Below are 552269 nucleotides of genomic sequence, written 5' to 3'. Positions count from 1 at the left end.
TGAAGGCTGTGATTGCAAAGTTAGTTATTGATTTTTACAATCTCAGTGTGACTGACTTTGTATTCTTAACGCTTTCTCTAGCATGTTTTTGCCAGTACTTCTGTTTGGGACAAAAGAGATTATTTCAGGACAGGATTATAGTGAGTCCTCCTTTCTTATAGTTTTAGAAGCCTTTCCCCCCCTGTTCTTCACGGTATCAAAAGAGTTCTTGCTGTAACGTGCAAATGTCACATGTTTGTAAAATGGATCGGATTTTCTTGTTCAACTGGAGCCAATCACTTGCCTTAATGATTGCAATCCTGGGATTAATATTAAACCAGAATAGTTAGGCATTTCCCCCACTAAACATGTACAGTAAAATACTTGGAGCATGCTTTCTTTTCAGGATTATGTGTTTCCTATTCTATCTATTGGACTCCAACTCCCATCATTCCTCACCATAAACCTTGCTGACCAGTACTGATACAGCGGCAGTGGATCATTCGGAGAAGACAAGTTCATGAGCAATATAGAAACAAATTTATTGCAAAGTATTCATAGAACACACCCCTGCTTGCACATAATTTCTTTATCATGAAAGGAAGAGTAAACTATTTTTTAGTTAAATACAACTGAATTCTATCAGTTTATTTCAGTAGGGCCTGGATCCAGGTATGTATGCATAGGACAACAGCCGTAATTTAACTATATTGCACTACATAAATCCAGTATTATTCCCATATAGTGGGAATCTACATTAAAATAAGTGAACCTCTTAAGAGGAATATATATAGGGTATAAAGTGAGATGGTAAGCAAAATGGTGACTAACACATCCCGTTAATTTAAATGGGTTGGGACTAATGTTAGGTTTAAACTACAGTTTTTTCAGACCAGTTTATGTGCATTAAACGTGCAGTATCTAGGTTTCAAAACATTTTCTATTTGGAAAGCGAAATGGAGATGGAACAAGACTAGCAACAGCAGCATTTAATTAATGATGTGATACTAAGCAATCTTCTATATACAGTATATAATAAGAATATATGTATAATAAGTATATGTATATAACTACAGTATGTTCTTTTATATACAGTGGGGTCTTGACTTAAGAACGGCTTGAGTTAAGAACATTTAAGAACCACTCTCATAGGAAAATATTGACTTGACTTAGATACCTAGATTTGAGTTAAGAACTGAAAAAAAACCACGTGGGAGGCAGGGAAAGTGCAAAATTTGAACTTTCAGTTAACTGTTGGCCAGTGAAAAGGGTGCCTGTCTGCTTCCTCACTCCTCCCAGCGTTTAGAGAGTGGATTGGGAGACAGTCTTCAGACTGCCTGGTACTGTACTGCCTGGACTTTATTTTCCCTGCCTTCTCTGAACCTTTCATGACCTAAGGAAAAAAGAAACAAAATATCCCCCTCTAGTGGTCGAAGGTGGAATAGCAGCTTCCCATTAGTTTCTAACGGAAAAGAGCAGATACGGATCAAATGGTTCTCAATGCATTCCTATGGGAAATGCAGATTTGACTTGAGAACTTTTTGACTTGAGAACCACTTTCCAATACGGATTAAGCTCTCAAGTCAAGACCCCACTGTAGAGAGATACATCGTATACATCGTATATGTATAGTATACATATTTCATGTTTCTACAAGAGACAAACCAAAAGCAAAAAATACATTGTAATACTTCAAAGACTAACTGCTGTAATTTAAGATAAACTTTTGTGGAACATGTCCACTTCCTCAGACGTATGAGTAGAATATACAGGCTGCATGGTGAACCATTCACTAAGAGACACTGGTTGCATTTCACACATCATAATGATTTATGATTTGGTATTCTTTTCTTTTGAAGCTAGGTTCTGTAAACAGCAACAGATAAACAGGGGTCATAAATAATTACAAAGTGTGCAATGCAACCAAACACCAGTTTTTGCACAGTTAAAACTAGTGTGCCAGCTACATCCATTTCCTCAAAGATCTGATCTGTCCACTGACACATTTATTTATTTATTTATTTATTTATTTGTTTATTTGTTTGTTTGTTTATTTATTTATTTATTAAATTTATACCCCGCCCCTCTAGGCCATGTCTACTTGGGGCGGCTTACAACATAAAATAGATCTATATAAAATATATATATAGTCATAAAATACAATTTCTATATTAATTAAAACAATTAATTAAGAAAAGATACTAGATTGGGATAAGATAAGAAAAAAGAAATGAAAAGAGTTAGCTGACTGGAGGGAAGGCCTGCCTAAATAGCCATGTTTTTAACAGTCTTTTAAAAACACATGCCCTAGTTACTTCTCAGATGGATTACTGTAACACACTTTATGTGGGGCTCCCAATGAGAAGTGTCGGGAAACATCAGCAGGTCCAGAATGTAGCAGTCAAGACTGCTGACTGGGGCTGGTCACAGGGATCACATAGCCGCCTTATTACAGGAGCTCCACTGACTGCCAGTTTCCAGGCACAATTCAAAATGCTGGTTTTAACCTATAGAACCCTAAATGACCTGGATATAAGCTATCTCAAACACCGTATCTCCCATTAAGAGCTGGCTCAACTGTTAAGATCATCAGGATCATTTCTCTAGTCCTGCCACCTTCACAGGTGCATCTGATGGGAACACACGAGAGGGCCTTCTCTGTCGCTGCCCCCAGACTTTAGAACTCCTTCCCACAGGAGGTCAGACTGACCCCATCTTTGCTGTCCTTCCACAAACAGGCAAAGACCTTTCTCTTCAGGCAAGCCTTCCCTCAGTTACTAGCTACTTGTATGTGACTTTTTAGACTGATGGTTATGCATTACTGTTTTAACTGGATTTTTAGTCCTACTAGTGTTTTTCATTTCTCAAAGTGACATTTTTTAACATTGCATACTTATTATTCTTAGCTTTAATTATTGCCTTTAATTATTGCAGGTGATGCCGTCCTGTCCCTTCAGCGCTGCCTGGAGGCCGTACTGCAATGGATGCAGGAAAATGGGCTGAGGCTGAATCTGGACAAGACGGAAGTTCTGAGGGTGGGTGCCCCCGTGCCTGGCGGCTTGGGCGACTCACATTTGAGGGGGTGTGTGACCCTGGCCGTGAAGAGTGGGGTCCGCAGCCTGGGGATACATCTGGACCCGACGCTCACCATGGAAACACAGGTGGCGTCGGTAGTCCGCACCTCCTTTTTCCACCTATGGTGGATTGCCAGGCTGCGGTCCTATCTCGACACGGGGGCGCTCACTACCTTGGTACATGCGCTCGTAATCTCAAGATTAGACCACTGTAACACGCTCTACGTGGGGCTGCCTTTGAGGCTGATGCGGAAACTCCAGGTGGTGCAGAATGTGGCGGCCAGACTCCTTAGCAGAGCGAGAAAGTACAACATATTTCTCCTATTCTGGCCGCGCTGCACTGGCTGCCCATTCGGTTCCGCATTGAATTCAAAGTATTAACGCTTACTTATAAAGCCCTAAGCGGTTTAGGACCTCGATATTTGACAGAATGCCTACTCCCACCGCTGAGGAGCCTGACACCGAGAGAGGCCCTGAAGGAAAGAACTAGAAACCGGGCCTTCTCGGCGGTGGCTCCTCACCTCTGGAACAATCTCCCTCCAATGATTCGTGTGGCCCCTTCGCTGGGTATCTTTAAAAACCAACTGAAAACATGGATGTTTGTATAGGCCTTCCCTCCAGTTAACCCTTGATTACCTCTTTTTTTTGCCATCTTGAACAATCTATTAATTTATTAGCGGATGTTATATTTTTTGTGTATATTTGTATGTTTTATTTATGTATCTGGAAGCCGCCTAGAGTGGTCACAAGACCAGATGGGCAGGGTATAAATAAAATAAATAAAAATAAAATTAAAAAAAAAATTTTTTTTAATTATATTAACCACCATTTTATACTCATTGTTTTCAACTCTAAATATCTTTAATTGGTGTAAGCAACCTTGGGTCCTTTTCAGGGAGAAAGGGGTGGGCGACTGGTTGGTTAAATAAATAAATAAATAAATGTTTTGCCATGTAGTCTATGTATTCAGCTCATATATCTGATGCTCCACGAAAGCTTACATTAAAATATAGCAGTTAAGTCTTTAAAAGTACCTATAGTTTTTTTGTTTTTGCTTTTGTTTTGTATTTCTTGTTTAAATCCTTACACAGACTAACATGGCTAATATTTTCTCTCACTCACTCACTCACTCATACGAATGTTCTTAGAACTTGAAAACAGAGCTGTTTACCGCTAATGTGGACAGTCCCTACACCATATACCTGCCATATGGGGCAGCCAAGTATATTCTCAGTCAAACCTATTCAGTTGCAACCATTGTCTGAACAGCATTAAAAAAACCTAAAAGGTTTCACTGAAAAGGTTTTGCTTTTAAATTAGTTTGTGTACCAATTATTGTTGTCTCTAGGTGGTAAGTTTATTTTTTGCTTTACTGACTTAACCTTGTTATGGTGTAGTTTAAAGTGTTCTATATGTTATCAATTTTTAACTGGGAATGAAAGCTGGACTTTTCTGAAATGTCCTCCAGGGTATGGGTGAAGGTGGGTCAGCAGCACAAATCAGTAAAGCAAGGTCACTTTGCTTTATTGACTCAAGTTTACCTTGCTGGACAACTTATACTGGGAACTAGATGGACAGTGCATCCCTGTTGGTTCTCTTGGACCTCACAGTGGCTTTCGATACAATAGACCTTGGTATCGTTCTGGCCCAAATCTCTGGAATGGGACTAGGGAGCAGTGTTTTATAGTGGCTCCAGGCCTTCCTGGAGGAAAGAAGGTGCTGCTGTGGGATTTCTGTTCAAATCTCTGGCTGCTAGCCTGTGGGGTCCCTTAAGGTTCTGTTTTGTCTCCTGTGTTATTTAACATCTATATGAAACCAAGAGGTTGTCTGGAGTTTTGGGGTTCCATGTCACCAGTATGCTGATTACACCCAACTCTATTTCTTCTTGCCATCTAAATCCAAGGATGCTGTTTTGATTCTAGATCAGTGTATGGTGTCAGTAACGAACCGGATAAGAGAGAATAAAGTGAAACTTAATCAAGACAAGACGGAGGTGCTCCTGGTCTGTCAAAAGGCAGATAAAGGAATAGGGATGCAACCTGTGCTGGATGCGCCTATGCTCCATCTGAAAACACAGGCATGCAGCTTGGGAGTGCTCCTGGATTCGTCTCTGAGCCTGGGTGCCCAGGTTTCAGCAGTGGCCAGAAGCAGCAGGCATCCTTCAGTCTTGAGGGACTATGGTAACATGCTCTGAATAGAGGTCTTGGAACAGTGTTGAGAGTGACAATCTCTGTCCAGCTCCCTGATTTTGCTGCTTTCGGGACTGCCTCTTTGCTTCGGCCTGCTGAACAAATGTCTCTTCAAATTGGGAGAGGCCATGCTCCAGGCTGAATGCTCAGATGTCAAGGTTTCCCATCTGTTGAGGTCCATTCCTAAGGCCTTCAGATCCCATTTGCAGATACCCTTGTATCGCAACTGCGGTCTCCCTCTGGGATGCTTTCCCTGCACTAATTCTCCATACAGAAGGTGTGACGTACAACCCGTGTTCCTGTGTTTCCCTCAGCCCAAGGGTCCACCACTGGCGAAGTTCCTCCTTTCTCTCTCGCTGCCACCAGTGTGTTTCTTTTATCCACACTGTAAAGAACTGTACTCTGAGACTTGCTGCCAACCACAGAACTTGTTTTATTAAAGGGTATGAAAGGGTTACTCAGAATCACAGATGGTCTTTATTCATTTTCATTAGATCACACTCATTGAAATATTTTATGTTCCACACTAGATCCCTTGTTTACTTATTTTCAATTTAATCAGTATATATTTATTAGTAACAATTCTATCTCTATGCAAACCTCACTCCTTCTAACTCTCCAGCTAACTGATAAACCTCTGCCTCCGCCCCTCCTGTTCTCTCATTGGCTTATGCACAAGAGGTTCCGCTGTGATTGACAGAAGTGACTTGGGCATGTCACAGGATGTATTTTGGAATCTGACCGTAAGCCATTCTCACGACATGCCCAAACCAACATAGACATCGCTATTTCAGTAATGTATACATGCTAACAATTCCAGCTTATTCCAGGACTACACTATTTGGAACGTTGTCCTGCCAGATGATACCAAAAATGCGTCGGAGACAATGGATATGGAACATGTTCAACTTCCTCTCCTGCCGTGCACAAGGGGTCCAGGGCTCACTGCGGGACAGGAGTGTACTCAGGACAAAGGCTCTATAGACCTGGATCTTGGTATATGTTGTCAGCTTTTTGTTAAGCCATACTCTCTCTTAAGCAGAGGTGCATTTGCTAAATTAAAACTAGCTGCACCTGTTCCTTGAAAGATCTGATCTGGCCATGGTAACATATGTCTTAATTACATCCTGGCCAGATTACTGTAACATGGGGCTGCCTGTGGAAAGTGTCAAGAAACTTCAGTGGGTGCAAAATATGGCAGCCAGATTGCTAACTAGGACTGGTTGCAGGGACCACATAACCTCCACTACAGCAGCTCCACTGGCTGTCAATCCATTCCCAGGCAGAATTAAAATGCTAGCAAAAACCAAAGATTTCCCACCCCAGCCAGGCCTCCTGGAGTTGGAGTTAATATTTCACTTTTGGCTGCCCTCCTCAAGAATGTTGTTTATCTAATACATCTGTCACTGTAGTTGTGGTTTGAAACTGAGGGGTAGCCAAAGAAAATATTAATAATGTGAGTAGCTTAACCTAATTAAATGAAAAACAGACAGAATTTGCTGGAATAATGAGATACCATAGATACATACATTTAAAGTTACTACCTCCAGAATTCTGCACCTTGACTTTTAAGATTTATGCTCAAATCAACATGGCGGGAACTACATACATGACTTATTGCAGGTTATCAAAAAACAGGTGCACATCCATTGTTTTACGCGTCCTGCTTTAATGCAGTTGGGTACATAAAAAGGAGGACATGAATGAGCTGCTGGCCTGCAGCTACTGACAGTGCCAGAATCAAGGCAACAGCACATCCACTTGACATGTAGTGAAAACTGAGCCACTGGAGTACCCCCACCTCCTGCAAAAACTTCACCAACTGCCATGGAATCAGCAAGGAGAGTTACCAGTAATTTATCCCCAGAGTTTGTGAAGAGTGGTACTTCATAACTGAAATTAGTTGGACAAGGAAGCATCTCTTAATTAAAAGATACTGGCTGTGCCTGAGTATTGTCTTATCTACAATCTTGAAGGCTGAAAAAACGTTGAGAAGAATATCTCTTCTTAATGTCTCATGGTACCAAAATTAATCGCACCTGGTCTATCTGATTAATAATTTTTGCAATTACTTTTTGGCTACTAGAATGTTCAGGAGAGAACAGAATCTGAATTGTGCTCCACTAAGGGGTGATGGGATATAAAGAGGTAGAAGAGTGGTTCAAGGTTCAAGTGTAAGTTTATGCTTAGCTTCATCTTTCACAATGTAACCTGTAATGCCCATCACTCTGATGAACTCTGTGTGTGCACTGGAAATATGCTTAGTGAGTAAAGCTCTGCATAGTTAGCTTTGTGGTTTTTCTGGGGCCTGACCTAACTGCCTAATTATGGAACTGCTTTACATCATTTTGATTCTTTTAGAAGCTCTAAACCTACTTTTTAATATGTATGTCTTTTTGCAATATGTTCAATAAAAATGATAAAATGTTACAACCATGTTATAAGGAAAGTCCCTTGCACTTGGAAGCTTTTAGTACTTTGTGGGTTTAGAGTATTTCCTACGCTGCAAGGTTGGGTTTGCAGTCATAAGCAACAACCTTAATTTTTTTCTCTCCCTGGAACACCAAAGGAGCACGTTGGCTCAAGGGAGTTGGGAGAAGGGTCTCACAAGAAGCTTCGAGCCAATCACTAGCACACTGAACCCTTTGGGGCGAGTACCCACACAAGGATAAGGTTGTGTGGTTCAGTCGATCCTCTCTGTGGTGGCCAATATCTTGACACCAGCCAACCAAGCTCAACATGGCTGAGAAGCCTCCTAGCACTCGCCAGGCAACACCGCTGTTCTTGCCCAAGGGGTAGCTCCTGTGGCTCAGTTTCTGCTGCATGTCAAGGCCTGGGGGTCCAGTGCTGTCAGCTGCTAGGAAGCCTCCCAACAATGGCTGATTGGCGACAGAAACTCTGACGTAGTTTCTAAACATGTACACTGGTGCCAGTTTAAAACCACACCAGAGTTTGTGTTGTGCAGTCACCACAGTCACTGCAACTTCATTTCACATTGTCCCATGCATATAATTATGGGTTGTGGAGCTTATTGATTGAATTGAGGCTGGGTTACAAACGCCTGGCATAACATACCTCACAAAGGAAATGAGGTGATCTTCATCTCCGCTATATGCAGAAAGAGCAGGATTCAATTGTGATACAGTACTTTATTATACAAAGAAGAGTTGAAAAAAGAGACTTATTTTTCAATTTGCATTTGTGACCTTGTGTGTATTCAAAATTATCCCATGTCTAAATACTCTTCTCTGATACCAGTACATATACGTTTCTGGTTTTTGGTTTGTTTCTCAAGACAGAAGATGAAAACTACTGAAGAGGCTAGAAGTATACAGATACTTTTAAAAAACTTATAGTCCCCAAACACAAATTTGTATACCTGTAGAAGAGGCTTTTCACTTTGGCTAACTAAAATACACCTATACAAGATATTTTGGTACTCAATGCTAGGTTGATACCTCTTCTAAAAAGTTATGCATTTTCCAAGAAGGTTAGCTTCAAGGTTATATAAAAAATAATGACCTTTACACGGCACACCCCATAAGTAAGGGTTGTAATTCCCCCAGTCATGCAGTAAATACCAGAATATGTCTGAATTCACTGGAGAATTGGGAATACTCTTGGCTTAGCAAAGATCAAAAGTGCTCTAGAATAATCTAGAAGTAGTGGATCTGAATCTCAATTGGTACACATACTGTACAGTATTGCCAACAATATGTTAAGTCCCATCACTTCCAGGTTTTGTTCCATAATGGAAGCCTTCCATATGGTTGGCAACACAGAAAAGTTAATTAAAATAGTTTTTACTGTTTGACTCCAGTGTTTGGGGCTGGCAGCCAGCAATTAAATTTAGAAGATAAAGAAAACAGATTGTACTTTCTGGTAACCTCTGGGCAACAGTCTTCAGTTGTTTGAAGAAAAGAATTCTGATAAGAGCGCATCGGTGGACATACAGAAGCCAAAGGCAATCTTGCAGTTTGAAATGAGAAATAAGAACTATTAATTTTTGGAGGTGGATGAACAGAAACAAGAATTTTTAGTTGTTTGTTTTCTCCCAATAATTGCCCAATTTCTTCTTTCAAAGTCAGAGCAACATTAGTTGTTTGAGTGTTAGAGTCTGTTCCCCCCCCCATGAATTTCATGCTCTTGATATTGATTTGCAAGAAACAGTCATTGTTTTTACTTCAGATTCTGTTCTACCATCACCATCCGCATCCCCTGATGTGCTTCCATATTTACATACTTTCTGCTCTTTTACAGAGTTGTTCTGACCAGCGAGATTCCGGTTATGAACACAACTGACATTGTATACTTTAGGGGATGTGGTATAACTGGAAAGAATTAAGTCACGTCCACCAGTTTTGTTTCTTTCCTCCTGCACCCACTTGCTTTTCAAATGCTCCATATCTTTTCTGATGAGAAGACCTTCCTCGTTCAGCTGGAACTTCTGCACTGCATTCTCTCTTCGAGCCTTGTGAATATCTGCCAGTTGCCTCAGTTCTTGTGGTAGTTTCATGCAAGAGATCTGATTAAGAATACACAGAGCTCTAATGCTTATCTATCATCAATTTTGCTGTTTAGTCGTTAAGTCGTGTCCGACTCTTCGTGACCCCATGGACCAGCAGCGCATGGCAGGCCCTCCTGTCTTCCTATCATCAATACCATTTATTTTAAGTGTATTTATTATTTCTATAGAGGGAATTAAACATGAAGGACACTGTGCTCTTGAGGATGTCTACTGCTGTTGAATAACATCCTTTGGAAAAGTATTTCAGTAAATATAGAATGCACCAAGTTATCCAGCCAGCACATGGAAGAAAAGGTAAACAAAAGTACTGCATGGAATAATTGCAAAGTTTACACAGCCTGGCTGGATAGCTCAGAGAGTTTGGAGTCTGTGGAGCCAAGAAGTTGAGATACCACAAGACTTTTTTGTTGTTTTCACACTAATTGTTGTTTTTAAAGTTATCCTTACTGCACATTTTCTGAATGCCCACAAACATTAGAGAACTTCTAGAGATCTAGTGATCATACACATCTGCTAAAACTCACAGGACCACACCCTAATCTGTGCAGTCCAATATTCCCCTTATCTTATGGCTTAAAATGTCCCTTAGAGGAAAAACATTTAAGTCACTTCTGGTTTTGAAAAAAATGTCCCCAGACTAAAACAGCCTTCTTAAATACTTTACAAATTTGTCTTGGAGGGTATATAAATGGCTATGCCCATGTGGCCTCAGGGTTATATTTTGCTTAGCCTTGCATTGCACAATATATTCAATGAGAATCCAGCAAGAATCCATTTTGGCTATAAAGCAGAAAACTGTTCTGTGCCATTTTCCATTATTGTGTACAGGGAGATTGAGTTGACACGTTTCTCCTCATATAAAGAACGTTCCTATTATTTCTAATTATTGGAAAAATAGGAATATCCCCATTGAGGGGTGGCGAATAGAATCAGACTAGGCACAATCCCAGTCTTATCTCAGAACACTGAAAAGAGCCTCATGGTGCAGTGGTTCAACTGCTGTACTGCAGCCAAAACAGTGCTCATGACCTGCTGTTCAATCTCCAGTAGCTGGCTCAAGGCTGACTCAGCCTTCTTCCGAAGTTGGTAAAATGAGTATCCAACTTGCTGGGGGGGGGGGGGGGGATATGTAGCCTGCATAATTAACTTGTAAACTATCCAGAGAGTGCTTTAAACACTATGAGGCGCTATATAATCAGCACACTTTGATGAATTTCCCACTGTTCCACCCATGTTTCCCATTAGGAAAGTGAGCACCATGGACAAGGTAACAACCCTGCATTGCTGGGACTTCCAGAGATGGGATTATGTCACAGGCCAAAGAGCCCATTTACCTCGTGTAAAACATACATCATCCAAATGCGTGAAAACTCTTATGGAGAACCATCTGTGGTATACCCTTACTTTGAACCTAGCACTTTTTAGTAGAAAGTACAGTAGAGACTTTAAATCTCTCAGTGTGTTTCTACCTTTTGTATTTAAGACAGATACGGTTTTAGATGATGACGATAATGATGATGACAATGACGATGACGATGACGACTATTATTATTATTATTATTATTATTATTATTATTATTATTATTATTATTATTATTATTATTATTATTATTATTATTATTATTATTATTATCTATTGAGATTGTACTTACCTCTATGCTTCCAAGAGGGTCACCAGATCCCTCCCGGAATGCATTTAAATAGCCATCCACCAAAGCTGTTAAATCAGACATAATTTCATCAAGCAGCAGCAAGCGGAGAGGAAGGAGGTAAGCCGTTTCAAGAGCTAACACATTCAGCAATGCCGGTGGAAGAGGCCTTACAAACCATATCTCAGGATTTTTCTGCACATCCCAATTTAAAATGACAAAATACAGTGTTACTTAAATAAGAATGGAATATTAGTTCTCTTTAAAAATTAGAATTTAAAATGTAACTGTAGATACAGCTTCATGCCTGAGAAACTGAGGTTACAATTAGACAGGGCTGCTGTCCCAGGTTTATTCAGGTCAACCTAAAGTTTCCTATGGCAGTTAAATTGCTGCTGTTGTTCAAATGGGATGGGTAATTATCCCAGACAATTTTGGGGGCATGATTGCATGCTGCACCTCAAATCATTACAATTCTGACAGGGATCACAGATTGACCAACCAACTCTCTGCCTTTTATACAGGGATCAACATCCCTCTCTGGTACCTTTTGCTTCTCATTCAAACAAGTTTTTAATTGTTATACTTTTCCAGCTCAGTGCTATTGTCAGATAAGCACTGCAGTTTCACAAAGAGTTATATCAATTCACCAGTATGTCACTTATCAAAATTGGTTTTTTATAAGATGCTCCACAATCAGCATTACCCTAGGACACACCTTGCACTGCCCCTTTGGACCCATATAGGTGATCACACAAAACCAAAAACCGGGGGGGGGGGGAGAGCGCACAATGTGAGCAGAATTGCTATAAGAAAACAATGGCACCTGCAGCTAAACAAAAAGCAATGCATGCCCATTAAAAAAAAACCCTGGGCTTTTTTGTATTTACCTGTACATTGTATAGCCAATGGAAATATGGACAGATTATTTGCCAGTTCTTTGAGTTGTCATCCCCAAATTCACATATGTGTGTTGTTTCTACACCTCTGCAGGAACTCCTCGGAACATTCTAGAGCTTAACATACAGAGCTGTTAGAAGAGCACCCTGCCATGCACGCCCACATGTCCTGCCTCCATCTCTCAATTCCCCAGTCTGCCACTACATAAAAGGCAACTTAGCGGCATGGTAGACTGACAGGAAGATGGGTGTGTTATGTGAACTCATGGATGACCACTCTAAGAACCACAGTTACAGTTAAGTAACCTGTCGTCCTCCTTCATGGTCTCTGTGAATCGTATACCTGGTGGGATGTCGTGCCAACACAAAAGAGATTACTGTTTTGCCAAATGTAGCATTAAGCTTAGCCATGAAGTTCAGTCTATAATGCTTAATGAACATTGAGGGCTGGGACTATGTTGCAGCCTGACAGACGTTGCTGAGCTGGACACCTTTGACAAAAGCTGTTGAAGCAGTGACAGCCCTGGTTGAATAATCCTCTAAGAGATGTGGGACAGCTTTTTTTATAAGTTGCTAGCATAAAACGATCATGTTAACAAACCACTTAGAAAGTTGTTGAGGAGTTCTCATTTGTGATTTCTGGTAATTGATAAACACTCTATTAGTTTTCTTCTATATGTGCTTAGTCCTTGAATTATAAAATGCAAGGGCCTGTGTGATGTCCAATGTATGTATTCTCACCAAATCCAAAATTGGGGATGGAAAAAACATTAGCAGCATAATCAGTTGAATAAGTTGGAAAGGGAAGATCACCTTCAGCAGGAAAAGGAGGTCAGAGAAAGCAACAACCTTTTTCTGTAGAAAACAAGAAAGGAGGATCATGCCTCAGGGCACATGACTCATTTGACTCAATGTACAAGTGTGAAGACCAGGAGAATTAGTTTTATATGTAAGTAGTCTCTGATCCATCATTGCCATTGGCTCAAAGGAAGATTTTGTTAGTTAGATCTTGTTATGGTGGAGTTTGATCTTTGATATTAGGGAAGACATTCCACAGACCTCTGAGGAACTTCTTTACATTTGGTCTTCTGAAATATTGAGAGACAGTGGAAATTGTTTAGACACTATTGCTGACAAACAGACTTTTATAGACAAATAGACAGTTTCCTCTGCTTAAGGTGTTGTAGAAAGTGGATTATTATATGTAGAGATGGTAGGGAATCTGATACAGGTATTGACATAGCCACCATAGCTATGAGCATTACATTTGCTTTATCTTGTCAGAGTTTTACAACTATTTTGTGCAGTATGGGAATTGGAGCAAAGATGTAGGGAAGGTCTTTCATCCATCCTATCATAAATGCAACCCACAATTACTCATGACCTCAGGCTGTTTGACAGCAGTATCTGTGGCATTTCCTGTTGCTGCTTGTAGCGAAAATGGCTATGTTTGGTTGACCACAACAATCACAAATCATATTAAAAAATCTTGGGCTAGTTCCCATTCATGATCTTGGGTCATCTGCCTACCTAGATTGTCTGCTAATTGGTTGTCCTCCCCTGCCACATGTGTAGCTGTCAGGAAGATGTGGCATTCCAGGCACCAGTCCCAGAGATGAACTATGATGTACAGAGAGGCATAGTGTGTATTCGGTCCTGCCATCAAGGTCATCCTGAACTGTTTTCAAAAGCCGGATAGTGCTTATCCGTGACTCCTGAGGGGTCTGTCTCATTATTGATTTTATCAGTGTCTTAAGAAGCTTTGGACATTTGTTTTGATTTTTTGCTATTAACCTGGTTAACAGTCAGTAGTCTGCTTCCTTTCTTTGGAGTGGATACTAATGAAGTATTTGAAGAGGAGGCTACTATCCCTTTACAGGAGCGATGGGCACTTCAAAAACGATGGTAGGTCCTCAGAACCAAGGAGAGTTAGTTGTGTCCCCTCATCCTTTGACAAAGGTTTATCAGCTTGTGTAGTTGTGGTGGGATGAGAGTGTGATGGTTCCATGAGCAGTATTTAGAGCACTGTTTCCCAAACCTTTTTTGAGTTATGACCTCCTTTTATAATAGCCAAGTAAACTGTGACCCCCCCTTGCAATGTTTACATAAAAATGTTTTTTTAATGAGGTAAAGTCACCCCTTCTCAGAAAGTAGAGGCTTCTTTCTCCCCCAATTAATCTGTTTTTCATATATACACATGCACACTAATTTTAATATCTTGCTTCGAAAGGTCAGGGAAGAAATTACAGTATTTAAGAAGGGCTACAACACATGATGTCCGGGACATGGTGGTGCTGTGGGCTAAACCACAGAAGCCTGTGCTGCAGGGTCAGAAGACCAAGCAGTCGTAAGATCGAATCCACGTGACGGAGTGAGCTCCCGTCGCTTGTCCCAGCTCCCGCCAACCTAGTGGTTTGAAAGCATGCAACTGCGAGTAGATTAATAGGGACCACCTCGGTGGGAAGGCAACAGCGTTCCGTGTCTAAGTCGCACTGGCCATGTGACCACGGAAGATTGTCTTCGGACAAAATGCTGGCTCTATGGCTTGGAAACGGGGATGAGCACCGCCCCCTAGAGTCGAACACGACTGGACAAAAATTGTCAAGGGGAACCTTTACCTTTTTACCTTACAACACATATAACACAACCTGTTATATGCAACAACAACACCCCCAAAACTACTTTGCAACCCAGGTTGGGAAACACTGGTTTAGAGACTATGTTTGGAACCAGTGCTTCCTGAGGTAACAAATTAACTTCCTGAAAGGATTTCTCCCGAAGATGGTATCTTAAGCAAAATTTTCTGTTTCTGATAGCAATCTTTGGAAGTTTTCTGCAATTTTAGAAAGGCTGTATTTTGTGACCCTCACTGAAGCAGTACAAGCACTTTAAGTGGAGGACCTGAAGCAATGAATGAAGGAATACTTTTTAGGAGATTCATGGACAAGAAGAAAACAATGACAATGGGGGGAAATGGCTCACATAAGTCTCTCTACAGGTAAACTGAAAGCTCTAGCCACTGTTCCCATATGCTTCTTCAGCAGCTAAAGGGAAATGAGAGATGGAGGCAGAATGTGCTGGCATGCACAGAGAGAGACAGAGAGTGAGTGAGTGAGTGAGTGAGTGAGTGAGTGAGTGAGTGAGTGAGTGAGTGAGTGTGTGTGTGTGTGTGTGTGTGTGTACGCATGCGTGCGCACGTGCTATTCTAACAGCTTTTTTTGTTAAGTTTTAGAATGTTCCATGGAGTTTTCATATGGGCACAGAAACAACCCATATGTGTGATTCAGAAAGGCCATGAAGAAGAAATCAAATTTAACCATGCCAGCTCCAGGTAATTTGTTCACTTGTCTCTCTGTCACAAACTCTTATCTTCCTTATCCAGCTGCTAACTTTGACTTGCTGACTGCAATTTTTATTGCATTTTTAATTGGTCTGTTTATTTTCTGTAAACGTTTTACTCTCAGACCTTTGTCCTCCTCCCACTACACTTATTTTCTTCTGTTTCTTTTCTTTCTCATGAATAAAAGTTTTTTTAAATTTGTTTTTTTTTTAATTTCTTGACTTCTAACACATCAAGAGTTTTCAGAGCTGTTTCTCCTGTGGCGCTCAGTTGCCCTATGCAATCCATCAGAGTAACATGAATTATTATATCCACCAAAGTCACAGTCACAAGGATACAAGTTGGCTTTGGTTCCTCCTTAAAACAAACAAGCCAAAGCAGTAGAAGAATTTTGCTGAAGTTATGGAAAGGGAGGGTAGCAACACTTATTACTATTACAATTTAGTGCTAATCTCAGAATAAAAGGCAGTAAAAAGATTTTGCATGACACTGAGACACTTTGAGACCTTATTGGCATTAAAATTAATATAAATACACAAAGTGAACACTTAAAATCTAAAGGGTGCCACAAAAAGGTCATATCCCGAGCTGACATGCTTACCTCAATCTCACTCTGCCTCTGTTCCATGAAAGAGACATTTTTGTATGGCATCTTCAAATATCGCATTAAGCACTCTTGTAAAGTGCTGATGCAGTGTGGAAGAAAGCCACCAGTTTCCTTTGAGAACTGCAATACATCCGCTACCTATGGAAGAATTGTTATTGCATGAATTGATGTGTCATTACCATAATGTGCTGGCTAAAACCAAAATTAACTACAGAACATACAGTTCTATTGCTACAGTAATCACTGCTACACAAAATTTAGTGGTACTTGAATAATTTGGAATTACGTGTATGAAGTTATTAATCCGATAATTGTATTTTTGTAAGTTTAAGAATATTCTTCAGCAAGTAAATGTAAAGAAGCAAAATGAGGAGGAGGTACAAAAACAGTAAAACTACTTATAGTCATATTTCATGAAGTACCGAACAGACACAACAAACACCCAGTGTATGTATATTCTTGCACCAGTTTCTAAAACTTTGACTAACAAACATTTAAGAGGCTTAAAAAACTGAAATACCTTTAAGAAGGTATGAATTTATGACAGATACTATGATATTGTGGATTATTACATGTATGTAGAATTATGGACAAGTATCCTTGAAGGTAAGGTGTTCCCTTCTGAAACAGCTCTATTTCTCATTTATTAAAACTTAGTATATACAAGCCACCCTATAACTTACCTGTGTATCAAAAACGTTGGACAGCAGAATTCCATACTGGTGAGAAAGACAATCAGAAAGCCACCGACAGTCATGGATAACCTAAAAAACGTGAGAAACAAGTAGTATAGGTCTTAGCTAATATGGTTTGTATACAAATGAATCCTGGGTTTTGTAGACTTTATACTGCTCCCCTCTTTTGGTGGGGCATATGTTCCCTATGTTACACAAATACATACTTTCAAAACATTCCGGTCTTCCAGTATCATTTGGAGTCCATTCTTGAATGCACGAGCTCCCAAAAGAAAAATGTCAAATAAGAAAATTTGGCTTCTTGTTGCAACCTATGGCAAGGATGCAGAACAGAAACAAAATCTGAGCAGCTTTGCAATAATATTATCACTATAAATTTTATATTGGTGCTTGCTATTTGATTCTAAGTATATTACATGTGTTGCTAATACAGTGGTGCCCCACTTGACTATGATAATCTGTTCCAGGAAAATCACTGTTAAGCGAAATCCCCATTGGAATGCATTGAAAACCGGTTAATGTGTTCCAATGGGGAAATACCTCATTGTCCAGTGAAGATTGCCCGTAGAGAACCGCTGATCAGCTATTTAAAATCGCTGTCTTCCGAAGCTTCTGTCCAGAAAACAGCCATTTTGCAAAGGGAGGGAAGTCATTTTGTGAAGGGAAGCCATTTTGCGGAGCCCGAAAAAACATCATTTTGCAAACAAACGGTTCGCGAAGCAGGCTTTTAATCGAGGTAAAGCAAAAAAAACCATAGGAACCATCATTCTGCGATCGCTAAAAAATCATCGTCAAGCGATTTCGTCGTCAAGCGGGGCATCACTGTATTGAGACTTGATGATAATAAGCTGTGAAGTTCATTCCAATTTATGGAAAGCCTTTCCATGGCTTCCTAGGTAGGGAGTACCCAGCAATGGTTTACAGTTCCCTTCTTCTAGGGTTACTTTGAGATTGTGTTGCTTGCCCAAGATTGGACGAGGTGATCTGCTAGCTGTTCAGTTGACTTTTTAGTGGTTTAATAAAGGTATCAGTGGCTCTTGCATTTGTATTGTTTTTGGGGACCACACAGTCTTTTTCTAATTTTTCCTCCTAAGTTTTTATGTTACAGCTATTTACACCTAATTTCAAACAACAGTTCTACAACACTGCTTCAATTCAATGGTTAGCCCCTGTTGAAGTAGACTTACTGAATGAATAGAATTTATTCAAGTGCTGAGTTACCAAGTTTCCATTGATTCAATGGATTGGTCTATTCTAATTTGGACTAACAACTGGATTTATGCCTAAGAAATTAAGTTGGTTATCATATAATTACATAAAAGGAACCAATGTGTAAACATCAGCTCTACCCAGGAGACGAGAGCAGAGAGAAAAGCTTCTGATTTCTAACTCGTATGTACTACATAGTGATATGTGCATTTTGGTTCTGTGCCAGATGTGAACTATATATTTAAAAGCTAGAAGTGAATGTGCCAAGTACAGCTTTCCATAGCCCTAGTGTGGCTTCTCAGGACCCCTGTACCCCACATTGTTCCTCCATTTTCTTTTATAAATGTAATAAAATTGCCCCCCACGCCAGGAAGAAGGGGAGCTTTTTCCACCCCCTTTTACTAGTTTGTGGGGCAATTTCATTACATTTTCACTCCTCAGCTGGAGGGAGGAGTCTGGGGCCTACAATAGGCCTGAGGTCATTTTCTGGTTTAAAAAATTAAAATAGACTGGGAGATATGTGTTTGGCCTCAGATCTCTGGAAGTTGCCTGTTCCTGATCTTGCACAATAATTAGAAGTTAAAAGCCACAATTTTTCCATATTATATTTTTACTGCAATTCTAAGTCATCCTAATTAACTTTTTGGTAGTTTAAACCAATATATTCTGATCTGGGTAGATTCTGACTCATCTTATCTTACCACTCACAAATTGCTTGGTCTTTTACACTAAAAGCAATTGCTACTACACCTCCATGCTGCTCGGCAAAGACAGAGAGTAGGAGCCAGCAAGTCATACTGCGGCAGACGTATTAAATACAGTATGGTGAGAGCCAAATTATATAGGAAATCTATTTTAGGACAGATTAATCTATGTATTCTCTACCTCAAAAACCTTGGAAAGGGTTAAGTCAGAATTGACTTGAGAGCACACAATACTTAGAAAACAGCAGAGGTGCTTGCTGCTATTTTGCTCATATAAAAAAGTTACAAGTCTGAAGCTGTGAGTTTCCTGTATTTGTGGAAATGCTCTGTGCAAGGAGTTACTGTGTTTCCATTCTCACATGTGGATTTAACTAATGTAACTGTGACTAGGCCTATAGTGTGAGCAGACATTTGCTCATGCAATTGAATATTCCCACCTTAGTACCCCACAGAAAATTTTAGAGAAACACAAAATGATAGAGGCAGGGATAGAACCTGCACCACTGATTAATGTTGTTCCTTTGACAGATGGCCTTTCACTGTTCAGAATCCTGTACTCAGTTAATCCTGTAGCGGCTGTTTTATCGTAGATGTATAATGAGCTACCTTAAAGGTAAAGGTAAAGGTTCCCCTTGACAATTTTTGGGCTACCTTATGGTAGATTTACTTTCTGTGATAAAACTAACATTAAGTAGTGTGTTTTATGTGGTGTCAAGTTGGAACCAATTTATAGCAACAGTAATAGGGCTTTAAAGCTAAATGAGATATTTAAGGAGTGTTTCTGTAAATTCCAACCCCACACCCCATGAGTTTCCAGAGCTGTGGGGATTTGAATCCAGGTCTCCTGAGTCCTAGCCAGCTGCTCTATCTACTGCATCACACTAGTTATCTGTTAATGACAAGGAGACAATAAGTTAAATCAACTTTCTTTTTCCTAGAAATGGCAGTGTAAAAACTAAACAAAGACTATATGACATCCCCAGAAACATTACACTTAACAGTAACATTGGAGTATTAATACAAAAAAGAAAGGCCAACTTATGCTAAAAAGCAAGGACACAGCACATCTCCCCTTAGATTTTCTATCGGTATGGAAAATCACTGATTTAAAACTCTCAGGAATCAAAGGTTTTGTCAAACAAATTCCAAATGGCTAAGTAAGCATTTCCAACATGTATCCTCTTACTTGCAGCCAAGAAAGTTTTCCATGACGACATAGACCGACTCCTTCTGCTGCTATACCGCATACAGTTTGCTTTTTGATATGCATCATCTATTGAGAAAAGAAAAAAAAATGAAACAAAGCTACTAGGTATCAAAGGGCATGGAAAACAAGAAATAAATCTGTCAAGCATAACATTTAAACACAGCATGGATAAAATGCAGAGCTTAGAAAACTTAATTTATGACTCCCATAATCCCCAATCCAGCAAGCTATGGCCATGCCGGCTGGGCATTCTGGAAACTATAATTCAAAAAATAACTTTTCAGATGCAGCAGAATTCAGGATTTCAATCCCTTGGTCATAATTAGTATTTATTTTTATGATACCATAACACATGAGCTTTTAGGAATAAAGCACTCTACAACATAATGATCCTCTTCCAATTTCCCAGACATAGAATTTACTAGGATTATACCAGACATTCAAGAAAATGCACTTACTCTCTGATTAACTCATTTTCCTTCCCACAGTGAAGATTCATACCTAAATGTTTTGTACCTCAGCAATCAGACCTCAAAATTAAGCCTTTGTTTGCTGTTCTTTTCCAAGTGCAGAACAAAACATGCTAAATGCTCAAGGCAGGAAGATAAATCACATCTTAGTCCTTTACCATTTCTAAAAACGAACTAAGCAAATTATCTAGTTTCATCACTAGGGTATTCTCCTTGGTCATTTGATACAATTTATACTATGTTACACCAAGTACTGCGGTTATGGTGTCATTTCTTAATTTATAAACACATTATGTTTTTAAATACAATAAATAAATGATTAAATTTGATTATTTAAATAAATTTGGATTCTAATTTTTATCACCTTCTCATGCATATCTCACTTGATACGGTTTTAACATCTAAGAAAGGACAATGTTTGACAAAATTAAATATTACAAGGTGTGTTTCTTCTGATGTACATAGCGCTTCACAGATGCAGTACTGTACTGCCTTTTCTAATGTGGTTTCTGAGGGAATATCTGAATGCTGCAACCAGGCTACTGATCAATGGTGTACTTGTGTCATCCAGCAGGGGGTCAAAGCACCAGCACTCTTCCTGTAACCAGGACCCTCCCAGGTCCTATTAGCTGTATTAGATCATTCCCTCTATCCCCTTTCCCTAAGCAGTTGCCAACTCGCTTCTCTTCACACTGTGCCTCCTTCAAAACCACCCTTCCTTCATGTCATAGATATATAGAAATCTGCCCTCACTTCAGACCACTTTCCCCTTTGGGTGGGGGAGGGATCTTGTTCAACTATACATTCTGTCTAAGGCGGAAGGAGCCAACTTGCTCTCGTACTTACCTGCCTGATTAAGATGTTGCTTGGCTTTCTGCATTCCACTCTTTGTCAGTGCATACACAATGTGTCAATTAAAACCCAGAAGTCATTCTGAAATCCATTCATTGGACTGCTTCAAAAATTTTGCTTCTCTCCTTCTTTACCCAATTCTGTGTTTGTGTTTTTGTTTTTTATTTATACAAACTTAAAAACATTAAGACTTTAACAAATAAATTAACAAAAACATTACAAACTAAACATCTATCCTTCCCCTATGGATCAGAGATTTCACCATCGTCTGGTCATCGGAGTATCTTCAAAGGACTCCGGTGAGCACTGGTTCACTATAAACTGGTTTCCCCCCTAAGTTCCTGTCTTTTTCTGGGCCCAATTATTATATCAACTTCCAGCTTTGATTTACAAAGTCTCTTGGTTGATCCCATAGTGTCTCTGAAAGCATATCTAGTTCTACAGTATCCAATAGCTTCTTTAATAACTTATCCAATATTGGTGTTACTACATTTTTCCATTTTGGGGCCCAGAGTAACCTAGCTGCTGTGAATCTATATAGTAGACTATATTGTATTTTCTTATCAATAATTTCTGGCATTATATTCAATAATAACATTTCAGGTTTAAAACTTAATTTTTGTTGAAGAATCTCTTTTGCCATTTCCCAAACCTGTATCTGATTTTTTTAAAAACTTCTTTGCATGACCACCACATATAACAAGTCCCTGAATTTTTTTACATTTCCAACAAACATTACTGATCCCTTCTGACATTTTTGCCAATCTTACAGGAGTAAATTGCCATCTATGAAACATTTTAAGGATGTTTTCTCTAAGATTCACTGGCTTAATCATTTTATGACTGTCTTTCCACATTTTTGTTCATTCATCATTCATATTGTACCCAAAGTTTTGTGCCCATTTTACCATGTCTCCTTCACACTCTCAACCTCTAAATTGTATTCTAATAAATATGTATACATTTTTAATTATTTTCTCATTGGTGTAAATCCATAATTCATCCACCTGGACTTTCCTCTCAAAGAAGCTCATCATTTTATCCTTTTTGTATCTCGATTCTAATTTCATCATTGACCACCAATCTGTAGCAAGGCCCAGTTTCTCTAGATCTTCTTTATCTTTCATATTCTGGTCTTTAGTTAATAAGTCTTTGTACATGAGTAACGCTCCCTCCTGATTCAATACTTTCAGTGTAAATGCTTCTATTGGTGCTACCCATATTGGAATTTTCTTGCAGGTTTGTATTTTTGCCATATTAACCAAAGCACCTTCCTCAGAATATGTTCTGCAAAATGTGATTGTTCTTTGCATTTCCCATGTGTGTGTGTGTGTGTTTTTCAGTGTCCTATTGCTAAACCCAGAAAAATGAGCAGGGGACATGGTAGAAGCATGGAGTCTGTACAGTGGGAAATCCAAAGCAGCTACCACTGCCTCAAAAGCAAGGAGGGATGGTTTCTGGATGGCAAATTCTCTATCCCACCCCACATGGATTCTTGCCCCCCATTGGTGCAGTTAACTTGTAATCTGGAGTGTGTGAATTTGCATGTATGCACACATAGGAAAGAATGTGTGCATGTAAGAGATCTGCATTTCTGAATTTGCAACTACAGTACTGCTAGGCCTAGTTATATGCAGTAAGCAACTTCCAAGTTACAACAGCTTCACTGGCTATTAGTCCATTTCAAGGCATAATTCAAACATGTTTATTAGTCCATTTCGAGGCATAATTCAAACATGTTTATGAGTTTATGAGCCAGGCTGAAGAGCATGTGACTGGACCACAGCCATCCAGTGAATAACATTACTGAATGGGGATTTGAAACAAGATGGCCCACATTCTTGTCCGAAACTATATCCACTACACTCACCGGCTATTTTATCTAATTAACAACCCTTGTATATCATCCAAATGATCACCTGAATTTGGTATTACTGTTCCTGATGTATGGTACACAATCTAGGTGAATTCCAACCTTCTGGAGATATTTGACCTTGCTGATTTTTCCTTCCTATTTTCTTTTTATCAATTCCTTCAGTTTTTAAGAGGTTTTTCTCAATTTAAGTGCCCTATGTTAGACATCCTTGGAAATTTCCCACTAACTTTGCACTGTAGTCACCATTTTCAAGTGGCTCAATGACAGTTAATATTGGGTAAGGTCTCGCCAATGAAAATTAAGTCCAGAGTCACATTCTCTCTGATCAGTTTAACAGCCAATGATTCTAAGGCACAATCATTTGGGATAGCTAGACATTTAAATCTCTTTGTCTTGCCCAAAATTTAACTACCCAGCCTATCTGAAGCTAACTGAATTCACATACTGCAATCCCATTTTCTCTTTTAGATGTCTCTGATTTCATTTTCCATCTCAGGAGCACTGAGAGCATTTTGTAAAGGGATGTCCCATTAAGTTACTTTTGAGGCATGTATTTTTACCTATTAGTAATTCTGTAGATGAGGCTACACATTTTAATGTTCCTCGTCCACTGTGTATAGAACTCATCATTTCCAGAATGTGCTTCTCTACTCCTACCACTTCATCTACTACTTAAGGTAAAGGTAAAGGTTCCCCTTGACATTTAGTCCAGTCATATCCAACTCTAGAGTGTGGTGCTCATCCCCATCTCCAAGCCATAGAGCCAGCATTTGTCCATAGACAGTTTCCGTGGTGAAGTGGCCAGCGCGACTAGACATGGAATGCTGTTTACCTCCCCACCATGGTGGTATCTATTTATCTACTCACATTTACATGCTTTTGAACTGCTAAGTTGGCAGGTGCTGGGACAAGTGACAGGAGCTCACTCCGTCGCATGGATTCAATCTTACGACTGCTTGGTCATATAATACTTAGCTTTTCCTATTTAAAATAGGCCTTTGGGGGAGTTACATTTAAATGACAAATCAGGCCAAAAATCAAAAAGAAAAATTTAAAAAAGACAAAATGTTGTGGTACCTTAAATACGAACTGCTATATTTTAATGTAGGGTTCAATATTTTAAAGTAAGCTTCTGTGGACAAGTCCATTTCATCAGATTATAAGACATAAATGACAACTATCCCTGAGTCTTTGGGGTGATTTGTTACTTGAGGGCAAACCCTAGAAGGGATTAGGGGCAGAGGAAGCAGACCACCAAGGTTGGGGCAACGGGAAATGACTCCTGGACACTCATAGGTCACCCATCCCTGATATATACAAATCCTATTATTTTCTCTATCGTATCAGGTATGCACTAGGCTCACTAGAGCTGTACCCTCCTTTAAAATCAAGCACTCTAGTTTTTTAAAATCTTGGTTTAAATAGAGAATCTTCTCCTTACAAGTACTGCTTTCCCCACCCATGCCAACTCTGATGGAATTGCAGATTATGCAATGTTGGTTTGATTGCAGTGCTGCACAAACCCTAGTCGCTTTTCCAATGGAAGTTCTGGGACATGAGTGACCAGATATGGAAGGATGATCATAAATTTAAAAGACACACTGTAGCGTTCACCCTGCTCATTAATATTCATGTTGATATTTGCATGCACCAATGAGAGTTGGTGGGGGTGGAGTTAAGAAGGGAGAAGAAAAAGGAGGGAGATTAGAAGAGGAGGAGGCGGTTTAGGTTTGGGAGTTTGGAGTTGAGAGTTTGGGAAGGTGGTAGAGAATAAAAAAGAATGTTGTTTTAGTTGAGAACTAATGACACCGGCTGTGGTGCTGGAGGAGACTCTTGAGAGTCCCCTGGACTACAAGGAGAACAAACCTATCCATTTTGAAGGAAATCAACCCTGAGTGCTCACTGGAAGGACAGATCCTGAAGCTGAGGCTCCAATACTTTGGCCATCTCATGAGAAGAGAAGACTCCCTGGAAAAGACCCTGATGTTGGGAAAGTGTGAAGGCAAGAGGAGAAGGGGACAACAGAGGATGAGATGGTTGGACAGTGTCATCGAAACTACCCACATTTTGACACAACTCCGGGAGGCAGTGGAAGACAGGAGGGCCTGGTGTGCTCTGGTCCATGGGATCACGAAGTCGGACACGACTTAACGACTAAACAACAATGACACTGGATGAACTTTTATTTCTTGTAACTATAAATAATTTATACAGTGGTGTTCCGCATAGCGAGGTTAATCCGTTCCGGATTAACCATCGCTATGGGGAAACATCGCTATACGGAACAAAAAAGCCCATTGGGCTTTCCAAATGGGCCCAAAACTCAATGTTATGCGATGTTCCTCCATAGCGCAGGCATTTTCATGCCCTCGGTAAGCGAGGGCAGGGCGCGAAAACGCTGCTCGTGGCCATTTTGGGTCTTCCGGCGGCCATTTTGGAACCACCGATCAGCTGATTTAAAAAAACGCTATGCGAAGATCGCAAAGCGAGTTTTTGCCTATCTAGGCATCGGTATGCGATTGCATTAGCAATCCCAAAAAACGGATCGCTATGCGAATTCATCGTTAAACGGTGCACTCGTTATGCGAGGCACCACTGTACTTGGTGTTACATAACAGCACTGATGTTACCTGTCTGTCATGGGTTTGGAGGGAAAGTTCCATCCTATGGGGAGTGGAAGGCGGGACATCAGGAGGAGGGGCTGTACTGTATAAATATGTGATGCCTGTGTGGTGAAGGGAGATGCTGAGACAGACTGTGAGACACTGGGTTGGGACGAAGCAGCAGCTGGGGAAGAAGAAGCTGTTGTGGGAGTCTGGGTGTCTGACAGGGTACTACTGTGTGTCAGAGTACCAACCTGATAAGTTCAGGTGTCTGTGGGTTAGCCAGAACTGATGGGTTCAGGGTCTGTGCTTTAAGTTAAAGGTTCTAGGTGAACCAAACTGTATGCTTGTGTGTGTGAGAATAAGCCACGTTACTTTATTTTATTCACCTGATTGTTTTATTTACCCTGTTTGTATTTAAAATAAACCTTATTCTTTTATTGTTTAAAAATCCATCCCTGGTCTGTGTGACTTATTATAGGGAATGGTTGGTGGCAGCTTAGTGTAACTGTGTGACATATCCCAGTAGGTCTGGGTTTGTCACATTGATTGGTGTCCAGCGTGTGGGATACGACTGGTCCAGTTGTCTAGCGGTCCAGCAAAGCCTTGGCAGGTGTGCCCAGAGCAAGGGGGGTCTAGTCAGGGACAGTCTGAGGCGCGTAGGTAATCTTCTAGGTGTACCTCACGGGGAGGTGCGCTAGTAGAAGAACGTGCCAACTGGGGAGACTTAGATTAAGGTGCTCTGAGGCAGCCTAGTTTTGGCGGGAAAACGCTGAGGCAAAACTGCGTAGCAACAGCGAGCTAGCTTGCCAGCTGAGAGGCCCAGCAGAGGGGGGTAGGCTCTGACTCGATACTGTTGCAACTTTAGTGCTGAAGAACAGCAGCAATCTCTAGGGAGAGCTGGTTCTGAGGCAAGAAGGAAAAAAAGTGGTCGTTTTATTTTGAGGCTTGACTTTTAAAGCAGCCTGTTCTGAGGGGGGGGTTATGCCCTTGACTCGAAGCCAAGTAGCAGAAATGGGTGAAGTGAAAGACCCCCAGGTGGACCAAGGTTCTGAGGATGAATTTGGCTCAGTGCAGGGTGACAGCACAGGAGAACAAAACCCAGAACTTAGGAAAATGATCATAGCCCAACAGCATGAACTGAGGATGAGGCAATTTGAAATAGAGAGAATGGAAAGTGAGGCCAGAGAAAGAGCTGAAATCAGTCAGGTAGAGGCAGATGCCAGGAAAAGGGAAATGGCCATGAGGATAGAAGAGATGGAACTGAAACACAGAATTAGAATGGCACAATTAGAATTAACATTCCTCAATAAGAGAAACAACAATTTATCAGTTGAAGAAATTGCGGAAAGAGAAAAGTATGAGGCTCAGGCCAGACAAAGTGAGCAAGATCTTGAAAAATATAATCAGCAAAAAGACATTAAATTAAAAGAAATCAGAGATAAGACTGAAGAAAAAGTAAAAGAGATAAAAGCTAGGGCTGAGGAAGAAATTTTACAGATCAGGGCTGAGTTTGAGGCTAAGCAAAAGGAGCTGGAAAAGAAACCAAAAGAAGGCACACAGGTTAAGGCACAACCTCAAAACCTGAATTATTCTGAACAAAACATGAGGGAAACATGGGACCCTAAGTACTCCAAAGGGTTAGTTCAGAGCCTGCCAAAAATGGGCGGCCATTTTGTTGATAAACCTTCTGGGCAGAGCCAGTCCAGGAACCAGATTTTGGAGGGAAAACCAAACCCAGAGGAGAAAGACTCCAAGTATAGCAGAAAATGTTATTTCTGTGAGGGAAAGGGCCATCTAATCTCAGGGTGTGAGAAATGGAAGCAGATAAAAGGAAATGTGCCTCATGATTCTAGTGGAACCAAGCCAAAAGCTGTGTTCTGTGTCCAGAAAGAGCAAAGCTCATTGTCACAGAGGGAGCCTGTTGCCATGGCTACTCAGTCTGGGACAGCTGCCTCTGCTGATCAGGCTGGGGAAAATGGTCCCCTTATGGAGGTAAAGCGCTGCTTGCTGATAAAAACAGATTCTCAGTTGTTTGAGACAGCAGGGGTGGACGTAGGAATACTTGACCGTCAGTATAGGGGGCTGCGGGACACTTGTTCCCAGGTAACCCTGTGCCATCCAGATATCATCCCTAGGGAGTTTATAATCCCAAATGAGAGCATGAAGGTGGCAGGGATTGAGGGGCAGATAATCTCTCTGCCAGTAGCAGAGGTACCTGTCAACTTTCAAGGCTGGAGGGGAGATTGGCGGATAGCGATTTCATCGACTCTGCCAGCAGCCGTGCTCGTGGGAAATGACCTGGCTGAACATGTGAAACGGGTGCTAGTGATTACACGCTCACAAGCCACCACGGGGACAGTTCAGGGGGGTAATGATGAGCCAGAGACGGAAGCAGAGAGGAGTTCAGAAGCTGTGGTGGAAACCTTAACCACAGACAGCAGATTTGGACAGGAGCAAAAGGCAGACGCCACTCTCCAAAAGTGTTTTGAACAGGTGACTGACGCTCAGCTAACACCTGAGACCCCAGTGAGATTTCTGGAGAAAAAGGGGATTTTATATAGAGAAACCCTGAGGAATATCTCAAAAGGGGGAGATGGGATCAGAAGTCAGCTGGTGGTACCTGAAAAGTATCGCCCCATGATCTTACAAAGGGGGCACTCTGACATGTTTGCTGCACACTTAGGAGTGAACAAAACACAGCAGAGAATCACACAGAATTTCTACTGGCCTGACATAGGGAAGCAGATCAGGGAGTTCTGTAAACAATGTGATGTGTGTCAAAGGCAGGGGAATAACCGCGACAGGACTAAAGCAAAGTTGTGCCCTTTGCCTGTGATTGACACTCCGTTCAAATGCATAGGGGTGGATATTGTGGGACCTTTGCCCAAGGCCACAAAGAGGGGGAACAGGTTCATTCTAACAATTGTGGACCATGCCACAAGGTATCCTGAAGCCATACCCTTGACTAACATTGAAACTAACACAGTGGCCGATGCTTTGGTGGGGTATATGTCCAGGATGGGATTTGCCTCAGAGATAATCACAGATTTGGGCGCATCGTTCACATCAAAGCTCATGAAACGCTTATGGCAGATCTGTGGAATTAAGCACAAGGAAACCACTGCTTATCATCCTGAAAGCAATGGGTTAACTGAGAAGTTCAATGGGACTCTAATGCGCATGATTAGGGCTTACTTGGCAGAGAATCCAAACAATTGGGACCAGAAGCTGCAATCCCTTTTGTTTGCTTATCGATCAGTGCCACAAGCCAGTACCGGGTTTAGTCCATTTGAACTTCTATTTGGGAGACGGGTGAAAGGGCCCCTTGATTTGATCAAACAAAATTGGGAGCAGATCACCCAGGATGACCCACAAGACGTTGTGACATACATAGACACCTTGATGAATGACCTAAGGAGAAATCTAGAGCTGGCAGCAGAAAACCTGCAAGCTCAGAAGGTCAAACAGAAAACATGGTATGACCGCAAAGCTAGAGAGAGGCACTTTGACCCAGGGGAGGAAGTGCTTTGGCTTAGGCCCTGCAGAGAGAATAAGCTGCAGCTCAAACGGGCAGGACCATATAGGGTCATTTCCAAGATGTCAGATCTGAACTACCTAATAGAGCAGGAGGAGAACCAAGCAAGGAGGGTGGTTCATGTGAATGCCCTAAAACCCTACTACAGAGGGGAACAGAGGGTTCTATTTGCTATAAAAGCAGCGGAGAGTGAGGAAGCTGAATTACCCTTCTGGGAGGGTAGAGGGGAAGTAAAATACAACCCAGAGGAGGTAAAGATCAGTCCTGCACTCACCCAAGACCAGCAGCAAGAACTAAAAATGCTGCTTAGCAAATATCAACAGGTGTTTTCCAACAAGCCGGGGATAGTGAAGGGAGTGATGCATCGGATCCACACAGGGGATGCACCCCCGCAGGCAGTATCCCCATACCGAGTAACGGGACCCTATAGGGACAAGGTGCGGAAGGAGCTGGACGAAATGCTGAGGGAGAACATAATCGTCCCCTCTTCTAGTCCTTGGTCCTCTCCGATAGTCCTTGTGGACAAGCCTGATGGGAGCATTAGGTTTTGTGTTGATTACAGGAAATTAAACCGTGTAACCACTCCTGATGCCTACCCAATGCCCAGGCTAGACAACCTGATTGAAACCATAGGGGGTTGTCGGTTCATCTCATCATTGGACCTGGTAAAGGGATATTGGCAATTAAGAATTGATCCCAGGGATCAAGAAAAGACTGCCTTTTGCAGCCCTTTTGGTCTCTATGAGTTTCGAGTCCTGAGCTTTGGTCTCAGAAATACACCAGCCACATTCCAAAGGCTGATGGACCGGACCTTGGCAGGGCTCAGTGACTTTACAGTGGCCTACATTGACGACATAGGGATCTTCAGTAATACCTGGGAAGATCACCTGATACACCTGGAGTTAGTGCTGCAGAGGTTAAGTGCAGCAGGGCTAACGGTAAAGGCCAGCAAGTGTCAGCTGGGTAGCCCAGAAATAAAATACTTGGGTCACATGGTAGGGGGAGGAATGATAAAACCCCTAGAGGCCAAAATAGAAGCTGTTCGTGATTGGCCTAGACCCAACACCAAGAAAAAGGTCAAATCATTTCTTGGGTTGGTGGGCTACTACAGAAAGTTCATCCCGAGGTTTAGCGAGATTGCGGCTCCGCTGACCGATCTGACGAGGAAGAAGGCTGATGACCGCATCCCGTGGACCAGCGACTGTGAGGCGGCGTTCCAGAGGTTGAAGGAGGCGTTAATCAACTATCCTGTGTTGCGGGCTCCAGACTTCGACCGGGAGTTTATCATCTACACCGATGCGTCTAACAGCGGGGTAGGAGCAGTTCTGTGCCAAGAGGATGAGAATGGTGACCAGCATCCAGTGTCCTACCTGAGTAGGAAACTTCAAAAAGGTGAGAGACATTTGGCAACCGTGGAGAAGGAGTGTTTGGCCATAGTCTACGCGATCCAGAAGGCCAAGCCTTACATCTGGGGAAGACATTTTATTCTGTGTACTGACCATTCACCATTGCAATGGTTAAAGACAATGAAAACCCACAATAGCAAACTTATGAGGTGGGCTTTGAACTTACAGGACTATGACTTTGAAGTGAAGGTGGTCAGAGGGTCAGTGAACTGTGTTGCTGACGCCTTATCAAGAAGACCTGAAGACTGAAGACGGCGAAAGAACATGGACTATATGTATATAATGAAAACAAAAAGTTAAAATGTACCTGGTTTTAAATTGGTTTGTATTAATAAAGGTAAATTGATGTAATGTATATGGTAAATGTTTAAATGCCTATTTGAAATGTTTAACTTAGAATGTAAGTAAGTATAATATGGTAGGTATAATTGGTGTTGTGTGTTTTATACAGGTTGTTTTTTTGGGAAAAAGCACCTTAGCTTTCCCCCTACAAAACAACTTATAAAGAGGGGAGGTGTTACATAACAGCACTGATGTTACCTGTCTGTCATGGGTTTGGAGGGAAAGTTCCATCCTATGGGGAGTGGAAGGCGGGACATCAGGAGGAGGGGCTGTACTGTATAAATATGTGATGCCTGTGTGGTGAAGGGAGATGCTGAGACAGACTGTGAGACACTGGGTTGGGACGAAGCAGCAGCTGGGGAAGAAGAAGCTGTTGTGGGAGTCTGGGTGTCTGACAGGGTACTACTGTGTGTCAGAGTACCAACCTGATAAGTTCAGGTGTCTGTGGGTTAGCCAGAACTGATGGGTTCAGGGTCTGTGCTTTAAGTTAAAGGTTCTAGGTGAACCAAACTGTATGCTTGTGTGTGTGAGAATAAGCCACGTTACTTTATTTTATTCACCTGATTGTTTTATTTACCCTGTTTGTATTTAAAATAAACCTTATTCTTTTATTGTTTAAAAATCCATCCCTGGTCTGTGTGACTTATTATAGGGAATGGTTGGTGGCAGCTTAGTGTAACTGTGTGACATATCCCAGTAGGTCTGGGTTTGTCACACTTGGTTTTTAAATGACATGTTGACTGGACCTCTGTCTTTAATATTGAATAATGTTGATGTAATCAACTGGTGGCAGCTGAAGACATGTAGCTTGTGCCTTTGTTTGGTGAAACAACCAAGGGGCAGGTGGGAACGTGACAGACATATTAGCTTTTCTTTTGGGAAAAGGAAAATTAGTAGAATGCATCTGTAGAAACAATGGTATTATACTCACCGCATAGCCGAATTTCTTCTGAAACTGATCAATAACAACAAATTCTATATCTTCTGCTTTCTCTTCACCTGCAATTAAAAACACACACACTAAAAACCTGTTTACTTCTGAGCCTGATATAACCTAAAGCAGCCATTCTAACTTGGCTCCCTTTAGATGTGCTGCATTGTATCACCCATGATCCTCCCCCAATACAGACACTGGCTGGGGATGGCATGGTATTCCAAAATATATACAGGATGCCAGGTTGAAGAAAGCTGCCCTTAAAGCTCTAAAGTGTGTTCTCAAAAATAAACTCATAATATTTGCAAATAATAAAAGGTGTGGAATAGGTGAAAAGGAGCTGCTCCTTCAGTACATTTTATTAAGTCACCTCTTAAAAGAAAATAACAAGCACATTTGCAACAGGCAGATATAGCCAAAGACATACATATACTTTAAAGGTCTTCTTTCTGTGTAAAAGTACATACAGTCATGTGAAGAACAAAGTACACCCACTTTTAATTCTAAGGTTTTATGTATCAGGACACAATAAAAATCATCTGGTCCTTAGCAAGTCTGAAAATTAGGTAAATACAACTTCAGATAAGAAGGAAAAATGGGAGTTGTCTAAAGAAACCAGAATGGCTGGCTAAAAAACTTTCAACTGAACTAAGTGTTAAAAAATGTACAAGAAATGGAAAAATTGGGAAAACACCAAAGAGAAATACAAGCAAATAGCCAATATGTGTAGGGGGAAGGTAAGAAAAGCAAAAGTGCAGAATGAACTCTGGCTTGCCAGACAAATTAAAAAAAAATTAAAAGGGCTTTTTTAGTTATGCCCACAGCAAAACAAACAAACAAACAAACAAACAAACAAAACAAGGAAATGATAGGGTCACTGCCTGCAGAAGTGGAAGGACAGGGAAAAGGCTGAACTGCTCAACACCTTCTTTGCCTCAGTTTTCTCCAAAAAGGATAACAGTGCTCAACCGGAGGGGTGAAGAGCAGGTGATGTAGTGGGGGAAATATAGCACAGAATAGGTAGAGTAGTAGTGCAGGAATACCTGGCTACTCTAAATGAATTCAAGTCTCCAGGGCCAGATGACTTACATCCAAGGATATTAAATAACTGGCAGAAGTAATTTCAGAACCATTGGCAATAATATTTGAGAATTCTTGGAGAACAGAAATCCCCACAGACTGGAGGAGGGCAAATGTTGTCTCTATTTTCAAAAGGGTAGGGACGAAGACCCAAATAATTATCGCCCAGTCAGCCTGACATCAATTCCCGGAATAATTCTAGAGCAAATAATTAAACAGTTTGTGTTTACTTAGAAAGCAATGTTGTCATCGCTAAAAGTCAACACGGGTTTCTCAAAAACAAGTCACGCCAGACTAAACTGATCTCTTTTTTGATAGTTACACAGGCTGAATAGATGAAGGAAACGCTGTGGATGTAGCATATCTTGATTTCAGTAAGGCCGTTGACAAAGTTCTCTGTAGCGAACAGCCCTGCCCTCACCTGTCTGTCACAGTAGAACAGTGAAGGAGGAGCCAATGCGTGGACGGAGGGAGCTGGATATAAAGGCTGGTGTGTAGAGCCTGAGAGATTCTGTGAGTGAGAGACAGTGTGAAACTTAAAAGTGAACTAAGAGTTAGTTAGAGATCTGTAAGAACGATAAATGGAATAGAGAGTTAAAAGAGGTTTAAAGTTAAAGCAGTTTTGATTCAAATACTAGTGATTATCAGGCTGTGATTTACTTATTGAATATTAATCATATATTAACTTCCCTGATCTAATAAATGACTTAAGTTTTAAAAGCACAGATGTCTCCATAATTAAATGGTATTAAGGCAGTAATACCTGGTAGCAGGGAAGAAGAAAGGGGAAAAAGAAGACCCAAATAATTATTGCCCAGTCAGCCTGACATCAATTCCCGGAATAATTCTAGAGCAAATCATTAAACAGACAGTTTGTTATTACTTAGAAAGCAATGCTTTCATTGCTAAAGGTCAACACTGGTTTCTCAAAAACAAGTCATGCCAGACTAATCTGATCTCTTTTTTGTTAAGAGTTTCAGGCTTATTGGTTAAAGGAACACGGTGGATGTAGCATATCTTGATTTCAGTAAGGCCGTTGACAAAGCTCCCCATGATATTCTTGCTAGGAAGCTAGTAAAATTTGGGCTAGACACTGCTACTCAATTGGTTGACTGACTGAATCCAAAGGGTGCTCACCAATAGCTTCTCTTCATCCTGGGGAGAGGTATCTAGTGGGGTGCCTCAGGATTCTATTCTGGGCCCTGTGCTATTCAACATCCTTATCAATGACTTGGATGAAGGAAGAGAGAGTCTGCTGATTAAATTTGCAGATGATACCAAATTGGGAGGGATTGCTAATTCCCCAAAGAGCAGGATGAAAATTCAAAACGACCTTGACAGATTAGAGTCCTGGGCCAAAACTAACAAAATGAATTTCAACAAGGAGTAAGGTCCTACACCTAGACAGAAAAAATAAACTGCATAGATAAAGGATGGAAGGCTCCTGGCTAGACAACAGTACATGTGAAAGGGATCTAGGAGTCTTTGTAGACCACAAACTGAACATGAGTCAGCAGTGTGATACGGCTGCCAAGAAAACCAATGCAATTCTTGGTTGCATCAATAGGAGTATAGAGTCTATATTAAGGGAAGTGATAGTACCACTATATTCTGCTTTGGTCAGAACTCACCTGGAGTATTGTGTCCAGTTCTGGGCACCTCAATTCAAAAAGGATGTTGACAACCTGGAACGTGTCCAGAGGAGGGCGACCAAAATGGTCAAAGGTCTGGAAGCCATGTCCTATGAGGAGCAGTTTATAGAGCTGGGAATGTTTAGCCTTACAAAAAGGTTAAGAGGGGACATGATAGTCATGTTTAAATATTTGAGGGGATGTCATGTCGAGGAAGGGACAGGTTGTTTTCCACAGTTCCAGACACTAGGACAAGGAGCAATGGTTTCAAACTACAGGAAAAGAGATTACACCTGAATCTCAGGAAGAACTTCCTGACAGTCAGAGCTGATTGGCAGTGGAATATGCTGCCTTGGAGTGTGGTGGAGTCTCCTTCTTTGGAGGTTTTTAAGCAGAGTCTGGATGGCCATCTGTTGAGAGTGCTTTGATGGAGTTCCCACATGGCAGTAGGTTGGACCCGATGGCCCCTATGGTCTCTTCCAACTTTGTGATTCTAAACAACACATGACGTATTGCAATGTGTCATGATTTATTTAACAAAAATAAAGCCGAAATGGAGAAGCAATGTGTGAAAAACTAAATACACCTTACTGCTTCCCTAGGATTTAAGAGGCTAACTAGCAGTTTGGTGGTGCTAACTAAATGCCCTTGATCATCAGCAAGTGCGATGAAATCACACTTTAAAAAGTGTGATTTCATCACACCACTCTATAAAAGTGGAAGTTTTAGCAGTTTGCTGGTCTGGAACATTGAGGTGTATGTTAACACAACACCAAGAAAGAAACACATCAGCATGGATTGTAGAGAAGTGATTGTTGCTGTCCATCAATCTGGGAAGGATTCTGATGCCATTTCCAAACAATTTAAAGTCCATCTTTCTATAGTGAGGAAGATAATAATTCACAAGTGGAAAAACATTCTTTTTTTATTAATATTTTATTTTTAAACTACTAGGAATAGGGTAGGGAATACAAAAGGTAAAAGGAAGTGGAAGGGATGGGAAAAAGATTTTGAGAATAGGAGAACACAGAATATACAGTCATCCAATCTATTCATGTTAAGTATACAAGCATTCAATCTATTCATTTTTCAATTAAAAAATCAACTTTCTACTTTTTTTAACTATTTGATTACCCTCTGGCTATTAACTTCCATTGATGTTTTAGTTTAAATCTAAGTTACTCCAACACTATCAGGAAACCGAGACCATTTGTAAAATACATCCCCTCTTTCAAATTCCTTCTGTCTTGGGCATACATTCAGCACGCCTGAAAAAGTATCAATTTCTGTCACTTCCCATATTTTCTCAGTACGCTTCTATTGTTTCCGTGGCTCTGTTTTCTTCCAGTTTTTGGAAGAGAAGAATGAATTCAGGACAGTAATCCGATTTTTAACATCACATTTTCTGACCATTGTAACTAAATAGCTCACTGGGTAACTCTTTATCCCATCTATGTTACCTGGCATCGCACTCAATAAAAGCAGTTCTGGAGTTAGTACAGTTTCATTTAACTGCTGTTTAACATCTGATGACTTCTCTTTCATCAAATCTTCCATCTGGCTAAGATGCTCATTTACCTGCTGAAATCCTGTTATTATTATCCTTTGCATGGTAACCTGCCATTCTTTATCTGACAAAGTCCCTAACATTTGATATTTTAATTTTCCGGAGGCCATTTCCATCTTTCCAATGAGTATGGTCTGTATAAATAATACTCTTTAATTTCCACTATTTCATCAACAAACCAAACCCATCATCATAAACATCCCCTAGGTACATCCTTGCCCAGATATTATAGTATATAGATCAACTCTTAGACCAACAATTAAAATTACAACCGTGCCAGTATTATTAGAATCCCACACAGTCCGGCCAAAAAAAAAGTCCAGACTAAACAGCAAACACAGGAAGTCAGTCTCTCCAGTAGATTTCCTTATACTCCGTCAAACTCCAGTCTTGGTTTTCCTAGCTCCTCAGTCTATTCGGTTGCGTCGTCTCACTGATGATTCACAATCTGTTTTCTTGCTTCCCAAAGTTTATTCACCCTAGAAAGACCCAGCAAGGACCTATTATCAAAGTCCCATTCATCAAACTCCAGTCATGGTTTTGCTAGCTGCTCAATCTAGCCGATTGTGTCATCTCGCTGGTGCTTCATAGTCTGTTTTCTTGCTTCCAAAAGCTAATTCATCCTTCTCCGAAAACCCAGAAAAATTCTGTTATCAGAGTCCCACACAGTCTAGGGAAAAAGATCTAGACTAGACAGAATTCAGAAAATTTCAGTCTCTTAAAGCCTATCCAGTGGTATTTCCCTCAGGGATTTTTTTCAGAAACACAAGATTTTTCCGTCTGTCTCTCTCTTCAGCCTTGAACCAGCCTGCTGTTTAAGAATTAGTTTTATTTTGAAGAAGCAGGCTGGAAAGCAAAACTGGCTGCTCCTTATCTTCTTTCGGTCAAATATATTCACTCTAATTTATTTTTCATCTTAATGAGGTTGTTCATAAATCAAAGGCTTCGACTTAATTTGTTACTGTATATTTTCGACCGTATTTCTTGTCCTCCTCTCCTCGGGGGTGGAGTTGCTCAAGCTATTCTGCCAAGATGGCTCCCGCATCCGATCTGTGCTACGGTGAATTTTCAGGTTCCGCCCAATCTTCTCCCTTCTGTTGCTCACCGACTGCTTCAGAGAGACCTCTCCTGATCTCCCCTTTGATCCCCCATTTCTAGAGGGACCCCAGACCGGGCAGTTTCAGCTTTTCCCGGGAGCTGTTCCCCGGGGCTGCTTGCTGCACCACGATGAAGCTCTGCCTCCCAATCACAAGTGGAAAAACATTCAAGACAGTTACCGATCTTTCCAAGAGTAGACATCCAAGCAAATTCACCCCAAGATCAGACTGTGCAATGCTCAGAGAAATTGCAAAAAACACAAGAGTTACATCTCAGAGTCTACAAGTCTCAGTTAACATGTTAAATGTTAAAGTTCATGACAGTACAATTAGAAAAAGACTGAAGAAGAATATGCAGCATGGCTTAGGTTTGCCAAGTTGCATTTGGACAAACCACAAGACATATGGAATAATGTCCTTTGGACAGACAAGACCAAAGTGAAGATGTCTGGCCATAATGCATAGTGCCATGTTTGGTGAAAGCCAAACACAGCATATCAGCGCAAACACTTCATATCAACTGTCAAGCATAGTGATGAAGGGATGATGATTTGGACTTGTTCTGCTGTCACAGAACCTGGGCACCTTGCAATCATTGAGTCAACCATGAGCTCCTCTGTACACCAAAGTATTCTAGGGTCAACTGTGAGGCTATTTGTCCAATACCTAAAGCTTGGCTGGAATTGGGTTATGCAAGAGGGCAATGATCCCAGGCACACCAGCAAATCTACAACAAAATGGCTGAAAAAGAAAAGAATCAAGGTGTTACAATGGCCCAGTCTAAGTCAACTCAACCTGATTGAAATGCTATGGTGGGACCTTCAGAGAGCTGTGCATAAAAAATGCTCCCAAACCTCAATGAACTGAAGCAACATTGTAAAGAAGAAGGGACCAAAATTCCTCCACAACGATATGAGAGACTAATAAAAGTGATACAGAAAACAATTACTTCAAGTTATTGCTATTAAGGTGGCTCTACAAGCTACTGAATCATAAAGTGTACTTAATTTTTTACACATGGCTTCTCCATTTTGGCTTTGTTTTTGTTAAGTAAATCATGACACTGTGTAACATGTCCTGTGTTGTTGTTCATTTGAGGTTGTATTTACTTAATTTTCAGATCTGCTAAAGACCAGACAATTTTTATTATGTCCTGATATGTAAAACCATGGAATTCAAATAGGGTGTATTTTCTTTCTCACATGACTGTATCACACCCCCTTTGCTGCTCACTGTAGTGATGCTAAGTGTACTATTATTTTCACTGATAATTGTTTTCATATTTTTTCTCAAGCCACAGGAGGTATGTAAAAATATTGTTCATCTCTGTTCTCATCCTCCCTCTTAGCCTGACAATTTATATTATGGGTTTGGACTAGCTAAAAGGGCTTCCATTAAGACAAGGTAGGGCACCTGATTTTTGCAAAATCCACTCCCTCCCCCCACATCATATTCAATACCCTTCTAAAGAGTTCCACAATCCTCAATCAGGAGGATCATAGTAGACAAAAACCAGATGCCCTACTTTCCTTAGGTGAAATGTGTTTTCTTATAGCACAAAGTGACTACAGACCTCAATGCTATATGTACTGCTGCTAGTATTACCAGAACCCACAATGATACAGATTTTTATGGGAGATTCCTTCAGCACATTGCACTAGCTTTACAAAGACACTATCATAATTTGGCATTCCAGGAAATCTAATATGTACATCAGCATTGCATGGATATTACAATGGGGGTACAAAGTGTATACATACACACAGATATACATACATTATAAATGGACATCCTGCCATGGACAATCACAGTGCTTCAAGTATTTTTAGAAAAGTTAAACAAGGCAACATAATATGCCCTAAAAATGGCACAAGAAAGATGGGATCCAAAAACATGAATTGCAGGTTAAGTATCACCCTAACTTTTTTCTAATTACCTGCAAAATTATACGTGACATAACCCAACAAAGGCTGCTGTTTTTCTTGGGAAACTGTTCCAGGATGTTGAGCTCCTTGCTTTATCAGTTCTTCTTTATCCTCTGCTGAAAATTTGGCAGCTGGAACTTCCCTGCACATATTATTATTAGAACCACAATCAATAACTGTTTATGCTCATAAACACCTGTCATTCCTGGCAAAAAATAACTCTTCATATGTACCTGTATGTGCTTAGAGTTGGCTTTTCTTCTGCACCACGTTGTAATAGGTCTTCAAGCAATTCCACTAAAACATAATTCAACAGCTCCTGTTATAGAAACAGGCTTCAATCACAAGACTTACAATTAATCCCCCAAAAGCTGAAGATAGGCCAAAACCTCATCAACAAAACTTTACAAGCAAAAAAGAAACATACCAACAAGCAAGGGAAGAAATCAGCGTCAGAAGGGGATAGAAAATGGGTATTTACACAGTCACAACAGTTTATATAGTGTGCCTCCCCAAAAAGCATATTAAGTGAGGCAGAAGTAACACTAGCTTATTCTGCAGTCTCTCCTAAAACCATTTTTATCCTATTAACAAAGGAAGATACGATTGCATCACTATTATATTTTCAATAGCAAACATACTATTTAAGATTTTAGAAAGAGGACAGGTACACAAAATGGGAAGTGATTAAAGATTTGAGACGCAAAGTGGTGAGAGTGAAAGCAGTGTTCAAGAAAATGAGAAAGGACTAGATAATTTGCAGCCGTCTGGACACTTCTGTAAAATCTTAAATAATTGCCCCCCCCCTTTTCAGAATTGGATCTAATTTTACTGGGAGATTTAAATTTGAAAATGAGACAAAGATATTCAACGTTTTCCCCAGTAATAACTTCAACCTTGCACACAGTTATGTGGAAACAACTGTTACTGAACTCTGCCCTGTATTTGTCTAAATTAAATTACTCATAAAACAAATGAGTATTTGATGGTCTTTTTCGCAATGACATGAACAAGCATAAACTGTGAGCAGTGGATTTATCCCTGGAATCTAGTGAGCCTACTGACGACAAACAACAAACCTTCCACTCTTGTTAATTGCTACATTCTTTTTCAGAATTGGGGGGGGGGGCTCCTCTTATCACCTGCCTCCCCCATCACAATTAAGCAGAGGCAAAAAAAAAAAAAACCCAACAACCTCTAGTTGGTTGTTGTGGGTTTTTTTGGGCTGTTTGGCCATGTTCTGGAAGTTTTGCTTCCTAACATTTCGCCAGTCTCTGTGGCCAGCATCTTCAAAAGACAGGAACTAGAACTCTGTCTGTATTCTGGTATAGTCTTAATTTTAATAGAGTCCAGCATCTTACATCGTCGTCGTTTAGTCGTGTCCGACTCTTCGTGACCCCATGAACCAGAGCATGCCAGGCCCTCCTATCCTCCACTGCCTCCCGTAGTTGTGTCAAATTCATGTTGGTTGCTTCGCAGACACTGTCCAGCCATCTCATCCTCTGTCGTCCCCTTCTCCTCTTGTCCTCACACTTTCCTAACATCAAGGTCTTTTCCAAGGAGTCTTCTCTTCTCATGAGATGGCCAAAGTACTGGAGCCTCAGCTTCAGGATCTGTCCTTCCAGTGAGCACTCAGGGTTGATTTCCTTTAGAATTGATAGGTTTGTTCTCCTTGCAGTCCAGGGGACTCTCAAGAGCTTCCTCCAGCACCACAATTCAAAGACATCAATTCTTCGGTGGTCAGCTTTCTTTATGGTCCAGCTCTCACTTCCATACATCACTACAGGAAAAACCATAGCTTTGCCTATTCGGACTTTTGTTGGCAAGGTGATGTCTGCTCTTTAAGATGCTGTCAAGGTTTGTCATTGCTTTCCTTCCTCGTTGGACAGCCACTTTGCTTTCTTGCATTTCCTTTCTTTGGGATGGTTTTTGTTGCTGCCTCCTGTACAATGTTACGAGCCTCTATCCAAAGTTCTTCAGGCACTCTGTCCACCAAATCCACTTCCTTAAACCTGTTCTTTACTTCCACTGTGAATTCATAAGGGGTTTGGTTTAGATTATACCTGAGTAGCCCAGTGGTTTTTCCTACTCTCTTCAGTTTAAGCTTGAACTTTGCTATGAAAAGCTGATGATCAGAGGTCTTGTTTTTGCTGACTGTATAGAGCTTCTCCATCTTTGGCTGCAGAGAATATAATCAATCTGATTTTGGTATTGCCCATCTGATTATTTCCATGTATAGAGTCGCCTCTTGTGTTGTTGGAAAAAGTGTTTGTGATGACCAGCTTGTTCTCTTGACAAAACTCTAATAGCCTTTGCCCTGCTTCGTTCTGAACTCCAAGGCCAAACTTCCCTGTTGTTCCTTTTATCTCTTGGCTCCCTACTTTAGCATTCCAGTCCCCTAGAATGAGAAGAACATCTTTCTTTGGTGTCAGTTCTAGAAGGTGTTGTAAATCTTCATAAAATTGTTCAATTTCAGTCTCCTCAGTAATGCTGGTTGGTGCATAAACTTGGATTATTGTGATGTTGATGATAATCATCTGAGTTGAATTCGCCCATTCCTGTCCATTTTAGTTCACCAACGCCCAGGATGTCGATGTTTATTCTTGCCATCTCCTGTTTGACCACATCCAGCTTCCCAAGGTTCATAGATCTTACATTCCAGGTTCCTATGCAGTATTTTTCTTTGCAGCATTGGACTTTCCTTTCACTTCCAGGCACGTCCACAGCTGAGCGTCCTTGCGGCTTTGGCCCAACCACTTCATTAGCTCTGGAGCTACTCGTACTTGTCCTCCGCTCTTCCTCAGTAGCATGTTGGACGCCTTTCGACGTGAGGGGCCCATCTTCCAGCGTCATATCTTTTAGCCTTTTGTTTCTGATCATGGGGCATTCTTGGCAAAGATACTGGAGTGGCATTGCCAATTCCTACTCCAGGTGGATTGCATTTAGTCGGAACTCTCCACTATGTCCTGTCCGTCTTGGGTGGCCCTGCACAGCATAGCACATAGCTTCTCTGAATTACTCAAGCCCTTTCGCCACGACAAGGCAGCAATCCATGAAGGGGAGAAAATAATTAGCCACAGAATATTTTAAGCTTTTCAAAGTTGTGTTGCATATATATTTAATGTCTTTGAGAAGCAGTTTTGGTGCCTATAGTCTTCTACAACGCTCAGCCTTCTAAAACCTATTACAGAAGATATTTCAAATTATAAATGGGAGACCAGGAAGTAGACAGTTCTGAGTAAGAAATCTTAACAGGAAGAGGACAAGACGTATTACATGGCATTAAATCTAACAACGAATGTTTCTGAAGAACAAAAAAATGAAGATTTTCTTACCATTAATAATTTCATGGCCAAAAAACATCTTTATTCCTGGGACATGTCTGCCATTTTCCAAGTTTCTAACTTAAGTAAAGAAAAACAGCAAGAGAAATGGCATAAATGAAACTAAAAATTTAGACTCTAAAACATGAAATATCATCCTGCCTAGCACCCTATGGTAAAGCAACATGGAAGTTGTTTTGCATACATGGGGTGTTTCTCAATAGTTTTATGTTGTACAATTTACTGGTTTTTATTGTGTTTTTGTGCAACCTGATTACTTACATGGATGTAAGAGTACAGTGAACATATATAGGTTGATATCCTGTTATTTAACATAGTAAGTCAAAACTGAATCAATGTGGATTTGGTGATGCAACACCTCTGTATGTTCCATTGATTTAACGAGCCAACTCTAGTTATAACTTACAATGCTAAGCAACAGGATTTCTGCAAATGAATATTACTGTTAGTTTCACTGCATGCATCTAGGTTTTTTCTTCTCTCCTCTTCTGAAACTGTAAAAATTCACCGTTCTCACAAAATGTTAATGGCACGTGATTTAACCATGATTTTCGTTTTGTTCCTTCTGTAGATTTATCTCTTGTCTGTTTGTTTGATATGCTTCTGAAGGAATCTCATACTGATTTTACTGTTTCAAAGAAAAGTCTGTGTTCTTAAGCACCAAAATCATGTAACACGTATCCTTTCAACTTGAAATAGGTCCAAAACAACAGCAACTAAAAGATTGCAGAGCTATAACTAGTATGCAAAATACAAAGGCGAAGCCTATTTACTGGGCAAGATAATTCTACCCTACCAAAATCCCTAGATTACATTGGAATTTTTCAGCAAATGTCAGCTACTGAGTAACCTAGAGAATACATATGAAAGTAGTCCTCCATCTTGCTATGTGAGATATAGCTTTATTAACTGCTTATGTATCAAAACAGTTGAAATTTACTTTTGTACATTTTGAGCAACCATTATATCCTTTATTTATGTCAACAGATCTCAAAGCATCTGCACTCCAGTGTGGACAGCAGGGCAACTTAAGGATGCCCAGGTTCAGGATAGTTGCCAGGGAACTGTTAATAATTAAGTCCCATCATCATGAAATACATTCAATATTAGGTAAGTAGCTCTTGAAATCTAATCAGTCTCAAGGCCTTGAGCTATCATAAAAATCTAGGTCCAGCTATTAGAAACACTTTTTGATGGCATAAAGGAGACTGGAAATTTATTACTAACAGCTTTCTACAAGGAACAACTACACAGAAGGAAAAAAAGAATTAACTGAATTAATAGAACATTGCTAATGTAAAAAACTACATTATTGCTAATGGGGGCAAATAGAATACTACCAAGACATTATTACTGTATTCAATTTTCAAGAGCTGGAATACATAACACTGTTTCTACGAAGATCTCCTGCTATAAACTATAAAAGACCAAGGGAGCTGCTTTTTCCAGTGCTGTCTTTTTTTTCCAAAGTAAACTCTCTAACCTTGGTGCTTATAGATATCAGCAACTGGGAAGCAGGGGCAGGGCACCTTGTTCATCCAACATCTTTCCTGTTCATGAACACATGCTAGCAAAAAAATAAATTTAAAAAAATGGCAGCATGTGGAACTGCAGGCAGAAGAAAGGAATGCTGCTCTGCCACTCTGCCTGCCAGGATGACACACCTCAAGCACTGAACAATTCATTTCCTTTTAATTCCAGAACTCCCTGGAACTTGGGAGTATTCATGAACTAAGATGGCAACCCTATGCTTGTTTATTTGACAGTATGCTGAACTGAATTTTCATATTAGTCTCTCTTCATATTTATTTTTAAAAAAACCCAAGTCTTGTGACATATATGAGCACATATATTAGATCTAAAAAGTGCCAAATTGGTTTTTTAACTATTCAATAAAACTTACTTCCAAACAAATCTACAGTGGATTAAGTTGCATATTACACATTCATACAGGAACTGCTGAAATATTACAAGCATTCTTGCTCCATTATCTGAGCTTTTCCATATATTAACATAACAGTTTAAAAATAGTAAGTGGATGGACCAGTGAAGGACTTGTTGCTATGTGCCGTCATACCAGAACCAATTTATAGTGACCCTAAATAGGGCTTTCAATGTAGGTGAGATAAGGATCAGTTTTACCAGTTCAAAACCCTTAGTGAGCTTCCATGGCTGAGCAAGGATTTGAACCCAGGTCTCCTGTATACTAGTCCATCACTCTGGCCACTACACCACACTATGCAGGACAAGAATTCCACAAACTGTGAAATACTGATGTTTACATTGCTCTACATTTGCTTTAACTTTCAAGTTGTGAGGATAATAATTCTGCACATATTTAATTGTGACTATCATTCCTACATCCCGATATTATATTATAATTAAAATTTATTGTTGGAAAAGAGATGGCCCACTGGTGTCCTCTGGGTCAAATCCAAATCTTAAGAAAGTTCTCAGGAGGCAAGGATAATGCCAACAGCTTGACATATAAAGAAAATAATGTCTTATCTTCTAAGAGCTCAAAATATTCCACAGCATTTCAATTTTTAAGATTTTGAGTGTAACAAACAATGTGGTAACTGGAACCACTTGACAACCTCTGCACTGAAATTCACTTCCAAACCAAATGCTACTGCTTAGAAAACAGATCCATCCATTACATGGAAGAGTTAACAATCTCCTACAAGATTTACGGTAAATAACATTTCTCAATAGGAGTTTATTTAATTCAAAAGAAGAGCAGGACCTCTTTTTAGAAAGATAGTTTGGGTAGAATCCACGTGCTGAAGTACTCCTTGGAAAGTGCCGCATTTCAATGTAACTTTCACAGTTTTTCCCAGAATATCATGAAGGAAGTGGTAATCACTGCTAGGATCCATTATGTGTTCTATGCTCCAAAGGATCAGATGCTCAACCTAAGCAAAAACTAAACCGAGAAGTATTCTGTTAAATAATTTCTAGAACATTCAAAATCCATAAACACTGTACAAAAATCATACAATTAAAACACTGAAAACTACCACACACACACACACACACACACAAAATAAAACCAAACAGCTTGTATGCTCTACATATACATTTCTACCCTTTATCCATCCTTTTTAAACCTGAGGTGGGGAACTCCGAGTCTATAGACTGGATTCAATTTAATTGAGCCCATGGTCAGATTTCAGGAAACACATTTTCCCCATAATGCCCTGGTGTAACAACCCTAACCCTATCTGACAGAGCTCCAGTGCTGCTATTACTTGCTCAGGGGACATGTGAATGGCAAAACTGGCCTAGCAGCACTGCAGACACACGTGGCAAACAGGATCTTCTTTAGCCAACATTTTTCTGTCCCCCCTTTCTTGCTGTAGCCAGCTTCTTGAAACACAAAAGGGGCTGTATAAACCAGAAGGCCAACGGCAGCAGATTTCACTGCTATTGCTCATGGGAGGCAAAACATGGTTGCCCCTCACTTCTGTGGGATATACAAGTTTGCAGGAAAACAAAAGGTCCTGGTCATTGATAGCCACCCCATTTCCTATGGCTGTGAAAAAGTGCAAACTAGAATCCTCTTCTTTAAACACTAGTGATGCCTACTTCATACCTAAAGATGCCAAGTCTACAACATGTGGTGCCTTTGCATCTTCTTCCTTCCTTCTGCCAACAGTGTATTCAGTTTTAGGAAGAGGACATACACTGCTGAAAACCCTGTACTGAATTCCCATCTAGAAAAAATAACCTTTTTGCAAAATGTTGAAACAGCAGCAAAGATTTCCCTTTTCACTTTAAAATTAATAGTTTCTCTATGTGAAACTTTGCTATATGTTGTATTAATGCATACAGTGCATTAAAACATACTGTACTGCAATTAGAGACTATGCATTTATTATTATTTATTTATTTATTTATTATTTATTTGATTTGTACCCCACCCATCTGGACCAATGGACCACTGTAGAAGTTCCATTAATATTAATGACAGTCTTCTAAGACAAGTCTTGCTGATATGATGAAACATGGCAATGCAATGCTCACCAACTGTTTTCAGTGCTAAAATTGAAGCTTGATCCATATGATGTAAAAACTGGTAAAAGGTTTTAGAGTCAGTAAGAAGTATCAAAATGTTTCTTCCCAACACTTTTCCCCTGATGTATGTAAATAAACCTTTATAAGAGAAATGAATTCCCCATTGCTTTAAAGCTTCCAGGAAGATGACTGAAGCTGAATACTATAATGTTTCAGAGCAGAACATGAACATTCCAACCCTCCATACAAGTTGAAGATATTAATCAAATATCTGGAAGGTAGTGGTGGGGGAAACATTTAAGACATTTTACCAAATAAAACTGAAGACTATTTCCAAAGTGGGAAGAGAGATGTATTTAGCCTGTATATGCATGGGAAACCAACTTTCAGGATTCTCTATTTAACAGAGTAAATCTTTCATACAATGTTATTACATCAAATTCCTCTATTGGGAGGGACATCCCTAACACTATCAGTGAAGATTTATACATAGATAATAACGTCTTGCCTAGTTTCTGTAATCTCACACATCAATACAGAACAATCTAAACAGACTAGCATTACCAGTAACCCGAACCTTCAGGCATGCCTGCAAGAAAATTGTCAGTCGAAGGAATGTTTTTTATTTCAAAGGTTTGCCATTCCATTATAAAAGCACTTGTGTAAGTAGTAACACAGTAGGGCCTTTAAAAGACACTAAGAAGCTTGTGGCACAATTTTCTTTTGAGACACTCTCTACTATCTCCTATTCACACTAACCTGTGCCAGTGGATACAATCCTTTGCACTTGTGAATGCAAGCATATATGAAGCGCTGCTTAATCCATTGTACTCTCCCCCTAAAGACTTGACAGGGTTTCAGAATAAGAAGCCATTGAACTACAATCAATCTTTCCCCAGTGTTTTCCATTTTGTACTGGAAGGGAGGGTTCTAGAACATCTCTACAGACAAAGCTGCTACTCTGATACCACCAAGTGAAGTACACCATAAAGGGAGACCCTGGGACTAGCACACCTAAAATGAACCAAGAAAATTGTGGGTTTGTTTATGCAGCATTTACAGTACCTGAAATCTTCATTTACAGTATTTGAATTAGACCAATTTCCTTTACCAGGCCAGCCATAGACTGGGAAAGGGGCCTCAATCTGTGAGGTGACGTACCACCTGCTTAGACCTTTAGTGTGCCTCAGATATATAAAAAGTATTTGATAGACCTGAAACACTTTTAAATTGTTTCTTAAAATGCATCTTGAACTCTTTTAATATAGGGCAGATCATAAGTATTCCACATGAATAAATACATAGCTCAGTTGGAGCTTGATTCAATTCATGAAGTTTTGAGATGTGCAAGACCAAGACAAGTAAAATGATATTCAACTCAAATCTTTCATTTTTGCAATGAATTTGAGACAAAACTAGTGACAAGTTTTCTAGAGGACTGCAGACATTTCTCACTCCCATTAGTCTTCTTTTGCCTATTGCCCCATAGCAAGTCTTCTTAAGGGTTAGCAGTTAAGATACGAAGAAATTTTGTGCATACCATAATAGTAGTTAGGATGCAACTAATGTATTTTTACTCAAATCAACAAAACTGGCAGTTCAAGGAAGCTGGGGACAGAGCTTTACAAACCCAGATTTAAAAAAAAACAGGTCTGGTGTAGTAGCATTTGACTCCTTTCACGCAATCCAAAAAATGCAATAAGCCTAAGCAAATTTACTAAGAAATTAACCCTATTAAGTTCACTGGGAACCTGTGTTTAAGACTATAAAGACCAAAAGCCCGGTGGGGGGGGGCAGCAGTTTACACGAGCACACCGTCATTTATGCTAAAAGAAACAGGAGCGTGAAGGTAAGCTTCCTCAAACGGCTTATAAATTTGCAAGCAATATGCCATACTTTGAAAAACCTTGGTTTAAAAAGCTTACCCCCTTAAGTCACAAAACTGAAAGGGAAACAAAAGTCTAACTATCCATGTCCCAAGACGAAAACAGCCGTTACTTATTAACTTTTCTCTGAAATCTCCATTTGTTTCCCTAAAAGGAAACACTGTCGATTAACAGAGAACAAACGCCAAAGTTAATGAATGGGCCTTCCTCACGCCAAGAAAAAAAACACCTTTCCCCTCAGAGGGCTCCGAGGCCTTTCTAAAGAGGAGCAGCAGCAGCAGCAGCAGCAGCCAAGGCCTCGGAGCTCACACCGTGTTTTGTCCCCATATAACCGGCAGGCACCGCTCAGGTCCCCGAGAACCACCGTGCCTTGCGCCGCGCCAGCACCAGAAACCAACGAGAACGACCCTTTCGGTGATTTGGAAACGGTGGCAGAATTCGTTAAAAGGGTCAACGCCTACTTCGTTAAACACGAGAACGGCTCAGAGGTAGCCCCGCCAACGTCAAAACCAGGTACAGCGAGACTCCTCCCATGCACGCACCCGAAAAGAGGCCTGGAGAGCGCCCAAAGCGCGCCTCCGCGCATGCGCGGGTGGTTCTGCCGGGGAGGTAGGCGGGAAGGGGGAGGGGGGAAGGCTGAGGCCATAAGAGAGCGAGCGTCGCCCGTTCGGCCAGCTGTGGTCGCTGGAGCGGAGGCGACGCAGGCCCCGCTGATTGGCTGCGCGGTCTCCTCTCCGGCGGCTCTAGGCCAAGCGAAGGCTGCGCGGAGCGTCCTCGGAGGCTCTTTCCTTGGGAAGCGGCGGCGATGGGCTCGCGGGCGTCCACGCTGCTGAGGGACGAGGAGATTGAAGAGATTAAGAAAGAGACTGGCTGTGAGTACCGCCAGAGACACGGGCAAGGGGTGGCCGGAGCGGGCTGGCAGGCCGGGCGGCCGGCCTTAAGCGTCAGGTCGCCGGAGTGGGCGAGCATTTTCCCCCTCCTCTGTGGAAGTCTTTGACGGGCTTGTCGCCCCCCATTCCTCTCCGCCACGTCCCAGGCAAAAAGGTGGCGACGGCGGGGCGTCTCGCCAGGAGTTGAGTCTGGAAGTCTCCGGGTCGGCTTGTCGGACGACGTTAGTCGCCTCAGACGCTTCTGGGGCGTCTTGGTCGCATAACCCGGAGTGGCCGAAACCTGTCTAGCCAGAGCGGTTATAAGGAGGAGGACCAGGGGGCGCGGAGGAAGCGTCCGTAAGGGTTGGCGGTTTTGTCCCAGTCAGAAAAGGTGTACCTGCCCAAGGTCCCCTTTCTCCGCAGTCGTTAAAGGTATCGGAGCCCCATATCCTGTTGCGTTTGGCCACCCTCGCCAGCCACGTGACGAGAGAGGTCATGGTTTCGCAAAGGCGTGTCTCGCCTCCACATCCAGAGGCATCTTTTCTGCTTTAGGTGTTTTAAGTTCTTAATTGTCCTGTTAAAGTCATATGGGTGACAGCAATCTAGTTAATGATCAGATTGTTTTGATAGGAGGCTATGCAATATTTTTCTAACTGAGGAGATGGGGAAGGGCTCTTTTGTTCTGGGCATCCAATTTTTTTTTTTAAAAAGCCGTTATTGAATAGCATGGAGAGGTAAATTCTTGATGGTGGATAGCAACAGACAACTGTTTCTTCGATTGTCATAATTTGAAGATCTTGTGAAATAATGGTAAAAATATGAATAAGAGACCTTAATTTGGCAGACATTAGGTAACTATTTTAAGGTAAAGTAGTAGAATTTTAATACTGTTTACATTATTCTAAGTTTGTCTGGAAGTACTGTATAGTTAAATCTTTCTAGCACCTATTGTGGTACATGGAGAGGAAGAAAGATTTGCCACGTATTTCTTAGCTACTGAACTAGTGCTGCATTTGCCCCACTTGTTATGTGAGCATTTGCTTCTGACATGTGGGGATGCTGTGAATGAATTATCTCCAAAATGTCTTATCGTTAACAGTTCTGCTCAGTGCTTGCAAACTCGACTGTGGTTTCCTTTATTGAGTTAGTCCAACTTGTGTGTGATCTTCCTTTTGTTGCCTTCAGCGTTTCTAGCATTGTGGAGCTTAGAATAAACACTATTTCAAATGAAGTCTTCCTTTTTTTATGAAAGTTCCAGAACAGTATAAAAATGTTACTTACTGTATCCTGCAAAAGTCTGATCTAGCCAAAACTCCTCAAATTTCACCTTTTCACAAAAACTTCAGGATTTCCACTTAGATTGAACATCACATTGAAAATTGTATGCATTTCTAATCAGATGTATATTCCCAGAATCTAATGCATGCTCTGAGAAATGTATGTAAATAAATTACATGTTCTTTTGTTGTCTGCTCTCTCTTTTTTTTACCCTTCCTGCTGTTTCCTGTATACAATTTTAAATTCTATGTTCCTTGGGGCAGGGACCTGTCCTGTTGGTAGTTTATAAAACACTAAGTACACTGAGCACGGATCATTTATGAATATTATAGTGCCTCACTGACATGCATTTGTACAGCCAGTGGTCAAACTACCAAAGCAATAGTCAGTTTATAGCGTCTCCATACATAGTTGTTTAGGATAGTCATAGCATTGTTGTATTTAGTTCACTTTTAATGTAAACTGTGTTGCCATCTTTGTCTTTTTATGAAGAAACAGCCCAATCAAATTATTGCAATCCTTTTTACACAGTGGAGAACTGAGGTAGCAATAGTCCATGCTTTATGATGGATCCATGGCTGAGCTAGGGCTCATATATAGATGACCTGAAATCCCAAAGTGCCTTACAGTTGAGACAAAACATGTTGTTGATTTATTAGAGATTTAATTAGAGATGCCCAGTGGTTTTAATTTTGGCCCAGTCTCATTTCACAGAAGCCTGGTTAGAGCTCTGTTTTAAGAACATAATAGAAGCCATGGTTAAAAGCACAAATTGCACAGAATGTCCTGTTCTGTAAATAAGCAACCTTCAATTCCTAGTCTCTCTAGAATGTTGGCTTTTTGCATGATTAGTTTCACTTTTTTCCAGCTCCTTAACTGCAGTGAAAGAAGCTAAAAATACACTTAATGGTCTCCTGGAATTACTCTGTGTGTGTAAGCAACTACTGTAGTTACCATGGGGATAGTATGTCAATGCAGATAGGTGATTGACTTAAACAGGCTAGAAAACACTGTGTACATGGTCTTTCAAAAAGATATTGTCAGAGGCCTTCACCAGAAGCTCTTAGAGTAAGCCCAGTTGTCGGGGGATAAAAGGCTCTTCTTTTGCTTTGGTAGCTGGTTCAAAATAGGAAGAATACAGGATGGATAAATGAATAGTTCTTGGATAAAGAGATGCAGATCCTGGGGTCCGCTCAGGATTTGAATTGGAGCTACAATAGTGCTTTTTCCATTTATGATCTGGAGTGAGCAGTGAGGTGATAAAGCTAGAGAATCGTACTATATTAGGGCATGCACAACAAAACAATTGTAAATACTCCAGAAGCATCTCTCCAGACCTAGGGAATGTCATACCTGCTGTTTGTGAGTTCAAACATTTGGGGGCCTCGGGAGTCTACTTTGCCAGGAGATTTGTGTTTTGACCAGGATTGGAAGTAGTCTGCAAATAAGGGTCAGACCAGTTTTAATGGGAATAGTCATAGCTTGGTGATAAAGAGTACAGTACTGTATATGTTTTATATGCAGAAGTTTGGAGATTCACTCTCAGCATATCTTAAGGGGGCCAATAAAGGATCCTGCCTGTGATCCTGGAAGATTTGCTGCAGGTTAAATACTGAATTAAATGGATCCAAGGAATGAGGAAGCTGCTTCTGTTTCTGTAGAATGCTGTGTGCATTTCTGATTGTTGCACCTTTGAAAAGAGTATTGTAGTTGGGAGAAAGTGCTATAAAGAACAATTGAAGCAGAAGGGCTAGAAACCTTACAGCATTTTGTGTATATAGTTTAGGAATAGAAAGTAAAGGAGTAAATGATAAAATTATCATAATTATAAAATTATGTGATGGGAAAAAAAGTGATCAGATACTTTCCCCTGTCAAAATACTAGGATCCCACAGCCATTTAATGGGAGACTTGGGGTATATAACAAGAGGTACTGATTCAGGATTCAGTGTGTAGTTGAACTGGGACTTTTGTTTTTACATCCTTCTGCTAAGGCCAGTGACACAACTTGGTTTTAACAGAACACTGGACAAATTGATGACGGATGAGGTAATGGATACTAGCAGCAGCAATATTAACTGAATATCAGATTGTCACTTTAAAATGTATTACTTCAAAAGAAACAGTGATAAAATAATTCATTTACTGACAGCAAGGGAAAAGCATTTCCCGAAGAGTATGCATGCATGCACGTACTGCCCATCTAGCTACCCGGGCCACTCTGTTCTGTTCCAAAAGCATTCTAATGTCTTGTATTGCACATTTCAAACTCACTTTATTATTCATTAAATAATACTATCTTAATAATCTGAAATGGCAGTGATAGTAGAAAAACTGGTCTGCACCTTTCAGTCAGTAGAGCAGAATGCATTGCCACAGAAGACAATCATAGCAGCATGCATCTTACAATGATGTTTCATTTTAAAGTATAGTGCATGTCTGTTATTCTTCATCCTGGAATTCAAAACAGTCATATTCAGTTTTTCTTCTTCACAAGAGCAGTCATGTGAGGGGCTAATCAACTTCCTAATGCTAACAACAAACTGTACATGATTTGCTACTAGGCACTTTTTTGTACCTATGAAGGTATAACAGCAGGGGCCATATCAAATTGTATTGCCCTAATCCTATGTCACATTTTACAGTAAAATCAAAACTTCAGGAACTGGCTGAATATAAGATGAGAACAATACTAGTGCACTTGTGAGACAAAGCCTGTGCTAAGGAAAATATTTCTCTGAAAGCTGCTGAGGAGTTTTGTCTTACCCTGTTTCCCTGAAAATAAGACCTAACCTGAAAATAAGCCCTAGTATGGTTTTTCAGAATGCTCGTAATACAAGCCCTACCCCAAAAATAAGCCCTAATTAAGTGAAACCCCTCCCTCCACCATTATGCAGCAACCAGAAGAAGACATGACTGTATTTGAATAAATGTAGATTATTATACATGAAAAAAATAAAACATCCCCTGAAAATATGCCTACTGCTTTTTTGGAGCAAAAATTAATATAAGATCCTGTCTTATTTTTGGGGAAACATGGTATCAAGGCTATTCAAGTGTTGCAAATCGGTACGTTTAAGTGAATTCAGGTGTTTCTCCCTCTTTCAAAATCCCTGTTTCATTTTCTTCTGAATGTGAACAAGGGAAGAGTAAACATGAAGCTGAAACTTAATGATCATTATTCTGTTTTATTTAAATTCATCCTTAAACACTGCTTGCTCTCAAGTGTTATTTAAACAATGGATAAGGTGGCTCTTATAACAAGAGCTGTCAATCAAGTACATGCTAATTACACAGTGATATCTATAATAGTATTTTTCTAAGGCCTGTTACATGCAAGGAGCCCATTTGGTGTCATTTGGCTTTCAATCTGTGGTCTCTCACACCCTTGAAAAGTTAATATATGACTGTAGGTAATTCAGAATAAGGGTCAGATCAATGTTAAGAAAGCTTACTTCCTTCTTTTCCTAGCAATGCAGGTCTGACAGTGCTCTGTGCTTGAAATATCAGATTTGCAAACAAAACCACGATACCTTCCGGTTGTTTAGTAACAGAAACAAAAGCAAATTATCAAACACAGACAGAGGCAAGCTAGGTTTAAACAGTTTTTTCCTTGCATAGGTCTGTTCCCTTTAGATACAAAATCAGGGCTTGAAAAAATTTCGAAATTTCACTAGTCAGCATGACCAGACTATAGCCTTGCAATTTATGTTAACAAATTTAAACTAGGCACTTGTTCACTTTTATTTCTATGTAACAATGCGTACAAACCCAAAATAAATTGTATTATGTACACGGTATTCGCCTATGTCTTCTTAGAAAATGTACTGCTGTCAGAGGTGTTGCACTTGTGTCCTTGAACGTGCCCGGTAGTTTTAGCAGTGAAGTACTATTTATCAATGGCTTTAGTAGGGTTAAACTGTAGTAGTGGAAGTCCATTTAGATTCATCATAAGGCCATCTAAACTTTCAGTTTCTAAACATGATCTGAATTTATTTTTGATGATATTTATCTGGCTGAAACCCCTTTCACAGCTAACTGTAGAAATTGATAGAACAGAGGCAATTTTATGGAGCTTCATAAGAACAGGAAACCTACCCCCCCCCATGGTGGTTCATTGCCTTTCCCAGTAAATCCACTAATAACAGATATTTTGAATTCATACCATTCATCCAGCGCTTTCTGAATTACGGTATGTCGTCTTTGCCCTTGTGTTGCAAAATGTCTTCGTAATGAGTGAGAGACAAGTACGGTTACTTCTTTTTTACCAAAACTTTCCAAGGACGTTTCTGAAAGTATCAAATATTGACATAGATATTAATACTGTATGCCATCTGTAGCAGTTGATTTATTACCTGTGTGTCTGTGGGGTCATGAAGCTTGTATTTTGAATGCCTTTCTTTTGTCTCCAGCAAAAATAAAACTGAAATCAAAAGCACCCAGCCTCTTAAGGAGCCACAGTTCCCTCCCACCCCAGGATGTGTCCTCCTTCAGTTGAAATTGGGAGCAGGGAATCTCATATTCTCCAGCATGGGAATACTCTACATTTTCCTGCAGGCTATATTTCTACGTGCGGTTTGAACTCTTTTCTTGCGAGAAGAGGGCAGTTTTACTTTTGCAATGGGAGGGGAGGACTACAGGATTAGAGAGAGAGAGACAGGCGGAGCGGAAGGATGGAAAATCTGTGAGGAGTTATAGCATGTATATTTTAAAATGTGTGTTTGACTCTTGTTTTGCAGAATTGTACTCCAGACTTTGGAATATAAATTATATATTCCTCTCTGAAGAGTAGCTGTTACCAGTGTCCAGATTAATTTTATCAACTGATAGTCCTTTTATAGGATTTGGGCATTCAGTCTGAAACATTTGCCCTTAGTAATACTTTTTATTTTTATTAGCCATTACCAATAAAGATAAACCTCATCTGATAATGTATGTTCCTTGACTGTATTTTTTCCCTAGGAAAGAGCTTTTTGGTCGAAAACCTCTCCTTTCTTTGTAAGAATAGATTCCATGGGAAATATACCTTTGAAATAAAAAAAAAATTCAGAGAGCACTCAATGGTCAGTGAGATCGTACCATGCACAATTGTAAAACTTTCTCCTTGCCCTCCCCTCAATTAAATTTTCTTATAAAGAGAAATGATATTTGAAAGTCTTCTTTGTGGTGTTCATGTATGCACGCAAAAAGGGGGTTGCGCCTACACAGTTGCTGGTTTGGGAAGTTCCAGAGCCTCAGAAATGAAAGTGGCTCTCTGCCTATACCATGCAAGCACAGCCCTGCTTACCTCAGTCCATTTTTTCCACCGCTGTGATAGCATGCAAAGGACTGCTTTGCTTACCTACCTGCATTTTTTGTAGGTAAGTCTTGTGCCTTTCCTTCTTACCTTTCCCCCCTTATCTATCTTCTTGCAAACAGCTGAAAAGATGGGGAAAAGAGTTAGTTTTCAGCAACCCTTCCTTTCTGTCCCTTCTCTCTTGCATGGCTTCTAGTTGTCCCCTTTTTCAATGATTTATGGCCTCAGCCTTGATGAAGAAATGTGCCACATGACAAAAAAAATCCCCCAGTCTGATAAGCATAATAGCTGCCTTTTTTGTTTGGGAGAAGCTCGTTTAGTCAGTTTGTAAATCTGTAAGAGCTTTACTGCCCCCTTCTTAAGAACTGCCGGTCTCAACTCCATTCCTTCCTTTGGGAACAATCTCTCCAGGCCACCAGTCCCACTCCTATGGCACATTGGAGCTCCCAAGTCACCATTTCTGAGCAGATGGACCAATGGCTTTGTCGGGGACAACCCTGGACTTGGAACTGGAAGCTCCTTTGACTTTGATACCACCGTAGAAATCAACAAACAAATTGGACCAGGAAAGCAACAGCAGCCTCTGATATTGAGGCAGCTAAGTGGATGAAAAAATGGTAACCTGATGATTCCAAATGCACTGCGGCTACCTCAGATGCCCATCTGAGAGCGAGTCTCTGCCCATATCACCGACACCCAACATAAGTCTCCGTTTTAGAGGGTGAGCCTTCACCCACTTTTGCAGAGTGTTTCAACTTCACTGAGAGTGACATCTTCTCTAATCTCTCTCCGGGAGAGTTCTTGCTTCCTCCCATGTCAGAGGATGGACCCCAGTTGAAATCTTAAGTCTCTCTACCTGACCCAGTGACCTCAGGCAAGACACCATAACAGAGATGGGAAGAGATCGAGATTGCACTTGGTTTAATAATGCCTGGCACACCAGTATTGCCCACACTATTCAAGGTCTCCCTTGCTGGACTTTCGATACTGTGAGGATATGCACTACAGTATATTCCTTCTATCTGTACCGCTTTGGGTATGGTGATTTGGTTTCCCTTGCGCAGAAGGCACCACCAATCTTTGGACCATAGCAGATCTTGATCCCATACACACATTCACCTTCAATCTCAGGAATGCCACGCTACCAGCTCTCGAGACTAGTCCTCAAGACGTTTCATTACCATGACCCCTTCGCTCATTACAGGTCCCTAAACCGGTCTTGATCCTGAGCTTCACTGAGGCAAAAATATAAGCCTCAGCGGTCTACTGCACTGTGCCTCCAGCAGGGGCAGCACCACTGGATTGGGTCTCCCCAACCATCCACCCATGCCTTGGTTCTTTGTGCTTTTGCCTCTGGACTTTATACTTACCTTGCAGCCTCATAATCCTCATCTGCTGGCAACACCTGAAACTTCTGTAAGAGAAAGACATCCTGATGGTACCTTGTCTGACTCCAAGTAGGAGGAGGAGAGGGACTCTGTTGCTGCCCTAGAATCCTCACCTGGTTCTGATGTACAGGATCCTGCTCCTCTTTGTCCTTCAGAGGACTCTCATCCTGTAATGATCTGAAAGAATGGCAAAGTCATTACACCTTCCAGTCTTCAAACTGCTACCACCCACCAAAGACTCAGTTTTTACCAGAGACCACAGGAAAACAAATATCCCCACAGAAATGCCCATGCTTGAAACTCTGACTGACCTCATTAGCCAATCATGGCAGAAGTCTTCCTCAATCCCACCAACATCTCATAGCCTCTGGCAACAACAGATTTTCGACTACTAACTCTCAAGGTGGTAGTCCTATGCCCTTATGTCTGGTCATCAGGCTGCTGAACTTAACTGCCTTACGCGGTGGTCCTCCATACGTGATTTCTTCCTAGGATAAAGTGATCCTCCATACAGACATTACTTTTCCACATGTCACAATCTTTTATTCTACCTACCTTTTATCCTTCACTGCAGATGACTTGGAAAGGTCATTCCACTCCTTGGATGTCAGGAGGGCCTTGGCTTTCTATCTAGACAGGACAAAAAACTTTATACATGCTACCAGGATTTTTGTCTGCTACCAAGGCCAAAAACTTGAACATCCTGTCTCCTCTCAACAGTTCTCTAAATGGATCTCTCAAGCCATTGTTCTGACCTATGAACCAGCAAACAAATCCCTTTGCAGGCAAATACATCTGAGTCAACATAGATGAGTGAACAGGATAAGTTCACTCTTCATTCAGCCTCCTTGATGTTTGACTGTGGGAGAAAATGAAGCATTTTTTTCTGTTAATGGCTTGAAAATAAAGCAGAGGTAACTGGTATACCCACTGGTGGCAAAAGTACAAATGGGAGACCAAGTCTCAAGATGTATAAAAATGTTGGCAATGCGGATTTTATTCTTATCAGGCTCGACATGTTTTGGTAGTGGCCTTCTTCAGGAGCTAAGCATAAAATAAAAATATGTATTAATTAGGAACAGGTGGCTTAGGGCAATTACAGCTCTTTTTTCTTATTTATACAGTTAAAAATATAAAATATTAATAAATATGCACATAAGAAGACCCATAAACTCCTAGTACAGCTTAATAACAGCATATAAGATACACACCAAGCTTTTAGAACTTTCTCTTCTCATTTGGTCTGTATCAGCTCCAACGTTAATCCAAAGTGCAATACAGAAGGGATGGTATCTACCGGTACTTATTCTCAGCTGGCAAGAAATCTATTTCTTGATTTATTCCAAAAGTAGCTAGAGTGTTCAGCCTCAATATCCAGTCATTTCCCCTCCTCAGTAATGACCTCTCATACTTAATAGGAACCATATCCACAACCTAGAATATTACATCTCTTATTGTGTGGTTGTATTCTATGAAATGGATGACAAGAGGACTACCCAGTCTTCTATTTCTTAAATTATTCTGATGTTCTGTCCTTGTCTTAAGAGGTCTAGAGGTCCTCCCTCTATATGTTGTAAGAACAACTTATGGCATAGATCACTTGCTTAGTATTATAGTTGGTAAATTTCTTCAGGATGTATACCTTGCCATTCTATGGATCTTTAAATGTACTGCATGTATTTCTGCAATAGGTACAATGTCCACAGGAATTGTGTCCTGTGGGAGGGGGAAGAACGAGGTAAAATTCTCAGGATTTGTGATGGCACTCTATCTTTAAATTCACTCTTTACTAAAATATCTCCTAGGTTTCTTGTTCTTTTAAATGATACCTGTACTCCCTCCTGAAACCCTTCTGTATTTTCTAATGTTTGCCAATGCCTCTTTGTGCATTTCTGTACTTTGTTAGTGATATGATCATATGTTAGAACACAGTTAACATGATTTGTAGGTTCTTTTGTTGTTTAGAAGACCACTGCATCTGGCATTACTGGCCTCAGCAAAACAATTATCTATGACCTCATGTGGTAACCTCTGTCCCTTAATTGATTTCTCAGTATTAAAGATTCCTGCTCAAAGTCCTTCCTCTTGGTGCAGTTCTTTTTCATCCTTAAAAATTGACCATGTGGGAGAATTTGACATAGAGATCGAGGTCGGGTGCTATCAAACCTCTACACCTTTTTGAAATAATAAGAAAAAAATCTGCATTGGTAACATCTTGAGACTCAGTCTCCCATTTGTACTTTTGCCAATGGCTTGAAAATGCAACATCTTGTTAAAAGAGAAATTAATCTTTTTTGCTTGTTTATCACCCCTCCCTGTTCCTGAGTTGGCTGTGATGGAAGGCCATCCCCTTTCTCCACAGAAAGCTCACAAACACAGCATGCTGGAAAGTGAGCAATGAGTAGAGCTGGAAGGCATTTTTAACTAACCACCTAATTTCTAAACTGTATTTTTCCCCAAGTTCAGGAACTTTTCTGGGTATAAAACATAGGAGTTTCCAGGTGGAGCTAGGAAATAATTATGTTTGAAATCCTGGAGAGTTGCTGCATGTCAGAGTTGGTAATACTGGGCTAGATGGACCAATGGTTTGTCTTGATATAAAACAATTTATTGTGCTCCTGTGTAATTGTAATAGTTTGGGAAGATACTTCATGTCTGTCTTTAAAAACTATTTTGGTTTTGATCATCTCTGCATTGGGGAAATGAGTATTAAAATAGCAAATTGGGTTCAGTGGAAGCATGTGTATAGTTATGTGCACTGGGGTGAAACATTGTAATTCAGAGTACGCACCAATGGGATCTTAGCTGGCGATGACTGACAGTATACTGGGGATCTTTAGAAAATAAATTGAAAATAGTAATGAGTGCTTCCTCCATTTTCTAAAAACAAAAAAGCCTGAAGCAGGACCTACACAGTTCTCAATTATGCAGCAACAGCAGCTGCAGCAACAGCAACAACAACACTGACAGAACCGACAGAAAGAGAATATACCAAAATACTGTGGAAAATCTTAAAATTAAAATTAAATGGGGAAAATGCAATCAGAGCCATAAACACATGGGCTGTTCCATTAATTAAATACTCAGCTGGAATAATAGATTGGACTCAAAATGAACTAGATTTGGATCTAAAAACATGGAAACTGATGAACATGAATCACACACTACATCCAAAAAGCTACGCGGACAGATTATATTTACCACGAAAAATTTGAGGCCGTGGATTACAGTGGTGCCTCACTTAACGATTTTAATTGGTTCCAAAAAATTCATCGCTATTGGAAAACATTGCTAAGCGAAACGCGTTTTCCCATAGAGATGCATTGAAAACCGGATAATCCGTTCCAATGGGAACGGATTGCCATCCTTAAGCCAAAATCGCCATAGGAAACATCACTAAGTGAAACGCGGTTCCCCCATTGGAATGCATTGAGACCTTTTCAATACATTTCAATGGGGGAGAAAAAAAATCACCAAAAATTCAAAAAGAGTCAGAACGAAGCCAAATTTGGTTAACAAAGGGTTTATTAAGTGAACTAACGATTTCAACCACTCTAAACCCTTTTTAAACAATTTAACACCTTTTAAAAATAGCGAAAACGGAGCTGTCAAAAACATCGCTAAGCGAAACGGGACCTAAACTGTCATCGTTAAGCGAAGCAAGGTCCCGAACATTGCTATGTGAAATTCCCCCATTGGAAACATCGCTAAACAGAGCGTAAGTTCACTCCAAAAACCTCATCGCTAAGCAAATACATCCTTAAATGAGGCAATCGCTAAGCGAGGCACCACTGTACTGCAAATACAGGAAGTCGTAGAGGAAGAAGAAAGATGCCTAAATGATTATATCAGTAGAAGCAGAGAAAAATTACTGAAAGCAGTGAAAATGGAGAATATTTTGAAAACAATAGAAACAAAGGCTCAATATAAGAAACAGCAATATGAAAAGAAATTAAGCAGCTGGAAAAAATAATGCACTACATGGACAGCACCTGAGAAATATTGATGGAAAGTATGATCATAATTCAACATGGGCATGGCTAAAACTGGGGACCCTTAAGAAAGAAACCGAAGGCTTGATTTTTGTTGCACAAGAACAAGTACTCTAAATCAACATGATGAAAGCTAAGATCCAAGGAGTTAGTGCTAACATTAAATGTTGACTCTGCCAAGAAAAGATGAAACTGTCACACCTTATCTGTGAATGTCCAAAGATTGCACAAACAGATTACAGAGTTAGACATGATAGAGTGGCAAAGTTAGTGCAATGGTCATTAGTGCAAAAATATAACTTGCCTACCTCCAAAAACCCATGGGAACAAAGAAATGTCTGGATCATTGACATTGCAATTCCATGGGATGTCAGAGTTAAAATAAAGAATTGAAAAAACTAACAAAGTACAGAGAACTAGAGTAGGTTAGCTGAGCAGACTCGGAGTAATTGAATTTGAATAGTACTGGGCACTCCGCTGATTGGCTTCTTTTCCTGTCAGTCATCATGGTGAAAGCAAATAATGACAGATAAACTTTAATTTTTGGCCTATTTCCATAAGATACCTTTATAAGGTATTGAGTAATGGAGTTTAGAACAGACTAATGGAATGACCGTGGAAATAGGTTTAAAATGTTTTATATGTACCACTGGAATTTGCAAGAGATCTTAACTGGAGCTTGTTACTTTCATTACTCTTATCTGAAGCACAAATTCTGAGAATAATGGGTATAGTCCCATCCAGGTATTAGCTTCTATTAAAGTTTCACCTCACCTGTGTGTACATTGTGATCTTACTTTGCTTTGCTGCATTATTTTCTCCACAGTGTTTTCCTCAAACCATATCTAAACCTCATAGGAAATGTTGCAATCTTTTCTTTATGGGAGAGGTGAGCCTGGGAAGTAATGTCTTTAGCCTACAGATTCAAATAATAGCTGGCTGCAGTGTTGTACAAGCTGTCCGTAAGGAAGCAGTACAGCTTGTCAATGCTTGAGTTAGGGAAACAGCCATCTGTAGCTCTTCCCCACGTATGGTTGTACGTACATTGAGCTAAGTAGCAAACAAGAAGAGACATACTGAGTTTTCCTTGAAAGTAAGGGAGAGGTAAATACCTACTTGGATTGTAAGAGTAAGCAATGTGCTTATATAACTGTGGAAACCAGGAAGTCTGTAAATGTTTGGTTATTAGCTGAGTATACATTATTTTAAAACTAAAGAGTATTGTAAAATTACATTTATCATTTATTAGTTCAATCTTATGTGATGCATAATAGAATATTTGTCTAGAGAAGAATGTTTCTTAAGCTATTTCCACTGAGATTTAAAATATATAAGGGCATTGCAATCTCAGAGTTCTGATCCAGGTTGCAATGAGATGCGTTCTACATTTATATTCTGTGATACAGATTAATTGCTTTCAATGTTATTGCTTTATCTAAATCTGAAGCTTTTCTTTTTCCTCTTCAGTTTCTCACAGTCAGATTACACGGCTATACAGTCGGTTTACCAGCCTGGACAAAGGGGAAAATGGCACTCTTAGGTAAGTATTCTCAATACAGCTTTTGTGTTGATTTCCATTCTCCTAAACTGTCTCTACCCAAATTTGTTATAACCCTTGTCTTACTTCAGGACATAACCCAGGCCCTTCTTGAGAGTCCTTTGCTCAGATCTTCAGAAACAATTTTTGTGTACATGGGGCTAGAAAGGGAGAAGGAGCTAAGGAATTCCTTTTGTGCAAGTACTATAGATTTGAATTTAAAACAGATTCAGACTTTGTTACCAAGAAATGTCCTAAATAAATAGTTAATGTGGATGATTAACTAATGTGCACAGTTAACTACACAGTGAACTACAATGTTCAACTTCATTCAGTAGTATTTATTTAAAGCACCTTTATCCTTTCAGAAAACATTCACAAAAAGTTTTCAAGGTTGTGTCTTTTTTTAACTGCTTGAGTGATGTGGTGGAAACTGAAAGCATAGGAACATTGGTATGCTGGAGTATTTTCCCATCCTCCATTTGCCTTCTTCAGCACTCCCTTGAACACTACTTCACCCCAGTACATCCGTATCTCTGTCCTCAAACCAGCACTCCAAATCAGCTTCTAGATAAAAACACTTCAGAGCTTTGCTACATATATGGCATGTAAAAACAATTATTCCTGTGTCACATGAAACAGATGTTCTGTGGCATAACACTCTGTGGACTATAGCCTTCAGTATTTCATGTCTTAAAGGCTGTTCCATGGCTTTCATTCCTTATATTAGCTACAAAATACAGTATTGTTATTGCTTGGAATTTTTCATATATGTTGTTAGTTTTGTTATTTACATTCTGGATTAAAAAAGCCTGAACAAAAGAGTTAATAAATTATTGTTAAGTATGGAACTGCAGAATCACTGGCATGAGGGCAAACGTTTGGATTAGTAAGAAACAAAAGTACACATTCTTTGCTTGGCTATTGACAAACTACTGTTTCTCAACCTCCACTGTTCAAGAGTAACGGGGAGGTTAAAAAAGAGATTACATTCCATGCATTCCTGTATTCTTTGGCTCACAAAGAAGATTTGAAATTTAGTTGGGGAGTAGATGCCTTGCTGTGTCTAATCAGTGTTTAGGTGGGGTAGGATATCAGTGTCAAATCACTTAGTGATTTTTATAAAACTGGTTTACAACTATTTACAAATTTTTCCATTAACATACTAAATTTACGCTTTAATACTATGGAATTTGTGGCTGTTGTTGTTAGAGTTAACTATTTTCTCACTCAACTTGAGAGATGATTATGCTCTTGTGAGGAACTGGAAGTTATCATTACCCAAGGTGTGAGTAATGAAAGAACAAAAAGTGTGGAAAACCTGATTTTTCATTAAAAAACCCCCCTTGATTTGTGTTTTTTAATGTTACTGAACTAAACTGACATCCTTTAAAGCAGCGGTTCCCAACCTTTTTGGAACTGCAGACCAGGTGGGGGGGGTGGGCTCCGTGCGCGGGGGGCACCCCCGCGCTTGTGGGTAGGACACGGACCCCTGTGCATGCGGGGGCGGAGATCCGTCTCCGTGGCCCAGTCCTGGGAAGCCCACAGACCGGCACCCAGAGGTTGGGGATCCCTGCTTTAAAGCATATCATTAAATCATTGGACTGTTCCAAAGAGGAAGATGAGTATTTTTTTTCAGTCTGCATTTTTAAGCAAGCCAGCCTAGTTCACTGATCACAGATTACTAGGCAGATCAGAAGACATTCTTTGGATTGCAAAAATTGAAGAAACTGGTAACCCCAACTCAGAAAAAGATACAAAAATAACCTTTTTATGTATAGTAGACCTGGATTCAAACCCCTGCTTATTCTAGGAAACTCACAACGAGGTGGCACGCCTTAAATATCTTACTTACCTTGAAAGCTCTTATTAGAGTTGGTATTGTGGGTTTTGACTTGATGGCACATAACATTTCAAAAATGCATCTTTTTGAGCAGCCTTTCTCAATCTTTTTTCAGCCATGTCCCTTTTAGGAGCTCTTCTCAGGTTTCAGGGCCCTCTACCCTGTCAAACAAGAATGCAATACAAATAGATGTTTCAGAAGCTTCACTCATTTTTGTTAAAGAGGTATTTGCTTGTAAGAAAATGCAACAAAACACAATGTAAACAATGAGAACTAAGTCTGAGTGGTTGGCATAAAACCTAGTAACCTAAGCAAATGTTCTGCTTTTCTGTTTCTTTATTGAGCAACATGGATAACACACAGATGTGAGTAGTGTTGCCATTTCTCATGTCTTAGAAGTTTCCGATTAAATCTTTAACATTGTGTGTTCTAGCAGAACAGACTATTACAACAGATTCTCCTTTCCGTTCTAGCTATTCCCACCACAAGTCAGTACTGAATAGTTGGCATGAGGTTGGGCAGGCTGGGAGAGTAAGGAGGAAGGGAGGGAATGGAAAACCTCATAATGTGGATAGAAATAAGCTGGCTAGATAGCTCATCTTAAAGGTATGTGGTTGAAGAGCCAGAGACTAGGAGCTCAATTCCCTACTGTGCATTCCAGAAGAGCCAGCCTGTGTGGCCTTTGGCAAGTTGCGCAGTCCCAGGGCACCCTCAGAAGGCAACAGTGGTAAATCACCATTCAATATCCTGTACCTGGGAAAACTCAGAAAAGAATCACTATAATTTGAAATTGACTTGTTAGCATGCAGATATTATTAACTAGCCTGCAAAGACAGGTTTTCCTTATCATTTGAGTTGTTGAGTGCAAGATGTATTGCTCTCTGTCACTCAGAAGAAGTGAATTTAAAATATGCATGTATGCTTCAGAAAGACATTATCTTGTGCGTAGAGCCTGCTGGATAATATTGCTATAGCATGTGAACAAGAGAGAAGATAATATTTTCCTGTGAATTCCAGCTTAAGCCAGGTGAGGTAGGTTCGGCTAAATGAGAGTTGATTACATATAGAAGTACAGATTGATTTTTTGGTGATCATTTACTTTTATGACTTGGGTGCAGATTTTCCAGTTACCATTCTTGGTGGGTAATGTCCCCTTTACGAGCAAAATTGCATGTTTAAATGCTGGTAAGAATGGCAGAAAAAGATTTACAAGGCATAGTTACATGTAGTTAATGTTTAACTTTAAGCTTGGCCACAAAACAGAATTAGAAGCTGATAGCCTGCATTCTAAGTTTCAGAAACTGAATGCTTACCAAGAGGGACAGGGTGTTAGTGGAATTCTTGAATTTTGAGGTTTTGGTGTCTATGTCATGTGGAATGTTTTACTTTTCATAGACCATCCTCATTGGTTGGAAATAGAGATGGGGGTATTCGTATTTGAATATGAATACCCCTGCACAGGTGGATATAACCCGTCCACTCACTCATCCGCTGCTATTGCGGGCTCCGCACTCCTTCCAATCACTCCAGAGCTTGCGGTCAACTAGCCACTCCTGGCAGAAGGAAGGAAGACAAGCCTCCCTGCCAGGCTGGCGACTGGTTAGTCAACTGTGACCTCCGGAGCAATTGGAGGGAGTGCGGAGCCAGCAGTAGCAGTGGACAGGTGAGTGAATGGTCCAGCCCCAGGGGGCCAGACCCTAGTTATGTCCACCTGTGTGGAGGTATTTGTATTTGAATATGAATACCCCCATCTCTAGTTGGAAGCATAGGTCTAAGAAGAGTCAGGCTACTTAGGGTGTAATCATGCTTTCATTCTTAATTCTTTTCACTGTTAACTTTCCAGAAATTAATGTTGTTCCCCTGGTGGAGAAATGCCAGATTAAAGTTATTTCTATATTCAAAGACTTAAATACAATACAGTACAATGATCTAAACAGGAAGTAATGTGGTATAATTCATTTCTGTTTGCTGACTCCTAACAGAACAAAGCAGAGGAATAAAACTGAGACAGACCCCAGAAAGCAAGACACCAGAGCAAGCAAATAAAGAGAGCAAGCAGGAGATTGGCAGGGGAAGCCCCTAACAATTTTTTTGGTTTCTGGGTATAGTTATTAGAGGACTTTCCTAGCACCTTTCAAGGCAGACATGACAAAGGGCATTCAAGGACAAACAGAAGAAAGTTAAAAGGTAGCAGGGATTATGAGGAGACGAGACACTTCAATGATGGCGACCTTCAAAGTATGTGCAATGTTTTTCTTCGTGCCTCAGAACATGGTGTATATATGTAACAAGTGCAAACTGGTAGCACTGTTAGAAGAACAAGTGAAAGAACTAGTACATAGATTGAATTCTTAAGCAGCAGCAGCAGCAAAGGAAGGCACTGGAGGTGGAAGAACAGCAGGACAAAGCAGAGGAGGAGAATGCTGAGGATAGAATAAACATAGTAGAGGAAACACCGTAGAGAAGAGTCATACTTAGGAGCAAAAGAAGGAGAAGACACTCTCCATTAGTACAACGGCAAAACTGCTTTCAGATTCTTGCAGAGGAGTCTGGCAGACAGCATGCAGAGGAAGACATACAGGAGACCCCACAGGAGAACATGAAAGAGAGTGAAACTCAGCGAAGCAGAATTACTGAACCCACAACCCATAAAAAGAATCGTAGTTGTAGTAGGAGATTCCCTGCTGCATGGGATTGAAACTGAAATATGCTGGGAAGATCCATTGACTTGCTAGGTGTGCTGTCTCCCTTAAAAATGGTTTAGGAATATGACAGAAGGATTGCCATTCCTCATAAAACCCATGAGTGCATATCCCTTTCTTCTCATCCATGTGGGAATAAATGATACAGCCAAGACGAACTATGAAGAAATCACATCAGACTTTGAAGCTCTGGAAAGGAAACTCAAAGACTTTGGGGCCCAGATAGTTTTCCTATCCATCCTTCCAGCAATTGGAAGAGGAATAGAAAGGGAAAGGAAAATACTTTGTGAACAACTCGCTATGAAGATGGTACTGATATGAAGGATTTGGATTTTAGGACTACAGGCTATGCTTCCTGGAAGATGGACTTCTGAAAAGTGATAGGTTGTACCCTGCAGGGACTTAGAAGAATGTGTTTGGCCACAGCATGAAGAACCTCATCAAGAAAGCTTTATACTGAATTGGACGTTTACCTTTCATCTATCTTTACTCAGAGCTTATGCACAATGAGAGAAATGGAGCAGGCAGCCAATAATTGTCTTGTTTAAAATGTACAAAGGAAAGCAGGCCACAAATCACAAGATCCTCAGTGCTATATATGAATTCCAGAAGTACAAATAGGAACTGGGGGGAAAAATCCCACACAGAAATAATAGAAAGGGAGGTGGAGTTGAACTGTACATCAAAAATATATTTTCCCGGACAGAAATAAGCTTGGTTGTCCCATCAAAAGCATCTGGATTAATACCCCATTTCCCCGAAAATAAGACCTAACATAAAAATAAGCGCTAGTATGATTTTTCAGAATGCTTGTAATATAAGCCCTACCCCAAAAATAAGCCCCAGTTAAATGAAACCCTGCCCTCCACCATCGTGCAGCATTGTGCAGCAACCAGAAGAAGATGACATGACTATATTTGAATAAATGTAGATTGTTGTACATGAAAAAAAAATAAAACATCCCCTGAAAATAAGCCCTAGTGCATTTTTGGAGCAAAAGTGAATAGAAGATATTGTCTTGTTTTCAGGAAAACAGGGTATTATTTGGGTGAAAAACAAATGGTGGTTAGCCCCTACTGCTGACCGCCCAATCAAAAAGATCACCATCCAGACAAATTTGAAGTACAAATGGAAGGGACAGGACTGCAGCTTAAAACTGATAAATATGAATACCTTCTTACTTTGAACTGGTTCAGATTTCCCAGGCCCAATGAACTGCATCCAAAGGTATTGAAGGAATTGGCTGAAGAACTGTCAGAACCACTGTCTATTGTTTTCTTCAAATCAGCGAGGATGTTGAAGTTCCAGATGGTTGGAGGAGGGCTAATGTCCCTATCTTCAAAAAGGGCAAAAAAAAGAGGAACCTGGGAACTACAGACCAGTCCGTCTCACATCAATCCCAGGGAAAATTCTAGAGCAGATTATAACATCTTGAAAACAATGCAGTAATAACTAGAAGCTAACACAGACTTGTGAAAAGCAAACGTGCTAGATTAATCTTATCTCGTTTTTTGATCGGGTAACCTACCTAGTAGATGGTGGGAATGCTGTATACATAATATATCTTCAGCAAAGCTTTTACAAATTCCCCCACAATGTTCTAATTAGAAAGCTAACTAGGTGTGGGCTAGATAGAGTAACTGTCAGGTGGATGCACAGTTGGTTTCAGAATCGTACTCAAAGAGTGCTTATCAATGGCTAGTTCTTCAACTGGGAGGAAGTACCAAGAGCCTCAGTCCTGGACCTGATGCTCTTCAACATTTTTATTAATGACTTGGATGAGGAGGTGCAGAGAATGCTTATGAGATTCATGGATAACACAAAATTGGGTGGAATAGCTAATGCCTTGAAACAAGATTCAAAAAGATCTTGCTAGGATTGAGCACTGGGCTGAAAATAACAGAATGAAATTTATCAGGGATAAGTGCAAAGTCCTATACCTAGAGAAAAAAACAAATGCACAGTTACTGAGTGAAGTATCCCCCAACTTGTAATATGAGAAGGATCTTGTAACTGTTGTCGATCACAAGCTAAATATGAATCAACAATGGTTGCGAAAAAATCAAAAGCTATTTTAGGCTGCATTAATGGAAATATAGTTTCCAAATACTGTGACATACTAGTTCCCTTCTATTTGGCACTGATTAGGCCTCATCTTGGTACTGTGCCCTGTTCTGGACACTGTACTTTAAGAAGGATGGCAACAAACAGGAATAAGTTTAGAGGAGTGCAACAAGGATGATCAGAGGACTGGAAACCAAGCCCTGTGAGGAAAGACTGAAAGATCTGGACATGTTTATCATAGAGAAAAGAGGATTGAGGGGAACTACGGTATAATATATTTTTCAAATATGTGAAAGGTAATCATAGAGAGAAGGGACAGGATCTATTCTCCACCATCCCAGAGTGCAGGACATGTAACAATGGGCTCAAATTACAGGAAATCACATATCAGTTGAATATCAGGAAAAACTGCCTAAGTGTCAGAACAGTACAACAATTGAACCATTTACCTCTGGAGATGGTGAGTGTTCCAGTGCTGGAGGCATTCAAAAAAAAGAAGTTAGACAGCCACCTATCATATATACTTTGATTCGAATTCTTGCATTGATTAGGGGATTTAACTCAATCGCCTTATAGGCTCCTCCAAATTCCATTTTTCTACGATTCTACAATTGTGATACACTGTGAGATTTCTCTGCCTACCTCAGTCAAATTCTGTTCAGGCTCCTTCTTCAGGTCAAGCTATGAGGATACATTCTTGGGATTCAAACTTTCAACATTTATTTCTGATAAATCTAAAAAACTTTGAACATCAACAAGAACAGAAGTTTCCTCCTCACAACAGTGTCAGGAAGGGCTCCATAATAGGGTTTTGGCCTATAAATAAGTTTTTTATGACAAAGTCCAAAGGTCTCAGTCCCAGTTCAGGATAAAAGTCTTATCAGTGGTGGGCTTGTGAAACTGATAGCAGGGACATTCTCATTCCTCAGAGCAAGGTTGTCCTGGGTTCATCAGTTCCCATGCAGTAGGGAGAGTTCCTGGCTCAGGCTCCTGCATTTCTGTATCTCCCCATGTTTCAACCATCAATTCCTCTCCCATCTCTCTCTCTTTCTGTCTCAGCCCTCTCTTCTTTATTCCTCCTACCCCACTCAAGGGCTTCCTTTTCTCTCTGGTACGATGGCCTTACCGGGACCACATCTCATCTCCTCCTTTCTTCCTCCTCCCTTGGCATCGTGAGTCTCTCCCACTTATGGTTCCATGGATTTTCAAGTTAAGTCCATTCCCAACCTGGTGGAAGGTTCTTTGGCTTTACTCTAGTGTCCACTTCTCCACATCTACTACTGCTTTCTTTGACCTGACCTCCTTATATACATCTTCCCTCTTCTCCTCTTGTACTCCTGCCTTGTCTAACATTGCTGCCACCTGATACTTTTCCCACATTTTCTGTTCTCTCTTTGGTTCTTCTCTTTCCGCAGTAGAGGCCATCACCCTTCTCCCCATTTTAGGTTTTCCCAGATTGGGGTCCATACCTTTCTCTAGAAGAAGAGCTGACACTTGGGCAGGGATGCTATCAGGCCTGCCCCCAATCACAAACACAGCTAACCACATATTACTGTAGATGGTATATTAGCTGAAGTCTGTTTTTCACTGATATTACTTGAGACTTGTATGACAAGACTGCACCCACAAAAAATTCCAGATTCCAAACCTAATTTTTCATGCAAATTGCAACTTCACCTTCAACAGGCTGAAAACTGTACACCTTTCCCCTTGGTGGATAAACCATTGACCAGTAACACTTCTGTTTGAATTGAGTTTATCCATGTGTCTTTTTCTACATATTTTGCTTTAGAAGAAGATGATAGGTGTATTAATTTTTCCTGTTCTTTCCATAAGCTACTTGCAGTGGTGGTGGTGGTGTTTGAAACTGAAGCATGCCACTTTTGCAGGGTACACGGTGGTGGGCAGTGCTGTGGCCAGTTTTAGAAGAGTCAAAGGATGCCCATGAAGACTCCTTATTTAAGTGACTTGAACAAGTAACGGTTGCTGTGAATGTGATGATAGGGATAACAAGAAAGCTGACCTTGCTAAGAAGGCAATAAAGGCAGTTTTAAAAACCTATTACACTAAAAAGATGCAATTTGAATTCCTTCTGTTCCAATTTTGTTTATACTTGTAGCATATTTGTAACCTTTATATGATAAGTACTGTACATGTGAATTACGAACTGCACACTTTAATACCAAAATGGTATATTCAGTGTATGTTGATAGAAAAGGAAATCAAACAGAACTCAGTTTGTGTTTATTATTTATTAGCTTAATATACTTCTGTTTTCCAAATATGGAGTGCAAGGCAGCTCACATTAAGACTGAATTTTAAAAATATAATGAAAATGAAAAGCAAATTATATATTAAAATACAAATAAATAACACAATTTAAAGACCAACACTAAAGAAAACATAAAACTTGTGAGGCTAAAAGTCCATCCCTTTAAGAAACTAGTAAATTGCAAAAACATGTCTGAATACAAAAAGGTTGCTGGCTGAAAGATAACACAAACGAGGCAATGTAAGTTTTCCTGTTCATACTGTTTGTATAGCTGTCCAAGCAATGGTCTCAATGTACTAGACAGAAGTGTCACAAATATGGAGAAAGAAATAGTTTCTTATATTCCTATTTAGAAGCATTTGTCCTGTATGTCATTGTGGGCAAGTTTAACTAAGGATACTGCTATCTGCATGCCAAGTGAGTAGAAGGGAATTCAATGCAGCTTTTCTAGAGTTCCCCTTAAAGAGAAAACAGGTGTCTAAATCCAACTCTGAATACTTTCCAAAAGAGCTGTTAAATATATACACATGACTACACTAGCTGGATAGTTTGGTGGGTTGGAAATCCTGATTGCAGAGATAGATGTCAGGGGCTCAATTTCATACACTGTCTCCGTAGAACAGTGGTTCTTAACCTGGGCGATAATGCCCCCCAGGGGGCGATTTCATTTTTCAGGGGGGCGGTAGAACGAAAAGGGGCGGCGTGGGGGCGCTGGAGCAGAAGGGGGGCGGTAGGGGGCGCTGGAGCAAGCCAAACCTGTGAAGATGGCTGCAGACTTTTTACAATGTGCATGAATATATATTTTCCTCCTATCTTAATTTAGTTTCAGAGTTTTCATCTTGAAATTTCTAGTTCCTGCATTTTATGCCCTTTTTATATTTCTTTTTGAGTCTTAAAATTCGCTTGCAACTAAATCATTAAATGTTACTTTTGGGGGGCATTTCATTTTCCTGGAATTGAATTTTGTTTTCAGGGGTCATTGGATTTAAGTGTCTTAAATAAATAAACAAACAAACAAATAAATAAATAAATAAGACATAATAAGAAATAAGAGGGGGGCGATGATAACTTCCTCAATGGCTCAAGGGGGCGTTTCTTTCAAAAAGGTTAAGAACCACTGAAGATCCAGACTGTGTAGTCTTGGGAAAGATATACAGTCATTGAGTGCCACCAGAAGAAGAATAGTAAACAAATTCTGATACTTTATATCCAGGAAACCCAGCAGAGGTTGCCATACATTGAGATTAACTTGATGGTACATCATTATTGAATTTTTAATTGCGGTGGTGGAGGAGACACTTGAGAGTCCCCTGGACTGCAAGGAGAACAAACCTATCAATTCTAAAGGAAATCAACCCTGAGTGCTCACTGGAAGGACAGATCCTGAAGCTGAGACTCCAATACTTTGGCCATCTCATGAAGAGAAGACAACCTGAAAAAGACCCTGATGTTGGGAAAGAGTGAGGGCAAGAGGAGAAGGGGACGACAGAGGATTAGATGGATGGACAGTGTCATTGAAGCAACCAACATGAATTTGACCAAAATCCGGGAGGCAGTGGAAGATAGGAGGGCCTGGCATGCTCTGGTCCACAGGATCACGAAGAGTTGGACATGACTTAATGACTAAACAACAACAACAACATTATTATTATATGTCTGACTTTCAACAGTCAATATTAAGGTGGTATATGTGAAAGACTGATGGTGGAGTTTAACTGTCACTTTTCCTTGTTCCTACCTGATAGGTGTATGAGACAGAAATCAAATTAGATTTTGATATAGACAATGGAGCACCAGTTTCTAGTTTCTACGGGTAGTTTATGCAGTTTTACATAGTAGCTCCTTTTGGATAGTACAACTGATTTCTGACTAAATGTACTTTTTGATTAATGTGGTAGATTCAAACCTACCATCTCCTTCCCTGCTTGTAATACAATGTGTGGATGAATGAAAGTTTCCATGTCTGAGTGATTCTGCTTGAGTATCCATGCCTAGTGACTTTGTTCTTGGACATTGTGGGGGTAGCAATTATATTTCTCTAAATTATTCCTAAAATCACTAATTCATGCACAGTCATGCAAATAGAGAAGCAAATTTTACATCAGTTTGGAACAGATCATTTAAACAACAGTTTGGTTAGCTTATAATGTTGATTGTTGTCCCCATGCCATCATTGGTTTGCTAACTTCAAAATCAAACATTTTCTTAACGGCAACAATCTCTTGGCCAGGGGACAGACTCAACCAGCTCTTGGCAGGTCCAAGAATGTATCCCAATGCAAATACAATGGTGCCTCGCTTAACGATGTTAATTCGTTCCAGCGAAATCGCTGTAGAGCGAAAACGTCGTAAAATTCACAACACTCCATTGCTTAACAGCTCTTACTATCAAAATGTTTAGTGGAATCCCCATTCTTGTAACTGGAGTCTGTTGGTTTGATTCCAACCTTCTGGAGCCACAGAAAACAAGCTGGTTCCATACTACATGCTACAGCCTTTTAGAAATTTGAAGACAGCTATCATATCATCTCTCTGATATTTCTTGTGCAGGCTAAGCAACCCAGCTCCATCAACTGTTCTTTGTAGAACTTTGTTTCCAAAACTTTTACCATTTTGATTGGTTTCCTCTGGATATCTGGTATCTTGTAGTTTTGTAAACTATGGTGTCTGGAACTGGACACAACTGGGATAGGTTTCTAGGACAGCGGAAAGGTTTTTAATTCAATAATGCTTTCTCTAAATCACTGCATGGCCACAACAAGATAAACATGTGGTTTTTCCAACTTACTCTCAATATTTTCACAGTAGATAATTGCTAATGGGAAATGCTATGAACTTGACACAACTTCCTCTTTAGATTACTTTTTCTAAAGAATCATTCGTAGTAGAGCTGTTCTTGGGCTACAGTTCAGAGAACCCTAGGAGTTATAGTGCAAAAACCAAATCTGCACAGCTGTAATTCATAACTTTTATAGCCTTGTAACACACATACAATCTGGGTGCTCAAAGATTTCATTTCTTTTAAAAATCTGATAAAGATTTCTTTCAAATTGTAGCCGTGAAGATTTCCAACGCATTCCAGAACTTGCTATCAATCCATTAGGGGACCGGATTATCAATGCTTTTTTTCCAGAAGGGTAAGTTACATAATGTATATTTTATCAAGTACATTTTGTTGCTTGAATTGAGTTCTTGTAGGATAAACCTAATATAAGGATTCTTAAAAGCCAGTCTTATCAAACTAATCTCCTGAGAATTCAGATACAATGTAAATGATTAGTAAGTAGCAAAAATTCTTTTGTATTTCACCATATTTTTTTTATTAAAAACAGTAGTGATTTCTCAAGATTGCTGTCACTTTTGTCTTAAGTGACCTGCCCAAATCATTAGATGTTTAATACCCTTTACTAACTGAAATCTCAGTTTAGAAGCTTCAAGTACTAGCTATTTGAAGTATCTTTGAATTTAGACATTTCTTAGACTTGGGCTGACATCCTTTATCGCTGCTTTCCATTTATCAAATGATGTGAAAAAAAGTCTACATCACCCCATTCTATTTCAAAAAAACTCAAGGCTTGAACCCATGTGGTATTCCCAATTAGAACAGATCCATTGGCTGCAATCCTGCAACCAGAGGTCTGCATGTGCAATGGTGACGATGTCAGCAGCAGCAAATTGACACTGATTACAGGCAATGTTGGGATGCATATAACTTGCATACAAGGCAACAAAATCACGTGCATCCTAAAATCATCAAAAAGAAGTCCTTAATTATCACCATTGTACATGCAGAGATGCGCAACAGGATTTCAGCCATTGTATCAATGGAATTTGTGTAAATGTTGAGTCATTACAGCTGTTGGATTTAGGCCCAAATTCCAACTCTAGAGCTGAAATCCTGACTATTTCCCATTGGAGGCTACAGCTTATTTCATGTGATATACTCTCACACTTTTGAGATGGTAGTTGAAGTGTTCATTGAACAGCAACACAACTTTATTCTGAGATAATTGAGAACGCAAATCAGAGTGGTGATCAGGAAATAATTACAAAGAAATTGAATGCTTTGCTGTTGTATGCACTCCAGTAAATATATATTAAAAATAGTTATTTGAAGCATATTGTGAACAGATTCATAGCTATGATTAACTGTTTACCCATGTGTAGAGAAGATCAGGTGAATTTCCGTGGATTCATGAGGACTTTAGCCCACTTTCGACCTATTGAAGATAATGAGAAAAGCAAAGATCAGAACGGACCAGAGCCACTTAATAGCCGGAGCAACAAGTTGCACTGTAAGACAAATTTTATTTGTATATTTATTCAGGATAATTATGCCACCTGATATCCTTTCCTGCAAAGTAATCCTGATCATTAGAACCCCTTTCTTTAAATATAGTTTCAACCTGGCTAGTTTGTTTTGGCATTGGGAAGATGAACGAAAATGGCCAATGCTTGCTGGAGTTTTGCTGTTACTATGGGCTTTGTGTCAGCAAAACGTTCTTTAATACAGAGCTTCGACACAGAGTCTCTTGAAGACATCCAAGATCCAAGCATTGGCATCAGCTTGATTTGATCCTCACTAGATGCTCTAGCCTTCCTAGTATTACGATCACACGCAGTTATCAGGGTACTGATTGCGATACTGATCACTCCCTGCTGTGTAGCAGAGTAAAACTGAATAAGGAGATTGTATCACACGAAAAAGGAAGGAAGACCACGAAGGAAGACCACGTATTGACATCAACAATACTTGCAATCAAAGAAAAGTGGAGGCATTTGCTGAAGTGCTTGAGGAAATTCTTCCAGGCCCAGCTGGTGCAAATGAACCTGAGCAATGAGAATATTCCATGTGGTGGTCCTTATCCCCTGCAGCTGCCTCCCTTTCCTGGGTGGACTAAATGGTCCCAGCACCTACCTGAGGTCTGACTGTGTCCATGTCCAGTACACCTTCCAGGAGCTGCTGGGTGAGATCAGAGGGTCCACTCAGGGCAGTGGCAACCTCTCACATACTACTATGTATATTTTTAGAATCACTATTTTCTTTATAATGTTTTCCAGTTTGCTTGCACTTAGAGAGATATTAAAGAAGTTTTAAAATCTGCTTATATAAGCATGTTAAACATTGGTGTGTATCAGACGTAAGACATTCTACTTATTATATTTATATCCTAATGTTTTGCAAAAATAGTACTTAAGGTTGGTAACAATAATAGAATTCAAATATAAATCAATACAATTGATATATAAAAACATATCAAATTGTGTAAGAGCCAGTGTGGCATAGTGGGTAGTGTGTAGGAGTATGGCTCAGGTGATCTGAGTTAAAATTCCGACTCAACCATAGAAGCTTATTGGGGGATGGCAATGGTAAGCCACTCCTTGGAGCATCTCACATGCCTCAAAAACATTACTAGGGTTCCCATAAATCATGTTACATGATCATACAAAACAACCAACTAAAATGACAGTTAATGTAGATCAGTGTAAATTGGATTGATGGGATATAATCACTTCAAGAAATCTCACGCTTTTACTAATTGTTGAGCTACTTTATAACTGAGACTAGTCAATTGCCAAGAGAGATCAGGAGAAAGATCAGTTCAATGGGGCTGATGTGCTCTTATGATGTAGTGATAGGAAGAGATGACTAATTTTGAGTGTTATTCTTCCTTGTAGTTGCTTTTCGGCTTTATGATCTCGACAAAGATGACAAGATTTCCCGAGATGAGCTGCTTCAGGTAGGCTGAACTTCCACAGCTCAAATGACTGTTGTATATTCTTCATGTGAATTACTCCTCGGTGCATCATTCTAGGTTGGGTAGGAGGTGGAGTAGTCTGCATCCCCTTAGACGCCTTGGGGAGAGACAGCACTCCCACTAGGACTTCTTGACCCAGGTGTCTGACTCCACACTGTTTTATTTTAACCTTTTAAGTTAAACTTATATTGTGCCCAGTAAGGAACTGGGCTGATGCAAATGTAAAATGTTTCCTAAGCAGTTAGTGTATCCAAGGCATCAGAACAGGGTGCTTTCTGAGTATTCATAATGCATAGAGATGGGCACGAACTGCAGTATTCAGTGGTTCATCCCAGTTCAGCACCATGCCCACATAGGTGTTACGTGGGTACCATGCACTCCCCTCTCCCATCTCTTGTTTGCTCACCCATTCCCTGGGCAATGCATGCTTCCCTCCCTGTCACAGAGTAACTGCCCATTCGCAGATTGCCGTGTGCACTTCTCTCCTCTACCTCCTTTGGCAGCTGCCCATTCAGATGAGAAAGCAGGTCAGAGAAGCCTGGAGCACTGCCTTTGAGTGGGCTGCCACTGGAGGAGGCGGAGAAGGAAAGCACATTGTGATCCATGAGTGGGCAGTTGTTCTGGGGAGGCAGGGAGGGAAATGTGCATTGCCTGTGGAATGGGTGAGCAGGGGAGGGGAGGGTATGGCACCCAAATAACACCTATGCAGGCACAGCACTGAACTGGGCCAAACCACCGAATTAAATTATTTGTCCTTGGAATGTGTGTTACTATTGATGGGATTAACTGAACTTGAAAAGGCAACAAATATTTAACTTCAGAAATATAATTGAGTTGCCTTGTGTCCTTCTGAGCTTTACAGAGTATGGTTGTTGTGGGTTTCTCGGGCTCTTTGGCCCAAAAAACCCACAACAACCATTAGATCCCGGCCGTGAAAGCTTTCGCGAATACTTTACAGAGTATTTTTGTTGCTTGGTTTAAAACAAACAAGCAGATTCTAATCTTTAACTTTGGTTTTCTGCACGTTACAGGTCTTGCGAATGATGGTTGGTGTAAACATCTCTGATGAACAGCTAGGCAGCATTGCTGATAGAACGATTCAGGAAGCTGATCAAGATGGTGATAGTGCAATATCCTTTGCAGAGTTTGTTAAGGTTAGGAAGCAGCTTTCATTATAGCATGAATCTGCTAGGTTTTCCTGCTTAAATTTGCAAGCCAATAAGTTTACAATATGCATCATTTCATTACTTGTTTTGTGCTTTGGCTGTATCTAATATATGGGCAGTATTATGTATTTGATGGCTCTGCATTAGTGAGCAACCAGTCATTTTTACCTCAATTATTTTAAATAGATGTGTATGTTTTTTTAAATTTTTCTTAGTTTAACATTTGGCTATGTTTAAGAGAAAGGAATTTGACAATCGGGTTACTGTGCCAATACTGGTAACAGTCCGAGGATACCAGCAGTGCTGCCTCAGTCTTCCATTGCACCTAAATGAGAGAGTTGCAAGGCACTTTATAGAATTAAAGTTCTATGATATACCAGCTGTTGTTACTAAGTACTGCTTTCATTCCTCATATAAATGCTGTACTGACAATTACTTAGTCAAAATACACCCAAGAATTATAATTCTGGAGCACAAGAGGATCCTGTCCACATGTGAGAGTGTCACTGCCTATAGCAAGTGTAAGAAAAGTCTGTAAAGCTGGAATCGTGTAACTAATTGCTAATAATTTTGATTTTCCACAGGTTTTGGAGAAGGTGGATGTAGAACAAAAAATGAGCATTCGATTTCTTCACTGATAAATCCAGTCCCATTCCTTGTTATCCTAATATTCAAGAAACACAATTTTACTCTTCTTTCTCCTGAGCATTGCTACTGGTGCATGTGAGGTACATCTCCAAACCTTCCCCAGTTTGTTCCATCACTGTGAACATTCCTTCTGCATCAGAACAAAGAAACATGGCTGCAGTGCAGCTTGGAATGGAGTACTGAAACTGCCTCCTCTTCATGGTTCTGTGCTTTCCTTTCTGATTATAATTTTTCCCTACATACTGTGGTGTTCTGTTGTCTTACAAATTCTCAATTAGGAAAGTAGGCAAATTGCAATTAAAAGTGACTTAAAATTTGTTTAGGATAATGTACAATAGTCTGATCTGTGATTATTTATATGTCATTCTCCTGTTGCTTGTGCCTGCTGCTGTGGCATTTTCCACGAGTTTAGAAGTCAATTTACGCATTTGCCATCCCACACCAGTTATGTGACTTGGCACGTTGCAGCAAATGCCTGTAACTGATTGCTTAATGTGGCAGTTCATTGCTGAAATTTACAATGATGAATATATGAAGGAAGAATATTTTTAGTTAGATTTTGACCACACTCCATTTGGTTTAACTTGCCAGCATAATGGAAATTATCTTTTTCTCCTTTTCTTGATTTCATTTAACTAGATTGCCAGTCAGTCTCCACTAAATGGTTTAAAGTAGTAATGCAAGACCAATGGTTTTGTTTTCAGGATTAAAACTTGCAGGATTACAGTTTTCCAAATCTGTCAAATGTAATGAATTTGTTCAAAGGAACGAGACATCTGCCAAGAGTGTAAATTGTAATATGGTTTATTACTGATATTTCTTTACTATTAGAAGTTCAGTATCCTTTCTGTGATCCCCTTCCACTACTGTTTCTTTTGTAATCTGTACTCTTCACTTTCCAATTTGTGTTTTTTTATTTTCTGTTTTTCGATAAATGTTTGTAACATAACTTTGTTGCACAGCTATAGTGAATATCTTTTCACACTAATTCTGCCATGCTTTGATTTTTTTAGACTTCAACATATTTGGGAAATCCCAGACTGGGAGAATGAGGAAGTACCTACTGTCCTCAAGCTATATGAAAATACTCATGATTTTTAAGATAATGTCTAGCACCTGTACAAACGTTGACCTAAAGTGATAAATTAGATCTATTTCTCTCCAAGTATGTATATGCAGAAATTAAATATCACATCTGCAGAAGTAAATATTGTTAGAACCTTAGCGCGATACAGACATGAAGTAGCAAAAGGTATGAATGGGATAAATTCTCCAGAATGGGTTGCCTTTGCTTTAAGTAAACAAATATGTTATACTAATTGTCAGATCACTTTCACAATAATTTTTGGTTGTGAAACTTAAGTTTGCAAAGTTAGGTAGAATTATTTCTACTAGGACACAGAGTTCAAATGCTTTTACCCCTTGCGGCTTTCCTGTAAGAATTTCTATGAGTATTGAGTTCATTTTTATTCAGTTTATTTAACTCTTGCACAATTCAACTGTCTTTCAAACTTGCACAAAATTTTACACTAAACTGCACAATGAGACCTCTTTCTTTTTTTATTCAATCATTAAGTTTCAGATGTGTCAGGAACAAGATTAAAGCATGATTTTTCTCAAACAAAAACACAGACTTTGGGTCATAATGGGACATAGGAATTTTATAAAGAGAAGAGAAGTGAGAAAGTACTACCAAGATGTTAAGCTTTCAGATAAGCTTCCTTCCTTTGGCTCAGTAGCTGTAATCTACATTTGTGCCTTGGTAGACCTCTTGTATTCATCAATCCATGAATAAAATTCTGAAACTTGGTCTCTGTCTTCTGTGCATGTGAATAACATGGGCCTCTCATTTAACACAACAGCAGAGTTTTAATGTGACTACTGAGAAAACTGTTCAAAGATTAGAAAGTTAAAATGGTGTGACTATTCAAGCTTTAAATGAGCTGTCTCCAAAAATGTCCAAGTTACAATAATCTGTTTAAGCAGAAACAAGTGTCTTGTGGCACCTGAGAGACTAACACAGTTTTAATTGAGAAACAAGGCTTGGTAATGTATATTATAGGACGTGTGCTGCCTAGGAGTGTGGTCCTGTTAATCCTAGCATCAGTGGGTCATTTCATTGCTCTCAGTGTCCTGATGAAAATAAAGGACACATTACCTATCCTTCATTTAGGATAAAATAGGCAAACATAGGTGTTTAAACTTTGAATAAATGGAGGGATAGAGTTGAGAGAAGAAGAAGCCAACAGAAAGTATCGCAAATAGCAAGAGCTACTATCTACAGAGACTTCCTTCACTATAAATATGTAATGAGATAGCTGGGGTGATAAATCTTCATAAAGAGAGCTAGCTTCCTTGTCCCGAAGAGTTCCGGCAATTGTGCACAGTCTATTTTTTTATTTAATGTTGCAGCACCCTAACAGTGGAGCACAATACCCTATAATTGTAGCACCCGCTTTGGTTTTTTTAACCTGCTGGTGCCTCACTCTGCCTAATAGTAGGACTTGCCCTGTTAGCTATGCTCAGTCTATAGTGCTCTGGCAAATGAATCAGAGTTCGGCTAAGCATCAGGAAAATACAAGGTCAGGGCTGCCACTGAAATTTTATTTTTCAATTCCCTGACCAATGTGTGTCAATTTACCTGACCACCATTCAATTATTACCCCAAAGTTAAAAAATGAATACGTCATGTTGCATCAATGCAAGTCTTAATGAAATGTTCCACTCTACAACTACACAAGTTTCAACTGCAAAAATATTTGTTGAAGTAAGAGATTTAATATTAGCTTTATCTTTATAATGTGCTTATCTTTATATTTAAGTTAAATGCAGTACTAGTAGGTAGGGATGAAAGCATGTTTAAATTCTGTATCTTGTTAAATGTTTAAACTAGCCTTGCTTTGCAAATGCTACAGGCAGACCTTGGAAATCATGCAGGGACAGAGCTCAACAAACACATTAGGCTGGTTGCTGGGGGTGGAGCTGGGAAAGGGCATAATTACGGTAAGTTTTACTTCTATTCTGCTACTTTATTCCAGTTGCCACAAGAACAGATCATGCTCTTGCAGGAGCAGGTCAAAAATCTGCTGCTTGAATATATTTTAATCACAATTTCCCTGACTTCAGACCAATTTCCTTGACCAATTTCCATTTTCCTAACTTTCCAAAAAGTAGCAACCCTGAAAGTGATAAATTGTGAATTCACACCCAGGAAATTGGGTTTCCCAGTGTGAATTCATTTTAGCAGATCAAAGAGGAATCAGGAGAGGAAGGAGGAAATTGCCAATCTGCACTTGTTATCATTTTATTAAGGTGGCCGCACTACAACTGTCCAGATTTGCAGGACATACAGCTACCTTAAGCTGCAAGCAAAGGCTAGCTGTAAATTTCCTTCTCTCTGATTTCCTTCTTGTGATCACTCATTCCTTCCTTCTACATTAGTTGCTCTAGTGCAATAGGGCTGGGACCAAACTTCCAAAAACAAGCAAACCAAAAAACCCCAACCAATTTGGAGAGAAGGGGTGCTCAGTTGAGGGGAGGTGACATCTTTGCTTCTCCTCTCCTCACTTCAAACAAGCAAGCTGGAGGAGCCAGATTCTTCTTGCCAGTTGCATCAGCTGAAATATTTGCATTTCCTGAACCGATACCAATGCATTAATTTGAAAAGAAGTCTCAATAGTGGAAGAAAAAAGTACCAATTGGGAGGAAATCTCCAGGCTGATTCATATTGATTTTTATACAGTGGTTCCTCGACTTACGAACTCAATTGGTTCAGGAAGATGGTTGTAACTCGAAATGGTCATAAGTCGAAGCACCATTTCCCATAGGAATGCACTGAAATGCAATTAATCCGTTGTGGCTGAAGAAAAAAAATCACCAAAAAACGAAAATCACTGCAAGACCGTTCAGAAAAGGTCCCTTCAGTTCCAGACTTGGGAGGCGGAGCTTGATCGCAGTGAAGCTAACAGCGAACCGCCCGGCCCATCGTCCCTCTAGAAAGGGGGGAATGGAGGGGAGGCCAGGAGAGGTCACCCCCAAACAGATGGTGAGCCCAGAAGGTAGAAGATTTGGCAGCAACCGGGTCTTTCTTCCCTCTGAAAATTCACCCAAGCATGGACCGGAGACAGGAGGCCATCTTATGGCAGAAAACTGTGGGAAAATTCCACCCCCAATGCCCGAAGAAGAACAAAAATACGACTGAAAATACACAATAACAAAGTAAGTCTTTGATTTATGAATAACCTCATTAAGATGTTAAAGAAACTAAAGTGAAAATACCTGACTGAAAGGAGAGAGGAATTGGCGAGCCGGCATGCCAGCCTGTGTTTTTTTTTTCAAAGCGGACTTTTAAACAACAAGTTTACAACTAGCAGACTGGCTCAAGGTCAATGAGATAAGACAGTGAGACGGAAAAAGTTTTGTGTTTCTGGAAAAAAATCCCAGTGGAAATGTTAATGCTGTGCAGTTTGGACTCTTCTTACTGGTTTGAGTGGGTCTTTGAAAATAAAAGCTTGTCTTTGGAGCAGGAGGCATAAGCTTGTGGGAAGAAAAAACAGGTGACGAATTATCAGTATGGTGACATAGATTGAAGAACTGGAGAAGCCCTCTAGGAGCAACCGACAGTGAATCATCAGCTCGTGAGCGAGAGGAATTTAACAGAATAGACTGAGGACTTAAGAAAAAAAAATCAAGGCTGGAGCTACGGAAGGACTATAATGATATTTTTTTGGAGAGACTGGTTCCCTGTGTCTGCTGTGTTCGGACTATTTGAATTTGCTGTGGATTTTGATAATATTGCTATAATACCTGGATAAGCATACTATTTGGACAGTAGCTGGACAAGGAGGGGAGGACATTTCTGGGGGGGGGGGTTGGTTTGTTGATAAAATACTGGAATAAAAAATAATAATAATATTTACACAAACTATATATACTGGAGAGATGGAAATGACCTCCGAAAGGTTGGGAATTTGCCAGATAATGAATGGCTGGTTACTATGCAAATGACAATAATAACAGGATTCCAGCAGGTAAATGAGTGCATTAACCAGGTGGAAGATCTTATCAAAGGGAAATCAGCAGAGGTAAAACAACAGTTGAATGAAACGGCCCTAACGCCAATACAATTTACACAGAGAGCTATGCCAGGTACTATAGATGAGAATAAGAGTTACTCTGTGAGCTACTCAGCTATAATAGCCAGAAAAGGTGATGTTAAAAATCAGACTATTGTCCTGCACTCAAGTTTATTTTCCCAAAACAGGAAGAAAATAGAGTTACAGAAACAAGAGAAGGGCACTGAGAAAATATGGGAAGTGCTAGAAATTGAGATTTTTCCAGGCAGGCTGAATGCACATATAAGAGAGAAGGAAATTGAAAGAGGGGATGTATTTTATAATTGGTCTCGATTTCTTGACAGAGTTGGAATAAATTAGATTTAAATTTAAACATGAATGTAAGTTATTTAGAGGATAACCAAAGAGAGAGAGAGAGAGAGTGTGTATATATATATATAAAGCTATTTTTTTGGCATTGAAAAATGGATAGACCTGATGCATGTATACTTAATATGAATTGATTGGATGATTGTATACTCTGTGTTCTCCTATCTTCAAAGCCCTTTTCCCATCCCTTACACTTCCTTTTACCTTTTGTATTCCGTACCCTATTCCCAGTAGTTTAAAAAATAAAAAATTATTTTTTAAAAAAACGGTCCCTTCAGTTCCAAGCCTCCCTACAAACACACATACTCAGCTCTGCAGAGAACCATTAAAATTGCCCAGAATATCATCGGGCTCCAGCTACCAACCCTGGATGACATCTTCACATCCCGCTGTCTGAGGAAGTCACACAGCATCCTGAGAGACTCTTCCCATCCTGCTTATAACTTTTGAACTGTTGCCATCTGTCAGAAGATATAGAACAATTAAGACTCAGACCACACGTTTTCTGAATAGTTTTTATCCCAGAGCTATAATTGCACTTAATAATGAGCTTAAAGACCACCAGTAGTGAATAGTTAGTTGGACTGTGTTACTTGGCCTGCGGTGTAGATGTTTGTATTTTTAGTGGGTGGGGAGTGTTGGGGGATTTTTTAGTGGGTGGGGAGTGTTTGGGGAATTTTATGTGTGTGCATGTGTCTGGTCTCTGGGTGTCTGTGAATTTCATTGTATGGGTATACTGTGTATATACTTACAATGACGAGTAGACTATGTCTAGATGGGCGGCATATAAATGCAATAAATAAATAAATAAATAAATAAATAAATAAATAAATAAATAAATAAATAAATAAGAAGCAGAAGCCAGGCAATCCCAAGCCTCCGCTGATGCACACTCTCTAATTGCCAGTGTCAATCGGAGCTAACAAAAGAGCTACAAAGAAGCAGCCTCGTTGCCACCTACAGTTAGCAATTTGAATTTCCCGCCTTTTTTCTCTGCCTTTTTCTGTTTGTAAGTGGAAGCTCCGGTCACAAGTAGAAGCAAAATTTTGTGGTCGGAGCTGGTCGTAACTAAATAGTCGTAAGTAGGGATGTTCGTAAGTCAAGGCACCAGTGTATTGTGTAGTCAACAGAAAAAGATCCTGGAGCATTTCCTACATTATTTGTGTGATTCCTCCTTCAGTCTCCTTGTCCCACTAACATTCTAAGAGGTAAAAACCACGGACCGGTTGGGAGGGTGGGGTCCGGCCTTGGGGGGGGGCTTGGGGTGGTTGGTTGCTTTTGGGTGATCCCCCCCCCCATTTTCAATGTGTCTTGCATGTTTCCATTGCTTTTTGCTTTGTTCCCTTTGCATTTCTGATCTGCTCCCTTTGATTTCTGTGCATTTCCCATCTGTCCCGCTTGTTTTCTGTGCTTTTGCAATGGGTCCTGCATGCTTCCCTTGCTTTTCCCTTTGCTTTCTCTGCATTTCTGACCTTGTCCCTTCGTTCTCCGTGCATTTCCAATCTGCTCCACTTGTTCTCTGTGCTTTTGTAATCGGTCTTGCATACTTCCCTTGCTTCCCCCCCCCCCTTTTGGCCGGAAGAGATTAATTGCGTTTCCAATGAGTCTTTCAGTTGTTTTTTTGGGCTGTGTGTGATTTTTTTCCTTTGGCTGGAACAGATTAATTGGATTTCAATGCATTCCTATGGGAAATGGTGCTTCGACGTACGACCATTTCAAGTTACGACCATTATTCCAGAACAGATTATGGTCGTAAGTGGAGGTACCACTGTATTCTTAAGGCCTTCAGATCCCACTTGCAGATATCCTTGTATCACAGCTGTGGTCTCCCTCTGGGGCACTTTCCCTGCACTAATTCTTCATACAGGAGATCCTTTGGAATCCGACCATCTGCCATTCTCACGACACCCAAGTCAACATAGATGTTGCTGTTTCAGTAATGTATACATACTAAAAATTCCAGCTCGTTCTAGGACTACTCTATTTGGAACTTTGTCCTCCCAGGTGATACCAAAAATGCATTGGAGACAATGCATATGGAATATGTTCAGCTTTCTCTCTTGCCGTGCACAAAGGGTCCAGGACTCACTGCAATACAGGAGTGTGTTCAGGACACAGTCTCTATAGACCTGGATCTTGGTATATGCCGTCAGCTTCTTATTAAGTCATACTCTATTTGTAAGTCTTGGGAAAATGGTAGCTGCTTTACCAATGTGTTTATCCAGCTCAACATCTAGGGAGAGAGTGTCAGAGACAGTTGAGCCAAGATACACAAAGTCATGAACAACCTCCAATTCTTGTGTGGAGAGAGTAATAGAGGGTGAGTCCACACCCTGGCCCATGACTTGTGTTTTCTTCAGGCTGATTGTTAATCCAAAGTCTTGTCAGGCCTCACTAAAGCGACTCATGAGTTGTTGGAGGTCTTCAGCAGAGTGGACAACAACATCATCGGAGAAGAGGAAGTCCCGCATGCATTTCAGCTGCACTTTGATCTTCGCTTTCAATCTAGAGGGATTAAAGAGCTTCCCATCTGATCTAGTCCAGAGATAGGGACTTTCTGTTGCAGTTTCAAAGGCATGCTTCAGCATAACAGCGAAAAAGATCCCAAACAGGGTCAGTGGGAGGACACAGCCCTGTTTCACTCCACTTCAAATGTCAAAGGGATCCCATGTTGAGCCATCAAAAACTACAGTGCCCTTCATTTCCTCATGAAAGGACCTGATGATGTTAAGGAGTTGAGGTGGACATCCAATCTTGGGAAGGATTTTAAAAAGTCTGGCCCTGCTAACCAAATCAAAGGCCTTTGTAAGATCTATGAAGGTCACAAAGAGTGGCTGTCATTGTTCCCTACATTTCTCTTGCAATTGTCAGAGGTAGAATACCATGTCAGTGGTGGATCTATTAGCTCAAAATCCACACTGATTCTGGATAGACTCTGCAAGCACCTGGAATCTCTTCAGTACAACACGGGCAAGCAGCTTCCCTACAATGCTGAGAAGAGAAATGCCACGGTAGTTATTGCAGTTGCCTCTGTCTCTTTTGTTCTTATACAATGTGACAATGTTTGCATCCTTCATGTCCTGTGGTACTCCACCTTCCCTCCAGCAAAGACAAAAGATTTCATACAGCTTGGTGGTAACGATCTCTTTACAGCACTTCGGCAGGGATGTTATCCTTCCCAGGTGCCTTGCCGGAGGACCAAACTTTGTGAGGTGAGCCCAGGCAGCTTGCAGAACTGAGGCGGCTGAAGCAGGAGGAGGAGGAGGAGGAAACACCGCCGGGCCCTGAGGTGGCCACTGGCTGGGCTGGTGCTCAGGGTGCCAAGAGAAAAAGAGAGCCAGAGAGTCGCTTCTCTGGAAGAGGTGGCGGCGGCAGCTGCTGTTGGCGACTGGGAGGCGCTCTTCAAGGACGGGCTGGGAGCGAGCTCTGCTCTCAGGCATCACGCAGCGGCGGCTCGGGCATTTGGGGAAAACGGCCGGCAGCATGCCTCGCTTGCCAGCTCTCCCCAAGACAGCGCCTCTTGCACCCTCCATCCGGAACTGCAGCCTGCCAGCCAGCAGACAGGCAGGATGGCTGGCAGGCTGCAGTTCCGGATGGAGGGTGCAAGAGGTGCTGTCTTGGGAGGTAGCTGGTGAGGCTTTTTTTTGACACTTGATAGCAGAGGGCGCGTGGCGCTTGGGGGGGCAGGCAAGGCGGGGGCCACAAAGTATTGTCAGGCGGGCCGCAAATGTCCACGGGCCACGTGTTTGAGGCCCCTGGCTTAGAGCTTCTGCCAGCCCACATTTAAAGCCCAAACCCTGCCCCTTCAGACCATGCGGACAGGCTAGAAGAAAATATCTCGCCAAATAAAGTGTCCTCCAAAAGACAGCTCACCTTCTGACTCAGCTCCTCTTCAGGAACAGGGCTCAGACTTAGAGCTTCTGCCAGCCCACATTTAAGGCCAATGGTTTCCTTACAGCCTTCCTTAAAGGAATACAGTTTACTTAAAGAGTAAATTTTGTAGCAGCACTTAGAAGCAGCTATTATACCCCGTTCCCCATTATTGGGAGCAAGAAGTAATGTAACTTGTTTAAAATATTAATTTGGGTGTTACTATTACACCAGAAGTAACCTTTGCAACTAGTTATGTTCACTGTCGTTTAGTCGTGTCCGACTCTTCGTGACCCCACGGACGAGAGCATACCAGGCCCTCCTATCTTCCACTGCCTCCCGTAGTTGTGTCAAATTCATGTTGGTTGCTTCGATGACACTGTCCAACCATCTCGTCCTCTGTCGTCACCTTCTCCTCTTGCCATCACACTTTCCTAACATCAAGGTCTTTTCCAAGGAGTCTTCTCATGAGATGGCCGAAGTACTGGAGCCTCAGCTTCAGGATCTGTCCTTCCAGTGAGCATTCAGGGTTGATTTCCTTTAGAATTGATAGGTTTTTCTCCTTGCAATCCAGGGGACTCTCAAGAGCCTCCTCCAGCACCACAATTCAAAGGCATCAATTCTTTGGCGGTCAGCTTTATGGTCCAGCTCTCACTTCCATATATCACTACAGGAAAAACCATAGCTTTGACAATTCGGACTTTTGTTGTCAAGGTGGTGTCTGCTTTTTAAGATGCTGTCAAGGTTTGTCATTGCTTTCCTCCCAAGAAGCAGGCGTCTTTTAATTTCGTGGCTGCTGTCTCCATCTGCAGTGATCATGGAGCCCAAGATAGTAAAATCTGTCACTGCCTCCATATCGTCCACTTCTATTTCCCAGGAGGTGATGGGACCAGTGGCCATGATCTTAATTTTTTTTTGATGTTGAGTTTCAGACCATTTTTTGCGCTCTCCTCTTTCACCGTCATTACAAGGTTCTTTAATTCCTCCTCACTTTCTGCCATCAGAGTGGTATCATCTGCATATCGGAGGTTGTTGATATTTATTCCGGCAATCTTAATTCCGGCTTGGGATTCCTCCAGTCCAGCCTTCCGCATGATGTATTCTGCATATAGGTTAAATAAGCCGGGGGACAATATACAGCCTTGTCGTACTCCTTTCCCAATTTTGAACCACTCAGTTGTTCCATATCCAGTTCTAACTGTTGCTTCCTGTCCCGCATATAGGTTTCTCAGGAGATAGATAAGGTGATCAGGCACTCCCATTTGTTTAAGGACTTGCCATTGTTTGCTGTGATCCAGACAGTCAAAGGCTTTTGCATAGTCAATGAAGCAGAAGTAGATATTTTTCTGGAACTCTCTGGCTTTCTCCATAATCCAGCGCATGTTAGCAATTTGGTCCCTAGTTCCTCTTTCCCTCAGAAATCCACCTTGTACTTCTGGGAATTCTCGATCCACATACTGCTTAAGCCTACCTTGTATGATTTTGAGCATAATCTTGCTAGCATGTGAAATGAGTGCAATTGTACGGTAGTTGGAGCATTCTTTGGCACTGCCTTTCTTTGGGATTGGGATGTAGACTGATCTTTTCCAGTCCTCTGGCCACTGTTGAGTTTTCCAAACTTGCTGGCATATTGAATGTAGCACCTTAACAGCATAATCTTTTAAGATTTTAAATAGTTCAATGGGAATGCCATCACCTCCACTGGCCTTGTTGTTAGCCAGGCTTTCTGAGGCCCACTTAACTTCAATCTCCAGGATGTCTGGCTCTAGGTCAGCAGCCACACTATCTGGGTTGTCCGGGATATCCAAATCTTTCTGGTATAGTTCCTCTGTGTATTCTTGCCACCTCTTCTTGATGTCTTCTGCTTCTGTTAGGTCCCTCTCATTTTTGTCCTTTATCATGTCCATCTTTGCACAAAAGGTTCCTCTAATATCTCCAATTTTCCTAAACAGATATCTGCTTCTTCCTTTTCTATTTAAGAAGGCCCTCTTGTCTCTCCTTGCTATTCTTTGGAAGTCTGCATTCAATTTTCTGTAACTTTCCCTATCTCCCTTGCATTTTGTTTCCCTTCTCCTCTCTGCTATTTCTAAGGCCTCATTAGACAGCTACTTTGCTTTCTTGTATTGCCTTTTCTTTGGGATGGTTTTTGTTGCTGCCTCCTGTACAATGTTACGAGCCTCTATCCAAAGTTCTTCAGGCACTCTGTCCACCAAATCCAGTTCCTTATATCTGTTCTTTACTTCCACTGTGTATTCATTAGTGATTTGGTTTAGATTATACCTGAGGAGCCCAGTGGTTTTTCCTACTCTCTTCAGTCTAAGCTTGAATTTTGCTATGACAAGCTGATGATCAGAGCCACAATCAGCTCCAGGTCTCGTTTTGCTAAATGTATAGAGCTTCTTCATCTTTGGCTGCAGAGAATATAAGAACTAGTTATGTTACTCTCAATAATTAGTTGTGCAAGTTACTTTTGCAGTGTAATGAGGGCACTCTTACTTGAAGACACTTACTTCAGAACTCTCTAGGCAGTTGAGTTCCTTCAGTGCAAAATAAAATTTCCAGGTTTTTAAAGGATTTTAAAATTATTTGTTTAGGTTTTATGCCATTCTCTGGTGGATCCTACATGGGAAAGAACCTATACGTTGGCTTTGGCATCTAATTCTTTTAAAAAAAGTTGGCCATTGAAGGAAACCGAGGTCGTCCCTTTTATTTTTCTGGCCTGTTGGCAACTTTATTTTAATGAACTAGTAAGGCGCAACACCATTTGGAGGACGAGCGAGGAGGAATAAGGCCAACCTGGCTGCTAGAAGTAATGAGTAACCCAACAAATTTAAAAATGTAAAGATCCAGGCTCTGTTCTCTTGTGTGTTTGGGACTGAGCTTCGGAGACCCATTTCTCCATGAGCCGAAACCAGAAAGACCCAGTTTTCAAACGCCTCCTTAGTCAAGAAACTGAAGGAATGACTTGGATCACTCCTTCCTTTAACGTAACCTTGCTAGCCGGTTGTGTCGATAAAGAGGGCTGCGGGGGGGGGGGAGGACGAAGGAAAGATAAGCTATAGTTTCTACGGTGCCCATTCGGTCCACCACACGCACCGGCTCGCTTGCTACAGCATCCCCAATCTTCCTCCTGGTTAACGTCGCCGAGCTCTTCTTGGAGAAAGGGGCAGATACTTTATCAAGATTAACCAATCGCCTTTCCAAATAAGGAACCTAGCCAATCCTGGAGCGAATTGTCCAATAGGAGTCAGAAGAAAAAAGTGAACGAAAGGAACTCCAGCGAATAGGAAAGACTCGAGGTTTGCAGCCCTGCCGTTCCGCGTAGGGCCCTTATTGGGTGGTTGGGGGAAGGAGGGGAAGATGGCGGCGTGAGAGGAAGAAGTGGAGCGGTAGCCGCGGGCTGCGGCCCGGGGGCCTTAGCTGAGGTAAAAGACCGTAAGGTCAAGAGCTACTAAGGAAAAATGCGGGAGTACGACGGTCTGTGGACAGAAAACGGAGGCTGATCAGGCCCGGTTATGGAGCGGTTCTCTCTGTGTGTCTTGGGTTCCTGCTTTCCTGTTGAGTCAAGTTGGGGTGCTGGAAGCGTCAAGGTTTCAAATCCTGGCTTTGGACTTGTGAAGTACAGCCTTGCATTCCCCCCCCCTTTTTTTTTTAATGGTGCTCGGAGGACCTTCTTTTACCTCAGCGTTCGGGCTCGCAAACTTTCAGGAGGCTTGGCCTAGAGCGGCGTCGTTTGTTGGCCTTGGGAGGCTCGTGGAACACCTTGAGACCGGCGCCAGGACGATGCCTTTCGGGGTGTGTGTGTGTGTTTGTTTGTTTGTGTCTCCGCCAGGAAGGGAGGAGCTCATGCGGGAGGGTCTCCACCAGGCGGCGGGGCGGCTACGGGGCGTCCCTGCAGCCTCTCCAGTCCCGGAATTAGAAAGGCCGGCGCGGGGAGCTGGAAGGTCCGGGGCGGGATTGCTGTTCGGGTCGCTGGGTTGTCGAGGGCTCGGGAAGCCGCGGTGCTCCTCTTTGACCGCCGGAGGAACCGTTGACGACACCATTGCAGCTGCTTTGGCGCTGCCGGAGGGAACGGATTGGCGGTATTCCGATGAATGAAGCCGCCGTCAGTGGAGCCGAGATTTGGGGGAACGGCTTGCAAGGCTTTCCCCGGTTCCCTGGCTGGCCTCCGTGCTTCTGCTGCCATCCGTGTGCGACAAAGCTCATCTCTTCTGTTGCACAGGCGTGCTCGGGTTCTCGCGGGTCTGATCTGTTGCCGTTCTTGCTTACAGCGAAATATCCTAGCTTTCCCTCGCCTTTTAAAAATTTTCCAAGGTTGGCTTACGTAAAGGCTCGCAGACTTTACGAACCAACTAGGGATTTGTTTTACTCCAGACATTGTGGATGGCGGCTACGGGATTTTCCATCTCCCACTTTACCACAAGTATCTGTCCAGCTTTCGCTGCTGCGCAGGGAAAAGTTACATGGCACTTCCTTTCTTCGACTTAACCTGCTGGCCTTTCTGGCATTTTCTTTTTGATGTTTAGCATTTGGCGATTCTGGAAATTAAATTTGAGATGTTTAGGGGATTAGGAGGCCTCCTGTTACCCTGTCAGTACACTCTTTTTTTCATAATTTTATGTTCTACCCCCCCCCCCTTTACATTTTCACATTTATTTACCCTTTTTTCAAGCTTTTTCCTTTAATTTTAGACCAAAAGAAGGGATAGGTAAAAGAATATACAGTATATGGAAAATATGATCATAGGTGAGGTATATACATTAATGTAAGTTGACTGTATGTCAAAAATGTTTTTATGTGTAGCTGAAATAGTAAGATCTTCTAACCCTTGAATGATAGATGATGTATCTCCAGCCTTGGAATGTCAAGTGTTCTGGTGATGGTAAGAGCTGATAATTTCCAACTGCATGGACCACTTGTTTTGGAAACATGATTTAAAAGTATACACATATCTACAAATATAAATTTTCTAATATGGAATTAGTTTTCTGTAATATATGCAACAAAAAAAGGAGCTGCCATGGATGTATGCCCATTGTATGCCTCAGAGAAGCACTATTTGTGTTGCATTACCAGCATTTAGTTGAATAGCAATTTCTTTCTAAATAAAGAAATGTGGGGGGAAATGTTGAAATGCCAAGTGTAAGGAAACTGATATTTAATATATGCTACTTAGGAACTTCAGCAGATGGCTGAAAAAAAGCATTTTGAATACAGTATATGAATTCATATGCGGTATATGGATCACTGAATATTTAGAGCAGTTGCATCTGTTGAAATAGATGTTGCTGAAATAAAATTTAAAATTACATATGTATTTGCGAAGGCTTTCATGGCCGGGATCTAATGGTTGTTGTGGGTTTTTCGGGCTCTTTGGCTGTGTTCTGAAGCTGGTTCTTCCTAACGTTTCGCTGGTCTCTGTGGCTGGCATCTTCAGAGGACAGCACTCCTCTGAAGATGCCGGCCACAGAAACTGGTGAAACGTTAGGAAGAACAACCTTCAGAACACAGCCAAAGAGCCAGAAAAACCCACAACAACCATTAAATTACATGCAGTACTTTGATTTTGTTTATTTAGCTGCTGAAGTGGTTCTGAATAGGAAAGAAACAGATGTGGAGGAAGATAAAATACTTGTTCAAAGTTTCTGTGGTCTGCAATTTTTGGCTGGCCTTATTGGTTTCTGTACTTTTGGACACTAGTCTCTGTTTCCATTGAGCAATCTCTTGACCTTTCCTGAGGGAAGAAGTGCACTGGTTTGGCAGCACTGTTTGGAAATACAGTTAGTGCCATCAAATAGTAGAAGCTCCCACAAAATGCCCTTCTCAAAGCATTGGCTATCAGCAAGTGCAGCTGCTTTGCTGTTTGCTCAAGGCTCCCTGAATATCTTTAAGACATGATGTTTTAAAATGCCTTCCTTTCTAGAAGGAAGGGGCCAGTTCAATGGCACTATGAGAACATGTTCTGAAATACATCCAAGCAGTGGCACCCAGCTCTTTATTCCTTACCTGTCCCAAAGGTCCAGCAGGAATAATGGCTTATTTGAATTATTGTTGTTTCCAGTATAGCTCTTTCTCATGTGTGTTTACTGCTTCCTAACTGTAGCCTGTCCTCAACACGTTTCAAGGTTAAAAGCTGTTTTTGAGGCAGCTTGTATATTCCTTCCCTGTGTGTTGCTGTTCTGGTTTGTCCAGTGGGGCATCAGAATTGCTGCCTAAATTCATTTAGCACTCTGGACTTAAGTTATGTTCTGTCAAGTCAGAACCTGCTTAGAGCAACCGTGATAGTACTTTCAAGGTAAGTGACATATTTGAGAAGTAGTTTTACCAGTTTCACACCCCTATTGAGTTTCTGCACTTGAGCAGAGATTCAAACCCAAGCCTTCTGTGCCCTAGTCCAGTGGTGGTGAACCTTTTTGGGCTTGCATGCCCAAACTGGGGAAAAAAAACAGCAGGCAGCGTGCTGCGGCGGAACCAGAGTGGCAGCAGAAGGGGGAATCCCGGCACAGAGGTGCCTCGAGACCCCACTCTGGATCTGCTACCAGCACAAGCTGCTCTGGATCTGCCTGCTGAACCACCTGAAAAGCCTGTCTAGTTTACTATTCTGTTCACACAATAACCACCTGGTTGCTCATAGGATACCACCAGAAGGAAATGAGTGCAGCTACACAATGTGTCTCATGTTGTAGACATCTGTACATGGAAGCATATTTTCTCTGATACTGGGCATGATAACAGAGGCATCTTGATTGGTAGTCATCAACCATCCTAACTACTATGAATTAATTTACTCCTAATTTAAAATTGCCTAGTGTGGCTGCCATTGCCACAGTCTGGTAGAGAATGCCTTGTTAGAAGTGTGTTGTTAGTTGTGTGTCATTAAGTTAGAACCAACTTAAAGTGATCTTAATAGGACTTTCAAGGTAAAAGTGAGTTCTTTAAGGAGTGGTTTTATCAGTTCTGCTCCCTCAGTGAATTATCATGGTCATGTGGGGATTTGAACCCTCTGGAAAGTTACAAGAGAGGCATGAACTTGCTTCCTGAAGTAAAACTGCCCCAATACCAAATGAGGTATCTGTTTGAAAATCTGGAGCCATTAAGACAGGTGCTTCAGCTAACTTAAATTTCAGGGTATCAAAGACTTTTTGACACTCTGGGGAATAAACAACTTTAATAGGCATTCTCTTTCTGGTTAATTCAGTATGTGGAGTAGCAATATTGCTGAAATTTGGTATGAAGTCTTGATAATAAGACACAAGACCCCCAAAAAGATTGAACTTTTTCTTATTTTCAGGAATAGGCCATTCTTAAACACTTTTAATTTTAACATGCAGGGGCTGTTTTTCCACTTCCCACTAGATAGCCCGAGTAGGTAACTTTTCCCTTTACCTACTGACATTTTTGAAGCTTTAATAGTCAAACGATTGGTACCATTGAATAAGTTCTAGAAGTCTCTCTTGTTGAGTTTCAGTAACCTCTGAATTAAAATACACTTCTTCTCAGTCACCAATATTCTGAAATTCTGACAACACATCAACAATCCCATCTTCCTCTCATTGACTGCATTGTATTTCAGTACTACAGTAGATCTTTCAATGTAGTGCTTAAGGCTGTTAGCATGATAAACTTGAGTCTTCCTTTCTCTGCTAGATATTTGGACCACAAATTAACATTCCCCATTCACTGAATTACTGTTCCTGGTCCTTGCCGGTTAATCTGAAGTTTACCAATTTTCAGGGGGTTCAAAACCAATACAAGGTCCCCAACATCGAACTCTTTGTGCCTGACTTTAGCATCATGATAGAACTTTTGTTGCTTTTGAGCAGATTCAATGTTTTCTTTAGCAGTACTTTGAATCTATATAAGTCTCTTTTGAAGTTCATAGACATACTGTGCCACTGGCAAAGAAGAATTTTGAATTATACCAATTTTCATGTAATACATCATTTCCCAAAAAAGCATGGGGCTTCACAAGAGTCATGAACCAGAATAAGTCTCTCTCCTTTCCAATCTTCAAAATGCAGTCTCATTCTAGCCAGAGGAGCATATTGAGTTTTCCCTATTTTTGACCGTCTTATGATTGAATGGGAAACTTAACCCCATTTATTATCTGACTCTCATCAATCAAATATTTGGAAATCAAAGAAAGGCCCATCCCTGTATCCTCGTGCACTGTCAAATGAATCTTCTGATTCCCTTTTATAAGAGTCACAGACTTAATGGTTGTTATGGGCTGCCCACGTGGCCTACTGTGGAGATATAATGACTTCTGGATTTAAAACTTTAAAATTCCATGGCTATTTCCACAGCTTGGCTGCTGCTGCTCCAAAAAGCAGTCCACTCTTCCTTTGGCTGGTTATAAATTTGAGAAACAGATAAGAGTGGTGCCTCACTTGACAGGGATAATCCGTTCCAGCAAAATCGCTGTAGAACGAAATCCTCGTCAAGCGAAATGAAAAAGCCCATTGAAATGCATTGAAAACCGGTTCAATGCGTTCCAATGAGCAAAAATACCTCCAGTGAAGATCCTCCATAGGGCGGCCATTTTCCGGTGCCTGTCTTGGGAAAAAGCCTTCTTAAACATAGTGGGGAGCCATTTTAAAACCCGACAATCAGCTGTTTTCTGATAGTCGTAAAGCGAAAAATCGGTTCCCGAAGCAAGGAACCAATCATGATTAAGCAAATTGTCCCTATCTAAACATTGTTTTGCGGTCGCAAAAGCGATCACAGAAAACACATAGTTAAGCGATTTCCTCGTGTAAGGAGGTAATCCTCAAGCGGGGCACCACTATACAGTGGCTATCACTCCCTGGCCCCTCCTGGCTCTGACTGCCGCTTCTCTGTTAACTCCTTGTATACCTGTTGTCTGTGCATCTGATGCTGGGTAGTAGAATTCCTCTCCTAACAAACTGCCCTCTGTAAGGAAATCCTGTTCCAGCAGGGCATCCTCCTCTCCGCTGACCTGTCCTGTCGTGGCTTTTGGGACTTGACTTATAACTTTGATCTTTGCCCGAAGTTGGGAAGCAGCTGGTTTAACAGGCTTATTTTTTTCTCCAGTTAAACGTGGGCAAAATCTCTTCGTATGCACTTTTCCCCCACACAAAAACAGACAAAAGGGGTACTAGCAGCCACAGGTTTAGTAGTTCCTGGCACAGCAGAAAGAGGCTTCTGGGGAGATTTATGACATTTCAGCTTCTTGGGGCTTCCCTCTGTCTATTCTCTGAAGCTCCCCCCGGCTTAACTATGCCAGTGCGTTTAACTCCTCCATGTCCTTGCCTCTCTCTCTCTGTGCTTGTAAACCCAAAGCTGATCAGCGGCTAGGGCCAAGTCTTGACACCTTGTACCTATTCTCGAAGGCTTTGTTGTGGGTTTTCCAGGTTGTTTGGCCGTGTTCTTAAGGTTTTTCTTCCTAATGTTTCACCAGTCTCTGGGAGGACAGGAGTCAGAATTCTGTACTCTGGTGCATACATTTCTAAACTACTTGGACATGTGTGCTAACACTGAACAATTCATTGATTAGGAAGTGATAGATTTTTGCATTCACAGTGTTCTATAGGGTAAACATAAAGTTAAAGAAAGAGATAATTGTTAATGTGACTTAAATGGCTGAATTATAGGTGCTTGCTCCATTATTTGGAAAACACTAATATCTAGTCTTCATATAGACATGAGAAGGAGAAATACCTTTTAAAAGATAGTTTAAACTTTTTTGTTTTCCTGCTCCAGGTCCATGCGTGCACCAAGTAGTTGGGCAGTCAAACTGGGCAGCTGGATTACTGAGGATTGAAAAGCATGAATTCTTGGTTATGAAATTTGTGTAGCCACATAACAAAAGGTAAGCCTTTTTTGCTTATAGACTTGTTTGGCCTTCTCGTTATATGAAAGCAGTTTATTTACTGACATCCTAGAAATGGAGTTTATTCTATGCTTTATTCTAGTAAGAGGATGTTGAGGAAATGATAGGTCTATCATATGGAGAAGAAAATGGAATTACCTAGAGATGGGTGGTGGGAGTGTTCATCTCTTGCATTGCCTTAGTTTTCCCCATAAAGGAAACTGATTGACCAGTCTGCAGTAGCTCAGGTTAGGAAAGGATGTTGTTGCAGCCCATAATAGGTGAACAGTAGGCTTGTCTGAATGAATTGGTATCTTCAGGAATAAACAGTTAATTTCATAGAGTACTGCACAAATATGCAGATGTTATCTAAAAACATATCTGAACATTTCTGGAGAACTGATGAAATTGTACAAATTTAGAGATGTGGCAAGTGTTTTTCCTGTCTTTAGAAAGCAAGGGAAAGAGTTTCAAGAGATCAGTTTGATGTCAGTACCTGGACAGGTTCTAAAATAAATTCTAAACAATCTGTGAGCATTTAGGAAACAATATTAATACGAAAGGCCGACATAGGTTTTTCACAAGAACAAATTGTGTCAGACTAAACTTGATTTTTTAAAATATTTATTAATATACAGATGATAGGAATGTTGAACCTTTTTGCAGTGTCTTGATTTTACCAAGGCTTCTGAGAAGCGGATACTGGTTTGAAAGTGCTCCTTCATGGAGCTGGTTGACATGTTGAAAGAGTAATCATTAACAATTCTTCATCCTTCCAGAAAAAAGTGACAACTAGAATGCCTTATGATTTTCTCCTTGGCCCAGTATTGTTCAACATCGTAATGAGTTAGTTGAATAAAGCAGTAGAGGATTTGCTTGTAAAATTTGTATGTAACACAAAACTGGAAGTGATACCTCATACTGTAGAATAGCAGTGGGCAAGCTTTGTATTCAAATAATCTAAGTTTTTATTAGAAAATTGAGATCCACTAACTGGCTAGAAAAAAAACAAAGTTATGTTGGCCCAAAACAAATTCCAAGATTCATGTAGAGATGATACCTCTGTTGAGCCAAGTCAAAGGTTACAAAATTGTGCATAAAATGCTACAAGCTTTTGAGAATACAATGTCTTAATCAGGCAGGATGTTAAAAACTAAACAGAATGGGGGAGAGGGAAATGTTGGATAATAAGTCCTTGTTGACCATGTGTTCCTTTTATGAAATAATGCAGAAGAAATGGGGCCAACAAATAAATAACAAATAACAAATATCTCATCAAATGATAAGTAACGTTAGATTTATCCTATGTTAACCCACTGGGAGCTAGAAAGTTAAAGACACTTTTTGAATTGACAGAATATGGATCACTGTTTATATTGATAGTACAGTATCTGGATGTTTTGATTCACTGAGATAAACAAGTAGATATTCACATGCTCACCTGGCAGACACAATTGCTAATAAAACGGAACTGGCCTGTACTGCAGAAAACATTGATAAGCTAGTTTGAAAACAAGACTACTACTTTTGCCACTGAAGTGAAGGTATAATATTTTTCTATGGTCTTTACTCTAGAAGAGAAATATGCTTTTTCTATGGGTTCTGCCAGGATGGAAACCCTGTTGAATTACTATGTGCTTTGCTGGTCTTCTGGAGCCAGTAACTATTTCCCTTGATTTTGCGAAACTGGTAAAACTAGCTATTTCCCTGAAGTAACCTCTGACTGGAATGCAGTACGTTGTCATTTAAACCTCAATTTTATGATCACATTTCCAGGGTTACATTTCTAATACCCATCTTAATAATTTTAGCTTTTAATTTATACAAAATAGCAATATTTGACAAAATTACAGTACTCAAGAGCCTATTACTAGATCCAAATCTGCCTTTTTCTACATTTCTTCCTTACAGAACGTATGTGATGATCTTGAGATGATGGAAAACTGGACAAAAACTTAAACATTGAAATTCAACAGATGTGAGTGAGTAAGATTTGGGGTTTCAGAAGATCCAAGCTAAATGAGAGTCAACAATATAATGATTCAATATTACGTGATAGCTAAGATAGCTAATGGAATTGTCAGTTGCATCAAAAAGGATAGCTTCTATCTATCTATCTATCTATCTATCTATCTATCTATCTATCTATCTATCTATCTATCTATCTATCTATCTATCTATCTATCTATCTATCTATCTATCTATCTATCTATCTATCTATCTATCTATCTATCTATTTATTTATTTATTTGACTTTATACCGCCCCATAGCGCTACAAGCACTCTCCAGGCGGTTTACACATTAATTATACAGGCTACACATTCTAGTTTATTTAATTTTACAGTCTGTTCTGTGTTGTAAAATATATATCACCCAGAACTGTATTACTGTAGTTCTAGTCACTGGTGTTTAAAAATTATATTGACTGGACCTTGGAACATTATTTTCCTGAAGTAATTACTGTTACTTTTTGAGGGCATGGCAACCCATTTCATTGTGTTACTCATTCAGTTCTCCTCCCCCAATAGCCTGTTCTGTTCTTGTTGTTCACGGAGTGGGGGGAGGGTATAGCCTCTTGTCAAAAGGTTTTATAACTCCTTTGCTTACCATTATGAAACAAAGTGTTCATATAGAGAGTTAACATTCTACATTGCAGGACCCTAGTTCTTCTTGCTTGTTGCCATTCATTCATGAGGAGAGCAAAGTGATGTAACACAGTTTGTTTCAGCCAGTATATTAGCAACAGCACTTTATGGTGCACCAATGAACTGCCACCTTGCATTACTGTCCTAGTGGAAAATAGTAAACCAGAATGCTATGTTTAGAAAGGTTTAAAAAGAAATTATGATCAAAATCATCCAACGCTCTAGTATAAAAAAGAGAAGTAAAGTAGGCATAAAAGACTCTTACTAAGAAGGCAACATTCTCCGCCTAGTCCTAAATAATAAAGCCCTCTAAAAAGAGTTCATTGTTACCCTGTAAAAAGAGCAGCTGCATGACTGTTGTAATCCTTTGCAAAAGTAATTGAGCTATAATCTCATTTGTTTTAAAGAAGTAGTTACATACAGGCAACAGTGTTATTTATATGTATTCAGTTGCTTCTAAGCTCTAATATTAACAAAGTGGAATACAGTCGTGCCCCGCTTAATGATTACCCCGTATAACAACGAATCCGCTTCACAAAAATGTTTTTCAATCGCAATTGCGATCACAAAATGATGTTTTAATGGGCTTTTTTTGTTCCCGATGATCGGTTCCCTGCTTCGGGAACCGATTCTTCACATTATGAGGGTCAAAACAGCTGATCGTCAGGTTTTCAAAATGGCCACCGGCTGCTCAAAATGGCTCCCCGCTGTTTTTAGGAGGCACTTTTCACAAGACAGGCACCCGAAAATGGCCACCGTATGGAGGATTTTCGATGGACGATTAGGTATTTTGCCCATTGGAACGCATTAACCAGTTTTTAATGCGTTTCAATGGTTTTTTTTTTTATTTCGTTTGACGACGTTTTCACTCTACAGCGATTTCGCTGGAACGAATTAATGCCGTCAAGCGAGGCACCACTGTATGTATATGCAGAGGGGCTTGGATGCCATATTTTGTGAGGAGAGAATGAGCATGTTTAGGCTAGAGAAAATGTAAATCTCTTTATGATAACTTTCAGATATTTGAAATGCTATGTAGATGATTGAGCTAATTTGTTTTTCTGTGGCAGAAAAAGGTATCTAAATAAGTGAAATCAAATTACTGTACAAGAAAAATGATTTAGGCTAACTTTAGGGACAGCTTAACAATGGTAGGAACTCCTTGACAGTACAGTTTGCCTGCCTTCATTTAATAGAGGTTTTTAAGCAAGGCTGAATAACCACCTGTCAGGGATGTTATAGTAGATTTCTTGCACTCCTGGTGTTGGACTGAGTGATGTCTGAGGTTCCTTACAACTCTGCCCATATATGAAATATGAAGAAGGTTAGCAGAAATTTCCAAATAAGAAAGGAGGTGAGAAAGCATGATAAAAAGAAGAAAGTTGATATTGTGGATAGTGCATGAAAAACCCCAAAATCTGTACCAGGCCTATTTCCTGAAAATGAATTAGATAATTTCTGTTTTCTGAGTATAGGTTTTCATGCTAAATGCATCCACGTTGATGGGAATTAAGAGTAAGTAGGACCATGGCCATGACTGACACACTGCTTTTAGAGTAAACATGAAAACAGCCAATTATTGACATGATTTTGGAACATTTGTGTAGAGCTGTTTCCATAAAAATGCGAAAGAGCCTGTGTACTCATGAAATGTGTGTGTGTAGTATTGTGAAAGTTATTTCAATTATGTTAATTATGTGTGTTTCCAGATCCTTTCCTGTTGATTCATCAAAGACTGGTTGTGAAGCCTGGCCTATTTACAAATTCACTTGTGGTGAAGAAAACGCCGTCCTTTATCTCCATAAGGGAAAATGAAGAAACATTGTTCTTTTTCTGTTTCAACTTTTTTAACATAAAATTCAAAATATGAACCATGTAATAGAGAAATATATACACAGTATATATATTATTGCCCTTGCAGAGCAGCCATCCAAATGAATGGTTGACATTTCAAAGAGACAGCATCCACTAATGCCTACTCTTTGATCAGTGTTTTTGCACTCTAGAAAGGACTGTTCATATAGATACAGACAAAATGCCTGTTCCAATTGACAACTTGCTCCCTTCAGAATATCCTAGTTAAGTATTTGCCTGCTCCCTACATAACATTTGGAATGCTTTGATTAGATATCGAAAACCTTTTTGTATAAAAGATCCAGGTAGAAAAGTCTAAATATATTTGTATTCTAAAGTGAATAATAACTTTCAAAAGGAAATGAAAAGAACTTGGAAAATTCCTCAGTGAAAATTTTTCTTCTATAGAGGGTCACTATATAGATAAGCATCTTGATGACTGAGTAAAGCAGCTGATGCACAGCAGCTGATAGTTATTTGTTTTATAAACTAATTTTCAAAACTGAAACAAATGATCCAAACAGTCTGCTCATATAAGCCTGCATAAATGCTGGAAAGGGAGATGTTACTGTGCGTCACTGTTCTTGTAAGTCCCTATCCAAGCCTTCAAAATTTAAACGTATAAAAGTAGTCCCAGAGATACTTAAGGTTATATGGTATACCCCCAATGTTCCCTAGGGAATTTGACTGCAAAAGGAACAATATCTTTGCACAAGTCATGCACTTACCCAAAGGGAACAGTGGATATAAAGACTTATGTAAAACTTTCCATCAGAGGATCAGAAGAGTAGACATGCTCGGGAAGGGCTTCATCACTAGTTCTCTAGTGCGTCATCCACATTTAAGGTGGACATCATGATTTCTACGTGTTTACAGAACAGTCTTGTCTCGTTTGTGATTTGTACAGGACCCACCCACCCCCGCCATTAATAGTTGATCTTTAGCCACACTTCACCAGGGTATGTAGCTTCCTGGTTTGGTTTTTAAGTAACACATTTTCGTGTCAGACCCCGGAGCCCTTTGTAATGCACCTTACATCAGTCTCACTAAATGTGAATTTACGTTTGCCACTGTTTTGTTAAAATTGCCTGTCTGGATTTAAAATAGGAGTACATATAATAGACAGTTGCAGCTAACAAAATCTTTGAATGCTATTTGATGGTTTGAGTTAGAGTTAGTGAAAGCAATAACACCATATTGCAAAGGAAAGATGAACAAAAGTAGTGACTGATTAATTGGAATGCCTATTTCCTCCTTTGAAAATCACTAAAATAGTTTTAATAGGAACAGCATACTAATCGAAACACTTCTACTTTGTCATTACTTATTTTATTTCTATATGATAAAAAAGATGCATGGATATATTTATGAAATTTTATTCAGTTTTCCTTGATGGAAAATTAAATTTTGTTGGGGAAACTCAGAATGTTTCATAGTACACTGCTAAAAGATGTAGCCGCTGAACAGAAGATCTCTGAGTGGTTAATCTGAATATTTGCTACCTTGACCTTTAGTCTTTGACGTACAATCTCAAGTCAAAGAGAAATCCCACATTTAACTCAATTGCACATATTTTAGGATATTTGCAACAGGAATGTGTATTGAGATGTTTCAGCGTTTAGATGTAGGGCCAGATTTCTTAATTAAAATATAAACTGTTCTCTACAGATCTGAATTTAAAATCCATCTAGCATGGTAATGATTTAACTATCTTACGGGTTTATTTCTTAGTTACCTAGACGTCACAAACATTGTTTGTAAAATAACATGATGGCATAGACTAGAAATGTTTTCTCCGGTTGTCTCAGTAGGTATGAGCAAGAGTGGCCAGACTACCCCCTAAAATTCCAGCAAAGAAGTTGATCTGTCTACCCTCTTTTCCTTTAAAACTATTCTCATTACCCCACTTATGTACAATATGACTGTGCTAGTAGTTAGTTTAAAGTCATGGAGAAACGAGTCTGCTGTACATGCCCAGGAAATCTATTGCAGTTCCTGTCCTGTAGCATATTTTTAATAGTATTGTGTAAAGGCAACACTGCCTTAGTATTTGATTTTACATATTGAACTTTCCATATTGGCAGGAAATCTTTCCACTGTGAAAGGTTAAAACAAATAAGGGGCACGTGCAATAGTATAATATATACATATAAATATATTTTAATACTTGTGGACAAAATGTTACAAGTTGTTTGAGAACAACAAAATCACCAATGTCTTCCATTCTGAGATGTGTATAGTTCCATAAGCATTAGTGCTTTGTAGCAAAACTGTAGTGCCATGTTAGGATCAGTGCATGAGCCTAGTAGTACTTTTTTTTTTACAATTTCAGAGTGATGAATAAACAATGCTGGGAGTGTAACTCATATACTGACAAGAGTATAGTCATGACTTAAAAGATGCAGTGTCCTTCCTAGTCAGTGGTGGCAGAAATGTTGTGTCAACAGTATGACTTAGGAATTGCTTTTAGATGCAGTGTCCATAAAGCCATTTATGGTGCACCTCAAATTGTAGGGGGAACCCAAACAGTAGGAACATGTGCTTCACTAAGCTCTTTTACTCTGAGCAAATAATATTTGCAATAATTGGAAAAATAACTGGTTTCCGGGTTTTTTTAGATGATCACATGATGACTCTCCTGCTGTCTGCCCATTCAGGAGGTCCTTTCTTTGAATTATTTACTCACTGATTGCATATATATTCTGTGTTTGTGTTAAAGCATCTGTAGTTCTTGAACAAGAAGAGTATCTTTCAAAATTGGCAAAATTAAAAGTTACAATTACAGATATTAATGGTACCATTAATAATAATATTCATTATTCATAGTACATGGTTTTAAGTTTCTCCTTACATGTTTGGGGAAAGCACTTCTAGAAGTTTCTTGATAATTCTAGATATTGGATCATGTTTAATTTTTGTACTCTAAATGCCTTTACTTTTGTTCTGCAGTTACATTCCTAGAATGTTTCCGTTATTTCTTTTTCTGGGAATACTCTTCTAAGAAATTGTCATCTATTTGTTTTAGCTACAAGCAAGTCAGTTGGGTCTGTTTTAAGTCAAGCATTTTGTTTTTGTAGCTCTGCTTTGATTCTTTGTCCATGTAAACAAAGTCCTCTGCTTGCCTTATAAAGGATACTGCATCTTTTTTTGGGACTTGTCTGTAAATGGTTACCTTGGTGAAGAAAGAACTGTTTCTGGCTTTGAGTTAGTTATCAGCAAGAAATCATAGGAAATATGTAACTGCAGAGCAAGAGATTTTGCAATATTAGGTCTTTTATGTTTAAAAATTCTCTGCCGTTCTCTTGTGTAAATCGGGATAGTGGGTTCTTTATAGATGACCTGAGTTCAGTCAGGGTTCTTCTATGAACAAATGTACCTATACTATAGAATGATGTAGTTTTAGTGCTTGGGAGAATCAGTTGATGGAAAAATACCTCTGAAACTGGAATGCAAAATAGCACAGTATGTAGAGGGAAGTATCCCTGATGCAAATAAAGCCATAAGATGACTTAAATAGAACTTTAGTAGCAATAACTATTTGCATGTGATAGGAACTGACTTGCATTAGCAAGAATTGTACAGTAGAATAAATGGTACTAACCAAATAGGTTTGCGGTGCTCTGTGTTGCAGGGAGTTGCCCAAAAAGATGAGTTTCTTTTTAAAGGTTGAAATTCCTCGCCTCAAAGGATCAGAGCCTGGTGTAAACTTCCAGAATGTAGGTTTTTATAGTTGGGCTGTTAGGAAATAAAACTTGCTGTGCATGAACTAGATGAACACTTATCCTGCTTGCCCATAGGTAGTAGATAGCTGGTATGCATCTGTGAAGAGAAGGGAACTCTTCAAGGCTGTGACCAGGATAGATTCTATCCAGTCACATAATTTTAAGAGATTTGTGCAAATTGTTGCCATTACTTAAAAGGTGTGTCAAATCTGAGGAAATTTTGGCAAAGTATGGACTATACAAACAGAACTGTGGCTGTCTCGTACTTTTTTTCTTTCTTAGGTCTTTTTTGTGGCTTTACTTTTTCTTAGTTTCTCTAAGCTACATTTGGGCTTAGAAGGAGGAGAATAAGATTCTATGCTTGGCAATTTTTTTTTACCCCATCTCTCTATAGAGAGTGCAGCTCATACCTCTTAAATGCCACTTGCACTAACCTTGTATGCATGTGCATACTGAAGACCAAGGAAACTGTAAGTCTAATACATAATTCTGCCTTAAGCAGTATTCAGCTGAACTATGTAGACTAGATTCATCTGTAAGATTGGGATGTATACTTGAAGTAGATGGCTTATTTCTGTTTTAATGTGTCCCTTACCTGACCTGTAGTTTGGTTAACACAGTTGTATGTTATGGATGGGGATAGTGCTTGTTTTAAAAATTAGAATGCACACCTTCTGTGCAAAATTCTACATTGTTATAAGGCAATTGGAAAGTAATAGTGTCCAAAACAATGCTTGGAATCTGAATAATATAATCAGCAAAACTTGATGACTAATTTTGCTTTCATGAAATATATATTCTGTAACTAACTTTGTGCCAAGCAAAATTTCCCTGGGCTAGAAGAGTAAAAGTGATTATTTGCACCATGTGGCTGTTCCAGTCTTCTAAATCTTAGAAGCAGCCAGTTTGCTGATATTTTTCATCACAAAACTGGTGGTAGACTGACTTCACATTATTGTGCAGTTTAGTTCATGAACCGAGGCTTGCTTGGTACTTGGATCATGGACATACGTAGATCCCAGAATTGTATGCATAATGAACTGTATGGGCCGTGGTGCTTTTAACAAGGTCTAGTTATGGTCTTTTTTTGTTAGAAGATATTTGTCTATGTAATTCTGCCTCATCAGAGAGAGCATTGTAGTTCTGGCCTGTGGAAGTAAGGGTCTCTAGTCTCCTCTGGCACGTTGTACTTAAGCAGCTTAAACTTGAGCAGTTGTGTCTAAATTCTTGAAGGTCTAGCACTGAAATTTATTTTCATAAGCAGATAATAGGAGAAAAGATTCTTCTCTAAAGTAGCTCTTCATGTTACTTTAATGTGTGTTTCCCCTCTCCTTTTTACTTTTGTAGTAATTTTGTGATAGCCCTTACCCTTTGGTTGGAGAGCTGGGTTTCATTCAAAGCACATTAGTGCTATTCTTCATGAACAGTTGCAGAGGGCTTTTCCTTTTATCTGCCTCTCAATTGCTGTAGTGGTGAAATTCTATCCTATACCATTTTATAATGAAATAGCTGTTATGAGGCATTCTTTTCAGAGTATTAATTTTTTTTTCTCCTTCTCTTTTCTTTGCACTTTGAAGAACAATAAATGTAGGAAAGAAAAAGAATGAAAGCGCTATATTGACAAAGAACAAACAGGTGCCAGTAATCATTTCTCTTGGTCACACTTCAGGTATACAGACAGGTTGTAAATTGTATGTAGATCTTGGACCTTGGAAATAAAAGTTGGAAGACCTAAGCTGAATTGAAGTTTTTCATCATACTGCTGTTATTTACATGGTATAGGATGGAGGTAGGAGACACACATCTCCACACATCTGCCCTCTGTTTTGTATATAGAGAACTTGTGAGTTCACTTTTCCATTCAATGCAGGAAAACAGCCAGTGATGTGGAGGTATTTTGTTCAGTCATAGACAAGTGTAGGAAAAAGACTTTAGAGTATCTGTGTAAAGAACTTTGCATAAAGCTCTCATTTTGATTGGAATTTGGAAAATCAAAAGACTATTTGAGGGTGGGGCAAGAGAAGATACAAGTATATGCTGAGCAAAAAAATTGATTTTATTCTATTTTGGGATTGAGGAGAGATGGTTAGAATGGAAACTCTTGAGTTTGAATACTGTACTTGCTAGATTGTTTTAGGTGGAATCCTCAATTTTTTCAAGTTATAGCACAATAAACATTCCATAGAGCTTAGGATTTCTAAGGACTGGATGCTGTCACAACTTATTCCTCCATGCATAATAGGCATTTATAGAATACCTGGAAGACTGTTGAGGTCTTGAAGCCCTTAGAATGGAAAATCTGCATGGAACAATGATAGTGGCACAAGCACACAGGCTCACAAACTGATTTTTATAGAACTAGTATTCTTATTATGCATGATTAAGATGTCTTAGTGTTATAGTTATTACCAGTATATTGATATATGCATTTATACATTAAGAAGCAATAGGAACTAATTTACCAATAGCTTGAACTTACTGCTTTGATTCTCAGAATTTTCTTTTTAGAGAACATGCTGTCTCTTGAGATAAAGGGGCAGATTATACAAATAAGGAAAGAAGCATGACACCAAAACTGTGTAATGGAAAGAACAATCAGCAGAATGAAACGTTTTGACCTCTTACCTAGATTCATAGTAGTCCTCCTGAGCCTACATGATGGGAATGTGGTTGGTGGCAAAATGGGTTTCTTAGCTGCTGTAGTTGTACAAATAAAAAGGGTGCAGAGTTTCAGAGTGCCGAAAAAGTTGAGTGAAACTCATACAGGGAAACAAGAATGGGCTAACTCATAAAAGATGTTTATTTTTCAGGTTGTAGACAGAAGTAACATTATTGTGGTAAATAACCAGGGAGTGAATAAAATAATTAAGCAGTCCATATTCTTCAGGTATTAAATCATTTTAAGGACAGTTGTATTTTTCAGGTTTCTTTCACCACCTAGGCAGCTATACCAAGGTTACCTGGTTTCAATCCAGCAATAATGGTTTCTTTCAAAATCTGAAAATGGTTTCTGACATGTACTCAAGACAAGTTAAAGCTTGCTAAAAAGGAGAGGAGTTTTGATCTGCTGGAGAACAAATAGCAACATTCTCTCTGTCCCCTGCTTTCCATGTTTTCTTCAATTATAAGAGTGAATGACAGCTTTGAAAATTTGATACATGTACGATTGCTCGTAATCGTAGCAAATACAATAAACGGTACCAATTAGATGATGCTTAAAATATTAGAGACATACAACCTTGTAGCAAAACGTGGATCAGAAAATTATTTTCTTCACATGAAACCCTTAGTTTTAAATTCCTTGGCTAGATTTTGGATTTACTAGTTTCTAAAGGCAACTTTAGCTAATATGAACATTTTCTCTATACCAAACTTTGCTTTCCCCCACATACGAAGTTATCTTTATTCTTCCAGGCATATATGTTGCATGTTTGTTTCAGAGGCCATATTTTTAAAACTGCCATTATCAGTAACAACTAGCTGCCAAAAAATGAATATATTGCTTACAGGCAAAGACTTGCAGTATTGATTTAAGCTTGACTGCACTCCTGATTTCATGTTAACAGACTAAATAGAATAAACCTCAGTAATTCATGCCTAAATTCTTCCCTCCAAACATTTCTTGTAGGTTGCATGTGTTTGCAGACAGCGACAACCAAAGGGTGGGAATAAGTGTGTGCTATTTAAATCGCCTCTTCCCATAATAAAAAGCAGGCTACTCTGAAGTGTCTGAAAATGTGTGTAGCGGGAACGTACTGAAAAATAAAGGGTAGCGAAGGCTATACCCTGAGAAAACCTACAAACGTCTAAATCATAAAAGTAGTTGTACATTTTGTTATATCACTTGAAAAGGTAGAATGTTATGGTTTAGGCTTTTTAGTCTGTTGTACAAGTTATGTAACAATATGAATATTCAAACCCCTGTATATATCTGATATTTTCCAAAAGGCAGCTTGCTTTTCTATCTATGCATCTTTTGGGAGGGGAAGAGGGTGTTAAATTTATTCTTTTGACACTGTAAACAATATTGTTCAAAAATGAACTTGGAAACTCTGCACCTGTATACAATTTTTTAGCAATAAAGCAGCATGGGCTGAGAATGCACTAAAATGTAATTGTGTGATTTCTTGATTGGAAATGTTATTGTATAGAAATAAAACAAACTGTAGGTATTTCTGTTACTTTTCAGTATGTGGAAAATTGCTTGCTGAAGAAACAAAAAAGATACTAAACAGCTCTGTGCAAATTCAAAAAGCCAGTCAAAGCTTAAAAAATGTGTGCAAGAATCCTCTGGGTGATTCTAGGAAGTCCAAAAAAGTAACTTTTTCCAAGCACTGCCACTGGCCATAATTAGTAAGGGAAGGCTGAAATCTTGATTGTAGTCTTTGTTCATTTTCCTTTTATAATTAAAATTAAAACTAAAAGTGCTTATTCTAGTTCTAAATATTGCTTATTCAGCATCTTCACATTGAATGTCACCTTCTGAAGTACTACCATTTGGGTGTAGTACAAAACCATCCAGTGTATCAGTGACAAGTTAATATTCAAACAGAAGGGAGTTCATAACAGTTTAGTGTTTCTTGAAGATGAGATACGGAAGGGTAGATAAAACTTCAGAAGAAAGACTCTCAGGACTCAAGATAACCTGAGCTGCAAGAGGGAAAAATGTGGAGTTAAAACTCAGATGGTAAGTGAGTGCCCTGTGCTGGACATTTTTAAACAGGTTGGAAGGCTCTCAGGAATGCTCTAGCAGCTTTTCTTGGAGCAGTGGGAGCTTTCCAGCTGTACAATTCTGATTTTATACAGGAGGCAGCTACCTAAATATGGCTCAAGCGGATGAAGGCAAGAGTCTGCTTAGCTACCGCATTTTTCTGTGTATAAGACCCGAAGTATAAGAAAAAAAAACCTTTTTCTAACCCCAAACTAGAAAAAGCAGGGATCAAAGGGCTCCCTTTTTGCTAAGCCCCGTGCCTTGGCAAAAGGCAAGGAAAACAGCTGTCAAAGTGACTGCCACTTTTCCTCGCCTTTTGAGAAGGCATGGAGTTTAGCAAAAAGGAAGGGGAGCTGTTGCTCCCTTTTTGCTAACCTCTGTGCCTTCTCAAAAGATGAGGGTCCGCTCCCCTTTTTGCTAAACCCAGCGCACCCTCGCCTTTTGAGAAGGCACAGAGGTTAGCAAAAGGAGCAACTGCTCCCCTTTTTGCTAAAGCCCTGTGCCTTCGCAAAAGGCAGTGATAAAGAGCTGCCTTCCATGTATAAAATGGCCCTCATTTTTTCTAATTATTTAAGGAAAAGGTATCATTTTATACACGGAAAAATATGGTAAACTTAGCTGAAAGTAGGAATTGCCCACTTTTCTTGAGTTGCTGTTTTTTTCAAAGGGTTATGGACACTATGATGTATATTAAGAATATAGTAAAAAGGGAGGAGCAATGACTTGTGTGCAGATCTTAGGATTAAACCCAGGCATCTCAAATAGAGCAAAACCTCTGGCAAAAGAAAAGGAAAAAAAAAACACTTTAAACCAGTGGTCCCCAACCTTTTTCAAACCACAGACTAGTTGGGGGGGCAGGGGCACCCCTGCACTCTTGAGTGGGCACAGCACGTTTGCAAATTGGCATGGTGTGCTCACAGGGTGTGGTGTGCTCACACATGGCATGCTTGAGGGTGAGTGGGGCACACATGCACCATGCCCACCTATGAATGACCCACTCACCACATATGTGTGCGAACATGCCGCGCTCCCCCATGCGTTCATGGGGGGGCGGGAGATCAGTACCCATGCCCGGTCCTATGAAGCCCATGGACTGGCTGCAGACCAGGGATTGGGGACCCCCGCTTTAAACCACTTAATAAAGTATGCAGCAAGCTTTCTAATGTAAAAAAGACAAGCACTGTAGAGATTTCATGAAGGTTGCCCCACAAGAGCAGAACCTTCTTAAAGTATCTGCCCATCCTTTAGTACAGTAGCACTATTTAAAGCCCATCTGTGATGACATTAATTGGATGTTTCAGACATATTTAAAATTAATCTCATTTTTAACTTTACATTTCTGTTTCAAATACACTAAAACCTAATTAGCTAAAAACAAACCTGTAATCTCGGCAAGTAATTATACAAATGGTTGTTGTAGACCACTGAAAGCCCTAAATAAAAATCATACAAATGATAGGATAGTATTACAATCATGTCTGTAATTTTAATATGTAAAAATGATCTATTACAGCTACTTCATATCCAAACAATGAATGTACTTGAGCCTTCTGTAAAAAAAAAAACAGTTTCATCATTCCTAAACCCACATTAAGAAAACAGTTTCATGCCATTCCTAAAATCACATCAACTGCCATTTTCAAATATAGCCAAAGCATTAGCTGTGAGACGACTGCTTCGGATGCTCATATTCTTCACAGCTAAGATGACTGCAGAAATTCAACCAGTTAATTGTTTTGACTTCTTCCTTGTGGATCCAGCTCCGTGACCATGTGGTCTTGGTTTATAGCCCGGATTTTCTACTAAGGCTGTCTGCTGGTTTAAGTCTTCTAGTTTCTTAATTAGCAATTCTATACGCTTGTGAACTAGTACAAGGTTCTCTTTCAACTACAAAACAAAGTTGAAAACCAAGTCTGAATAAACTGAGTGAAGCACAATACCAAAACGATTATATCAGTTAAACTATTAAATCTTACTGGAAACTAGTAAAATGTCAATAGGCTGTGTGAAACTTGCAAAAACAATGTACATTGAACAAAGACTACATGAACAACCATGTAAAAGTTAAGTTATTCTTTCTAAAGTTGAATCTATGTTGCTCATAGACTTCACTATCCTCACTGACTTCCTCACTGAATTTTAGCAACACAGGAATCAAAGGTCACAGACTAACCAAACTGAATTGCTGTAATGTCAGATGTCATGGTTCTCAGAATAAGAGTATCTCTATTGCAACTTGTCAAATAAATATGGACAGATGCAAATTTTTCTCATGAAATACCTATAACTTTATTCACATGAAACCAGGCACCTCTTTCATTATACAAGAGTAGTGTGAAACTATGATTGAAATAGAAAAGGATAGATTTAACACTAGTTGTACTCAAAATACAGCCCACAACTTTTAATAATCATAATTGAGGCCTTAAATTTGCTTTTAAAGTTTTAAAATCATGTTATGTATTTTAATTATTATTATAATTTAAATGTTTTAATGGGTAATGTATTTTAAATTTTACTTGTTTTAACAGTGTGTGCTGCCTTTAGTTCCCTCATTGGGAGAAAGATAGCCTATAGATGAGACTAAACAAACAAGTTCCTAGAAGCTCTTGCCAACATGGCCAGCAGTCAGGGCTTCTAGGAGCTGAAGTCCAAAATATCAGGAGACCAATGTAAAACACACCCTTCTGTGCTGAGCTGACTGTATACAGCTTTTGGTGTGCCAGTATCACCCCTTCTCATGTTTTAGTTGCATGAATCTAAGATGAAAACCACCAGTATCATCGGAGCAGTATTTCAACATACTGTATTAGCCATACTTGGGAAGATTTAAACATTTTTACTTACTCTACAATTCTGGGACAAGAGTTTGTTCCCACTTCAATATCTAAGTAGTATGGAACTCATTCCCCTTCATGGATTGCTGCCTTGTCGTGGCGAAGGGGCTTGAGTAACTCAGAGAAGCTATGGACTATGCCGTGCAGGGACACCCAAGACGGACAGGACATAGTGGAGAGTTCCGACTAAATGCAATCCACCTGGAGTAGGACCTGGCAATGCCACTCCAGTATCTTTGCCAAGAACGCCCCATGATCAGAAACAAAATGATAAAAGATATGACGCTGGAAGATGGGCCCCTCAGGTCGAAAGGCGTCCAACTTGCTACTGAGGAAGAGCGGAGGACAAGTACAAGTAGCTCCAGAGCTAATGAAGTGGTTGGACCAAAGCCGCAAGGACGCTCAGCTGTGGACGTGCCTGGAAGTGAAAGGAAAGTCCAATGCTGTAAAGAAAAATACTGCATAGGAACCTGGAATGTAAGATCTATGAACCTTGGTAAGCTGGAGGTGGTCAAACAGGAGATAGTAAGAATAAACATCGACATCCTGGGCATCAGTGAACTAAAATGGACAGGAATGGGCGAATTCAGCTCAGATGATTATCATATCTACTACTGTGGGCAAGAATCCCGTAGAAGGAATGGAGTGGCTCTCATAGTAAACAAAAGAGTGGGAAAAGCTGTAATGGGATACAATCTCAAAAATGATAGAATGATGTCAATACAAATCCAAGGCAGACCATTCAACATCACAATAATCCAAGTTTATGCACCAACCACCATTGCTGAGGAGACTGAAATTGAACAATTTTATGAAGGTTTACAACACCTTCTAGAACTGACACCAAAGAAAGATGTTCTTCTCATTCTAGGGGACTGGAATGCTAAAGTAGGGAGCCAAGAGATGAAAGGAACAACAGAGAAGTTTGGCCTTGGAGTTCAGAACGAAGCAGGACAAAGGCTAATAGAGTTTTGTCAAGAAAATAAGCTGGTCATCACAAACACTCTTTTCCAACAACACAAGAGGCGACTCTATACATGGAAATCACCAGATGGGCAATATTGAAATCAGATTGATTATATTGTCTGCAGCCAAAGATGGAGAAGCTCTATACAGTCAGCAAAAACAAGACCTGGAGCTGACTGTGGCTCTGATCATCAGCTTCTCATAGCAAAATTGAAGCTTAGCCTGAAGAGAGTAGGAAAAACCACTGGGCCACTCAGGTATAATCTAAACCAAATCCCTTATGAATACACAGTAGAAGTAAAGAACAGATTTAAGGAACTAGATTTGGTGGACAGAGTGCCTGAAGAACTTTGGATAGAGGCTCGTAACATTGTCCAGGAGGCAGCAACAAAAACCATCCCAAAGAAAAGGAAATGCAAGAAAGCAAAGTGGCTGTCCAATGAGGCCTTAGAAATAGCAGAGAGGAGAAGGGAAGCAAAATGCAAGGGAGATAGGGAAAGTTACAGAAAATTGAATGCAGACTTCCAAAGAATAGCAAGGAGAGACAAGAGGGCCTTCTTAAATGAACAATGCAAAGAAATAGAGGAAAATAACAGAAAAGAAAAGACCAGAGATCTGTTCAGGAAAATTGGAGATATTAGAGGAACATTTTGCGCAAAGATGAACATGATAAAAGACAAAAATGGGAGGGACCTAACAGAAGCAGAAGACGTCAAGAAGAGGTGGCAAGAATACACAGAGATATTATATCAGAAAGATTTGGATATCCCGGACAACCCAGGCAATGTAGTTGCTGACCTAGAGCCAGACATCCTGGAGAATGAAGTCAAGTGGGCCTTAGAAAGCCTGGCTAACAACAAGGCCAGTGGAGGTGATGGCATTCCCATTGAACTATTTAAAATCTTAAAAGATGATGCTGTTAAGGTGCTACATTCAATATGCCAGCAAGTTTGGAAAACTCAACAGTGGCCAGAGGACTGGAAAAGATCAGTCTACATCCCAATCCCAAAGAAGGGCAGTGCCAAAGAATCCTCCAACTACCGTACAATTGCACTCATTTCACACATAGCAAGGTTATGCTCAAAATCCTCCAAGGGAGGCTTCAGCAGTATGTGGACCGAGAACTCCCAAAGTACAAACTGGATTTCGAAGGGGCAGAGAAACTAGAGACCAAATTGCTAACATGCACTGGATTATGGAGAAAGCCAGAGAGTTCCAGAAAAATATCTACTTCTGCTTCATTGACTATGCAAAAGCCTTTGACTGTCTGGACCACAGCAAATTATGGCAAGTCCTTAAAGAAATGGTTGTGCCTGACCACCTTATCTGTCTCCTGAGAAACCTGTATGTGGGACAGGAAGCAACAGTTAGAACTGGTCATGGAACAACTGATTGGTTCAAAATTGGGAAAGGAGTACGGCAAGGCTGTATATTGTCCCCCAGCTTATTTAACTTATATGCATAATACACCATGCGGAAGGCTGGACTGGAAGAAACCCAAGCCGGAATTAAGATTGCCAGAACAAATATCAACAACCTCCGATATGCAGATGATACCACTCTGATGTCAGAAAGTGAGGAGGAATTAACGAACCTTGTAATGAGAGTGAAAGAGGAGAGTGCAAAAAACGGTCTGAAACTCAACATCAAAAAAACTAAGATCATGGCCACTGGTCCCATCACCTCCTGGGAAATAGAAGGGGAAGACATGGAGGCAGTGACAGATTTTATTTTCCTGGGGTCCATGATCACTGCAGATGGAGACAGCACCGAAATTAAAAGACGCCTTCTTCTTGGGAGGAAAGCGATGACAAATCTTGACAGCATCTTGAAAAGCAGAGACATCACCTTGCCAACAAAAGTCCGAATAGTCAAAGCTATGGTTTTTCCTGTTGTGATGTATGGAAGTGAGAGCTGGACCATAAAGAAAGCAGACCGCCGAAGAATGATGCCTTTGAATTGTGGTGCTGGAGGAGGCTCTTGAGAATCCCCTGAATTGCAAGGAGAACAAACCTATGAGTTCTAAAGGAAATCTACCCTGAGTGCTCACTGGAAGGACAGATCCTGAAGCTGAGGCTCCAGTACTTTGGCCATCTCATGAGAAGAGAAGACTCCTTGGAAAAAACCTTGATGTTAGGAAGGTGTGACGGCAAGAGGAGAAGGGGACGACCGAGGATGAGCTGGCTGGACTGTGTCTGCGAAGCAACCAACATGAATCTGACACAACTCCGGGAGGCAGTGGAAGATAGGAGAGCCTGGCGTGTTCTGGTCCATGGGGTCACGAAGAGTCGGACACAACTAAACGACTAAACACATGGAACTCATTGCAGCACAACTCTTTTCCAATTACTAACATGATGTCAAAAGTCATCAAATTCATGAGAATCCATGACACAATTCCTCACACTAGAAGTTCTCTTCTCACAACTAGGCTAACATTACTGCAGGAAGTCATGTAAAGGGACTCTTCTCAGGTACCACAAGGTTTCTGGAATGAGCCATGTTTGGTTTTATTCTGGGATTAACCCTTTATTGGGATAAATGCCTATGATGAACATAGGCTTCTGGACCTCCCTGGAGGTCTATGGAATTTCTGTAGGCCTCTGAGGGAGAGTCAAGCACCTAATATCTAGGTCTAACAGAACAACTAGTGATTCTACTCCACTTGGCTTCAAATAATTAAGAGTTTAACATTTCACAGGCACACAACAACATCAATAAATAAAGAATCAAATAAATAAATAGTCCCTCACTGCCCTAAAAAAATTGTAAGACACCATGGAACAGTAGCTGATAGAACCTCTACAGTTTCTTGATTCAGTCAAGATTAACATGGGAAGCCAATTTACAATCTGAACGCTTAAACAAGGAATGATCCAATATCTGATCTTCCACTGTTTTTTAGAGCAAGTATATGGCACTCGAAGAAAATACTCTGAAGACTATCCACTGCTTTGTCCTACAAGATTGTCTAGGTTTGTGGCAGAAATATCACCACAGCACTGGAGGAGCTATGGGGACAAAGGACTTTATTACACATGGGAGCTGAATTGCCGAAGCTATCAGCTCTTTGAGACATACAGTGGTGCCTTGCTTAACGATGTTAATTGGTTAAAAAAAACACATCGCTATAGGAAAACATCGTGAAGCGAAACACCATTTCCCATAGGAATGCATTGAAAACCGGTTAATCCGTTCCAATGGGAACGATTACCGTCCTTAAGCGAAAATCCCCATAGGAAACATCGCTAAGCGAAACAATGTTTCCCCCATCAGAAAGCTACTGAAATACATTGAAGCCGACTCAATGCATTTCAATGGCTTTCCGATGTCCGTTTTCGCTCATTTTTAAGTGTCTTAAAATGTTTGAAACCTGTTTTAAATGCTTGGAATCGGTAGTGCACCTTGTGAAACATGTGCAAACTTAATTTGGCTTTGTTCTGAGTCTCCATTAATTTTTGGTGATTTTTTGTTTTCCCCATTTAAATCCATTGAACTGTTTCACTGCAGGAAACAAGCATCTATTGCACAAGGAGCTCATCTCTCTTCTTGATGCTGAGCAAGACAGGTGGTAATGCAGAGGTGGAAATTATTAGATGGACACAATATTAGCAATTGGCTCAACCGAGTCTGGCACCTTGCCCTCATGGAAAAGCTCTAACACAAACCTGGGTGACAAAATGACTCACATGAATAAACCTATGGCCACATAAATGTGTTTTCTTCAGAATATTAAACAACCAATATTTCAAGTTTTGCATCTCTGGCATCATGCCTTAAATTTTGAAGAGAAATTTCCTAGAGCACAGTGTAATTACAGAATTCTCAGTGCTACAGCCTTTGTACCCAATTATCCTAATGTTGCCCATGTGTTAGCTTCATCATATACAGTGGTGCCTCGCATAACGTTTGCTTCGTTTAACATTTTTTTCGCTTAACGTTTATTTTTTCAGAGTCAGATTGTGCTTCGTATAACGTTTTTCCCTATGGGCAATTTTCACATAGCGATTTTGGGACCATGCTTCGCTTAACGTTTTTGGTTTTAGGTCCCCTGCTTCACTTAACGATGTTCATTTTTTCAATTACAAAAGTGTCTTAACATGTTGAAAAACGGTTTTAAATGCTTGGAATCGTTAGTGCACCTTCTAAAATGTGTGCATACTTAATTTGGCGTTGATCTGACTTTTCATTAATTTTTTGTGAATTTTTTTCTCCCCCATAGGAAACAATGGAGCTGTCAGATTTTGACAGCTGTCAAAAGTTGGGGGGAAAAAATTCACCATAAATTAACGAAAAGTCAGATCAAAGCCAAATTAACTTTTGCATCCGTTTTAGAGGGTGCAGAAGCTAATCCAAGCATTTAAAACCATTTTTGACCCTTTTATGACACACTTAAATTTGCAAAAATTGACTTCGCAAAGCCATTGAAATGTATTGAGTCGGCTTCAATACATTCCAATGGAGGAAACATTGTATCGTTTAACAATGTTTCCTATGGGTTTTTTCGCTTAAGGACGCCAATCCGTGCCTATTGGAACGGATTAACCGGTTTCCAATGCATTCCTATGGGAAATGGTGTTTCACATAAAGTTTTTTTCGCATAAGGGTTTTTTTTTGGAACCAATTAAAAACGTTATGCGAGGCACCACTGTACAGTATTTCCTGAGCTGGACAGATTTGTGTTTGTATCTATTTCATATTTTAAAATTTGTTTAAACAGAAACAAACAAACAAAAATGACAAAAACAGGTACATCCCATCAACATCAGAAAGATTTAGACTATTATTTACCAAGAAAGGTATTTATACATTACTCTCTGTTGGGAGGATTACATTGATGGCAGGGTATTCAACATGTTTCACAATTTACATATTTTTGACTTGTTCTACTTGCATCATCATCTATTTGTGGCAAGTCCAGACATACATATGTATAGATTAAAAGTTATTTACACACGCACACACAGAGAGAGAACACACACTCAAAATATTACCTGTTGTACATGGTCCTTCAGGCTCACTGGAGGGCAGATCACCTTTGAGGCTTCAACTGTGGTTTTAGTTTTTAACAAGTAACTAAAAAAACAAATTAAAATACTTCACTTGGCAATCATTGGCCAAAATCCTGATTAGCATAATAAATGTGCACTACAGTAAGGCCCACTTATTTAATGGGGATTTTGTGAGTCAGTTACTCCAGGAGTTTTTTTATTATTGTTATTCATTATGGGCCTACTCTTACTGTAATTTACTTTGGTATAAAACTGGTTTTTATCCAATTAATCCTCCTGTCAGTGGAACCATTTCCCTCCATGGACTGCAGAGGAAGCAACTTCCTTTCCTCTCTGCCGGGATACATATCCTCAAAATCTGGTTCAGAGGGTTGGAGATCCAAGGAGAGCTGCTGGGGGAAGTCCCATTGGTCCAACGCTGGATTTCAACCCACCACATGTGTGCTAGATCTTGCCCTTTCTGGCTTATAAAAGCAGGCAGAGGAGGGAATGTACAAGTAAGTGAGGAAAGTAAGACCATTATTTAAAAACTTTCCTTCATTACTGGATTAATATCGTCCAGTCTCAAATGTTCCTTTTCTGGGCAAGGTACTTGAGCATGTGATGGTTTCTCAGCTCCAAGGATTTTTAGATGAAGTGGATTCTCCAGACCTATGCCTAGTCCCTGGCTATGGGACCCAGACAGCTTTGGTCACCTTGGTGCGTAACCTAAGATGGGGACAGTACAGGAGTGTGTGTCCCTGTTGTTTCTACTGGGCCTTTCAACAATGTTCAATACCATCAACCATGGCATCTTTCTGGCCAGGACTTGGAGGCACTGGTTTTATTGGAGGGAAGAACTCAGAAGGTGGCACTGGGGACATGCCTGTTCGATGACCTGGCTATTGGCCTGTGGTTCTGATTTTGCACCCCATGCTATTTAACATGTACATGGAACTACCAGGAAAGGTTGCCTCATGTTTTTGGGTTCAGTGCCAACCAGAATGATGATAAGACCCAATTCTATTTCTCCTTTCCATCTAATTCCAAGGAAGCTGTCTCAGATCTAAACTGGTGCCTAATGACAGCAATGGACTGGATGAGGGCAAAGAAACTGAAACAATCCAGACAAGAGGTGCTCCTAGTCAATCGGAAGGCACATGAGGAAACACGGATGCAACCTGTGCTGGATGGGGTTATGCTGCCCCGAAAACTCATTCATCCCTGAGCCTGGATGCCAGGTTTTGGCCGTGGCCAGGAATGTATTTGCAGGTTTAAAGCTAGTGTGCCAGCTGTGCCCATTCCTTGAGATGTCTGATTTGACTATAGTGAATCATGTCTTAGTTACATCTTGTTTGGATTACTGCAACACACTTTATGTGAAGTTTCTTTTGAACATGGTTTGGAAACTAGATGGTTCAAAAAGCAGCAGCCAAACTGCTGACTGAAGCCAATTTGAGGAAGCATATACTGTACCATCTCTGCTACAACAACTGCGCTGGCTGCCGGTTTGTTTCCAGACCCAGTTCAAAGTGATGGTTATTACCTGTAACTCCCTTCTATAGTTTGGGTCCGGGCTATCTGAAGGACTATATCTCCCCCTCTGAGCCTTCATGGTCCTTAAGCAGGTATGTTTGATGGGGACATGAGAGAGGGCCTTGTTGGTGGCTGCTCCCAGGTTATGTAATGCTATCTCTGAGAGCTTCTACCTTTTATCCTTCTGCTGACAGCTGAATACCCACTTCTACAGCTGGGCATAACCGAGCCCCAGGACGCTGGTTTCAATTAAATAGGTTTGTTTTTAAACTTTTAAATATTTTGAATCCCCTGATATATTTTAAATATTATTGCTTAATTGTTTACTGTGTTTTTAATTTTGCTCATTTGAACAATCTGAGCCACCTTGACTCCCCTCATCAAGAGAAAGGCAAGTTAGAAACTCATATTACATCAGCTTTCATGTTTGACTGACAGTGCATTTTAAAAGTCTTCTCTAGAGACTTGAGACATACCTGTACTTTTCTGTTTTTAAGAAGAAAATTAATGAAATAAAAATGCAGTAATTCTATACATAGTTGAATGAATTTGCTGTTAATCTAAAGAAACAAAAATTCTAAAGTCCCATTCCAAGGAGATAGTAACAAATCAATAAATCTCCTAAGCTTCGATTGCAATGTCTGTTACAGATGAAGCCTCAGCAGTATCGTGTTGCTACTGTCACATAATTTTTTTTGTTAGAAATGATGCCCAGTTCAGAAATGTGCAGTTTAGCTTGCAGTACAGGTGTGAGGTGCCATCAATCAGAACAAATTTATGAAACATATCTTGAAAATGTTCACATATCTGTAAATAAAAAGAGCATTAACTTACCAACTCTTAGTTTTGGATGGAGGGTTTCAGGGTATCATAACAGACATTCTTATTAGAGGTTAACGTTTGAATTTTCTAAGTAATTCAGCAGACACCTGGAGGAGACTAACCATATAATGCTGTCCTTGAAAAGGCAGAAGAGGCCTCGCAGGTAAGCAAGAGATTTTGAACAGTAGAGCTTGAAGCCAACACCTGTCCCACATGACCGACAGTTTAACATGTTGTAGGTGCTGGGGAGGAAGGCAGTAACAGTTAAAACTCCAAATTAAAAACAGACTAGAATAAAAAGATTTTAAAGTCACATTTAAAAGTAGGTAAATTCTATAGGATGGAGTTCCACAAACAAAGCCACCAGATTTATGTATCTTGCAGCCACCAATCTAATTGACTTTTACAATTCAAGAAGTCCATGCAGGTGGCAGCTGAGCATGTATAAAAGCAACAGTCCTTGTCTGTTCTTGTTCCCCAGAAGCCAATATTCAATGATCTACTACTTCTGAACCTGGAAGTTACACATGGCTATTTGTAGACTTTAAAGCCACTTACCTTTGCATTCATTGTCACATCTTGTGTCAGCAAACTCCATAATATATGCACATGTTGTGCAAGTTATTGTCCTTTCTACATCATAAAGCTAATGTCTGGTTCTACATAAGCTGGCTCCATCCACCAATGCAGTGCATTGCTTGCCCAGCCTACTCAATTCCAATGTCTGCATGTTTAGTGCAGAGATCTGAAGTGAGATTATAAATAACACAGGCTGAACCTGCATAGAAGCCACACTGTGATATTAAAACTCCTGGATGAGGAGCGACTTCTAGGCAAAATTAGCCAAATACTCACTTCAGACCTTCAAGAATATAGAAAGGTTGGTGGAGGGCTTGCGTGTATGGTCCCATTTGCCTCTTCCCGCATCACAGAAAACTTCTCAAGATGACTTACATCCAGCTAATATGAGTGAAAGAGACATGTACTGTATTATTTCCTCCACATCATGCATTTTTTAATAAATCTCAGTCATTCCCTGCAGATTTCTTTATCTAGGAAAGAGTTGGTACACATGGAAGCAATCAAAAAGATGCTAGAGTTAATTTTTATCAGCTCTCTGCTTTCATAAATCCTGCTAATATTTGTATATAAGAAATATTTATCATTATAAGCAAGTTATCTTGAGAAAGATAAGGTGAGATTAGAAAAGCTTCTGAGCATAAAGACAAACATGTTCTCATTCTCTCCTTTGTTCATTTCTAAAAAGAACTGCTTCACTTAATCAAATGATGTTCATCTGAAAGGGCAATTTATTTAGCTAGGCATTTCACTTTGAAAAACAAAAGCAGGTTTGACAAAGCAGTATTATCCCAAGTGCCAACTTACATCATTCACTTGCTGGGTGATTTTTTACATGGCTATATAAGTTTCTTAATGGTCACTTGAATTACAAAACATGTCTCTGAATTAACCCTCCTCCAGTACCCACCATCCAATGAGATCTCCTTCAACACAGACCATTAAGTTATCTTCCACAACAACATCATCTGTGACTTCTGAAAGAAGAAAATATTTGAAAATCAAGTGATGCTCGCTATAAACATGTTTTTAATTTACCTTTTGTTCCTTCTTTAGACTCATGTACCATTTATGTAACAGAGTTCATTAAAAAGAAGCAATATTTCCAGCATTCATTGTTGCAGATCAAAGGCATGTACTGCTAGAATCATCATAGAATTTTAGCATAACATATGCCATTACAGACATTTCTGAATGAGGGAAATACTGTAAAATGAACTATAGCCTAAATTAAAATCTCACCCCCTTTAAAATCATTGACATTTTTTCTCATTGAAAATGACTGTAGTGGGCTCATCACAGTATTAATTATCCTGTGTTACAAAATCCATTCCAATGTTAACCCTTTTATGGTTTCTATTAAATTTAAAACATACTGTATAGTGCAGCTGTCAAACAAACTGACCTTTTGTGCAGTGACACAGAAATCAAGTCTCAGACTATACCTAGAAAACCTCTGATCAAAGTGCCACGCAGTGATTTAAAAACATCATTGGGTGACATGGGCTCGGACCCAATTTCCAGAGGACCAGCACTGTTAACCTATAGTGTACTATGCAGCAGCAAACCCAGCAGATTTCCGTCACAGTTTAAAATCTCCCAAGTTTTATTTGGTATAAATAATACATCGGAAGCAGCGAGTTGCAGTCACAAAAAAAGCTTGCGCTATATAAAACCCGTGAGATTTTACGATACCGTAATATTGTGTCTCCTTTCAGGCTACCTCACACAACTGTTTCGCGTTTCTGGGGTAGGAGAAATTGGGAGTCTGCAGACTCGATCTCTACCCGGTACTGTATATGTAACTGGAACGATCGCGGTTAACAAGATGTGCAGCTTTGCCCTTTTCTTTTTTTCCTTTCTCCCGACCCTCCGAGCTGTCAAGATTCTGAGGAACTCACTGAAGCAAACAAGAAGGCGGAGAGTCCCCTCCTGAGCGCACAGGTGGAGCGAGTCCCCTAGTACTGCACGGCACCTCCGGCACTGGTACACCGCGCAGTCCTCCAACCTGAGTCCCCGAAGCCCCGGAACCCACTTCCTGGCATCCTCCGGCGTCTTCATACGTTGCTGCGGCCGGGGATATTCGCCGGTCCCAAGTTCCGTTCGCTCTACCGTAATTGCACCACCCACTTGGGGCTCCTGAAAAAGAAGCCTCAGCTGCCTCCGTACCGCCATCTTGTTTTTTCCGCCAAACATTCAAACCCCGTTCCCGCCTCCTGTTGCACCTATTGGAGCATTTCCTCATTCGCGCCATCCGATGGGACACCCGTTGCCCTCGTGGATTGGACACTGCCCCGCCCACAATTTATTTTACCCAATCCTGTTTCCGAGCGGTGCCTCTGTTTTCTCCGAAGTTGGTGGTGGAAGCCCAAAATACGGCCGCGCCTTTTTTTTTTTAAAGGCAAACCTTTTCATCCCATTGGTCTGGAACCTTTTTTTGAGCTCCACCCCCTTCCGTGAAGGTTCCGCCAATGGAGTGCGAGCAGCCGCGATTTCGAAGGGTGGCCGCGCGCCCGCCGGACCGTTGAACCGGGGAGGCCCCGAGCTGTTACTCGTCGGTTGGAGGCAGGCGGGCGGTTTGTGCGATTACTCCCCATCATGGAGGTTCCCACCTCGGAGCAGTTGGAGACGCTGAAGTACAGCGAGCTGCAGCGACTGGCCAAGGTTTTGGGGCTGAGAGCCAATCTCAAGGTGCGAGCGTTGGAAGGGAAAAGTTTAATACAAGGTTTAATACGAGGTTATTTGGTTAAAACAAGCCTTCGCGGGGCGGGCGGGGAAGAGATTTTCTCTTGCTGGAAAAAAGGCATCTTTGATCCTCTAAAAAGGCCTTATTTTTAGCTTTGCTTCTATGCTTTTAACAGTCGGGCGAGTTTCGGCCAAGTGCCTTGAGGCTTGAAGGGATTCAAATCCATGGTGAACGAGGTGAGTTTTTAACTACCTCGAGGAGTCCGATTTGTCTGCTGAGTCTGAAACCCTAGAAAGGATGGGAAATCGGCGGGGCGAACGATCTACCTCATTTTTCCTCAGTGTATTTTTCTCCAGTGTCTTTCAATGACAGCGTATTGGTCGCTCGCCCTTTCGAGCAGAAGAAAAATTGATATGATAGGAAGGCATTTTTCTATCCCAAAGCCACGTTCCAAGGTCTTTCCTGTCCTAAAATGTTTCGTAAACAAAAGTCATGAGCGTGAGGAAAGAACAAATTGCTTCCCTCAGTCCTGTGCATTTTTTATCCCTATACTCTCCACAAGCTGCATGCGATAAGAGAGTGGCAAGGGGCAAAAAACAACAATTTTCTCGAGGCTTTTTTTGGGGGGGGGGTGTCGCGGATTATTTCCAAATTTTAAATAGCTAATCCTTCCAGAATAACAGTCCAACTTGCAGACACTTCACAAATTCTTATACTGTAATTGTTTAAAGACAAAGCTGCTATTATTAATGAACATTTCTGCTACCAATCATTTTGTGTATTTAACCTTAATATTATTTTTAATATTTTGTGTACTGAAAATTTATGAAATAAAATTTCACATACCTAGTCTGAAAATTATGGCGTAACAATTTTACAGGCAAACAAGTTGTTAAATGTGTTGAAGCAACATGTCCATGAGCCAATGCAGGAAACCAGAAGTATGGTAAGTGCAAAAATGTTTTTATTATCTTTATTGTTGTATCTTCCTGTTTCTAAGAAACTGGTCAAATTAAGTGACTTCTTGCTTTTCTTAAAGTGTAAGAGGTCTTGCCTCTGAAAGCACATGTCATGGCAAAAAAGTGGGGGAGGGTCTTTTTCTCTAATTCATTTTAGTCACAGTTATTTTCCTTGGATAAACAGTAAACCAGCATGACCAAATGAGTTACTGGCCAAATGTGACCTAATTTATTTTCCATAGGACACAGAAACAGCTTCCCTTTCTACAGATTATGAGGAGTACGAGAGTAGTGAGGTATGTAAACCTGATCATGACCACAAAAAAGCTGTAGAAAACTGAAATGTCATAATGTACAAGAAATTCTAAAGTCAGAAAATATTCATGGAGAGAATGCAGAACTTATTCTAAAGAAAGAGGTAAGTTGTTGGGTTTCAGTGCTGGACGGAGGGAATCTAACGTAGATCAGAAATCTGTTAGATGGTTAAACTTTAACAAGAGTTGCATTTAAAGTACAGTGGTGCCTCGCACGATGATGTTAATTGGTTCCAAAAAATTCATCGCTGTGTGAAACCATCGTTCTGCGAAACACCATTTCCCATAGGAATGCATTGAAAACCGGTTAATCCGTTCCAATTGGAACGGATTGCCGTCCTTAAGCGAAAATCGCCATAGGAAACATCGTTGAGTGAAATGCAGTTCCCCAATTGAACTGCATTGAAGCCTATTCAATGCATTTCAATGGTTTAGCGAAGTCAATTTTTGCAAATTTAAGTGTGTCATAAAAGGGTCAAAACGGTTTTAAATGCTTGGAATAGCTTCTGCACCTTCTAAAACGGGTGCAAACTTAATTTGGCTTTGATCTGACTTTTCGTTAATTTTTGCTGAATTTTTTTCTCCCCCACCAACTTTTGACAGCTGTCAAAATTTGACAGCTCCATTATTTCCTATGGGGGAGGGAAAAATTCACAAAAAAATAACGAAGACTCAGAACAAAGCCAAACTTAGCTTGCACACGATTTAGAAGGCCCTCTAACGAACCCAAGCATTTAAAACAGTTGCTGACTTTTCGTTAATTCTTTGTGAATTTTTTTCTCCCCCATAGGAAACAATGGAGCTGTCAAATTTTGACAGCTCCATTGTTTCCTATGGGGGAGAAAAAAATTCAGCAAAAATTAACTGAAAGTCAGATCAAAGCCAAATTAAGTTTGCACCCATTTTAGAAGGTGCTCTAACGAATCCAAGCATTTAGAACCGTTTTTGACCATTTTAAGACACTTTTTAAAATGAAAAAACAAACATTGTTATGTGAAGCAGGGGACCTAAAAACACATTCGCTATGTGAAGCATAGTCCCAAACTTCGCTAAGCGAAAATCGCCCATAGGAAACATCGTTAAATGGTGCATATTATTTTCTTTAAAAAACCATCGTTATGTGAATTCATCGCTAAACGAGGCAATCGTTAAGCGAGGCACCACTGTATGTGCAAGTGGTGATAGCTCGTATGTAAGTTGGGCTGGTGACCAGACATTTTAAGAGGGGTTAATTTGAAAGCATGGGCAGGGAGAATACATGATATACTTCCCATTTGTAGCAGATTCCAAAGAAGCAACTGTGCCTATCTCAAGATACAGTGGTGCCCCACATAGCGACGATAATCCATTCCTGATAAATCGTCGCTATCCGGAAACGTCCTATACGGGACAAAAAACCCCATAGGAATGCATTAAACTCCGTTTAATGTGTTCCTATGGGAGGGATAAACTCACCGCTAAGCGGGAATCCTCCATAGGGCCGCCATTTTCGCCGCCTCGGTAAGCGAGGAATTGGCGCGAAAACACTGCAGGCGGCCGTTTTCTTGATCTGGTGGCCATTTTGGAAACGCCGATCAGCTGTTCTAAAACATCGTAATGCGATGTTTACCCTATTTAAACATTGCAATGCGATCTCAAAAAACACGTCGCTATGCGGATTTGTCATTAAATGGTGCGCTCGTTAAGCAAGGCACCACTGTAGTAGCAAAATTAAAGGGTGGAAAAAGAGAAACCAAGGGCAAAATATTGTGGCAGTAAAGATTGCAGAGTTTAGTGTGAACTTTCATAGATGGACATCCACTTCTTCAACTACCTATAGCACTTTCAGCTACATGTAGCAGACTGTCTTGTCTTCAGAATATTGCAGTTCACATAGGGACAGCAATAAGCAGCAGATGGGATTAGAACTCTCCCTCTCTACAATTTTACCTTTAACCACTGAAATAGAGCTTGAGTTGTATTCTTTCATACCTCTGTATGTGTGTGGGAGAGAGAATTTGCCCACAAAAAATTATTTCAGAACATTTCAAACTACCTAGACAATCTTTGAGTGATCTGAAAGTGACTGCCTTATCATAAAACAACACTACAGAACAAGACTTAAAAGAGAAACAGCTGAGATAAGGTGTATATGAGACCCACTCAAAAATATTAACATTCACATTAAAATATAGTAGTTAGCATTTAAGGTGCCAAAGTGTTTTTGTCTCTTGATGGATGTTGTTTATTTTGGGGTGTTTTGTCATTGCAATTTTGGGTTTTGGTCCAATTTACTTTTACTAAAAATTAAAAACACTTGCTGTCCCTATTCATTGTTCATGTATGAAAAATCAAACATGGGGGGAAACAGTTTTGTTTTTAGGTGACAGTTCTATACTTGGAGTACTGCATTCAGTACAGCTCAGTTCTATATAGATATGTAAAAGTACTCAAGATGTGTCCCTTTGTACTTGCTTATTCTGCATTCCACTTTTCATTTCAATGGCCATTTCTTAAGTTTGAAGATAACATTTTTAGAGCTGTGTGCAATCCCATTTTATTTCTTGCCACACAAAATAATGTGTCGGCAAATCTGACTATCTCACTGCTTATGATTGTCTAGATGATATAACAAGTAAACTTCTGTTCTAATACAGATCCTTGGTGAGTTCCATGGTTTATATTACTCTTTTTTCAGAAAGATATTCCATGACAATATGTGCTGTCACAGAGAATTCTTTGGTGGGTAATTTCTGGAGGTTTAAATAGGTCTAGATGAGGAAGGTCCACTGTACCATCCCTATCCACATTTTTGTTTTGGTATACAATGGGCTACACCTAACAGAATTTGTAGGTGTCTGCTTTCTATAATACTTTGTTTGCATTCAGTTCGAAGGAAAAACAGAAATAAAGTAATATATAGCATGTCAAAGAGAGGTAGTAGAAGTAGGAAGTGGAATAAAAAACTTGAATTGTGTATCTAATTTTTTTTAACTGCAGATTATAACAGAGCTGAATGAAACTGAAGGATCCCAGGATGCTGGATCTCCAAAAACACAGAGCTCGGTTACTCTAAGGAACCCAAAAGAGAAGAACTGTACTATGCAAGAAAGAGTTGAAAGTAAATTTACACTTAGGACATTAACTTTGTTGTGATTAGATACCTTAGTATAAGGGTGAACAGCCTGATTCAGGTGTTGATTATTACAAATAATTGGTACTTATATGGGACAGGTTGGACAAAAGGTAGTCAAACCTTTGGGCTATGCCTTTTAGGGAATTTTTGGAGCTCCCTCCTGGAGCCCCCGCATTCAAAGTACCTCCACACTAATTGCTTTGGCTAAAACAAAAAAGACCTCTGAGAATGGTAGCTTCTTTTTTTATTAATTTATTTTATTTATTGATTTAATATACTACCAAACATACAACTAAAACTTCAACACAAAAAAGAAACACCCTCCTACTAAGCTAAACCCTTCCCCCCAAGAAAAGAACAGTAGCTTCTGAGCCTTGATCAATGTCTGCCAAGAGTGCCTGCAATTGAATTGCTTCCTTTTTGTTTGTGCATTTGTTTTTAATGGCTGTTTTTCAGCATTTCTAGGCTTAGTGGGGCTTGTAGTGGTGATTGGAGGTTTTAACGTGGGTTCCAAGCCCTCAGGCTTTATGCACCACTGCTATAACCAAATGGTTCAGAGACAGCTGAGTCAAAGATTGCCCTAACAGTCTCAAAATAGGTGATAGAAGCTATATTTTTGTAAGCATGTGATATTCTTAAATCACGGTCATGTTCCCCATGTGATATTCTTAAATCACGGTCATGTTCCCCATGTGATATTCTTAAATCACGGTCATGTTCCCAGATAATTTTGCTTTGTCCAAACTGGCAAAGATTTCTAAGTCAGTGCCATCATTTTCTTTCAATCTCTATGGAGTCTTTCGGGATGGGACACTAAATCTTGACTATAACAATGAGTCCTTGGACCAGGAATGCATTTATGTTTTCTGCCTTTCCACTGACATGCTGAAATGTGCTGCCCGTATTACTGTTGAACAAATTAAAACTGCTGTTACAGAATGGTAGCAAGTCAAAGAATCATTATAGTACAAAATAGGGTTCTTGAAGAAAATGTCTGCAAATCTTAAGAACAGTTTTGAAATTATGCTGCATTACTATTCCATTTCCTACTAATGTTAAAGACATGTCTGGTCTGTTTGTGTCAGGTAAGACTCCTGTGGATTATTTACCTGGAACAGAACTTTGTTACTCAGGCAGCCTGTCAAGATCTAGGAAAAGAAGAATAAACTCTACCACTCCAAGTAAGATGTAGGCTAACTTTACTAACTACCAATGCACAGAAATTAATTTAATTGAACACAATCAAAGTGTTTTTAAATCAAAGTGTAGCTATCAGTTACTGTGTCATCTTGTTGGTTGATGACTTAAGTCTGAGGCCTTGTTTCTTGAATTATGTTTAAAAGTGCAAAAGATTTTCTTGATAGAATACAGAAGAATCTTGTTTCAGAAGTAGTGCTATCCAGCAACCATTCTTAGCCTGGTTTAATATACAGTGGTGCCTCGCAAGACGAGTGCTCCGTTTTATGACAAAATCGCATAACGACGAAATTTTTGCGATCGCAAAACGATGCTTCCTATGGGGGAATTTCACTTTGCAATGATCGGTTCCCGAAGCAAAACGACAATTTTCCTACAGCTGATCGGCAGTTTTAAAATGGCCGCTGGGTAAAAAAAATGGCCGCCCACTGTTTTCTGGGACGGATTCCTTGCTGCATGGGCAGCGAAAATGGCCGCGCTATGAGTTTCAAGCCCATAGGAACGCATTAATCAGGTTTTAATGCGTTTCTGTGGGCTTTTTAATTTCACTTTACGATGTTTTCGTTCTACAGCGATTTCGCTGGAATGAATTAACATCGTAATGCGAGGCACCACTGTATAAATGTTATTATTTCACCTAGTGACAAGCTATTTTCTAGCTATTTAACTATTTATTTTATTTATTTATTTCTCTAAAACATTGTTCTTTTGACATCTGAAGGACATTTGGAGGCTGGGATATATATTAATGTGAGAAGAACTTAGAAGCATTTTAAAAGCTTTTTGTGTTTGTGGGAGCTGTTATCTTTTCTTTGAAGTGCATTATTTTTATTTCTGTTATGTGAAATACCCTTTTAAAATAGATTTGGGCTGTAGCCCAGAATATCCCAAATAAAACATCCTGGAAGAAATTGGCCAGAAGAGTCCTTTTTTCACTTGTGGAAACCTCAAAACCCAGCAATTTTCCACCTTAGGAGACAAGATAGTCCAAGTCCACCCGAACCACAAAAACAAAGACGAAATGTGCCCATTCAGAGAAATCTGTTAATATATTTTTTTAAAAAAAATTAAAGGGCCATTTATGAAGCCCATGGTAATATCTTAGGGCAAGAATTTGGTCCTCCTGTCTGTTGATGTTGCCCCTGTGCTTTGAAATAAACATACCTCTTTATTTTGATACCACTGTAATGAACACACAACTGTTCCTAAAGATATGCAATTTTTTTCATAACTGACCAGACTATACTGTTTGAGTGATTGTCAGTGACAATCATAGATGAAGCAGTGTGCAGTAACATTCATAAAAATGAAAATTTAAAAAAATGGGCACATAAGGAATCTGCAGTGCAGAGGCAACTCCCATTACACTGAATTCTTCATTTCTGCCAGTAGAAGTACATCATTGGATCTTGTCCTCTGAAATACTGGTTTGGAACAGGAAGTGAAGCACTTTATAAGCGCTGGTGCCAAAATCTGAGACCTTTCAATAAGTTTTGACACATTGGAATAACTTTGGAGAGCATGAATTTCTTACATGCACCAAATTAAGAGAATTGGTGTTCGGCTTGGTATAATATATTATGCCTCATAAGTTAAAGATATGACTTTTCATGATCTTATGTAGTAGAAATTTAAACAGAAAATAAGTATGTTAATCTCTTTTTTATGAACTTGCCCTTTTACTAAGAAATACTAGACTAATACAAAAGTGGGTAATAAAGTAATCATATATCTCAAAGACTTGTTGCATTTATAAAACCTTGGCAACAAACAGATATCAAGACTTCCTAGCTAAACCCACAGTAGGATCTTTAATGCAAGGAATGAGCAGAAAAGGATGGCACAACTGAAAAAGTAGAAAATACATTACTTGAGAATCAAAAGAAAAAGATAACAATATAACAATCCTAATGTAAAGTAAGGTAAAAGTTCCCCTTGACATTTAGTCCAGTTGTGTCTGACTCTAGGGGCGGTGCTCATCCCCCGTCTCCAAGCCGTAGAGCCAGCATTGGTCCATAGACAGTTTCTGTGGCCAGTGCGACTAGACACGGAATGCATGCCGTTACTTTCCCACCATGGTGGTACCTATTTACTCGCATTTACATGCTTTCGAACTGCTAGGTTGGCGGGAGCTGAGCCAAGCGATGGGAGCTCACTCTGTTGCGTGGATTCGGTCTTACGACGGCTGGTCTTCTGACCTTGCATCACAGAGGCTTCTGCGGTTTAACCCGCAGTGCCCCCACGTTCCCCGTAAAGTAATTGCTTTTTAATAAGGGAACAACAAAAGCCATACTAAATGACAGTGTACTTGCAACAGATAGTAGTATCATACCTCTTGGAATTTCATATAACAAAAAAGATACAAATTAGACCGCAGAAGATCTTCACTCATAAAGCTGACCATCCTGATTAAAAAAAGAAGGGATCCATCTTTGCAAAATGATGAACCATAATTGGAATTGATTTAGGTCATCCATTTCTTCCAGGAAGCCTTGGTGCTGAAGAGGTATCGCACCCTAATATCTTGCTTCATAATGGGAGACTGGATACTGGCTGATAATATTCCAGGATGAAGAACCTAAGAAGAGATTTTTCAGCAGTTGTCTTACGACTGTCTCTTTGAGGCATGCTGAAAGCCTGTCTTGCTGCAAGGAGGCAATTACCACTCCCTGTACCCAGTCATCCAGTTCTTACCTCGATGCATTGATAAGCTATGAAGGGCAAGGGTCCAGCGTACATGTGGTAGCTTTTACCTCTCCAAGAATCCTGTCCACATTTGTACAGACTGAAACTTATTCATTCTCTTGGGATAAGAAGAGGCAAAAGTTACATCCGCAGGACATGTGTGTACTATAACATTGTAAGTCAGAGTGGATCTGAGTGACTTTGCCTGCAAAATGCACAAATTTTTCACATGCAGGCTGTTGAGTGGTCAAAATCCTGTAGTATAGCAAGCATTTCACCACTCAAAAAGTTTTGCTGGAGATCTGAGCACAGACGGTACCATCAGGTACTAGTTCCCCTGTGTTCAACACTGGTTAGGCCCCATCTAGAGTGCTGTGTCCAGTTCTGGACGTTATACTTAGAGAAGGAGGCCAGCACTTCAAAAGAAAACTGGAGAACTGTCAGATCTGCTTTGACCTGGATTTCTGTATTGAGCAAGGGAATTTGACTCGATGGCCTTAGAGGTCCCTGTGAATTTGTACAGATGTGCCCCTCAGGGAAAAGAATATTTTCTAGGTTCTAACTTGACACTCTAACCTCTGTATCTGATCATTCTCTTCAGATAATTATGGACTTTATATACTGGGGCATTAAGAAGTTTGTTTAGTAAACGTAAATCAGATTGATGTACTAAATCAAATTGTACTCTGTTCAGGGCATTGTTCAGTTTTCTGGAAAACACATTTTACTGATTGCCTTCATATTTAAACATGTTTTTGTCCTTGATGAGCACGAGGTTTTAAAGAAAAGGTCAGACATATTACCATATTTTTCTGTTTATCACATACACCCCTTTATAAGATCCCCCCACTCCAATTTTCTATACCAAAAATTAAGAAAACTTAGCTTTGAGGATTCAGCCTCTGCGCTCAGAACATCGGATATTTTGAATTTCCGTTGAATCTCAACCTATAGATTCCACCTCCGAGGAGGTGTGTTCCAGTTGATTTGTTCAGGATCAGCTGACATAAGTTCCATAAGGGTCATAGTTGGAGGAAGCTAAGTCTCCTGACTGTATGAAACTAAGCCTCTTGGCTGAAGGAAGCCTGTTTACAGAGGCAAGGTATGTGCCGTTTTGTCCTCTCCTCAGCTATCAGCTTACTTCTGTGTAAAAGATGCCCCTCAATTTTTAATGTAATGATTTTAGGAAAAGGTAGCATCTTATAGATGGAAAAATATGGTATGTTGTCCAAAGACAACAAATGGCTCCACTCTGATTTAGATTTCCTTATCCTGGACATGTGTTTATCTTTAATTGCTACTTTGTTGAGAGCTATAAACTGGAACAAACCAGAAAATTATCAGGAAGTATACTTAATACAAATATTAATAATGTACTCCTTTAATTTTGAAGACTTTAAGAAACTTCATGAGGCTCAATTCAAGAAAATGCAATCTATTGATGATTACATGGAAAATAAAAATAAAAGGATTCATAACTTCAACAATTCAGTGAACAAAACCAAGGTAAGTATTAACTTCCTCCACAGACATGCCCGAAAATCTAGTTTTCACTCAGTCAAGCTTTTACAAGGGGAGCATATAGATGCCTTGATCACAACAAAAAAATTCAGGCTGCTTTAAAGTGTTCCCTTTGACACCAGAATGCCCTGGATGAAGCTTTTTCATGCAAAATACAGTGGTGCCTCGCTTAGCGAATGCCTCGTTTAACGATGAATTCGCAAAGCGATGGGGTTTCCCGGAAAAATTACTGCCTCGTATAGCGAGGTTGTCTATGGAGGAAACTCGCATAGCGATGTTTCCCCCATAGGCCCCCGGCGGGCGTGTCGGAGCAGCCGCGGGAGAGGTCTCCCCGCGGCCCCTCTGAAGTGCCGGCCAGCCGGCAGGCATTCTCCGGGTGGGCGCTTCGGAGGGGCTGCGGGAGAGGTCTCCCCGCGGCCCCTCTGAAGCGCCAGCCAGCCCCAGCTGGTAGCCTATCCGCGCCGCCTACCCAAGCCGTTCTCGGACACCTGGAAGTCTGAGAACGGCTCGGGTAGGCGGCCCGGGCAGGCTACCAGCAGCGGGGACAGGGTGGGGGGGTGTCCGGAAGGTTTCCAGGCTTTCGCCTGGAAACCTTCCGGACACACACCCCCCCCCCCACCCTGCAGCTGCCGCTTGAAGCCTGCCCGGGCCGCCTACCCGAGCCGTTCTCGGACGCCTGGACGTCCGAGAACGGCTGGGGAAAGCAGCGCGGGGAGGCTTCAAGCGACGGCTGCAGGGTGGGGGGGTGTCTGTTCCCAGCGTCCCCCCACGGCTTGGATCCAAGCTGTGGGGGCAGGCTGGGAGGGTGGTGGGATTGGGATGCCTTTCAGGCATCCCGGGCTTGGATCCCACCCGCCGCCGGTTACCCTAACCGGCAGCGGGTGGGATCCAAGCCCGGGATGCCTGAAAGGCATTCCAATCCCACCACCCTCCCCCCGCGGCTTGGATCCGAGCCGTGGCAGCTACCCCAGCCATGGCCGTACTCTAGGGAGTCCAGCCACGGCTGAGGTAGCCGCCGGGGGTCAGATCCAAGCCGCGCCGGGGGGGGAGAAAACCAGATAATCCGTTCCTATTGGAACGGATTATCCGGTTTTCAATGCATTCCTATGGGAAATGGTGTTTCGCATAGCGATGGTTTCACATAGCGATGTTTTTTTTTTTAATGAATTAACATCGCTATGCGAGGCACCACTGTATTCTGACAACGTACTATGTCAGCCAAGTCCCCATTGCCCTCCTTAAGAGTTGGCAATTTTTTCCTTTTACTTTACAAAGGCAGAAGACCATCCTTATCATGGGGTTGTCCTGCCCAAATACTATACAGTGGTGCCTCGCACAACGAGTGCCTCACACAACGATGAATTCACACAACGATGCCTTTTTCTGTTAAATTTGCTGCCTCACACAGCGATGTTTCCTATGGGGGATTTTCACACAACGATCTCCCTTTTCGCTCCTGTAAAAGTGTCTTACAATGTTTGGACACTGTTTTAAATGATTGCAATGGTTAGTCCACCTCCTGAAACCTATGCAAACTGATTTTGGTGTTGTTCTGACACTTCGTTGATTTATGATGATTTTTTGAATTTTCTCCATAGGAAACCATTGGATGGTCTGTCTAATGGTTTCCAATGGAAAAAACAAAAAATCATCATAAATTAACGAAGTGTCAGAACAACACCAAAATCAGTTTGCATAGGTTTCAGGAGGTGGACTAACCATTGCAATCATTTAAAACAGCTTCCAAACATTGTAAGACACTTACAGGAGCGAAAAGGGAGATCGGGAAGAACTTTAAAAGGCAAACGGAGATCAAAGAGCCCTTTCCCGATCTCCCTTTTCGCTCCTGTAAAAGTGTCTTACAATGTTTGGAAGCTGTTTTAAATGATTGCAATGGTTAGTCCACCTCCTGAAACCTATGCAAACTGATTTTGGTGTTGTTCTGACACTTCGTTAATTTATGATGATTTTTTGTTTTTTCCATTGGAAACCATTAGACAGACCATCCAATGGTTTCCAATGGAGAAAATTCAAAAAATCATTATAAATTAACGAAGTGTCAGAACAACACCAAAATCAGTTTGCATACGTAGGTTTCAGGAGGTGGACTAACCATTGCAATCATTTAAAACAGTGTCCAAACATTGTAAGACACTTTTACAGGAGCGAAAAAGGACTTCGCAAAGGCATTGAAATGTATTGAGTCGGCTTCAATACATTCCAATATAGGAAACATTGTTTCATTCAACGATGTTTCCTATGGGGATTTTCACTGAACGATGGCAATCCGTTCCAATTGGAACGGATTAACCAGTTTTCAATGCATTCCTATGTGAAATGATGTTTCACAGAACGATGTTTCACACAACGTTGATTTTTTTGGAACCAATTAACATCGTTGTGTGAGGCACCACTGTATTTACCTTGCTAGGCAGACAATAAAACCAATCCTTTTTGTGCTGTTGGATTCCTCTAGTGGTGAGGACAGCCCACAGTTTCCATATACATCCAGTCTTCACCTCAACAGGCAACTACTTTATTTTTCTCTTCCCTTTGCTGCTTCTCCATTGGGCTGTTAAAAAAACCGTTTAGTTACCGTATTAAGTGCAGTAGGAGCTTCCAAAGATGGTTCAGTTCCTACAAGGACTAAATGTAGCCATAGGTTTTGTGTCATCTGCCAGAGCATATGCAGGTGCACTGGACTTCTAATTCTTCTTTCTCCCGCTTGCCCCACAGCAAAGTGCAGTACAGTGGGGTCTCGACTTATGAACTTAATCCGTATTGGAAGGCAGTTCTCAGGTCGAAAAGTTCTTAAGTCGAATCTGCATTTCCCATAGGAATGCATTGAAAACCATTTAATCTGTATCTGCTCTTTTCGTCCATAGAAACTAATGGGAAGCTGCTATTCCGCCTTCTGCCACTAGAGGGGGATATTTTTTTCTTTTTTCCTTTTAACCTAAGATGACTTAGCTTTTTAAAAAGGGGAAAAAAAGAGTTCGTAACTCGAATCTAAGTTCGCAAGTCGAGTCCATATATTCCCATGAGAGCGGTTCGTAAGTCGAAACGTTCGTATGTCGAGCCGTTCGTAAGTCGAGACCCCACTGTATTATTATAGGCATTGTTATGGAACAGATATACAGCCCAGCTTCCAGTTTTGACACATGCTAGCTAAGAAGAAAAAACATCTGGAGATTTCTCAGAAGAAAATTCTAAATAGTAATTCCAAGATGAGGATACGTTATTTGTTAAAAGCTCATTTTAAGACAGATGGTCTGTTTAACTTCTCATGTTTTATTCCAAATGAGAAAGTAAATGCATTTCATATTCGCAGGTATGTTCCAGTGGATTTTTACTGAGTCCGCATCCTCAAAAGCATAAGCTCTCTTCTACATGTACTCCCATAAACCTGAGGCGCACACCACATAATTCTCGCATTGTGAATAAAAATAGTTTATCTCAGAAATCAGCCTTCATCTCAACTGGATTCTCTGCCACCAAAATGAATGTCAGGTAAAGAACAATATAAGCAGCACCAAGTGTTAAAATAAGTAGTTGGTACTTTACTTTAACCCACTGTCATGGTTGTAACTACATGTAATTTATTTTAATAATTTACAATATGATTGGTTTTATTTTATTTATTTTATGGTGAAATTTGTGTTTTTATTGTAAACGTGAGAACTTTGCAGTAGAAAGGTGGAGTATCGCTGTAACATAGGTTATAAGAATATTTAATTTGCTAATGTGAAGAATGTATCTCAAATGTATATACTGTTATTGAATTGAACACCATTAGTTCAAGACTATCTTGGTTTATTAATAGCCCAAATTCCTTTGGATATTAATATAAATGTATACATTGGCAGAAATGGGTGGGGTTTTTTTTGTGTAAAACTAATGTAAGGACTAGCTGAAATTGAGCCGTTAAATCATGTAAATAATTGTTTTGTCAGATTCTCTGAATCTACAAAAGATAATGAACACAAACGCTCCCTTACCAAGACGCCATCTCGAAAATCTCCATTTCTGAACAGTTGTAATCCAGGCAGCCAGAAGAGCAACAAAGCTGTAACTAGGAAGAAATGCACAGGAAGTGCAACCAAGTATCCAATAGCAGAAGCCCAGACAAACACTGGTGAGAAGCTAACACAATGGCAGTTGTTTGTGCTTCCTTCTAGTAGGAAGAAGTTATTCTTGCAGAGTAAACCACTGATACAAGTTCTTTAGACGTCTGTTGCAGACAGAAAGGATGAGGTTTCACCCTTAATGTTTACATCAGTGATTCCCAACCTTTGGTCCCAATATGGTTTTGGACTGTAACTCCCAGAAATCCTGGCCAGCTAGTGAAAAAGGCTTCTGGGAGTTTTAATTCAGGAACATCTGGAGACTACTGATGCAAAGGCACTGATATGCCTCTCCGGAGATTCAGAGTGGGAACACTTTCTTCTTTTATTTTCTCTTGCCTTTCTTGAAACAGTTTTCCTTAATTCCTCTATTCTAACCCTTGTTTGTCTGCATTGTTATAGAAAACAGTTCTTCAAAGCTTAACGGAAAAGTATTAAGGGGTTTATTGTCAGGTTCTGCTTAGAGATTATGGCAGAACTGCAGTTCACAGTAGTGGTGTTTTTTAAAGCAGTAAATAGAGTGACTTTTTAAAAAATACAACTCTGCTTTAGTTCCATAAAAATAGGCAAGATGGTCTTTTGGGGAAGTAAGATGTGGAAAGTCTTCACTACAATCCAACTTAACTTTTTCACTATTTTTCCAACTCAAGTATTTTTGTGCAAAGCTCCTTCAAGCATTTGTGAATTTAACTTGTATCTTTTGGTCACATGTTCTTGCTTTCTTAGTAATGATGATCAATACTCTTATTTGTTCCTTAAAGGTGTTACCCCCTCCAAGGTCATCCCTGGAACTCCAGCCCCTCTAAACACCAAGAAGCCAGTGTTTGATCTGCAAGCAAGTCTATCAAGGCCCCTTAATTATCAGCCCCACAAAGGTAATGAAATCATTTAGAAAGAAACAGCCACTAGAATTGTGTTCCCCAAACTTTTTCGAGTCATGACCCCCTTTTTATAATAGTCAAGTAACCTGTGACCCCCGTGCCATATTTTAGAGACCCTCATGGGTTAAATTTTATTAAACTCAGTAGGATTGAGGTCCAAGTAATCCTGCACAGGATTGGGCTACTAAGCGGCATGCTAATCCTCCAGCTCCCATGAGACTTTTTTTCTGAGGAAATGTGTTGGAGTTTGGCTTGTGATTTTGCTGCATGGTAGGAAAGAGTTGTGGCATACAGCTCTGCTCTCACCTGTCCGTCACAGCTGGGCAGGGGAACCTCAGCCAAAGAGAGGACGGAGGGTGATGCAGAAGGGGGAGGAGCTGGATTATATAAAGTGTGTGTGTGATGTGTGAAAAGAAAAGAGTTTTTGAGAGTTTAGAGAGATGAGAGAAATTGTTTGAGAGAGTGAGATCTGTCAGAGTCAGTGAGGGAAAAGTCTGTGTGAGGTATATTAAATGAGAAACTTGATTTACAACTTGATTTAATACCTGTGAGTTACTCCTTTTCATTTTGTTAAATCAATAAACAACGTTTTGTTTGAAAGAAACACTTGTCCTTTTTGAGTATTAAGGATAGGTTGATGGCAGCAGTTTGAAGAAGAGTAGTGAGCACTCTTGGAGGCCTGTATTGGTAGAGGCTTCAGAGTGGCCCGCTACAAGAGTGGAGGGGTGTGTGTATATGTGTGCCTACTTTGACTACATATGTTGCACAATTCAAGATTTGAACTTTTCCCTTCTTTGCTAACAAGGAGTTAGAAAGAAAGACACGCATACTCACATGCACAAATTACTTCTCTTTGCACTCCAGATTATAAACAATCCCGGACTGAGGTGGGTGTTAGGAAACCAGAAGTGGGCAGGATTTGGGGGTGGGTGGGCAGGGGGGAGCAACTTGCTACAAAGGCAGCACCAGTAAGGAATTAAGGCAAAATTCCCCTGGCAGATGCTGGCAGGCACTGCAGTGCACCCTTTGCCAACACCAAAGCTGGTCAGCAACCCAGGGAGTGTGATGAAAGTTTCCCCCTCCATAAAAAGAAAAAGCAGGAAAGGGAAAGGTCATGGTGGCAGCTCATACGCTGATGCCTTTGTCCCCTGGCTGGAAATAAACAGCATTAAATGCATTGGGCTGTAGTTCAAAATGTACACATATAAGAATCAGTTTAAAATGATTGCAACTAAATGAATGCAACAAACCCCCAGAAAACAATTTGTGACCCCTGGAACCAGGTGCACCAGAGAATAGATGATGATAGTGAAATGTTTTAAATTTGTGTTACATACTGCACAGCAGTAAAATGTTTTTCTCCCTAAAGTGGATATAATGTTCATTGAACTCTAGAGTAGACCAGGTTTTAAAAGGGCTTACTTTTGAATCTGAGAAGCTGTTAGAGCCATCACCACAGCATGACTGCTTTAGGGCCTACTTTATTATACAGTAGCATTTCTTAGAAGCTGAACTTAAGGTAAAGGGTAGAATTGAGACCCCGATACTACATCATGTATTATTTGATATCACAAAATATAAAGTACCTACATATTTCTCAGAAGGTATTCTGTACTACTTTATAGTAGCAGATGAGTTCGAGAGAAAACAAGGCTGGACTTACATGAAGTTTCTTTTCTGCAATGAACAGAGAGTAAAGTGGATTAATCTTCCTGTTTGTTTCATGAGGGAGAGCCAAATCTATCATTCTGGTTTCAGCTACCTGTCTTTGAGAGAAACCATTCTCATTACTGTAATACATACATTTTGATTATAAGTAAAAGTAAAAAAAAAGAGCAGGAGTCAACTTAGTGATACCATGGTAGTTCACCATTGTGTGGGGTAGATCCACTGTAGGAATGGAATCTTCACAATAAGTCCAGTCTTCCTTTTTGTCTGTTAAAGGAGGGTCACCTTGTGTGGTGTAATGGATAGAGTGATGGACTGGTATTTATTTATTTTATTTATTATTTTATTATTTTATTTATATCCCACCTATCTAGTCACTTAAGACCACTCTAGGCGGTGCTCGGAAGATCTGGGTTTGAACTAGTAAAACCACTCTTTAAAACTCATCTTGCCACACTCCTACAAGGCCTTTAAATCAGTTCTGATTTTATGGCATATAAGAACAAGGGAGTGTAGTCTACTCAGAGCTTGAGTAAGTAAGGCAAACAGATCACAAAAGTCAAAGGTAATGGCCAAATAGCTATCCTCACAAAGACAGCAAAAGCAGTGCTTTGAATTATCTTGCTTTCTAGAGCCAAGACTGGACTAGAACTGGGAGGGGTCACTGTCAGGTGTGGAGGGGTAGCTGAAATTTGATTTGGCCTTGCCTCATAGAGCAAGTAGGACAAGTAACCCGCACTAAACTATCCTCTTCCACTGCAAGAAAGATGCATACAGTATATTGAATCATGGCACCTTTCCTTTTTATTTCAATACAGGAAAACTGAAACCTTGGGGCAAATCAAAGGAGAATCACCAGGGCACATGTTCCCACAGGAGAAGCTATAAACAGCCACTTCTTCAGAGCAGGCAAGTATGACTTAACATTTGCCATGTAGTCCAAAAGGCACTGTCAAGGGTTACTCTGTCATAGCTTTCCCTCACTAAGTAAAAATGTTCAATTCACTCTAAGGTATGTGCTTTGGTTTTCATAAGGGAGCAGAATGATGTTTGAATAACATTACTAGTCACTGTGATTAGAATAGGCATCTTAATGCAGAGTGTAAATCCATACGCTCGTTTAGCAGATCTGGCCATCTCATGCCTGCAGAGAAAAGGAACGTGGACATAAACTGTGCACATAGAGCTTCCCTGTAGAGGAAAGGGATACGGGCCATTATGTAGACAAAGGTCTGTACATGAGGCCCCTTCTCATGACTGTTCCAAGGAATAGGGCTTTGGATATGTGAGGGAATACAACTGAATTCCCTTCATGTTAGAAAACACTGGGAGCTCTGTGATAACGGGAAGTGTCCTAAGACAACCCTCTTGGCCAGAGGAAAGGGCAAGTTATGCTTTCTTTCAAAAGAATAACAGGAGAATGTTCTTAAGTTATCAATTAGCCAGTACAAATGGCAAAAGAAACTTGCAGCAAAGTTTTCTGATAGCTTTATTGTACATTTCTTACAGTTTGAAGAATATATCCTAAAGTGGATTTATCTTCTCACTTTTTCTAGAAAAAAAGGAGCATATTTATCTATATCTGAAAAAAATCTAATTTCTTAGATGGGAAAGCATTCCCAGTTCCAACCCTGTCTTGCTTCAGAATACAAGGTGTTATAGAGCTCTAATTATCTACTCAACAATTGTGAAGTCCCACATAGTTTGTTGTTCTAGGTAGAATATGTAAATATTAATTTTCTAGGCTAATATAGAGAAGGGTCTTCCCCCCCCCTTGCCAAAAACTGTGAATTCAGTCACACTGTTGTATCTGGAATTTAACTATGTGGCTGAGGACAGCTTTCAGGAACAGCTCTTAGATTTTTATTGGTTCAGAAATTTAATTAAATCTGAATTACCAATCAAGTCATTTTCTACTCAGATTTTGAAAAGTGTGTTATAAAATCAGGGTATAAATTCCACAAATTAAATCACAGATACTTGAACTGTGTCTTTCACAAGGATGGCATTTGGTAAAACAACAACAGATTTTTTATTTAAAGAGTCATTACAATGAACAAGAATATTAGCAAGTTGGCTTTTTAAATTATTAAATAGCACTGATGCATAAATAACCCAGTTCAATGTTATTGCCTTTCAGAGAAGAGAGGCGGGAAAAACATGCACGGGGGAGAAAACAGAGAAAAGACCAGGTGCTTGAAACACGGAGAGGACTTGCTGTAATTTAAATTTAATCCCCAAAATGCTTTGTAAATAACTTTTCTTGTAAATAGTTTTTACTTGTTTTCTGTGGAGTGATGTGCATATATTGACACTCTATCTTTCCTATACACAACTATCTTAATAAGAATATAGTGTATTAATGCTATTGAATTTATTTTGCAGCTTTAAGAGCTAGAATTTCTAAAGCCTTGTAAATAGCTTCAGAACTACATTTGTCACCTTTTATTCTCTGTTTTGAAAATGACAGTTTAACAAATGTATTTTAACTAAATCCTGGATTGTCTAGACCTAACATTTTCCTCCAAAAGTACAGACTGAAAAATCTTTTGATGTAGTGGACAATAAAAATAAAACAGAAATATTTAGGATTCACTTGATTGACAGTTCATTTATGTTTTAATTTACTGGCAGAGCTGTGTAGTAATTAACATCCAGTTCTGTCATCAGCTGTTTGCTGCCATGAGCGCCCCAAACCAGCACTGAAGTTTAACAAATACTCTCCTCCTTATGTAGTGGGCAGCTTTATACTTTATATAGTCAACTCTTTTTGCACATGTTCTGCAGTAATTTTCTTATGCACTCTGACCTGCAGGAATCACTAAATTTCATATAACTGAAAAGCAGGCTAATTTCATCTACACAGGAATGTTGTGGTGATGTTTCTGGGTTGGATCTGCAAAGAGCAGAGAGGAGGCTTGGCAAACGAGTTAACTCTTCCAACTTGAGAAGGCAGAACTCAAGGCATAATCTCTAATTCTGACTGAAGAGGAGGAAACTTCGTCCAGCAGGAAACATTCCTGCCACTGTGCTCCCATGCCTACTTTGAGGATGCAGCCTTTGCATCCAGTGCTTTGACTCACTGCTGCCTTTCTCACCTCATCCATAATGCTTTGTAGACTCAGCACCAGGATACTAATTTGAAAAGCAACTACATGAACTCTACCCAGCACAGCCACCTTGGGTTACTGTTTGCTTCCCAACCAATGCAGGTACAGGAAATAGACCAGCCTGCTTTTTGTGACTGGATGTGAGATTCATCCAGTCCTGCCTTTTGCATGATGTATTCTGCAGTTAAATAAGAAGGGGGACAATATACAGCCTTGTCGTACTCCTTTCCCAATTTTGAACCAGTCAGTTGTTCCATATCCAGTTCTAACTCTTGCTTCCTGTCCCACGTATAGATTTCTCAGGAGATAGATAAGGTGGTCAGGCACTCCCATTTCTTTTAAGAACTTGCCATAGTTTGCCATAGAACTTTAGATACTTGGATCATTCAGTGTTGTCTGATTACATTATACATTTTCACCACTTTCCCCCCAGATGCGTTTTTCTTTTCCTCAGTTTCATTATCGTATCTAGACAAGCACACCGTGGTTCTGGCAGCCACAGACAATCTAGCATGATCAAAGAAATACCTGAACACCTGAGAAAAAGACATTTCTATGAATATTCTTGGCAGAGCTCCACTTTTGCTTATTGTGAACAAAGCCTATGAGTGGGCGAACTGGTGGAGTAGAACAGATTTGAACAAAGAGGAATAATCGCTTCACCCACAGGTATTTGGGGATGTGAGGAAGAGTCAGAGAGTGAGCCGTCCCCTCAAACCCCTAGGGTGGAACAAATGGGAAATACAGAAGTCAGAATGGGAAATAGAGAACAAGGGAAACAGCAAGAGACAGAGACAAGAGCTGGAGAAAAGGAAGATGATCGCATGGAAGAGATAGGGTTGGCACGAGAGGAGAAGATGGTTAGTTCCGTTAGAAACAGCTGAGACAGGAGAGAAGAAGGGGTTAGGAGGTGTGAGGGAAAAGATTGACGTCTTCCTAACAACCGAAGAATATGATGAGCCTAAAGAGACTGAGAAAGTAACTGTGTTTAAGGAAGACAACAAAGAAACTAGACAAAGGAGTTCGTGTTTTCTGTACCTAGGAAAAGAGCCGCAAAGAACATAGATGAAGATGATGAGGGGAAACTAATTAAAGATAAAGCGAGACCCATAATACCAGGATTGATCCCAAAAGAATGGACGGTCCTGGTGTACCCCAAGGGCAGGGGTCCGGAGCGGCAGGTACACCAAGTAGATCCAGCCATAGTGAAAGAGAAGCTGACAGAGAGAGAATGGGCCCACCAGCCGTGTTGCGGGACCCTATGTGCGGTTCACAGCGGGTACCTGAGACCACCAACCGAACAGGAGATGTCGGCAAAAACTTATTACTGAAATATAATAGCAACGAAAAGTCCCTTATGTGGTTTTGGGAGAGTTCTCCCCAATTGTCGTTGGACAGTTCTATTGAGTTAAATAAGGAAGAAACTACAAGTTATGTTAATAAAAGTTCTTTTATTAATAATTCTGACTCGTATTTTGTATTGCCAGAAGATGAACAGCCAAAGGTAAACACCGAACCTGCTTACAGGGGAACAGTGGACAGACTAGATTTTCCTGTTGAAGATCTTTGTGCGTCCTGAATAAACTTCAGAATCCTTAAATGTCACCAAATTTGAGACAATAGCCTGGGTGATGAACACAGTTTTCCCTCAGCCTATGGACTTGTGTTATGCATATCCTCCTGGTAGCTCTCCTATCCAGGTTGCTGTAAAAGAACAGGTTACTTACCTGTAAACATGGTTCTTTAAGTGGATTCTCTATGAATACACACTGATGGGTTAAACAGCGCCTGCGCTGGTTCCTCTCGGAATTTTCCAGAGCTATGAGGGAAAAGATACAATGTTTGAGTTGCCCTGCACTGCGCAAGTGCAGCCCGCCAAAAATCCCCAGTTCCATGTGCCCGCACATAGAGAGAGTTGGAACTCAATCAGCAGTGACGGACACGTGGGGAGGTTGGGCGGGTCGTGTGTATTCATAGAGAATCCACTTAAAGAACCATGTTTACAGGTAAGTAACCTGTTCTTTAACGTGGTTCTCTATGAATCCACACTGATGGGTGACTACCAAGCTACTCACAGGATGGTGGGCCGTCACTGCAGCAGTGATGTAAGGATAGCCCTCCCGAATCTGGTCTCATTCTTGGCCCTGAGGTCCAGCCTGTAGTGTTTGATGAAGGTCGATACGCTGGACCAGGTAGCTGCTCTGCATATGTCGGGGATGTCTACCCCACGCAGCAGGGCCGTGGATGTGGCAACAGCTCGTGTAGAATGAGCACGCAGGTTTTCAGGGAGAGGTTTGTGCTGCAACTCATAGGCCAACGAAATGGTGGAAACCAGCCATCTGGACAGGGTCGACGTCGACGCAGCGGTCCCTTTACGCTGGCCATAATAACACAAGAACAGTCTGTGGACCTTCCTGAAGTCCTTGGTCCTTGAGATATAAAAGGATAATGCACGACGAACATCCAGACAATGGAGCGTGCGCTCAATATCTGAAGAGGGCTCAGAAAAGAGTAGGCAGCAACAGAGGTTGGTTGACATGAAACTCCGACACCACCTTGGGGAGGAAAGAGACATCTGGGTATAACACCACCTTGTCCTTGAAAAACTGGAGGTAAGGGGAATCAGCCTGGAGAGCCGCCAATTCACTAGCCCTACGGGCAGAAGTGATTGCCACAAGGAACAAAGTTTTCAGGGATAAAAACTTCAGGTCACAGGTAGCCATTGGCTCAAAAGGGGGACGAACCAGTGAGTGCAGTACTGTCTGTAAAGACCACTGAGGTAATGGCCGTCTCACAGGGGGTCTCATGTTGGATAGACCTCTGAAGAAAGCTTTCACCATCGGATGGGAAAACCATCTGGAGGATTGAGACCCCTTTGGTTGGAAAGTTACAATGGCTGAGGTGTACACCTTTAAGGTAGACTTGGTTAAACCAAGATCAAACAGGTGTCTGAGATACAGTAACAATGTAGATAAAGAGACGGGAGATGCTTGTAAGCCCCGTTCTGTAGTGAATTTGAGAAAACCTTGCCACTTGTGTTGGTAGAGCCGCATGGTAGAAGGCTTTCTCGCCTTGCCCAGGACCTCCATTATTGATGGGATATCCTCCACGCTGTCAATTGGAGGGAGTCCAGGTCTGGATGGAAGATCGACCCCGAGTCCTGAGTGATTAGGTGTGGGATGAGGGGAAGCTTGACCTTGTCGACTGCTGTCTGCAGAAGTAGAGAGAACCAAGGTTGTCTGGGCCACCAAGGTGCAATCAAGATTGCTTCTGCTTGCAGCTGGAGGGCTCTGACTACTGATCTCTGAACCAATGGCATGGGAGGAAACATGTATAGAAGGCCCTTGTGCCAAGGGATCATGAAAGCATCTCCCAACGATCCCTGGCCCCGTCCTGCCCTGGACACGTAGCGGGGACCTTGTTGGAGTCCTTGGCGAACATGTCGATTGACGGAGTTCCCCACCTGTGGCAGAGTTCCTGAAAGATTTGTGAGTCCAGCTCCCATTCGTGATTTTGAGTGGAGCGGCGACTGAGCTCGTCTGCAACGATGTTGTCTGTAGTGGCTATGTGGATGGCTACCGGGTAGATGTGCTCCTGGTAGCACCACTCCCAGAGATGTATCGACAGAAACAGAAGGGACTTTGACCTTGTGCCCCCCTGCTTGTTCACGTAAAACATCGCTGTGGTGTTGTCTGTGACGAGCTGAATCGCCCTGCCTCTCACAAGAGGTAGGAAGGACTTCAAGGCCTTTATGATGGCTAACAGCTCCAGGTGGTTTATGTGCAATTTTTTCTCCTGAGGGGACCACAGAGCGTTGATCTGATGACCCTCACAATGGGTGCCCCATCCCAGTGGACTCGCGTCTGTAGTGACTTGAGTTGTCAGATGGACAGGGCGGAAAGGACGCCCCACCAAAAGGTGAGGTCAGAAAGTCCACCATTGCAGCTGCTGTGCCAACTCCGGGGTGACAGTGAGGAGCTTGTTTTGACTGTCGAGGAGTGGATTGAAGAGGGACAGCATCCAAATTTGAAGTGAACGCATCTTGAGGCGAGCATGGGACAGGGTCGCCGTTGTGGAAGCCATGAGGCCTAGCAGATGTTGTGCAAGGCTTGCTTTTACTCTTGCCCTTGGCCTGAACTTTTTTATGGCTCTTACTAGCTTCTGGATGCATTCTGGGGGCATGAACATCCGAGCGTGTACTGAATCTAACCTCGCTCCGATGTAGTCCACCACCTGAGACGGATTCAGCTTGGACTTTTCGTGATTGACGGTAAGACCTAGTGACTGTAACGTCTGGAGAACATACTGAGTGTCCTTTAAGGCCTGATGTCTGGACGTCGAGACAATCAGCCAGTCGCCGATGTAGGGAAACACCTGGATCCCTTGAAGGCGGAGGTATGCTGCCACCGGAGCCATGCACTTGGTGAAAGTCCTGGGTGCTGTGGAAAGGCCGAAGGGTAAGGCCACAAACTGATAGATGGTGTTGTTGAAGAGTAGACGCAGATATTTCCTGTGGCTCCTGTGTATGGTGACATGGAAATATGCGTCTTTGAGATCCAGGACCACAAACCAGTCTCCCTGCCTGAGAAGATGGATGATGGACTCTAAGGTCACCATCTTGAACTTGCGTGCCTTGAGAAACTTGTTGAGGCTTCTCAGATCGAGGATGGGACGAAGGCCCCCGTCCTTCTTTGGAACCAGAAAGTATCGGGAGTAAAAACCGTCGAGGACATCCTCTGATGGCACCTTCTGGATAGCCCCTTTCTGAATGAGAGTCAGGATTTCCTCCTCCAGGATCGGATCGAATGATGTAGGGTTGACCTGTCCTAGAGGAGGCAACCTTATAAACTCCAGACGGTAACCGGAGGTGATAATGTTGAGAACCCAGATGTCTTTGGTGATGAGTCCAGTTGTGAAGGTAAGGAGAGAGGCGGGTGGTGTGGGAGGTTGGTACTGGAATAGTCAGGGAGTCAAAGGTACTGTTTTTGTTTCCTTGCAGACGTCTTGAAAGACTGCTTCTTGCGAGGTGGTTGTGGTCTGAAAGCAACAGATGAAGAAGATGAGGCCTGAGGAGGACGCTGAGAAGAGGTGCCTCCATAAGAACGGTAAGTACTGGTGGATGGCTGCTGATAGGAAGGGGAGGTATACTTTGAACGCCACTGTGGTTTGAACTGTTTAGTTTGAGGTTGCACTGAGTAGGACTTGGCTGTCTTTTTACTCTTGTGCAAACTCTCCAGGTTTTCATCGGTGTTTTGGCTGAAAAGACCTGAAACATCAAAGGGCAGGTTTTCTACCCTAGTTTTAATGTCCTCAACGATGTTAGCTGAACGCAGCCAAGCATGTCTCCTCAAGGTGATTAGAGAGGCAAAGTTCTTAGAAGTGGCTTCTGCCACATGGCGGGCGGCAAGCCGTTGATATTTGGACACCGTGAGGGCCTCAGCATGTGTATCCAGACAGAGCTGCCTTATATCTTCCGGTGCCATTTAAAGGGCTGGGAGGACCCTGGACCAAAGTTGTTTTTGGTAGGCACCCATGGCAACCAGATAATTGACAGCACGTAGGGTGAAGGTTGTCACTGAATACATGCGACGTGCCAGGATCTCAAGCTTCCTTCCCTCTTTGTTGGTTGGGGTGGGGTGGCCCTTTGTTGGAGTCTTAATAGAGCTAGACTCCACTATTAAAGAGTTAGGAGCGGGATGCATGAGAAGGAAAGAGGTATTCTCTCCATGTATTCTATATAGATTTTCAGTCCTCTTTGAGATAGTGGTAGCATTGGCAGGATGCTCCCAGAATTCCTTGATAAGATCCATCAGTTCTGGGATAAAGGACAGGCTGACTGGATGTGTCCTCTCCGCCTCAATGTCTCCGAAGATTAAATTCTCTTCCCTTCTTGGAGACTGTTCGACCGCCAGCTTTAGAGCTTGGGCCATACGCGCAACCATTTGAGTGTAGGAAGAAAAATCTTCCGACGGAGAAGATGGTTTGAGGTTAGCAGCCTCTGGAGGTAGAGGTTCCCCAGGAACAGGGACCTCTAAGGACACCTCGGACTCGTTGTCTTCCTCGACGTCGGAGGAATCTTCTTTGGGATGTTCCTCCTCGGAATGATAGGAAGAAGGGGGGGGAGGTACCCCCGAGCCCGAGGGTGCCGTTTTCGGGCATGAAGGAATCGCATCCTGAGGTTGTAGTGGTACACCAGGAGGGACGACGGGAGCGTCCTTTGGCACCGATGGTTTCGTGGAGCCCATATTCACCGGCCTCTTCGGGGGAGGGCTTCGACGTGGAGACCGTGAGCGAGAGGATGAGGAATAGGAGTATTTGGTTCTCTTTCTCCTATGTCTCCTTTCTCTCAAGGTCGAAGAGGACTCAGTGGAAGAATCCCTTCTTCGCCGTCTCCAGTGGGACCTCTTCCAACCCCGACTGTAATCTGAGTCGGACGGTGAGGAGTCCCTTCGGCGTCGGTGGCCTCGTCGGTGCTTCCTTCGGTGATGACGCTTCTTTCCCGGTGGTTCGTCGTCGGCCGAATTGGAAGCTGGACGCCGAGGGATCGGGTCTTCCAGAGGCTTAGTTGGTCGACCCCGTGGAGGGGGAGGCGATGTAGAACGACCCAACTCCGAGAGGAGTGAAGGAGATCGGGTTGTTCGCCCGGTAAGTATCGGGTTGAGCGGAACGCTCTTGGCGCCGGCAACGAGCTTGTCGAGCTGGCTAACCGTAGGCGATTTTCCCAAGTCCACCGGAGGCGGTTGGTGAGGCGGAATGGGAGCGCCCTGATCGGAGACCGAATCCCGGTCCCGAGAAGAGTCTTCGAGGAGTGGAGAAGGCACCGACGCCGAAACAGGCGAAACGACCAGGGTTATCTCCTTGGTCTTCGGCTTAGCCTTCGGTGCGGCCTTGGATGCAGGTTTCTTTGGCGGTCCTGAGGTCGAAGCGGGGACATCGGCAGACTTCTTCCCAGTAGGCAATTTCTTAGACTTTGCCTTGGAAGCCTTCTTAGGAACATCTTTGGACATCGACGGGGGTGAAGAGGAGACCAAAGTCACCTCCGAACGGACGGTGGAGACCGACTGGACGGATTCCATATCTGACGGTTGGGAAGCGGACAAAGTTCGGTTCCAAAGGAAAAACTTGAGTCGTTCCTGGCAAGATCTTAAGGTCGCCTTTGTGACAAACCCAGACCTACTGGGATCTGTCACACAGTTACTAAGCTGCCACCAACCATTCCCTTTAATAAGTCACACAGACCAGGGATGGATTTTTAAACAATAATGAATAAGGTTTATTTTAAATACACACAGGGAAAAATAAACAATCAGGTGAATAAGATAAAGTAACGTGGCTTAGTTTCACTCATACACACACACAGTTTGGTTCACACAGAACCCTTCACTTGAAGCACAGACCCTGAACCTATCAGTTCTGGCTATCCAACAGACACCTGAACCTATCAGGTTGGTACTCTGACACACAGTAGTACCCTGTCTGACACACGGACTCCCACAACAGCTTCTTCTCCCCAGCTGCTGCTTCGTCACATCCCAGTGTCTCCCAGTGTCTCTCCTCTCACCACACAGGCATCACATATTTATACAGTACAGCCCCTCCTCCTGATGTCCCGCCTTCCACTCCCCATAGGATGGAACTTTCCCTCCAAACCCATGACAGACAGGTAACATCAGTGCTGTATGTAACACCTCCCCTCTTTATAAGTTGTTTTGTAGGGGGAAAGCTAACGTGCTTTTCACCAAAAAACAACCTGAATAAAATACACAACAACAGTTATACATACCATATTATACTTACTCATACTTACATTCTAAGTTAACCATAGCACATAGGCATTTTAAACATTTACCATATACAATACATCCATTTACCTTTATTCATACAAACCAAATTCAACAAAACAGGTACATTTAACTTTTTGTCATCATTATATACACATAGTCCATGTTCTTTCGCCGTCTTCATTCTTCAGGTCTTCTTGATAAGGCGTCAGCAACACAGTTCACTGACCCTCTGACCACCTTCACTTCAAAGTCATAGTCCTGTAGGTTTAAAGCCCACCTCATAAGTTTGCTATTGTGGGTTTTCATTGTCTTTAACCATTGCAATGGTGAATGGTCAGTACACAGAATAAAATGTCTTCCCCAGATGTAAGGCTTGGCCTTCTGGATCGCGTAGACTATGGCCAAACACTCCTTCTCCACGGTTGCCAAATGTCTCTCACCTTTTTGAAGTTTCCTACTCAGGTAGTACACTGGATGCTGGTCACCATTCTCATCCTCCTGGCACAGAACTGCTCCTACCCCGCTGTTAGACGCATCTGTGTAGATGATGAACTCCCGGTCGAAGTCTGGAGCACACAGGACAGGATAGTTGATTAACGCCTCCTTCAGCCTCTGGAACGCCGCCTCACAGTCGCTGGTCCACGGGATGCGGTCATCAGCCTTCTTCCTCGTCAGATCGGTCAGCGGAGCCGCAATCTCGCTAAACCTCGGGATGAACCTCCTGTAGTAGCCCACCAACCCAAGAAATGATTTGACTTTTTTCTTGGTGTTGGGTCTAGGCCAATCACGAACAGCTTCTATTTTGGCCTCCAGGGGTTTTATCACTCCTCCCCCTACCATGTGACCCAAGTATTTTATTTCTGGGCTACCCAGCTGACACTTGCTGGCCTTTACTGTTAGCCCTGCTGCACTTAACCTCTGCAGCACTAACTCCAGGTGTATCAGGTGATCTTCCCAGGTATTACTGAAGATCCCTATGTCGTCAATGTAGGCCACTGTAAAGTCACTGAGCCCTACCAAGGTCTGGTCCATCAGCCTTTGGAATGTGGCTGGTGCATTTCTGAGACCAAAGCTCAGGACTCGAAACTCATAGAGACCAAAAGGGCTGCAAAAGGCAGTCTTTTCTTGATCCCTGGGATCAATTCTTAATTGCCAATATCCCTTTACCAGGTCCAATGATGAGATGAACCGACAACCCCCTATGGTTTCAATCAGGTTGTCTAGCCTGGGCATTGGGTAGGCATCAGGAGTGGTTACACGGTTTAATTTCCTGTAATCAACACAAAACCTAATGCTCCCATCAGGCTTGTCCACAAGGACTATCGGAGAGGACCAAGGGCTAGAAGAGGGGACGATTATGTTCTCCCTCAGCATCTCGTCCAGCTCCTTCCGCACCTTGTCCCTATAGGGTCCCGTTACTCGGTATGGGGATACTGCCTGCGGGGGTGCATCCCCTGTGTGGATCCGATGCATCACTCCCTTCACTATCCCCGGCTTGTTGGAAAACACCTGTTGATATTTACTAAGCAGCATTTTTAGTTCTTGCTGCTGGTCTTGGTTGAGTGCAGGACTGATCTTTACCTCCTCTGGGCTGTATTTTACTTCCCCTCTACCCTCCCAGAAGGGTAATTCAGCTTCCTCACTCTCAGCTGCTTTTATCGCGAATAAAACCCTCTGTTCCCCTCTGTAGTAGGGTTTTAGGGCATTCACATGAACCACCCTCCTTGCTTGGTTCTCCTCCTGCTCTATTAGGTAGTTCAGGTCTGACATCTTGGAAATGACCCTATATGGTCCTGCCCATTTGAGCTGCAGTTTATTCTCTCTGCAGGGCCTAAGCCAAAGCACTTCCTCCCCTGGGTCAAAGTGTCTCTCTCTAGCTTTGTGGTCATACCATGTTTTCTGTCTGACCTTCTGAGCTTGCAGGTTTTCTGCTGCCAGCTCTAGATTTCTCCTTAGGTCATTCATCAAGGTGTCTATGTATGTTACAACGTCTTGTGGGTCATCCTGGGTGATCTGCTCCCAATTTTGTTTGATCAAATCAAGGGGCCCTTTCACCCTTCTCCCAAATAAAAGTTCAAATGGACTAAACCCGGTACTGGCTTGTGGCACTGATCGATAAGCAAACAAAAGGGATTGCAGCTTCTGGTCCCAATTGTTTGGATTCTCTGCCAAGTAAGCCCTAATCATGCGCATTAGAGTCCCATTGAACTTCTCAGTTAACCCATTACTTTCCGGATGATAAGCAGTGGTTTCCTTGTGCTTTATTCCACAGATTTGCCATAAGCGTTTCATGAGCTTTGATGTGAACGATGCGCCCAAATCTGTGATTATCTCTGAGGCAAATCCCATCCTGGACATATACCCCACCAAAGCATCGGCCACTGTGTTAGTTTCGATGTTAGTCAAGGGTATGGCTTCAGGATACCTTGTGGCATGGTCCACAATTGTTAGAATGAACCTGTTCCCCCTCTTTGTGGCCTTGGGCAAAGGTCCCACAATATCCACCCCTATGCATTTGAACGGAGTGTCAATCACAGGCAAAGGGCACAACTTTGCTTTGGTCCTGTCGCGGTTATTCCCCTGCCTTTGACACACATCACATTGTTTACAGAACTCCCTGATCTGCTTCCCTATGTCAGGCCAGTAGAAATTCTGTGTGATTCTCTGCTGTGTTTTGTTCACTCCTAAGTGTGCAGCAAACATGTCAGAGTGCCCCCTTTGTAAGATCATGGGGCGATACTTTTCAGGTACCACCAGCTGACTTCTGATCCCATCTCCCCCTTTTGAGATATTCCTCAGGGTTTCTCTATATAAAATCCCCTTTTTCTCCAGAAATCTCACTGGGGTTTCAGGTGTTAGCTGGGCGTCAGTCACCTGTTCAAAACACTTTTGGAGAGTGGCGTCTGCCTTTTGCTCCTGTCCAAATCTGCTGTCTGTGGTTAAGGTTTCCACCACAGCTTCTGAACTCCCCTCTGCTTCCGTCTCTGGCTCATCATTACCCCCCTGAACTGTCCCTGTGGTGGCTTGTGAGCGTGTAATCACTAGCACCCTTTTCACATGTTCAGCCAGGTCATTTCCCACGAGCACGGCTGCTGGCAGAGTCGATGAAATCGCTAGCCTCCAAACTCCCCTCCAGCCTTGAAAGTTGACAGGTACCTCTGCTACTGGCAGAGAGATTACCTGCCCCTCAATCCCTGCCACCTTTATGCTCTCATTTGGGAGTATAAACTCCCTAGGGATGATATCTGGATGGCACAGGGTTACCTGGGAACAAGTGTCCCGCAGCCCCCTATACTGACGGTCAAGTATTCCTACGTCCACCCCTGCTGTCTCAAACAACTGAGAATCTGTTTTTATCAGCAAGCAGCGCTTTACCTCCACAAGAGGACCATTTTCCTCAGCCTGATCAGCAGAGGTAGCTGTTCCAGACTGAGTAGTCATGGCAACAGGCTCCCTCAGTGACACTGAGCCTTGCTCTTTCTGGACACAGAACACAGCTTTTGGCTTGGTCCCACTAGAATTCTGAGGCACCATTCCTTTTAGCTGCTTTAATTTCTCACACTCTGAGATTAGATGACCCTTTCCCTGACAGAAATAACATTTTCTGGTGTATTTTGATTCTCTCTCATCTTGTTTTGGTTTTCCCTCCAAAATCTGAGGTCTTGGTTTCATGTCTGAGGGCTTCCCTTCACCATGGGCCCCTCCCCCTTGCTGGCTTTTCCCTGGTCCCTGAGAGTACTTGCTGTAGGTTTCTTTGGGTTTACCTACAGATTTCCCCTCACCCACGGGCTTTCTTATTTGGGAAATAAAATCTGCGATCTCTGCGGCTGCTGCCACAGACCTCGGTTTCCTTTCCCTCACCTGGAATTTCAATTCCCCATGCAGGACTGAATAGAACTGTTCCAGTGCTATCAAGTCTTTAAGCTGCTCATAGGTCTCTGTTCCCTCCTGCGATAGCCATTTCTCAAGCAACCTCACCAATTGGGCCCCCACTTGGGTAAAAGTCTGTTCTGGTTTTTTGGTGAGGGACCTGAATCTTTGTCTCAGCTGCTCCGCATTTATCCCATGTCTGGCAAACACCAGTTTTTTAAACTCTGCAAAATCTTTCATCAGTTCCTCAGGCATCTCGGCATAAACCTCAGCCAGGCTACCACTGATTAAAGATCGCATGATGGTCATCTTCTCAGTTTCCCTCACTGAGAAGTCCACAAACGCTCTTTCCACTAAGGAAAAGAACACCTCGGGACAATCTCCCTTGTGGTACACAGGGAATTTCTTCAGGTCAGCCTTAGACAATTGGCCTCCCTCAGAATCCCTATTGTTATTATTGTTCTGGTTCATCAGTTCCAATTTTCTTAATTCAAACGCCATTTTCTCTCTCTCCATTCTTTCTTCCCTCTCCATTCTCTCTCTCTCTAATCTTTCTTCTTTTTCCCATTGCCTTTGTTTCTCTTCCCTTTCTATTTCCCTCATCCTCAGTTCATGCTGTTGGGCTATGAGCATTTTCTGAGCTCTGGGTTCTGTTCTCCTGTGCTGTCACCTTGCACTGAGCCAAATTCATCCTCAGAACCTTGGTCAATCTGGGGGTCTTTCACTTCACTCATGTCTGCTACTTGGCTTCGAGTCAAGGGCATAATCCCCCCCCCCAGAACAGGCTGCTTTAAAAGTCAAGCCTCAAAATAAAACGACCACTTTTTTCCTTTTTGCCTCAGAACCAGCTCTCCCTAGAGATTGCTGCTGTTCTTCAGCACCAAACTTGCAACAGTATCGAGTCAGAGCCTACCCCCCTCTGCTGGGCCTCTCAGCTGGCAAGCTAGATCACTGTTACTACGCAGTTTTGCCTCAGCTTTTTCCCGCCAAAACTAGGCTGCCTCAGAGCACCTTAATCTAAGTCTCCCCAGTTGGCACGTTCTTCTACTAGCGCACCTCCCCGTGAGGTACACCTAGAAGATTACCTACGCGCCTCAGACTGTCCCTGACTAGACCCCCCTTGCTCTGGGCACACTTGCCAAGGCTTTGCTGGACCGCTGGACAACTGGACCAGTCGTATCCCACACGCTGGACACCAATCAATGTGACAAACCCAGACCTACTGGGATCTGTCACACAGTTACTAAGCTGCCACCAACCATTCCCTTTAATAAGTCACACAGACCAGGGATGGATTTTTAAACAATAATGAATAAGGTTTATTTTAAATACACACAGGGAAAAATAAACAATCAGGTGAATAAGATAAAGTAACGTGGCTTAGTTTCACTCATACACACACACAGTTTGGTTCACACAGAACCCTTCACTTGAAGCACAGACCCTGAACCTATCAGTTCTGGCTATCCAACAGACACCTGAACCTATCAGGTTGGTACTCTGACACACAGTAGTACCCTGTCTGACACACGGACTCCCACAACAGCTTCTTCTCCCCAGCTGCTGCTTCGTCACATCCCAGTGTCTCCCAGTGTCTCTCCTCTCACCACACAGGCATCACATATTTATACAGTACAGCCCCTCCTCCTGATGTCCCGCCTTCCACTCCCCATAGGATGGAACTTTCCCTCCAAACCCATGACAGACAGGTAACATCAGTGCTGTATGTAACAGCCTTAGTAAATTCTTTGCAATGTCGGCAATTTGTGGGCGAATGGGTTTCACCCAAACAGAACAAACACAAGGAATGGTGGTCCTGGAAGGGGAGCTTCCCTGAGCAGGCAGAACAGCGGCGGAAAGGTCCTTTTTTCGCTGACATAAGCCAAAGAGTCCACAAAAACAGCAGAGGAAGTGGATAATTGGAAGAATCCTGCAGGCGCGTGGCGCCTCAGCAGGAGGTAATAGGCCTCAATAAAGATCAAGGGAAGAGAAAGTACTTGCAATCAAGGCGCCAGAGGCGAAAGGAAGGTCAGCCGGTCCGAGTTCAGGGCAACGGAGATGCGGATAGACGATAAACAGGCCAAGTCAAGTCCGAAATGTCAAAATTAGCGAAAAGAGAGACGAATCTCAAGAGCTCTAACCGAGAGGTTCCAACTCCGCGGGCGGATAAATGGAACTGGGGATTTTTGGCGGGCTGCACTTGCGCAGTGCAGGGCAACTCAAACATTGTATCTTTTCCCTCATAGCTTTGGAAAATTCCGAGAGGAACCAGCGCAGGCGCTGTTAAACCCATCAGTGTGTATTCATAGAGAACCACGTTAAAGAACAATAACATTGGTTCTCAACACCCCAAAATGACCAAAGAAACTGGTTTTCAGACATGCTGGACCTCTGTCTGCGACTCCTGGCCTCTCCTTTTCCAGACCTCCTGTCTCAGAGTGTGACATCCCACCTGGACTTACATTAGTTGCAATATTTGAAGGCTGGCCAGCAAAGTTGTTTGGACAGCGATATGAGGGTAGCAGCAATCTTCGCAGTTTATAACAAACCAAATCAGGTGATTTCTGAGACAGCTTGATGTACCTTTTGTCACTGGAGTTACAAATAAGGGCTGTGCCCCGGGGAGAACAGAGGCTAAAGAAGTTCTAGCCTTCCTGTACTCTGGCGTGGCTTGTGTGCTTCCACAGTAAGGTGGCTCATTCTTCACTGGGTACCCATGCTGATGTCAAAGCTTCCTCTATTGTCTCCATTAATTTGTACGAGGTTTGTTTCTTGGTACTTAGTTTGATTCTTGAGGCTTTGACTAAACACAATTTGAGCCACTGAGAAGGGCTTGGCAGACCTTATTTTTTATTACCTCAGTGAGATGCACCTCTGAGACTGGAGCTCTGTGAGTTAGAAGGAATTTTGTGTGTATGTACGGATGAGTCCATCATTTTGCATCAAGATCGTTTTTTTCAGATATAAGACCTTCTGTTCAGAATAGTCAGGGAACAATCCTTTTTTGTCTGGATTCCAAGTAGGCTAATGAGCATCGGCAACACAGATTAGAAATGTGTCAAGCAATCAAAACGTATATATTTTGTAATAATGGCATAAGGCTGAAAATTTTTCTTTTTACCTTTTTTCACACTGCTGTAATAGGGAGGAAGGTGTCCTCAACAACACTGTCAAGGTAACTTAAATTCTGCATGTCTTTCTGCTATGAACTAAGGTTGAGGCTGTGCCAGAAGGAATCTTAGTGCATTCTACCCAAAGTGCAGCAACATTTGCTGGATCTGATATCACAGTTCCTTTGAGAGGGTCTAATGACCTTTGTGATGTATTTGCCTTGCCTGGGAGCATTTTTAGGCAGAGTGCTTCAGAAAATAATGGCTTGATGTCAACAAGCTCCTCAGCTAGCAAGTTTCTACACTAAAGACCGCTTTGGCCATGTCTTACTCTAGATTACCCTTCTCCATTGTATGAAAATAGTTGGACTTACAATGAAGTTTTCTACTTCTGCACTGGATGGAGCGTAGCCTATTCTATCCAGCATCAACTTACTGTGGGGGTTGCACTCAGATCAGCAAAGTTCAGAAATTTTTAATTTATATTTGTTAGCCCTACCTCATTGAGCAAGCAGGGGAAAGAACTCTACACACAAACTCTTGCAGGAAACTCATAATGAATCCAACCCTTCTGCTACATTTACAAGTCAGCAGTATAAAGCTTCAGGAAGTGTGTAAGAAATATTTTTTACTAGTATATATAGAGAAGAGTAAATTTATTTGTTATAAAATCTTGATATAATAAACACTACCTACAGCACAGTAAGGAATTCTGGAACAGCTCACTCCCTCTTCTTAGCATTAACACTAAATGTAAATAAAATATTACAATGGACAGCAAGGCGTAAGAAGTAAATCAAGTCCAGGTTTTGACAAATCTCCATGTCTTTGTATGCCCTGTTCAGATCTTCCTTCTAATATCCCTACCACATGAGAAAATGGGGGGGGGTACTTTCCCATTTTTGGAAATTTTAATGAAACAGATCCAGAGGCATGCTCTTCCCCCACACCAAAATCAGGGAGTGGACATCTGGGTATATCCAATTTTGTTTTTATATTTTCTAACATTTTTGGTGCCAGTTCACCCATCACAGGTGCTGGGGATAATATCTGGCCCACCTCCCATAAAGATTATCCACCAATGGTCCAGTTCCAGGGTGGATTTGTTTTAAATCTTCCTCAGACTCTGTTGATTTAATTGATTAGAGCCTCATGGCACAGTGATTAAATTGCAGTACTGCAGCCAAAACTCTGCTCATGACTGGCGTTCAATCCCAGGTACCCAGCTTGAGGTTCACTCAGCCTTCCAGGATCATTAAACGGAGTACAGTGGACCCTCTACTTACGGAATTAATCCGTATTGGAACGGTGGCTGCAGGTCGAAAAGTCTGTAGGTCAAGGCTCCATTGACCTACAATGCACTGAAAACTAATCCCGTAACCAGCCGTTTTTGTTCCATTTTGGTTTTTTTCTGGTCTGTAGGATGATTCTCTGGCTGCAAGTCGAACCTAAATTTTGCGGCCAGAGAAGTCTGTAACTCGAAAAGTCTGTAAGTGGAGCCGTCTGTAAATCGAGGGTCCACTGTACCCAGCTTGCTTGGAGGGGGGCACAATGTGTAGTCTGAATAATTAAATTGTAAACAACCCAGAAAGTGCTTTAAGTACAGTGGTGCCTCACAAGATGATTGCCTCACGGGACGATTAATCTGCAAGATGATGGGGTTTTGCAATCGCTGTTGCACTTCGCAAGACGGTTTTTCCTATGGATGATTTTTGCAAGACAATGTTTGGGTCTATGCTTTTCAAGACTTTTTTTTTAGACCAATGCTTCACAAGACGGTTTCCCCCCCATTGGAACGCATTAAATAGATTTCAATGCACTCCAATGGGGAATCGCGTTTCGCAAGACGATGTTTTCTATGGACGATTTTTGAAAGACAATTATTTTTTCCCCATTGGAACGCATTAAATAGATTTCAATGCATTCCAATGGGGAACTGTGTTTCGCAAGACAATGTTTTCACAAGACAGCGATTTTCGCGGAAAGAATTAACATTGTCTTGCGAGGCACCACTGTACTATGGTGCGGTATATAAGCAGCATCCTTTAAATATATATATATATTTTTAATTAAGATTTTTAAACAATTTAAATTAAAAAAATTAAACTTTAAATCAATTTGATTTTTAAAAAATCATTGATTTTTATCCACCCTTGTTGTTACATAAAGAAACAAAAAGTGTTAAGTTCTACAACACGAAAATCACCACAATCATCTTTAATGTGTGAAAGGCAAGCCAGTGTGTACATATACATAAACATGGTCATCTTTGTTATCTTCTGACATGTCTTTATTATACCTTAAAGCAGCTGAGCTAAACAGAGCCCCATCTCATAGGGAAGGGCTGTGCTAACCCGTTTTTGTAGGCTGAGACTTCAGTCCTCCTTCTGCTGTTTGAATTCTAGTTGATCATCTCACTCCTCCGTTGTGACAATAAATATACTGAGGCAGTAATTACACAGATACAATACATTCTACTTGGGATTCTTGGGATTCTTTTCATATAGCTCATAGGCACAATCCTCAGAATGTGCTCCATCTCTGATCAAACCAATGTAGTCAATCTCTAGCTGGAATGGACCATCTACTTTGTCAGCCAGAGTGAATCCTAAAGTGCTGATCTGTAAAACACAAAAACACATTATTTATTTTCTAATAAAGCTTACAAGTATTTTCTACAGCTGTAAGTATTACATTTTAAACTATTTGTATATTTTTGTTCAATTTAGCTCCATTTAGGAGAAGAGGCATCAATTACTGTAATTAGAGGGTGAAGAGGGCATGGCTGCTTTATGCATAATAAAAAATATATATTAAGGCTACAACCCCAATCCTTTAAGTGGAACTAAGCTCATTAAATTCAGTGGGCCTTATTCAGCCAGTCTCACCCTGTAATCCACTGTTTACATGGAAGAATTGCCTTATGCAAAAGAAAGCGACCTTCCATTGGTACAAGACATCTCAGGATCCAGAGTTATTTCCATATCAGTACTATCTCAAGAAACTGGAGATCATGGAATCCATCTTGGAAAATCAGGCTTCTTTGTGTGTGCCTAGGACAGTTGGCTCAGAATGTTGATGGTCAGTAAAATTTAGGAGCTTGCACGTGCAGCTTATCAGAAAGAGGCCTTCAAGACCAAGGCAGTTACTACACCAACTGAGAGATGATTTTAGATGTGGAGAAAGGAAGGAAAGAGAAAGTGCTCTGGTCTTCTTGAACATCTGAAGGAACTCAACTGGTGGACTACTTGGAAAGGTTGAGAACTGGTTGTTTAATGAACAAAAAGAAGCTAAAAATTAGTTAGCTTTCCATGATAATTAATTTTTTTCAGCCTATGTACCAAGCCAAATAAGAAATTATTTGAGTTTAAAAAAGAAAGCAGAAGGGGGAGATGAGGGGGGTGCAGAGTGTGTGGCAGCCTTTTGTTTAAAGAGTTGGGTGAGAAATTCCAAAGTGCTGGCTGAGGAGGGGTTTCAAGCCACACACTCCCTTCACAGGCTTTTTGCAGACTGGATCTATTTCCATCTAAGAAGCTAAACTTAGCCCCAACAATGGTCATGGAACTATGGGATCTTAATAAAAACATGTAATTTTTTAAAATTATCCACAAGGAATTTAGTGCATGGCCTGAAGAAGATGAATCATCAGTGAAAACTAGCTGTTGTTTGGTTGTTTTTAATGGTCTAATAAATAGTGCTGTTCCTGCATTTGTATTTTCTGGTGTATTCTCTTGATTGCCTTAAGCCTTATTTCAACTATATTTTTGATCCAACTGGTTTTTGAAAACTTTTGATTCTTTTTGCTTTATTATTTTCTCACTCTCTTTACAAAAATATGAAAACTGCTCCAAGCATCTGGGTTTTGGCCCAGAGGGTTTGTGAAACCAATTCCAGGTCTTGTCTTGATTATCTACCTGGATTTCACATACTTTTGTGGGCAGCTTTACCTTGCAAGACAGGGACGTGGTGGTGTTGCGAGTTAAACCACAGAAGCCTCTGTGCTGCAAGATTGGAAGACCAGCAGTAATAAGATCGAATCCATGTGACGGAGTTAGCTCCCATCACTTGTCCACCTCCTGCCAACCTAGCAGTTCAAAAGCATGTAAATGCGAGTAGACAAATAGATACCACCATGGTGGGAAGGTAACGGCATTCCGTGTCTAGTCATGCTGGCCACATGACTACGGAAACTGTCTACAAACACTAGCTCTACGGCTTGGAAATGGGGATGAGCACCACCCTAGAGTCAGACACGACTGGACTAAATGTCGAGGGGAACCTTTACCTACCTTGCAAGGTGGGCACAAATGGCTCTAAGTGGATTTTGGACTCCCTGAAAGCATTGCTAAGTCTAGGAAGATGGGTGTTCAAAGGCACAGGTACCAAGCTAGTTCTGTAGTCCTAACCATAACTCACTCCACTGGGTTCATCCATCTCAAGATAAACAGGGTAGTATGGCTAACTGGCTATAACAGGGCCCCCAGATCAAAGTGTTATTCTTACATTATCCATTACTCAAAGTCTTATCTTGCATTTATAACACTTTCTAACTCATTTCTAATTTTCCACTGCCACTAAACATTTTTGGTAAGAAGAGTGATTTATAACACTCCACATCCTTCTCCTTGAGACATTTGTTTGCACCTGATATTTCTGGAGAATACAAAAGATCCCGTAAGTCTAAAGTCTGCCTACACAGGCACTAGTAGGTCTTCTCTATCTGACATAGAAAACTGGGGAGTCCTTGAACAATTGTGAGGAACAGTCATGCCACACTGGATAACACCCATAGATAAACAGGAGCATGCCTTTTTGTACAAAGTTTAATGCTTCTGGGAGTTTACATACAATCTCCTGAGGGTAGCTCACTACCCACCGGAGAATGAAATCCCAGGGGAATAAAAGACCTCACAATTTGGCTAGGCTCAAAAGCCAGCCCTTATATGTGGCTGACACAAATGCTCCCTGCAATCCTTTGGCATATGTGAAGAAGCCAGTAGTGGGATAACTGGTTACTTAGAGAAAATATAAGAAAAAAGCTGATGTTTGTTTCTCTGAAGTTGTTTCAGCTTCAGGCTCCTGGACGAATAGAATCATAGAATCACGGAGTTGGAAGAGACCATAGGGGCCATCGAGTCCAACCCCTGCCATGTGGGAAATCCATCAAAGCACTCCCAACAGATGGCCATCCAGACTCTGCTTAAACACCTCCAAAGGAGGAGACTCCATCAGACTCCGAGGCAGCATCTTCCACTGCCAACTAGCTCTGACTGTCAGGAAGCTCTTCCTGAGATTCAAGTGGAATCTCTTTTCTTGTAGTTTGAAACCATTGCTCCTTGTCCTAGTGTCTGGAGCCGTGGAAAACAAACCTGTCCCTTCATCAACATGACATCCCTTCAAATATTTAAACATGGCTATCATGTCCCCTCTTAACCTTCTTTTTGTAAGGCTAAACAGTCCCAGCTCCCTAAGCCATTCCTCATAAGACATGGCTTCCAGAACTTTAACCATTTTGGTTGCCCTCCTCTAGACACGTTCCAGGTTGTCAACATCCTTCTTGAATTGAGGTGCCCAGAACTGGACACAATACTCCAGGTGAGGTCTTACCAAAGCAGAATAGAGTGGTACTATAATTTCCCTTGATCTAGACACTATAATCCTATTGATGCAACCAAGAATTGCATTGGCTTTCTTGGCAGCCGCATCACACTGCTGACTCATGTGTTAAGAGTATATCTGCTATACTTTGAAACTGCGTACACTTTACATAATGTCTTCCTTACATATTTTGCTTACATGATTTTACTTCGTATGTTCAAGACTTTAATTTACAATATAGTGACCTGTTCTATTACAAATATCTTGACATCTTCAGTTTGTGGTCTACCAAGACTCCTAGATCCCTTTCACAGGTACTGTTGTCTAGCCAGGAGTCTTCCCTCCTACATCTGTGCAATTAATTTTTTCTGCCTAGTTGTAGGATCTTACATTTCTCCCTGTTGAAATTCATTTTGTTAGTTTTGGCCCAGGACTCTGTCAAGGTCATTTTGAATTTTCATCCTGTCCTCTGGGGAATTAGCAACCCCTCCCAATTTGGTATCATCTGCAAATTTAATCAGCAGACTCTCTATTCCTTCATCCAACTCACTGATAAAAATGTTGAACAGCACAGGGCCCAGAGCAGAACCCTGAGGCACCCCACTAGTTAGCTCTCCCCAGGATGAAGAGAAGCCATTGGTGAGCACCCTTTGGGTTTGGTCAGTCAACCAATTACAAAGCCACTGAAGAGTAGCACTGTCAAACCCACATTTTATTAGCTTCCTTGCAAGGATATAATGGGGAACGTTGTCAAAGGCATTACTGAAACCAAGATATGCTACATCCACAGTGTTCCTTTAACAAATAAGCCTGAAACTCTATCAAAAAAAAGAGATCAGATTAGTCTGGCATGACTTGTTTTTGAGAAACCCGTGTTGACTTTTAGCGATGACAACATTGCTTTCTAAGTAATAACAAACTGTCTGTTTAATGATCTGCTCTAGAATTTTTCTGGGAATTGATGTCAGGCTGACTGGGCAATAATTATTTGGGTCTTCTTTCCCCCCTTTTTGAAGATAGGGACAACATTTGTCCTCCTCCGATCTGTGGGGACTTCTGTTCTCCAAGAATTCGCAAATATTATTGCCAATGGTTCTGAAATTACTTCTGCCAGTTCTTTTAATATCCCTGGATGTAATTCATCTGGTCTTGGAAACTTGAATTAATTTAGAGTAGCCAGGTATTCCTGTACTACTTCTCTACCTATCTCAATGCCCTTGGTCCATTTCAGTCCAGGTTTAGGCCGCATCATGGCATGGAGACAGCACTGGTCGCCCTGCAAGATGACTTCTTGAGGGAGGCTGACAGGGGCAGAAGGTCCTTGCTGATCCTCCTCAACCTTTCAGCGGCCTTTGATGTCATCAACCATGATATCCTCCTTGGGAGGCTCTCGGGGTTGGCGATCGGTGGTAACGCCTTGGCCTGGCTCCGATCCTTCCTGGAGGACCGTCCTCAGAGAGTTCACCTTGGGGAGATGTTGTCTGCTCTGTGGACTCTCAATTGTGGAGTCCCGCGGGGTCAATCATCTCCCCAGTGCTATTTAATATCTATATGAGGCTGCTGGGGAAGACCATCAGGAGTTTTGCAGCTTTGTGTCACCAATAAGCAGATGCCACTCAGCTCTACCTCTCCTTCCACTCTTCTGCAGTGGATACTCTTGCCTGGGATGTGGTGCCTGGATGGATGAGACACAACAGACCGAGGCTGAACCCAGACAAGACAGAAATCCTAAGGGTGGGGGCCCCTAGTGTCTGTGGTCTGGGTGCCTCCCTTTCTTTTGTAGGGGGGCACTCTTTCCATGAAGGATGAGGTTCGTAGCTTGGGCGTGCTTTTGGACCCATCTCTATCAAGGACATCTCAGATAGCGTCTGTGGTATAATCCCCTTATTTCCATCTAAAGTAGATTGCCCAGCTAGATCCCTATCTTGACACCAGGTCCCTCACCACGCTGGTCCATGCACTGGTAGTCTCGTGATTAGACTACTGTAATGCCCTCTACATGGGCCTACCCTTGGGACAGCTACAGAGACTGCAATGGGTCTGGAATACGGTGGCCAGACATCTGAGTGGGGCTAGAAAATACCAACATAGTTCCCCCATTCTGGCCGCCTTACAATGGCTACCCATTCGCTTCTGTACCAGTTTTAAGGTGATGGTATTAACCTATATGGCCCTAAACAGTTTGGGACCTCAATATCTGGTTGAACGCCTCCTCCCAGTTAGGCCTGCCCATCCTATAAGATTATCAAGGGCAGGATGTTTGAGAGTTCTGACCCTGAGAGAGGCCAGGAAAACATCCACTAGAAATTGGGCCTTCTCAGTGGTAGCACCACAACTATGGAACTCTCTTCCGCCCAAAGTCCGCCTGGCCCCTTCACTGGGCACATTCAAAAAGCTACTAAAAACCTGGCTATTTAGACAGGCCTTCCCTAAACAAAGAACACCCTGATACAATAGTGCCCGATAATATAACATCTATCATACTGCTATATGTTCCATGTTTTTATATTTTTCTATACTTTTAATTGTATATTTTGTACTGTAATTTTATGCTCACTGCACTTTATGACTTTTGATTTGCACCCCAATGTATTGATGTTTTCATTTGTTTTTTGCTACTTTCTTGTTTTGTGTTACTTGTTATAAACCGCCCAGAGTGGCCTTGGCTGCCAGATGGGCGGTGTGTGTGTGTGTGTGTTTATGTAAATGTAAATAAATAAATAAACAAAGTTCAGAGTGAGTTCCTTTTACACATACTGTATAGATAACTTGTATGTGTTTTGTCTTTTATAACAGGTACAGTAAAAGAGTGCCTTGAAAATCTAGTAATTCAGTGAGACAAGAAGTCTTTCTGCTGGATTTTCTAGAGAGGAGCAAGCCAGTAGGGTCATCACTGGGATAACATTTTTTGACGTATTTTCATGTACTGTTTTTGACTACCATTTAAATGATGTACTTTCAAAAAGCAGAATCAAGCGCAAGAACACATACCTTATCTACAAGGAGAGGATGTTGGTCATCCTGGATTCTACTACGGACTGAATAAAAGAACTTAGAAAATGGAATCTGTCAGTAAAAAGGTACAGAATAGTTAGAAGCAAGCACATTTAGACACCTGGCTGCAAATGTCTTTATATAAATACCACAGAGTAGTTTTACTTTCTGATCTGCATTATTCTTTCAATTGATTGCACCTAAATACCCAATTATGTCAAGGACAGTTATATGTTTTGAGAAAATAAATTATGTATGTATCCTTAAGTTAAGAGGAAGCTAAAGTGATGGATCAGTAAATCTGCCTATAAGAAAACATTTTCTACTGCAGACAAATGGCAATCAACAGTAATAAATTACATATTAATATTCAACATAGCAATACTAGGTACTGTACTTGCATTTACTAGTACTGGAAAATGTTTCAATCAATTTTTATATTACCAAAAAATACAAAAAGCCAATAACAAACAGTTTTGTACACACTTTGCCCCCACTCAAGAGAGGAAAATACCCTGATGCTACTTCATGTCCACATTAAGCAGTATCTTAAAATGCAGCCATAGCAGTTCTGAGTGTACACAACACATCTCCTTTCTCCTTCAGATTTAGAAAGTGTTCTGCTTATATACTGCCTCACAGTGCTTAAAGCACTCTCTGGGCAGTTTACAATTTAATTATGAAGGCTGCACGTTGCCCTGGAAAGATGCAACAATGTGTATGTACATACTCTATATGAACTTATTAATCAAGCAGCAGCCTCCAACTCTATGACATAAAATAAGTAACATAACATTGATTTTAAAAATCATGCCTATCATACATTGTTCAGAGTATTATGAAAATATGCATTACTTTACCCTGATTTCCTCCCAATATGGGCCTCCTCGTGTGAACATGAAGTAATTATAGAGGATATCTTTAGTATGAGAGAAATATGGGTTGGTATATATGTTTATCATCCAGGGTCTACCATCACCACGAACACGCAGGTGCAGGCTATTGAAATTTGTCCAATCATAAGGTCTGTCCCGATTAAAGGAACCCTGTCAAAAAATAATAATGTTCTCAGTATTTTATCTGTTATTACCTTTAGCTGAAAAGCTTCTCCCTGACTTGAATATTGCTACTGAATTTTTAAATTTTAATGTTTTACTGTCTCATAAGTTATAACTAGAGATGGGAGTATTCATATACGAAAAGCCCCACACAGCTGGAGTTAATGAGGGTCCGTCCATTCATGCATCTGCCATTGGCGCCGGGCCTGCTCTTCCTTCCAATTGCTCCGGAGTTCCCGGTCGGCTAGCCACTCCTGGCAGAAGAAGGGAAGACGAGTCTCCCTGCAGGCCTGACGACCAGGCGCTCTGGAGCAATTGGAAGGAAGAGTGGGGCCATTGGATGTGTGAGTGGACAGTCACATGTCCTGGGGCCGGACCCTTGTTAACTTCAGCTGCGCATGGATATTCATATTTGTACCCACATCTCTAGTTATAAACTATATCCTTTAGGCCTGATCCATAACTTTCTCACCCTATACAAATTCCAATGCTCATTATACCAACCCCAAACCTAACTATTTCTCCTGCCCAAAAATTATGCTAATGTTGTGTTACACTGAAGTTTCATGGGGAGGAACAGCAGTTCTGTGACTCCAGCTGCCATTTCCATTTATGGCATAGATGCCTGTCCTGGTAGAACTGGCGGCTGTAGATCATCTCCAAAGCAGATGGTTTATTCCACTGTATACAGATTCGAATTATTTTACAATAGGTGGGGAAGATGGTCAACAGTGACTGAACATACAGTGGCATTATGAACACGGAGACTTGCAGAGTGCGGGCGGCATACAAGTCAAATTATGAATGAATGAATGAATGAATGAATGAATGAATGAATGAGATATCTAGTGTGGTCCCTAACCTTTTCCCAACTGCGGACTGGTTGGGAGGGCATGTTGTGCTTGCGGGGTGTGTGTGTCTCGCGCTTGCGGGGGGCGTATCATGCTTGCAGGGGGCGCATGTCATACTTGTAGGGGGGCAGGAGATCTTTGTCCACAGCCTGGTCCTGCCTAGGCCATGGAGCACTGCCGGATGGCGGACCAGGGGTTGGGGACTCCTGGTCTAGTGGACAGAGTAATGACTAGGAATCAGGAGACTTGGGTTTGAATCTCTGCTCAGCCATGGAAATTCACTGAGGATGTGGAATTGGTAAAACCACTCAAATATCGCACTTGCCTTGAAAGTCCTGTTAGAGTTGCTATAGGGTGGTTCTGACTTGATGGCACATAAGCACAACAATATATGAACATGATTCCATCTGTTTACTTCATGTCATATAAAAAGCAGAAAATAATTACTAGCCGAAAAATCACTGAGAGAAGAATGTAGCTGAAATCCTGTTCCATAATTTATGCTGTGTAACTTTTTTGCAAATGAAACACCCCAGGTTTCTCCCGTGGAATCTATTTCATCATAATTGGGGATGCAGGATGTGAAGGGGAAGTCTTTAACTGACAAAATTGCAAACACCTGGATGACTTCACCAAACTTCAGAAATGAAATAACTCTTCCTTACTTTTTGGAAAACCAAAATATGTTTGCTTATGTGCAAAGATTCCAATCATATGCTATATATACAGGACTTAATAAGAACACAGAAACAGAATACAAATTAATTTTGCTTTGTTAAATAAAGAGTGGGTTTGAGAGAAATGTACCCAAAATTGAAGTTAAATTATTTTATTTAGAAAGTTTCCTCCCTCTTCACCCTCAGAATTTAAATTCTAAATATCATAATTCAGTTTTGTTAAGCGATTTGTTAGCCAGCCACATTTTGTATAAAGTTTGGGTCTAGTATGGGATGTGAGTGGTGCTGTGGGTTACAGTGGAGTCTCAACTTACGGTTGGCTCCACTTACAAATTTTTTGAGATCCGTACTTCTCTGGCCACAAAGATTTACTTCGACTTGCGGCTGGAGAATCGACTTACAGACCAGAAGAGGGAGGTGGGAAAAGCGCCTAATTCAAATTCGGCGCTTTCCCCACCTCCCCCTTCCAGTCCATAGGCCGCGGATCTGCCTCCGGATGCCTTCCAGGGCTTCTCTGCCACCATGGGAGGAATCTTGGAGGCCCCCCCACTGCCGATAGTGCCTCCGAAGCATGCTTCCCATGGTGGCAACAGCGGCGGCAGCAGGGTGGGGGGACCTCCGGATGCCATTCATAAAGTGTTGTGTTAAGATAGATGCATGATTCAAGTTTCATATTCCTGCTATCTTTTAATATCTAACTTATTTTGTATATTTTATGTAATGTTTTTATCCTTGTATTTTTGGGTCTTTGACCGTACAATAAATTCAAGTCAAGTCATGGCTTCTCCTACTGGAAGGCATCCGGAGGTCCCCTACTGCCGCTTCTGGGAGCCCGGCAGTGGTGGTGGGGACTTCCGGATGCCTTCCGGAGGTCCCCCGCCGCGGCCGCCGGGCGCTGCACTGCGCCAGGCGATCCCAGTCAGCTCCCAGCAGCGGCACGGGAACTTCCGGAGGCCTTCCCAGCCGCCATGGGAGGCCTCTTGGAGGTCCCCCGCCGCCGCCAATTGTGCCTCTGAAGCACGATCAGCCGTGGCGGGGTCCTCCAAGATGTCTCCCATGGTGGCTGGGAAGGCCTCCGGAGGTTCCCGTCCCAACGCAGGCTTTCTCGGGCAGTAGACCAGGCCTACTGGGGGAAGCCCTCCCCTGGTAGGCCCGGTCTACTCCCTGGGAAAGCCTGTGGAGTAAATCAGGCCTACTGGGGGAAGCCTTCCCCTTGTAGGCCCAGTCCAGCCAGGGAAAGCCTGCGTTGGCGGGGAACTTCTGAGAGGCCTCCGGCAGTAGCGCCGAAGCCCTCAGAGTCCTCCAGCAGCAGCTATGACTGTGGCAGGGGAGCTCCAGGAGGCCTCTGAAAGCGGCAATGGCAGCGTTGGGGGACCCCTGGAAAACTACGAAAAGGTAAGGTTAATTTTTAAAAATGTATTTTAATTTTATGTGGGGGTGTTTCTTGGGCAGTTTACTGATTAATTGGTTTTCAATGCATTCCTATGAGGAATGCATTTTCGACTTGAGGACTTTTCGACCTACGGACCCCGTTCCAATACGGATTAATTCCGTAGGTCGAGACCTCACTGTAAATTGCTAAGCTACTGGGCGTTTGATCGAAAGTCAGCAGTATGAAACCATACGATGAAGTGAATTCTTGTTGCTTGTCTGAGTTCCTTGCCAACCTAGCAGTTCGAAAGCATACAAATGTGAGTAGATGAACAGGTACCACCTCAGCTGGAATGTAACAGTGTTCCATGTCTAGTCATGCCAGCCACATGACAATGGAAAGTGTCTATAGACAAACACTGACTCTTCAGCTTACCAGCTGGGATGAGCACCGGCCCCTAGAGTCGGACATGACTGGACTTAATTATCAAGGAGGATCTTTACCTTTTACCTTGGGCCTAGTCACATCTCATTTTTAGGCATTCCTTCAAAGAGATGTTTCACTATGACATTATTTCAAGAATATGACAATGCATCTTTTGCTCACCAATTCTGCAGATACTGTAGAGAATATAAAAATTTGTGCAAAGATTGTCATTTGCAATCCTTGACAGTACATCCCTGTACATATATACAAGGAAATAATTCCAAGAAAATATGTGAAATCCAAATAATAAAAGTAGACTAACACGTGTTTAAGAAGACTCTGCTCTCTATCTCACTCCACAGAACTGTTCTTGAAAATCTGCTCACACTCAGTAGGGAATGGGGGTGGAGGAGAGGGAATCCCTCTCATTCTGCTAATGGAAGCTACTCTTGTTAATGTGAGTGATCAACTGGATACAACTCAGTGGACCAGATCCTCATGCATAGGTATGCAAATAGTGTAACTTTTAGAGACAAATTGTCCCAAATTAAGAAATCACCATACAACTCAGTATACAACTCACAACATCTATGATGAGCTCGTCCCTTGAAGCCAGGGTAGATAAAAATCAAAATGACTTAAATCATTAATTAAATTTTTAAAAATGATTTTTAAAAAAAATCATTAAAAATCCAATTCTTAAAAATTTAAATCAATTTGATTTAAATCAAGTCCACCTTCCTTGGGGCAATTTGCTTTCAAAGGTTACAGTTTGTGTTATCCCAGTGTAACTTGGTAATAGAATTTTAGTCAATATATTCAGAAATGCAGCATTATTGGTCTGCATATTTAAAAAGCTAATCCAAGGGAAAACAATGCTGTATAAAAATTATATAGAAAGCAGTTTTATTACTAAGAGCTAGAATTAATTTCTGGCATAAATATTAACTTTAATTTTTAAAAAAAGAGTATTACAAAAGCTCACTATACTTACCAGTCGTGGTTTTGTTTTCATGGCACAATAGCCACTATATTTTGTCTCTCCATCACGTGGTACAGTAGTATCGATGGTCCCATATAGCACAGCAGACTGATTATTTTTTCCTAGTTTTAGATAGACTTCACTTTTCCCTCCAATTTCAGCATCAGAAGAGATCACCCATTGTTTCAAGTCTTCTTCACTACGAAACTGCCAGACCACCCTTGTCTGTTCCGTAAGATACTCTGACAATGTAAGTCCATCAACTCCTCTTAAATGATCAACTATTTCCTTTTTTAGACGTCGCGAATGTTCCTTGATCACTTCCACTCCCTTTTTTAAGTCAATGTGAATGTTCTTCCATGGTGGAGTATTGTCAGGTGCTGTTCCTGGTCTCCTGTAGCTGCTGTACCACCTTGGATTGTAATCTTCAATAAAAGGTCTAAGCAACAAACACAGGCCATTTGGACCATGACTTTTATTTAGAGGGCCAACAGCATCCAGCACCCTGAGAAATAAAGCCATACCAACAGTAATAAAACCAGAGTCTTCTGTGATGAACAGCTTTTCACAAACTTCTTATCCAAAGAGGAATAATGCTGTCTATTTCTGATTAATGATATTTTTCCTCCATCTGTAACAGAAAACAAAATAGGTATTTGAAATAAACCTGTTTCAATAATTTGTTTTTCCAACTTTACTGAGATTTTGCACATACTTTTAATTTGATCTATGCAAAGTAAATTCCTGCCTAACAGCTACAATTATATCACATACACGCCACCTGATCTCACAGTTCTTAAAAATAATGAGTAGGTGCCACTAAAGTTACTACTTACAGTTGTGTTTCTTTTGCCACTTTGCAACTCACAATGAAGAGCAGAACTGCATGTACAGATGTAAATACACACACTTGGCACCATACGTTTTTTCATTCCACAATTAGCCACTCATAAGGGCACTTACCCCTCTTCAGAGGTAAATGACAAACTGAAAAACCTAACCTGCTGTATGTGAATTAATAATCCCCATGCCCCATGGACAACAAAAATATAACACATAATGTTATGCTATATAGCTAGTAGGTGCTAAATAAAACAAAGCTTGAACTCTCTTTTAAAAACAAAAAATAACTAAACTGAAAATGTGGTACTCTGAAGTCAACATTAGAAGACAAGACTCACTGGAAAAGACAATAATGCTGGAAAAAAATGTGAAGACAGCAAGAAAAAAAGGAAGCCCAAATATGAGATGGTCTGATGTGACAAAGCAACCAAAGCTTTGAGTTTGCAAGACAAGTGCAGGGCTCTTAGTCAAGGTTCCCTCTAAGCTGTGCATGTGCAATTCCACCTCCCTCCTTTCTTCCTCCTCTGTGCAGCGATTATGTTCAACCCCCTCTTTGGATCATGATAGAATCCTGTGCGGCGGCGGGGGGGGGGGGGGGCAGAGTCACATGTGCATGCAGGGGTTGAGTTGTGTGTGAAAAACAGAGCCCTGCCCAGCGGGGGCTGAAAATTAGTGGTATTAGTGACAGGAGCTTAAGGTGGCCACTACTTCATAGGATTCGTGTAAGTCAGAAGCAACTTGGAAACACATAACAACATGAACAGCAACAAGAAGATAGCTATTAGAAGCATCATTGAGTTATTCTGAACACCAAATACTATGGCTAAATCTTAAGCACTAGGATAAACTATTTAGAAAAGTAACATTCTGAAACTTTCTGGCAAGCATTTTAGTGCCAGTACTTGTAAAAGAACTGGCACTAAAATCTGAAGATGAGATAAAGAGGATTGTACTCTTAGGTACTAACTAACACCTTTCATCACGTCCAGATAGTGACTGAAAGGAATAGGATGGTGTTTTCTCACTGGCAGAGAGAAGTAACATACCCGCATGCTTCATCTGTACATAGGCAGGAAAGCTGCCAAAGGTGGGAATTGGATGAAAACCCTAAAATGCAGCATTCCCTTGTTAGAAGTTGGCTTTGACCCACAATCTTCAAAGTCATGACATTCCCCAAAGAACCCAACTGAGCCCAACAGCTATGCCAGCCCTGGATGTGATGTACCCAATCCTTTGCCTCCTACTGTTGTCATCAAGAGCAATCTGTAAATGCATGCATCTGCCAGGCAAAAGAACCTGGCAATACTCTACCACCACTTACCCTGGAGCATGCAAGCCCACAAGGGTGCGAGTGACAATGAAGATAACATCTACTGACTTCAGTCAGGATTACTCTGGTAAATCACTACGTAGTAACCCAGAAATAATATTTTAAAAGCCACATCAGCAGGTCTACCAGTTTGTCAAGTTTTTCTGTAAAGGTGAACAAAAACACCAGATACAACATGGGTTATGGAAGAGCTCAGACTGGATTTATACAAGCCCAGAAAAATATGAAATAGTGCATTACTGTGCAGTTAATCCAGACTGCCACTGGTCTTAGTATAAGATTCTTCACCACACTTACAGCGTTTTAAGAAAATAATCTATAGCAAGAAGACGGGAAAAAGAAGCAAATAAAAGACTTCCAGCTTGGAGGGAAGACAAAAGAGGGCCTTCTTTGTTGCAGCTCCCAGACTGGAACTCCCTCTCACGGGAAGCCAAGCCGGCTCCCATTTTTGTTGTCCTTCCACAAGCAGACAAAGACCTTTCTCTTTAGTCAGGATTATTGTGCACTGTTGCTTTTAAATGTGTTCTAGTATTGATTTTATTTGCAATTTTTAATATAATATAATGTAGTATAATATAATATAATGTAGATTGTTTTTATTATTATTATATTATTATTATTATTTATTGTATTTATACCCCGCCTATCTAGTCATTTCGACCACTCTAGGCGGCTTTTTTGTTTTTGTTTTCACTGTACAGTATGGGCTTTTATCTTTTAACTGTATTGGCTTTTATCCTCACTAGACGCTCTAGCCTCTCTAGTATTATGATCACACGCAGTTATCATAGTGCTGATTGTGATACTTATCACTTCCTGGTGTGTAAGAGTAAAACTGTGAACAAAGAGATTGTATCACACGAAAAAGGAAGGAAGGCCACGTATTGATATCAGCAAGACTCACAATCCAAGAAAAGTGGAAGAATTTGCCCAAGGGCTTGAGGAAACCCTTCCAGGCCCAGCTGATGCAAATGCACCTGAACAATGGTGCATTATAAACAGAAAGCTGTTTATAATACCGCCTTGTCCACATTTGGCAAGACCCAAAAGACGGCAGACTGGTTTGAAGCCCATTCGAAGGAGCTGATGCCAGCCATCGAGGATAAGAGAAGAGCTCTAGCAGCATACAAAGCCTGTCCTAGTGAGTACAAATTGCAGGCTCTTCAAGTTGCTTGTAGCAAAGTCCAACACGCTGCCAGGAGATGTTCTAATAATTATTGGCTTCAGTTCTGTGCTCAGATACAGATAGCAGGGAAACAGGCAGCATCAAGGGAATGTATGACAGCATCAAGCAGGCTTTAGGTCCAATACAAAAGAAATTGGCTCCTTTAAAGTCTGCTACAGGCGTGATCATCCACGACAGAACACAGCAGATGGAACACTGGGTGCAGCACTACTCTGAACTATATTCCAGAGAGAATGTAGTAACCGAAGAAGCGTTAAATAACATTGAGTGCCTGCCTGTCTTGGAAGAGTTGGACAGCGAACCAACTTTAGCAGAAATAAAAGTGGACCTGGATTCCCTTGCCTCCGGCAAGGCACCTGGGAAGGATAAGAAATCTTTGATGGAGGGAAGGTGGAGTACCACAAGACATGAAAGATGCAAACATTGTCACATTGTATAAGAACAAAGGAGACAGGGCGACTGCAATACCTACAGTGGCATCTCTCTTCTCAGTGTTGTAGGGAAGCTGCTTGTCTGTGTTGTGTTGAAGAGGCTCCAGGTTCTTGAAGACAGTCTATCCAGAATCACAGTGTGGATTTCGAGCTAATGGAGCCACCACTGACATGATGTTTTCCCTCAGTTGCAGGAGAAATGTAGGGAACAACAACAACCACTCTTTGTGGCCTTCATAGATCTTACAAAGGTCTTTGATCTGGTTAGCAGGGATGGACTTTTTAAAATCCTTCCCAAGACTGGATCCCCACCTCGACTCCTTAACATCATCAGGTCCTTTCAGGAGGAAATGAAGGGCACTGTAGTTTTTGATGGCTTAACATCAGATCCCTTTGACATCCGAAGCGGAGTGAAACAGGGCTGTGTCCTCAGCTGAAATGCATGTAGGACTTCCTCTTCGCCGATGATACAGCCATTGTTGCCCATTCTGCTGAAGACCTCCAAGAACTCATGAATCGTTTTAGCAAGGCCTGCCAAGACTCTGGATTGACAATCAGCCTGAATAAAACACAAGTCATGGGTAAGGGCCTGGAATCAGCTCCCTCTATTACCCTCTCCACACAAGAATTGGAGGTTATTTATGACTTTGTGTACATTGGCTCAACGATCTCTGACACTCTCTCCCTAGATGTTGCGTTGGATAAACGCACTGGCAAAGCAGCTACCATGTTCTTTAGACTCACAAAGAGAGTATGGCTTAATATGAAGCTGATGACACATACCAAGATCCAGGTCTATAGACCTGTACTGCAGTGAGCCCTGGACCCTTTGTGCATGGCAGGAGAGGAAGCTGAACACATTCTATGTGCGTTGTCTCCGACGCACTTTTGGTATCACCTGGCAGGGCAAAGTTCTAAATAGAGTAGTCCTAGTCCCATTTGTTGGGAAAGTGTGAAGGCAAGAGTAGAAGGGGACAACAGAGGATGAGATGGATGGACAGTGTCATCGAAGCTACCAAGGGAAAACTCTGGAGCAGATTATAAAACAGTCACTCTGCACGTGCCTTGAAAACAATGCAGTAATAACTAGAATCCAACATGGATTTGTCAAAAACAAATCCTGCAAGATGTATCTTATAACATTTCTGATTGGGTAACCTCTCTTGTAGACAGTGGAAATGCTCTACATGCAATGTATCTTGACCTCAGCAAAGCCTTCAGAAACGTGCCCCATGATATTCTGATTTGCAAACTAGGTGTGGGCTGGATAAAGTAACTATCAGGTGGATGGATACACAGTTGGTTACAGAATTGTACTCAGAGAGTGTTATCAATGGCTTATTCTCAAACTGGGAGGAGGTAACAAGTGGGGTAACAGAAGGCTCAGTCTTGGGCCCTCCCTGTGCTCATCCACATTTTTATTAATGACTTGGACAAGGAAATGCTTATCAAATTTGCAAAACAACACAAAAGTGGGTGGAATATCTAATACCCTGGAATATAGGAACAAAATTCAAAATATCTCAATAGGCTTGAATACCTGGCTGAAAACAACAGAATGAAATTTACCAAGGATGTCAACAAACTGGAACAAGTTGAACGGAGGGTAACAAGGGTGACCAGGGGACCGGAAACCAGGTCCTATGAGGAAAGACTGAAAGAAGTGGGCAAGTTTAGCCTTGAGGGGGAAAAAGACTGGGATAGGTATGATTGCACTTTTCAAATACTTGATTGCTTGTCATATAGAGGAGGGGCAGGATCTGTTCTTGATCCGAGAGTGCAGGACATGTAATAATGGGCTCAAACTACAGGAATATCAGGAAAAAAAATCCTAACTGTCAGAGCACCAGGGCAGTGCAACCAATCACCTCAAGAGGTGGTGAGTGCTCCAACGCCTGAGGCATTCATGAGAAAACTGGACAACCATCTATCAGATCTCCTTCTATTTGGATTCTTGCATTAAGCAGTGGGCGGCCTTATAGGCCCCTTTCAACGCTATTATTCTATAATTCGACAATTTAAAATAGAAGCTTCAAAAGTTTCTCCACTTCAAGTGCTCTTCAAAGTGCTCTCTCTTTTACGAAAACACTATTTTTTTCGAGCCCTTTATAGAAAAACGCCGCGCGGTTACGAACCCGTGTGCTAATAAGTAAGACGGCTTGCCATGGGCAGTTAAATAACGAACGAACAAACGAGCGGCTGAGCTCCAAGATGCCCCTCGTCTTTTCACAGTTTCAAAGCAAGTCCCCTTCCCAAATAGCTTCCGCTGGCCTCCCCCGCCCCCACGCACGACTTACCTGCCACAAGGTTTCCTCCGCCAGCTAGTAAACGACAAGGCGCCCGGCGGTCATCAAGCAGGTACGCCACGCAGTTTTCCTCCGCCAGGAAACAAAGGCTACGCGCCAAAGGTTCCGCACTGAAGACGGCGGCCTTTTCCCCCTGGAGTTCCCAGAACCGTTGCTCCTTTTCTGCCAACGGTGAATTCTTCGCACTTGAACGCCCTTTAAATGATTTTTAAAAAAAACACCGAAAAGGGAGTTGGGCCGTTGTGGCCCTCACGAACGCACAACTCCTCGTAACGGAACGGCGTGTGAGAGAGAGCATACGTTTCTAGAGGATTCCGAAGCCGTTACGGGCCTTCCGTTAACCGTTGTTGGAAAGAGGCCATGCTCAAACAATGCTTCCACAGTACGCATTATAGATCTTATGTTCCTCCTGACCACAAAACACCAGCGAGCCACTTTTATTTCTCCAGGTGAAAACACCCCCCCTCCCCGATACAGAAGCGAGGGGGGGGATAACGTTTCTATCTGGGACCAGACTTGACCGTTACCACTCTCCCCCGCCAGCTTCTCCCAGGCAGCGCTCCTCCCGCTCTGACCACGCCCGCGTTCTACGCCACCGTTGTGGCCACGCCCCCCAGCAGGCGGGGCGGCGCACGGCGCATGCTCGGTGCCCTTTGTGTCCCGGGCTGGTTGGCTGGCGGGCGGCTGGCTCGGCAAAGGCCCGGCCGATCAGGGGGAGCGAGAGTACGGTCGCCGGGGCCCGCTCTGAAGACGAGGAGGAGGAGGAGGAGAGAGGAGGAGGAAGAGGTGGAAGAACAAGGAGAAGAGTTGAGAGGCAGCGGCGGGCGCAGCTCCGCCATGGTGAAGAAGCGGAAGGGCCGGGTCCTCATTGACTCCGACAGCGAGGACAGCGCCAGTGAGGAGAACCTGTACCAGGTGGGTCGAGCCGCCGCCGCCGCCGAGCTGGGCCCGGAGCGCTCCATCCCCCGCCTCAGACGGGCTCGCTCTTCCCGCATGCCCAAGGGAGACTCCCTCGCCTCGTTTGCGTCGCCCCCTTTTCTGGGCTTGTGGGGAAGGGGGAGCGGAGCGCCCTGTCGCCTCAGGGAGGAGGAGGAGAGGAGCGCGGCGTCTTTCTTGTGTGAGGAGGGGAAGGTCTCCAGACAAGAAATGTGGTCGAAGAGATGAAGGGGCAGCGGAGTAGCGCGAACTTGCCCTCCTTGGCAGCTTGGTTTAGGGAACTTGAGAAGTCTTGTGGGGGGGGCGACGGGGTGGAGGAAAGCAGGCTTGGTCGGGATGGGTCTACGAGACTCCATCCGTAGCAGGTGGCAGCCTGGACGAGCCAAGATGTGTGTTGTGTCTGTGAACTGTAATGGGGTGCAGAGCCACCTGAATTAAGCCTCCTTTGAATCCTGGATTCAACACTTAATGGTTTTTCATGGGTATTTTTGACAGCAGGAGTAGCTAGGCTAGTAGAGTTTGGAACATTTGAAATAAGTAATTCTGCGTTGTTATTTTTTCCATTGAGAGAATCCCTACATGGGATGCTTGATAATAAGAGCATAAGAAATAGTGTCTTGTTAGGGCAGCTTAAGGGTTGCACTAAGTGGGAGTGACTTGATGACATAGCAACAACATGTGGATCAGCCCAAAGAGCTGTTCACCTTTCTGCCCCTACAGTGACCATATCACATACCTATGGGAAGCCCATCAAAGTGGCATCAAGACAATAGCACTCTCCTCTGTTTCACAGAAGATGGTACAGAGGTGTGCAGTCTTTGATAGTGGAGCAAATACAAGGCCATCGTGACTGGTATACAGTGATGGCCTTATTTTTCCATGACAGCTACACATTGGAAAGGACTGCCTTTGCTCTGTAGCCAGGTGCATGGAGAACACTGTGTGAGGTCTTTCTCTTTCTTGCGCTGAATGATTGGTCAAAAGGTCTCCCAGGCTAAGTCCTCAGGTCTATACAACTTATGTCAGTAATGCTTTCTTTAGCCAACATTAACCCTCACTGTGTATGTGGTGTATTTGGAGTTTTATTGCCTCCCCCCCCCCCCATTGGATTACCGTTGTACTACTGAGCACTCTTCAAATCTCTCTTGGTATTTCACAGGATACAGTAATTAGTGCCAGATTTTGAATGCCAAGGTGTGTGCTCCTAAGATGCTTTTTCCCCCTCTGGTACCCAAGCCTTTAATGTGCTCGAGTATCTGTTTGCCTTCATAGATACAAGGTGCACTGATAGTGACAAGCAAGCCAGTTCTGCCCTTCTAGGGCAATAGAGCAAGTAGCAAGTGGAATAAATTTTTCTTCCTAAAAGCAAGCAGATTACAAAGGGTAAGGACATCCAAGAAGGAGTTCTTCAGACTTTGTGTTTTCTAGAAGAGCGTTGTAAGGTCCCATTTTGATATGTACTCAGATTGTGGAGGCCATCAAACACTGCTGGACTTTTGAACTCTTTAATGTCCTTTGATGTCTTTTCTGTTCTTTTGTTACTATTTGTGTCATTTCCATATTATGGAGATCCAATGAATTACTGAACTCTGAAAGATCCAATAGCAGTGGTCAAACCTTGTTTTAGGCAAAGGCTGTTGCTTCCATTATTGAGTTAATCTATCTCATAGCCAGTCCTCTTTTTCTGCTGCCTTAAACTTTTATTAGCATCATTATCTCCTTGTTTACCATTTTAGTATGGTATTGGTTTGGTTCTTTTTAATATTTGTGTTTTAATTATGTAAGCCAACTTGAGTCCTTTTAAGGAGAAAGGTGGGGTAAAAATACTTTAAATACATAATAAATCTCATCCAGTGCCTGTGGTCTTCTCATGTTCTTTCCAAAGTACAGTACAGTAGTTTCAATTTAGTTGTTTTGGCTTTTAGAAAGAGTTTGGCTATACAGTAGTATCGCAATACCCACTGGGTTCCAAGTCCCCTCCGTGGATACTGAAAATCATAGGTAATAGCAATCTCTATAAAAAAAGCATTTTCACATGCATTACCACACCTGGTCACTAGAGGACAACTGAGACCATGCTCTGTATTCTTCACTAAGTATTCATAGCACAGTCTCTGGTTCCTTCTACTGGCCTGTTCTGTTAATACATGTGAAAATAGTTTTTTCTGGATTAAAAAAAAGCATTTTTAGTATTTTCAGATTGTGGATAAGTGAAACCATGGATATTGATCCCATGGATATGCAGGTCCTACTGTATTTTGTCTAGCATGTACTTGCTTGTCTTTGTAATTGTCTGTTATATTTGTAAAGCAGTCTTCTACCGCTACATTTCAAATGAATATATTTTTTACGTTATTAGCTTTCTTCATTGTCCATCCATTTATATATATATATATTTTGGTGCCCTATTTATTTATTTATTTATTTATTTATTTATTTATTTATTTATTTATTTATTTATTTATTTATTTATTTATTTATTTATTTATTTATTTGATTTATATCCCGCTCATCTGGTAAATCTATACCACTCTGAGCGGCTAGAAAATAGTGCTTGGCAAACTATTCTCGATCTCCAGTTCCTGATTTTTCCTGTCAAACAGATGAAGTTAAGGATGGTGATATGGGCAATAGCTTGCTATGTTCTCACATAAGGCCTTGTGATCATGTGTACTGATTTGGATGTATAGTATAGTCTCCTAGGTTCTTACAAGCCATAAAGGAGGTACTTTCCTGCTATCTCCTAGTCAGAAAGTGTTTCAGATTATTGTAAGTTAATTAAGAAAGTGGTGCATCTATCCATTTACAAACAAAGTAATTTTTTTTCAAGTTTCCAGAATTATGGCAATAGCCACAGATGCCCTGTGATCCCAAATATGGAGGAAGGTGAGGTAAACACATTTTATATAAGTGAATAATAAATAGATATATTCCAGTGGCTCTGGTCTTCTCATGTCATTTCCAAAGTATGATCATCTAAGTTTAGTCATTTTGACTTTTAGAAAGAGTTTGGCTATATTTGTCTAGCATGTACTTGCTTATCTTTGCAATGGTTCATAATATCTGTAAAGATGTTTTCTAGCACGACTTTTCAAATGAGCTGATTTCCCCCCCCCCATTAACTTTCCTCACTGTCCCACCAGTTACTCCATTTGATGAACACCTTGTACAGAATTGTGTAGGATTTATGTATATAACATATGCTCTATGTCCTAATGGTGGCCTATTCTGTTGCTTAGCTCTCATTACATTGTGTTTCCCAAAAGCGATCAATAATCTTCTATCTGGATTTTCTGTCTTTAGTTTCAATAATCTATCCACACCCAGAGAGTTTCTGCTTGCACATCTGAAAGATTAACAAACTAAAGTTAGGATTGGTTGTTGTGGGTTTTTCGGGTTCTTTAGCCATATTCTGAAAGTTGTTCTTCCTGATGTTTCGCCAGTGTCTGTGGCCGGCATCTTCAGAGGACTGGAGTAGGAACTCTGTCCATGCTCTGTTGCTATTTGTTGCTGCAGTAGTGAGTTTTAATATAACTTAAATTTTAAAGTCAGATTAAGGTGTTAGGTGCCATATTTGTACCAGTGATGCACTATTTTAGTTGTAATGACCAAATCAGGGCATATAAGTAGGTTCCTTGCATTGATATTGAGTGCCCTTCCTTTACTGAATCCAGCTTGAACATCAGACATTTTTGGGCTCCTGGGGGATTGGGGTATATATTGAATATTTCTGGTTTTCGGGCCACTGTTTTGTTTTCCATATTTATTGACCTGTTCCTGTCAGAATTTTGACAGCTTTAGTCTGTGTGGCTTGAAATAGTTATATTAATATTCTATCTACCCCTGATTATTCATTTCATTCTCATATTTTCAGAGCAGCTTTCACTTCACTTTCTAGAACTGCAGGTTCTTCATCACAGGATTCCTCTTCTGTATAGTGTGAGGGTCCCTTTGTTTTCGCCTCCCCCGACCCCAATAAAACAGGAGACGCCTTAGTACCAAACAACTTGTCTTCATTTATTAACTGGGGAAAGGGTATAGAAATGTCTATTAAGCTGGGGATAAAGTTCTCCTGAGGGAGCAATGGCTCAATCAGGGGCACCCAATCTTCGTCGAACGGATTACTTGACTTCGAAGCCCATGGACCGGCCTGAACCCATGAGGGTTCTTCGGGATCGAAGTCATCTGGATCTGGTATCAATAGTGGGGTGGCCTCTTCATACCCTGCATATCCCCAGGGTACATGGTTCTCCGTCCTTGAGTCGCCCCAGGGTCCTGGTAGCAACCCAGTTTCCTCAATTCCTCCAGATGCCATCGCCTCTTTTCTTCTCTCTCTTTCTCCACTCTCTTCTTCTCCTCAGCCAACTTACGTCGCCACTCCCTGGTCTCTCTTTCTCCCCAGTAAGAGGGGCGTACTACCATTTCTCTCCTTCTCTTCTCTTCAGCCTCCCTCCTAGTGAGACGCACCTGTTCCCACTGGCCGGTCCAAGAGTCTTGGATGGACACCCATTCCCATCCACCCTCGTCCACGTCACACCGGCTACTGACTTCCCCTGCCGCTCCCTCCTCTGGCTCCTTCCAACCTCTTCCCGCCCAAACCTGAGGAGTCTGGGTCCCTATACTTAACCCCTTCATGCCCCGTTCTAAATCAACGGTATCCACTGCCTGGTGTAACATCCGGGGTGGAAATGGCTTGGGTGCTGTCTGGGTGCCCACGGAGGCTCTAGGGCGAGACGGCACTCCCAACATCACCTCACGACCCGGGGAGCGGGTATCACATATAGGCTTTCAGTATACTGATTCCGCCTTCTCTTTCTTTTATACTGACCAAAAAGTGTGCTTCTCTGTTGGTGATTCAGCATTCCTAATCTAAAGTGTAGGCTTAAATTTCCCTTTGATTTCTTGGATCTTCTAGAAGAGATCTGTCATTTTCCCCTTTTGTTGTTCTCTATTTATTTGCAGTGGTTATTGTAATAGTTCTTTTTGTCTCTATGTGATAGTCGCTGACAAACTGTGTTCAGGGTTCTGACCCTGTTTCTGACATCTTTTTGTCTGTCCTTTACAGTGTTAAGTGTTTTTTCCATCATATATTCTTTTTACTTTATTAATGAAATGTCATGAAGAAAAACTAGGTTCTCTGCAGGACTTCTGCAGGAGTATTCATCAAGCTGCATATTACAGAGGTGGTAGTGTTGCACTTACAGCAGAAACATACTAGTTCCAAATATCATGGTGTTCTAGACCACTGGTTCTTAATCTTGGATTTCTCAGGAATTTTGGACTGCAACTCCCAGAAGCCTTCACCACCAGCTGTGCTGACTGGGGTTTCTGGGAGTTGCAGTTCAAAAGCATCTGAGTAACAAAGGTTAAGAACCACTGTTCTAGACTACACCCTCTGGTGAAATATGAAACCTGTTGTCTCTGAACAGATTCTGCAGCACCCATGGTGGAACTTGCTTTAAGTAGAGAAACTTGACATCATATCTAGCCATGATTTAGTTGTGCTTAATTGTACCTACTGTTATTCAACATCTATATAAATGACTTAAATAAAAGATTATTTAATACAGTATTGTATTCAATATTAGGCTATTGGATCCAGTTGGCTTCCAAGATGCAGTTGTAAGGTTTACTGGCTGAGTTAGTTGGCATTCCTGTCAAAGCTCTGGTGGACATATGGCATACTGCCGCCACCAGGGCAGTTGACATGATCACACCTAAACACCCCCTGCTTCGCCAAACACGTCCAGCTGCTTGCTATAACCAGCAACTATGCGTGATGAAGCAGCATAGGAGAAGGCTAGAGAGCATTTGGAGATGGGACCTGAGGGAAGCTAAAAGCCGCAAAAACAGCATCTGACATCTACTTGGCTAAAGTGAAGGCTATAAGACGATCTTACTTTGCCTCCCGGATAAGCAAAGCTCGTGACCATCAAGCCAAACTTTTTTGTATTGTGTGCGATTTATCCCAGATTGGTCACATGGACAGGCCTCCCAGTAATATCTCTCGTGACCAATTTGCGGCCTTCTTTGAAAACAAAGTGGAGACCATCTGCCAGGACCTGGATCTCTCTTCTTTACCGGTAGATCAAGCCGAGGCATCTACTGCTCCGCCTTGCCCAGAGAACCTAACACAATTTCAGCCTGTGATGTCAGTTGAGGTCGACAGGGTGCTTGACTGCTGTAGGGCCACCATTTCTTCAGTAGATCTTTGCCCGGCCTGGTTGCTGAAAGCCCAGAGTGGGCTACTGCCATTATCAGTGGGTTTTTCCTGGAGGACAGACTGCACCTTACTCTCAAGGAGACACTCATTAGACCAATACGAAAAAAGCCCAACTTGGCGGTCGGTGGATGACATAAAGAATTATAGACCCGTCACCAACATGTCTTTTATGAGCAAGCTGGTGGAGAGAGTGGTGGCTGATCAGCTTCAGGCACTTCTGGAAGAGACCAGTACCCTTGATCCATTCCAGTCAGGGTTCAGGCCATGTCATGGTATGGAAACGGCATTGGTCACCCTGAAAAATGACCTTTTGAGGCAGGCTGACAAGCTCATAATGTCCTTGTTAGTCCTTCTTGACCTACCAGCAACATTTGATACTGTCAACCACAGTATTCTCCTAGGGAGGCTCTCCGGGTTGGGGATTGGAGGTTTGGCTCTGGCCTGGCTCTGGCCTTCCTGGAGGACCGTCCTCAGAGAGTGCAGCTTGGGGAGATGCTGTCCACTCAGTGGACTCTCAGTTGTGAAGTCCCGCAGGGTTCAATCATCTCTTCAGTGCTATTTAATATCTGCATGAGGCCACTGGGGGAGATCATCAGGGGTTTTGGAGCTTCGTGTCATCAATATCCGGGTGAAACTCAGCTCTATCTCTCCTTCCAACCTTCTGCATTGGATGCTGTCCCGTCTCTTGAGCTCTGCCTGGATGCCGTGCTGCGGTGGACGAGGGATAATAGACTGAGGCTTACAAGATGGAAATCCTGCAGGTTGGGCCCCTAGTGTCTGTGGTCTGGGTGCTTCCCTTTCTTTTGTGGGTGTGTGTCACTCTTTCCATGAAGGATTGCCCATACTCTTGGACGCAGCAGTATCAGTGGACTCTCAGATAGCAACTGTGGTCTGCACCACCTATTTCCATCTAAGGCAGATCGCTCAGCTGTGTCCCTACCTTGACATCGGATTCCCTCACCATGCTAGCCCATGCACTGGTAGTCTCGAGATTAGACTACTGTAATGCTCTCTACATGGGGCTGCCTTTGGTGTTGTCACGGAGACTTCAGCAGGTCCAGAACGCGACTGCCAGACAACTGAATGGGGTGAAAAGACATGAACATATCTCCCCCACCTTGGCCACCCTGCACTGGCTGCCTGTTCATTTCCATACTTGCTTCAAGGTAGTGGTGTTAACATACAAAGCCTTAAACGGTTTGGGACCTCGTTATCTGGCAGAACGCCTTCTTCTGACCAGATCTGCCTGTCTGGTAAGATCTTCCCAGGCTGGGCGGTTGAGAGTTCTGATCCCGAGAGAGGTGTGAAAAACAGTGACCGGTTATTGTGGCCATAGGGAAGCCATTTAGAGAGTGTCTTTAATCTGTGACACAGACTTGATGAGACTCCTATATGCACCCCGCCCAATTCTGTTACCATGAGGAGTGTACCTGCAGTCGGTGCCAATAGGTCATTTGGAAACCAGTACAGTATTTTGAATACTTTATCACACAAACCACATGCTTCCAGCTTTCAAAGACAAGCAAGAAATTCCATTTTAGAGAACTCTCTTCTACTTTGTTAAATATGTTTCTGCAATATTTCTGTTTATTAAAATATGAACACCAGTCTAGATATTGTGATGTTAGTTTTGATGAAACTCCAGTAGTCTACAGTCAATTCTATAGTACAGTATGCTCTTTTCTAATTGATTGAAATGTTTGATACATATAAATCAGAGTAGTAGACAATAGTTTAAGTAGAAGCTGGTAAACAGGGTTGGGGGGTAGAATGGGTGCACCAGTACAGTGGTGCCTCGCTTAACGGGTGCCCTGTTTAACGATGAAATCGCATACCGACAAACTTTTTGCGATCACTTTTGCGACCGCATTGCGATGTTTTAAATGGGGAAAAATCGCTTTGTGATGATCGGTAGCTTGTTTCGCTTACCGATCATCGCAAAGCAATGATTTTTTAACAGCTGATCAGCGGGTCCAAAATGGCCGCCGGGTAAAAAAAATGGTTGCCTGCTGTTTTCTGGGACGGATTCCTTGCTTACCGGGCAGCAAAAAAGGCCGCCGTATGGAGGATTTTCGCTTAAAGGTGAGTCTGAAGCCCATAGGAACGCATTGAAGGGGTTTCAATGCATTCCTATGGGCTTTTTAATATCGCAGAGCGACGAAATCGCTTTGCAGCGATTTTTGCTGCACCGATTATCTTCGCTATGCGAGGCACTACCGTATTAATAAGAAGGCAATGCAAAACAGTCTTGTTTTGCAGCTGGGGAAGTTTCAAGACAATAAGATTGCTGTACTGTCTGCTAGGAGTTGCAACATTTTCCTTTGTGCCAGTTCACAAAGTTCTGCAGAAATAATTACTTCTCAGACAGCTGTCTAGTCAAGGTATCACAGCACTGAAACTATTCTGACTTTTATTTTTGGATTGGGAGCAATTAGCTGTAACTATGGTTCAGATGCCATGTAGTGATGAAAGCTTGTGCCATGCAAAACTTGTTTATCCTTAAAGTGTCACAAGACTCTTATGTTATTTTTCTAGAAAACTATAATTATTCCTATAAGGGAGGAGGGAGAGAAAAACATGAACTCAAAGGAGATATTCAGGATATTCCTTGTCACCAAACCAAGTTTGGTGATCGGGCACCATGATTTCTGAATCAAGTCATTATCATAATTTTAGTAGTTGACACTTAGCTAGAAATTTAATATTTGGGGGGGGGAATCCATTTTTTTCCAGAAAAAAAAAGTGTTCCCATCAATACGCCTAGCAGTACTCATTGACACTTAGATATCAGTTTATGCCACTTCTTTTGGTATGGGTTTCCTCCATTGGAATGCTATTGGTGGCTGAATTTGGGATAGGTGCAAGGCTTGCTTGATCTTAATTACATCCTGGTTGCCAGACTCTAATGGTCACACCCTGTTTCCCTGAAAATAAGACCTAATCTGAAAATAAGCCCTAGTATGATTTTTCAGAGTGCTCATAATATAAGCCCTTTTCCCAAAAATAAGCCCCAGCTAAGTGAAACCCCGCCCTCCACCATTGTGCAGCAAGCAGAAGATGACATGACTGTATTTGAATAAATGTAGATTGCTGTACATGAAAAAAATAAAACATCCCCTGAAAATAAGCCCTAATGCATTTTTAGAGCCAAACTTAATATAAGACCCTGTCTTATTTTTGGGGAAACACGATAGAATTCTGTAGAGAATCTGTGGGTGTTTGTATTTTATTTATTTTATTTATTTATTTATTGGACTTATATACCGCCCCATAGCGCTACAAGCACTCTCCGGGCGGTTTACAATTTTAATTATAAAGGCTACACATTGCCCCCCCCAGCAAACTGGGTACTCATTTTACCGACCTCGGAAGGATGGAAGGCTGAGTCAACCTTGAGCCGGCTACCTGGGATTTGAACCCCAGGTCGTGAGCACAGTTTTAGCTGCAGTACAGCGTTTTAACCACTGTGCCACGAGGCTCTTTTAAATATTTTAAAAAATATTTTATTATTATTGTTGTTGTTGTTGTTGTTGTTGTTGTTGTTGTTTTGTTGTTGTTGTTGTTGTTGTTATTGTTATTGTTGTTGTTGTTATTATTATTATTATTATTATTATTATTATTATTATTATTATTATTATTATTATTATTAATTGTATTTATACCCCGCCTATCTAGTCATTTCGACCACTCTAGGCTTAGATATTATATGTAGAACTTCTCCTGTGTAGTACCGTATTTTTCCGTGTATAATATGCCACCACGTATAAGACTCCCCTCCCCACTTTTCTAACCCAGAATTTCTTTCTTCAGAAGAAAGTGGAGGGGGAAAGCAGGAATCATGGCAAGGAAAGTGCTTTCCCCCTCTACTTCTCTCACAAGAACATGTTTTCCTTCTCCAAGTGGAGGGGGAAAGCAGGGATCAAAGCACTTTAATCCCTTCCCCCTCCTTACTTCCGTGTATAAAACAACCTTAAATTTTTAATCTAAACATTTTAGAGAAAAGTATTATCTTATATACAGTAATTTTAGTTAAGGGCTTCTGTGGCAACATTCCCATAAGAAAAATTTTCTCATACGGCTAGCAACTTAACTTTCCATATTCCCAGTTCAATAATACAGTATGACATACAAACATATGAGCAGGTGAGTCTTCATAAATGTGGTTATATAGTATGAGTGGTTTACAGTAATTTTCTGGTATAAATTATATGTGCATTATAGTGATTTAGAATGTCTAAGGCAATTAACATTAAAAATGTACTTGATTTAATTCCATCTAGATTTTTAAAATTGCCATTCAGTTGCTCTTAATACTGTTGATTTTTAGAAGTATTTATGTGTGTAGCTGTAGAATTTTGATTTTGTTCATCTAACATTCTGCTATTCTCTGTATACTAACGTCAGTGGACATTACTCTATAAGAAGCTGGAAATCTGTTAACATATAAGCTAATAAACATTTTCCCACTTAATAGCTAAAGAAAAATAAGAACAGTCTGTTTTTAAAGACTTTCTAAAATAAATTTTTACACTTTTTCTGTAAGTTAATAAGGTCAAGCACATGTGACCCTTTAGGACAGAGTACAAAGAGCATGAGTGTGAAAGAAAAAGTCCTGTTTTTGTGCACTTGAGTTATATTGTAGCTATTCCTTTGTGCAGAAGTTTCATTCTCTATCTAAAAAACCCTGTTTCAAATACTGCTAAGGATAAGGTAGGCAAAGAAATACTGACTGTGGATTAATGTGCTATCAAGTGGAAATTATATCTCTCATAGTTGATAGAATGTATTCATTTTTCTGTTAACCCTATACTTTTTTTCTAACAGGAGCTCCTATCATTGGCCAAACGGAAACGTGGTGACTCTGAGGAAAAGGAAACACCTGCCAGCAAGCCTACAGCATCTTCTGATTCTGAAACTTCAGACAGTGATGTTGAGGTTAGATCTGTTTTTTCCCCTGCAAGTAAACAGTATCAAACAGATCGACCTGAATAAATAGAATATCAGCGATGAAAGTATATATTATAATAATAATGATAATAATGATAATAATAATAATAATAATAATAATAATAATAATAATAATAATAATAATAATAATAATAATAATAATAATAATAATAATAATAATAATAATACTTTATATTGTGACTATACTAGAGCACATTCCCAATAATCAAAAACATTTAAAGTACAACCATAACATCATTATAATGATAAAAATATACAGTAAGCAATTATCATTCAATAAGGCAATAAGCAATCAATCAAAATAGTTATAATGACAATAATTAAAGTACAGTAATTCTATACAAATTTGATTGATTGATTGATTGATTGATTGATTGATTGATTGATTGATTGATTGATTGATTGATTGATTGATTGATTGATTGATTGAATCACAAAGGGGGAGTATCCTCTTCACGGATTGCTGCCTTGTTGTGGTGAAGGCGCTTGAGTAATTCAGAGAAGCTATGGGCTATGCCATGCAGGGGCACCCAAGACGGACAGGTCATAGTGGAGAGTTCTGACTAAACGCAATCCACCTGGAGCAGGAACTGGCAGGCCACTCCAGTATCTTTGCCAAGAAAACCCCATGAACAAAAACAAAAGGCTAAAAAATATGGTGCTGGAAGATGGGCCCCTCAGGTCGGAAGGCATCCAATATGCTACTGAGGAAGAGTGGAGGAGAAGTGCAAGTAGCTCCAGAGCTAATGAAGTGGTTGGGCCAAAGCCAAAAGGATGCTGAGCTGTGGACATGCCTGGAAGTGAAAGGAAAGTCCGATGCTGCAAAGAAAAATACTGCATAGGAACCTGGAATGTAAGATTTATGAACCTTGGGAAGCTGGAGATGGCAAAAATAAACATTGACATCCTAGGCATCAGTGAACTAAAATGAACAGGAATGGGCAAATTCAATTCAGATGACTATCATATCTAGTACTGTGGGCAAGAATCCCGTAGAAGAAATGGAGTAGCCCTTATAGTCGATCAAAGAGTGGGAAAAGCTGTACTGAGATATAATGTCAAAAATTATAGAATGATTTCAATATGAATACAAGGCAGACCTTTTAACATTACAGTAATCCAGGTTTATGCACCAACCACTGATGCTGAAGAGGCTGAAATTGACCAATTCTATGAAGACTCACAACACCTTCTAGAACTGACACCAAAGAAAGATGTTCTTGTCATTATAGGGGACTGGAATGCTAAAGTAGAGAGTCAAGAGATAAAAGGAACAACAGGTAAGTTTGGCCTTGCAGTTCAAAGCAAGGCAAAGGATAATAGAGTTTTGTCAAGAGAACAAGCTGGTCATCACAAACACTCTTTTCCAACTACACAAGAGGTGACTCTACACATGGACAGCACCAGATGGGCAATACCAAAATCAGATTATGTTTTCTACAGCCAAAGATGCAGAAGCTCTATACAGTTAGCAAAAACAAGACCTGGAGCCAATTGTGGTTCTGATCATCAGCTTCTTATAGCAAAACTCAACCTTAAACTGAAGAAAGTAGGAAAAACCACTGGGCCAGTCAGGTATAATCTAAACCAGACTATGGAATGCCCTCCCAACTGAAATTCGTCTGACGCTGACATTGATGACATTTCGGCGCCAGGTCAAACCCCTCCTGTTCCAGAAGACTTTTAATTGAAATAACATCAACTGTGGGTCCTGATGGCAATTTTAATTGTATTTTAATCATTTTATCTTTTATTGTATTTTAATTGAATTTTAATTGTTGTAAGCCTCCCAGAGACCTTAGGGAACAGTGGGTGGCATATAAGTTAAATAAATAAATAAATAAATCCCTTATGAATACACAGGGGAAGTGAAGAACAGATTTAAGGAATTAGATTTGGTGAAAAGTGCCTGAATACCTATGGATGGAGGCTCGTAACATTGTACAGGAGGCATCCCAAAGAAAAGGAAATGTAAGAAAGCAAAGTGGCTGTCCAACAAGGCCTTACAAATAGCAGAGAAGAGAAGGGAAACAAAATGCAAGGGAGACAGGGAAAGTTACAGAAAATGGAATGCAGACTTCAAAGAATAGCAAGGAGACACAAGGGCCTTCTTAAATGAACAGTGCAAAGATATAGAGGAAAAGAATAGAAAGGGGAAAACCAGAGATCTGTTCAAGATAATTGGAGATATTAAAGGAACCTTTTGTGAAAAGATGGTAGAGAAGCATTTCACAGAAGCGGTGGCAAGAATACACAGAAATTATACCAGAGAGATCTGGATGTCCCGGACAACCCAGATAGTGTGGTTGCTGAGCTTGAGCCAGACTCAACAGTGAGCAGAGAATTGGAAAAGATCAGTCTACATCCCAATCCCAAAGAAGGGCAGTGCCAAAGAATGCTCCAACTACCGTAGAATTGCACTCATTTCACACATAGCAAGGTTATGCTCAAAATCCTACAAAGTAGGCTTCAATAGTATGTGGACCGAGAACTCCCAAAGTACAAACTGGATTTCGAAGGGGCAGAGGAACTAGATACCAGATTGCTAACATGCGCTAGATTATGGAGAAAGCCAGAGAGTTCCAGAAAAATATCTACTTCTGCCTCATTGACTATGCAAAAGCCCTTGACTGTGTGGACCACAGCAAACTATGGCAAGTTCTTAAAGAATTGGGAGTGCCTGACCACCTTTATCTATCTCCTGAGAAATCTATGTGTGGGACAGGAAGCAACATATCCAACTGGATATGGAACAATTGATTGGTTCAAAATTGGGAAAGGAGTACGACAAGGCTGTATATTGTCTCCATGCTTATTTAATTTACATGCAGAATACATCATGCAAAAGGCAGGACTGGATGAATCCCAAGCCGGAATTAAGATTGCTGGAAGAAATATTAACAACCTCCGATATGCAGATGATACCACTCTGATGCCAGAAAGTGAGGAGGAATTAAAGAACCTTGTAATGAGGGTGAAAGAGGAGAGTGCAAAAAACGGTCTGAAGCTCAATATCAAAAAAACCAAGATCATGGCCACTGGTTCCATCACCTCCTGGCCAATAGAAGGGGAAGATATGGAGGCAGTGACAGCTTCTACCTTCTTGGGCTCCATGATCACTGGAGATGGTGACAGCAGCTACAGATTAAAAGACACTTGCTGCTTGGGAAGAATGAGATGAGAGACCTAGACAGCATCTTAAAAAGCAGAGACCTGACCTTGCCAACAAAGGTCTGCATAGTCAAAGCTATGGTTTTTCCAGTAGCGATGTATGGAAGTGAGAGCTGGACCATAAAGAAAGCTGGCTGCCGAAGAATTGATGCTTTTGAATTGTGGTGCTGGAGGAGATTCTTGAGAGTCCTCCCCTGCACTGCAAATAGAACAAACTTCTCCATTTTGAAGGAAATCAACCCTGAGTGCCCACTGGAAGGACAGATCCTGAAACTGAGGCTCCAATACTTTGGCTGTCTCATGAGAAAAGAAAATCTCTGGAAAAGACCCTGATTTTGGGAAAGTGTGAAGGCAATAGGAGAAGGGGACGAGAGAGGACAAGATGGTTGGACAATGTCATAGAAGCTACCAATATGAATTTAATCCAACTCTGGGAGGCAGTGGAAGACAGGAGGACCTAGTGTGCTCTGGTCCATGGGGACACGACTTAACGAGTAAACAACAACAAAAAGGGGGAGTTGGAGGGGGTTTATAAGGCCATTGAGTCCATCCCCTGCTCAGTGCCAGAATCCCAATCAAACCAGATCTGACAGCTATTTGTCTAATTTTCCTTTTAATGCATGCAGTGTTGGAGATTTCATCAACCCCTGAGATATTTGATTCCCTTGTTGCACTGCTCTAACAGTTAATGTTTTTCTTGATATTCTTGCTTCCTGTAATCCTTTGTGTCGTCCACAAATAAGATTAGCATTCCCTACTGTTACATAACAGCACTGATGTTACCTGTCTGTCATGGGTTTGGAGGGAAAGTTCCATCCTATGGGGAGTGGAAGGCGGGACATCAGGAGGAGGGGCTGTACTGTATAAATATGTGATGCCTGTGTGGTGAAGAGTAGATGCTGAGACAGACTGTGAGACACTGGGTTGGGACGAAGCAGCAGCTGGGGAAGAAGAAGCTGTTGTGGGAGTCTGGGTGTCTGACAGGGTACTACTGTGTGTCAGAGTACCAACCTGAAAGGTTCAGGGGTCTGTGGGTTAGCCAGAACTGATGGGTTCAGGGTCTGTGCTTTAAGTTAAAGGTTCTAGGTGAACCAAACTGTATGCTGGTGTGTGTGAAAATAAGCCACGTTACTTTATTTTATTCACCTGATTGCTTATTTTTCCCTGTGTGTATTTAAAATAAACTTTATTCTTTTTGTTGTTTAAAAATCCATCCCTGGTCTGTGTGACTTATTATAGGGAATGGTTGGTGGCAGCTTAGTAACTGTGTGATAGATCCCAGTAGGTCTGGGTTTGTCACATTGATTGGTGTCCAGCGTGTGGGATACGACTGGTCCAGTTGTCCAGCGGTCCAGCAAAGCCTTGGCAAGTGTGCCCAGAGCAAGGGGGGTCTAGTCAGGGACAGTCTGAGGCGCGTAGGTAATCTTCTAGGTGTACCTCACGGGGAGGTGCGCTAGTAGAAGAACGTGCCAACTGGGGAGACTTAGATTTAGGTGCTCTGAGGCAGCCTGATTTTGGCGGGAAAACGCTGAGGCAAAACTGCGTAGCAACAGCGAGCTAGCTTGCCAGCTGAGAGGCCCAGCAGAGGGGGGTAGGCTCTGACTCGATACTGTTGCGATTTAAGTGCTGAAGAACAGCAGCAATCTCTAGGGAGAGCTGGTTCTGAGGCAAGAAGGAAAAAAAGTGGTCGTTTTATTCTGAGGCTTGACTTTTAAAGCAGCCTGTTCTGAGGGGGGGTTATGCCCTTGACTCGAAGCCAAGTAGCAGAAATGAGTGAAGTGAAAGACCCCCAGATTGACCAAGGTTCTGAGGATGAATTTGGCTCAGTGCAGGGTGACAGCACAGGAGAACAGAACCCAGAGCTCAGAAAATTGCTCATAGCCCAACAGCATGAATTGAGGATGAGGCAATTGGAAAAAGAAGAAAGATTAGAGAGAGAGAGAATGGAAATGGAGAGGGAATTGCAGAGGGAGAAAATGGCGTTTGAATTAAAAAAACTGGAACTGATGAACCAGAACAATAATAATAATAGGGATTCTGAGGGAGGCCAATTGTCTAAGGCTGACCTGAAGAAATTCCCTGTGTACCACAAGGGAGATTGCCCTGAGGTGTTCTTTTCCTTAGTGGAAAGAGCGTTTGTGGACTTCTCAGTGAGGGAAACTGAGAAGATGACCATCATGCGATCTTTAATCAGTGGTAGCCTGGCTGAGGTTTATGCCGAGATGCCTGAGGAATTGATGAAAGATTTTGCAGAGTTTAAAAAACTGGTGTTTGCCAGACATGGGATAAATGCAGAGCAGCTGAGACAAAGATTCAGGTCCCTCACTAAAAAACCAGAACAAACTTTTACCCAAGTGGGGGCCCAATTGGTGAGGCTGCTTGAGAAATGGCTATCGCAGGAAGGAACAGAGACCTATGAACAGCTTAAAGACTTGATAGCACTGGAACAGTTCTATTCAGTCCTGCAGGGGGAATTGAAATTCCAGGTGAGGGAAAGGAAACCGAAATCTGTGGCAGCAGCCGCAGAGATCGCAGATTTTATTTCTCAAATAAGAAAGCCCTTGGGTGAGGGGAAATCTGTAGGTAAACCCAAAGAAACCTACAGCAAGTACTCTCAGGGACCAGGGAAAAGCCAGCAAGGGGGAGGGGCCCATGGTGAAGGGAAGCCCTCAGGCATGAAACCAAGCCCTCAGAATTTGGAGGGAAAACCCAAACAAGAGGAGAGAGAATCAAAATATACCAGAAAATGCTATTTCTGTCAGGGAAAGGGTCATCTGATCTCAGAGTGTGAGAAATTGAAGCAGCTAAAAGGAATGGTGCCTCAGAATGCTAGTGGGACCAAGCCAAAAGCTGTGTTCTGTGTCCAGAAGGAGCAAAGCTCATTGTCACAGAGGGAGCCTGTTGCCATGACTACTCAGTCTGGAACAGCTACCTCTGCTGATCAGGCTGAGGAAAATGGTCCTCTTATGGAGGTGAAGCGCTGCTTGCTGATAAAAACAGATTCTCAGTTGTTTGAGACAGCAGGGGTGGACGTAGAAATACTTGACCGTCAGTATAGGGGACTGCGGGACACTTGTTCCCAGGTAACCCTGTGCCATCCAGATATCATCCCTAGGGAGTTTATAATCCCAAATGAGAGCATGAAGGTGGCAGGGATTGAGGGGCAGATAATCTCTCTGCCAGTAGCAGAGGTACCTGTCAACTTTCAAGGCTGGAGGGGAGATTGGCGGATAGCGATTTCATCGACTCTGCCAGCAGCCGTGCTCGTGGGAAATGACCTGGCTGAACATGTGAAACGGGTGCTAGTGATTACACGCTCACAAGCCACCACAGGGACAGTTCAGGGGGGTAATGATGAGCCAGAGACGGAAGCAGGTGGGGGGAGTTCAGAAGCTGTGGTGGAAACCTTAACCACAGACAGCAGATTTGGACAGGAGCAAAAGGCAGACGCCACTCTCCAAAAGTGTTTTGAACAGGTGACTGACGCCCAGCTAACACCTGAGACCCCAGTGAGATTTCTGGAGAAAAAGGGGATTTTATATAGAGAAACCCTGAGGAATATCTCAAAAGGGGGAGATGGGATCAGAAGTCAGCTGGTGGTACCTGAAACGTATCGCCCCATGATCTTACAAAGGGGTCACTCTGACATGTTTGCTGCACACTTAGGGGTGAAAGGGCCCCTTGATTTGATCAAGCAAGATTGGGAGCAGATCACCCAGGATGACCCACAAGACGTTGTGACTTACATAGACACCTTGATGAATGACCTAAGGAGAAATCTAGAGCTGGCAGCAGAAAACCTGCAAGCTCAGAAGGTCAGACAGAAAACATGGTATGACCACAAAGCTAGAGAGAGGCACTTTGACCCAGGGGAGGAAGTGCTTTGGCTTAGGCCCTGCAGAGAGAACAAACTGCAGCTCAAATGGGCAGGACCATATAAGGTCATTCCCAAGATGTCAGACCTGAACTACCTAATAGAGCAGGAGGAGAACCAAGCAAGGAGGGTGGTTCATGTGAATGCCCTAAAACCCTACTACAGAGGGGAACAGAGGGTTTTATTCGCGATAAAAGCAGCTGAGAGTGAGGAAGCTGAATTACCCTTCTGGGAGGGTAGAGGGGAAGTAAAATACAACCCAGAGGAGGTAAAAATCAGTCCTGCACTCACCCAAGACCAGCAGCAAGAACTAAAAATGCTGCTTAATAAATATCAACAGGTGTTTTCCAACAAGCCGGGGATAGTGAAGGGAGTGATGCATCGGATCCACACAGGGGATGCACCCCCGCAGGCAGTATCCCCATACCGAGTAACGGGACCCTATAGGGACAAGGTGCGGAAGGAGCTGGACGAGATGCTGAGGGAGAACATAATCGTCCCCTCTTCTAGTCCTTGGTCCTCTCCGATAGTCCTTGTGGACAAGCCTGATGGGAGCATTAGGTTTTGTGTTGATTACAGGAAATTAAACCGTGTAACCACTCCTGATGCCTACCCAATGCCCAGGCTAGACAACCTGATTGAAACCATAGGGGGTTGTCGGTTCATCTCATCATTGGACCTGGTAAAGGGATATTGGCAATTAAGAATTGATCCCAGGGATCAAGAAAAGACTGCCTTTTGCAGCCCTTTTGGTCTCTATGAGTTTCGAGTCCTGAGCTTTGGTCTCAGAAATGCACCAGCCACGTTCCAAAGGCTGATGGACCAGACCTTGGCAGGGCTCAGTAACTTTACAGTGGCCTACATTGACGACATAGGGATCTTCAGTAATACCTGGGAAGATCACTTGATACACCTGGAGTTAGTGCTGCAGAGGTTGAGTGCAGCAGGGCTAACAGTAAAGGCCAGCAAGTGTCAGCTGGGTAGCCCAGAAATAAAATACTTGGGTCACATGGTAGGGGGAGGAGTGATAAAACCCCTGGAGGCCAAAATAGAAGCTGTTCGTGATTGGCCTAGACCCAACACCAAGAAAAAAGTCAAATCATTTCTTGGGTTGGTGGGCTACTACAGAAAGTTCATCCCGAGGTTTAGCGAGATTGCGGCTCCGCTGACCGATCTGACGAGGAAGAAGACTGATGACCGCATCCCGTGGACCAGCGACTGTGAGGCGGCGTTCCAGAGGTTGAAGGAGGCGTTAATCAACTATCCTGTCCTGCGTGCTCCAGACTTCGACCGGGAGTTTATCATCTACACCGACGCGTCTAACAGCGGGGTAGGAGCAGTTCTGTGCCAGGAGGATGAGAATGGTGACCAGCATCCAGTGTCCTACCTGAGTAGGAAACTTCAAAAGGGTGAGAGACATTTGGCAACCGTGGAGAAGGAGTGTTTGGCCATAGTCTACGCGATCCAGAAGGCCAAGCCTTACATCTGGGGAAGACATTTTATTCTGTGTACTGACCATTCACCATTGCAATGGCTAAAGACAATGAAAACCCACAATAGCAAACTTATGAGGTGGGCTTTGAACTTACAGGACTATGACTTTGAAGTGAAGGTGGTCAGAGGGTCAGTGAACTGTGTTGCTGACGCCTTATCAAGAAGACCTGAAGAATGAAGACGGCGAAAGAAACATGGACTATATGTATATAATGAAAACAAAAAGTTAAAATGTACCTGGTTTTAAATTGGTTTGTATTAATAAAGGTAAATGGATGTAATGTAAATGATAAATGTTTAAATGTCTATTTGCTATGCTTAACTTGGAATGTAAGTATATGTAAGTATAATATGGTAGGTATAATTGTTGTTGTGTATTTTATGCAGGTTGTTTTTTTGGTGAAAAGCACTTTTAGCTTTCCCCCTACAAAACAACTTTTAAAGAGGGGAGGTGTTACATAACAGCACTGATGTTACCTGTCTGTCATGGGTTTGGAGGGAAAGTTCCATCCTATGGGGAGTGGAAGGCGGGACATCAGGAGGAGGGGCTGTACTGTATAAATATGTGATGCCTGTGTGGTGAAGAGTAGATGCTGAGACAGACTGTGAGACACTGGGTTGGGACGAAGCAGCAGCTGGGGAAGAAGAAGCTGTTGTGGGAGTCTGGGTGTCTGACAGGGTACTACTGTGTGTCAGAGTACCAACCTGAAAGGTTCAGGGGTCTGTGGGTTAGCCAGAACTGATGGGTTCAGGGTCTGTGCTTTAAGTTAAAGGTTCTAGGTGAACCAAACTGTATGCTGGTGTGTGTGAAAATAAGCCACGTTACTTTATTTTATTCACCTGATTGCTTATTTTTCCCTGTGTGTATTTAAAATAAACTTTATTCTTTTTGTTGTTTAAAAATCCATCCCTGGTCTGTGTGACTTATTATAGGGAATGGTTGGTGGCAGCTTAGTAACTGTGTGATAGATCCCAGTAGGTCTGGGTTTGTCACACCTACATCCCCTTATCCAAGTACAGTGGTGCCCCGCATAACGAGCGATTCATTTAACAATGAATCCGCATAACAATGTGTTTTTTGCAATCGCAAAAGCAATCGCATTGCGATGTTTCTAATGGTAAAACATCGCTTTGCGATGATCGGTAAGCATTTGGCTTACCGATTTTCGCATAGCGATGTTTTTTTAACAGCTGATCAGCGGTTCCAAAGTGGCTGCCAGGTAAAGAAAATGGCCGCCCCCTGTGTTTTCGCGCTCTTTCCTCGCTTACCGGGCAGCGAAAATGGCGGCCGCATGGAGGATTTTCGCATAACGGTGAGTTTTTTGCCCATAGGAACGCATTAAACGTTTTAATGTGTTCCTATGGGGGTTTTTGGCCTGCATAGCGACGAATCCACATAGCGACGATTTTTTCGGAACGGATTATCGTCGCTGTGCAGGGCACCACTGTAATTAATAAAAAGGTTGAAGATAAGTGGACCCAGGACATTCTGCATTCATAGCAGCATCTCCTCGCTAGCTAGGGGCATTGGTGTCCACAGCACATTTAAAATATTTTCAGTATTTAATTATTTAAGGTGCCACAATGCTTTTATTTTTTTATTTTTTGTTGTTATTTTGTTTTTGTTATCCATGTTGGATCTTAGCAATATCCTAGCAGGAAGTATATAGGTTCTGTGAATGCATTAGATGGGAAAGAGTTGGTACTATCAAAAGCCTCTGAGATTTTGCATACTTGGTGATTACATATAATAACTGTATGAAATGGAAAGTGATTGTTAGTGGGCTGAGATCCAATGCTATGTTCACAGTAGCATCAGGACTTCCTCTCCCTCCTCCAAGCCTCTGTATTGCTAAATACTTGCTTTTGAGAGTTTACCAGTCTTTTGGAGTAGATTTTAAGATGTGAGGGGACTGTGTGAGAGAGGATCATCCATCCTATTTCTCTTTGTAGAAGTGCACCACTTGAGTCTTTCCATAATTATATTTGTTTCACAATATAATTAGGTGATTGAAATCTAAAGGTTGGCTGCTAGATATTTTAAAAAATTGATATTTTAAACAAACTTTTGTTTGTATAAATAATTTAATGTTTTTCAGATGATATTATTTTTGTTCTGGATTGTCAAATAATTTTTTAAAATATAAATTATAGTGGTGCCTCGCTTAACGATGTTAATTGGTTCCCCAAAAAAACATTGCTATGGGAAAACATCGCTAAGCGAAACACCATTTCTCATAGGAATGCATTGAAAACCGGATAATCCGTTCCAATGGGAACGGATTACCGTCCTTAAGCGAAAATCGCCATAGGAAATATCACTAAGCGAAACAATGTTTCCCCCATTGGAATGCATTCAATAGGTTTCAGTGCATTTCAATGGTTTTGACAGGTCCGTTTTTGCTATTTTTATAGTGTCTTAAAATGTTCAAAACTGTTTTAAATGCTTGGGATCGTTAGTGCACATTGTAAAACCTTTGCAAACTTAATTTGGCTTTGTTCTGAGTCTTCGTTAATTTTTGGTGAATTTCCCCCCCCCCCCCATTGGAATGCATTGAACTATAGGTTTGATAGCTGTCAAACCTACATTTCAATGCATTTCAGTGAGGGGCAAAATTTACCAAAACTTAACGAAGACTCAGAACAAAGCCAAATTAAGTTTGCAAAGGTTTTACAAGGTGCACTAATGATCCCAAGCATTTAAAACAGTTTTGGACATTTTAAGACACACTTAAAATAGCGAAAACGGACATCGCTAAGCGAAACAGGGGGACCAAAACTGTCATCGCTAAGCGAGGCAAGGTCCCAAACATCGCTATGCGAAATTTCCCCATAGGGAACATCGCTAAACGGAGCGCAAAATCGCTCCAAAAACCTCATCGCTAAGCGAATACATCGTTAAATGAGGCAATCGCTAAGCGAGGCACCACTGTATACAATTATAGAGGTATTCAATATTGTACAGGTCTTCCCTTTTGCAATCACAAGTGGTCTGTATATATCTTTTAACTTATAAAATATTAATTGAAAAATCCCAGTGTCCAGGGCATTGACGGGTAAAGGGAACAGAACCCAAATATGGATATATGAAGGGAAATCTCTCACACAAACTGCCATGGTGCTAAGAGAACTTAGTTTACACTTTGATATTAGAGAAGGATCCCTATATCCCTGGGATTTGTATTTGTGGTTTCATTTACCCGCTGTCTGAAAATATTTTAAAAAGATACCAAAAATACGTATTTCTGTGATATAGTTACAAGGGACCATGCTATTGATAGGGTTCACAATAGAAATACTTATTTCCACAATATCTTTACTAGAACTGGCCAATAGAGGGAGCTAGAGATCATGCTATGTACTGTAGTGTTTGCTGTTATCTGCGGGGTTTTGGCATCTGCGAAGGGGGGCTTGGAACTCATTGCCACAGGTATGGGGTTCTACTGTATTTATTCACTTCACTTGTTCTCAATTTTCACATGAATTCACATGTAGTGGTAAGCATAATTTACAACAGTGTGCTTGAGCTGGAGTGTGGAAAGTGCTGGACTTGAGCTTGCCCAGAACCCCCATGTGACTGGGAGGAAAATATACTGTACTAGAGCTTAGCTTCACTGAAGCAGATGCTTAGCTTGTTCACTGTTTTACTAGAAGTTTTTATTTTCAGTAAACGGTAGTTTACGGAAAGCTCTTTAATCTCTCTAGATTGAGAGCGAAGACCAAAGTCCAACTGAAATGCATGCGGGACTTCCTCTTCGCAGATGATGCAGCCATCGTTGCCCACTCTGCCGAAGACCTCCAACAACTCATGAATCATTTCAGCAAGGCCTGCCAAGACTTTGGACTAACAATCAGCCTGAAGAAGCTGACGACACATACGAAGATCCAGGTTTATAGAGCCTGTGTTCTAAGCACACTCCTGTACTGCAGTGAGTCCTGGACCCTTTGTGCACGGCAGGAGAGGAAGCTGAACACCTTCCATATGCGTTGCCTCCGACAGATTTTTGGCATCACCTGGCAGGACAAAGTTCCAAACAGAGCAGTCCTAGAACGAGCTGGAATTTTCAGCATGAATACATTACTGAAACAGCGACGTCTACGTTGGCTTGGGCACGTCGTGAGAATGGCTGATGGTCGGATTCCAAAGGATCTCCTCTATGGAGAATTAGTGCAGGGAAAGCGCCCCAGAGGGAGACCACAACTGCGATACAAGGACATCTGCAAGCGAGATCTGAAGGCCTTAGGAATAGACCTCAACAGATGGGAAACCCTGACATCTGAGCGTTCAGCCTGGAGGCAGGCGGTGCATCACGGCCTCTCCCAATTTGAAGAGACCCTTGTCCAGCATGCCGAGGCAAAGAGGAAGTCACAAAAGCAGCAAAACCAGAGAGCCGGACAGGGGACAGACTGGATTTGTCTTCAGTGTGGAAGGGACTGTCACTCTCGAATTGGCCTTCTCAGCCACACTAGGCGCTGTTCCAAGCCCTCCATACAGAGCACGCTACCATAGTCTTTCGAGACTGAAGGATGCCTAGCTAACTAAGTCAGTTGATAAATAAAAAACCTTCAAATCCTAGATTGTTTTTTGATCTTCATAACAATGTGCTTACTTTAAAGTGCAACAGGTAAAGAAGAACTAAAACCTGGCTTGTTCCTCACAATGACTCCTGCTGCAAAGGAAAGGGGAGCATGTGAGCCTGATCCTTTACTTGGGCTCGTTTCTGTAAATTATGGCTTACCATTACACACAAATACAGGCATTATCTCTCTTCTCTTTGCTTTAAGGGGGATCTGCTAGAAGAGCTGTAACATTTTTTAATAGAAATCCTCCCAAACAGACTTGTTGGAAAGTGGAGCAAAATTTGTACATATTTCACATATTGTATGGGTATAATGAAAAACCGTATTTGAACGTTGTTAAGCCGATCCTAGCCTCCACACTCTGGCTCAGTCACACTGAGATATGGCCACAAAGGCAGATTTTGGAAACTTTTAATTCTGTGCTTGACAGCTCATAGTTTATCATGGTATCTGAACCCAAATGAACTATTGTTGACTGCAGTTATTAGGAACAAGCTAATTTTGCATCATAATTTATGCTGGGTTGTTTTTGCTCACTGTGGTTTAAAATTAATTACAGTTTAGAATTCAAATGATGATTACAGTTCAGTAGTTGACCAGAATAGGATACACACAAGCCCAGAAAAGACAAAGTGTGTTATGTGAAACCATGGTTATGGGGTGTGCTGAATCTGGATTGTGAATGACTAGCTAGCTAGTCATCTTGGAGAAGCAGTTTTCTAAATGTTACACATATTTGTTGAAATATGGAGAGCAGTTCTGTCTGAGAAGGCACACATCTTTAGAACAGTAACACCATCAAAAATGTATCTCAATTTGTCTTAATAAAATAAAACAACTTGGGACTCTTCTTCATCATTAATTCTTTTCTTTATATGATCTCACCCATCAAAGGCAATTGCACATATGACTTCACCAATAGAAAAATGCATTACAATATGGGCTTGTCTTAGTTCATATTTGCCAAGTCTCTCCTGTAAAATCAACATGTTGTTTTTTCTGTATGTGATAATGTCTGGAGACAGTTCAGCCCTACCATAAGTCTCTTGCATTCTTCTCATCCTACAGTGGACAGTTGGAGGTTCAAAAAACAAAAAGAAAGGGAAAGCTGGGAAGGCAGAGAAAAAAGGAGCCATGAAGAAACAGACGAGTAAAACAGCCTCATCAGGCAGCTCTGATAAAGAAAGTTCTGCAGAGAGCTCAGCACCTGAAGAAGGTAAAAGAAGATGTGCCACACCAGGAATGTGAAGGATTATAATCAGGGCACTCATTTTTTTCTTAAGCTGAGATCATGGATGTTTTACTAGATCATGCAAACTTTATGTTTGCATTAGTCTAGGCACTGACATTAAAAGCTTATCTTACCTACAGTGCAATATCTTTCTTAGAACAAGGAAGAAATGGAATGAGAAAGATGTGACTTAGATCTTCCTAATAAGATACCAATAGCGTTATTTTCATGGTTTGTACTATGTCCTTTTTCTTCTCCTTGGGGAAATCATTTATTTTGGAACAGTTCAATGACTCTCTTAGAGTATGCAAATAGCCTGTTGCTGTTCTTAAATGTCTAATGAAGTTCCTTTATTTTGTACACTCTTATCAAATCTTATTTTCACACACTGTTACTGAAACTAGCAAAAAAGGGCAACACTATAAGATTAGATCAGAGGTTGGAAATAATTCTTTAGCAATCAGTTTATTGTCCCTAATTCATTTGTAGAATACACAGTCATTTTAAAAGTCTTTATTTTAATCATTAGATGACAAAATGTTAATGGATTGGATAACAGGTAATATTTCATATTCCTCTAATTCATTATTTTGCAAGGGGGAGTCACAAATGTAATAAACAGTTATGATGAAAAATTCCACCCATAGCATTTCAAAAGGTTTGCTGTGCCTGCCAAACTGAAAAGTAGATGAAACTTCTAAGGAACACCTTTACCTTGTACACTAAATAAATTTTAACCTAGTCATTGCTACTCAGTAGGGAATTTTTTGTGTGTGTGCAGGTGCAATATAAAGTTATGCCTACATAAATTAAATGTGCCAGCCATTATGCCTGGCAACAGGAAATTGCAATCAATTGTGCATTCATTCATGCAGTTCCCATTATGGCAATTGATGGTACAAGTGTTTCACAGATAGCACATCCATCATGGTAGCTGCCATGAACATGATATCAAGTTATTCCTGATTAGTTATGCAAAGAGGGTTTGGCCCAGTGTATGTGTTAAACTTAAGTCACTTTAATGGGAGAATGTAAGCTGAAATATTGCTGTTCTAACCTGAAGTGAGTGAGACAGAAAATGGTGTCATTCAGTTGTAGAAATAGTGTGGTTCTGTTCTAGAAATAGTGCAGTTGGAAAGAATAATCAAAGAGTCACCAGAAGCAGGAGCTTATGAAGGAAAAACACAGATCAATGGGAGCGTGTTAAACTTCTCAGCAACTTGTATTTTGAAGAAAAAAAAATGTTCTTCAACTTCAAGTTGTTCCTTCTATGTTATTGCTATTAATTGGTTTGAGCTTTCAGAATAGAGTGAATAATAAATAAAAATAAATGTAAATGTAACTTCAGGTATTCTAGTTTTGAAAACCTTTGGCTTGTGTCTCTCAGTTCAGTGACCCTCCTCCTTCCAGTTTTGCAATTCAGTTCTGTGCAAAGTTAAACTATTGACAGTTGAATTCTATTGATTTATCAAGGGCTGGGGAGCAAAGGATGTCTTACTCTCCATATAGTTACTCCTGGCAGTAGTTTAGGTTTTTCATAACACTCAGTTTTTCTCATGGGTTTTTTAAGCATTCTGGTATCATCAGTGTGCATGGTATTCTCTGAAGCAGCAAAAGCAAAAGACAGATCCCTGCCTGAGGAAGGGGCTTAGAATCCAAATTTAGATTTGGATTCAGAGCAAGGAGAACAAGGAGGAGAGGTGAGCTATGCAGTTATAGGCAGTTCTTGGGGTTAATCTGGGGTGCTTTGGTTACCCCAATGCAATGTTGTTTTTTTCTGTTCTATTTCAGGTGAAGTCTCTGACTCAGAAAGCAATAGCTCTTGCTCCAGCTCAGACTCAGACTCATCATCGGAAGATGAGTTTACTGATGGCTATGGAGAAGACCTCATGGGTGATGAAGAAGACAGAGCTCGTCTAGAGCAGATGACAGAAAAAGAAAGGGAGCAGGAGTTGTTTAACCGAATAGAGAAGAGAGAGGTTCTGAAGAGAAGGTGAGGTTTTGACTAGGATCTGAATTTATGTGTTCTTTTCAGGGCACTCTTCACATGGCACACCAGTCTGTTGGAGTTGCCTCCTGTCTTCTCTTTTTTTTCCATGAAGACTTTTCTTTGGAACTCTTTCTTTGGAGGATACCTGTGAAGCAGTTCTTAGTCAGCCGTTGATTTGTTTTCCAAAAATAACCTTCAAACATAAAAATTATGTAAATGCAGGTGCATCCATTGTTACCCTTTCTCAGGGCACAAAAAGTTGCTAGTTTGTGTTTAGCTTCAATAACTTTAGAGTTAGCTACCAAAACTACATGGCCACTTGAGTACAACGGATATTGTAACAGGTTATAATTGAGAGATTGATCTGCAGTTGTACAAATAATATACTGTACTACTAGCAATCTTCCACATAGCCAAGTGTAATGAATAGTGAAATGTACATTCTTCTTCAGCTTGGTGCTCTCATGAGTTGGGCTATATCTCCTATCCTCCTACAGCACATTTAGGAGATTTGGAAAGAGTGGTGTACAAATGTCTTAGATATTACACTTAATTCGGAAATTAGCATGGTATATGGAATCATATATCTGCCCAAACCTTGCTAATAGCAGCGTTAGGAAAAAGAATTTTTGTGACTTAAAATTATGAATCCCACCTGCTTAGGTATTTCATCTCCTGGCTTCTACACCTTTTGCTTTTGTTACAGAAGTGATTTGTTTTTGGTATAGTTTTTGTGGTAGTAATAAATGTCCATGTTTTTTTTTTTAAACTTCAGTGTCATGATTATGACGAGTTCCCTTGCTTAGGAGTTTTAATGTACTGTTTTAGTCCTCTCCTCACACATGATGCTGTAGACTGATTGCAGACTCTTTCTTTTTTTTTTCTTTGTTTGGAGCACAGGTTTGAGATAAAGAAGAAATTAAAGACTGCAAAAAAGAAAGAAAAGAAAGAGAAAAAGAAAAAACAAGAAGAGGAACAGGAAAAGAAGAAGCTCACTCAGATTCAGGAATCCCAGGTAAGAATCACAAAATACTTGCTTTACCAGGAGGCTTCAACCAACTCTTCAGCAGGTTATATCATCATTTATATTCCAGCTCATCATGTTCCTTTAACCTAAATGAAATGGATTAGATAATAGTCTCAGTGAATCACTGACAAAGAAGGTTTGGGAAAAGCAATGTGTTTTATCTAGCCGTCTGTAATTTTGTCATCTAAATTGTACTCTTTGGTAATTGTTTCTTAAGAGGTAGCTATATTAATCTGCAGGTGAAAGATCTTTCTGTTCTTCGTGGCTTCTCTGAATCACACATACGGGTTTTATAGTGCGCATGTGCAGAACGTCAGAACATTCTAGAGCTTAAAAGGATAGACTGTCTCCTCCCCTTCCCAGTGTGCAAGTATTGGCGTGCAAATACCCAGCCCTCTCAGATCTTTTTAAATGCCACTAGTGGAAACCTTTGGGAACACTAGAGCTACTGTTAATCTCCATTTGTATTCAAAGCCCTTCCATTTTTCTTTTACTATATTGGTATTCTAACTCTTTCTTCTCCTATAGTGCTGTTTCTTTCTCTGTCATTTTGTTTTGTTTTATTTTCTTATTTTGATTCCCACTCACTCCCCCCCTTTTTATCCATAAGAACATAAGAAGAACCCTGCTGGATCAGGCCAAGGGCCCGTCTAGTCCAGCTTCCTGTATCTCATAGTCATCCCACCAGATGCCTCTGGGAGCACACGAGACAACTAGATACCTGTTTCCTGATACCCCTTCCCTGCATCTGGCATTTGGAGGTACCTTCCTTTTAAGCCTGGAGATTATACATCCCCATCATGACTTGTAATCTGCAATGGACTTTTCCTCCAGAAATCTGTCCAATCTCCTTTTCAAGGCATCTAGGCCAGATGCTATCACCACATCCTGTGGCAAGGAGTTCCACAGACTGATAACATGCTGGATCAAGAAATATTTTCTTTTGTCTGTTCTCACTCTCCCAACACTCAATTGGCGTGGATGTCCCCTGGATCTGGTATTACGTGAGAGGGAAAAGAGTTCCTTCTATCCACTTTATCCATCTCCTGCATAATTTTATACATCTCAGTGATGTTCCCCCCTCAAACACCTTTTCTCTAGACTAAAGAGCCCCAAACGCTGTATACTTTCCTCATAAGGGAGGTGCCCCAGCCCAGTCATCATTTGAGTTCTCACCTTCTATGGTCCCTGGGGAACCATTTAAAAAGTGTACGGTCTGTGGCAGGAATGTCCCTTTATCAGACAAGCGCTCCAAGTGCCTCTACTGTTTGGGCAAATCCCACCAGCCCCATTCCTGTCAACATGGCCACAAACAAGGCTATTAAAAACGGTCGATTCCACCTTAATATGTGCCTGTGGCACATATTAAATTTCTCCAGCCATCCACTCCTAAAATGAAGGATCCAGCTCTGTCCACCTCCCAAACATCCCATATTAAGGAGGAGAAAACAACTTGTGCAGGTTCCAAGCCTTCAGCTGTTTTGATGCCGTCTTTCACCTCTTTGTCCATGCCAGACATTGCCGTTAAAAAGGTCAATAGCCTCTCTTCTAAGGCTCTGTCAAAGCCATCCAAGAAGTCTTAAAAGGTGAAACTGGACAAATCTTCCCACCTTTGGAGTCGGCCTTACCCGACCCAGTGCCGATGGCAAATCCTGTTTCTGCCTTTCTGGCTCATCCTTTAACTTGGCTCAAGCAGACCCTGGATCCATTGAAAGCTTTCTCTCCTTCTCCAGCACTCGGATTCTCAGTTCTCTGACTCCTGATGCTCCTCTCCATCTCCACCACACTTCCTGGATTCGAGATTCCACCTTTTCACTCCCATGGTGAAGCTGACATCATTGGATTCAAAGCATCGGAAATGTCAGAGACATGACCATTGTAATGCCCCTTCACTACCTAAAAGGGCTCATTTTTCTGTTCCCAATACCTCTGCTTCCTTCCAGCATCAGAAACAGCCTTCAGAGTCATCTGCTTTCGGATCTGGCTAGCAGCAGTCCACCTCCTTATTCCCTGGATTCAACCACCTTTACCATACTTTCCCATCAGATCTGATGCTTTTCAATCCTAGCCAACAGCACTGGACCCCATTTCAACAGCACTGTCACTCTTTGGCTGCTGCCATTGGATCTGATTTTCAGTTCTGCTTCTAACATGTTCCCCCCGCCATCGGCCCTCAGATCTGATCTGCATAATCAGCCTTTTTGCCCTCAACCTATTCAGTCACAAGTTATTTTACCTAAGTCTCCTGCTCACCAACCTTCAGCTTCACTGTCTGCCTTGGATTCATCCTCCTATTCTGGATCTGAGTTCAAGCCTCTTTCGGCCGTCGTTACTACGCCCGAATCAGAAGTGGGGAATACAAATTCTCCTTCCCCTTCTGAAAATATCAAAGCCTACTCTGATTCCGTATTATGCATGGCTACCTCTCCACAATATTTATTATCAAATTGCCACCAATGCTTCCTCTCCAATCCATCTTGGCATGGTCCCCTCGCTCTTGCTGTTAACTAAAGATGCGGAACATGTGGAACTGAAAAGGCTGGGTCTTTGCATGCTAATACATGCACATTGGGAGGGGAGGAGACAAATGGTCTATCCTTTTAAACTCTAGAATGTTCCAAAGGTCCATGCATGTGCATTACCCATATGTGTGACTTCACGGAGGACCACTCGAAGAACCATATTTACAGGTAAGCAACCTGTTCTTCCCTTCTCCTTATACCTCCCACAAAGCCTCATGAGGAGTGAGAGGTATGGATTGTGTCTTATGAGGCTGCAGTGAGAGGGGTAATCACTTGAAATTAGGCCACTGCTTGTGCATAGTTCCTGATATACAGGAATTCCCATCTTCCCATTATTACTCCCTGAAGCACATAACATTTAACAGCTCATAATGTTCAGTTACTCCACCCCAAGCATATAAAGTACTTCAGAGTGAAGAAAGGGAAGATCTGATCCGCGAGCAGCCTTCTCTCACCCAGTGTTGAATATAATTCTGTTAATCTAAGGTGATTCCAGATTTTTTTAAGTGACTGTTTCTCTTGTTCCTGTGGGTCCAATGGCAGGGCATTTGACATTTTCAGCCCTTTAATTCTCTTAAGCCATTTACAATAGTGTAGTTTCCTTGCATGCTGAAGATCTGCTCTGTCAGAAAATGCCCTGTTTCATTACTGAAATCTTATGTTCTAGTCTCCAAATCAGTTATCTCAGTAGCTTAAATAAAATATTTTTTTAAAACACAAGGTCAACAGTTAGGCCCAGAAACTGAGAACTCATGCAGTTGGCAATGCAAAAATGTAGCATTCTCCTAGTGCTTGGCACCAGTTAACATCCATGTTCGGAACTAGCTGCATTTTCCAAACTGTCATCAATGCAGCTTCATGTATAACTCAGCATGGTTGTCTTATTTAAAGGTTACCAGACCATGGATAACTAGAGCAGCATAGCCTAGTATAAATTCAGAACCAATTAACATTTGTACTAACTCGTTTAACTTATGTGTAAAATAGAAATAGAGCAGAGTCTCATTTGAGGGCATCTCACTCTGAAAAATCTCTGGATGTCCTCATACAACAGTTTCACGTAGACAGTAATAATGCTTGGCTGACAGCACTTCAAGCAATGTTGTGGTGGCAAAGAAAAATGATTGTTCAACTGGAATGAACACTTACTAATCTTTCTGCCACTAGTGTTGAGGCATCTCATTTTCTACTTCATTGCCCTTGGTTCTTCTTTATATAAAGAGCCATCTAGGTTCCTTTGAATCAAGCAAACAAGATGTGAAGTTTTGTGTGTGTACAGTGTTAAAATAATTAAAGGGTTATAGAAAAGCCAGCCCTGAAAACGAAAGCGCTTTTAAAATGGAGGTGTGAACAGTAGTTCACCTTGGTGCTCCAGGCTTCTGGATTTCCAGGCCCTTGGAGAAAGGGTTGTTTATAGTTTGAAGAGAAAGTAAAACAACTAAAAGAATTATAAATATAGGGAGATAAGACACACACAGTCTCACTGCCATTGTCTAAGGAACATCCTCCAACAGTGTCATATTCCACTACTACTGATGTCTTTCTGCTTGTTTTTCTATAGTTTCTTTGCTCCCATCACCACAAGAATTATTGGTTCTCTTCTGTTGATATCTTAATTCATGAATCGCGCAGATGCATCTTACTCTGGTTTTTCAGTTTTGGTCGTTCTTTCTTAGGTTGACTCTGCCAGGAGTCTAAATTTGTTACAGAGTCTAGCTTGCTGATAGTGTTGTTCCTAAATTCCCTCACACACTCAGAAACCCTCATGCTATTAAGGTGGGTTTGCTCATGTATGCAACAAATTCATTTATGTTTGTCTAAAAGAATATTTCCTAACTGGATACTATCCAGATTTTGTGACTAAAGCTTCCATCAGTTACAGTAAACATGTTGCATAATAAGGAAAGATGATGGTTGTAATCCAAATTATATGGAGATACAGTGGTTCCTCGCTTGACGACGTTAATTCATTCCAGCAAATCGCTGTAGAGCAAAAACGTCAAACGAAATTTAAAAAAACATTGAAACGCATTGAAAACCATTCAGTGCGTTCCAATGGGCTGAATAACGGCTCGTCCAGCGAAGATCCTCCATAGGGGTGGCCATTTTTGGTGCCTGTAGTGCGAAAAATCAGTCCTAAAAACAGCACGGGGCCATTTTCTTCAGCTGGTGGCCATTTTAAAACCCAACGATAAGCTGTTTGCTGATCGTCGTAAAGCAAAAATTGATTCCCGAAGCAGGGAACCGATCATCGCACAGCGAAAACAACCCATTTAAACCATCGTTTTGCGATCGTAAAAGCGATCGCAAAAACGTCAACGTTAAGCGGATTCATCGTTAAACGGGGTAATCGTCCAGCGGGGAACGACTGTAATGAGATTGAGGATGACTGCTCACTCCAAAAATTCACTCTTTTAATCCTTCTGGGAAGGGGACATACTGGATGAGTTTAGTCATCAAATCTAAAAGTCAGATCATTTTGAAATAATTGATGGCTTGGAATCTTGCCATTTTATAGCTATTGGCCAGAATCCTATGGCTGTTCATGTACAGTTTGCCTAATTTGTAGTAGCTAATTGGCAGATGCTGTGGCATCACAATCTCATGCCTGGTCACACACCAAGATGTATTTCAGGACTTATCAATTGGCCACAATTAGCTGCAATCAGTTACACAAACCTTACAAAAAACTGGTAGGATTCCAGACTTCAGGATTCTAATGGCTATTAGTATATTCCAAACAAGTTCAAAATAATAAACCATATTTTATGAACAATTTGATAAGAGTATACAGCAAGAGAAACTGTATGTTAATATAGACCTCTTTATCTGGAGTTACCTTCAGACATAATCTATAACTAGGTGTTTCCTCAGGTAATGTCACACAATAAAGAGCGACGGTCAAAGCGGGATGAAAAATTGGATAAGAAGTCCCAAGCCATGGAAGAACTGAAAGCAGAAAGGGAAAAGCGGAAGAACAGAACAGGTATACTCCTGCATACAGAATACAAAAATCCTGCAATTCACACAACCAAAATCAGGTCAAAAAACTGTGTGATGTAAAGTGATTCAAAATAGAGTTTGGTTTTTTTTAGAAATAAGAAACAATACCTTGAATAAAAGCACAAGTTTCCCCATCACTTGCAATAATGTTGGATAGTTAACTTGTGTCAGCCAAGTTAACACAATGGAACAGAACTATTTGGATAGTATGCTGCCATTCTTTAAGTTGCAAATTGCTGTACCCAAGAGCTTCTTTAGACATGTCTAAGGCTTGCATATGCCTGCTGAGATTTTTCCCTTGTGCAGCAGGCTGCCAGACCATATCATGTTGTTTTCAAATTCTCTTTTAAAGTAGCTTGCACTTTAAAGTGGGAATGAGTTGGTGATATTTTTAGAACCTCTCTTGTGGCCATAGAAGAATGTGGAAAAAATAGTTTATTCTTCAGGTTTATGGTGATAAAAATTCAGTTGCTTAGGGACACTTGATCTCCTGGTTAGCTCAGTATATAGGCATGTCTTGTGCTTACGTATTTTTAAACTAATGGAATCTCAAGGCAGACTGCTAGGCAAAGAGAAACTGAACAGAAAATGAAATAATTTTCTTCCTTTCTTTGTAGCTGAATTGCTTGCAAAGAAGCAGCCATTAAAAACAAGTGAAGTGTATTCAGATGATGAAGAGGAAGAAGAAGATGATAAATCTAGTGAGAAAACTGATCGTTCATCCAGGTCTTCGTCTTCTGATGAGGAGGAAGAGTGAGTCTTGAATATCTCCTTACGTTTGAAGGCAGAGGATAACATTTGTGTTTGTACTGCTAGCTTTTGTGTTCACTAAAGGTTGCACTTTTATTTTACTGTTCTTCTCTTCTTAATGTATAATATACTTGTTAGATGCTACTATAGCTGGTGTGGTATAATGGTTAGAGTGTCAGGACTTTGTGGAGGTGCAAGGTCAGATCTTTTCTTAATCATGAAACTAGCTGTATGATTTTGAGTCAATCAGGAACTTTCAGTTAGCCTACTTCTCTGTTGTGAGGATAAAATTAAGAACAAGAGAACCATCTATACCATGTTGAGCTCTTTGGAAAACAAACAAGATATGTAATTAGATAATAGTTATTTAGAAATAATTGGAAGCAAAAGATCTAAAATGTGTCTCTCTTCGGCTAAATCTATTGTAGTTCAACTAAATGACAAAAATCAGTTTTGGAATACTGGTCTCTGAATGTGGCACTATGGATTCTTACTGAAGATGTGAATAGTCTTCTTTCTCTCCTGCCCAATCAGGAAAGAAGAAATTCCCCCCAAATCGCAACCAGTGTCCTTGCCTGAAGAACTGAACCGGATTCGATTATCTCGACACAAACTAGAACGGTGGTGTCACATGCCTTTCTTTGCTAAAACAGTCACTGGCTGCTTTGTGCGCATTGGAATAGGAAACCACAACAGCAAACCAGTTTACAGGGTGAGCTTATTCCTTGAGCAGGTCAAATTGCTTTCAGCATTAAGGAGCGAGTATACTTTTGAAAAGTTATCTGCACAAAGCATGCTAAAGAAAAATCATGTAATTGAATAATGTAAGGGTAATTGCAGCTCCTATTTTACTATTTTTTACCACACTGTCTTTGATGTTGCTTTATATCAAGCATATCTATTTAGGGGTTCATCCAGATTAACAGTGTGCACTAAGAACATGATTTGATCTGATCTGCAATACAGCAATTCAGAAGATTCCCCAGTGTGGCTTGGAAAGATCTGGGGGATAATTCATTTCATAGAAGTCCAAATTTCAACTTGGACCCCCCCCCCCAAAATCATTGTACCTTCCATTGATATGTGTTACATCCAGCAGCTCTTTCATTTTTTTTCTTTGTTACAAATAGATGGAATTTGTAGATATAGAGAAAGATTATAGCTGCTCAGTGGCAGACACATAGGTGTAAGGGTATATGTATATTGAAATATGTAATTTTATGATTTTATATATTTTTATACTGTTTTGTTTTATTTTGTAAGCCGCCCCGAGTAGACATGGTCTAGAGGGGCGGGGTAAAAATCAAATAAATAAATAAAATAAAATAAATAAATTACATTTCCCTGAGCTGTCTTGCTATTTCCAAGAGACGAAATAATGAGATAGCTAGGCTTAATATGATGACTCTTGATCAGTCATATTAAACCTTAGTAAGTTTTATGCCCAAATAATTAACTACCATAGTCAAAAGTTAAGTTAAAATATATTCTTACCATTAAAGATGATGGGATCCTGCTTAAGAGGGCTCCCAACAAAATTCCTGGTTTATTCTAAATTTCAGTTTTTTAAAGGAAACTGTTGGTAACTTTTATTTTATTTTTTAGAACTGGATGAATTTGCAGGGATTATTTGCACCTTCTGAGGAGATCAGACCTGATCTGCTTTAGAAGATGAACACAAGGTTTTTTTTTAAACTAGGGCAAACATTACAACTTGAGAGTTTCTCAAAAAGGGCACATTTATTTCCTTGTTGTGTTCTGTGGGTGGTCATGAAAAGAACAAAGAATGGCAGTAAGGAAAGTGCAATTTGCAGAATTATACCTGTACTTTGGGTAGAGAGGGTAGTGCATAAACTGGTGGAGCTGAATGATTTCCTTCATAAGTTTAGGGACAGTTAGAGTGAAAACAGCACGTGTGTATAGGTGTCCCAAGACAAACATGCAGAAGTTGGGAAATTATGGTGAATTAAATGCAGTTTACAGCTTTTGGAGTTTTGCTTAGGTAGCACTGAAGTTACAAAACATGCAGTAGTAGAGAAATGGGTGATGGACACAAGGCACACTTTGTAGTGAATTCACCGATCTATGTGTCATAGACTTTTAAAAAGTTTTAATGTTTCTTCTATTGAAAGAAACTAGCAAAAGGGCTTATGATATATTACTGAATGCACCCTTCTCCTGACCACTGAGATTGGATCTTCCTCATAAAATAGTTCAGGGTGATTAGAAACTAAGCCTGCCAGTCTGAAAACTCTTTCTCATTGATCTTGCCACACTCGAATAAAGTGGTTTGCATCATACTATCTGGTTCTTCTGAATGCAAGTTGTTAATGAATCTTCAGAATTGGTTAGATTGATATCAGTTGCACTTCAGAGTAGTCCAGCTCTGATTTTCATATTTCTCAAGTCAGTTTATTTTGGTTCTGGATTTCAGATTTCTTTCTTAGTTAAAATGTCTGTGTCTGTATCTGTGTCTGTGTCTGTATACATTGGTGTTCTTTTATTTTCCTCATATTCTTTTTTTATAGGTGGCAGAAATAACTGGTGTTGTAGAAACTGCAAAGGTTTATCAGCTTGGGGGTACCAGGACAAACAAAGGGTTACAGTTAAGGTAAGACAACTGGAATTTAGATTGCATCAATTTGAAATGAAAGAACTCCTTTGAGTGAATTAAAGTCCAGCATCCTTTTCTTTATAACCAGTAGGAAGTTGGTGTACTTACTCTTTCCTTTCCCTAGAGATATAATGAACATGGAATGGCAAGCAAACACTGGTATAAGACAAAATGAGTACAGTGGTGCCTCGCACAGCGAGGTTAATCCGTTCCGGATTAACCCTCGCTGTGTGAAACATTGCACTACGGAAAGTAAAAAGCCATTGGAACGCATTAAACAGGGTTTAATGCGTTCCAATTTGGCCGAATACTCACCGTTGTGCCATGTTCCGGTATAGCCGGCAGCCATTTTCGCGCCCTCCCCTCGCTGAACGAGGGCGCGAAAACGCTGCGATCAGCCATTTCGCGCAGCCATTTCGGGGCTTCCGCAGCGTTTTCGCGTGCTCCCCTTGCTTACCAAGGACGCGAAAACGCTGCACCCCGGCCCCTTTCGGCTGTTCCGGCGGCCATTTTGAAGCCGCGGAACAGCTGATCGGCGGGTCGCAAAGCAAAGGTCGGTAAGCGAATCGCTTACCGACCTTCGCTCTGTGAATTTTCCCCTATGTAGGTGCCGTTTTGCGATCGCATTTGCGATTGCAAAAACGGCATCGTTGTGCGGATTCGTCGCTCTATGGAGCGACCGTTGTGCGAGGCACCACTGTATTTATATTGCTCTTGGTACCTGTTTTTCCCCATCAGTGCTATTGGATTCAGGCTGTATCTTACCTTGAAAAGGATAGAACTTGGTTTAATGTAATACAGTCTAGTATACATAGGAACATTTAATAGGCTGTTATAAATATACTTTACTTGGTACATCTCTGTCACATCCCCTGTACCGAGATTCTTAAGGACTAATTTTTCTCTGAACAGGCATGGCAGTGACCAGCGAGTATTCCGTTTAGAATTTGTCTCCAATCAAGAATTCACAGAGAGTGAGTTTATGAAGTGGAAGGAAGCTGTAAGTGTTTTTAAGAATGTTTCCATAATTTTTTGTGGGTTTTTCAAGAATACAGCATTGATGCATATATTTTTCGGAACCCTCCCCCCCATCAGATGTTCTCTGCTGGGATGCAGCTACCCACGTTAGATGAGATAAACAAGAAGGAAGTGTCCATCAAAGAAGCTCTCAACTACAAATTTAATGACCAGGACATTGAGGAGGTAAATGAAGAAAATTTACTATTGAGCTGGAACCATTCAATTGAAGGTTCATAACAGAAAGGTAGGTGAGGTCTTAGATACTCTGAGGCGCCATGTTTAGGTCCTATAACTAAAATGGGTTAGACATTTTACTTTTGTTATAAAAGTAGACCTGCTGAAAGGCTCCCTTTAAGGTGTCCTGCTTTGTGTATCACCTTTGCTTTGCCTGTGTACGATTCATAGAAGTTTTATCACAACTAAATATGACTTATACTCTGCATTGTTATGAGTAAAGGAGTAAGGACTAGGTTTGGAGCAGGGGTGGTGGGGTTTTGCAGTATCTTCCTACTGACAAAATTAGTACTGTTCAAGAAGAGTTGCCCCTGTGATCATGTTACTGTAAAGGTAAAGATCTTGAATCTAGCACATCAGTGAGGTTGAAGTTTGTATGTAACATGACAAAATAAGTACTAAAGTGATGCTTTACTGTTCGGACACTTCATAAATATAGGTTGAGAGCAGACAAGGAAGCAGGCCATAAAGCATGTGATATAGGAACTATATCCATATTGTCTTGCAAAAGCTTGAATGATGAGAAGAGCAGCTGTGTGATAATTAACAGGCGGTTGGCCTCTCATTCTGTTATCTAGGTATTGTGTAACTCTGTGTTCTCTGTTTTTTGTTTGTAGATAGTAAAAGAGAAAGAGAGGTTCCGAAAAGCACCACCAAACTATGCCATGAAGAAAACGCAGCTGCTGAAAGAGAAGGTAAATCATGGTAACTCAAAAATTGCCACTCTTCTCCCAAGATACGACTGCCTTGGCCGTGTCTTTCTAACTATTCTTAAACAGTTTATGTGTGGTTATTTTTTGAGATAAGTGTATCAAGTGTTACTGCTGTGAGTGCTTTTATACCCACAATTTCTGTAAATGACTGTGCTGTTACCTGAATAAAATAGTTTTGATTGTGCACACACAGTGATGAGGTTCACTTTTGTAGAAGAAGATGATGATCAGGGGGCTGGAAACCAAACCTTATGAAGAAAGGCTGAAAGAATTGGGCATGTTTAGCCTTGAGAAAAGAAGACTGAGGGGTGATATGATAGCACTTTTCAAGTATTTGAAAGGCTGTCATACAGAGGAGGGGCAAGATCTGTTCTTGGTCATCCCAGAGTGCAGGACACACAACAATGGGCTCAGGTTAAAGGAAGTCAGATTCTGGTTCAATATCAGGAAAAACGTCCTGTTAGAGCAGTACAACAGTGGAACCAGTTGTCCCAGGAGTTGGTGAGTGCTCCAGCACTGGAGGCATTCAAGAAAAACTTGGACAATCACCTGGCAGATATGCTTTGATTGCATTCCTGGGTTGATGTTGTAGGTGTTGTAGGCCCCAACTTCACTTTTCTATGATTCTATAATTCTAAGATAGGTACAGCTTGTTTAAATTTTCCTCATTGTCTACTAGGCCCAGGTTGCAGTATATCTTTTACTATGAGATAGTTGCTAACTTTAATTGCTGCTCTTCTGTTAAATGAGGTAAAATTTGTAAGCACACCAATCATTGTTCTTTTTGCCTTCTGAATTAGATGAAGGTTAATTCTGAAGTGTTATATGTTCAAAATGAGGGACTGTGCAGTCTAGCAGACATGACTGTGCTTTTGTATGCATTTTAATCAACTCTGCAATGATGATGTTTCAGATGTAAGTTACATTTCTTTATTGAAGGCCATGGCAGAGGACATGGGAGATCAGGACAGGGCAAAACAGATTCAAGACCAGCTTAATGAGTTGGAGGAACGGGCAGAGGCTTTGGATCGCCAGCGGACAAAGAACATTTCAGCCATCAGGTTGGTCTCTAATCATTATTACTGGTCTTAGGACTCTCTTATTGTGGGCTCCCATCTCTGAAATTATCTTGTAGCTTCTTGTTATAAAATTTCCTTAGTTTATGGTTTTCATAAGTGATCTCTAAGTCCTGAAAAGACAAATATATATGAGGAACAGATGGCCTTAAACTTTTTTGTGTGAATTTGAGATAGTTCTTTGCTTTCATGGTGGAATATGAATAAATACACTACTTCTTTTTTACAGTTATATCAACCAGAGAAATAGAGAATGGAATATTGTGGAGTCTGAAAAGGCATTAGTGGTGAGTGTTGTTCAGTGGAGAAATATAAAGGGAAGACAAAATACTTAGTTAAAGATAGGTGTTTATATGAACTAAACAGTTCCCCCCCCCCTTACGTAGAGAGCTTTTTATATACATTTTTGGGGCAACATGCCAAAGTGTTGCAAAGTATCAGTTAATAATTACCAAGTCTCAGGGACCACAATTTTCTGATTAATGAAAAAAATGCTGTTTGTACTGCTTCATTTTTTTCAAATGAGAGTTGTGTTTATATAGAATTATATCAGACTGCCATTCTTGTGAGCATTCATGCTGGAAGATGCACTAGGTCTGAAAAAGTAGTTGTGGGCATAAAACAGAAAGTATTGAAAACTGTCTTGCCATGCTATGTTTACTTGGGATGAGAAAAGAGCCAATGCTGCCTGCAGCCTGGTGGTGCTATTGTATTTCTATATTGAAACTATCTCAACCACAAAAGAGTTGGGATGATTTAAAGAAAGAAAAAAGACAGAAAGGAAGGGAAAATGCAGCACTCTTAACTATATTTGGCCTCTCCTCCACACATACATTTTCTTTCCTACTTAACACATCTTAACCACCATACATATACACACACATGGTAAGAGAAGCAACACTGCGGTTCCTGACATGATACGTGCAAGGTGCATGTGCAGAAAATAGACAGGCTATGTGGATAGGCTATGTGCAGGCAGTTGTAGCACCAACAAAAGATATTGGAGTGGATCTAGGAAGAGGATAGATGTATTTCTAAAGATATATTGTGATGTTTTGAAAAGTTCCTTTATTTAAGTAAGCACATGAGGAAAGCATGAGGGAAGATTCTTGTCACAAGTAGTCCCACCTACTAGCTGTGTGTGCGTGTGCGTGTGCGTGCGCGCACACACACACACACAATCTAAATGTTGAGAACTGTTTATGAAAGAGCATACACAAACTGCTTCCACCGTCAGAAGCACAAGACCTGTGATAAAACACACCTTTTGTAACACTACATGAACTCATGAACTCCTCATGGAAGATTTGTGGGGTGGAACTAGCACTTGTTTTCCTCCTGTTTTTTTGGATCCAGTCCTTTAAGTCTTTAATCCCAGGCATTTAAGAAATGCTCATTAGACACCAGAATGCCATAAGCCTGTTCTCCTTGGTTTAAAGGGAAGAAAGGGAAGGTACTGGCATTTTTAAATCATCAGATGTCTGCTTGCATTGGGCATGTTTTTCATGAAGACCTGCTAGAGTTTTCTCACTGAGGAGAGCCCTGCAGGATCAGACTAAAGGCCTCTCTAGCCCAGCATCCTGTTTCTCACAGTGGCCAACTAGATGCCTTTGGAAAGCTCACAGATGGAGGGAAAGGCAATAGCCTCTTTCCATATCATGCCCTCAGCTACTACTGTTGAGAAAATATGCTGTCTCTGATTTTTAAGGTAATCTTAATCCTGTAGTCTTGTGTTGAGGCAGTGCTAAAGAAAGGATAAATAAGGGCAAGAAAACTGCTTATTTCATATTTAATATTTTTCTCTGCAGGCTGAAAGTCACAGTATGAGAAACCAGCAGATGGATCCCTTTACACGGCGGCAATGTAAACCCACGATAGTCTCTAATGTAGGTACAGTGCAGGCATTAAGAGAAGTAGAAAACATGGCAAACTGTTCATAAACAGACAGGTTCATATTTGCAACTATTGAGATCTTACAATATATAATGTTGAGGCACTAATTCACCATACCAGCATGTTCTAGGATCAACATTATACTCAGTAGTCATGGAAAAGCAGTGCATTTGTGACCTGTTTTTATTGGTGTGCAAATCAAGATTGTATAGTTGAAGCACAATACGTACGTCATGCTTTGAATATAACAAAATGTGTTCCATTTGAAAAAGTGTATTCACATAGTTCTAACGATGGTGCTTCCTGAGGTGTGGAATATGCATACATGCTGAATGATGAAAGAATTTGAATACTAGAAGAGGTAGTAGTCAAGGTGATAATACATCTCTTCTTTTTTCCACAGTCCAGAGATCCTGCTGTCCAAGCTGCTATCCTTGCCCAGCTGAATGCAAAATATGGATCTGGTGTATTGCCAGATGCTCCAAAGGACATGACCAAGGCAAGTGGCTGCCTCTATTTCCTGTTAGTTCCTGCTGTATTTCTTCTCTTTCAGTTCTAACCAACTCATCCTAATGTAACTGTAGTGGTATGAAGTTACTGCAATTTAGATTTTTCTGACTCTTCTTTGAGAATGGAATGAGTCAATTTTGTGTATTTATTTTATTTATTTTGTATCATTTGTAGGCCGCCTTTCTCCCAGTGAGGGAACCCAAGGCGGCTCACAATGGGAAAAAGTGTATGAAAGATAGACTGTTCTGCAGCCATTCGGACATAGTAGCTATGAATGTGTTTTCTCACTTCTGGTTTCAGTTCCTCCCACTTACCTTTTTGTGCTACTTGATATTGAAAAAAATTCTCCTTTTTCAGAGTCAAGGGAAAGATAAAGATATGAATTCGAAAACAGCCAGTGACCTCTCAGAGGATCTCTTCAAAGTGCATGATTTTGATGTGAAGATTGATCTCCAGGTTCCCAGTTCAGGTTGGTGCTGCCACTGGAAGAAAGAAAAGTGAAGGTGGCAGAAAAGGCGGAAGACAGCCTAGGTTTCTACTACCTTCCAGAAAACATGTTTATCATAAGTCCACAGTTTAAGGGGGGAAAACAAGTAATGATTTCACCCCTGCTCTCTGCAGGTTCTACCACACAGTGTCACAGACTTTACTTGCAGGAATGGGGAAAACATGTAACCATCCAGATGCTGGACTAGAATGCCAGTCATTCCTTAACTTAGGTATGTTAGTTAGGACCAATCAGATTAATAGTTCCAACATCTAGAGGGTTGTCTGTTTCTTGTCCCTGTTTTACTTCCTTATTTTGTGTCTGACAAGTTGGCTGAACTGGAGAAATTGGGAGCTAGTTTCGTAGCCTTGGTTTTATTCCCCTCTGTGTCTTTGCACTGGGATGTCTTTTTCTTACATCATAATTCTTCCACTGTGTTAATAATTGTGCTGATCCTCTGTAGACAGCTGTCAGAAGGGACCTATTAACTTAATCTGGCTTGTTGGGAATTAACAATGAGCCTGCCAAATTGAAATCTCCTGAGTTATGCACACCTTTGTGCCTTGTCTTCCAACAGAGTCCAAAACATTGGCTATCACCTCCAAGGCTCCCCCAGCAAAAGATGGTGCCCCTCGGCGATCACTGAACCTGGAAGACTACAAGAAAAGGCGGGGGCTAATTTGAGCATACCTGCTCTTGGCTGCTTCTGATCCTGCATGCTACATGATGTTTCACCCTTTATTTTCTTCCCTCTTCAGTTTGCCCTTCTGGGTTGCAGCAGCAATAGAGCTGGGAAGAGACTCTTCAGAACTGCCAGTCATCTGTAATATAAACCATTGACTCTTTACTGTATAGACCTCCCTCTTGCTCTTTCCTTCTGCCACCCACAAATATGATCTGTGCTATTGGGGTGGGGGTGTTGTTTTTTTTAATGCAGCTAATTGGGGTTGGCTGTGTGTCTTCAGTGTTAACCTGGAACCTGGATTTCTGCAAAAACTTATTGGTGGCAGAAGCAGTGTTGGCACTTGGCTGTCTCACCACCACAAGCAAAGAAAGTTAAAACAGTGGCACAAGACCTCTTGTGAAGGTCACCTGCACTTTTCCCCTTCTACTTCTCCCCCACCCCTTGCCAACTCCTACCTTTGGAGAAGGACATATTTACAAACTGATTTAGGTTGAAAGTGTACATTTTTGTGGGCATGGGGTTGGATTGTGCAAAAAAGATTTTTCCAGTTTTTTTTATCATTTTTAACCTGCAGGAAATTTATATCTGTGTGTCACAAATCTCTGGCGCTGTCTTGAATTTCTGTCAGCTACACCTGAGCATCCGAAAGAGCAGGGACAATTTAGTAAATCTCATTTTTTTGTGTGTGCTTTTTTTTACAAACAAAAAATAGATGATAACTGTAACCTCATACTTCTCTGTTCTTATCAAAATTCTTTCCTGCTTTTTCTTCCGGTGCTTTGTAAAACACATACTCTTGAATTATGTGCTGCAGTCAGTTGGGGACAGTTTATCCTCCCTAGGATCTATTTAGATCTTGTCCCCCCTGCCCACAAAGCTATGAAATTCATCCAGTGTGTTAGTCTGCTTCATCATAAGACCCTTTTCCCAGGCCGATTTAAAAAAATTGCCTCTCTGTTTTGTTTCATTTTTTAAATTTTGTTTTATGGAATAGGAAGGATACAGAAGAAATAACCAATAAAGGAGGGCAGATGTTTGACCCATGTGTAACTTTGGAACATGTGCAGTCGAACTCTAGCACAAGGATTGTATGTATGGAATGTCTGGGAACAAGATGACTGCTTGATAATCACTCAGGTGTAAAGATCAAAGTGTAAATAAATGACATTTTTATCAAAGAGCTCTTCTAAATGAAGTACAGTGGATTAGTATGAATTAAGAACCACATTTGTCAGTAACATGCTAGACATTGGAGAGGTCACACTAGTGCTAATGCCCTAAATGGGATGTGTGTGTGTGTTGGGGGTGTTGATAATGGGTTATCAGGAGAACTTCTAATACATGTGAAACATTTTTACACAGGCTGATAAAGTCTTTGCTTACATCAGAACAGACATTTGAGTCTTATGGCTGTGATCCATGGAATCCTTCTTAATGTTTTAATGCTGTTTTTCCCCCTTTAATTCCTTATTTAAGAGTAGGGAGACATGTAACTGTAAAACCAGGTAAAATGAAGGGGGGGGGAAATGCAGTCCTCCTCCTGAAGTGGATTCTTGTCAAGTGGTGTAAACTGTGTGGCTTTATTTACTATATAGTCCATATAATACACATTGTGGACTATTGTGTAAATATGTAATCATTCTGTTTTCCGTCTTTTCCATTTTTAAGCTACTTTTCTCAAGTTCTTGTGTACTTTTATTTACTTACGTATTTCTAACATCCTTTTTTAAAGTGGATTTCTAAAGTCTGCCAGTGTATAGTTACTTGGGAGCCATCATGATATATTATGTAGATAGGAATCTCGACCACTTGATTTTTCCCAGTAACATAATCTGTAGCAGCCAGTCTCCTTTATACTGATGTTTCTGGTACAGAACTATGTACTGTAATTGTAAAACTCTTGGAAGGTTTGGCTTGCTCACCTGATTTGTACAAATCGGTGGCATAGATGCATGGAAAGGGCAAGCACAGGTTAAAGTAATGGTCTTTATGATTCCACCTAATTATATTGTGGCTGTCCACAAAAGATTTTTGCAATAGAAGCATACTTTCTAAGACTGAGTTTCATAATCAAAGTACGAAAGACTTCCCTAAATTGTAAATAAAGCATCACTTTTTCCCTTTCCAATTTGGTTTGAGGACTTGATTAAATAAAATAAAATGGAAATGTATTATGGACACAAGTGAATGAGGTAGCTGCCCTCATATATCCTTTGCAAGAGGTTCTGCTTTTCATGGAAGTGACAGAAGAATCTGTAGACACCGTCATTTTTTCACTGGGAATAATGCATTGAGAGAGTCATTTTTCTCGGATAGCTATGAAACCTATTGTGTATGAAGGTATAACATTTTCTCCTCTTTAAGTGCATGTGACAGTGAGTGATGACAACACAGGCTCATTGGGAGGGATGGGTTTTTTGCTTTAATTCATTGATGTCTTGGCAGCATTCGTTACAAATGTATAGACTTCTATAAATAAACTTTGGTTGGTTTTAATAAAGCTGCTCAAGTTGAATCATTTGCTTATCAGGGCACCAGCAATGCATAGCTCGTATTCCCTTGGATAATAACATTCAGTAATCTGACTCATTGTTTAGCTACCTCTAGGCTTTAAAAATCATGTCACAATTAGAAATGGGGGTATTCGTATATGAATATACCCCCACAGGTGGAAATAACGAGGGTCTGGCCCCATGGGACTGGACTGTCCTCTCACCATTCCGCTGCTGATGTGAGCTCGACGGAGCCTTCCCATCACGGCGTTCTCCACAATGGATTGGCCACTCTGCGACGTGGCAGAGAGGCTTGTCATCCTGTCTCCTGCCAGGAGTGGCTGATCTGTTGCGGATAACAGCGCGATAGGAAGGGTCCATCAAGCTCGTGTCAGCAGCGGAATGGTGAGTAGATAACCCTTGTTATTTCCACCTGTGGGAGGGATATCTGTATTCAGTTATGAGTACCCCCACTCTAGTCACAATTACTTTTCATTTGAATTTACAGGCAATTATTGTGACATCTCTCAGGTGGTGGGACATGCAGTAATTCTCAGCATGTAAATTTAGGTGAAAAAGCCCACCTGGAACTCAGTTATGTTTCTGATGGCACAAACAGGTGCAGTCAGAGCAAAGAGTTGGCCATGATTGCTATCCAGTTTTTATGCTTGCCTTTCATTTTAAAAGAACTGATCTTATAGCTATTATAGAATTAAAACTGTCTTTACAGCAGCAAGTAGATATTTGCAGACTGTCATTACTGTGTGTTACATACAGCACTGATGGTACCTGTCTGTCATGGGTTTGGAGGGAAAGTTCCATCCTATGGGGAGTGGAAGGCGGGACATCAGGGGGAGGAGCTGTACTGTATATATGTTTGGAGCTTGTGTGGAGAGTGAGGAGTGGGAGTCTGTGTGTCAGACTGAGTACAACTGTGTGTCAGTTAGTACATACCTGATAGGTTCAGGTTTCTATATAGGTAGCCAGAACTGATAGGTTCAGGGTCTGTGCTTTACTTTAAAGGGTTCTGTGGGAACTAATCTGTTGAATGTATATGGTTGGGACTAAGCCACGTTACAGTATCTTATTTACCTGATCTTTTTATTTACCCTGTTTGTTATTTAAATAAACCTTGTTCTTTTGTTTAGTAAAATCCATTCCTGGTCTGTGTGACTCCTTATAGGGAATGGTTGGTGGCAGCATAATTAAAGGGTGATATACTCCAGTAGGTCTGGGGTTGTCACATTGATTTAATATAGGGGTGAAACTACTCAAAATATCCTGAACTTTTTCAGCAACAGGTGGCTGGAAAAATCAGGAAAAGAACATATGTAAGCTAGATTTTACAAAACATATTTACAGTTGCAAAAGTGATTGAACCTCTATTTACAATATTAATTTAGCCATTTACCAAGGGAACTTAAACTGCAGACCCTCATATTTCTGGAACAAATGGAAGAGATGTTACTATATGGCATGGATGAAGGGGTCTAAATACAGAAAAATGGTAAAATGAAGCCAGCACGTATAAGAATTGCCTTCCCTTGATTTAAAGCTATGCATCCTTCCTCTCAGTTTCAATCATTTATAAGCAGAGAATTCTTGAGGATCAAGAAGGTTAGATGCAACATGGTCACTTGGCTTTCATAGTGTCCTGTGTTCCATATTCACAAATCCTTCTATTCTAGGAGTTGTGTTGGATGAAATTTTAATAGTTTTTATCTTATACTCTGTTTCTTCTTCATCATCTTCCTGCTTGAATGGCTAAAATGCTATGTGCAAACATCTATTTCATCATCTTAGTTTCTGTTCTATTTATTGGAAGCTTTCTATAATAGTGAGGAGGTTTAAAAATACCTAATTTAGATATATTGAAAATGTAGTTATTCTGGGCTCAAAGGAGGAGAGTCAGGATACAGTTAAATTAAACAGATAGGAAAGAACACAGAGCAACAGATTCTCATGATACCTTAAGGATATGACAACCCCTGAAAGTAAACACCAGTGCATTTTATGGCCAAACTACACCCAGTTTGGTGTAGATTCAGCCAGACTTTTATGATTAAACAGTTATATTTCCAAACAAAGCCAGTGCTTACTTTCCAAAAGACCTAAACAAGTGAATTTGTAAACTCTGAGAAGCATGAAAAGCTCCTGTGGTGACAAACAGATAAAGAATTCCCTGTTCCAATAACAAAACAAAAAATGCCCCCTAAGTTACAAAGTATACAAAGGTATGATACGTAAGTTAGGGAGCACTTAGTAAGCAGAATCCAAAAAGGGTGATTCTACTGATGAATCTGTCCATGGAATCAGGAGAGGCATAATCCCCCCAAATCATGCACCCCCCCCCGAACAAGCTTTGGAGGGCTACAGAACCCTTTAAAGTGCCAATTTTCATCAGCTCAGTAAGCTGCTGGTGGAGAGGAGAGGGTCCAGTAGCATTGGCAGTAGTGCCTCAGAGCAACATTGGTTCTAGCCTAGTGAGGCTGCAGGGAAAATTATATTTGCAAAGCATAAACTTTATTCTTGTTATGTACTATTAAGATGATTCTGGCTTACAGTGACCCTGTGAAATAATGACCTGCAAATATCTTGTCGTTAACAGCCCTTTCAGGTCTTGGAAGCTGAAGCTCATATCTTTCTTTATAGAGGCAATTCATCTCATGCTAGAACTTCCTCTTTTTCTGCTGCCTTCCACGTTCCCCAGCATTACAGATTTCCTCAGCGATAGCCTCAGTTTGCTTCTAGAGAGAATTCAGGCTTGTGCACACTTACCTTTCTGGCAGTCCATGATATCCTTAAAACTCTCTTCCAATGCTGTATTTCAAATTAAACATTTTTTCTCTCTCTCGGCCTCATTCACTATCGAGTTTTCATATCCATACACAGTAAACAGGAATACTAGTCAGTAAATGGTCTTGGTCTTGCTGCTCAGCAATGCATTCTTAAAAGATATATCTGTTACTTAATAAAGTACAGCCTTTGTGGTACATTACACATGTTATGTTACATAAGAGCTTAAAGGTTGCTATTACTCTTCACAAAACTGGTCTTAACACAGACATTGTGTTAGGTGAATTCCCATCTGTAATGGGATAAAAACTCACCAAAGTCTATGCAGTACTTTCTGGACATTACGCAACTACATAATTGGCAAACAAACACCATTTTCTATCTGAAGTCTACTACCTTCTGCACATCATGCTGCTTTCCCAGAGCATATCATTATTGCACCTGAAATACTAATCTAGTTTCCAGTAAACAAAGCAACTGTGCTTAAAACATGGGAGTTAACGAGAAGTTGTCACAACTTGGCAAAACTTTAGTTTTGAAGACATGGAAGTAGACATACTTCCAGACCTGTGACAGAAGAATAATCCTGCCCTTGACTTTGTTGATTGCATTCAGTATCTGAGATGTATTAAAACTGTATTCCAAGACTTGTGTCTTTATTTATTTACAGTCAAGTGGACAGCCAGAGTTAAATATTTTAATTTATCTTTTGCTTTATGAATACTAACCCAAAATGTTCAGTGAATTAAAAATTGCTGTCAGCAATTGAGAATTTGACTTGCGTTTCAACGGTGTGGTAAGTTTCTGTTCTCTATCTTGTTCTTTGAAGTAAACCTTTTAAAGGTTGCATATGTATCAAGGATAAAAGTTGTTGAATCATTTTAATGTCACCTTAACTGCACCAGTAAGCAAAACCCACATTAAAAAACAAAAGAAGGAACTACCATGTTCATAAATTTGAGGTTATGAGAGGGCCATACACCCTTTTATTTATTTATTATAATTATTTGATTTATACCCCGCCTATCTGGATCGATGGACCACTCTAGGCGGCTTCCAATATAAAATTAAACAATAAAACACAACAAATACATGGCTAATACAAAACAACTGCAATAAACTAAAAAATAGGAAAAATAACAAGAAGAAGAAAATCAAGAATTGGCTAGAGCGAAGGCCTGAATGAACAACCATGTTTTTAATTGGGTTTTAAAGATGCCCAGCGTAGGGGCCGCGCAAATCCCCGGAGGGAGATTGTTCCAAAGGCGAGGAGCCACCGCCGAGAAGGCCCGGTTTCATGTCTTCTCCTTCCAGGCCTCTCTCGGCGTCAGGCTCCTCAGCCTCACCTCCTGACTCACGCGGGTGATCTGGGTAGACCTTGGTGGAAGTAGGCGTTCCGCCAAGTGTCGAGGTCCTAAACCGTTTAGGGCCTTATAAGTAAGCATTAAAACTTTGAAGTTGACGCGGAAACAGATGGGCAGCCAATGCAATGCGGCCAGCGTTGGAGAAATATGATGGCGTTTTCTCACTCCAGTAAGGAGTCTGGCCGCAGCATTCTGCACCACCTGAAGTTTCCGCATCAGCCTCAAAGGCAGCCCCACATAGAGCGCGTTACAGTGATCTAATCTTGAGATTAGGAGCGCATGTACCAAGGTGGTGAGCGCCCCCGAGTCAAGGTAGGGTCGCAGCTGGGCAATCCGCCAAAGATGAAAAAGGCAGTGCGGACTACCGACGCCACTTAGGATTCCATGGTGAGCGTCGGGTCCAAGTGTATGCCCAAGCTACGAACCCCACTCTTCGCGGCTAAGGTGACCCCCCCCAAACGTGAGAGAGTCACCCAAGCCACCTACCGCGGGGGCACCCACTCTCAGAACTTCCGTCTTATCCGGATTCAGCCTCAGCCCGTTTTCCTGCATCCATTTCAGTACGGTCTCCAGGCAGCGCTGAAGGGACAGGACAGCATCACCTGCAGTTGGTGAAAAGGAGATGTAGAGCTGGGTGTCATCAGCATATTAATGACACGAAGCCCCACACCCCCTAATGACCCCACCCAGCTGCCTCATATAAATGTTAAACAGCATTGGGGAGATGATCAACCCCTGTGGGACCCCGCAATTGAGGCTCCATGAGGCCAACACATTCTCCCTAAGCTGCACTCTCTGGGGGCGGTCCCCCAAGAAGGAACGGAGCCAGGCCAGTGCCAGGCCACCAATTCCCAGCTCGGAGAGCCTCCCCAGGAGGATACCGTGGCCGACGGTATCAAAGGCTGCCGTGATGTTGAGGAGGACCAGCAGAGACACTTTGCCCCTGTCGGCCTCCCTCAACAGGTCATCGTACAGGGCGACCAATGCCGTCTCTGTACCATGGTGCAGCCTGAAGCCCAACTGAAAAGGATCCAGGGCATCTGTTTCGTCCAGGTGAGCTTGGAGCTGATCAGCCACCACCCTCTCCACCACTTTGCTCATGAAAGAAACATTTTTCTTGGCCTATAATTGCCAATTTCATCCGCCGCCAAACTAGGTTTCTTTCTTATGGGCCTAATGAGTGTTTCCTTGAGGGCAGAAGAAAACCTGCCCTCAAGTAAAGACCCATTTATTATTACAGTGGCCCATTCTGTTGTTATCGGCCTGGCTGCTTTGATTAGCCGGGCCGGGCAAGGGTCTAGGGAGGAGGTGGTGGCTCGACAGCGATCAAGCACCCTGGCCACAGAATCAGGCGTGACAGGCTGAAAGGTGTCAAAAGTTACCGGGTAAGACGGAGCGCTGGACATCTCTGCTCGACTCACTGTGTTCAAAAAAGGAGAGAGGTCCCGGCAGATGGCCTCCACTTTAGATTTTAAAAAGGCTGCAAACTGGTCAAGTGAAAAACTAGGGGGAGGCCTATCACCAGGACCAGTTCCGGATAGGTTGCGCACTATACGGAAAAACTCCGCCTGCTGGTTGGACGCTTTGCTTATCCGGTTAGCGAAGTAGGTTCCACAGGCAGCATTTACCTTAGACAGGTAAAGGTTAGTTGTGACCCTGACAGCTATCTAATTATAATCCGTCGGGTCCTTCCTCCACTTACGCTCTAGCCTTCTCCTATGTCGCTTCAGAGCTCGGAGCTCCTGGTTAAACCAGGGCGCCGGGCGGATTCTGCGACGGAGAGGGTGTTTAGGCGCGATCATGTCTACGGCCCTGGTGGCAGCCATGGTCCAGCTGTCAACCAGAGCGTCAACAGGAGCACTAGCCAGGTCAGCCATAACCCCTCTCATGGCATCCTGGAATCCAACTGGATCCAGTAGCCTTCGAGGGTGGACCATAGAAATAGATCCCTGCTCCCTGCGAGGGGGGGAGAGCCACGAAAATGTTACATTTTACCTTTCTATGGACTCTGGCGCTGGAGGGAAGGAATTAAGCCTTTGACTCTGATGAATGCCAAGCCCATATTACTTTTTTCATTTATAGTCGTGGTAGGACAACAGACTGTGTCAGCTGAATAATTGCACCTCATCTTACTCAAACTAATTTCTAAAAATTTGTCAAAAAAGAGAAAAATTCCCCCAAAAATCTTAACTTCAGAATGTGATGCTTGTACAGTACTGTTATTTTCTTGGACTGGAGAGGTTCCCTATAATGAAGTTCAAATACTTGAAAGATTGTCATACAGAGGAGGGGCGGGATCTATTCTTAATCATCCCTCCTGCTGCCCAAGCTAACAGTGGCAGTCTGACTGCAGGTGCCATCCTTGTCTTTCTCTGATGCATCGACTCTTTGGGAGAAAAGTGTCTTCACAATCTTTTTGGCCCCTTGTTGGATTGCACAAAGACATCACTGGAGCATGTCTGATATTCACTCATATCTGTCCCACCTTGAACCAGAGACTTCTCTCACCTCCTTGGCAGAGACACACATACTCTGTTGCTCTTTCATAGTGTCAGTGTTAAAGAAGGCACCTGGGTGATGTATTTTGTTTGGAGAACTCACAATAGCAGTTTCAGGCTGCCTTTTTCCTCTTCCATTTCTCTCAGTAGTAGTGCAAGCAGTATTCCTGCAGCCTTCCCCAAGTACCTACTGTTTCTACCACACCTACATTTTATACTACCTGCAGACACTACCCAAAGACATTATCTGATTTTGCTACAGCAGAACACAAAATCAATGAAAATCACACACAAAAGACAACAAATTTATTGACTTAATAGATCTGTCTCTAACAAAATCTTAATCCCTTGCCTGATACACCACAAAGGGGCCTAAAACTAATATTTCCCTGTTGATTTATGAAATATTAATCCATTAATCTACTAGTCCCAAACTTTTTTCCTAACTATATCAAGTGAACAATATACAAGGAGATGTAGAAAATGTAAGTTGAGGGTTCAGAAAAGGACAGAGAAAGCTGCTGCAGTGCAAGCTAGCACCAGAGCATATCCTAACAGCAAATGGCCAGGGGATTTATAAGCAGATATGCCCACCTTTCAATTGGAAAGAACCAGTGTGGGGAAAAAACAGAGAGGAGACACTGTGTTCTCTGTCCCCACTACTCTTGATGCCAGTGTCTTTAAGTTTCACTTCTCAAGAAATCACTCCAGAATGCCTGATAAACAGGTTTCTCTTCATGTGACAAATCATCAAAAATTGATTGTGTAATAAGGAAATTTGTTTTAACCCATTTTTGTTTGTGGTTAAAGTTTTTTTTTAACATTTTGACTTGTTAAAGGATGAAATTGGATCACTGAAGAAATTTTTGAAGGACTGAGAAATAAACATTCTTTGTAGCTTGCAATTTTTTGATGCATTTTTCCCAAAGTAGAATACAGCAGCAATTATGCAGTGAAAGTTTTGTTTTTCTAATACCCCCCTTGGGCGGAACCTGCATTTTATGGAGCACATCTAATCCTGGAATATGGTTCCCAGGGAGAAGGTTTAGGCAGCACAACAACAATCTTTTGGGGAAGGTTTTATGAGTAATGCTGTGCAGTATGCACAACTTGTATCTTTGGGACAGAGACTTAAATTGCAACTTCCTCTCATTTGTAGGTGAGTGTAGCGTCCTTACAAATTCTGCTCCTAGGCTGAAGGGAATTAGTTTGCTTTAGATTGTGAGTATTGCTCTGCCCCAGTTGCTCACTCGCACAGTAGCTTTTTATATTTTTTTTACTCATGGCCGTCATACAAAGTTCACTAAAGACAGACGTTTCCTCCCTGGCATTGATGTCTGTGTATTCCTATGATGCAAAGTGCAGGAAAATTCACCAAAGAGAAAACCTTTGATGTTCAAAAAAAAAAAGGCTTGGAGATGGACAAAAAAAGTGAGGAAATTCATACCACAGATCACCTTTCTGTTCAAAAGATGGGCACGTTGATACAATTCCACGTGCTGTATCTTAACTTCCACACCCCACTTAAACATAATGCTACTTGATTCCCAAAAAACTATTTTTAAAAGCTGGTTACCCGGCTCCAGGCCCATTAAATACAGTGAGACTTCCTCATAAATAAAGGCTACCTGGACTCAGCTAGTAGAAGTGGCATAACCATGTGTCTGCAACTGTACATGCAGCAGTACTGCAACAGCATTTACTTTGGGATGTAGCACTTTGAGACCCTGAGCCCACTTCTCTGTACAGGAGCTATGGCCACAGCTTCTTTCTAAGGAAATAAGAAAACTTATTAGACTTGGCATATGAAGTCATAGTTCTAGCTAATTAACATGAAGATGTATGGTAGAAGTCATAGTTCTAGCTAATTAACTTGAAGATGTCAGGACCCATGGCTACCCCTTCCATGTCTAGAGATCAAATCCAAGACACTTCCTCCTTGGATTAACACCAGACAGGTGTAAGAAGTGATATAAGCAACCTAAAAATAGGGATCTAAGGTCAAAGGAAAGTCAGCACAGGTCACAAAATGTAAAGGAAAGCCTAGTATATCAGAGGAGGTCCTTTCTACTCTTCCCCAAACAAAAACATCTATCTCCTCAAATGTAAACCGAGTTACATTCAGTCACTTCCAACATTAGGGTTGCCGCTGGTGCTTCACCAAAACGGAAGACAAGCAACAACAACATAAAGAACAAAAATATCGAAAAGAAAGACATTTTTGCTTTGACATTGCATGTCTTAATTTAATATATGCATATTTATGACAATTTAAAGTGGAATTACAATCCACAATCCACCATTGAGCAGAAAACTAACCAGATCAGTTTTGGGAGAAAGGCGAGATATAAATTAAATCAATAAAGCATGGTGCTTAATAACAATGTATTTTTTTCCAGTTCTCTGTATAAGAATATAATTGAAAAATACTACCCGTTTTATTTTTAATGTGTTAATTGCATTGAAATAAATTCAGTGAGAATTAAGCCATGATTACCCACTAAGATTTAAGTGTTATTTACAAAGAATATTCCATTTTAAATCCAATCAATAGTATTTATCTTTTAAACGCGTTACAAAACAAATGAAACAAATTAGATTTTTTAACTCAAATTAACTACTGTATTGAATTCATCAGCAAGTATTTTAAGTTTGCTTAGAATTAAAATTGGCAGCCCAAAGCACTGATTGCAACACAGGGTAGACCAAAATAGGGCTACCCCGCTTTACTGAGCCATTGTCCCACTGCATCCCCATACACTGAATGGCTTCGAAAAAGCCCACTGTTCTTGTCTGCACTGTGTGTGCTCCCACATGAGGAAAGAGAGGAGGCAGCGTTATTCTCTAAACCAGTGGTGGCGAACCTTTTTGGGCTCGCATTCCAAATTGGGGGGGGGAAATCGGGCAGTGGAACCGGAAGTTGTGGCGGAGGGGGGAATCCCAGGCACAGAGGTGTCTCGAAACCTCACTCCGGATCCGCCGCCAGCACCAGCTGCTCCGGATCCTGACCCACTGCCTGTCTGGGCACCAGCACTGCGGTTGCAGCCGCCTCTCAGGCTTGGCTGCAGGGGGAGTGGAGGGGGGGGGAGTAGTGATCCGGTGACTTATGGCTCGCGTGCCGGCAGAAAGGGCTCCGCATGCCAGCTGTGGCACGTGTGCCATAGGTTCGCCATCGCTGCTCTAAACCAACAAGATGCCTGTTCACCAGCCCAACTCCTTTTCTTGAATGCTGATTGTGAGGATATGGGTTTTCTAGTACTTATTTCCCAGGATTTGCAGGTGTTCATCGTGCCTGGAGACTTTTCCTGTGAAGATGAGCCAAGGCCATTTCTCAGGACTGATAACCAAAACATTCCTTACTAATGGCATACCAGCCACCAGCCTGGATGAGAGAAGGAGCTGTGGAAAGTTACAAGATGGGCGTGGTGTTGCGGACAAAGGACTTTGTGCTGATTGGATATCATGATGGGACAGAGACTTTAATTTAAGTTATGGAAGAAGGGGGTTAAGCAAGTTGTGGGTGTGTAAGTGTAAGTTGGAGAAAGAGAAGAGTAAATATAGTTTACAACCTTTGATGATGGATCAGAGATGTAGCCAAGGTAACTTAGAATAGCCAACCCTAGTAAAAGGGTTAGCTAGTAAACATTGTATTGTTTGATGGGAAAGGCTTTCAGAAGCTTACTTAATGCCTAGAAGCTTTGCATTTAATAAGTACAATTGTAACTTTTATATTTTCTCTGTTTTACAACTTTTTGCTCTTTTTAAATAAATGTTCTATATTTTACCCTAGTGTGATTCTTGGGGGCAAGGGTGAGAGTGCCTAAATGAAGTGCCTTGGCCACGAGGGCTTCATCTGCTATTTTTGGTTATTTGGGTGTCCTACCTGGTAAGGCTGGTGTGCAAGGATCAAAGTACACAGGTAAAAGTTTTAAGCTCAAATAAGTAAGTAATTGGAAATCTAGGGTCAGAAGCTTGCCCATAGTTGCCCACACATGCACATACTAGATCTCACCCAGTCTAGGTTACAAAGGTAGTGGACACTAGGAACAACAGTTTGGCTCCTTCCCTTAGTGGAATGCCTCCTCTAAGGAGATGCATTTCTGACACTGATTTCTAGGGGAAGTCTTCAGAATTAAGGCATGTTGGGGAAGAGTATCTAAATGTGTCTTTTCAGAACACAGGCAATCTCAGAAACCATCATGCCTTGACTCCAAGAACATCTGCTGGAAATATCTCTAATCCAGACCTGAAATCTTCAGATCAGTAGGAAGACAAGATTTTAAAAAGTGGTCTGACCCAAATCCAGACCATGCTACTGTGGATAGGGTCATCCTGCAAATCTGTTGGTTATAGATCTTGACACTATCAAAGGCTGTGTTTCATTCCAGCTCTTCCATAGTACTACAAATATGCTATGTAGGAAATAGAGTGGCTAGCTGGTTTATGCTCTAGTCAGTGTTTACTTGAAGTGGAAGTTAAAGTCTCAAAAGGATCAATCATATGCCTGTATTTTGAGTGAGAGGAGATTGATCTGTGGTATGATTTTTTAAGAGTCTTCCTACTGTAACTCTGTGCTTTGAACAGAAAGATCTTCTCTTCTCTCTTCTCTCAAAACAAAAATTACCTCTCAGTTCTCTTTAAAGGAACTGAGAGAACTAAGAGAAAACAGGAAGCCCACCTGAAACATAAAAAGGAGGGTAAGAGTGCTGGCTGAATCAGTAATAAAGGTGTTGTAAGCCTGTGTGTCAGAGGCATTGAAGAGAGAGAGAGAGAGAGAGAGAGAGAGAGAGAGAGAGAGAGAGAGAGAGAGAGAGAGAGAGAGAAAAGCTGGTCACAATCCACACCCATAGAGCTCAGTTTTATTGAAGCTGAAGTACACGGTGCTCATGAACTCTCTATCATATGAACCTTCAGACAGAGAAGATGGCATACTGGTCTTGTGGATAATCCAGGGAGAAAGAAAAAATGTAAGAGACAATAAGATATTTTCCTTAAATGGCAGTAAGATTGCAATATGGCAGCTAATATGACCTTATTTTTTATTTTTTTTATATACTAATTGTTTTCCTTTGGGTTTTGCCTTATATGACATGTACTGTTATTAGTGGATCGCCTTCATGGAATATCTGATCAGGATTTGATAAAAGTCAAAGAGAGAAAGTTGACGTAGATGACAAGGGAGTGAATGGCTTTTTAGGGGAGCTAATCAGTGGAAGATGGCTTCGTGATGCAGAGGTCTCTCCTGAGTACATGGAATTTATTTATTTATTTATTCTGCCAGTCTAGTAGCAGAGCCCCTATGGGTGACAAACAGAAATCGGAACAGAAATTATACAAAATGAGAAATGAGAAATAAAAACATCAGGGATCCAGGAAAGACTATGCTTCCTTCTTATTTTAGGTAATGAGAGAGGTGTGATAAAATATGACACAGAAAGAAAGGGAAGGAAAGAGACAGAAAAAGAAAGAGCACAATATGGGAACAGGTATTAAGACAGGCAGAGTCAGCTTTAGTTAAAGGCTAGAAGCCCCTTGACATACAGGCTGCTTCTTTCTGGAGGGTAGTCTTTTCCGTCCGATAAGAGTCCCCTTGCTGCTTCCTACACTCAGGCCTACTCAGTGTAGCTTGGCATATGCCAGGACCCACCACTGCTGACACTTGAGTCAGGATTCTAGAAATAGGATGTAAAGGTTTTCCTCTGATCCCGTTTGACCCAACCAATCTGTGAAGAATTTTCTCAGTCTTGATTTTGTTGTTTCCTTGAGTCTAACCAGCATTCCCAGGTTGCCTTTTGCTCATATTTGGGTGTCAGACTTTATTTCTTACCCCTGTATGGAAATTTGCACACTACTTCCATATGTGTTTTCTCTAATTTTCCTTAACGATTCATTTTTCCACTAAAAAAACATTTTTGCTGACAAGACTAATGACTCTCCCAGGTAAACTGGTAGATAAAATTACTAAATTTAGACTGTCATGGTCAGGTACTGCTAAAAGGAACAACATGACTTCTCTACAGATACGTCCGACTTCATAAACATTTTAAAGTGCTGTGAGAATATCAATAATAATTTGCCAATTATTGTTTAATTAGGTTTCCAAAAGCCCTTTGAGAAAGTACCTCACCAAAAACTTCTGAGCAAATTTACAAGTCACAGGATAAGAATTCCTATTTTAAAAAAAAGTCATTTATGAGCCTGGGAAAAGGTTAAAGAAAAGGAAGCAGAGAGTAGGAACAAATGGCTGCTTCTCTAAAATGAACAGTAAGATCTGTACTTGGAATTGGTAGCTTTCAACTTCTTCATTAACCAGATGTCATCGGGTGAGTAGAGAAGTGGCCACATTTGCTAACAACACAAATTATTTAGGGAGTGTGAGCAACAACAACAACAACAAAATTGATCGCAGAAAGCTCCCAAAAGATTTAGTCAAACTTATCCGATGAACATAAAAATAGAGAAATAGATTCAGTGTAAGTATTGTAAGTATATAAAGTGATAAAATGTAGGGACTAGAGATGGGGACAAATATAAAAATGAATCGCTATTTTCAACGACGAATATAGCCGATTCATCATATATCCGTCAATCCGTATTCAACAACTTGACAAATATTTTCCCGGTTTTATTCATCAATCCGTCGATTTGTCAATATTCATTACCCTTTGGGGGCCTCTCTATGCCATCTCTGAACTTTCAGGTGCCAATCGGAAGTTCTGACTGATCAGGAGATCCTGGATTGGCATGTCAGGCAGTCAACAGCCCTGCTGAAAGGGCTGTGGGGGTGTACTTTTTACAGAGGCTTTATAAGCTTTTCCCCTGCAGCCATTTCCCACTTCAGATTCTCTTCAGAGTGAGAACAGTTGCTGTTGGCTTGTGCAGGGCAGGGGACACGTAGCACAACACCACCCACCCCACCCCCAGAGGCATCTCTTCTCTCCTCCCAGACACAGAGTTCTTCCCAGACCAGCAGTAGTCAAGGGCAGGCAGTGGGTTGTAGTTTTGCCAAACATCACAGAGGGGTCATGTGGGATCATTTCATGGCAGTCAACGATGACCCATGGCTGGCACGCTGCAATGCCTGCCTTGTGGTGGTCCATAGGGGTCAGACCAGAGGCATCTGTCCTCCACCTCCCTCTGCCAACATCTGGAGAGGCACCACCCAAGGCTCCTGTCTGTGGAAGGCACTTTGTCACCACCATCTGGGGAAGGGAGGAGAGCAGCTCCAGGGGGAGATGTGGGGAGGCAGAAGGAGGCGCAAAAGGGCAGCCATGGGGGATGGGAACATCAGGCCACGAGACAGAGGAGGGACAGGGTGGTTTGCCTGAGCCACAGGGAAAGGACTTCAGCTGGTGAAGGCCCCAGTCCCCATTACTGGAACTCTGTGGTGACCTGGGCACTTGCCCCAGAGTAAAGACAGACAGCTGAGGAAGATCCGGCAGACACAATAGTGCGGGAATATCTAGCTGAGCCCCCCAGCTCCCCCCCCCAGTCAGATCTACTCCATTTCTGGGCTAGGAAAGTAGTTATATGACCAGAGTAGTGCAATGTGGCCACGGACCTCCTTTCTATCCCCCTTGCCAGTGTCCCGAGCGGGGGCGTGCTTTCCCAGCTCGGAGACATACTCCGACCACGCCGCTTGCAATTGGATCTCACTAGTGTGGAGAGACTGTCATTAATCAAGGTAAACCTTCCCTTGTTGGACTTCCCTTCACTGAACCCAAAGAGGTAGGGTTCCAATGACAGTCTCTCTCCTACTAGACCACCTGCCAGCCTGCCTGAGGCCCAATGGCTCTATAACATGTCTGCCAGTCCATGTGCCTGCCTCTCTGCCCACCTGCCTGCCCATCTGCCCACCTGCTAGTTGTCCTGAAAAAAAAGCCTGCCTACTTGCCTGCCAGCCTGTAAACCTGCCCGTCAATTAGAAGTCCAGCCGCTGAGTTCTGACCAAGTCCTGCCTGCTGCTGATTCCAGTCACCTCATTGGGCCAAGTTCTCTTTTTTTAACAACTAGGGATAAGGTAAGGAGTACAAAAGGTAGAGGAGGATATGGGGGGGGGGGAAGAGGGGAAAGGAGAACACAAAGTGTACTGTCATCCAATCCGTTCAAGTCAACTTTTCGTCTTTCTACAATATGATTGTCCTCCAGGTTTCAACTTACATTTACATCTTAGTTTAATTCTATGTTATTCAAGCACTATCTGGTGACTCAATCTATTTACATAATAAATTCCATCGTTCAGTTGCCTTTTGTATTGGACAGTCTTTCAACACTTCTGATAGAATATCCATTTCTGCCGCTTCCCATATCTTCTTAATGAGTTCCTTTTGTTTCAGTATCTCCAATTTCTTCCAATTCTTAGCATAAAGAATTCTGGCTGCAGGGACTATATATATAACTAGGTAGTTCTTTGTCTTATCTATGTTATCTGGTATAATGCTCAGAAAAACAATTCTGGGGTTAGTGGAACATTACAAAGCAGTATTTTTTGTAACAGAGTACGTACTGCTATCCAATACTGTTTCGCTACTCTACAAGTGCACCACATATGGTAAAAGCTTCCCTCTTGTATTTCACACTTCCAACAAACATTTTACACCTCTGTATCTTTGACAATTTTTCCGGAGTCATATGCCACATATAAAACATCTTATATATGCTCCCCTTGAAATTTACCGATTTTGTGAGCTTTATTTTTCCATATTTGCAACCATTGATCAATATCAATATTATGTCCTATATTTTCTGCCCATCTAATCATACATTCCCCTTCATGGATTGCTTCCTTGTCGTGGCGAAGGGGCTTGAGTAACTCAGAGAAGCTATGGGCTATGCCGTGCAGGGACACCCAAGACGGACAGGACATAGTGGAGAGTTCTGACTAAACGCAATCCACCTGGAGTAGGAATTGGCAATTGGTATCTTTGCCAAGAAAACCCCATGATCAGAAACAAAAGGCTAAAAGATATGACGCTGGAAGATGGGCCCCTCAGGTCGAAAGGCATCCAACATGCTACTGAGGAAGAGCAGAGGACAAGTACAAGAAACTCCAGAGCTAATGAAGTGGTTGGGCCAAAGCCGAAAGGACGCTCATCTGTGGACTTGCCTGGAAGTGAAAGGAAAGTCCGATGCTACAAAGAAAATACTGCATAGGAACCTGGAATGTAAGATCTATGAACCTTGGTAAGCTGCAGGTGGTCAAACAGGAGATGGCAAGAATAAACATCGACATCCTGGGCGTCAGTGAACTAAAATGGACAGGAATGGGTGAATTTAATTCAGGTGATTATCATATCTACAGTACTATTGTGGGCAAGGATCCCGTAGCAGGAATGGAGTAGCCCTCATAGTCAACCAAAGAATAGGAAAAGCTGTAATGGGATATAATCTCAAAAATGATAGAATGATGTCAATACAAAATCCAAGGCAGACCTTTCAACATCACAGTAATCCAAGTTTATGCACCAACCACCATTGCTGAGGAGACTGAAACTGACCAATTTTATGAAGATTTACAACACCTTCTAGAAGTGACACCAAAGAAAGATGTTCTCCTCATTATAGGGCATTATAGGGGATTGGAATTCTAAAGTCGGCAGTCAAGAGTTAAAAGGAACAACAGGAAAGTTTGGTCTTGGAGTTCAAAATGAAGCAGGGCAACGGCTAATAGAATTTTGTCAAGAGAACAAGCTGGTCATCACAAACACTCTTTTCCAACTACACAAGAGGTGACTCTATACATGGAAATCACCAAATGGGCAATACTGAAATCAGATTGATTATATTCTCTGCAGCGAAAGATGGAGAAGCTCTATACAGTCAGCAAAAACAAGACCTGGAGCTTAAATGGAAGAGAGTAGGAAAACCACTGGGCTAGTCAGGTATAATCTAAACCAAATCCCTTCTGAATACACAGTGGAAGTGAAGAGCAGATTTATGGAACTAGATTTGGTGGACAGAGTGCCTGAAGAACTTTGGACACAGGCTCATAACATTGTACAGGAGGCAGCAACAAAAACCATCCCAAAGAAAAGGAAATGCAAAAAAGCAAAGTGGCTGTCCAACGAGGCCTTAGAAATAGCAGAGAAGAGAAGGGAAAGAAAAAGCAAGGGAGATGGGGAAAGTTACAGAAAATTGAATGCAGAATAGCAAGGAGAGATAAGAGGGCCTTCTTAAATGAACAATGCAAAGAAACGGAGGAAAATAATAGAAAAGGCAACCAGAGATCTGTTCAGGAAAATTGGAGATATTAGAGGAACATTTTGTGCAAAGATGGATATGATAAAAGACAAGAATGGGAGGGATCTAACAGAAGCAGAAAACATCAAGAAGAGGTGGCAAGAATACACAGAGGAATTATATCAGAAAGATTTGGATATCCCAGAATTGTCTGAAATAAAAATAAAATTTTAAGTAGAACATTTATTTTGATGGTTGCTATTTTCCTATCAAAAGTAGCTGTAATTTATCCCATCTCTCCAAATTATTCTGTATCTCTTTAATCAATTTCATATAATTATCTTTCAATAATGTACTTGATTTGTTTATGATTTGGATCCCTAAGTATTTGACTCTCTTCTCTTCTTGAAAGTTAGTCCTTTCTATTAATTTCTGTTGTTCTTGATCTCTCATATTTTAACAAGTATTTTTGTTTTCTTTTGGTTTATTTTCATTCCTGGCATATCACCAAAATTCATCAGCATCTCCACCAGGTCTTCAATTGAGTCCATTGGAGACTCCAATATAATAACTAGATCATCTGCAAAAGCTTGGAGCTTAAAAGTATGACCCCTTACTTTCAGTTCTTTTATTTCCTTGTTATCTCTAATTTGCTCAGTTAATATTTCTAGAGTAAGAATAAATAATAATGGAGAGAGTGGGCACCCCTGTCTTGTACCTTCTGTATTTGTATTTCTTTCATCAGCTCTCCATTGATTCTAACTTTTGCCTTTTGCTGGGTATAGATTGCTTTAATTAATTTCAAAAATCTTTCTCCAACTTGTAGCACTTCCAATTGGTGTAGCATAAAGTTCCAATTCAGATTATCAAAAGCCTTCTCTGCATCCAAAAATATCATAGCCATTTGCTTTTCTGGGTGAGCTTCATAGTATTCCAAAGTATTTAAGATTATCTTTATATTATTTTTCATCTGCCTTTTTGGAAGGAAGCCTGATTGGTCTTGATGTATTGTCTGTATTAAGATTCTTTTCAATCTAGTTGCCAACATGGTTGCATATATTTTATAATCCACGTTTAATAATGAGATCAGTCTGTAGTTTTTGATTTCTTTACCTTCTGTGTTTTCCTTATGTATGAGAGAGATTATCGCTTTGGACAACGTTGGTGGTAATTCTCCTTTTTCTTCAACAAATTCTAAGAGTCTCTTCTATGGTTTAAGCAATGCATTTTCTAATTCTTTGTAATATTCAGCTGGGAGACCATCTGGGCCTGTTGATTCCCCCCCTTTTTTTTTTGCTTTTTGAGGGCTTCTATAATTTCTGCATATGTTAAAGGCTCATTTAAAGACTGCATTTGATCTTTAGTCAGTTTAATTTTATTGTATTTCAGTACATATTTCTTCTGAGATTCTTTGTCTACTTTCTTTTTATTGTATAAATTGCAGTAGAAGTCCTCAACAATCTTTTTTATTTCGTCTTGTTTAAATCTCTCAGTCCCTGTTTCATCTTTCAGTGTTTGTATTATTGTTTTCTCCTTCTCTTTCCTTAATATATATGCTAACCATCTCCCTGGCTTATTTGCAATTTTTTAAAATTGCTTTGCAAATTTAAGCTTCTTTGCAGTTTCCACAGTGAGCAATATATTTATCTGGTGTTGTATTAACTTTATCTTTTCTTTCAGCCTGTATTTGATGGATTTGTTTCTGCTGTAGTTCATCTGAAGCTAATCTATTTTCCAAAATCTTATACTTTTTCTGTCATTCTCTTTTTTGTTTTGATGCAAATCTTATGGCTGTGCCTCATGTTCTGTTTGAAGAAGTCCATGTTTTCTTTTATTTGCTTGATAAACTTATTTTTAAATATGAAGTACTGTATTGAGCTTCCAATTAAATTCTCTTGATTTGTTACCTAGTTGTAATGAAATTGGACTATGGTCTGTAAATGTGTTAGGTAAAATATCTGTTTGCTCCAATTCTTTCATTAGGCTTGTTGAGATCCAACATGCACCAATTCTTGACCACAATTTATATATGTTAGAGTAAAAAGTATAGTCTTTTGTCTTTGAGTAACACATCCCCCAGGCATCTATGATATTTACTTCTTCCGCCAATTGTAGAAAATTTCTTGAAATCATTCCTTTTTTTTGTTATTTTATCTGATTTTGTGTCTAGTTCTTTGTCAAAAACAGCATTAAAATCACCTATCAAACAATAGTAATCATAATCTTTGTTAGTTCTATTTGTAATTGTTTAAAGAAATTATCTTGATTTCCATTTGGAACATAAATATTAATAATTAGCATTTTTGTTTATTCTCTTTGGATTTCCACCATTAATATCCTTCCATTGTCTCAGGCAAAAATTAGTTTTGGTTCCAGTTCTTTCTTTATAAACATAACAACACCTTTCTTCTTTTTATTTAGGTCCAAAGCCACAAACCATTTTCCTAACTTTGAACATTCCAACAGTTTCTCATCTGCTCTTTTCATATGAGTTTCTTGTATGCAAATTACATCAGCTTTCTGTTTCTGCAGTTGTAGAAAGTTCTTTTACATTTCTGAGGTGAGTTCAGGCCATTTATATTGACTGAAAAGATTTTCATTTGTTTTTTAGTCATCTTGTTGTTGGTTAGTACCTTTCTGTTTCTTCCTTGTCATGTCTCTGGTATGTCTTGGCTCAGCTACTTCCTGTTTTTCTGGCTCTGTGTCTGATTCTGATTGTGATGAGTGGTCTGATTTCTTTTGAGGCCTTTCTTCTGATTTCCTCTCCTTTCTTTCTCCCAGTTTTGTTGGTTTCTTCTCATTTTTCCCCATAAAGTCTTGTGCTTTCATCGGTGAAGTTATATTGTATCTCTGTGTATCAATTCGAAAAAAGAAACCTTCCTGTGTCAGCCATCTATATGAAATTCCATTTTGTTGAAGTAAAGATGTAAGGGAGGAGTGTTGCTTCCTTCTCTGCCTCATTTGCCTCCTCAGGGCAAGTTCGGACCAAGTCCTGCTGCTGCTGATTCCAGCCTCCTTGGGCCACGTTCTGCCTCAGTGGCAGGGATATAACCTGAATGTCAACGTGGAAGGGACCTACTCAACCTGAGAGCCCAAAAATGCCTCATTGGCAGGGGCGTACTCAACCCATGCTCCCCAAATGCCAACATGGGAAGGGTGTACCCAACCTGGGTGCCCCAAATGCCAATGTGGCAGCGACGAGCTCTTTCTGGGAGCCCGAAACACCACATTTTAAATATTTAATTATTTGGAGGCTTGTATTCAAATCTCGCCTTGATGGCAAACACCTCCCTTTCTCTCATCCATGTATATCTCCATCTTGAACGAGAGGAAAGGAGCAAACACAAGCAACAAGAAAACTAAGTACAGTGGTGCCTCGCTTTATGACTGCCCTGTTTAACAATGAAACCGCATTACAATGAACTTTTTGCGATCGCAAAATGATGTTTCCTATGGGGGAATTTCGCTTTGTGATTATCGGTTCAAAATGGCCACCAGGTAAACAAAATGGCCCCCTGCTGTTTTCTGGGATGGATTCCTCGCTGCACAGGCAGCGAAAATGGCCGCCGTATGGAGGATCTTCGCTGGACAGTGAGTTTACAGCCCTTTGGAACGCATTAAATGGGTTTTAATGTGTTTCAATGTTTTTTTCTTTTCGCATTACAACGTTAAACTTCTATTTAGAGGCTGTATAGATAAGGACTGCAAGGTCACCAAGTGCTGATTGAAGCCTCACTGAGTTGTGGCGTATCTCCAAATCTCTCCAAGTATGGAGCCAGTCCTCAGAGTGAGTTGTGTGGGAGGCGGAAAACATTTTTATTTTATTGTGTGAGGGCTTTTTATAGATGGGGACTTATAACTCAAAGCAAAGGTGTCTGAATGTATGGTTTACACATAGTATTTGTTTAGGACATAGGTCAGGGAACAGTGGTAAATTACCCCAAATGGGGTAAAAGTGAAAATTCTGGGGGTAATGAGCAGAGTGCTACCCCCTCCCTCCCTCCATCCCACCCCACCCCCACTCCCACCCTCTGCTGCCAAACCTCAAATTGTAAGCACCTCTCTCTGTTACTTCCTTAGTTGCAGCAGGGCACTTCTAAATGCTCCCTTCTGTTAGAGAGCGGAGAGTTAAGCCTCCCTAATTGGTTACAGGTGGGAATTAGCCCCGGGCAATTAGCCCCGGGCAATCAATCAATCCGGGGCTTCTGAATGACTGCTTCCTCCAGAAATGAATGTGAGCAAGCAGAAGGTGGGAAAGGAGCAAGCAAGGGAAGGAGGGAAGAAAGAAAGGTGCGAGAGACCAAGGACTTCATCAGGCTTATTTAAATGTATGTAATTGTAGAAAATGGAGGGAGAAAATGGAGGGAGGGAGAAAATGGAGTGTGTGTGTGTGTCTGTGTGTGTGTGTGAGAGAGAGAGAGAGACTGACTCAAAACTGAAAATGAACAGGCAGTCAAGCAAAAGAGAAACTGAATTAAGGCAGGGGGGGAAGGGTGGCTTTTTAAGGTGCTGTCTGGGTTTATCATTGCTTTCCTTCCAAGAAGCAGGCATCTTTGAATTCCGTGGCTGCTGTCACCCTCTGCAGTGATCATGGAGCCCAAGAAAGTAAAATCTGTCACTGCCTCCATATCTTCCCCTTCTATTTGCCAGGAGGTGATGGGGCCAGTGGCCATGAACTTAGTTTTTTTTAATGTTCAGCTCCAGACCATTTTTTGCGTTCTCCTCTTTCACCCTCGTTAAGTGGTTCTTTAAGTCCTCACTTTCTGCCATGCTTTTGCATAGTCAATGAAGCAGAAGTAGATGCTTTTCTGCAACTCTCTGGCTTTCTCCATAATCCAGCACATGTTAGCAATTTGATCTCTAGTTCCTCTGCCCCTTCGAAATCCAGCTTGTACTTCTGGGAGTTCTTGGTCCACATACTGCTGAAGCCTGCCTTGTAGGATTTTGAGCATAACCTTGCTAGCGTGTGAAATGAGTGCAATTGTATGGTAGTTGGAGCATTCTTTGGCACTCCCCTTCTTTGGGATTGGGATGTAGACTGATCTTTTCCAACCCTCTGGCCACTGCTGAGCTTTCCATTGATGATGATAAAAAAAGCACACTGGTCCTTTGATATTGGGCTGTGGCACCAAGGTGTATGACATGACCTTTAGCCTGGTTTGTTCCTTTTTGCACACCACACATAGAATGATTAAAGTGGTAGGAAAAGCCCACCCCCCAATTCTGCATTGGCTGTCTCTAGCAAGCATGTCATTGCTAGGACCACTCTGGGAGCCACTGATGATGATTAAATCCTCTGCAAGCTAACAAAAATTTAATGCAACTTGCTAGGCACATTGGACACCTTACTACTCCCTATACCACACCATGGCTGGATTGCAATGTGTTCCAGCAAAAATAGTGCACATTTTTATCAAATTTGGTGCATCCTGCTAGTTCAGTACACAGCCTGTGTAGATTCGATAATATTTTAATTCAAATAATGTATGATTTCCTTCCTTTCGAATCAAGGGGGTAATGTCAGCATATATAAAAAAAATTTTTTGGGGGGGGTAAAAGGTAAAAAAGTTCCCTGACCCCTGGTTTAGGAGGTAGTGCAGGAAATTCACATTTGTATGTCTTACCCTCTTATGCGTGTAATGTATTATTTTGCAAATTTGCTCAATGGCTTACTTCCTGTAACATGATCTGGTCTTGAGGTTAGGCAACAGAAGCTGCTTACCTGGCAGCTCAGTTGTAAACAGCAAGGTCCCTGATCATTTGGATAGAATCTGAGCACATCAACATGTGGAAGTCAGGAGCATAGCCTGCACTATGACTGTGATCTCTCCAAGGCCCACATGTTTACTTACTATATGTTTTTCTTTGCATGTGAATGGAGGTCTATATCGAATCTTAGAGTTTGAAAGAACAGTGAGGCTTCAAAGGCCCCATGCCTGGATCAACTTTCTTCCTGAATCAATCCACACAATCCAGACTATTGCTTGCCACAAGCAGAAAGCAATAGCAATCAGACCTTGAAAAAGTTGGTTCCCCCCACCCCAGAGCATATTCTCAGAGTCCGCAGCTAGTCCGGTTGCTGTTTGGATGGCAATAAGGCATATTTGCACAAGGTATGAGCAAAATAGAGAGGCAAGTGTCATAAACAAACTTTATGCTATAGCAGAGGAAATATCTCATGAGTCATATTTGCTCTGAGTTTGGGATTACACTGTAAATTTACTTTGACTGATAAAAGTTTCACATTACAATATATTTCAGACAAACTAGACATGTTTCAAATGCTGTTCTACAACTTTTCATTCCTCAAACAATCTTTCACCTTGAATGATGGGCTTTAACTGAGCAATCCCTAATTAGATAAATTGATAGTAACACTAACATTAACCAGACCACCTTGCTAATTAGTGTTGGATAACATTTATTTTAGAATTCAATATGGACTTATTTATGTGTTGGTAGGTCTTCTCCATACAATCACTATCTTATTATATGTACATTTGCACATTCTCTTTCATTTTTTTAAGTAACATGAGTTTTATAACAATAGTTGACAGGCATTAACAAAAAGATTGATGTAAACATTAAAAATGTATTTGGTGGGTTGGTTCAATAGATCTTTGCTACATGAGATGGGGAGATGAATCGATTAGACACCTTAATGTAATAAATGAAAGGATACTATGCCTCAGTCAAGACATCAAAAGATGGAACATTTATTGAGAGGATTGATGGAAAAATTATCTGCCACATTGGAGCCTTCCACGGTGATACTGAGAGCTGCTGAAATTTCTATGTTTCAAATGTGCATTCAAATCAGAAAATGATGATAACAAGCCCATTGCAAGAACAGCTCAGTAAATTAATGAATAGGTTACACTTTCCATTTTCTTTAAGCGTATTTTCCCAGAAGCAGTACATTGGAAGCAATGCCTCTACATATGCAAATAAGTGTCTATAAATCTATAAATCTCTACTTTCTCCTGTATTTAGAAAGCACATGTTTGTTGTAGTAACTGAGTCAGAGTGGATGAACCACCACTTCTGAGAAAGTTTTAGATAATATTAGGAACCCTGAGGTGCAGTGGTTAAACTATGCTCAAGTCCTGGGGTTCAATCCCAGATAGCTGGCTCAAGGTTCACTCAGCCTTCCATCCTTCCAAGTTTGGCAAAATGAGTGCGCTGCATAACGAGTAGCCTGCATAATTACCGGTAATTATGTAAACCACCCAAAGAGTGCTTCAAGTGCTATGGGGCAGTATATAAGCAGCACACTTTGCTTTAAATTATTCATGCTGACATGAATAGGAGTAACTATTATTATTTTAAATCTTTTCTTATCCTCATTTTTAGCTCAAAATAATATTTTAATAATATATTATAATTGTCACTATAAATTATAATTGATTGGATAGCTCAGGGAGTTGGGCCCTTGGCTCCAGTTCAATAGATCTTTACTGCATGGAATGGGGAGATGAAATAATTAGACACATTAATGTAATCAATGAAAGGATACCAAGTCTCAATCAAATCATCAAAAGATTGGGCATTTCTTAAGAGTACACAGTAGGAGTTCAAATTCTCACTGTGCCTCCTAGAAGAAGAGCCAGCCTGTGTAGCCTTGGTAAACTATGAAGTCTCTGAGTACCCAGTAATACCCAGACAACCCTAGAAAGGTTTGCCATAAGTTGGCATCAACTTCAAGGCACATCATTATGATGTTATTGTAATTGTAACAATTATATTATTATTCATATTGGTCTGGCCTCACTTTCAGAATACAGTACAGTATGAAATTAGAGACTCACTGGGCAGAAGTGGATGGGTGGTCTGTGTCCCAGCAATTGAAAGTGACGTGAACTACTGATAGGAGCAGAAATCATGAAACTTTAGTTCCAGCTAGTTTTTCTTTCATTTGTAACCCGATTTTAGGATGTTGGACAGTAATAAATCTTTCAAGAAGAATATTTTTTTTCTTCCACTATTTAAAAGATACAATTGTATTACCATCGTAGAACTAGTGGCTGAAGTGTGTATGCCATGCAATGGAGAATCACTCCTTGTTAAATCAACAAATGGGTCACTCATAAAAGTCCTTAGTTCATTTTTTTTTGCTCACATACAGCAATATTGGGTGTCAATTTCTTAGATGAAGCTACCTTTTTCCTTCTGTCATTTGGTTCCACCTTTACTACTCTGGCATCCTCTTGACTTCAGTTTCATTAGGAGGGGTGTGTGGAACATCATCACAGTCAGCTTTATCTACGTAGGTCTTTTGCCATAGGCAGAGGAGGACCCAGGAGATTTTGACCTACACGCAGCAATAATTTCTCAAGGGAAAGGCTGGCAATTCTGTTGTCAGTTTTGAGTGATATTAGTTTTTTGCACATCTTTATCTGCCTGAAGTAAAGGGTCTTCTTTCTTTCTTTGACCCAAGAAATCCTCTGAGGGAGATTGGACTTTCTCCTTCAATGATCAAATTACTAATCCTAACAGTTCTTTGATTTCCTTCACTAAATCTGATTGCAAGTGTAATATCACACGATAATGAGTTGCCCTTGTGCTTTGTGGATACAGACCTTTCAGTCGGAACAGATTTATGTGATGCAGGGTTTCTTCCATCAACTATATATGGCAGAAATAGCAATTACAACTTTCTAAAGCTTTTCCGTTCATTCAGGACACAGGACACAAGTCTTTGCTTGTGTGGTGTGATATTTATAGCCATATTTATAACATACCTACTATTCTGATTGTGTAGAGTACATCAGAAAAGCTACAGGATTTGACTTCCTTGGAAAATATTATGGCTAACCTGCTTGAGAAGTTCTTCATTTTCCTTCTCTTCAGTACTCTGCTCAGTATTCTTCTTCTTCAGATATTCCCAAGCGGCAAGACAGAAATAACAGGTAAGCATACTGAAGTAACTAGATACCAACACTGCAATGTAGTCAATTTCTAATAAAAATGTTTTTAAAATAAATATGTTTGCCTGATGTCTAATGATTGGAGCAATTAGATATCATTTGTATGTATATTTAGGGTTATGATTAATAAATAAAGCTGTTGAAAATAACGGAGGAATAATCTCAAAACTAGGGTAATCCCTTTGTCCAAAGTAGTCATTGGAAAAGAAAATGAACAATACAAAGTATACCATCTGGTAAATCTCCTGGGCCTCTAGAAGAGCACTTGTAGAAGTTATGCACTAAACAAGAACGATGGGAATGATCAGAGGATACCATATAAATTTTGCACACTTTGGAAAAATTTCTTTATTATATCAAAAACTCCACTATTTCCCATAATGGTGGAGAGACTGCAAGAGCAAAAAGGAACTTTTCTACACTTTGAGAATACTGTAATCTCTTTGTGAGGTAATGAATAACAAATTGTATGAAAAAACCTTGGGCTATTTTACAGAAGCCCTCACTGCTCTGGGAGACTACACAGGCTGCATTTGTTCCCAGACTTCCTCTGGACAAAAAAGGTGGGGTTGTGAGGTCTCAGAGCACCTGCTGAAGTCCTAGGCAATGGCTGTGCTCCTCCAGGTCTCCAGACAGAGCAACAAATCTGACAGCTGAGTTATTTGTCTGTGAGGTGTGTTTAAGGCTGAATGCCCAGCTCTAAACATTCGCAGCTGGTGCCAAAGCTTCCTGGCCCAGCCCAAAGATGCTGCCGGTGTCAGGAGAAGCCCCATCATTAGCTTGTGTGAGGCAGCTTTTTCAGGTAGCAGAGCACTAGGGTTGTGAGGTTTCCCCATAATGGTACAAATGCACCACTCCCCACCACTAGGGTCATTGCCCTCACCAGAGACCTTCTGTTATGCACAGAAGAAGAAAAAGCAGCTGGTGCTGGCACCTTCAGAAGAGCCAGCAGCTGAAGTGAGAACAGCACTGGCCACCACACATCTCCTGTAGTGTCTGGATGTGGGCTGTACATACAGGTAAGATGGGAAGGATGACAGGGAAATTCACTCTTTCCCACTATGCCTGGGCTATGGGGGGACCTCACAACCAAGGCATTATTGCAGGAGACAGTAACTCCACATAGAGTGAGAGCTCAGGAGGAAGCGAAGGAGGATTCAGGGATGAGAACAAAGATATTGGTAGTCCCAGACCCTGGCAGATCAGCCTGAAAAGTAGATGGAGGTGCTGGCAGTGGCAGAAAGCTGGCTTTCACAAGCAGGAGTTGAATGTGTCTGGCTTCTCCTCCTCAGCCAGCTGTGCCACTGTTTGGCAGTGACAGTGCCCCTCGCTCAGTGCTGTCCCTGTTGCCTTCTTTTCTTCTATCTTCCCAATTATCTTAAGATCAAGATGAGCCTAATGCTGCTGAAACCAGAGCCAACAACTGAGGGTTGCCCCATTTTTGGTGTCACACAGAGGGAGGCTGTTTCTGCACAGATGTGCATGCCATGGAGGGTTGTAGGGCTCCCCCCCTCCTTGCAATAAGTGTGGGGACCAATACTGCTCACCTCAATAGGTGAGAAAGCTTGCAGCCCTCACATGTGAGTCATGGTTGCTTCCTTCCCAACCTTGGGACATCAGAAGAAATGGGAAACAGTTTAGCATGATTTTCACAGCATTGTTTAAGGATTCCATTTTGAATTATGTCCAGAATCCAGCTGAAGAAGTGCACCACTGTGTATGAAATTTATGCTGATGGAATTATGCTGGCAGAAGTAATAACATTCTGGCCATTGTTTTAATTTTATGTTACATGTTGCCCGTAATGTTTTCCTATAGAATAGTAACACGAAAAGCCTGAAAATAAACACAAAAATTACTGAAGGAAGGAAGGAAGAAATTCACAAGTTTACCTCCCAAATCCTCTAAATAAGACATTACCTTTCAATATAATTTTTAAAGCCAGGTTTTGAGTAGGATTAGCTAAAAAAGGCAGTAACAGCAGAGGCAGCTTGAACTCTGCCTGCCTGAACAAGACTTGACCTCAGCCCTGCCCAACCCATGCAGTTTGCCCTCTATTAGAATTAAGTAGACTTAAGCCATCATACTATTTTGTTCTGCTCCTCTCGCACAGTCACATATAGATGTGCTTGCAAAGTTTGATCATGAGGCTGGGAGTTCAGTATGAGAGGAACACAGATAGAGCCCTGCCCCTCCTTGTCCTCTGGTGAGGAGGCAGGCAAGAGAGGGCTGGTTAGAAGTAGCTTGAATCTGAACTGGGAGAATGCCCCATTTGCCTTAACAGACTAGTCTCTACTGACTGGGCATATCATCACCGCTCTCTCCTTCCTATTCAGCACCGCTTAAGCCATCCAACAACCTGGCACAGAAACAGTTTGCTAGAAGCACTAATACCCTGCAATTTTCATCATCCATAGTTTTCATGCCTGCAAAAACCAAATGTCCACAATACTACTGCCCAAATACACCTACCCACCCAAACCATGTGCCATCAAATTTTCCAAAGTCATAATTTTTCTTCCAGATCCTGAAGAAGATTGGCTGAAAAGGCAGCATGGCCGTAGAGACACCTTGAATTCCACCTGCTTGAACAAGACTTCCTCAAGGTCAGCATCTTGGCAACTAGACGATGTAGTTGTGAAGCAGCTCTTTGTGGAGGAGAGTCATAAGTTTATCTACTGCGAAGTGCCAAAAGTCGGTTGCTCCAACTGGAAAAAAATCCTCGTTTTCCTCACTCTCAACATGAGCAGGGATTCTTTGGAAATCAACCATAGCATGATCCACAGAACAAATATTATAAGGAGGTTGAATTCTTATCCTTCTGAAAAGCAAGCAGAATTTCTGAACACCTACACAAAAGTGATGTTCAGCAGACATCCTTTCGAAAGACTGGTCTCTGCTTATAGAGACAAGCTGCTGCACTCTGAGCCCTATTATAGTACCACAGTGGCAAATGAGATCAAGGCGTTCGCCAAGAAGGATCAAAATACCAATGAAAAAGTGACCTTCCAAGATTTTGTAAATTATATCCTATCAAGAAATCCCAAGGTTTTGGACATACACTGGAAGCCAATGCATTTGCTCTGTGATCCCTGTCACATTCAATATGACATTGTGGGGAAGTACGAAACACTGGCTCAAGATGCTGACCACATTCTAAGAAGAATTGGAGCCCCAGGGGGTCTGCAGTATTCAAACAGCAAGGTACACAGCACAGAGAAACGGACTGACAAGAATATCACCCTGAATTACCTCAGGGAACTAAATCAAGACCAAATGCAGAAGCTCAAAGACCTTTACCAGATAGATGCATCTTTATTTAGCTATTCTTTAACATTAGAGCCAGAAACACAGCATTAAGGTTCCATCATATTGCCTATGATGTTTGTTTCCATAAATTCAGGATAAAGTAGGTCTTGGCTGCTAGAGAAAGAGCAGTTCTGTGATGGTACCACATCTCTGAGATCCCCTAAAAAGGCTAACCTGGTGTCTTCATATTTATCATTTGGGCTGCATGATCTGATCTCTCTATTCAGCTATCAATGGATTTTCAGTACCTAATTGTTGTGCTTTGTTGTTTCACCTCCCTACAGATTATTTCCCTTTCCTTTCTATTCATAATTGCATTTTAAACATTGATGTTCAATACAGGAAAATATGGGATAGATTTTTTAAAGTTTTTGTTAGAATAAAAGAAAATATCTGAAATCTTGTTTGCTTATGTGGTCAAAGGAGGGCAATCACACAAGTATTTATCACCACAGCAGTTTTTTCTGTGTTCACGTAGCTGCACATTTGTTACTAAATGAACCACATGAGGTTGCAAACCAGTTGCAAAATGAACTACAAAGGACAATCCATCAGAGCGGAAGAAAAAGCTGTGGGTTGCCCTTGCGAGCATGGACTGTTAGCAGGATTTTGGCCTGTGTGTCCCTATTTCTGCAATACCTCAAAAATGTGACATCTTAAACTTGGCATACATATTACAAGGTTGGATGGCAGTCATCCTGTAGTTCTGAGTGAGCAGTACATCTCCATCTCTGTCTTTCCCACCCAACGTAAACCTACAATAATTGTTTCCATCTGTAAAAAAGGGGGTCACAAAGAGTCGGACACGACTTAACGACTAAACAACAATGACAATAAAAAAGAGATTAAGCCCCCACAAAGGCTAGTGAATTTGCCTGGCCAGCCATTGCCCTCTCCCCATCATCCTATTCTCCATCTTGACTGCAAGGTGTGGGAGGAAAGGAATTAGAGCTAATTTAGGAACCAATAAAACAAAGCAAAGGCTCATAAGGGTCAGCTATGGGTGCAATCAGACAGCCATTTGTCCTGCTGTTTGTTCCACTGTGAGTATGGGTAGAATAACTCTGTTTTGTTTTGTTTCCAGTGTATGTGATTGCTGGGATTGAACCAAAGTGAGCTTCTTGCTTTAATTTCCTAGCTAGTTTCAATATCCCAATATCATTAGTGGATTAAACAGACATCTTAACTATTTATTGATATGGGGAAATAGTGAAATTAAATAAGGAAATTAAAGACTTGTTTCCTCTGTACAAATATGAAGCTTTGAAATGCTGTGTATTGCACTCAGACCTTGGAACATTCATTTAAAGAATACATCTCCTAGAATCCTTCAGGCAGCAAAATCTCAGAGTGGTGATGCAAAAACTAACCAGTTCTATTTTAGGCAACATCATAGTGCCCACACATCTCTTACTGATACACACTTCCTTTTAAATTTCAAGAGCACCACCAGATGGTAGCTTCAGATGACTGCAGGATTAATGACCAGAAAGTCCTAGCACTCTACTTCTTTTGCACTTCGGTTGTTTTGTACTCTTTGTTCTGTCATGTTTGAAAAATATCATTTTATTTAACCTCTTATGAGCACAGAAATCTTTCTTATCCCTGGAGCCGAGGCAAGTTCCTTTTCTGGGCTAGTTTCCAGAACTCCTCATCCATAATGGGATATCTTTTCCAAGTACTTCTATACCAAGAACCATCATGGGTCCATCTAGTCTAGTGATTGCCAACTTTGGGTAACCCAGGAGTTCTGGGACTGCAATTCCCAGAAGCCTTCACCACTAGTTGTGCTGGCCAAGGTTTGTGGGAGTTGAAGCCTAAGAACCCCCTGGGTTATCCAAGACTGGGAAGCACAGATCTGGCCCATTATTATTTATACGAGTACACTTGATTCAAACCCTGAAAATTGGTAAAGCAATGACATGATTATGCCTGAACTGATTAAAAAACATATTGAATGATGGGTTCTGGTAACTGCAGCTTTATTTACAGCTATTGACAAAACTGGGAAAATTCCTAAAGATTGGGGGACTGAGATCATAATCCCTATATGCAAAAGAGGTAATAAAGATCTACCCTCTAACAACAGGCCTATAACCTTCCTTAATATGATAAGTAAACTATATGCTAGACACCTTCAGTTGAAATTGAAGGATTGGATAGACCAAGAATCCCTTATGATAAAAGAAAATGCTGGATTCAGAGAGGCTCATTCAACCTTGGACCAAAGTATGATCCTGGAGCACTTAATTATGAAATATTACTCTAAAAATTCAGTGTATACGTAGCTTTTATTGACTTTAGAGCTGCTTTCGACTCTATTTCAATAAACATATTATTGGAAAAAAAATAACTAATATAAATATTGACAAACATTCACTAGTTTTGGTTCAAGCTTTGCATAATAATACATCAGTAAGAATTAGAGTTAATCCCCAAGGACATCTTACAGCACCAGTTAAAACTGAAAAAGGGGTTAAACAGGGCTGAATCTTGGTACCCTTATTTAATATCTATATAAATGATTTAGTGACAAATCTAAACAATTTGGACTTTTATCCAAAGTTGGCAAATAAACATACTGTATTTCCATTCTATTATAAACCGACAATGCAGTAATTCTCTCAAGAACCCCAAATGGATTAAAAAGAATGCTATGGGCTCTTGCTGAATTTTGTCAACAGAATCAATTAGAGGTAAACCATGATAAAACCAAGGTAATGATATTTGCTGAAAGACCTAAAAAGTATATTTGGAAAGTAAATGAGGTACTTATCAAGCAAGTACAATATTATAAATATCTTCGTCTGATATTCCAAGTAAATGGTAAGAGAAATACTCAGAAATACTCTCCTGAGATGCATTGTTCCACCTACTGTGGGGAGTGAAAGAATCCTGTCTCTGCAGCTCCACTCATCAGCAGGACCAGTAACCCTCATTAGCGCATATGCACCAACACTGTCATCCACTCCGGAAGTGAAAGACAAATTCTATGACGATCTGGCAGCTACTATCCAAAAAGTCCCTGAAAGAGAGGCACTGTTCATTCTTGGAGACTTTAACGCTAGAGTGGGTGCTGATCATAATTCTTGGCCCACTTGTCTAGGCCGTTTTGGCATTGGAAAGATGAATGAAAATGGCCAACGCTTGCTGGAGTTTTGCTGCTATTATGGTCTCTGTGTCAGCAACACATTCTTTAACACGAAGCTGCAACACAGAGTTTCCTGGAGGCATCCAAGATCCAAGCATTGGCATCAGCTCGATCTAATCCTCACTAGACGTTCCAGCCTTCCTAGTATTACGATCACACGCAGTTACCAGAGTGCTGATTGTGATACTGATCACTCCCTGGTGTGTAGTAGAGTAAAACTACGAACAAAGAGAGTATATCACACAAAAAAGGAAGGAAGACCACGCATTGACATCATCAAGACTTGCGATCAAAGAAAAGTGAAGGAATTTGCCCAAGCACTTGAGGAAGTCCTTCCAGGTCCGGCTAATGCAAATGCACCTGAACGATGGGAACACTTCAAGAACACTGTCTATAACACCGCCTTGTCCACCTTTGGCAAGAAGACCAAAAAGGTGGCTGACTGGTTCGAAGCCCATTCAGAGGAGTTAATGCCAGCCATCGAGGATAAGAGAAGAGCTCTAGCAGCATACAAAGCCTGTCCTAGTGAGTACAACTTGCAAGCTCTTCGAGCTGCTCGCAGTCAAGTCCAACAGGCTGCCAGGAGATGCTCCAACAATTATTGGCTCCAGCTCTGCTCTCAGATACAGTTAGCAGCGGACACAGGTAACATCAAAGGAATGTATGACGGTATGAAGCAGGCCTTAGGTCCAGTACAGAAGAAATCTGCTCCCCTGAAGTCTGCTACAGGTGTGCTCATCCAGGACCGAGCACAGCAGATGGAACGCTGGGTACAGCACTACTCTGAGCTGTATTCCAGAGAGAATGTAGTAACCGAAGAAGCATTAAATAACATTGAGTGCCTGCCTATCTTGGAAGAGCTGGACAGTGAACCAACCCTAGCAGAAATAAAAGCAGCCTTGGACTCCCTCGCCTCCGGCAAGGCACCTGGAAAGGATAACATCCCCGCTGAAGTGCTGAAATGCTGTAAGGAGATCATCACCTCCGAACTGTACGAGGTCTTCTGTCTCTGCTGGAGGGAAGGTGGAGTCCCACAGGACATGAAGGATGCAAACATTATCACATTGTACAAGAACAAAGGAGACAGGGGTGACTGCAATAACTACCGGGGCATCTCTCTTCTTAGTGTGGTAGGGAAGCTGCTTGCCCGTGTTGTGCTGAAGAGGCTCCAGGTGCTTGCAGATAGAGTCTATCCAGAATCACAGTGCGGTTTTCGAGCTAACAGATCCACCACTTACATGGTATTCTCCCTCCGACAGCTGCAGGAGAAATGTAGGGAACAACAACAGCCACTCTTAGTGGCCTTCATAGACCTTACAAAAGCATTTGATCTGGTTAGCAGGGATGGCCTTTTTAAAATACTTCCCAAGATTGGATGTCCACCTCGTCTCCTTAACATCATCAGATCCTTCCATGAGGGAATGAAAGGCACTGTAGTTTTTGACGGCTCAACATCAGACCCCTTTGACATCCAAAGCGGAGTGAAACAGGGCTGTGTCCTCGCACCAACACTTTTTGGGATCTTTTTTGCTGTCATGCTGAAGCATGCCTTTGGATCCGCAACCGAGGGCGTCTATCTCCGGACTAGATCAGACGGAAAGCTCTTTAATCTCTCTAGATTGAGAGCGAAGACCAAAGTCCAACTGAAATGCATGCGGGACTTCCTCTTCGCAGATGATGCAGCCATTGTTGCCCACTCTGCTGAAGACCTCCAACAACTCATGAATCGTTTCAGCAAGGCCTGCCAAGACTTTGGACTAACAATCAGCCTGAAGAAAACACAAGTCATGGGCCAGGGCGTGGACTCACCTCCCTCTATTACCATCTCCACACAAGAATTGGAGGTTGTTCATGACTTTGTGTACCTCGGCTCAACCATCTCTGACACCCTCTCTCTAGATGTCGAGCTGGATAAACGCATTGGCAAAGCAGCCACCATGTTCTCTAGACTCACAAAGAGAGTATGGCTCAATAAGAAGCTGACGACACATACGAAGATCCAGGTTTATAGAGCCTGTGTTCTAAGCACACTCCTGTACTGCAGTGAGTCATGGACTCTTTGTGCACGGCAGGAGAGGAAGCTGAACACCTTCCATATGCGTTGCCTCCGACGGATTTTTGGCATCACCTGGCAGGACAAAGTTCCAAACAGAGCAGTCCAGCATGAACACATTACTGAAACAGCGACGTCTACGTTGGCTCGGGCACGTCGTGAGAATGGCTGATGGTCGGATTCCAAAGGATCTCCTCTATGGAGAATTAGTGCAGGGAAAGCGCCCCAGAGGGAGACCACAACTGCGATACAAGGACATCTGCAAGCGAGATCTGAAGGCCTTAGGAATAGACCTCAACAGATGGGAAAACCTGACATCTGAGCGTTCAGCCTGGAGGCAGGCGGTGCATCACGGCCTCTCCCAATTTGAAGAGACCCTTGTCCAGCAGGCCGAGGCAAAGAGGAAGTCACAAAAGCAGCAAAACCAGGGAGCCGGACAGGGGACAGACTGGATTTGTCTTCAGTGTGGAAGGGACTGTCACTCTCGAATTGGCCTTCTCAGCCACACTAGGCGCTGTTCCAAGCCCTCCATACAGAGCACGCTACCATAGTCTTTCGAGACTGAAGGATGCCTAACAACAATTCCAAGTAAATGGTAAGAGAAATGCGCATGTAAAACATGCGGTAGCCAACACCCAGAAAAGCATGAGAGCTTTAGAAAAAAATTTCTGGTCACAGAGGGAAAGTAATGTGACAGCTGCTATTTGACTTTAACGATAAAATCTTTAATACAGATGATCTATGGAGCCCCATATAGCATACCAGCTAACGTGACCGCTTTGGAAAGACAACAATCAAAAATTTTAAGAGCTATATTGCATTTTCCTACTGGTGCATAAGGCTGGAATCTGGGCTAGTAACTGTTGAGGCCAGGCTATGGATAGCTGCTATAACATATTGACTAAAACTGAATTATAGTACCTCAAGGTTGGTCCATCTGACATTGCAAGATTGCTTTGTCCCCTCTAGGCGGAAGACGCTGAAACATAAACCACTGTCAGTGGCTTTCCAGAATTTCTGGTAGAGTTTTCCCCCCTGCTCAACCTGGAGATGCTGGTGGTGACAGAATTTGTGCTCTACTGTGTTCTTACATGGCACACAAATCTACCTTACACATCACGAGCAACCGATGGTGTTACCCAATATGTATCAAGCTGCTACTATTATTTATTGATTTGACTTTTATACCACCCGTCAAGCTATCAAAGCCACTCTGAGTGGTTTACAACATTATAACATAATAAGCCCTAATTTAAGAACAGTAAACATAAAGGTAACAAAAAAAATTAAAATTAAACACATACACAAAAAGCCCAACATAGAATTAACTAAAAATAATTTAAGATGGTTTAAAGGCAAGATGGTGGAACAGATAATATTAATACTTAACGAACTACTGTGTTACCATGTTATAAGCTCTGTGAAGGCCTGTCGGAAAAGCCATGTTTTCAATCATTGTTTAAAAATTCTTAGTGAAAGGGCCAGATGACTTTTGGGCAGGAGATTATTCCAGAGACGAGGAGCAACTGCCAAGAATGCCCAGGTTATGGTCTTCTCTTTCCAGGCCTCTCTTGGGGTCGATATTCTCAACTGCCCAGCCTAGGAAGATCATGTAGGACAGGCAGATCTCACTGGAAGGAGGTGTTCTGTCAGGTATCGTGGTCCCAAACCATTTAGGGATTTGTATGTAAGCATCATCACCTTGAAGCTGGCACGGAAAAGAACAGGGAACCAGTGCAAGGTGGCCAGAATAGGGGAGATATGATGGCATTTCTTCACCCTATTGAATAATCTGGCCGTCACATTCTTTACCTGCTGACGTTTTCATAGCAGCCCCACATAGAGAGCATTGCAGTAGAATCATAGAATCACAAGTAAGAAGAGACCACAGGGGCCATCAAGTCCAACCCCCTGCCATGCAGGAATTTCATCAAAGCACTCCTGACAGATGGCCATTCGGCCTCTGCTTAAAAACCTCCAAAGGAGGAGACGCAGAGGCAGCACCTTCCGCTGCCGACCAGCTCTGACTGTCAGGGAGCTCTTCCTGAGATTCAGGTGGAATCTCTTTTCTTGTAGTTTGAAACCATTGCTCCTTGTCCTAGTGTGTCTGGAGCCGTGGAAAACAAAAATGTCCTTTCCTCGACATGACATCCCTTCAAATATTTAAACATGGCTATCATGTCCTTTCTTAACCTGTTTTTTTAAAAAGCTAAACATTCCCAGCTCTCTAAGCTGCTCCTGGTAGGACATGGCTACCAGACCTTTGGTCGCCCTCCTCTGGACACATTCCAGGTTGTCAACATCCTTCTTGAATTGAGGTGCCCAGAACTGGACACAGTACTCCAGGTGAGGTCTGACCAAAGCAGAATAGAGTAGTACTATCACTTCCCTTAATCTAGACACTATAATCCTATTACCAAGAGTTGCGTTGGCTTTCTTGGCAGCCGCATCACACTGCTGACTCATGTGTTAAGAGTGTATCTGCTATACTTTGAACATGTGTACATAAACATGTACTAGCAGAAACATTTTAATCTTATTCAAGAAAGAATGTAGCTCCCTGGAGAGAACTGGTGGAAACTTAACAGAATTCAGTGCTCTTAACTCTGGATGCAAAACTTAAAACAGGTCAAACTTAGTTTAGAAAAATATTTTGTATTTACATATGTAACTTATACAGCTTATTTTCAGCATAACATATGAAGTAACTGGTTACGCACAACCCAATACAATATAACAGCACGACCACTCTTATACCACATCAACCTGTCTATTCCTGAACCACAACAGCATGGCTACTCCTTTACCAGAGCAATAAAGCAATACTTTCCCAGAGCCTTTTTTATACAGAGAAAAAGCCTCTGTAACCAGCAACACCTGCCCAAGGCAACTCAAGCCTCTGACTCTGCCTGTTAACCAGCAACAGGTGTATGCTTGCACTTTACACACAGTCTTTCTTATATATTTTACTTACATGAGTATACTTCAAATGTTCAAGACTTTAATTTACAAAATAGTTACCTGTTCTATTACAAATATCTTGACATCTTCAGTTTGTGGGCTACCAAGACTCCTAGATCCCTTTCACAGGTACTGTTGTCTAGCCAGGAGTATTCCATTCTTTATCTGTACAGTTCATTTTTTTCTGCCTAGGTGTAGGATCTTACATTTCTCCCTGTTGAAATTCATTTTGTTAGTTTTGGCCCAGGACTCTGTCAAGGTAATTTTGAAGTTTCATCCTGTCCTCTGGGGAATTAGCAACCCCTCCCAATTTGGTATCATCTGCAAATTTAATCAGCAGACTCTCTATCCCTTCATCCAAGTCATTGATAAAAATGTTGAATAGCACAGGGCCCAGAGCAGAACCCTGAGGCACCCCACTAGTTAGCTCTCCCCAGGATGAAGAGAAGCCATTGGTGAGCACCCTTTGGGTTTGGTCAGTCAACCAATTACAAAGCCACTGAAGAGTAGCACTGTCAAACCCACATTTTATTAGCTTCCTTGCAAGGATATAATGGGGAATGTTGTCAAAGGCATTACTGAAACCAAGATATGCTACATCCACAGTGTTCCTTTAACAAATAAGCCTGAAACTCTATCAAAAAAAAAAGAGATCAGATTAGTCTGGCATGACTTGTTTTTGAGAAACCCGTGTTGACTTTTAGCGATGACAGCATTGCTTTCTAAGTAATAACAAACTGTCTGTTTAATGATCTGCTCTAGAATTTTTTTGGGAATTGATGTCAGGCTGACTGGGCGATAAGTATCTGGCTGTTCTTTTCCCCCCTTTTTGAAGATAGGGACATTTGCCCTCCTCCAATCTTTGGGGACTTCTCCTGTTCTTCAAGAATTTTCAAATATTATTGCCAATGGTTTTGAAATTACTTCTGCCAGATCTTTTAAAATCCTTGGATGTAGTAGTCTAATCTTGAGACCACCAATGCATTGACAACTACGGTGCGGGGCCTGGAGATGCAAATGGGCAATCCCCCTCAGGTGGAAATAGGTGGAATGGATCACTGACTCCATTGAGAGCTCTGAGTCCAGAAGTATGTCCAGGCTGTGAACCTCATCCTTAGTGTAGAGAGAGTAGCCCTCCTGCAAAAGAAAGGAAGGTCCCCGATATATAGGCACTAGGGGCAGCCACCCACAGGACTTCTGTCTTGTCTGGGTTCAGCCTCAGTCTATTATCCCTTATCCACCCCAGCATGGTGTCCAGGCAGCGCTCAAGGGGCAGGACCGCTTCCTCTGCAGAAGGATGGAAGGAGAGATAGACCTGGGTGTTGTTCACATATTGGTGAAAGGAAACTCCAAAACTCCTGATGACCTCCCCCAGCAGCCTCATGTAGATATTAAACAGCATTGAGATGATTGACCCCTATGAGACTCCACAATTAAGAGTCCAAGGGGTGGACATTATCACCCCAAGCTGCAATCTTGGAGGATAGTCCTCTAGGAAGGACTGGAGACAGGCCACCAATCCCCAACCCAGAGAGCCTCTTACAGGGGGATACTGTGGCTGATGGGATCGAAGGCTGCTGAGAGATTGAGAAAGACACCAAGGATATTTTGCCCCTTTGGTCTCTCTCAAAAGGTAATGTTGCAGACCAACCAATACTGGCTCCTTGCCATGATGCGGCCTGAACCCAGACTGGAATGAATCGAGGACATCATCTTTTCCAGGAGTGCCTGTAGCTGATTGGCCAGCACCTTCCACTAGGTTGCTTAGAAAAGGCACAGTGGCGATGGGTCTGTATTTGTTAATAACGTCCATCACCAAGTTTGGTGGGGTTTGTTTTTTTTTTTGCAAATGAGTCTAATGAGTGTCTCCTTGAAGGCTTGGGAGGACCTATTAATAAAAGCGGTGTCCCATTCCATTGTTTCTGCCCTGGCAGCTTTTATAAGTCAGGCCCGGCAAGGATCTAGAGAAGTTGTAGTGGCCCTGCAGCTATCAAGCACCCTGTCAACCTCTACTGACATCACAGGCTGAAATTGTGTTAGACTCACTGGGCAAGGTGCTGGAGTGGATGGTTCAGCTTGATCTACTGAAGGAAAATGATGGCCAAGGTTCCGGCGGATAGGCTCCACTTTATGTTTACAAAATGCTGCAAGCTGGTCACGGGAAATAGTACTGAGAGACCTATCACTGTGACCAGTCCTGGATAAATCGTGTATTATATGGAAGAGTTTGGCCTGCTCCTCTCACACTTCTCTTACCCGGGTAACAGAGTATGTTTTCCTTGTTGCCTTCACCTTAGCTAAAGATATTCGATATGATTTTGGGGCCTTTAGTTTATATTCCATCAGGGCTCATCTCCAGATGCTCTCCACCCTCCTATTCTGCTTCATCACTTGTAGTTGTTGATTATAACAAGAGGCTGGGTAGGCTTGACACTCGAGGAGGCATTTGGGTGCGAATGTATCAGCCACCCTGGTAGCAGCAGCATACCATCCTTCAAAGAGCTCTTCAACAGGAGTGCCAACTAGGTCAGCCGGTATCCCCTGCATTGCATCTTGGAAGCCTACAGGATCTAATAGTCTTCGGGGGTGGACCATCTCAATGGGTCCCTGCTCCCCGCAGAGGGGGAAGTGCCACTGTGAGGTTGCATTTTATCAGGTGCTGGTCCAACCATGACAAGGGAACCAAAATAAAGTTGGTTACCTTCAGATCACACTCTTCCTGACCAGTTGAGAACACCAGGTCCAGAGTGTGACTCTCCACATGGGTGGGGCCATTGACATATTGGGACATGTCCAAGGAAGCCATGGTTTCAAAAAACTCAAGAGCTGGTCCAGTGATCTCAGCCTCAGCGTGGATGTTGAAGTCTCTCAGCACGAGCCGTCAGGGGATCTCAACAGTGCCACTGAGATGAAGCCCACCAGCTGGGTCACGGGGAGCATGGTAAATCAATACAATCTGAAATCCATCCTTGCTTCCCACTGACACATGGAGGGCCTCTAGACTTGGGATCACCAAGGCAGAGAGCCTTACAGCCTCCAAGGTGTTTTTATAAACAATGGCAATTCCTCCTCCCCGTCCCTCCAGTCTACTTTGATGCTGGATGGAATACCCAGGTGGGCAAATCAAGGAGAGACCTACACCACTCTCTGTGCTCACTCAGGCCTCAGTAAGGCAAGCCAGATCTGTTGGGATTTATTTAAAGCAGACCTGAATTAGTTGGGATTTATTTAAAGCAGATCTAGCATATAACAACATTAATGATAGAGTGGAAGGTTGGCTAAGCAGGTTACCTTGAGCCTGGCAGCTGGCAACAGGGCTAGAAGAGGGGACAGCCTTTAAGCATCTGTCCCCCATTGTTCTGGACTTAAAAGCTACAGTGTCAAAGCCGTACCTTCCTCTGCCCGTAATCACTTGAATGTTATTCACCCCTCCCTTTCACTGGTGGCAGGCTTTAAAGTCTCCTTGGGTGTAAAATACATTAAGACATAAAGTGCAATAATGAACATTAAAAATATTAATTAATTGGATAATAAATAAAGAACAATGCTACTACAAATCAGATACAGCAAGTGCAGAAAAAAATAAACAGAACCCAGGAAATTCCAATTGTGAACTGATATATGTTTAAATGTAACTAAGATGGATACAATTCAATAGATTTAATATTAAATTTTAAGACAGGAGCCAGCTTACACATGACATTCTTTTTCCAGCCTTGATACAGAAACTGTGCTAGTGAGTAGAATAAAACATCTGTGGCTTCAATCCTCTTGGCATATCTTTATATCATGTAAGCAGATTGACAGCACCATCTGTAATTGTAATATTTAATGTAATGTATTTATCGGCAAGTTTAGTATTCCTCCCCTTCAGGTTCCAAAGCTCCCTTTCAACCTGGGGCAGCCTTGAGATGGGAGTAGGAATGGGCGGGAGACTTTAATATCTAAAAAGTGCAGCCACATCTGGTGGCAGCAATCTGGCAACAGTTTTTAGATATCAAAAGCCCCTACCCCCAGGGCCCAAAGGTGTAAGATTCCAGAAATGGATTTCAAGCACCATGAAGTGTACAGATTTAACCTGCTTTCAATTGAACTGCATAAATAAATTTCTTGCCATATCTTAAAATCCAGAGACCTTTGTTGGGCAGGAATTCATTTATAGAAAAAGTATGGCTAGCGGGTTTGTAACAAAAAATTATTAATAATCATGGAGTCATAGAATAACTGAGTTGAAAAGGCCTATCAGGCCATTGAGTCCAACCCCCTGCCCAATGCAAGCATCTAAATCAAAGCAGATCTGATTGATGGTTATCCAATTTTCTTTTAAATGTCTCCAGTGTTAGAGCACTCACCACCTTCCAAGGTAATTGGTTTTATTGTTGTACTGCTCTCATAGTTAGAAGGTTTTTCCTGATATTCAGCTGAAATCTGGCTTCCTGTTACTTCAGCTCATTATTAAGTGTCATGAACTCCCATATGAGCAAGAAGAGGTCCAGCCCATCCTCTGTATGACTACCTTTCAAGTATTTGCAAAGTGCTATTATATGTCCCCTCAGTCTTCTTTCCTTAGAGCTAAACATACTCCCTGATCTTCCTTGTTGCCCTCCTTTGAACTTGTTCCAGTTTGTCAGCATCATTCTTGAAGTGTGGTGCCCAGAACTGGATACAGAACTCAAGATGAGTCCTAACCAGTGCTGAATAGAGGGGGACTAGCACCTCGCAGGATTTGGAGATTATACTTCTGTTAATGTAAAGATGTGTTGCTGGAGACCAAGCCCAAGATAATGCACACCACTGAATTCCTGAACATGATGTAAGGTGTAAAAGGTAGACAATAAATAAGGCTAATGGGGAAAAATGGTTCATGTGAAGAATGGTGTTGGAGGACAGCTTTGCAGACCGCCTGGATTGCCAGAAATACAAACAAGTGGGTCCTAGATAAAAATCAAGTTTGAACTATCTCTGGGTAAAAATGATGATATTAAGGCTTTCCTACTTTTGGCACATCATGAGAAGGAAAGATTATCTGAAAAAAAGAGAGAAAAATGCCAGGAAAGTTTGAAGCCAGCAGGAAAAGAGGAAGAGCAAATATGATATGGCTTGACTCCCTAGAGGAAATACCGACTTAAGTTTAGAAGAGCTGAGCAGGGCAGTTTAGGACAGCACATTTTGGAGAATGCTCGTTCATGGGGTTGCAGTAAGCTGGAGGCAACTTGACAACACATAAGAACAACAACCCATTTTGATCAAGGCTGGACCCCTATGTGTTTATTTAAATGGAAAGAAAGAAAGAAAGAAAGAAAGAAAGAAAGAAAGAAAGAAAGAAAGAAAGAAAGAAAGAAAGAAAGAAAGAAAGAAAGAAAGAAAGAAAGAAAGAAAGAGCTGTGCAATGAATATTTAATATAGCATGTAAATTGCATTTTAATTTCTGTACCAAACATATAGTACATTATTTAGCAAAGTACTACTTTAGAATGTGGTACCGCTGTGGGTTAAATCGCAGAAGCCTCTGTGCTGCAAGGTCAGAAGACCAGCATTCATAAGATCGAATCCATGCGACGGAATGAGCTCCCGTCACTTGTCCCAGCTCCTGCCAACCTAGCAGTTCAAAAGTATGTAAATGCGAGTAGATAAATAGGTACCACCTCGGTGGGAAGGTAATGGCATTCCGTGTCTAGTTACGCTGGTTTGTCTTCAGACAAACACTGGCTCTACAGGGATGAGCACCACGCCCTAGAGTCGGAGACGACTGGACTAAATGTCAAGGGGAACCTTACCTTACTTTAGGACTATCAACCTCACTACTGTCTCTAAAATAGCTTCCTTGATATGTTCAAGCCTGGGGTGAAAGGCTCTTGGAGAAGGAATCAGAACATCTTCACACCAACTTTATCTCTCATTCTTGTTTCTGTCCTCATCTGAACATCCCAGACAGATTAGCAAATAAATCAGTTATGGTCCTTAAGCAATTTTGTATTTTACAAATATAAACAGAGTGCCTTTCTGAGCTTTCATGATGCTGAGTAACTCTTTATTCGAGATGAAATATTCAAGGAAGTATCCACAAACCAGAAGAAACATCTCCTTTCACTTAGATCATCTAATGATGAGTAATTAAGAAGCAAGGCTGCACAGCCAACATATTTCCACTTGCATCTTATTCCTCCCCAGCAGGTGGAGATGTTGAACAATTAAACAAAGAGGATCAGGCGCTCTCTGGTGCAGATCTTTAGAGAAAAATGAAATTGGCAAAAAAATGGACCTCCTCTCCCCTTTCGTCATTCAAGGCAAATTATTCTACTGAATAAGATGGCTTCTATGCATGGAAAATGGTCTTCTGTTTACAGTATACAAACGTGAATGCAACACAGCATCTTACTCATCTATCAAGGAACCACTCAATTTGCACCATCCTGTGAATGGGTTAGCTTATGCATACCAGCCTGACTTTTTAAATAAGCTATGGACATTAAATTATTTCATATTTAGATACAAAAGTTTTCTGGAATGATGGCACATTAATGGTTAACAACACCAACTCTATAAACTAATTTTACCTTAAGCTTTATATAAATATAGCATTAAAAAGGCATTACTGACTTTTTCACTAGTGGACTGAGCAAATACTGGCTGAAATCCTGTTGCTTACAGTCACAACTAGGGTAGTCCCATTAAATCAACAGAATGTATGGAGCAGTTGACTCACTAAATCCTCATTGATTCAATAGGCCTACTCTAATTGTGACTACATTAAACAACAGGAGTTCAGCCACTGACTCAGCTATACATCTACTGTATAAATTATAAACCTTTTCTTATGTTTCAGGTAGGCTGTCCATCTTCTAATTTGTTTAACGTCCTTCATTTATGTTTATTCATTTCAAAATTCATCAATCACCTTGCTTATGAAAGAGAAATTAAAAGTGTTTTAAGTAATTGCAAACTAGCTTGACTATATTGCGGAAAGGGTTGTAACAGCATAGATGCAACCAATCAGTGTTGTACAATGTTGACTTCTACTGAAAATGCACAGAACCATTATTCACTGTGCTCAGTCCTGGACAATTTGTGTAAAGAGGATACAGTTAAGCAGGCTTCCATAGTAGCCCCTTGCTCATTACATGCCTACATTTTTGTTTTACCAGTTCCTTTCACACACATTTGCGACCACATTTACCAGTTCAGGATTCTTTTTCTAAAAAGAGTAAAAAGGAATCACAGCAGCAGCTCATTTCCATTTACTGAGCTAAGAGTTATGCAAATTCTTTGGACCAAAGAAGATAGCTCCACAATATATAAATACAATAAACACATGAATACGTTTTCAAATGAAAAGGCAGGCATCTTGAGCAGCATAGGGTGCTTTGCTAAGATTTCAGTCCATTTTAAAATTAGGATTACAACCAGCTAAAGCACATGCTTCAAAAGGGGATGTCTGAGACTAGCCAGCAAAGTAATTCTCAAATTTAAAATAAACTTTTATAAGAAGTTATTTAATTACTCAATTCTTCAAGACACCTGGGACTATTCCTTATTCCCAGAAGGACTATGTTTTAGGATTTCTCAGAGCACCGGTGAATCTGAAATACATTCCAGGTATCCCAAGTTTGATTGAAACCCCCCAACACTTTTTTCCAGTGGAGAATGGAGTCATTTCATTCCAGTGAATGCATGAAAGATAGACACATTCTGCATATAGTTTTATGCCGGTGTATCTATAGAAATCAAGTAATTCATAGAAGCCTGTCTGTGCAGTGTCCATTCAGAACACTGTGCTGAATGGAGACAATATTTCACTTCTTCTCTTAGTTGTAGCCACTAGAGGACAGTCTTAGATTAAATCTCCAATGGAAACACAAGAACATGCTTTATACAGTAGCTACCCCAATCCTTTTTAAGGCTTGGTTCAACACTCTCCTTGCCAACCTCTCTCCTTTATTCAGAGTAGCCAAGCCACTCTTTGTAGAAGTTCGTGCTGTTTTTTTTTAAAGAAAGAAAGAAAGAAAGAAAGAAAGAAAGAAAGAAAGAAAGAAAGAAAGAAAGAAAGAAAGGAAGAAAGAAAGAATGGATTTCAACCCATTATAAGGTAAAGGTAAAGGTTCCCCTTGACATTTTTTGTCCAGTCGTGTTCGACTCTAGGGGCGGTGCTCATCCCTGTTTCCATGCCATAGAGCCAGCATTTTTGTCCGAAGACAATCTTTCATGGTCACATGGCCAATGCGACTTAGACACGGAACGCTGTTACCTTCCCACTGAGGTGGTCCCTATTTATCTACTTGCATTTGCATGCTTTCGAACTGCTAGGTTGGCGGGAGCTGGGACAAGCGACGGGAACTCACTCTGTTGCGTGGATTCGATCTTATGACTGCTTGGTCTTCTGACCCTGCAGCACAGGCTTCTGCGATTTAGCCCGCAGTGCCACCACGTCCCTGTCTCAACCCATTATATTTAACAGTAATACTACCAGCAGAAATTTGCCTCCCTCCCGAGATTAAACTAAGCCATTTCTTTCACCTCAGAGTGACATTGGTCTTTCTGGGTCACAGACACACGTCTTTCACATCTCTCATTTGGAGATGTTAGGGACCAAATCCAACTTGCTCTGTATGCAGACAACCTTCTATCTCCCTGAGTGGTGGTTCTTAGCAGAAGGTTTTCATCAATTCAAAGTAAAGCAGGTGTACAAGATGAATTTTAAAAAGTAAGGCCCTCTATGTTGGGAGACGGAGATGCAAAGCTTTTATATGCACAGAATTGAAAATGATGTACAGTACTTGCCGCCAGCAGTCGTTCAGTAGTTAGAATCAACCTTCATACAAGCCTCAGGGATTAAATGATGGACATTTCAATAGAAGAGGATACTGCTTAAAAAAATGAGCAGAATAGCATGCTTGCAAATGGCTGGCTAAAACTTTCCAAAATTATCTGAAGGGATGTGTACCAGCACTGGAATATAACGATATTGAGACTACATGATCGTGTGTTCTCTAGGGATGACAGGGAATGAACCTGGAGTCTTCCTCATCCAAACACAGTTTCTACCGCTGAGGAATACTGGTTTCTTTGCAGTTCTGGGTGTTCCACATTTTTGTTTTTCAGTCAAGAAGAGAATACATGCAAGGACACATCTCCTCAGGTGTGTGTGCCTACATACCCAACAGAATACTGAGAATCCAATGACTCACTTTCATAGGAAAGGCTCCAAAATTGCCCTATTGTAGGGCCTGCTTGTGTTTTTTTTTCTTTGTCTCATGTCTATAGTTTCTTTCCTGTCTTGTCTACTTTGTTGTATATACAGTACTTTACTAAGGCTATTGGTGCGATTAATTTTTTTCTCCCAAAGGCAAATTGGAATCATTTATGGCCTGGCTGATTTCCCACAGGACCCTAAATCCTTGCACCGCATAGGCCTCTGGGTCCTGTGTCTCAGGAACTAGCCATCTGTGGATGCATGTGTGACTACATATGGCAGACGCTGGGTGGCTTTTGGGGTTTGGAGCAGGGGTTATTGGAGGATTTTGGAATCACATCATTCCTTTTTTTGGTATAAAGAAAAACCTGGGAGAGACCTGCCCAATATCACCCTGTCCACTGGAAAAAGAAAAAAAAAGATCAGTCTGGGTGCTTCTTGTTTAAAGGAAACAAGAACAAAAATACCCTTTAATTCACAATACATGCTTTTGTTCTTTTCTTTCTACATCTTTGCACATTTGTCTTCATGGAAAAGAAAAGTTAGTTTATCAACACAACTATGGATTTAAGCCAAGAAAACCTGTCAGCAGCAACCCAGCGTTTGTAGGCCACACAGATGCAAACTGAGCATAGAATAAATCAGATCACAAGTCTACTAGTGGATTCCAGTTCCTTTTTAGAGATGGAGCTATCTCATAAGCCAATTCTAAGAAAACATGGTAGCTCTGACCTCAACAGAATCTAATTAAATGGCTACAGTAGTAACATGCAGAGGTTACGACTGTAGAAGCTACTAAAGGACTTTGTAAAAGACCAAGAAATACCAATCTTGATGATGGAAGATAACCACAGCAGCAGCAAACTGTAACAAAGTAAGAAGATGAATGCATGCACAAAAACACATTAACATGTGATACTACTGAGAAAGGGGTAATCCAGACTATCTCTTGTCCTACAGAGGAGATGACACCAGATATCCTGAGCAAACCATTAGCACAGGACCACTTTGAGAACTTGCAAATTAAGATGGGAAGCTTGAATATGGGTGTTGGAAAATTACGGCCTTGTATGCTTCTCCTTTAACGCTTCCCTTATAGTACTGTCGATGGTAATGCATTTAGTCAGGCAAGGGTAAAGGCTCTACGATATTTGGGTATTAACACTAAGTAAAGGTAGTTAGCTGGTTTAAAAGGCAGTAGTGCTTTATCCAAGGAAATACTATTTGATATTGTTCCCAGATCATGTTCTTCTCCACCTCCATGATGCATTGTTTAAGAGCTTGGTTGGCAGCATCATATCCCAAATATATTATATTGCCCTCCGAAAATCCATGAGATCGAAGCTTGGCTAGTAGAACTTCCTTCCAATTTGACTGGTAATTCTCCTGTAATATTAGAGAGGCCAAACCTCTTGGGAAGAAAGTAAGTTTCAGCCAGAAGCTAAAGATGGTTAGCCAAATCTTTGTTTCAACTTTCAGGAATCCTACCTCTAGCCATAGAACTGAATTAGGAACCCCACATAGTACCTGCAGAATCACTCTTAAAAATCTTGTCTGGACCCTTTCTAATGGTGTAAAGACAGAGTAGGGTCCTAATTGCACACCATAGAGTAATTGGTTAATTGCTTTAGCCTCAAACACTCTTTAAAGTATTTTCCTTCTTTAGCTGAAGATTTAAACAGAAAATGAAGCTTTATGACTGCCAGTAACAAAACTGAAACCCTAAGTGTGTAGAAGTGTGGTTTGATGTTGTGAAAAACAACAAAAGATCAGGATTTTTTTCATCCTGGTTTTCATCTCACTATTTACTTCAAAACATAAGTTAAGCTTTGTGTTTTCATTACTCCTTCACATACACGAAAAGAGAGTAGAGATAGGAAACATGGCTCCCCACCCCACCCCCATTGGTTGCTACTCCCAGATCCCACAACCCTTATCAGAGAGGCCATGCTCGTTGTGGGATTCTACCTCTGGCCCCAAAAAGCGACACTTCCCATCTCTCAGAATGTCAGCAGCGCGTGTTCACTGCACAGGGCCCAACAGTGCTTTCCTGATAGATTTCATTGTGATACAATTCACCTTCACTGGTGAATTTATAGCTATTTCCAATAGAGATCACTTGGGAAGATTCATTCATGACCATGGATGGAACCCTTCAAGATGAAAGGTCCAGATATTTCCTCTTGTCTCATGGGATGCTTTAGCATTTATTTGAAAATCTATCTGGTATGACCTGACTAATATGGTTCTATGGAGCAGCTTGGATTGTTTGCTATCTTGGTAACAGTGACAAATTGGTGATATTATAATCACACAAGAAGAAAACAGAAAATGTGTGTTACAGTGAAATCCTCCAAGATGGTTGTTTACAAAAATCCCAGAACCAGTTTTGGTTGGGAGAAGCTGGAAATCATGAAACTCCTTCAGTCATATTTTCAGATAGTCAGTCCAGTGCAAGAAGAAAGGGCAGTGCAAGGTTTCTTGAGGCCAGTGGCAGAGACTCTACCTTCCCCCAATTGTATCCACACCAATCATATACTCACCTAGAGGAGGAGGTGGCTGAGTGAAGGCATCAGTGAAGACGGTCACTGTGGTGGAGGCACTGGAATTCCCCCTTACCTTAGGAGGAAAAAAGTTAGGGGCAACGGCCCTGTCACTACCCCCTGTCCATTGCCATAACTGCCCATCATCAGAGCTTTTAATGCTACACAGAAAAGAGGAGACAGGAAGAAAGAGTGGTGCAGTCACCACCCACTGGTGACTGTGCTAGTGCCCCAGCTTATCACTGTCTGATATTACTCTCTCCTTTGGGCTAACACTGGGACCAGCCCTGGCAAGAGGGAACATCACAGGCCAAAATGAATACACCTACTTAATTCTCTTTCCTCCCCGAATACAGAATCAACAAAAGTAGAACTTGGAAAAGTAACTTTTTAAGGCACCAGTTCTCGGAATCCCCTAGGCAGCCTAGAAGCTTCTAAAAGCTGAAGTCCAGAAAAGTAATTTTCCAAACAGAGGATCAAGGCAGATGAAAGAACAAGCACTGTGCTTGTTTCTTTCTCATCAGCCCATTCATTCGTCATGACCTTTCATGACCAAAACATACATTCAGAGACATGAGTCTTTCTTGCTCTTACATTGTTTTCTCCCTGACAACTCAATCTACTTTGGTGTGAATGTTTATGTTGACAAAGGAGTAGGCTTGTGTCCTTGTTTATACTGATCTGGAAAAGAAGTAATGTAATGCCCAGAGCAGTACAGAACCACAATTTAAGTTTTAAGGAAATACAGTAAAAAGACAATAAAAATAGGCAACAGTAATAATTTTTAGTGCACAAAGAAATAAAGACTATTTGTCAAATGGGACTTGGACAGGACTGAAAAGAATTCAGCCCCTTGAAACGAATGGATAGAGAACCAGTCACAAGACGTTAGCTTTCGCCCCTTTATCCCTCAGAGCGTGAGAACCACCACCAAATATTTGAAATTCCAGCTCAGTGACCCTGACAGTGGGGAGAAAAGTTGGTATCTTCCCCCCACCTCCATTTTGCTGAAACGTAAAGCAAAGCTATGGAGGCGAAACTGTTGTTAATTTAGTAACATTCCTAATAGTTTGATTGACTGAATGCCTCTTCATTATTCAAAAGAACTTGCAATCAAACAGGTAATATAAACTTGAAATTCTCTCAAATGTGAACTGATCTTTACAATTTGCATAAACCCCGGACTATTAACCCAATGTATGAACATGTCTTTGAAATTTGAGAACTGGTAATTACCGAGACCAGGGTTGGGGATACTGTGAAACTCTTGATGTCGCTGAGTTCCCATCATACCACATAACTGGCTAGGTTGATTCCAACTGGAGGGTGTTTGATTCTGTATCATCTGAAAAAGGGCTTGGAAAAATTACAGCAATATTTCAGAGATGTTTTAAGGATGACAACATTACAAGCAGAGATAAGGGAATTAGCATGGTTACTGACAATGCTGAGTGGAAGATTCTTGGATTTGTAGTAAAAAAAAGTCCTCCCCCCCCCCAAGCTCTGATCTGGAGAACCACAAGTTCCCCTTACATAGACCTTCACCAAGCCCTTTTCTTTGGGGCAACTGTAAAATGAATCTTTCTTTCTTTCTTTCTTTCTTTCTTTCTTTCTTTCTTTCTTTCTTTCTTTCTTTCTTTCTTTCTTTCTTTCTTATTTGTTTGTTTGTTTATTTATTTATTTAATTTGGCTTTTATACCACCCATTTAGATAAATCTACTCTGGGCAGTTACAGCCCAAAAAACAATAGGATTAAAAACATCAATTAAAAAAACCTAAAACAAGCAAACTTAATCCAAGATGGAAAAACCAGGGGAAGAAATTAAGTAATGTCAGGAGGGAAGGCCTGCCTGAAGAGCCAGGTCTTCAATTTGTTCTTAAAAATTCCCAGTGAGGGACCATCGCCAAGAAGGCCTGATTTCTAGTTTTTTTTCCCCTTTCAGACCTCTCTCGGAGTTAAGCCCCTCAGCCACCCAGCCTGCCTAGAATGAGTGACACAGGTAGAAATAGGTGGAAGAAGGCACTCTGATCAGTATTGAGGTCCTAAACCGTTTAGGGCTTTATATGTAATCATTAGCACCTTGAAATTGATGCAGAATCTAATGGGTAACCAGTGTAAGGTGGCCAGAATGGGGAAAATATGATATTTTTTCACCCCAGTGAAAATCTGGCCACCGTGTTCTGGACCATTTGAAGTTTCCACATCAGTCTCAAGGGAAGCCCCATGTGGAGTGAATTACAGTAGTCTAATCTTGAGACTATGAGCTCATGGACAAGTGTGGTGAGCGCCCCAACATAAAGTTAGGAGTGGAGCTGGGCAATCCGCCGAAGATGTAAATGGGCGGTGCAGACCACAGATGTTACCTGCGATTCCATGGCAAGTGCTGGGTCAAGATGGACCTCCAGACTGCGAACCGCATTCTTTGTGGTGAGAGTCACTCCCCCAAAAGAGAGTTTCACAACCCACTGTTGACAGCAGTGCCCACCCAAAGGACCTCTGTCTTCTTCGGGTTCAGCCTCAGTCCATTCTCCTGCATCCATTGCAGAACAGTCCCCAGGCAGTGCTCAAGGGGCGTAACAGCATCCACTGCTGATGGAAAAAAGGAGCTGTAGAGCTGAGTGTCATCAGCATATTGATGACACAAGGCACCACACCCCTGGATAATGCCCCCCAGAGGCCTCGTGTAGATATTAAACAACATTAGAGAGATGATCGAACCCTACAGGACCCCACAATTTGAGGAGCCCTGGGGCCGATACATTCTCCCCAAGCTGGACTCTCTGAGAATGGTCCTCCAACAGGGACCGGAGCCAGACAAGAGCCACATCACTGATCCCCAACTCAGAGAGCCTCCCCAGGAGGATACTGTGGTCAACGGTATCAAAGGCGGCTGAGATGTCGAGGAGGACCAGCAGAGACATTTTGCCTGTTGGCCTTCCTCAACAGGTCATCCAGCAGAGCGACCAATGCCGTTTCCATACGGTGGCATGGCGTGAAGCCCAACTGGAATGGATCCAGGGAGTTGGTTTCATCCAAAAAGGCCTGAAGCCTGATTGGCCAACACCTTCTCTACTACTTTGCTAAGGAAAGAACATTGGCAACAGGCCTATAGTTGTCAATGTTGTCTGCCGCCAAGCTCGGTTTCTTCCTGATGGTCCTACTGAGCATCTCCTTGAGGGCAAGGGGAACCTTGCCCCCCTGGAGAGATCCATTGATTATTGCAGTGGCCCATTCAGTCATCACAGTCCTGGCTACTTTGATTAGCCAAGCCGGGCAAGGGTCAAAGGAGGGCGTGGTGGCATGACAGCAATCAAGCACTTTGTCCACCTCTCTTGATGTCACCGGCTGAAACTGAGTAATTCTCATTGAACACGATGTCTTGGCTCAATCTACTGTTTTCAAATAGGGGGTTAGGTACCAGTGGATGGCCTCCGCTTTAGATTTAAAGAATGCTGCAATTTGGTCAGGTGAGACGGTAAGGGGAGGTCAGTCATTATGACCTATTCCGGATAGATTGCATACTATACGGAAGAGTTCCACCTGCTGACTGGAATCTTTGCTTACCCTGGCAGTGAAGTAAGCTTTCCTGGCAGCCTTCACCTTGGCAAGGTAAAGGTAAAGACACAATCCTGGTAGCTTTTAGATTATTTTTCGTTGGGTTCTGCCTCCAAATGCTCTCCAGCATTCTCCTGTTCTGCTTCATAGCTCACAGCTATTGGTCAAACCAAGGCACTGGTTGAGCTCTGCGCCAGAATGGGCATTTAGGAGCGATCATGTTCACAGCCTTGGTGGTGATGGCAAACCAGCCGTCAACCAGAGCCTCGACAGGAGCACTAGCCAGATCAATTGAAATCCCTCTCATGGAATTCTGGAATCCTATAGGATCCAGTAGCCTACGAGGGTGGACCATTCAATAGGTCCCTGCTCCCTGCGGGGAGGGAGAGCCATTGTGAGGTTGCCTTTTATTAGGTGGTGGTCCGACCATGACAAGGGGACTGATGCAAGGTTGGTCACCATCGGACCACACTCACTTCGCTGAGGGGAGAACACCAGGTCTAGCATGCGACTGCCCATGTGGGTGGGACAGTTAACATGTTGGGACATGTCCAAGGAAGCCATGGTTTCTAAGAACTCAAGAGCCAGTCTGGAAATCTCCGCCTCTGCATGGATGTTGAAATCAGCCAAGACTAATAGCCTCCAGGATCCCAACAGAGCTACGGAGATGAAGTTTGCCAGGAAATAGCTGGATCACGGGAAGCATGGTATACCAGCAAAATCCCAATACTATCCCTGGCCCAAATGACATGTGAAGGGCCACCAGAACTGGCATTGCCACAGCAGAGCCTAACAACCTCACGAGTATTTCTATAAACAATGGCCACACACACACCGCCCCTCTGGTCCACCCTGATGTTGGACAGCATAACAGGGAGGACAGGCAAGAGACAGAAAAACGCCCTATCACAGCCCATCCAAGTTTCAGTTATGAAAGCCAGATCTGCGTCCTCCTCCAGAGTAAGATATTGGATAAGCTGGGACTTATTGGATACAGATCTGGCATTGAACATCACCAGTTTTAGAGTGGAGGGGCGACTGAGCTGGCTACATCGAGCCTGACAGGTGGTCACAGAGCCAGAACAGTGGACAGCCTTTAAACATCTGTCCACCATTCTTCTCAAATGAGCAGCAGCTGTGCCAACGCCATATCTCCCTCTACCCATAATCACCCAAATATTTAGGTGTGCCCCACTGGGGGGGGGGAAGCCTTCCACTCCAGCTCAAAAGAAAAAGAGAGCAGGAAGAAAGGAAAAAAACCTAATGACTAAACGAAAATTACAAGTAAACAATACAATTATAAAAAATAAACAAAAGTAATTAAAAAACCCAATGAACAATTTAAGTGAACCATTAAATAATTAAGCAAATTAAATTAATATTATTAATAATTAACATTCAATTCTATTAATATAGAATAGCAGGAAGATAAATTAGAAAGTGACAGAGCAATAAAAATAAAAAAGTGGAGTTCCCGCCCCAGACCACACCCAAACTGCGCCTAGGTGTAAAGCCTCCTCTTGTCGTCGTCAAGGGTGGAATGGCCAGCCCTTATGGTAGATGTTGCAGCCGCTGGTGTAGAAAGCACACAGAATCTTGCAGATAGGCAAGTAGGTTGTTTATTTTCACAAAATATCAGCAGGCCCAAGGGCAGTGACTGCCTGAGCTCAGGAAAAAGGAATGCACAGAACAAATATTTATTTATTTATTTATTTATTTATTTATTTATTTATTTATTTATTTGATTGATTTGATTTGATTTGATTTGATTTGATTTGATTTATACCCCACCTATCTGGCCCACCGGGCCACTCTATACTGCCAACCAGACATGGGAAAGTCTATGCCTGGCATTATTTTTTGGGTTTCTTTTTGCTATATCTCTACCCTGTGAAAGCTTTTTAAAGTACTCAGTCCACACCAAAATGTTTATAGCACTAGCAGGAACACAAAACATCTCAAAACAGTAGAATGTCCTTGGTTCTTGGGAGTTTCTATAACCTTCTGAGAATCATGTGTGCTGTTTTGTTTGCAAAGAGACATTGCTGAGACTTGCAGAAGTAATTCTTGAGATATTTACTGATTGAGTTAAAAAAATGTGTGTGGGTGTTTTCTGCAAAAGCGAAGGACGCTTATCTACCATCTCAACTGTCCAACAGGCCAAAAACTATGAAAGAATGCACAAGTGGGATACGCAATGAAAAGACAACATTTTGTTTAGGATCCCAACCATGTGTTCTTCCAAGATACTCCAACCCTTTTGCCTTCTGTCTCTGCCCACTAATCAGACCACCCAGGGGTGGATCATGCCTCACAGCTTAAAGGCTAAGATTCAGGTTATGGACAGAGAAACTGGGTCTGTTCCCTAACAGGCAGAAAAACCTACCTTAGCCAAGAAAGGAGGGAAGATGCACCTATTGATCCACATTTTTATTTGCTACATGCTGTTTTATTTGTTTCATCCTGTTTTGTAATATCCTGCAACATTACACTTCTTCCTAACTTTGTTGGGAGCTGGCTGGATAGCTCAGTAAACTTGGCTACCCGGCTGCTGGGAGGTCTACTCCCCACTACGAGCCAGCAGACTCGTAGCCTTGGGAAAGCTTCAAGGTCCAAACTATCAAGCCACCTCTGAGTACTTTCTAACTCCTCCTGTTGGGTTTGGTGGGGCTTATTCACAGATCGGTGGGGTTCTGCCCCCTGAACACTAGTGCCTGCAAAGGTTCCACTGCAGATGGGTTGGGCTACGGCATGCTGTTTTTTCTCTCTCTCTCGCTGCACATAGCGGTGGCTCCCACCTGCTCCGCCGCCGCCGCCGCCGCCCCCTCGGCCTGTGGCACTGCTCCGGTCGGAGGCTGGCTGCCATGTGGCGCCGCGCACCGGGCCCTCGCTGGAGGAGGCGAAGCGCGACCCAGCTGAACTTTGGACCTTTGCTCGGAAGGTGGTGCTCGGAAGGCGGAGCCAAGAAGTTCCACACGAGCGCCGAGACGCGCGGCGCTTCCTTGGCAGGTCCCCGGCTGGCGTGTGTGGCACGGCCCGCCTCTTCTTTTTCGGGTTACTTGGGGGCGGGAATTCCAGGCTTCACTGACGGAGAAACGGGGGGTGGGGGAAGCAGGAGAGCAGGCAGGCGAGCAGCGGACGGACTACATAGGCGGCCTGAATGAAAAGTAAACAGGAGGAATACCCCGGGAGGGCGCGGGTGGGCTGGACCGGGACGCGCGCCCCTAACGCCCTCCTCCTTTCCGGCGGCGGCGTGGAGCCACCTCGGCGAGCAACCCATATGGACCGGGCTGCGGGTCCCTGAGACCACGGAGGCGGCTTCCCGGGGATGAGTCCGAGGGGCCTGGGGTCGGGCTAAGAGGGAGGCAGGGCTGGCCATGCTCGCCAGGCGGCCGAGGCGGCTGCTGCTCGTCCCCTCAGGCGCGCTCTTCTCCCCGGTCGGGCTCCCGCACCAGTTCCCCGCCGCCTCCGCCTCACGCTCTCCTCCTCCTCCTCCTCCTCCGCCGCCTCTGCCAGGCTTCGCGGCGCTTCTTCACCGTCGCCTGGCGCCAGCACCCGGCCGCGGCCGGCCGCTGGTTCTGTACCATGGAGCCCAGGAGTGCCCGCGACGGCGGCGGCGGCGGAGGCGGCGGGGGTAGCCCCGAGTTGGGCGGGAGCAAGCGGCTGAGCGTGGGGGAGCTGCGCTCGCTCTTCGAAGCTCGTTGCGCGACGGCCAGCGGGCAGCTGCCCGAGCCGGCCAGGAAGAGCTGCCGGCCGCCCCGCAATGGGGTGCTGCCGCCGGTGATCCCCCAACTGACCGTCACTCCCGAGGAGGACAGCGAGGAGGCGCAGCGCAGCCCCGCGGGGCTCCCTCGGGCCGAGCCGGACGGCGGCGCTTGGCTGACCACCGACAGCTCGTTGCACCTGCTGCAGTCCTCGCGGCGCCTCTCGACGTCGTCGCTCTCCTCCACCGGCTCGTCGTCGGTCTTCGAGGACTCCGAGGATGACCTGCTCAGCGACACGGAGGGCAGGAGCCAGGGCATCGTCCACCTGGAGCACGGCGAGGAAACGCACCAGGTACCGGAGGGCGCGGAAGGACTGAGGGGCGCTGCGGCGAGTAGTCCTTCAGCGCACGCGTTATGCGATCTCCCCCTGACCGGCCGGAGAGCTCCTCGGAAGTCGGGCTAAGAGTTTAAGAGGGCCAAAGTGATCCGCCCCGAGCTGAACCGCTCCGTCGTCTGTAGGCTTTTTCGGAGTGGCAGACCAACATTTTTGGGGCCTTGAAGCTTGACCTGTTATGGGGTCCCTTTGCACTCATCCGTGAGGTCTGGGTATCTTCTTCAATGGGGTTGTTCCAGGACAGCCCCATTGTTCCAGGACAGCCACAATTAAAAAAAAAAAAGTAGATCCAAGTCGCTTCTGTGGTCCCTGTGGGATTAGAGGCCCTGAAGCTTAAGATTCATTAGTTTCATAGTAGATCCGCCCCAAGCTTCTTGAATTGCAGACGAAGACAAAATCCTTTCTTGACAAATTCTAGTGCAAACCTATGCATGTTTACTTGGAAGTCTCGAGCTCACCCCCAGGCAAGTGCCCTTTCAGCTGCAGTGTGGCATGTGCGATGTGCACATTTGCCAAAGAAGAGAACCATGATTACTGAATATGTGTAAATACTTTTGGGGAGTTTAAGAATTTGACATATAGAGTTCCTTCTCTGTCGACATGACTTTTCAGCAGCTTCTCAGAATGTGTATGTATGGGGGTACAGCTGAATGTGTCCTCAGATGTGACACTTTTACATGTACATGTAAGGAAAGTGCTGTCTAAATGTCAAGAGTGCAAAGCAGTGCCTTCTGGATAGGAATAATGTGTGAAGTGGCACTCGAGTTGGTCTTATATGTGAAGTGGCACTCAAGTCTGTCTAATGTTATGACAGGATTATTTACTTTCATTAGAGACAGTTCAAAAAACCAGAAAATGCTGTATGTGTGATGAGGCTGTGGTGTGCATGCCCCACTTGGCATGCAAATTGTGCTGTATGTGGATCTGTGCACATCTGGATTTTATTCCATCCTTTTTTTCTTTTCTTCTTGGAGATGCGGAAGCTAAGGTTTAACCTGTATGCTCTGCTTTTTTGCTTAGTCTGGGTGGGGTAAGAGACCTTTGTGAGACATCAAAATATATACAGTGGGGTCTCTACTTAAGAACTTAATCCGTATTGGAAGGTGGTTCTCAAGTTGAAAAGTTCTTATGTTGAATCTGCATTTCCCATAGGAATGCATTGAAAACCATTTAATCCGTATCTGCTCTTTTCTGTCCATAGAAACTACAGTGGAACCTCTACTTAAGAACTTAATCCGTTTTGGAATGGTGTTCTTAAGTTGAAACGTTCTAAAGTTGAAGCAAAATTTCCCATAGGAATGGACTGAAAACCAATTAATCCGTTCTGGCTGTTTTTTTATGTAGAGGTGTGCATTCGTACATTGAAGCATTAGTTCCCATAGGAACTAATGCAAAGCTGGTTAATACGTACTCTACCACTAGGGGGAGATTTTTTTTTTTAACCTAAGATGACCTAAGGTTAAAAAAAAGGCAGGAAAGTTTTTTTTCCTGTTCTTATCTTGGATTTCTGTTCTCAAGTAGAAGCAAAATGTAGCAAATGGAGCTGTTCTTAAGTTGGATTGTTCTTAAGTAGGGACATTCTTAAGTAGAGACCCCACTGTAATAAAGTGTAATTTCACTTACAGAAAGTAAAGCTGCTTCTGTTTTAAACCAAGTTGCCAGGACTAAAAATGTTAAAGCAAAGTATGCCATTTTGGTAGTAGACCACTAGTACATCTTGTTCGATAATAAGCTGGCTAGATGATAAATAATAGATGCTGTACATTTTAGGAGCTTAAAAATGCTAATGTGGAGGACATGTGGCCATTGGGGGTTGATTTGTTATTTCACTCATTTGTCTGCGATGCAGCAGTTATGGCTTAGAGGCACTCCTGATCTAAGACTGTTTATTGTATGTAACATGGATTAGTGAGAAATCCAAAATCTTTCAGAGCAGTAATTCTCAACAAGTAGCATGGGTGCCAGCAGTGGGTAGAAAAATAGACTTCCCTTCCCTTGCCATCCAGAAATAAGTGACAAGGAAGTTTCTTATTGAATTTCTCAGTAAATGGCTTCAGCAAAGAAAAAGCCACTCACTTTGGTTCATTCTCAGCAATCACACAAACTTAAACCAAACCAAAATGGAATGATCCTACCCATATCTAAAAAAAGTAGTCCCAGACAAGAAGCCAGAAAGATGCAGGTAGGAACACCCTTGGGGATAGACTGGTTTGTGCTGGCACTTACTTTTGTGGTCAGCAGAAAAAGGAGAGAACTAGTCTAGTCTTAGAGCGGACTAAACTATCTGACAAATCTCCGTGTAGTTGCACCCAAGGTGTCACACAGGGTTTTCATAGTAATTACTCAGAATTCTCTTTCTATCCCCATGGTCTCCTGCAAATGTGATGTGCCATCTCTTACTGATCTAGGTGTAGGAATAATCCATCTGCATCCTTTTGATATATTTTAGTAACTTTGAACACTATTTTTCTTCCTCTCAATTTCTTCTTACCCACCAGCTTACTATAAAAGATAAATAATAGAATATGTATGTAAATTTATATGTGCCATTCATGGAAAAATGATTTTTTGGTTTCATCTTAGGTTCTTTGATAAATTGATTGATGAGATACAAAATACCAAAGATCTAGAACCATATTGTTGGCAGATAACGGCATCTGGGAAGTGACTCCTTCACAAACTTGAACAGCTATTTTTGAGAACCACTTGATATTACTGTACAGTGGTGCCTCGCACTGCGACGTTAATTTGTTCCGCAAAAATTGCTGTTAAACGAAAACGTTGCTATGCGATATTAAAAAGCCCATAGAAACGCATTAAAACCTGATTAATGCGTTCCTAGGGGCTTAAAACTCTCCGTTCAGCGAAGATCCTCCATAGCACAGGCATTTTTGGTGCCTTTTAAGCGAGGAATCTGTCCCAGAAAACAGCGGGTGGCCATTTTGTTTACCCGGCGGCCATTTTGAAACCGCTGATCAGCTGTGTGAAAATGGTCGCTTTGCGATGATTGGTTTCCGAAGCAGGGTACCGATCATCGCAAAGTGAAATTCCCCCATAGGGAACATCGCAAAGTTCGTCACAAAGTGATTTCATTGCTAAACGGAGTGCTCGCTAAGTGAGGCACCACTGTATTGTGAGGGGTCTTGATGGGCCCTTTAATGTTTCTTTTTCTTCTTGTTCAAAACGTAAGGACGGGCAGATACATTGCTTCTGAATTAAATGTGAAGGGAAAAATATCTCAGAATACTGCAATTGTTATTAAAAACCGCACTGTATTATAAAAAAAAAAAATTAAAAAAGCTTTCCAGGCCAGGACCTTCTCAATCTGTCTGATAATATGGTTCTGGTCAAAACAACTTTGAAATTCACGGCCAAGTGCACAGATTTTTGGCTGTTCCCTGGACCACCTGAATATACTCCTGCTCCACAGACCACAATTTGAGAATCTCAGTGTTAAGTCAATTTGTTGTTGTCATTATGTGCCATCAAGTCATCCCTGACTTATGCGGACCCCATGAATGAGCAATTTCCAAAATAGATAGCTTAATACTAGCTCAGGGATCTGTCCTTTCTCTTAGATTAGCTATGTAAAAAAATTATTGCATGCCAGATAGGGAAGGAATGACACTTTTTTTCTTTTAGCAGCTGCAGTAACAAAGTTATAATTTGCATATTGTTTTTTGTTTTGTAATTACATTCCATGTTTTCATGAAAAGAAAAACTAGAGTTAATTCAACCTTGCTTTGACTAGGCAGCGGACGGGTGTGTACTGCAATTGCACAATTACAGTTGTTTAAAAGGAATGTTTCATAGGTGAAAAGGCTCAAATGGAGGGAGTTGTAGAGAATCAGTTCTTAACATTAATATGATTCTTTAAAGTGCTTTAGCTATTTCACAAGCTATTTCTCAGTAACCTGCACAACACTCATATAAGGAAGTCCAGCATGAATGCTGAAGTTGTTGGTTAGATGAAGCAATTAAACCCTTTTTGATTGATTGCAATGCATTGTCTTCAGCACATTGATCTAATAAGTGAATTTGTGGTGGCAGTGAGAATTGAATGAGAGGTACCCTGTGTTATGACTTAGTTCTAGTCACTGTGAACTTCCACTGCAGACTGAAATAGTTATGTGTATCTAATATACTCGCCCACTTGTCTGCTCTGCAGGAGTACGACAAAGCTTTATAGTGTCCCGCTGCTTATTTTACTAATATGCAGAATACATCCTGTGAAAGGCTGGACTGGATGAATCCCAAGCCGGAATTAAGATTGCTGGAAGAAATAGCAACAACCTCAGATATGCAGTTGATACCACTCTGATGGCAGAAAGTGAGGAGGAATTAAAGAACCTCTTAATGAGGGTGAAAGAGGAGAGTGCAGATGTTGGTCTGAAGCTCAACATCAAAAAAACTAAGATCATGGCCACTGGCCCCATCATCATCACCTCCTGGGAAATAGAAGGGGAAGATATGGAGGCAGATTTTACTTTATTGGGCTCCATGATCACTGCAGATGGTGACAGCAGTCACGAAATTAAAAGACGCCTACTTCTTGGGAGGAAAGCAATGACAAACCTAGACAGCTGGAGGAGGCTCTTGAGAGTCCCCTGGACTTCAAGGAGAACAAACATATCAATTCTGAAGGAAATCAACCATGAGTGCTTACTGGAAGGACAGATCCTGAAGCTGAGGCTACAATATTTTGGCTATCTCATGAGAAGACTCCCTGGAAAAGATCCTGATGTTGGGAAAGTGTGAAGGCAAGAGGGGAAGGGGACAACAGAGGACGAGATGTTTGGACAGTGTCATCGAAGCAACCAACATGAATTTGACCCAACTGCGGGAGGCAGTGGAAGACAGGAGGGCCTGGTGTGCTTTGGTCCATGGGGTCATGAAGAGTCGGACATGACTTAACGATTAAATAACAACAAAAATTCATCTGTGACAAGTGAAAAATGCTGCTTGACAAGTCACAGCTCCCTGCCTGCCTGCCTCCTTCCCATCTGCCTGTCTCTCTCTCTCTAATCCTGCAGTCTTCCCCTCCCCACTCCCATTGCAAAAGGAAAACTGCACTCTTCTCGTGAGAAGAGAGTTTGACTGCTACGTAAAGATATAGCTCTGCAGGAGAATTAGAGTAGTCCCATGCTGGAGAATATGGAGATTCCCTGTTCTGAAATTCAACCTAACGAGGATACATCCTGGGGTGGGAGGGAACTGTGGCTCTTTAAAAGGCTGGGTACTTTTGCTTTCAGTTTTATTTTTGCTGGAGACATTTAAAAGAAAGGCATTCAAAATACAAGCTTCATGACCCCACAGGCGCACTGGTAACAAAGCAACCCAAGTCTAAGGGTATAAATCAGTGATTCCCAATCTCAATAAATTGCAAGGCTATAGTCCAGTCATGCTGACTGATGAAATTTTTGACTGACTGGTGAGACAGTCTAAAAATTTTCAAGCTCTGTAGATATGGCTTGATACAGTCTTTGTCTTGCAGGTGTTGAAATGGTTTTATCCACCATCAGTTGTGATCTGCATTCACTGGAGATACTGTCAGCTTTTTTTCTCATCTGCAAGCATTGTCAACTCACCCATATGTTTCTCTTACTTGGATAACTGATAGTTGTCTTGAACGTTCTATGTAGTGAAATAATTCTCAGGTACATTTCAACAGCTGAAACCAGAAATTCTGTTATTTGTTAAGTATCTGTGACTATGATTTTAAAAAATAGCATAGGCAGGTCCACACATGCAGTGCCAGTTCAAAGCTTTGCATGGTGTAACTCTTCAATGTATATGTTCCTTTCTCCTTCTCTTTTGTGCTCCAGTTCATTCACTTGCTAGACTGTGGAAATCTATAGTTTGCTGTTGCTTCCAAAGCAACATTCTCAGACATGGGATAGGAAACAGGGTTGCCATAAATCAGAGAATAAGTAAATAGATTGAAGGACACAAGAAGAGGAGGGAAGACATGGTCATAGCTACAGCTATGATGTCAGTCGTTTGAACTGAGCCAGTTACAGGCGATCATACATGTTAGTATCCCTTTTGATCAGCATCCTGTGGCTATCATCCTGTGGTTGTACTAATGGGAAAGAGGGAAGAGATGTGGCTGCAGGTTCTCACAGCACTTTTGGACATTCATGAGTTGGGAGCACAGGAAAAGAAAAAGGCTAGTCAAAGAGCTGAAAGGGAATTGGTACTTGTACCTTATATTACAATCAGGGCACTTGTAGGGAGAAACAGTAGTAAGCAATCACATCTAGGTTGGAAAGCATTCATTAATTTTTAGCCTAGGTGTGACTTTAAAACCATCTCTGGTGGATGAGGGTAGTTTGTCCAACATGATATATGTATCCCACAAAGCTCCCGAACTGGGTACTTGACAAAACCTTTTTGAGCACAGAAATTTGTCATCCATTCCTAGCCTTTCATAGTTTCTAGCTGAATGATAAATAAAATGTACAGGTGTATGACCAGTACATCAGGGCTGATATCCATTGAAATGCATTAGATTATTTCATCTGAAGTTCATCTATGTGCCTCTGAAAGAGGAAGGCTGTTAAAGCAGATTAGCATTCTTAATTGTAAAAATGTTTGTTGTTAACATGCCACCAAGCTGCTTCTAACTTATGGCAACCCCATGAATGAGGGATTGCCAACATGCCCTTTCCTCAACAAAGCAAAGTGTGCTCCTTATGTACTGTCCCAGAGCACTTAAAGCACTCTCTGGGTGATTTACAATTTAATTATACAGGCTACACATTGCCGCCCCCCCCCCCAGCAAGCTGGGTACTCAGTTTAGCAACCTCGGAAGGATGGAACACTGAGTCAACCTTAAGCCAGCTACCTGTGCCTCTCAGGATGGAACTCAAGTCATGAGCAGAGTCTTGACTGCAGTACTACAGTTTGACCATTGTGCCAGGAGGCTCCTGAGCTGGGCTCAATAGCCGTCCTCAGCTCTTGGAAACTCAAGCCTGCCCTTCAGCCTCTCCCAAAATCATCGTCTTTTCCACAGAATCTTACCCTCTCATGGTGTGCCCAAAGTATGAGAGCCTCAGTTTCACCATTTTTGCCTCCAGAGATAGTTCAGGCTTGATTTCTTCAAGGACTGACTTGTCTTTCTGGCAGTCCTGGGTAAAGCAAAGTTCTCCTCCAGAACCATAGTTCAAACAAACCATTTTTTCCTAGTCAGATTTATTTACTGTCCAGCTTTCACACCTATACTGTACATGGTGACTGGGAATACAAGAGTGTGGATGATCTTGGTCTTGGTCTGTAATGACACATTCTTACATTTGATAATCTTTCCTAATTCTTTCATTGCTTCCCTTCTGAATCTCAGTTTTCTTCTGATTTCTTGGCTGCAGTCTCCATTAAGATTGGCCATTGAACCGTGGTATATAAAATCTCTAACAATTTACATTGCTTCATTGTAATATTAAAGTTGTGAAGTTCTTCTGTGGTCATGATTGTTCTCTTCTTAATGTTCAGCTGCAGTCCTGTTCGGGCACTTTCTTCATTCATTTTGTTGCTTCAAGTCATTGCTGCTTTCTGCCACTAAGGTGGTATCTTAAATTATTGATATTTCTTCCACCAATTTTCATTCCTCCTTCATCTGAATCTTGTTTAGAAAAATATTTAGTGGTGTGTAAATCTCCTGACATGCAGACAACAGCTGTTAAATATTTAATCTTGTCTATGCCATCATTGCTGCCTCTCTTGAACCTTTGCTATCTATTTATTTGCATTTTGAATTGATGATGCTTTAGATATTAATTTTGGATTTAAAATATTTCTGTCTAGGCATTAACCAGCAGAATAATCCAGTTCCACAAAGTTTTTGACTCAGAATATCAGTTTTAAAATTATTTCTTGCTGTGAGTGTAACTGGCAATTGGGAGATGTTTGGGAAGATTAGCGTTTGTGCTTTTATATTTGGCAGTAATATGTTCTTTCCAGTAAAGCTGTTCTGCAATTTGGCAGGTGCTCATATACATAAGTCAATTTTTAGAAGAAAAGCAAGTTGTTTTTCATAGCATTCATTGCAGCTATTTAGCTTGATTGTTGTAATAGTTTTGTGGGGGGAACTAAGACTGAAGTTTGTTTTCCTTAGCAAATCTCCTTTCCTACCAGAGTACATGAATTAATATAGACAACTCAATCATTTGATCAACTAGCACAGAATCTTTTCTAAAGAAACAACCCATTTTTGGAAAGGACAGATAAAATGGGCAAAAATAATGAATACCACAAGTTTGAGCAATGAAGAATTACATTAGAGAAGAGCAAACAAATCTCAGAGAAGTGTCATATGACTTTGGTCTGCCAACATAAAATTGTCATTTTTATACAATTTTAAAACTATCTTTACAATGGATGGAAATTACAAGGGCTGAATATATTTTCTTACTCTTTGTGCTTTATTTTTCTCATTGGGAAGCAAATGTATTTGTTGCCAAAATGCTTTTTATTTTGAAGAGACTTGAATTTAGCTATCAAGAAAATAGCGATGAAACATGAAACAGTAATAAATTAAAACATCAGGGAGAAAGTCCCAAACAGAAGATGAAAGCAGCCAAAACAGTGTCAGTTTACACTGGGCACAAATGCCTGCTGGAATAGGTGTGGAAGCAATGCTGCTATGAAAATCATTTTGCATGTCGTTTGCTTATATCTGACCACAGAAAAGATTTTATATGAGATTTCAGAAGTATCTTTTTATACCACTGGCAAAATAGGTACAGAGTTTCTTGTTGTATAAGGTATCAGGTAATTTTCTTTCAGCAAAGCTGGCAAGGCTAAGTGAGCTTTCAAACTTTGCGACATTACTGGGGCATGCTTAAATAAGAATAAAGGTAAAGGTAAAGGTTCCCCTTGACAATTTTTGTCCAGTCGTGTCCGACTCTAGGGGGCGGCACTCATCCCGCTCTTCAAGCCATAGAGCCAGCGTTTGTCCGAAGACAATCTTTCCGTGGTCACATGGTCAGTGTGATTTAGACACGGAACGCTGTTTACCTTCCCACCGAGATGGTACCTATTTATCTACTCGCATTTGCATGCTTTCGAACCGCTAGGTTGGTGGGAGCTGGGACAAGCGACAGGCGCTCACTCCGTCGCGTGGATTCGATCTTACAACTGCTTGGTCTTCTGACCCTGCAGCACAGGCTTCTGCGGTTTAGCCCACAGCGCCACCACGTGAACCCCAAACATGAGGTTTTATAGGAGATATGTAAATGGCACATGTTAGAATTTTTTAAAATTAAAAACAACTGCATCAAACCTAATTCAAATTGTGGGATATTCATGATGAGTGTCCTTGCTTTCCCCCATGGGAGAATAGCAGCTGGGTAGATGGTATTGGTGAGAAAATGTCATTTTGGAAATGTTACAAAAAAGGAGGGGTTAAACTTTTCCAGGACTGGCTTGCCATGGCTATTATTAGCTCTCTGGCCAGAATCCTACTGATTTTGTGTAAACTTCGCGTAACTAGCTGCAGCTAATGCACTAAGGGGCAAGGCGGGGGCACATCTTGGTTGTACAATCAAGCACATGGACAGGCATGTGAACAAGACACAGCATGGCACCATATCAGCCACTGGTTTTGACATAGCTACAACAAATTGTGCCACACTTACATGAACATGAAGTGTGTCCATCAATACTGATCTTTATTTGTATTGTGCTGCTTCTTGCTTTATTTTCCTTGAGTTGATTGTTTTTTACTTTTAGAGTTGAAAATATAATTTTGTAGTATCTTAAATAATGTTCAGAGTTATAACTTCATCCATTCTAATCTTTTAAAAGCACTAACATTTCATTAGTCAATTAGAATTTCAATTGAGATGCAGGTTTATGTAAGCTGTCAGGATAGATTGCAGCTTTTTTTTTTTTTAAAGTCTAAACTGAAACTGGAGGAAAATGTTTTGAATAGGTTTTTAAACAGTAAAGTAAAAACTGAATTTTCATGTTGGATTGATAGTTAAATTCACAGATCCTGCTGGTGTGTTTTCTACATATAACACCACTGATATTTCATATTTCATCAGTCACTGTACTAAAGTCATGTTAGACTCAATATCCTTTTGATCATCTTGATTCTTTGAAGGCTTTAAGGGCTACTTCTTACATTGCTTTTTTCCTGCACAGATCTAAAGTAGCTCTGAGTTGCTGGTTTCAGTGGAAAAACAGAAGAGGGTTGTAGCCTTCATTTGTCTGATCTCTTTGAAAATGTCATGATGACACACACTAACAGATTTTGAAAATGAAAGTCAGGTTGGAAGGCAAAGCAGCTGTTCTTCAAAGATGAAGACTTGCAAGATGTTTACGCTGAAGACCACACCTTTAAAGGAATAATAATTATGTGGAAAAGAATCTTAGTGTTTGCAGAACAGATGGAAATGCAAAGGAACAGCAGTCTTCTACATTTCATTTGTTTTCTGTGAAATTCTATACATGTTTAGGCAGAAATGAAATCATCTGTATAAATCACATTGCTAGCCCCACTAGAGTAGATATACTGAATCAATGGATTTAAGCCTTGACTTCAGTAGTTAATTCAGAGGGCCTGCTGTAGTTGGGAGAAGTGACTATATTTGGGCTAATGGGACTTACTTCCAGGTAACTGTGTGTAGGGTAAGAGATTTGTTTTCTATGAAACTGTGACTGCTGAATTGGCTGTGCATCCCTTTACCAATTAGCTGTGGTTTGCCAGATGTATGTTCACTTGGCAGTCACCATGAGCTTAGGCCTTTGCCTTTCAAGTATACAATGTACCTTAATGTTTTTGTCTGAAAATATTAAAAAAAGAATTGTTCTTGGAAGCAGCAGCCAGACAGGTTTAGCTGGGAGGAACTCATCTGGGTTTGTTAAGCAACTCAGGAAAAGGTCAAATTAGAGGCATTTTATGTTTTCTAGATGAACATAATGCAGTGAAACCCGTTTGTAAGGTGTGGCATATCTGTCGAATGAAGAAAGGGTTCATCTGCATCATAGATTCTCCTTACTTGGGCAAGAAATTCCATGTTTTGTTTCTGAGAACTGATGGCTCTGTGAAGCAACTGATTTTTTTTCTGCATTAAGGCACTGTTGTAAGGCAGTGGAAGTTTGAAGGACTTATACTTGAGGAAGAGTTATTTTTCCTATTTTGTGACACTGAACTTTTTCTACATGTGTATGTATACGTATAAATTCTTATGCAATATAAATTGGTCTTCTGAAAAACACAAGAATTGTTTTTCCAGAAAAACCAGTCAGTCTAATTCTCAATCAGAATTCAACACTTTTGCTCACTACCGGCTTAGCAGATACTGCTGGCAATGTTTGCAGGTACAACATGCTTGTAGCAGCTTCTCTTGCTTGCATGTATTTGGTAACTATGACAATTACATTTGAGCCAAACTTGCTGCTTTTGTAATCTCCTGTGCCTCCTCAACTCCACTCACTGTTGCCCACTCTTTCTGCTGTATTAGGGCAAATTACACAAAATGCCACAAATGTTAATTAATAAGAAGGTGGAGCATTGAGACAAAAGCCAGAAGATAAAGGTCCTGCCATATCCAGTCATGGCTCAAGCATCCTTCAGCTGCTTTTCCCTCTGTTTAATCATCACCCCAACATAGGTCTTTAATAAAGGAGCACAAGAAAGGATAGATAACCAGAGAGCACTATGATACAAACAGTACAATCAAATACCACATCAGATGGAAGTCATGAGCTAACTATCAGTGTGTTGTGGCTTAACATAATAGTGTATTGTGAACATTTCTTTCATAAGTGCAGGGAAAGAAATGACACTGCCATCTTGTGTATCTCCTGATCATTTTCTGAGATTTTGGAAGATGTTTCTGCTTCCAAAAGCAAGTGTATACTGTATAACTGAAAACTAGACAGATGCATGCTTGATATAATGCCATTTCTAATCAAGATTATAAAGTATCTGATCACTAAGATTATGCATTCCATTTATGATATGCCAGTGCCATTTCCTTTGTATGTTATATTAAAACCAGTAGACATTAACAGTAAGTAGGTAAATCTGCTTCTTTCATTGTGTACAATTTTTCCTGCATGATATTTCTGTAGCATATATAGCGGGGAAAAGAGGAATCATTATCATACTGCAAGGTAAAAACAACTGTGCATCAAATGTTTAATGTAACATATGAAGCATCTCTTAGTGATTTTCTTTTCAGCATGGATATTTAAAAGGTTGTGCTATATTGGTTAATATTTGTAGAACCCTTCAAGGTTGTTTGATGAAGAGATCTTGTATGAATGCAATGTATTGTTGTTTATCTTTTGATGACAAATAGATACTGAAAGATTTCACAGTTCGAAAGAACTCAGAGAATGTGTACTTTAGAAATAGGCTGTATAGAGATGGGCTGTTCACCACGTCCTAGAGTTGTACTAACTGAAAGACTAAAACAACTTTTGCCAAAGCCCTTTGTTCGGATACAGAGCCTGAATCAAGTTTAAGGGCAAATCTACTACTACTGTGATGAGAAGCAGAGAATGGAAAATGACAGTTCATTGAAAGTAGGAAAGAATAATGGGATTGAGTCTTATAATTTGAGATCTTGGAAAGGTGAGTTTTGTGAGGGTTCCTATTGGGTTCATATTAGATTCAGCATGGTACTAACTAAGCATCCCTTTGCCATGAGTGTGAGGTTGGTTAGGGGGAGACCTTGAATTTATTTTCAATTTATAATATTAGCCCTGAAACCATAGTTCCTCACCTTCCTTGTGGATTCTGAGAATGCTGGAGAGCTTCTGTTACTGGTGGAAGGTTGGGTGAGGCCTCTTTTATTACTAGCACTTGGTACTGCTTGGTGTTGTTGCCTGCTAGGCATATTTGAAGTGGAATGTTGGGTGGAATGCTAATAGTAGAAGACTAGTGAGAACAGAAGCTTTGCAGGGTGGTTTCTTGGATGTGATTTTTTCTTCTGGTGTTTCACTCAGGTTTGGGTTTTTTTTTCCCCTGACCTTTTTCTTGGAGAAAACAAAATGAGGTTTCCCCCAAAGCGGACACTTTAAATTGTGGTTGTGTGGTGTTTCCAGTGTTATTTGAGAACTCTTAACCACTCAAGAGCCTGAGGTTTCTGATTAACTACCTGCCTGCTTCTATGTTAACTTACATGACATTTAAAAATAACTGGGCATTGTGTGCTTTTGCAAAGGAGGTTATCAATTACTTCTTTGTATCATGGTAAAACTTAAGTACTAGGATGACATTGCCATTGGTGCTAATCTGTATAGATGTATATGTTGAAAAAATTCAGTTCTTGATCACACAGAAGCTGAGTATGCAAGCAACAGGCATGGGCATGATAACTGGAGAAAACAGGAACAGGAAGAGTGGCAAAACACTGATGAGAAATCATTGGAGTACAGTATTCTTTTCTCCCCCCCCCCTTTTTTTCTTTTACTTCAGCTCCCTAGAATACTGCAAGAATTTGCCAGGCAGAGTTCAGGGAATTTCTGTGTACAGAGACATACCTACAGCCACCTATGTTTTGTTCACCTGACACAGAGCCTGCTTTCGAGCCTATCTCAGGCCTATTTCCTGTACAAAAAGGAGACTGCCCTGGTGTTTCCTAGAAGGTGTAGTGTTCTTGCACATTAGGTGCCCTGCAGAGGACACCCCCAAAGACCTAGACTTCCTAAAAAGATGTAGACCTCCCAGGAAGCACCATGACAGTTTTCTTTTTTATACAGAAAAATAATCCTGAGACGGCCTGGAAGATAGGCCCTGTTTTTGGTGAATGAAACTTAGGTGTGTGTCTGTGAACAGGAACTTGTAAAAATTCCACCTGTGGAATTCCTGGAAAATTCTGGGAGTGAGCATCAAAAAGAAAATAAAAATAAAAAAAGGTACGCCCCTAGCAGTCAGCTAAAATTTATTAATAACATGATCGTCCTTATACAGTGATTTTCAACCTTGGGTTCCCAGATGTTCTTGGAATATAACCTCCAGAAATCCTGGCCGGCACAACTACTTGTGAAGGCTTCTGGGAGTTTTAGTTCAATAACATAACACCTGGAGACCCAAGGTTGAGTACCACTAGATTAAGTAGATCATAGTTTGGAATTTTTTTAAAAAAAGAATCTTAATCCAAAAGGAGTAGGCACTATGTCTTTGTGTTATGGGTAGAAGGTAAACAGGTGCCTTTTAAAAAAGAAAAAACTAAATTCCCAGAATTCTCCAAGGATTACTCAGGCAGAATTCAGGGAGTTTCAGCCCACAGAGCTACACCTTCAGAGAGCTTCATTTCACTCACCTGGAAAAAGGCCTATCCTCTGAGATTTAATTGGATTCTAGGCCTTCATGATAAGTAAGATCTCATGGCAGGAGATCCTAAGAAGAAAATGAGTCCAAGAAGGGTGGGAGTTTCTAAAAATGGAAGTTCTAAAGGCATAACTAAAAACAATTCCAACAACTGAGCCTCGTGGCGCAGTGGTTAAAACGCTGTACTGCAGCTAAAAACTGTGCTCACGACCTGGGGTTCAAATCCCAGGTAGCCGGCTCAAGGTTGACTCAGCCTTCCATCCTTCCAAAGTCGGTAAAATGAGTACCCAGCTTGCTGGGGGGGGGGGCAATGTGTAGCCTGTATAATTAAAAATTGTAAACCGCCCGGAGAGTGCTTGTAGCACTATGGGGCGGTATATAAGTCCAATAAAAAAAAAAACACAAGAAAAAAAGGTAGATAACAAAAAAGGCTGCTGTGGCTTTACAAAAAGGTCAGACAGGACCTGAAAATGAAAAAGGTCACATATAGGAAGTGAAAAGGAGACCAGGCCGCAAAGGAAGAGTACAAACAAGTAGAAGAGAATTGCACGGATGGCATTAGGAGAGCAGAAGCTGAGAATGAACCGAGGTTAGTTAGAGACACTAAAAGCAACCCCAAAAAAACATTCTTCAGGTATGTGTGCAACAAAAGGCAAAGAAAAGAAACATTGGCTCAGCTATTCAATGGAGATGTAAAAATGATGATAGAAGACAAAGAAAAGGCAGAAGTGCTCAATTCCTATTTTAGCTCAGTCTTTTCCCAAAGCAGAGACTATGATTTGCCAGACAAATGTGAAGTGCAAGAGGAGGGGACAGGACTGCAGCTGGAAATTGATAAACAAATAATCAAGGAATACCTTATCACCTTGAACAAGTTCAAATCCCCAGGGCCAGATGAACTGCATCCAAGAATATTGAAAGAACTGGCTAAAGAACTCTCAGAACCACTGTCTATTGTTTTCTTGAAATCATGGGAAATGGGTGAGGTGCCTGATGATTGGAGGAGAGCTAATGTTGTCCCTAATCTTCAAAAAGAGTAAAAAGGGAGGAACCTGGGAATTATAGACCAGTCAGATTGACATAAATCCCAGGGAAAATTCTGGAACAGATTAAAAATTATTATGCAGGCACCTAAACACAATGTAGTAATAACGAGAAGCCAACATGGATTTGTCAAGAACAAATCACACCGGACTAGCCTGATCTCATTTTTTGATCGGGTGACCTCCCTGATAGACAGAGGGAATACTGTAGATGTAGTATATCTTGATTTAAGCAAAGCTTTTGACAAAGTGCCCTATGATAGGTGTGAATTGGATAGAACAACTCCAAGGATCAGTCTTGGGCCCTGTGCTCTTCAACATTTTTATTAATGACCTGGATCAGGGGGATAGAAGACAGTTCTGTTCTGGAAGATAGAAACAAAATTCTAAATGATCTGGATAGGCTTGAGCACTGGGCTGAAAACAACAGAATGAAATTTAGCAGAGATAAGTGCAAAGTACTCCATCTAGGGAAAGGAAAACCCCCAAACACACAGTTTGAAGATGGGGGATACCTGGCTCAGAAATACAAGTGAGAAGGATCTTGGAATTGTCATAGATCACAATTGGAATATGAGCCAACAGTATGATGCGGCTACAAAAAAAGGCAAATGCTATTTTAGGCAGCATTAATGGAAGTATAATCTCCAAATCGTGTGAGGTGCTAGTCCTCCTCTATTCAGCACTGGTTAGGCCTCAAAACATGATCTCTCGGTCTCCCTCTTTCATATGCTGTATACAGGTATTTATTAAAGTGGCAACAGTAGGAATAATCTCACGGACTTTGATTCAATAGGCCTGGAATCTAGCAATATTCACCCAAACTTTGACACTGTGTAGCCATATGTATATGTGAATTGGGAATTCTTTTGGCTACATACAAAGTCAAAAGGTTTATACAGGCTGACTCTTCTCACAAAAGGCACAGTAGGGAATCAAACCTCTGACTCTGTAGCCACCTATGTAGTCTTCAGTTAGTTACTTATGTGTTGTCAAATTGGAATCAGCCCTAATAGGGTTTTCAAGGTAAGTGAGATATTTAAGGAGTAGCTTTACCAGCCCCCCCCCCCCCGAGTTTCCATGGCCAAATGAGGATTCAGACCCAAATCTCTTGAGTTCTAGTCCATTACTCTGTACACTACAACACACTGGGCACCTATAGTCTCTCCATGTTATAAAATACAGAATATTATTTTGTGAACAATATGATACCTAGGAAGAAAGGCTATTCTTTGAAAGATCCCTTGCCCTGCACCAGATTAATTAAAGATAAGACTATCATTTATACTGCATGCGTCTATATACTCATTTTATAGAGAAGCCACGTAATAAAATTAAGTATGTAATGTAAAAGTGTTTATTATTTTCTTCAGAAGGATGTTGTCATGCTTAATTAATTAGGGAGCTTTGTAATGTTTGGACAAAAAGTGCCTTGCTATTGATGAGAGAGCTAATGATGGATGAGAGCCAGGGTACAGAGTCCAGATGCAATCAGATTTTTCAGCAGTTTGTGCCTGAATCCCAAACCTTGTAGCTCAGCTTCATTTTTGCCAGACCAATCATCACATGAAGCTCAAAGTCAGCTTGGTGGGGGGGGGGGCAGGGAGGGAAGGAAGAGTTCAGACCTGCATTCCACCACATTCCTGTATTCCTGCATTGAGCAGGGGATTGGACTTGATGGCCTTGTAGGCCCCTTCCAACTTCACTTTTCTGTCTATGATTCTATATTTGTAACATATCTTCCTTTTAGTTTATAAAGCATGTCTGTTGTGCAAGGTGCATGGTACTCTTAAAAGTTTCATTCATCCTTGGAGGAGACCTGGTGAGAAAGTGTGTTGTTTTAGTTTTTGCAGAGCTGGGCTTTGTTTAAGTGTTCAGTGGCTGAACTGGGAACGATCTTCTGGTGGCTTTTTCAATATGTTGAGTACTATGGCCATGGGCTAGCTTCACGACACATATATTTCATAATCGAACTTCCACTTCCCTGACAGACTTACCTTAAAACTCCTTAAAACACTGTAAGGTCTCTTACAGTGGCTTCTGTCCTGTCATTTTGTCCCATTTGACATTTACTTCTGGTTCCATTACACAGGATCCTAAGAAGGCAAATGAAAGTTTGATGTCCTGATTTCAATATGAATGAAGAGGCTGTTTTGTGTCTTCTAAAGCAGCACCAACCAGAGCTTCTAGTTTAATCATGTGGGGCGAGGGGGACCCAAGCCTTTTCCCTATGGTGAAAAACTTAATAAAGTAAGTGTCTCTTGGAGCAAGGTAGAAATATGTCTTGTGAAATAAGCAGCTTTCTGAATAATATATTAATTCCATGCATAGTTGTTTTGGTGTCGTTTCTGTGCTGTTTGGCAACTGTCCTGGAAAAGCACAGGCTGAGCAAAGCATAATAGGAACTCTGTGGAGATTTGTTTTAAAGCTCTTTAACAATTCCTTCCATCCTATCATGCTTTTACATACAGATGCATTTTGGGCCAGTTCTTTAAGAAAGTGGAAACAAGCTATCCTCTCAGATTGTGTGGGCAGATTAGATGATGTTAAGCTGCAACTCCCAGCATTTCTCATTATGCCGTGTTCTGGCAATAGCTGATGGGAGGGCCACATTTTCCTGTGTTAGGGTAATTCTTACTGCTCAGAACCCACTTATTGATGGAGACTCTGAATAGATATGTGCAGGATTGGACCGCAAGTCATCCTTGCGATTGTTACAATAGGCCTTTTGATCTGTTTCTCTCTGTGTTCTGACCAGGGATGGAAATAATTGCTTCTTTGAACTACAGCATCCCAAAGCCCATAGTCACCATGGCAGTGCAGTTCTGGCTATAATTTGTTTGATGGTTGTAGTTGTGAAAGTAAATATTTTCGTCTTTGGTTCTGACTTTGTTGCTGAGCTCCATTTTACTGGTTAATGGCAGATTATCAGAGATGAAGTGAGAAGTATGAAGCTTTTCTGTTGCCCCCAGAGAGTGGTCCTTTTTTGGAAAAGAAAGCTGTACAGTTGCTTCTCAAGAGGTACTAGAAATGAGCATTGATTAGTTCAAATATTAACAATAAAGCAGTATTCCTAGAATTGTGCACCGGTCTTTCCCCCCAAATTTATTTCTTTGTGCATGATAAAAATACATTCGAAGCCTTTGTGCTTTGTAATGAATTACAGTTTCCTTTTTTCTCTTAGTGTAGGACATGATGGCTTAGATTAACCATCAGTATCAGTCAGGACCCTAATCTGATATCCTTATTTGTAAACTATCTATGGTTGCATAAAAAAACAGCCACAGTTTTCCATGTTTGGATGGATAAAAAAAAAAAACCCACAGCTTATTTCAAACTACAAATTGAATCCTCAGACTTTTTTGTTTTACAGACTTGTTATGCATGATTTGTAGTTTTTCGACTGCTTGTTTCTTTAGCAAGAAATCATATGTGTGAAATGGAACAAAAGTAATGGCTGAAATTCAGTAGTAAGTTGCAACTAGAGTAGATCCTTTGGTTTAATGGGATTTGGTGAGTGAACTCCTCCATAGGTTCCATCGATTCAGTGGGCCTATTCTAATTGTGGATTACTATTGGCATCTAGCCATAATTGTAATTAGATGATAATGTGCATAAGGTATCCAAGTGTTTTTGTATTAACATCTCAAATAATATCTTTCAAACAACAAAACAAAACAGGTTTTATTCTTTTCTTGGACATTTCTATTGGCCTTCTGCCAAAACCAGTCCCAAATGAAAGAAGAACAAAGAAAAAAAATTGGGGGAGGAATAGCTAGAGTAGTTTACATTCAAACTGGTTTTGATGGGGTGACAAAAACCAGTAGATCTCTAATTTTTGGCTGCTGATAATACCTAGCTTGAAACCTTGCTCTTGCATTTGTGTGCTTGTGATGGTCTATCAGAAAGGACAGCATTTGTGTGAGGGAACAGCTCAGTATGCAAATTAGCTGTTTTGCTTGCAGAAGTCCTTGGTTTCTCTCAGCCTCCCCCACTGGATGTCGAGTGGGGTGAACAACCTTGCTTCGTTTTTTATTCATGATGGAACATAGCTTCCTGATCTAGTACAACCTTGACTGTCTTCCCAAGTTATACACTAGTGTTGGAAGGCAACACTTTTTGCTGGTGACAATGGACTGATTCTGTTCAGGGGAGAGCTTGTCCTAGTTAGGAAAGCCAAGAAACCACCCATCTTTCTACTTCATACAAAGCAGCTGCTATGGATGAATTATGCTGCGTCTGCAATTAATAGGGCTGTACTTGACAGCTGGAGAAATCCCAGACTGGCTTCTCTGTGTTACTGGTTTACCAGAGGTCAGATTTAATATACCATTGACATGTTCCCTTCATTTGTCCCCACCTTTCTTTCTTTCTTTCTTTCTTTCTTTCTTTCTTTCTTTCTTTCTTTCTTTCTTTCTTTCTTTCTTTCTTTCTTTCTTTCTTTCTTTCTTTCTTTCTTCCTTCCTTCCTTCCTTCCTTTCTTCCTTTCTTCCTTCCTTCCTTCCTTCCTTCCTTCCTTCCTTCCTTCCTTCCTTCCTTCCTTCCTTCCTTCCTTCCTTCCTTCCTTCCTTCCTTCCTTCCTTCCTTCCTTCCTTCCTTCCTTCCTTCCTTCCTTCCTTCCTTCCTTCCTTCCTTCCTTCCTTCCTTCCTTCCTTCCTTCCTTCCTTCCTTCCTTCCTTCCTTCCTTCCTTCCTTTCTTTCTTTCTTTCTTTCTTTCTTTCTTTCTTTCTTTCTTTCTTTCTTTCTTTCTTTCAATATAGAAGGAGATATGTGTGCCTGCCCTCATTAGTTTATTTTCTACTTGGTTCCTGTGAGGAGGTGGTGATGATGGTGATTCTCTGTGTAACTGCTTGGGAAACTGGATGCTGATAAAAGAAAACTTAACTTCATTGACTGAATAGAAGCACAGACTCAACTGCTTATAATATGACTCAAATGCCAGTGCACTATAAAATCTAACCCAGTGGTACGCAGAATTCAAGCCTGCTAGATTTACTTAGTCTTTTTGTTTAACTCCAGATTCACTAACCAATGCCTGGTATGAAAGGCATACTTTTAGAATTAAAGATTCCTGAGCCCAGGAGTCCTTTCTCCATAGAAAACTGAAAAGAGCATACAGTCTTTCCAAGCAAAGATGCACATATGGTCACCCCAAGCTTTCTTAAATTCAGCTGTATAATTTGAATATGTGTTGGGAAAAATAATTTTGTTACAGCTATTGTTAAACAGCTGAGAGAACCAGAAATTAATTAACTACCACAGATTGCCCGGATCCAGAACTAACATTTGTTAACATTTGTACTCCCTACTTAATTATGTAAACTGCAGTAAAAGCTAGAAATATGGAAATATTGCAACTCCTCTCTACTCTTTAAAAGAACGAACAAAAACCTTGATGCTACTTGTGGTGTACAAAGATCCCTAAGGAGCGCTTAGCGCTCAGTCAGAGAGTTCAACAGGCCACTTACCTACCACTTTTGCGCTGAAAGTCCCAAGACCTCAGCAGTGCGTAGCGTAAGCCCCTTGAATAAGTCTGACCTTAAAAGAACACTTTACTTTTACCCAGTACTTTGCAAGTACAGACACATGGGCTTTGTGATTCCTTAGAACTCACAACAACTCAGTTAGGTAGGACTCTTAGATAGCTAGTTTGTGACTCTCTCCACTTCTTGGATTTAGCCAGACCCTGCTGTTCAAGAGACCAGTCCTTTTGTAAGAATTTTTATAATTATTTTTAATTAGAAAAATAGTTTCATAGAACCAGTTTATATTGCTCAAGCCTTAGCATAAAGAACATACTGTATTTGCTGGCGTATAAGACTACTTTTTTGCCCTGAAAAACATGCCTCCAAGTGGGGGGGGGTTGTCTTATACGCCGGGTGCACTTCAGTTGGGATAGAGATAGCTGCCATAGTGGCCTTCCGATGCTCGCCCAGCGCCCATAGTAGCCTTCCGATGCCTGCCCACCTCATTCTACATACCATCCAGTATCGCACGGTATCCAGCGCGGCCCTGGCAAGCATCAGCAGTGAGACAGGGGTGCCAGCCTTTTTGACGTGACCGGCCTGTTCTGCTTGTCTACGCAGAGCTCACACATGCGCACTTGCGCACTAGTGCCGGTCACAGGGAGATGCAGGGGTGGGCCAAAGGCGCTGTGGCTGCACTGTGGCTGTACAATGGTGACAATGAATAGCACCTTTTATTTGGTGTGTGGAAGGTGTGCAGAAGAGGGGGTAGTCTTATACGGCAAGTATATAACAAACTATATTTTGAGTGGAAATGTTGGGGGGTTGTCTTATACGCCCAGTTGTCTTATACACCAGCAAATACAGTATTCAAAGATTGCAGTATTGCAGTTAAATAAAATAACTAATCCCCATTAAAATAAAATAAAAAACACTACTAAGCTGGGCTAAGGTGGGCTAGACCCACCTCCTTCTTTCTCTTTACTTACATACTTTCTCCTTCAAGCCACATATTCAAACCATCAAGTTCTTTCTCTCTCTTATCATCATGGAATCGAACCTCTCCCACGTAACCCATCATCCATTTCCTACATTCTCTAACTCATGTCTTCTTCTTGACACTTCATGGATGTTAACCAGTTAGTCTCAAGGGGCTGTAACACCTTCATCTGCCCTCAATTCCCATGGAGATCCAGGTGTTTTATCTCTTCTCCAATTAGCTTGGAATGTTGAGTCTTCCACGGGGCCCCTTGATTTGACCTTCAGTTTTGTCTCGAACTATGCTGTAATGGTCTTCAGAAAAACATTCTCAAACCACTTAGAAAAACACATTCCAATGTCTCTCAAATCATCTTCACAAAAAACCTGTCTGACTCCATCTTATATTTCTCTGACTACATATCCTACACTGCTTCAACTCCATGACACTACACACCTGTAGGCTGCTTGTCTTACATTTTAGAACAGCCCAGTTACTTTTTGTTAATTAGAGAGATATTGGAGCAAAGCAAATGAGGATCTGACCTTGCTTTTTAAAATTAACCATGTTGCTAGCATTGACACAATGTTTGAATAGGAAGGAAACTAAGAAGAATCTGTGATTGGTTTGTAAACTGCAGGTGGATATGTACAGCATGTTCCAAACTGCATTTAGCAAACAGTGGACCACATAGTGGTACAATAGAGAAACATACAAGGAGGTGTGCTATACAAAAAAAGGATGAACTTCTCAAATTTGTTGCTGTATATGCCTCCAGAGGTTTGTTACTCCTTTTGAGTGCTCCTAGCCCTGCTCTGCAGAGGTTGATGGCATGTACCTATATTATCATGGATGTTAACCAATTAGTCTCAAGGGGCTGTCACACCTTCATCTGCCCTCAATTCCCATGGAGAGGGACGCGGTGGCGCTGTGGGCTAAACCGCAGAAGCCTGTGCTGCAGGGTCAGAATACCAAGCAGTCGTAAGATCGAATCCACGTGACGGAGTGAGCACCCGCCGCTTGTCCCAGCTCCCACCAACCTAGCGGTTCGAAAGCATGCAAATGCAAGTAGATAAATAGGGACCACCTCGGTGGGAAGGTAACAGCGTTCTGTGTCTAAGTCGCACTGGCCATGTGACCACGGAAGATAGTCTTCGGACAAAACGCTGGCTCTATGGCTTGGAAACGGGGATGAGCACCGCCCCCTAGAGTCGAACACGACTGGACAAAAATTGCCAAGGGGAACCTTTACCTTTACCTTTACCTATATTATATTCTTGCTCTAGGAAATGTAAAGACCTGCTCATACTAAACCAGATTATGCCACAGGTTCCATTCCTGTCTTATTCATGGTATACTATTGTCTTTTGTTTGTGTTCTTTCTTATCTTGTGCTTTTCTGTTGCTTCTTCGTGTCATTCTGAAAAAAGAAATCTGTTAAGGAAGGACAGATGGAATAGGCGCACAATGCTTTTTGATTAGTAGTGCTGTAAGTGCTCCAGAAGCACCCTTTCCTACAACAGCAGGCGTGTTGTATCTTGGTGCTGCCTGATGTAACTCTACTAGAGCCTCCAGAATCTCCTACTCCCACTTGCTAAGTAACCAGTGGTTGTGTGGTGATGGCAGCTATACTTGGTCCCGCTGCTGGTTTTGTGCTCCCTTCCTTGCTAAGTAGTTGGCCAATTGTGTTCTTCATACCACCTAACACAGGGGTCTCCAAACTACGGCCTGCGAGCCACATCTGGCCTGCCTTGCCTTTTTATCTGGCTCGGCGAATGTTGCAGGCTCAGGTGTGCAGGCTCAGGTCTGTTCCCTTCAGCTCATGTGTCTCTGCGTGCATATGGGAATTACTTCAACCCTAAAAAATGTTGGACACATATGATGTATCCCTCATGCTGAAAAGTTTGGAGACCCCTGATCTGACAGATGCAGTAACTGTACATGTTGTTACACTGATGGGTATTCTGTCCTACATTCTTCTTCAGTCTTGCTTAGTATCACTATCTATTCAAGCCATAAACCTGAGCTTTTTTGGATTGTAAAACTCTGAATGCTCAAGCCAGTGGCCATAAACTTTTCAAAATGTGCGTTGTTCTGAATCTGGACACGTTACTTTTTGGGTTATAGTTCTCAGAACCCTAGTTAACCCTGTTGGCTGAGTTATTTTGGGGGAGTTTGCAGTCCAAAAAGTAACCTTTCTGAACTCTGAATTTGCACTTCTGCAGTGTACATACAGTGGACCCTCTACTTAAGGAATTAATCTGTACTGGAACGGTGGCTGTAAGTCGAAAAGTCTGTAGGTCGAATCTCCATTGACCTACAATGCATTTAAAACTGATTAATCCCACAACTGGCAGTTTTTATTCTATTTTTGTTCCATTTTGGTTTTTTTCTGGTCTGTAAGTCGATTCTCCGGCTGCAAGTCGAATCTAAATTTTGCAGCCAGAGAAGTCTGTAACTCGAAAAGTCTGTAAGTCGAGCCGTCTGTAAGTCGAGGGTCTACTGTACAAGCATACCTTTCTCACTGTCCTTTATTTCAAATTCTCAGCCACCAGAAAATGTAGAGTTGCTTTTCTTATTATGTTTTATTCTACAAAATATTTGTGTTAATTTCATGCTGCTTACTACTAGCATACTTTATTTTAAAGCACAAAGCTGTACTGTACTTTGCTTCAAAATTGAGATGACTTTAGTTCTTGATAAAACTTCATTCTAGGCTAAATGTAAAGTTCAATCTAGTATGTATCACTAGCAGCACTGCTGGGGAAAAGTTATGACATGATTTTCCTTAAACTGTTCAGGCTACAAAATAAAAAGTGCTCCAGGAGCATCATGTAATTGAACTAGAGATCTAGAAGAGTTTTTGATGTGATCAGTAGCTTCAACCTATGGAAAAGTGCAAGTGCTCACTTGCTGTCCTGCAGCTGAAGTCCAAACCAATGCCTGGAAATGAAACAAGATTTAGAAATTCAGAGAATGCCTTAAACTCCTTCTTCAACAGTGGTGCTGTATTAGAAAATTCGTCACATCTGACCTTAATCTGCGAACAAGACAACTGAATCAGAGACAAAAATAGTCATAATCATTTTGTGGGGAAGGTTTTCCTCTTAATATTTGTGAAGGTAGAATGTAGTTACAGGTAATGATGCAGTTATCAATGCTGTACAATTACAGTGAGGAGGAATATCGTATGTATTCCTCCTCACTGTAATTGGAGATGGTTGCTCAGAAAAAATGCTACCTGGCCAAAAGTAAACTGGAAGTGTACTATACTGAAGGGAAAGCTAAACCTGTAGCATCAGTCCTGGGCTTGAAATTAGAGCTGTGTGACCACTCCTGCTTGTAATTCTTTCATTTGGAAATCAGGCCCTGGTCACATGAGGAAAATACAGTATTATGAAATTATCCACCAGTTATGTCAGTATTTTTCCCCCCTGGTCACACTATGCAGAGTCAAGACATTTTGTACTTTTATTGTAATGGCATTGCCTTTGTTGCACTGGCATCCTTACTGGCGTCGCCTGTGCACACGACTTGCCCCACATCTTTTCAGAACTGAAGCCAGGAAGGTGGCCACAATTACTGCAGCATGCACGTTATTTTTTTAAAAAAATTGTGCCTGATACATCAGTACGTTGGTAAAAGTATGTCATGGGGCAGGGGACGCCGCCATTACATTACTGGTGAGCATTTTTTTTTCTTTCCTGTGGGAAGATACATTGAAATGGTATGTCAATGTTGTGGGGGGTGGGTGGAATGCCAGTACTGTTGCATGGATATCCCAAGTCCATTGTGTGCATTGCATTTCTGCAGGAGCAGCCAGTGCAGCAGAGGGACACTTTTCTAAAGAGAAGCCAGTTCCTGATCAATGTTTCCTGTAATTTCCATCCCCCCCCCTTTGTGCAAGTCCTCCCCCCTGCATGGGGTGCTGTTGCAACAGGAATGAGAGGGTCTAGAAACGATAGCTGTGGATGCATGGGACAGGAGGAAAGCTGTGTGGAGGGGTGGAGTCAAGCACACTTGCACAGTCATACAGCTTAGAGGGAGACTTGTTTCTGATACTGTATATTGATGTATCGATAAAGATTACTTTTTAAATATATATGTCTAAACCAAGGGGCTAAATTGTCCCTTGAAGCAAGAGAGAAAATAAACTGGTATCATGTGAAGCTGGCCACAATAATTCAAATATGAGAAAATAAATTGGTACTGCTAAAAATTATTGGGACGTTCATCCTGGAATATTAACCGCGTGACCACAATTCAGTACAACAGAGATATGGAAAGTACTGAAAGGACCTACAAAGAACTAGGAAACATTTCCCTTGTGTGACCAGGACCATGCTTTAATTCCCCTGACTCTTTGCACCCATTGTATACAGTGACCTTAATCATCTTTTGGTAGTTGTATATTTCTTGGAAGGGAGAAAATCTGTCTTCAGATTTTCACTTAGGGCAGGAAACAGATGAAGCCATAAATCAGTTAGTAGGGGACAAAACAATATCCCTCCAGAGATGCATTTTCTCTCTAAGTTCTCCATGTACTGTATATAGTAAACTCCAAATGAATCTTATCTCCTGATGACCAGTTGCAGCATAAAAAGCAAGCTACTTTGCAAGTTGTGCTGCTGCAAGACCTCATGATAGAAAAAAGGTTCTTTATCTTTCCCACCCATGCATAAAGATCCTGAACCCATTTTAGTGTGAAAAAGACTAGAGTTTTAAAACTGTATACTGTATTTAACAAACCATGCTTCTTCATGGTGTCCATGTATGCGCACAAAAAGGGAGTTGCATCTGTATGAATTTCGGAAACTTCCAGACCCTCAAAACCAAAAGTGCTTCTCTGCTTATACTGCGCAAATGTGCTCCCACTCTCCTGAGTCCATTTTCTCCGCTGCTGCGATAGCACACGAAGGACTGCTCTGGATACGTACCTGCTTTTTTGTAGACAAACCCTCTGCCTTTCCTTCTTACTTCCATTTCCCTTTATCCTTTCTTCTCAACAACAACTTTAAGAGGGGGGGGCTTTTAGCCATCCTCTTTTTTGACGATTTATGGCTTCAGCCTTGATGAAGAAATATGATCTGCTATTCCCCAATCTGATCTGCTTCATAGTGTTATTGTGATTCTAAATCTGTGCTTTGAGCTCTTTGAAGTATCTGTAGCTAAAATGTTAGCAAATGATTGCACTTCCAATATAAACTATTCAATATACAGTAAACAATGAATAAAATATTTTCTTTATGGAAGAGAGGACCTACATAAGGACAGAAGTTTTAGTAGGAAGGTTATTCTGATGGAGTCTATTACTGTGCAGATGCCCTGCCTCATTCACATACAGTGATGCCTCATATAACGAGCGCCCCATTTAATGAAGAAATTGCATAGCGATGGCTTTCTTGCCATCGCTTTTGCGATCGCACTACGATCTTGCCTATGGGGAAAAATCGTTTTGCGATTTTTCCCCATAGGCACCATTTTTCCCCAGCTGAGCGGCAGGAGCTTTGAAGCCCCGCCGCTCAGCTGGGGGAAATGTCGGCAGTGGGCTGCGGCCTTGGAAGGACCCCGAAGCCACCGTCCCCTGCCGACAATTCCCTTCGAGCTCTCAAAGGGCCCCCTCCGATATTGGAGAAAGCCCTTTGAGAGCTCGGAAGGCTCTCAGCGGCGGCGGGGGAAGGGTACAGGGGTGTTGAAGGCTTCCAGGCCTTTGCCTGGAAGCCTTCCGGACACCCCCCCACCCTGTCCCCGCCGCCGGCAGCCTCCCCGCGCCGCCTCTCCCGGCCATTCTCGGACTTCTGGAAGTCCGAGAACGGCTGGGGAAAGTGGCGCGGGGAGGCTTCAAGCATCGGGGACAGGGTGGGGGGGATCGGGAAGGCTTGAAGCCTACCCGCGCCACTTACCCAGGCCGTTCTCGGACTTCCATGGCTGGACTCTAGGGAGTCCAGCCATGGCTGAGGTAGCCGCCGTGGGTCAGATCCAAGCCGCGGGGGGAGGGAGAAAACCGGATAATCCGTTCCAATTGGAATTGATTAACCAGTTTTCAATGCATTCCTATGGGAAATGGTGCTTCACATAACGATGTTTTCACATAAAGTTTTTTTTTCGGAACCAATTAACATCGTTATGCAAGGCACCACTGTAATTTATTCTGGATGGAGGGGTTTCAGTTTATTTGTAACTTTTCTGTCTTCTTACTGCTTCTTCAGTTTTTTTTATGAACACAGAAAATTCATTAAAGAGGAATAGACAGAATTGTTATACAATGTCCTTTGATTGGTCTGACCAGAAACAGCCTCTCTACTGTGAGGGTTCGGTATTACGGGCTTCTGTCACACCCAATAAAGGACGAGACGGATGGGTAAAATCAACAGCTTCAGTATTTATTGTAACACCAACTTTAACGGGAACATCTAGCCCAACGGGGTTTAAAGTCTCTTGTGGCTCAAACCGTGGCCGCAAGGGTGTCCATAAGTCATTCACAAACAGGTTACTATTTTCCATAGTCCATGGTGCTGTTAGCTGCTTCACAGGCACCGGTACATCTCCCACGTCCTCTTCAACGGGAATTAAGGGCAGGGTTTCCTCGTCATCGCTCCACCCCCATACGGGGGACCCATCCGCGGCGTCTGCCAACCAAGGCCCGGGCAAACTCCCAACTTTTGCAGCTCCGCAAGATGCCATGCTTTCTTGCACTCTAATTCCTTAGCCACCGCCTCCCTCTCTTCCATCAGCTTACGGCGCCACTCCTTGGCCTCGGTTTCCCCCCAATACGAAGGTCGGGGTTTCAGCCCTTGGTGTCTCCGTCTTTCGGCCTCCTCATGGGGCACTCTCACTTGCTCCCATTTGCCAGTCCACGGATCCTCCACCCAGATCCATTCCCGGCCGCCTGGGATTTCTTCTTTCTTCTCCCTTATATCTCCCAGCCCAGCCTCTATCTCCTCCCTCTCCCTTCCCGCCAAAACTCCCCCAGGTCTCTGGGTAAGGGTTAACTCTTTCAGCACCTGCCCCAGGTCACTGGTATCTACCCCTTTGTTTACTTTATTTCGCTCCTGGTCGATCTTCCCCCAATCAGGGGTCTCCACCTCTTTATCTTCCCGCCGCGGTGGTGAAGGAGGGGGAGATGTCTGGGTGTGTTGGGCCCGCGACGGGAGCGATGGCACTCCTACATAGGCCTCCACCTTGGGGGCCTCACATCTACCTTTAAAGATGTTTTATGTGTCCTGTGCTCCATTGTATGTTGTACCCATCTAAGCCAATCACATTGATTTGCACTCTTCCAGAGCTAAAGCAAACATTTAAAAAAATGCACATCTCCTGCTCTCATGATCTTTTCCCTGCAGCATCAAGTCTAGAATCTATACTGATGCTTTGCCATGGTTTCTAAGTTTGCATAGTGCAAACCTAGTTATGACCTTACGGCAAAGCATCTGCATGCAAATGTCTGCTTTGGTTTATTGCAAGGGTGAAGAAGCACCACCACCCACCCTTGAACCCATTAGAGGGCATTCTCTTGGGGCCAACAAAATTGGCAATCTTATTTTCATTACCCCATTGTTTAAATTTCAGCAGCTCTGCTGGGAAATGGGGTACATGGAGAGAGCATACTGTTACATACAGCACTGATGTTACCTGTCTGTCATGGGTTTGGAGGGAAAGTTCCATCCTATGGGGAGTGGAAGGCGGGACATCAGGAGGAGGGGCTGTACTGTATATATATGTGGAGCGTGTGTGGAGATATAGAAGAGAGAAGCAGCAGCTGAGAAGAAGAAGCTGGTGTGGGAGTCTGTGTGTCAGACAGGGTACTACTGTGTGTCAGTCAGTACCAACCTGATAGGTTCAGGTGTCTGTTGGTTAGCCAGAACTGATAGGTTCAGGGTCTGTGCTTCAAGTTAAGGGTTCTGTGTGAACCAACCTGTGTGTATGTATGAGTGAAACTAAGCCACGTTACTATATCTTATTCACCTGATCAATTTATTTTCCCTGTGTGTTGTTTTAAATAAACCTTATTCTTTTATTTGTTTAAAAATCCATCCCTGGTCTGTGTGACTTCTTATAGGGAATGGTTGGTGGCAGCTTAGTTAACGTGTGGCAGATCCCAGTAGGTCTGGGTTTGTCACATTGATTGGTGTCCAGCGTGTGGGATACGACTGGTCCAGTTGTCCAGTGGTCCAGCAAAGCCTTGGCACGTGTGCCCAGAGCAAGGGGGGGTCTAGTCAGGGACAATCTGAGGCGCGTAGGTAATCTTCTAGGTGTACCTCACGGGGAGGTGCGCTAGTGGAAGAACGTGCCAACTGGGGAGACTAGATTAGGGTGCTCTGAGGCAGCCTGTTTTTGGCGGGAAAAAGCTGAGGCAAAATTGTAAAGTAGAAGTGAGCTAGCCTGCCTGCTGAGAGGCCCAGCAGAGGGGGGTAGGCTCGAGCTTGCAACTGTTGCAAGTAGTGCTGAAGGACAGCAGCAATCTATAGAAAGCTGGTTCTGAGGCAAAAGGAAAAAAAAGTGGTCGTTTTATTTTGAGGCTTGACTTTTTAAAGCAGCTTGTTCTGAGGGGGGATTATGCCCTTGACTCGAAGCCAAGTGGCAGAAATGGGTGAAGTGAAAGACCCCCAGGTTGACCAAGGTTCTGAGGATGAATTTGGCTCAGTGCAGGGTGACAGCACGGGAGAGCAGAACCCAGAACTCAGGAAAATGCTCATAGCCCAACAGCATGAACTGAGGATGAGGCAATTTGAAATAGAGGCCAGAGAAACAGCTGAAATCTGTCAGGCAGAGGCAGATGCCAAGAAAAGGGGAATGGCCATGAGGATAAAAGAGATGGAACTGAAACACCAAATTAGAATGGTACAATTGGAATTGGATTTCCTAAATAAGTTTATTAACAATTTATCAGTTGAAGAAATGTCAAAGAAGGAAAAGTATGAGGCTCAGGTCAGACAAAGTGAGCAAGATCTTGAAAAATATACTCAGCAAAAAGACATTAAATTAAAAGAAATCAGAGATAAGACTGAAGAAAAAGTAAAAGAGATAAAAGCTAGGGCTGAGGAAGAAATTTTACAGATCAGGGCTGAGTTTGAGGCCAAGCAAAAGGAGCTGGATTTGAGAATAAAAGGGAAAAGCCAGCAAGGGGGAGGGGCCCATGGTGAAGGGAAGCCCTCAGACATGAAACTAAGACCTCAGATTTTGGAGGGAAAACCAAAGCAGGATGAGAAAGACTCAAAATACACCAGAAAATGTTATTTCTGTCAGGGAAAGGGCCATCTAATCTCAGAGTGTGAGAAATTAAAGCAGCTAAAAGGAATGGTGCCTCAGAATTCGAGTGGAACCAAGCCAAAAGCTGTGTTCTGTGTCCAGAAAGAGCAAGGCTCATTGTCACTGAGGGAGCCTGTTGCCATGGCTACTCAATCTGGAACAGCTACCTCTGCTGATCAGGCTGAGGAAAATGGTCCTCTTGTAGAGGTCAGGCGCTGCCTGTTGGTGAGAACAGATTCCCAGTTGTTTGAGACAGCAGGGGTGGACGTAGGAATACTTGACCGTCAGTATCGGGGGCTGCGGGACACTTGTTCTCAGGTGACCCTGTGCCATCCAGATATTATTCCTAGGGAATATGTAATCCCAAATGAGAGCATGAAGGTGGCAGGGATTGAGGGGCAGATAATCTCACTGCCAGTCGCGGAGGTACCTGTCAACTTTCAAGGCTGGAGGGGAGTTTGGCGGCTAGCGATTTCATCGACTCTGCCAGCAGCCGTGCTCGTGGGAAATGACCTGGCTGAACATGTGAAACGGGTGCTAGTGATTACACGCTCACAAGCCACCACGGGGACAGTTCAAGGGGGTAATGATGAGCCAGAGACGGAAGCAGGTGGGGGGAGTTCAGAAGCTGTGGTGGAAACCTTAACCACAGACAGCAGATTTGGACAAGAGCAAAAGGCAGACGCCACTCTCCAAAAGTGTTTTGAACAGGTGACTGACGCCCAGCTAACACCTGAAACCCCAGTGAGATTTCTAGAGAAAAAGGGGATTTTGTATAGAGAGACCCTGAGGAATATCTCAAAAGGGGGAGATGGGATCAGAAGTCAGCTAGTGGTACCTGAAAAATATCGCCCCATGATCTTACAAAGGGGGCACTCTGACATGTTTGCTGCGCACTTAGGGGTGAACAAAACACAGCAGAGAAGCACACAGAATTTTTACTGGCCTGACATAGGGAAGCAGATCAGGGAGTTCTGTAAACAATGTGACGTGTGTCAAAGGCAGGGGAATAGCCACGACAGGACCAAAGCAAAGTTGTGCCCTTTGCCTGTGATTGACACTCCGTTCAAATGCATAGGGGTGGATATTGTGGGACCTTTGCCCAAGGCCACAAAGAGGGGGAACAGGTTCATTCTCACCATTGTGGACCATGCCACGAGGTACCCTGAAGCCATACCCTTGACTAACATTGAAACTAACACAGTGGCAGATGCCTTGGTGGGGTATATGTCCAGGATGGGATTTGCCTCAGAAATAATCACAGATTTGGGCGCATCGTTCACATCAAAGCTCATGAAACGCTTATGGCAAATCTGTGGAATTAAGCACAAGGAAACCACTGCCTATCACCCTGAAAGTAATGGGTTAACTGAGAAGTTCAATGGGACTCTAATGCGCATGATTAGGGCTTACTTGGCAGAGAATCCAAACAATTGGGACCAGAAGCTGCAATCCCTTTTGTTTGCTTATCGATCAGTGCCACAAGCCAGTACCGGGTTCAGTCCATTTGAACTTTTATTTGGGAGAAGGGTGAAAGGGCCCCTTGATGTAATCAAACAAAATTGGGAGCAGATCACCCAGGATGACCCACAAGATGTTGTGACAGATATAGACTCTTTAAGGAATGACCTAAAGAGAAACCTAGAGCTAGCAGCAGAGACCCTGCAAGCTCAAAAGGTCAGAAAGAAAGCTTGGGATGACCAGAGAGCCGGGGAGAGGCACTTTAACCCAGGGGAGGGAGTGCTTTGGCCTAGGCTCTGCACAGAGAACAAACTGCAGCTGGGTAGCCCAGAGATTAAATACTTGGGTCACATGGTAGGGGGAGGAGTGATAAAACCCCTGGAGGCCAAAATAGAAGCTGTTCGTGATTGGCCCAGACCCAACACCAAGAAAAAAGTCAAATCATTTCTTGGGTTGGTGGGCTACTACAGAAAGTTCATCCCGAGGTTTAGCGAGATTGCGGCTCCGCTGACCGATCTAACGAGGAAGAAGACTGATGACCGCATCCCGTGGACCGGCGACTGTGAGGAGGCGTTCCAGAGGTTGAAGCAGGCGCTAATCAACTATCCAGTGCTGCGTGCTCCAGACTTCGACCGGGAGTTCATCATGTACACCGATGCGTCTAACAGCGGGGTAGGAGCAGTTCTTTGCCAGGAGGATGAGAATGGTGACCAGCATCCAGTGTCCTACCTGAGTAGGAAACTTCAAAAAGGTGAGAGACATTTGGCAACCGTGGAGAAGGAGTGTTTGGCCATAGTCTACGCGATCCAGAAGGCCAAGCCTTACATCTGGGGAAGACATTTTGTTCTGTGCACTGACCATTCACCATTGCAATGGTTAAAGACAATGAAAACCCACAATAGCAAACTTATGAGGTGGGCTTTAAACCTACAGGACTATGACTTTGAAGTGAAGGTGGTCAGAGGGTCAGTGAACTGTGTTGCTGACGCCTTGTCAAGAAGACCTGAAGAATGAAGACGGCGAAAGAACATGGACTATGTATATATTTTGGTGAACAAAAAGTTAAATGTACCTGTTTTTTGAATTTGGTTTGTAAGAATAAAGGTAAATTGATGTAATGTATATGGTAAATGGTTAAATGCCTAATTGCTATGGTTAACTTAGAATGTAAGTATAAGTAAGTATGATATGGTATGTATAACTGTTGTTGTGTGTTTTATCCAGGTTGTTTTTTTGGGAAAAAGCACCTTAGCTTTCCCCCTACAAAACAACTTATAAAGAGGGGAGGTGTTACATACAGCACTGATGTTACCTGTCTGTCATGGGTTTGGAGGGAAAGTTCCATCCTATGGGGAGTGGAAGGCGGGACATCAGGAGGAGGGGCTGTACTGTATATATATGTGGAGCGTGTGTGGAGATATAGAAGAGAGAAGCAGCAGCTGAGAAGAAGAAGCTGGTGTGGGAGTCTGTGTGTCAGACAGGGTACTACTGTGTGTCAGTCAGTACCAACCTGATAGGTTCAGGTGTCTGTTGGTTAGCCAGAACTGATAGGTTCAGGGTCTGTGCTTCAAGTTAAGGGTTCTGTGTGAACCAACCTGTGTGTATGTATGAGTGAAACTAAGCCACGTTACTATATCTTATTCACCTGATCAATTTATTTTCCCTGTGTGTTGTTTTAAATAAACCTTATTCTTTTATTTGTTTAAAAATCCATCCCTGGTCTGTGTGACTTCTTATAGGGAATGGTTGGTGGCAGCTTAGTTAACGTGTGGCAGATCCCAGTAGGTCTGGGTTTGTCACACATACATGGACACCATGAAGAAGCATGGTTTATTAAATACAGTATACAGTTTTAAAACTCTAGTCTTTTTCACACTAAAATGGGTTCAGACATTTAGTACTTTGTCTAATTAATGTTGTTAATTGTCTTAACAAGGTAGTAGATTTTCATTTGGAATTCTGAAAACTGTATGATTAACTACCACCAAAGTCTTGAGTTTTTCCTTTTAAATTTTAGATAGAACAAAACAGAAACATCATCCTCATAATCATAATCAATGATTATAATAATCAGTAATAATAATCAATGTCATTTTTATGCAACCTATGTTTGAGCTTATGGATGGGTTTGAACATGTTTATGAGTAATCTGGAGAGGAAGGACAAATTACATGTTTGAGTTTGCTTAAGTGTTAATAGGTAGGTTGTAGAGAAAATGTGAAATGTCATAGAAATCCTCCCCATCATCATCATCTAGGAACTGCAGAGCTGGAAAGGACCCATTGGATCATCAAACTGAACTCCTGTCAGGGAGGCATAGGGAATTGAACTCCCAACCTCTGGCTCTGCAGCTAAATGCCTAAACTACTGAGCTATCTGACAGTATACAAACGACTTCTATGTCCTTCAGATCTAATGCAAATCCAGTGCAAGTGAGTGTAAACACTATTAGATTGAGGTTGTTGTTCATTATTCTGGGTTTTTAGTTATGATAAACACTATCTTGCAGTAGGAGGAAATCTTCTCTGATTTTAAAGCTCTCATTCTCTATTAAAACCAAACTAAAGCATACCTAGCTGTGTTTTCATATACTTTTCCTTTGTCCTTTTAAATTCTAATTTCTTAGTCTTTTGGGGGAAAAACATAGGGAACTCCTTGGGACAAAGATGTTTCCCCCTCATGCTAATTCCATGCAGAATGATTGGACTATATAAATTCTCACAGTCATCATCCTCTCAAATAAACTTTGTTCGTGTTTTAAAAAGGATTCTCCCTTTCTTTTCCTCCCACTGAATTCATATAGTATTTGCCAAATTGTGACAGCTGTCAGTGATTAAATGCATTTCACCTTTCAAAAATGTCTCTTGGGGGAAAGATCCCAAAGTGGGCCTCATGATTGGCTTATTGTTGCTTTAAGTTCTTTTTGTTGTTGTTTAGTCGTTAAATCGTGTCCGACTCTTCGTGACCCCATGGACCAGAGCACGCCAGGCCCTCTTGTCTTTCACTGCCTCCCAGAGTTGGGTCAGATTCATGTTGGTCACGTCGATGTCACTATCCAACCATCTCATCCTCTGTCATCCCCTTCTCCTCTTACCTTCACACTTTCCCAACATCAGGGTCTTTTCCAGGGAGTCTTCTCCTCTCATGAGATGGCCAAAGTATTGGAGCCTCAGCTTTACTATCTGTCCTTCCAGTGAGCACTCAGGTTTGATTTCCTTTAGAATGGATAGGTTTGTTGTTTTGTAGTCCAGGGGACTCTCAAGAGCCTCCTCCAGCACAATAGTTCACAAGCATCAATTCTTTGGCGGTCAGCTTTCTTTATGGCCCAGCTCTCACTTCCATACATCGCTACTGGAAAACCACAGCTTTGACTATGCAGACCTTTGTCGGCAAGGTGATGTCTCTGCTTTTTAAGATGCTGTCTAGGTTTGTTATTGCTTTCCTCCCAAGAAGCAGGCATCTTTTAATTCTGTGGCTGCTGTCCCCATCTGCAGTGATCATGGAGCCCAAGAAAGTAAAATCTGTCACTTTCCCTTTCCCTTCTATTTGCCAGGAGGTGATGGGACCAGTGGCCATGATCTTAGTTTTTTTGATGTTGAGCTTCAGACCGTTTTTTGCACTCTACTCTTTCACCCTTATTAAGAGGTTCTTTAAATCCTCCTCCACTTTCTGCCATCAGAGTGGTATCATCTGCATATCAGAGGGTGTTGATATTTCTTCCAGCAATCTTAATTCCGTCTTGGGATTCATCCAGTCCCGCCTTTCGCATGATGTATTCTGCATATAAGTTAAATAAGCAGTGAGACAATATACAGCCTTGTCGTACTCCTTTCCCTATTTTGAACCAATCAGTTGTTCCATATCCAGTTCTAATTGTTGCCTTTCGTCCCACGTATAGATTTCTCAGGAGATGGATAAGGTGGTCAGGCACTCCCATTTCTTTAAGGACTTGCCATAGTTTGCTGTGGTCCTCACAGTCAAAGGCTTTTGCATACTCAATGAAGCAGATGTTTTTCTGGAACTCTCTGGCATTCTCCATAATCCAGCGCATGTTAGCAATTTGGTCTCTAGTTCCTCTGGCCCTTCGAAATCCAGCTTGTACTTCTGAGAGTTCTCTGTCCACATACTGCTGAAGCCTTCCTTGTAGGATTTTGAACATAACCTTGCTAGTGTGTGAAATGAGTGCAATTGTACGGTAGTTGGAGCATTCTTTGGCACTATCCTTCTTTGGGATTGGGATGTAGACTGATCTTTTCCAATCCTCTCACCACTGCTGAGTTTTCCAAACTTGCTGGCATATTGAGTGCAGCAGCACCTTATAAGCATCATCCTCTCCAGGATGTCTGGCTCAAGGTCAGCAACCACACTATCTGGGTTGTCTGGGACATCTAGATCTCTCTGGTATGATTCCTCTGTGTATTCTTGCCACCTGTTCTTGATGTCTTCTGCTTCTGTGAGATCCCTATTTTTGTCCTTTATCATGTCCATCTTTCCACAAAATGATCCTTTAATATCTCCAGTTTTCTTGAACAGATCTCTGGTTTTTCCCTTTCTATTCTTTTCCTCTATTTCTTTGCACTGTTCATTTAAGAAGGCTCTCTTGTCTCTCCTTGCTATTATTTGGAAGCCAGTTTGCTTTCTTGTATTTCCTTTTCTTTGGGACAGTTTTTGTTGCTGCCTCCTGTACAGTGTTAAGAGCCTCAATCCATAGTTCTTCAGGCACTCTGTCCACCAAATTGAGTTCTTTAAATCTGTTCTTCACTTCCACAGTGTGAAGGGATTTGGTTTACATTATACCTGACTAACCCAGTAGTTTTTCCTACTTTCTTCAATTTAAGCTTGAACTCTTCTATGAGAAGCTGATGATCAGAGCCACAATCAGCTCCAGGTCTTCTTTTTGCTGACTGTGAGCTTCTCCATCTTTGGGTGCAGAGAATATAATCAATCTGATTTCGGTATTGCCCATCTGGTGATGTCCATGTGTAGAGTTGCCTCTTGTGTTGTTAAGAGTTTTTGTGATGACCAGCTTCTTTTCTTGACAGAACTCTATTAGCCTTTGCCCTGCTTCATTTTGAACTCCAAGGCCAAACTTACCTGTCGTTCCTTTTAACTCTTGATTCCCTACTTTAGCATTCCAGTTTCTTATAATGAGAAGAACATCTTTCCTTGATGTCAGCTGTAGAAGGTGTTGTAAGTCCTCATAGAATTGGTCAATTTCAGCCTCTTCAGCATCGGTGGTTGATCCATAAATTTGGATTACTGTGATGTTGAAAGGTCTGCCTTGGATTCGTATTGAAATTGCTTTAAGTAACCAAAACCAAATAATTTTCTACTTGCCAACCTGAAAGAAAAACAATGTTCTTCCAAGGATAATTTTATAAGATTTTCTGTCCCATTCTATCCATTTAAACTCCTCTCTTTCTAAGGATTACACGTACATGTGCAGTTCTTGTCTGCTTGCACTATAGCTAATGATTACGGTATGACTCAGTCACCCTTTGAAACAGTGGTTGGGAATAACTCTATAATGACGATGTGAAAGTGGTTGGTTATTAAGCAAAGTAATTGCTAAAGGATGTGGCTTTCCTGAAAGTAAACACCACTCCCCATTAGATAACACACATTGTTGACTTTTGAATTCTTTTATGGAGTCTGACATTTATTTGTAAATATAAGTGCTATACGAAACAGTAACTGCTCCTAACCTTTTAGAGGTATGTGGGATATTGTACAGCAGAAGACTTATGATGAAGAGTAATATAGAACTTTGAATGTCTGAATGTTAAAACAGGAGATAGAAAGCTTTCTTGTTGTAGCCTCATTCGTTCTAGGCCTTGTCTTGATAATTTTTAATGCTGTCAAGTCAGAATCTCTGAACATTTTATTGAGTATTAATTAATCAAAATATTTTATCTTCACAATGAAGTAGACACCACTCTATGTCTTCAAGGGTGGGCTACTCCTGAGGGTGCTGAGGGCTGGATTTTAAAGCCTGTAGCTCAGGGTTTGCACTCCCTATGAGATCTTTACCAAATGGGAAGTGGCATGGCCAGAGTGATTATCCAGCTTTCTCTTTATTCATTACATATTGGGAAATAATGAAATAATGTATTAATTTTCTTGAGTAATAACAATAATCTTAAAACTGCAGAATGGATTATCAAGTCCAGCCCCTGCTGGAGGAACAGGGGGAATTAAATTCCCATACCTAAACCACTGAGCTATCCAACAGTTCATAAAACAACCAAAATAAAACTGAGGAACTCCTCTCTCCAAACAAATGCACACTTATCTAATCACCACAAGATAAACACAAGATTGTGAACTTTAGAACTTTATTTTTAATTTCTTTAGAACTTTATTTTCAATTTCTTTGAATATTAGTTTGAATATTATTTATTGGCTAAAATCAAATTAATTCCATCAGGTTAATTACTAAATAAAATCGAATAAGTAATTGTAAACTTTATTTCAGCAAGTATTGATAGTATTTGGAAAAACTAGCAACGCCAGTATCAACAGAGAATTACAACTGTGTGTGGTTCTTCAGTATCTAAGCAGTCCTTAACCTTTGAGATGTGTTGTAAAAGGAACAAACAGTTTCCAGTGGGCAAGGTAGGAAGTCAGATTCCCAGAAGAGGTTCAGAAAATAATTAACAGAATTAAGGTACAGATTTAAAAAAAAGACAAAGGAACAGATAGACAGTCTTATAATTTGTAGTAAATATTTGGAATTGACGGACTCTTGTTGCCTTCAATTTCTGACTTTTGGTGGCAACTGTCAAAAGTGAATATGGGGGTTGGGACACTGCAAAAAAGACTTGTTACCATGTGCCATTTATAAGCCTCATTTTGCCTCCCCCACCCCACCTTAGTTAAAGAACAAATGGTTGCTTTAAGACCAAGAGTGATGTCATAATAAGACTCTCTGAAAAAAGCAGTGTATAAGGCAAGTACAATAAACAACACAATTCTTATATGGAAGTTTGCTCATCAAGACTTTGAGGTTTGTCACTCAAGACTTCTCCTGACTAAGGATGAATTTTTCATGTTCATGTAAACCATAAGAAAGAAAATAAAACACAGCCTGCATTGAGCTTCAAGTTTCAGTATTAGAATGTTGTATTATAGGCTCTACCGCTTAGACCTTTGCTCAGTTTTTCCATTTCAGTTTCAGTTTCAGATGGAATCCAAAGCTGAGACACCTAGTCCATTGTCAAAACCATACTCAGTAGCTTACTGTTATTCCCAAGGAAGTTCAGTTCTTGAACATGGGAAAAACCAGAGGTGAAGGAAGAATGTTGTTATAGGCAAAGTCAAGATGTTGAATCTGGCATTTCTGGGAAGCTTCCCCCCCCCCCCAAAGGCTGAAACAGTTTAACAAATTAAACTTCATTTATATCTGTAAAATAGTGAGAGCAATTTTGGGGTGAAGAATAGAGATGGGTATGAACTGGAAAACTCTGGTTCATTATGGTTTTTTGGCTACCTACAAACCACAAATTATCAGAAATCCCCTCCCAAAATGAACCTATTCGTTTTTCAGGTTCCTTTGGGGAGTGAACTGCCCTACTTTGGGGACAACATGAGAAGGCAAGATTCTCTGGAAAAGATGAAAGGCATCAGGAAAAGAGGAAGATGAAGAATAAGATGGACTAACTCCCTAAAGCAGCAATGGTCAACCTATGGCACACATGCCACAGATGGCACACAGAGCGCTTTCAGCGGGCATGTGAGCCATAAGTTGCCAGATTGCTACTCCTCCCCCCTCATGCAGCCAAACCAGAGGTGGCGGCTGCAGCCTCGGTGCTGGCACTTCCATGGGCGCATCCAGAGCAGCTGGCGCAGGCGGCGGATCAAGAATGGGGTCTCGAGGCACCTCCGTGCCTGGGATTCCCCCTTCCGCCATGACTTCCTGTTCCGCCACCGCCATTTCCTGTCCCGCCACCGTGGCATGCCACCTGCTGTTTTTTTGTTTTGTTTTTCCAATTTGGCCATGTGAGCCCAAGAAGGTTTGCTGCCACTGCCCTAAAGGAACCCAGAGGCTTGAGTTTACAAGAGCTGAGCAGGGCAGTTGAGGACAGGATATTATGGAGATTGTTCATTCATAGGGCCTCTAAGTCAGAGGCAATTTGGTGGCTCACAGCAAAAGCAGCAACGAAGTTCTTGAAGGCAAAATATAGTATCATTTAAAATAAATAGTTAATGTTATTCCATTTTTCATCATCACTGAACTAGCTGTGTTGATAACAGATTATATGGAAAAGAAAGGAAAAAATATTATTTAGAAATGTGTTTGAATGTACTCTCGAAAAAGAAATGGCAGAAGCTAGCAATCATTCTCATAAATTAAAATAAAACTATATGCATAACTACATAAGTTGTTCAAGAAAACATTATTCTAAATGCAAACGCTCAAGATATTCAGTGGTATGCATTACTAGAAGATTTCGCTAGAGACAAAAGCAATTGTGGAAGTATTCCTTTAGTACACTTTCAGTATGGAAAATGTCTGTGAATCTTTGTTGTGCAGAGTAACCACTTCCGTTTTGATGCTGCATTCTTTACAGAGTTAACATTGAACATAATTGAAGAAAACAATATTCTGGACTCATCCATGTTTTTAAGTCAGTGTTATGATGGAGCATGTGCCATGACCGACAGAAAAGGAGTACAAACTCATATTCAACAGAAATTCTGAAGAAAAATATCTCATGTATTAATTGCTAACTGCTTTTTCCACTGTTCATGGTAAATCTGGGGGGTGATACATAATACCTGTGAATCAATGTTTTCACCAGTATGCAAGTTTCTTGCATTTTTTGAGCATGGAAAAGTTGTGTCCTGGTATAAAGGTCAAAATCTCTCTTGTCATTTGGAACATTTTTAGTCAGGTCATTTGAAAGTTACTGCAAACATTTGAACAACTTCAGAACAATGATATTTTCCATAAAGTCTTACAAGAAGTTGAAAACGTCAGGAGCTCAGTACTGAAAAGGAAACTCTATCCAACTTCAGACAAAAATGTGACCCTAAAGCAGAATGCTTTTAACATAAGAGATTTGTGAAGAAAGTGAGAGAGAAAGTGAACAAGTGAAAATAATGTATTTGATGTCATTGATACTATTATTAAAATGAACAGGATATTTTATGAAAATAGTGAAATAATTTCAAGCCCATTGGTCTGCTGATGATTTGAATTTTGAGCAAGTGAAACATATAGCTCCCTAGGAGATACTGTTTTGGCCAAAGGACAAAAATCTTTTAGTGAAATAGAACAACTCAAATGTGTTTACCAGTAGAGTGGCCATTTTCAGGTATATTCATTTCTGATGGTGCAAAGATGTTATAATCATCAGTGAGTCAACTGCAGTCGTATTCACAAACATGTAGGAAATTTTGGGACTCCCCCCCCCCCCCCGCATATGAAAATTTGTTGTTTAATTGTTAAGTCGTGTCTGACTCTTTGTGACCCCATGGACCAGAGCACGCCAGGCCCTCCTGTCTTCCACTGCCTCCTAGAGCTGGGTCAAAGCATATGAAAATAAACAGTAGCTAACCTTGATTTTCCCAGATTCTTACATTAGTTCTAGGAAAAACTGAAATCTCCTAGTGTTCTAAAGTATAATTTCTGGGACCTGTTTATTTTTGTATCTCTAAAAATCTGTATTGTGAACACATCATTCAGTAAGCTTTCTAGCATATTTATCAATCATTTTTGTTAGTTTACAACAGGACGACTGATATTTTACAAAGTTATATTGTACCTCATTGATTTAAGAAAGTTGTGCTTCTTGTTCTCAATGGCACTTTTCATAAATGGATTACGAAAGTGGTATTGTATTGTGTTCCTCCTTTGTGTCTAAACCTGATGGTTTCTTTTTGTTTGGTTTTGGTGTTGAGAGACAGGTATAGTACTCACTTTGAAAATGAATATGAAAAATAAGTGTCACACTAATTTTTAAGTTATAGTATTAATTATTTTCTTTGTTTTATTCCTTTTGGTATCCATTTGTTCATTGTACTTTTTTTCATTATGAAACAGGCGAACAACAAATATGGTAGCCATTAAACTCCTGGTGTTCTTACTCAATTTTCTGCTAACATCACACTTGTATACATCATCATGTCACTCTCTTCATCAGTGGTTTCCAACATTTAGTTCAGTGGTCAGGGAACAGGGGTAAATTACCCCAAATGGGGTAAAAATGAAAATCCTTGGGGTAATGAGGATGAGCAGAGCCCCAGTATTGATGCTCTCATATCCAATATGAAGCATCATCATTTCTCCAAAACCTGAAGTTTTCAAGTAAGTTGAAGCTTTCAAAGTAATTTTGAATAGATTCAATAAGATTTTGAATTCAAATAATGTACGATTTCCTTCCTTTCAAATCAAGGGGGTAATGTCGGTGTATATAATTTTTTTTTGGGGGGGGGTAAAAGATTAAAAAGTTCCCTCACCCCTGATTTAGTTCTTCAGCTCCCTGAAGCTCAGGCCAAACTAGTTAGTGGTCAAGGATTTTGAAAGGTGACATTTTAAACATTTGGAGGACTAAAAGTTGAAAGCCAGTGCTGTATTTGGAGGATGAAGAGCGAGTTTCCCTCACTTGGCCTGGCCCTTGCATCCACTTTGTAAGTGATGGCATGTGTTCCCTCCACATGTCCTGCCTATAGGGGTGCCTCTGTGCTTACCTCTTGGAGGCTGTGGATAGGAGAAGAGACAGGTAAAGGTATCTTTTGGGACTAAAACTAAATCTGATGGTGTGATTGTGAAGTCCATGACAGTTTATACTTAGGACTTTCACCCCAGAAGTAACCTTTAAATGATGTGTAGGATAAAAACTGGGCTAATTATTTATTTAAAATATTTTTACCTCATCTTTCTCCTCAAAAGAACCCAAGGCGGCTTACAACATTGAAAGGACAATATTTAAAAGCTAAGAACAGTAAATATACAAATACTTAAAAAGTATTACACAAGTATATTAAAACAACATTTAAAATCAACAAAGCACCACAATCTAATTTGAAGAACTCCTCTCAGACTGCCAGTCACTAAGGAAAAGCCTGTTTGAAGATCACTGACAGGTCTCCAGTACTCATTCCTAGTGTTAGTATTTTAGGGTGGATAAAAATCAATGATTTTGAAATATAAAATTGATTTCAATCATGATTTAATTTTTTTAAAATAAATTTTTTTATTCTAATCATTTAAAATCTGATTTTTTGTTTAAATTGAGATTTAAATTGCTATTTAAATCAATTAGTCTTAAATAAAATCCATGCTCATAAACATAATACTTCTCGGGTGTCTGTTGGTATTCACTGAATGGCCATATTTATTTATGTCTAGTTGTTTCTACCAAAAGATTATGAAACAAATGAGAGTTGGAAATCCTGTAATCAGTGTTCCTAAAGCAATAGTGCTATTAAAAACACCTCTTGGATGCAGAGCTCACCCATTGTTATCCATTTTATGTTCCTAGCACAGTCCTCGTATGATACTATAAAATACCATTTATTCTTCGTAAAATTAATTCTAGAGAAACTAGACACTCATTGTTATAGATATACTTTGACTTTGTAGTTGATTGGAATGTCTATATGGTTAGTTGCAATACAATTACCTGCATATTACTGGGAATTTGTTGTGGCTTACCTGCTGAGGTCTGTACTTGATTGTTTACTTGATATGTTGCAATGTGAACCTGATAAGAGTTGATTTTCTGTGTGGGTTAACTGAGAAGACCCAAAAACTTTGACACATTTACCACCCTAGCTGGCATTATAAGGGTGACACCCTTATAATACTACTAGTCTATTTTGGGAGGAAATCTGGAATTAGGAGTAGAATATATAACCTTTATTATTGGTACCTACTGTAAAAAGGTGAGCCAATGTATGCGTTCATCAAAATGGTTAATCTGACTGGAGGTTAAGTAAACAAAAAGGGGAGATGTGGAATGAACAATATAGTTGTACTCTGGTTTGTTATAGCCTTAAGATGAAATGAAGAAAGTACGGTATTGTGTAGACTCAATTTTATTTTCTGTGTACTTGGTTCAGAAAAGATCAGCACAGCATATATCCTGTTTCTTCTTGAGTTTTTATTTCCTGTTATCCTAGTTTTTATTTTCAGGTGGATGATTCCTAGAGTGATATAGGACTAAAGTTCAGGAGACCTGAGTTTGAATCCCTTCTTGGCCATGGAAACTCATGAGGGTGAGGGGATGGGGTTTGGAACTGATAAAACCACTCCTTAAATATCTCCCTTACCTTGAAAACCATATTAGGGTTGCTGTAAGTCATTTCCAAGGGATGTGGTGGCGCTGTAGGCTAAACCGCAGAAGCCTGTGCTGCAGGGTCAGAAGACCAAGCAGTCGTAAGATCGAATCCATGCGATGGAGTGAGCGCCCGTCGCTTGTCCCAGCTCCCGCCAACCTAGCGGTTCGAAAGCATATAAAAATGCAAGTAGATAAATAGGGACCACCTCGGTGGGAAGGTAACAGCGTTCCGTGTCTAAGTCGCACTGGCCATGTGACCACGGAAGATTGTCTTCGGACAAAATGCTGGCTCTATGGCTTGGAAACGGGGATGAGCACCGCCCCCTAGAGTCGAACACGACTGGACAAAAATTGTCAAGGGGAACCTTTACCTTTAAGTCATTTCCAATTGACTGCATATAACAACACATACCCTAGTCAGGAGATCAAGTTAACTGTGAAAGTCTGTGGAAGTACACTTATCACCTTAGAGTTTTCCGTTGGCAAGATGTAAACCTTGTCCATCCTACGGATAGGCTACTTTACATCCTAACTAAGCTATCCAGCTGCTTCTAAATAGGTCCTGCATCTTCAGCAAATGCTTTTTATTGTACATGGATGAACATAGCATAATGTTGTTAGGCATCCTTCAGTCTCGAGAAACTGGTAATGTGCTCTGTATGGAGGACTTGGAACAGCGTCTAGTGTGGCTGAGAAGGCCAATTCGAGAGTGACAATCCCTTTCCGTGTTGTTTCACGCTGTATGCGAAGCTGGAGTGTCCTCTCCAGAGCACGAAGCCTGGGTAAAATAATATGGAGCAGCAAATCCCCCTTCTCCACATCGCTGAAATAGTCCAATGGAAAAGCAAGAGCCAATACAACTGGTTCCAGTGACGTTGCAGGAGTTGCCCGAACGACACAAACAGCCCCCGGGACTCTGTGTCCGGATTTTGCCTCAATGTTAACTCCTTAAGCTTTTTCCTTCAGTGGATATAGCCACAAGGCAGTGGAGGTTTGAAATCGGAGTTTTCCTTCTCCTAGATAGCATAGCATAGCATAATATGGCTCAGTATAGTAACAGTTAATCATAAAGACTGGGACATACCCAGAGAAGGAGGCAAAATGGCATCTTCCATACAAAGCTGTTATTGGATCGTGTTTGAGAAACCCAGTATGATTATGTAAACACTACATGATCTCTGCCACCTCTGTAACAGCAGAAACATGAGGAGTCCCAGTCACTTTCTCTGTAGAGATTTCTTGCTGATGGAGAAGGAAGGATTTGTGTATCTCCACACTGAACAGTGAACATAGCACTGAAATAGAGGTTTCAGGTTTTTCAAGGGCACAACATCTGGGAAAATCATAGAACCTACATGTCTGTCTGCATTTCTCGTAGTTTGCGTATTATTTGCACGTTTACATATGAACTGATTTGTAGAATGTATTCAAATCTGACTCTGGTCCAGTATTTTCTCTACTACTATTTTAGCCGACTTCCTGGAATATTCACAAAAAAGCTGTGACAGGAGGTACGTACCTGTTTCTGGTTGTTTGAATCACTTTGTATCTGGTTAGCAGACAGAATCTGTAAGAGTGACCCAGTCTCCTTGGTGGAAATGTGTGACATTGGCTAATAAATGATCCCTGCCTGTCTACACTTGAAAAGCTTTCTCAAAGATGGGGAATCCTGAGAGTTCCAGGCATTTCCCTCTTATACAGGAACTATACATACAAACAGCTATGGCCAGCTTGTCATTATAGAGCAAAACATAACAAAAATGACTCTGCTGCCTCCCTCTTGCATTCATGAAAATTATGGGAGGTTGCATGAATCTCCTTCAGTCTCATCATGTTCATGTTTTTTAAGCTATCACGCTTAATAGCTACTGCTAGACGTTTCCCCATATATTTTCTTAATTCTTTTAAAAATTCATTTGCCATTGATTTCAGAAGTCTTTTATATGCTGGTAAGAACTGCTTGAATTTGTTTCTTCTGCATCTGTTACTGATCAGTTTCAGTTGAATATCACAGGATAATAAATGTATTTCATAATTCTGTGGCCCTGCCTATGTTCTCTTTAAGTCACTTCTTGTAAACTAAAAAATATCAATCATTTCTGGCCCTCAAGCTAGTTGCTCTTTTCTGTACCTTCTCCACATCTATGTATACAGTATATGTACTGTATGTTTGTTTTATTGCAGCAGGTTCCTCAGCTGTTCTATTCAGTGAGTTTTCTGCTGTGCCCCAGATAATTTTTTTCCCTATGGGTTAGTTCAGGCCCATCTGAAGGTGTTTTTTTTCCTACCAGTGGGTTTTGGAGTCCAGAACAGTTTGGTATCATTTACAGATGTGAGTGTTTCTCTGTTTACCTTGATGTAAGAATAAATCAAACAGCACTATTTTTCAGGGTCCCTGCTGTTTACTTTCCTCTCTTACAAAAGCCTTCTATTTATTCATTTCCTCTGGTTGTGTAAACAGAGGGATCAGAAGTTACAGTGTTGGTAACACTCTATTAGAAGTAGGACTTCTGTTGTGAGTATATGAACCACAGACACACATGCTTTATATGTGAATGGACTTAATACAAGAATACAGTGGTGCCTTGACTTACAAATGTCCTGACATATAACCATTTCAAGTTACAACCAGCAAAAGGCAGGGAAAAAAGGCAGGGAATTCAACTTGCTAACCGTTGGTGGCAAAGAGGCTGTTTCTTTGTGGCTCTTTTGCCCCAGCGGTTAGAGAGTGTGCGATTGGAGGAGGCTTCCGACTGCCTGGTAAGGTTAAGGTGATGCTTTCTACTTTTTAAAAACTGTTCTGGGTGGGTTTTGCAGCATGGTTTTGGGTTGGGTGGTGGGATTATGTTTCTATGCTGTGATGGGCCTTGCAGGGTTTGTTTGTTTTTTGGTGTCCCCCCCCCATTTCCGATGGGTCTTGCAGGGTTTGTTTGCTTTTCGGCTTATTTTCCCCCCATTTCCGATGGGTCTTGAGGGGTTTGCTTTTTGGGTTTTCCACCCCATTTCCGATGGGTCTTGTAGGGTTTGCTTGCTTTTTGGGTTTTCTACCCCCGTTTCCAATGGGTCTTGAGGGGTTTGTTTGCTTTTTACTTTGCTTTTTTGCATTTCTGAAGGGTCTTGCATGGTTTGTTTGCTTTCTGCTTTGTTTTTTTTTTTGAATTTCCGATGGGTCTTGCACAGTTTGTTTGCTTTCTGATTTGCTTTTCCCCCATTTCCGATGGGCATTGCACAGTTTGTTTGCTTTTCTTTTTCTTTTTTCTTTTCCTTCGGCCGGAGCAGATTAATTGCATTTCCGATGGGTCTTGCACAATTTGTTTGCTTTCTGCTTTGGGGTTTTTTTTTGCATTTCCAATGGGTCTTGCACGGTTTGTTTGCTTTCTACTTTGCTTTTTCCCCATTTCCAATGGGTCTTGCACAGTTTGTTTGCTTTCCGCTTTGGGGTTTTTTTTGCATTTCTGTTGGGTCTTGCAGTTTGTTTGCTTTCTGCTTTGCTTCTTCCCCATTTCTGATGGGTCCTGCATGATTTGTTTGCTTTTCTTCCCACCTTCAGCTGGAACGGATTAATTGTGTTTCCGATGGGTCTTGCACGGTTTGTTTGCTTTTTGCTTTGCTTTTTTTGCATTTCTGAAGGGTCTTGCACGGTTTGTTTGCTTTTCTTTTTTTCTCTCCCCTTTGGTCAGAATGGATTAATTGCGTTTCCAGTGGGTCTTGCAGTGTGTTTTTTGTGATTTTTTTCTTTGACCATAACAGATTAATTGCATTTCAATGCATTCCTATGGGAAATGGTGCTTTGACTTATGACCATTTCGAGTTATGACCATCATTCCGGAAACAATTAAGTTTGTAAGTCGAGGAACCACTGTATCAAAAGGAAGCATAATGGAAGAACAAAGATTTTGTCTAGAACCCTTGTTTAACGAAAAATCAACATACATTTTTAAAATACTGTAGTTTTGACTAAGGTTTTAATCTGCCATGTCCTGTATGTAAAGAAAGCGGTAGACAGAACATACAGATCAACTGAAGTCCATTGTTTCTTTTCCTTTTCCATGTGGTAAAGGAGAGACATAATGAGATTTTCCACACATAAAAGAAACAAGCTTAAAAACAGGGAAGGTGTTGAATTGGGTTGGGGCAGTGGCATAATTGGAGCAGGTGAGTGGGGGCTGAAGTGGGAAAACAGTCTAGGAAGTTTTAAATCTCTCTTGAATTGCTGGTGTTCCAATCTAATTAGCACTACCACCACCACCCTGCACTAGCCGTTTGTGTTTTTACTTTCTTCATTTTGGTAGTTTGGTTATTAACCAAGGTGTTGACTAGAGGGAAACTACAGGATTGGGTGTACATCTCCAGAAGAATTAGAAATGTCAAAGGGCCATCATTTCTGCTATATCCTCCCCTCTGCTCCCTTGCAATATAGAAAGTGTGGTAATATTTCAAACAGTGGATGTGCTTTTCACAGCTTCTTAGCTGAATAAAAGAAAACTCTTTGTTTACCTATAAGAAAGCAGGCAGGCTACTACCAATAATGCCTGTCTGCTCTAATTTTTAGAGAGAGATGCACACAAAGTGCACTTATTTCTTTATCCAAGGACATTCATGTGTGTCATGAATTATATCTTGATCAGCATCCCTAGTCTATTGACAAAAAACCCTCTCAACAATGCAGTGCTTGCCCTCTTTTCTCTCTCCACCCACTGCCACGAATATGCTGATAAGCCACATGCTTAAACTGTAACCACCCTGGGGAGATTCCGGTTTCTACACTCAAGACATGGCTATAGGTCACAGCTGCTGCTTGCCAAATCTTTAGCAGGTGTATCCTCTGTGGGGTTCTCATTTCCTGTTTATATCACAGGACAAGCTGAGTTAGGCCTGCAAATGAGAAATATTCACTGAAATAAAGGAAAGGTGTCAAGATGCAAAACTCCTTGTCCCACATTTCTCCATGATTTGCAGTGCATTGTAGAGCATAGCAGCAGGACTGAATGCACCTTGCACAAAAGGTTGTTGTAGTGAATGTGAGGAGTATGCATCCACAGAATAAACTGAAGGAGCAAACCAGTTCCTTACAAATATCAAATATCTGACCCCACCATACATAAAGGGGACTAGAGTTGGGAACTCTGTGCAGCTGGAATTAATGAGGGTCCACCTCCGGGGCCAGACCGTCCACTCATGCGTTCGGCAGTGGTGGCGACCTTGCTCATCCTTCTAATCACTCCGGGAACCCCACTCTCTTCCTGCTCAGCTCGCCAGTCTAGGCAAGGGGAGGGAGGACGAGCTTTACCGCTACCAAGTCGCTAGCTGAGCAGGAAGAGCTCCAGTTTGCTTCCCTGTTGGTTGCTATACTGTTAATGTTAAGGAAGGGAAGGGCAGCCAGTGTTACCATATTTGCAGGGGATGGAAGACCCACAGTCATGCAATGTCTGAGTTGTGGAAGTGAATGGCCCAGTTCATTGGCCCCAGTGGAGAGGACCATGGAGTCTTCAGCTGAATCATTGGGTAAGGTCACTATAAGAACTGTGAATCTGATTACAAAGAGTGGCGAGAGGAGAATGTAGGAACCCATGAAGTATGTATTTATGTTTAGAAGGGTAGCTATAGAAATAAATTAAGACAGTTTCATAAAGCCATACAGTATAGGAATGACTCTGTTCAAATTTCAAAAAGGTGAGTGTGGGTGAAAAAAAACTGATTAGTTATCTAGCTTCTTAGAATAAGCTCCGCTGAAGTGAATGGACTTTTTCTTCCCTGAAGAAGATGGTGTCATGGCAATTTGTGGTAGCAAAGGGCTCCAAAACCACTTCTTGATGTCACTGATCACTTGGATCATTTTCAAGTCATGTAGCGATGGTATCTAATTTTTTTAATGTTCACTTTTATGTAGGAAAATTAAATATTATGCCAATTGCGGAAGGACGGTGAATCACCCTTTCCAGGAAGGAGGTTTGAGATGTGGAAAGAAATAGGACAAAGGTGTCAAATGAGATGTTCACATATTTTTTGATTTTTTTCAGGTTTGCTTGAGCATGTGGCAACCTTGGCCTTGACACAACATTGATAGTGTTTGATAATGCCAAGGCCCAATACCCTGTTAGGGCCCACATCTGATGCATGCAATGAAATGCTGGGCAGCTTAGTCTATATGCCATTTTAATTTCCCACAATGTTTCAGAATGATACTACACATGGGGCGTTGCAGGCAATTAAAATGTTAGGTAAAACTGACACAGCTTGGGCTGTCATCAGTGCTGTTTTCTGCTGCCCAAGGAGCCCATTAAGAGAAGAGGCACCATAGCAGAAGACACCTCCCTTAAAATGACTTCAAATCTGCATCTTATCTCCCTTTTTACAGTGCTATTTCTAATATGTCCATTGCTGCTCTAGGTGCCAATAGTTAACAGACAGTAAACATGGGAAAACCAAATAGAAAGATGTGCCTATATTGGTATTCTATCCTTTCTTCAAGGAGTTCAGAGTACCTTATGTGATGTTCCCAGACAACCAAGTCCTTGTCTCAAATGCTTTGCATCCTTAATATCAGACAAGATGACAAGTAGATAGATAATGGCAGGCACAGAAGTACAAGAACTACTTCACGTACATTATATTTATTTTATGGCATTTATATGCCACCCACTAGCAAGTTCTCAGGGAAGGTTTTGAGAGTACGGGTACATTTTTAAAAAAACTACAACATAACCATTTTAGAACGCAGCAGTGAAAGAGAAGTCGCATCCAACAAAGCCCATGGCAGTTTTGTGAATATTTAATGTTTAAAGACATGCAGATGACTTAAATAAATTAAAATTTTAAAACTTTAAAATTAAATGTTGAGAGGCATAGGAAAATGTAAAGGTCTTCATCTGTTGCCAAAAAGGCTGGAATACAGGTGTCAGCTGAGCACCTATTGGGAGAGCGTTGCCATACCACCACTGCAAGCCATCCCCCCTCTGGTAGCCATGGCTTCACCATATTCAGCAATGTCATCAAGAGAAGAGCTCAGGTGCCATAGCATGCATATTTTAGCCAATACAGGAGTATTAGAAGTAAGTATAATAGAGGACAAAGCATTTTTCTGGAACGCTAATTTGATGAAAAAATCAACATGTTAGCTCTAGGGGGCATGGTTGCCAATCCTACTTTTCAGAGAGGCATTTAGTACTCCTGGAGTCCCACCCCAATAGTTGCCTGGTTGGCTTTTGCTTTTATTTTTGAAAATTCCAATAGGAATTACAAGAGGCTACCTGTAAAAAGTGTCCAGAAACTTCAGTGGGTCCAAAACACAGCAGCCAGATTGCTAACTGAGGCTGATTATAGGGATCACATAACACCCCCCTCTTACAGCGGTTCCACTGATTGCTGATTTCGTTCTAGGTACCAGAGTACTGGTTCTCTAACGCAGGGGTCCCCAGCCCCTAGTCTGCAGCCCGGTGCCGGTCCGTGGCCTTCACAGGACTGGGCCACGGAGACAGATCTCCCTCCCCGCACGCATTCCACCCACACATGCCCACATGCATGCACGGCCCGCCCACCTTCATGCATGGGTGTAGGTATATGGAGGAGAACAGTCTTCTACTTAACCTGGTCTTAAGATGTTTAGAGCTTTGAAGTTTAAAATTAGCACTTCAAATTAGGTCCAGAAATGCACTTGAAACCTGTGATAAAGACAAAGTATTCATGTAATTCAATCATACTGCTACCCACTCCTTGCTACCTTGTTTTGCAATAAATACAGTTTCTTGACAATTTTGAAAGGCAACCCAATTCATAATACATTGTAGCTGTCTAACTAAAAGACTGGCAGAACCATATGACCATAACAAGAATATCTCTGCCCTTATTATTATATCATTTAGTACATTACCTCTAGGGATCCATCTCTAGATGAAGTCTGTCAGTGTCGGTTTTGCTCAATTTCCTATTTTTTCCCATCTTAATGTTGGTTAGTTTTATTTCAGGATGAATTTGCAAAGTCTTTAAAAAGAGTATAATAACATTTTAATGCTGATTGTATATGTTTTGGTATTAGGTGGATTTTCGTACACAGTTTTGCCAAATACAGAGATTTATCCAAGCAGTTTCCTCTAATGAAGTGATTTTTTGCATGCTGTTTTTACTGATACACATTTTTGTATCTCATCTTAATTGCTTCCCCCAGTTCTTCAGAGGATGAGCAGCCTCTTCAAGAACAGGCTGAACACACTACTCAGCTAAGCAAATGAACCTCCTCCTAATAGTGGTCTTGCCTTATCTAGGCTGAATGCCTGTTTGCTTGTTACCACTCCTGTGCCATATCCAGATAGAAATGCCTTCTGCAAATTAGAAATGGACATGAATTAAAAAAATTGCATGAAAGTGTAATTTAGCAGCTGGCTTGGGGGAATTTCCAGCACTGCCAAAAGCCAGCTGCTAAAGGGCACTTTCCTGGGGGGTACCTAATTTGTAGATGTATAACTCAGATGCTAGAAACCCAAACTTTACCAAATGTGGAGGGATTGTAAAGGAGAGTCGGAAGTAGTGTCACTGTGATTTTGGTGTCTCTAGGTGCTTAGGGGCCCGTTTCATAGGGTTTTAAAGTCAAGATGAATCAACAAATTGATTTGTCATAGAAGTTTGTAAATTTATGATTTGTGATTCATTGACCTTAACAAATTATGAATCATGACAAATCATCATTTTTTTCGATTTGTGCCCATCTCTACTGTAAATCCATATGTGCTGTGTAGATTCTAAGCCTCCAAAGTCATTGCAGCTGCTGCTCATAACTGTTTAACAAGATCCGTAGTGAGTACACTAAACTACAGTATTGTGATTCTGATATTTGACGTTCTGAGAACCTATTTCCAACTGTTTCATGGTAGCCCTTCCTAGTAGATTTCGGAGTTATCTGGAGTGAAGGGGGAAAATGTGCTTCCTAGTAACAAGTGCTCCTTTCTCTTTCCAAAAAGCAGGATAGATTTCAGCATCCCCAGTAGGCAGCAGTAATTCTGAAGTCTCTTGAATAGAAATTTCCTGTGCATTTGGAAGAATCTTAGTTGACTTGGCTTCAGCTATTCTGCTTATAGATGATCACAAACCGTAGGTGTGTGTGTGTGTGTGTGTGTGTGTGTGTGTGTGTGTGTGTGTGTGTGTGTTAGTTCTTACCCTGTCAGAGCTTGTTCAGGGAGCATTCTTGCTTTTATCATCTCAACCCACCCAGATAAATGTTTCTGACAAGCTATGAGTCATGTTTGATTTGGGTCAGAAAGAGATTAGTTACCAGGAAAGAATTGGTTCTTGAGTAAGATATGCTGAAGGAGCTCCAAATGGAGTTATCTTTTCTTCACTGTAAATTGTCCTCACCACCCTTCTGAACCAGAAATACCTGTTTGCATAGATTGTGTCCCAGGCAAATGCACATCCCTGATTTGTGTATGTAGATTATTTGAGGAGCGTAATCACAGCTACTCACAAACTTCTGGAGATGCAGATCCTTACTGCAGAGAAGCAGTGATTATTGTGTTAACCTGAGTATTCTCTCTCCATTACTCTTGACTGTAACCTGAATCTGGGTAGGGTGGTAGAGAGGCACATGGGGCCCATCCCTTACGTTCCCATTCAACTTGGAAGTAAGCCATAATTTGTACAGTATGTGTTTCCTTACAGTGCTTCCATGATTTGGAGCTCTATCCTTTTAGGGCTAATAACGAAGAGGCACACTAGGACCAAAGGTAGGCTGCCTGGTGTCAGCAGTGAACATAATCCTAAAAAAATGGATGGGGGAAATCTTCCCCCAAATTATCTTGGAAAACATGCAAAAAGGATCCACAGACATACACATAGAACACAATCAAGATGGAAAGCACCGTGGAGCTCAGCAGCACATAAGGAACGACTGAAGCAACAAATATTCTTCACTGGGCTCCAGCCAATCCAGGCCCTACAATACAAAAACCTCACGGTGACATTCAATCATTTAAAAAGTGGGCTTTTATCTTCAGCATCTATTCTGGAAATCTTGAAAACAATGCCATACTAACTAGAAACCAATATGGATTTGTCAAAAACAAATCCTGTCAGACTAATGGTTTTTTGATCGGGTAGCTTCCCCTGGTAAACTATGGAAAATGCTGGAGATGTAATATCTTTTGACTTCAGCAAAGTGCTTGACAAAGTGCCCCATGAAACTGAGAGGAGGTAACACGTGGGGTATCACAAGGCTCGGTCCTGGGCCTGGTGCTCTTCAACTTTTTTATTAATCTTAGATGAGAGAGTGCAGGGAATGCTTATCAAATTTGTAGTAGACATAAAATTTGGTTAGAGTAGTTAATAACCTGGAAGATAAGAGCAAAATTCAGATTTTTTATAGGCTTGTACACTGGACTGAATATAACAGAATGAAATTTAATGGATAAGTGCAAATTTCTACTAGGGTGAGTGGGAACATAATGCACCGTTACAAGATAGGGGATACTTGGCTCAGTAATATTATGAGCAAGAAGGTCTTGGAATTGTTGTAGATCATAAGCTCTCTCTCTCTCTCTCTCTCTCTCTCTCTCTCTCTCTCTCTCTCTCTCTATCTATCTATCTATCTATCTATCTATCTATCTATCTATCTGGCTTTTACCCCGCCCATCTAGATTCAAACGAATCTACAGTACTCTGGGCGGCTCTGAACCAGCCGTGTGATGTGAGCCTGCAAAAAAGGCCAATGCTATTTTACACTGCAGTAACAGAAGTATGGTTGCCAAATCCCATGAAGTAATAGTCCCCTCTATTCAACACTGGGTTGGACTTAGAGGCCTTACAGGCCCCCCAACTCCATGAGTCTATTATTCTGTCAGTATTTACTGATACTCTAGTAGATTTTTTTCTTCTATTTTTGTTGTCTCAGGCTGTGCATAAAAATGCAATCTTTTTTTTTTTGGGGGGAAGAGGAAACTCAAATTATTGTCCTGAATCCATAATGAATGTAAGGAAATGCCCATACCCACATGACATGTGCACAGTCTACTTCTAAAATTAATTTTTTAGGAGAATTGTGGTGACGACTGTTGACATGTATTCACGAAGGCTTTCACGGCCGGAATCTAATGGTTGTTGTGGGTTTTTCGGGCTCTTTGGCCGTGTTCTGAAGGTTGTTCTTCCCAACGTTTCACCAGTCTCTGTGGCCGGCATCTTCAGAGGACAGCACTCTGTGCTCTGGTGCAGATTCCTCCATACATTCCTGGGGAACCTCTGGATGAGGTGAGCTCTACAGCAGCCATTCTCCACTGGGGCCACACACTGGAAATTATTCTTTACACACCACCTTATAAATTTCATTATGTGACATATGCTATCATGATTTGGCTTATGTGTATTTTTTTATACTGTATTGTATTTATGCTCATGACAAAAACAAGGTTGAGAATGGCTGCTCTATAGGATGATTACTGCAGGGTTAAAAACCAAGGGCTCCCAGAGGCCACCTTCTCTCAGAGGAACCATGATGTGCCACGATAGGTTGTCAAGATACATTATGGAAATAGATATTGAAAGATACCTGAACTGGTCAGACTATTCACTGAGGGTTAAACTTTATTAGTTTGCAAAATTATTTTCTGGTAAATTAACCACTGACTGAGAGAAGTCCCATGGGCAAGTGCCCCAAAGATTCAGAAGGAGCAGTCTGATAACAGAGCTTCATTCTGTAAACATCGCTGTTTTTCTATTTGAATCAGGCAATCAGGTTCTTCATATAGCAAATATCTGTTATCTTGCTTTGTAACATGTCGCATCTCCGAGTTAATCTGCCCCAACTATGTGTGTGTTAATTTTGGCAGCAAGGACTTATTTTTATATTGAGGAAGCTGTGGATTTTACCAAATGCTGTAACACACCATGTGCTCAATGCTGTACATCTCTGAGCATGTGCAGACTATTTAACACTCACCGATAGAGAACTATTCAGCAGTAATGATTGTAGAGGTAGATATCTATAGCTATAGATATGCCATCCGAGCGTCAACTGCTAATCACTGGGTATAATATTTAAAGAAGATATTCCAGGAATAAGTGGAGCATGTAACAGGGACACCAATAGAACAGGTGTTTCCTTTAGAGGAGGAGTGAGAGGAAGAGCTTGCCATACAACACAGGAGAGCAGCACTAGTAGACAAATGCTGATTCCAAAACTTTTGTTGAGACAATATCCTGGTTTTGTTAACTACATACCTTTTGAGATGTGTGACTTGACACTCAGCAGAGAACATGAAGTTGGGTATAAATATGACTGAGAAGCATCGTACTTGTGATGGATATAAAACTATGGCTTGGGGGGGGGGGATACCATCCGGGCGGCAATAAGGCCATATGTTCCTGTTTCTCCATTATTTGACTTCTTAAAAAATGTAAAGTTGAAAGCTGTATTCAGAATTAAAAAGGGCAGGTACCTATGGAATTTATTTATTTATTTAATTTGTACCCTGCCCATCTGGTCTTACGACCACTCTAGGCGGCTTCCAATACGACATAAACAGCAAATAAAAAATGACACAAGGATTATTACATAAAATATCTTCCAATAACAATTTACAAGACAGGAAGATAGAGTGAAAATAAATAAATAAATAAATAAATAAATAAATAAATAAATAAATAAATTAAAATAAAATAAAATAAAATAAATAAAATAAATAAAATAAATAAATAAAGAAAAAGGATCAGGTATTGACTGGAGGGAAGGAGCTTTTCAGATATACAAGAACTCTGGAGTGTAAACAGATCTCTATTCCTAACCTCCAGTGTTGGCAATCATGGTCTGAAGAGACCCTGTAACTGCATTCAGATAAACAAGATTACATTTCCCTTTTGAGACTTTCCACATCAATATGAGGAAGTTAACGATGGAGAGGTGTGCATGTTTCTTGCTCACCTGCCCCACCAGTTGAGTCAGTAGAACTGAGGTGCTCTGCTGAGGTATTCCTGATAGCTTGACTTGTTTACTAACAAGGTGCCATTCGGGCTTCTGCTTCATAATCCAAGGCCAAGTCTCAATCCAAGAAAAAAGAATGAAATGGGTATGTGTATGTGGCCCAGTGTACTCTTTTACAGAGGACCATTCTCTTTCTAAGAAATTGCCTTCCCTGGGCCACATTAGAAGATGAAAATTTGGTTTGGGCCGCATGGGGGGGGCAGCCCTAGCCATCCTCTGCAGCCCCGCTCCAAGCACGCTTACCGGCAGCTGCGATCTCAGACAGAAGAGGCTGCCAGCTTCGACTCCGGTGGCTTTATGGGTCCAGGAGGGGGTCCACCTATTGATGGGGATGGCACAATGCAGTCACGCAGCCCCCCTCTCCGCTCCCCTCCCGCTCCTTCCTTCCTTCCCTCTCTCCCCCCCTACCGTTGTGACGTGCCCCAGCCGCATTCCGGCCGCAAGTGCCGGCAGTGTAACTTGAAACTTTGGAATTTCTTTAAAAATAAAAAATTGCACTGGCCCGCATGCGGCCCTCGGGCTGCAGGCTGGACAAGCCTGCTCTAAGCCCTCTCTGCACAAGCATGTGCTCCAGCTTACTGAGCTCTCTAGTTTTGCATTGTAAGATGGGATCACTTAAAGACTTGTAGAAAAAGAACTATAGCTTATGTAGCCTTCTCTTTGGGGAAAAATTCTTTGTGTATTCAAGAAAATAAGACATTGATAGCTTTTTATATTGTGACTACTAATTGCTATCCTGCATATATGCACACACATGATTATAAATTAGATTTGAACAAAAGTGATTATTTCATTAGTTTAGTGTAGGAGTGTCCACATGATGCTCTCTGGGACTCAGGATTAGATCTGTGGTCTGAGCAAAGGAGGCGTGCTTTACTTGCCCACCCAGTTTTAGGATAAGGTACCCGTCTCCTACTCAGACTAATAGTTGCCCCCAGCCCTATGTACCTAAGAAAAATGGCACATTTTGTAGAGAATTAAGTGTAATATATTCTGAATTTTCAGCTTAGATGAATGGACAGATAAAAGGGGAGAAAATAATACAGAAGGATGACTGGCAATTAATTCAGATTAGGTATATTAAAAACTCTTCTCTTTTGTTTCTTGCTATGATAATAGAACTTTGTGGGTTTGTGTGGGCTTCTGTTGCTGAGTATGAGAGCTCATGGAAGGGGAAGGGAATCCAACATGATTTTGTTAAAACTCCAGCAGAACTTTTCTTTTGAGGAGAAGAAATATTTAGGGGTCATGAAAATTAACCAGTGTAGGCAGGCTAGGCAACAAAATACCCCCCTCTGAATTTTTTTAAAAATTTTTTTAAAAAATCTCAGCATTTGAGGCTAGTACATCAACTTCAAGGCAGATTGTCTTGCATATTGTAAACCTATAATTATTTTAATTGAACAGGGTGATTAATAGAACTGTGAAATCCTGCCAGAAGTATTTGGTCTTTTTTCCATTCTTTTGAACTCTTTTATTCATTCCTTATTAGCTTGATCTTCCAAGCTGTGCATTTTGTAGGCCTTGTGGAATGAAAAACAGACAACCAGGGAGAACATAACCCCATACAGAAGCAGGCTTCAAAAAGCAGGTCTCTTGAAACTGGAGTTGTACAGGCTTGAGTTGCCAGGAGTGCTAATGCATAGCAAAGGCTGGAGGGGGTGCCTGTTTAACAGGGACTGTGTGTATTTCCCAATTCAGGTACCTGTGGTGCCAGCCTGATTTGAGCAACAAAATCTATACAGCCCTCTGTAAACAAATACTACAGTTATCTGTTTACAGAGGCACACACAAATGTTGTTTTGTTTTCCACCGAGTCTTTTCTGTTCTTTGGTTATAACTAGACAGTCTTGCGGTCTGTGTATGCTGAGAGAAAGAAAAGGGATAATCAAACTGGAATGCTTTTAACATTATTAAAATGCTTGCACAGTATTCTGACATAGCTTCTTTAAGCTTGCCAAATAGCTTCTGTTTGAGCAAGGCAGTGAAACAATGATTTTGCAGATCCTTTTATGAAGAAAGCTCACAACATTAATAGCTTTTATCTCAGAAGAAAGGTGGGAGAGATATGATAGATTTGGATAAGAGTTAGGGAGACATTTCTTCACTTTCCAGCATACTTAAGTATGGTGGCCAGCAAAGCAGAAAACGGGGCTCTCTTAGAAGTGTGTCATTCTCTCTCTCTCTCTCTCTTTTTGTTTGGGGGGGGGGAGATGACTCACAACTCCAAGAATTCTGGAAGTTCTAGTTAATGGACTTACCTATAGACACACTCATTTTACTGGCTTCCTTCTCAGCCTTCATTTTTTTTGCTGGAGTGCTTCCTTGGGGTGTTAGTCTCATTGCACACTATGCTTTATAGAGGGTGCCTCCTGAAGAACCACTATGCCCTGGAAGCATTACAACAGGAAATTATAGCCCGAGAAGGAGAGCTTGACTTTGTCCTGGTAGCTGAAATATGTGTTTTTAGGTATGTGTTTCTGGGACAGAACTCCCAGGATTTTGCCTGGGAGCTTTTGGAGAATTCTACAAATTGGTGTCCAAAAATAAAAAAAGGAAAAAAAAAAGAGAAAAGAGAAAAGAGACGAACGGCACACCTCTAGGCTCTGCATCTTTAATAGTTGTTTAGAAGAGGAAATTTCAATAAGTGCAACTTTTAATGCAAGCTATATCTGCTGAAAAATCCTCCTTCATACAGCAGTTAAGACTGTAGGAACCCTGTCCTCTTTCCCCCACTGATTACCCTAATCATAACACTAAAATCCAGATGTCATACCTTGAAAGTGCGTGGTGGGAAACTGAGAACAGGTAAAATGAAGTTTTTCATGTAGCGCACAGTTAAATTAATACAGTTTGCTTTTGGAATATGTAATACAGTACTGGTTACCAGCATTAAAAGAGGGTTAGATACGTTCATAGAGGCTATGGCCTTAATCAGCGGCAGGACCGTTATAATAGAACCTTTTACATGTAATTTAATTCATGGGGTCTCTGTAAGCTGATCATGATTTGACAGCACAGAGCAATAGCAGGGCCACCAGTGGGTGGCATGTTTGATGGTCACAGATTGTCTTCGGCATTAGAAGCAGTAGACCTCAGAATACCAGTTACCTGAAAGTGTGTGTTGAGATCTTTTTTGAGGTGTCTGTTTGGTCACTGAGAGTAAAGTGCTGAACCTGAAAGGCCTTTGATCTTATCCAGCAGGAATCTTGTCGTGTTCTTATCTAATAATTTTCAAGGAAACAATTTTCTGGGAAGCTAACCCAATGGGGAGAAAAAGCTCTGAAAATACTTTGTAAAGAAACAACTGTTTTACTACTAATGGTATTAATACTGTAGTTTCGGTCTTCTGTTTTGTTTTTTGTGGTGCCAGTTAAGGTCATTTACTGTACTTCTTTCAGATGGCAGCTGTTGTGTTTCCCTTTACGTAGACCACAAAAGTACATTCAGCAATATCACAGCTCAATCAGAAGGATGTTAGCAAGGTGACAGTGCAGCAGTTCCCCCTGCTCTTGTTTGAAATGTTAACAAGTGGAGGAGAAAATGTACATGTATTAATTTGTTTGCATCTTTATATCCTACCCATAACTATAAATCCTATGGAGCCGACTATCAGGGGGAAAAGTTAAAAAAAATAAATCTAAATCTGAGGCAAAAATGGCAAGAATCAATATAAAAGCAGCAGATTAAAGCTAAACTCAGCTGACATTTTAAAAGGCCTAGGAAAATAGATCTTTGCCAGTTGCCCAGAATACATAACAGAGGCCAAGCAAAACTCCTAGGAGAGAATGTTCCAGAAGCAAGGTGCTGTAGCTGAAAAGACCCACTGAATTAGTGCCATATCCATCCAGTTCCAAGACACTGAGAAAGAATAATCTGACAGTGATCGTAATGCCTGGGTAGGCAAACAGAAAGAAATCAAATCCTAAAATCTCCAGTTCTCAAACTGTTGGTTATGTACTGTCAAGTCAGAACTGAGTTATAGTGACCCTAATAGGGCTTTCAAGGTTAGTATTTCAGGAGTGCTTATAACCAGTTCCACTCACCTAGTGAGCTTCCATGACCAAGTGGAGATTCAAAACCTGGTATCCAGAGTCCTAGTCCATCACTCTATCCACTACATCCACACTGGTACAGAGTTTGAAAGATAAGCAAATAGCTGTGCTTAAGTTTGTTCTCGGAAACAGCTGGCAGCTAGTGAAGGTATTTCAGAGTCCGTGAGATATGTTTCCTTTAGCACATAAGAGTCTGAACAAATTGAAATCACCAAGAACTTTCAAAAGGGGAACAACATACAATGCATTCTAGTAATCAAATCTGGCTGTTGCTAAGGCCTGGATAACAGATGGTAGCAAGGCTGTCCACATATTGGGTGTGTTTTATGTACTTTCCAAATGAGCTTCAACTGGAGGAAGATATCCCATAAACAGTGGCTAGATCCATTAAGGGGAGTGCCAGTTAATTCAGGTGGCAGGTGCAGATGACATTACCTATACAGATGGCAGCACTGATCACTTGCTAACAATTCATCTATTTTGTCTGGATTGAATAACCCCCATCTTATTCACTGTGTAGTGAAGACGTTGAAATAATTTCAGCCAGGTTGAAATAACAGATTAGTCCAAATTATTCAGACTCCTTTGATTGACAGAGCAAGAAGGTAGAGCTTTTACCGTACTTTGTTTTAAATATGCTATTTGTTTCAAGCAATATGGGTATGGCATTGAGCTTGTGAAAATAGTTAAGAATTCTGGTTTTATTTCCCTGCAATGTGTATTCTTCTTTCTGTTTAATGGTGTTTAACGTGAATTAGCTATGCCTGTGATAGAGTTTGAATGCTGCCATGAATCTAACTGCATTAATTAATAGAATTACCAATGCCTTTCCATGGGTATCCACTTCTGTAGAAGTGGCATATCTGTTTGGAACAATATATCTGTAAAGATTCTCAGTCATCCAGGTGAGGTTATCTGCAAGTTGAGTCATGGCAACTGGACTTCTTTCTTATTAGGTTGAAATGTTTTATTACTCATCCAAGTAGCTTCTTCAGTCTGAGGAGAGTTGCTAGGAGACCTCTGATATATCCTCCATGTTGCTTTCCTTCAAATGAAATTATGCTACTGATCGTGGTTCAGATCCATTGCCCCTCCTGTTCTGGGCCATTCTCCTGTTTCATGACTGTTTGGTTTCTCCAATGTAGAGCTCCGAACATTCCTCTTTGCATTGGATTGCATATATAGTATATTGCTCCTGTTGTGTTTTGGTGTCCAGTCTTTTGGGTGGACGAGTCTCTGCCTTAGTGTGGTTTGAATGTGATTTCCTTGGAAATTGATTGGGCCTTACAAGAAGAAATAGAGAACAACATATATTTCCTCGGCACAAACATCTGATTGTTTGGCATGCATAAACACAAATGCCTTTTCTTTCTGTGTTTCAGAAAAAAGCATGGCAGACCATAAAAACAATTGTTAATTTGCCTGTCATCAGCCCTTTCAAGAAGCGCTACTCCTGGGTACAGCTGGCTGGTCATACAGGTGAGATCCTTCTTTCTTTGGATGACTAGTTGCAAGTAGAAAGCAGGTATATATTTTATTTTAGTTGATTTCTACCCTGCCCATCTAGACCAAAGGTTTACTCTTGGCGGCATTACAAATTTTAAAACAGTTAAACCAATAAACATGCACTATAAATCCAATATGGTAAAATGTGAATTTAGGATACAGTGGGGTCTCTACTTAAGAACGTCCCTACTTAAGAACAATTCTACTTAAGAACAGCTCCGTTTGCTAAATTTTGCTTCTACTTGAGAACAGAAATCCTAGATAAGAACAGGAAAAAAAACCTTTCCTGCTCTTTTTTTAACCTTAGGTCATCTTAGGTTAAAAAAAATTCTCCCCCTAGTGGTAGAGTACGTATTAACCAGCTTTGCATTAGTTCCTATAGGAACTAATGCTTCAATGTACGAACGCACCTCTACATAACAAAAAAACAGCCAGAACGGATTAATTGGTTTTCAGTCCATTGCTTCAAAATTAGCTTCGTCAGAAGTGCTTTTAACACTGTTCCCTGACCTAAGAAAAAAAGAAAAAATATCCCCCTCTAGTGGCAGAAGGCGGAATAGCAGCTTCCCATTAGTTTCTATGGACGGAAAAGAGCAGATACGGATTAAATGGTTTTCAATGCATTCCTATGGGAAATGCAGATTCTACATAAGAACTTTTCCACTTGAGAACCACCTTCCAATACGGATTAAGTTCTTAAGTAGAAACCCCACTGTATTGCAAGAGGGAAAGCCTGCCCAGAGTCTTGACTTTGCTTCTGAAGATACCCAGAGAGGGAGCCAGGCGGATCTCCACGGGCAGTTAAAATGTTAATAAATTGAAAGGCTCAAATATGCCTCCCTAAGCCTCTGATATTCAAAAAGAGAACTATGTAGTCCAGCCCATATACAGAAGGTTTGGGATGTTCTGGTCTATTGTCCTCATCAGTCCCAGTCAGCATGGCAGTGTTCAGTGTGATGGGAGTTGTAAAACATATGAAGGACACTAGATTGGGGGTGCTGGCCTAACCTAAATGCTTGGATTGTCTCAGAACAAACTGACACAGAGATAAGTGTTTTAAACCTGGTTTTAAAGATACTACCAGCTCTGAATCTATGGTATTATGCACCTTGCATATTGAAGTGAATGAAAAAAAAAGTTGAGGCTTTGTTATTTGATTAATTCAGTCAAGTTTGTTCAGCAGGCTCATGAACTGGAGCTGACCTCTGGGCTTTTATAAGCATCTCAACAAATTCAGATTTCATATATTACATTTCCCACCTTTGTTTATGCAAATAAAACCTTAAAGCATGTAGGCTCAATGTTTCTGACAGACATAGGAATCAGCAGATTGATAATGAATGCCGGTATGAATATTGAAAACAAAATAATCTGACCCTAATCTATTTTATGATTTTTTGAAAGGTGGATCATGCTTTGAATATACAGATAGTGGTATTATATCATGGGAGTTCATTCCATGTCTCTGTCTTTGACTTGTTTACTACTGTCCAGATGGCTTTATATGATGTTCGTTTGCCTACTTTACTGCTCATTCAGTAACTATGTGACTGGCCAAATGAAGGGGATGTAACCCAGCACGGATCAGAAAGAAGAGATAATCAAGGGGAAAAAAAAATCTTTTTGTAGGTTCTTTTTTCAATTTGAGATGAGGATTAGTGTAGTCAATTATAGCTAGGTTTGTTCTGACTCCATAGGAACCTCATGCATTCTGCACAGAATTCTTGAGACTGCAGCTAAGATGCAATCTTATATATTGTCTGCATGAATGTGACAATTCTTTTGTAGCATGAATTTGTTTCAGAAGATATGACCTAATAGACACCCAAATAGGGAAAAAAAACTATTATTTTTTAAAAGTGCAAGTGCGCCACTGTTCTGGCTTCATCTGGGCTGTGGCATGCATTTAGTCTCATTTATTAGTTGGCTGGTTTATGCTGGATCCCTTTACAGGATAGTAAATTAACAGAGCGGCAAGATTCCCAGGGTGTTATCAGTACCTAGAGAAAAGAGAGCATGTATGTACCAAAAGAGCATGCCTTGATGTCTAGACATGGCTTGCTGGTTAATGATCACAGTGATGAGCTGTGTCTCTGTTGAGTGCTAAGAGTAGGTACAGCATGGAGCTCAATTCAGAACACGGTGATAACAATACATAGATTTTATCACCTTTTTGTTTTGTTTTGTTTTTAACTAGTCAGACACTGTTTGCATTGGGTGCATTTTTTTACAAGTCACAGGTTATCTTTCCAGCTGCCTGCTTCCTAGAAGGTAGGGGTGTGGCAGTCTGAGTGGGAGGAGAGGCCTTTTCCCTGCTGCAAACTGAAGAATGAATGTCTCCATGGTGCTGTTTGCTACAGGGAGTTTCAAGGCAGCTGACGGTGGGACAATTTTGAAGCGCTATTCTGACAATGAGGAGAAATGCTTTCAGCTGCTCATGAAAGATCCATTGTGCTCCTGTGTCCCTGTGTTCCATGGCATGGTGGAGAGAGATGGCGAGTCCTATTTGCAACTGGATGACCTTCTAGCAAATTTTGAAGGGCCTTGTGTGATGGACTGTAAGATGGGAATCAGGTGGGATAATAATCATAATTATTCCAGGGAATGCCAGAATTGAAGATAAAGAGTTGGAAATACTAACAAAATACAGAGATCTGGAAACAAACATCTTGCTTGTGGATGAAACACACTTCAGTGGTCCCCATAGTCATCGGGGCTTTGGGAACAATATCAAGAAGTTTCATACAGTATTATAAACAGTTACAGATCTCAGAAATAACACCATCAGAATTATAGAAACCAGCAATATTAGGACCAATATACATACTGCACTGATATTTAACAGATACTTAGGTTTTTGGTTAAGATTTATATCTGTCATATAATACCCATCAATGTTTTTATACTTTTGATTGACTGTGCCTGGTCTATAATAATAATAATAATAATAATAATAATAATAATAATAATAATAATAATAATAATAATAATAATAATAATAATAATAATAATAATAATTATAATAATAATAATAATAATAATAATAATAATAATAATAATAATAATAATAATAATAATAATAGTAGTAGTTTTTGGTTAAAACTTGTATCATTTATTTTATCTGAAGAGAAACCAAATTATTGAGGGTGATTGCCAGGGTTGATTCGGCTGATCTGGCTGGCTAGGCAGGTGTCCCCTTCCTTTCTTACTATTCCATGTGCATCCCCCCCAAAGCTGCACACTTGGTGGATGAGGACAACCATCCCAGATAGAAGGAGTGTACCATTCTTTGGTCAAGGGTAAACAATAGCTGTGCTCCCCTGCTAGAATCTCCAAACAAGCTTGTATCATTTATATAATAACATTCCTTCCTTCCTTCCTTCCTTCCTTCCTTCCTTCCTTCCTTCCTTCCTTCCTTCCTTCCTTCCTTCCTTCCTTCCTTCCTTCCTTCCTTCCTTCCTTCCTTCCTTCCATCCATCCATCCATCCATCCATCCATCCATCCATCCATCCATCCATCCATCCATCCATCCCACTGTCATAGTAAGAATTAAAAAAGAGTTAATGTCAGTGCTCCATTCTGGCTCAGTACCAGTTGAGTCACACTGTCAGGCCCCACAGCTTTTTCTCCCTAGTTTTTCTGGGTAGCTAGCTGACTGAAAAGGTTGGTGTTCTGAGTTCTTCTTAGAGTTTGGAAAAGCTGTATTCTTCTTTGTGGCCTCTGTGAATGCACACAGTTGGATTGTTCTGCTCCTGCGCTGAACCTCTCAGAAGTTTCTAGAGCTTAAAGACACATGATTAATGGGATGTTCCCCTGTGGAGCGCATGCTCCACCCATCACCGATCCCCTCGGTTCCTTTTTTCTGCCGTGTTGGGTTTACCTGCTTTGGAGACTAGAGCGATCTATTGAATTTATACTTCCTATTGAATCATCATTTATTTACTTCAAATTCCTTTCAATCATCTTTCTTTATTTGATGTTTCCTCTATGAGTTTATTCCAGGTTTTTCTCTGCCCGCGTTTTGCTGATCCCCCCCCTCCACAAGATTCTCCCAGTACTTGAAACAGCCCCGGAGTCGTCTAAGTTAGAAGTTCATAACATCCATACCGAGGCTTCCACACTTGCCAAACAACAGAGGATTGCATCTTGCCATATCACGGATGCCACCTCTAAAGCTATGGCCACCTCTATTGCGCTCTAGCGTCATGCATGGCTTCGATCTGCTAGAATATCGGACGATACCAGATCTAGAATAGAGGATCTACCGTTTGAAGGGGCTGGACTTTTCAATGAAAAAAACAGACGAAGTGATGGACAACCTCCATAAGATCTATAAAACAGCTCAATCCTACTCAGTCCAGCAGACATACAGATGCCATCGGCCACAATATTGAAGATAACCTTTTAACCAACAATTTCAACAACCATACAGACAATACAAACCTCAAACATTGGACAGACCTTTTCAGGGACCCTCAACCTCAGCTCCACCATTCTTTTGAATCCAGCAACAACAACTCTTTCAGTGCCCTCAAAAGAAGGGTAAGCAATACACATAGACTCCCTTCACCTATTCTCAATTCTTCAACCTGGTTGCAAACAAGATTGCATCCCTTCTTTAATGCTTGGCACTCTATAATTAATGACCAATGGGTCCTTTCTATCATTAAAATTGGTTACTTCATTGCAGTGGTCTCCAACCTTGGGCCTCCAGATGTTCTTGGACTTCAACTCCCATAAATCCTGGCCAGCAGATGTGGTGGTGAAGGCTTCTGGGAGTTGTAGTCCAAGAACATCTGGAGGCCCAAGGTTGAAGACCACTGCCTCATTGAATTTAAAACTGTTCCACCGATCGGAAGTTAAAAATACACCTTATTCGACGGTCCTTCAAGAAGAAGTTTTCCTTCTCCAAAAACAAGCCATAACTACAGTCCTTCTGTAATGACATGCATGATGGTTTCTACTCCGAAAAAGAATGGAGGACTTCGTCCCATCCTCAACCTCAGAAATCTCAATAAATTCATTCGACCTAGACACTTCAGAATGTTGACACTAGACACTATAATTCCTCTCGTTTCACAGGGAGACTGGTTTGTTGTCATCGATCTCCAAGACACATACTTTCACATCTCTATTCATCTGAATCACCACAAATTCCTTCGATTCCGATTCTACAACACCACATACCAGTTTTGCTCTCTCCCATTCGGACTTTCCACAGCACCGAGGACTTTTACTAAATGCATGGCACCAGTTGCTGCCTATTTTCGACTTTGAGGTATCAATATATTCCCTTACGTAGACGACTGGTTGATAGTCTCAACCTCGTATCACAATGCTGGCAGAGCTACCCAACTCACTCTCGATACACTTTGAGATCTTGGCCTCAACGTCAATCTCGCCAAGTCATCTTAAGCCATCTCAAAATGCTACCTACATCAGGGCGCCGTTTGATTCCCTATAGGCCAGAGCCTTCCTCCCACATGAGAGGATCCTCAAATTAAAAAAGGCTATTCGACCATTCCGACCTTTAGCCTTGGTATCAGCCCATCATGTCCAACACCTCCTCAGACTCATAGCCTTGACAACTGTAGTTATACAGCATGCACGGCTCAAAATGAGGTTGCTTCAATCATGGTACCTGTCACTATTCAATCCCATGGCAGTCCACCTGTCTATGCGTCTTACAGTAACACCCGAGCTCGCACATCAACTCACTTGGTGGACGTTTCTCCCAAATTTGCTCATCAGAAAACTCTTTTTGCCTCTTCAGTTGATGATACAAGTTACCACCGATGCCAGTCTGTCGGGATGGGGAGCACATTATCTGCATCACAGGATCCATGGCCTATGGACAAACCAAGAGAAAACAATGCACATCAATCATCTTGAACTTTTAGCAATTATCAAGGCTTTCCACGCTTTTCTACCAGTTATCGCAGGACATGCAGTCGAACTCGCTATGGACAATACGACAGCCCTTTACTATGTAAACAAACGAGATACACGTTCTCTATCCCTACTGTACTTGACCGTTGAGCTCTGGGAATGGTGTTACCATCATCACATCTTTCCAGTAGCAGTCCACATAGCCACAGACGAAAACTCCCTCACGGACTATCTCACCTTGAGGACACAAAAATGGTTCCTAAATGACACAATCGTCGATCTTCTTTGCGAACGTTGGGACATCCATCGACATCTTTGCTTCTCAAGCAGATACCAAGTGCCAACATTACTGTTCTCAAGCCGGTATTGACAAGAACTTGATCGGAGATGCCTTAATGATAGACTGGGACAAGGACCTCCTCTATCTATTCCCTCCGATATCGCTCATATGAAGAACCATCATTCGACTTTGACAGTTCCAGTCAAATGCAATCCTTCTTGCTCCATGGTGGCCGAGACAACCATGGTTCACCCATCTGAGGTCGATGTCAACCCACTCATTCTGGCTCCTGCCGATCCCCAACCTTCTCACTCAAGACGACAGGATGATTTACCATCCAGACATACCCTCTCTGAACCTGACAGCATGGAGGATATTCCCGCCATAAAAGATGTACTTGATCAAGCTCGAAAGCCCTCTACCTGGCTTCTATACCAAAACAAATGGAAAGCATTTCTTTCCTTTACTGATTCCCAGAACCTACCTGCAACACCAGTTTCTTTAAAGACTTTACTTACCTTTGTCCTTCATCTCTTCAATTATGGACTATCTCATTCCACCTTGAAAGTTTATATATCTGCTATTGTAGCTTATCAACCTCCTAATTCTGAATCAGCCAGATTTTTTTCTTATCCAATTTTAAAAAAATTTCTCAAGGGACTCAACAATATTCGCCCTCCACGTGATCTTTACAACTTGTCCTCAATGCACTTACTTGACCACCCTTTGAACCAGTGGCTACCTGGGATCTTAAACTACTTTCCTTGAAAACATCTTTCATCGTGGCAATAACATCTGCTAAGCAAGCTAGTGAACTTGCAGCCCTCCGATCCGATCCACCTTTCCTTCAGTTCCATCCAGATAAGGTCACTCTTTATTTTGATGTGTCCTTCTTATCTAAAGTTGTATCTGAATTTCACCTCAACTGATAATTCTACCTACCCTATTTCCATCTCCACCAACACCTCTCGAGCGCATGCTTCATACACTTGACGTAAAACATTCTCTGGCTTTTTACATTGACAGGACCAAATCATTCAGAAAATCACAGAGACTTTTTCTGTTTTCAGGGCCCTCATAAAGGAGCTCCAGCTTCGCCTCAGTCTATTTCTAGATGGATTGTCCAGACTATCTCATTGGCATATGAGTTAATGGGCAAAACACCTCCTGAACATTTAAAGGCCCATTCTACCAGAGCTCTGCCAACATCTACTGCCTTCCAGCGTGGGACTGAATTCCTTCACATTTGCCATGCAGTCACATGGTCTACTCCATCGACCTTTGTCAGACATTACCATCTCAATGTCAGGTCACGGAATGATGCTGGTTTTGGCAGAGCTGTTTTGGCATCCTTTCTACCGTGATGTCCCACCATCTGGTAAGTCAGCTTGCTAATCACCCAATTGTGTGTATTCACAGAGGCCACGAAGAAGAAAGAGAGGTTACCTACCTGTAACCATGGTTCTTCTAGTGGTCCTCTGTGAATCCACACATTCCGCCCATCCTCTCCTTTGTCTGTCACGTTGTACTTTGAAATAGCTCTTTGACAGCAGCGGGTTTTCACAGGAACTGAGGGGATTGGTGATGGGCAGAGCATGCGCTCCAAGGGGGAACGTCCCACTAATCATGTGTCTTTAAGCTCTAGAAACCTTTGAGAAGTTCAGTGCAATTGCAGAACAACCCAGTTGTGTGGATTCATAGACGACCACTAGAAGAACCATGGTTACAGGTAGGTAACCTCTCTTTTTTGACAACAACTCCAGCACGGGCTCTTGCTGAGGATTTTAGGAGTTGTATTAGTATTATTATTTTTTAAAAAACATTTCCAAGCTGTGGTCAAACTCTGTGAGAATTGAATGGTCATAGTCTGCTTCTTGTAGTAACGTAAGAAGAACACCTTCTGGATTAGACTGAAGCCAGTCTAGTTCATAATGGCCAATCAGTTAGTAGCTTAGGAAGCTGCGTTGTAATGGGTCAGTTGGGTTCATCTAGCACAGAATTGTCAAGGTATGAATGATAGTAGCTCTCCAGAGTTACTGGAGTTACTCTCTCTCAGATTCCTTTGCAGACCTACCTGGAAATACTGAGGAACTGAACCCAGAACTATGCTTTGTCACTGAGCTAAAATCTCTACTCAGTATATTATCCAATATTCCTTGGGGGTGTCCCACCCAAAGGCTAAACAGCTTATCTCCAAAACAAGACAAGGTCAACTTTTCTAGAGCAATGTGCCTGTGGAACGCTGATACATAGGATGTGAATAACAATTGCATCCTCTGTACTTCTGGATTTGAATGGCAACACTATTTGTTCAGAGATGGGTGCTTTCAGATACATATGGGTTAATATGAAAGCAATATACACAGTTAAGGGTGGGGACCCAACAGTACAGATTATCATGATCCAAATAAGGAGATTATTGCATAGGGATGCCATAAAACGTTATCCTACTCTTGTAAAAAATAAAGGCATTATTGCCTGGGACATCCTTTATCCAATGTCTTTCTGTTTATTTTCTTTATAGCATCTTATTCAGTCATGTGCTTATCTGTCTCTTTCAAAATATAAAAAAAGCAAAAAACAAAACAAAACCACCCTACAAAAAACCCCTAGCAAAGCCAAGAAAAATTACTTGTTTGGGTGACAAAACCCAGAATTCTCCAGCTAGTGTGGTGGGGGACCATATTGGCTGAAAGATGCTGGAAGCTGTAATCCAAAAAAGTAAGTTTTCCAAACTGAAAAGGAAGGAGATGAGCTAAGCCTTTTTCTCCTACCCAGAAATGTAAGCAGCCTTTAAGCAAAATATTTTGATTGCCCTGTAAACATTTCTCAATCCACTTTGTTTCTTCCCTGCCCTTGGTACTTCCAAAAGAAGGCAGCTGTCCTGCCAGCAGTCAAAATATATTATGCAGTTATTCCTTTTCTTTCTGTAACAGGATGTCACTAGATATAGTCTTTGGGAACGGGAGGGATTATAAATGGGAAACATTGCCTCCACCCCAAATAAAATTTCATATTTGAATCAAGGCAGTTGCACAAACAAAGTCTCATCTGAAAGTATCTTCCTTCACTGGTTTTACATATAGCAGCTGATGGAGCCTTATTGAGCACCAAACATTTCTTGGGAAAGTTTCAGTTGTTGTAGGACAAGGAAAATCTTGCTGTTTCCATTTTGGCTAACATGGTTTTGTATAGTAGCAGCCCAATTCCCCATATAAGCCATGATGCTTTTAAAAAATTAAACTACCTGACATGTTTAGCCAGGTGACTGATTTCCAGCAAAAGCTTTGATTACCACGTTTCCTCTTTCCCTGTCCTAGCGCTGTTCAGGATTGCAGTTTATAATTTTAAATCTTAGAGCTGATTGGTCCAAGTGATATTTAATGTTGCCCATAACAAACTTGGCCACGTATGTGTTGGATAGCATGAAAAATCAGCCTGTTCCCCCTGTAATTTCAAGCATCAACGAAGTGTTCACTTTCATGTTATTTTTGCAGGACATACTTGGAGGAGGAATTGATTAAAGCACGAGAAAAACCCAAGCTGCGTAAGGACATGTATAAAAAGATGATTGATGTGGACCCTCTGGCACCCACCGCTGAGGAGAACACACAGCGTGCAGTGACCAAACCTCGCTATATGCAGTGGAGGGAGACCATCAGCTCCAGTGCAAATTTAGGTTTCCGGATTGAAGGGATTAAGGTGAGATATCTTCCAGTCCTACTTTAGCTCTTCCTTGTTGCAGCTTTCCATAATTGTTTCCATTGTACAAGAAAAGTGCTTGAAAGCATCACACTTCAGATGCATATGAACTGGGTGTTGTAGGAACAACAGGCGGAATCGGGTGGGGGAATGAGAGTGAAGCAAAAAGAATATATATAAAAAAAACCCGGAGTGGCCGGTTAATTTTCCAGACTCCACGAAATGGTCTTTACTGAAAGGCAAAGTTGAGGCCATTCTGATTCAGCAGTACTGTACATTTGGGTTTCCAAATCCACACCAGTCTTCATCATAGCGTGCTCTTTGTAGGATTCCACAGTGCACCAGTGCAATGCTAGATAAAAAGAGCATTGATTGGAGCCCACAAATGTTTTAACTTTTATCATACAAAATTATCTCCACAATGAAGACAGTCCAACCTGCTTTACTGGTTTTTTTAGCCCTAGAAAAATTAGTTTTTCAGCGATATAGTCCACCCACTATTTGTTCCTTCTATAACCTATGAAATCATTGCTTGTATAGATAACAATTGAGTGTTAATTCAGGGCCATAATCAAAAGTTAGGGACGTCTTAAATATCAGAAATAGTTATGGACCTTATTACCTTTCCCACTACAACATATGCTTCACTGTTCCTACATACCTATATAATATATCTGTGCATACATTCTTTAATTCTGAAACATTTTTAGATGACTTAAGGTCCAAAAGGCCTTTCTGTCTCTCTCTGTGTGCATGTGTGGTACATAAATAAAACGTATGAAACATGTTTTTCTGTCCTCCCAACGATAGGTCAGGAAGATCTGTTAGCCAAAAAAGTGTGGAGGATGATGCTGTCAGATTTTTCCTTTTATGAATCTCATATCGATGTTGCAGAATACACAGCTAGTGTATGCCATCTGGTAGCAGACTGAAAAGATCCATTCTCTGTACTCACACTCATGGGGAGTGTATATCACTTCAGAGTTCTCTGAGATATCTCTGCCCACGGTGCATGGCTGTTACATAACTTTCCCTTGTCTTGTCATCTGAATAGGCTTGTGTCTGAGCCTTGGCCCACCCTTCTGGAGCAAACGTTCTGGAGGAGTGGCAGTGAAATGCAGAGGATGTTGGGCACGGTGCAATAATTTGACTCTGTTAAGAGATCATTCTGTAATTTTGGATGCCTGCACAAGGTCAAATTTGATTAGGCATTTGGTTACTAAAAATCAGATCTGAATTCCATCCAGTTTTACTTCACATCTTTTAATTGACAGAAGCATGATTTCATAACATAGTACTGTACTTTTTTCACAAGCATTGGTAGTCATTCATTATATTCCTTCCCACTTTGTCCTGTTTGTAACAAAGTGGATCCAGACTTAGACATAAGAATAGACCAGTTAAAATCAATGGGACTTAATTTAATCATGTCTTGCTTAAACATGTAGGATTTAACTCTTATAATGTACTATGCCTGGACCCAACTGCATGTACAAGCTGTCTCTAAAGTGCACTAATATATGACAGGGTGATTTAGACAGACAGACAGCAGCTGCTATGTTTATCTTCTGTTTTTTTTTTCCAATGAGCTAACGGTTCCCTTCTCCACAGTGAACCCCAGTCACCGATTCTCAGTCCACTGAACTGTGGTCACACTTACTGAGACCCCTCCTCCCCCCATTTCCTCATGTTGGCTGGAGAGGATAGTACTTGTCATTCAAAACATCTTGATGGCATCAGGTTGAGGAGGGCAGTTTTAAACACTATGGCATGCCAGCGTAGCTTTCTGCAGTTAGTGTGGAACATTAGCTTAGTGGTCTTGATGGAACTAGTTCAGTTGCTTCTGAAGAAAAGTCACTCAGTTCAAAATTTGGGAGGCCTTTTTTAAAGCATATCTTTTGAAAGGCTCTGCTTTTCATTGTTCTTGGGCTTCTGTCTTCTTTCCTCTGTATGCCAAAGTACCGCTTTCCTTTTCCTCTTGCAGAAGGCTGATGGTACGTGTAACACCAACTTCAAGACAACCAAAACACGGGAACAAGTTCTGCAGGTTTTTTTAGAATTCATTAAGGGAGATACAGCTATACTGGTAAGCAAAACGTGGTCATCTGAGACTGATCATTTACATTCTTGAAGCTTTCATAGGCTGGCTATTTAAAGCTACCAGAAGGGACAGACGTGAAATAGACAATAGATGCTTTTTCCACCGGAAGCCACATTGCCACTACCTTCAAAGCAGCACTTAAAACAAAAAACCTTCAGCTCTCTCTGTTCTGGAAAATTTTTAGACTAACATCCTCTACCTATCTTCTGGCCAGAGAGCTAGAGTTTGTAGTTAGCAGCCGAAATGCAGATTTTCAGAAATGATACGGTTACTTTTAAACCCATGTCATTTTGGCATTTGGCTCAGTTTTCAGGGAGACTCTGTGGATCTCCCTGTGGAATTAGACAGGGTTGGATCTCAGGGCTCATCTACACTGCTCATTTTGAATGTTAAAAAATTTTTTATAAGTGATGCAGTGCCTCAGTGATAGTATATCAGAATCTGATTTCCAGCCCCTCCCCCATTTCCTTTGTCCTCCACCAAAGAATAGAGGAAGTGCTCAATTTGCTGATAACCTGAGGTTCCTTGACAACCTAAAGGCTAATTATTTGGTCCATTCCCAGTGATCACACATGCTGGAAATGGACTAAACCAGAATGATCCCACCCCCACAAAAGTGGTTGAGATCCTCTGACAGGAGCTCAGAAAGGTGTAGTGGGAAACACTCTAGGGATGGTTTGCTTTGCTCAAGCAGTTATGTCACGTGATTGCTGGAAAAAAAGAACGTGCCTGTCCCAGGGTCCTGTCCCTGGACTAAACAGCGGAACAAATGCTCACCTGATTGGCCTCCCATTTTCCAAGTAGTTTTAGCACCTTCCTGAGGCCACTGGAAGAAACTGGCAAGAGACTGAGAGCAGTGTCACTAGAATGCTGATGGTGCTCAGCTCTTTCCGTCTTTTCCATCTGATTTCAGGGAGGCAGTGGAAACCCTGAACCTGAATCTGGGTCAATGTTGGTTTGAATGTTGGCTGGCAAACTGAGATTCAATCCAGACAAGACTGAGGTGCCTGTAGTCACAGTAGGGAAACTAAACTTGGAAAGGGTATTCAGCTTGTGAAAGAGGAGGTATCCTCTGATCAGTTGAAATCTTTCAAAGAAAATATTAACAATAAGTCTTCATTCATGACTGGCTTGGGTTGCTGCCAAATGGTTAACATTTTTGCCAGATACTTGCTAAAATTTAAATAGTATGAGAATGACATCTGCCTGTCTGTTGTGTTTTGAAATATCCATTCTTAGAGGAGATGGGGTTTAAACTGGAGAGTTTCTTACGTTACGCAGTGGCAAATCACTATCTCATACTACAGTTTCTGTCATAACAGGGTTAAGCTGGCTTTTCTTTCTTTAATTGTTTTCCCTTTCAGATACATACCACAGTAAAAAATTAACCCCTCCTGCCTTTTTAACAGAAAAAATACTTGAGCCGCCTGTATGAAATTCGTGGTATTCTTGAATCTTCTGACTTCTTTAAACGGCATGAGGTGAGTTGTGGTGATCACAGCACATAATTAAGTATCCTAAAACATATATTATAGTAGCTATGCAAAATGTCAAGTTTGTGTAGGGTACCTGGAAGACATCTGCAGTTCACTTAGTTCCAACCACTTTCCTTCTTATCATAAAAAACTTCCCCAACTTGGTGCCAGCTTACATATGCCATTCTTTTCCACCCTTGAAAATGAAACAGTGCTAGTGAGTAGAATAAAACATTAGTGGCTTCAGTCCTCTTGGCGTATCTTTACATCTTGCAAGCAGATTGACAGCACCATCTGTGATTGTAATATTTAATCTAAAGTATTTATCGTGAAGTTTAGTATTCCTCCCCTTCAGGTTCCAAGCTCCCTTTCAACCTGGGTAGCCTTGGGATGGGAGTGGGAATAGGCGGGGAGACTTTAATATCCAAAAACTGCAGCCACATCTGGTGGCAGCAATCTGGCAACAGTTTTTGGATATTAAAGCCCCTACCCCCAGGGCCTAAAGGTGTAAGGTTACAGAAAAGGATTTCAAGCACTGCGAAGTATACAGATTTAACCTGCATTCAATTAAACTGAATGAATAAATTTCTTGCCATCTCCTAAAACAGAAGTCCCCAACCCCCAGACCGCGGCCCAGTGCCAGTCCATGGCCTGGGCCAGACTGGGCTTTGGAGACAGACCACCCCATTGCATGCACTTCCCCCCTACATAGCCCCTTTGTGCATGCACGCGAGTGTGTGTGCCCCCGCCCCTTTGCGCATGTTTTCAGGTGTGCGCACACCCTCCCCAGTGCCCCTGCTCCTTTGCACATTCACACGAGCGTGCACCCCCACCCCTATGTGCATGAGTGAGCGCGTGCCCATGCAAGCGCCCCCTGCCCCTTCACGAGTGCACGCACACCCGTGGGAGTGTGCCCTGCCCCTTCGTGCGTGCACATGAGTGCAGGGGTGCCCCACCTTCCCTGCATATGGACTCCGTCCTCCCCCAACCGGTTTGTGGTGTCAGAAAGGTTGGGGACCAATGTCTTAAAGTTAGATTCCTACCCTACCTTTGTTGGGTAGGAATTCATTTACAGAAGAAGTATGGTTCAGTCCTAGTGGGTTGGAGACGACCTTCCAAGGTGTTCCATTGCTGTCCTGCTTTAACAGTTAGGAAGCTTTTCCTGGTATTCAGCTGAAATCTGTTTTTTTGTTACTCGAGCCCATTATTACATGTCTTGCACTCTGAGATGATAAAGAACAAATCCTGCCCCCTCCGTATGACTACCTTTCAAGTATTTGAAAAGAGCTATTTTATCTCCCCTCCATCTTCTTTTCTCAAGGGTAAACATGCCCAGTTCTTTCAGTCTTTCCTCAGAAGGCTTGGTTTCCAGTCCCTGATCATCCTTGTTGCCCTCGTCTGAACTTGTTCCAGTTTGTCAGCATTCTTCTTAAAGTGCCTTGTCCAGAATGGAACACAGTACTCAAGATGAGACCTGACCAATACTGAATAGAGGAAGACTAGTATTTTATGGAATTTGGAGACTATATTTCTGTTAATGCATCCTAAAATAGCATTTGCCTCTTTTGCAACTGCATCACACTGTTGGCTAATACTTAGCTTTTGATCTACAACAATTCCAGCACCCTTCTTGCTCATAGTGTAACTAAGCCAAGTGCCTCCCACCTTGTAACTGTGCATTTGCCCTCTTGCCCCAGGTGTAGAACTTTGCAGTTATCCCTGTTGTTTTCAGCCCAATGCTCAACCCTATCAATATTTTTTTAATTTCCAAGGTATTAGCTATTCCAACCAATTTTGTGTCATCTGCAAATTTTATAAGTATTTCCTGCACTGCCTCATCCAAGTCATTAATAAAGATGTTGAAGAGCACATACCTGAAGAGTGCTTTTTTGGTTGCTTTTAGCCTCTCTTGCTAACCTCAGCTCATTCTTTGCTTTTGTCATCCTTTTTTTTTTTACTTTTTACTTTTGGTTTTTTACATGTTTAACATAACAATATAAACTTAAATTACACTAAAAAGAAAAAAAGAGTTTAAAATGATCAAAACAGAATCAAGAGAATAAAACAAAACAAACAGACAGACAAAAGGTCAATACAATACAAAATAGTATGGTATTATATACGTTCACAGTAAACTTATGCATTTACAATGAGTCAATGAAGGGCTTCCATATATCTGCATAGATAACCTCACGGAGTTGGTTTCTATATGATATTCATTCAAAAGGGGCTAATTGTCTCAGGTTTTCTGACTTTTGTGTGAAGGGTGAAGGATGATCATCTTTCCAGGCTTTTAATATAAGTCTTTTTGCCACCACGAGTGCTCGCAGAATTCAGTTTCATTGACCCTTTGTTAGACCCCATACAGTGTGCTTTTACCATCCTAATGCCATTCCTTCATTTCTTTGCTGCTTATCTGCATTCTTCCTTTGTGGCTTGACTTCCTTCCATTTCCTCTTTGTGTCCTTTTTCATTTTCAGGTCTTCTCTGAGCTTTTTGTGAAGCCACAATATGGACTAAGGGCTTTTCCATCTGGGACTTTGTCCATCTTAGTGTATTGGGCTCCACATTGATTTCTTTCATCTTTGTTAAACAGAGGAGAATATTTTTTGCTTAGATACAAATTGTGGTAAACTCAATTCTCTTGTTGTTGTTTAGCTGTTAAGTTGTGTCTGACTCTTTGTGGCTCCATGGACCAGAGCACACCAGGCCTTCCCCTGCCTCCTGGAGTTTGGACAACTTCATATTGGTAGCTTCAATGACACTGTCCACCCATCTCGTCCTCTGACGTCCCCTTCTCTTGTCTTCACTTTCCCAGCATCAGAGTCTTTTCCAGGAAGTCTTCTCTTTTCATGAGATGGCCAAAGTATTGGAGCCTCAGCTTCAGGATCTCTTTCCAGTGAGCACCCAGGGTTGATTTCCTTCAGAATGGATAGGTTTGATCTCCTTCCAGTCCAGGGAACTCTCAAGAGTCTCCTCCAGCCCCACAATTCAAAAGCATCAATTCTTCGGCGGCCAGCTTTCTTTATGGTCCAGCTCTCACTTCCATACATCGGTACTGGAAAAACCATAGCTTTGACTATGCGGACCTTTGTTGGCAAGGTGATGTCTCTGCTTTTTAAGATGCTGTCTAGGTTTCTCATCGCTTTCCGCCCTAAAAGCAGGCGTTTTTTAATTTTGTGCCTGCTGTCCCCATCTGCAGTGATCATGGAGCCAAAGAAGGTAAAATCTGTCATTGCCTCCATATCTTCCCCTTCTATCTGCCAGAAGGTGATGGGTCCAGTGGCCATGATCTTAGTCTTTTTGATGTTGAGACCATTTTTGGCGCTCTCCTCTTTCACCCTCATTAAGAAGTCCTTTAATTCCTCCTCACTTTCTGCCATCAGAGTGGTATCGTCTGCATATCTGAGGTTATTGATATTTCTTTCGGCAATCTTAATTCCACTTTGGGATTCATCCAGTCCAGCCTTTCGCATGATATATTCTGTTGAATAAGCAGGGAGACAATATACAGCCTTGTCGTACTCCTTTCCCAATTTTGAACCAATCAGTTGTTCCATATTCAGTTGTAACTGTTGCTTTCTGTCCCACGTATATATTTCTCAGGAGGTAGATAAGGTGATCAGTCACTCCCATTTCTTTAAGAACGTGCCATAGTTTGTTGTGGTCCACACAGTCAAAGGCTTTTGCATAGTCAGTGAAGCAGAAGTAGATGTTTTTCTGGAACTCTCTGGTTTTCTCCATAATCCAGCTCATGTTAGCAATTTGGTCTCTAGTTTATTTATTTATTTATTTATTTATTTATTTATTTATTTATTTATTTATTTATTTATTTATTTATTTATTTATTTATTTATTTAACTTATATGCCGCCCACACTGCCCGAAGGTCTCTGGGCGGCTTACAACAATTAAAATACAATAAAAGGGCAAAATTAAAATGCAATTAAAATATATATTCTAAAAATTGCCATCAGACCCACATTTGATGTTATTTCAGTTAAAAGCCATTTGGAACAGGAAGGTTTTGACCTGGCGCCGAAATGTCATCAGCGTCGGCGCCAGACGAATCTCAGTCGGGAGGGCATTCCATAGTCTAGGGGCAGCTGCCGAAAAGGCCCTTTCTCTACAAGCCCTCCCTCTTATCTCCTTAAGGGAAGGCTCTTTCAAAAGGGCCCCCTGGCTAGATCTTAATTGCCGGGTAGGTTCATATGGAAGGAGGCGGTCCTTCAGGTATCCAGGGCCCAAGCCGTTTAGGGCTTTATATGTCAAAACAAGCACTTTGAATTGGGCCCGGGCAGCAACTGGTAACCAATGTAAATTAAACAGAATCGGCTTGATGTGATCTCTAGCAGCTCCTCTGCCCCTTCGAAATCCAGCTTGTACTTCTGGGAGTTCTCGGTCCACATACTTTTGAAGCCTAGCTTGTAGGATTTTGAGCATAACCTTGCTAGCATGTGAAATGAGTGCAATTGTATGGTAGCTCTTTGAGTACAAAGCAGCAAAAGGCAGCACTGAGGACAGGGGACAAATACTGCTTATGAAAGAGCTGCAACATACATTAATGTGACTATAAACTATTAGCATGTTAGTTCCATGTTAGATCCAGCAATGGCAGCAGCAACTCTATATAGCTGATAGAATATTAGGCCCTCTGTTTGTCTCTTCTTTGCAGGTGATTGGAAGTTCATTGCTATTTGTGCATGATGATAGTGGACGTGCCAACGTGTGGCTCATTGATTTTGGAAAGACTACCCTTCTCCCAGATGGGCAGACCTTGGATCACAGGATCGCATGGGAGGAAGGAAACCGGGAAGATGGCTACTTATTCGGACTGGACAATTTGATCAATATCTTAAGAAGTATCTTGGAGAGATGAAAGAGACTGACTCAAAGTCAATAATGGACCAGTCAATAAGTTTTAATTTTTCTAGAATTTTTTTTCATTCAAAGATAAGCCTTTAAAAGCTTTTGCCAGACTCTGGGGACATGAGGAACTAGGAGCCTAAAGCAAAAATAGAATAAAATAGACAGCCAGACTGTGGCAGTCACTGTCTTGGAACCCGAGGAATCCAGGGATAACCATGAATGCACTGGGCTGGCTTAAGATGTGTGCAGATGCAGCAGAATGAATCCTGAGCCTTTGGACTTGGAATCAGGATGCGTGGACTAAACCATTCTACATTGCCTTTAATGAGCTAGAGTGAAATTTCATAGAAACACATACGAATGAAAAGATCAGAATTCTCCTCTTAAAGGAACAGTCTTCAGAATTAACAGTCAAGCTTTGTTTGTAAACCTACAGATATGGATGTTCACATGTCTTATGTGTCAGTGTGGTATATGGAACTTTGCACAGAAATTTATGGACTCTTCAGTTTTTTCTCTTTTTTCCCTTCTTTTTTTTAAAATAATTTTCATGATGGTGCATAAAGTGCTGTTGAAGTTTCAGAAACCAAAGGACACCTTGGATTTCTGTACCCTGTGTATCACCTTAACCTTCAATACCCTCTGACTCTCTTCCTCTGCCAGTTCGCGTTTTCTCTCCCACTTCCTTCCTTGGCAGATTATTTTCTACTCCCTTGCAACCTGTCATTGTTTTAAAAAAGGACCACACATAAATATTTCATGCAAATTTAGCCTGTGGCCTTGCCCACAATTACATATACTGTATAGCTAAGGGATTATAAGTTTTTAAGCTTATATCCACAAGTAACAGTGACCAGGATTGCAGTTGAAGGACAGGCAAGTGAAAGGCATGAATTGACATGGTTCTGAATTCAGAATTTGTTTTGAATGAATAGCTGTCCCTTATATGACAGAGCAAATTGAGTTGGCCCTAAATTTTAGAGCAGCTGAGTAGTAATGGGAGATTCTCATTTTCATCTGATTTTGCATTAGTTCCTCATTTTGATATTGTATGTGCCCTTATCTTTACCTGCTGAGACTATAAAGCTCTTTGAGTTGTTTAATCATCTTATCCAGGGGACATATTCCTAGTATGAAAGTAGGGTAGCTATTTTAAAGAGGTTGGTGGTGGCCCAGAAGTTCTTTTTTCTTGCCAGCTGGCATGCATCTAAGTGACTGTGCGAGCACATCTCATTGACTCCATTCATTAAATGAAAGCAGTACTGACAGACATAGTTGGCACTGAAATGTTTCACATCCAGGGACTCAGAACCTCAGTCGTGTTGTCGCTTGAGAAGATTGCTTTGGCTCTTGTTGCTTCTTGGCTTTCCGCTTTTACTTCAGCATATTAGCAGGTTTCTACAAGATTAAGGTGAAATATGTAGTTATCCTTATAGAGAGACATTGGAGACTTGAAATGTTAGGTGCTAGGTGCTTCATTTGCATGGAGTATTAGAGATCTATTCAGGAATATCAGATGAATGTAAAAGATTAAAAATTCATTTCAAAATCAGTCACTTTAGCAGTTACTGTAACTAGAATTCAGCTGTGAAGCTGATGTTTATGTGACAAGACAGTGCTGTAATTTTAACCCATCTGCAGGATGATCATAGCTTGAAGTTACCTTGACTCATAGTCACAATGAATAGATCTTGCAGAAACCATTTTCCTGTCTTCACCAATGTAGTTTTAGAACTTCAGACCATGTGGTGCTTAGTGATACAGTCATGGCCAAAAATATCGGCACTTTTGCAATTCTGTCAGAAAATGCAACCCTTCTCTCAGAATATGGTTGCAGTTGCAAATGTTTTGGTACTCACATGTTCATTTCTTTGGTTTGCATTGGAACAACATGAAAAAACAAAGAAGAAAAGTCAAATCTGATAAATCCCACAAAGAAACAAAAAAAAATGCTCTGGGCCAAAATTATTGCCACCCTTAACTTTATATTTGGTAGTACCCCCTTTGGAAAAAATAACTGAAATCAATCACTTCCTATAACCATGAATGAGCTTCTTACACCTCTCTACTGGAAGTTTGGACTACTCGTCTTTTGCAAACTGCTCCAGGGCCTTCAGATTTGAAGGATGCCTTCTCCCAACTGCTGTTTTGAGATTTCTCCACAGGTGTTCTATGGGATTCAGGTCTGGACTCATTACTGGCCATTTCAGAACTCTCCAGTGCTTTGTTTGTAACCACTTCTGAGTGCTTTTTGAAGTGTGTTTTGGGGTCATTGTTCTGCTGGAAGACCCATGACATCTGGTGGAATTTTCTGACACTGGCCACTACGTTGTGCCCAGGTAATAATCAGATTTCATGATACCGTTCGTACAGTCAAGGCATCCAGTGCCAGAAGCAGCAAAGCAACCCTAAAACATCTTTGAATCTCCACCATGTTTGACTGTAGGGACTCTGTTCTTTTATTTGAACGCCTTATTTCTTTTTCTGTAAACAGTGCCATGATGTCCTTAACCAAAAAGCTCTACTTTTGTCTCATCTGTCCACAGTACGTTCTCCCAGAAGGATCGTGGTTTTGTCACATAAGTTTTGGCATACTCGAGTCTTGCTTTTTTATGCCTTTGTGTCAGCAGTGGTGTCCTCCTGGGTCTCCTACCATAGCGTCCCTTTTCATTCAGATGGCAATGGATAGTGCGAGCTCAAATCCACAGACAACTCTTTACACTTCATTCTCTTTTCTCCATGTTCAGTGTCATACAGAACACAAAGGCTGAGTCAACTTTTCTCCATCTTAACTGGCTGCAAGTGTGATTACTATATTGCCCACACCTCTTACTTGGGACAGGCATGTCTAAATACAAATTAAAGGAGCATCACATGCTTGACAAGCAATTATTTCTTAAAATTTAGACAGAGTGCCAATAATTTTGGCCAGTGCATTTTTGGGTTTCTGTGTGGGATTGTATAAGATTTGACTTTTCTTCTCTGTTTTTTTGTGTTGTTCCAGTGCAAATCAAAGAAATGAACATGTGAGTACCAAAACATAAGCAACTGCAAACATTTTCTGAGAGAAGGGTTGCATTTTCTGACATAATTGCAAAGGTGCTAGTATTTTTGGCCATGACTGTATATGATCTGAAGTTATTTATATGCTCATAGGAGCTATATGGCAAAACTGAGTCCTTTACAGGAGGCAGGGAGGTAGTAAGCGTACACAGTGAGACAACTGGATGACTGTGGGCCCAGTTTCCCTATATAAAGTTGACTGTGTCTTGGGGAGCTTGGGCAATTTTTCCTTGATTCACCCTATCAGATCTTTCAACTCTGCAAGGATCAAAATTTGGAGAAGTTTCCTTTTTTGGCCATTGGCAATGATGACCAGAGGAACCTTGGAATTTTAGTTCAAAAATATTTTTTCCAAGCTTTGCTTAGGATTCCATAATTATGATACAGTAGTATAATCACTACTTAGTAGTTGTACATGAAACATCAGTTTATAAAATATGTACTGTAAAGATGATTTTAAAAAGTTGGGTCACTGCTTTTAGTAAATCAACTGCTAAGTGTTGTCAATGCATTGACCTATTTCTACTTCACATTCTTGGTGCCAATTACAGTGGGGTCTTGACTTGAGAACTTAATCCGTATTGGAAGGCAGTTCTCAAGTCAAAAATCTGTAAGTCAAGTCTCCAATGACCTACAGTTCATTGAAAACCGATTAATCCCGTAACAGGCCGTTTTTGTTCCATTTTGGTTTTTTTCTGGTCTGTAAGTCAAATCTCAGTCTGCAAGTCAAACCTAAATTTTGCGGCCAGAGAAGTCTGTAACTCAAAAAGTCTGTAAGTCAAGCCGTCTGTAAGTCAAGGGTCCACTGTACAGCAGAGTTTTCTCCCAAGACTAACCTTACAAATCTTCCATCACTGCTGTCTGCTCTCGTGCTGCCTGCAAAAGGGTTGGTTGAGAGTGAGCAATGAATCCCTCTCCACCTTTTGGATGTTGCCATTTTGGAGTGCCAAATTGTAACATGCAGTTCAAAGAGACTACTTCAAACATCCTCCTATGTGCTCTGTGAAGATTGAAGATTCACTTTAAAAATTCCACAAGGTTAAAAATCCATTAAAACATGTAATGCTCAAAATTTTCAGGTATTCACAGCAATCTTTGAGCATGATGTTCTGCATTTGTAATTCATTCTTCACAGGTTAAATTTAAGAACTTTAATTTTTTTAAAAAAATCTAGCAGGGAAAATGTAGTTGGGTGTACAGTTTTGAATGATGATTAGCAGCAAGATTGGAAGTAGCAATGCATACAAATATAAGTTTTGTTGTCTGAAACTATACTTCGTCTTAAAAATCCTTTGGCATATTTAATGGAAGATTTCTAATGTTATACACTACTGCTGTTTCTGCGTTTTGGAAATGAGGCTGTGCATCTGGTCAACTTTACACTAGCATAAGTAACAAAAGGACTTTTTGGATTTTTTTGGAGCAGGGAATATGCTAGAGTGCTTGTAGTGATTTTCACATGGTTGGTTGTGAGGGATATCCGTGCAACTCCTGGTTTGAAATAATGTGTTTGCAGTCTGTATATGTCTGTATGTGTAGAACTTGCTATTTCTTTGTTTTTCTCTAGACCCATCACAAAATCTCAAGGCAAGTTCCAAGGTAAAAGGAAAAAAAAATTAAAATACAGTACTACATTAATAGTATAACAAAAGTTTAGCTGGCTGGATAGCTCAGTGACTTAGATATCTGGCTGGAGAGTCAGAGGTTGGGACTTCAAATTCCCACAGTGCCTCCCAGAAAAGCCAGCCTGTGTGGCCTTGGGCAAGGTACATAGTCCCAGGGCATCCCCAGAAGAAGGGAATAGTAAGCCACTTCTGGGTACTCTACTAACTATCATCATTGTCATTATTGGGACTTGATCTTGTTCTTTTCTCATTTTAAACATTAAATACTGAAATTACTTAAGAACAAGATCAAGTCCCAACAGACCTTTTTTCTCCTCTCCCCACTATCTTCAGCAAACATTTAGTTGGTATCTTGTGTTCTTTTGAGAGGATATGACTTAAGGTGCATGTGTGCAGACTCTCCCCTCTCCAGCACACTACAACATATTTTTTCTGGTCCTGGCAGTCCCTTTCTATCTGTCCTTACCAATTCTGTGGGTTTTTAAAGCTTTCTATACTGACTCCCACTATGCTAGCTATTGCGGAGTTCAAAGCTTGCTTGTAGCCTTTGTTATTGCCAGACACAAATACAGTCACATGTGCACACACAGGAGCACACAGGTTGTCTTGACATTTCTCCTCTCCCTAGCATTGTTTGGCAATATCAGGATTCTATCCTTCACCTTTGTTGGTCCCACCAGCTGGAGCAGGAACCAATCAAGATAATAAAGGGGGTACACATTTCCTATGATCAGCCCATTCTAACTAATTAACCTGTTTTCCACCTGTTGGAAAGTACTTCTGCAAAACCTTGATTGATGTATCATTTAGTTCGACCTCTAAGAAAGTTCTTTTCATCAGTTTGGTGCAGCAAACATTTCCTTCAAACTGTTCCTCTTTGGAGCTACCCAGAGGGAGTAAGAATGACCCTTGAAAAGATCCAGGTCAATAAAGCTTTTGACTATTTCTCCTCGTTTAATATAAAGCAGTGGTAGATTTCTTTGTAGAAAAGCACTTGGAAAATAAGAACAGTTCCCCCAGTCTTGTAACTAATATTCTCTAAGATCTCTAAAATACAAGCCATGACATACCTACCTCACAGAGTGGTTGTGAGGATCTGTCAGTTGTATTAGTGCATCTAGTTAGGTTTGTCTAGAGTAGTACAATGTAAGTTTTAAATACAGCTATGAATAGAAGCCTTCATAGCCCCCTCATGTAGCAGGGACTGCAAAAACCACTTCACTCTTGGATATATGGGCTAGAGTTGATGAGAGCTGCAGACAGGCAACCTCTACAAAACTACATTCCCCATCCCTGCTCTAAAACAGGGATCTGCACACTTGCACTTTCCATGTCTCCTGGACTACAGTCACACAATCCACAACCATGCTGGCATATGAGAGTAGTCTGAAGGGCACCAGGTTGCCCACTTTTTCTCTGGAACTTTAGCCCTGAAAGGAGTAGGTGAATATTTCATATTCAGTGGTGTAAATTTACTGAGGGGCTGATCCTTCATTGAATGTCAAGAATATACTTCAGTGATGGTTCTGGAAGATTTCAGATGTTTGACCTTTGACTACAATTCTTTTTTTTTACTACAAACCAGAAATCTCATCTGTAGAGGATGTTTGTTTTGAACACTACAGTGCAAATGTTATACTGATTCTGGCTTCCTAACTGTATAGTTTGAGAATATAGTACTTCAAGATGTGCTATGACAAATAAATTTAAGTGAAAACACATGTACATCCACAGTTTTTATATTGGAGGGTCTTATTTCCTTGGACTAATGGACACAACTAAGGACCAAAGGAGACAAAAAGACTAAATGCATGCAGTTTTTAAAAATTTTGCTGATAGCATGTTCATGGAATAATAATTACAGGGATCACAACACTGTCATAGTCACTCAAGCATTTCCTTCAATGCAGCTTTAGACAATGGGATTTCCTCAGGCTTACAGCCAGGAATAAAATGGTTGGTTAAATTTACCCTTGCCCTTTACCTGCTGTGATGCTCATAATTATCCGTCTCCCCAGTCAATATTATTTGAATTTAATAAACATTTTCAAAATAGCAAAGTACAGTAATACAATACATGGAAGCTATACTTTCATTTGGCACAAACCTTAAACTGTTATGTTTATTTTATATGCTTTCAATTAACTGAGTTGTCATTAATACTCAGAGAATTAAACCAAAACTTTGGACTAAAAAGAGTTGCAGATATTTGATTTTGCTAATTAATAAGGTGGTAAGGGGCATTATATGATCAGCAATAACTATATGTTTTTTTTTAAAGTTAATAGAAACATCTGTCAGCATGGTGTGTATGCCACAAAAGTAATGCAATGATAAAATATATTTGTTTGTAACTCTTTTGTTTGAGCATTGAGAACAAAGAAACACACACACACACACACACACACACACAAAACCTTTCTTTCTTTAAACATAATGGTGATGCTAATGTGCTGGCAGATAATACTATACATTGATATGTTGCTCCATAAGGAGTTCAGGATACACAAAGCCTCAAGTTTTTATATTGGAGGGTCCTATATCCTTGGACTAATGAGCACGTGAAGTTGGAGACCTGGAAATTACACCACACACTACTGTTAGGGCTAAAAAAATCATTGTATGTTTGGAGGTGTATTTTTATTCACGAGAAAGCGAAGCTTGCTTGGAAGTCTGATTCATTGCTTACACTGTATGTTGCTGGTTCCCTATTGTTTCAGAAACATATAAAGCCAGATTACCAGGTGTCAGTGAAGTGGGAGTAATGGGAGTGTCTGTCAGTTTCCACCATCCTGTTGCCCTTTTGATGTGCTGGCCCACAACTCCCACAGTACCCTTCAGCCAGATAAGCTGAGGACAGCTAGCTATGCCATGGAAAGTGATGGTGCTTTTATTCACCTCTCTTTGTCAACAACAGATTGTCTCCAGCCTAACGGGCATCTGTGCAGGCAGTGCCTGGTGAAAATGATGTGACATAGAGTACAGTATATATATTAGCAGTTCTCCAAAGAGAGAATGGGGGGGGGGGGGGAAGAGAGAGATGAACTACCTGATAACCTTTTATTTAACAATGCTGGCATCTCACCTTACATCTAGAGATTTAGTTATCGACAGACAAGACTAAACAGCTGTGTTTGGATGTCTTTATTTCTGCATTGCAAATATAGAAGTATACATCTTGGCTGATTTGAAATTGCATAGAAGCAGGCTTGTTATTCATGTAATTACAGTGATCCCCAAAGGATGAGGTGGCAAGAAGTATTGCCATTCTTAGAGGTAATCACAGATCAAAAGCAATTAAATGTACAAATGTGAAAATGACAATCTTTCTTCGGTTCCACATATCTGGGTTTTATGTGCCAAGAGAAAGGTGAAATGAGGCTGCTGAAAGCCAAATTTAGAGGCAGGAGGGTGTTTTCTAAAATCTAGATGAGAGACAACAGATCGTTAAAGTCTAAGTGAGAACAGCAGAGAACATAACATAGAGCAAAGGTAAGTCTGAAGAAAGGAAAAGGACCTGAATAGGAGATGTGGAAATCACAGTATAATGTTATGTGGAATTGCACAGAAAACTCTCAAGCAATTTAAATTCCTTTTTGTGTGTGGATCAGTTATCTTTGTTACAAACCTCTCTAAAATGTGTTTTACAGAAACTGTAAGCTTATGATCACACAGATACAGCATTAAAACAGCAAGCTATCACTGGGGCCATATTTTTCCCCAATCTATGGTACTAAAAAGAGAAACGAGTGTTGGAAAATGGTCCTTAATAATTTATCTTTGCTAAGAAAGGAAAAGTTGTAATTTAAAGTAAGAGTGCTCACTATTTTTCCCAGAGTCAAACACCCCACCCCGCCCTGAATCAACGTACAATCCTAATCTCATTTGATTAATATATTTGGACCTGTTCCAAGTCTTTCTAAGAGCCAATGGAAAGAGGGAGTGTCAGTGAAGATGATGAAGATCCTTAGATCTGCATAATCGCCAGGGCACACAACTCTATATAAGATGACCAGTATCACAAAATATAAGTGAATGCAGTGATTGAGAACACTCTGAACACAAAGTGTAGCACGTGCCTTATTTCAATTTAAAAAGTGTACAAAAAAGAGGTACTGACAAACTGTTTTATTTCCTCTTTAAAAAGCTGTTACATCACAGTAGGAAAATGACAGTACCAATGGTTGTTGTGGGTTTTTTGGGCTTTTTAGCCATGTGCTGAAGGTTGTGAATTTCATGTCCAGCTTGTTTAAGGGCATGTTCAGCTACTGCTGATTTTTCCAGTTGTTTTAGTCTGCAGTGTCTCTCATGTTCTTTGATTCTGGTGTGAATGCTGCATTTTGTGGTCCCAATATATGGTCGACCTTTTGCAGGTTGTATTTTCCAGGCCGGGTTTATTTTCAGGCCTCCTTCTTTCCTGTTGAAGTTTTGTTTATGTTTATGGATTTAAATGGCTATTTCTATTTCAAAATACTGAAATACTGGACAACACCAGCAATCTGTATTTTAGACTACACAGGGAAGCCATTGAAATCCATAAACATAAAAAAAAACTTCAACGGGAAAGAAGGTGGCCTGAAAATAAACCCGGCCTGGCGCACCATTCTGGAAAATACAACCTGCAAAAGGTCAACAAATTCTTACCCAGCCACAAGGGCCAGAGGTCATTGCACAAAAAAGACCAGCTAACGACACCCATCAATCACAGTGACAGATAATCTCTCCCTCTTCCCCACTCCCTCATCAAAACAAAAACATGCTGATCACCCTATCTCCTGAAAAAAAGACAAAAGTCTTCCCACAGCTATAAATACTATCCAACAAACACCAACAGAGCATGGACAGAGTTCCTACTCCAGTCCTCTGAAGATGCCAGCCACAGAGACCGGCGAAACGTCAGGAAGAACAACCTTCAGAACACAGCTAAAAAGCCCAAAAAACCCACAACAACCATTAGATCCCGGCTGTGAAAGCCTTCGCAAATACATTGACAGTACCAACGTTCAGTCCTATTGAGTTTATTGGGCCTTGTTTCCTGTAATAGAGGAATCTTACAAAGGCAGAAGGAGGACCATGCAAATGTCTGGTGGGCTCATACCAGCAGGACACAACATCGAGGAGTGGGATTTTCCATTTTTGTCTGCTTCGGGGTGGCTATTTTCTCCCCTTCCTGCCATGCCTGTCCCTCTTGCTCCCAAGGGCTTGTTTAATCTCTTCCTTCATTCTGTGTAGGGACACAGGAAATCTCTGTATCCGGTAAATCTACAGCTTGCTTGAATGTACGATATCAGTAGTTCTCAACTTTGGGTCCCCAGATGTTCTTGGGCTGCAACTCCAGAAATCCTGGCCAACACAGCTAGTGGTGAAGGCTTCTGAGAGTTTTAGTCCAAGAACATTTGGGGAGTCAAGACTGGCAATCACTGTACTATACCGTGCTTCCCCCTTTTTTTCTGCCATCATTATTGCACCGTTATTGCATTCCTTTAAACTCTTATTTGCACCAATACTAGTATGGGAAGGACAATATGCCTTTGGGGGGGGGGGAGATTCATGAGGGTGGAGTTAAAAAGAAAAGTCCAATTCAGGGTGACTCCTGGAACCTAGGGTGAGGAACAGGGAACTGAACTAGACTCACGGGGTGCAAAGCAGATTTCAGTACTGCAAAAAGAGTGGTTATCAGTCCCAATTGTTCCTTTAAACTCTTATTTGTTTTGTTTTCAGAATTTTTAATGCTCTTAATAAATATTTTTGTGCCCTCAAACTTTGGTTCCCTTCCATTATGAATACACTTCTTGTTACGACAGCTTTCAGGAACTGTGTCCTGAAAGCCTGCTGGTTTCATTTCCTATCAGCCTTATTAATGAATCATCTGCAGAGTACAACATTTGCAGTCCACTGGTCTCTAGGAGTAGCTCATAGTTTTGTGCATTTCTTATCTATTCTATTTTACAGTAGTGATGACTTTTCAGCAGAGGTGATTGGGTGTAGCTGCCTCCAAGGACCTTCAGACTGTGGACCACTGTAGCAAGGACCTTGTTACACCCTGTAACCACTAACAAAGGCTTAATAGGGTGGAGCCACTTCGATAATTTGCAGGTTTTTCATGGGCCACTCATAGTGCCAGAGGCTACAGCAAGACAGCATTAATCCAACTGTTTCTAGAACAATGGGAAGAGGAGATGCAGAGAAGGGAGAAGGGAGCGAGGAAGACAACAACAAAGGATGTTTTCATTGCTCTTACTCACTCCCAGAGTGAAGGCTTGACTGTGGGAAGAGCATCCCCTGTTACACAGGCGTGACACTGAGGTCATCGGACAAGGAGAGGCCTGAGTCTCTCTCTCTTGAGGTCTTCTCTGGCTTGAAGGAAAGCTTGCCATCCCTGTGCAGGCTGGCACTCCTCAAGAGCATGGCTGAATCTGTTGCCAAAGGTGAAGGTCGACTGGTTTCGTAGCAGAGATCATCGTAAGCATAATTGACGTTGCCACAGGGGAAATTCTGCAGCTTCACCAGTTCAATCCCCCCAATACCAATGTGAGGAGAATGGCTCTGGCTTGGGGAGGAAGGTGATGCCCGAGAACTTGGGGAGGAACTACAGTTCCCATCAAAACCTGAATCTTCCCGCTCTTGTGTTGGATTGAGTTTGGAGCTCTGACTGGGTGGGCAAATATTCTCCAGGACCCAGGACCCGTAGGTTGGATTCCAGAGGTTTTTGGTTTTATTCTTCAACTTGTGTGCTGGCTGATTGCTGGAATCCAGTTTGTGGTTGAGAGCTGGCTGAGCCCAAGCCCCACTGCTGGGATCACTGAAGCAAGGGAGACATGATGGTCCTTTGGCAACCCAACTGTCAAGGTTCTCCACCACCATCTCTTGTGGACACTGCCCGTATTTGTTCCCTGAATTATGATCTTCCAGTGTTCTGAGATTCGTCTGAGAAGCACAGGAAGGGCTTCCCATTAAAGGAACCATCCCAGTGGAACTATTGGGGTGCAGCACAATGCTGCCATCATCGTCAGGTGTCGGACTGCATTCAATGGGCAGCTCAGTATTGATCACATCAGGGTCCTGGAAGACAAGCAAATACTCTCATATACTTTGAGTTAAACAGGTTCTCTCATCCCCAGCACAGAGCAATTGCATAGCTTTATTTAAAAATAAACCATGAAATTTACTGGTAGAAGAGTGATGTTGGTCCCTGTATGATGGCTGAACACAGATAAGTGGAATGCAGACCTCCAGATTTTACTGGATTGCAGTTCCCAGCATTCTTTTTTAATGTTTGTATATTGCAGTCCATCAGCGTCTGGTGGGCTGCACTTTGCCTACCCCTTTATTTCTACCTTCCTTGGTTGCAATGTAATTTTAGATCTTGGACTTCACAGACTTATGGGGGATCCCCTTTAGAGGACCATAGCCAGAGGACTATTGTAATCCTTATGTTTGTATTGTGAACAGAAGTGAAATGGTGGAAATTCTGTAGCTAATTGTTGAGGTGTTGGATGCACAACTGGGCTTGTGACCAGGCATGCAACCAACATGCAAGTGACACCCTTCAATTAGCCAGAAGAGGTTCCATGGGGCATTTTTATGTGTGGTAAAAAAAAAACTATTTAAAATATTTTTACCCCACTTTTCTCCTTAAAAGGACCCAAGGTGGCTTAAATAATTAAACAAATCTATTTTAAAAAGTAAATAAAATCAACACTAAAAAAGACATTTAAAAGCAACAGACCACAACAATCCATTCAAAACCCCTTCTCAGACAGCCAGTCAATAAGGAAAAGCCTGCTTGAAGCCTGCGTGTGGAAGCACAGCAAAAATGGAGCCAGCCTGGGAGGGAGTTTTAAATTCAATTGTGCATCACACAGCTCCTATCATTTCCTCATATATTAAGAGCAAAAGTAACAACAAAGCCTGTTTGTCAACCCTGATCAAGAGAGAAAGGAATGGTCTGAGCATGTGTGGGTTCATATTTTAAACTCACACTTGGGGAGCCTTGGTGTTCTCATGACAGCCCAGGCATCAATGCTGGGCCTGTACGTTCTGATCACTTGCTACTCCCATGTTGGCCACTTGGGAACTTGGAATTTCCTAAATCATGATCCATATTTAGCTGCTTACCTGACACTGGTGACAAAAGGCGCTAATCTTTCCTTTCCAGTTGAAGTATGTGTGGTGATTGTGAGCTAAACTTCACAGAGAGCACTTAGAACATCAGTTCAGAGAAGTAATACTTGAGGCATGCCCTGTGAAGTTTGGGTAGCAGCCACTGTACTGCCTGAATCATATCACTTTGCTGATGATTACTTTAACTCCAAACAGCAAACATCAGGGAGTTGTGCTTCTCTGCAAGACAGGCCCATTGAAAAGTTCGAATGTAGTAGTCTAGTCATCGTAGGGAAGAGCTGGCCCTTGCATGATATTGATAGCAAGAGGAAACACTTCCTGTCCCCCGCCTGAGAAAAAGTATCAAGCACAAACTCTTGCTCGTTGTTTCCCTCACCAATGGTATTTTGAGTCTTAAAAACTCAGTGCTGTTCCCCCTCCTCGCCACCTGAAGTAACTCAAAACGGGAAAGAGCTATGGCTGTAAAAGTTCCCTTCTTGGCTCTGGTCAGCTTATTATGTTCAAAAGTTAGGCATGAAAAGCAATGGAGCACATAAAGAATGGTGGATGGCATTCTTGAGATGCTTGCCACCACAATTCTACTACATTTCATAAGAAGATATACCTGTGTGCAGTACTTGATTCTTTCCAGAATGGTAGAAAAATTGGGTCTGTACTCCGGACTGTGCTGCCAACACTGCGTCATGATACGATAACTTGAATTCAAAAGAGAAGTCCACTTAGTATCAAGAATACGAGAATTGGAAAATTATCTCATTATTATTTCCTTTTCCTCTGAGTTACTGAGTTTCAGAATAGCGATTTTAACTAAGAAATGCTCAGGATGTGTGTAACACTTCTAGTTCCAATTTTACAGTGGTTATGTCTTCTCAAATAGCTGATATAACTCAGTTGGTTGGAGCACCTGTGGCAAGGAATAGGAATCCCCATTATGCTGTCGGGGACAGGGTCACTGTGATCACTTGGAACAGATGTAGCTGATGGGGTTGCATGCCCTGCCACTTACGCAATCTTGGGCAAGCTGCATAATCCCCGAGCACCAACAGAGAGACAGGTAAATCACTCTGAGTACTGGGTACCTAGAAAGCCCTGGGAGGGTTGCCAAATGCTGGAATCGACAGCACCTGATTATTATTTTTTCCTGAAGTGATCCATGTGTATGAATACAGAGATGATGGAATCTCTCTTACAGAGGGAAAATTACCACTTGATAATAGGGGGAACTGTATTTGCAATTTTATGTTACAAACCATGATTTTTTAAAAGAGCTGCTGGAAGTGCTTTTTTTAGGAGGCACTCTTTCTAGAGCCTAAACATCAGTGAGACTATAACTCCCAGCAAGCACGATGGCAGCTTCTTTCTTTCTTTACTTTTTTACACAGACTACAGGGTCTCAGAGATAGGCCCTGGTCCAGGTGAGTGATATATAGGTGTCTGCAGGTAGAGCCTATGGGCAGGAATTCCCGGTATTCGGCCTCAGGAATTATTGGAGAATTCTGGAATTCGGATTTTTTAAAAACCATTATGGACTGTTCACTGTAAATATTTTCTTACCTTGTGGCCAGCCTTTTTCTTTTCTTTTTTTAAAGAACAAAACAATACTCACACAGGCCCTGGGCAGTTCTTTGGTGGATCCATCCGCCCTCCACTGGTGACAAACTCCAGCACTTCCTGGTTGGTTTTGCATGGATAGGGCATATAGCCCAAAGAGAAGATCTCCCAAAGCAACACGCCAAAGGACCTAGTGGGGAAGCAGTGAAGGCAGTGCATTAACCTTGGGTTGATACCACAGTAGCTTGATAGGCATACAGCCAGAACTTGGAAGATTATTATTTTAAAGGGCTCCATTGTATTTATTTCTTGGCTGCCAGGTTGTTGATACCAGTCATGCAAGTTTTTCTGTGCACTGCATGTTATTAACGCACAATAAATTTCTCTGTGACTCCGTCTAATGACCAGCTCTGATATTGTACCTTGTTAATATTTACAAAAATGCTAAGATAAAACTAATGAATACTGCCTTTCCCTCTAACGATTCATAAGAGGATCATCTAAAAAATATTGGTTGAAGTACCTCGGAATTAAATTTGGAAGTACAGTGGTGCCTCGCTTAACGTTTGCTTCGTTTAACGTTTTTTTCGCTTAACGTTTATTTTTTCAGAGGCAGATTGTGCTTCGTATAACGTTTTTCCCTATGGGCAATTTTCGCATAGCGTTTTTGGGACCATGCTTCGCTTAACGTTTTTGGTTTTAGGTCCCCTGCTTCGCTTAACGTTTTTTTTGTTTTCAATTTAAAAAGTGTCTTAGAAGGGTCCAAAACGGTTCTAAATGCTTGGATTCGTTAGAGGACCCCTTAAGTCATGTGCAAACCTGATTTGGCTTTGATCTGACGTTTCGTTAATTTTTTGTGAATTTTTGTTTTTTGGCCCATAGGAACCAATGGACCTGTCAAAATCTGACAGCTCCATGCTTTCCTATGGGGGAGAAAACAATTTACAAAAAATTAACGAAAGTTCAGATCAAAGCCAAATCAGGTTTGCACACAAGTTAGGGGGTCCTCTAACGAACCCAAGAATTTAGAACAGTTGCTGAGTCTTCATTAATTTTTTGTGAATTTTTTCTTCCCCCATAGGAAATAATGGAGCTGTCAGATTTTGACAGCTGTCAAAAGTTGGGGGGAAAAAATTCACCATTAATTAACGAAAAGTCAGATCAAAGCCAAATTAACTTTTGCATCCGTTTTAGAGGGTGCAGAAGCTAATCCAAGCATTTAAAACCATTTTTGACCCTTTTATGACACACTTAAATTTGCAAAAATTGACTTCGCAAAGCCATTGAAACCTATTGAGTCAGCTACAATACATTCCAATGGAGGATACATTGTATCGTTTAACGATGTTTCCTATGGGTTTTTTCGCTTAAGGACGGCAATCCGTGCCTATTGGAACGGATTAACCGGTTTCCAATGCATCTCTATGGGAAATGGTGTTTCGCATAAAGTTTTTTTCGCATAAGGTTTTTTTTTTTGGAACCAATTAAAAACGTTATGCGAGGCACCACTGTAAATAGAAAACATTACTCATTATACCTGAAAGTAACTTTGAAATGTACATGCAAAGGTTTATTTAAAAAATAAAAAAAGGAATTAAGATATCTACACAATAGTGCTTTCAAAGGCAATTTGGTGTGACTTTTACATTTTGATACTGAACAGCTCACAATAGGCTGAGATCACTGGGAGTAAATTTCTCTGAATCCAATAAAAGCTAATTCATGATGGAAAGATCTGTCCTCTTGGTTGCTCTTACCAGGTATCTGTCTTGGAAGTGAAGATGCCTTCTAGGAAAGCTTCTGGAGGCATCCACTTGACTGGAAGCATGGCTCTACCTCCTTTGCGATAGTAGCTCGCCCTGGCAAGGTTGGACAGAGAGAGAAGAATTATGGTCTTCAACTAGAGAGCCCTATGTAAGAAATAAAAGGCCACCATCTTCCCTGCATCCCAGCACGTTTACCGGAAGTGGAGCTAGTATAAACCAGAACTTGGAAAAGTTGCATATTAATTGAATTAATGTCACCCTTCTGAGATTTGGTGATACCTGCTGCTCTCATGCAGAGCGGAGGGCTCTTCTCCCATGAACTGGACCATAAGACTTGTGAGACCAAGTTACAGAAGAAGGGTCTCTTTAACCCATCATCGTTGTTATATTTCATGTAGTCTCATATTTTTACTCCCATATTGGAAAAGCAAAGTGCAGACCATGGGGTGCATGTCCTCCCAGGGACACTTTTGCAGCTCTGAAGAATGCTCCCCTCCCACATAATTAGGAAAAAACAACAACCAAAAAAGAGATTTTTCTTCCCCTAGAAGCCTCCAGGAACAGTCAATTTCACTATATGGATCTTGGAAGGGTCCCTCAAAATAAAAAATTTGTTTTTAAAAGTTCCTAGAAAATGGTTGAAATCTATCATTTTGGGACTCCATGAACCTAGCAGAAGACGCCGGAAGCACAAATCTGCACCCCAAGTCCTCTGGGCTTGCCCACTCCTATCCTACCGCTTTGATTGCTTACCTGTAGATATCACGGGCCATTCCAAAGTCACCAATTTTAGCTACACGCTCAGGTCCACTGCAGGTCAGAAGGCAATTTCTTGCTGCTATATCCCTTTAAAATGACACACATACAGAAGATGGACGCTAGTAACTTTGAATCTCAGTCTTAGCTTTGAAGAAGCTTTTACAAAATTCTTCCAAGCAGTACAGAAATCATGCATTAGTTCTGCAAGGACTGATCCTGCTGTACTGTTAAAAAAATTACATTTCTCATTCAAATACAGTTTGCCATTAATAGGCTCTGTGCTGTAGTTTCATTGACTGTAAATAAATCACAACCACTGGTTCTTGATTTCAGAATACAACATCTGCATGGAATCTTCTAGCGCCAGCCTGCAGAGTTCCTTGAGTTGAGCACTCCCTCCCAGTCAGAGATGACAAGAAGGTGAGAAAGACTCCTGCCATTGAAGTCCACCCACAGGCTTCTGGTATTCACCTGTATCTTGCGTGGGATCACTTTGCAGGGAAATTGTTTCCATGACATTGCATACTGTATGCATGTCAAGAGGACTACTGACAAAAGCCCAAGTGAGGGTCAAGAATATTATGCATACCAGTTTCAGGCCTTATTCAATTATGCCCTTAATTAAGGCATTGTGAGGCCTTGAGCTACAGCATTTTTCAGGCTTCTTTTTCTACAGAGTTAATTTGAATGTGTGGAGGAGGAATGTGCAAGCATACTCCTTCCACTGCCATTTACTATATGTGGAGAGTGACAATTTGAAAAGGACAGCCTCTTTTATGGAAAAATTTGGGGTTCCTGACTGTAAGGTAGAGAAGGTGGAGACTTCTCACAGGTAGGGAAGTCTCCCCCTTTCAGGCTCTTGCTCACCACCTTTAGAGAATGGCAGTGGGGTACTGGTGGAAATAATCATCATCTCCTCCTCCTCCCACATTTACCTAGATAGGACTTGTGTCAAGCTTAAGAGACCTGACAGCATTACCAAATTTGTCTGTTATTCTACAGATGTATTCAGTTATTTATTACTATTTACAGACCACTATTAATCAGAGGTACTCAGTTGTTACACTTATGAAGCTTCCGCTTAAATCCACACTGTCCATTCTCCTCACTGCATTTGAGGGGAAGAGTCCCTGAAAGAACCAGAGTAAATACTTCCTGTATTGGTTGCATAAATCAAGGAAAAGGATAGCACCACCTGATGCCTGCTGGGACAAAAATTAACCTGTGGAGAGAAGCCAGCAGAAGGGGAGGAATGCTAAAGAATCCATTAGCACTACTGCTTTGCCACAGGTTTGAAGAAGACCCATGCCTTGAAGCAAGATTTATTATTTAAATGTCTTTGAAACAAATAATATGGCCATTTAGATGGCAAGGTGCACAGCTAGTGCTCCAATCCTTCCCCCAATTTTAAGAGAAACAAAATGGCATGTTGCTTATTGATTTCTTCTTTTTTATTATCTTCACCTTGTAAGCAGGCAACATAAAAAGGGACACAATTTTCGGTAACCCAACTGTAATAGTAACATATGCCATTAAAAGAATCAGAAGTATAATCAAAACAATGGAGTACATTATCCATATACACTTTTAAAAACTGACTTTACTTTGTAATTAAGTCATGGCCTTATCCCCACACCATTTGAGATTAGTCCAGTAACTTGAGGATTGGTCACACCTGGCAGTGATCTGAGGGGAGGACCTCTGCACTACGGCATCCCTGTTTCTTTCCTCATAATTTGGACACAGAATTTAGTCAGTATTTATCTGGTCACACGAATAAAAATCTGCAAGCATTTGAGAACAGACACGCAAAACTTGAAAAGGGCAATGAGATATTGTGGCCAACCTTGTGACAGAGAATCCCCTTGAGGGGTGGCTTCATACAGGTAGGGCAGCAGTAGCCCATGCTCTAGGGCAGTGATCCCCAACCTTGGGCCTCCAGATGTTCTTGGGCTTCAACTCCCAGAAATCCTGGCCAGCAGAGGGGGTGGTGAAGGCTTCTGGGAGTTGTAGAACATCTGGAGGCCCAAGGTTGGGGACCACTGCTCTAGGGCCACCTTGAGTGGGAGAAGAGAAGCTGCACCCAGCCAGTAGCATGACCTGTTGCTCCCCTCACTATCCTCTTCTGTCTCATTCTTACACAGTCTGGCTGCATAATGTATGGGGGACAGTGAGATCACCTGTGCCGACAGCAGTAGGAGCCCTTTTAATGGTGGGGGGAAGCATCGCAATGTTCTGCTTCTCATTTTGCCTAAAAGACAGATTTCTACCTAGTTTTTTCAATATCTGGGTTACCAGATGGGTATCTCTCTCTCTTGTGTTGGTCAAACTGTTGCCCATTTCCAGCAAAGGACCTGCACTGAGACCAGAACCAAATTTTGGAATTCTTTTACTTGAAGTGACATTTTTAAAAGAACATCTCCACTCTCAGCTGTTGCTTAATTCTTAATATTGCACTGAAACATTACAAGGCTGGTCATGACAGACTTGTTAGGTGGTGGTGAGGGAGTGCTAAACTAGATTGCTCCTTTATCACATTGCAATAAATCAGCACTAATCCATTATATTTTACTTTATCATTTACTTCACTATAACTGCCACATCCTCTACTAGTTGCTGCTGTTCTAAAATGGCAACTCTAAATATAGGAATGCACTTCATTCTGTTTCATTATACACCAACAGCCTCCTTCCATGGGGAAAGCTTGTTACAGATATTAATAGATATCCATGTGTAAGACTGAGGGAAATTCACATTAATAGAGAATTTTTAAATAAATTTATCCAATTTCAGGTCTATAAGTCAACTAACAAAGCAGTAAAAGGAGGAAATGCTCAGGAATGTATGCCTTAGAAAAATCATGTTGGAAAACAACGCACGTGCATGTCATTTTGGAGAGGGGGAGAGGATAAGGATGCTGATAGGAGTCAAGAAACTAAATATAAACAGACAGATTTTTGCATTTGTATCCATGGGTACAAACAAACATGCCACACAGTTCAAAGCCTGGAGGAAAACAGAACCCTGTTTCCTTAGTCCTATATAATGCAACACTATCCTCTAGTGGGCAAAAGAAGAACCTCAGACCTAATAGTTCAGAGAGGTACCAAAGAAAGCAAGCTCAAATCAAGTGTTTTATATTTCCACCTATGATGCTGCCTTATTTTGTCAAGTCAATTATTTGTTTAGGCCTGTGTTGTCTATCTGATTGGCAGAAGTCTATTCCATCATCTCCAACTTGAACCCTTTAGCAGGAGTTGATGTGGTTTGTATATGGAACCTTTTGCATGCGTAAGAAATGCACTGCTACTCAGCTATTGCCCCTCTTTTAAAAGTATGAATAAATATTTAAAAAGTACTGTTTAAATGTTTCTCACTGAAGTTCAGTAGAAGCTTATTGTCTATCATACGTTTCTCCTGGAAAATGGAAAACTGTTCATCTGTGTGGCATGCAACATGACAACTGTTTCACACAATTTCCTTTGTACTTAGAGGGAAATGATCCAAAAGTGAATCTAGAAAGTGGAAATTAGAGTTCAAAACATAATGTTTTTTGGACTACAATTTCCAAGACTTCCTTTTTTAGACCATTATTCCCAGAAATCTCTGGCTACAGAATTCTGGGAATTAATATAAAAAACAGTAACTTGCCAAACTCTGAGTGGAATAAATAGAATAAGAAATCTCTTGCAGAGGTTTTTATTAACAGAATGATCTTTATTAATTAGCCCTCCACTTTGCAAAGAAGTGGCCCCTTGGTCTTTAGCCATTTTTCTGGTAGTCTTGTGCAAAGGGGATTAAACAGGGGACTTCGAAACCAACCAGAGTTTCTCAAGAGGCGATGACCTCTACATGGAGTGTCTGTGCCCTTCTGGTGATTTTGAAGCTTGCACCAGTAGGGTAGCATAGAGGAATACACTGGCGTGCTCTGGAAAGAGTGGCATTCCTGAATAACCAAAGAAGGGTGGGGAAAACAAAAATGACGCAAAGCATTATAGTAATATGGTTCTGTTATGACCTCTTGCTCTTAGTGGGTCTTTTGAAGACTTTTACAGTTAGGTGCACTCTTTTCTTGTACCATCAAAGCCAACTCGGAAAGTGATGGCTCAGCTCTTAGCCGAATCGTTAGGTTGTGGGCTTCCCTGTAATGGAGAACTCTCACTCAAGGTGAGCTGTGTAACCTGGCTCCACTCTGGAGACTGGCTAAAAGCTAGAGTTGAAGTGTGAATCTGGGAAATATCATCCTCAGAGGCTGACCTAAAGCACAACAGATCTTCCTGTTCTTCATCTGCAGGCTGAGAACGGAGCTCTATACTTCCTGGGAGTCACCGGTTACTTTTTGGGTCTCTTAGTTGCTTGCTAAGATAAAGATTCTACGGCTTGAAGTGATTTTCTCAGAGACAGACTTTTAGGCAGGGTTGTTGATTTTTTATGAAAACTTTAGTACCCTTGCAGCAAAACTGGCAATTTTGAGTCTGATACCCCTCACCAAGACAGTATGAACACTTAGAATGTCCATTTGTGAGGAGGATTTTGATGGTGCATGTGACACACTTCTTAAATGGCCCGACCAGGGACATAAAAGGATATAGGATCTCAAATATGAAGAATGCTTTCTTTCTTTCTTTCTTTCTTTCTTTCTTTCTTTCTTTCTTTCTTTCTTTCTTTCTTTCTTTCTTTCTTTCTTTCTTTCTTTCTTTCTTTCTTTCTTTCTTTCTGTCTGTCTGTCTGTCTGTCTGTCTGTCTGTCTGTCTGTCTGTCCGTCCGTCTGTCTTTCTGATAACTCACAGAGAAGATCAATGAGAAGAAGAAGATGAACAACAAGGTGAGCAAGTAAGAAAATTTCAATAAATTGAATAAAAATAGGCTCTAGCCAATGCTCCAAGAAGTATCCTCAGTGGTGGCTAAAGGGAACTGAGTGATATCTGTTAGCATTTTTTTTCTTCAAGCTCTAGAATATTCTGAAGAGTTTCGCACTTGTGCAGAAACAACGTACATGTGTGATTCACAGAGACCACGAAGAAGAATTTATAGAATAAGAGACATTTCTTATTGATAGAATGTTCTTTGGCAAAGATGTTATATTGATCTGAGTCAGCTGGAATGAAGCTTGCCTGGTGTTGACCTCTATAACAACTCTGCATGCAGTACTCTCAGAAACTCATGATTATTCCCGAAACACACAGGATGAGTTTTAACGTGTATTTGGTATTATCTCAAAAGAGTTAACAGCAATTAATTGGTAAGTCTCCCATTATTCTACCAACATGAAAATCAAATCTGAACCAAATTTTGCCTCCAGATGTGGCAACTCAAAAGAGTAATTGGAGATATAAGTCCAGGGTACTGAAGAATACACCCATGACTGCCTAGAAAACAAACCAAGGAAAACATTGCAAAAAGGAGCTTCACCCTCTCTTACCTGTGAATAAAGTGATTTTCCTCAAGATACTTGCAACCACAAGCAATGTCTCTGGCTATATTGAGCAGGTCCTGCATTGTCAAAATGGATGGCTGATTCTGCATAAGGCACCACCAAGGAAAAAGAAAACAAAAGAGATGAAGCATAGAACAGTTTGGGTATAAAAGGAAAATATACAAACTAGCAGAACAAGAGAAAACAACACAAGGAACACAAATCAAAATTTGTGGGAAAGATATCTAGATCTACAAAGTGGAAAACTTTACTTCTCACCCCCCCAAGGTAAAATATTTAAGATTAAATACTGCCAAACTCCTTCACTTATTTTGTCCAATGGGTCAAGGTTGTCACCTCATTTTGTCTAAATTAAAAGAGGTTGTATACAGGGACACAGATATGATGTCCCTCCATGTTAATAATGTTATCAATTTCATACCCCAGTGGAGTAAAACAAATGTTCCCTTCAAATATGTGAAAATAATCACAGCAACTCAAACAGTTGTGGGTTCTTTTATTTTTTTATATTATTTTTTCAGTGATAATAAAAAAAGCAGTTTCAGGGTCAACGCAAAATATCTGTCATCCTTTGATCTCTTTTGTATAGGTCTTCAGTAGACTATATCCACCTTTTCTTTATTTTATCCTGGTAGGGTAGTGTGCTACCCTCTTGATGTTTCAACATTCCTAATCTAGGCTTAAATTCCTCTTTATTGCCCTAGATAAGCATGATGGTGGAAATATTCAAATGATCAATGGTGATTCCATGAGTATGGAAGAAATTGGATGCAGTATTTTACGATGTGAACTATCTATCAGTGTGATATTTTATTCCTGGAGTGTAGTGCAACATGCTAAGTGCTTCAGCTTTAGATGGCAAAGGTCTTTCCATATATTTTGAAAATGGAGAATGCATAGTAGAGACAGATGAAGTACTTTTTCCAGCTTTTAAATCTAATTGAGTCTACAAATTGACTCTTTCAGACAAGTAAGCTAACAAAGAATTATCTTTTATGTATGTAATGACTGGTACATCCTGATTCAATGATCCAATCATCTGATTTTCATTCAGAAATAAGTCATGCAGTCTGATCTTCCATTGAGAAAAGTTAACAGAATTAAAACTTTGGAAGTTTTCCAGAAAAACCTTTAGCCTGATCAGAATCCATCCTTTTATTTTTGAGCAAGTTTGGTTTGGTTACTTATATAAGAAAAAGGAGTTTTAAAAATGAATAGACAGCTATTATGTGATTTAGTTTGTGGGTGGGGGGAGGTTAGAGAAAAAAATGCAAATATTTAGGTAAAGGTAAAGGTTCCCCATGGCAATTTGTCCAGTCGTGTCTGACTCTAGGAGGCGGTGCTCATTCCCGTTTCCAAGCCATAGAGCCTGCGTTTGTCTATAGACAGTTTCCGTGGTCATGTGGCCAGTGCTACTAGACACGGAATGCCATTACCTTCTCACCGTAGTGGTACCTATCTATCTACTCGCATTTACATACTTTTGAACTGCTAGTTTGGCAGGAGCTGGGACAAGGGACAGGAGCTCACTCTGTCTCATGGATTCAAACTGCTGGTCTTATGACCTTGTGGCAAAACCAATAAGAAATCCTAAAATACTAGTTAGGTATCTTCCTGAACAAAGCTGCTCACTCTGATCTGTCTGTCTGTGCATGGGCCCATAACCTATTGGAGAATTTGGTTAATTCCTTTTATAGTTAGCAGAGCATCAGGTATAAACAATAACTGTACAAAGTGTGAGCTTAAGTCTCAGTAACCCAACCTTTTCTACAGCAATTAGCACTTTATGTGTTAAAAATAAAGTTGGAAGCATTTTAAGTGGAAATTTGTATTTTTACTTGCAGTTGCAAGACACTTCCATGCTTCTTGCATGCTCAGAGTGCAGGAAAGGAGAGAGAGAGAGGGAGAGAGAGAGAGAGAGAGAGAGAGAGATGAACAAACAAAGGAAATGAAACAAGCAAGCAGGAAAAAGGAAAGAGCAAGCCAGAGGGAGGGAAGAAAACTTTACCAATAGGTTACTGGGAAAGAGGAATCCCTTTAGGTCCTCAAATCCCTCTTCCCACTGATACCCAGTGTTAGGAAACATGCAAGATTGTTATTAACTCAACAGCTTCCCCTCTTTTGTTGGTCTCTGTTTCTTTGCACTGGTTGCTGTAGCAGTTCTCATTGTCTCTATGTGACAATCACTGACAAACTGCATTCAGGATTCTGGCCCTACTTCTGTCACCTTTTACTTTTGCTTCTCACATGTCCTTTGCAATTTTAAGCGTTTCTTCCATCTAGGTTTTTCTTTTCTTTTCACTACAGAAGTTGTCTTTTTGCATTATTTCCTGATAATATCTCTTGTTTTATTCCACAGTTGAGTTTAGTAGTGCAAGTCAATTCTTTATGTGGAACTTTAAATTCATCAAGAACGTTATTTAGATTATATTTTGGTGCTACAATTCTTCGAGGTTTCTTTTTCACTGATTGAGGAAAGAAGAAAATTGACCAGGGAGTGAAAACAGCTGAGCCCTGACTGAGTACGGGTGTGTCTGCTTCTCCCACACCTTTAGGTTAGAAATCAGTAAAGATGCAAAATAGGTGTATCCACAAACAGAAAAATATTGATTAAAAGGAAGACAATTCCCAAATCAGGAAACCACCTTATCATTGAAGAATTGTAAGGGGGAGGGGTCACAATGCAATGTGGCCAGCTCCCTTGACCAACTGGCCAATATAATGGTGACTAGTTTAATCGCGTATCCTCATGGTGTGAAACCAGTCATTGGATAGTTTGAGTGGGTAGCCATGATAAACCCCATTATCAGCTACAAGGTATCAAACACCACAAGAGAAGGAGAGGAGAAGGCAAGGGCTAACTTACCACCCGAGGCCGATTCTGCCGAAGGAAGGTCTTCATATCTCCACCAGTCATGAGTTCCAACAGAATGAAACGGGGCAATGTCTGGAGGCTCACTCCAATACACTGCACAATGTTCTGGTGATTGAACTTACTGCAAATCAGATACCCATACAGCAGCGTGGCAGAGAAGAAAGAAAATAGCAATCATTGTTAGATAAAGGCTAATATCCTTGACTTTAACCTCTTGTTATGTTCTGGTTCACTGGTGACATCATTCTCTGACACTAGAAAGTTCAGAAATGTTAGACCTGAGAATTGCTCCATTAAATTGAATATTACTGAGAACAGACCTCATTATTAGTCTCCAAAGTGGCCTACTGATGAGTCCTAAATCTCCCTCCAAAGGCCCCTTCTTGCTTGGTAATTGGGAAGTTATCATGAAGAATAGAATTTAGTATATAGCCACTGGTCCTTACCCGAACCCATTAAAAATGTGAAGAAATCTGAGGGAAATTACTCAAGTTCTGATGCAGCATTTTCATAGTATCATAACAAAATGGAGTTCAAAGGGGCCTATAAGGTCACCCTCTGCCCAATGCAGGGATCTAAACCAAAGTTGGTTATCTAAATTTCTCTTCAGGGCTTCCAGTCTTGGAGCACTCGCCATTGTCATGCAGCTCTAATAGTTCAGAGTTTCTTTTCCTGATATTCAACTGAAATCTGACTTCCTGTATCTTGAGCCCATTATTATATATCCTGCATTCTGGGATGATCGGGAACAGATCCTGCCCCTTCCCTGAGTGGAAACTTTCCCCCAGAGCTAACAGTGGCTGGGCAGCTGTGGATTGTGGAGAGAACTCTTTTTTTAAGGGATTGTAGTGTGAAGGGATGAATGACTGGGGTTGGACCTATTCCATCCCAGATGCCATTGTCTCAATCCTGCTCTCAAATGCTATAGTTGCTATTAATAAAAGAGAAAAACAGACTCACTAAACACATTCACACATTTAAAATAAAATCTACTTTGGATCTTAAACAAGGAGCCTTCTGAGTTCTGGGTGTAGCCCTGATCCATTAACTACCACATTTATGTTGCTGATGGAATTAAACAGAATCCTTACTGATTCAAAAAGGTCAGTTAAAGAAGCTCCCTTGCAGCCTTCCCTTCCAGGTTCTTTACTCCCCAAGGATTTAAATTCCTCCTCTAATTTAAATTCACTCCAAGATGTCCCTAAGTGTCCAGAGAGGATTACTCCCATTCATAAGAAGTGCTGGATGCAATCAGTTACAATAAATTCTAGGAATATGACAAAATTCAATTAACTGGAGGAAACCGAATTAGCTGCATTGTTATAATTGTTATTTTCCTTGTATTTTAATCTTTCTTGCTAAAAAACTACCTGCAGATAGTGGAACATATTGGGTAGGATCCAGAATTTCACTGCACACATGATGCAGTGATGCTTAGAAAGTTTTTGCTTGGCAGTAAGGGGGAAAAGAAGCATTTTTCACCTATTTGCCCTGTAGTTCTATCTACCTTGCTGTTTCAGAGGTCTCCCGACACTCTTGAGCATATTTGGGAGGGGGAGTGCACAATGTATTGTAAGGGGGGAATTTGCAAAGATTGGCAGAAAGTACAATTTCGTTCTTTCCATCTCCAGCAGACTTTTGCCACTTTTTGAAGTTTATAGAGTTCAAATTACAGACGGATTATCCTGCTTAACTACTGGCATTGCCTTCTTAGCTACTCTTTCTAGACAGCTAGACAGCCTCCATAATTTGAAAACTGGATTTCCCCCCCTGTATTTTAGATGCTGTAATAGAGCTATGTTGTTTGGACAGGAAGTAAAGACAAGGAGATAAATCAAGACCAGACACACACACAACCTGGGTGGCAGCAAAAGATGAGGGGCAGGGGAGAAACCGGAAGGAAGGCAAGGAAGAGACCTTGAGGTAGGTAACTGGTCCTCCCAGTCCTTCTGCTGCCATGACTTGTGGAACAGCAGCCAAACTGTATGGCTACCTACTGAAAGCTTTGAGAGATTTATATTAATTTCATTAATTTTTTTCAACATAATGTATGCTTCTCTGGTACTTATAAAAGGAACATTGAGAGCAAATGTTCCCTAAAAACCAAACTGTGCTAGATCTGAACATGCACTTCCTTCTTGAGTAGGAGTAGCTAATAACTCAAACAGATTTGAAAGTATCTGCAGGCCAGATTTTAAAAAAATGCACAAGAACGTCTTCGCCTGCCGTTGTCACTCAAAGCTCCACCAGTTTGTGAGGGAGGCAGACAGTTGTCATCAGTTTGGTCCCAGCAGCTTGTTTGAGTTACAGAAGAGGGGAGACAACCTCCCACAAATGCCTCCAGGGGTGGTCTTTATGCTAAACAACTATGGAGAGGCACAAAGCAATTAACACTGATCAACCTAGTCATATATCATGTAATCTCTTTCATTGGCTTGGTTTGTTGATGTGTAAAAACCTGGAAGAAATTGTAATAGGTTGGGTCTAAACTGCAAGTGTATGTGTGAGGTTTGTGTGTGCACATACTATCCCACAGCATGGGTACTATCTGACAAGAGAATTCACCTCATTCCTGCCCTCAGTTAGGCTTAACTAGAATACAAAATAAGATTATTATGAGAAAAACAAGTTTTAGGTGTTAGAGGTCAGGGTGGGCTGTTAGCTTCTTGCATCAAAACAATGAAAAGTATTGTCGCAGCTCAATGGTTATCCATAGAGTCTCTTCCAGCCCTGCAGTTCCAAGAATATTATTATAAATAAACAAGCCATAGTGAACCCAGTCCTTCTTAGTCCTCCTCAGACATTCAATCTACTACACCACACTGGCTCAAACAAACAAATATCCAATATACTTTATAATATTAGAACAATACTGCGTAGATTATAACATTAAATAAAACACCAAATTGATGTAATTTAGAGATCATTTAAAAGAAGACGACAACAACGAAGAAGAAGATTAACAACCACCACCATTAGAAGGACCTTCATCGTAGGTCAATTAGTGTCCAAATGCCTGTCTAAATAAAATGTCTGCCCGCAAGTGGAAGGACAGCAGAGAAACCAGCCTAGTCTCATTCTGAAGGGTGTTTCATAGCCTGGGAACAACTACTGAGAAGGTCCTCTCTTGTGTTTTCAACAAACATGCATATAAGCATGGAAGGGCAGAAAGAAAAGTCTCTCTCAGAAATATTGAAACAGAAGTAGATGCCTTCTGGGGGATTCTAGAAGTTGTAATTGCACCGTACAATTGCACTCATTTCACACGCTCGCAAGGTTATGCTCAAAATCCTACAAGGTAGGCTTCAGCAGTATGTGGACCGAGAACTCTCAGAGGTACAAGTTGGATTCCGAAGGGGCAGATGAACTAGGGACCAAATTGCTAACATGCGCTGGATTATAGAGAAAGCCAGAGAGTTCCAGAAAAATATCTACTTCTGCTTCATTGACTATACAAAAGCCTTTGACTGTGTGAACCACAACAAACTATGGCAAGTCCTTAAAGAAATGGGAGTGCCTCACCACCCTATCTATCTCCTGAGAAACATATATGTGGGACAGGAAGCAACAGTTAGAACTGGATATGGAACAAGTGATTGGTTCAAAATTGGGAAAGGAGTACGACAAGGCTGTATATTGTCCCCCAGCTTATTTAATTTATATGCGGAATACATCATGCGAAGGCTGGACTGGAGGAATCCCAAGCCGGAATTAAGATTGCCGGAAGAAATATCAACAACCTCTGATATGCAGATGATACCAGTCTGATGGCAGAAAGTGAGGAGGAACTAAAGAACCTTATAATGAGGGTGAAAGAGGAGAGTGCAAAAAACGGTCTGAAACTCAACATCAAAAAAACTAAGATCATGGCCACTGGCCCCATCACCTCCTGGGAAATAGAAGGGGAAGATATGGAGGCATCGAGAGATTTTACTTTCTTGGGCTCCATGATCACTGCAGATGGAGACAGCAGCCACGAAAGTAAAAGACGCTTGCTTCTTGGGAGGAAAGCGAAGACAAACCTTGACAGCATCCTAAAAAGCAGAGACATCACCTTGCCAACGAAAGTCCGCATAGTCAAAGCTATGGTTTTTCCTGTCGTGATGTATGGAAGTGAGAGCTGGACGATAAAGAAAGCTGACCGCCGAAGAATTGATGCTTTTGAATTGTGGTGTTGGAGGAGGCTCTTGAGAGTCCCCTGGACTGCAAGGAGAACTAACCTATCAATTCTAAAGGAAATCAACCCTGAGTACTCACTGGAAGGACAGATCCTGAAGCTGAGGCTCCAATACTTTGGCATCTCATGAGAAGAGAAGACTCCTTGGAAAAGACCTTGATGTTAGGAAAGTGTGAAGGCAAGAGGAGAAGGGGACGACAGAGGATGAGATGGCTGGACAACGTCATTGAAGCTACCAGAATGAATTTGACACAACTCCGGAAGGCAGTGGAAGATAGGAGGGCCTGGCGTGCTCTGGTTCATGGGGTCGCCAAGAGTCAGACACGACTAAATGATGACGAGAAGTTGTAATAAGAAATCAAAACTTTTACAAGCTCTGTATGGCCTGAAACATGAAGGTTATAATTGATTGAAATCCTGTTGCACAAACGGCGTAGCTTTTAGATGTGAATTGTAATATGTTAAGACATTGCACTAGCATTATCTGCTGCATGAGGACTCATGCAATTCTGTATGCAACATGTTTATGGAGCTTTATTAACTCAGAGCAATTCACTTCAATTTGTGTAACTGCACATCAGGATTTCAGCCACTGTAAAACACATTCAACCATTCAAGCTGGTGATGGTGAGAAGTAAGGAATTAATTTCTAGCCATGACTTGTTATTCATATGGAATTCTGAAGGAGGAGTGAAAAACATACCTGATTATCAATGCTTCCATTAAGAAATCCATCTCATCCTGCTCAGAACAGACTTCTGGCAATGTCTGTTTAGAGGAAGAGAACACAGCTGTACACATTATCATGTAGAAACACAAACCCACCAAACCCCACTCCATAATTAAATGGCATGAGACAGAATGAAGGTGTGACAACTGAGGTCTTTTATTACAGTATCTTTCATTTCATTTCATTGACAAAAGACCCGCAAGACTGCTAACAAAACTAAAATGCAAATCCTTAAAATAACATGATGATAACATTGATGTTATATTTTTACATCTGGTACAATTAGCAGGCATTAAATGGATCCTTATTACAAGGTCTTTTCTAGCTCTTCAATTCTAAGATTATATTCTAAGATTATTATTAACAAACATTCAATTGAAAGGCTTGTTGATGGCCTGAGATAATTCTGTGGAGTGTCTGTGTGGGCATGGTTGTGGAGAGAGAGAGAGAGAGAGGAAGAGGAAGGACTATATATATTCAAATGGGTTTTCAGAGAATAGTTGTGCTCACCCACACAAAGGTTGGCCACAATCTGTCTCTATACTAACAGCAGCAAATAAAAGAAAATGCAGTTCTGCTTCCTTCCTTCTCTTGGTTGGTTCCGTCTCATATAGGGGTAGAGGACTTCCCTTGTGAAATCTACAAAGCCCAATAGGTTTTCTTCACCTCACTTCTTCTGCCAGTTTCACATTTCAAACCAATATGTGTACATTGCACTAGAAATGACCCCAGCCCCCTCTGTGTTAATTCTCCGTCCTGCCACTCCTTTCCACAAAGAAAAAGGGTCCCCTCGTTGTCCATAAATGTCCAGAGTATTGCTTCCTACCAGAAACCACAGGGCTTGTCCCCAAACCTCATTCTCTTTGGAGGCAAAAGGTGTTCCACGTTCATGTTTATTGCCAGTGGAAAACAGAGCTTGTAAGTTATACAGTAGATTGTGAGTGACACTGCGGGTTACTTTCAAGTCATTGCTTTTTCTTCTTTTTCTGCAATACAGGCATTGGTGGCTTGTCCATCAAGGTATGTTTCACCTTAGGTACAGGTCACCCCAACCATCCTGTCTCCCCCCTGATTATTAGAGGCAGAAAACATTGGTACATGTGAAAGCTTGCCTGCCTGTCTCTTGGCATCATTGTGTGTTTGTGTCTGTATGGGCCTGAAGACTCACAATTATATTAGGCCACTGCTGGTTGTTATGTGTTCTGTCCCTTTAAATGCCATGGGAACCAGCTGCCACTGAATGAGAACACAACAAAAAGCAAAAAGCGTGCTGCGTATATGGCTCCCCATAGTGCTTCAAGCACTCGCTGGGCGGTTTATAAGTTAATTATGCAGGCTACACATTCCCCACCCCCCAGCAAGCTGGGTCCTCATTTTACCGACCTCGGAAGGATAGAAGGCTGAGTCAACCTTGAGCCGGCTACCTAGGATTGAACCCCAGGTCATGAGCACAGTTTTGGATGCAGGACAGCAGTTTAACCACTGCGCCACGAGGCTCTTAACAACAAACCTACACCTCAAATTGTACTGAGATGGCTTAAGTAAACTGTGCATCTCCACTGAGCAACTTTGCCCACATTTTCCCTCTTGTTACTTTCAAAGGGTATTTTTAAGGGATTTATTGTAAAAATAAAATACAGTTAATGCCATTCTCTTAGCAATACTAAGTTTGTTACCTTAGGTAAAAGGTAGTAAGTATTCAATGAGAACAATGCAATTAATAACAAAATATGTTGTCCCTGCAACAATAGCCCTGGCAACTTACATTCTGGAGCTGTGCAATGAGGGACATAATAAACTATCTTGAAAAAGTCATTTTCTGGAGGAGAACTGATTGTGTTTCTCTGTAGCCCTCAACAGTCTAGCAACTTCCCCATATTCTCCCAGATATGTTTCTCCACTCCAGAAATAAAGAGGGGCAAAAGGCTATCATAGGTGAAGTGCAAGCCCCATGTTGAACCAGGCTTGGTCATGATGTAACTGCTTTGACCAGAGCCTGCTTTGATTTTTTTAAAATCCCTTGCTTTAAGTGATCATCCCATCTCTAGAACTTAAGACGAATAGCTGTGGCTTTTTTCCTGGTGCCCACCTTTTAAAAAAAAATAGGCAGGTAGCTTACAGGCACAGAACCTCTTCTGGGGTGGCATCCTGGTTGTGGAATTTCTTCCCTAAAGCAATTTGTCAGAAATTGTCTTCATTGTCATCTCAACATCATGCTAAGCTTGTTTTGTTTGTCAGTGTTTTTCATAGGCAAAAACACTGGTGACCTTCAATTTGTTTCTTCAATGTTCTTTTTACAGTTTAGTGTTGGAGTTCTTTTTCTCTGGTCCATCATTCCTACTGTGATTATTCAGTCTGGGATTTGATTTTTTTTTTGTATGGTATGGTTTCTTATTTCACTTTGTTTTAAAAAATTGATTCGTAAGCTCTCTTGTTCATTAGCACAGTGGAAAAGTGAGATATTTATCTTGCAAAGAAAGAAAAAAAAGAAGCAATATAAATTCTGGCCATTAGGTGTGGATACTAGCCTTGATAGCCACTTGCAAAGGGCTGGAATCCCCTGTGATTCCGACCACCGTCCCTTTGTAAACTTCACCAAACGCTCCATGTCCAAGAGCCCTGAAGCAAGAAGAGAGAAACAATCATGCATGACTTTCTGCACAGCCCACATCTATGTTAAGCAAATATTGTATTCTAAGAAAGTCCAAGAACAACTGCTATAAGGAGCCGCTTAGTTGTGCAGATGGAGTTCTGGAGCCTTATGCCGTTCTGGTCTGCTTATTAGCAAATACCATTCTGAGGAGCAGCCAAGCATTCAAAGCACATTAGCATTTTCAGAAACAGTGCTCCCCAAACCAAACTGCATGCTCTTGAAGCTGAACTGCAAACTCTGATGTCTTTCTTCTATATTCCAATCCTCCAAGAATATGTCTCAAATCCTGACTGAGTGCACACACCTGTGTGCAGGAATTCTATCACAGGCTCCTTCAGATTTTGGCCAAGACTTTCAGACAGGTTGAGAAATATCTGTGCTCTTCAAAAAGCATTTACACAAAATATGACCACTGCTTTACGTGACTAAGCCAAACAGCTCTCCTGCTATTGTATGATCTAAGAATGCGCCTTGGGCCTTCTTATAAAACCAGAAGACAAGGTCACCAGGCCTCTTTTGTCAACATAAATTGAATTACATTACTGATGAAAACACTGGCATGTCTTCCACAATAGTAAAAATATTGGCTATAATAAAATATTATTCTAAGAATCCTGTGAAATCACTTCTTCTTAACCAGGGACTGCAACAATTAGCCTTAATCTTCTCTGGGGGGGGGGGGGGAGTCTGGAAGCTATTAACATACAGCAAGTCACTCCTTAGGAGTTTTTCTTTGTTGGCATGGCAACACTAAATTAGACACTACTCCAGCTGAGTGTTTGGTTGGAGGGAACTTCTGTATAGTACAATTTAACAGCAATCCAGTGGAGGTGCTTCAATTGATTGGATCCTTGGCATCTCTTGTAATATCTGACTGGATGAGCCACGTGGCTGATATGGAGGTAAATTAAATGATTTGTACTAGCTAGAGTAGACCTATTGACTCAGTGGACTCAGTGGAACCTACATGACATATGAAGAGGTCATTCATTCAACAAATCAGGTTTTTGAAAGAGAGCTTATTTTGCTATCTTTTCAGAGCCAGGCCTTTTCAGTGCCATAACCTTTTTCTTCCTTTCCATGTTATGTTCCCCGAGCCAACTCCCTCAGCTAGCATTTTGTCTCTATGGCTATAAAGAAAAACTAGAGTAGAGTTGTTAGAGATCCCTCCTCCCAGACACAAAGGCAACAGTCTTGCTCATGCAGGTTCTTCTAAACCCCTTGAAGTTCTCCGTTAAAAACAAGAACTGAGCCAAGAACACCAAATGATCAAGGGCTCAATACAAGTTCCACTCGCTCCCTCTTTCCTTTTGCCAATCGACTTGATGGTACCTGCAGAAATGCTTGCCTGTGTGCTGAGACCATCACCCAGGATCCTTGATCAAGTGCTCCTGCGATCAGAAACGAGAGCAATGGTGGCAACCATAAAGAAGACCATCTCAGGGATGGTGAATTTTGAATCTTCTCCCTAGGAAGGCTTGGCCTGGAGCTCATTCTGCTCCCTACTCAGTGGCAGGCAAGGATCCTACATACCTTAGAAACTTTCAGAGAGCAAACAGAAAAACTGGATCCAAATCTAAGCTCTTCAACGGCACCTTTAAAGTGTGTGCTTGATGAAAAGAGGCATTCAGACAAGATGATTGGACATGCATGGTCTGAATTTAAGGCATAATTGAGCACTGTTGTTTGTTTCTAGTCAAAATACATGGCATACAGCTTATGCAGAATTCTAGGACTTCTACTTAGCATACTGATTACAGAGTTACCAGAGTTTAAATAAAAGTTGCTGTCTTTATTGGCCCAGGAGTATATTTTCCTCCTCCTCAATTAGCAGGAATGCATCATATTTAAGCCTTACTGAAGCAGGGAGATGTTTTTCCGTGGAATCTCCTTAAGTTCACTGAGAGTAGTTGCCTTCCCTGCAAAGCTGTAGTTGGGGTTATAATCTGTCATGATGGTGGAAGTGCGAATTTTGCTCAGATTATATTCTGGACTTTGCAAACGGGCTCTCGCTCCTTCCAGTTGCTGCTTCTTACGATGATAAACTAAAATGAAACAATACAGAGATAAAAGGGGAAACATGGAAAGAACAAACGAAGCAGTGCAGAAACTGAGACACTATTTCAGCTAACTCTTTTGGGTTTTTTTATGGCTTTATACAAATATTTTTCTTGATTTGTAGGATTGTATGAGAGCACTACAGATGAGCTACCCAACCTTATTAGAATGTGTTCCATATGATGTGATGAGCATGTTTAACTTAATGGTTCCCAACCTTGGGTCCCCAGATGTTCTTGGACTAAAACTCCCAGACGTCTTCACCAATAGCTGCGCAAGGCAGGATTTCTGGGAGTTGTAGTTCAAGAACATCTGGGGACCCAAGGCTGGAAACCACTCGTTTAACTGAAATTCTGTTGCAAAATTTTAAGTAATCTATGGTTTTGAGACTGCTTAAGAAACTTTGTAGAAATTGGCCATTGTGTAGAAAAATGAAACAAACAAATCTACAACACCTTAATCAAGCTTAAGGGGGAAAAATCAACTCCTGTAACATCCCCAATATTTTTCAGAACTGTTCAATAGTGAATAAAATAATACAGGAAGCTCAAAACACTGGGTTGGACTTGGATTTACTTGTATGCAACAGGGCTGGCAAAAACTGAATTTCCCAGACCTTCTGCAATGCAGCCACTCCAGCCTAGAAATGCTACATAGCATAGCAGACTAGGGCACTGGCTGAATACAAGGAACTGTGGTAAGAGGGAGGGGATTTCTGCAAACCAAACAGATCCTCTTTCATAAGGAAATCCTGGATCTAGCACTTTACCTTGTCTACCCTAGCTCTTGCACTCCAGATGGAACGTACTGTCACAGCAGTCTGAATCCTTTCTGAAACATGCCAAACTTCCACTCTTTTCCCACAGCTTTCTGAGTGATGTGTTCCTCAGAGACAACAGTGATGCGTCATCCTCATTCAATGGCAATGTTGTCATTCTTTCTCAAGAAATAGGCTAAACAATAGCAACCAAATTCACCTTCATGCTGACAACTGTCACATACATCAGGAAACCTGACACACATTCAATTAACTTGTTCCTTCCATTTTCCTTTTGTTCACTATATTTCTGAATTTTTCAGGCACTGATAATTATTGCTGCCATTTTCACCAAATAGGTGAACAATGCTGTGATTCCTAATGACCAATGGGCTGCTCTTTGCTCCTTTGAGAAATTTCTTTTTCTAACTATTGCATTAGTTTGGACTGAAACTTTCCCCTTCATAGTTGGAAGAGTTCCTGTTCCTTCTTCCTTCTGCAGCGCCAGCCTTGCCTGTCATGACAGTCTGGAGAAGAGCTGTGCAGATCTTTGCTTTTGGGTTACAATTCCCAAAATTCCCTAGGTAGCATGGCCAGTGCCAACTGGATATTGTTGGCCAAATACACAAATCTACACAACTCTAGTTTTCACAGTCCTACAAATCTATAAAGCAGGGCTTTTTCCAGAAGCATAAGAGACTGCAGAGGGTAGAGGAAAACAGAGGAAATTGCATCTCCCTTTCTTCTTCAGAATTCCAGATCTAATCCACGGTCCTCCAAGCTTTTCTCTTGGGCCTATATTAAACCTTAAAAGCACTGATAAATACTAGAAAAAGTTCATGAATGTGAATGGTTGAAACCAGCAGATGTAGAGTATGAACTAGATGCTTCTTACCAAGAGATAGGCTGCCGCAGGTGAGAACCATTCCAAGCACCACTACAACACCAATCACAGCCAAAAGAAGTCGGAGAGGCAGATGTCCTGCTGGGATGGGCCCATGAATGACTGCTGAAACACAAAAACAAATGCCTATCAACATGCACACACAGCTCTTGTATGGTGTGTCTTATAAATAGTGTTGATTAAATGTTACTAGAATGAAACTCTGATTATTCCAGCATTCTGACTTGAATCCAGTGTTCAGTCCCTACTAGAAAAGATTCACTGAATGAACAAAAAATTGGTAAATCAACATTCATGTAAGTTCTACTGATTCAGCTTTGTTTGAGGTTAACAGCTGGATGTAGGCATCTATTTCCAAGACAGTCAACCACATAATCTGCTGGAAAGCTCCAAAGCAGAGCAAAATGGAAGGTACCATTCCATTAATTTTTCTCCCCTTCCCTCTGCAGAATTCACTAATCAAAGGCACAACAAACTTTAACAGTTCTAGCTAACAGCCATCCATGCATTCCATGGGAAGGAATTGTGACTTTCCTTTCTCCCGTTCCCTGATTGCTACTACCAGATGTGTTGTTAGACAATACATTTTGGCATATACTATACAGCAAAATCCAATAGTAATTCCTAAGTATACATTACTTTGAAAAGAACACAATTATGAAAGCAGTGGGCTGAAAAAATAATTGCATCTACCAGTTCTTCATATTTTAGATCTGATATGATTGGTGGAAAACTGGAAATGATACGCTCTAATGTATAACAGACAAGACCAAGCTTCACTTTGCATTTTAGACAAAGTACTCAGTAGACCCTCGACTTATGAAGGTCCCTACTTATGGAAATTTCGAGGTACGAAAAGCTCTGGCTGCAAAATTTTAGTTTGACTTGTAGCCGGAGCTTCGACCTACAAGGAGCTTCGACCTACAAAATGCAGGGGGGAAAGGGCGGAAAATTAAAAGCCGCCCCCGCTGCCCTCTTGGCTCCTGTCCCCAGTACCCTCTGCCTGAGGCTGCCTTGTTTCCTGAGGCAGAGGGCACTGGGGACAGGAGACAAGAGGGAAGTGGGTACAGCTTTCAAAGCCCTGAAAGCTGAAAGCTGGCAGCGGGCACAGAGCGACTTTCGGCGTCCTGGGCTTCCAAAGCTGCACCCGCTACACTCTGTCTCCTGTCCCCGGTGCCCTCTGCCTCCTGTCCCTGTGGGGACAGGAGGCATAGGGCAGCGGGGACAGAAGGCAGAGGGCAGTGGGGGCAGCTTTGGAAACCTGGGATTTTTTTTCTTTGGCTGGAACAGATTAAATGGTTTTCAATGCATTCCTATGGGAAATGGACCCTCAACCTACGGACCTTTCAACCTGCGGCCACCGTTCCAATACAAATTAATCCTGTAAGTCGAGGGTCCATTGTAATGGTAGTGTAGAATCATCTACTGCTGCTACTACTACTACTACTACTAATCTGCTGAAAAGTCAATTCTGATTTATGGTGATCTTTTCAAGGTTTTCTAGGTTTACTGTTACCTTCTTCTGCGGTCATCCTGGAACTGTGCAGCCTGTCTAAGGCCACACAGGTTCTTCTGGGATGCACAGTGGGGATTTGAACTCTCAACCTCTGGCTTTGCCTCACTCTCTAAGCTACCCAGCTAGCTGACAGTAAAGAACATAGGGGCTCTGATTTTAAATGAGTTGTTGGTGTCTGAACAACTGGCTGCAGAAATATTTAGGATGAGTGGTGACATATCTTAGCATGCTGGTACCAACATAGAAAAAGGCATAATTAAATACAAATAGCAGTGGTACTGTCACCAGTGCTGGGAGCTCCAGTCAAATAAACAGACCATTTGTAAATCTCTCATATAAAATATTTTTGCTATAGAAATCTGTTGTCGAAGGTAATCTGACTAATCATCCTGGAATCCCGGGTGCTCTAAATGGTGGTGCTAAGAGATATTTAACCCCTATCCCTTTTAAACTGCAATATTTTTAGACCAGAACTATATAATTTTGTTTTATAAGAAATACTTCCAACGCCTGAGGTTGTTTACAGTGATAATGACAACAATGATTAGAACTGGAACAATACAAACAATACAAACACAAGCAGAACAGAGCTAGCACATCCAGCACATTCAATAAAACTGTTCCTTTCTACAACTGAGGAGAAAGGGTGGAAATACGGACTAGACAGCCCACCCTCCTTAATCTGTACTCTCAGTAAGGCTAGAAGAAAGCAAGAAATAAAACGTTTCATTTTGGAAAAACATTCCATGCTTTACCTGTGCAAGACACATTGTCACTGGCTAACACAGCACCATCTACACAAATACAGATGGGCAGATGGGAGTCAGGACCTTGCTTGCAGACACCTGACTGGCAGTGGTTGCAGTTCACATAGACTTCAATCAGCACTTCACCGTGGCTCTCCATAACTGGACGAGAAAGACATGGATGGAGACAAGAGCTTTAGATTCAGATCTTTAAAAGGGGACTACTGTAATCCATCAATAGAGGAAAGCTATCACCTCCTCCAGTGAGTTGAAGAAGAAGGAAGTGAGTGATCTGGGATTACTTCCTTACCATGTCCTCTTCTCAAGCTCCCAGGTAGAGCTTAGCCAGTATTTACAGGAATGAAATGCATCCATAAAGAAGTCCAAAAGTCTGAAAATCTAGCCATTAGACTTACTTCAAAAGCAATATATTTCTTGTTGAAAGAAAAAGAAATCCCACTGCAGCACTCAATGCATCTAGCAAACTGCATATATTAAGCCATGAAAGCTTACACCATCATAAATGTGTTGGTCTTTATGGAGCTGCAAACCTATTTCTTTTTCTTCCTCTTTTTGCTGCCACAGACTAGGATGGCTCTCACTCCAGATACTGTACTGTGTTTACCATATAAATTGATATGATCCTGTGGAGCATGTGCTTGCCTGTACTTACTGCCATAAGAGACAGACAGTGCTGTCCAAATAAGCCACATAGGACCAGATGGGCTGAAACAGTAAAATATTTTTGAACTTAAGATATGGAGGGCAGCAATTTCCAGCCATTCCTTGTATGCATATCTCTTTTTTTGTAGCAATTTGTTGCAAATTTTCTCTTCAGACTGTGCTGCTGGACGCGATTTGATTTAGGAATGATTTTATGAGGACTGGAATAGTTCTTGTATGACCGGGAGGTACTGAATCAGCACATTTAATATCCCCAGACTGTGTTGTGCCCTAAAACAGGGACACAATGCGGAATATGCATTACATAAATAAGAGAAACAACAAACACCATGGGTGCACACACTACAAGGGAAAAGAAAGTGGGAATAAATTTCACCTGCTAGGGGACTCAAGAAGACCTCCCCAACTGGATTCACAAAGGAGATGCCATGCTGTCCATCAGCTGTGATGTCATCTGTTTCAGAGGCATGACCACCTAAGCAAAGGAGAGAACATCTGGTTTCCGATGTGCCCACAAAGGACCATGTGGGGGGTCTGCAGATTGTATACCAATTTATCACAAGACCCTTGCAAACTGGACTTATTACTTTACAAATTAATTGATTTCTATACCACTCTTTAGGGGAGTGCCTCACCAAAACAGTTCACAGAGTAAGAGGCTAAAATAATAAAATATAGAACACAGTAGGCCCCCCATATCTGAGGGATCAGTATCCATGCTTTCACTTATCTCCAGTTCGAAAATATTAAAAACATTAAAAGAAAAAAATCCAGGAAAAATATTTTCATATGCATTACCAGACTTGGTCACTAGAGGGAGGGAGATATACCATGTTATGAATCCTTGCTGTCAGAGATTACATAGCATGGTTTCTGGCGCTCTCTAGTGCCCAGTACATTCTAGTAATGCTTGTGAATATATTTTACTAGATTTTTTTTCTTTTACCATGCTATCTATAACATTTGCTATTATCTGTAGTTTCCAGCATCTGCCGGGGTGGGGTGGGGTTTGAAACCAATCCCCCATGGATATGGGGATGGGACCTACTCTACAGTAAATGTGAACAACATAAAATCTCTAAAATGGCCACAACAGTAAAAAGTACAGTAGAAATGATGCAACTACATTTAATTAAAAGCAGCCTGAGATAAACAGTGTCCTTAAGGCCTATTCAAAACAGCTTGGAAGGAGCCACGCACACATCCTGAGGCAGGCAATCTTATAAAGTTGAGGCCATTACCAAAAAGGCCCTGTCTCTCATGTCCACAAATCTAATAGATCTGACTGGCAAGCATGTGAGCCAGATTTCTGTGGCTCCCAGGGCTTAAACACATGCTTACTGATGTAGGTTGTCCTTCAGATAATGTAGTTCCAAGCTGACATCGTACAATCAGGAAATACTATGACAACCAGTCTTGCTAGTTTACTATAATTAACAAATGAGTTCTGTGCCAAGATCACATTACTGGACTTTCCCCCTCCCTTCTTGGGTACTACCAGAGTAATATTTTCTTCAACTGGAAGTTCCAACATTGTGATTCAGCTGCCCCTATGTTCCCTCGGCAAAGATGGTAAACTGAGATGATCAACTGTACACTCAAATTCTTTGCAGCCCCTCAATTTTTATCTGACTTTCTCATCTGATTGTACACTATCCAAAATACCTTATATGTCAGTTTATCCAAAACACAAGAGACTGCTATACAGATGTGTGCACTATTTCCTGGAATGTTGAAAGCTACGTTTGTTGATCTGAACATCTTTATGCAGTGGAATAAAAGAAAATTTGCACCACAGCTTCTTGTTATACTACTGTCCTTTTCTTTCTGTCCCTGATTGTACTGAACTTTGGTGGATGGAGTAAACTTTAAATGAAGTAAAATCAAGATGTAGCATGATATCAACTGACAGTATAGTCTAAATCAGTGGTTTTCAGCCTTTCGCCCTTTAGATGTTATGGACATCATCTCCCAGAATTCCAGGTCATTGGCCAGCTTGGATCAGGCTTCTAGAAGCTGATGTATAAAACATCTAGAGCATTTGTTCCCAACCTTAAGTTACCCAGGTGTTCTTGGATTAAAACTTCTGGATGCCTTCCGCACTAGCTGTGCTGGCCAGGATTTCTGGGAGTTGAAGTCCAAGCACATCTGGGGACCCAAGATTGGGAACCACTGATCTAGAGAGTCAAATATTACATACTGCAGCTTTTAACATACCTTTGTAGCCTCCACCTCCTCCACCAGATGTACATGCTCCTCCTCCACCACCAAAACCACCTGAGGTGGTCCACTGAAGTTTCTCTAATGCATGTTGGCAGGCCTCACCACCTTCTCCTCCCTCCATAAGTGACTTCCCTGACCAAGGAAACTGGGTGATATCTTCCCAACCACCACCTCCACCTGCACAAATGAACATAAGGAAAAAAGAGTAAGATGAGATACATCGCAGCTTTCACAGAGAGATGTTGACGTTTAAATTAATTTACTGATCAATTGTCAAAGCACAAGTGTAAATCACTCTGCAGGACCTGATGGGCAGGAAAACATTTTTAAATATTCCGCAAAACATTTCCCATTTCCCCCCACATATATGCAGATAATATATAGCCAGTTTATGTAACATTTCTGAGAATGCTGTAAGCTTTCTATCAGTTGGTTTTGGAAACTGATTAAAGATTCAATTATTTAAAAGAGAATTATGGAATGTTCTGGTAGCCAGATAATCTCTATTATTGTTGACCAAAACTGCAGAATACCTGTGCATCAAGACTGTTATTTTTCTAAAATCATGTTTGGATTGAGAATTCTGATGACCACTCCTCTTGTAATGCAAACTCAATTCTGCTGTCCATATATCTGAAATAGAGCCTTGTCCATCTTACCAGTAGAACACACTGGTAATGATAGATTACATCCCATCAATAAGCCAATTATTTTCTATTGGTTTCTTGCCTTATAAAGATGAACTCATCTGACCAGTTTCCAAGTTAAGCAATATCCTTCTTTTAGTATCCAAAATCTCTAATGATTATCCAGCTTCTCTGTATTTAGAGTCATGTGAAAAAGAAAGTACACTCTCTTTGAATTCTATGGCTTTACATATCAGGACATAATAAAAATCATCTGGTTCTTAGAAAGTCTGAAAATTAGGTAAATACAACCTTAGATGAACAACAACACATGACATATTACACTGTGTCATAATTTATTTTACAAAAATAAAGCCAAAATGGAGATGCCATGGGTGAAAAACTAGGTACATCCTTACTACTTCCATAGGAATCAAGAGGCTAAGTAGCAGCCAGGTACTGCTATGCCCTTGAATCAGCAAGTGTGACCATTTCTATAGAAGCTGAACTTTTAGCAGTTTACCGGTCTGGAGCATTCAGGTGTGTGTTAACAGAATGTCAAGGAGGAAACACATAATTAAAGTACATTATTCTGTTGTGAAGATTATTTAGAAGTAGAAAATATTCCAGACAGTTGTCAATCTTCCCAGGAGCAGATGTCCAAGTAAATTCACCCCAAGGTCAGACCGTCCAATGCTGAGAGAAATTGCAAAAATCCAAAGAGCTACACCTCAGACTCTACAGGCCTCAGTTACCATGTTAAATGTTCAAATTCATGACAGTACAATTAGAAAAAGGTGGAACAAGTAGGGGTTGTTTGGAAGGAGAAAGCCTTTTCTCCCTAAAAAGTACAATGCAGCATGGCTTAGTGTGAGGGTTTGGTGTGTGGCTCCTGTTTTTCTTCAAATACAGTGGTGCCTCACTTAACGAAGTTAATTGGTTCCATTAAAAAAATCGTTATGCGAAAACATCGTTAAGTGAAACACCATTTCCCATAGGAATGCACTGAAAACCGGTTAATCCATTCCAATTGGAACGGATTGCCGTCCTTAAGTGAAAATTGCCATAGGAAACATCGTTGAGTGAAACGCGGTTCCCCAATTGAAATGCATTGAAGCCGACTCAATGCATCTGAATGGGTTTGCGAAGTCCCTTTTCGCTCCTGTAAAAGTGTCTTAAACTGTTTGAAGCCTGTTTTAAATGCTTGCAATCATTAGCCCACCTCCTGAAACCTATGCAAACTTAATTTGGTGTTGTTCTGAGTCTTCGTTAATTTTTGAATTTTTTTATTCTCCATTGAAAGCCATTGGACAAATTTCCTCAAAGCTCAATGAACTGGACCAGCGTTGTAGAGAAGAGTGGGCTAAAATTCCTCCACAACAGTGTGAGAGACAGATAAAGTTACATAGAAAACGATTACTTCAAGTTATTCCTGCTAAAGGTGGTTCTATAAGCTACTGAATCACAAGGTATACTTAGTTTTTCACACATGGCTTCTCCATTTTGGCTTTACTTTTGTAAATCATGACACTTTGTAACATGTTCTATGTTGTTGTTTATCTGAGGTTGTATTTACCTAATTTTCAGACATGCTAAGACTCAGATGATTTTTATTATGTCCTGATATGTATAACCAAAGAATACAAAGGTGTACTTTCTTTTTCACATGACTGTAAATCTGGGGTCCATTTTTGCAAGCAATTAAGTTATCCCTCCCCTTCCAATTATTGATGGCAGTCCAAACCGTACATATTCCTAGTATTTCAGTTCTCCAGATGTTGTTTGTTCAGCTGCTAATTGAAATGTACATTATCACCTACAGCTCTTCACCTGCTGCCCCAGTTCTCCCATTGACTCCAGGTACTGCTGTGCTATTCACATACTGTTCCAAAAACACATCATCAAGGGAGCCATCCAGGTCTTTTAAGTAAGCGTTCCCTCCACCTCCTGCTGCAATCAGCAACGGTTCAAAACCTCCATCCTTCTGCTGCTTGAGAAAGCACACACATGTTCACATTTAATTGCATTAAAGAAATACATCAGGTTCAAAATCAGGTACCAATTTATACAAGAAAACTCAAGCAAAATTAATGGAAAACACATGCAATGCAGGAAGACTTAAACAATTTTAATATGAACCTAACACAAACAGGCAACTGCTACAGTCCACAGAACACAGCATCAAGTATGGGGTGAGGAACCTGTGGCCCGCCAAATATCGGACTACAACTCCAATCATTTTTAGCCACTGGCCATGTTGGTTGGCTTTGTGGGAATTCAGGCTCACCAATATTTGGAAGACCATGGATTCCACCGTTTAGTACACTACGTGAAAATTCCTGTGAAACATAATTTGTTAGGGCTTTTTACAGGATTTGTGGACAGGGCAATTAAAAACAGGCATGCTTTTTTTGCAGCACAGTTACCCTGCATATTTAAACTGTCTTACCACTGCAAAAATGAGGGTTAATAATAGATTTACTAGTCCACTAAAAGTATACAAACAGAAATTAGCCTTTGATAGAGATCCTCATCAGGCTGGGCACCTCAGAGCTATGCATTGTGCATTAAAAAAGTCTGCTGCTGCTTAAAAGCTAAAAAGATATTGGCAACAAGTGCAGGGCAGGCATCTCTGCTTAAACTGATTTTCAAAATGGAGACTACAGTCTTTATTCAGAGGAGCAGGTTTCCGATTCCATTTCTGATGTGAATTGGAAAGCCCTTCTCAAGCTTCTTAGACATATGAAAACTATACTACAATCTCAGCGTCAGTGACAGAAAATATGTGTGCACTGTATTTGGAAAGCAACACAAAAATTTTCTCTGTGTTTTTTTTTTAAGAGAAAAAAATATGTAATAATATAGCAGGTAAAATAAAACATAGACTTGGTGGTTTTTGCCATTTGTGTGTGCTATTATAAATAGAGTCACATGAGCACATGAATAGCATAGCTCTCAAGTGACCCAAGGTAATAACATTAACATTATACAGTTAAAAACAGCAACAGCAAGAACCCCGAAACCACAAGGTAGCATAGGCTAAAGAAGAAAAGGGGCTGTAATGCACAAGACTTACTCAGATGTTGAAATCCCTAACTGTAGGATACTGAAAAATGTTTATTTACATGTATTTCCATTAAAAGCTTATGCAGTGCCTACGTTGGACATCTACATCAAAAGTGGGAAAGCTATGCCAGCCCAAGGGCTGACTTTCATTTTAGAGAAGTTTTCAGGGGCTGCACTTCAGTGGTATTGGTTGGAGCTAAAGGGTAGGTCATATCATCACAGAATCATAAAGTTGGAAGGGGGTTATAAGGCCTTTGAGCCCACCCACCCCCGGTACAAATCAAAGGATATTTGCCAGGTAGTTGTCTAAATTTCTCTTGAAGGCCTCCAGTGTTGGAGCACTCAGCACCTCTCAAGGTAACTGGTAAATGGTAAATGTCAACATTATTTTTGCCCATACCTCTTATCCCCCATCATTTTTAGGTAAGGAATTTTGACCTTCAGAACACGGCCCAAGAACCCGAAAAACCCACAACAACCATTAGATCCCAGCCGTGAAAGCCTTCGTGAATACAATTTTGACCGTACCTAAAAACCCTATACAAATGCTGAGAAAACAACAAACAGCAGAAATCATAAAGAAAGGGACAGAATTTTCTGAGGAAGTCCAGAGGTCTGGAGGGAGATCACAGAAGAGCAATATTCAGTCCCAGAAAATGCCATACTTTAGGTGGAAGATGTTGGATTTGTAGGTCAGCTAGACCAAGTGGAGAGATTCCACTTTAGCATTGAACATTCCCAGTGGCCTCCAGTACTGTGAATCTCAACAGATGAGGTAGAGGTGTGCTTACAATCAGTCCTTGTATAAGTTGCATCTGTTTTGTTTAAAATGGCCCTCCTATAGGTGCTGCAGTGGTTCAGTTGCTTCTCAAGATGCTTTTTAGAAGGAGGGTAGAGAGAAAGAAGAAAACTCACCCTAAAGATGTATGTTGCTCCACCACCACCACCCCCTCCTCCAGCCCATTCGGTTAATCTCTGGTCTTTCTTGTACTCTTCTTCAATTTCTGATGATTCACCCAGGCAGATCTGTGTAGTCTGGGAGTTACCCTGAAAGAAAAAAGGGAGGACGGGAGGAAGGGAGGCAAAGGCAGCAGCTAAAGTAAGGTGAAGCGATAAAGGCAAGGCTCAGCCAAATGATCAAGATGCTAATTCTGAAACCCCGGGTTAAACTGAATTTTAACTACATAATTAAACATGTTTAAATACATCCTGAAAATATCTATGGCACTGCCTTTTTGAGAATCGGGAATAAAAGACAGGGGTAGCTTATTTTAAATGCAAGATTAAAAATGAAAACACTGGTCATTAAAAGGAAATCCCACTTTCTTGTATTTTCAAATCTGTAGAAAATAAATAAAGCATTTCTTTTCTCCAAAACTCACCACTCACAAGAATATCAGAAACGTATTTATATCTCATTGATACTATATAAAATCCAGCTCTATTAGATTCTGTTACGTTCAGTTTCCATGTTTACAATGAAGAGCACAGAAAAGAAAATATAAATGACAAAATAAGTACAATCTTTGGAGAGGAGAGGGAAAGGGCAGCAATGTTAAAGCTTCAATGAAGTTTGGTGATGCCATTCCTGTTGTGCAAGCACAGCCATTGCCAAGCTTGCCACCTAAACCCTGGTGCAACTGCAACAGCTCCTTATGCCTTCTTGCACCACAGATCTCCAGCAGCCTGGCAGGACACTTCTGTTCCTTCCAGGAGGGACTTTATCCACTTCTGCTGGGGAGGATTAAACTTCTCTACCCAGCACTACTGCTTTAAAATTGGTACTGCCAACAAAACAACAACCCATATTCAGCCAGATTTATGTCAGCTGGGCTAATAGAAGCTGAACTGGAAAGGGAAGTGCAGAATCATGCAGGAGGTTGCTGGTGAGGAGGTCCAACCATGCAGATGGTCCCCTGCATTTGCTCCCTCTTCCTTAGAAGGAAAACACCCCGTCTTATTTTATAGGTATCAATTTCTCTTTTAAAACATCACGACATTTCACAGGCCAATAAAAAAGAGAAACTGGTCTGCCCCAAGTTCCAATGAGAAATGGGCATGAACCAGAAAAACGATGAATCGGGATGGTTCATGCTGGGGGGGGAGGAACGTACCTGCTCCTGCGCTCTGCCTCCTGCTCCCTCTTCCCCCTTGCCTCCATGCCTGGACCTGCTCTTGCCACCACCTCCACTCTCAGAGGCGGTAGGCCTGCCCCTCCTTCCTGAAGCCCAGCCTGTTGTTTTTATGCATGTGCCCAGCTGATAGGCTGGCACATGCGCAGAGGTCTTGGGCCTGGCTTCAAGGAGTCGGCCTGCTGCTCCAGGAAGGGAAGTCGGGCCAGCTGCCACTGAGGACAGTGGTGGCGGCAGAAGCAGGTTAGGGAGGCAACAGGGGCAGTGGGAAAGGGACAGGCGGCATCCCCGTTTGTCCAACAAAATGCAATACTAATGTGGGAAAAGTTTGGTGCTTCATTTTGTTTCAGCAAAACAAGATCCCTGCTTTGAAATGAACCACAAACCAGGCCAATTCATCAGTTTTCTGGTTCATGGTTCGGTTTCTGCCTACCTCTAGTTCCAGTTTATTCCTCTGATCGCTCCACGAGTGAATTTATGAAGCAACATTAGAATTCAAAAAGCACACTATAGTTACAAATTGTTTCCTAAATTTAGGCTTTGCTGATAATGTAAGCCCCAACTATTCTCAGTTACTTAAGTCTTTTTAGTCTCTCTCTCTCTCTCTCTCTCTCTCTCTCTCTCTCTCTCTCTCTCTCTGTGTGTGTGTGTGTGTGTACAAAAATATCTAAATGTTCATTATTAAAGACATCTGTTACAGCTTATGGGATCTGGATTTGACCACTAAAACTTAAGTCGCTTTTCGATAGAAAATTATATTTTTACATCACCTTTTAATGGAGCTAAACTTCATGAGATGTTGATACTACAGTCTAAATAATAGTGAGGACTAAAATTCAGCAAAATCTATCTGGGAAGACACATGTCAGCATGAGCAGCCTGAATCTAGCTCTTTGCTGAGTTTGGTTGCTTCATTAAGACAAACAAGAAAAGGAGGAAACTTTCCTTTGAACACAGTGGGGATTTGATCTTGACAGCATCCTTTCAACACTAGAATGTAAATGACAGGAAGGATCTACTTTTCCCTGTTGGAAGAGGCATTTAAAACTAAACTGGAAAGCAGTTTAGTTTACATGGAAGATGGCATGTGGTCGCTTCATTAAAGCAAATGAAAGGAGGAACCAAGCTGGCAGGTCAATTCTGAATCTCAGAATCAATATTTTAAAATTGACTTGCTGCGATTATTTCTTTTTTCCTCTCCATTTCTGGCTATTTTTGAACTGGCATAAACTGCAGAAATGGGAGAAAGAACTGTTTAGACTGCTTGTTCCCGGAATGCCCCAACTGGGGAGGCCATCCTAGCTGTGATATTCTGAGTCGTAATCCAAAAGAATAACTTGTCCTGGGAATCTGTGGTTTGGCGTTAGCCTGGCTCTGATCCTTCCTGGAGGACTGTCCCCAGAGAGTACAGATTGGGAACAGTGTATTGGCTCTGTGGAATCTCAATTGTGGGGTTCTGCAGGGCTTGATTATCTCTCCAATCCTGTTTAATATCTACATGAGGCTGCTGGATCAGGTAATCAGGGGGCGTGGGGCTTCATGTCATCAGTAAGCTGATGACACCCTGCTCTACATCTCCTTTTTTCCTACAACAGTGGATGTCGTTCCATCCCTTCAGCGCTGTCTGGATGCCATACTGGGATGGATGCCAGGGAATGGTCTGAGTCTGAACCCGGACAAGATGGAGGTCCTGAGGGTGGCCGGCCCAGACATTGGTGGTTTGGGAAACCCCTTTTTTGGGGGGTGACTCTCACCATGAAGACTGAGGCTTGCAGCTTGAGGGTACATCTTGATCCAGTGATTACCATGGAACCCCAGGTAGTGTCAGTGATCAGCACCACCTACTTCCATCTTTGGCGGATCGTCTAACTGTGTCCCTATCTTGATGTCTTGTAGTCTCGAGATTAGACTACTGTGATGCGCTCAATCTTTGAGATTGATGCAGAAGCTTCAAATGGTGCAGAATGCAGCGACACAATGTAATTATTTATTATTGCATCAAGCATATGGCATCTGTGATGTAACAATAATGGCCATAGCTTTATTAGCTACAATATAGGGCAACAGATCTAGATGTTAGCTCATTTGTCTGGTACCTGATGCTCCCTTCTTCTTAGTCATGAGACAACAAGACCTGAGAGCGAGTTGGCCATGGGCCACTAAGTGTGTAGCTCCTAAAATCTGGGAGCCCTCTTCCCAAGGTGGTTCTTCACCTGGATGCCTCTAATTCTAAGATCGTTATGGGGGTCCTCTACCCAGAAGCCAAGGCCAATACCCCACTCCCTAGCTCAGCCAGATCAGGCCCAGTACCTTCAATTCCTTAAAACGAAATTGTGACAGAAGAATATAAAGTAGGAGGTCAGTAAACCATGCAGGCTGGTATGAGGGAAGCAAAACTCCTGTGAAACAGGTCAGTTGTTCCCACAGATATAATTCTTCCTCAGTCATGTCAGCCAATGCCTAATCAAAGTCAGAGCAATGCACCAGCTGAAAGAACGAAGGGTGGGGCAAGGGAAGTCTTGAGGTTTAGTGCTGTGCCAGACCTGCCTATATACAAAACAGAGGAAGACCATACCTGGGAATGGACCAAACACTAGAAGTGTAAATTGACAGAAGTGGCAAGGGATTGTTAAGGAGAACAAAGCATTTTTAATAAACTGAAGTTCCAAAGGTTCTAAAACAGTTAAAATAATCTAAAAACAACAAGGTTTTATAGTATAATATGCTCAAACAGCCTGTTGAGAAGGAACAACCAGCACCTTTGACACTTGCAATAAAAAGAGAGTTAATCAGAGCTGTGCCAGACAGAACATTTTGGAGATTGCTCATTCACAGGGTCTCCATAAGTTGGAGGCAACTTGGAGGCACATAACAACAACAATAAAAGGGAAATAGTTTCATTGTTTATATTGTTGGTTGCTAAACCAAAATTGTGGAGGGACATGGTGGCGCTGTGGGCTAAACCACAGAAGCCTCTGTGCTGCAAGGTCAGAAGACCAGCAGTCGTAAGATCGAATCCACGTGACGGAGTGAGCGCCCGTCGCTTTGTCCCAGCTCCTCGCCAACCTAGCAGTTTGAAACCATGCAAATGCGAGTAGATAAATAGGTACCACCTTGGTGGGAAGGTAAAATGGAGTTCCCTAGTCACGCTGGCCACTTGACAATGGAAACTGTCTTCGGACAAGCGCTGGCTCTACGGCTTGAAAACGGAATGAGCACCGCCCCCAGAGTCAGACACGACTGGACTAAAAATGTCAAGGGGAACCTTTACCTAAACCAAAATGACTCAAAGATTGATCACAGGAATATCTCCATATAGCAAAAAATACTCTGAGTTCTTCTTCTCTGAGATACTTCTAGTCATATCCTGTTTTGAGGTTATTACAAATCAAACGACTAGACAATGACATTTCGAAGGATTAACTGTTTTCCTTCCAATGATGGATGGTTTCCTCAGAGATACATGCCTTGGCTATCAGACTTGCAAATCAAGCCCACTAACCTTCCAGCGACCAATCCAAAAGCAATGCATGCCAAATGCAAGACATGTGCAATTACTTTTGCTACAGAAGGAGCACCTTGTCTAAAACTATGGCCAGTGCACACTCTACTTTCATTCTGAGAAAGTGGCTTCCTGGAAGTATCCTAAACTGTCATAATCTGTTAGTTTCTTCTGAGCAACTGTGCTGAGTGTGTGAGGCATGCATCTCTCACCCCTGGGCAGGCATCTTCTCCCTGCTGCCCCACCAACATGTAAAGGAGTGCATCCTTCTCCAGTTGGAAGCTGGCTGAAATAAAGACCCCATGGGAACGCTTGTTGTGGTTCTTGGCTCCTTTCCCTCCAGCTGCTCCATATGCTGAAATCCTGGAAAAAGAGCAGCAAGGATGAGGAAGAAACACTACAGCACCACTCCAAAAAGCAGCTGCAACTATGAACCACACCATATGAACTCCCATCTCTGTATTAAAAATTAATTTATGAAGGTTTAGCATGTGTAATAGAAGTTCTGTTATCATACCACAATGACACTTACGTGTACAGGTTCGATGCTGGCACTTTCCATATTTGCACTCCTCGCAATGGTCCCTCTTTCTCTACAGTCACTGAAACATTGGTGTTGAGATAGGTGCTGTCACACTGTGCTTGAGTTGGCCCTCGAGGGCCGCTGGCCCCACAGGATGAAAACCACCACTGTATAACCGGGGCTTCCACTACGACCAGAAAAAATATATATATACAGAGTTGTGAGGATGTAAAAGGACTTTCCTTTTATTTCCCTGGCAAGTGTCCATATTCACTCAACAGGTCCAGCATAGCAGGACCATTCATTATTTTCAGAACAGTTATCTCTTCTTGGTTCTAGCTGGCTATGCTACAACACTCCTAAGTAGACCCATAGGAGGCAAATGAGCCAGCACTGGGAAGTGTTATTAACGAGAAGGCCACTTACATCAACCCTGCAAGCTGTCTACAGAGCTTTTGAAACAATGGGTGAAATCATGTTGCATAACTTTACTCTTGCGTAACCTGGACTGGGTTCTGGAAACATTCAATTTAAAGTAATTGAAAGCTTGTTGTAGTAGTTTTTTTCGGCTGTTTGGCCGTGTTCTGGAGGATTTTCTTCCTAACTTTTTGCAAGTCTCTGTGGCTGGAGCTAGAGGACAGCAGCTAGAACTCTGTGTTCTGGTGTAGTGTGTTCTATAAATATTGCTGCTGGATCACCATTGCCAGGATCTAGGCCACCAGTGACAATGAGGTGGTGATTTTTTTTTTTTTACTAGTAAAGCCTTCTCTCTCTCTCTCTCTCTCTCTCTCTCTCTCTTCCTTCCACCAATCCACATTCCATGGCCCCCAAAGACATTGCCAAAAGCTTTCCCAGGACAAAAGAGAGGCCTACGTAGGGATCCTTGCAACCTACAAAGAGGAAGGAGAGAATAAGAATCCTGATCTGGGTTATGCCATGAAAAGTTATGCCAACAGGATTTTTGCTCAATGTTTTACACAAATATTTATGTAGCTGCCTCTTTGCAGCAGATGTTGTTAGATGATTGCAGGGCAAGTTTGAAAACTGGGCCAGGAAGCCAACTGTAGTCAAACAATGGGTATTAGTATAACTATGCATTAAAGGGGTAAAGTCTGTCACAACAGCCTCTGTGGTTCCAGGTTCCAATTTTTAAGCCTTCTTGCAGGAAGGATGGAAGAGTTATTTTCTTGAGAGTTGCAAAATACACCAAAAGCTTTTCTGATCGTACTCTTGATCACTGTGTTGTTATTCTGTACGTCAGAATTGTTCTTAAGCCTACAATAATTTTGGGAAACCCTATTTGTTCAGAAAGAAAACCTTTCACCACTGAGATTCAACACTCTCTCCTCCCCCTTTGAGGGCAGAACCTATCACATGTGTCTCCCATGGACATACCTTTAAAATAAATGATACTATTGTACTATTGCACAATTTTTAAAATGGGACTTGTACAGGAGCGATTTCTTCAACTTTCCCATTACAAAGTTGTCAGCAGCTTCAGAACTGCAGGACAGTCTTCTGATTGATCAGATGGGCATAGCAGGGCAGGGCAGTCACTGAATCTTCTGTCTTGCTTTGAATCATGACTGCCTGAGTTCTAGCTCCAAGTTAGCTTTCTCTTCTACTCCTTTCTCATCTTTCAGCTTAACCCAGCTACGTATCCATCCACCACAAGCTATGCCTTGCTGAGCCATCTTATCAATACCTAGATTCTGACGTTTGTACTCTAATAGGGCTACAGGTGAGGTGTCCTACTCTGCAGAATGGGGCTATCCATTTTTCTCTGACTATCTATCCCAACTAGAACAGGATATTGGCCTTCTATATGGGATAACAGATGCTATTCTCCAACGATTCTGCTTTCTACGTTGAGACTGGCAGAGAAAACAAAACATAACAGCCACTTGTTGATTGCTTTCTCCTGGCCTCAAAACAACCTCAAAATAGCAGCTTTGAAAATGGGATTTTCTTCTTTTGAAAAAAAGAGTGGGGTCTGCAGTGATGTATTGGGGGACTAAAACTGCCGGACCTCCTGTGTCTGTCCAGTCCTGCCTTATATAGTAGGGATCACAAATGAAAACAATATTCTACCAAACCAGAGAAAACTCTATTTTCTTTAATTTTCTGGAGTTTCTGAACCGCAGGAATGTCTTCATTGTCCTTCAACTTCTGCTTTATTTAAAAGACAGGGATCTATCAATAGCACTTCCATCAACAACTACATCATCTTACATCAAATTTAGCACTGTGAGAAGGGAAAGGGGTCTGTAAACTAGTAATAACACATACGATTGTGGATAGTGAAATAATCACCTAAAGCAAGGGGCTCTTCTAATGGACTAGAAACATGGCCATCCAGCACATCAACTTCTAGTAGGTAGGACTGCTTTTCCTCAGGGTGGCTTTGTCTTCTTCCTGTCAAAATTTGAAAACATGTGATAACTTTTTCTCTCAGTTTTCTACCATCTAATGAAGACCCTTTTACTTCAACCTTTATTTGCCCTATTACAGTGATGGTGGCTTTTACACTCTTGAGAGATTTTGTTAATTTTTCATCTGCTAAGCGGAGGTTTTTGATTGCTAAGACCTCGTCACCTTTGTGCAAAGGTGCACAAGGACAAAAACATTGGCTTGGATCAAAAGTATTTGTTCCAGAAATGGAAGGACTCCATTTTGATCCAACATAGTCTTCTCCCAGCAAAAAGGAATGGTGGAAGGGGAAATGTTTTTCTTCATTAGTTCCTCGTTTCTCCTGCTGCATCCCACCTCACCCAAGCACTATCCCAAATTATTCTTCTCTCCAAAACAGAGGAAAGATGAAAAACCAGCTCTGAGAGCTGAAAAACAAAACAAAGAAGACAGCTATACCAAGGCATGGTTACTGCCACACTTTAAGCTCTTTTCAAAAAGTAGGAGGGAAAATATACAAAAACAGTCATTGAGGTCTTTAAAATATGTTTGCACATTCTAACGACAGTTTTTTTTTTGTGGGATACAGGAGGCTGCAGTGGGGAGGGAGAACGAGCAAAAGTAACCTCACCCCTTTTGCCAAAAGGGCTCTCCCATAAATTCTGGTAGCTTCAGATCCACTGATAGCCAGCGGATGCTCATAAAAAACGCCACAATATTTTTCCATTAATTTTGCTTTTCAGTCTGCAGCAATAGGATGGGGCCAGTGGGAGAAATCACAACATAACATTTTAGAGATGCCTTCTATGGTGCTGGCTACCAGAAGAACCAGTTCAGTTCTAGTGAAGCTATTACCCCAAGCAAGAAACATCTAGAAATAATTAGTGTTTCTTTTTTTCTTCTCTTCATAAGCAATTTTGGAATAGAGATTAAAAGCAATAGTTACAGTGAAGCAGAAAATGTTCGTTGGGTAAAGAAGAGTGAAATGACAGTAGAGGTGACAGCCATGCTTTCTGTAGACTAGGACAAAAGTAAGGGCTAGGTAGGTGGGTTGCCAGGACCCCCACCTCATCCTCTGGTGATTCTACAATTGCATTTTGAAGTACACGCACAAAGAAGACCAAGACAGGCTAAAGACTTTGGTCCCATGATAGAGAAGAGAACCTGGGCAGACCTCCCGTACCCATAAAACATTTTAGGAAGAGTTCCCCAGTGGGCCCTCATAGCTGGGTGATAGCAAAGTCTGCCTGTACTAGAATATGGGTGTAGAATCAGAACTTTTAGTGCTGCAAAATGGAAGCCAAAATGGCTGGCAGCAGCAGCAGCTTTCAAAAAGACAAAGTTGGAGAGGGTGGCAGTGGCTGCACCTGGCCCAGCCATCATGAGGAGGACCCCTTCCTGCTCTGCGATGCCTTTTGAGCTCAGCTGCTGTTGGCCTATCTTTTTAAAAAACTTTTGTGACTTGGGGGGGGGAGAGACTTGTGCAATATGATTTCCCCATGTATGTGGGAAAGGTGGGAGCAGGCAGAAGAGGAAGAGGAGGTTGTCATCACCAACCTCCTTTTCCTCCTCAAGGCACTAAAGATCTGGTGATGGGTGGCTCTGGCAAAGGGTGGTGGACAGGAGGTCTGCCACTGTCCCAAGTTTTTCACTAGCTGAAGTGTTACTCTTCCCCTAAGGTGTGGGGAATACAGTCCCTCCACCACAGTGGGTCCGGCGACCTTTTTCAAAGCTTCGTTTGCCACTCCAGGAAGCTTACAGGAGGAACCATTCACTCCCCCTTCCCCCAGAAATAGACGAGACCAAGGGAGAGACAGAGGCCATGTGCAGCCCCAGGGCCAGACTTGTCTGCTCCAAGCTAAAGGAGACAGATATTCTCAATGTCTTTGCTAAATAGTCCCAAATACTGTATCCTATGGGTAGCCGGAGAGAGGCAGTTCTTCCAAGAGGTTTATGAGGCCACCAAGTATGACAAAAACTTAACTTAATGTAAAATAAACTATCGGGATGAAAGAAAAACCAAATAAAGCTACTTTACACTGAGCACAAAGAGGTTATTGGTTGTGTTGGCCTATGACTAAATTTCTAAGAAAGCTAAAGGTCCTGAACTCCTCCTAGCTCAGCTGCTGACATCCAAAGATGTACAATGAACTCAGTCACTTTTACAGGATGTAGACCACTCTGCAGAACACTGCCTCAGTACTGTACGTATTTCTCCTTCAGTCTTTAACACAGTGGGAATCCAACCAATGGTCCTCAGGCAGTTCTTCTTCAAACAAACCTCTCATGTTAAACATTTTCAAATTGTCATAGGCTACATTCTCTGTCGTCATCACACATTCCTGGTCTGCACTGAGAATAATGTTCCCCATTCCCATCCATTGTGAATTCTTGGGATTTTACAATAAAATACAAACATATGATGTGATAATTTTAGACTACAACTCCAGCTATCTGATGGTAGTTTGTTTGGTTGTTCTGGGTTTCTCGGGCTCTTTAGCCGTGTTCTGAAGGTTGTTCTTCCTAACGTTTCGCCAGCCTCTGTGGCCGGCATCTTCAGAGGACAGCACTATGTAAAATAGTTTGTTTGTTTCACTTTTATACTGCACCATCTGATTACAAACAATGTAGGTTTGTAGGCTACCAACATCCAGATTGGGAAGGCTGACTGGTATCATATAACATGGGCCCTGCCTAATGACTGTTTCTTAAAAGAGCTATATTTTGAACAGTGTGAGGGCTAAGATGGCCCCAATACTACCAGTTCTCTCTTGCATGGAATGTTTCCTGCACATGGGAAAACACAGACATTAATCCAATCTCTTTAAATATAAACAGTGAGCAACAGAAGTTCAGATTGCACCCTAGCTGTTTGCAGCCATTTGCTTGTGTATTTTGCAGAAGTGACCTCAGGCAAGGGTTGAGCTGCATTTCGAAATGTTAGTGAGATTTGTGCACATAATACACACCACTACAACACAGTGTGACTGACTATCCACTTGAAACTAGTAAATAAATGTGGGACTTCAAAGAGAGTGTGTGACAACCATTCAACCTCTCCATTGCTACCATCCTCTTTGTGAATACTTATGATGTTCTGGCTTCCAGATGATGCACAACTGCTTATATATTCTGGAAGGCATGGCTAATGTACCTGAAGGAATAACTTTTGCAAAGCATGGCAAGCAAAGGTGGTCTTTATGTTCCACAGCATCACAATCAACTTGTGATAAACGTTAAAGAATTACAGTATGTGTTTTTCAAGAAGGGCAGAAATCACAAAGCTTGCAGGATAAGAACTCTAGAGAAAATGTGAATATCCTTAATAGTAGGCAAGAAAAAAAGATAGGCAAGAGAGTACTGTACATGCAGAGGTTGGAAAACTGAAATTTGCAGATGTCATGTCCCAGAATCTCCCAAGGAGTGTGGCCACCACACAATTCCCCCATTCCAGAAGCACCACTGGATTGCATCTGACATGAACAAAGAAGTTCTGTAGTAGTGAAATTTCTTCTTCTACCCTATATTTCACAATGCGGATATTTACATCTCATGCCCTTCCGATATAATATATACACATTATTTCCACATTCCATTTTAAAGGAAGGGGAACTGGGCAGGCAGGACATGAGGAAATTAAACATTTTCATCCTAGCAAGAAGTAAATTATGCTTTCCTTCCTGTTCTGCTTCCTTTCTTCCTCCTCCTCCTCCTCCTCCCTTCACTCTGCAAAGCAGTTCCAATATAACCTCTTTGCCTGCCTATTAATTGGCTCTGCCAATGACATCCGAAACCTCTCCTGGCAAACAGAGGCGTAATTTTATTACCGAGAGTGCAACAGAGCTGCTGGGCTTCTCCGAGATCTAATTGAATTAAAAGGATGAGATGATGAATGAAATGGCTTATACACTCAGAGGGGAAAACAACACCAGCTTACAGGAATTCAAGCAACAATTATGAACGCGGGTATTTCAAGAAGTGTGTATCCTGAGCTGTACTGTCTGTACGGGAACAAAAACACAGCATAACGTTACTGGGGGCAGTCCTTGTTTTCTGGTACATTCCAAATCCTAGTGTCTGTTTTACCTTTGGAAAAGATGTTGGATTCGTTTTTTTCTGTGTGTTTTTTTTGGGGGGGGGGCATTTTAAAGTAGTTGCCAGCACACAAACATCAGTTCTTCAGGTTAATACCATCACGCCTGTAAAGTGCCAGCGCACCTGAACAACCCCTTTTGGACATTATAATCCCAGTGCTCCAAGTGGTACAGACAAAAACCGAGAAGAGGCCTAAGCCATAGGTGTTACTGAGCTATTCAATCCCATATTGCTCCAACAGTTTAGATTTCAAAGTGCATTCTCCCATTCCTTGCTTGACCTTTAGAAAAATCAAATCACAGCTTCAAGTGTAGAACTGGTGAGAGATTCTGAGCTGAAGCCAGGGATACAAGACTGGAGACAGGAAGCTAGGACCTTCCCCAAACAGCTAAAAAGATGAGGAGGAATTGTAGGAGCATGGATTTAGGTCTCAAAGTCTGCCCTCAATAGTACCATCATGTTTAGGAGGGCTTTAAGGGTGTAAATAGGTTTACACCTCTCCGTGTTTAGTGATTCCTGTTTCCACCCAAGACACTGAACTGTTTCATGTTTGAAAAGTTGTAGTTTTAGAGGAGGTAACCACATTAGTCTGTGCAAACATATCAGAGAAAATCTAAAGAAGCAAAATGAAACAAAGCAAGACAAAAACAGGTGGCACCTTATAGGCAAACTATTATATTTTAATGAGAGACATGCCTACTTCATCAGACATGGAAACAGAATGAAGTGTTGAATGAAAGATCAGTTCAACAAGTAAAACTTTGGCTCCATCTACATGGAGTAATTTATGGCCGGTGTTGTTTTAGGGTACTGGTACTGTTGTAAATCATCCTCCAGGAGACAGAAAACAAACACCAGGCCCGAGCAAAAATGAGGTGAGGGGGCGGAAGAGAAGAAGAGGAAATAACAGTGGCAGTAGATGTATTACATTTGGTACTGACTTAAGAAACCTAGGCTTATATTCAATCCATTTATATGGATGTGCATCATGTGTATACATTTTATCTCAGCTGTTTCCTTATGTATTCTTGGTTTCTAATGGTTCTGTTCTAAAATAGTGATGTTTTAATCTTCTACAGGGTGTGCTGGCAGACTGAAATGGTTGGATACAGGTTTCTGTGTATTGCGGTTTCTTAAGTCATTACCAAATACCTGTATAATGCTTCTGCTGTTATCTATTGCCACTGTCATTTTCTTTATAACTATCAGGTCTATCTCTCATCACTGTCAATACTGTACTCCCTTCATTAACACATGTGATTCCTCTGCTATCTTCTTTCACTTTCATATTTACTTTTCTATATTCTTTAACATAATCCCCAGTCTTCAAAACCCCCATGACCCTCCTTCTCTCTTCTCTCCCCTCACCCGGGTCATCTGGTGATGCTCAATACACATCTGTACCAAAGCAGACACACAGATTGCATCCTCATTTCCCCGCATGGCCCAGGTACTGAATGAAATGGAGCTGGATCTGTTCCACAGTAAGTACAAACTAATACTCTGTAACATTAATAATCATATTAAAGCTGGTTAAGCTTATTAAAAGGGGACTGTTACATTATGTTCAGGACCGCAAGAACTCCTAGGGGAGGAGATACTATTGCAAGACCTATTAGAATACAGCTTAAAGCAGACATTGAAAAACCTTGGAAGGCCTAACAATTTGCTTACAGGAAGGAGCATCTTAATGAAGAACAGGAAGCAAAGCTACTTCAGGGGAGGGGAGCTTATCTTTTTCTACCAGTGAAATGCTGGTTGGTTGTTGGTTGTTTAGTCACTAACTCATGTGCAACTCTTTGTGACCCCATGGACCAGAACATGGCAGGCCCTCCTGTCTTCCACTGCCTCCTGGAGTTTGGTCAAATTCATGTTGGTTGCTTCGATGACACTGTCCAACCATCTCATCCTCTGTCGTCCCCTTCTCCTCTTGCCTTCACACTTTCCCAACATCAGGGTCTTTTCCAGGTAATCTTCTCTGCTCATGAGATGGCCAAAGTACTGGAGCCTCAGCTTCAGGATCTGTCCTTCCAGTGAGCACTAAGGGTTGATTTCCTTCAAAATGGATAGGTTTGTTCTCCTTGCAGTCCAGCGGACTCTCAAGAGTCTCCTCCAGCACCATAATTAAAAACATAAATTCTTCAGCGGTCAGCCCTCTTTATGGTCCAGCTCTCACTTCCATGTATCACTACTGGAATAACCATAGCTTTGACTATGCAGACCTTTGTCAGCAAGGTGATGTCTCTGCTTTTTAAGATGTTGTCTAGGTTTGTCATCACTTTTCTCCCCAGAAGGAGATTAATTTCGTGGCTGCTGTCACCATCTGCAGTGATCATGGAGCCCAAGAAAGTAAAATCTGTCACTGCCTCCCCTTCTATTTGCCAGGAGGTGATAGGACCAGTGGCAATGATCTTAGTTTTTTTGAAGTTGAGCTTCAGACCATTTTTTGTGCTCTCCTCTTTCACCCTCATTAAGAGGTTCTTTAATTCCTCATCACTTTCTGCCATCAGAGTGGTATCATCTGCATATCTGAGGTTGTTGATATTTCTTCCGCCAATCTTAATTCCGTCTTGGGATTCATCCAGTCCTGCCTTTCACCTGATGTATTCTGCATATAAATTAAATAAGAGGGAAACAATATACAGCCTTGTCGTGCTTCTTTCCCAATTTTGAACCAATCAGTTGTTTCGTATGCAGTTCTAACTGTTGCTTCCTCTCCCACATATAGATTTCTCAGGAGATAGATAAGGTGGTCAGGCACTCCCATTTCTTTAAGGACTTGCCATAGTTTGCAGTGGTCCACACAGTCAAAGGCTTTTGCATAGTCAATGAAGCAGAAGTAGATGTTTTTCTGGAACGCTCTGGTTTTCTCCATAATCCAACTCATGTTAGCAATTTGGTCCCTAGTTCCTCCGCCCCTTCAAAATCCAGCTTGTACTTCTGGGGATTCTCGGTCCACATACTTCTGAAGCCTACTTTGTAGGATTTTGAGCATACCTTGCTAGTGTGTGAAATTAGTGCAATTGTACGTTAGCTGGAGCATTCTTTGGCACTTCCCTTCTTTGGGATTGGGATGTAAACTGATCTTTTCCAATCCTCTGGCCACTGTTGAGTTTTCCAAACTTGCTGGCATATTGAGTGTAGCACCTTAACAGCATAATCTTTTAAGATTTTAAATAGTGCAACTGGAATGCCATCTCCTCCACTGGCCTTGTTGTTAGCCATGCTTTCTAAGGCCCACTTGACTTTGCTCTCTAGGATGTCTGGCTCAAGGTCAGAAACTACACTATCTGGGTTGTCCAGAACATCCAGATCTTTCTGGTATAATTCTTCTGTGTATTCTTGCCACCTCTTTTTGATGACATCTACTTCTGTGAGGTTCCTACCATTTTTGTCCTTTATCATATCCATCTTTCCACAAAATGTTCCTTTAATATCTCCAATATCCTTGAACAGATCTCTGGTTTTTCCCTTTCTATTATTTTCCTCTATTTCTTTGCATTGTTCATTTAAGAAGGCTCTCTTGTCTCTCCTTGCTATTCTTTGGAAGTCTGCATTCACTTTTCTGCAACTTTCACTATCTCCCTTGCATTTTGTTTCCCTTCTCTTCTCTGCTATTTGTAAGGCCTCATTGGACAGCTACTTTACTTTCTTGCATTTCCTTTTCTTCGGGATGGTTTTTGTTGCTGCCTCCTGTACAATGTTATCAGCCTCTGTCCAAAGTTCTTCAGGCACTCCATCCACCAAATTTAATTCCTTAAATCTGTTCTTCACTTGCGCTGTGTATTCATAAAGGATTTGGTTTAGATTATACCTGATTAGCCCAGTGGTGTTTCCTACTTTCTTCAGTTTAAGCTTGAGTTTTGCTATAAGAAGCTGATGATCAGAACCACAATCAGCTCCAGGTCTTGTTTTTGCTGACTGTATAGAGCTTCTCCATTTTGACTGCAGAGAACATAATCAATCTGATTTTGGTGTTGCCCATCTGGTGATGTCCATGTGTAGAGTCACCTCTTGTGTTGTTGGAAAAGAGTGTTTGTGATGACCAGCTTGTTCTCTTGACAAAACTCTATCAGCCTTTGCCCTGCTTCATTTTGAACTTCAAGGCCAAACTTACCTGTTGTTCCATTTATCTCTTGACTCCCTACTTTAGCATTCCAGTCCCCTATAATGACAAGAACATCTTTTTTTGGTGTCAGTTCTAGAAGGTGTTGTGAGTCTTCACAGAATTGGTCAATGTCAGCCTCTTCAGCATCAGTTGTTGGTGCATAAACGGGAATTACTGTGATGTTGAAAGGTCTACCTTGGATTTGTATTGAAATCATTCTATCGTTTTGAGGTTGCATCCCAGTATAGCTTTTCCCACTCTTTTGTTGACTATGAGGGCTACTCCATTTCTTCTATGGGATACTTGCCTACAATAGTAGATATGATAGTCATCTGAATTGAATTTGCCCATTCCTGTCCATTTTAGTTCACTGATGTCCAGTGATGCCATCTCCTGTTTGACCACATCCAACTTACCAAGGTTCATAGATCTTACATTCCAGGTTCCTATACAGTATTTTTCTTTGCAGCATCGGACTTTCCTTTCACTTCCAGGTGCGTCCACAGCTGAGCATCCTTTCAGCTTTGGCCCAACCCCTTCATTAGCTCTGGAGCTACTTGTCCTTGTCCTCCGCTCTTCCTCAGTAGCATGTTGGACGCCTTCCGGCCTGAGGGGCTCATCTTCCAGCATCATATATTTTAGCCTTTTGTTTCTTTCCATTTTCTTGGCAAAGATACTGGAATGGCTTGCCAGTTCCTGCTCCAGATGGATCACGTTTAGTCAGAACTCTCCCCTATAACCTGTCCGTCTTGGGTGTCCCTGCACGCCATTGCCCATAGCTTCTCGGAATTACTCAAGCCCCTTCACCATGACAAGGCAGCAATCCATGAAGGGGATGCTGGTTGGTATGTCAAAGTAAATACCTTCAAGCTATTTACATTTTTAGGGGGGCACTATTATCTATTCATCACAGAAGAGTATTTATTTTTCCTTTCCACAGTTGCCTCTGGAGGAGAAGTGATGATGCCCATTTGGAATAGGACCATCTTCAGGCCCTTTTGAAGCAGAGGCTTGGACTGCTCCTTATCGGAAGGAGGAGGAAGGCAGAGAAGCACCAGGATTGCACTTCCCATGCAGCTTCATTTTATGATACAGTTGGGAAAGTAATGAAGAAGAAAGATAGGAATAAGATCTCCCCAACAACACATGATTTTTAACTGAGTACTGTGAATGTGGATTATGTTTGCAAGAGAAGTACTATCCAAAGAAATGACAACTGGACCCAAAGTAACATGTCACATGTTTGCTTTGCCAAAAAGCAGCAGACACCTGGAAAGACATCCAGAAAAGTTGAATCTTTCAAGTAAAAGAATAGACACCAGGATGGAGTGATATGCATGTCCTTTTCATTCATTCATTTTTATTTATTTTTAGGTATTTCCTGATATGGGGGCTGGCAGTTCCTCAACTAGAAATCACTCACCATTTGCGAAGCAATCAGGACCAAATGTAACGTTGTCCACAGCAATGTTGGCCTGTGAATTCCAACCCCATGTAGCCACGAACTGCAGGCGAAAGCTTTGGAGAGGAAGAGAGACAGGCAAAGAAATGACATATCTCTGTGTATGTATGTGTACACACACACACACACACACACACACACACACACACACACACACACACACACACACACACACACACACACACACACACACACACACACACACACACACACACACACACACACACACACACACACACACACACACACACACTGCAGATTGCTTCTTGAGGACTTCCACAGATTGTACACATCTCTTCCAAATAGAAGCTGCAAATCATCAAGATTACTTAGAAAATAAGCACACCAGACTAGAGGACTTCACAGTGCCCCTGTACATCAGTGGTGCCCAAACTTGGGTTCTCAGATGTTCTTGGACTAAAACTTCCAGAAGGCTTCACATTAGCTGTGCTGGCCAGGATTTCTGGGTGTTGAAGTTCAAGAGCATCTGGGGACATATGGTTGGGAACTACTGCTAGACATGAATAAACCAATAAATAGCTTTGACTGTGCGGACCTTTGTCGGCAAGGTGATGTCTCTGATTTTTAAGATACTGTCTAGGTTTCTCGTCACTTTCCTCCCAAGAAGCAGGCGTCTTTTAATTTCGTGGCTGCTGTCACCATCTGCAGTGATCATGGAGCCTAATAAAGTAAAATCTGTCACTGCCTCCATACCTTCCCCTTCTATTTGCCAGGAGGTGAGGGGAATGTCCTTGCCCCAATTCCATAAAACTCAGGACAGCCCATAAACATGAACATAAATATACCTATTGAAACACACACTGATTTATTTATTTTTTTGCAAAGAGCAACCTAACTTTTAGGTGATGGAGTGGGCAGTGGGGTAGGGCAGGTTTAAGAAGGGACAAATGTGGAATGCCATGCATCTAAACAAAGAGGTAATATGAGGATTTACACCCTTCTCTCCATCACTGAGAATGGAGACAGTAATAAGGATTTAATTCCAGTGATACCATTACATAATCAATCAGCACAGGAGCATCAGTGGCTTTGGTTACAAAGACAATGGGAAAAACAGATCTCGGAAAAGCTATGTATTTGGACTACAGTTTCCCGAATCCCCAGACCAATGTGACTATTCTGACATCTGGATTCTGCGACCTATGATCCGAGAGTAGTTTCCAAGTCCTGTTGGAGATGTGATTCCATTTTCATTCTTTGCCTCCAGACTTCAAAGTGAGGTCACTGAGGCTGCAACTATGGAGGTAAATAGTATGGGATTTGCTACAGAACTAAAATGGATATATTCAACTTTTAAAACTGATCGCAGGATGCCAAGGCCAATGCGAATCAGCCTGGCCCTTTTTGCTTCTGGAATGGAGTTTTTTTCCCCTTGGCACTGGAGGCGTTTACTTTTTTCTAGCTGGGGTGATTTGAACAGCATTTTTCTCATGTGATCAGTTGTTTCATTCACCAAAAGGATAGGTTGTGTGTAATTGTGGGTGGTATTCTGGTGATGTACTAAGCTGGGCATGAGTTTTAAACAGTGGCAACACCCATTCCCAAGATCTTTCTCCTCAAAGTTTTTTTTATTTTTTAAAAACAAATTACCAAGTTTAGTGCTAGATCACCTTATCACTGCATTGATTTATTAGTTCAGTACTAGATCACCTCTGCGTGGAGAAAAATAAAAGATAAAAATTGGTATGAAATAGAAAGAACTCCAACCTGCTACTGAGGACTACTTTCTGTGTTTCTGTGGCATGTGTGTATGTTTTTGCACATGAAAGAAAAATTTGGGAGAGTGTCCCTTTTCCTCAACACTGTGGAACACTTTAAACAGCCCACCAGCTGTACAATGAACTATAAAACAAGAGCTGGAGATTGACAGAGGGCTGGGTCAAAGGAAGGACGGCCATGGGCTGTGGCAGAGGTCAGACTGTATTTGCACTGAGGGGCCTATCTGGAAACTGGCACTGAAGCCATCTGCAGCCTCTGTGTGATCACCTAAACCAAACAGAAGCATAAAATAGGTTGCTAATCAAGCCACAGTGTAGTCACAGTTTAAGAAGCTTTTGTTTGCATCTATGCAGCCACACTTTTTATTCATTTATTTGTTTGTTTTGGGCAACATGATTTCATCACATCTTCCCACTTGCAGTATCATTCACAGTTTGCTGAGATTGTTATGGAAAGAAGAAGACAGCCCTCTTTGAAAATAACTTGAAGAGGAGCCGAGGAGGGCAACACAGGGACTGCCCAGAGTCACAGATGAACCGAGAAAGTCCATATCGTTTGGAGGATGCAGCAAGAATTCCATTTTCTTTCAAAATCTTTTTCAGGCTGATACTGGCAACTTGGTGACACTGAGATATTTTGAGCCACCATCAGCCTGGACTAGTGGCCACCGTCTTACGCTTTTTGGAGCTGTACTCTAAAACATTCAGAAGGCCTACTTTTCCCATAATATAAAACACTAAATACCAAGAAAGAAATAAGAAGAAATCATTTAGGGCTAAACCGTTGCAAAGTTTGAGGAGAAAAACATTCCACAATATTTTAAAAAGTAAAGTACCACACAAAAGAAAGAAAAATTGACCAAAAGAAGAATTCTGAAAGATAAAATTATGATTACATTACCCTGATATTTATTAAGTCAAATTAAACATCACAAAAATGCAATGTATTTCCAACTGTGTGTGTAGGGTATCCACAAAAAATGTTTGATTGTGTATGCTATGGCCTTCCTGTTTTGTAAAGTAAATGATGGTCAGTATACCTACAAATTATAGAAGGCAGGCTTCTTAGGGCAGGACCCTAGAAAGCACTGTATAGACCAGTGACACAGGATATGCTCCATTTTAATTATGAATACTTTTCTTGATATTACGCTTACCCGTTCTGAAGCCTTGGCATTTCCAGAGTTATAAGGAACCAGTGATCACCCCAGCTGCCCGTTCTTTCCCACACCATTAGCGGGCTACTGATTTCATCTGCCTCTTCTTGCACCATGAGTGAGAGTGTTCCATTGTAATTGCCAAAAATGTAGGCTGAGAACTGGACCTAAAGAGGACAATGACAGCAAAAGGAAGAGTCAGAGAGAAGCTGTTGATAAGAGTCTTCCTGAGATATCTACAGCATATGAAGAATATTGACTGGGGCCACAACTATACAGTACTTACAAAATAAACCAAAGTAACTTTGCACTCTTTTTTTGGTCTTTTCTTTCCCTTTAATGAAAAATAAGATTAGTCTACATTGTGCTAAACCAGGCTGCTTGAGGCATGATGTGGTTGATCCTTGCCTGTGGATGCAAGGGTCACCCCAAATGACACACTGCACTTCAAAGCCCTGGCTGACATGATCTAAACTGATCCAGGCGGAGATAATTTGGCCAACTAGTTGCTCCTTAATTGGTTTCCACACAAGCAGATCACACAGTCAGATCAATCTAAAACTTCAACCACGTGGAGCAAGGCACGGATGACCACAACTCTTTTCTGGAGCTGAAAAGCATCCATGTAGTACTACATCCCATATTCATGCACAAAGCTGTCAGAAAACAATATGTGTCAACGCCTGCATTACTTTCTCCACTCAGCTGGGGCCAGGTTTGAAACCTCTTTGAAGGAAGAGTACTTTATTTGTGAGAGGTCAGGAAGCAGTTTGCTGTCCAGAATAAAGGCAACAAAGCTTCTACCATGTAAAGTAATAGAGGTTAAGAGGTCAAGATGAAAGGAATACAATGCCCAGCTACAGTTGGGTTTTTTGTAGTCCTGCAAATGCAACCTAAAGTTATTTGACCAACTTTCTAAACATGGCCAAAGTTCTTCATTTTTCCACCTAGGCTAAACTGCAATATTTACACTGACAACAGGCTATCAGGCTAATCATATGCAAAAATCCTAGTATATTATACTGCTCTTCATTCAGATGATTAATTACCAGAGAGATTGCCATGTTAGCTTGTAGCAGCAGAAATGAAAAGAGGCTTGTGACACTTCAAAGACAAACAGATTTATTGTGGTATAATAATGCTAACAATGCATAATCATCTGCATGAAATACTACCCTGCTTTGACAACTACAATTTATTTACAGTTAAGTTCAGGAGAGATGAATGCTAAAGGAAGGTCATGAACTGTGGGAAGTACAAACTATAGCTTTTCAATAAATGCTATATTGAAAATATCTCCAACATCTCCAATGTTCTTGAACAGATCTCTGGTTTTCCCTTTTCATTCCTTTCCTCTATTTCTTTGCACTGTTCATTTAAGAAGGCCCTCTTGTCTCTCCTTGCTTTTCTTTGGAAATCTGCATTCAATTTTATGTAACTTTCCCTATCTTCCTTGCATTTTGTTTGCCTTCTCTTCTCTGCTATTTGTAAGGCCTCGTTGGACAGCCACTTTGCTTTCTTGCAGTTCCTTTTCTTTGGGATGATTTTTGTTCCTGCCTCCTGTACAATGTTACGAGCCTCCATCCATAGTTCTTCAGGCACACCAAATTTAGACAACCCAGACAGTGTGGTTGCTGACCTTGAGCCAGACATCCTGGAAAGTGAAGTCAAGTGGGCCTTAGAAAGCACAGCTAGCAACAAGGCCAGTGGAGGTGATGGCATTCCAGTTGAACTATTTAAATCTTAAAAGGTGATGCTCAGTCTACATCCCAATCCCAAAGAAGGGAAGTGCCAAAGAATGCTCCAACGATCGTACAATTGCACTCATTTCACATGCTAGCAAGGTTATGCTCAAAATCTTACAAGGTAGGCTTCAGAAGTATGTGGACTGAGAACTCCCAGAAGTACAAGCTGGATTTCAAAGGGACAGAGGAACTAGAGACCAAATTGCTAACATGCTCTGGATTATGGAGAAAGCCTGAGAGTTCCAGAAAAACATCTACTTCTGTTTCATTGACTACGCAAAAGCCTTTGACTGTGTGGACTACTATGGCACATTATTAAAGAAATAGGAGTGCCTGACCACCTTATCTATCTCCTGAGAAATCTATATGTGGGAGAGGAAACAACAGTCAGAACTGCATACGAAACAACTGATTGGTTCAAAATTGGGAAAGGAGTCAACAAGGCTGTATATTACTTCCCCCTTATTTAATTTATATGCAAAATACATCAGGCGAAAGGCAGGACTGGATGAATCCGGAATTAAGATTGCCGGAAGAAATATCAACAACGTCAGATATGCAGATGATACCAGTCTGATGGTAGAAAGTGAGGGGGAATTAAAGAACCTCTTAATGAGGGTAAAAGAGGAGAGCACAAAAAACGGTATGAAGCTCAACATCAAAAAAACTAAGATCATAGCCACTGATCCCATCACCTCCTGGCAAATAGAAGGGGAAGATATGGAGGCAGTGACAGATTTTACTTTCTTGGGCTCCCGGATCACTGCCGATGGTGACAGCAGCCACGAAATTAAAAGACACCTCCTTCTTGGGAGGAAAGTGATGACAAGCCTAGACAGCATCTTAAAAAGCAGAGACATTACCTTGCCGACAAAGGTCCCATAGTCAAAGCTATGGTTATTCCAGTAGTGATACATGGAAGTGAGAGCTGGACCATAAAGAGGGCTGACCACCAAAGAATTGATGATTTTGAACTGTGGTGCTGGAGGAGATTCTTGAGAGTCCGCTGGACTGCAAGGAGAACAAACCTATCCATTTTGAAAGAAATCAACCCTGAGTGCTCACTGGAAGGACAGATCCTGAAGCTGAGGCTCCAATGCTTTGGCCATCTCATGAGAAGAGAAGACTCTGTGGAAAAGACCCTGATGTTGGGAAAGTGTGAGGGCAAGAGGAGAAGGGAACAACAGAGGGCGAGATGGTTGGACAGTGTCATGGAAGCTACCAACATAAATTTGACCCAATTCTGGGAGGCAGTGGAAGACAGGCAGGCCTGGTGTTCATGGGGTCACGAAGAGTCGGACACGACTTAACGACTAAACAACAACTGCCAAGGAAGAAATGAAGAGCTTCTATGCACAAGTAAAATGCTTCTTCACGTCTCAGTCTGTGATCTTGACAATAACCTGACTCTACATACTATCTGCATGAACTCGTCCAATCTGCATGAAGGCAGCCCAAATTTTTATCAAGGAAACCTGAATTCCTTAGATAACTACACAAATTAATTAATGCTTTACATATGCATTTTATATAATTTATTATGCTTCTGTTGGCTTGGTTGGGGGTGGGGAAGCAAGACAGTTAAGTTAGAAATACGACTTGATTTTTCAGGGAACAAATTTGTAGTTACAAGTTAACTGAGGATCCTGCAGTACCTACGCTGACCAATTCACATGATACAATTGAGATGAATGATCTGGAAGTGGTTTCTGTTGGGGGTGGCTGGTGGACCAAGATGGAGGAGGTTACCTCACTCTAAAATATTATGGAGGTCATCCTCTGCCGTGGTCGTAAGCTGCCACAGGTATCTGTTTGTGGCAAAAGGATCCATTTCTAGTTATCAGAACAGCCAGCTGGTCTGACTGTGCTAGATACAGTTTATAAGACTGGAGCAGCATAGGAGATCTAAACTAGAGCTTGGAAGAAAAATATTACAAATTACAACTCTCTCTAGAAAAACTATTTTTCATTGTAACAAGACACATGTCCTGAGGAATTAATTAGATTATTAAGACTGCTGCTTTTATTCATTTTCAAATAACATTTTTCTCATTAGTAGTTTTCAAAGGATGGGGTTATTGCCTCTTATCTTAATTAATTAATAGCAGCTCAGGACCTTCCTTGATGCCTGTTTCCAGTTCAAGTAATGAACAGCAGAACAAAGCAGAAAAGGAAGCGTGGCTGGATGCCATTCACATTTCCTAGAGTGGCTACAATGTTGTATCATTTAGCCACTCCACAAAATGTGGCTGGCAGCCAGCTAGACCTCCTTCATCATCTCACCCTGTTCTGCATTATAAGTGGTAGCAAGCAGAAGACACAACCCGTATAGATCTTAACTCCATTGGACCCTTGTTAAAAGTTAAGGGAGGAAAAGATAACCCTTGCCCCAACAGCCTTTGATCTCTCATAAAAGGCACAATTCCCCTTCAATTTCCCAAAGCTTAATGCAACAAATCACTGATTTTTTTTCGGTCTTATGATGTAACAAATCAACTTTCTGCTTCCTAACAAGTGACATAAGCTATTTTTAAAACTAACATTCCCAGTACTGATCAAAACATATCAAATGGGAGAAGGTTTAAGAAATCAAGAAAATGGTCTTCATATGAATGGTCCCAACACATGAGGGGGAACTGCACAAGGATAACAAAAGACATACCTGGTAGATTCCACTGGAAAGTCTGGCTGGGAGACTAGCACTATATGCCTTAGCAATGCCACTTGTGCAACCACTATCTACATTCAGGTACAGAAAGTAACCTGGAAAAGAATGGTAAACTGAAGTTTTTATAGAAAACAAATTCAGCAGAGGCTGTGTTCTGGTGAAATTCTCAGCAAAATTCGACCAGGATTTATCATAATCAACATGGTAAAAGCATGTTCTTATCTTCACTCTGCAGAATAATATTCTGTGGCATGTCTTAGATATGCATGAATGAAGATTTCCTGTACATGGCATGGGCCAGTTATGTATCTGACCTGAATCACCGTGAGAGGTACTGGAGGCAGCTACAGATGGCCTAGAGCACCTGAAGGAAGTAGGTACTCTATTTTAGACATAAAACTACAGTGGGGTCTTGACTTGAGAACTTAATCCGTATTGGAAGGTGGTTCTCAAGTCAAAATGTTCTCAAGTCAAATCTGCATTTCCCATAGGAATGTATTGAAAACCATTTGATCCGTATCTGCTCTTTTCCGTCCATAGAAACTAATGGGAAGCTGCTATTCTGCCTTCGACCACTAGACGGGGATATTTTGTTTCTTTTTTTCTTAGGTCAAGAAAGGTTCAGGGAAGGCAGGGAAAATACAGTCCAGGCAGTACCAGGCAGTCTCAAGACTCCCAATCCACTCTCTAAACGCTGGGAGGAGTGAGGAAGCAGACAGGCACCCTTTTCACTGGCCAACAGTTAACTGAAAGATAAAATTTTGCACTTCCCCTGCCTCCCACGTGGTTTTTTTTCAGTTCTTAACTCAAATCTAAGTACTTAAGTCAAGTCAATATTTTCCTATGAGAGCGGTTCTTAAGTCAAAATGTTCTTAACTCAAGCCGTTCTTAAGTCAAGACCCCACTGTAGATGATGCATTCTTTGATTGACAGCAACACACACTCTCAATGGATTGAAGAGTCTTTCACATACTACAGCAAGTCCACACTTTATTGCGTGAGGATTTCTACTGATAATTGATGGTAGGGTTAAACCAGTGACTTAGGTCTCGTACCAGATTAACGACAGTGGCCTTCGGCCAGATAGGCAGTATAAAAATTAAACAAACAAATGAAATATACAGTATATTTCATTTTATTTAATCAACTATTTATCCTTCTCACAACACTTTTGGATTTGTAGATAAATAGAAAATATGCAGATGAGTGTGCACTTCCAAGTTCAGGGTCACATGGCTTCTCCCACAATAGATTAGGGCAAAAAGCATGAGAGAAGGAAGAGTTACTCATATTTTCTTATTGGTTCTGCTCTGGAATATCCAAAATATTCCTCTGTTTCAGGCTGAAGTGAAGGGTGGCAAATTTGGAACCTACCTCTGGTGGCATGTAAGGCAGATCCTCCAAGCAAATCTTCATGTTTCTTTGAAAAGCCAGCAAGAGACCATGAAAAATCTGCATTGCCATCCAAAGACCAGCCGCAAAGACCTTCATCAAAAGAACAATGTGCCTCCACTGGGAGATTTTCTGTTAGGGAAAGAGTGGTAGTAGGAGAAGAAACCAAACAAGATGAGTGATGTACACTGCATTACATTTTGCTCTGCTTGTTGAGTTTGGTTGAAATTCACATTTCTTCCTAGAGATTGTTTAAGAAAGGGCAGACCACTTCAGTGGGTCTAGTGAGTCAAATTTTCAACTCAGCATCCTACCTGGAAAGAACAGAAAATGTTTTGTTTTGATATAAAAACAAGATGTACCCAAACATCTGCTTCTGGTTTGGATAGGGAGTTGGGAAGTTCCCATCTTGTTCTATGTAAAAATTGCTGTTCACAGAGGCCTCTCTGATGTTGAGAAGACTACATGCCATCTGCAGTCTACACTTCCTCTCAGTTTAAGGCTTTATTTCATCTTGTTCTAACTATGGTGCCATGACTCATTACTACATCCAAATTTATTTTGATGAAAATACTATTTTGCCTTTTTATCCTGCCATCTTTCATTTGACCAAGTCCTCAAGGCAGATCACAATAAAAGCAACAACATTTAATAAAACATTCTGGCTGCCTAGAAGCCTGTATTCATGTCAGCATCCTGAAAAAAAGTAGAAGCTATCTCCAGCAAGCAGGGCTCTGGAACAGGTTATAGAAACGCTAGCGGAAGGCAGGAGTGTTTCAGGTATAAATCCTGCAGGCTGCAGCTACAAGCTCTGTGAAGAGAGTGATCAAGTAAATTTTGCTTTCTTTCTAGATAATAGCCTGTCACAAACTATTGCCTTCTAGATCCATTTGGCTACAACAACCATCAACTCTAGCCAGCAGGCCATTGATGGTATGAGGTCCAACATACACAGAAGCAGTAGGCTGAAATAGATGTACCACAGCTGTTTCTGGGACAAATTATAAGGTAGCAGGGAGTGGGCCCACAATCCTTACAGAAGCTGACAAGTAGGAACCCACTGAAAGGTTGTGTGAGGGAGCAGGACCAATGCTTACCACAGATAGATACATTATCCTTGGCAGTGGGGCAATCGGTGTTGAAATCACAGATCTGCAGCTGACTGACACAGCCCCCCGGTAGGCAAGGGGCAGCAGAACCCATGTTGTGTTTAGAAACATGCAATCCTTCCTTGTCTAAAGCCAAAGAAGAACAGAGAAATGATAGAACAATGCAGACTCTAGATCCACAATAAGTTCTTTTCCTTGTTATTCACACAGCAGTGGAACAAGAAGATGACTGGATTTTGACAATCAGCTAGTAGAGGTCCATTGCACTTATTTGTTTAATACAATCTAATACTATCTCAGTTTTCAGTTCAGTCAAGAACAAATGCATCCATGGACATATATTACACATTACATGAGTCTGAGGAGCTTAGTCCTCTCCCGCTCAGCTAAAACTCCTGCAACAAGTCTATCTCTAATGACATCAGGCACACCCACTGTTCAAAAATAGCGAGCATTGACATATTTATATTTTCCTCATCTTCTGTATCCACACCGAATGTGAAAAACATTGAAAAGAATTCAGTTGAGTTCAGTTGCCAGCAGTAATTAATCTGTAATGGCTAATTTATATATGCAAATAATCACATCCTCAAGGCAGGGAGAACCACAGTCCTCACTACTGTACTTCCATCTAACTCTGTGGCATTCCAAGGGAGCTGTTCCCCCTTGAAAAGACCAGTAATAAGAGTATTTAACCCTAAGCCTGCCAGCTTTCCCAAGAGAAGGTCCACCCAGGCAAGCAAACAGCTGAGTGTCACTCGTGAAATTTAAAAGAGGTAGTCATGTTAGTCTGTGCTAGTATATCAGGCAAAACCAAAAGAAAAATAAAAAATGAATAGGATAAAAACATTGTGGCATCTTAAAGACTAACTGCCATATTTTAATGTGAGCCTGAGTGGACATGTCAGTTTCCTCACACCTGGCTGGAATTGATTCTGACATAAGGATGTACATCCTCATTTGTCTTGTTCTTGCACGCAAAGACAAGGGACCCCAAATTTATTCTTTGCACCCCATGAGACATAAATTACTTGCAGTGCTCTCAACAAGAGAAGACAATGAGAACAAGAAAGCTTTTTTTGCACAAATTAAGCAAAATTGTGCAAATAATGCATTTACACTTTTCCTCGCAATAACACTGAGGTTAGAGGTGCCAGATCTCCATGCAATTCAAAATCTGTGTATAACTCTATAGGATAGAAAAACAGAGGTGTAATATCTTCTCCGCATCTCCAGAACTGTGCACTTCTGTGACCTTCCATGACCCGTGTCAGCCTCCTGGCATACCCCAGCACCCTTCCCAGTCATCACAAGGAGCCACCAGGCCAGGAGAATGGGCTAGCTGGGTTGATGCCTTTGTAACAGGAGCCACTGCACTGCCAGTAACAGGGGAATCGGTAAGTCCATAAAGTTAAAAAAAATCCATATAAAACCCAAATTGCTTGGACCTGTGCAATTCAAGGGAGAAATGTAACGCTTCAATGTAATAGAGTAAATAAATCCTTGTCCCTTGAGCTAATGCTCTGGCCAAAGAAGTTGGAAAACTAAATTTGGTATCACTTTCCCCCTTTGGTTGAATGAGGAAAGCAATGTTTAAAACCTGCTGACTATTTCTTTCCATTGTTCAAAACATATCGTGAAGTTCTCATTTTCTCCACTGACATTTATGCACAGTATTGGAAACGTTTCTACAGACAGACAGACAAATTCTAATCAGAAACATGTACATTTCGAAGAGCCATAAACGGGGTGAGTGTACGCATATGGCCTGTGCTTCTTTGTTTGGAGAACTGGGTTGTTACACTCAATCCACAGCTGCCTAAGCTGTAACCATGAAACAGCAACCAGTCTCCTGATGCACATCTAAGAGAGACATGCCTGACAATTTCCACCTTGCTAAGAACTTTTGGGACATTACATCTAAGAGCAAAGTGCCTGGCAAATAGCTGCCACGAACATTTGGACTTTCAGTTCTTCACACTGGTATCAACTTGAAGAAACTGTGCTTGTTTTTTGTTTTTTTGATCCATGAAAGCTTGTGAATTGCACCATGATTTTTTTAATGGCCCATAGAGATATTGCCTATTTTTGCATTTGTATTTTATTTTGTTTGGACCACACGGTTAACCCTTATTTCCAAGTTATTTAAGACCCTATAGATAAACAAGTAAACCTCAGAGGTTCAGCCCCTGGATAACAGACAGGTGACCGTTGCAGGTGGTGGACCTTCCAGCATGAGTCTCTCTAGGGAGTGGAGTTGGATTATCAATGAGCAAAATTCATTGCTTTCATTGCCGCCTAGAGTGTCTTGAGGGACTAGATAGGCGGGATATAAATAAAATAAACAAATAAATAAATAAATAAAAATGTTCAGTTTTCCCTTCATCCTATCACCTGTTTTTTTGTGTTTGCATTATATGCCATTGCACAAGTATATTGATAAATCGCCCAGTTGGGTATAAATCACTCAAGATGCTTTCTATTGTTACATATTTTTCCACTAAAATATTCTCCAGCAAAGGCATTTGAAGTACCTGACTCACAAGAAAAATAAATCTCTTACATGCCATTGCTGCTTCCATGACAAACAGACAGGAAAGGTGGCTGAGAAGAGTGATTGTAAATGTTTTTTAAAAATCAAATAAAATCAGAAATGTATTTATGACATTCCAAAATCAGTGCATTTATTTTATGTTCTACTAAACATGTCTCTTCTCCCCACATTTATGAAGAATTGCTGAACTAAACGTGGTTATAATCTAAAAGATTCTCTATGCTTGTTTGAATTTTAAAAAAGTAAGCATGGGCTAGATGTATTTGTTGATAGTCTAAATCTAGTGTCACACTAGATGCCTGACAGGATACAGGAACATTCTCTTTCTCCCTCTGTACTACAGCTGCCCCAAAACCTATTCCTGTGGTTCTGAAATATGTTTTGAGGGTATAAAGTTGAGGAGGCAATAGGGAAAGGGGGCAATCTCCCCGCACCATTCTGCGGAGAGAAGATATTCAAACACTTGAAAGGTAGTCATACAGAGAAGGGACAGGATCTGTTCTTGATCACCCCAGAGTGCAGGACATGTAATTATGGTCTCAAGCTACACAAAGCGAGATTTAAGCTGAATATCACGAAAAATGTCTTAAAGCAGTACGACACTGCAACCAGGGACCTCAGGAGGTGGTGAGCTCTCCAACGCTGGAGGCATTCAAGAGAAAATTAGAAAGCCATCTGTCAGATTTGTTTTGATTTGGATTCCTACGCTGAGCAGGGGGATTGGACTCAATAGCATTATATGCCCCTCCCAACTCAATTATTCTATGATTCTGCGATTCTATCCCACCAGCGGAACAACCAACCCTATTGGGACCCACTCTATTTTATTTATGTTAAACCTGCACCTTTGCAGCATGCAAAAAGCACTGTGTTGTTCCCCTTTTATACATTTTCAAATAACACTGTAAGAGAGTGAGGGAAAATAGTTTTAATTTTAAGCATATTTTTCCACAAAATGTTTCCTTAAGTAAAAGTTCTACCCACATATACACACTAGTAACACTTTGTCTTTTACATTTGTTTACTTTGAAGCTTCCAGCTGAGTCTCATGCTGGAAGAACAGCTGGCCCTGAGCACTTTTCCCGCCCTGTGGTTCAGTAGAGCAAATCTTTGATTTTCCAGAATTGTATAAGCAAATTGAGACATACCATGAAAGCAGTTTCTGAGCTGCAAAGAGCCAAGTGCCAAAAGCCCAGAAGTCTTTTCTCCACAACTTGAATACAGCAAAGTGATCTCAAAGGGCCGCTCATTTTGTCCAACTGAACCTATCATCACTTTCCACTTCACCCTGTAAAAGAAAATCAAATGAATCGCCCTGACTAATAATACTCCACATGCATGTAGCTCTTGGAGTGCTGAAAGTACTTTGTATGTATTATTTCAGCTATGTATCTTTTACAACAGTTTACAACAGTACTGATCAGTTTTAATATTCTTATATTGCAAAGAGATAGGGACTATGTATGAGACATGATGGCTTGTGAGGTAACACAAAGTCCTGGATTTGGCCTTAAGTATTCCTAACCCAGCACAATATATTGATTCAATTCCAAAAATCAATCAAACAAAAAACAAACAAATGAACAAAACCCTTTGGTTTATGAATGTGGGATATTGTGCTTCCTGAATCCATGATTCAAGATGCCAGGAAATGGCCCAATATTGCTGCACAATAACGCGTCCATGTAGCCAGAAGGAAAAAGAGTCCCAAGCTTTACATCGCAAAGGGGAGCTTGAATGTTGACAACACCAATGGCAGCAGTCAAGATGGTCTACAGCAGTGGTTCCTAACCTTGGCTAACCCAGGTATCTTGGATTGCAACTCCCAGAAACCCTGGTTAGCAAAACTTGTGGTGAAGGCTTCTGGGAATGGCAATCCAAGAAAACCTGGGTTACCCAAGGTTGGAAACCATTGGTCTACAGGATACCATCTTGTACTTACTACCATTCACAAAGTGACATCATGCAAGGGGAAATCTTTTCTTATTATGCAATTAACCATTTCTCACTCAAATCCAAAGCAATTGCCAGGACTGTTTTTCAACAAGTGTGAACGGTAGTGAGCAGAACAGGATATCCTGTAAACCAGTGGTCCCCAACTCTTTTGACACCGAGGACCAGTTGGGGGGACAGAGTATATGAGGGGCATCGCCATGTTCACATGCATGCATGAAGGGGCAACGCTTGCTCACATGCATGGGGGGGCATGCGGGGGGGCAGATGATCTGTCTCCGCGGCCTGGTCTGGCCAAGGCCACGGACTGGCACAGGGCTGCGGACTGGAGGTTGGGGACCCCTGCTGTAGACCATCTTGACTGCTGCCACTTGTGCTGTCAACATTCTGGCTGCCTTCTGCTATGTAAAGCTTGGCATTGTTAAAACTTTAAATGGACTAGAGCTGTAACTTGGGAGAGACTGTTGCAGGGATAGACTGTTGTCAACCCCAAGGGCATCACATCCCATCTGCTTTGTTCCACTGCCCCCTGATTGTAGCACTTATAAATCAGGGGTGGGCAACATGTGACCCCTGTGATCTTTTTGGAGATCTCCATGTGAGTAAACAATTAAGGCAAACAGATTTCTAGTCTAAAAGTTGTGATTCTCTGTTCCTGGAGGCCTCTAGAAACACATATTTTCACTTCTTAAGTATGTGTGTGTGTGCTTAGTCCTATTATTAAAAAAAACAAATATAGGGTATTTCCTGTTCACCTTTAGAAAACTCATTTAAAAGAGTGATTTTTGGGCTCACCACAGCTCATGGAAAGTGCTGAGTGCATGAATTTGTTCCACAAGATCCCTGAGCTGGCCTGCTCCTGCCATAAGGACTGGGGGGGGGGGAGTAAACCCTAGGAAATGCGGCTGCAAGGGAGAAATGACAACTCTGCTACCACCAAGGGCAAGCTCTCCCTTTCCCACACCAACCATCAACCTTGCGTATGAAACATTACAAGGAGCTTGGGAGTTGTCATTTCTGCCCCCCTTTTTTGGGGTCATATCTACTGCTTGATGTTTTCTTTGCAGCATGAGTCAACCTTCGTTTTGGTTTAGAGGTTGCTAGTTGGTTTGTTCATTCATTGGAAACTTTTGCTGCAATACTGCTGCTTTAACTTTATCAGTTACCGTAATTTTTTTGTGCCATATTTAAATGTCACAAGGCACTTTTGACCAGAAAATGCCACAGAAATAAACTGTAATTTAACAACTTAACATTATCACTGTATCATTTTATTTATAAGTTGTTGTGCTACTTATGATTTAATCAAACACATTTTTACAATATATGTAGGTATTTGTTATATGGGGGTATCTGGGAAGTGGCTAAAACTCATGAAGAAGTTACTTCTCTTTTTGGACTTTAAATGATATCCATTACGTACAAGCAACAGACTTTCTAATACTAAAACTTCAGCAATGATTTAGCTTCCATACATTGTGTGGCCCACAGGCTCTGACTCACCATGCTACATTGATGAGCGCATCACAGCCTCCAGAAATCTGTAGCACTTAGTGGCTCTATTTTACCACTATTGTGTATAACAAGAAAGCATCCAAGCAGCTTTCAAAATGTAATAATGAGTACATTATGCTAATATACCACTACAGAAGTATGTCTTGTCAGTCCTAGCAGCATCTAGTAACATATTTTTCTTTAGAGCATGATTTTTAAAGCATAGAAATCAGTAGGTAATTGGAAGAAGAAATTGTGCATTAAAATGTTTGAAGGACCTGCCATAATTGTGGAGGTCCAGCCAGGTATTCATTTTCTAAAGCAAAATCCTCACAAACCTTAAACTGCTAGATTTATGTGCAGGGGCTTCTCTCCAATGCCATAAATAAGCTTCCTTCTATATTTGGTGCAAACAGGAACTCTATAGAGCCAATTTAATTTTCTTAATGGAACCCTGAACAATGACCTCTGTATACAAAAGAAGACAGATGGTTGCAGTAGTAATTCAAATAAACTTAGCCTGGCAATGCATTTAGCATTGATTTTATGTCTGGAGAAAATATCTCATTAAATTTGCTAATATTACTCCATATTTAAATACAGATATTTAAGCTGCAATATTGGGATCAACAGGTGCCTGTGCAACATTAAGAGGGAAAAGTTTGGCATTGTAATCCAAGCTTGAATGGATGCAACTGGCACATAGGAGGTTGCCTTATACTGTCTGAAGTCCCACTCCTTAGCATAGTAAGTTGCAACTAGAGTAGACCCATTGAATCAATGGAACCTATAGAGTACACGACTCACCAGATCCTCACAGATTCAATGAGCCTACTGTAGTTGTGACTTACTACATTAAAGCAGAAGGATTTCAGCCAGTGAGTAAGACCACATGTCCATCTAGGCTAGTACTGTCAACTCTGACTGGCAGCAACTCTTCAGGGTTTCAATACAGGATTCTTTTTGAACCCTACCTGGAGTTACTCGGGGTTGAACCTGGGGCTTTTGACATGCAAAGTTGTTGATTCATCACTGACCCTTTCTTACTATTGTAGTACAGTAGCAACCAGACAATATTTGGTTGGTTCACATTTTAATGCAAAGGTTCCTAATCAGCATTTCCTGAACCAATATGTAATCCAAAATACAATTACCATATTCTTTGGCATCTACATTATCTGGAATGTGTAAGGCTGTCTACAATCACAAATGCATATAGAAAAGTGTGTATTGCACGTATATTATGCATTACATCTGGCAAAACTGTGTATCAAGACACGTATAACTGGAGATATGTATGTGAAAAATGTGTATGAAGGTTCATGCAGACCATTAACAAAATCAGAACCTGATGCAGAAACAAGATAAAATGAGGGTAAGGTTTGCAAAAGGAGAACCTGAATAAATCAGAGTGGACAGAACACCCAACCCCTACTTATCCTACACACAAAAAAAACCCTTGCATGTTTTCGGCAGCTGTCTCTAGTTGACCCAACAGGTTCCAAGATGAACTGTGAGAACATAGTTGGCTGCTCTCATTCATGGATTACCTCACCTTTGCTAAAACCTCACAGATGAATCAGACTGTCATGTCAGCGTAAAGCATACCTCCTTTCGAAAACAAAGAAGTACGTTCTGAAACCATTTCATTTTTAAACATTCCACCATAATTTTGTGCATGCATCTTAATTTGGGATTATAGATGACAGTGTCATCTTTTTGAATCCAACTCAAAAAAGAAATGGATTATTGAGTGGTGGTAGTTATATAGACAAAGTCCAGAGTTCCTGTGAGTGGCCCACTAGTGGTCCCTGTTTTGCACCACCAGGAGGCCTACCTTTTAACAACCTTCTAGGCCTACAAGCTGGGTTGTCTCAAGCCATATTGCTGCCTGATATGAAAGAAGAAGAGGGCTTCCTTCAGCCGCTCAATGGAGAAAAGGTGACTGGACTGGCAGTTGTATTTTACTTCAGTGTAGTGACCAGGGACATTAACCTCTATCACACCTAAAGGCAGCAGGCTAATTTAGGGGCTTCATTTTCAATACCTTGCTGCCATTTCACAGTATCTGCTGCCAGAAGTACATCGTTCTGCCCAACAGTAGGCCCGGCCCCACTTATGAGTCCTGGCCATGTACAGATAATAAGCAGCATTCAACCTGAAGCAAGATGAAGAGTTTCTAAGCAAAGCAGAATGAGTTCCTTTTGTACTCTAAAGGTGGTAAAAATGGAGACTGCAATAAGCAGCCCCAGAGATCCTTATAATCCCTGGCTGACAAAGAGACCTGTGGGACAGCGTTCTTAAGAAGCATATACCTATGTACACAGTCCAAGGAACTTGTTGGCAGTTGTCTCCAAGGACTGCATTTTTTCCTGATTTGTTTTGTTTTGTTTTGTTACAGGGTCATCACTCTAACAAAGCCTCTCTATGTGCATAAACTATAGCCATTGTATCCAAATATTATGCCAGATCTGAACCAAAGTGATGTAGTCCCTCCTCAAGAAATCGGATGCATGTGAAAAGGGTTATTATGTGCCCTGCACTCTGGGGAGTTGGAGAACAGATCCTACTCCTCTTCTACATGACAATCTTTCAAGTGTTTGAATATCACCATCATATTTCCCCTTGGTCTCAAGGTTAAAAATCCCTCCCTCAAGGTTAAAAATCTTCAGTTCTTTCAGATTTTTTCTCACATGGCTAGATTCCCAGTCCTCTGACCATCCTTGTGGCCCTCCCTCTGAACTTGTTCCAGTTTGTCTGCATCCTTCTTTAAGTGTGGTATCCAGAACTGAACACAGCACTCAAGATGAAGCCTAATCAGTGCTGAACAGAGGGGAATAAATACCGCATGGGTTTTGATACTTCTGTTAATGTATCCTAAAATAGCACAGCAATCATGCATCAGACAGTGGAGGTAAAATTACCAATTCTTAATGAATATTATTGGTTTTTTTTTTCAGTTGGGGAGGGGAAGCTACAGATGTCTGCTAAGAGAAGAGCTAACCTACCAGGCATCCTGGTCATATCCTTCTTGGAGATGGATGGCTGTACTCTGGTTAGTGTCCACAGACTGCATTTCAGCAGAGAGTCCTCCCAGGGTGATGACTTGCGAATACACTGCCAGCTCTAATAAACAGGAGCTAGAACTCCAAGGCAGGATAGGGCTGTGGAGGCTGAACTTGCATCTGTCTGAAAGCCTGCTAGTGTTTAGAAGAAGAATATCCCCTATATAAGAAATGAAAGAGGGAGAAAATTAGAGCCAAAGAAGAATGGGTGAAAGCTAGAGATCTGAGGAAGGAAATCAGAAATCATGAGAAACAGAAAAGACACATTTTTCCTGATTTTTCCCTGAACGTTCTTCCTCCTTTTATCATCCTTATTAATATTCATATATGAAAGGAGGAAGAACGTTCAAGGAAAAATCAGGAAAAATGTATGTGGAATCGTATTGATTTAGAACAGTGGTTTCCAACATTGGGTAACCCAGGTGTTCTTGGTCTGCAACTTCCAGAAACTTCAGTAGCACAGCTGGTAGTGAAGGCTTCTGGGAATTGCAGTCCAAGAATATCTGGGTTACCCAAGGCTGAGAACCCACTAATTTTGAAGAATTTATTCATACTGGCTCAGAAGGAAATCTCATTATGCCTTACTCTCATGTAACCATCCACAGGACTGCAGCCTTCATTTTCATAAATGTTCTTAAGTCAAGAAACCATCTGTCTGAGCATCTTGTTGTGTAATTAAAATCCAGCAAAAGTCAGGCTGTTCATCCAGTAGTTATCACTTCTGTGTTCTTCGCTGTGACACAGAGGTTTAAAATAAATGGGGGGGGGGAGAGAGAACCATTTGAAAAAGGAGGCCTTATTGTAAGAATGGGCAAAGTAAGAACTGTGAGTTCTTAGAATTCCTTAGAAGCCCTCTTCCAAACAGTCCCAAGCACCTCCATTCCAATATCCTCATTTTTTAAAAACTTATAAAGGCCTCTTATAACCTCTAGACCAGGGACATCATCAACAATCTTGACACTGCAGCTGCCTAAACCCAGGAGACTCCTTTTTTCAAAATCAACCAGATTGGTTTAAGTGATTTCTCATCTAAAACAAGCCTAGAGGGATAAAATGATGATATGGAAGGCCTTCTTATCAGAAAAAAGGGGGTCAGGAGACATCAGCATGGGGGTAGCCTCCTAAAGGGGCAGAGCAGTATGGGCGGGAGGATGACCACACCAAGAACAAACATTATATGGAATCATAGATGAAAAAAAGTTTGAAGAATATCTATTACCTAAGAGAAGATGATCTAAGGGAAGCCATTAAGTTGCTGCCAGTGACATAAGGCCCTGCTTATCTACTGAGACAAAACATTCAATAGCACAGAAATCTCTTCCCTGAGACCTTGATAAACCATAGAACTTGGAAGATACCTAGTATCTCATCCCTCAACTTCCCACTATAGGAGTGGGGAGGCTGACAGAAAAAATGGTTCTCCCCACCATCACCACTGAGCTTTGTTGCAGTATTGGATCACCTACAGTTCAAGAGAGGGGGTGCCATCCAAGGCTATGTTGCGTTGAACAGCCCCAGAGCAGACAGAAATTACAGAAGAAACTCATGCTGCTTCTAGCTACTCCAAAGCCAACAAACCACAAGGAACTCTTTTTTTCCATACCCAAATCCTTTGGCACATATAGAAAACAGAAGAAGGGTCCCTGGTGAAAACTGATCTTGGTTGATAAGTGGCTAATCCAACATTTTGGAAACTGAATATGGGTGGGAGCAACAGCATGGTTTCTTATCACCAGATTGTCGTTTAGATGGAGGGAAGGGTGAAAATGAGGAAAGATGGTAATTTGGAAGTGGCTCGATAGCTCTGTGAGTTAGTTGTCTGACTGCAGAGCCACTGTTGGGAGTTCGGTTCCCCATTGTGGCTCTAGGGGGAGAGCTAACTTTTGTAACCTTGGGCAAACTGTACAGTCCCTAAATGCCCAGAAGAAGGGAAGCATTTCTTGTGTATTCTACTTCTAGAAAACCCTGGAAAAGGTTGTCATAAGTCAGAATCAACTTGACAGCACATTTTTAAAAAATGGAAAGGAAACATATATTTGAACTAGATCCAAGAGCTTTTGAATATGGTTACCGGAGAACATGGGGCACCAATTCCCACTGCTGGTAACATATGAATTGTCTCATAGTTTCAGCCTCTTCTGAATTTTTGCTGCTTGGTGGAGGAAACGTGCCAAACTTCAATAAAGAAAGGAAGAGCCAATACTCTCCCACTGAAGCCACATAGAGAACCTACAATATGTCTTTTGTATTCATGATAATTATTTTAATACACAAACAGCATTTAGCACATGATGCAGTGCAATGAATGGATATTCTCTTTCAGAAAATAATTAATATGTCTGTGCTGTGAGCCGATGACTAACAAATATGAAACAAAAATCAATTTATGTTTTAACCCATAACATTTTTTCAGTGGTACATATTACGGCAAATCAAGCAAAGGAAAAAAAAATCCAAAACAAATGACTTCTTGGAAAGCAAAAATAATTAGCTACAAATATGTGTGCTGTGTACAAACGAACCTTCTAGATCTCTGTTGGATGAGCTGTTCTCCATAATCTGCTGGTCTTTTTGAGACATCAGAGCAAGAACCGAAGACAATAACCAGTCTGGTTTTCCAGAAGCATCTGCAGATGTAACCCAGGTACAGTTCCATCCAATGTGACATGGAGTTTCTGTTACAAAGCACACAAGAGAATCATTAGGCAATCAAGTTATTATTAGAACTGATGATGAATTTGAAAGTTATGAGTCACCTTCCTCTTTACAAGATAGAACAATGGTTATTTTTAAAATCACCTTTGCTAAGTATAAAGTGCTATGTATGGGCCTGGAAATGAATAATATAAAACAGGATGCATTTTTTTGCCCCAGGATATTTCCCAAAATATTGTAATGAAGCAACCAAGCAGCTCAGGAGAGGGAGCTACCTCATTGTTTCACAACTGTTATCATGATGTGCCTTCGCTGGAAATTGAAGAAAACGATATGATTTTGTAATTGTGCCTTCTACCCTGTTTCCCTGAAAATAAGACCTAATCTGAAAATACGCCCTAGTATGATTTTTCAGGATGCTCGTAATATAACCCTACCCCCAAAATGAGCCCCAGTTAAGTGAAACCCTGCCCTCCACCACTGTGCAGCAACCCGAAGAAGATGACATGACTGCATTTGAATAAATGTAGATCGTTGTACATGAAAAAAAAAACATCCCCTGAAAATAAACCCTAATGCGTTTTTTTGGAGCAAAAATTAATATATTTTTGGGGAAACACAATAGATAAAAACAATCACACATTATCTGAAATCTACACCTGGATTCTAGGCCACTGATATTAAAGGTAAAGTTAGACACAACAAGTCTTGCGGTAGCAGGATTGCTTGGAATCAACCTCACAGGGATCAGTCCCAAATGTATTTTCCTCCTGTAGATCAAGTTCGTTCTTGTGCAGGGGTGTGGAGGTGTGGAGTTGCAATTCTGGAGCTCAAGTTGGCTGTCCATGGTGCTGACTTGCTGCCCTTCCCCATTACGTCACCTCAAAATCTATTTCTTATCCCTGGAAAAGTTGTACTCTTCTACATAACGTCTCCTTTTACTAATATGACAAGGCTGCACTGAACAGATACATAACTGTTCATTTGTAGAGTACTAAAACATATACATTTTTACAGCGTATAAAAGGTAGCAAGAATGACAGAAGGATTGTACTGACACCTAAGCCAGGATTCAGTTTATTGACATGTGCTCCTGTCATTTCAAATCTAGACAGAAACCTTGTTTTAATTTTATGTCTGTGCTTTAAACCAGGGGTCCCCAACCCCTGGTCTGCTGCTCGGTGCTGGTCCATGGCCTGGGCCGGACCAGGCCACGGAGACAGATCTCCCACCCAGCCTGCACGCATTCCCCCCGCACAGCCCCTTCGTGCATGCGTATGAGTGCCTGTGTGAGTGCCCCCACCCCTTCATGCAAGTGCCCCCGAGTGCCCCTGCCCTTCACGCCCATGAGCATGTGTACACAAGCACACACACACCCCTTTGCGCATGCGCGTGAGCGCGTGGGTGGTACCCCACCTTCCCCAACCGGTCCACAGTGTTTAAAAGGTTGGGGACCACTGCCTTAAACAATAATTGAAGATTCTAGGTGATCCTTGGCACCACGTTACAAAAAATAACATTACATTCTGAAAGCCTTTTTAGTGCAAATGATGGTAAACCTACTGACAACTTAGTAACAATTTTCCCTTTATTCCACAGCGGAGATACTCCTCATAGTAGGCATTCTTCAGTCTCAAAAGACTGTGATAATATGTTCTGAATAGAGGACTTGGAGCATCTAGTATGGCTGAGAAGGCCAATTTGAGAGTGGTAATCCCTTCCACACTGAAGACAAATACAATCTGTCCCACGCCCAGCTCCCTGATTATGCTGGTTTCGGGACTGCCATAACTGCACCAGAATGTCATAGGCACTAACTTTTAAAGTCTTTTAAACAGCAGTCCACATTTAAAGGGTTTCCTGTTCATGTCTGTAAAAAGCCAAAACAAGCATCAGAATATTTCTAAATATAATAAAAATTTAAAATGGCTGAACTGGATGTTTTGGTTATGATATAAGAGACCAGAGACTGAGGACTGTTTGTTTTTGCTAACATGTCTTGCAGTTCAAAAGATACTATCAAGAGTAGATTTGAAACTTTGCACATGGCATAAACCTAATTACTTTACTGCAGTCACTTGCGGAGCAGATCCACACAAAATCTAAAGAAGCATTACAACGTATTTCAGCATTTTTAGCCCCAGGCAAAAACTGCTCACCCATATCAGAACGTATATGGTTCACATTATTTTTATAGCTGGGTAGTTCTCCTTTGTTCAAAAGCCATAAATTACAATTAGTCCTGTAACTTTTCAGTAGTATTCAGATTGTTACATGGGGAAATACCCTCCCAAATTTATAAAAGTTAGGGGACCTTGGGGATTAACTGATATTTGCAAATCCATCAATAACTCTCCACTTCTTTATTCTGTGATTTTTCCAAAGGCATTTCATGCCCCAGTGACATGAACAAATTAAATAAACTGACTGCCTTGTCATGAATCTGCATTGCATATTATAGAAAGAATGCATGTCATATGGATCTTGGTTTGAAACAAAAACAAAAACAAAATTATGCTAGTAATTCCAGATTAAAGAATATATAGCTTGTTAATACATAGCATGGTTCAATCCAAATAAACAACCTCTGCGGGAAATGGGTAGGTAAAAAAAAAATGCTCTTCTAAATCTACTTGGTTGAATTCATCAGGTTCTTTGTAGGGGTAAAGAAAGAGCTGAAGAAGGATACAAAGCACACACAAACTGAGAAAGATTGGCATTATTAAATCAATTATAGTTTCTTTCTGTACAGTTCAGATTTGCCAAATGCTACCAACAATGGCTGACATTCTGTTGTTTAGTGTAGTAATTTGCACTAGAGTAAGCCAATTGCATTAGTGGAAATTTGGTAAATCAGCTCCTCTGTAATCCAATTGATCCAGATGAATCTACTCTAATTGTAACTTACACTCTGGCTAGATACAGGGATCATATACCCCTCCATTACAGCAGCTTTACTGGCTACCAATCTGTTTCCAAACAGACTTCAAAGTGCTGGTTTTGACTTATAAAAGCATGCCACTTTTATACCACCCCATAGTGCTTAAAGCACTCTTTGGGCAGTTTGCAAGTTAATTATGCAGGCTACACATTACCACCCCCCAGCCAGCAAGCTGGGTACTCAATTTACTGACCTTGGAAGGATGGAAGGCTGAGTGAACCTTGAGCCAACTACTTGGGATTGAACCTCAGCCTATGAACACAGTTTAATCACTGCACCACGAAGCTCCATGTAAAGCCCTTAATGACTTGGGTTCACGCTATCTCAAACTGTATGTCCCCATATGAGGATCATCAGAGGAGGCTCTCAAGTCTCACCACCATTACAGGTGCATTTGGTGGGGACACATAAGAGGGCCTTCTCTGTCACTGCTCCCAAATTGTGGAACTTTCTCCTCGGGGGTGGGGAGGGAAAGCTGGCCTCATTTTTGTTGCTCTTCTACAAGCAGACAAAGACATTTCAATCAGGCTTTATCTAAGTGAGTTAAAAGGGGTTTCTTCAAACGGGACTGTTGCATTTATATTGGTTTAAATATGTTTTTAGAATTGTTTATAACTGCTGGTTTCATTAATATATCTTTTTCTTTAGTTTTTATACTGCAATAATTTATTATTTTAGTATTTAATATAATCTGATTTAGGCCCTAGGAGAAAAGACTCCAAGAGGATCAAATAGAAATAAGTGTTGCACCTGATTTACCCTGGGTGGGGTTTATCAGCCGCCACTTAGGGACTAACATTTTGTGGCTGGGAGTCTTCTTCCATAGCCCTCTGTGGTTTCAGAGTTTTTTTTCTTGTGCTCTAGCTCTTGGCCATAGTTTGCTTCACAGGTGAACTGGAGAGAAGAGCTTCCCACTCTGGTCCACCTGTGAAGTATAGAAAGGACAGGCCCAGCCCAGAGCAGGCAGTCTGCTTTGGAGTTTCTCCCACCCACTTTACCTCTTGTATGGGATTCTGTGCATGCATTATGATTCTTGGCTCTGCAATTTGTTCAGTCACAGCTTTGTTGGTATAGTTTTTAACCATAAGATGAATCCAGGAGGACGGAGAAAGGGTCAAGTAGCTTTGTAACTTTCCCCGACAGTTTCATATTAGATGGTGGGGCAGAGAGGCCCTGCAAAAGCCCAGCCTGGGGGCAACTGTGCACCCTCTTCTCACAGAGAGCAGGCAGACTAGACAGTGGCATATCCCTGCAAGGCCATGTCTGGCTTCCTGTTTCCTTGGGTAACATCAGCCAGCAGGCAGGTCAACAGATGCTGATCCATCCTTTATCCTAGTGGACTAGCGGCATTATAATCAAGAAAGTTGTGGCCCCTTAACCTTCAGTGGTTCCTACGTTGTGCGGTTATTTCTGTGCCCCTGCTACCAACATCATTTGAGTTCATCTAGCAAAGTAACAATGTCATATTCATAGCATGATGGGAATGTTCTAAGAACAAGAGGTCCATTACCTGAATGGGAAGAACGATCAGAAGAAACCATCCGATTCCTGCTTGGAGACAACCTAGGGGGCGCATAGTGGAAAGAAGGGGCTTTCTTCTCTGCTCTGATGGAAGTAGCAAGAACTGCATCGAGGAGAAAAAACATGCAAAAGTAAACTAAAAAGAGTCTTAAGATACTAATTTTTAACACATAAAACAAAAAATAATGATTGAATAATAGTTATTTAAAATATAACAACTGCCCCTCATTTTGTCCATTAATTGTCAATAAGGCTACCCAGTTGTGTTTATTTGGAATGCCAGTGTATACATATACATTGTAACGGGATTCTTCTCTGGCCGGGGGCGCACTGGTAGTAAAGGCGGGAAAAAGATTTGGAGGCTGGTCCAAGTTTTCAACAATAGCTGCTTTATTTTTAACCGCATTCAGTTCAACGGAATCGAACGCATCTAATAAACTAACTTCAGGTAACAGTCTGTACTTTTTAACTCGAACATCCGGGGGTATTGCGTCCTCCTTCAATAAGGAGTTGGGCCAAAGCGTTCCTGATCAGTTAGGGGCCTCAGGGGGGCACTCCGCACCGCGCAAACTGTCCCACAACATGGATGCCGGGCCCAATCCCCTTCCGGGGGTTTCTGCTGGAAAGAGGGACCAGGTCGGATCACTCTCCTCCCCCCAGGGTGGTTGTGGGGGTAAACGACCACCGCCCATTCTAAGGGGTCGTATCCACATCCCTTTGGTCCCGTCAACGAAGGATCAGGCAGTAGACCACCTCCCAATTGCAAATTCGGAAAGTCTTTCAACATCCCTCCTGTCCCCTCATGATCAGGCATGGGTTCCGTTTGCACCCCTCGACTCACGGTTCCTGCTAATGCTCCATCTCCCATCCAACTAAAAACGCATGCTTCCCCCTCCCCTTTTATATCTTCCCAAAGTATCAAGCCCAACTCCTCCCCTCCTTCATCTGCCAAACAAACTTCAGTAGTTTTCTGGGGTTTCACTTCCTCCTGTTCTATTTCTATTAATATGCCTTCTGCGCATCCACTCTCGGTCACCGCGCCTGATGGTTCTGAGGACGGCACACTGCTCTTCTCTCCTTCACACATATCCATGCAGAAATGCCCTCAAAGTTGGGGAAGATTTTCAGGCTGTGTTACTGTAATGCCAAACAATGTTGCTCGTCTTCATACCGAAAAACATTTTGCTCATCATATCACAGCCAATGCAGTTGTATGAGATTGTGATGTTAGAATCTGTTTACGTTATTTATCACTTTCACTCAGAAATATAACTTTTCTTTCATAAACAGATTCAAGAATCTTGCCATTTATCTTAGTATGTCTGTGCAATTTATACCGACATGTTTTGATGAAAACAAACATGTTTTCACTATATTTCATGCTGAGGAAACAGAGATAAAACGGAAGTTACTGAGATTTCTCATTATCCTGTGGGATCACTTGAGCCATTAATTCACAGTACTTACAGAAATTAAATGCTCAAACAAAATAGTATTAGTAGTTTCCTGGAATCACCGGGGCTAGGCTCTGACTTTTTCACAGTTCAAGGGAATAGGACTAGGTAAGCTTGTTACAACAACAAAAGCTCAGTCACAGTAGCTTTCTGTATATGTGGAATGTATGCTTAGCGAGCACCTTGTTTTAAATAACCCATTGTGTTACAGAAAAGGCACCAAGAGCACAAGGCCTGAATTCTTCCTGGAACAAGAAGACTTAGGAGTTGTAGTCAGTACCTAACTGCCTGTGTGTGTACTCTATCGGTTACATTAAAAGTTGGTGTTGCTCCTTTAGAACTGCAGAGGTTTGCCGACGCCTGATGTCTTCTTTCATTCTTCAGTTGATATTTTTGTCTCCATCTTAGTCTGAGTCCAGAGCCAAATTCATGTACAATTCCCTTTCAGATTGAGCACCCAATGTGTATACTTGGTCTTTGTTCTTGCATCCATACACCAACAGAAGACTGGTTCTGCTGAAACCTACTACAGTATTTCTTTGAATGTGTGCATATGCACTTCTTTAGCAGGACACTACCACAACTATCCCTGAAAATGCAATCTTAAATAAAATAGGTTTCTGGCTGTTAAAAACCTACCTGGCCACTTAGTGACTATAGAATAAAATGCTGTCTTTCAATTAATTCTTTTTAATTTATTGCCCAATGCCTTTATATGGTGATATTTATGATTTTAGTAGGAAAAGATACAATACTTCTCCGTAAGTTCCACTTATTCAAATGGGTCTGCAATTTGAATCCTTCTGTTACTCTCCTGCTTCCATTCTATCACTGCCTCTGAATCTCAGACCTCTTAAGGTACTGGCACAACTCTGCTGATCTGATAAGATTACATAGGTTTTCATGCTTCCCTGCTTTCTGCATAGAATGCCAATAATGTAATGTTTTTCTGTTCCAACAATGGTGTCTTCCTGAGATCCACCATCTCTTTAGTTTAAAATGAATACTGATATTTGCTTGAGCAGGATTGCTCATGTCCAGGTCCCTGCCTCAAAGTTGTTCAGCATCAAAATTATTTGGATTGAAAATGATTAAAATCACCCTGAGCGTACTTATTTATTTATTTATTGGATTTATATCGCGCACCATCCGGCAACCAGGCCACTCTGGGCGGCTATAACAACAAGACAAACACCACAATATCAATACATGATAAAAAAATAAAATAATACAAACTTTCAACAGATACAATAACTAGTAGGATAAATTAAAACAGATAACTATGAAGATGATAAAAAGGATGATGAAAGGATGGCAAAAAAGGATGATAAAAGGGAAGCTGAGATATCAAAAACTTAATGCCCAGGGAAAGCCTGGCGGAAGAGCCACGCCTTCAATGCCCTAACCCTAACCCTAACTTCATCCAGCAAGGGCGGCAGGCGGATCTCCATGGGCAGATTGCTCCACAGGCGGCGGGGGGGGGGGGGGGGAACGACTGAGAAGACCCAGTTTCTTGTTCTTTCCCTCCGGGTCTCCTTTGAGGTCAAGGTCCTCAACCGTCCTGCCTGTGAAGAACGGGTATAATGGACAGATCTGGCTGGAAGCGGGCGTTCTGCTACGTACCGAGGTCCTAAACCATTTAGGGCTTTGAATGCTATCATCATAACCTTTGAATTGATGAGAAAACGAGTTGGCAGCCAATGAACGGCGGCCAGAATGGGGGAGCTATGCTGAAATTTCTTCACCCCATTTATTAATCTGGCTGCCGAATTCTGGACCAGTTGTGGTCTCCGCATCAACCTCAAAGGTAGTCCCACGTAGAGAGCACTGCAGTAGTCTATTCTTGAGATTATGAGTGCATGCAACAAAGTTGTGAGTGCCCCCGCATCTAGATAGGGACACAGCTGGGCAATCCTCCAAAGATGGAAATGAGCTGCCCAGACCACAGATGTCACCTGGGTTTCCATAGTGAGATCTGGATTCAGGCAGATGCACAAGCTGCGAATCTCATTCTTCGTGGGAAGAGTCGCTCCCCCAAAGGAAAGGAAGTTTCCCAACCCACTGACACCAGGGTCACCCACATGCAAGATTTCCTTCTTGTCCGGATTCAGCCTCAGTCCGTTTGCCCTCATCCACCCCAGAACATTAATAATAGGGTAATAATAGCCTATGATTACAAAACTATTTGCCTAAGTGCCCGCTGTCAGACTCCCTGCACTCTAGAAACCAGCATATCTAAGGACCAAATGGGCATGCCAAATTTCCAAGGATACTTATTTTTTTAGGCCACCCCAGGAACTTAAAGGCTTTCCTATTTTAAGATAAATCTGAAAAGACTGATACTGTGTTTTGTTTAATAGTCTTGTTAGTTATCTGGATATAGAGGGAGAGTTAATGTATTAATGAAATTCGGGAGGAAGAATAATCTCTGCAATCGCCATAATAATAACCATGGCACATGAGATGCATGATGCCATACCCAATGATGCTACTTCACTAGCACAAAGACTGCAGCAACCCTGTCAAATGTGCCAAGATTACCCAGGAAGTTACTTTGGTGATGCAGAATGCATTTTTGACACAAAGCAATGGCTTTAATCAGCCAAAATTTCTCTGCAGTATAAAATTGTACAGAGAAATGAGCATTTACAAAGCAACAGGAAAAAAGAAAGGGGGAAAAAATCAAGAAATGGGAATTTCAAGATGTATTTATAACAGGCAATAAAGGGAAGAAAGAGTGCTGATTCCCATATTTGGACTATATTAGCAATTGTGAAAAATAGTGTCTCTGAAAGTGAGCAGAAAGAAATTTACGAAGTTCTGAAGAAATGATTCAATCTCACCAACTCATTACCCACAAATTTTAATTTAATCACAGTCACATTAGCCACAAAAAAACTAATAGAACAGGAAGGGAGTTCTGGAAAATATACTCATATTTCCTTTCTGAAAAACAATATATTCTTTAAAATGTTTCTGACTTGTTTCACAGCCATTTGTGTTAACATCCCACTGAGGAATATCATAAGCAGCTGCACTACCTGATGAATTCCATACAGATGTGCTAGAGCAAATCTGCATAGCTTACAAATGTCAACCAGATGCACTCCACCTGCTACCGAGATACACAAACCAGGCAATTTTAGGTGACTCTGTTCACTGACAAGTCTTACACAATAACCATCTTCATTACAATGGATATTGCAGTGTGTGGTGTCCGCCCAGGTCATTAATATTAATGTGCTATCTGCATGTACCAATTAGAATGCTGGAGAGATGGAGTCATGAGAGGCTCTGCAGGAGGAGGATGGGCGATTTGGATGTTTAGGGGAGACTGTTAGATTGCTAAGCAAGGGCTGATGTGTAGTGAACAGATGAAGACCATTAAAGACTGTTTAGTTCAGAACAAAAGATGTTGGCGTAACCTTTATTCTTTGTTACAATAAACTATTTCTGCTTTATATAAAAAGACATGTTGTCTGGACCTCTGTCGTTAACATTGAAAGTTGATGTGAACAACTGGTGGCAGCTGAACAGCTTGTGGCGTGAGCCTTTGTTTGGTGAAACAATCAAGAGGCATGTGGAGAACGCAACACAGTACTTTTTCATCACCCTCTACCACAAAAATGAACTACAAGCTGTCAAGATCATTCATGATGGAACTGTCGCGACTGCCACCTCCTCCTACGTCACCACAAGAGATGACAGGTCACGATCCTTCACACACACATACACACCTTCGCTGCCACCAACCACACATAAACCTGAGACTTCAGACTTAGTATGGATTTCAAAATAAAAATGATGATTTATTGAATACAAAAATAAAATGTAAATCACTGAGTAAAAGAATCACTTGTCACACTATATTTCACAGACCTTAACCCTGCACAGTTCTTTGTTACTTAACACTCAATTACCTAACCTATATCTTACCTAACCTATATCTAACCCTGTCTACAGATCTTCTTTCAAGCCCTCTCTCAGCCCTCTATCTATCTAAACCTCTCCTCTTTGCACTTCCCCCTTATATACAAAAACTCCACCCCTTTAAGACCCACCTCCTGCCCTGCCATAGGCCAGGAAACTCCAGCCTTAGCCAAGACAGGCAGGTGACGTCATGGCACACGTCACAGGAACTAACAACTTGACTAACAAATTACCTGAGCTTTGGTGAGAACATGCACCATCACGACAGTGACATTGCCACAGGTCTCCTCATAGCTCCACAATAGACCAGTAATGTCATGACTCATTTAGAATAATGCTTCCTCAGCTCCTGCCACAAAAGGCCTTTTACTAGAACACAATGATAATATGTTTTTTCTTAATATGGATGAATGAATAGGAAGCACTTGAGAAGATCACCAAGCCTCCTATAATTCATCCCATCTACCCTCTAAGTCTAGTCCAAAAGTTTCACTGTTTGGGTAGAAAACTACTGACAACTACACACATATACTTGCTTCCAGCTTCTACCCTTAACTGACAAAAATCCAATGTCTACAGTCAAGCTCTGAGATGTAAGTGTGTTTGTTTAGATTCACAGTGTGGAACTTCAGAGACAGGATGTTGCACTTTAATTGCCCACACAATGGTAATAAGAACTAGTTATACTGATTGATTCATCAATTCCCAGGCACACAACACAAGGGGGGAATTTATTTATTTGGGCTGCAAAGCGAGTTTTTTTCAACACGCTGGCAGGGGTTTTATTTCTAAATCAGTTCAGTTTAATTTGGTTTTGTGGAATGGGAGTGTGTCTGCCATTATAATTTGTGTCAATGTAGATTTTGGGGCTCAGGCAAGGCAGGGGAAATGAGGAAAGGGCTCAAGAATTAACAGACCATTGTCCGTGTCCTGGTGCACCCACTCTGCTCATGTAGAATGAATGCACCGGGACATGAAGGACAGTTTGCACCTGCTCTGCATCCATAGTGTGTGCCAGGACATGGAGGATGCTCTGCACCCATTCTGTGTCCAGGATACCAAGGGCAGTTTGTGTGCCAGGAGCAGAGGTGGGATTCAGCAGGTTCGCACCTATTCTATAGAACCGCTTCCTAAATGTACTATTGGTTCTTAGAACCGTTTGCTGGCCTGAGATGAATGAAGGAGGAGGGGCCAGGTGACCAGCGACGACCAGGGGGGGAAGGGGGCACAATTAGCTGCCTCCCTTCCCGTGCCACACTGAGCCGTCTGAGGTGGGGTGGGGGTGAGAGAAATAGAGCCCTGGAAAGAGCAATCACTGGGGGAAATGGGGGGGAGGATGACTCCTTGAGGAGGGGTGATTGACAAGGCATGAGGGCAGGACACAGAGGGAAAAAGTTTTGGAGTGAGACCGCTTCAGTCAAACACCCAACCGTCCTCGTTTTACTATGATTTTTTTCAAGTTAAAGGTACCACATAAGACTGTTGCTCTGCCTAGAAACAGGGCTTTTTTTAATCTCAGAGAATATCCAATGCATGAACCGGTGATGGTCTCACTGATCCACCAAGCAAGGTATGCAATAGAAAATTCACTCACACCACAAAGAGATCAAACCTCCAAGCCTCATTTAGAATAACAAAGAACTTTTCCTCCTGCCCCAAAACTGACAATTTTGGGAGACAAATGGCACACATATGGCCCACTCTGTTAGAAGGAGGAAGACAGCTATCAGTATTTTAACACTAGTAAGATTTACTATTCTTGAAGGCCATATATCTAGGTCCAAGAAAGGAAAACACATAAACATATCAATAGATAAGGGGAATCAAAACTCTTCTCTCGGAAGCGGCCGCCGAGGGTGAGTGGGGGAGGTGGAGCCTGCCAGGGCTCTGAGGGAAGCCATAATCACCACCAGCGCCGCCACCAACACCAACACCCCTCAAAGCGACTGGCGAGGAGAAGCGGTGGGTGAGGGGTGGAGGGGAAAGAAGGAGGAGGAGGAGACCTCAGAGGAGTCAGTAACTGAAGGACCGATTGAGGTGGTGGGGTTGAGGTGGAGTGGCGACAGATTGAAAAGAGACCATACCTTCCAAGCCAGAAGGAAGAGGGGGGGGATTAACTCCACAACAGGTGCGCAAAGGCGGCCTCCAGGTAACAACAAGCAGTCTTTTCAGGAGCAGGAAAGGGGAGGGAAGCAATTTTTGCTGATGAGCTATAGGGCGAAATAGGAGGTAAAGGGAAGGAGAGATGTGTCAGTTCTCTGTCAAACTTGGTCATAAGCACCCACTGTGTGTTGTGTGTTTGTTTGTGTGTGTGTGTGTTTGGCACATGCCCATGGTGAGGGTAACAGCAGCGGTATGCCCAAACAGAGACACTGTTTGGGCATACCGCTGGGAGACCACTGTGGAAGAAACCCTCATCGGATCCACTGTCCTGGGCATTTATTTATTTATTTATTTATTTATTTATTTATTTATTTATTTATTTATTTATTTATTTATTTATTTATTTATTTATTTATTTATTTATCATTAGGACATAGAACCTGTTGTTAATTTATTTGAATCCCACCACTGGCCAGGAGCATTATTAGGAGACATTCAATTTAGTGATGTATTGCATTTTTTAATGCACAAAGTGTGCCCCACAGAGAATGGAAATGTGCCGAAGCAATTTAACTCAATGTGAATGTGCCAACTGAGTTATATACCATGTGACTTTACAGCGATTTTTAAAAGTCAGGTATTGATGTAAACCGGACCTGTGACAGATGCCTTTGCTTGCCTCTCAGGGGGATATTGGTCCAGGGCTCATTTGCCAGTTCATCTTCCCATGTCATACATGCTGATTCTCTCAGTACTGTCCTTCTACATTCTATGCAGGACAAGTTAGCTAGTCTTTGCAAAGAAAGAAAAAGAAAAAAAGGCTATATGGTCAATTCAGCATCATAAAGCAAAACCATTGGGAACACTTTAGCCTTCTAGGACATTCAAGTACTGATTTTAAAAGCAGCCACTGCAAATCAAATAAACATCAAACGGAAGTCAGAATGAAAGACAGGTAAGTTGCAGTTCATCAAAAGGCTGCTAAGGCTTGAACTGCAAATTTTCTTTTTCATGTGCTAAGCTGACTTATCCAATTTTAGAAAGTATATATTATTAGCAACAACTATTTTATAAATGCTCACTATTAACTGCTCAATTGTCCCTTTCTTGCATATTTTTCATTTCGTTACTCTGACCTTACTTACCATCTACAATCCTACCAGTTCGTGCATCTGAGGACCTTGACTGCCCTCTACAAAAGCATATGCCACAGCAAATCTGTTGGCTCATGCACAAATTATGTACTTGCACTGGATCCCAGTACTTCTTTCAGACCTGATTCCCTGACCCCTACTTCACCCTTCTCCTTGCATTCCCTCTTGTAACCTACACACTTGCTCCGGGGGGCTTCACAAACCCTTTGGAAGAGGTTCCTGGAACCACAGAGGGCTGCAGCAGGCAGGTGGGTGAGGAGGAGGAGAAAGCCCAAGACTCTTTTTTGTTTTTAAAGAACTGCTTGTGTAAATCAGACAATTGCATCCAGTACTAATAGGAAATGCTATTCAATTCATTTCGTAAAGAAAAAAAATATCGAAGTAATTATGCCCGTGTTCATGATGACCTATAACGCAGGGTGGCACACATTATGCAAAAAAAAAAAAAGGTTATGTTAAAATATAGAGGACAGAACAAGAAAGAATGAGGCATACAATTTGTGCTTTACAGCTGCACAGTTAGAAATATTTACTTTAATTTATATAGAAATAGAATATTTTTCAGTACAGCAGAGAAGACTGCAATCAAGGGACTTGCATACCTGTCCAGTATATTATGAAAGGACTCAATTCACAGCACGGAGAGGATAGCCCTTCAGTCAGAGGATTGTCTTCCGTCAAATAAGTCATCGGCCACACTGCCTGCCATTAGCCTTCTTAAAACAAATAGTATTTCTGATGGCTTCAGGCAACAGGCTTTCCCCTCCACCACCACCACCACCACCACCACCACCACTGGCATTTCCTTTCACCAGCTTTAACTCAACCAGTAGCTTTATCTTAGCCAGGAGAAAACACACAAACATTTCCATTCACTAAAGGCCACACTCCTGGGTCTTTAGGAAACTGATAACAAAGGGATGCACATTATGGCTCTATCATGAATCAAGTTACAAAGGCAAGTGATGGATGTACAGGACAAAATAAGGGCCTGCCTTGTCTGTAATATCAGTGGTATGGTCTGTGTACGTGGATGCCTGGGTTCAGGAAGATAACAGAGCTTTAAGCTATTAAGAGGCAAGTGGTGCATATTAAACATAATGTCTGTGTCTTCTGGTTCTTACTACTTTATAGCAGGAGAGAGCTCCTCGTCGTGGCTAGACAGGTAGAATTAAGACTCAGGAGATCTAGGTATGAGTCCTCACTTGGTCATAGAAAGTAATGGTGGGTAGGAGAGGCATTAATAAAACTACTCCTTAAGCAACTGCTTAAAAAGGGAGGAGCAGCATGAAAATCCCAATGACACTATATTAACCTGGTCATTGGGCATTTTGGGGTAGCTCTTAGTAAAAAATAAAGCAAAATACTCCTTTATACACAATTCCCAAATGATATGTTGTGATAGTCTGTTGTAAAAAAATACACACACAACCCCCCCCCCCAAGGATGATTTAAGTCTTACGAATTCAATAGATATAGCTATTCCCAGTGCAGAGAAGGCGCTGGTGTACCTTCCTGCCATGCTGCTGCTACAAATCCACAGGGGAAAAACTCATGATGGAGGTTGGAAACCTATCAAAGGTCAAAAAAAAAGAGCTGGCACAAATCTGACTAAATATATAGGGCTCTAAGCCAGGGTATTAAAGCTTAATCACTCAAAGCCCTCTCTCGACAGGTGAATAAGAAGAAATTCATTGGTGAACTACACAAGACTTCTGACAGTTGCTGTGCAACTCATGCTTCAAAATGACCTACTAGCAGAATTACAAGAGCGACAGCAACTTATTCCAATGTTTCAGTCTTAAGGGAAATGTTTGCAAAACCTACTGGCTTAAGAGGAATGGCTTGTTGATGAAGAAAATAGTAACTGTCACATCTTCATTTCCTAAAAGTTGGAGTGACAGCAATAAAGATAATAAATCTAGATAAACAGTGGTTAACTAATAGGTACCTGCAAGTTCTTCTTTGAAAGGGAGTAAGCAGATGTACTCAGTAATATGTCTCCCAAGAGAAGCCTTTAGGGAAAGTTTGTGGGTATATTCCACTGAACACTGACTGCCTGGAGCTCTTCTAAAGGCCAAAAGAACTGTTTGAAATGTTCAGCAGTGTAGATAATCAACATTTACACCCCTTCAGGCTAGTGGTTAAATTTCAGAATGTTCATTTCAATAGTAAAAAAAAAGTTATATAAACAATGTGATGAGCCATTTCTAACAACCCTGTTTACATGCCAGTTCGTGGCAAACTGCACAGGTAGATCTGGACACAGGCAGGTGGGCAGGCATGCACACACACACAGGCAGGCAGACAGACACACAAACACAAACACATACAAACTCACACACACACACACACACACACACACACACACACACACACAAGGGAGGGAGGGATGGAAACACACCATAAAGACAATAAGCAAGCGATTTTTAAAAAAAAAAGATTGAAAGGGCAGTATGAAGAGCATGCTATGGTAGAACAGACCTATGTACCTTGTGACATAAGTTAACCATCCCATCATATACAGTACTGTGCCCTCCTAAAAGCTCAGTGAACCTTTTGCTCTTGCTGCCCATAGTAACTGAAAAAACAGGGGCCAAATATGTGCAAAGTAGAGCACAAATTGCCCTACCAAAATCCAATTTGCTGCAGGAAAAAAGAATTTCATGGCAACATTTTTGAGAGTGGAAAACCCCTGAAGTTCAAGTTTGCTTCCTCGAAATTTTTTGGTCACAGTTGCTTTGTCTGCACACACACCCTACTCTTGAAAAGGATCTATCGTTTAAAAATTCACAGACTGGGACCAGTATCGCCACAAGACACATCACTTTGAAATTATATTCCAAACATTGATGACATCCCAACACAAGTAACTTTTGTTTCAAAAAGTATTTATCACAGAGTGGCTGAAATCCTGTTGCATATTCTGTGTGTACAATGGCAATGGTACAATCATCGGCAGCAAATTTCTGCTGATTAAAGGCTTCTTTTGATTATTTCAGGTTACACGCAACATGGTGGATGAGTTGCCTGCACCTTGAAATAACCAAAGGAAGCCTTTAATCAACAACAGTTTCCCACTGCTGAAGACATCTTTCCTGTTGCACATGTGAAGCTGCCCAACAGGATTTTAGCTGATAAGCCACATCCAAAATCAATTACTGTATTTTTCTGTGTATAAGATGCTACTTTTTCCTAAAATCATTACACTAGAAATTGAGTGGCATCTTATACACAGAAGAAAGCTGAGGAGAGAACAAAACTGCCCGTACCTTGCCTCTGTAAACAGGCTTCCTTCAATCACGAGACTTAGCTGCCTCCAATCAGGAGGTTTATGGAAGTGACATCAGCTGATGCTGAACAAACCAACTGGAACACACCTCGTTGGAGGTGGAGCCTGTAGGCAGTGCAGGGACTTGTAGTGTCCAAGTATTCTGAGCCCAGAGGCTGAATACTCAAAGCTAAGTAAAGATTTATTAATTTTGGGTTAGAAAAGTGGGGGGTGTCTTTTACATGGAAAAATAAGGTAAGCCAATAAACCTAAACACAAATTTATGTATAAAATTATGTACAGACCTCTTTGTCCTACATAGATAATGCTGAATTTGGGAGAATACTTTCAAAAAATCATCACTTTAGATTTTGTGTAATTTATTTTTAGTTACTCTAGGTGGCTGAAATCTTGGAGCTTTTTCAAGCTTCTCTTCAGTCCCTTTTTGTTCATAGATAGTAAACTAGTAACCCCAACTTTAAAAATCTTTTCAGGGAGGGTAATTTCTCAAATGCTTTATGGAACTGAGATCTGGGCTATGAATCAGAACAACCTACACCATCTTGAAGTAGGAGAGAACAAATTTCTGCGAGATATCCTCGCGGCACCCCAGGGGACTCTGGCAGCTTTCCTTAGAACAGAGACAGGCATGGTGTCCATTAAAGCCAGGACATCTCTAGCTATATTCTCCAACTGGAACATATGTCCAATCATCATCTACCTTAATGCTGTATGGTAGAGCAATGGAAGAGTGGTGGCTGGGCAACTTCAGTTCAAACCCTACTAAAATCTAAATCCCTCTCCACAGACATTTGTGTTTTTTTCTGGGGTTAAAAGAATGTTGAGGGACTGGATCTACAAATTGGATAATGACCAGGACTTAGCCTTAATAGACTCTTCAAATTTCTCTCACTGGTACCATCTGCTGAAAACAAACCACTGAAGGGCACAATACTTACATACACTTACTTTTGCCTCCTTGAGAACCGCATTCACAGAACTCCGTTTCCAAACCATGCCAACCGCTGTCATAGACATGAATGTCCCTAAGCATCTAAGGCTATGTATTTGCAGAGCAGGTGAGCTAGAGGATGTTGTCCACTATTTACTCAACTGTCAGCTCTAGCAAAATCCCAGAGAAACATTTTGGCTGCCCTACAGGAGGAAAGCCCTCAGATAAAGGTGGTCAGGTTACTTTTGGTCTGTGACCCATATGTTACATACAGAACAGCACTGTTTGCAAAAGTGGCCAGAAACATCTGTGCTAATTTCCTGAGAGCCATCGCAATCAATTGTGTGGGAGACTACTAGATATGAAGGGTCTCTTATTATTTTATATGTCTGTGATTTAATCATGATTTTACTTGATTATATTTGTATTTTTTTAAACAATTGTGACGGCTTTTAGCCAATACAATAAACTTGAACATAGATAATGCTCAAAATTGTAATTCAGCTCAGCCAAGTAATTTGTATATCAAGGGAATATATACTTTGCATTTCTAAGTGTGTTAGAAGAAATTTGCTTTATTATACTGGAGTGACATCCAATAATGCATCTTTGATCATCTTAAATAACCAGTAATAGTGGTTGTACAATATCTTACTATAATATTTGCTTTCTTCATATGAAGATATGAGGGGACTCTGGATCAGGGTTCGGGCTTGGGTTTCTACTGGCTTCTAAAAACAGAAACAAGAGCTTTGAATACCAGCATAATATGGTACATTTAGTGCAAATCTGTACTAAGTGTATCTCTAATAAAGATTAAAACTGATAAAAATGTCAGACTCATCAATAGAAAAAAATCCAGAAAGAAATATGGTGCAAAGAGTACTAGAAAATGAACTTGCTTTGTGAATGATCATCGTTTGTTCCAGGCGGAATCCTCACTTTAATAAAGAGGGATGGAACTGAGCATGTTGAATTGGAAAGTGCTTTCAGTCTGCACTAGCAATTTATGGTTTTTAATTTCTGCTCATCCATAAAAGCTACAGTGTGACCTTGGACAAATTATATTTCACTCCTTCAAGTCCTCCTCTATAAAATCTGGTTTATTATTGACTTACTCTATGGGTTTACCATGATTGAAAAACAGATAATTAATAGAAAACACTTTGTACAATAAAAAAGCACTAAAGAAATTAATAATATCAACTATAAGTATGCTTGTGCAATGGAGCTAAGATGAGGAGAGGGAGGAATTAACAAGGCTATATACATTCACCCAAAAACAGGATGTAAGAGTTCAAGACAAGCTTGAGATGGGGCCCAGAAGCAAGGTATGTGATATCAAAGAACATTCCACCCTAGCATGTTTAGCACCCTGAAAGTGACAACCCATCTACACAACTTGAGAATGAATGGGTTATTCATAACCTGCTCCTACCAGAAGGATAAATAATTGTTAGGTCCTTAAGGAGAAATGTTGTAATTAGCAATTGGTTAGTACAGGTGGAATTAATTAGTCACTGGCTATGTGACCAGTAAAACACAGTTGTGTGAAATAAGCTACCCTGAAGTAAGCCACTAATTTGATTGGTTGAAAGAAGTATAAATTAAGGGACTAGCTAATGTGTTATTCACAGTTCTTATTTGACTATCATGGTTAAGTTCTGCTCGTTTGACTGCTTAATGTTTAAGTTCCTGTGGGCACTATGTAAGTTTGTATAACATGAAAATATATTTTCTGCAGCTATTCCTGCCGTCTTTTGTGTGACTTACTACACTGGAGGTTTTGGTCCAAGCCTTCATAAGGAGAAAGCTTCTGCTGACTTTTTAAAGCTAACAAAAATAACTCCCTTCTTAGCATTGGTGCTTATTATTGGATTATGGTCATTCAAAAATCTCTCCTCCCTTTGTTCAGTTCTTACAAACAATCTGTATACAAATCAGTGTTTCAGTAAACCCACTAAATTTGTAAATCATTTCAGAAACTAACATTTTAGTAAAACATAGGAACAGGTTTAAGCAAGACTATCTGGTTCACAGTTTCATCTTCAAAAGCATGAACTGCACATATTCGGTGCAAAATGAGGTAGAGCGCATTTATGCAGAGCATTGGTTCAACTTTCCTTGCACTCAGTACTGCTACTGCATCCACGTGTCCACATGACACAAGTGTCAACAGAGTCAATGTGGAATGAAAACAACCTTACTTTCTGGTTTGTTGGGGTTTTTTTAACACCACTGCTGGATGGTAGTATATTTGTGTTCTGCTTTGCACCAGTCTATTGCAATGTGGACTCCAGTTCCACATTGATGCACACTGATCTATGCACGCTATGTCATTTGATGACACTCTCAGTGTGTGAAATTTTGTATGTATAGGATGTTAAAATACAATTAAGGGAGAGCCAAAAAAGTTGCCCTGAAAATGAAAGTACATTTAAAAGTGTGGCTTGGAAACAGTTTTCTATAGCCACTCCAAAACATTTGTAAGTATACCAAAACAATTAGCTAGCTACAGCTAAGCACAGTCATTGAACATAAACATCCTGGAAGATGAATGATATTTTGGTTGTGACTTCTAAATACAGATATTACATATGTATGTCTGATAGCTTGCAGGTTTTGTAGTTCCTGTCTTTATATTGCAGCATTTGGCTTTTTTAAGATTCTGAGTTTTCAAAATTTTGATGCTACAGAACTATGTTCATACAGTGGAGCATCTCCTTAAGAACTTAATCCATATTGGAATGGTTTTCTTAAGTTGAAACGTTCTTAAGTTGAAGCAAAATTTCCCATAGGAATGCATTAAAACTCAATTAATCTGTTCCAACTGTTTTTTGTTCTTATGTAGAGGCGTGTTTGTACGTTGAAGCATTAGTTCCCATAGGAACTAATGCAAAGCTGGCTAATCCGTACTCTACCACTAGGGGGAGAATTTTTAAAAAAAACCTAAGATGACCTAAGGTTAAAAAAAGGGCAGGAAAGTTTCTTTTCTGTTCTTATCTTGGAGCTCCGTTCTCAAGTAGAAGCAAAATTTAGCGAACGGAGCTGTTCTTAAGTTGGATTGTTCTTAAGTAGGGACGTTCTTAAGTTGAGGTTCCACTGTACACATATTAAGAACACAGACAAAAATTATTTTTCATTGTTCACCTAGCCAAGCCAGCCTTGTGTAAGTTTGCATCTATGGAGTGAAATCCATTATGGTTTTTGTTGGTTGATGGATGGTGCCCAAAGGGACATGATGATGCATTGAGTGGGTGAGTATGTCTTCTCTCTCTATATATATATTCATAATTCTTACAAATTTTTTCTCCTAATTATAAACTAACCTTATCTGCAGCTCTTGGAAGCCGAAATGTTTCAAAGAATATTTTTCAATACAAAATTGTATTATTGCATATATTATAGCTCTTATTGTCTATAATCTACGATCTAACAAGCTGCCATTATACTGATAATAATTTTTGCATTGACTAAGAATTTTTGCAGAACCTATACAATGGAACCTCTACTTAAGAACGTCCCTACTTAAGAACAATCCAACTTAAGAACAGTTCCGTTCGCTAAATTTTGCTTCTCCTTGAGAACAGAGCTCCAAGATAAGAATGGGGAAAAAAACTTTCCTGCCCTTTTTTTAACCTTAGGTCATCTTAAAGGTAAAGGTAAAGGTTCCCCTTGACAATTTTTGTCCAGTCGTGTTCGACTCTAGGGGGCGGTGCTCATCCCCGTTTCCAAGCCATAGAGCCAGCGTTTTTGTCCAAAGACTATCTTCCGTGTTCACATGGCCAGTGCGACTTAGACATGGAACGCTGTTACCTTCCCACCAAGGTGGTCCCTATTTATCTACTTGCATTTGCATGCTTTCGAATCGCTAGGTTGGCGGGAGCTGGGACAAGTGACGGGAGCTCACTCCGTCGCGTGGATTCAATCTTACGACTGCTTGGTCTTCTGACCCTGCAGCACAGGCTTCTGCGGTTTAGCCCACAGCGCCACCACGTCCCTTAGGTCATCTTAGGCAAAAATAAATAAATAATTCTCCCCCTAGTGGTAGAGTATGGATTAACCAGCTTTGCATTAGTTCCTATGGGAACTAATGCTTCAACATACGAACACTCCTCTACATAAGAACAAAAAACAGCCAGAACGGATTAATCAGTTTTCAGTGCATTCCTATATTTATTTATTTATTTATTTGATTTATTTGATTGATTTATTTATTTGATTTATATCCCGCCCATCTGGTCTATATGACCACTCTAGGCGGCTACTAGAATGAATATATATGAAATTTTGCTTCAACTCAGGAACGTTTCAACTTAAGAACACCATTCCAATACAAATTAAGTTCTTAAGTAGAGGTTCCACTGTACCTACAAGAGACTGTAGGTAGGTGTGGTGAATCCTTAACTGAGAGCAAGTCTCAAACCTGTGCGTTTGGAATACAAAGATTTCATTTGGAATACAAAGATTTCATCCAGCTCCATTAATTAATAACAGCATTTGGGGCAGCTTTATCTTTTTTAGTGCCTGAGAGATGAACAGAAGTCACATTTAAAAAATTATCTGTACAAAACAGTTGGGACAAGAAATGGTAGGAGACGATTCTTTTCCCCTCTTGGAAGGTATTAAATCATGCTCTTCATTGTGTTACATATTGTTTACCATTTCATCAAAAAGAAAGAGGGAAATTTCAAGCCTTTGTTGAAAATAGGAAAGTTTAAAGACTGTGCGCCTTTGCTTCTGTTTGTTATGATCTGCAGGCTGCTGTCATTCTCATTGCCCACAACCTGCAGGGGAACCTCCTTGATCATGGAGTCTGTCTTGACATTTGAGAATGTTACACATCCAAAATTCTCAAAACATTGGGGTGGGGGGGGGAAGTGTGTTCACAGACAGAGAATCTTTCCAGACAACTGCCTGCCAAGTAGAGAAGTTGACAAGAATGGTAATAGATGGTTATGGACTACTAGTGCCCACTTTCTTCTCAGTGTAGGTTCCCATACCAGAACAAGGGAAAATGAAATAGGGCAGGAGGATAGGCAGTTCTCAAAATCTAAACAAATTCTGGTATTGCTTGAGGGTTACAAACACATCTAGCTTTTTGGTGTCCTTTGATTTGTTGACACCATATTAAACTCAGCCAATTGGTAATTGCTTCTCCACTGCCCCACTTCAATCCTTCTTGTATTGATCCTGTTTGTATTCTTGGTGGGGGAGTTTTAGTGGGTGGGGAGTGTTTGGGGATTTTTTTAATGTGTGTGCATGTGGGTCTGGTCTCTGGGTGTCTGTGTGAATTTTGTTGTATGGGTATACTATGTATATACTTACAACAACAATAAATTTATTTGATTGATTTGATTTGATTTATTTACAGACAACTTTCTTTGGCCTTTCTGTAGGAGATCTGCCTGTAAATCTGGCTGATAACATCCATCACATGTCTAATAGAACAGGGGGCTGTTTTTCTTCTTCATTCTGAAGAAAGGCCTTCTTCTTCCTGCCTTCCCTGAAGCCATAACACTTTTGACTTAGAGTACTGAGAATTTTTTTTCAAGATGACATGGTATCTAAAGTTAGTCAGAAATTAGATATTTTCTCTCCCTGCCTCCCAATATACACTAACCATAATAATGTCTGTTAAACCAATGTGTCCCTCAGGTTGTTTGGCACATCTCTTTCATGCCGTGACGAAAGCAAGGGACAGGCCCGCTAGTCTACTAAACACTTGTGCCTCTGATCTCTACACTTGTTCAAAGATCCAGAAACTACATAATTTCATCTTGGTGGAGCCAGCCATTGGTCGCCACAGTCATGCTAAACCACTCAATGTATAGGCATGCTAAAGTTGCCAAGGTGCCTTTAATATGGGTAGGATACTTAATAATAACCTCAAGTGCTCCCTTCTTTTGCGGAAACCACCTAAAAGGCCTAAACGGTTGAGCAACAGTAAGTGTGGTGGAGGTCCATTAGTTAACATGGGTGACAGCAGAGGAGCGGTGTTTTGTTTTGTTTTTAAATAGGAGTGACTGCAGATGAGGCTTTGATTTTTGCAATTGCTCTGCTAAATTCACAGAATTGCAGGTGGTATAGTAAGCCCTAATGGATCAGTATTCTGGTCAGATGTTATATCTTGTCAGAGATAGATGAAAGGTTTTGTGGGATCCAAAACATATGTCCTTTGCTTTGCTCTTCCTCAATAGCTGTCTGTGTGCTTTCAACCTGGGAATCCCATCTTCCATCACTATTTCTTGTTTCATTGTGGCTGTCTCATAGGATTTTCAATATAAAAAAGGTTCAGCAGTTGTTCACCATGGCCTTCTGCCGCACAGTACTGTACTAACAAAAGTTCGCTTGAGTGTCGCTGTCATTTTCTGAGAAAGATCCTCCACTAGCATCTCCTTCAGCTACTGCTGCTGCCCATTAGCTGCCTTCCTGAGCTTCCTCTACCCCCATCACCATTGCAACTATACATTGTCTTCTGTTGATGTGAACCATTATTCCTGAAGAGGGCAGAGGCACCATAGTCTGCTGCCTCAGCTGTGAGCATTCCACCTTGGCTGACCCTGCTAAGAGACCCATAATGGAGCCTAGCCTTCTGACGTTGCTCTTAGCTTCTTTGACACACTCAAAGCCCCTCACCACATTAAGGTGTGCGTCCGAGAAGTGCACAGAGGTGAAATGAAAGTCCAGTGACGCACAACATGCACAACTGGAACATGGAACTTGAGGAGTATGAATTATGGTAAACAAACATAAAACAAGAAATTGAACATTTCAGCGTTGCAGTACTTGGTGTCAATGAACTAAACAGAACTGGGATGACACTTTTTCAGTCAGACAACCAGAAATAACAAACCCAGAGGAAATAATATTGAGGCAAGACATAGCACAGGGAGTTAGGGGATATAATGTATGGCCTGACTGAATAATATCCATCAAACCTCTGGGAAAACCAATCAGCTTAACCATCATTCAAGTCTATGTTCCAAATAGGGATGATGAAGAAGACGAAAGTGACAGCTTTTATGAAAGCATCCAGAAAAAAATTGATCACATACTAATATAAGACTTATATTACTTATAATCAGAGATGCAAAAGAAGGAAATAATGCAAAAGCAAATATTGTTGGGAAATTTGGTTTAGGGCAGGCTTGTCCAACCCGCGGCTGGAGGGCCGCATGCGGACCAGGTCAGCTCGTAATGCGGCCCACTGCAATTTTTTATTTTTAAAGAAATTCCAAAGTTTCAAGATACACTGCCGGCGCTTGTGGCCGGAATGTGGCGGGGCATGTCACAAGAGTAGAGGGGGAGTGAGGGAGGGAAGGAAGGAAGGAAGGAGTGGGAGGGGAGGGCATGGGGGGCTGCGTGACTGCATTGTGCCATCCCCGTCAATAGGTGGACCCCCTCCCGGCCCCATAAAGCCGCTGGAGTCGAAGTTGGAAGCCTCTGCTGTCTGAGATCGCAGCTGCCGGTAAGCGCACTTGGAGCAGTGCTGCGGAGGACGGCTAGGGCTGCCCCCCCATGCGGCCCAAACCATATGTATGTGCGGCCCAAACCAATTTTTCATCTTCTAATGTGGCCCAGGGAAGGGGAAAGGTTGGACACCCCTGTTTAAGGAGTAAAGAACGAAGCAGGAGAATGTCTCATTGAGTTCTGTGAGCAAACAATGGGTCCACATTTCATTTCTAAGTAGATCTGCTGAAGTTCAAAATAATATCCACTGAAATATTTACTTTGGGTACTTCAAGACAGAGGACTCCTAGTACTGGGAATCAAAAGGCATTTTTCATATTCAACAACTTTTGTCTAGTAAGAAAAAAGATGGAATAAGCAGTGCAAAAATACAAGAGGGTTACAAATTGATGATGTCATCTGGATCCCCTATATCAGTCGTCCCCAACCTTGGGCCTCCAGATGTTCTTGGACTACAACTCCCAGAAGCCTTCACCACCACCTCTGCTAGCCAGGATTTCTGGGAGTTGAAGTCTAAGAACATCTGGAGGCCCAAGGTTGGGGACCACTGCCCTATATCACCACCATCTTAGAACTGCAGAGCTGAAAAGGACCCTATGGATCATTGAGTCCAGCCCCTGTCAAGGAGACACAGTAGGGTATTGAACTCTCACTCTGGCTCTGTAGCCAGATACTTAAACCACCGAGCTATCCAGCCATTCTGTTTTGTGAATGAAACACAGCAATTGCACAGTGAAATTCTTGTCTGGAAGCATTCCATAACCAAAGTCTTGCGATTTAGCCTGGTAAATTGTACTATATTAGGCCCATTGAATCAATGGGGATTTGTTAAGTCAACTCCTCTGTAGGTTCAGTGGCGACTTGCTATGCTAAAATTAGTTACAATTAGAGTAGGCCCATTTATATTAATAGAACTGACTCACCAAAATTTTATTGATTCAATAGGCTTACTCTAGGGTGATTTACTATGTTAAACAACAGGATTTTGGCCCATATCTCTCAACATTTAAAAACAATATATTGCTTATCTCTTTTTTAAAATTTTTTCTTTTATTAACTAAAACATAAACATAAAATACACAAATCAAAATATAATATAACTGTGTTCCCCACCACCGTAGACGGGACCTCTTGCAGTAATCTTCTTCCTCCATCTATATTCTTCTTCTTCTTTTATTGTTCTCTTCTCCAGAATTGCATTGATTCTTGATTTGGAGCTTTCCCCTTTCCTCTTGTTAATACATATTCCAAGAATCTGCCCCATATTTCATAAAAAATATTCTTTTTCAACTCTCCTTTCTTAACCTTTAGATTACAAGTTAATTTTTCATTTATAGCCACATTCCATATTTCATTGTACCATCCATCCATCTGAAATTCAGATTTTGATTTCCATTGCCTAGGTATTATTAGTCTCGCTGCTGTTAATAAATTAGTTATCAATTCTTTAATCATCTTATCATATTCCACATTCTCAAATCTTGATAACAAAGCAATCTCAGGATTCAATTCTATGTCTTTTCCACATACTGTATATCATTTAATTCTTTTAAAAATTGTTTCCAAAATCTTTGTACTTTTTCACATTCCCACCACATATGAAAGTATGTACCAATTTCCTTCTCACATTTCCAGCAGACATTCTGATGATTCAGATAACTAGCATTAATTTTATTTAATTTTGTTGGTGTTAAATACCATCTTAGACACAGTTTAAAGAATTTTTCCCTTATTCTCACTAACATAAATCTTAAAACCCTCATATTCCATATCTTCCTCAATTCTTCCTCGTTTATCCTTTTTCCAAGGTCTTGTTCCCACACTAGCTTCACCCCTTCTTTATGACTTTCTTCTTCTAAATTGAGCAGGAATCTGTAAATTTTCCTCACTGTGCCCTTTACTGAATCAGTCATCTGAATGTCTTCATATGATAACAGTAATTATTCGTACTTCGTGTATTCTCTACCTTTGTTATATTTCTTTACCCATTCCTTAGTCCATCTTTCTAACTGTATATAGTTCAACCATGAAATATTCTTACTCTGAAGAATTTGTTTCATTTGCTCTATTGATCTCATTGGTACAACCAATCTTTCAATCTAATCACTTTTTTTCTTTAAATAATTCCGCATACACTTTCACATTGACAGGAAAATTCTCTATTTCTGTCACTAATCCAAATGGAGAGTTAGATGAACATAAATTCTTTCTATATTTATACCATATGTTTAACATTGTCTTTAAGAACGGGTTTTTAATTTCACTTATTTTATACTTCTTAACCATACCAAATAAATATTTTTCTATATCTACCTGTATTTCTGATGATTCCATTTTCCACCAAATTAACCTTTCTCGGTTATATATAATTTCTCCAATAAACCTCAACTGATTAGCCAAATAATAATTTTTTTTATATTTGGTAAACCTATACCACCCTTTTTTGTTGTTCTATACTAATTTTTTTTTATTTATTCTGGCTCTCTTCCCTTCATTACAGTATTTGTTAATCATTCCTTGTATATTGCTTATCTGTGCCTGAAACTCAGAGGGTTCTTCTTTAGCAAAGTTGTATGAGAACAATTGCCACTAGATGTTTTTCAGATGGCACAGCTCACCCATGGTGTGTGTGTGTGTGTGTGTGTTTGTGTGTGTGTGTGTGTATGTGTGTGTGTGTTAAATTCTTATCTTCTAGCATGTGAATAAAAGTGAGCATTACAACAATGGCATATTTGTCCAATTCTCTTAGTGCACAAGCAAAGACCAAAGCACAGCTACTCCATGCTGTAGCTTCTCTCGGGTCCCTGTGGCACTTCCAGGAAGGAAAAGGGTCCGCTCAATCCCTTTCTTTTGTCCTCTTCTGGGCTGAGTGGCAAAGACTTAGGAATTGTCCTGGGGACATCCTGATCTCTTAACCTCATTAACTCATTAGCTGTCATATCTCTGGGAAATTTCATCAATAGTGTTAGGAAGAAAGCTTAGTTCATATGCCTCAAAGAAACCATTCTAGTAATCTAGTTAGTGGAAAACAAAAAAGGAAGGGATGATTTCTATTTTCTCATTGCCCAGCACACTTGGAGAGCTGGCACAAAATCCACATCTAGTGCCTCATTTCCTCAGTACTACACGCTGGTATGCAGAGCAAATCATTTGAAAATGTTTCTAAAAGCACTTTTGATATATAACTAAGCATCAGTTGTAGACTCCATTTCCCAATCAACAAAAAGCAGCTTTTTCACAAGGAACAACGTTATTTCAAGGAACAACGGGAGAGGGTTGTTCACTTTAAGGGCAACAAGACCATGACAAAATTGCATTGATTAAGGGCACAACCAGACCAGTTATAAGAAACAGGAAGCTGCTGCTGGTCTTTGTCTCATATAACATCACGTTGTCTCTTATTACAGTATTCAGTATATAGCATTCTGAATCCCTTTTTCTGACCCAGGTCAGGATTATTAAAAATTAATACTCTTGTCACACGAGAAGGCGCTTCATTGTTACTCTCCCAAATGGCTTAGCTTCCTGAACTTCCTTCCAGTCAAATACTGAATGCAAGTTGATACCAAACACCAGGGTAAGGATGGCCAACAGGTAACCTTCTGACTAACAGAAAGAAGTATTTGCAGAGAGATTAACTTGGGGATTAACATATGGTAGAATTGTTATTGCAATGTGAATGAGGTTAGAATCACACAAACCTGTAGGATTTGGAAGCATTTTTTTTTTTTGGCCCTGTGATGATCCTGAATTTGCTTGATATTGAAATAGCCATTTTATAATGTTGTGAGGCCCAAGGCGAGGCTATAGAAGTCCTTGCCGGAGTGTCGTCCTCAGTTAAGAGAGAGAAAGAGACACAGACAGCGCCTACGACTTCCCACGTCGCGTTCAGACACCAAGGGGTAGACACGGGGGATTTGGAACAGGGTATAAAGAAGGTGTCTGTAGCTACCCAGACCAAGATAGAAAAGGCGGGAACCCGGGTGGATGAGTGACCGTTAGTAGAGGCGGGGCATGGAGAGTTGGGGGAGGACAAAGATAAACCCGGGGGGTTGGAATTAATCTGGGTAGAGGATACCTGGACAGGGAGATGTGAAAAGGTTAGGGTGCCTCGGGAGGAGGCAGACTATCGAAGAAGAAGAGGTTTGCCCCCCAGACCCTGAGGTGAATCAGAGGCTAGAGAGTGGAGGAGGCGTTTGAGGGAGGAAAAAGAGAAGGTAGAGAGAGAAGAGAGGGAAAGGAGAGCATGGCGTCTGTAGGAGGCTCGCCGGAGGAGATGTTCACCGGACCCTGGGATCTGGAGGGAGCCGACCCCTTCGACCTGGAGAAGGGAGATGAGGAGACCTTACCCTTGATTGAGGTGGACATTGAAGCGAAGGGACCGGGTGACGTTAACCCGTTTGCCAAGGGACCTTGTATGATCCAAGTTTCAACCCCTTCTTGCAAGAAACATGGACACCCTCGTTTGACCCGTTGGCGACGAGAGAAAAGAACACTGACAAGTTTAATGTTGATACTTCATTGTTTGATGTTCCAATAAACCCAAGTTCTGTTTTTCAAAAGCAAGCACCTCCAGTGTTGGTGTCTGGTAAGCCTGAGGTAAACACTGAACCCTCACAAATGTCTAAACTCCATAGGTAAAATTAAGGTAAAGGTAAAGGTTCCCCTTGACAATTTTTGTCCAGTCGTGTTCGACTCTAGGGGGCGGTGCTCATCCCTGTTTCCAGCCCATAGAGCAGTGTTTGTCCGAAGACAATCTTAGCTGCCCCGAGTAGACTTGGTCTAGAGGGGCGGGGTAAAAATCAAATAAATAAATAAATAAATAAATAAATAAATAAATAAATAAATAAATAAATAAATAAATAAATAAATAAATAAATAAATAAATCTTCTGTGGTCACATGGCCAATGCAACTTAGACACGGAACGCTGTTACTTTCCCACCGAGGTGGTCCCTATTTATCTACTCGCATTTGCATGCTTTCGAACCGCTAGGTTGGCAGGAGCTGGGACAAGTGATGGGCGCTCACTCCATCGCATCGATTCGATCTTACAGATGAAAATCTACAGACTTTACAGCACAGAGGCTTCTGCGATTTAACCCGCAGCACCACCACGTCCCTCTAATTGGTAAAATTAGTCTTATATTTAATTAATTATATTTAATTTACTAAACTACAAAGAAACAGAGGTTGTAAAAAAAATTGCAAATGCTAATTTATTGGCTTTGTTGATGTTTTATTACGATTTCATCTTTAATCACTCATTACAACATCACAAACATTACTCATTACAACATCACAAACTAATGTTAATGATCATTCTCATTTTTAAAAAGATAATTCTTGCCCTTAAATGGACTGTCAGTGCCATTGTAACAGATTTATTTCAAAATCCACAAAGGAAGGTCATGTTTACAAATTTTGCCAAGCTGTTTTTCCCTTTCCCAGTTCCTCATTTTAAATTTTAACAAGTTCATAATTAGACAGAAGTGGGGTTCAACTTATTCTAGCTAGTCCAAGAACCTAAACACTGTTGTAATACATTTATTTCAAACTCTTCAAAGAAGAGTTATGTTTGTGAATTAGGGCCAAACAGGTGATCCCTTTTTGAGTTCCCTACTAAAATGTCAACCAGTCTGTAGTTAGGCTGAAGTGTGGCTCCACAGGTCAGATGCATAATAATATTCATAATTTGTCCAGCTCTAGAGGGCCCTCCACGGGACGTGGTGGCACTGTGGGCTAAACCGCAGAAGCCTGTGCTGCAGGGTCAGAAGACCAAGCAGTCGTAAAATCGAATCCACGTGACGGAGTGAGTGCCTGTCACTTGTCCTAGCTCCCGCCAACCTAGCAGTTCGAAAGCACGCAAATGTGAGTAGATTAATAGGGACTACCTCGGTGGGAAGGTAACAGCGTTCCGTGTCTAAGTCATACTGGCCATGTGATCACGGAAGATTGTCTTCGGACAAAACGCTGGCTCTATGGCTTGGAAACGGGGATGAGCACCGCCCCCTAGAGTCGAACACAACTGGACAAAAATTGTCAAGAGGAACCTTTACCTTTACCTAGAGGGCCCAAGAATCTAAAGAAAAGGCTTTGTCATAAAAGCGAACTAAAATAGTGAAGTGTGATCCTGAAAGGTTATGCAAATGTACCAAAGTAGCAAATAAACCTCCCAAAGCAGAAGAACAACACATAATGCTTGACTCAGTCGTGACACAAATTCAGTGTCCCCTAGCTAGCAGCTATATAAGGACATGGACATACAGTATTGCTAAATTAGGCAAACCTATTGTGTGCCAGGACCACTAGGCCCTACTGGAGGCCGGCCTTTAGATCTCAATCAACTCTACTAAGGCGCTTATTTAATGTAGCATAATCCAGCAACACTCTCAATCCCACATGGGGACTTTAGTCGAGACAAAACTGTCCTTCCTCTTATCCATCCCGCAGTCTCAGATTTGCTTCAGAATATCCCCTCAGTCCTCTACACCAGATTTTGAAGGTACGAAGAAAGCTAAAGAGCAGGAAACTGGAATAATCCCCTCCATGTTCTGCTGATGGAATGTATTTCATCAATGGATTGAGTTGATTGGATGTCACCTAATGTAATCTATTACTACTGGGATTAAAACAATCTGAAAAGCACAAGGTGGCACATACAGAAAAACAGACCTCCTTAGCAAATTAATACAAAATTAGTACAGCCTATAGGACTAAGCATTTTACTGCCATACATCAGATGTATATGAAGATTTCCCCAAGATAGATTGACCCTGTCTTTTAACTACATTCAAAATTCCCATTGGCATAATGGACATAGAATTACCTCTGATACATAAAGCCCCTGATCGGGATACCACAATATAGTATTAAGTGTCCATAATGTTCAAAAACAATGAGTGGGGCTGACATTTTGGTAGCAACATTTTGCCCCTTTCCACTCATCTTAATTTTATGGAACAAGCCAGTTTACTGTAAACAAACATGTTTTACTCTAGATAATATAATTGCATGCTTTAAAAAATGATAAATCCTAGAATACGCAATCAGTCACTTGAGTTGCAGGCTGTTATTCATCATCCACTTATTTGGAATCCCATGATAAGTCAACTGTTGTTTATGATGCACTCTTCCATGTGTCTTTAGCATTTTGTTTGTCAGCTTTGTTCCAACTAATTTTTTTCAGCTAACAAAAAGCTATCCCTTCACAATTCATATTAACAAACATGTTAAGAAATATGCACTAATCTGATACCAAGAAAAGGAACAGGATGAGTGTTTAACCATACTTTTGCACTATTAAGTACTTTTAGCATTCATTCTAAAGTTTGCATTACTTGCTTATCATTAACAGGTACCTTGGCGCACAAAGTGGTAATCTGACCACATGACCTGTTTCTCATGCTATCTGCCATATTTGAGACCTGTGATTAATGATATTGGAGAGATTCAAATAGGATGAGTCTCGAAACACATTTAAGATTGTATTCCACCATGATCAGACATCACTACGACCCTCTGACTAACAGATCACTGAGGTGTCTTTCTTTGCTGTTTGACTTGTGGAAAGTGCCACACAGAGAGTTGTTGTGAACCAGCTTAAAGTTCTTGAAAGCACAATCATTGGTTGTGCTTTTGTTTTGTTTGAGTTCAAGAGCTGGGGGAAAGGTCCTCCACGGCAAGAAGAAATGCATGTCTTCTTTACTGCCATGTGTCCACCCAACCACTTACTCACTGAAGTATATCTAACTGGTTTACCAAAGAGCCCTTGCACAGTAACAAATCTACTAATCTCATGGAACAGCTAAATCAAATTTTCAATTTTTTTGAGGTGGAAACAGGAACAACTACTATTCCGACTTTTACCATCAATAGCGTGCCACCAGAATCTATTATCAATGAACCACCATTTCTACTGCAGACTTCTGATGTAAGATATGCTTTCCAGAATATCAATACCTAGAAAGCAGCTGGACCGGATGGAATTACGGGGTGAGTTGTTAAGGACTGCACCACAAAACTAGCTGGACTATTTACAGATATTTTCAATCCGTCCTTTTGCAGTTATCTGTCCCTACTTGTCTGAAGACATCCATCATAGTACCTGTCCCTAAGCGGACAGCAGTGGTATCTCTAAATGACTACAGACCAATAGCTTTAACATCCATTATTAATATTTTGAGAGACTGGTGTTGAATTATATTAAGGCTAGCCTCCCACCTACTTTGGATTTCATGTCAATTTGCATACAGGAGCAATATATCAACTGATGATGCTGTGTCCATTGCTGTTCACACTGTATTGAGTCATTTGAAGAAACCGGATACATACGTAAAGCTCTTATTCATGGATTATAGTTCTGCTTTTAATACCATTTTATCTAGTAGGTTGTTTATTAAAATGTTTAATTTGGGAATACATCAGAAGATCTGTCTGTGGGTAAAGGACTTTCTGACAGGCAGGCCGCAGTCAGTAAGGATGGGATATTATCATTCTTCTACCTTGATACTAAATACAGGAGCTCCCCAGCGTTGTGTTTTAAGCCAATTTCTCTATTCTCTTTACAGACATGACTGCACCCCATTGTATAACACCAACGCAATTATTAAATTTGCGGATGATACAACAACGGTGTGGTTTTATAAATAAGAACAATAAGTCTGCTTATAGAAAAGAAGTACAAGGGCTGACACTATGATATAAAGAAAACAATCTTATACTTAACACGAAAAAAAACACTGAAGAATTTATAATGGACTTGAGGAGGAGGAGAAAGAGGAGGAGGAGAGATGTATATTTACCACTGTACATAAATAGTGAAGAGGTGGAGTAGTTTTAAATGTTTGGGTAGCTATATTTCAGAGGACCTCTCATGGTCTATGATAATATGCTGGTGCAGTTTGTTTGGATAGCACCAGAGCACAGACAGAGTTCTGACTCCTGTCCTCTGAAGATGCCAGCCACAGAGACTGGCGAAACGTTAGGAAGAACAACCTTCAGAACACGGCCAAAGAACCCAAAAAACCCACAACAAACATCAGATCCCGGCCATGATAGCCTTCGAGAATACATTGTTGGAGTTTTATTTGCAACTTTGCATACTATCTGTAGTTTATGTGACCAGGAGGGACTTTTCTAGACTGACGTGATTGTATACCTTGCAGCCTTTGAATAAAGGCTGCAAGGTATACAATCGATTGAATGCCTCCCTGCTGAGTTATTTTCCGTCTCTTTCCTTGGTTGTTTGTTTATTTACTGTTGATCTGTTTGTTTGTTTGGTTGGTTAAGTATGTATGCAGTAAAGAAAACTGCATATACAAGTCTATAACTTCAAGCTACTGTAAGTAAAGAAATGTTTTTTATTCTTTCTCCTACAACTATCTAAGAGTGAGTTATTGAGACTTTAAGTGCCAGTTAATGAGAAAGGGCTGGACTCTGGGGAACTTGTAGCTATTTCTATGGATCTCTGTACTTCTCCTGTGTAGTAAAAAAAGAATTTTACCAGCAATTCAAAAACTCTGCAACACAAACTGCCAGTACGACGCTTGGTAAATGGGTTGGATGTGTCTGACAATTCAGTCCATGCATCTGAGAACCCATGGGCTATGCTTTTCTTTGTTAATCCCCCTACAATGCTCTCACTCTATTCCTCTACAGTGCCTCGAGAAGGATGTTTTCCTTTGGTTGAATACCCATATACTCAGAAAGACATGTTGCCTTGGACACACAGAGAGAAAGGTTCACAGCTACCTTGTGAATTACTTATCTCCTCCAAAGACAGGTTCCATGTAGAACACAAAGCTGCCCGTTCAGTTGGAAAACTGTGGGTATTGTTCTCTGAGTCAGAAAAGCTTTTTGCTGTTGGGTGCAAGGTTGACGACCAAGGGTTTTGGGTTGCATGTGATTACCCTTCTCCGCCACCTTATTTTCAAATTCAGCCAATGCCATTAAGTTCTTTTCTTTTAGGAGAAGTCCCATTAGCAAGGCTATCCTTCCAAATTAATTTCTAGCCAAATTATTTTTAACTATTTGTCTATTATATAGTGTTATTATATCTATGTTATCCAAATCATAATTTGGGATTTTCATATTCCCCTGCCCCGATCCCTTAAACCTTAAATATAGCAGAAGAAATTCCTTTGGCTCTTTCCGGACAACATCTTATGGTGGTTTGAGGCTAAAAGCCCCATTTCTGATGAGTCACAGAAGGGTAGCCTTTGCTCCAAACAACCCTCCAGCATTTGGTGATCCTCCCTGGAATCCCCCTCCTTCTAATCACATAGTTCATGGAACAGCTAATGATGCTGCTCTGCTTTCCCCGTCTTTTTCTTCCATCTATCCGCTTCACCTTCACAGTTCACTGTCTCAGGGGGAAGCTGGTAGTGTATGTTTCCAGGCACCCACTCTGACACTCCTTAGGGCTGCCTGCTATCTTTATACAACAAGCAATCTCTCTCCCTCTGCCCACATCTTGGCTGCCTGTTAGCTACATCTACACACTATCTCATGCTAGGGGTTGGATATACTGATCAAGTCTGTTTTCTTTTGCATAACGAATGCATATGGGTGATTCTATATTTGTAACCATAACATTATATTTGTAAACCACTTGAACAGTGTGTGGTGTGTGAGGTCTCTCTTCTCCAGGTCAGAATCAGCTATTTCCCTGGTCCAATAAAAACGTATCATGTAAAACTTAGTTCACGTATCCTTTGTACTACTATTTATCTTTGCACATGTACCCTAAAGGATTTCAACAGGATCTAGAACTCCCTCCCACAGGAGACCAAACTGGCCCCATCTTTGCTGTTATTCCAAAAGCAGACGAAGACCTTATGGAAAAGGTTAGCTTGTTTTTGGAGAATGAATTTAATTCTGCTAAAAATACCAACAGTTAAAACTATTACAGATTGAAGCTAGCACAGCCCCACAATTACCTATGATCTGTCCAAACGATGAGTCATTTGTTTAGGAAAACAAGTGGATGGACCGCTGCCATTGCTGGAAAAATAACAGTTTTGTCAAAAGAGCAAATATTAAGCTGAAGTACAGTATAAGTGTCGCTATTGTGTCAGAGTTTGTTATTTCTTCTTTTGATTCAATTGCTATATATTTAAGTGGACATGGATGGAATTCTTCCAAGTCTCATCAAAAGAGACATCCAATTCAGTAGCAGAAATGCATTTGATAGCAAAGGGGGAAAAGAAAAGAAATATAAAATGGCACACAAATTATACTCTTCATCCAGTTGGCTTTAAAATTATAAATGAGGAAGAAATTAAGAATAGTTTCCTTAAATTGGAGATGAGGAACCTAATTTTTGTAGGGGAAAGCCTAAGCTCTGTTAGTAGATGAGAACTGGCTCACCAGTTCCCCAGCCAAAACACTGGCTCTCATGGTGGCTTTTGCCCATTATCCCAGTTTGGGGCTTCTTCCCCTTAGATTTTACTCGTAGCAGTAAGGTAGAAAAGCTCTGAGTTTTTAAAGGGTTCAGAATCTAACCATACCCAGGATACTGAAAGCACACTGGACGCAGAGAGAAAAAGAAGTCAAGATGTATCAGTATTTAAGATAATCAGAGGAGGTCATCCTATCGCCAGCACAGGCATGGCTGATGGGGCCTTCTCTGTGGTAGCTCCCAGACTGAGGAATGCTCTCCCTCTCTTTTATCCTTCCGCTGACAGCTGAGGGCCCATCTTTTCAGGCCGGCCTTTAACAATCATGATTGAATCCCTGAATGCCTTCTTAGAGTTAAGATAGTTTTAAATGTTTTCTTGCTTTTAATAATTCAGTTGTATTTTAACTAGCATATTGTTTGTTTTTTTAATGTTTAAAGTATTATGTTTTTAATTCTATGCCTTTTAATATTGTGAGCCTGCCACCTTGGGTCCCGTTATCAGGAGAAAGGTGGCCTATAAATAAAGAAACAAAGAAATAAGAAATTAATATACCAACAGTGACACGTGAAGAATTCTCCTGAAAAGAAAAGAGCAGGTGCCATTTTAGAGATGTCTGTCTTGCATGAGATAGATATGAAAGTCTGTCTCTGGAGAGTGAGAATAGGAGAGAATGTAAGATATGTCCTCTTCTTCCCTCAGTCTCCTAATTCTTTTGTAGGCTTTACTAAGCAAATACAGTATGGCATGAAAGTGTGAATTACCACTTTTGTAGGACATAATTTTTTACCCACAACATTACTTGCTCATCTTCTGTCACCTTTCTGCATCCCATGTATAGGACAAACAGGCCAAATTCTCTTTAAAAAGGATACATTGGTGCCTTGCTTAACGATGATAATCTGTTCCAGGAAAATCGCCGTTAAGCGAAAACATCATAGAACAAAATTAAAAACCTCATTGAAACGCATTGAAACCCGTTCAATGTGTTCCAGTGGGGTAAAAACTCACCATCCAATGAAGCGCCACCATACGGTGGCCATTTTCGCTGCCTGTATAGTGAGGAATCTGTACCTAAACACAGCCGGGAGCCATTTTAAGCACCCGGTGGCCATTTTGAAACTGCCAATCAGCTGTTAAAAACCCATCGTTTTGTGAAGAATCGGTTCCCGAAGCAGGAAACCGATCATCACAAAGCGAAAAAAACCTATTTAGACCATCGTTTTGTGATCACAATTGGGACTGCAAAAAGATTGTTGTACAGCGATTTCGTCGTAATGCGGGGCAATCGTTAAGCGAGGCACCACTGTACACTAAAAATTGGCAGTATCCAAAAATCAGTGGGCTAGCACTTTGTCCTCCCATGAAACTCTTTCACTCACCTTAAAGTAGCCATTCTCAAACTACTTTACAGAGAGATGAGAATGAAAGACTGCTGAGTTACAATTCACTAATAATCTGGAAGTCGAGACATGGCAACTGGACTTATTTCCTGTTAGGCTGAAACGTTTCACTATGCATCCAATTAGCTTCTTCAGTCTGAGGAGAATTGGTAGGAGGATATATCCTCCAGGTTGGTTTCACTTCCCTTTGGTCTGAATAGGTTTGTTAGAAGGACAACGGACTCGGGGTGAGGGATAATCCCACTTCTGCAGTCCTTCTCCATCCATTGTCATGGGTCGTTGACAGTTGTTGACAGTGATATTTCTTGTTTGTTTCCCTAATTCTTCTGGGGACAGATGAAAGGGCAGCATGACAAATAGGAGACAGATTGCATCTAAAGCCTCCGCCCCTGTTGAGTAAGGGATTTTCTATATGCACATGTATGGCTTTCTTGACCCTTCTCTCAAACCATCTATGTTCTCAGTCCAAAATGAGTACATCTTGGTCATCAAAGGAGTGTCTTTTGTCTTTCAAATGAAGGAACACTGCTGATTGTGGTCCTGAGCTGTTGGCCCTCCGGTGCTTGGCCATTCTCCTGTTTAGTGGCTGTTTGGTTTCTCTAATGTGGAGCTCTGAACACTCCTCTTTGCATTGGTTGGCATACACTATTTTGCTTCTGTTGTGCTTTGGTGTCCGGTCTTTTGGGTGGACGAGTCTCTGTCTTAGTGTGTGTGGATTTGAAGTGCAGGGGTATGTGGTCCTTTTGAGTTTTTCAGACACACCCGCCATGTAAGGAATGACCAGGTTCTTCCATTGACTCTGGGTCTCAGACTGTTCCATTGTCCTGTTCTGTCGGAACATTGCCTTGTTAAAGGCCCATTTTGGATATCCACAGGCCTTAAGATGTCCATCTTCCTTCTTCTTGGCTTCTGTAGAGGTGGGGATGTTTCTTGCTCTGTGGTTTAGCATCCTGATGGCCCCTAGTTTGGGTTGCAATGGATGATGAGAGTCAAATCACAGGTATTGATTAGTGTGTGTGCGTTTTCTGTAGGTTTGTATTCCTAAGCTGCCATTGCATCCTATGATGACTGCATAGTCCAGGAAAGCCAGCCAGTCTTTGGTGTCTTCCCTGGTGAACTTAATATTTGTGTCCACTGTGTTTAGAAATAATAAGGTTTCTGCCACAATGGTGCAACACACATACAAACACGCCTATGATTACTCAGTGAATGCAGCTGGGAGTAGGGAAAAGATAGGATAGCAGGGCTTATAGTCACCACACATAAAGAAATAATAGTGTTATTTGCCAATTGCATCTTCTGTCCTGAGATCTGTAACCCCTATCAGTAAGCCCTGCTGGATTTATTGCAACCTCGCATGCAGCCTAGAGAAGGTGTGGCGGGGGGGGGACTTTCAACCTATCCAGCACTAACCAATTGTTCCTTCCTTGTTTCTGAATTCAAAGAGAGCTCTGGTTTTTAACTCTTTCCCCCTCTGTTGTCTGTTGGAAGCAGTCCGCGAGTCTCTTGAGACCTGTTGCTGCAGGCAGCCATGTTTTGTTAGTTTGCTATTTGATCTGTTCAGAACTGTAAGTAAAGAAAATGGTTTTTATTCTTTCTACTTCAAATGTCTCAAAGTGAGTTACAGAGACTAAGTGCCAGTTAATGAGAAAAGGTATGGAGTATTGTGGGGAACGTGAAACTATTTTGCCCTGTAAATCCCTGCACTTCTGCTGTGCAGTTAGAGGTTTAACCAAAAATTCAAAACTCTGCAAAGGCCCCAGAAAGCATAGCAGTTCCCCAAGGCTCAGCCAGCACTAATTATAATCTATCAGCATCGCCCTGCCTCACAACACTAGTTCCTTATCACAGCAGATGTGTTAACTGGCAGACCTCGTGCCAGGATGTTCACGTTATCAACATGAGTTTGGGAAATGGCTGGCGTTCATCACATAACTGTCACTAGCAGGGTTGTCCTCTGAGTTCATCATCTGCAGTCATACTCCTAACCACAGCATGCACAGTTCTGGATAGCTCACAGTGCATCTGATGAAGTGGGATCTAACCTAACACCAGGTATTGTTTTGTTTCCTTTCTAGTTTTCAAGGTACAACACCATTCAAAAATATACCCAACTTCCCACTCTAAGCAGTTCTCTCTCACACCTTATTCTTGAGACCCATATGGGAATAGCAAAAGCAGCCCACAGACTAGACTACCTCTAATCAGATGGTCAAACCTCAAATAAAAAGCCACCTTCCTCATTATCCAGAGGGAGATTATTATCCAATCCAAATATTGGGTCCAAAGAGCATACAAGAAAGCTACGTCATCTTCTGGCTCAGTACGATCACTTAGTCCTTACCCCTCCCAACTGGAGAACCCCAGTTGCACTGGTTAGCAACTAGATATCCTTGGAGCTATTTTAACTTGCTTAGCTATTGCGGGCAAGATAGCATAGGCACTCCCAACTTCTGGGGAAAACAATTCACACAGCTGTGAGGCAAACAGCAGACACCCGGCTAGAACATACAGAGGGAGTGAACTCAGGACTGATTTTACTCTGAGCATCACACAAATTAGACTTCATTGTTTTTGTCCCTAAGGGGCAGTAATGAGGGAACTGTGAGGGAAATCCAGAAAGAAGCCCTGTAATCACCCTATCATGTAGGAGGCTATGCAGTTGTTTTACTTTCCAAATGTTTTATTTGAAAGCATAGTCTTACAGATTTTAAGGCATTACTGCAATATTTCTCAATGTATGAGAGGCATACATTAATTCAAGAATTTTCTTTTGGCAGAGACAGAAGCAAATGAAATAGTATGCATCATGGCCAGCGCCAAGCAGAGAAAAGCTGTAATCAAAGATACTTCCAAGCTTAATGTAAAGGGGGTGGAGTGGAATCATCTGCTGAATAAATAGAAACCTCTTAAATCAACACAATGAAGAAACATAGGCACACATTACTGTCCCTAACACAAGTGTTCCAGCACTTTAGAGAGGTTTCTGCATCACACCCTACTTGGGATTAAAAGCAACAAGATTTATCACACCACAAAAAGGGCATCTGGATGTCTTCCAGCCACATGTCTTGAAATGGCTAACATGATCACTTCCAAGGCACTCCAATAAGTGCTAAATGGGACAGTGCATGTTGTAGCTCTCTAGTGGCAAGCTGTAGTGTAGACACTAACTCACAAATACAAAATGTGTCCCCTGTGAGATTTACACACCCACTCTCTCCCTCTCCTTTCTAAGAGGATGTGCACATGCATTCACACACTGCAAATTATGACTTCACTGCAACAATGGGGGGGGGAGAATCGATGGGGAGGTAAGGAATATTTTGCCATCCAGAGATCCCCCTTATCTTCTTGAACAACATGTGAAATGTGGAGGAGACATCCCCGTCAGTAGCATTCCTACTACATCCTTGTGCTAATCTCCCTGGCTCAGGCATCTTAAACAGGGAAGCAGTTAAGTGAGAGGGTAAACCAGCTCCCACTACCTTGGACAGAGTGCAAAGCAGGACAAGATTTCTACCCCACCTGAAGGGGAAATAGGTCTAAGGTGGTGGTGGGGAATATATCTCTATAAGATGTGAAGGGAGGGCAGTTTTGAAGGAGGGTCCCATGTGAGGTGACATGAGCTGGTAGCTGCCTGAGGGGAGGGGATGAGGGAGTGATCTGACAGAGCTCATAGGGAACTACCCAGGAGGGTCCTGACCTCAGGTGAAGTGCCAGTTGCTCCAACCCCTTCTGGGGTGTCAGGATTACACCACTGGTACTATGATGGGTGAAGACACACTTCCAAGCCCTGTTGCAGCATCAGATAGGGTCCTGTGTGGCTGTAAGCAAGCAAGACTTTTGCTTTAAATACTTACTGTAAACAGTAAGATTTTTTCCAGCTCAGCTATAACAAGTGGTATAATGACAAGAAATTTATTTTTCTTTATAATTTTATTATTAATTCTTAACAAACAAAATAAACAACAGAAACAAAAACCACACTACAGTACTATACAATACACAACATATACAGTATAAAACAAAATATAACAGTCAACAGTTAACAAGTAAACAATATATTTTGGACACAATATTCATAATAAATCTGATTACCTGAAATATAACATAGTGCACCCCTCCACTGGGACCAATATGACTACTTCAGGTTTGATTATTATTTGTCAGCCCCTTATTCTCTCCAAAATTGCTATGTTACCTGCGAAGGTAATTGATCTTTCCCTTTTATGAATGCAAATTCTATAAAATCTCCCCATATATCCTTACAAATATTCTTATTCAGCAATCCTTTCCTCATAGGGCTTGGTTTCCAGTTTCCTGATTGTCTTTGTTGACCTCATCTGAACTGGTTCCAGTTTGTCAGCATTCTTCTTGAAGTGCAGTGTTCAGAAATGAGCACAGTACTCAAGATGAGCCCCAACCAGTGACGAATAGAGGGGTGCTAGTATCTTGGGGGATTTGGAAACTGCTCTTCTGTCAATGCAGGCTAATAATCCCAACACTGTCCTCTGAAGATGCCGGCCACAGAGACTGGCGAAACGTTAGGAAGAACAACCTTCAGAACATGGCAAAAGAGCCCGAAAAACACACAACAACCATTAGATCCAGGCCGTGAAAGCCTTCGCGAATACAATCCCAACACTCTTCTTGTATGTAGTATTACTGACCCAATTTCCCCCATCTTGTAACTGTGTGTTTGTTTCCCCCCCCCCCCGTGTAGTACCTTGCCGTTATCCCTGTTAAATTTCATTCTGTTGTTTTCAGCCCAGTGCTCAATTGTTACTGGGTGCCTGAAGCCAATTCTTATTGATAAAATTAGTTACGTAGCAGGTACTGCAGTCAGTAAAATAAAGAGGTAGAGGTAAAGGTAAAGGTTCCCCTTGACAATTTTTGTCCAGTCGTGTTCGACTCTAGGGGGCGGTGCTCATCCCCGTTTCCAAGCCATAGAGCCAGTGTTTTGTCCGAAGACAATCTTCCGTGGTCACATGGCCACTGCAACTTAGACACGGAACGCTGTTACCTTGCCACCGAGGTGGTCCCTATTTATCTACTCGCATTTTGCATTTTGCATGCTTTCAAACCGCTAGGTTGGCAGGAGCTGGGACAAGCAACGGGAGCTCACTCCGTCGTGTGGATTCGATCTTACGACTGCTGGTCTTCTGACCCTGCAGCACAGAGGCTTCTGCCGTTTAGCCCACAGCACCACCACGTCCCTAAATACAGAGAGATAGTAGCTAATAATGAAAGATTCCAAGCATCTAACATTAAATGTGCATTCACTTCTCAGCTACCATACTATTCCCCTCACAGACAAAATTCAAGGAAAAGCTTTTTTCAGAATAGCAAAGAAGGCCAGGACTATCATGTGGAAAGAAAGAGTAATCCACTGTTTTAAATGGATGGAACCCCAAGAAAATTTAGTCCCCAGTCATATAGAGAATTGGTTTACTTGGAAGTTACTTAATAAGCTATGGACTGGAATTGACAGAACCAACGTGAACTGAAGAACATGTGGGCTTTGCACAGACACAGCCCCTTGCAAATGAGGATAAGCTCAGGCAACTTCACACCTATGTCAGTGTACTATGGAAAATTTGAAGTTAGCTGCCTGCGCCTGAAACGCTCTTGATGGTTTTCATTACCAAGTGAAAATTATCTGATATATTTACTAAGAGTTCTGCGGTGCTTCTGACACAAAAGAAAATCACACTGGCTCTCACTCTGAGAAGCAATAGACCAAACTACTCTTAACAAGTAAATTTCCAAGTTCTGACTGCTGTGGAACAATTGGATCCCTCTAACTTCAACAGGTTATCCAGTGTGGCGTAGTACAGCGGTTCTCAAACTGGGGTTCTCAGATGTTTTTGGACTGCAATTCCCGGAAGCCTTCACCACTTGCTGTAATGGCCAGGGTTTCTGGGACCTGGAGTCCTGATTAAAGGCTTATTTTGGCAATTTCAGGTTGTGTAAAACTTCATTGCATCTTATACAAGCTACAGACACCCTGAAATTGGAAAAGAAAGCCTTTCATCAGCAGCAATCTGCTCCTGCCAATGACATCATTCCTGCTGCAGAGATGGAGCAATGCAACTGGATTTTGTATTTAAAATTGACTCCATTTCCTCCTCATCCAGGAATCTGATGTCTTTGAAACTTAGAAATATAAACACATTTGAAAGCCTACATTTACATTTATTCTCTGTTTTCCCCACACAAGCTGCAAAAATGCTCTACCTATCATCCTGGCAGTATTATGGGCAACACAGTGGTCATTCTCTTGCTATTTTGGTTGGATGCAACTGGATATAACAGAGCCAGTGAGGTAGGCAGAGTGGCAAATTAGGGCTCAGGAGATCTGGGTTCAAATCCCTTCTCAGCCACAGAAACTCATTGGAGGATAAACTACTCCTTGAACATGTCGCATAGCTCCAAAACCCTAATAGGCATTGCAAGTCTGAAGTGATTTGACAGCGCATAACGATAAATGGATTTATTAGTCGCTGAGTTCCAGAAAGTATTCATCTCTGTTTGGCCATGTCTTCACTGTCTTCCTTGTCAGGATGTTTTAAACTGTGATGCATATCGTGCGGGGAGGAGATTGTCATGATGTCATTGGCAGGAGCAGATTGCTGCTGATGAAAGGCTTTCTTTTCCAATTTCAGGGTGTCTATAGCTTGTATAAAATGCAATGAGGTTTTACACACCCTGAAATTGCCAAAATAAGCCTTTAATCAGGAGCAATCTGCTGCTGGTGGTGGTGTCACTCTCCTTGTGAAGGTGGACCCTGCCCAACAGGATTTCAGTCAAAAATTTATTTTGCCATGGACATCTTTCTTTTTTTTTTAGTTCTTTCTCATTTCTTCACAATCAGTATTCCACATTTGTATTGTTCTGGGTGTAGTTAAACATCTGAGGTGAAAGGACAAAAAGCAATTATCTGGATCATGAAGTGCAACTCTTATTTTAGAGATATTCACTTTACTGAGACATATGGTAACTCATGTATAAATATGGAACTTATATACTATCAGATTCTAACACCATTATACAGTAAGGTAAAAGCATTTGTTGGAACAATTTGAGCATCATTTTGCTTGCAAGGCAAATTAAAGCAATGGTCCTGTAGTAAATGCATCCCTTTCTTAGGGACTGGAATGTAAGTATATAAGCATTTCCAGTCTGTGGGCCATTGTTTTGTTTTCCATATTTATTGACATATTCTTGTTATAATTTTGCCATATTTAGTCTCTCTGGCTTGAAACAGTACCATTAGTATCCCATCTACCTTTAATGATTTATTTCTTCCTAGAGCTTTCAGAGCAGCTTTCACTTCCCTTTCTAGAAGTGCAGGTTCTTCATCACAGGAATCCCCTTCAACGGACTCTGTCATCCTTTTATCTTTTCTGTATAGGTCTTCAGTGTACTGTTTCTGCTTCTCCTTATTTTCTCCTGATTAAGTAGTGTGGTTCTTTATTGGTCTTTTGACATTCCAAATCTAGGTTTAACTTTGTCTTTAATTTCTTGGATTATCTGGAACAAATATTTGCTTTTTCTCCTTTGTTGTTCTCTTCCATTTCTTTTCATAGGCCATTTCAATAGTTCTCTCGGTCACTGCATGACAGTCACTGAAAAGCTGTATCCAGGATTCTTGCCTTGTTTTGCTACCTTTTATTTTTTGCTTCTCACGTGTCCTTTACAATTTTAAGTGTTTTTTCAATCATCTATCTAGATTTGTCTTTTCTTTCTTTCTTTCTTTCTGTCTATATGAAATGTCTTTTGGCATTGTTCCCTTATATCATCTTTGGTGAAAGTTATGATTGATTGATTGATCTTCATTATGGTCACTGATTAGCAGAGGAAGGTTATGATGTAAAGATGTTGTAGCAGGGGTCCTCCTGGAGGTTCTGCTGGAGGCTCAGTATATCTTGACATGTGATTTATCCTGCAACACAATAAATTGTGTGACGCAAATTCTGTGCTTCGTGATGCATTTTGCACTGCCTCTGGCAGGCCTCTGCTGTTTAACTACTTGGGGTGGGAGACACATCAACCCAGTCAGGGTTCAGCTGTTTCAGTTCCTGGTCACTTTCTTTCCCCCAATCAGCTTAAAACAATTCCTAATATGTGTGTGCCATTCAAAACTGATATGAAGCATCGGGATTTTAAACATTTGTGCCAAAGTACAGTGCAAGAATTTGAGTGAAGATGGAGGAGGCTTTCCAGGACATTGAACTTGGGAGAAAGGTTGTCAACACACTCTTTAAAGATATGCATTTTAATATATGCATTTGTACACAAATCCTGAACTTTTATGAGGGGCAATGCTTTCATAAAAAGGAGTGAGCCTTGCAATTACACTCCGAAATGCAAATACAGCATGACTCATGCATGCTTTTCTCTCATTTTCGTACCCACCCAATAAAAATGAACTGCCATATACTTAAGCAGGCACTATAACAGTTCCCATAAGAAAGCAACTAGTTCTACAGACTAGAGAGAGAGCTTGCTGAGAAAATTTAGCAAAAAACTAGACAGTACCAGTACTAACTTGATCTATTTGAAAATAGCTATCTATATATAGACCCTCTGTTGAAACTTTTTTTTACCCATCTGATGCTCCAGGCCACCTTGTGTGCCTACAGTAGACAAGCGTCACTTCAAACTCCCTTGGCTTCAGCATGAAATCAGCACTGGAGAATCAAAGGCTGAAGAACACAGAAGGAGTGTCTATAAGAAACAAAGACTCTTGGGGAAAAAACCCTCTTTATTTTGGACCATGAGGAATCAATTAAGTAAAACGGTAGCAATGCATCCAGTGATGGAAATAGCACTTACAGTAATACAAGTAGTGCTCTGGTCCTGTTGGTCTTTAGAAAGATTACAACTGTTTATTTTTCTCCTGATTTCCACTGTTCCATGAGATGCAGACGCACATGCCAAAAATGACAGAAAGGGAGCAAGAACAGCAATGTTCTGCTAGAGAAAAATATGTGCCCTTTTTTTTTTTTTAATATAACAAAATGTAACAAAAACATAAATTCTATATAGAATCACAACTCAAATATACAGAGTAACCCACCGCCATTGGGAATATAAATTTATATTCCCGATGGTGGTGGGGTACTTTGTATATTTGAGTTGGGATTCTATTTGTCATTTATGTTTTTGTTTTATACTTATATATTCTCACTGATATGTTTCATCTTAATTTATATCATGTGCCCCGTCCAAAAATATGATTCTTGTGTTGGGGTATAGCCTTTATGTTTTGCAAATACATATTATATAAGGGTTTCAAATCCCATTAAAACTATTTTCCTTCAATAATTCTTTTCTGATTTTCAATTCACAAGTTAACTTATCGTTAATAGCTAGATTCCACATCTCAGTATACCATTCTTCCAACATCAGTTGAGTATTATTTTTCCAACTCCTTGCAAATATCAGTCTAGCTGCAGTTAACATAATAAAAATTAGTTCCATTTCCCCCCACCTAATTGACAATTTCCAAATATATGTAACAATATTAACATTGGGCATCTTTGTATATCTGTCTCTAGAATTTCTTTAATCTCATTAAATATAATCACCTATTCCTTCTGACTTTCTTCACATGGCCACCATATATGATAGTATGTTCCCCTTTTCTAAATCTCCAACATACAGATAACTCTTTATTCAATGTATTCAATTTCATTGGTGTTAAATACCATCTCCATATTACTTTATAACAGTTTTCCTTTACCCTAACTTACATGTTTTTTATTATTCTTTTTCCCCAGATCCTCTTCCGTACTTTTGCACTGATTTCTTTATTTAAATTTCCTTGCTCTCTCTCTTTCAAAGTTATTGTTTATTATTCATTATCTACTAATATCGTCATCTAGTCGTTTAGTCGTGTCAGACTCATAGTGACTCCATGGACCAGAGCACACCAGGCCCTCCTATCTTCCACTGCCTCCCGTAGTTGTGTCATATTCATGTTGGTTGCTTCGCAGTCACTGTCCAACAATCTCATCCTCTGTCGTCCCCTTCTCCTCCTGCCATCACACTTTCCTAACATCAAGGTCTTTTCCAAGGAGTCTTCTCTTCTCATCAGACGGCCAAAGTACTGGAGCCTCAGCTTCAGGATCTGTCCTTCCAGTGAGCACTCAGGTTTGATTTCCTTTAGAATTGATAGGTTTGTTCTCCTTGCAGTCCAGGGGACTCTCAAGAACCTCCTCCAGCACCACAATTCAAAGGCATCAATTCTTCGGCGGTCTGCTTTCTTTATGGTCCAGCGCTCACTTCCATACATCACTACAGAAAAAACCATAGCTTTGACTATTCGGACTTTTGTTGGCAAGGTGATGTCTCTGCTTTTAAAGATGCTGTCAAGGTTTGTCATCGCTTTCTTCCCAAGAAGCAGGCGTCTTTTAATTTTTTGGCTGCTGTCTCCATCTGCAGTGATCATAGAGCCCAGGAAAGTAAAATCTGTCACTGCCTCCATATCTTGCCCTTCTATTTCCCAGGAGATGATGGGACCAGTGGCCATGATCTTTTTTGATGTTGAGTTTCAGACCGTTTTTGCACTCTCCTCTTTCACCCTCATTAAGAGGTTCTTTAATTCCTCCTCACTTTCTGCCATCAGAGTGGTATCATCTGCATATCGGAGGTTGTTGATATTTCTTCCGGCAATCTTAATTCTGTTTTGGGATTCCTCCAGTCCAGCCTTCCGCATAATGTATTCTGCATATAAATTAAATAAGTACGGAGACAATTTACAGCCTTATCATACTCCTTTCCCAATTTTGAACCAATCAGTTGATCCATATCCAGTTCTAACTGTTGCTTCCTGTCCCACATATAGGTTTCTCAGTAGATAGATAAGGTGGTCAGGCACTCCCATTTCTTTAAGAACTTGCCATAGTTTGCTGTGGTCCACACAGTCAAAGGCTTTTGCATAGTCAATGAAGCAGAAGTAGATATTTTTCTGGAACGCTCTGGCTTTCTCCATAATCCAGCACATGTTAGCAATTTGGTCTCTAGTTCCTCTGCCCCTTCGGAATCCAGCTTGTACTTCTGGGAGTTCTCGGTCCACATACTGCTGAAGCCTACCTTGGAGGATTTTGAGCATAACCTTGCTAGCGTGGGAAATGAGTGCAATTGTACGGTAGTTGGAGCATTCTTTGGCACTGCCCTTCTTTAGGATTGGGATGTAGACTGATCTTTTCCAGTCCTCTGGCCACTGTTGAGTTTTCCAAACTTGCTGGCATATTGAATGTAGCACCTTAACAGAATCATCTTTTAAGATTTTAAATAGTTCAACTGGAATGCCATCACCTTCACTGGCCTTGTTGTTAGCCAGCCTTTCTAAGGCCCACTTGACTTCACTCTCCAGGATGTCTGGTTCAAGGTCAGCAACTACATTGTCTGGGTTGTCCAGGATATCCAAATCTTTCTGGTGTAATTCCTCTGTGTATTCTTGCCACCTCTTCTTGATGTGTTCTGCTTCTGTTAGGTCCCTCCCATTTTTGTCCTTTATCATGTCCATCTTTGCACAAAATGTTCCTCTAAAATCTCCAATTTTCCTGAACAGATCTCTGGTTTTTCCTTTTCTGTTATTTTCCTCTATTTCTTTGCATTGTTCATTTAAGAAGGCCCTCCTGTCTCTCCTTGCTATTCTTTGGAAGTCTGCATTAAAATTTCTGTAACTTTCCCTATCTCCCCTGCATTTTGTTTCCCTTCTCCTCTCTGCTATTTCTAAGGCCTCGTTGGACAGCCACTTTGCTTTCTTGCATTTCCTTTTCTTTGGGATGGTTTTTGTTGCTACCTCCTGTACAATGTTACAAGCCTCTATCCAAAGTTCTTCAGGCCTTCTGTCCACCAAATCTAGTTCCTTAAATCTGTTCTTCACTTCCACTGTGTATTCATAAGGGATTTGGTTTAAATTATACCTGAGTAGCCCAGTGGTTTTTCCTACTCTCTTCAGTCTAAGCTTGAATTTTGCTATGAGAAGCTGATGATCAGAGTCACAGTCAGCTCCAGGTCTTGTTTTTGCTGACTGTATAGAACTTCTCCATCTTTGGCTGCAGGGAATATAATTAATCTGATTTCGATATTGCCCATCTGGTGATTTCCATGTATAGAGTCGCCTCTTGTGTTGTTGGAAAAGAGTGTTTGTGATGACCAGCTTGTTCTCTTGACAAAACTCTATTAGCCTTTGCCCTGTTTCGCTCTGAAGTCCAAGGCCAAACTTCCCTGTTGTTCTTTTTATCTCTTGACTCCCTACTTTAGCATTCCAGTCCCCTAGAATGAGGAGAATATCTTTCTTTGGTGTCAGTTCTAGAAGGTGTTGTAAATCTTCACAAAATTGTTCGATTTCAGTCTCCTCAGCAATGGTGGTTGGTGCATAAACTTAGATTATTGTGATGTTGAAAGGTCTGCCTTGGATTCGTATTGACATCATTCTATCATTTTTGAGATTATATCCCATTACAGCTTTTCTCACTCTTTTGTTGACTATGAGGGCTACTCCATTCCTTCTATGGGATTCTTGCCCACAATAGTAGATATGATAATCATCTGAGTTGAATTCACCCATTCCTGTCCATTTTAGTTCACTGATGCCCAGGATGTCGATGTTTATTCTTGCCATCTCCTGCTTCACCACTCCAGCTTCCCAAGGTTCATAGATCTTACATTCCAGGTTCCTATGCAGTATTTTTCTTTGCAGCATTGGACTTTCCTTTCACTTCCAGGCACGTCCACAGCTGAGCGTCCTTTCGGCTTTGGCCCATCCACTTCATTAGCTCTGGAGCTACTTGTACTTGTCCTCCACTCTTCCTCAGTATCATGTTGGATGCCTTTCGACCTGAGGGGCCCATCTTCCAGCGTCATATCTTTTAGCCTTTTGTTTCTGATCATGGGGCGTTCTTGGCAAAGATACTGGAGTGGCATTGCCAGTTCCTACTCCAGGTGGATTGCGTTTAGTCGGAACTCTCCACTATGACCTGTCCATCTTGGGTGTCCCTGCATGGCATAGCCCATAGCTTCTCTGTGTTACTCAAGCCCCTTCGCCACGACAAGGCAACAATCGATGAAGGGATCTACTAAGGAAGGAGAACGTAGGGGAATGACAAAATTTTAAGAAATTATTGAAAAAAGGGGAGAGAATGATGAGAATATATATATGAGAATATATATTACCCTTTTTCTTTGAATATTATCATCCTTATCTCCCCTTTTTTCAATAATTTCTTAAAATTTTGTCATCCCCCTAAATTCTCCTTCCTTTTCCCCATTCCTTAGCCAGTTAGCTATCTTACATTTAACCAAATAATTCCTTCTCCTCCTAGTATCTCTTTTCTTCTCTCCATATTATACATCTTTTAATTCCAATCTTTAATTTTTATAACTCTCTGTTCTAACAAAACCTTACATAATTTCTTCTTCAGGTTATCTGGAAAACTAATTCCATGTGTCAATGGGGAAGTCTTTGGACTAAAAGTTCTCTTATACTTCTTCCTACACTGCAACTGATCACTCAAAAACCAACATTTGGCATTTGAAATATGAAAATTAACTATACCACCCTTCTTCTTTTATCAAATGTTATATTGCAACCACTGAACCATAGTGAAAAATGTAAAAAGCATAGCAGGACTCCCAGTAAAGGTTTCTTACTTAGAAATGCATGATGTCAGCCAATCTGTCAATGGAGTAAAACTGTCACTGTTGTGTGTCGTCAAACTGCTTCTGACTTACAGTGATCTCAAAATGGCTTCTGGGATAGATGAAATGTTCATGGAGGGGTTTACCATTGGCATAAAACCCCACAGACTTTCTACAGCCTAACAGGAATTTGAAACCACAGGGTTAGCATAACACTTCTTCCTGTATATGACACTATCAAATGAAACCATATTATTCATATTTAACTGAGAGGGGAGAACTTGCTTCGGATATTCACTGGGTGAAATTTCCATTAACTTCCCACCCCTCAACCAGTTCTCTGTTACAAATGTCCCTCACCTTCCCATTTTTACTTGGTTGGCCTTTGAATCTAGAAATATGCCTACTTAAGAAGAAGACACCCTGAGAGAGCATATGCAAAGGGGGATAAGCATGCATGGGAAGTCTTAACACACACACCCAAACACACGCACCAGTCTTCTGACTCTCCCCTGCAAACGACCTGCAGCTGATGCTAGTTTTTGGGGAGAGTGGGGGAACAACAAGGAGGGAAACGATTTGGGAATGTGAATTTCAAAGAAAACAGAGTTCCCTCATTTGTTCATTTAAACAGGAAAAGAGCAAAAGACAGAGATGAGCCTTCTCAGCAAGGCTTAAGATTAATGTTCATGTGCCTGAGCATCAAAGGTGCATTTTAGGAAAAATTGTTGTGGTTAGCCTTTCTTTTTACAGTTGCCAGCAGTTTCATACCAGAATATTTATGTTACATCTCCTCATGAGCAAGCCATTTGGCCTGGTTAAGCAGACCCCAACACATGCATTAGGCTCTGTAATGTTTAGGGCAATGGTCCGGAAGCTTAATGTAGCCCAAGAAAAGCTCAGACAGCCAGCAAAATATCTGGGTTGCCTGCCCTCTACCTTATTGGTAAAAGGGAATCTCCATTACTGAATGGAAATATTGGGGATTCCTTTTTCTGCTCCCAGCCTGTGTAAGAACTGGGGATGTTGTTTGAGCTGCCTTCAATCCTCTGCCCTCTTCCCCAAATGAGGTCAGGGAGGGATTCATGGTGTAGCCCTGTCCCTTCACTGTACTCGTAGGTTGCTTGGGAGTGATCACAACAGAGGGTCATGGGATTCTCTCCCATGCATCTCACACCGTGGAGGAAGCAGCAGCTTGCCTGTGAAATGTAAATGTTCCACTACACTCACCAGCATGGTAGGGGTTAAACAGTTGGGGGGGGCAGAATAAAGTGAGGTGGTATCAATGACACAGCTGTTTAACAGAAAAAGAGAACTGGTGTTAGATTCCCTCCCTGGAGTTGCCCTTCCTATAAAACAATACACTCTTTAATCAAAACAAGACTGTAAGGTGACATGGAGCATGGAGCTGCACAGCATCTTCAAAATACCCTGGGGGAAGTTTTCCTTAATCCTAGAGGCACCCTTATTTTTCAGTGCATGGAAAGAGAAGAATAACTGCTTTCTTTTCAGGCTGTCTCCAATACATCTAGTGAGCATCTGTCCTTTTCACAACCTCCCTGAACTTTGTGCATGTTTGGCTGTTGGCTATTTACCTAACACCTGGATTGCGACAGTTCAATCATAAATGATCTGAAATGATTTCAACTGGCAGATCAGTTTAAGGCAGGAAAAAACAACCTTACAAATTTAGTGGCAGGGAGGACATTGAGAAAGGAATAAAGAAGAAACAGAGAGAGAGAGAGAGAGAGAGAGAGAGAGAGAGAGTAACTCAGCAAGAAGACTCCATGAATGTTTTCTCCAAATACTTTTCTCCAAAATAAAGGAAAGCTTTTTGCTTGTTGCTTTAGATGCTGTAAGTATGATTAATTGCAGTTACACACCCAAGTGATGTTTGCAACACACAAACACACACACACACACGAACAAACACACACACACATTCTGCAGTGTTCCATACTAAACAGACATGCTAACAGCATGTGTATGTCTGAATTCTCCCAGTAGCAATATTTTGTTTTTGAATGCAGAATGAAAATGCCATTGCCCTATGACTAGTATTTCCCTCTAACAATCTATGCTTTATAAACTACAACAAAGCGTTTGATTCTGTAGATCATGAGAAACTATGGGTCATTCTAAAAGAAACTGGCGTGCCTCAGCAGTTGATTGTCCTGATGAGCAACTTGTATCATGGATAAAAAGCAATTGTTAGGACAGAACATGGAGAGGCAGAATGGTTTCCTACAGGCAAAGGTGTCAGACAAGAGTGCAATTTATCCTTTTATCTATTCAATCCGTATGCAGAATGTATAATAAAGCTGGACTAGATTCAGATGAAGGAGGAGTAAAAATTGGTGGAAGAAACATCAGTAATTTAAGATATGCAGATGACACCATCTTAGTCACCCAGTCTAGATGGGCGGGATATAAATAAAAAAATAAAAAATAAAAAATAATCAATCAATCAATCAATCAATCAATCAATCAATCAATCAATCTTACTGGCAGAAAGCAGCAATGACTTGAAACAACTGTTAGGGAAAGTGAAAGAAGAAAGTGCCAAAACAGGACTGCAATTGAGTGTTAAGAAGACAAAAATTCTAACTACAGAGCAACTACACAACTTTAACATTGATAAGGAAGAAACTGAAACATTGGACATGAAAAATTAGACATTTTCTATACAGTAGAGTCTCGACTTACGGTCGGCTCCACTTACGTACTTTTCGACCTACGGAATTCTCCGGCTGCAAAGTTTTACTTCGACTTGCGGCCGGAGAATTGACCTACGGACTAGAAGGGGGAGGCGGGGAAAGGCCGTAGGTCGTGCCTCGGGGGGGGCACCTCCAATAGTGCTTCGGAGCCACTATCGGCAGCAGGGGGGGAACCTCCGGATGAATTCCAGAGAAGGCTTGGAAGGCATCCGGAGGTTTCCCGCCGTCGCTGGGAGCCACACCGTGCTGGGCGATCCCAGCCATGCTCGGACTCCTGGCCATTCCAGGACTCCGATCATGACTGGGATCACCTGGCTTGGCTTGGCTCCCAGCAGCGGCGGTGGCAGCGGGGGACCTCCGGATGCCTTCCCCTCCGCCATGGAGGCCTCTTGGAGGTCCCCCTGCCAGCGATCGTGCCTCCGAAGCACTATTGGCGGCGGCGGGGGACCCCCAAGAGGCCTCCCATGGTGGCGGGGAAGGCCTCTGGAGGTTCCCCCCCCCGCCGACGCAGGCTTTCCCAGGGTGGACCAGGCCTACCAGGGGAGGGCTTCCCCCCGTAGGCCCTGTCTACTGCCCGGGAAAGCTTGGTAGACCGGGCCTACCGGGGGAAGCCCTCCCCTGGTAGGCCCGTTCACCTTGGGAAAGCCTGCATTGGTGGGGGGGAGCTCCGAGAGGCCTCCGGCAGCCACGCTGAAGCCCTAGGAGTCCTCCTGCAATGGCAATGGCGGCGGTGGGGGAGCTCTGAGAGGCTTCCAGCAGCCGCGCCGAAACCCTCGGAGTCCTCCAGCAGTGGCGATGGCGGCGGCAGGGGACCCCTGGAAGACTTCAGAAAGGTAAGTTTTTATTTTTTAAATTTTTATTTTAATTTTGTATGTGGGGGTGGGTGGGGCGGGTTACGGATTAAATGGTTTTCAATGCATTCCTATGGGGAATGCATTTTCGACCTCCGTACTTTTTGACCTACGGACTCCGTTTCCATACGGATTAATTCCGTAGGTCGAGACCCCACTGTACCTTGGTTCAATCATCAATCCAAGTGGAGACTGTAGCCAAGAAATTAGAAGACTGAGACTCAGAAGGGTAGCAATGAAAAAATTAGAAAAGATCCCACGTATAGACCAAATTGCTAACATGTGCTGGATTATGGAGAAAGCCAGAGAGTTCCAGAAAAATATCTACTTCTGCTTCATTGACTATGCAAAAGCCTTTGACTGTGTGGACCACAGCAAACTATGGCATGTTCTTAAAGAAATGGGAGTGGCTGTTATCTATCTCCTGAGAAATCTAAATATAGGAGAGGAAGCAACAGTTAGAACTGGATACAAACCAACTGATCAGTTCAAAATTGGGAAGGGACCACGACAAGGCTGGGAAGTGGACAAGAAAAATTGATCTGTTTGAAATGTGGTGCTGGGGGAGAGCTTTGCAGATACCTTGGACTGTCAGAAAGATGAACAAGTGGGTCTCAGACAACATCATGCCTGAACTATCTCTGGAGGCAATAATGTTGAAGCTGAGACTGTCCTACTTTGAGCACATCATGAGAAGCCAAGATTATATGGAAAACACAGTAATACTGGAAAAGGTGGTAGGCAGCAAGAAAAGAGAAAGACTGAATACAAGATGGACTGACTCCCTAAGGAACCACAAGCCTGAGTTTCCAAGATCTGAATGAGACTGTGGAGGAGAGACCATTTTGGAGATGGCTTATTCATAGTGTTGCCGTAAGTCAGAAGTGACTTGACAGCACCTAACAGCAACTGTAAACCTTCTATAAAGGAATGCCTTTGATTTGTAAATTGTTTCAAATGAACCGATCAAACATTAAATGCACTGAGGAATATTGTCTGGAAAGGTCCCAAGGAGGTGAAAAAGGAATACAGTATATAGCTTTTCAGAGTTTCTACAGACTAGAATTTCTCACAGAATTTTCACATATTCCCCATACTTTCTGACTGTGATCTACCTTTAGCTGTTTACCTAACACCTGAATTTTAACTCTGTCACTCAACAAATAATCTGAAAGGATTATAATAAGACATTAGTATATGCAAGAAAAGACTTGCAATCTCAACAGGGAGTCAGGAAAATATTTTTGCTTCACAACAGCCTTTTCCTCTGACAAGTAATGGAGACATGACATTGCAAATATAACTTCACTATTTAAAAAAAAACAACTTACAACACAAATCAAATTCTACTCACCACTAGTTGCTCCATTAACTTTGAAGTCATCTGAGGTCAGTTAATTTTGATAACAGAAAAAATCATGTAGCAGTAACTATACTATATACTGAACAGTCACAAATTGGGGCTGCAAAGTTGCGGTCACTACTAGCAATGTATTATAAAAAAACTAGCACTCTCTTAGCTCAACTTTTTCTTGGGGAAATCATTTAAAACAGTAAATCCTCATTTGCAGTCTGAAAATATACGATTTAAAATAAAATATTACACTATGCATTCGTTTGATACAAACTTTAATATGTTCTGCTCTGAAGTAATCTCTATTATAATTAATTGGATTTCTTATTTATTTATTTCAGATAGTGCTGAGCACTACTCTAAGTGCTTTACAACAATAAATAATTCTACCCACTTAAACCAAAATATATATCCAGAAATAGATATACATCACATTAAGCCCAAATAGTGGTAGCAACAGGAAACACAGATATATATTCACTTAAACAAGGATGTCCATAAATGCTTGTCAAAAGAGAACAGTTTAATGTCCTCTTTAAAGGATAGGAGAGAAGGGACCTGGAGTACTTCTAGCGGGATATTCCAGAGAGATGGAGTCACAGTCGGGAAGGCATGATTTGTCGTAACTGTCTTTTTTGCCTCCCTCGGTATGGCAGAAGCAAGACTTATGATGAACTGGTTGAATGTGTCAATGTTCTGAGTGAAAGTCCCTCCAACATATAGTATACTTCTAGACCACTGAGGGCTTTGTAAGCTAGAACCGAAACCTTCAACCTGGCACCCAAAACAACAGGAACCCAATGCAGGTGGACTAGAACCAGTGGGATGTGATCAAACTTGTTCACACCTGATAGCAGTCTGGCCATCACATTCTCCACCTGCAGTCCCACGGACAGCCGCACATAAAGAGCGTTACAGTAATGGATCCTAGTGATCACCAGCACATGCATTAATGCTGTCAGAGAGCCTCCATCAAGTACTGGCATAACTGGTCTGCAGATTCAGACCACAACATTGGTTGCATTGCAAGATGATATGTTAAAGGAGGCTGACAGGGAGGTATGACCCTGTTGGTGCTCCTTAATCTCTCAGTGGCCTTTGATACCATCCGTCACAGTATTCTCCTGGACAGGCTGTCAGGATTTGGCCTCAGAGGGCTGGCTCTTAGCTGGGTCTGCTCCTTTCTTGGCATCTGGGTACAGAGAATCCAGCTTGGGGGAAAACTGGACCCTAAGCTGTGGGGTGCCCCAGGGGTCATCTATCTCCCCAATGCTATATAATATCTATGTGAGGCTACTGGGATAGATCATCCAGAGATTTGGAATGTGTTTTCATCAATATACGGATGATATACAACTTTATATCTCCTTTACATCCTTTGTAGTGGATGCTGCCCAGCTCCTGGAGCACAGTTCTAGAATGGAAGAAAGCTAATAGGCTGAAGCACAATCCAGAGAAGATTGAGGTTCTCCTTCTGGGAGGCCCTTTGGAGAGGTTGGGGGGTAAATGTCCTAGGTTGGATGGAGTTATCCTTTCATTTAGAAATTGTGTCTGTAACGTGGTGTACTCCTGGACTAGGCCCTTTATCTGGAACCACAGATACCAACCATGTCCAGGACAGCCTTTAAACAGTTTAGATTGATCGCCCAACAGGAGCAGGAGCAGCAGCAGTGGCACTTACTTGGTGAGCGTGCGGCTTTCTCATCAGGGGCTCCCAGAAGTATCCTGCTTCAAAGTTGTCTCCCTTGTCCTGGAAGGCACAGGAGCATCTCCACCGCCAACCCTCCCTCCTCGCCTCATAGGGTCTGGGTCCCACCTGCACCCATGTGTCCAGAAGGGGAGCCTTCTCCCTGCCTGGCAGTCTTCTCACTCCGAAGCAGCAGAGCCTGTGAGTCAGGGGTTTGGCGCTACTGGGGCTTCTGGATTTAGGTTTCTCTCTCTCTCTTTCTCTCTCTCTCTCTCTCTCTCCCCCACCCACCCTGCCACTCTTTGCGGGTCACCTGGTGAGATGCTCCAAAGTGCTCTGGCGATGTGCCAGGGAGGGAGGGAAGGAGGAGGCAACACGGAGTCCTTACCTTGAGGGCCTCGCTGGGCCACCTCTCTGGGGGTGGGAGGGATTCAGACTGCCCCCTCCAATAATGAACCAGGAGGTAAGGGGCAGGTGAATTGACAGTGGTAGTGATTCAAGTTGGCCCTCCAATCATAAGCCACAAATTTAGTATTGTAGAAGGGACCCAAACTGCCCAATCATGAGTAAAAACAGAAGGAAGAGTCCAAGTGCAAACTCAACATTACCCAACCAGGAAGGAGAGCAGGAAGACGGACAGTGAAAGGGCCAGGCCTTGAACTGTGTAGAGTTGTGTAGGATTGTGTAGAGTTGTGTCAGATGGACAACAGACTATAGGATCCCTGGAAAGCACAGCCTAAGAAGTCTCGCCTGAAGTATAACTTTACACAGCTCTAGTCACTAACCTTGCCACTAATCATGAGCTAGGGCAGGGGGAAGAGGGAGTAATGTGAGGCCATCCTATAGATCAATAAACAGAAGTTTTCTTTGGCTGCCTTCTGTAGTTCTCTCAGACGCTGGGGTGAGTGAATGTTTAAATGAGAAAAAGACAGCTGTCATGGGGGCACTCTGATTGCACCAGATGCACTAGGAAGGGCTTAGCCTTCTACGGCACAAACTGGTGTTGCAATGGGTTTCATGGCAGCTGCAGAAAGGACTTGCATTTGGAGGAAATAGCACACAGGGAGTACCCCCAGATCGCTTTACAACGATGAATTACCGAGACAGGGATCACATGATCAGCATTGCTGATTTATCAAGAAAACATCAAATGAGTGGCATTCCATTGGTGGTTTGGGAAACTCCCTCTCTTTAGGGGGAGTGACACTCACCGTGAAGAGTGAGGTTCACAGCTTGAGGGTCCATCTGGATCTGGCGCTCTGTCATGAGTTCTGCCGAAGAAGATCTGGAATCTGAGGGGTTAATTACAGCTGAGAAGAATGCTAGGCAATCAGAATCACAGGCAGCTGAATCACCACCAGATTCTCCTCCCCCAGTAGTCAGAGTAAGGAACAAGCTTCAGCAAGGACTCATGACACGGAGATCTGAAGCCCGCATGAATGCTTCCCATAGAAACATCAGGTCGACCAGCCCTGAGTATTAGCAGGATGAGATGTTTAGATGGCTGCTGTTGCTATAAAATCTGCACCCAGACGCTGGCAAGCTTGTGGAAGCAACAAGTCAAATCTCTGGCTCTCATCCACACTCCTGATTACCTTGAACCTTGTTCTCTGGACTCTTGGCTTTGGACTCTGACCCTGGACTAGGTTGTGTGATTTGGCTTTGGATCCTAACCTCGGATTACGGTTTGTGATTTAGCTTTGGCTTTTTGATATCGGCTCTGCATTCTCTGAACTTCTGACATTGGACTGGCTTATCAGACTCTGCTGTTGAAACCCCCGGGAACGTGACACGCTCAATATGGAAACACAGGTGGTGTCAGTGGTCCGCTCTGCCTATTTCCATCTGTGGTGGATTGCCCAGCTGCGTCCCTATCTTGATGTTGGGACGCTCACCACTTTGGTCCATGCACTTGTAATCTTGAGATTAGACTACTGAAATGCACTCTATGTGGGACTACCTTTGAGATTGATATGGAAGCTTCAAATAGTGCAGAATGCGGCGGCCAGACTTCTTAGTGGGACGAGAAAGTATCAGCATATTTCCCCTACTCTGGCTGCTTTGCATTGACTGCCCGTTCGTTTCCACATTGATTTCAAAGTGTTAATGATGACACATAAAACCCTAAACGGTTTAGGGGCCTCGATATCTAGCGGAATGCCTCCTCCCACCGTGATCTACCCAAATCACTCATTCTAGCCAGGAAGGATGGTTGAGGGGCCTAATGCCAAGGGAGGTCCAGAGAGAAAGAACAAGAAACATTCTCAGCAGTGGGCCCTCACCTTTGGAACAGAGATCTGTCTGGCTCCCTTGCTGGTTGTTTTTAAGAGCCAATTTAAGACCTGGCTCTTTAGGCAGGCTTTCCCTCCTGTCATCACTTGATTATTTTTTATTTTTCCCCATATTGAACTATGTTATTGTTGTTTTTATTTTATTATACTGTTTTTATTCTATTTTTATTGTTAGCTGCCCAGAGTAGACATGTGTATAGATGGGCGGGGTATAAATTTAATAAATAAAAATAAATTAAAAAATAAATAAAATTATTTCCATTTGAACATAAGAAAAAAAAACTCTCCTCTTTCTCTTGATACTGAAGGATAGAGATCCAAGGGTTGGGCCCTTATAACTTTTAAACAGAAGTTTCCAAGAGCTGCAGATGGAGATGGTATTTCTAGCAATTTATGACAGATTGTTACAGATTATACAGGTAAAAGAAAAATGAATGGAACAAGCAGTGCAGGAAGAATAATCAATTAGGGTCTGGATACAACACAATATCATTGTTTAGAGTTGTTGCATGAATGGTCAGAATGGCCACAATGACATCCAGCCTCTAATAGGAAAGGGATGAGAAGACCACTGTCTCTTCAATTGGATGTGTTAGAGTAAGATGTACAGTGGTGCCTCACTGTACCTTAAAAGGTAAGTTTTAAGCCCATAGGAAAGCATTGAAGGGGTTTCAATGCATTCCTATGGGCTTTTTAATTTCGCATAGCAACGAATCCATATAGCGATGATTTTTGCTGCACGGATTATCGTCGCTATGCAGGGCACCACTGTACCTTGCTTAAAAATTGAATTTTCTTTTTCCCTCTTTCAGTCTGCATTTGGTTAGGCAGATGGGGATGGGTGATTCAGAAGTCATATACTGGGGAATGGAAAGGAATAGTGGAGTATTGGATGGTAGAGCTCTTAATGGTGCATGGTGGGTCCTATATACAACTAACTAAACTACATCAGGGCCCCAAGACAGAATTCTATTCACACTGAAGCAAAACTGCTCCCTTTCAGTCTTTGGTGCGACACATGTTCAACTACTGGGTGACAATAACAATATATTTTGAAATATGTTGTGTTCTGCCAACATGGAGAAAACAAATATAAAATAGGCTTTGCTCTGTCCTACTAGATACCAAGATTCCTTTTCTTTTTGTTTGTTCCTTGTTGGCCGCGGCTCTTCAGCCCTGGCGGTGGCGGCAAACAAGCAGCAGCAGGAAAGGAAAAGGAAAGGAAGAGAGAGGGAGAGAATGAGCGACAGACCATCAAGACGGACAGATGGACGGGTGCGAGCTCTCCGCTGCAGGCTGCGAAATGAGATGGGAGGGAGGGGAGCACTTGTGAGAAGGCTATTTTCTCGGCATCACCCCCTCCCACAGCATGTCTGGGCAGGGAGCGGAGGAGTGCCAGGCGGAAGGAAGGAGAAGCGCATGGCCAGGTTGCGAGCGGGGCCCCTCCTTCACCTCAGCAGCAGAGAGAACTAGGTGACAGCAGCAGTAGCCTCGGGTGAGCTGCGAAGAGCGTGGGGGAAGAGAGACCTAAAAGCAGAAGCCCCAGTAGCACCAAACCCCTGAGGGAGAAGACTGCTGGGCAGGAAGAGCACTCCCCTTCTGGACGCGTGGGTGCTTCAGGGGGCAGGTGGGACCCAGCCCCTAGGACGTGGGGAGGAAGCCCCGTGCTTGCCAAGTAGGTGTCGCTGCCGCTGCTCCTGCTCCAGGTTGGGCTGAAATTAGAAGCCAGGTAGATCTTGAGAGTGGGTGGGTGTGTCGCACTTGCAGGTGGCCATGTTGCGCTCGTGCGCACAGGCACAAGTGCAACGTGCCCCTATGCAAGCGCGACATGCCCACCCGCAAGCGTGACACGCCCTTCCGCAAGCTCAATACGCCCCCTGTGTGTACAGGAGGCAGAGATCCGTATCCGCAGCCCAGTTAAAGGAAGCCCATGGGCCGGCGCTGGGCCGTGGGCTGTGGGTTGTCAACCCCTGGTGTAAATGATGCATTTCAGTCATGTACACATAAATACGTACATGCTGGATGCATGATTATATATTCTAACAATGTTTAAATAAGCAAAAGCATAACAAAACAATAAAAGTTTTCTAAATGCCACTGGACAGCAAATAAAAATGTCAGTTATTAAAAATCAGAAAATCATTGTAAAGCGAAATTTAAAAAAAAAACAGTTCAATGCGTTCCAATGGGCTAAAAACTCACAGTCCAGCGAAGATCCTCCGTACACCGGCCATTTTCAGTGCCTGTATAGCAAGGAATTCATCCCTAAGCACAGCGGGGAGCCATTTTAAGCACCCGGTAGCCATTTTGAAAACCTGATGATCAGCTGTTTTTTTATCATCGTAAAGCGAAAATTGGTTCCCCCCATTTAGACCATCACAATTGCGATCACAAAAACATTGTCGTAAAGCGGATTTGTCGTAATGCAGGGTAATCGTTAAGCAGGGCACAACTGTATTCTAGTGTGAGTTTACCTGGTCGCCTTTGGGGCTGGATAGGAATTTTTGACCCATATCCTGATTGGCTTTTGGATGCAAGGATTTTTCACCTGTCCCACACTGGAACAGGTGTGCTGGTATTTTGAGAGGTGGAATTTGGTCACACTGGCAGGTAGTGCGGATAAAATAGGATCGCATTTATTAAAATGAAAATCTTACCAAACGATACAGTTAACAGAGGATGATTTGAAATTTTGGCAAGGAATAATTAACAAGTAGAATAAATAAAAAGTATTGGTATAAAACAACCAAAAAGGTGGTATAGGTTTACCAAATATAAAAAATATTATTGGCTAACCAATTGAGGTCTGTCGGGGAAATTATATATACAGTAATCCAGAAAGGCTAATTTGGTGGGAATAAGGGAAAAAATTTTAAACTCAGTTTAAGATGGTATTTAATACCGTTAAAATTAAATAAGATTAATGCTAATCATCCGAATGTCTGTTGGAAATGTGAGAAAGAAATTGGTATGTACTTTCATATGTGGTGGGAATGTGAAAAAGTGCAAAGATTTTCGAAACAATTTTTTAAAGAACTAAGCTATATATGTGGAAAAGATATGGAATTTAATGCCGAGATTGCTTTGTTATCAATATATGAGAATGTGGAATATGACAAAATGACTAAAGAATTGATAACCAATTTATTAACAGCAGCTAGACTGATTATTATTAGGCAATGGAAATTAAAAGTTGAATTGAAAATCGAAGAATGGTACAAAGAAATATGGAATATAGCAATAAATGATAAATTAACTTGTAATTTAAAGATTAAGAAAGGAGAGTTGAAAAAGAATAATTTTTATGAAATATGGGGTATATTTTTGGAATATGTATTAATAAGGGGAAAAGGGAAAACTCCAAATCAAGAATCAATGCAGTTTTGGAGAAGAGGACAATATAAGAAGAAGAAGAGGGAGGAAGGAAGGAAGGAAGGAAGGAAGGAAGGAAGGAAGGAAGGAAGGAAGGAAGGAAGGAAGGAAGGAAGGAAGAGGAAGAACATGGTGGTGGGGAACACAGTTAAATTGTATTTTAGTTTATATGTTATATGTTTTTGTTTATGTTATAGTTATAGAAAATAATTTTTTAAAAAAACAGGTTTTTGGTGAGTCCCATTGCAATCTCAAGTAAGGTATAGCTCATCTGACTTCCCAGCAGTGTGGATCGTGTGATTACAGTGTTGGGGGGGGGGAGATGCACTGGGGCCACGCCCGGACAACTGTCAACTAGGAGAAAGTGGCTTGAGGTGCGGTGATGGTCACATTGGGGCTGGCTGTGTTCTAGCTGCCATTACAACCGCAAGAACCTGGGGCCAGGGACTCACCCATTTGTTGGTTAAGGGGTCCACTGAGACCTCTGTGGTTAAACCTGATTCCACACTATGGCAGGACCCCCCTTTGCCAAAGGATGGCAACAATTATTAATTCAATAAAGTGTGGCCCATGTTTTAGCCATAATTCTGGTCCCACGTCTTTATTCCGGAGTAGGGTGGGCAAATGGCTTACTTCAGAAATTATCAACTCAAAAGAAATGGTCTGCTTGTATTACTGAAGTGTGATGGAGCACAAGCAGTTATTGCCTATTGTGCAATGTTTAGCCAATTAATATCAACCAGATAAGACTGATTACATACCAAAAAACAACATGCTAATCATCATGGGTTCCTGGAATGCAAAAGAAGGAAATAAAGGAGAATCAAACATGATTAGTGGACTTGGCCTAGAAGTTAGAAATTACGCAGGAGAGCACCTTACAGAATTCTGTGGCATTAACATTGTGTTCACTGCGTCTGCAACTATTTAAAATGCCAAACTGATTAGATTACTATACATGTAGACAACACCAGATGACAACTACAGAAACCAAACAGACTGTATAACTAAAAAAAGAAGGTGAGAAGCTCTGTTCTCTCCACAAAGAGCTGAAGCAGACTGTGGTACATACTATAAATTGTGAGCATCAAACATTAAAGTGAAGCTGAAGAACACCAGAACAGTATTTGTACCAAAGTAGCATTTAAATAACATTCCATAGGAATTTATAGAACATGGAAAGGACAGGATTACAGTTGAATGTAAGCCAGAAGAACTGTGGATTGAAACCAGAAATTTAATCAGCAAAGAATGAAAACAAGAACAAAAAACAAATCCAAAATACTATTCCTGTAGCCAGAAGAAGGGGGGAAAGCCTGGAAGAATGACTAATGAAAAATTCTTAAATTTGAAGACGAAAAGCAACAGTAAAAAACATAAATACGTAGGTCCAGAATCCAAAAAGCACCGTTTCAATAATCTGCATGTGGAGACAAAAGGAACTGTAATAACATAGTTATTGAAAAGAAACAGAGGAAGGCCACTAAGTAGGAATAACAAGAAATAATTTCCGTAAGATCCAATAAATTAAAGAGAAAGCTAAGCCCAAATTATGGATGTTGAAGGATCAATGAGGGAAATCTTTTAACAAGCTAAAATAAAAACAAAATAAAAGCAACCTTCTGAAAGAAATATACAGTACAGATGCAAGAGTGACAGATGCCTTCAAAGAAGACAACTTACAATTTTAGAATGAGAAGTGAAAACTGTTTTATCATGTTTAGAAGACATCAGTCTCCAGGAATTGATGAGATACCACTAGACCCATTTCAAGCTACAGAAACTGAATCTATCAAAATCCTAACAAGAAAATGTTAGCCAACATGAAAACAAACAAATAAAAAATAAGATGGAAACATTCAATATATATTCCAATCTAAAACAAAGGAAACATGTAAGACTACAGTAACTATAGGACCATTGCATTAGTCCCCCATGCAAGCAAAGTGATGCTCAAAATTCAACTGCAGACTTTTACCACACATGGAGTGATAAATGCTGGATTCAGAAAAGGGACAGGCATTAACAGCATTATTAGAGTGAACCAAAGAATTTTAGATATCAGTTGTGCTTCATAGATGATAACAAAACCTTCAGTGATGTGGATCTGGAAAAGCTATGGATGGTTCCAAAAAGAATGGGTGTGCCACGATATTTGATTGTGCTGATGTGTAACCTACACTCTAGACAAAATATTACTGTTAGGAGAGAATATGGAGGCACAAAATGGGTTCCAATTGGCAAAGGTATTAGAAAAGGGTGTATTTTTCAATTTCTATTCAATATGCCAAACAAATCATACCAAAAATTGGATTATATTCAGATGAATGAAGAGTGAAAACTAGTTCAAGAAACCTAAATAACTGAAGACGTGCAGATGACACCATATTACTACTAATAATAGTAATTGCAAGCTGTCAAGTAGATTTCAAGTAATATTTGCTTTTCTCGTCTCTCCTCCTTGTAGTTCATTTTTCATTTTTCCCATCTTGATGTTTTTCATATTGATTGTAATAATTCTTTTTTTAAATTGCTGCTGTCATTATTCTATTATTGTATTATGATGTTGTGAGCCGCCTAGAGTGGTCATGTTACCAGATAGGCGGGATATAAATAAATACAGTGGTGCCTTGCTTAACGAGTGCACTGTTTAATGACGAATCCGCATAGCGATGTCACTATTGCGATCGCAAAAGCGATCGCATTGCGATGTTTACATAGGCAAATAAATAAATAAATAAATAAATAAATAAATAAATAAATAAATAAATAAATAAATAAATAAATAAATAAATTTCCAGGGTTTTCTAGATATACACTATTCAAAAGTGGTTTACCAGTGCTTTCTTCTGGGAGCATTCTGGGACTGTGCAGCTTGCCCAAGGTTACATAGGCTGGCTCTTTTCCCAGAATGGGCAATGTGGAATCGAAGCTCCTGACCTCTAGTTCTACAACCAAGAGCCCCACTCAGTCAGCCAGCCAGCAGGCACCATACTGTTGGCAGAAAAATAGCAACTGATTGAAATGACTCCTGGTTAAGGTTAAAGAGAAAGTGTAAAAGCAAGTTGCAGCTGAAAATTAAGAAGACAAAAATAATGACTACAGAAAAATTACAAAACTTAAATGTTAACAATATATAAATTAAAATTAAGAACTTTTTTTAAAATCTCTGTTCAATTATCAATCCAAATGCAGCCATAAAACCAGAAGACTGAAACTCAGAAAGGCAGCCATGGAGGAACTAGAAAAGATCCCTATGTGTAAGTAGGTGTTGCTGGAGGTCAAGATTAAGATCATCTTTATTATAGAATCCATAACTACCAGGTATGGGAGTGAAAGCTGGATAGTGAAGAAAACTGACAGGGGGAAAATTAGATTCATTTGAAATGTCATGTTGGAACAGAACTTTACATATGCTATGGACTGCCAGAAATACAAATATAAATAGCGTAAGTGGGATCCAGAACAAATCAAGTCTGAAGTCAAGCTAAAACGACTACACTGCAGCTGTTTTGCTTTGGCGTATCATGGGAAGACAAGACCCACTGGAAAGAAAAATAATGCTAAGAAAAGTTGAAGGCAGCAGGAAAACAGGCAGACCAAATATGATATTAATTGGGTCAGTAGTAAAGGAACCAACAGTCTTTAAGTTGGTAAGACTGTTGTTTGTAACAGGATTGCTAGCGACACAGTCTTTGGGGAGTGATTAATTCATAGGGTCATCCTAAGTCAGAAGCAACCCGGCACAGCACAGAACAACAAATGAACCTTTTTGCCAGCTATATAATCATTCCTAACTCATTCTTTGGCACCTTCACCCACATTTCCTAAATTGCAAATTCATAATCTAGACTCTAGAACAACTTGACTTTTGGCAGATGCCCGGACTTTGGAATTCTTCTCCAATGTACCGATGTCTAGAATATTCGGAAAGTTATATGGCTCATCTCCCTCTAGTGGCTGCTCTGTCCCAGAAAGCAGACTTTTGCTTCTCACGCCTGGCTTTTAGTACCACCAGCTAGAAATTTGTTCAAACACAGTGTTGCAAATGCATGTTTTGTTTTATGTGCTGTTTCCACCTTCTACATCTTAAACATTTGCTTCTAACATATCTGGTGTAAAGTCCAAAGAAATACACAGAACAACTCATCCCAGTGGTTTATTAAACTGAAAAGAAACCATTTTATTAGCGATGTTCACTATATAAAAGATACAAGCCTCCTTCTGATTTATGCTTGCTAGGCAGGGACAGAAACATCTCTTAAGCCTCTCATGCCAGTAGAGGCCAAGGTTATGGCACTGCAGATTGAATCTATGCTGATGCTGCACCTTCACTGAGCTAGCAGTCTTGCTACTCTACAAATGCTGCCAGCACAAGCAGGGGTCCAGATTTCTCTTTCTTATGGGAATCTGCCATTTTCCCTCTCGGTTCACTAAAGAGAACAATAGAGAACTGTTAATATGAGCAGCAGATATTTTCAGTGACATCCTTCCAACCCATCCTCCTTGACTGCCTAACAGGAGCTTCTCCTTCTCCAAGAGAGGGAAGGATTCCTTTCCTGGTTTCTGAGCCTATAGCTTTCTGATCAGAGGAATATTTTCAGGAAGCACAGCCTTAGGTGGAGCATTTCATGGATGTGTGAGGAGAGGGCATGTTGGGACGTCCTTCTTTCTCCCCATCAGATATATCAAAAAACAGATCCAGGATTAAGGTCTTTATTCCAAAAGAAGGAACCAGGCAAAATTTCCGGCTTCAAGAAGAAGATACGGGAAATGGATTGGGCAGTGGTAGCAGTAGTGAAGAAGAAAGTTACATATGACAAAACACTGTCATGTATGCATGCATTCACACAGACACACATATGCAACTACTCTCTCTCTCTCTCTCTCTCTCTCTCTCTCTCTCTCTCTCTCTCTCTCTCACACACACACACACACACACACACACACACACACACACACACACACACACACACACACACACACACACACACACACACAAAATTTCTGTCACACAGTTCTAATGCCCTTCAATCCATTGGGAGCCATGCACACAAAGGAGATCCTAATCACCCCTAGAAGGGAACCTGGTGGCAGCAACACTGTATTATGATCAGGCAGAAGAAGAAGAAGCTACAGTAATTATTGCAGCTCCAGCTGTGAAACAGCCACCAGACCTGTCTCAGGGCAGTATTAGCCACTCTCAGATGTGCAGGGTTATCCTGACTAGGTTGTCCAAGTCAAGGGATATAGGAAGACAGAATGGTCAAGGGAGTGGGAAGCAGTGGCCTGGAGGACATGAGGATCAGACCTTGGAGAAGTTACTTCTTTGCATTAGAATTCTTAAAGTCTCCTCAGAGGCTGGGGGCTCTCGGAGCGTGCTCTGAAAGAGAACTTTTTTTAGCTCTTAGGAGAATTTTGATAGATGCATATTATGAACTTAGTTGCTTTTACATGAAATGTTGATCTGTTTTATTTGCCTTGTTCATTATTCAGTCTAGGTCAGATTCTACGTGGGGCTACCTTTGAGGCTGACGCGGAAACTTCAGATGGTCCAGAATGCGGCAGCCAGGCTTCTCAGTGGGGTGAGAAAATACCAACATATCTCCCCCACTCTGGCTGCTTTGACTTTAAAGTGTTAATGATTACATATAAAGCCCTAAACGGTTTGGGACCTCAATATCTGGCAGATCGTCTTCTCCCACCCAGATCTACCCGAATCACCTGACATAGGCAGCAGGGACGGCTGAGGGGACTGACGCCGAGGGAGGCCCGGAAGGAGAAAACAAGAAACCGGGCCTTCTCAGCGGTGGCCCCTCGGCTGTGGAACACCCTCCCTACCGAAATTCGTCTGGCACCCTCGCTGGGTGTCTTCAAAAGCCAACTGAAAACTTGGCTATTCAAGCAGGCCTTCCCTTCAGTCAATTAAGTGATGCTTATTTCTTATTTCTTTCCTTTTAACTCATGCCATCTTGGGACTCTTTGCTTTGCTTTAAATTGATTGTTAAAACTGTAAGTTCTTTGATTATATATTTTTCTGTTTTTATCTATGTAAATTGTGTATATTTTAAATTGTTTTCTATTTGTATGTTGTGAGCCGCCCAGAGTAGACCATGTCTAGATGGGCGGCATATAAATGCAATAAATAAATAAATAAATAAATAAATAAATAAATAAATAAATAAATAAATAAATAAATAAATAAATAAATAAATAAATAAATAAATAAATAAATACAGAATTTTAACCAAGCTACCATGTGAATTTATCAATAAACATTCTGTGCTGGGCTGCTTTCCCAGACAGGTAAGGTGTTCCTGAAAATCCCAGTGAATAAATACTGTCTCAATAGAACTCATTAGCAAGGTTTCCATTAGCATTCATTTTCTGTTCAGCTTGTACTGTTGGCACATGTTGCACAAGACTACTATCCTACTGCAAAAGTGCCACCTGCGTGTTTTGTTTCTAGCTTCATACATCACAGGGAACAAATGAAGACTGGCTCTCCTTACATGATCCTCATTAATGCTTTTTCACCTGTAGTGCCTCACAGGCTTTGTCCCGCCTGTCTCAAGCCCTTCTTTTTACATACAAGGATTTTCTCTCACCACCTTTCATATCCCTGTACTTGTGCCAAACTTTCCTGTTTTATTAATTATTGTTAAATACCAGGCTATAATCCACAATGAGGTTCAACAATGAAAAAACAATTGCAAGGGTTTGGGAACCCTCAAACATTATTATTGCACTATCTCCACAGGAGATAGCAAGCTTCGAATGTCTGAAGGTAGATTATAAACACAAGATAAGGGCCTATAAAATAGATACATTCTGTGGAAACAAAAATAATTTTTTATTTGCCCAAATTAACATATTTGCATATAGAAAATATTGTTGTTTCACAAGTTAAAACTAGCACCAACTCCCCAAAAGCATTCAGTATCTCGATATTCAACTGATAATTATATACTCATATTTCTATTCAATCAGAATCTGACTTCTGACAATTCACTCTGTTTTCATAGATTCTTGTGGGATCATTCGAACAACACAGCCAAGCAGTCACAGACAATAACCAGAAACCAAGGGATGTTACATCTTGAGCTAGGTATACTCAGACAGAAGCAACAGCCACCAGAATCATGGAACTTACTACCAGTTCTGTGACTGCTTGGTTGACATCACTTTGTCTCTGCAAACATGTACCTAAGAAAAGTTTAGACTTCTCATGTAATTAATGACAGAAACTGTGTGAACCAGTCTTTCCTATCCTGACTCCTACACATTAGACAAAGCCTCAATTTGAGGTTGATATGCTGTGTATGCACATGAATGTGTATGTAGATGCTTAAGGAGAAACAATATTCTGTGCCTCAATAACACAACTGTAAAGAAAAATACATCTTGCCAAGTAAATTGTATAAATGTGCACTTATGTTTTTATTCTCTGTAACACTTTTGCTTTGATTACACACAAATCAGTTAAAAATGGGTATTAAAGGCCTAGTACCTCAAGAAACAGTGAGAAAGAGCAGAAACACTGGAACATATAGGGTTTTTTTTCCCAGTTTCTAGGATTAGCCCTGTTATGTTTCAAAGTCAAAAGAACACCATTGAAAAACACTTGAAACCCCTTCTCCAGACAGCTTTGCTTCTTTTAGTTCTCCCATCGCTTCTTTTAGTTTTGAAAATACGTCACATGCTTTCTTTATACTGTAGTCTTTGCTCTGTGCCATTAATGGAATAGTCTTCCTCAAGTTTCCCCCCATTCTGTTCCCTATTACTCTCCTGCTGGAGGAGAGATGTTTGCTTACAAAAATTCTACTCACGCCCACCCACCCTATTTAGTACAACTCTACGAGGACAAAGCAACCACCACATTCAAATTTACCTGAGTTCAACAGAAGTACTTAATTCAGTCAAGAACTGAAATTCTGGATTACTAAATATTTAGCAGTGGCAGCTCCTGTTTTCTAATAACTGTCCCATTTTTTTACCTTATTCGTGCCTTCTTCCAAATGGTTGCTAAAACCAGATGTACAAGGTAACAAACAAAGAATTAACTAAATCAACAAATTTATTATGTTTCAGTCTGCGACTCCTCACTGCCTGGTTCAAAAAGGCCACCACATTCTCCACAGGGATTCCATGATGTGTGTCTTATGTCACTCTGTGTCTGGAAGCAGGTCAATCTTTGATAGAGACGAAGGTGTGGTTGAGATCGTAATTTTGTTAAAACAAAATGTGTTTTTCCTTTTGGGCAGAATATGCATTTGATTTTCCCCTTGGGGGGAGCTCCAGAGCCTGTCAAAACAGACTTGAGGGCACATGGTTCCCACCTCTGCTCTAGGACATCATTAACCTCCAGAACATTCAAGCTTTTGGTTTTCAAATACTGTAGAAATACTGGCATATGGAAGACAAAAGAGGGCTGTCTCAATGGCAAAGCACCATGTGGGAGGTTTCTCCAATTGTAAAACAATGACAATAGGGATGTTACAAACATCTCTCTACCGCCAACTTCAGAATATTGGAAGGTACGCAGTTAAGCCACTTGCATACCTTCCAACTTTGTGCTGTCCAGATGTTCTGGACTTCTACATCCAGAAGCCCAAGCCAGCAAGATCAATAGGAATTACAGGACATATTGTTCAAGATATCTGGAAGGCACCAGCCTAGAGAAGGCTATTCTGTGGGGCATAGGTTAGAAACCTTCTTTCAAAAATAGTAAGGATACAAGTTGTGATTCTCAATTCTCTAAACTGTATATGCGGTACTATAAGCAGCACCTTTTATGTCATTGATCCAATACCTTCCAAGTCTACTGTCAATGGTTAGACAAGATACCGTAATAATGTTTTCTTTTAACATTTCTGGTTTTTCCCCTGTCTTTCACATTTAGCATGACAATAGTTTAAACTAGAGATTAAGAAGCCCACTGGTAGTCTGAAGAACCTACATATAGACTGAAAATTCAGGGCTCCAGAGTGGAGTCTGACAGTTGCTAATCATATGTAAGGCAACCAGATGCAGCTTGGAAAAGTGCTGTTTACATGCGTGCATATCTGTGCCTGTTTTTAAAAAGGGAGTGACATCTTTACAAGAGATTAAAAAAACAGAAAACACCAACATGCGAAATACCATAGGTTTCTATCTTACGACACTGATTTTTAAACATAATTCTCTATTAAAATAAATGTGGCTCACTTAGAACAACGTATGATTCAGAACAAACATACACTCTGAACTATGCTTAAATGTGTGCTCAAGTTGGGACTCCTAGCTGCCAAACTAACAAATGATGCCTACCACAATCTTCTGCATGTTTACTTGGAAGTAAATCCTACTGTGTTTCACAGGTCTTAAACATCTGTTTTATTTTCTTTCTGATGTGACAAATAATATCAGAATATCACATGCAGACAACAAATACGGTAGCCAGCACCCCCCCAATAAATAAAAATACAATAATAATAAAATACCTCATTCAAAAGTCATTACTGTACATTCTTGACTCATTACCACTGCCACTTTTTATTATTAATGTTATTGCTTTAAGTATTAGGCAACAAAGCTGCTTTTACCATGCAAGGAATTCACAGGTCCTTACACAGCCCAAAAAAGTTCACTATAGATTGCACTCCACAAAGTTCCAGGCTTTTGGGGATCACCTTTGTTCCAAACTAGTCTCAGAAGCATTACTAGTGACACAGTTTATAATATGCAAACCAAGCATCCCATATTATTATTCTATTTAAACAGCATTCTAGGTTAGATGCTAAGCTAGATTGTTCTAACATCATAATGTGCTTCCAGAGTTGTTCTGGCAATAAAATGACGTATAATAAATAAATAAAGTAAGCATTCATCTTCTCCCTGCTCCTACAGCCATCCTTCAATCTGAAATCAGTTTATTTTATTTTTATTTTTCAGCCTCCCTTCCCTGTTTCTAGAGTCCCCAAATCACTCCCTCTGAGGTTCAGAGAAAATCTAACAATGGTAAACAAAGCTACCTAGGGCTTTCATTTGATACTCTCCTTATGCATCTCTCCTAGGTAGCTGTCACACCCACATCCAGATCTCTCCTCTTTATCCACACACACCCTCCACACTTGCTAGTTTTTCTGCTCTGAGCACATATTCCCAAAGTTTTCTCTCTTTTCTATTAGCTATAAGCCACTTGTCTAAGGTAATCTTTTAGTCCTCTATACAACTGGTTTCCGCAAAAATGACAGCAAAGCATTTTCAGCACCGGAAAAAGACAGGGTAAGGCGTTTTGTTTCTGAATCATGATGTGCAGGCTAGCGTAATAAGCTTCCCGCCTCAGTAACCCACAACTCAGCATCAGCTGTCCTCTCATCTCCAGCCAAAAAGAGACCGTTCATCACAAAACGAGCATGATCAAAATCTCTTGCTCTATCAGTTTCAGGGAAAAGAAATCTAATATTGAAAGCCACTTTTGAGCTTCTTATACTTGTCTTCTTTTCCATTTCAACTTTCAAAAGGGTAAGATAAAATAAAGAATTAAAGTCCAAGTGATCAGGTAATGCATTCTGCACCAACAAGGGATGGAAATACACCAACAATTAAGAGTCTTACCTGCAGTGGTGATCCAGAATACCAGCTGAAAAGGGAAAGCCAGCAGTAAAAAGAAATACATGACTTTTTGGGTCCAGGCGGTTTCCTGTCTGCACTGATCCCCTTTGTAGTGTGTCAGTCCTTCTCTCCCCGATTCTGCAAAAGTCTGATGTTAAAGCCTGGACTCTTGCTGGCTTTTAGAAGAATTTCACTTCCTGCTATTGAGGACTCCCATGGGTCCTAAAGCCCTCATTCTTTAAACATCCCATACTTTGAGCTCCTTCCGTAGATCAAGTAGCAGAAGGTATGCATTATTAACACCTTTGTGTCTATGTTCACCCCCCCCCATATTTGCATTCAGTTGGAGGAGCTGGTAGCAACATTTTCCATCCATTTTCATCCTGTAGTAGCTCAGAGAAATCCTTTGCACATGTTAAAATATGCCAACTTCTAAACTCCTTTACAGTACTTGGTTCCTGATAGTAGTGACAGTATGTGACAACAAGTTAGTTGTTTTACAATGAATTGTGCAAATCAATTTTAAGAAATACATATTACCTAGCCACTTTATTATTGCATTATAATCCTCCAGAGGAACAGCCACACCTAAAATAACTGGCCTCTCTTTTATCTGCTCCAATCACACAAAAACAGATGGAGAATTTCAGCCACCTCTTAAGTTTCTGTCCTGCTTCAGAAGATTTTGGAAGGTTCTGCCTCCTTGTAAAAGAGGCTGAGAAACAGCTGAGCCACTCCAGATATTTTGCGTACCTATATTTTTCTTGGAAGGAAATATATGTACTGTATAAATATTTCCTATGGGTGTATCTCTATTGGCAATTGGCCACTAGAAATATTGCTAAACCCTTCAAAATTACATGGTTTACTCTTAACCTGTTGAAACTGGCTGTTCAAACTGCAGCTGGGAACCGCCGCAGTGATGTACTGATGCTCCTCTATGATATATGAAACAGTGGGGGCTGTACAGAGCAGAGTACTATAAGTGAATAGAGATTAGGCTCTATTTGAAACGCAGCATCTTTCACAACTCCTCTACTTAAGTCTGTCAGATCACAATGACACAAAGATCATACTGGCCACATCAACAGCCCCAGAATCGCAGGAAGGGAACACAAGCCTAAAAGCTATCCCATTTTCTCCCGCAATTCCTCAGTTCAACCTTTGGCTCTGCCTCTTGGTGTTTGGAATGACAGACCTGCTTCCAACAGCGAGCCAGAAAAAGCCTATTGCCTGGCATTAGAACACCAGGAGTCATATGCAAAAAGGCCCATGTTCAATCCCTGATATTTCAATTATGGGTGCAAAAGATTCCCACTTCTACCACAGCCTAACACTTGGAATACTATTGCGCAACCTTTGCAAACTTAATTTGGCTTTGTTCTGAGTCTTCGTTAATTTTTGGTGAATTTTTCCCCCATTGGAATGCATTGAACTGTAGGTTTGACAGCTGTTGGCAGCCAGTTATGAAATTAGGACAGCCACTGTTTCTCTCTCTCTCTCTCTCTCTCTCGCTCTCTCTCTCTCTCTTGTAAAATAAAAATGTTCTTTTTTATACATAAAACGTTTTTATACATAAAATCTTTTATGCCTGTTTAATGACATTTCACTGCCATTTTTCTTCTCATAAGTTCAAGGTTACAGCTCCTTTTTTTAACCTTACAAGAGGCATATGAGGTGGGTTAGGTCACAGCTTGGTGACTAGCCCTAAGTCATCTAGTTTTCTGGACCTGAGTTCAATCGTCTAATGCAAAGATGGATAGATCCCAGGTTTCAAAGGGCCATACATGCCCATCTTCATACTTCAAAGGACTGCCACCCACTTCCACTGAGATTGCATTAGAATTTTTTTAACTCAGAAAGGGCTCAAACACCTTCACAGGCACACAGTAACATTTTTATTATGTTCTCCTATCTCCAGGATGTTTCATACCAAGGAGAAGACTTTTTGTAAATAAACAGCAAAAAAATAGAAACAGTAAAAGAAATAATTAGAAGGAAACTCTTAGAGGAATAGGACAGCCTTGGTCTGGCTTCAGTGATAATTATGAAGGCTCCAGAAAACTGATTGGGGGAGGCAATAAGACCTCTTCATGGTTTTAAAAGTCAAAAGCAGATCTTTTGAATATTTCTGACTCAGACCAGCCCAATGCATTTTGCTGCCTGAAGCAAAGGAAAAAACATCCAGTCCATATATTCAAGCTGACTTGACTGATGAATCTTATTTGGACATTAGAAATCAGATAGCATCCTCCATACCAACTGAGGCAGCAGGCTATGTTTATGAAGCCCAGCACAGTTTGTGTGCTATATACCACTCATTTTTACCACAGAAGGGGGCAGGAGATCCATGAACAGCCACCCTGTTTATCATATATTAATATTTTAGGGATTAATTGTATGAGTCTGTTGTGCTAAAACCAACAAAAAGTTTTATGACACCTTAGAAGCTTAATAATATGGTGGACATAAGCTTTTGTAAACTGCATCCCGATTGATCAGACAGAGAGTTTGGCCTCTCAACAGATATTACATCTATGCTGGGGGGGGGGAAGGGGGACAAGGGAGAAAAGAAATGCAAAAAGTAGAAATGATGGTGACAACAAGAAGGAAGTTAAATATCCAGCTGTGGAACCAGAGGTTGGGAGTTCAGTTCCCCACTGTGCACCCCAGAAGCAGGGGTGACCTTGGGCAAGCTGCACAGTCCCAGGACTCCCCCAGAAGAAGGGAAGGGTAAACCACTTCTGAATACTCTCTACCTAGAAAACCCTGAAAAGCATGACAAGAAATCAGAATGGACTTGATGGCACATGATTATTATTAGAAGGGAGGCAAAAATCGCATCCTAGTACAGATAAGCATATTCAAATATCAACGCAATGAAATATCTGCTCCAATATTATTTATTTATTTATTTATTTATTTATTTATTTATTTATTTATTTATTTATTCATTCATTCATTCATTTATATGCCACCTACAGTATCTGGTCATTGCGACCACTCTAGGCGGCTTGCAACACATAACACAACTATATATATAAAACTATACTATATATAAAATTATTACACTAAATAGCAATTCTTCAAGATGGAAAAAATGAAAAATAAACCATAAAAGAAGAAAAGAAAGGGGGAGAGTCAGAGATTGACTGGAGGGAAGGCCTGCCTAAACATCCATGTTTTTAATTGGTTTTTGAAAATACCCAGTGAGGGAGCTACGCGAATCTCTGGAGGCAGATTGTTCCAGAGGCGAGGAGCCATTGCCAAGAAGGCCCGGTTTCTTGTTTTTTCCCTTCGGGCCTCACTCGGCATCAGGCTCCTCAGCCTCACCTCCTGACTTGCTCGAGTGACATGGGTAGAGCTTGGTGGGAGTAGGCTTTCCACCAAATATTGAGGCCCTAAACCGTTTAGGGCTTTATATGTAAGCATCAAGACTTTGAAGTCAATGCGGAACTGAATGGGCAGCCAATGCAGCGTGGTCAGAATAGGAGAAATATGGTGGTATTTTCTTGCTCCACTAAGGAGTCTGGCCACCGCATTCTGCACCACTTGGAGTTTCCGCGTCAACTTCAAAGGTAGCCCCACGTAGAGTGCATTGCAGTGGTCTAATCTTGAGATTACGAGCGCATGCACCAAGGTGGTGAGTGCCCCCATATCGAGATAAGGTCAGAGCCAAGCTATCCGCCAGAGATGGAAAAAGACAGTACAGACCACTGACGCCACCTGAGTCTGCATGGTGAGCGCCGGGTCCAGATGGATCCCCAAGCTGTGGACCCCACTCTTTGCAGCAAGGGTCACTCCCCCAAATGAGAGAGAGTTACCCAAGCCGCGAACCACAGGGGCACCCACCGTCAGGACCTCCATTTTGTCCGGGTTCAGCCTCAGCCCATTTTCCTGCATCCATTGCAGTACAGCCCCCAGGCAGTGCTGAAGGGGCAGAACGGCATCTCCTGCAGTTGGTGAAAAGTACTGATGACACATACTGATGACACGATGCCCCACACCCCTGATGACCCCACCCAGTGGCCTCATGTAGATATTAAACAGCACTGGGGAGATAATTGACCCCTGTGGAACCCCACAGTTGAGACTCCACGGGGCCGAGACACTCTCCCCAAGCTGTACTCTCTGGGGACAGTCCCCCAAGAAGGAATGGAGCCAGGCAAGCGCCAGGCCACCAATTTCCAACTTGGAGAGCCTCTCCAAGAGGATACTGTGATCGACGGTATTAAAGGCCGCCAAGATGTCAAGGCCTCCCTCAACAGGTCATCATACAGGGCGACCAATGCCGTTTCTGTACCATGGCGTGGCCTGAAGGCCAACTGAAATGGATCCAGGGCATCTGTTTCATCCAAAAGAGCCTGAAGCTGATCAGCCACCACCCTCTCCACCACTTTGCTCATGAAAGAAACATTGGCGATGGGCCTATAATTGCCAATTTCATCTGCCACCAAATTCGGTTTCTTTCTTATAGGCCTAATGAGTGTCTCCTTCAGGGCAGGAGGAACCCTGCCCTCAAGGAAAGACCCATTAATTATTGCTGTGGCCCATTCTGTTGTTGTAGGCCTGGCTGCTTTGATTAGCCAGGCTGGGCAAGGGTCAAGGGAGTAGGAGGTGGCACAGCAGCGATCCAGCGCTTTGTCCGCAGTATCCAGCATCACGGGCTGAAAGAGATCAAGGATCACCGGGCAAGATGGAACGCCAGACATCTCAGCTTGACTCACTGTATTTAAAAAAGGAGAGAGCTCCCGGTGGATGGCATCCACTTTAGATTTTAAAAATGCTGCAAATTGGTCCGGTGAAAAGCTAGGGGGAGGCCCATCACTCAGACCAATTCCGGATAGGTCGCGCACTATACGGAATAACTCCGCCTGCTGACTGGATGCTTCGCTTATCTGGTTAGTGAAGTATGCATGACTGGCAGCCTTTACCTTATCCAGTTAGAGGTTAGTTGCAACCCTGACAGCTATCCAGTTGTAATTCGTCGGGTTCTTCCTCCACTTGCGCTCTAGCCTTCTCCTAAACCAGGGTGCAGGCCAAGCTCTGCATTGGAGAGAGCATTTTAGGCGTGATTGTGTCTACAGCCCTGGTGGCAGCAGTGAACCAGCTGTCAACCAGAGTCTCGAAAGGAGCGCCAGCCAGGTCAGCCATAACACCTCTCATGGCATCCTGGAATCCAACAGGATCCAGTAGCCTTCGAGGGCGGACCATGGAAATAGGTCCCTGCTCCCTGCGAGGGGGGGGAGAGCCATTGAGAGGTTACATTTTATTAGGTGGTGATCTGACCATGACAATGAGACCAACACAAAGTCAGTCATCATCAGACCAAACTCATTCCAACTGGTGGAAAAAAACAGGTCTAGCGTATGAGCACCCACGTGGGTGGGGCCATTAGCATGTTGAGACATGTTCAAGGAAGCCATGGTTTCCAAGAACTCAAGAGCTGGCCCAGAAGTCTCTGTCCCCACATGCACGTTGAAATCACTCAAGACCAGCAACTTCAGGGATCTCAACAGTGCCGCGGAGACAAAGTCCATCAGCTCCGCTAAGGAAATGGCTGGGTCACAGGGAGCGCGGTAACCCAGCAAGATCCCAATACATCCCTGGCCCCAATCAATACGTGGAGAGCCTCCAGACCCGACTTTACCACCATGGAGTGCCTAGCAACCTCCAAGCTGTTTTTATATATAATGGCTACTCCCCCCCACCCCTCCAGTCTACCCTGGTGCTGGACAGCATAACCAGGCGGACAGGCGAGTACTAGGGGAGGACCCCCTCTCCGCCAATCCACGTTTCGGTTATGCATGCCAAGTCTGCATCCTCCTCCAGGATAAGGTCGGACATCACCTGAGCCTTATTGGACACAGACCTGGCATTCAACAGCACCAGTTTTAGAGTGGAGGGCTGGCTGGTCTGACTACCTCGATATTGATGGTTGATCATAGTCTCAGAACAATGAACAGCCTTCAAGCATCTGTTCATCAATCTTCTAACACGAGTAGGGACTGTGTCAGTGCCATATCTCCCTCTACCCGTGATCACAGAGATGTTCAGGGATCCCTCACTGGGAGAGCAGGCCATTCATTCCATATCAAAGAAAGAAGAGGGGAAGAAAAGAAAAAAAGGGGAAAAAACCTAAATTAGTACAAAGAGTTTAAATAACAAAATAAAAATACATAAACCGAATACAGTGTAGTAAAAAATATATAGAACGGGGTACATAAAATAAGCATACAAAAACCAGATACAGTGAAATAACTAAAAAAACCAAAATTGTAGAGTAAATTATATATATATACTAAAAAAAACTTTTTAGAAAATCCCACGGTGTTTATCCCCCACATACAGTTCTGAATTGTCTTTCTCTGCCACATGGCCCTGTCCTTTTTGATGTTATTAGGCTTGATGTTATTAGTGGCACTGGTGTGTGGATCTTGCTAGTGGGGCAGGTCATACAGTTCACAATAATGGGCACAAAGTTCTCAGTAATAAGCAAAAAAGACATCAAAAGCACCAGAGTCCGAGCTGGAAGAGGCACTATCTCTGCCATTTTCCACCCTTGGGAGCCCACTAAGAAGACATTGCTATTAACCCACAGAGAGCAAATGAAGAGAGACGGTCCTGGGGAAAGGATTACCCTCTGGACACCCAACATGGTGCCAGCGATCCGACGCTCCTGGGACCTCACAGGTGCCCTCAGACAGCCATGAAAGACACAGCGCCCTCCTGGCGATCTTCAGTCCAGGCACTCTGTCAGGACCCACTCCATCGGGAGGATCTCACCGGTCTCCAGTCCCTGGATCCTCTCCCAACTATGCCCTCCAGATCGAGAAAGGAACCTCTGAGCTCCGCCGAGCAGCCACCACCAGTCGACCCCTGCATTACATGCTCCAGCTCCATTCGCTCTCACTCCACCACTCGCTCCAACTCACAGCAGCAGCCCAGGGCTCAGAGCTCTTCCCGAACACACACACCGGCGCATTAACCAGAACTGTGGATTGACACCAGATATATCATTAGGCAAGAAGGCTAAAAGACAGTTCTACAGCCCCCTTTCATTCTCATCTCGTATTCCAATACACTGACTTTAAAAGCCTAACAAACAGATCCCCCCGACCGCCTTTCTTCCCATGCCTGCCCACTATAAGAGATAGCGTTAATCTCCAGATGAACTCCAATAAATAGAGGATATAGCAATTTCCATAGTACTGTGAAGGTGTAGAGAGAGAGAGTGTGCCGTCCGCAGAGAAGAAAGAGAAAAAAGATGATGAAAAGAAAGAACAGCTGAATAGCAGCGAAAGTAATAAAGAAGAGAGGAAAGGGTTAACAGATAGAGAAGGGGAGGTGAAGGTGGAAGTGTGCTTGGCTGAAGGGGAGTGGGAGGAGTCAGGAGTGACAGTTGGAGGTGGAGAGAGAGGGAAGGAGGGAGTAGTGTGGTTTAGTGCGGTGGTGGAGGAATATGAGAGAAAGAAGAGAGATGAAAAAAGACAGGTATTTGAGAAGGTTCGCACCCAATGTTTAATAAGAGATTTCCCAAACCTACGAGTGGGCGGACTCTTGCCAGATCCCTCGCCTCATCAATATCCACCGGTGCGTACACCAACCCAAGAGTGGAAAGTGACCGTGGCTCCGTGGAAAGAAGAAGAGCGGCGAGAGCACGGTGGGAAAAGAGGGGAGTTCAAGGAGGGTCCGGATGAGAGGGGGTGGATTCGGCACAAATGCTGTGGGACAATCTGTGCCGTGAACATGCGCAGTTGGGTACAAAGAAACAGACCGAAGCGGTTAGAGGAAGCCATCAGCCTAATTGAGAATTATTGCGCGGCGGAGGAAGGAGCGAAAGAACACGCCGGAACTACTTTTGAGAGGACACGCCCGCAAGACAAGATGGCTACCGGGAACAGTCACGCGCCACGCAGTCCGTCTTCTTTTTCAGTTATCGGCAGGGGAAGGCCTCAGAATTTCGAACCGATGCGCCCGAAACCAACGCGCCCTATCACGTATGATCAACGGCTGTTCGAACCGGGCACCGGGCTGAAGGAAGGGAAGGACGGCAAGCCTGTGTGTTTCGATTGCGGCCGTGTCGGCCACGTGAAGAGGCAATGCCCCGGACTGGACTGTTCATGGGTAGGACAGAACAACGAACGAATTAAGATATTGGGATCAGAACAAGAGGGTTGGGAAGTGATGGCTACAGTAAACGGACACGAAAAAAGGGCTTTGATTGATACGGGGTGTAGCAAGACATTGGTTCGGCAGTTGGAGGGAGTGGTAATACCGGATGATTTGACTGTAAGATGTATACATGGAGATTCTAAAAAATACGCCACTACTTGGGTAGATATACAAATTGGTAATCGTAGGAGAATGAAAGTGGGGGTTGTGCCAGGGCTGTCAAGAGAAATGTTATTGGGACGCGATTGGGAGGGGGCGAGTGAATTGCTTAAGAGTAAAGAAGGGCTAGCCGGGGATTGCGACATTAATGAAATTGAAACTGATTTTTTAAAGGGAGCCTCACGGGATCAAATGAGGCTATGGCAGCAAGACGACCCAACATTACAAAAAATATTATATGAAGCTCAACCTACGGGATCTATCATATCTGGGAATACGGGATTTGAAATAGATGAAGGCTTATTATATCGAGTAAACCAAGAAGGGGAGAAACAGTTAGTGGTGCCCATAAAATGGAGAAAAGATATATTAAGAATAACCCATGATATACCCACTGCTGGTCATTTAGCTATGGATAAAATGATTGCTCGCATAACTCAAAGATTCTGGTGGCCAGCATGCAATAGTGATATACAACAATTTTGTAAAACATGTAAAGAATGTCAAATGACTCAAACAAAACCTAGGCCAGGTGCTCCGTTGATGCCAATGCCTCTAATAGACCGCCCCTTCGACAGGATAGGAGTTGACATTGTAGGACCTTTAACGAAATCAGCGGGCGGACACACCCATATCTTGGTCTTGATTGATTATGCAACAAGGTATCCGGAGGCAATACCACTACGATCCACGAGTGCTAAAATAATTGCAAGAGAGTTGATGCAGGTTTTCACTAGGTTAGGATTTCCCAAAGAAATATTAACTGATCAGGGCAGCAATTTTATGAGTTTAACGTTGAAAGAAATGTGGAAACTTTTAGATGTAGAACTGATACATGCCTCAGTTTACCATCCGCAAACAAACGGATTAGTGGAACGGTTTAACAAAACGTTGAAAGGCATGTTACGTAAATTGGTGATGGAGAAACCCCGAAAGTGGCACTTACTGGTGGCACCACTTATGTTTGCAATCAGAGAAGTGCCACAAGCCTCCACGGGATTTTCTCCATTCGAAATGATGTATGGTTGGAACCCTCGAGGAATTTTAGACCTAATTAAGGAAAAATGGGAAAGTGGAGCAGATAATTCTCAGATGACAGTACAGCATGTATTAGAAATGAGGGACCATTTAAAGAAAGTAGCAGAAATGGCTAAAGGTCATTTAGAACAAGCTCAAGCCGGGCAAAAGAAAAGGTATGACGCAAAAATATCACCAAGGTCTTTCGTAGCAGGCCAGAAGGTCTTATTATTATTGCCTGCTGACAATGCTAAATTGTTTGCATGGTGGCAAGGACCTTATGAAGTCATCAGACAGATAGGTAAAGTAGATTATGAAATAAAAACACCTGACAAGAAAAAGAAGACCGGTATTTACCATGTTAATCTATTGAAGGAATGGCATGAAAGAGAAGCTTTATGGGGTGAAAGTATAGAAGAAGATTTAGGGCCAGAATCATCCCTATATCAAGGGGAACGAGTGGAGATTCCTTTGGGGGAAAATTTAGACGTATCACAGAAAACACAAATAAAAGAGATAGAGAAGGAATTCCAAGATGTTTTTTCCACCAAACCAGGCCATACCCAAATGGCAGAACATTGTATTAATACCAAAGAAGGAATGGTGGTACGTAGCGGAAGTCGTAATTGGCCTTTCCACTTAAAAGATGTTATCAACAAAGAAGTAGAAGAAATGTTAAAATTAGGAATAATCGAACCCTCGAATAGTCCGTGGAGAAGTTATCCAGTAGTAGTCCCGAAACCTGATGGGAAAGTGAGATTATGTATTGATTTTAGGAAACTCAATGAGGTATCAAAATTTGATGCATATCCAATGCCACGCATTGAAGATTTATTGGAAAAGCTAGGGGGCGCTAAATACCTCAGTTCGTTAGATCTTACGAAAGGTTACTGGCAAATTCCCGTGAAGGCTGAAGATAAAGAAAAGACAGCCTTTGTCACCCCAAAAGAGTTATACCAATTTATGAAAATGCCATTTGGGTTACATGGGGCAGGAGCCACATTCCAACGTTTAATGGATAGAGTTCTAGAGCCTATTAGCACCTTTGCGGGAGCTTATATTGATGATATACTTATTTTTAGTAGGAGTTGGGAAGAACACATAATTCATATTAGACGAGTACTAGAAGAACTCAAGAAGGCAGGATTAACTGTTAATCCCTCTAAGTGTAAGGTTGCCCAAGAGAAGGTAAAGTTTCTAGGTCATGTTGTAAGTAAAGGAGATACGCCCCTCAGAAGAAAAAATTGACAAGCTATCTGATTGGCATGTTCCCAAAACAAAGAAAGAAGTACAACAATTTTTAGGTTTGGCCGGGTATTATCGACAATTCGTACCTAACTTTTCTGGTATTGCAGCCCCACTAACTGATCTTACTAAAAAGAAAGTGAATAAATATATTAAATGGGGTAAATTAGAGCAAGAGGCTTTCGATAAGTTAAAGATTATTTTGAATGAGTTACCTAAGAGATACGCTCCAGACTTCTCTCTTCCTTTCATTGTACAAACAGATGCATCAGATAGAGGTATCGGGGCAGTGTTGGCTCAAGAAAAGTCAGGAATAGAGTACCCAATTATGTATCTTAGCAAAAAATTAAGTCCTCGCGAACAAAAATATGCAACTATTGAAAAGGAAGAATTAGCAGTAAAATGGGCCATTTTGACATTAAAATATTATTTGTTGGGAGCACCTTTTACGTTAGTAACTGATCATGCACCCCTTCAATGGCTAAATAGAATGAAAGATGCTAATCCGCGACTGACACGATGGTACTTGAGTTTACAGCCATATGCATTTCAGGTAAAATATAAAAAAGGGATCAACCATGCTAATGCTGATTATTTTTCGCGACAGGGAGAAGGAAATATGCGCGGTGATGAAGAGCGGACGGCCCACTCCTCCGGGGGGGCGTGTGAAGGTGTAGAGAGAGAGAGTGTGCCGTCCGCAGAGAAGAAAGAGAAAAAAGATGATGAAAAGAAAGAACAGCTGAATAGCAGCGAAAGTAATAAAGAAGAGAGGAAAGGGTTAACAGATAGAGAAGGGGAGGTGAAGGTGGAAGTGTGCTTGGCTGAAGGGGAGTGGGAGGAGTCAGGAGTGACAGTTGGAGGTGGAGAGAGAGGGAAGGAGGGAGTAGTGTGGTTTAGTGCGGTGGTGGAGGAATATGAGAGAAAGAAGAGAGATGAAAAAAGACAGGTATTTGAGAAGGTTCGCACCCAATGTTTAATAAGAGATTTCCCAAACCTACGAGTGGGCGGACTCTTGCCAGATCCCTCGCCTCATCAATATCCACCGGTGCGTACACCAACCCAAGAGTGGAAAGTGACCGTGGCTCCGTGGAAAGAAGAAGAGCGGCGAGAGCACGGTGGGAAAAGAGGGGAGTTCAAGGAGGGTCCGGATGAGAGGGGGTGGATTCGGCACAAATGCTGTGGGACAATCTGTGCCAAGAGGAGTCCCCCACCCCCTCAATGGGGTTACAAAAAGCTGTTTTCCCAAGCCCCAGGTATTTCCTGCACAAGAAAAATATTTTTGGAGGCACTGCTCCTTGAAGCTTCCAGAAGCAGAGATTTTCCTTATAAACAAAGTCCAATTCTCAACCTTAAAAATCTTCAAACAAACAAACAAATATCCAGAAGTGAACTACCAGCCTCATCCAGATTTCCCTTTTCCTAGCAAACCTCGTCTCTTTTCTTTTTCGGTGGACAGTGCAGTCACAGGAGAGTCCTGCAGGTGGGAAACAGAGCTTAGTTCCTGGAATTTATCCATCCTAGATGCTGGTGGGTAGTAATAGAGAGATTTCCTCATAGATGAGATGTATTGAGACCAAAAGTTTTTGTCTCTGTTCCAGTAAAAATGCTAGAACTATTTAATGAATTTCAGCTGTTCAGCTTTTTCCCCATTGAAATCTGTCTTTGAAGTCTTTTTATCAGGAATGGCTACACTTCAGTCAAAGACAGAATACCCTGGAAGACTGAAGTGTTCCCCCACCAATTGTCATTTCTCGTTAAATTTGCTGTTTGCTGATTACTGTAATTTCAGTTTGGTGGTGAAAACATTCAATGTAAAACCTATTGCAGTGTTTCTACAACAAATATAAATCCTCATTCTGTCAGGTGAGAAGAGGAATTCTCACCTGCAAGTCCTCACCAAATTTCCCTGGTGGTCTCAAAATCGGTAAACAATCACAAGGATGATTTTTTTAAAAGCAATACCCAGAAATTTTTGCAAATTTATTAGGCTATGTTGGGAAGAACATGTTGCAGAGTTTTGAATTTTGCTTAAACAAAACCTTTTAGCTGTGTAGCAGAATTAGCTTCAAGTCTCCTCATAGTAAACCACCCCTTTGTCTCATCAACTGGCATTTACAGTCTCAATAACTCACTCTGAGACATTGGTAAGAGACAGAATAAAAAGGCTTAATTTACTCACCGTTGAATAGATCAAAAGCAGTGTGCTTTTTAAAAAAAAAATGGCTGCTTTGCAGAAAAAGGCCTTAACATACTCACAGCCTGCTTCCAGCAGACTCCTGCAGACTATGCTCAAACATAACTGCATTAAAGGAGAGAGGTGTGGCTCTATTCAAAATAAGAGGCAGAGAAGGAACAATTGGTAACTGCTGGGTTGATTGACAAGCCCAGAAAGGTCCCTCCCGGCTAACCCTACTGAAGGCAGTATATGAGGCTGAAATAACTCCAACAGGACACATCTTAGTTTGAGGACAAAATGACAATATCAAACTTTGGATTGTACTTTTTGCTTCTTCGTTACAACCAGGCTGTCCTGTGCTTGTTGCGAGTTATAAATTGCACAGAACCCTTTCCACAGGAGTATATAAACTTTAAAGAAAGGGAATGAAAACCTTCAGTCTCACTATTAGCAGGAAGTGAAAAATCTCTTGAGCTCTCAAATTTCCTGTCCTGTTTCCTAGCCAAGACAGCCAAATCAAGGAGGATGGATGTTTTATGGTTTATTCCTCATATCCCTAGTTTCAACCACCTGGCGGGTTCCACTGAAATTCTTCCTGAGGATCTTGGCTTGGTGTTAGTGCACTATCTAGAGATGTACTGAGAAAATGAGAGATATTTTTGGTGTCATCGTTTCTTGAGTATTAGACAGGTGTGATTTGTTTATAGACCACTGAAGACTTGCATCATTTATGTGGATGTTGTCAGCAGAGGGACAGGGCTCACAAAAGAACAGATCCTTTTGCCTGGCTCACTTTGTGCCCAAATACATTCAGCTGTGGGTTCAAGCTTGTGAACAGAGGTATGTAGCAATTCAGATAGTTTGGATTTTTTCTTACATGTAGTTGGTATTTGCCTTGTCTTAGAAATTCTTCCAGGCATTGGATTGTGGGGAACATTTTTTTTTGAGATCAAGTGAGAATTTTCCTTCTTGATCATCTTGTTTTGTTTGTTATAAGGAGGCTGATGAGAGAGTTCAGTAACTTTTATAGTAGCTTTTATGACATCATAGCTCACAGAATGCAGCAGAGCGCCTCAGCCCAAAATTTTGGGGGAGACACTCTCCTAATCCAGTTCCAGCCATCTGTGTTTTATGAGAATGTATAGTGCCTGTATAAATTAATGACTTCCCAAAGGTCCTATAATTCAGAGCTCTGTTCAGGTCTTGAAGGGCCTTGGCTTCCTTCAACTTCTTCTAACTATTCCACTGAGTCTTATCTTCTCATGATAGACACAAAGAACAATAGCTCCATTTTAAACATTTTAGGTTCTAATGAGGCTTGATTTGATCTTGAATCCACTTGTTAGTCTTTTTGGCAGCCCATTGTAAAAAGAGCCACATCATAGGAGAGTGCCCGCTTAACATCCAGGGAGTGCAAAGCCCTCTCCAGAGGTGAAGTAGGTGAAGGAAAAAAGGTGGGCAGCACAATTGACTGGCTAAGGTGAAAAGGAGTCAAGACTTTGGGAAGGCAAGACAAATCCCGGAAAAGAGTCACCTTGTCTGGATGGAACTAGAGGAACGGGGGATCCATCCTGAGAGATGCCAACTCCCCAGCCCAATGAGCTGATGTGATGGCAATAAGGAAGGTGGTCTTTAAAGTCAGAAGCTGGTCTGATGCGGAGGCCAGGGGCTCGAAAGGATCTTTCATAAGTTGATCAAGGACCAGCTAGAGTGGGAGACTTATATGCTGGACGCAAGTTTCGAAGACCACATAATAACTGCTTCAACGTAGGGTGGCGAAAAAGGGAGGCTGCCTCAGAAGATGGTGGCTGATGAACTACTATGGCAGCCATATAAACTATGAGAGTAGAGTGTGCCAAGCCCTGATGAAAAAGGTGGAATAGGAAGCAGAGGACTGCGTCCCAGGAAATCAGGGAGCTAGGTAAATAAGAGGAAGCAGCAAATCTACAGAAAGCATTTATAGGAGTACAGTGGCGTTTCGCTTACCGATCTTCACATTGTGATGTTTTGAGAACAGCTGGTCAGCGGTTCCACAATGGCCTCTGGGTGCCCAAAATGGCCACCGCAAGCATTTTCGTGCGCTGCCCTCGCTTACCAAGGGGGTGAAAATGGAGGCGCTATGGAGGATCTTCGCTGAACCTCATAGGAACGCATTAAATGAACGCTGGGCCTCATAGGAACACATTAAACGAAGTTTAATGCATTCCTATGGGATTTTTAGTTCCGTTCAGCGATGATTCCGGATAGCGACGATTAATCCGGAACGGATTAACATCGCTATGCGGGGCACCACTGTATGTCCGAGAAGTGGAGCACCTTCGGGCATGTTTGAGAACTTCGGCTATTGCTGGGAAATCCTCCATGCTGTCAAGTGCAGGGACTCCAGGTCGGGATGAAAGACCTTGCCGTGATGTTGAGACAAAAGGTGGGGAATCAGAAGTAGGCAGACGAACTCCGATTCTCTGTCCCAGAGGGCTGAAAACCACAGCTTGTGCAGCCACCAAGGAGCGACAAGGATTGCATCTGCATTGTACAGATGGATCTTTACTACCATCTTTTGTACCAGAGGAATTGGTGGGAACATGAAAAGGAGATTCTGTGACCAACTGGTCATGAAAGCATCTCTCAGAGAGTGATGACCTATCCCTGCCCAGGAGCAATAAATGCTGCACTTGGTGTTAATTTCTGAGGCAAAGACATCCATCCACGGGGTGCCCCACCGATGGCACAGGCGGTGGAAGACTGTGTCATCCAGAGTCGAGTCATGAGATGAAGCTTGAACCCTGCTCAGGTAATCAGTTAGGATGTTTCCCTCAGCCACCACCTGGACCGCTGTAGGGTAAATGTGTCAAGTGTAGCACCATTCCCAAAAATTGACTGTGAGGTAGAGCAGGGGAAGCAAGTGGGTACCCCCCTGTTTGTTTGTTGAAGTAAAATTCCATCGTAGTGTTGTCTGATGCAATTTGAACAACTTGACCTATCAGGAGAGTCTCAAATGCCCAGCAGGCCTTGGTTATTGCTAGGCGCTCGAAGTGATCGATATGAAGAGATGCCTCGGCTATAGACCAAAGACCATTGATGGTGAGCGAGCCTAGGTGTGTTCCCCAACCAAATGGACTCACGTCTGTGGTTAGTTGGATGGAGGGGGAGAGGGGAAGGATCTGCCCACCAAGAAATTGCTTGGGTGACTCCACCACAGAAGCAGAGCTGCCAATTTTACTGTTACTTGCAGGAGCCTGTTTGGAGGATCGACCCTCACATCGAAAAAGGAGAGAAACCAGGCCTGAAGAGCTCATTTTTAAACAAGCGTGTTGTGCCACAGCCATCATATAGGCCATTAAGCCCAAAAGTCATTGAACATGGAGGGCTGGTACCAGAGCATCCTGGTGAAAAGCAGTGAGCAAACTCTGAATTTTTAGGATCCTGTCTTGAGGCAAATAAGCCCAACCTACATAGGCATCCAATACTCCCCAAATGTAAGAGACACGCTGAGTAGGAGTCAACGTGGAGTTTTGTACATTGATTCAAAGGCTGAGAGCCTCCAAAAGAGACAATGGTGTCCTGTTTGGCCTGGGCATAAGATGGTGCTACCACCAGCCGGTCGTCTAGGTAGGGGAACACTGTGACACCCTGGAGACAGAGATGTGCAGCTACTGGGACGAGATACTTGGTGAACACCTGGGGAGCTGTGGATGACCTGAATGGGAGGGCTTTGAACTCGTAGGTCACTCCTTTCACTGAAACTGGTGGTGGTCAGAATGGATGCTGATATGAAAATAGGCATCTTTTAGATCTATGACTATAAACTAATCATCTTGCTGAAGCATCTGAATAGTAAAGTCCAGTGAGACCATGCGAAAACACCAGGGAGTGATGTACAAGTTCAAGTGGTGAAGATCCAGGATGGGGCGCAGACCCCCATCCCTCTTTGGAATGGTTAAATGGCAGAAGTAAAACCCATGTGCAATGTTTGGATGACCAAGGCAAACAATAGCACCCTTCTGGAGTAAAGACGAAATTTCTTCTTCCAAGGGAGGAGAGGGGAGTGTTGTCCTGAGGGATCCCGTGACAGGGGGAGAATCGAACTCAATGGCATAAACAACGGCTATGATGGAAAGGACCCATGAGTCCAAGGTGATGGTGTGCCACGAGTGAAGGAATGGTGACAGATGAACAGAAGGATCTGTGACTGCTGGTAGGTGGAGAATGTCAAACATTCTGCCTAGACTTACGATCCTGGCAGTGATTTTGCTGGTGTGGACGTTGCCTATTGGGCTGCCTGAAGGAAGATATTTTGGGAGAGAGGGGGATAGAAATCCTCCTCAGGGTCGAAAAAGTGGTCATTGATATAGTGATATCGAGGTGAGGATGCAGATGGAGAATAAGCAGTGTAATAGCCTGAAGGGTGGCGATATCAATAATATGGCTCCACCCTGTAGAATCTAGAAAAAGATCATGGGTTGGGCTCGAAATCGTCAGGTTCGAAGTAAGCCCCGCAGGCATGATATCTCCTCCTATCAAAGTCAGCAGCCCGGAGCTCAGCCTCAAACGAGGGATGGCGGCGAGGCATCTCTGCCTCTGTTGTCCAGTCCAAATGTCGCATCTTCTGAGCCCTCTTTCAAGGAACTTCAACAGGGGCTGAGCCTGACAGCGACATGGAGGTGTGCCCAACACATGAGCCCAGAGGAGAATGCAGGCTAGCCTGAGCCAACTGGGCCACATCCACCCAGTCCGGCGAGAGGCTGGGAGCTGGGGATGGCACGGCCTCCGGCATAGAGGGTGGAACCTCCTCATCACCTGATGGTATGCAAAGCGCAACCATATCTGGCCGGAACAAATCCGGACTTAGGATGGCTGGAGAAGCAGTTTCCACCACATATGGAGGCTTCTGGGTCTTCTTTTTTGCTACTGAGCTCGAGGGAGGCTTCAATATCTATACCCTGGCCATAGGCCTCAAGCCCAAAGAAGATGCCTGCGTCTTGGATGCCATTTTATGTCCCTTAGAAGTCTTTGCTGGGGGGGGGGAGCCAGAGACTGAAGCCAGCGGCTCACCATGGGGGAGTCCATGGAATCCCTTTGGGATGGAGATAGGGATGTCTCCCACAGATAGGAGCGTAACCATTGGAGTCACAATTTGTGCTGGCATAGTGAAGTCAAGTGGGCCTTAGAAAGTGCAGCTGACAACAAGGCCAGTGGAGGTGATGGCATTCCAGTCGAACTATTTAAAATCTTAAAAGATGACGCTGTTAAGGTGCTACACTCAATATGCCAGCAAATTTGGAAAACCCAGCAGTGGCCAAAGGATTGGAAAAGATCAGTCTACATCCCAATACCAAAGAAGGGCAGTGACAGAGAATGCTCCAACTACCATACAATTGCACTCATTTCACACGCTAGCAAGGTTATGCTCAAAATCCTACAAGGTAGGCTTCAGCAGCATGTGGACCGAGAACTCCCAGAAGTACAAGCTGGATTTCGGAGGGACGAGGAACTAGAGACCAAATTGCTAACATGCGCTGGATTACGGAGAAAGCCAGAGAGTTCCAGAAAAACATCTACTTCTGCTTCATTGACTACGCAAAAGCCTTTGACTGTGTGGACCACAGCAAACTATGGCAAGTCCTAAAAGAAATGGGAGTGCCTGACCACCTTATCTATCTCCTGAGAAATCTATATATGGGACAGGAAGCAACAGTTAGAACTGGATATGGAACAACTGATTGGTTCAAAATTGGGAAAGGAATACGACAAGGCTGTATATTGTCTCCCTGCTTATTTAACTTATATGCAGAATACATCATGTGAAAGGCAGGACTGGATGAATCTCAAGCCGGAATCAAGATTGCCAGAAGAAATATCAACAACCTCAGATATGCAGATGGCAGAAAGTGAGGAGGAATTAAAGAACCTCTTAATGAGGATGAAAGAGGAAAGCGCAAAAAATGGTCTGAAGTTCAACATCCAAAAAACTAAGATTGTGGCCATTGGCCCCTTCACCTCCTGGCAAATCGAAGGGGAAGATATGGGGGCAGAGTTATAGCCAGTGTGTGGTAGATCCCGGTGCCATGTGCTCGAGCTAGAAAGTTCCGAGGCTGCTCTGCGCAGGCTGCTCTGCTTTCAATTATATTGTGTATTTGATTTCTTACTGGGCTACCATTGAAGTCCATGTATACAACCCTCTGTTCAGCTGCCTAAAGCACGTACCTGCAAAGAACAAGTTGTTCTCCTGCTTCATTTCTAAATCCTAGGCCAAATTCTCTAGTGATATTTGTATCTGCTTTATTTTCTTTGTATCATTTTAAATTCCTTCATTTTGCTTTATGTCATCTGTGACTATCAATATATTCTGTTTTGCAGTATAATCAATTTCTTCCTGGACATTTGTACAAAGATTTTTTTGTCTTCTCTTCCATCTCTAGTTGGACCACAGACATGATGAGACAGTGTCAAGCAGTGTTATAGAGAAAATTATGAACCGTATAGAACAAGCCTTGCTGAAGGAAAATCAACAATGACTTTCAGAAATGCAAGCTCTTAAACAAAGTCCCCCACCAACTACTTCTGAATAAACATAGCAAGCATGAAAATCAAAGATGGAGCCTATCATGGATGGGTACCTGATGGAAGAATAGGAAGAATTAATTTGTTAGTGTTATCTATTTGTAATGGGAGAGATTAATTCCTTGTTGTTAGCATTTAGAAATAAAATCAGAGAAGTCATTGGATTAATATTATTAATTTGTTAATTAAATCATTAGTTTTGAAACAGAGGGATTTACTGAAAATAGCATGTAGATTGTCACCACTGACCCCTAGTGGCACAACTGTTATTAGCTCCTCCAGAGGTGTTCTTTTATCACTTTAAAATTGCATTCCACAACCTAAAACAGCAGTTCTTAACCAGGGGTGTGAGAAAGCATTTATAATGGTGTGAGCCTTTGTTAGAACCTTCTTATCAGGTGGCATATATGTGTGCTAGGGAAAAAAAGCCTTATACAACAGCTGAGGAATTGGCAAAACTATGTATATTGGAAATTGTGAAAATTGTATTAGGCTCTGAAGCACCTACGAAAATTCTAAAGATTCCACTATCAAATCATGTAATTTGATTGCACATTCAAAATATCAGTCAGGATATTTTACTGCAAGTACTGTAGTACAATATAGTCAAGAAATATCTCACTACCTTGAACAAATTCAAATCTCCAGGGCCAGATGAACTGCATCCAAAAGTACTGAAGGAGCTGGCTGAAGAGATATCAGAACCACTAGCCACTATTTTCTTGAAACCATGGGAAATGGGTGAGGTGCCAGATGATTGAAGGACGGCTAATGAATTACGTATATTCAAAAAAAGCAAAAAGCAAGAACCTTGGAAATACAGACTAGTCAGCCTGACATCAATACATTCTGGAACAGATTATTAAGAGGTCACCATGGAAGCACTTAGAAAACAATGCAGTAATAACTAGAAGCCAGCACAGATTTGTTCAGAACAAATCCTGCCAGACTAATCTGATCTCATTTTTTGATTGGGTAACCTCCCTGATAGACAGAGGGACTGCTGTAGACATAGTATATCTTGACTTCAGCAAAGCTTTTGACAAAGTGCCCCATGATGTTCAGATTAGCAAGCTAAATAATTGTGGGCTGGATAGAACAACTGTCGGGTGGATACACATTTGGCTACAGAATCATATTCATAAGGTGGTGATGATTAATGGTTCCTTCTCAAACTGAGAGGAGGTAACAAGTGTGGATCAGTCTTGGGCCCAGTGCTCTTCAACATTTTTATTAATGACTTGGATCAGGGGATTCAAGGAATGCTATTCAAATTTGTGGATGACACAAAATTGGGTTGAATAGCTAATACTCTGGAAGACAGAAACAAAATTCAAAATGATTTGGATAGGCCTGAGCACCACGCTGAAAACAACAGAATGAAATTGAATGGGGATAAGTGCAAAATACTGCACCTTAGGAAAAAGAAACCAAACACAGTTACAAGATACTGGCTCAGCAATACTACAAGCAAGAAGGATATTGAAATCGTTGTAGATCACAAGCTGAATATGAGCCAACAGTGTGATGTGGCTACAAAAAAGTCAAATGCTATTTTAGGCTGTATTAACAGAAGTACTGTTTCCAAATTATGTGGGGTACTAGTTCTCCTCTATTCGGCACTGGTTAGGCCTCATCTTGGGTATTATGTGCAATTCTGGACACCGCGCTTCAAAAAGGATGCTGACAAATTAGAAGAAGTTCAGAGGAGGGCGACAGGGATGATCAGAGGGCTGGAAACCAAGCCCTATGAGAAAAGACTGAAAGCATTTGGCATGTTTAGCCTTGAGAAAAGAAGACTGAGGGGAGACAAGATAACACTTTTCAAATATGTGAAAGCCTATCATACAGAGGAAGGGTGGGATCCATTTTTGATCGTCCCAGAGCGCAGGACATGCAAAAATGGGCTTAAGTTACAGGAAGCCAGATTTCAGTTGAATATTAGGGAAACAATCCTAATTGTTAGAGCAAGACAGCAATGGAATCAATTACCTTGAGGGGTAGCAAGTCGAGAACTGGTGAGTGGAGGCATTCAAGAGAAATGTAGACAACCACCCAGCAGATACCCTTTGATTTGGACTCCTGCGTTGAGCAGGATTCGATGGCCTTATAGGCACAACTTCCAACTTCACTATTCTATGATTCTAAGATATTAAAGCCAGACCTCTGAAAGTGACTATTTAATTGGTCAAGTCAAGAACATTTTGGAACAATTTTTATTTTGTGAGCAACTGGAATTGAAGACAAAAGGAACTGATGTTTTCAATCTCATTAAAGACTTAAAAAAAAACACCCAAATACCAATGGATATAAGAGGCCCAATTTCCACTGATGGTGCCTCTGTGGCATTACGCAAAAATTCCAGATTTTGTTTATATACGAAGAAACTACTGCAAGTCACAATCACAGATTGCATGTTGCACTGCCATGCACTTTCAACCATTTCCACAATTGGTGAAGGCAGCATTGCAGACACTTCTACCATTTGCTACCACTTATCAGTGTGAAATGGCATTTTCATCACTTTTGCATATGAAAACAAAACCCAGAAATCACTTAAATGCAAGTGATGACATACAAAAAGGAACTCCACTTTCAAAATATTATTATGAATAAACAACAACAAATAAGCCACTAAATTTGAGACATTATTTAATTTTTTTGTCAATACCTATATGTGCATCTGTTTTTCAGTAAATAAATTGTTTTGCAATATGTTTACAGGTGAGTCTCATTTAATCCAAATTTGAATAAGTGGATCAGGGAACTTCTCTGGAGTTAGGTTGAAGCAAAGAAAATGAGCTAGAGCAATACTATTATTTAAAATACCCTTTTGTTAAATGCAGCACACTACTGCAGATATTCTCAACATGGTCAAGGAAACCAAAGGAATGCCTCCAATGACCCAGATTCAACTGAAGACTTATCAGAACAGCTGAGAGCAGTGCATGAAAAATGGCTTAGTTTGATGATCCTACTAAGAAATAAGTGGAAATCTCTGAAAAGCTGTCAGATTTTGTAGGTGCAGCTAATGCACCCTTGGAAGTCAGACATTCTGTTCAAAGTCCAGCCCAGTCCAGTCTCAGGGCTACCATATCTGGGACTTACAATCCTGCCTTGAATCTCCTGAAAACAAAGAAAAGAGAAAAAAACTTAATTTACACTTAAGAGCTGTTCATTTCTTGGCGCGTAGGACAGATATTCCAGTCTAGAGGGTGGACCTCTTTTGGAACTAGTCCTCAAATATTGAATTGACTCAGGAGGATATTCTTTTGTCCCCAAACTGAGCTTTACCCAAATAAAGTCTACTAAGCATCAGGTGCTAGATTCAGACAACAATGTGATTGAGGATAATTGCTGATCTTCCAAAGATTTTTTTAAAAAATATCATGCTTGGTTCAGTTTAGAAGGAGGAGGGAAGCCTTCACCCCCAGCTGTGCTGGCTAGAGTTTCTGGGAGTTGCAGTCCAAAAATGCCTCGATTACCGAGCGTTGGGAACTACTTGAGTAGAGGAACACTTGCCTGCACCATCTTACCCTTTTCTTAGTTATTTTCAGATTCTGAGTGACTGGATACTCTTGGATATAGATCATTCCTATATATATAATTAATTAATTTTATATTAATTAATTTTATATTAATATATTTATATTTATATTTATTTATTTGACTCTGTTGCCATCCCCAGTAACGTCAGTAGCTCAGGCCTGTACCGTCAATATGCATCCTTCTTTTTGCAAAACTTGCAAAACAAGTGAAGGCATTTCAAATTCAATATATGCCAGAAATAATAAAATACATGTGAAATATCTTGTGATGTTTAAGTGACTATTTCAATCTGTTTTTCATTTCAGTTGTGACTAATATTACAATAGTTACATTGAAATCAATCCAAACTCTACTGCATTAGGCAGAAGTGTTTCTTTTGTTCAGAGGGCAATACAAAGCACCAGCTCAGATGTTAAGGAACAGCAGCCACCGCAATCCCAAGTGCATTCCGGCTGTTTCTACAATCCCAAGATAGAAACATTTGACAAAATTAAGTGTCTGCAGTGATCTTCATTCAGCATGCTTTTAATTAATCACAACAGAACACTGAGTAAGTTAATAGAAACTTATTGAACCACTGATCATGAAATGCAATTGATTTGAGCACAGTGATGTCTTGAAGTGGATTCACACAAGCACTGCCTTGCTTAGTTGTGTTTTAAATACAATATGAGATACTAAGTGCAGTTTGTTGAGGAAGCTTTGATATCAGGGAAGGAGATGTTTGCCAAGTCTTTCCCATCAGCAAAATAAGTTGCACAGACAAACTAGGAGCTAGGTTTTCCAACGGCAAAAATACGCTTCGGCTACCCTTTGTTTTGGGCTGATTTGAATGTTCTCTGGCATAGAGAAGGACATGCAGTCCATACTGAAGAAGATCTGAAAAGCCAAGAAGAATGAGAAAGAATGTGGAAAGGGGAGGCAAGCAAAATGATTAAGGGGTTAGAAAAATAGCCCTATAAGTATAATATTAAGCGTTTTCTAAAATTCTGAATGATGTACTGAAAGTGGATAGAAAGAGGGTTTTCTCCTTATGTTATAACACTAGAATGGCAATGTCTGTGGGGGTAGAGGGTTATCTAGTGAATTGGATGCAGCCTTTCCCTCGAACATTCTATCACTTGTCTACCAGTCACCACACTTTTGGCTGTAGATGGTTCTATATTATGAGACAGGAAACCCAAAACAGCTAGATTCTAACCCTTCTTCCTCAATATATGTAACCACAGATTATGTAGGCATAGAAACAAGCTCTTCATGTTAGGGACACAAATATATGTTCAATATAGATGCCAGCTACTTAGCAAGCAATTCAATAAAACTATGCAAGTTATTAAACATAGATGCAAAATGCTTAGCTAAGGACAGGCAGCCATAGCACAAAGCAGAACTCAAAAAAGTTACTTTTTGGACTACAGCTGGCAGGATCCCCAAGCCAGTGTGGCCAGTGTAGCCCCCCTCCATGAAATAAAGTAACTTTTCCAAGGTCCATTACAAAGTTTCATAGCTCAACCATATATCAATCTGGGGAGTGGGGGGAATGCTACTGTAATAAATATGTATGCATAATAGAGAATTTATTATAACTTTTGTTACAACCGTTTGCTACAATTTTTGTTCTAGGTTGCTTTTCCCTCCTTGACTAAAATATTTCCCAGGGAGCAATAAATACTCTTTGTTCTGCAAAACCCATCATCCTATCCTTTTCTTGGAAATTTGAGAAGGGTTTTAAAAAACTTACATGATTCTTATTCCCACCCACCTGCCCTAATGAAGATTTCATTAGATAAAGTGGAAATTTTTCACCAGAAAATGCAAGAATATTAATTATCTAACATTCTAAAACCGAGGTGGGGGGAAATGAAGAATAAATTCACAGGCAATCCAATGCCTTCTAAAATAAATTGTGTAAGAGAATGAGGACATATAACAGAGCAAGTGAAGTTGCAAACCTATATGCACCTACAGTATGTGGGAGTGAATTCCATTAAATATAATTATCTTATTTGCACTTTGTAACGTCTCCATTTTCGTGTGCTGTATTCTTTCTGAGAGAGGCCCGGAAAATGACCACCAGAAATCAGGCCTTCTTCATGGTACTGTAGCTCCGCAACTGTGGAAAAGCCTCCCACCTGAAGTCTACCTTGCCCCCTCACTGGGCACTTTTCAAAAAACTACTAAAAGCCTGGTTATTTAGAGAGGTCATCTGAGATCAAATAACATTCTGATGCAATAGGGCTTCTGATAACATAACATCTAACCTACCACCATGCTTTTAATTTCATTTTATTTTATTGTATTTTATTATGTCTCCTGTTGTATTTTATAGTATTTTTGTTTTGCACTTTTATTATTTATTGATGTTGTTATGCTTTGTGATTCTATTATTGTTACTGTTTAGCTGCTGTAAACCATCTAGAGTGGCCTTCGCTGCCCGATGGGTGATATAGAAATCAAAACAAATAAATAAATAAAATTGTGGGTCTGGTGTTACCAGATCACTCAAGCAGAGCCAAAGGGAGATTCATGGGCCCCCTTGTTTTAATATGTTCCATCTCTCCTATTAATTCCTAAAACTTTTCAAAATCTTGGAAAGTTAATTTTGAAAATGAATTAAAGTTATGATTCCAAGGCTTAGCAACTTGTCCAAGGATTTAATTACTACTATTAGTTACAATGTTTAAAAAGCAAGTCCTTCATGTTTTTTTCTGAAAAATAATTAAAACTGTTACTTTTTTTGTTACCCAAAATTCTGTATCAGTAACTATTCCCATTTAGAAGATGTTGAACTACAAATCCCATGATCTGGTGGCTATGCTGGCTGGACTGATGGGGCTTATAACACATCTGGGCAGATGGGAGTTATAATACATCAAACGCTAGAGGCCACACATTCTCCGCTCCTGCTGTACCTCATTGCTCACTGTCCACTTAGGCCCTGTGCTTAATCCTTGTTGCATCTATCCAGGGAATCTGTATTGTTGGTACTCAGGGTGTGATCACCCAGGGAGCTAGATCGCTATTTGGACTACTTGTTCAGCGGTCTGATGCAGTCTGTTTCCTGGCATGACACACAAAGAAAAAAAAGTTTCAGCCTTACCCTGGAGCCATTTCCCAACTGATAGGAGGGTCTGACATGGGAAATGGCTCCATGTAAAGCAACCCTTTCTGGTGCGATCAGGCATATGCCTTTTTGGCTCCTTGACTGCACCCTCAGTACAGTGCCTACCATGAGCCGTATATACCACTAACCACTGTATAGTTTTACTTTTCCCTCCCTCTACTGAACAACATCATCCAGATCAGTCCTTTCGAATCAAATGAATATTATGAAATCAGATTTTTGAAAAGCAAAAGTAAGTCCACTGCCATTAAATGCCAAGTAAAAAAAAAAAAGATGTTACCTACCTGTAACTCTGGTTCTTCGAGTGGTTAATCTGTAAATTCACACTAATGGGTTAATCTGCGCCTGAGCAGAGCAGTTTCGGAATCTTCTAGAGTTCAGGCACATGGTGCTGGGACCTCCCTCACGCTAGCTATAACCCCGCCCCCAGCACCGAGTGCCTCAGTTCTGTGGAACTGTCTGCCGCTGTTCAGCATGCCATACGTCACATGTGACATACAGCGGGGGGAAGGGCGGGGAGCGTGAATTCACAGATGACCACTCGAAGAACCAGAGTTACAGGTAGGTAACCTCTTTTTCTTCTTCGTGGTCTCTCTGAATGCACACTAATGAATGACTAACAAGCTGACTTACCCGGTGGTGGGCGTCACAAAAAAGCAGATGCCAAGACAGCCTATCCAACAGCAGCCTCTGCTTTGGCTCAAACATCTAGATGGGAGTGGGTCGTAAAAGTGAGTGGCATGGACCATGTAGCAGCGTTGCAGATATCTGCCAGGTCTACCCCTCTAAGGAAGGCTGTGGAGGAGGTGATTGCTCTAGTAGAACGGGCCCGAACTGTATTCAGTAAAGGTGCATGAGCCAGTTCATATGCTAGGCGGATTGTAGTAACTATCCACCAGGAAATCATTTGTGCCGACACCAGGAAACCCTTTGACAGTCCTTGGTAGGACACAGTCTGTGCG

The 552269-nt window shown here is 41.4% G+C and overlaps 10 protein-coding genes and 2 long non-coding RNA genes across 30 annotated transcripts; 5 read left to right on the top strand and 7 right to left on the bottom strand.

The window, feature by feature from the left end:
- Nucleotides 1-5655: 5655 nt before the first annotated feature.
- On the bottom strand, nt 5656-49990 carry EXD1 (exonuclease 3'-5' domain containing 1). Of its 12 annotated transcripts, none has more exons than XM_020793692.3 (12): nt 49915-49990; nt 45492-45671; nt 42737-42805; nt 39635-39698; nt 39413-39543; nt 32099-32166; nt 20060-20146; nt 17167-17271; nt 16949-17029; nt 16260-16403; nt 11423-11614; nt 5656-9767 (listed from the first exon to the last, which is right to left on the bottom strand). In XM_020793692.3, the coding sequence occupies exons 2-12, from the start codon at nt 45622-45624 to the stop codon at nt 9381-9383; spliced, it is 1461 nt and encodes a 486-aa protein (XP_020649351.3). In that variant the 5' UTR covers nt 45625-45671; nt 49915-49990; the 3' UTR covers nt 5656-9380. The 12 variants fall into 12 exon arrangements, with proteins under 12 accessions (XP_020649351.3, XP_072842356.2, XP_020649347.3 ...); XM_072986255.2 differs by having other exon boundaries at nt 42737-42801; XM_020793688.3 differs by lacking the exon at nt 49915-49990 and adding an exon at nt 49191-49308.
- CHP1 (calcineurin like EF-hand protein 1) lies at nt 48559-81271 on the top strand. Of its 2 annotated transcripts, none has more exons than XM_078391483.1 (7): nt 48559-49161; nt 62939-63011; nt 74945-75025; nt 76056-76183; nt 77568-77629; nt 78679-78801; nt 79398-81271. In XM_078391483.1, exons 1-7 carry the CDS (start codon nt 48846-48848, stop codon nt 79449-79451), a joined length of 837 nt encoding a protein of 278 aa, XP_078247609.1. In that variant the 5' UTR covers nt 48559-48845; the 3' UTR covers nt 79452-81271. The 2 variants fall into 2 exon arrangements, with proteins under 2 accessions (XP_078247609.1, XP_020649358.1); XM_020793699.3 differs by lacking the exon at nt 48559-49161 and adding an exon at nt 49320-49520.
- On the bottom strand, nt 53046-55151 carry LOC140703177 (uncharacterized). The gene is made up of 2 exons (XR_012082548.2): nt 54961-55151; nt 53046-53249 (listed from the first exon to the last, which is right to left on the bottom strand). It is a non-coding gene; the product is annotated as an uncharacterized LOC140703177 (long non-coding RNA).
- On the bottom strand, nt 56134-58164 carry LOC140703176 (uncharacterized). Its single transcript, XR_012082547.2, has 4 exons — nt 58035-58164; nt 57593-57656; nt 57462-57505; nt 56134-56213 (listed from the first exon to the last, which is right to left on the bottom strand). It is a non-coding gene; the product is annotated as an uncharacterized LOC140703176 (long non-coding RNA).
- A 25859-nt stretch (nt 81272-107130) lies between the features above and the next one.
- On the bottom strand, nt 107131-125669 carry OIP5 (Opa interacting protein 5). 3 transcript variants are annotated; one of them, XM_072986250.2, is made up of 6 exons: nt 125059-125669; nt 124182-124248; nt 122815-122934; nt 120338-120419; nt 112921-113427; nt 107131-111479 (listed from the first exon to the last, which is right to left on the bottom strand). In XM_072986250.2, exons 1-5 carry the CDS (start codon nt 125465-125467, stop codon nt 113260-113262), a joined length of 846 nt encoding a protein of 281 aa, XP_072842351.2. In that variant the 5' UTR covers nt 125468-125669; the 3' UTR covers nt 107131-111479; nt 112921-113259. The 3 variants fall into 3 exon arrangements, with proteins under 3 accessions (XP_072842351.2, XP_020649415.3, XP_072842352.2); XM_020793756.3 differs by having other exon boundaries at nt 125173-125669; XM_072986251.2 differs by lacking the exons at nt 107131-111479; nt 112921-113427 and adding an exon at nt 113616-114795.
- A 65-nt stretch (nt 125670-125734) lies between these two features.
- Nucleotides 125735-145016, top strand: NUSAP1 (nucleolar and spindle associated protein 1). The gene is made up of 11 exons (XM_020793755.3): nt 125735-125962; nt 126838-126903; nt 127159-127212; nt 130210-130330; nt 131431-131526; nt 135621-135733; nt 139080-139258; nt 139702-139883; nt 140634-140747; nt 143240-143330; nt 144562-145016. The coding sequence occupies exons 1-11, from the start codon at nt 125870-125872 to the stop codon at nt 144647-144649; spliced, it is 1197 nt and encodes a 398-aa protein (XP_020649414.3). The 5' UTR covers nt 125735-125869; the 3' UTR covers nt 144650-145016.
- Nucleotides 145017-147238: 2222 nt separating this feature from the next.
- On the bottom strand, nt 147239-151611 carry LOC144588486 (uncharacterized). The gene is made up of 2 exons (XM_078391425.1): nt 147607-151611; nt 147239-147350 (listed from the first exon to the last, which is right to left on the bottom strand). The coding sequence occupies exon 1, from the start codon at nt 150804-150806 to the stop codon at nt 149361-149363; it is 1446 nt and encodes a 481-aa protein (XP_078247551.1). The 5' UTR covers nt 150807-151611; the 3' UTR covers nt 147239-147350; nt 147607-149360.
- Nucleotides 151612-162497: 10886 nt separating this feature from the next.
- NDUFAF1 (NADH:ubiquinone oxidoreductase complex assembly factor 1) lies at nt 162498-180944 on the bottom strand. 2 transcript variants are annotated; one of them, XM_078391424.1, is made up of 6 exons: nt 180341-180470; nt 178085-178602; nt 174266-174884; nt 169748-169933; nt 168885-168959; nt 162498-162916 (listed from the first exon to the last, which is right to left on the bottom strand). In XM_078391424.1, the coding sequence occupies exons 3-6, from the start codon at nt 174773-174775 to the stop codon at nt 162770-162772; spliced, it is 918 nt and encodes a 305-aa protein (XP_078247550.1). In that variant the 5' UTR covers nt 174776-174884; nt 178085-178602; nt 180341-180470; the 3' UTR covers nt 162498-162769. The 2 variants fall into 2 exon arrangements, with proteins under 2 accessions (XP_078247550.1, XP_020649438.2); XM_020793779.3 differs by lacking the exon at nt 178085-178602 and having other exon boundaries at nt 180341-180944.
- A 28-nt stretch (nt 180945-180972) lies between these two features.
- Nucleotides 180973-227851, top strand: RTF1 (RTF1 homolog, Paf1/RNA polymerase II complex component). The gene is made up of 18 exons (XM_020793749.3): nt 180973-181264; nt 192333-192443; nt 206665-206812; nt 208619-208820; nt 209718-209832; nt 215241-215352; nt 215987-216122; nt 216654-216831; nt 218648-218730; nt 219646-219733; nt 219829-219936; nt 220605-220682; nt 221640-221761; nt 222006-222063; nt 223585-223662; nt 224073-224168; nt 224537-224648; nt 225244-227851. The coding sequence occupies exons 1-18, from the start codon at nt 180989-180991 to the stop codon at nt 225348-225350; spliced, it is 2208 nt and encodes a 735-aa protein (XP_020649408.2). The 5' UTR covers nt 180973-180988; the 3' UTR covers nt 225351-227851.
- Nucleotides 227852-250281: 22430 nt separating this feature from the next.
- Nucleotides 250282-259266, top strand: LOC110078991 (carbohydrate sulfotransferase 8). Of its 2 annotated transcripts, none has more exons than XM_078391411.1 (2): nt 250282-254626; nt 256132-259266. In XM_078391411.1, the coding sequence occupies exons 1-2, from the start codon at nt 254608-254610 to the stop codon at nt 256965-256967; spliced, it is 855 nt and encodes a 284-aa protein (XP_078247537.1). In that variant the 5' UTR covers nt 250282-254607; the 3' UTR covers nt 256968-259266. The 2 variants fall into 2 exon arrangements, with proteins under 2 accessions (XP_078247537.1, XP_020649362.3); XM_020793703.3 differs by having other exon boundaries at nt 253446-253589.
- A 24228-nt stretch (nt 259267-283494) lies between these two features.
- Nucleotides 283495-368089, top strand: ITPKA (inositol-trisphosphate 3-kinase A). Of its 2 annotated transcripts, none has more exons than XM_020793778.3 (7): nt 283495-284426; nt 347634-347730; nt 350118-350331; nt 357424-357628; nt 359613-359714; nt 361139-361210; nt 365879-368089. In XM_020793778.3, the coding sequence occupies exons 1-7, from the start codon at nt 283956-283958 to the stop codon at nt 366080-366082; spliced, it is 1365 nt and encodes a 454-aa protein (XP_020649437.2). In that variant the 5' UTR covers nt 283495-283955; the 3' UTR covers nt 366083-368089. The 2 variants fall into 2 exon arrangements, with proteins under 2 accessions (XP_020649437.2, XP_072842349.2); XM_072986248.2 differs by lacking the exon at nt 365879-368089 and adding an exon at nt 362526-362746.
- An 8306-nt stretch (nt 368090-376395) lies between these two features.
- Nucleotides 376396-526437, bottom strand: LTK (leukocyte receptor tyrosine kinase). Of its 2 annotated transcripts, none has more exons than XM_072986249.2 (29): nt 525305-526437; nt 455626-455739; nt 451042-451194; nt 448463-448679; nt 443156-443295; nt 439442-439579; nt 438327-438476; nt 436947-437047; nt 432540-432706; nt 429605-429699; nt 419883-419984; nt 417579-417756; nt 417259-417409; nt 412328-412459; nt 410177-410333; nt 407715-407897; nt 405874-405972; nt 404823-404975; nt 402543-402656; nt 400691-400877; nt 398708-398798; nt 396153-396217; nt 391264-391393; nt 388383-388480; nt 382955-383047; nt 382193-382294; nt 380491-380625; nt 379489-379579; nt 376396-377822 (listed from the first exon to the last, which is right to left on the bottom strand). In XM_072986249.2, the coding sequence occupies exons 1-29, from the start codon at nt 525363-525365 to the stop codon at nt 377046-377048; spliced, it is 4374 nt and encodes a 1457-aa protein (XP_072842350.2). In that variant the 5' UTR covers nt 525366-526437; the 3' UTR covers nt 376396-377045. The 2 variants fall into 2 exon arrangements, with proteins under 2 accessions (XP_072842350.2, XP_078247528.1); XM_078391402.1 differs by having other exon boundaries at nt 402543-402653.
- Between the last annotated feature and the right edge of the window lie 25832 nt (nt 526438-552269).

This window comes from Pogona vitticeps, chromosome 1, assembly GCF_051106095.1.
Source record: "Pogona vitticeps strain Pit_001003342236 chromosome 1, PviZW2.1, whole genome shotgun sequence".
Taxonomy (NCBI): domain Eukaryota; kingdom Metazoa; phylum Chordata; class Lepidosauria; order Squamata; family Agamidae; genus Pogona; species Pogona vitticeps.
The sequence above is the reverse complement of the archived record's forward strand: the minus strand, read 5'-3'. Positions and strand labels throughout refer to the sequence as shown.

Coding starts and splice junctions, on each gene's coding strand:
- EXD1 (XM_020793692.3), bottom strand. CDS start 45,624: ATGGATCCTAGCAGTGATTACCACTTCCTTCATGATATTCTGGGAAAA. Junction 32,167..39,412: donor TGTCACGTATAATTTTGCAG/GTAATTAGAAAA, acceptor TTTTAATTGCAG/GTGAAGAGAAAGCAGAAGAT. Junction 9,768..11,422: donor ACCCTCTTGGAAGCATAGAG/GTAAGTACAATC, acceptor ATTCTTAATCAG/ATCTCTTGCATGAAACTACC.
- CHP1 (XM_078391483.1), top strand. CDS start 48,846: ATGGGCCTTCCTCACGCCAAGAAAAAAAACACCTTTCCCCTCAGAGGG. Junction 63,012..74,944: donor GGGGAAAATGGCACTCTTAG/GTAAGTATTCTC, acceptor TTCAAATTGTAG/CCGTGAAGATTTCCAACGCA. Junction 75,026..76,055: donor AATGCTTTTTTTCCAGAAGG/GTAAGTTACATA, acceptor ACCCATGTGTAG/AGAAGATCAGGTGAATTTCC.
- OIP5 (XM_072986250.2), bottom strand. CDS start 125,467: ATGTTTGGCGGAAAAAACAAGATGGCGGTACGGAGGCAGCTGAGGCTT. Junction 124,249..125,058: donor AGTTACATATACAGTACCGG/GTAGAGATCGAG, acceptor TTCTTCTTTCAG/AAGTCACAGATGATGTTGTT. Junction 122,935..124,181: donor GAAGGAGATCTCATTGGATG/GTGGGTACTGGA, acceptor CTTCCTCCCCAG/CACCTACAACATGTTAAACT.
- NUSAP1 (XM_020793755.3), top strand. CDS start 125,870: ATGGAGGTTCCCACCTCGGAGCAGTTGGAGACGCTGAAGTACAGCGAG. Junction 125,963..126,837: donor GGCTGAGAGCCAATCTCAAG/GTGCGAGCGTTG, acceptor ACAATTTTACAG/GCAAACAAGTTGTTAAATGT. Junction 139,884..140,633: donor AGAAGCCCAGACAAACACTG/GTGAGAAGCTAA, acceptor TGTTCCTTAAAG/GTGTTACCCCCTCCAAGGTC.
- LOC144588486 (XM_078391425.1), bottom strand. CDS start 150,806: ATGTTTCAGGTCTTTTCAGCCAAAACACCGATGAAAACCTGGAGAGTT.
- NDUFAF1 (XM_020793779.3), bottom strand. CDS start 174,775: ATGGCTTTATTTCTCAGGGTGCTGGATGCTGTTGGCCCTCTAAATAAA. Junction 169,934..174,265: donor TGAAAACAAAACCACGACTG/GTAAGTATAGTG, acceptor ATTTTTTGACAG/GGTTCCTTTAATCGGGACAG. Junction 162,917..168,884: donor ATCCTCTCCTTGTAGATAAG/GTATGTGTTCTT, acceptor TGTGTTTTACAG/ATCAGCACTTTAGGATTCAC.
- RTF1 (XM_020793749.3), top strand. CDS start 180,989: ATGCTCGGTGCCCTTTGTGTCCCGGGCTGGTTGGCTGGCGGGCGGCTG. Junction 206,813..208,618: donor GAGCTCAGCACCTGAAGAAG/GTAAAAGAAGAT, acceptor GTTCTATTTCAG/GTGAAGTCTCTGACTCAGAA. Junction 216,123..216,653: donor TCTTCTGATGAGGAGGAAGA/GTGAGTCTTGAA, acceptor CTGCCCAATCAG/GAAAGAAGAAATTCCCCCCA.
- LOC110078991 (XM_020793703.3), top strand. CDS start 253,487: ATGGCTAACCTGCTTGAGAAGTTCTTCATTTTCCTTCTCTTCAGTACT. Junction 253,590..256,131: donor CGGCAAGACAGAAATAACAG/GTAAGCATACTG, acceptor TTTTTCTTCCAG/ATCCTGAAGAAGATTGGCTG.
- ITPKA (XM_020793778.3), top strand. CDS start 283,956: ATGGAGCCCAGGAGTGCCCGCGACGGCGGCGGCGGCGGAGGCGGCGGG. Junction 284,427..347,633: donor ACGGCGAGGAAACGCACCAG/GTACCGGAGGGC, acceptor TCTGTGTTTCAG/AAAAAAGCATGGCAGACCAT. Junction 361,211..365,878: donor ACTTCTTTAAACGGCATGAG/GTGAGTTGTGGT, acceptor TCTTCTTTGCAG/GTGATTGGAAGTTCATTGCT.
- LTK (XM_072986249.2), bottom strand. CDS start 525,365: ATGTATTTCTTTTTACTGCTGGCTTTCCCTTTTCAGCTGGTATTCTGG. Junction 417,410..417,578: donor CCAGCATCGAACCTGTACAC/GTAAGTGTCATT, acceptor CTCTTTTTCCAG/GATTTCAGCATATGGAGCAG. Junction 410,334..412,327: donor GAGCAACATACATCTTTAGG/GTGAGTTTTCTT, acceptor TTTCTCAAGCAG/CAGAAGGATGGAGGTTTTGA.